General features: G+C 44.2%; 6 protein-coding genes, 1 long non-coding RNA gene and 1 pseudogene across 21 annotated transcripts; 4 read left to right on the top strand and 4 right to left on the bottom strand.

Moving 5' to 3' along the window:
• Nucleotides 1-43042: 43042 nt before the first annotated feature.
• Nucleotides 43043-61089, top strand: LOC309542619. The gene is made up of 4 exons (XR_014224323.1): nucleotides 43043-43187; nucleotides 43800-43891; nucleotides 50075-50118; nucleotides 61000-61089. It is a non-coding gene; the product is annotated as an uncharacterized lncRNA (long non-coding RNA).
• Nucleotides 61090-153419: 92330 nt separating this feature from the next.
• On the bottom strand, nucleotides 153420-206380 carry IL17REL (interleukin 17 receptor E like). Its single transcript, XM_082242441.1, has 18 exons — nucleotides 206107-206380; nucleotides 190187-190214; nucleotides 185097-185246; nucleotides 182358-182467; nucleotides 176081-176195; nucleotides 173406-173450; nucleotides 172852-172997; nucleotides 171212-171283; nucleotides 170930-170988; nucleotides 169868-170066; nucleotides 168483-168527; nucleotides 167366-167423; nucleotides 166233-166381; nucleotides 163798-163863; nucleotides 162775-162832; nucleotides 162309-162425; nucleotides 156709-156763; nucleotides 153420-155841 (listed from the first exon to the last, which is right to left on the bottom strand). The coding sequence occupies exons 1-18, from the start codon at nucleotides 206200-206202 to the stop codon at nucleotides 155811-155813; spliced, it is 1599 nt and encodes a 532-aa protein (XP_082098567.1). The 5' UTR covers nucleotides 206203-206380; the 3' UTR covers nucleotides 153420-155810.
• A 13805-nt stretch (nucleotides 206381-220185) lies between these two features.
• TTLL8 (tubulin tyrosine ligase like 8) lies at nucleotides 220186-262076 on the bottom strand. Of its 3 annotated transcripts, XM_082242457.1 has the most exons (16): nucleotides 261984-262076; nucleotides 260160-260276; nucleotides 257506-257601; nucleotides 254972-255063; nucleotides 251998-252148; nucleotides 250197-250264; nucleotides 249501-249629; nucleotides 244848-244962; nucleotides 243440-243565; nucleotides 234419-234599; nucleotides 232538-232686; nucleotides 230695-230941; nucleotides 227114-227549; nucleotides 225095-225566; nucleotides 222948-223002; nucleotides 220329-220644 (listed from the first exon to the last, which is right to left on the bottom strand). In XM_082242457.1, the coding sequence occupies exons 2-16, from the start codon at nucleotides 260233-260235 to the stop codon at nucleotides 220572-220574; spliced, it is 2466 nt and encodes an 821-aa protein (XP_082098583.1). In that variant the 5' UTR covers nucleotides 260236-260276; nucleotides 261984-262076; the 3' UTR covers nucleotides 220329-220571. The 3 variants fall into 3 exon arrangements, with proteins under 3 accessions (XP_082098581.1, XP_082098582.1, XP_082098583.1); XM_082242455.1 differs by lacking the exon at nucleotides 222948-223002 and having other exon boundaries at nucleotides 220186-220644; XM_082242456.1 differs by lacking the exon at nucleotides 222948-223002 and having other exon boundaries at nucleotides 220186-220644; nucleotides 261898-262035.
• A 1126-nt stretch (nucleotides 262077-263202) lies between these two features.
• MLC1 (modulator of VRAC current 1) lies at nucleotides 263203-285849 on the bottom strand. 3 transcript variants are annotated; one of them, XM_082242475.1, is made up of 13 exons: nucleotides 285732-285849; nucleotides 282762-282899; nucleotides 281724-281907; nucleotides 275706-275795; nucleotides 274049-274102; nucleotides 273837-273938; nucleotides 273050-273151; nucleotides 271187-271258; nucleotides 270957-271073; nucleotides 269123-269179; nucleotides 267123-267245; nucleotides 264914-265081; nucleotides 263203-263829 (listed from the first exon to the last, which is right to left on the bottom strand). In XM_082242475.1, exons 3-13 carry the CDS (start codon nucleotides 281901-281903, stop codon nucleotides 263755-263757), a joined length of 1140 nt encoding a protein of 379 aa, XP_082098601.1. In that variant the 5' UTR covers nucleotides 281904-281907; nucleotides 282762-282899; nucleotides 285732-285849; the 3' UTR covers nucleotides 263203-263754. The 3 variants fall into 3 exon arrangements, with proteins under 3 accessions (XP_082098601.1, XP_082098600.1, XP_082098602.1); XM_082242474.1 differs by having other exon boundaries at nucleotides 285698-285843; XM_082242476.1 differs by lacking the exon at nucleotides 285732-285849 and adding an exon at nucleotides 284795-284815.
• Nucleotides 285850-285894: 45 nt separating this feature from the next.
• MOV10L1 (Mov10 like RNA helicase 1) lies at nucleotides 285895-324170 on the top strand. Of its 2 annotated transcripts, none has more exons than XM_082242446.1 (27): nucleotides 285895-286086; nucleotides 291372-291556; nucleotides 294004-294160; nucleotides 294817-294929; nucleotides 296474-296664; nucleotides 296985-297125; nucleotides 299075-299205; nucleotides 299329-299506; nucleotides 300998-301192; nucleotides 303388-303502; nucleotides 304445-304622; nucleotides 305561-305631; nucleotides 306220-306311; nucleotides 306584-306642; nucleotides 307458-307567; nucleotides 308997-309087; nucleotides 309200-309378; nucleotides 310441-310587; nucleotides 311186-311307; nucleotides 311998-312097; nucleotides 313835-313999; nucleotides 315235-315408; nucleotides 315788-315937; nucleotides 318249-318356; nucleotides 320116-320253; nucleotides 321815-321906; nucleotides 324122-324170. In XM_082242446.1, the coding sequence occupies exons 1-27, from the start codon at nucleotides 285999-286001 to the stop codon at nucleotides 324153-324155; spliced, it is 3504 nt and encodes a 1167-aa protein (XP_082098572.1). In that variant the 5' UTR covers nucleotides 285895-285998; the 3' UTR covers nucleotides 324156-324170. The 2 variants fall into 2 exon arrangements, with proteins under 2 accessions (XP_082098572.1, XP_082098573.1); XM_082242447.1 differs by lacking the exon at nucleotides 324122-324170 and adding an exon at nucleotides 322723-322960.
• A 10536-nt stretch (nucleotides 324171-334706) lies between these two features.
• On the top strand, nucleotides 334707-387284 carry PANX2 (pannexin 2). 8 transcript variants are annotated; one of them, XM_082242462.1, is made up of 6 exons: nucleotides 335682-335727; nucleotides 350533-350589; nucleotides 353844-353976; nucleotides 372326-372525; nucleotides 380609-382060; nucleotides 385522-387284. In XM_082242462.1, the coding sequence occupies exons 4-6, from the start codon at nucleotides 372498-372500 to the stop codon at nucleotides 385899-385901; spliced, it is 1860 nt and encodes a 619-aa protein (XP_082098588.1). In that variant the 5' UTR covers nucleotides 335682-335727; nucleotides 350533-350589; nucleotides 353844-353976; nucleotides 372326-372497; the 3' UTR covers nucleotides 385902-387284. The 8 variants fall into 8 exon arrangements, with proteins under 8 accessions (XP_082098584.1, XP_082098585.1, XP_082098587.1 ...); XM_082242463.1 differs by having other exon boundaries at nucleotides 353844-353891; XM_082242464.1 differs by lacking the exon at nucleotides 353844-353976 and having other exon boundaries at nucleotides 335698-335727.
• Nucleotides 387285-421168: 33884 nt separating this feature from the next.
• On the bottom strand, nucleotides 421169-425468 carry LOC309542595 (tetraspanin-7 pseudogene; annotated as a pseudogene). The gene has a single exon. The product of its transcript is annotated as a tetraspanin-7 pseudogene (transcript).
• A 6777-nt stretch (nucleotides 425469-432245) lies between these two features.
• TRABD (TraB domain containing) lies at nucleotides 432246-466378 on the top strand. Of its 2 annotated transcripts, none has more exons than XM_082242478.1 (10): nucleotides 432246-432463; nucleotides 444356-444418; nucleotides 445802-445880; nucleotides 448356-448522; nucleotides 449799-449939; nucleotides 452605-452715; nucleotides 454746-454885; nucleotides 460134-460306; nucleotides 462669-462795; nucleotides 465367-465505. In XM_082242478.1, the coding sequence occupies exons 2-9, from the start codon at nucleotides 444395-444397 to the stop codon at nucleotides 462782-462784; spliced, it is 951 nt and encodes a 316-aa protein (XP_082098604.1). In that variant the 5' UTR covers nucleotides 432246-432463; nucleotides 444356-444394; the 3' UTR covers nucleotides 462785-462795; nucleotides 465367-465505. The 2 variants fall into 2 exon arrangements, with proteins under 2 accessions (XP_082098604.1, XP_082098603.1); XM_082242477.1 differs by having other exon boundaries at nucleotides 432247-432463; nucleotides 462669-462780; nucleotides 465367-466378.
• The last annotated feature ends 3586 nt before the right edge of the window (nucleotides 466379-469964 follow it).

Here is a 469964-nt window from a genome sequence, read left to right on the forward strand (position 1 = left end):
GGACAATGGGATGAGTGAGATGAATCTATCAAATTTTCACTTTCCAAAATAATAACGAGAACCGAAAGACAGTCATCCTTTGAAATTCTCACTCATCTGAGTTTTGTGATGGAGTTTTCCATCCAAGCAACGTTTACAAAAATGTATCTAAAAAGCATGAGTGTGCCTAAAATGCGTGCACTAAGGAAAACATACAAAACTGCATTATGTTAGAGGAAATTGCTTGCAGAAATGGATACCTTAGGTAAAGGTAAAGGAACCCCTGACCGTTAAGTCCAGTCACTGACGACTCTGGGGATGAGGTGCTCATCTCGCATTACTAGACGAGGGAGCCAGTGTTTTGTCCGCAGACAGCTTCCAGGTCAGCATGACTAAGCTGCTTCTGGTGAACCAGAGCAGTGCATGGAAATGCCGTTTACCTTCCCGCTGGAGCTGGACCTATTTATCTACTTGCACTTTGACGTGCTTTCGAACTGCTAGGTTGGCAGGAGCAGGGACCGAACAACAGGAGCTCACCCTGTTGCTGGGATTCAAACTGCCGACCTTCTGATCAGGAAGCCCTAGGCTCTGTGGTTTAGACCACAGCGCCATCTCCTTAATGCAAGGAGATACTTGCATTGAAATCTGGTGAATTTACAAGAGGATGTTAAAATTTCTTTGCAATATTTAGAGAACGGAATTTAAGGTCAGTCTCTCGTTTTGGGATTCAGGATTCATCTGCTGCAGATTTTCCAATTGTGCAAGATCATTGGCTTCAAAAGAGGTCTAGTAAGGAAAAGTAATAGGAGTTTTACCAACAATTTCATTGGGAATCAGGGATGGTACAAATGACCATTTTATCACACATGTGCACCTGATTTGTGATCAATCCCTCCTATTTCATGGCAGAACAATATAGAAAAGAAGACACTCGGAGAGGTTGGAGAGGCAAACGATGAAAATTATAAAGAATAATTTATCTTGGAAGGATTCCTTATCTTCAAGCATTGAGTGATTGAAATGATGAAATACAAAGCCACTTCCGAGCTGGAAAGGAGGTGGGGTTGCGGGCTTCACGCCCTCCCCCACATTCGCGGGGGCTGGCTCACAGCCCCTGCGAGATTGAGGGAATCCTTGGCCGTGTCATCTCCCTTGCCAGCCAATCAGCTGGCTCAAGAGGCATGGCCTGCGCTACTTAGGGCTGGCGCAGCCGAGGATTTTCCACTTTTGTCGCTCCAGCTGATCCGGTTTCCCATCCCTCCCACCCTACAGGTCAGGCTCTCTGACATTGCTATGGACTTCGGTTGGTCGCCGTCAAGGGGCCTGGTAGGAATTTTTTCCACTTGGCAAATTGGCTCCAGCCATTTGGTTTTTTGCCTACCTCGTAGCAAATCGTCACAACTCTGCAGCATTGGCAGTTAGGCATTGGTAGGGGTATTGTTATGTAGACGTGTTGGGGGGAGGAGTGCCATCACCTCCCCCAAATATTGAAGGGTAGTCCGGTAAAGGATTCCGGAGGGCGTTGCCTTGTCCAAAGCCTATGGAGGTGTGGGCCTAAGGCATGCCCCCAAGCGGTGACCCCAGGGGAGCTCCTAGTTGATGTGCATCAGCAGGACTCCCCCTACTGGTAGTTAACCCTCCCAGTCTTCAAGCAATCAGGCTGAAGCCGGTTAGTCTATAGGGCCAATGCCTAAGCCAATACCACTCATTTCCTGTAACCAATAAAGTTGTGGCCAATTTTCGCCCATTAACCTAAAATGATGGTGTCACGTGTCTTTCTTTCCAATGGGGGGGGGGGAGGCGGGAACTCACCGCGCAACATTATCAACTCAACCTTGCTACAATTTTCTGTATTCCTGTGATATCGGCCCATTCCTTCCTCTTGAAGGAATTTCTGCAAATTGATTGGAAACCATTCTTTAAACTTCTCCACTCAATGCAGAAAAGGGGAAAAAAATTGGAGAGAGAGAACAGAACCAAACAAGCCAAATTAAATAGGCTGCTAAATGTAATCACCTTAAATTACAGAGGAATCGTCATGCTAAAAGAACAAGTGTGAGTTCTTCACTGAAATGAAAGAGTTACAGGGCGAACTTATTCACAACAAGCCAGTGTAGAAAGTATATAATTATTATTATTTTTAATCCTGGAAGTTGCATGGATTAAGTTACATTTCCAAGGCAGCTTGTTTCTAAAGGGCTTATTACAGTTGCGAACCACAAACCTGTGACTTAAGAAAACATGAATTGATGTCATAATGAGGTTTAAACGGAGCCAGGGTGTCTACATTGCCTCCCCAAAGAGAGGGGTTCCCCTTCTATCCTGGGCACAGGGCCTCCTTTTCCTCCGCTGCTTAATGCAAATGTAAACAGAACAGAGGCCCAAGCCCAATTTGTAAGCGGCTGTCATGTATTTTTACTTTCTTCATCATTCACAAGGGCACTTTTCAAGCCGGGTTTATTGCACAAGATGCTTAAAATGACAAAAGGTCACACAAGCTTGCGCACAAATGCAGCTCCTGTTGGAAAGGTGGGCAGAAAGCCACCTCTAGAGTGGCAGCCTGGTCTTACAGTGGTACCTCTACTTACGAACATGATCCATTTCGTGGTGCCATTCACACCCCGAAAAGTCCGTAAGTAGAGTGCTGCTACTGCACATGGGTGAAGCACGCAGATCACGTCTGCATGTGTGTGAAGCGTGCACATCTCTTTGCATGTGCATGTGCGCACAGCGAACCTGGAAGTGAACACTTGTGGGTTTGCCACATTCGTAACCTGAAAAGCCACAACGTGAAGCAAACATAACACGAGGTATTGCTGCATGCATAAGGCACCATGTTCAACAGAATGAAGCATGTTGTTAGTTAGTTCACACCTTCAGAAGCACATTCATGGAATTGGCTTTCAAGACCCTGGTGAACCTGGGTTTTCGGGTTTGTACACTGGCTCCCAGTACATTCCCAAACACAATTCAAAGTGTTGGTGCTGACCTTTAAAGCCCTAAACGGCCTCAGTCCTGTATACCTGAAGGAGCGTCTCCACCCCCATCATCCAGCCCAGACACTGAGGTCCAGTGCCAAGGGCCTTCTGGTGGTTCCCTCCCTGCAATAAGTGAGGTTACAAGGAACTAGGCAGAGGGCCTTCTCGGTAGTGGTGCCCGCCCTGTGGAACGCCCTCCCATCAGATGTCCAGGAAATAAACAACTATCTGGCTTTTAGAAGACATCTGAAGGCAGCCCTGCTTAGGGAAGCTTTTAATGTTTAATAGACTATTGTATTTTAATATTCTTTTGGAAACCGCCCAGAGTGGCTGGGGAAACCCAGCCAGATGGGCGAGGTATAAATAATAAATTGTTATTATTATCTATTTAAAGTTTGGGTGTCCTCCAGATGTGGTTGGAATACAACTCAATCCCTGGTCATTTGCTATGCTAGATGGGTTTGATGGGAGTTCTTGTCCAACAACATCTAGCAGGGCTTCCCAAACTTGGGTCTCCAGCTGTTTGGGGACTACAGTTCCCATCATCCCTGACCACTGGTCCTGCTAGCGAGGGATGATGGGAGTTGTAATCCCAAAACAGCTGGAGACCCAAGTTTAGGAAGCCCTCATCTAGAGGCATTGATGGGGGGTGGGAATGGATGAACCGCAAAGTAAAACACTGTCAGGGGAGAGCAGGCTAATTTATTTAGTAGCAGTAGTTTGAGGAGAACAGTGCCTGTTCATTTTGTCTAGCATCTCAGTTTCTACAAATGCTAGAAAAAGAAAGAAAGAAAAATGAGACTCTCAAAATTATAGTTCATTGAAGGGGTTCTCCCTTTCCCCGCCCTGTAGGTGCCCATGGGTACAACATCCGTACCCCTGACCTAAAGAATGGAAGCAAATAGATCCATCTGCAGTGTTTATGACTGCCATCCTAAAACCCTAATGACACACATTATTTTTTGTTGTTGTTGTTTAGTCGTTTAGTCGTGTAGTCGTGTCCGACTCTTCATGACCCCATGGACCAGAGCACGCCAGGCACGCTTGTCTTCCACTGCCTCCCGCAGTTTGATCAAACTCATGTTGGTAGCTTCAAGAACACTGTCCAACCATCTCGTCCTCTGTCGTCCCCTTCTCCTTGTGCCCTCCATCTTTCCCAACATCAGGGCCTTTTCCAGGGAGTCTTCTCATGAGGTGGCCAAAATATTGGATTCTCAGCTTCAGGATCTGTCCTTCCAGTGAGTACTCAGGGCTGATTTCCTTCAGAATGGAGAGGTTTGATCTTCTTGAAGTCCATGGGACTCTCAAGAGTCTCCTCCAGCACCATAATTCAAAAGCATCCATTCTTTGGTGATCAGCCTTCTTTATGGTCCAGCTCTCACTTCCATACATCACTATTGGGAAAACCATAGCTTTTACTATACAGACCTTTGTTGGCAAAGTGATGTCTCTGCTTTTTAAGATGCTGTCTAGGTTTGTCACTGCTTTTCTCCCAAGAAGCAGGCGTCTTTTCATTTCATGACTGCTCTCACCATCTGCAGTGATCATGGAGCCCAAGAAAATAAAATCTCTCACTGCCTCCATTTCTTCCCCTTCTATTTGCCTGGAGGTGATGGGACCAGTGGCCATGATCTTTTTTGTTGTTGTTGTTGTTGTTGAGCTAGTTCTGCACACATTTGTAGGTTCTGACAATTGCAAGTTGCTTTGAGCTTTGGTGAGAAAAGCAAGTAACAAGTTTGCAACGCTTCGTATGAAGGTGCTTCGGCTCACCAGCCATCTATGAAAGACTGGTGGCCCTCACATTGCTCAGTGGGTTACAAATGGTGTGGGGCCACCCCAGACTAAAGCACAGTGTCTTGCTTCTGTATGCACAATCTTAAATGGTTCATAAGTCTTGATACGAAATATTCGTTAACGGAAGTGTGGTGGTTTTTTTGTATATATATATATAAATATGAAACGAAATAAATTGTACTAACTTTCCAATAAGCTTGAGAAAGGATAGAATCAATTTGTTTTCTTTATGTTCGCCGACATCCACTGCATAAATCATTTCTCCCTTGCCTTATGAGCTGGAGCCTCACTGGAGCGGTTCCCTTACTCTCGATCTCATTAAGCATCTCCAGGGTACAGAACACAAACAAGCGCTACCTTGTGCTAACACAGTCAGTGCTGATTGGCTTGTGTTCATTAAAGTGAAAGAGCCATTTCTCAGAGGGAAATGATACACACCAGTGTGTGTGTGTGTGTGTGTGTGTGTGTGTGTGTGTGTGTGTTTAAAAAAGGTTATATTGGATTCAGCTCAGTAGGGTGGGTTCAGGCCAGCATGAAAAAAAGTGAAGGGAGCCCCACTTTCAACACACACACACACACACACACAGAAGCAAAACTTACAAGGCACTAAATAAAAGGGCATGATTTAATCTGATGACCTTATGGTGCTGGAGGAGACCCTTGAGAGTCCCATGGACTGCATGGAGATCAAACCTATCCATTCTGAAGGAAATCAGCCCTGAGTGCTCACTGGAAGGACAGATCGTGAAGCTGAGGCTCCAATACTTTGGCAACCTCATGAGAAGAGAAGACTCCCTGGAAAAGACCCTGATGTTGGGAAAGATGGAGGGCACAAGGAGAAGGGGACGACAGAGGACGAAATGGTTGGACAGTGTTCTCGAAGCTACCAGCATAAGTTTGACCAAACTGTGGGAGGCAGTGGAAGACAGGATTGCCTGGCGTGCTCTGGTCCATGGGGTCACAAAGAGTCGGACACGACTAAACGACTAAACAACAACAACAACCCCAGCCTCAGGGCAAGCTCTCACAAGGTGGCTTGCAATAAAAAGAAAATTTATATGAGGCAAATAACATATGCTAAAATTTCCCACCCCCAGAAAAAATCACCTAATATAAGGTTGGTTGTTTTGCATAATACATTTTGAGTTTCGCAATTCTTCATCAGAGGCAGGAGTCCGTTATCTCCTGAGTGCTCTTCCAGAAAACGATTGAAGTCATTCAAGATACCACCAAAACAGCTGCCTCCAAAGTGATTATGCTTGAGATGAAACTATGGGTGGGTAAATCAGTCTATTTCTATGACATCTCACTTCAACATACATTCACCCATTTCCGCATTAATCTGCATTATTTTAATTCGCATTTTAATGTGTAATTTTTTAAAAAAGCTTTTCTTTCAAAATACCCATTTCTATTTTGAAATGCCATTTTTTAAAAAAAATTAGAAATCCACAGTAGAGCAATATTTATTAGGTCAACCTAATGTAGCACAAAATAGTGTGCAAGCTTTCAAGTTCTCCAGAGTTCTTTATCAGGGCAAACAAAGGGGGGAGGGCACTAAAGATGGCTGATGGTGAACCCACCTGGATCTTTATTACATGTTTAGTAGTGGGTGGGTCAGTTTAGGACATCTTAAAATGTATTTTGACACTTCTTTTTGAGCCGAGATCTGCACTGAAATATTCAGGAAGTGCGAATGTTGGTGAATAATGAAGGTCCACTCTGCACATTAGCCTGAGAAATGCAGGTCCAAGGCAGTTCATGTCTGGGCTCACAAAGATTACAGATTCTACTAAGTCTTGCTCAAATCTGTTGAAATTAATGGGCTTAACTGAGTCATGTTCATAAATTCCTATGGGCCTTCTCTGAATATACCTTAGGGAAGGCTTCCTCAACCTCGGCCTTCCAGATGTTTTTGGCCTACAACTCCCATGATCCCTAGCTAGAAGGACTAGTGGCCAGGGATGATGGGAATTGTAGTCTCAAAATATCTGGAGGGCTGAGGTTGAGGAAGCCTGATTTAGGTGAATATCATCTATATTCATCAGGCATTCCTTATCAAAATGTGTGATTGTAAAAACACAAATCTGGAAGGATTATACAAACAAACAAAAAGAGTTTGACAATTATCTATTTATTGTCCCATTGTTCATTTTGGACACTGGGGTCCACTTCCGAGGGCCTTCTGGCGGTTCCCTCACACTGAGAAGTGAAGTTACAGGGAACCAGGCAGAGGGCCTTCTTGGCGGTGGCACCCACCCTGTGGAACGCCTTCCCATCAGATGTCAAGGAAATAAAGAACCACACAACTTTTAGAAGACATCTGAAGGCAGCACAGGCAGATGGGCAAGGTACAAATAATAAAATTGTTGTTGTTGTTATTGTTGTTATTAATACTTACAGACCGACCCTTCATGAAACTATCAAGGCAGCATATAGCAAACGATCCAAGTACAATAGGTCAAGGTAAAGGGACCCCTGACCATTAGGTCCAGTCATGACCGACTCTGGGGTTGTGGCGCTCATCTCGCTTTATTGGCCAAGGGAGCGGCGTACAGCTTCCGGGTCATGTGGCCAGCATGACTAAGCCGCTTCTGGTGAACCAGAGCAGCGCACGGAAACGCCGTTTACCTTCCCGCTGGAGTGGTACCTATTTATCTACTTGCACTTTGACGTGCTTTCAAACTGCTAGGTTGGCAGGTGCAGGGACCGAGCAACGTCACGGGGATTAGAACCGCCGTCCTAGGCTCTGTGGTTTAACCCACAGCGCCACCCGCATCCCATGCAAGTACAATACAAATATATAAAAAATCATAAATACAACCTGCTCTTCTTGCAAAAGCTTAAGCAGCTTCATAGGCCTGTTAGCATACAAAGGTCTTCAAGAGACAATTGAGAGCCTGTTGATTCTTTGCTGGAAGAGGGGTCCACAACATGGGAGCAACGAGACTGAATCCCTGGCTTCTAGTTAAAACAAGTTGGGCCTCTGGAACACAGGCGATCGCAGCATTTCCTTCATCACTGTGAGAGATCTGTCTCTTTGTGGGATTTGGAGGAGAGGGTGGTCTTAGGCTCACTAACCCAGTCTCTCCTAATTAGAGTTAATTCTCCTCCATCCTTTCACTGAAATTCGATAGTCTTTCGCAAAGACTATAAATGGACCAGCTAAGGAAAGCCTGGTGTGAGCATGCAGGAGAGTGTTTAAATCCACTGATCTGTGTCAGGTGAGCAGGATGTCCAAGTGAGGATGAACGGAAAGGAAATTCAATGATCCCATATGTCTCTCCCGGTCTTCTCTAGGTCAAAGGTCTACTTCATTTCATTATGCTGCCAGAAGCAGTTTATCTCAGTGTGCTTCCACTTGCATTCAGCAAGGGAGAGAGAGAGAGAGAGAGAGGGAGAGAGAGAGAGAGAGAGAGAGAGAGAGAGAGAGAGAGAGAGAGGGAGGAAGCAGAGCCATGAAGTCCCCTGACCTGCTCAACACAGGGGAGGAATGGTGGGGAAGTCATGTAACTCATCATCATTGATGACTTGAGAAGCATCTGTTGTGTGTTGCTGGTAACTGTGTTGCTGATGTTCTAATGAGAGCCATCCTCTGATATCCAGGGAAAGCAACAAAGCAGTATGAATTGGGTGTGTGAAATATGTACAGTGGTACCTCAGGTTACAGACGCTTCAGGTTACAGACTCCGCTCACCCAGAAATAGTACCTCGGGTTAAGAACTTTGCTTCAGGATGAGAACAGAAATCGTGCAGTGGCAGCGAGGGGCCCCATTATCTAAAGAGTTACTTCAGGTTAAGAACAGTTTCAGGTTAAGAACGGACCTTCAGAACGAATTAAGTTCTTAACCCAAGGTACTTCATTTCCTTAAGGCACACATGGCCAAACTTGGTCCTCCAGCTGTTTTGGGACTGCAATTCCCATCATCCCTGACCACTGTTCCTGTTAGCTAGGGATGGTGGGAGTTGTAGTCCCAAAACAGCTGAGGGCCAAGTTTGGCCATGCCTGCCTTAAGGCATGGATGGGAACCCTATGGAATTCCAGATGTTGTTGGACTTCAGTTCCCATCAGCCCCAGATCACATGTCCCAGAGATCAGGGAGCAGATCCTTTATATTCCCAGGGTAGAGGACCCAAGTGAAGTTGTTACAGTAAGTTGCCGGGCAACTCGGGGAAGCCCTGAACAGATTCTAGTTTGACAACAACGTTCACTGCCCAGGAGGTGCTAAAAGCTACAGCAAGTTGTCTCCCTTACTGGTTTGGAGGTTGCCCCTGGTTCTGATGCAGGTCAGATAAATGTGACCCCACCTCCCTCGTTCTCTTCAGGAAGATGGCTAGTGCAATAATAGGGACCTGACTGAAAAGCTTAAAGACTTTCACCACTACAAGGGAGACAGATAGAAGAAAAGGAAATATGAATTGGCCCTGTCCTGGAGCTTGACTAATCATTGCTAGGAGCAAAAAAAGTGCAGACTCACAGATGCTGGCCAGCTTCTGTTTTGACTTGAAATGTTCATTCTGGGGTTCTCAGAAGTACATAAATGCAAGAAGCAGGCAGAAGGAGAACCAGCCCATAATGGTGTGACGTTAACATATATGAGAGAGTGCTGGAGGGGAAATAGTTAAATAGGTTGCCCAGTCAGGACCCGGGGTGTTTGGAGTCAGTGGGACTATAAAACCAGGAGGAGTTCGGGGGGAGTTCATTGGGAGTTGTGGGTGGGTAGTTGGTTGGATTTAGTGGGTTGGCTGGTTGGGAAAGGCAGTTGGTAATAGAGAGACAGTTAGTGGGTTCTTGAGTGTGGGGAGGTAGAAGAGATAGAGAGAGGAAAATAAGACTAAGAAAGTAAAGAGCAACAACATTTGGAATGCTGTAAAAGTTCTGTTTGTGTCTGAAATAAAACACACTCTCCTTTATTAATTGAGAAGCTGACTGAGACTGAAGTGATTTTACCAGGGAGTACCTGGTTGGTGGCAGCAGATTAGCGGTGTACCGGTCAATAGTCCATGAGACGACCGGGGGCTCCATACGAACGCCACAAATGACGCCGACCTGAGAGGTGCCGGCTGAAAAAAAAGCACAGCCTGGGAGTTTAAAATTATCTTTAGTAGAATACTTACCGTATTTTTCACCCTATAGGACGCCCTTTTTCCCCTCCAAAAATGAAGGGGAAATGTGTGTGCGTCCTATGGGGCAAATGAAGGCTTTCACTGAAGCCTGGAGAGTGAGGGGGGTCGGTGCGCACCGACCCCTCTCGCTCTCCAGGCTTCAGGAAGCTATCCGCTAGCCGTGGGAGACGCAGCTCTCCCACAGCTAGCGGAGAGCTTGCCTGCACCCAGAAGCTTGGGGTGCACTGAGCTCAGCACGCCCCAAGCTTCAGGCTTCGCGCAGCCCTCCACTAGCCGTGGGAGAGCCGCGCGACTTCGCGCAGCTCTCCCACAACTTGCGGATAGCAGCCTGTTCTAGGGGCTGGGGGGGGGAATATTTTTTTTTCTTTATTTCCCCCCAAAAAAACTCGGTGCATCCTATGGGCCGGTGTGTCCTATGGGGTGAAAAATACAGTACCTCACTCATTCATCTAACTTCCTCTAGCAAACAAATGGAGCCTAATGTTCTTACAGCTCACTGTTTAATATTGTTCAACAGTAGTTTATGCAGTGCTATCAACTCATTCGTGTGTGTGTGTCTTGGAACTAAACTATAATAACTACTAGCTTATCGTGAGCCGATGTATTTTTAACTATTGCCATATCTGTGGTTTTCCACATTACATTGATGAGAGACTGTTAACGAGTTCAACACATCTAGACTACACTAACAAATCTCCATGCAATTCTGCAATTATCTTCCGTTTGCTGCCCAGCCCTAAGACTAGCCTTCCCAGATCGCAAGCAAACGATGCCTCCAGCAATTTTCTTTTTTAAGTCTTCTGATTTGGGTAGAATTGCGTGGAAACCTATCCCATGCCAAAACTGTGACCAAATTATTTCCTCAAGCCCAAATATGCAAAGATTGTTACAGATCCTGAAAGATTGTAGTGCAGCCATTGGAAACCTTCATAGACTGATAATATTTTTTCCCCTTTAAAGAAGAAGAAAACATCTCAGTTCTGTAACAAAACAACTAGTGTTTTCCTTCCTATTCGGAATATACGTGTTCAATACTGCGCCCAGCCCCTCCTTAAACCAAACCAAATAAATAATTTCAAAACCCACTATAATTCTGTACACCACAGTGCTCACTTTGTCATTATACTGTATCTTTTTATTATGCTCATTAAGAATCAGGGTCAGAGAGCCTCCTTTTTTGTTTTGTTTTTCGGCAGATGTTCTGGGAGATCACGGATACTTTCCTTTTTTTAACATCTCCTGCTAATTACTGCCTGCCATTTCTCCGCACTTCCTGGCTTTCAGAAGGCCAGTGGGTCCCTCTACACCATCTGTTCAAAATTCTGGTTCTTGCCCTCTCTTAGACCTCGCTCGGCCTTAATCTCTTTTGTTGTCTATTACAAAAATCACACGCACACACATTCAAGGGGTCACAATCACTACGCGCAGCAGCAGGTGCCTCAGCCCAAGGGAATCGGCAGTAAGGCTAAAATTACCTCTGACTGAACCCCATCCCAGCTCTAAACAACCGTACTAAGTTTCCCTTTTCCATAGACCGATAAGCAGACAGGCAGCTATCCACAATTTGTCCCATGCTTACCTTGGACATGATATTTCCCAGGAATATTAAAACGAAATGAAAAGATCGCCAAAACAATTCATAAAAAAGCCGTCGGGATTTAAAATGTTCCGTCATCTCCCCTGAGAAAGCTTTAATTATGGATCTCGCGGAAATGACCTGCACGGCCATATGTTTTACATTGATGGTGAGAAGTTATCCTTTTTTTTTTCCTCCTTGTGATTCTGCAATGGCAGAAATTGTTCTCTCATTCTCACCTACTGCCCAAAGTTTAGAAGCAGGGTGGATAAAAATCAAATTTTTTTAACAGATTTTTTTTCTTTTAAATGATATTTATTAGAAGTTTAAAAATTACAGAAAGAAGAAGAAAAGAAAACAACAAAAAAATTAACAGGACATACATTACAATATATAAAAAGAAAAAACATAAAAAACAATACAACAATATAGCAAAAAAGAACAATAACATTAAAACACACATCCAATATTCCATATCATTATCTTTCATTTACTTGTTTCATTGACCTCCTCACACCTCCCTTTTTGTATTCTAGTTTAATTAATTGTTTCAGCAAATTCTTTCCATCTTTCTCAATTTTTGTTGTATAACAGTCTAACCTATTAGTTAACTAAGCAAATCCTTTCCATCTTTCACTATATTCTGTCATTAATTTTACCTTAATTTATTTTAACCTTATCTTACCATAAAAAGCCTTAAAACTTAAAACTTAATACTTATTTGTACATAACTCCTTATATCATTTCTACTAAAGCCAAATAGTTTCATTCCAACATTTTTCCTAACACTCATTAATTTTACACTAATTCTCAAAATAAAATTTTAAAAACTTTCTTCCAATCTTCATCCAACGTCTCTTCTTCCTGGTCTCGGGTTATGTCAGTCCTTTCTATCCATTCCATCTAGTCCATCAACCTGGTGATCTTGTGTCCGAGGCTCTTAAGTCTTTTCCATGTCCCTTCTGCAGATCTTCTTCTTGTTTATACCTGCACTTTACTTTGTCTTTTGTTGATGTTTTTCTTAATTTCTTTCCTTTCTCATTGAGGAGTAGGTCTCAGGGAGACTCCAACCCAACAATATCTCCATCCCCCCTCGACAGGTCAGCCCATTCTCCACAGTCAGCACTGTAATCCAGAAAGTATTTAAAAGCATGTTTCAAAGTCCCTCCAAAGTTAAGAGCCTCCACAACTACACCCCCCCTGGCCCAAAACCAAATCCCAAAAGCCAAAATGTCCCTGCCTAGGGGGATCCAACCAACTTCCCATCTCCAAGCCAAACAATGCTCCCTCTCTCCAAATCTGACTTTCTCCAGGTTCAGTCTTCAAAAACAGCAGCTTATGCTCCTGCAGGGCCTCAGGTCTCTCCATTTGTGTTACTTGAGGTTCAACAACACCCTCCTCCATTATCTTCTGCACTTGCACTTGCCCTGTCAAAACAGATTCCTGGGTTGGTTCCTGAATGGTTTCTATGTGAGTATTCACTGTTTGTCCAAAATTATTGACTGCAACAGTCATCAAATCCATATTCTCATGCAGTTGCTCCAACAAAGCGCTTGTCTTGCAAAGAGCAAGCACCAAAACTTCTTCTAAACACATTCTTATCCAAGGTCAGAGTCTGGTCTCACGATCCTTAATCTCCACAGCTGTGAAATTCCCCAGATCAACTCCAGTAACAGTTTAACAAGCTCCCTCTAGAGGAGACAGTTTCAATTTGTATCCATCTTTTGAAAGCAGGTCCAACAAAAAAAAATACTTTCATTTTTCAAATAGTTTGTTTCTTTTGGATGCAAAAGGCAACATTGGGATCAATATGTTTCTCTTTTTTAACTATCTGTCAAAAGACGTTCTATTCACAGTCAGTGAACTTCCCCAAAAATTTCTGTCTCTGACACCCCGTTCCCAGGTTTGAGACGGTGGAAATTTATCTTTCTTTACTCTCTCTCCTGCAGGCTTAAACAATCTAAGATTCCCCCCCCCCTTTCTCCTGCTTCCAAGAGGGGTTTTGGTGGTTTTAACTGAAGGAAATTTAGTCCTTTATATACGACTTTCCAGACTTTAGCTTGCAAAATTTTTGCTTCAATCTATTTACAAAAGCGGAAGGTGGACTTCCTGTTTAGAACCTTCCCACTTCGGTGCCAAATTAAAATCTTTCGTAGTCCAATTTTCCGTTCTACTCACAGGTACTTGTTTAGAGTCCAATTGTCCACAGGAAAAAGTCAGCGCTCTCCGGCAATGGTTGTGCGGCTTCACTCTGTAAAAGTAGCGGTCGATTCAAAACACCGCGCCACTCACCCCACTTCGCTTCGGATCCCCGAAAAAGGGTTTCCCTGCGAGTAGGGGAGGTGCTCTTGGTGTCAGCTGAATCCCACGTTCCCAGGCTTCCTCCGCCTGGGATTTTTGAGGAGTCTCTGCCTTCGCCGCGGCAGCAAGACCCGATTTTCGCGGAGCGAGTTCCTCTCGGTCAAAGGAACTCCGCCTTTGCCGGTGGCGCTAACCCGGAAGTCCCTTTTTAACGGATTTTTTTCTATTTAAATCAGATTTTTTAGATTTAAATTGGATTTTTAAAATAAAATGCTTTTGGAGGAAAAATCTTTCTTTCTAAATAATCTTAAATTACATTATAGTTACATTATAGTCCAAAGGCTATTCATCAGGAAATAAGGATTTGTTTTAACAAACATGGATACATATGCTGTAATGTTATTGTTTTAGTTAAATAAATTGTTATTAAGGAAATGATTATTTCTCTCCTTCCAATGAAGTACAACAGAAAAGTTGTCCAAATATAAACAGTTATTATACTTCATCATAATTTCATAATTATCTGTCTACGTATTTCTAATAGTATAACCAAATCAGTAATTTTTCACATAACTGTAAAAACTTCTCTGACAATTTATTATTCCAAAAATGAAACCTTCCTCTGGTTATAAATATTAAGATTATACTAGCAAGGATAAGTCTATCTGGGGGGAAATGATTTAAATCATGTCTTAAAGGTAAAGGGACCCCTGACCATTAGGTCCAGTCATGGCCGACTCTGGGGTTGCGGCGCTCATCTTGCTTTATTGGCCAAGGGAGCCGGTGTACAGCTTCTAGGTCATGTGGCCAGCATGACTAAGCCACTTCTGGCAAACCAGAGCAGCGCACGGAAACGCCGTTTACCTTCCCGCCGGAGCAGTACCTATTTATCTACTTGCACTTTGACGGGCTTTCAAACTGCTAGGTTGGCAGGAGCAGGGACCGAGCAACGGGAGCTCACCCCGCCGCGGGGATTTGAACCACTGAACTTCTGATCGGCAAGTCCTGGGCTCTGTGGTTTAACCCACAGCGCCACCCGTGTCCCATGGATCTTACTGACTAGTGATTTAAATCGTGATTTAAATCAATTCCACCCTTTCTAGAAGCCAAGTGTGCAATTCCCTATACCTTAAACTCAGTATCAGGGCTAGCATTCACACTTGGCATCCTTTTAATATACACACACACACATATACATATACATATACATATACATATACATATACATACATACAGTGGTACCTCGCAAGACGAATGCCTCGCAAGACAAAAAACTCGCTAGACGAAAGGTTTTTCCGTTTTCAATTTGCCTCGCAAGACGAATTTCCCTATGGGCTTGCTTCGCAAGACGAAAACTTTTCGCGACTTTGTTTCCTATGGGAAACCGTGCATCGCAAGACGAAAAATTCGCTAGACGACAAAACTTGCGGAACGAATTAATTTCGTCTTGCGAGGCACCACTGTGTGTGTGTGTGTGTGTGTGTGTGTGTATATATGCAGGTTTTGGTGTCTTCGGGTGTCTTCCCGTGTAAGAGTCGGGGTGTCTGTGCGACGTTTCGACGAGGTCTCACTCGTCATCTTCAGGCTGGTGCTTTCGGCTTCTTGTTACTGGAACAGAGCAGAATCTGGTGTTTGAGTTCCTATAAATACTGTTGAGGGGTGTGGTGTATAGCCTCCAACGTTCTGGGCAGAGAGGAAGTTCCTAGATTAGTGTGCCTCTTCTTCTTTTGTTCCTTAATTACTTGAGGGATATCTTGAGTGATTTCATGAGTGATATTCTGAATACCACTGGGTGGGTCATTAAGTGTAGATTAGTTGCTAAAGCTTTTGTGTCTTGACCTCTTGAGCTTGTGAAGAGTTTTTCTGAGAAGATGGCTGTGCTGCATTTAGTTGTGCTCTGGCTTGGCTTCGTGTATAGGGGCGAGCTGTGGTTTTGTGCCTTGTGCCAGCCAGATCTGTGTAGGGATTGCAGGGGGGTGCAGCATCCGGATCTGGCTGGCACAAGGCACAAAACCACAGCTCGCCCCTATACACGAAGCCAAGCCAGAGCACAACTAAATGCAGCACAGCCATCTTCTCAGAAAAACTCTTCACAAGCTCAAGAGGTCAAGACACAAAAGCTTTAGCAACTAATCTACACTTAATGACCCACCCAGTGGTATTCAGAATATCACTCATGAAATCACTCAAGATATCCCTCAAGTAATTAAGGAACAAAAGAAGAAGAGGCACACTAATCTAGGAACTTCCTCTCTGCCCAGAACGTTGGAGGCTATACACCACACCCCTCAACAGTATTTATAGGAACTCAAACACCAGATTCTGCTCTGTTCCAGTAACAAGAAGCCGAAAGCACCAGCCTGAAGATGACGAGTGAGACCTCGTCGAAACGTCGCACAGACACCCCGACTCTTACACGGGAAGACACCCGAAGACACCAAAACCTGCATTCCTGTACCCGTGAAAATCTACGAAAGCATATATATATATATATATATATATATATATATATATATATATAATTTATTTACAACATCGTCCACAACAAGTCGTACATACATACAAACACACCACCACTGACAATTTAATTATCAAAATCAAACCCCTACCCCCTTACATAAAGAAAACATAACATAGAAATAAAAGACTTCCTTTATCCTGTAAATGGCCTCCTTATTTACTTCTTGTGTACTGTTTCTTTTATATGTGATTATTACAATTTTTCCTAGTTATGACTTTAAAAACTGCAAAGTCTCCTGTAGAAATAAATCAAAACAAGTCCAGGTATATATTTGGGGCACTGTTTGGTAAAGTATTCTCTGCATTTCCCCCCATTCTTTTTGAAATTCTTGTCTGGGTTGTCCCCTAATTGTCTCTTTTAATCTGGCCAGTTCAGTATAATCTAATAATTTATCCTGCCATTCCTTTTTTGTTGGCACAAATTCTTTTGACTAATTTCTGGCAGTTAAGGTCCTCACTGCGCCTGTGGCATAAAGGAATATTTTCCGATCTTCTTTTGCTATACCTGTGTCTGTTATTCCTAAAAGGAAAGCTTCTGTATTTTTCACAAAATTATATTTAAACTTTTTTTTTTTTAAGTTCATCATATACTATATCCCAGAAGCTTTGGATTTTTTCACAGGTCCACCAGATATGTATAAGTGTCCCTTCTGTTTTACCACACCTCCAACACAGGTTTGCTTTTGTTTTATACATTTTCGTTTTTTGGCAGATGTTAAGTCCCATCTATAAAAATCTTGATTAAATTTTCCCTTAGCACTTGGCATCCTTGAGCAGCTGAATTCCAGAAGGACCCACTGCTGACACCAGTCCTGAACACCAATAATAATAATAATAATAATAATAATAATAATAATAATAATATTTTTTTATTTATATCCTGCCCTCCCCAGCTGAAGCCAAGCTCAGAGAGGGCAACAGCAATAAAAAATAATACAGTTTACATAAAATCACGATCAATTAATTGAAATACATTCTAAAATCAATTCATTCTAAAATCAATTCAGAGTCAAATTAATGGCAACCTTTGGGCCAGAGTTCTATGAGGATTACAGAAGGGGGGGTCAGACTGTGCCTTGGCCAAACACCTGGTGGAACAGCTCTGTCTTGCAGGCCCTGCGGAAAGATGTCAGATCTCGCAGGGCCCTAGTCTCTTGTGACAGACCGTTCCACCAGATTGGCGCCACGGCCGAAAAAGCCCTGGCTCTAGTTGAGGCCAGCCTAACCTCCCTGTGGCCCGGGATATCCAAGATGTTTTTATTTGAAGACCGTAAGGTCCTCCATGGGACATACCAGGAGAGACAGTCCCATAGATATGAGGGTCCTAGGCCATATAGGGCTTTAAAGATTAAAACCAGCACCTTAAACCTGATCCTGTACTCCACCAGGAGCCAATGCAGCTGGTATAGCACCAGGACGAGGACCCCGTAAGGAGTCTCGCCTCGGCATTCTGCACCCAATGGAGTTTCTGGGTCAGTCTCAAGGGCAGCCCCACGTAGAGTGAGTTACAATAATCAAGGCTGGAGGTGGCAGCCACATGGATCACAGTGGCTAGGTCAGGGCGAGAGAGGTAAGGAGCCAACTGCTTAGCTTAGCTGTGTTTACAGCCCCCTGATTCAAAAATTGATGGGAGGCTTGGCCTGTTCACCGTTTGGGTTTCCAAAAATGTATTGAAGGGGCACTGTAGGAAATTCAGTGGGCAGATGGCCTCAGTTAGCTGGTGCTACTTAGAGCAGAGCTCACTGCTACCCATCACTGAGCCAGGTAAACTCACCAGAGTTCACCAGGTGAGAAGTGGTCCTACCAGAAGACACTTCGCTCAGGAACTCTTGAACCTAGAGCTGTTTAGAGTGTTCAAGTATATTTTGTAGAATACAGTGGTACCTCGGGTTACATATGCTTCAGGTTACATACGCTTCAGGTTACAGACTCCGCTAACCCAGAAATATTACCTCAGGTTAAGAACTTTGCTTCAGGATGAGAACAGAAATCATGCTCCGGCGGCGCAGCAGCAGCAGGAAGCCCCATTAGGTAAAGTGGTGCTTCAGGTTAAGAACAGTTTCAGGTTAAGAATGGACCTCCGGAACGAATTAAGTACTTAACCTGAGGTACCACTGTACTCCCCATGCAGATGATAATATTGAAAGTTTAATATCTTGAACAATACTGGAAAGCAAATCTAACCACACAGCGGAGCTTTCAGAATATTTTATCAAATGAAGGGGGAGGGGAAATCATCTCAAAACTTTCCTTCTCAAAAATTCGTTCTAAAGTTCTCACAAACATTTTCTTTAACCTTAGACTTCAGGTCTGATCCAGCGGATCTAACTTTTTAAAACCCCCCCCCCATTTTTTTTATTCAGGTTATAACATAAATAAACAATACAAACAGAAATACAAACAATACAAACAAATTCTTGTCTTATCCTTATTTTTTCTAAACATTGTTAGGTGAGCTTCCCCAAGTCCCCCCTATCTGATTTTCATTTTACTTCATCTTTAGCAGTTTCATATATCATAATTTTAACCATTTTTATCACACTTACTTTTCCCTTAAAATCTTCACATTTTATCACTTACAAATAATACTATTTTACTTCTAACCCTACAGCCTATATCCACTTCCAAAGCTATTCTAAGATTTAAATATTAACATATTTTTTCAAATATTCTTTAAACTTCTTACAGTCTTCTTCCACCGTCTCTTCTCTCTGGTCTCGGAGTCTCCCAGTCAGTTCGGCAAGTTCCATGTAGTCCATCATCTTCATCTGCCATTCTTCGATAGTTGGTAAATCTTGTAAATCTTCCAGTTCTTCACTAATAATATTCTCGCAGCTGTTGTGGCATACAGGAAAAAAGTAACATCCTTTTGGGGGATTTCTCCCCCCACTATACCAAGTAAGAAGGCTTCTGGTTTCTTAATAAATGTGTTTTTCAACACTTTTTTCAGTTCATTATAAATCCTTTCCCAGAAGTCTTTTACCTTGGGGCATGTTGTTTTTTTAACTTTATTACATTTTCAAAATTTACAAAGAAAGAATAAAAAGAATAATTTTATCCTCAACTACATACTCTAAGATAAAAATTGGTGTTACAAAATACATGGTAGAAGTAATTAGGGATCTAAGATAAACAGAATAACATTAAAAAAGAAAAAGAAAAAAGGGGGAACCAAAACAAAACGACAAAAACTGGAAAAAACACAAAAACAAAAATACTCTTCTAAGACAAACATTATTTAGGAAGTTCAAACCAATACTTGAATATTCTGTACACAAAGTCCTTCATACTGGTTTGAGTCCCTTATGAATTCATAAATTTAGATCTAGCATTCTTATCCAATTCTGTCAATAAATAAAAATTGTTATGTAGGGTTTCTTTGGGCAGAGGGAGCAGAAAAAAGCCCTGTGTCTATTGATTGGTAATTTGGCAAACATCAGCAGCACAGGAGGGACTAATATGCCTGCAAATTTTCTCCATTTCTGGCAACAGGGAAATTTGTTACAATTATAGCCATTTTTAAATGCCCCCATTATAGCTACTAGGGGTGGCACAAGGGGCTATCCCTGTGTTATCGTTTTGTTGTTTTGCTTTAATTGTTTACTTGTGTTTTAAGTTGTATTTTACTCTGTGAAGCACCTTGAGATCTTTTGGTGGGCGGTATATAAATTTTATAAATAAATAAATAAACAACAACAACTCTGACATTTACTGGCTGGAGGAATATGAGAGTACATAAAGGATGTGACTACAGACACATAACTTTTCTCATTTGGGTCACAATCCACCAGTAGTGCGGAAAGGAAGACTCTGCCCTCAGTCTCTAATCGCGTCGGCATGTGACCAAAGGTACAGGTGATCAGCTACAAATTCACACTTAAAAATGCCAGGTCAAAGAACAAATATACCACTATAAGTGGTACGTGTAGAAAGGCCCCCCAGTTGGTGTTCTTTTTCAATCACTCATTCCTTATGGAGTTTTCCAACTTTATCTAGCAACTGAGGAACGTAATCTTCCCCTGTACAAAATTGCACTTCTGATTATTGGACCCCAGAGATCATTCTGGGATTGTTTGCATTTTAACACCTATTGTATAACACGTGCGCCTTCAGAACAGCGCGATTTCACAGTTGTCTGGCGTGTCAAGTGTGAAAGAGCTCTCTTATTTCGCAGAGGAGATCCAGCTGGAAAGTCAGAGATCAAGCTGCGGCGTTCAGCTGGAAGATCGCTGGCGTGGGTCACGGATTCTTTTCTTAAAGGCTGAACTACTCTACAGGGATTAGATGCTGGAAAACCCCTTTTATATTAAAATTAATATTGTCCCTGCTGGATTATTCATTCATCCCCAGCAGTTGCTCATGTCAGAGCAGCAAAAATATGCTTGGGTTTTACAGATGCCCTCTGCACGCATACACCCTGGGAGGCAAATTCATAGGGGGGGGGCGCATTACAAAGTACTACTACCATGTTACATATCCCACAGACATCCTGATCTAACAGCTCATGTGGCTTAATTCTGTTTCCTGTTCGTGAATCTGGCTCCTAAGGATGCAGTTTTCATTCTTAATTATTGCTTGGGGGGGGCAGGGTATGGGCATAGCCAGGATTTTTGTTGGAGGCTCGGGACCTCAGTTAGCTATGTATTTTATTGATTTTTATTGCCCCTTGGATACGCCCATGGGGGGGGGGGGTTGAAAAGTTATATTGAAAATTTTCATGATACAATTTAAAAAATGAACTAATCCGCACAGAATACAGTGGACCCTCCAGATACGAACTTAATTCATTCCGGGGGTCCGTTCACACCCTGAAAATTATGTAAATAGAGGCGTGCTTCTGCGCATGCACAAGGCGCGCAGAGCGGTTCTGCACATGTGTGTGCAGTGAAACCCGGAAGTATACACTTCCAGGATGGCCGTGGCCGTAACCCAAAGACTTCGTATCCAGAGGGATACATAAGTAGAGGTACAACTATAATAGCAGTCACGTAATTAAAAGACGCCTGTTTCTTGGGAGAAAAGCAATGACAAACCTAAACAGCATCTTAAAAAGCAGAGACATCACCTTGCCGACAAAGGTCCGTATAGTTAAAGCCATGGTTTTCCCAGTAGTGATGTATGGAAGTGAGAGCTGGACCATAAAGAAGGCTGATCGCCAAAGAATTGATGCCTTTGAATTATGGTGCTGGAGGAGACTCTTAAGAGTCCCATGGACTGCAAGAAGATCAAACCTATCCATTCCTAAGAAAATCAGCCCTGAGTGCTCACTGGAAGGACAGATCGTGAAGCTGAGGCTCCAATACTTTGGCCACCTCATGAGAAGAGAAGACTCCCTGGAAAAGACCCTGATGTTGGGAAAGATGGAAGGCACAAGGAGAAGGGGACGATAGAGAACGAGATGGTTGGGCAGTGTTGTGGAAGCTACCAGCATGAGTTTGACCAAACTGCGAGAGGCAGTGGAGACAGGAGTGCCTGGCGTGCTCTGGTCCATGGGGTCACGAAGAGTCGGAAACGACTAAACGACTAAACAACAACAACAACATAATAGCAAGAAAGAAGCTAGAAGAAAAGAAAAGAGATAGAAAAGTACAAAATCCTCTGTCACTGCTATATCTTAGCTTTTATCTCATACAGGAAAAGTTGAATCTTCCCAGCTCTCACCTGAGAGCATCCCTCTCTTCTCGCAGAAGGCGGTTCAATGCACCTCAGACCATGGACACATAACCCAACGATTCTTTTCACCATGAGGTGAACTTCCTCCATTCCCTTCTTTATGTCCTGCATATCATCCATACAATTTCAATTTAGCCTTATCCATCTTTAGTCTCACAAAATGCACACACATCATTTAAGCCTTAAAATGACAAAAACCAACAGTGGAAAATGGATCTGTGCAGTTGCTCTTCTAATCAGGACTGGAGTTGGGTTGAATTCTAAGGACAATGCTCCCATGTAAATGGGGATAGGACTGCAGTCTTAGGTTTGGATGTGAGAAACCAAGTCTCAAAACCGCATTCCTCTAAGAGGATCTCTTAGTAGCCTTGAACAATTGCCTAACCACAGCTAATTCTCCCCTGGTCTCCTCACTGGCCCAAATAGGACTAATTTAGCCAGCTAGCCCTGGTGATCATCTAATGTTTATTGGATGGATTTCCCCCCTAAATTGACTTTTGAATTCTGAATTTATTGTTATTCATGTTTTATACTGTATTTAATCTGTTTTTTGTTGCATCAATTAAGTGTTTTAAATTTGTTCTTAGCCGCCCTGAGCCCAGTTTTCTGAACCGGGAAGGGCGGGGTATAAATTATTATTATTAAATTATTATTATTATTATTATTATTATTATTATTATTATTACCCTTATAGCCTAACCTACTTGTGGAATTGTAGAGAAGCTAAAACAGCATTCTAAATTCTTTGGAGGAAAGGTAAGATACAAAAGTACTAAATAAATAAAAAATAACCTTTACGGCAAGCTATACAGATGTTTCCTGGGAGAAAGCACTTCAGCACAATATGCCTATTTGGTACAGCATTTCATGTTTAGTGGAACTTTCTACTAGGAAAAAAAGACCGTATTGATTTTCTGGCAATAAATGGAGATTTAGAAGACATATGGTCAAAGGATAACACACCACTTGGGTTCCCCGTAGTGTAGTAATACAAATTCTGGGCACATGAGTTGTTCTTTGATGACTTTCTTTATTAGGTTTCCAAATCATGCTGATGCCCAGAGGGCATGAAGAGAATTGAAAATAGTTCTACATTGCAACGGGAGACATGAGGAGAGCTTACTTTATGAGGCAGAGGTTAACACTAAAATAATATATGACAGATGGTCATTTTTTGCCGCCCATCTTATATGAGCAGTATTTTTGCATTGGACACTGGTAATCCACTTTGTTTTGTAGCCAAGAATATATAAGAAGCTTCTTTTTAACCCTCCGAAGTATGCCGTCGCTGTCATAAAGTTAAATGGAAGAACGGGAGGAACTCAGGGTGGGATCCTAGCCCTAGTTACCTCGAAGCCCAAAAGAATTCAATTGGACTTACTTCTGGGTAGGCAAGGTTAGGATTATGTTGTAGTGCATCACTGGCCACTCACAAGAATCATCACTGTGATAGCACACTCACTGAGGGAAGGCAGACGTAATTAATAGGATACTTTTGATCATAATGCCCACTATTCTATCTGCTTTGCAAGACTGATTTAAAATACAGGATATATTTCATGTCAGTGCCTCATGCACACCAAGTTTTCGTTGTTTCTGCTCGTTTCCTTCCATTTTAAATATATTATATCCACTATAATGTTTGAAAACACGTCAAAGTGCAAGTAGATAAATAGGTACCACTCCAGCGGGAAGGTAAACAGTGTTTCCGTGCGCTGCTCTGGTTCACCAGAAGCGGCTTAGTCAGGCTGGCCACATGACCCAGAAGCTGTACCCAGAAGCTCCCTCGGCCAATAAAGCGAGATGAGCGCTGCAACCCCAGAGTCGGCCACGACTGGACCTAATGGTCAGGGGTCCCTTTACCTTTACCTTTATAATATAGCTCAGTTGATTAGAGGGTGGCGATGACAACGGCAAGATTGCAGGTTTAATCCCTGTAAGGACCCCCTGCATTGCAGGGGGTTGGGCTCGAGGGACAGCAAACTTTTTCAGCAGGGGGCCAGTCTACGGTCCCTCAGACCTTGCTGAGTGCCGGACTATATTATTTGGGGGGGGTGAATGAATTCCTATGCCCCACAAATAACCCAGAGATGCATTTTAAATAAAAGCACACATTCTACTCATGTAAAAACACGCGGATTTCTGGACCGTCCATGGGCCAGATTGAGAAGGCGATTGGGCTGGATCCGGCCCCCGGGCCTTAGTTTGCCTACCCATGGACTAGATGATCCTCAGGGTCCCTTCCAACTTTACAATTATGTGATTGTTGTTGTTTAGTCGTTTAGTCGTGTCCGACTCTTCGTGACCCCATGGACCAGAGCACGCCAGGCACTTCTGTCCTCCACTGCCTCCCGCAGTTTGATCAAACTCATGCTAGTAGCTTCAAGAACACCATCCAACCATCTCATTCTCTGTCGTCCCCTTCTCCTTGTGCCCTCCATCTTTCCCAACATCAGGGTCTTTTCCAGGGAGTCTTCTCTTCTCATGAGGTGGCCAAAGTACTGGAGCCTCAGCTTCACGATCTGTCCTTCCAGTGAGCGCTCAGGGCTGATTTCCTTCAGAATGGAGAGGTTTGATCTTCTTGCAGTCCATGGGACTCTCAAGAGTCTCCTCCAGCACCATAATTCAAAACCATCAATTCTTCGGCGATCAGCCTTCTTTATGGTCCAGCTCTCACTTCCATACATCACTACTGGGAAAACCATGGCTTTTACTATACGGATTATGTGATACCCCTTGTAAATATACAGTGGATGTGATCTCTAGTCAACCTTAGGTTCCACTGCTTGGCCTTAGGTATTTAGAGATGTGGTTCTTGCCCGTCATGTTTGATGTCACTACAGAAAACATCCCAGCACATTTCCGAGCACAATTCAAAGTGTTGGTGCTGACCTTTAAAGCCCTAAATGGCCTCGGTCCTGTATCCCTGAAGGAGCGTCTCCACCCCCATTGTTCAGCCCAGACACTGAGGTCCAGCACCGAGGGCCTTCTGGCAGTTCCCTCACTGCGAGAAGTGGGGTTACAGGGAACCAGACAGAGGGCCTTCTCGGTAGTGGCACCTGCCCTGTGGAACACCCTCCCTTCAGATGTGAAGGAAATAAGCAGCTATCTTCTCCTTAAAAGACATCTGAAGGCAGCCCTGTTCAGGGAAGTTTTTAATATTTAATGCTGTATTGTTTTTAAGACTTGATTGGAAGCCACCCAGAGTGGCTGGGGAAACTCAGCCAGATGGGCAGGGTATAAATAATAAATTATTATTATTATTATTATTATTATTATTATTATTAGCCATATACCCCATCTGCTGAGCGACGGATAGCATTGATCAGTTCATTATACACCTGAAATTCTTTCTACATGAATTTGGGCTGGGGTGTTCCTCAGGGGTGGGGGTTGTTGAGGGGTGGGTTGTTCCTGTTATTCATATTATTGTTTATATCTTTATTTTAGATCTCATGATTTATGTGCAAATAGTTCAATTTGGTTGTGTCCTTTTTGATCTACTTTTGGATGACTACTTTTGGTTACGTTTGTAACTCCCGTACTTTTTCGTGTACAAGACGAGGTTTTTTTATTTAAAAAAATATGTTTAAAACTCGGGGTCATCTTATACATGGACAGTGCATGGGGGGACGTGTGATTGGTTGCTGCCATGAGTTGGAGATTGTCGGCGGTTATTGGGCGTGTTATTGGTGGTTGTGGCAAGGGCTGGTGTTGATCGGCTGTTGCTGCAACAATTGGGTGGGCAATTGGCGGCTTCTGCCAGCGAGGGGACAGACAATAGGTGGCCTTTGCGATGTGTGCAAGTGAGCGATTTTCTGCAATCCCCCCTAAAATAAGCTCAACAACTCTGGGCAATCTCCCCACCCCCCATTTTCTTAATTTGGAGTTCCCCAAGATAGGAGACATTTTATAAACGGAAAAATATGGTACTTCTTTCTTTTGTTTTCATTTTGTAAGCCGCCTTGAGCATGCTTTGAACTCTGGAAAGGCAGTGTAATGGGAATTGGGGGTTGCTCGCGCGTACGTTGCCGCCACTCTCGGTGAGGTTGCCTGCGTAAACCTTTCCCTGGCTGGACAGTCCTGATTCCGCGTCTGTCTCAGTCACTGGCAGAATCCGTCAGTGGCCGTTTCCTGAACTTCTTCCAACATAAAGGTTCCTTGACGGATAGTCTCCGCCTAGCCTCCCTGCGCGGAAGTCTTCTGCGCAGGGTGCGTGTGGGCAGTGGAGGACCAATGCTCTCCCCGCTGGTCTCTGGCGAAGAGTCCTGGAGCCATCCCTCCAAAACCCGCCTCTGCCCACCTTTCTCCCTGGTGTAACGCTGATTTCCTTCCCCGGTCACTGAGTCCTCTCTTTTCCTGCTGGGACCTTCTCTTGCATCGCTTGGGAGCCCTTCCACCACTCCTGACTGCGATGGCAGTTCCCTGACAGGCAGCATACAAATAAAACGAAGTAAGGAAGTACTGTATTTTTCGCTCTATAGGACACACTTTTTCCCCTCCAAAAATTAAGAGGAAATGTGTGTGCGTCCTATGGAGCGAATGCAGGCTCCTTGGCTTCAGCGATAGCAGCGCAAAGCCTCCGAAGCACAGAGGGAGTGCTCCCTCCGCGCTCTGGAGGCTTCGCGTTGCTTTTGCTGAAGCCTGGAGAGCAAGAGGGGTCGGTGCGCACCGACCGCTCTCGCTCTCCAGGCTTCAGGGATGCCCGCCTGAAGCCATCGGAGCACAGCGCAAGTTCCCGCTGCACTCCGCGGGCTTCAGGTTCCTTTTGCTGAAGCCGGGAGAGCAAGACTCTCCTGGCTTCAGCAAAAGGAACCTGAAGCCTGCGGGGCACAGCGGGAACTCACGCTGCGCTCCGAAGGCTTCAGGGATCTTTGAGGCTGGCGGTGGAGGAACGCAGCGCTTCCCCCCACCGCCAGCCCCACAAGCTTGGGCTCCGCTTTTCCTGCCACTTCGCTGAAGGGGCGGTTAGCAGAGAGGGGGAGAATTTTTTCCCCTTGTTCTCCCTCTCTAAAACAAGGTGCGTCCTATGGTTGGGTGCATCCTATAAAGCGAAAAATACGGTAAGTACGAAGGGAAGTCCGGTGCCAAGCAATAGTCACTTGGTACTGGTTCCGAGCCTGTTTCAGAATTGTCATGAGCATACTCTGTGAAAGTGGAACAAAGTCAGCAATTAAGTGTTAAGTGCATTCAAATATTTGTTTGTGAGAGGGGAGTAGAGCCATTTGTAATCACCTGCAGCTTGCCAGGGTTTAGCAAAATCCACTTTCTGTAAAAGCTTACAGTTTAATTTTCACATTTCAAGGCTCATTCTGTGCATCGCTGCACAGCTGTTTTAATTCCAGACTGCATTTTATTTTTTTTAATACCAAGCCATTGCAGATTATCATTAAGGTAATACAGCAGAGGAGGCAATAGCCATTGGTGTGACTGGCTTTTCTCTAAAATCCAAAAATACATGCAAATATTTGCCTTCACAGCGATTGCCTTTGTCTAGAGAATTGATCTATACAGTGGTACCTCAGGTTACAGACACATCAGGTTACAGACGCTTCAGGTTACAGACTCCGCTAACCCAGAAATAGTACCTCGGGTTAAGAACTTTGCTTCAGGATGAGAACAGAAATTGTGCAGGGGTGGCACAGTGGCAGCAGGAAGCCCCATTAGCTAAAGTGGTGCTTCAGGTTAAGAACAGTTTCAGGTTAAGAACGGACCTCCAGAACGAATTAAGTTCTTAACCCGAGGTACCACTATACTTTGAGCAATTATACGAATTCACCCAGATATTCTTCATGTTGAGGAAAAAAGCAAAAAATTGAAAATTAGGGCTACACCGAAATTAGGGCTAAATTGTTAAAAAAAACGAGGAAAAAAAACCGCGTTGCAGCATTGAAATGGATCTTTCTCTTTTTGATGATTTTCCAGCAATGCCTGCAATCATATTTGCCTATTTGTGAGGGCAATGTGCTCTGAAATGCATCTTTTTAAACTTCTAAATGAATACATACATTCGTGTTAACATTGCTGTCGTGCAGTGCTTTTTTCCTTAAAAAAAAAATGTTTACGTGTACTCTCATTTTGACTCAAGAAAAGCACCATTTTATAGTTCAAATCAGGGGAAATAAATACAGTAAACGGACAAAAGTACAAAGAATATGCATTACCTCATATTACACAGCTGACAGCTCACAGTAACTTCCACATTGGCATGAGGTTGCGTGCACTAACATCTTCCTGCTCATACTGAAATACTGCCCCTCAACAAGGCCAAACTTTCACCAGTAATTGGCTTTGCTTCCCCTCAGCAATACCACCACAGATGAATGAAATTGGTCCAATTAGTACAACCCACCTTTACATCCAATCAGCTGCCATGTGCTTTTGTGACATCACAGGTAGTTCATAGCCAATGATAACATTTTGGCTATGAAAGCTGACACATGCGGTGCCTTGGAATGTAACCCTTGCATAAATGGGGAGTTGCCTGTATTACAATGGCACCAGGTTCACAATGTGATTCCCACTTGGCTTGGATCATACATTTGGCTATTTCAGGATCAATAAACAAAGAGTGACTTACGATGCAACCCCATACAATGTCTAACAGAGACTTACGGTGCAATCCTGTAGAATACTACTCAGAAAAGAAGTCCCATGGAGTTCAGAAGGACTTATTCCACAGATAAGTATATACAGTATTTCAACCTTAGCCTGCAATATTACTCACATTTACCTGAAGGTAAGACATATTTGGTGCTGGAGGAGACTCTTGAGAGTCCCATGGACTGCAAGAAGATCAAACCTATCCATTCTGAAGGAAATCAACCCTGAGTGCTCACTGGAAGGACAGATCCTGAAGCTGAGACTCCAATACTTTGGCCACCTCATGAGAAGAGAAGACTCCCTGGAAAAGACCCTGATGTTGGGAAAGATTGAGGCCACAAGGAGTAGAGGACAAGATGGTTGGACAGTGTTCTCGAAGCTATGAACATGAGTTTGACCAAACTGCAGGAGGCAGTGGAAGACAGGAGTGCCTGGCGTGCTCTGGTCCAGGGGGTCACGAAGAGTCAGACACAACTAAACAACAACAAAGACATATTTACCTCACTTGGACTTCTTTGGAACAGGCTTGCATAAAAACTGCACAGGCTACAGTCAGTGGGGGGTGGGAAATCTCCATTGACTATAGTGGGTTCTACCGGCCAACCTGTTTATTGAGCATCCATCCTTGTCTGTTTGCAGGAAAATTAGACAATGTTGACAATTTAATGAGCATTCATTCTGATTTGTTTGCAGGGAGGTTACATGACCTTGCATCAAACAAGTTTTAGTCATACACTATCCAGTGCATTGTCTAATCAGATCTTTGAGGGAAGCAGATTTGTTGCTCCTCAATGTCCCACCACCAGCATCTGGGATCTAAGTCATCATCTTCTGTGCCCTCCCTGGGGGGCTCTTGGGCAGGCGGCTCCCACCACTCTTCCACAGCCAGTCAGTCCCTAACACTAGTGCAGTGGTTCCTTGGTTCTCAAACTTAATCCGTTCCAGAAGTCTGTTCCAAAACCAAAGCGTTCCAAAACCAAGGCACGCTTTCCCATAGAAAGTAATGCAAAATGGATTAATCCGTTCCAGACTTTTAAAAACAACCCCTATAACAGCAGTTTAACATGAATCTTACTATCTAACAAGACCATTGATCCACAAAATGAATGCAATAATCAATGTGCTGTACTATAAAATAAATAAGACAGTATTGTAGTTGATAAAAATTATTATTATTTTGTTACCTGCACTGATGATAGTTGTTGTTTGGATGCGGGGCATTTATCCATTTCCACAGTCACAAAATCAATCAATCCGTAGCTGAACTGGGTTCCACACAGTCACAAAAACAAATCAACTAAAAAAGCCTCAAAAACAAAAATGCAAAATAAATGGCAAAAACAAAAGCACCAAACTTAATCTGTTCCAGAAGTCCATTTACTTTTGAAATGTTCAAAGACCAAGGAGCAGCTTCTGGTTGGTGCAGGTGCCCCAGAAACAATAGCCGACAGCCACATCAGATGTTTGGCTTCAGAAATGTTTGAAAACCAGAACACTTACTTCCGGGTTTTTGGCATTTGAGAACCAAGGCATTTGAGTTCCAAGGCATTTGAGAACAAAGGTACAAGATTGAATCCAAAAGCTGACAGAATATGCCGAATTAGATGGTTTATCAGAAAAGATAAAGAATAAATCAAAACAGGAATTTGTTTCTAAATGGGAGGTTTTTAAAGAATATCTGAAAAATAAATATAGTAGTTTAAATTCTGTTGCAGCATTTGAGGAACTTCAGTAATAGTTGCTAGGTAGATAGAAGAAATTAGATTTATTGAGAATAAGTTTAATTATGAAAATGTGTATTGGCAATAAGTAATATGAATTTGAAATATGGAATAGACGGGAAGTTGGGTCTTTAGTGTTAAGACCAATAGATGTTTTATTGTTTGCCAAGAAAATTACGTGTCTATGGTTATTTTTGTAATTTGTGTGTAATTTTATATTTGTGGTTTTTGTGTGTGTGTTTTTGTTGTTGTATAAATAAAGATTAAAAAAGAGAGAACAAAGGTACCATTGTATTGCACTGTGAATGGAACAATAGCACAGAAGCACAAACACAGTGGGAAAACAGTGGCAGGTACATTTTAAAATATGAATACATTTATACATTACATCGTTTCCCCAATAAATATTTGCACACTGAAAGCACTATTTGTGTTCCAGAATTAAAATGGAAAAATATGCAGCTGAGTCTGATTGAAATTAAACACCCAGTCATTGTTGATGGCCAAGTATAAATATAAAACTGTAATCACAGATTTATATATTCTTTAACAAGAAATGGAAGACCCAGCGAGATCCACTGAAATCAAACTCTGTTGCATATTGCTTGGGGAGTATTAGCAGATATGAAGAAATGCAAGGAAACGTGGTGGAGGGCTGGGAAGAACAAATGATCAGATATAGATGCACTACGTACTGCTTGACTCAACCCTGAACTAAACAGAAGCCAGACAGTCCATAGGGCCGGACAGCACCTTAAAAAGCAGAGACATCACCTTGCCGACAAAGGTCCGTATAGTTAAAGCCATGGTTTTCCCAGTAGTGATGTATGGAAGTGAGAGCTGGACCATAAAGAAGGCTGATCGCCGAAGAAGTGATGCTTTTGAATTACGATGCTGGAGGAGACTCAAGAGTCCCATGGACTGCAAGAAGATCAAACCTATCCATTCCTAAGAAAATCAGCCCTGAGTGCTCACTGGAAGGACAGATCGTGAAGGCTCCAATACTTTGGCCACCTCATGAGAAGAGAATACACCCTGGAAAAGACCCTGATGTTGGGAATGATGGAGGACTATTGTCCTTTGTTCTTTTCTCTTTGCTGTCTGATGCTAGAGAGAGGGGGAGCCATGTTGCAATGCTCCTTGTGTAAAGAACACTCAATTATTGGCTTCGCCTTAACCTAAATCCACCCGGTCTACTGTCTCTAGTAATGCAAGACCCTTATAAAAGCATGTGGTTCAAAACTGTGCATCAAAAACTCCTTACATGCGGTCTGCATTCGCAATCCTTACTACCAATGGGCTTAGTAAAGCAAAGAGCCTAATAGGCCAGCGCCTGAAAGACATTGAACGGCAAAACAACCTGACCATTCTAAAGAAAATGTGTCCATGGTATACTTACTCTCCCCCTGCCCACTTTGACTTCCCAGCTCCATACTTGTCTAAATTAACCATCCCAAAATATAGACGCGCCTTTACATTGGCTAGATGGGATGTTCTTCCCTCTGCCGTACTCGAAGGTCGGTACCAAAAGACTCCATTTGAAAAACGACTCTGCCCATGCAGAGATGGTAACACGGAAACAGTGTCCCACGTCCTTCTATCCTGCCCCCTTTATAGAGACCTAAGGAATGAGATTATTACTCCACTCATCCTCCCCAACCCTGGCCGTCCACAAGACATTATACTGTTCTCTCTCTTATCTGATACGGACAGTCAGACAACTGAGAAGGTCGCAAGGTTCATCGAGAGAGCTGTGAAATTAAGGGCCACCATCTGAGTGACAGACGTGTTCACCTGACGGACCTCCTTTTGTTTGTTTTTATCCCATCTTTATGTTTATTTTATTTCATTTTATTTCTAATTCTTGTATAGCTGTGGCCTGCTGGCTTTGCTAATAAAGTTCTGATCTGAGCTCCTTGTGTGTTTATATGTAAATAAAGTAGATTAGCCAAAATGCTGAATTGCTGAGGTCTGTTATGCAACTGCGTAAACTCTGCGTAAACTCTAAGTGTGCCGGTGTCGGTTGGCATCAGTCACTGTGATGTTCGGGCTGAAGAAAGCTCCCAAATGATCAACCAGGAGGGAGAGAACATGCCAGTCGGGCATGTGTCTCTGCCAGGGTCCTACTCAAGTGTAGACTGATCTCCTGACAGAGACTACCATCCAACAACATCACTCAGCTGCCTCTACCGGCTTCAGCTTGAAGACTTCATCCACTAACTTCATCCTGCCCACTTTCACAGTCTTCATCTATTCATAAATATCCACTTGTTTCCTTTCACATATCATATTCATACACAATATAATAATAATATAATAATAATTTATTATTTATACCCCGCCCATCTGGCTGGGTTTCCCCAGCCACTCTGGGCGGCTTCCAAAAGAATATTAAAATACTATGATACATCAAACATTAAAAGCTTCCCTAAACAGGGCTGCCTTCAGATGTCTTCTAAAAGTCTGATAGTTGTTGTTCTCTCTGACATCTGGTGGGAGGGCGTTCCACAGGGAGGGCGCCACTACCGAGAAGGCCCTCTGCCTGGTTCCCTGTAACTTGGCTTCTCGCAGTGAGGGAACCGCCAGAAGGCCCTCGGTGCTGGACCTCAGTGTCCGGGTAGAACGATGGAGGTGGAGACGCTCCTTCAGGTATACTGGACCGAGGCCCTTTAGGGCTTTAAAGGTCAGCACCAACACTTTGAATACACAAACACCATTTGAAATCTCCCACAGGCATACGCCAGCCAACATCTATGAAGAACACCAACAGGCACACTCATTTATGCCTCTCCATTCATTACCAGCCTTTAATCCCCAAATATCCACCAGCTTCTGGCCAGCTTCCGAAGGTGAGTTTCAACTAGCTTCCATCCACAAACACCAGCCTATTTCAGCCTTGAAGAATTTATCAGTTTCTAAATGCAAACTCCACCAGCTTCCATCCACCAACATCTGCCACCTTCCACTAAGTCCATCACTAGACATTGGCCAGCTTCCAACAATGAACATCAGCTGCCTTCAAGTTGCGATCCTGCTCAGCAAATGAACTTACCTTATTAGTGCTCCATAGCATCCCCCTGATGGATGGTCACCTGTTTGTCTGCCATTTTGCCTCCTGAAGGAGGAAGAAGACTGAGCAATGCTGAATGTCACAGCTGTTACCCACTGTATTCTGTTGAAGAAGAAAATGCCCACCTTTATATCCAATCAGCTGCCATGTGCTTTTGTGACATCACAGGTAGTGCACAGCCAATGATAACATTTTGGCTATGAAAGCCTTACAATTGTGGGTCCAATTCAGCTGTGGCTTACTTTTCTGCTTATTATTCAAAGCATAAAATTAGTAAATCGCTGCTGAGGTGCACCCACAATTCTGAAGGTTTCCAAAATGTTATTTTAACTCACTCTTCATCTGTGCTGATACCAGGACAGGCCACACCATAAACCTAATGAAGGGGACATTTTTAAGCACACAGGCCACATTCCTTTGTAGGTAACCTTCCAAGAGCCTTGTGAAATTCGTGCCTCTGCTGTAGACTAAGGTTCCCTGAAGGGAACATGTATGAAGGGAAACTGAAGAGGATGAATACCAGTTTGATAAACCCCAGCCAAAAGTGGTGAGCAATGGCCAAGTTCATTTTCCTTGCCGTTGTCCTTGCTTTGCTAGATACAGTGCAGCTACCTTCTGCCCCTTGCAGCCAAACTAGATACAGTGGTACCTCAGGTTACATACACTTCAGGTTACAGACTCCTCTAACCCAGAAATAGTGCTTCAGGTTAAGAACTTTGCTTCAGGATGAGCACAGAAATCGTGCTCCGGCGGCGTGGCGGCAACAGGAGGCCCCATTAGCTAAAGTGGTGCTTCAGGTTAAGAACAGTTTCAGGTTAAGAACGGACCTCAGGAATGAATTAAGGTCTTAACCCGAGGTACCACTGTATGGCATTGATTGTGTGAATTCAATTCACACATAATTTTTGCATAGACAGGCAGAGTGCCCCCAAACCCTGGGCGGCCCCGTGTGGAATAACGACTCAAGACAATGTTCTATGGGATTAAAATTGGCCACAACTTTATTATGTTTCAGATGTGGGTAGACCTTGGCTCAGGCATTGGGCGTTTGGCGTTTATCCCTCCCAGTCCCCCGCCAGGGATCTGGGGAACATCAGGGTTATCCAGTGGGTGCAGGGATGTCTGGCTCTGGAGAACATATGTTCAAGCAGAGAGAGCCCGCCACCATTACGCCGCTGTCGCACGGGAGAGCAATGACAACCTCTCGGCGTACGGCCAGAGCCTCCCCTCAAACAACCCCTTTAACAGGGAACCCTGGTATAGCCGCTGCAAAGAGGAGGGGGTGTGGGTCACCGCTGCATGCCCCCCCAATTCAGGGAAGATAGACTAAAGGATTCCACCCAAGGCCTGATACCGCGAAAGTTGTGACGCTTTGCTATGGGAAAGGCAAACCTGCCAATGCAGGGGAATTCCTTTCTGGCCCTTCAACAGAGACCTTGACATAGCAGCACCCGCGTACCTGTGGAGAAAAGGTTAACCTGCAAAAGAAGTCTTGACTGAGGGTGGGTAGGGTGGGAGAAGCTCTGGAGACAACTGACGATTCCTAGGTAAGATCCTCCCCCTATTGTGAGGGCAGGTAGTCCCTCCCCCTACCTGGCCTGATCACCTTGGCAACACCTCCCCAGGCGGGATTGGGCAACTGACTGAGGTAGGCGGAGACCTCCAGGTATCCCACCTGGGGAAGGCAAAGCCAAGCCTGTGCTAATGGTGCCGTTTAGGGTGCAGGGGGCTGCATGCGACCACGCAAAGGGCGCCCCTCCATTTCATGTGGGGAGCGTTCATTGTTGGGACTGCAGCACAGAAGGTCAGGATTAGCCCCCTCACCTTACCTCACCCTCCCCCCCCCCACCCAGTGGTCTCAAGGCTGCTTCACAACTACAATTTACATTTCTAAAAAATGCATTCCCGTTTACGCAATTAGCATCACGTCTTGTTTGGGCCTTAGGCCTCCTGCAAGTGGCAGAGGCCAGAGCATCCTTGCCCTCACTTCTGCACTCCCAGGCAGGGCCTTTTTTCAGCCAGAAATCACTGGGACTCAGTTCCAGCTCCTCAGTGTTAAGTATAGTAATTTAATTCACTGAAATTGTATATGTTTGCATGCATTACTATGTGTTTAAATTTGATTGGTTGGTAACTGAATTCTAGAGCTCTCATGTGACGGCTAACGTTAGTCACATGGAAGGAGAGACTTCATTTTACGTGAAGCAAGATGATGGTTTTTAGAATCCACTGTGAACACATGCCATAGGGTATCAGAGTGCTGCTTCTGTGCTTGAAAGAAAGAGAACAAAGCTGAAGGAGGAGGTAAAATTGGAAATCTCTCCTAGGAACTGCAAGCCATGGCTTAACTGAGATACAGAAGGCTGAGTACTGAGCTCTGGAAAGGGAGGAAAATATAGTTGTTTGGGTGTTAGAAGAAGAGACGGTAAACCCATGCTTGGTGAAGCATGAGACTGTAAATATTAGGTTTGTTTTTTAAAAATAAATATTTATTAAGGTTTTTACAATGTTACAAAATAAAAAAGAGAAAAGAAAAAATACAAAATAAAAATAGTTAAAAACAATGAAATTAGGTTTTAATTCATCTATAACCAGGGGTCAGCAAACTTTTTCAGCAGGGGGCCAGTCCACTGTCCCTCAGACCTTGTGGGGGTCGGACTATATTTTGGGGGGGGGGTGAACGAATTCCTGTGCCCCCAAAATAACCCAGAGATGCATTTTAAATAAAAGGACACATTCTACTCATGTAAAAAGAGAATTATTCCTGGAGCGTCCACAGGCCAGATTTAGAAGGCAATTGGGCTGGATCCGGCCCCCCGGCCTTAGTTTGCCTACCCATGATCTATAACTGTAGGTTTCTGCAAGTAAAGTTTTAATTTCCAAAGAAGGGTGTCAGTCATATATACAATTTGAGCTTCTTAGCTGTGTTTTCGCTACTCTGGCATCAAGAAAGAACAGCATATCTTGTTTGACCAAGTGGCAGAGGCCAGAGCTTCCTTACTCTCGCTTCTGCACTCCTAGGTAGGACTTCCTTCAGTCAGAAGTTACAGCACCTCTCCGGTGGGCACTATTGCCATTGTAAAACAACAAGGAAGGTGTTCATGATGACTTCCAGAACCTCTTTTTCTTGAAAAGTAGAACTGCAGTCCCGGGGCAGTTGGAGTAAAGGCCTTTGTGGCGGGGCCAAAGCAAGCAAGCAAGCTCTCTGCAGCTTCTTCTCCTGGGCCAGACTGGGCTTTCCCTTGTTACGTAGGGTGTTCTTTCTGGGAAGGAGGAGCCTAGTTTATACTCATGCTTAGCAACCGAGTAATTTACTAAATGGCCCGTCGAACTTGGCGTGGCATTGTACTGTCAGCTGATGACCCGAAGTTCATTCGCAGTCCAGCCAGCTGGAGCTATTTGCCGTTTCAGCTGGGGAAGCTCAGCTGGGTTTAAAGGCCTGACACCAATTTTCCCTTGATCTCATTTAACAAGAATATGTTTTCTGGGGGCACTGTAAATGTTTCACTAGGATGAGAAGAATGGCTACAGTCTTTCACACATTCATGAACCCGGATAATTTAAATTCCCCCCCCCCTGCCCTTGTCTGAAGGTAGACTGCTAATCCAGTTGAAGTGAAATATTTCATTATAAAGGAATAAGGTTTAAAGCCCTGCTGTGGGTTAAACCACAGAGCCTAGGACTTGCCGATCAGAAGGTCGACGGTTCGAATCCCCGCGACGGGGTGAGCTTCCGTTGCTCGGTCCCTGCTCCTGCCAACCTAGCAGTTCAAAAGCATGTCAAAGTGTAAATAGATAAATAGGTACAGCTCCAGTGGGAAGGTAAACGGCGTTTCCGTGCACTGCTGTGATTCGCCAGAAGCGGCTTAGGCATGCTGGCCACATGACCCAGAAGCTGTACGCCGGCTCCCTTGGCCAGTAAAGCGATATGAGTGCCACAACCCCAGAGTCGGTCATGACTGGACCTAATGGTCAGGGGTCCCTTTACCTTTACCTTTACTAATTCTATACGTTCTTTCGAATCCTTGATTATCCCTCCATCTCTCTCTCTCCATCTCTCTTTCTGAGTACAGGTTTTCACTAATTCAGAAATGTTATATAGCAGGGATTGGGAACCAGGCATTATTGGACTACATCTCCCATCATCCTTATCTTTTGCCAACACTAGCTGAGGCTGATGGGAACCCAACAACATCTAGAGGGTTTCCCACCTCTGCTCCTTACATTGGTAATTATAGTTCTGGACTTACTTTATCACAGATAACTGCAACTCAAGACACCTGTAAGAAGCTACAGCTAGGTGGGACCTGACACATTTCCAGATGGAGCTTCAAAGTAATGGATGGGAAATCAGTCTATTTGCATTTTGGTGTCCATGAACAGAGAGAATGCCATCATCTAGCATAGACTGCAATCCGAACCACTGATCCACCAGAGGCCTCCTTCCACCCATCTCTGCCAGCCTCTGCCCATGGAGTTATGCCAACGTCACTCCATCAGCATGGAGAAGCCTGTTCTGCTTGCTGGAAGTACAGGTGGGCAGAAGTACTGCCAGCAGAATTCCTACCAGTGATAGTCCATGGAAAGCCCCCAAATGGAGTGTTCTGTGGGTGGGGAGGGGCTGGATTAGGCCAGGATCCAGTGGACCACCTCCACTGCCATCACTCGGCAACATGAGGCCCAACGTGGGCCTGGTTGGTAAGCCAGCTCCAGGGTTTTGCCTGCCCACTCTGCCTTCCATCTTGGCTGGCATGACTGGTGGGGTTGCAGATGCAATGACTGTGATGCCACGCGTTCATGTCTCTCTACTGCCCAGCCAATATTGTTCTGCCCATCTGATTGACCACAGGATGCCATGAAGTCCTCATTTTCTCAAGGTCTCTGTGATCCCTGGCGGGGATGCCCTAGGCTTGATGATATTCGTGAGGGGGAACATATTTGAATGGAGATTTTAATGGACACCTCCTCTAAACCATATATTTATCCAGCAGTCAAGCCTTCCATGAATATTTCCATTAAGAAAACCTGGACACTTCCTCGACAGGTGAGCTTTACTATCCTTTACTGAATCGGGACATTTAACAAAGGAGCCACCAAATTTTATGGGCGCTGTCATGTAAGACAGTGAAATCTGTCTTACTAATTGCTAACATGTGTCCTTTTGAAATTTGTTTGTGAGTGGGGCTTATTGGTTTTGTTTTGGTTATAATAATAATAATAATAAATTTTATTTATATCCCACCCTCCCCAGCCAAAGCCGGGCTCAGGGTGGCTAACAACAATAAAACAGTACAAAAGAACAGCACAAACAACACTCTAAAATCATTCATTATAAAATTAATTCAATTCAAGCCACTGGCAACCATCGGGCCAGAGCTCCGCGAAGATTGCTGAGGGAGGGAGTCAGGCTGTGCCCTGGCCATCATCAAGCCTAGGGCACCTGGTTCTGGTTCTTATTACGTATTTTGTGTTCCCATTTTGTATTTTTATGTTGTGAACCATCCCATGATCTTCAGACGAACAGTAGAAATCATGATGGTGATGATGATATATCATTATTATTATTTATGCCGCCCATCTGACTGAGTATACATATTTAATAAATAAGAATAACAATATATGAGTCTCAGCAGCACCACGCTACACCAGGGATGTTTAGTGCTGCAGTGACTGGGCACTGGGTATTATCAGAGATCGATCAGAATATATTACATTTCTCAAAAAAAAGGCTGATTTACTATGTTGAAGTCATAACTTCTGCCACCTCAAGCACTTTAAGCTACCCACTCCAAAGAAAAATGATGCTGCGTTTCTTCCAGGGCCGTCTTTAGCAGATGCAGTGTCAGGGTGCAAATATCCCCCCAGTGCCCCCAAATTACCATGGATAGCGTTGGGGTGGCCGCTGCGGGAGAGCGATCCCCACAGAGGCTTGGGAGTGAAGTTGCACCCCTCCCAAGCCTCCTCAGAAGGAGCGCGATCCCCACAGAGGTTCGGGAGGGAAGCTGCACACCCACCAGCCTTATGGTTAGTGGGGCACAGCCGGCGGGCATCCAGGGAAAGGGAAAGCTGCCGGCAAAGCCGCGCAGCTCCCCCACTTGCTGGGACGCCCCTGAGAGGCCGGCGCCCTGGCGCAACGCACCACTAAGCCCTATGGGAAAGACGGCTCTGGTTTCTTCTTGGCCCAATAACCTGCTTTGCACAGGTTAACATTCAATGCAACTGTGTTTTAATGAACTGCAAGAATTCATCAACGTGAGGTGTGTTCTACCTTTGCTAATACATAAGAGAGGAGATACCCTGTTCTTGATATAAATGCCACCAGTTCCGTTCTGCATCCTTTATCTTTGTGCTGGCTAATTTAATTACATCTAAACCTCTACATCTGACACGTATCCAGATCATTTCAGAGGTCCTTTGTTCATTTGGATCTCAAGGGAGAGGGGAAAGAGAATGGAAGTATGATTTAAAACAAAAAACACACCATTCCATAAGCTTTGAAACAGAAAGCTAGGGTGAAATTGTATCTTCAAATATGATGTTACAACTTTATGTGCAGTAGTACTCTCAAGTCTCTGGTAGGTATGAAAGCCATTTAAAAAAGATTTTGCTAAACCAATGAAGTAAGAGAGAAACCAACTGGCCAGTCCCAATAGGGCATGAATGAATGGTCTGGATTTCAATATACCCTAAGGTTGCCGTATTTCAAACACTGAAAATCCGGACAGAAAAGTTGTTCAGCTTTTTGGGTAAAATCACAAATGTGTGTGTGTGTGTGTGTGTGTGTGTGCAGTTTTGGAGCTATTTTTATGGGAAAATGACAAAAATGGCACTGCTGACAAAGGCTACCATATTTCCTGACTTTCCTGGACATTTTCCCAATTTCTGCCAACTGCGGTATTCTGGATATGGCAGCCCTAACATAGCCTTACCTGATGGAAAATGTAACCAATCCACTTTAAATTCTTTAATTCCAATGATTCAGAAGTCAACCATTTTTTAAGGAAATGTGTGTTTATTCCTTAATTCTAAATTGAGCCGTACACTGCAAGCCTTTACATGTCTACTCTGAAGTAAGTACCACTGGAGCTTACTCCCAGATAATTGGATAAAGACTGTGCAATCTTACATGACAATCCTAAGCATTTTGCCTCAGAAGTAAGCCCCACTGAGTTCAATAGGATTTAGTCTCTGGTATGTTCCTGATCATTCTCATGTTTTCTGTTGTTGTTGTTGTTGTTGTTGTTGTTGTTATTTCTTCTTCCCATTTTTTCCCCTTAATCAAGACAGCATACACTTAAATTTTATTTCATTCTATTTATCCGTTGAAGGTATTGTATATGATCCCTTTCATTTTTTTTCTTTACCACACTCTTGTGAGATTGGCAAGGTGGAGAGGCTGCAGTGACCGATGTAGATGTGTACATAACATAAATGTGTGCAGAGAGATAAACACAGGAGAAGCTTCCTGATGTAGAACAGAATGTCCTATTTTCATCTGAGAAATGTTGGAGGGAGTGATTATGAAAGTTTCATGGTGGTATCAGAATTATAAGAAATCAAGAGAAACAGAGAACATTCAGAATAAATTTAAGGAGGATAAATTTAATAATAAATTTAAGGACTTGTGGATAATCCCACCATCTTTCACATTTGGTGTACCTGTGGTAGGCTATGGGACCATGTTCTCAACATCAATGGATGATATTCCCACTTTCCCAGCCCACAGATTGTTAATATACTTGTTATTTATATAGCACACCTATACCAAGATATGCAAAGTGCCTACTGTGATGTAGAAATGACATTTATGTGCCAAGACCCTGTGACCTGCAGTTCCCTAGGCGATGAGTAAACACAGAGACAATGGTGTTTGTTTTATGAGTTCAAATAGCCCTCAAATTCATTGGTTACAGGTGTGAGGGGTTTGGCATACACATTGGATGAAGCCAGACTATATCATTCCTGCTCGTCTGTTGGGAGAGCATCTAAGGGTAAACCACCATTAGGGGGAGCACTATGACCCACATCAAATAGGGGTACTCTCCCCCAGGGGTCCCCATTGGTGGGAGTGGTATGGCCCTAGCCCCCCTCTGGGCATCGGACAGAAGCCAGTCTCCCCGGAACAATTTAACAGGACACCCTTAACAAAGAGGGGAAGAGGGAGGCTACAACCTCCCCTCCAACCAACCAAAGGCCAGTGGCGTAGCATGGGGGGTGCCAGGGGTGCCAGCCGCACCGGGCACAACATCTGGGGGGCGCGAGTCCAGAGGGACGGGACAAGTTCCTTCCTCCGCCAGGCTCCCCGCCGCCACCGCCAGCCTTGCGCCCTAGCGCGCGCGCGCCTCCCGCCGCCGCTGCGGCTGCGCTCCACTCACTGCTCGCAGGAGCAGCAGCCGCTACAGCAGAGCCGACGCTGCCACCGGCGCCTGGCCGGGCACGGGCAGCCTCCGCACCCCGCCACCGCCATCCCCTCGGCTCAGCCACAGGCGGCGGCTGCTTCTGCCGACTGGGAGGGAGGAGAGCTCTGAGGGGCCTCGCCGCGCCCTGCGCTCCCCAAAACCCTCCGAGAGGAAGCCGGCGGGCGGGCGAGGGTCTCCCAGCAGAAGGGGGCACGGGGGGGGCGAGGACGGAGCACGGCTGGAAGCCCCCGGACCCGGCCGGGAGGAGGAGAGGCACTCGCCAAGCCCGGATCTGGAGCTCCACCTACAGCCCAAGGAGAGGAGGGGGTGGGAAGGCGCCCGAGGGGAGGGGGCTTCGGCTGCCTCGGCCTGCGGGGGCTCCGCAAATAATAAATTTAATAAATTCCTGCTGAGCCTTGGGGGGGGGTCCTTGGCTCCTTCGCTCGCCCCCAGCCCCAGTGGCGTAGCGTGGGGGGGTGCAGGGGGACCGGGCACAACATCTGGGGGGGCGCGCTCGTACTCGAGTGCTAAAATCCACGGGTTAGGGGGCGCAAATTACTTGCCTTGCCCCGGGTGCTGACAACCCACGCTACGCCACTGCCAAAGGCTTGCCCAGTGCCTAACCTCACGAAGTTGTGGTGATTGCTATGAGGTAAGTGAAAACCCAATGGCCTGTGCCAATTTGCCAAGTGGGGGAAATTCCTGCTCGGTCCATAGCAAGGTCATAGCAAGAGCAAAATTAGAGGGTGGGAGGTCGGGAGAACCAATGAGGGTGGCCGCCTTGCTGTGCCGCCCTTTAAATTCCCTCCAGGAGCATGCCCAGCCAGTGCTGATTGGTCAGCCAAGCCCGCTCCCAGAGGACAGCTTGGCCTGTGTCCCTGGCACCAGGGGCAGAGGAAGGGGGCGGTGGGGTGGACCGCCCAGGGTGTAACCACTGAGGGGGGGTAACAAAATGGCAGGCAGGACTCACTGCAGCGTCTGCATGCGTATCTCCTGGGAGTGACGCAGTGGCTTGGGCGGCCGCAGGCTCTACGCTGCCCCAAATGGTCCGCCCGCCGCCTCTCCCTCAGCTGTAGGGCGGCTGAGTGGGAGGAGGCAGGCAGACTCCTCAGTGGCCCCACGGAGTGTCCTGCCCTGCCGGGCCCCATGGGAGGCTGGTCTGCCCCTGGGTGTGGGGCACACTCGCCGCCCCAGTCGCCCGATTGGCTTCCTCCGTCACTGTTTGGCACGACCAGGTGCCAGCAGGACAGCCAATGCCGTACCCCCTGCCAGATCGCCACGGGCTGCAAAGCTACCCACCATAAAATGTGGGTGGAGTCACACTGGTGATGCTTTGGATCAGATAGCTGAATACGAATCATCTTTGATGGGCACCATTCAAAAGAGCAAGGGCAGAATTCTGACTGAAAACGAGACACCGCCTTTCAAAAGTTCAACTCAAGCAAAGGTGACAGAAATGCACTTTTGACATCGTATTTCCCTTTGTCCACCTAATCTAATACTTCAATTTTATAGTTCAGTAATTTTAAATTAAAAAATGCTTTAGCCTTTTGTTCAATAGCATTAACATAAAATTCTGGCGCTGCCACAAAATTAGCATCCTCAGTAATCAGCAGCTTAAGCCCAGCTACTCAGAATGTCTCACTATCGTATTATTGCTTCTTCCATTTAAGATTATTATATTTCTCCAGCCTTTGTGTAGAAAGCCGTGGCTGCCCTACTATCGGTTGCTGCTTAGACAGAAATGCTATTTTTAAAAATGCAATTGCTCTAATTCCTTCTGAAAAGGATACTATAAGCCATTTTGCTACTACAAAAGCACAAGGGCATAACAAGTGAATCTGGCATGAAAACATACTTTGTCATTCTGCACATTTGTGAACGCATAAAATATAATCACCGAGTAATGATAGCTGCTTCTTTCTTCTTCTTTTTCAAAAAACAGAACACTGGATTAGTATCAAATTATGAAAAAATAATGATTTAATACACAAGTGGCAGCCTTTACCGGCAGTTTTCATTAAAGTAGGCTAATGACTATTTGGGATTCTTTTTCAAGGCTGAACTGGCAATGACACCCACAGCGAAAGGTGCCTAAAATGATTTGTTTTAAGTGCTCATTCATGGCTTTTCATAGCTTCAGCTGCTAAGGTAGGACACGTTTAGGTCTCATTCACATGTGCATGTGTATCGCTCGATTTCTCTGCAGTCAATCACTCAATGTCTAGCAGCTGAATATGAGAACGGATTCCACTTTACAATACAGCGGTACTTTGGTTCTCAAACGCCTTGGTTCCCAAACGCTGAAAACCTGGAAGCAAGTGTTACATTTTTCGGAAGCTGAACATCCAATATGGCTGTCAGCTATTGTTACCAGGGCACCCACACCAATCAGAAGCTGTGTCTTGGTTTTTGAACATTTTGGAAGTCAAACACTTCTGGAACGCATTAAGTTTGGCGCTTTGGTTTTTGCTATTTATTTTGCATTTTTGTTTTTGAGGCTTTGTTGTGACTGTTTTCATGACTGTGTGGAACCCAGTTCAACTACTGACTGATTGATAGATTAATTGATTGATTGTGTGACTGTGGAAATGGATCAAGCCCCCCCATCCAAATAATGACTATCATCAGTGCAGGTAAGAAGAAAAAATAATTTACAATTTTATCATCTACAATACTGTCTTCTTTATTTTATAGTATAGTACATTGTTTATTGCTTTCATTTTATGGATCAATGGTCTCATTAGATAGTAAAATTCGTGTTAAATTGCTGTTTTAGGGGTTGTTTTTAAAAGTTTGCAATGGATTAATCCGTTTTAGTTTCTATGGGAAAGCGTGCATTGGTTTTGGAACGCTTTGGTTTTGGAACAGACTTCCGGAACGGACCAAGTTTGAGAACCAGGTACCACTGTATTAGTGTTATTTGCTTAATGAGGCACCAGCTTGTGAGGGCAATTGGGGGATGCTGGGAGGAGCCAGGGGCGGAGCCAAATGTGGCAGCCATGTGGCTTCAATGGCCCGTGGCTTCTCCTTCACCTCCTCCTCGCAGTACCACCAGTGGGAGGCTGATTCTCCGTGGCAAGAAGAGAAGGAATTGGCCATCACAGTGGTACCTCGTGTTACAGACACTTCAGGTTACAGACGCTTCAGGTTACAGACTCCGCTAACCCAGAAATAGTACCTCGGGTTAAGAACTTTGCTTCAGGATAAGAACAGAATTTACGTGGCGGGCAGCGGCAGCAGCGGGAGGCCCCATTAGCTAAAGTGGTACCTCAGGTTAAGAACAGTTTCAGGTTAAGAACAGACCTCCAGAACAAATTAAGTTCTTAACCCGAGGTACCACTGTATAGCTCCACCACATTCAACTCTGTGCTTCATCTTTGCGCTTTGGGGACATTGTGGGGGGCTGGCCCCAACCCCCAAAATATTGGCTTGGCTCCCCAGGAGCTTGTATAAATTTACCTAATGGTGACCAACTCACACATACTAGTAATCACTTGATATTGCTGTCAACAAGTGATGTCTGTACATGTGTGAAGCAGCTCACAGGCCTGGTATTCATTAAAAGCAGTGCTTTTTCCCCCTTTACGGATGCAGGGGTACGCATACCCCTGAACATTTTGTGAATCTTTGTACTTTTGTCCATTTACTATATTTATTTTTCCTGATTTGAACTATAAAATGGTGGTTTTCTTGAGTCAAAATGAGAGTAGCCCTAAACATTTTTTTAAGAATACATTTTTCAGAATACATCTTTCCCATAGTCCAGGGGAGCCCAAACTTTTTCAAAGAGGGCCAGATAGGATGAAGTGAACATGCATGGGGGCCAACCAATGTTGTTGAGTTGGTTTTTTTTAGGATCTTACCCCAAAGTTGTTGAGCTTTAAGGATTTAGGATTTTTTAGGATTGAAATAAACTGCCACAGGGGCCAGATTAAACCAACCAGCGGGCCAAATTGAGCCCCCAAGTCGGACTTTGTACATGCCTGCCATAGTCCTATCGCATTTAAAATGGATCCCTGAAATATATTGCTCTTTTGTGTAACTAGAAACATATTCTAGAATGAATAAATAAATGAGTACAATGAATTCTTTTTTAAAAAAATACTTGCAAAATTTCAACACACTTACTTCTAGTTTGGTGTTTGTTTTTTTCTCTGTTAGGGTTTTTGGAAACTCTCCAGCATTCTGGCTAAAACTCACTATTGCAAGGAGGAAATAGCATTTCTGATCGAGATGAGATTTTTATCTGCAGTGCCTATGATCCAACAATTCCCTCGGTGACAACAAATATATCATCACCTTTCCATTGTAAGGCCTGTAGCTATTTTCTTTCTTGATACAAACAACTTTTAATACATCCTTTCATATGTTAGCAATATACTTCCCCAGATTTATCATAAAATCAAAACTGGAGAGAGAATTTTTCATTCGGAAGACTAATGGCTACAATAAATTCTTGAGCTAGGATGAAAACATGAAGAGGAAGTACGGGGAGAGGAAAGACTCCCATCATCAATATCCTGTACAAAGGCTTTTGTTTAGTTAAGCTACAGGATGATCCAAGGTTTGCAGTTTGCTACATGGCCTCACCTCCTTCTGGAGGGGAGGTGTTGTGGGCGGGAGACGATTCCCGCATCACGCAGGGGGCGTTATGCCCCCTGCCCCATCCACATGGCTGGCACGCCATGCCCCCGGTTGAGCACCCAATCAGGCGGCTTGGTGGGGGCGTAGTTTGCTGCTTGAGACACAGCCGTGCCAGCCATTCAGCCCATTCGCTCACCTTCTCATCGCGAGTCACCCACCCACCACTCCCTTAGGGCTTAGAGCTTAGCTTTTCTCTTGACCTTACTATGGACCTTAGGTTGGTCGCCCAGGTTGCCCAGGGGGCCTGATAGGAATTTTTCCATCTGGCATTAGGCCTCTTGGTTTTTTCGCCTACCTCGTAGCAATCGTCACAACTTTCTTGGTATTTGGCAGTTAGGCATTGGAATGTGTTGTTGGTGTGTGGGAGGGCAAGGTGTGGCCATCGCCTACCCCTTCAAATTCGGGTATTCCGTTAAAGGAATCCGGCGGTCGTGAATCCTGTCCAATGCCTGTGTGGCGGGGGGCCACGTCATGACCCTCGGTGACATTAGGGGAGAGCTTATAGTTGTATTAGCATCAACAGGCTCCGCCAACTGGTGGTTAACCCCTCTGCAGACTCACCCCTCTTTGAGTGGGTGGAGTCAAATCTTCCGTGGTCCAAAGCCTAAGCCAATACCTTCTCACTTGCTGTAATCAATAAAGTTGTGGCCTGTTCTTGCCCATTGACCTTATATTCTGTGTCCACGTGTCTTTATTCCACCAAGCAGGGGTCGAGTCCTCGAACCACAGCAACGAGGTATGTGTGCAACCCTGTCGGTTTCTAACCCTGCTTCCCTTCCACAAGGTCTTCAAAGTGGCTACAAACCCCAATAGACATCCTGGTTAAGATGGGAACCCTGGTAGCGTTAACCATGGTTGAGGCTAGTGGAAAGAGGGCTTGATCATTGTGTTGGGTTGGGTGATATAGGGAGTGGCGTTATCACCTTCAATATGGGAGTCCCAAGCTGTGATGGCCTTTCTAGGTCAAAGCTAGCACGGCAGGAAGCAGATCACGTGACCAATGGCATCTCTTGATGCCAATTTGAATATTTGAATGTGAAATGTGCAGAACAGCCTCATGGACGCAGCTGTGTCGGAAACAAAGTATCATCTGATCCCAGTGTTTTCACAGCTAAGAACATAAAAAGATAAGAAGATCCCTGCTGGTTGAAACCAAAAGTCTATCTGCTCCAGCTTTCTGTTCTCACAGTGGCCAGCTGGATACCAATGAGAAGCCGCCAAGCGGGGCACAAGTGCAAAACACCTGCTGTTGTCCCTCAGCAGCTGGTTTTTGGAGTCTTACAGCTGCTGATACCGGCGGTGATATACAGGCATCACGACAAGTCCGCAATAACAGCTTTATCCTCCGTGAGTTTCTCCAATCCTCTTTTAAAGCTATTGACAGCCCTTTTCAAGCATTCTGTTTGTTTGCGTGATGGAAATCATGTGAGGGAGAGCAGGGGTGCACTGGAAAATTCTACACCCTCCAGCATCCCTTTCCCCCCACCCTGGCTTTCATGAGTTTGATGGTGAATTTTTTGAAGGAGGGGGCCTGCTTTATGGATGGAGGGATTCCTGTACGGTATAGAATTGGGGATCTAAATTCTGCCAAGTGCCTCCAGGAATGCAGAAGGTTTTCTCCACCTCAGATGTTTGTCCTTACCAGATTCTGGACAGCTGGTTGGGGGAGGGATGGTGATATACCCAAAAAGTTCACCAACGTGCCCTTGCTCTCCCTCATGGGATTTTCATTGCACAAAGACACAGAATGCCTGAATTGGACTTATGTTGATGGCCATGACCAGAACTTGTGGGGCTTTCTAGGAATGACCCATGTAAAACCACTGCACTTTTAAATATATATATATATATACTTTTCAGGTTTATACATTTCACTGATTTTATGATCATTTTGACATTTCAAAACTTGACTTCCTTCCCTCTCTTTCTGTTGTCCCTTAAATTTACTTTTAAAATATTCTGCATATCCAAATTAACTTAATCTGCTCATGTATTTTTATCTTTTTTGAAGATATGCTCTTAGGAAGCTGCAGGTTCCTACCATAATCTTGCCAATGCTCTTATCTGTTTACCATTTATCTGTAAATATTCAATAAACCATTTCCATTCTTTTATTTAAAAAAAATTGTCATCTTGATTTCTTATTTTTCCGGTATTTTTCTCCATTTCTGCATATTCCATAGGTTTTTGTATCCATTTTTCTTTGGCTGGGATTTCTGTGCATGCATTGCCACAGTGGTAGCAACGATGAATCTACCAAACAATCATATCAAGCCACTCCTTGACTCTGCTTTCCACCCTCCTTTGGCTGGCTGGAACGTGCCCTTGAACTCAGAGCCGTAGGAAGGGGGGTGCGGGGTTGCGGTCCGCCCCAGGTGTCATCCCTGAGGGGGTGACAAAACAGCAAGGGGGCAGCACTTACCATGCGGCCTGGCCTTCAGCAAGCCTGAGCCACGCGTCTCTCCTGGGAGTGACGCAGTGGCTCTGGGCCCCACACTGCTTGAAATGGCAGCATGGAGCTTGCATCCCCCCGGTGGACTCCATGGGCAGCTCGCTGCACACACACCCTGGGCGGATCACCACACCTCCCCCTGGGCAGATCACCGCGGTACCCCCATGCGCAGATCGCCATGTTAGAATTCCTGCTCCATGTTTGCAGTCATGGGATTGTGGTCTATCACATGACGGTATATGTTTGGGAAGTGGGAAGTGACGGAGACAGGATGCTTGTGTTACTGAGTTCCGTGAAGTGGGACTATTGTCCTTTGTTCTTTTCTCTTTGCTGTCTGATGCTTAAGAAGGAGGGAGCGATGTTGCAGTGCTCTGTGTGTGTTTATATGTAAATAAAGTAGATTAGCCAAAATGCTGAGTTGCTGAGGTCTGTGACGCAAGCTGCGAAGACTCTGCGGATCCCTAAGTGTGCCGATGTCTGTTGGCATCGGTCGCTGTGATGTTCGGGCTGAAGAAACCTCATGAAGTTCCCGAACGATCGACCAGAAGGGAGAGAACATGCCAGTCGGGCATGTGTCTCTGCCAGGGTCTTACTTGAGTGTAGGCTGAGCTCCTGACACCGCCCCGCCCCATGGGTGGCTCGCCTGGGCCCTGTCGCTCCAGGTGCTGGAACAGCTAGCTACACCCCTGCTTGAACTCAGATAAGGCTTGTCCAAACAAGGAACAGAGAGGAGTGTTTAAGTGCAGGTAGAAACTCTACTACTGTACCAAGGTAAAGTTTGCGTCCACTGCTCTTCCCATTTTGGGCTAGCAACATTGGCCCCCATTGACATAAAGCCCACAAAAGTGATCCCTGGCGGCAATGTGACTCTCGGGCTGAAAAGAAGACCCCCCCACACACACACCTTTCCTCTGTGGCTTCATTCCTCAAGAACTTGTTGAGAAAGAGGGTGAGAGACCCTTGTTTCCTTCAACCCTGAAAAGCAATATTTATATCTCAAGTAAAAGTCGACAGTTTCAAATGCAGAGAATTAATTGAATGTGTGTGTTTTCCACTGCTGGGAAACCGAGGAGGTCCACAATTCATATATCCACATAAACAATAAGAATATATAGTATTAGTTAATGTTAAAAGCACGTGCTAAATTATTTTCATGCCATTATGAGTTTGGATGTGCACTTTTCACAGCTACGGGTAAATAAATAATACTAATTTAATTTGTTTTCCCCTTACAGCAGAAATGGAAAAGGAAAGAACAACGTTCCCAGTAGAGCACTTGGTTAGTTATTACTTTAGAGAACCGTTTTAGTCAATACATGCACCTGGGTCCCAGGAAGTGCCTCCATTATGGTCTGCTCAACAAAGCAACACAAACCGAAGGGGGGGAACTGACCAACTACCATATTCTACATCATCCATTATGTCAAATTCTGCCAGGAATACTTATTTGAATTTGAGTGTAATGTGAAAGTGGAAGAGCAGTTCCTGGTCAGACTCCAAACACCCCAAAATGCATACCGCTTTGGGATGATTTTGTGCCCTGTTGACGTATTTGCACATAGTAGGGATGTGCGCAGATATGAGGTTTTGTTTTGACCCCAATTTAGCATTTTGCATAAGAGACGAAATCCGTTAGGACCAATATGGCTCCAAATCCTGATTCAGGAAATCTGGTGGTTTTTCATTTCACTAGTCATTATTATGAGAAAAGCAAAAATTGTTGTAACTTTCTCTTTGACAGAAGCAGATAAAATTTGCAGGCAAAGTAACCCCCATCTAAATGGATAATGTCTACCAAATTTCAAACAAATATGTTTGGAGGGTTTTATGCATATCACCTGGGGGGGGGAAGGGTTTTTTAAAATTTGAAACCATCTCTCTCTGTTTTTTTTAAGGATTGGATGAAATAATAATAATAATAATAATAATAATAATAATAATAATAATAATAATAATTTATTTGTACCCCGCCCATCTGGGCGGCTTCCATAGAAACCAAAAATAAACTAAAATATCACACATTAAAAACTTCCCTGAACAGGGCTGCCTTAAGATGTCTTCTGAATGTCAGAAATTTTCAGGCATGATAGCTTCTCCTAAGGAGATGACGACTGCCAAATTTCAGAGTGACAGATACAGCTGTTTTCTTATAAGGGCAGCCTTTACCGTTGTGAGTGGTTAAAAAAGCTCCTGTGTTGTTTTGTGGGGTGAAAACCAATATATATGAAAATAGCATATGTCAGAGAGCACTCCAGAAAAATATCAGAAGGATAGGTGCAGGGGTTAGGGAGCGATGGTAAATGGGGGAGGGGAATAGCTGTCAGCTCGAGTTCTGCTCAACTTGTACCAAAAATCACAGGTACAAAGCGCAAAGCTGGTTTGAAAGGAGTAGGGGGGGGCATATGCGAAACCAGAAGGACTCAGATTTCCAGCATTTTCCAAGCAGGCACCATGTGAGTTTAAGGACAAGTATACACAACAGCCATGCAATAATGACTGCTTTTACTAGTCAGCCCATGATGGCTCTCTGTTTTTTTAATAATAATAATATTGGGTCATCTGACTTGTTTGTCATAGGAAACTACCTTTCCCAAGGGTCATGTTCCTGCTCCTAATTAAACAACACAGATAATAATAGTAATAATAATTTATTTATACCCCGCCCATCTGGCTGGGTTTCCCCAGCCACTCTGGGCAGCTTCCAACAGAATATTAAAATACAATAATCTATTAAACATTAAAAGCTTCCCTAAACAGGACTGCCTTCAGATGTCTTCTAAAAGTCTGGTAGTTGTTTTTCTCTTTGACATCTGGTGTAGCAGCCCTTCTTGTCATTTGTTGTTGTTTGTTGTTGTTGTTTAGTCGTTTAGTCATGTCCGACTCTTCGTGACCCCATGGACCAGAGCACGCCAGGCACTCCTGTCTTCCACTGCCTCCCGCAGTTTGGTCAAACTCATGCTGGTAGCTTCGAGAACACCATCCAACCATCTCGTCCTCTGTCGTCCCCTTCTCCTTGTGCCCTCCATCTTTCCCAACATCAGGGTCTTTTCCAGGGAGTCTTCTCTTCTCATGAAGTGGCCAAAATATTGGAGCCTCAGCTTCAGGATCTATCCTTCCAGTGGCTGATTTCCTTAAGAATGGATAGGTTTGGACTTCCGGAGGCGGCGCGAAACGAGTAATGGCGGTCCTCTTTGCGCTGCGAAGAGGGGCTCCGCAGGAAAGGGTCGTTCGCTGCGGCAAAGCGACGACCCACTAAGATAAACCACGAGCAGAGCGAGCTCGTGGCCGTGGGATCCGGCGGGCACCTAGAGCGACCCCCAAAACGAAGAAGGAACCCCGTAAGGGGCTCCGGAAGCGTGGAGGGGAAGCGGTGCTGTGGATTCATCGCTCTTTCTGCGGGAGTGAAGCCGCGCGGCTGTTACAGATGAGCGCCGACCTTTCTTCCTTAATATTGGATTACAAATCAACTACTCGTGAGTAAGAGTTATTTGAAATTGGATTACAAATTTATGAATTCGGCTGAAAGCGGGAGACGAGAAAAAGGAAGTCCGTCTCCCGGTGGTGCTTAGTGATCAAAGGCAAAGGAACTGACAAGCTGGAAGCAATACAAAAGGGTTTTAAAACGGGAAGTATCATACGTCTGGTGAAGTCAGAAACTGAAGGGAAAGGCAAGTTATCTTTATTTTCCTTGCTATTGTGTTTATTCTACTTGGGGACCCTCTCCTCTGCTGGACTTTTAAAACTTTAAAAACCCCAGTCCCGGGCTTGCAGCGGGGCAAAAGGCTGTTTTGCGGATACACATACAAAGTTGAAATGGATACTTAGAGGCATCACTGGTGGATACAACTAAATAACTGTATCTTGCACCTCCAGAGAAACTACTGTGGCAACATTGAGAGGGCTCTGCCAGAGGGAAAAGGTCTTCTCTAAAGGCTACTGTTAATTTATTTAACTGCAGGAACTTTAATGGCGACTGAAACTCTGTTTCTTCTTTCCTGAACTGTAACAACACTCCCTCTAGTGGAGTTTGGGATTTACAATTTCCTGAGAACTAACTTTGTTTTGACTCTCTGTGGTTTGGTTATTTACTCTGAGGCCTGTCTTTCCCATGGAATTTTTGACAGCTTGACCTTGAATCCAAAGACAGGTGTGGAATGAGTAGCCGAGCAAAAACAAGAGCTGCGTCGAAAGCAGGGAAAGGCCAATTGGTACAAACAACCCTGATTTCCCAGGCTCGTAGATCTTCAGTCCCTGCTGTCTTACAGGGAGTTGTACCATCACCAACAACCCCATTTAAGGAAGCTGAACAGTCAACAACTGAGGATATGGCAGCTGGGGGTTCTAGCACTCTTTTAGAGGAAATGTTACAACAATTTGCAATTTTGAATAAAAAAGTGGATGATCAAACTGCAAAAATTGACTTAGCCACATCTTCAATTACCAAACTTTCTGAACAGGTGGCTAAGCATGCACAAGACATTGGGAATCTAAAGGACGCTACATCTGAAAATCGGAAATTGGCCGAGGCTGCGAATGAAAAAGCGGGGCAAGCAATTCAGAAAGTGGACGAATTGAAAGGAGAGGTAAGGCCGCTCCATAAACATATCAGCGACCAGCAGGCCTACCTGTCTTTGGTGGAATTGAGAAACAGGGAAAATAATTTAAGATTACGCTCTATCCCAGAGATTGAGAAAGAGGACTTGACTGGCTTCTTGACAGCAGAATTTTCTAAATTCTGGGGTATAAAAGAAGATATAGATTTTAAAATAACAACCGCATTCAGACTGGGAAGAGTTACCAGGAAAGACAGGCCTAGAGACTGTTTGATCATTTTAAGGACTAAGCAGGAGAGAGACAAGCTACTTGACCTACATTTCAACAAAGCACTTGAGATCCAGGACAGAAGAGCACAAATTTACAAGGATATCCCTAAACAACTATTGGATCTCAGATCTAACTACACTGACCTAGCTGGACTTTTGAGAGGCAACGGAATACCATACAGGTGGGAGTTTCCACAAGGCCTTTCATTCAACTACAAAGGAAAGAAGATTAAAATCAAAATGAAAGAGGACAGCCAGACGTTTCTACACGACCACGGAGAAGACTTGCAGAAAGGAGCAGCAGCTATTTGGCCTCCACCAGAGCTTGGAAAAGAGCTAGCACCCTCGGACTTGGATAAAAAAGAAGACACCCCATAAAGAGCAACAACAGATTGATACAGGATGTCTCTTCAGCTGTACAGTTGGAACATTAATGGCGCAAATTCCCCAGAAAAACGCAAAAGGATCTTTCATATTTTAAAGAAAGAAAATTTGGACATAATTTGTTTGCAAGAAACCCACGTGACCAGGCTCCACAGGAAGGTGTTAATAAACAAAAGACTAGGCCAAGAATTTATTTCATCAGATAGAGTTAAAAAGAGAGGCGTGGTGATCTATGCTAAGGAGAATTTATCACCAAAATTTTTGTTCAAAGACGAACAAGGAAGAATCCTGGCTATTGAAATACAGACTCAAGGAGAGAAAGTTTTGATATTAGGAATCTATGCACCAAACGAGGGGAAATCAGAATTTTATAAGAAGCTACATGAGACACTACTGGACTATCTGGACTATTCTAACATCATTATGATGGGAGACATGAATGGGGTTGTCTCTACCTTTATGGATAAGTCACAGAACCAGAATTTGACCAAAGATGGAAGACTACCAAAAACTTTTTTCGAACTAACTGACAATATGGATTTAATTGATTTATGGAGGACGAGAAACCCCCTAGGTAAAGAAGGAACTTTCTTTTCTGAGGCCCACCTGTCATGGACAAGAATCGACCAAATTTGGACAACTAGAGGGCTGGCACCTAAGACCACAAAAGTAGAAATCTGCCCAAAGACTTGCTCCGACCATAACGCTCTGAAAATGGAAATGAGATTTACTACTGCCGATTCCTTCAGATGGAAAATGAATGACAACCTGTTAAGAGATCAAGAGATTGTAAAGAAGGCCCAAAAAGCTTTAAAGGACTATTTTGAAATTAACTTGAATACCTCGGTGGAAAAAAGAATAATCTGGGACACAAGCAAAGCTGTTATGAGAGGGTTTCTGATACAACAGAATACGATTAAGAAAAAATTCTGGAATGGGAAAAAAGATAAGATATTGGAGAAGATACGAGAAGGAGAGAAAAAACTAAGATTGAATCCAAAATCAAAAGAGACTCTAAGAGAAATCAAATTCCACCAATCACAATATTCGAAATTGATTAACCAAGAAGTGGAATGGAAAATTAAACAAATGAAACAAAGATCTTTTGAATCTGCGAACAAATGTGGGAAACTGCTAGCTTGGCAGTTGAAAAAGAGACAAAAACTAAACTATGTTACCAATCTAGAAGTTGAAGGGAAAAATATTCAGAAACCGGGAGAAATTAGAAAGTGTTTCCAGAAATATTTTAAAAAACTCTATACACAAGGACCCGAGGAAGCAATTGAGATAGAACAATTCCTGAAAGACAATGGCCTACCAGAACTATCACAAGAGAAGAGGTCAATCTTGAATTGTAAAATAACACAACAGGAAATTGAGGATGCCATTCAGAACATGCAGCTAGGCAAATCTCCAGGCCCGGATGGACTTACCTCCAAATATTACAGGACGTTAAAAGATTTCTTGATACAACCATTAATGGAGGTTTGTAATCAGATTATGGGGGGAGGGAAGGCACCAGATACGTGGAAAGAAGCATTCATCACATTGATACCCAAAGTGGAGACTGAAAAGACCCAACTTAAGAACTATCGTCCCATCTCACTCCTAAATGTGGATTACAAAATATTTGCAGATATATTGGCTAACAGATTTAAAAAAGTTTTAAACGAAGTAATTCACAAAGACCAAGCTGGCTTTCTCCCAGGTAGACATTTGTTTGACAACACTAGGAATATTATCGATATTCTGGAACTCTTACAAACAAATATTAACACCAGAGCAGTTTTAATTTTTATTGATGCGGAGAAGGCCTTTGATAATATTTCTTGGAAATTTATGAAGAAAAATTTGGAAGGGATGGGAGTGGGAAGGGGGTTTGAGAATGGAATAGAAGCAATCTATTCAGAACAAAAAGCTAAGTTGATAGTGAACAATGTGGTGACAGAAGAACTTCATATTGAAAAAGGAACACGTCAGGGGTGCCCCCTTTCCCCTTTATTGTTTATTTCGGTCCTGGAGGTTTTGCTGAATATGATAAGGAAGGATCGGCTGGTGCAAGGAATCCAGGTCGGAGCGAAACAATATAAACTGAAAGCATTTGCAGATGACTTGGTTTTAACACTACAGGAGCCAGAATCTAGTACAAAAAGAGTTTTGGAATTGATTCAGAAATTTGGTCGGGTGGCGGGTTTTAAGTTGAATAAACAAAAAACTAAGGTGTTAGGGAAAAACCTGACAGTTAATGAAGCAGAGGGGTTTCAGAGGGAAACAGAACTAAATATTGTTAAAAAAGTGAAATACCTGGGGGTCAATCTCTCTTCCAAGAACTTGAATTTATTTAAAGACAATTATGAGAAATGTTGGTCAGAAGTGAAAAAAGATCTAGAAATTTGGTCAAGATTGAAACTATCCTTGTTAGGCCGAATTGCAGCTATAAAAATGAACGTTTTGCCAAAAATGTTGTTTTTGTTCCAGGCCTTGCAGATTGTGGACAGAGTGGATTGTTTTGGAAAGTGGCAGAGGGACATCTCTAAATTTGTCTGGCAGGGCAAAAAGCCCCGAATAAAGTTTAAAATACTAACTGATGCAAAGGAGAGAGGGGGGTTTGCCCTGCCGGACTTAAGGTTATATTATGAAGCTGCGGCCTTCTGCTGGATGAAAGATTGGATTCTGTTAGAAAACACTGATGTCCTAGATCTGGAAGGCTTTAACAATTCGTTAGGTTGGCATGCGTACTTGTGGTATGACAAGGCAAAAACATTTGGAATGTTTAAAAACCATATTGTCAGAAAAGCAATATTTATGGTCTGGAAAAAATATAAGGACCTATTGGAGAGTAAAACTCCGAGGTGGATATCACCAATAGAGGCCAAGGCTCGGAAAAAACCCAATATGGAGGCCTACTGGCCGAAGTATTGGGAAATAATAGAAAACATTGGAGGTAATTGGAGGTTGCAGAGCTTTGAAAAGTTAAAAGGTAAGGTGCAAGATTGGCTACATTATGCCCAAATCAATGAGGTTTTTAAGTTAGACAAAAAAACAGGATTCCAGGTGGAAAAATCGAAACTCGAGACAGAGTTGTTAGAACCAAAGACTAAGTTATTATCGAGAATGTATAACTTGCTGCTTAAATGGAACACTCAGGATGAGACAGTTAAATCAGCCATGATAAAATGGGCTCAGGACATTGGTTATAACATTATGTCTGAGGACTGGGAAAGGTTATGGACCACCGGTATGAAGTTTACGGCATGTAATGCCTTGAAAGAAAATATTATGAAAATGGTATACAGGTGGTACATGACCCCAGTCAAGCTTGCTAAGATTTACCATTTGTCCGACAATAAATGTTGGAAATGTAAGGAGGCTGAAGGGACATTTTTTCATCTTTGGTGGACCTGCCCAAGAGTGAAGGCTTTCTGGGAAATGATCTATAATGAGTTAAAAAAGGTGTTTAAATACACCTTTCCCAAGAAACCGGAGGCCTTTCTTCTGGGCATTGTCGGCCAGAAGGTGTTAAAAAAGGATAGAACCTTTTTTATGTATGCTACAACAGCAGCAAGAATCCTTATCGCCAAGCACTGGAAGACCCAAGATTTACCCACACTGGAGGACTGGCAGACGCAACTGATGAACTACATGGAATTAGCCGAGATGACTGCAAGGATCCGAGATTTGGGAGAAGAGGCAATGGAGGAGGACTGGAAAAAATTCAAAGACTATTTGCAAAAATATTATAAGTTATATGAATCTTAAGATGCCGTATGACTTGGAAGGCTAGCCCCAGCAACGAAAGTTGATTATATATGAAATTGGATAATATTTATGAAAGAATCAAAGTTTAAATGGGTAAAAATGACAATATGTTATATTTTTAGAGTAAATGGAAAATAAGAATTTAAACTTAAACTGCAATTGAAAATACAAAGAAACACACGAAATAAGGTTATAATTTGCTGATAACTTTATTGTTAAGAATGCACTGTGTGGGAGATGCGGGGAAGTCCGATAGAAATCTGAAACAAGTCGTTGAAATGGTTGTGATTTTCTGTTTTTTTTCTTTCTTTCTATTCTTTATGTTCTTTCTTTTTTCTGTTTTATCTGTAATCTGGAAAAAATGTAATAAAAATTATTATAAAAAAAAGAATGGATAGGTTTGATCTTCTTGCAGTCCATGGGACTCTCAAGAGTCTCCTCCAGCACCATAATTCAAAAGCATCAATTCTTCGGCGATCAGCCTTCTTTATGGTCCAACTCTCACTTCCATACATCACTACTGGGAAAACCATAGCTTTAACTATATGGACCTTTGTTGGCAAGATGATGTCTCTGCTTTTTAAGATGCTGTCTAGATGCTTGTCATTAGTGTCACCCAATAAGTCACATGGGGGGGGAGCAGGGGAAACTTTTGGGGTGTCCTGGTTTTTACTTTTCGAAATACGGCAACCCTAATTAAGGCCCAAAGTAGCTCATCGTGGGCAAGCCCATGCTGAACTGAGCCCAGGGACCGCCGCCCATCATTTTCAGCAGAATCCAAATATGGGCAGATGCAATGCATTTCATCTAGTTTAACTGGATAGGTTTGCAATGCCCTTTATTGTTTTGCTGCGCAAGCTGACAATATATAATGGGTAGTGAAGAAATTGAATGATGGATGGCTGAAAGAATGAACATGCTTAAGCTAGGACAAGCATGGTGCAATTCAGTGCTACAACTACAAAACTGCCCCTCATCTAAAAAAAGTTGTCCCTTTTTATAAATCACTAATTTGTCCATTTTTATAAAACACACAGGGCTGGAAATCATCATCTGAGTAACACTGCAGTTCTCACTCTTCATGGTTTTAAAGATGAGATTTGGTGGGAGAAGGGATTATATTTTGTGCCTTCAGTTCCAATCGTCTTTGCAATGTGGAAAAACAAAAATATAAATGCAGGAGTAGTTGGTCTCTGAAATGTACAACTCTTGGTAGAAGGATTTTATCAACGGGGAGAGGAACTTGGGAGCTTATAGAAACCCATGTGTCCTTCAGGAACACTCCTGTTGGCAAAGAACAATGCAAAGCAAGCATATGTAGGCTTCAGGTGCTAAGGAAGGAGCTAAAAACAAGAGAATTGCATGCATAACAACCTCTACAACAAAGGGAAGCAATTTAGTATTGCCCTCGTTGCATGGATTATTGGGAACAGGCAGAGGCAAACTCGGCCCTCCAGCTGTTTTGGGACTACAGTTCCCATCATCCCTGACCACTGGTCCTGTTAGCTACGGATGATGGGAGTTGTAGTCCCAAAACAGCTGGAGGGCCGAGTTTGCCTATGCCTGATTGTGAAGATAAAGCCCTATCACTTGGTCAACCAGAATCCCACCAGGTGACAAAGATTGCATTTGGCAAACGATGGAAATAATATGCAGCTGTCCCTTATGGCGATCAAACCTGCAACTTGCAGCCTTGGCATTATCAGCACCACGTTCAAAAGATTTTTTTATTTTTTAAGTTACATCTCCCCCACCCCTCTAGTCTGATCTGTATGTCCCCGGGACTTTTACTCAGAGTCTGTTCAAAGACTGATAAACAGTGTGAGCAACATAACAGCATCAGCACAGGTGTGTTAAATTCCCTAAATATTCCAGATACGAAACACAGCCTCAGCTGCCAAAACACTGCTGACTGTCTTGAATGACATGCTCATGCTTTTGAAAGCTGCTGTGATGCTAGAATAACGCCATCTGGTTGGGGAGGGGGGAATTAAAGATCTCTGCTTTTCAAGATGCAGAAGAGAAATGGGACCCTCAATTCTTCGGGATGCGTCCAGGGGGCAGGGGAAAATCTCTTCTACGTCTCTATTTAAAAGGAGCCTTTTCTTCCTTGCTTCTAATCACCCTGCATGCAGAACAGAGAAGTAATTTGGCATTTACTATCTCCCGAAGTCACTGAGTGATTGAGGCAAAGCATATTGCCTGACGGTGCACATAATAAATGAAAAGAGGGGAGCGGGTGGACCTTAAAAAAAAAATCTTATTTCTGTGCTGGAAACCTGACATAGTTTAGCGAGGGATGAATGTCATCGCTTAGAAATGAAAGGTTATGCTATATTAGTTAACAAAATTGCTGCCTCGAGACAACGGAGGTAGCAGATGTTCCATCACATGACCCAGTGACCTTTACCACTTAAAGGTCAAACGCTGCGCCTTCGCACAAAAGGTGTCATTTGAGAATCGGGGTTTGTGTGTATTTGTCATGTAGCTCAATCAAGGAGATATGACAACAAATAGCTGGTCAAAGTCTGTCAGGGTCAGCCAAAGCGTGATAGAGTGCTCCAGGTCACCTTAATGGCTCCAATACTACAATTCATGTCGATGTCAGCATGCATCGTAGTAAATGGCTTCCGTGTTATGTATTTTTCTTCACTAATTGCTTCTTTGACCTTATTGTTAACCAACCACTTTTGATTAGAAAATTGCTCCATGAAATCAGATTCTTACGGCAGCGTAACAGCTGTCTAATGGCTGTTGAGGTACACCCATCAATCAATACTTTAGGGCATACTTGATTTTACATTCGCTGTCAGATGACAAAAGAAAACATCTACGAACTGATAATAAGCAAACAAATCGCAAATGTAGACATTTTGACGATAGCACCTTTTTGGTTTATTTTCTCTAGAAAATAAATAGCGGAGTACAGTTTAAGCATCCGGACAATTTCTCAAATATTACCCATTGTTGAAAATAATACCAAAGGTGTAATCCTGCATGCTAACCCAAGAGTATATTTCACTGAACTCAGTAGGCCTCATTTCTGAGTAAGCATTCATAGGATTGTAATGTTAGGTAAGTGGGGGCAGACTTTGGTAATATTTCATAATATGGCGCCCTATGCAAGGCCAAAATTTGGCACCTCCAATTGGATCTTCTCAATTATGAATCTTCTCTATTTTGTGCCCCCTTAGCTTGGCACGCTGTACAAAGGAACCACCTACACAGCCCTAAATAAAGCGCTGAGGTAAACATCAGCTTCATGTACTGGGACTTGGTTTTTTAAAAAAGGAATAAAATTCTGAGGGCAATTTACATACTCCTAATATTTTGTATCTTTTCAATCAATGAATGAGGAATTTGTCCCATTATACCAGGCAACTATATAAACCTCAGCTATACCTCTTGTAAATGGGACGTGGGTGGCGCTGTGGTCTAAACCACAGATTGCAGTCATGGGATTTTTGTCTATCACATGACGGTGTATGTTTTGACTCCACAGAGTGGGAAGTGACGGAGACAGGATGTTTGTGTTACTGTGTTCCATGAAGTGGGACTATTGTCCTTTGTTCTTTTTATCTTTGCTGCCTGATGCTGGAGAGAGAGGGAGCCATGTTGCAGTGCTCCGTGTGTGTTTATATGTAAATAAAGTAGATTAGCCAAAATGCTGAGTTGCTGAGGTCTGTGACGCAAGCTGCGAAGACTCTGCGGATCCCTAAGTGTGCCGATGTCTGTTGGCATCGGTCGCTGTGATGTTCGGGCTGAAGAAAGCTCATGAAGTTCCCGAACGATCAACCAGGAGGGAGAGAACATGCCAGTTGGGCATGTGTCTCTGCCAGTGTCCTACTCGAGTGTAGGATGAGCTCCTGACATAGGTTTCCTTCCTTCCTTCCTTCCTTCCTTCCTTCCTTCCTTCCTTCCTTCCTTCCTTCTTATTTATGTACCAACCCTATACCCGCAGGTCTCAGGGTGGTTCACAAGATAAAATTACAACACATGATCAAAATATAAACAGAAACAGCCCCATAACCCCTCACAAAAACATAAAAAGAGTTTAATTTTTTTTAAAACAACAACAACGCACAATTAAAAAGCAGCTCTTTTTTAGTCTATCAGTCCCCGCCTTAGGCCTGGTGGAGAGAGGCAAGAACAGCACCCTCAGACTCTCAGCATGTTTTCTTTCTCTCTCTCTTTTTGTAAGTGTGTGTGTGTGTGTGTGTGTGTGTGTGTGTGTGTGTCCATCCCCAATACGTTTTCCATTGTGCAACAGCTGATTCTTTCTTACAATCTTTTGTGCAACCCTATTTAGTAATGCGCTTGCGTTTCCCCCTTGCACAACAAATTTCCTCCGGTGCAACAAGTAAACTGCTAAATAACTTAGAGCTACATTGGATACAATCCTCTGGTTCAGTGGTGGCATTCATTTGGAAACCGGTTGCGAGGTAGAGCCAATAGCTCTTTGGGGCCCTGCAACTTATAGACGTTCTTTCCCTCTCACCAAAACTGCAAGAAGCTTCTTTGAGTAATGCTCCAAAGGAAAATCTCCTATGGATAATCCAACAGCTATTAGGTCGGCCACGATTGCCTAGAGAAGAGCAAGAGTTTCAAGTCTGTCCTATATTCAGACCATCATTTTGCACCATTTGCCTTATGTTCTTAAAAGAAGCATGGGAGATGCACCTGGAAATGTCTCCCTGAGTCATGATGAGCATTTCCATTTCATCGTGAATAACTTCCAACTGCATAACTCAGATAAAGCCTAATTTGTCTTCCAAAAATCGCAGGGAAGGAGCTATACATTCAGAGCCCTGCAACATGATTTATATCACTGCATTATTATTGTAACTTGCTCAGAATCAATTTGAGAGCGCACGCTAAAGGAAACATTGATTGCTTGCTACCGGCGCTTCACTTGCAGTAGTCAATACTAGAACATAGACTTGTCCTGGGGTATGTATAATTATGCTACAATTGTATGATGAACATATTTATCTTCTATGAAGTGCCTGATCAAATGGCTAGTTTATGGAAATTTTCCTCCTGCTCTGTCCGCAGCAGCTATGACAAATTGGACTGTCTACCTCTGTGGTTTTAGAAGAACTACCCTACCAGTCACACCCTCTTATGCAGCTGAGCTAGATTAATGGAGATATAAATTTAACCCCTATGGTTTTGGGAAGACATTCGGTATTCTTGACGCGCGGCACTAACCTCAAATGACCTCTATTTGTCAACCATTTACTGTTCTTACTGAACAGCTGGCTGATAATGCACCAGAGTTCTTTCATAAATATTGCTTTTTAAATGTCTTGGTGTTGGTTTTTAGTTACTTTTTTGTTGTTGGTAATAGTCAGCCTGCATGTCCAATTTGTATTGACTTAACGCCACCTGAGTTCTGGCTGAAGGTTCTTAAGCAGAAGGTGGATGGGCACCTGCCATTATATGATCTAGCTCAGGGGTCAGCAAACTTTTTCAGCAGGGGGCCAATCCACTGTCCCTCAGACCTTGTGGGGGGCCGGACTATATATATATAGGGGAATGAACGAATTCCTATGCCCCACAAATAACCCAGAGATGCATTTTAAATAAAAGGAGACATTCGACTCATGTATCCAGGGCAGCTGTCTACCAACTCCACCTGGTACGCAGGCTGAGACCCTACCTGCCCGCGGACTGTCTGGCCAGAGTGGTGCATGCTCTAGTTATCTCCCGCTTGGACTACTGCAATGCGCTCTACGTGGGGCTACCTTTGAAGGTGACTCGGAAACTACAGCTAATCCAGAATGCGGCAGCTAGACTGGTGACTGGGGGCGGCCGCCGAGACCACATAACACCGGTCTTGAAAGACCTACATTGGCTCCCAGTACGTTTCCGAGCACAATTCAAAGTGCTGGTGTTGACCTTTAAAGCCCTAAACGGCCTCGGCCCAGTATACCTGAAGGAGCGTCTCCACCCCCATCGTTCTGCCCGGACACTGAGGTCCAGCGCCGAGGGCCTTCTGGCGGTTCCCTCATTACGAGAAGCGAAGCTACAGGGAACCAGGCAGAGGGCCTTTTCGGTGGTGGCGCCCGCCCTGTGGAATGCCCTCCCATTGGATGTCAAGGTGATGGACAACTACCTGACATTCAGAAGACATCTTAAGGCAGCCCTATTCAGGGAAGCTTTTAATGTATGATATTTTAGTGTTTTTTTGTTTCTGTGGAAGCCGCCCAGAGTGGCTGGGGAAACCCAGCCAGATGGGCGGGGTACAAATAAATTATTATTATTATTATTATTATTATTATTATTATTATTATTATTATTATTTCATCCACGGGCCAGATTTAGAAGGTGATTGGGCCGGATCCAGCCCCCGGGCCTTAGTTTGCCTACCCATGATGGTGTATGATGGCAGGGGATTGGACTAGAGCAGCCTTTCTCAACCTGTGGGTCTCCAGATGTTGTTGAACTACAACTCCTATCACCCCTAGCTAGCAAGGCCAGAGCTCAGGGATGATGGGAGTTGTAGTCCAACAACATCTGGGGACCCACAGGTTGAGAACTGCTGGACTAGAGGAAGGAGGGCCCCTTCTAACTCTACAACTCTATTATTCCATGATTCTCCATGTGTTTTAGGGCACATTTTTGGCCCAGTCAAACAAATAACTGCCTAACTAATGGATTAAGGAGGCAGGGCTTTAGTCTTTTCAGTGCCCAAAGCACATCACATGCATCATTGCACTAATCTTTAGGACACTCATAATATTTCTTACTCCATACTAGTGATGGGAAATTGAGACTGAGAGTGATTGACGTACCGTACATACCCCACTCCCATCCAAAACAGCAGTCTGAAGTTTGACTCCAACATCAGTCCAGCAGTACTGGAGGTAGAATGTCAGTATCCCAGCTGGAGTAGCAGCATGGGCTTTGACTTGGAGGTGCTAGCCCAAACCATCAGCCCAGAGGCACTGGGAGACACTGCTGGTCCCAGAACCATAACCAGTCTGAAGCTATAGACCAAGTTCATCAGATCAGGCGCACTTGAGCCCGAGACCCTCAGTAAGGACATTTGAGATCCATGCTCACAGAGACTGCATCACCAGCACACCTCTTCATGCTAGGGACTTGTATCTCCATGCCAATATATCTGAAGGAGCATCTCCACCCCCATCATTCTACCTGGACACTGAGGTCCAGCGCTGAGGGCCTTCTCGTGGTTCCCTCACTGTGAGAAGCAAAGCTACAGGGAACCAGGGCCTTCTCAGTAGTGGCACCCGCCCTGTGGAACACCCTCCCATCAGATGTGAAGGAAATAAACAACTGCCTGACATTTAGAAGACATCTGAAGGCAGCCCTGTTGAGGGAAGTTTTTAATGTGTGGCATTTTAATGTATTCTTAATCTTTGTTGGAAGCTGCCCAGAGTGGCTAGGGAAATCCAGCCAGATGGACGGGGTATAAATAATAAATTATTATTATTATTTTAAAGCTTCCATTCTATACGCAAGGGAGAAGAGCACAGAGTGAGTAGACTGATGAGTCAGGCTCATAAGGCCTCAACTCATCTCTGGCATTTGCTGGAGTAAGCAGCTCACCAGGAGCTCTTCTTGGTGCTGCAACTCCTTGCCAGCCTGGCTGTCTCATGGCATGTGGGTTCTGTGTCAAACCCAAGACAGATGTGGCAAGCTCATAGTTGTGGCAAGAGTTCATCCAAAGAATGTTCAAACTCTTGTGCCTGAACCAGTCTGGCAGCCGCATTCTGGATTAGTTGTAGTTTCTGAGACACCTTCAAAGGCAGCCCCATGTAGAGCACATTGCAGTAGTCCAAGCGAGAGATAACCAGAGCATGTACCACTCTGGTGAGACAGTGTTCACACAGGCAGGGTCTCATCCAGCGTACCAGACGGAGCTAGTAGACCGCTGCCCTGGACGCAGAATTCATATTCCCATCTCCAGTATAATGAGCTATATATAAATTCCACAACTTTCACTTTAAATTTACTGAAGGGGTAAGTACCTCTTTGGCTTGCTTAAAATATGAAGGGCATATTTGTGTGCATACACGCATGGCACACCTCTGAACGCGTTTCTTCCAGAATGTATTTACCCCAAAGTCAATTTGCTATGTCAACATCTTTCTTGCCCTACAAGACCCAACAGGCATATATTTTTTACAGTTTAACAAGCTTTCTTATTAGCCTTTGAAAAATGGATTGGGTTATTGGCGTGCACAAAATGTATTCAATTAGTCTTGATTTTGTGTATTTGATTTAAAGGTTTTTGATTATTTGCTCCATGTTCTGAACTGACAAGTTAGAAATGGAATGAAATTAACCTGTCAGGGTGGATTAATGAACTGATCTGCCCCGTCAGTTTATGATTTACACAAATTTCACCACAACCTACTTTGCCGCACTAATATCTACAGCTGAACCCTGATTAAAGGTACATGCAACCATATTCTCCAAGTTTATTTCTTAATTGACAGTAACCACCTGGAGAAAAAGAAGGGGGCACAAACAAACAAAAAATGTGCAAAACATAGATTAAGTGTGCATCTTTATAAAGCCCAAGCCTTTTACATGATAGAATGACCTTGTCAATATTTAAATTAGTATATAAATCAAATAATTATAAGCTTTCCCATTTATATTTATGTGGGGCTTTGAATCTCATTTATATCAGGATTAATTTATGGCTAGTCCAGTAGTGTAAAAATGCTGCTTAAACGAGGAAGGATTTAGTCAAACAAACCTTAGACATGGGTAAGTTAATGTTTCTCCAGGGGGGTTCTCTCTCATACATACCCTAATCCAATCCTTGTCTGTGTTTGGCATATGGGACTGCAATAGCTGCAGAGGTTTCCCCATTCATTTCAAAAGAAAGGGAACTTCTGTGGGACATAACCTGCTTCCTGCGTGGGAGCAAGAAAAGCAATGGAGTTTTACTTCTGATGTCATATTATTAGTATTAGTATTATTATTATTATACCCCGCCCATCTGGCTGGGTTTCCCCAGCCACTCTGGGCAGCTCCAAACAGATGATGATGATGATGATTAAAGCGATAAAACATCAAACATTAAATACTTCCCTAAACAGGGCTGCCTTCAGATGTCTTCTAAAAGTCAGATAGTTGTTGATTTCCTTGACATCTGATGGGAGGGCGTTCCACAGGGTGGGTGCCACTCCCGAGAAGGCCCTCTGCCTGGTTCTCTGTAACCTCACAGTGAGGGCCAGAAGGCCCTCGGAAGTGGACCTCAGTGTCTGGACTGAACAATGGGGTGGAAATGCTCCTTCAGGTTCAGTGGCGTAGCGTGGGTTCTCAGCACCCGGGGCAAGGCAAGTAATTTGCGCCCCCTAACCCGTGGATTTTAGCACTCGAGTCTCTTCCGCCGCCCCCAGATGTTGCGCCAGGTGCGGCAGGCCCCCCCTGCACCCCCCACGCTACGCCACTGCTCCCACCACAAGTCTTCAGGACAGCCATCCGAAGGCTGGCGCGGGGAGCAGGTCTCTCCGCCCCACCGCCAGGCTTCGGAGCAGCCTTCCGAAGGCTGCCAGTGGGGCGGAGAGAAGCCTGGCGGCGGGAGGAGGTCTCTCTGCCCCACCGCCAGCCTTCGGAGCAGCCTTACGAAGGCTGGCAGCGGGAGGAGGTCTCTCCACCCCACCGCCAGGCTTCGGAGGAGCCTTCCGAAGGCTGGCGGTGGGGTGGAGAGACCTCGTCCCGCCGCCAGGCTTCGGAGCAGCCTTTCGCTTACCGTATTTTTCGCTCTATAACACGCACCTGACCATAACACGCACATAGTTTTTAGAGGAGGAAAACAAGAAAAAAATATTCTAAACGAAACAGTGGATGTATGATTTTTGTGGTTCATGCTGTGGCCACAGATGTGATCTGACGGTGAGTTTGGGGTAGCCCAATGCAAAAATCCTGAGGATCCATGTGGATCCATGCTTTGTAACCACGTTTTTGCGCCATTGCAGCCCCATGAAACAGTGGGTGCGTGTGTGTGTTTTGGTGCAGGCTGTAGCCATGCATATGCTATATGATCTGATGGTGAACCTGGGGTGACCCAGTGCAAAAATCCTGAGGATCCATGTGGATCCGTGCTTTGTAACCACATTTTAAGTGGGGAGGGAAGGAAAAGTATTAAAGGGAGAAGGAACACGTGTGGGGTGGGTGGAGAAGGATGTGGCTAATAATGCAGGAGAGGGGTCTAAGGGGACAAGGAACACGTGTGGGGTGTGTGGAGAAGGATGTGGCTAATAATGTAGGAGAGGGATCTAAGGGGACAAGGAACACGCATGGGGTGGGTGGAGAAGGATGTGGCTAATAATGCAGGAGAGGGGTCTAAGGGGACAAGGAACACGCGTGGGGTGTGTGGAGAAGGATGTGGCTAATAATGCAGGAGAGGGGTCTAAGGGGACAAGGAACACGCGTGGGGTGGGTGGAGAAGGATGTGGCTAATAATGCAGGAGAGGGGTCTAAGGGGACAAGGAACACGCGTGGGGTGGGTGGAGAAGGATGCTGCTAATGATGAAGGAGAGGGGTCTAAGGGGAAAAGGAGCTCGCATGGGGTGGGTGGAGAAGGAGCTTTTCGGAGAGCTGAGCGGGGAGGGGGGAGGGAAAGAGCACTGTTGCTTTAAAGGAGCCAACTGGACAGCAGCCACTTACAGCAGTGTAAGCAGCTCCTTTCCTCTCCCGCTTTGCTCCTTCTCTCCCTCTTTGCTGCTTTACACAGCTAATGGTGAATCCCCTGCAACCCAAGTCCTGCTCAGCGGATCAGCTGAGACGCTGGGAGAATTGTAATTTCCTCCTCTCCCTCATCCCGTGCCCTCCTGTCCCCAGCAGCCTTTTAAGAAAACTTTTTTACTGGTTTTCACTGCGCTCGCGGCTCAGAGCCCTCCTGTGCCCTGCCGTCCCTCTGCAGCCTCATTGCTCCGTTTAGAGCGCACGGACCTTTGCTAGCTGAGGCTGCAGCAGCTGTTGCTGGCTACGCGGTGCTTTTTCCGGCTCGCTATGGCTCCCGTCTGTCCCTCCTCGCATGTAAGCGGCTGCTGCCCGCTTTGCTGGCATGGCTCTCCTTCCCTCCCTCCTCCTCAGCTCCACCCCCTCCTCCTGGCTGTAAAGCAAGCAAAGTTAGAGCCGTGCAAAGCCCTGCAAGCAGCTCCCGCTTTGCTTGACTGACGGCAGCCATGGATCCAGTGAGTGCATTCGCTCCTTAACACGCACAGGCATTTTCCCTTCCTTTCTAGGAGCAAAAAAGTGTGTGTTTTGGAGCGAAAATTACGGTAATTCCCAGCAAGCAATTAGCAGGCTCACTCCACCTCCTCCTCCTCCCGGCTTTGCTGCTGCTGCTGCTGCGCGGCTCTTTTCCTCCACCGACGGCGCGCTGCGCCTTGGAGAGGTTCCCGCTTCCTCGAGGGGGGCCGGCCAAACGCGCCCCCCCCAAATGTTGCGCCCGGTGCGGCCGGCACCCCTGGCACCCCCCACGCTACGCCACTGTTCAGGTTTGATTTCTATACTGCCCTTCATCCGAGGATCACCGGGCAACTTACAATACAAAAACACATCACATAGTATAAAACAAAAACAACAAAGGCCATAGATTGTTTAATTGGCAAAAAGCCTGGGAGAAGAGAAAGTTTTGCCCGGTACCTAAAGCCATGTAACAAGGGCCCAAGTGAGCCTCCTTTGGGAGAGCATTGCATAGACGGGGGGCCACTGTAGAAAAGACCTGTTCTCATGTTGCCACCCTCCAGACCTCTTGAGGAGGAGTCACATGAAGAAGGGCTTCAGAGGATGGTTGCGGGGTCCAGGTTGGCAGTGGCAGAGCAAGGTGATCAGGCACCTGGGGCGGCGCGTGTGCCTGGTGCCTGGGGGTGGGGCTAGCTGCCTGTGGGGGCGGGGCCAGGCGGGGCAGGACGCTCTGTGGGGCCTCCAAGGATTCTGCCTGCCTCCTCCCACTTAGCCGCTCTACAGCTGAGGGGGAGGCAGTGGGTGGACTGTTCAGGCAGCATGGAGTCTGCGTGCACCCAAGCCACCGCTTATCTCCCAGGGGAGACATGTGGCTTGGGCGCACTGCAGGCCCCGCGGTGAGTACCGCCCGGCATTTTGTCACCCCCCCCCCGAGGTGACGCCCGGGGCGGACCACCCCTACCGCATCCCCCTTCCTTCGCCCCTGCAGGTTGGTTCATATGGGCAGAGGCAGTCCTTAAGATATTGTGCTCCTGACCCATTTTACAGGTCAAAACCAGCACTTTGAACTGGGCCCAGTAACTAAAGGCAGCCAGTGTAGCTGGGGCCAGAATTGGCGTTATATGCTCAAACCATCTTAACCCAGTGAGCAACTTGGCTGCCAAATTCTGCGCCGGGTGAAGTTTCCGATCCATCCTCAGAATCAGCCCACATATAATGTGTTGCGTGGCGAGTCCCCCCCCCCCCCCGTGGAAATAATATGTGACACAATTATTAAGATTATTAAATAAGGCCACAACTTTATGGGTTACAGGTGATGAGCGGTATTGGCTTAGGCATTGGTCCTAACCAACTATATCCAACTTCAGCCTGTCCGCTTGAAGTCCGGGAAGGGTTAACCACCAGTAGGGGGAGTCCTGCTGATGCACATCAACTAGGAACTCCCCCGGGGTCACTGATAGGGGGCGTGACTTAGGCCTTACCTCCCCAGGCTTTGGACAAGGCCACCCCCCCCCCCGGAATCCTTTATCGGACTACCCTTCAATATGTGGGACAGGTGATGGTGCTACTTCCCCTCTTCCATCTACAGAACAATACCAATGCCTAACCGCCAATACCAAGAAAGTTGTGACGATTTCCTATGAGGTAGGAGAAAACCAAGTGGCTGGTGCCAAATTGCCAAGTGGAAATATTCCTACCAGGCCCCTCAACGGCAACCAAACAAGGTCCATAGCAAGGTCAAGGAATGAAAATCATATAGGGCGGGAGGATGGGAAAAGCAGGAACAGTTGGCAGGCAGGGAAAGAGGGAGATCCCTGGCCGCATCCTGCCTTAAGTAGGGCAGGCCATGCCTCCAGACCCAGCCGAGTGGCTGGCCAGGAGATGACGCGGCCTAGGGCTGGCTGATCAAAAAGTTGGCGGTTTGAATCCCCGTGACGGGGTGAGTTCCTGTTGCTCGGTCCTTGCTCCTGCCAACCTAGCAGTTCGAAAGCATGTCAAGTGCAAGTAGATAAATAGGTACGGCTCCGGCGGGAAGGTAAACGGCATTTCCATGCGCTGCAATCATGGAGCAGGAATTCTAACAACCTACCCCTCTCTCCTCCAGGATTGATCAGTCTATACAAGTTTGCCAAAGTCCAGTTTGTGATTTCAGTGGTTGCCATTCTGCGGGGTTGTCAGACGACTGCAGACAGACAATCAGGTTGGGCATCCATAGCAGTGACCAGAGGAGGAATGATCACCTAGAGAAGTGTAGACAGAAGAAACGCCATGGTGCATTTGCAGCAGCCCAACCGGATGCCTTCATCTGGCCCAGCTACAACAAAACATGTCTCTCCCGTATCAGCCTCTACAGCCACAGCAAGCGCTGCAATCTTCCAAGAGTTTGACTGAAGGGCGTCAGCTTGGGCCCTAGCTTATGGGTGACCAATGGTGCCCATGACATAACGGTGTTTCTGAGGCCTCGTAAAACCTCTGACGCAACTTCTGGTTTCTACCAGAAGTCGTGTTAGAGGCCTAGCAGGGCCTCGGATGTTGCTTCCAAAGCTGCTTGGGGCCTAGAGGTCATGTCTGAGTCCTCATGAGACCTCATGAAACTGGAACTTGAGTTGAAGCCCGGCGGTGTGGGAGCTGAGCCCCCCCCCCACACACACACACACAAAAATTGTGAGGGCCCAGGCACCCAGGGCCACCTAGAGTTGGTGCCAGTGGTTTGACTTCACCCACAAAGGGGCATTCATCCATTGTCTCCCAAGACAGACGGATGCCAACAGATCACTTCATTCAGCATAAACTTCTGAATTCCGGGTTGGGGGTTGTGGCAATGATTTTGGCAAAATTGTACCTTTTGAAAAAGGATTTATTTATATCAATATATATTATGTTACAGTTGTTTCACAGCCTTACGTTAGTGGTTATTACTGTCATAATTGCTGAGTCTAGAAAGAAAGTGCTAATGACTCGAGGTAATTCTTATTCTTTGGCTGGGTCCTGCATAAATCTGACTGTTTTAATATCCTGTGTTTATTGTCCACTTAATTCAGCTGCCAACGCAAAGCAGATTTGATATATAAAATCATGATCCTGAAAAGTCTATTTGGCAATTTATTAATATCGTGTCTCTGATTATAGCAAGGCTAAAGAGCAGAACACTCTGCGTGAGCTTTTTTCTTTCTTTTTTAGTCCACATTGCATAATTCAGAACTATTTTTGGTAACTGGTGGCAACAATCCTACCTTTTGTGCAACTATGTTTGAATAAATAGCTAATATGAAGAAAATTATCCAGCTAAAGAAAAGTGTTTCCAGTTTTGGAGTAACTTCTCAACCTCTGCAATACAGTGGTACCCTGGTTCTTGAACTGCTTAGTTGTCAAACAAATCAGCTCCCAAACACCGCAAACCCAGAAGTAAGTTTGCAAACGTTTTTTGTTTTTGTTTTTTTGTTTCCCCCCCCCAAAAAAAATTATTCATTTTATAACACAACTAAACAACACAAACAGAAAAAAACAAATAATACAAACAAATTCTTGTCTTATCCTTATTTTTTCTAAACATTGTTAGGTGGGCTTCCCCAAGTCCCCCCTATCTGATTTTCATTTTACCTCATCTTTAGCAGTTTACATATATCATAATTTTTAACCATTTTTTTAATCACACTTACTTTTACTATAAAAATCTTCACATTTTATCACTTACAGATTATACTATTTTAAAATACACTATTTTTTACTTCTAACCCTACAGCCTATATCCACTTCCAAAGCTATTCTAATATTTAAATATTAACATATTTTTTCAGGTATTCTTTAAACTTCTTCCAATCTTCTTCCACTGTCTCTTCTCTCTGGTCTCGGAGTCTCCCAGTCAGTTCGGCAAGTTCCATATAGTCCATCATCTTCATCTGCCATTCTTCGATAGTTGGTAAATCTTGTTTCTTGCAATTCTTCGCTAGTAATATTCTCACAGCTGTTGTGGCATACAGAAAAAAGTAACATCCTTTTGGGGGATTTCACCCCCCACCCCCCACAATACCAAGTAAAAAGGCTTCCAGTTTCTTAATAAATGTGTTTTTCAACACTTTTTTCAGTTCATTATAAATCCTTTCCCAGAAGTCTTTTACCTTGGGGCATGTCCACCACATGTGGTAAAAGGTTCCTTTCCAGCATTTATTATCATGAGTATGATACATTTTTGCTAACTTCACTGTGTTAAAATTTTTGGAAGCTGAACATCTGATGCACTTTTGCTTGACTGCAGGAAGCTCTTGCAGCCAATCAGAAGCCGCACCTTGTTTTTCGAACCGTTTCAGGAATCAAACGGACTCCCAGAATGGATTAAGTTTGAGAACGAAGGTACCACTGTACTGCCAGATTTGTACATAAGAACTGCCTGTGCTGGGGTGTATTATTTATTTGTTGTTATTTGTTTGCATTCTGTGCATGCTGTGTGTGTGCCTGCCCCGTGCTTCACCTGGCTCCTTGACAACTCCTTGACATCGAGAGGCTGAGTGTGGCCCTCTAGGTCTGTCTTTCAGGCCCTCAGGACTCCTCCCAAAACATGCCCATCTCTAGGTCACACCCCTGTCTCCAGGCTACACCCCTCCCTAGTCCTGTTCTGCACCCTCCTTGAGTGGTTTGTGTCTGGCTAGAATATGTGTGTTTGGTACTGCCTCATGTCTGCCTGGATGGAGAATGAAGAGACTTTGTCATTGAAATTCTACTCAATATTGATCCACAGTAGATTCCAATGTATAGTTAGCAGAGTAACAACTTAAACTCGTTGCAGGCTTCCCAAGAAATAGACGAGAGGCAATTGTATTTCATTCAGCGGAGCTTTACTGCTACTGAAGGCAAATGAGCATAATGGTCACAAATCCAATACATTCAGGATTGGCACTGTGCATGAGAAATCCAGTTGCAACAGACTTAAACTTACAATATCTTATAATAAGGCTAAACCTTAACACTAAGCATACAGAATACCAAGAAAAGAGATAGCAAGAGAAAGCCAGGCTTCTTCTGGCCTCACTATTATAGTCAGCATGACCTTGACAGAAAGAGATAACAGAACCAGTTTAAACCACTTGTACTCAGAAGGAATTGTCAGGATTCAAGCCATTATCAGGAGAAACTGGCCACTCTCCAGGCACCCGGCTTGATCTCCCGGTTGACCTCCCTGTCTGCATTCCCGGCAAGATCCAGGCAAGGTCGCGATCGGCGATCCTCCTCAGTGTGAGAAGAACACACCACTCTTTCCTGCCCCCCCCCCGGGGCAGGGGAAAGAGATAGACAGAAACGTATTTACATGCCTTTATTTCTGTCTATGCAGCGTTACAGAAAAACACGTCTGCTCTCTTCAAACTCCAACAGCAGAGAAACAAACTACACCTACTGTACTTCCTGTACAGCTCATAATACACTCTGAGCTAATTCCGGTGCTTCGCACTGTGAAAAGACTGTCCCTCTGTTTCCCACGGAAACAGTCCCAACATTCCCATTATGTTTTGCTTTCAAGCTGCCAGCTCGCGGCCGCATCGCTTCTATATCATAACAGGAATAACCCAATCATCATGAAGTTTCTGTCACACAGAGAAGCTTCCAGAAGCTTCTTGAATTAAGTAGAATAGGAAAGATCTTCTACACATCAGATGATGATGATGATAATAATAATAATAATAATAATAATAATAATAATAATAATAATAATATTTATAGCCAACCCTTCTGGCTGGGTTTTCCCAGCCACTCTGGGTGGCTCCCAACAGAGAGCTAAAAACAGAATAAAACTTCAAACATTAAAAACTTCCCTAAACAGGGCTGCCTTCAGATGTCCTCTGAAAGTCAGATAGTTGTTTATTTCCTTGACATTTGGTGGGAGGGCGTTCCACGGGGTGGGCACCACTACCCAAAAGGCCCTCTGCCTGGTTCCCTGTAACCTCACTTCTTGCAGCGAGGGAACCACCAGAAGGCCCTCGGAGCTGGACCTCAGTGTCCGGGCTGAATGATGACGGTGGAGACGCTCCTTCGGTTATATTGGGCTGAGACCATTCAGGGCTTTACAGATCAGCACCAACAATTTGACTTGTGCTCAGAAATGTACTGGGAGCAAACGTAGGTCTTTCAGGACCGGTATTATGTGGTCTCGGCAGCCAGTCACCGGTCTTGCTGCCACATTCTGGATTATACTTTCTTTACTATGCAATGCAAACAGACAGACTTTTGTGTGGCTGGCATGTTGCCTACTGCACAAAAGTAAGACTTGCCTCACTTGTCCAGTCCATTTCTCCCTCTAGCAATACCAACCTTCCCCTCTTAACCACATCCATTGCCAATATGAGGCCCCTGAAACATCGTCCAAAGGGGAATGCAGTTCTGGGACTGGAAAAGGAAGAAGTTCCCTTTAGCTGAGATATATTCCAGACACAAATTTGACGTGGCCAAAGACCGTGTCTTGAAGCATGTGGGTTGGTTAGGATGCCAATCATTGCAGAAAAGCACAGCAAGCCCTTATAAATGGGGAATTTAAAGCTTTCCATGCAGAAACTGCTCCTCTCTGGAAATCATCATTCCAGTGGGCCAATACCATCCCATTTTTCTAGAAATGTCACCCTTGTCCTTTTTTATTGTTATTAATCATTCGTATGTGCCCAGTAAATATGTGGGATGTGCGAGCATTTATCTTTTCCTGCATGTGTTTCTTAAGCGCAGCTGTGTAAAAGATCCATCCATTTATCCTTAGGCCCCTTACATTCTTCCCAGTTGTTTGTGTAAATATTAAGAAGTTACAACTTGCAAGAGAGATTATTTCACAGATAAGAATTTGACAGCTCAGAAGATATGTCCAAGGCCGGTTTCTAATAGTGATATTTAATGCATGCAAACACCTGGCTGGTTGGCAATGAAATTTATAATCTTTTTTTTAATAAGGGTTTCTGAATGCATGTATTTTAATATTATTTTTAGCTTGTCATTGATTTTTGAAATTATTTTTACAGATTTTACATCGTTCTTAACATTTGTAAACCACCTTGGGTTTTTTTTCTTTATTTTTTTACAATCCAGTGGTATATAAATTTTCTGAAATGGCTGAATTCTACACACTTTGTGGTCAGAAATCTGCATCGCACAATTTACAGAACTATAAAGAAGAGCTTTGGTTTGGTTCATGTATTGTTTCAGGAAATGTGCATTACAATGCAAACCAAAGCGAATTTCTTCAGCTGAATTGGGTGGAGACTGCCAGGAATTGCCCAAGTTAGGTCAGGCCTCCTGGAGTGATCTGGAGCTGTCAGGGAACAAGTCACAAGGTAGGAAGAAGGAGCTTTGCCTATGAACTCTGGTTCCCATAGGCGGACAGAAACATGCAGTAAAACTGAAAAGGGTTGAACCCTCCATTTACGGGCTGGTGAGTGGAGAATACAGTGGTGCCTCGCAAGACAAAAAGAATCCGTTCCGTGATTCTCTTCGTCTAGCGTTTTTTTTCTCTTGCAAAGCAAGCCCATTGACGGATTAGAGGATTAGCGCTATTAGGGCTGCTAGCGGCTTTTAGCGGCTTTTAGCGGCTTTCAGCGGCTTATCAGCTTATCGGATCAGCTGATAAGCGGCTTAGCGGCTTAGATAAAGGGGGGAAGGAAAAAACCCTGCAGGAACTCGCAAGACATTTTCGTCTTGCGAAGCAAGCTCATAGGAGATTCGTTTTGCGAAGCACCTCCGAAACGGAAAACTCTTTCGTGTAGCGAGTTTTCCGTCTTGCGAGGCATTCGTCTTGCGGGGCACCACTGTACAATCTACTGGCTTCAGGAACACACCGGCAAAGCACACAGTGGTACAGTGGTACCTTGGTTTTCAAGTGTCTCAGAAGCTGAATGTTTCATTTTTCGAGCATCTTGGAAGCCGAACATTTCGGTTTTCGAACTATGGAAAGCCAGAAGTAGTTGCTTCCATTTTCGAACGTGCCTCAGAAGTCAAGCGGCTTCCGCTGAGTTTTTTTCAATTTTCTCCATTGAAATTGCAAACCGCCCTTTGTGCCTCCATTTTTGAACGTTTCGGAAGTCGAACGGTCTTCTGGAATGGATTACGTTCGAAAACTGAGGTACCACTGTACAGGGCTGGCCTAATAAATTTTGACAGTGGAGGCAAACCACAAAATGGGAAGAAGGGATAAGTGAATGTAGACATCAGGCATAAGTAGGGAACAAAGATCTACACATCTGGATTGTTGTGCCTCAATGAAAATGTTCTTACAAGCAACAAACATAGCACAGTGAAGGTATTTGCATGATGGCAATTGCATACCCTTCAGCACTTTGAGGCCAAATTCATGCCACCATCTTCCCAGAAGCCATCTTCCCATTTTTTTATTGTGAGAGCACAGTGGCCATTTTGGCTGCTGTGATCGCACTTGATTTCATGTCATGTCCCCCATAGAGTTTTGGGGGGCACAGTGCAAAAAAGTGAGCATTTTGGAGCATCACGCGAGATCATGGCCCCCCAAAAATATGCTTTTTTATGGGAAAACTGCATTGTGAAATCTCACCAGATCACAACAAACAAAATGGCTGCCATTCTCTCATGATAAAAAACAGGTTGTCCCTGTTTTTCCAGGACACTTGTGGGGTATGCAATAGGCTGGGAGTTCCAAAGTCTGGGTGGTGCCACACTAAAAGATGGATTTTGTACAAATGCAGAATGTATTATGTGCTCCTCATGGGTGGGTCAGCCCTGCCCAGTAGGATTGGTGAGTAGGGGATTCAGTCCTGCAGGATGCAGGTATCTGCCTTGCCCCATAGGGAATGTGCTAGCAAAACAGCACCCATCAGGATTGGCCCTCCTGCTCTCTGCAGAGCGGTTGGGCAGGGAAATAATAATAATATAATAATAATTTATTATTTATACCCCGCCCATCTGGCTGGGCTTCCAACAAAATAGTAAAATACAATAGTCCGGCAAACATTAAAAGCTTCCCTAAAGAGGGCTGCCTTCAGATGTCCTCTAAAAGTCTGGTAGTTGTTCTTCTCTTTGACATCTGGTGGGAGGGCGTTCCACAGGGCGGGTGCCACTACCAAGAAGGCCCTCTGCCTGGTTCCCTGTAGCTTGGCTTCTCACAGCGAGGGAACCACCAGAAGGCCCTTGGCGCTGGACCTCAGTGTCCGGGCAGAACGATGGGGGTGGAGACGCTCCTTCAGGTATACTGGACCGAGGCCGTTTAGGGCTTTAAAGGTCAGCACCAACATCTCCTTCCCCAACCCTGCTCTCAACCATATGTTAGCTAGGGTTAAGCATTAGCAGCACCCCTCAAATTGATTCGGGGATGGATATGAGTCAGATGTTCCCTGGGTTGGCCCGAATCAGATCAAGGGTCATCTGGGGGTCTGGATCAGGTGGGGGGCGAAGGCTGTGCCCAGCCCTGAAAACAAATACCTTGCATTATTCACACCCCTGTGTGTTTTCTTTCAAAGTAAACGAAGCAACTAATGGCCTATCAATTAGCCAGCTCCCTGCAGGGTTCTAAACCTCTACTGAGCATCACGATAACAGAACGTCAAACAAAGTGTCATGTCAAAAAATCCAACATTAATTATGTATAATCTTGCAGGTTTTTTTTTTTATTTCTAAATAACCCACTATGAACAAATGTGGATTGCATTCACTTCGAGGAATTTCATCCCCAAACACTGAAACAGTGAGAATTTCCATATTTGCACCCAGTTACGGCAGAATTCTCTGACATGCCTGCTTCTTAATGAGTAGCTATGAGCTGGTGTACTTACGTACTTTCAGTGGAAAAACAGCGGCTTTTTACTTCTGAAGAAACCTGCACACACACAAACACACACTCCTTAAAACAAACTATTTTACCTCCTGAAACAAAAGAAAATGAGTTGGATTTTGTTTCCTGCTAAAGGAAACGCAAGAAACCCACGTTTTAAAAAGTGATGGAATTGAAAATCAAAATGCATGCCAGAGAATTCTGCTAACAGTTCTGCACTTTTCCACAGTATACATCACAGATGAGAATGAAGCACATAAATCTGACAGAAGCTGGGGAAATATGGAAATTTTCTGATCATTGTTTCCTGTGTTATTTTGGCCTCATTCCGGGCTGCAACACAGAGGGGGATACATAGGTATGGAAGTATTGTATGATGCCTGCTTTTACGTCCTCTCCCCCCCATCCCGCATACGTTTTGGTGATAAAATTCAAAAGCTAATAAAATCAGACAGATTATAGCTGTGCTGATGAATGGCCTTGTCTGGCTTTTCTGTCTGGAGACCAGAGCAGGCAGTGTCTGGAGGTGGGGAGTAGTGTGGGGGAGACGAGAGAAGGCAGTCGGAGCACAGAGAACGAGGTAGAAAGAACATCGAACAAATGGATTGTGTCTGGCTGCTCCCATTATTAATACTGATCTGTATCAGAGTCGTGATGAATATGTGGGAACCCTCGGAAATACTAATGGTCTCCCCCTTTAAGCAGTAATATCCACCTTTCTATCCAGTTTAAGATTAAAAATGCTCTGTGATCTTGTCGTTGATGGAAATGCTTATGTCGACGAGTCAAGTCTCTCGGGGCGGAGAGTAGAAAGATTTGAGCACATTTCATGAAAAATGTTTTTAAAAATCAGCTCTAAGGACAGGAGACGGGTGTTTCCTGCGTCACAGACAACTACATAAGCTCAGGTGCTGTTCGCATTGTTATTCGTGGCGGTCTCTGCCAGGATCGTTCCAGCTGTATACCAATAATGTGAATTCTGTGCCAAATTATGCAGAACGGTTATGTTATGTCCTGAGTTGAGTAGGATCCAAAAGGCAGCAGTCTGATTGGTCCTAGAACAATAGGATTCAGAATGCAGCAGTCTGATTGGTCCTAGAACAATAGGATTCAGAATGCAGCAGTCTGATTGGTCCTAGAACAATGCAGCAGTCTGATTGGTCCGCAGGAGCCACCCAATCCAGCTCCAGGTGGAATTGAATCCGCAACCTGATTGGCCTACAGGAGAACCCCGGAATTAGCCAATCACGTGCGGCCCATTGTGTAAATAATGTATATAAAGCAGATATTTTGGGGGAACTTCATTCCTCACTACCATGAGCTGAATAAAGAGCATGAAATCCACACTCGACTCTGAGTATATTTCAGGTTACATGCGCGGGGTCATTTTGCGTTAAGGCAGGCCATGGGAGACAGGAGGCAGGGGCTGAGTCAGAGAATCAGAACTGAGGGTTCAGGCAAAGTCGCAGCCCCCACAGGAATGACTTTATAACCCTTTCTCCCTAGGGTGCTGAGGGGTCCCAATGGCCAGCCTTGGTGAACATTGCTGTTTGGAACCTGAGATTTCACCTACCCAGGAAGATGCACCAACATGCAGTTCTTTTTTAAAAAATCATTTTTATTGCTTTTCCAATAAAAAACAGACAATCACATATCTGAATCATAATCCAATTAAAAATAATAAGCTAAAATTTAAAAAATGACCAATTATAATCCAAATTGTAATTATTAATTTTTTCAGGCTCCCCATTGTCTGGACCCCTGAAGCATATCTCCAAATCTTCATTCCTGTCTCTTCTCGTTGTTTTCGTATTTTCCGCCTTTTGATCTTAATGCTTTAAAGTTCTCCATCCCTGGTTCTATGATTCTCAGTCATGTCAGAAATCATATCCATCGAATACAGCTTTATTTGTGTATATATATATTTTCAACAGATCCTGAAGCTGAGACTCCAATACTTTGGCCACCTCATGTGAAGAGAAGACTCCCTGGAAAAGACCCTGATGTTGGGAAGGATGGAGGGCACAAGGAGAACGGGACGACAGAGGACGAGATGGTTGGATAATTTTCTCGAGGCTACCAGCATGAGTTTGACCAAACTGTGGGAGGCAGTGGAAGACAGGAGTGCCTGGCGTGCTCTGGTCCATGGGGTCACAAAGAGTCGGACACGACTAAATGACTAAACAACAACATATTTTCAAATGTCTATTTGCCAGCGCAGCTTTCCCTGACTCCATTCCAATCTTCCAATCCGGGCTGTTGTCCAAGCTACTGTAAATTGTTAAGCATACTGTTTGCAATAATGCAATGTAAATGAGCTTGTATTCCACAGATATAAGTCATTTGGTGATCGCACCAACCTGCAGTTCTAATGGTTCACCACATGGAGGCAGCTCAAAACAGGGCGGCAGGTTCCCAGTAATAGCCCAGGCGATTCGTTCTGACATAATTTGGGGAGGGGGTCAGGGGTCCACAGTAATTCAATAGCTCTCCTCCAGTCTGATAATTCCTCACCACATCGAGTTACAGGAAAGGCACTAAGTACCTAGGATCAGGTTTTCGCACACATATACCCCTAGTCCTCAACCTCGGCCCTGTTTTGAGACTACAATTCCCATCATCCCTGACCACTGGTCCTGCTAGCTAGGGATCATGGGAGTTGTAGGCCAAAAACATCTGGAGGGTCGAGGTTGAGAAAGCCTGCCCTAGTGGAATGAGAAAACCCGTACAAAAATAGTGGGGTGTATGGTTCAACCTAGCCCTGCCAACCTAGCAGTTCAAACTCCTGCCAACCTAGCAGTTTGAAAGCACGTCAAAGTGCAAGTAGATAAATAGGTACCGCTCCGGCGGGAAGGTAAACGGCGGTTCTGTGCGCTGCTCTGGTTCGCCAGAAGCGGCTTAGTCATGCTGGCCACATGACCCGAAAGCTGTACGCCAGCTCCCTCGGCCAATAAAGCGAGATGAGCGCCGCAACCCCAGAGTCGGTCACGACTGGACCTAATGGTCAGGGGTCCCTTTACCTTTATGGTTCATTTATTTTTCCCAAATCCAAGTCTTATCTCAGTATCAGATAAGACTAAGGCACTATTAGTGGGTGGTTCCCTAGACCAGATGGGTAGGAGATCAGCTGCTCTTGGTGGGGTTACACTTCCTTGGAAGGAGCGGGTTCGTAGCTTGGGGGTACTCCTGCATCCTGAGACTCCTGAGAGCCAGTGTGGTGTAGTGGTTAAGAGCGGTAGACTCGTAATCTGGTGAACCGGGTTCGCTTCCCCGCTCCTCCACATGCAGCTGCTGGGTGACCTTGGGCTGCTCACACTTCTCTGAAGTCTCTCAGCTTCACTCACCTCACAGAGTGTTTGTTGTGGTGGAGGAAGGGAAAGGAGAATGCTAACCACTTTGAGACTCCTTCAAGTAGTGATAAAGAGGGATATCAAATCCAAACTACTACTACTACTCCTCCTCTTCTTCTTCTTCTTCTTCTTCTTCTTCTTCTTCTTCTTCTTCTTCTTTGCTGTCGCTTGAGGCTCAGGTGGCCTCAGTGGCCCGGAGTGCCTTCCATCAGCTTCGACTGGTGGTCCAGCTACACCCCTATCTGAACAGGGATAGCCTAACTACTGTTGTCTATGCTCTGGTAACCTCAAGCTTAGATTAGTGCAATGCATTATACGCATTGCAATGCATTATACTGCCTCTGAAGACGGTTCAGAAACTTCAGCTGGTGCAGAATTCAGCGGCCAGGTTGTTCACCAGAGCAAGATGGTTTGAGCATATTACACTGATCCTGGTCCGACTGCACTGGCTACCAATTAGTTTCCGGGCCCAATTCCAAGTGCTGGTTTTGACCTATAAAGCATTAAATAGCTCAGGGTCGCAAGACCTCAAGAACTGCCTCTTTCCATATGAACCTATCTGGACCCTGAGATGACCTTCTGAGGCCCTCCTACGTGTGCCTCCTCCTCAAGAGGTCCGGAGGGTGGCAACATGAGAACGGGGCCTTCTCTGCAGTGGCTCCCCATCCGTGGAATGCTCTCCCCAGGGAAGTTCGCCTGGCGCCTTCATTATAAACCTTAAGGCACCATTCAAAACCGTTCCTTTTTAACCAGGCCTTTGGTTGACTTGATTGACATCCTATGCCCTTTTAAAATGTGGGGGTTTGGGGGAATATTGGGTTTCTGCTTTTATTTTGGTTATATATTTTGTGGTTTTGTGTTCTGGTTTTGTTCTGTGAGCCGCCCTGAGTATAGGGAGGAATATACATTCAATAAATAAATATTATGCATGGTAGAAAATCAGTGATACCCCAAATTAGCATTTCATGAGGTAGAATAAAGAAAACGGGGGGAGACCCAAAGTGGCAAATAGGTTTGTCAGCTCTCAGTTTTATTATTTTTAAAAAATAAGTAAACCAACCACCACTGATAGGAAGATTGAGAGAATTTTATCTGATGTCTATGAAAGCAGGACTTATTTACTTATTTGCAGAAGAAAACAAAGCCATCCATTTGTCCTCACATAACCTTTCAGGGACAAATAAATACCCTACTTAATCTGATCATCTACTTTGTACCACTCAGGCCCAACAGTAGTGATATCCTCCTAACACTTGATATGCAACGTTTTTTGATCCTAATAAATGACTCACCTTTTTATAGCCGGAACATATTTCCAAAAGATGAGCTCTCTGTTTAGGAAATGTATTTGTGGTGCCTTATACTCACTAAGTTTTGTGAGAAAGTGCTGGGCTATATAAATATGATTGTGCAGAAAAAGCTGAATTTTCAAAATATTATTTTCAGTGTTATACCTATTGTATGGAAGTTGGCAACTGGACAATGAAAATGGATTCTATGTTCCCTAACTGTAGCCAAAAGATTGATATTTAATAAAGATAGGATCTCCTTTAATCAGTGATATTATTATTATTATTATTATTATTATTATTATTATTATTATTAATGCAGGTATAGGGTGGTATACGAATTTAAACAACAGCAACAGCAGCAACAACAACATGTATAGAAATGTAACTGGATATTTATTGTATTATGTCATTGCATTGCATTTTTCACACTTTCTTACTTTCTTTTTCTCTCCCTTTTCTTTTTTCTTTTCTTCTTTTTTCTTTACTTCTTTATTTTTGCAATGAAAACTTTTTTTTAAAAGAAAAAAAGTGACTCTCACCAACCAAAGGTATTTATGAGTCTCCTTTTCTTGAGAACAGTTTGACAATTTGACCACAATTTGATTTGCACTGATTGCATGGGCATGTCAGTGTTTGGGAGTCTGGTTTTCTAAAGATTTCAAAATACAATTTGGCCATTCATTGATAAAGGTGCTCTCTTCACCGCTTGGCTCTGGGTGTATTTTAGGCTGCCACGCAATGAGCCTTGACAGCCACCATACTGCAAAATTGTTTTGTTTTGTTTTTGGATGCAAGTATACTTTTAAAAGGGACGTGGGTGGTGCTGTGGGTTAAACCAGAGCCTAGGGCTTGCCGATCAGAAGGTTGGCGACGGGGTGAGCTCCTGTTGCTCAGTCCAGCTTCTGCCAACCTAGCAGTTTGAAAGCACGTCACAGTGCAAGCAGATAAATAGGTACCACTCCGGCGGGAAGGTAAACGGCGTTTCCTGCATTGCTCTGGTTCACCAGAAGCGGCTTAGTCATGCTGGCCACATGACCCAGAAGCTGTACGCCGGCTCCCTCGGTCAGTAAAGCGAGATGAGCACCACAACCCCAGAGTCGTCTGCGACTGGACCTAACAGCTAGGGGTCCCTTTACCTTTACCCAGTTACTGGGATGTGAGTGGCACTGTGGGTTAAACCACAGAGCCTAGGACTTGCTAATCAGAAGGCTGGCAGTTCGAATCCCCACAACGGGGTGAGCTCCCGTTACTCAGTCCCGGCTCCTGCCAACCTAGCAGTTCGAAACACGTCAAAGTGCAAGTAGATATATAGATACCACTCCGGCGGGAAGGTAAACAGTCTTTTTGTGCGCTGCTCTGGCTCGCCAGAAGTGGCTTAGTCATGCTGGCCACTTAACCCGGAAGCTGTACGCCGGCTCCCTCGGCCAATAAAGATAGATGAGCGCCGCAACCCCAGAGTCGTCAGCAACTGGACCTAATGGTCAGGGGTCCCTTTACCTTTACCTTATACTTTAAAAAAATAATAATTCTGTAGACCATCACCCAGAACAGGGGTGTGCTCGTTGTATTGCTTAAAAGGTCAAGGTGAATGAGCTAAAAATTCTTAATCAAAGTGAAGTTATGTGAGTAATAAAGCATTACGAGGACCGAATGCCAAGGAGGGAGGGATGAACCTAAATCATGATTACTTTGCCTTGTCTTTCCTGCTTGACATATATAATGCCACTCAAAGCTTTTAATGCTTTTGTTGCATCATAATCTCATTGTTCTATATGATATGAAAGATTGCCTTTCATTTTACCCTCTTTTCGGTTTATTCTTGATTAACAAATTCAGGTTAGCCACAGAAGAAAATGCTTTCACCACCACCTCTCCCCATCTACTAAACTCAAGTACTGAAGCGCAGGAATAAAGGGGGAAAGACGACCGGGGTTGTAAAACATTGAAGAAGCTTCTTGCTGACTTGAATATTTTGAAACAGCTTTAGTGACGTGAATGGAATTTGTTTTAATAACCTTGAAATGTCCTGCAATATTTTAACGCTGCCAGAGGACTTTACGCTTTTCTTTTCTTTTCTTTTACTGTTTCTCATCTTGTCAGTATTTTATTTTATTTTTTGATCGTGTGATGCAATATAGGAATTAACTGCCTGGCTATTCCTCCCTCTGCATTTATATGGTTGCAATTCTCGGAACATTCCTTCAGAAACTCTAAATCCTGCCTCTCTATCTCCCCCTCATTAAGCATTAACCACAATCCCAGATGCACGAGTAGAGATTTATTAGAGCGCTCTCTCTGGTTTTAACTATCATTATAATAGACGGCGATGTGATTTTACAAAAACTTCAGAACGAGATCACTCTCCAAGGCCCTATTGCTGTAATACACTCTGTTACAATCTATTGCTCTTTTAAATGTCCAATGTGGTTAAAGTGTGAGGGGGGGCACACACAGGAAAATAACAAAGCTGGGACGATGCGATTTATTCATGTTTAGGTCTAGTGAACGCTGAGGTGAATTTATTTGCTGCTTGTTTGTAAAACAACACCCTCCTCAAAGCGGTTTGCAACAAAACAATAAAACGGAGGCGGGAATTGAAATGCTTTAAAACACAATTCTGTTCCATAGCCAGGCCTGAACCCAGATCAGTATGGGCCAAGATAATCGGTTTCATCTGAGAGTACTTGCTGTTCTTGTGGCATAACCCTCTCAATCACTTTCCCCCCAAAGGTGTCTTTATTAAGTCATTGTATGTCGGAAGAGTGCGGGTGGTGCCGTGGTCTAAACCACAGAGCCTAGGGCTTGCCGATCAGAAGGTCGGCGGTTCAAATCCCCACGACGGGGTGAGCTCCTGTTGCTCGGTCCCAGCTCCTGCCAACCTAGCAGTTTGAAAGCACACCAGTGCAAGTAGATAAATAGGTACCGCTCAAGCAGAAGGTAAACGGTGTTTCTGTGTGCTGCTCTGGTTCGCCAGAAGCGGCTTAGTCATGACCCGGAAGCTGTACACCGGCTCCCTCGGCCAATAAAGCGAGATGAGCCCCGCAACCCCAGAGTCATCCGTGACTGGACCTAACGATCAGGGGTCCCTTTAGCTTTACCTTTGTCACAAGAGAGGCTGTATTATAATAAACAACAACACAACAATCATCAAGACGCCCAAGCCTGTTACATAAAGCAAGGCACTGATAACATTAAATGAACAGACTTATAATCCGGATTGACTGAAATTTCAATTAACAGCCCGATATCCTATAAAAATGCATTGGCTTGGCTAGGTATAAGGCAGCTTAGAAGTGTTATCTAACTACTGACTGAAATGTCGCAGGAATGCACCCCTAACTTTTGCTGGAGTCTCTGAGAACAGACAGAGGCTGGCTCCCAAACGCTCTAAATGTAGGTGGGAAACGATGTCGGATTCTCCCCGGAATGCTCTATTCAGCTCCGAGGACGCGGCTGCTATGCCAGTTTCATAGAAATAATGAGCCAGGGAACTCTGACACTTTTCAAGCTGTTCAGGCTAAGGAATGCAATCGGTAAAGAAAGACCACCCTCATAACATGGGACTTACCGCCCATGGCTGACCAAACACAATAGCATTCAAAAGGTGGCACTAGGGCTGCCACCCTAAAAAGATGACATATCCAATTATATATTTTGCAGGAAGCCTCATTAGCGCCTCAGGGGAAAACTGAGTACCATTGTTATCTTCACTCTTCGTGTTTAAGGGTGCTTGGGATTTTGTTGTCGGTGGCAGTGTGTGTGTGTGTGTGTGTGTGTGTGTGTGTGCTTCTTAACAAAGTTCAGAATACAATTTATGTTCATTTTCTTAGTAGTCACACTATGGAGATTTGGGCCTTCCCTCATAGCAATAACGTTGCAAACAATTCGGTGTTATGTTTTCTCTCAGGCTCCTTTGCTGTGAAGCTCTGCATTTTTAAAATAAAAAATATGATTTCTATTTCTCCTCCCCTTCTTTCCCACCCCACGTATATCTCAGGGCTCTTTCTCCACTTGGGAGGCAACGATCCTGAAAGGATGCAACCCGTGCCATCAAAACTGATTTGTTTAGGCCTGCTGAACTGCAAGTCAAATAAGCATTCCATTTTTTATAGATTGCCTTGACCTTCGCTGGGTAGAACTACCAGTGGGGGGGACGTGGGAGAAGAGAGATGCATTACGCTCAGAAAGCAGAGTTCCTAACTTCTTATTCAACGCAAAAACATTCAGAGCCACGGTGGACATTGTGCTATCAAGGAGATAAATGAGCTGTTAAGAGAGATGTGCCTCACCTGTGCCCCGGGATCCTTTCTTGGTGTGAACATTTGAAAGGTGAAAACTTGGCTCACATCCACACTTCACATTTAGTCACGTATCACTTTAATTGCCATAGCTTCCCACAAACAGTCTTGGGAACCACTGGTGCCAACCATAGGAGACCCTGGGGGCCCGAGCACCTATCACAAGGCCTCTAGTGTGGCTTCGAGTGCCTCCCAAAGCAGTGGGTGTCCTGTCTGATAATAATAATAATAATAATAATAATAATAATAATAATAATAATAACAACAACAACAACAACTACTACTTTTTATTTATACCCCGCCCATCTGGCTGGGTTTCCCCAGCCACTCTAGGCGGCTTCCAACAAAACACTAAAATACAATAACCTATTAAACCTTAAAAGCTTCCCTAAACAGGGCTGGCTTCAGATGTCTTCTAAAAGTCTGGTAGTTGTTTTTCTCTTTGACATCTGGTGGGAGGGCGTTCCACAGGGCGGGTGCCACTACCAAGAAGGCCCTCTGCCTGGTTCCCTGTAACTTGGCTTCTCGCAGCGAGGGAACCGCCAGAAGGCCCTCGGCACTGGACCTCAGTGTCCGGGCAGAACGATGGGGGTGGAGACGCTCCTTCAGGTATAGTAGATGCCTTGCGGGGCCACAACAGTGGTGTTTGAGGCCTCGTGGGTCCTTAGATGTGACTTCCCGGGTCCCCAGCCGCCACTGCACCATGCGCAACATGATGTCACGTTAAACCGCGCACCAGTGGGCACCCATAATCTGGGACCCAAGTCAGCGCCCCTGCTGGGAACTGCAGTTTTGTGAAGGGTGCTAAGAGTTGTTCCCCTCACAGAGCTACAATTCCAAAAGTTCCCTGGCAAGAGGGATTGCTTGTTCAATCACTCTGTGAGGGGAAGAGGGGTTTCTTAACACCCCCTTCACGAACAACCGTTCCCAGGATTCCTTGAGGGAAGTCATGACTGTTAAAGTGATATACCATATTGCCCGAATATAAGCCACACCCAAATATAAGCCACACCTTTAAAATTCGGGGGGGGGAGAGACAATACCCGAATATAAGCCACTCCCTAAAAATTCTGCAGGCACTCACACCCGTTCTGTTTTACCGAATGTCTGTTTCAGCTGCGACATCGTAATAGGCAATTTTTGTAAGGTCATACATTTAAGCCGCACTTTAACTTTTCACGGTCAGAATTCGGGGGAGTGGGAGTGCGGCTTATATTCAGGCCAATACGCTAACAGTGCTTTAAATGTAAGGTGTGGGTGTGGACTTAGTGTGAGGTAAAAGATTTGTGTGCTGTTGCGGTTTCCTTACTATACACCCTTAGAAGTTCGAACTGAATGTGCATATGGGCTTCTCTTTATTCTTTCGTGCAGTCTCAGTAACTGGTTCATTGCCTTCCGGCATATGCCTCTTCCGCTAGATTTAAGAAATCGATATACCTTGGGATTCCTGATTCTGCCGAAAGTCCCGTCTTGCAAGCACTATCAATTTTAGCAGGCTTTCGGGAAGAGTCAACCGGAAGTCAGTCAATAAGACGAGTCCAAATTTTTCTGGGGCTTGTACATTTACTCCTGTATACATAACCGGAGAACACAGTACAAAACCACCATCTCACCTCGAACAACCATTTTCTTCCCCCCTCCCCTTTTGCATGCCAACTCTTTTTATCTTCAATCAGAACCACCGATGGATTATTTATAGGCATGAAGGTAGCCCTTTGAGTAAAAGTAGAAAGAGCAGAGATTACAGAAGATTGATTTCCACAACTCGTTACAGTCATAAACCCATAACCTGAGGAAGTTCACGGGGAAGAATTTCCTTCTCGAGGTCGGCCGTTTATTTCTGGTATGTGCTTACCGGCCACCCCCCGGGGAGCCCTAAAAGGGCATCCATATAGCGCAATTTGAAAGAACTAGTTAAAGAATCATTTTTGACTGTCCTTTTTCCGCCTCTCCTTTTTCATCCTTGGTTCCATGAATTGCAATAGATTCATTTAGAGGGAAGACCATCTCCCTCCTACCGCTCAGGCAAAGAATAGCGGAGTAGTATTTTAAGAACGCGGTAGGCAAGGCATTCAGGGTGCCTTCCATAAATAATTTGTAAATGTTACCCAAACTGGTAGGGCTTCACTTGCAGGGCTTTGCCGTCTCGTTCTCCTTAAATTACAGTAGACACTGAAACATCAAAAACACGGACATAATGTTCTTCCTTGGTCAGTTAAGACTTGCTGCTTTATCTATTAAATCAGAAAAAGGTAAAGGACCCCTGACAGTTAAGTCCAGTCATGAACGACTCTGGGGTTGTGGCATTCATCTCGTTTTACAGGCCAAGGGAGCCGACGTTTGCCCGCAGACAGTTTTTCTGGGTCATGTGGCCAGCATGACTAAGCCACTTCTGGCAAAACCAGAGCAGTGCACAGAAACGCCGTTTACCTTCCCGACGGAGTGGTACCTATTTATCTACTTGCACTTTGACATGCTTTCGAACTGCTAGGTTGGCAGGAGCAGGGACCGAACAACGGGAGCTCACCCCATCGCTGGGATTTGAACCGCCGACCTTCCGATCGGCAAGCCCTAGGCTCTGTGGTTTTGACCACAGCGCCGCCACCCGCTTTATCTATTACATCCCCAAAACGTTGCCTCAAAAACATTCACTCCCTTTACTGGGCATCTTTAAACAAGTGCGAAACAGCAGCAGGGCAGACTGTCTCAGAGAGGAGTTTCATTTTAGGTCACCAGAGGGTCTTTTTATGAACCACCTGGGGCACCGTTGCACTCAGCAGAATGAGGCAGAAAGGCAAACATGTTTTCTTTTGCCCTTGTTCCCCATAGGAAACACAGCTGTTACTTTCAGAGCACAGCTTCTCCAGACAAAGAATCCCCACAACAACAGCTGCTCTTAGGCCACAAACTTTTCACAGGCACGTGTGCGTATTCCAGCAGGGATCAGCGGTGCACCTCTGCTTTATGGCATGCTAATGAGCTTACGAAGAACAAAAACAAGTTAATCTTGTTCTGGTTGAAATGGGGACCCAGATCCACCGCTAGGGGCTATCTGGAAGAAAACCAACCAGGTCTCTGAATCTACGACATCCATCAGAAAGGAAATTTGTACAAATTTGGGAAGAAAACCCAGCCAGATGGGAGGGGTATAAATTTTTATTATTATTATTATTATTATTATTATTATTATTATTATTATTATTATTACAGCAGTTCACAGATGGGAATGTAAATTAAAGGAGAGCTAAGAGCAATTAGACATCAGCATTAAGGATGGGGGAGAAACGGGACCCAGTTAGCATTTAAAGGTGATCTTACCTAATTTGCACTTTCCGAAATAATATGCAAAGCAAAACACGGCCGTCCTTTGAAATTTGCACTTCTCTGAATTTTGTAATGGAACGCAGCATCTATTTATTGGTCATTTTTGAACAGGATTCATATACTGTTTAATCATCAAAAGTAGTTTACATAAAATAAAGAGGAAATACGCATTAGAAACACTGATCATATCAGGTGTTAAGAGCAAGTTGGCCTAAGCAAAATTCAAAGTATAAATAAAATCAACAGGAGTTTTTATATTAAAAATGCCTCTTAAAAATATAGGACACATCTCTTCATTTGGGGAGGCTTGCCTAAACAAAGATGTTTTGAGCAGGTGGTAAAAACAAGATAACAAAGGTCCCTGCTTAATATCACTGGGCAGGGAGTTCCAATGTAGATACAGTGGTACCTCGGGTTACAGACGCTTCAGGTTACAGACTCCGCTAACCCAGAAATAGTATCTCGGGTTAAGAACTTAGCTTCAGGATGAGAACAGAAATTGCGCGGCGGCAGCAGCGCGGCGGCAGGCGGGGGCCCATTTGCTAAAGTGGTACCTCAGGTTAAGAACAGTTTCAGGTTAAGAACGGACCTCCAGAATGAATTAAGTTCTTAACCCGAGGTACCACTGTACTTCCACACTGAACAAACATTATGTGGCACTTCTGATAGTGCAAGTTCTGCAGAAAAGCCACCCATAAACATATTTTTTGTTAAGTTTTGTTACAGTTCAGTTGGGGAAAGGGCATCACTGGAAACGACATGGGAATTTGCAGTCAGTCACCATCCTGTTTTGTTTTCTGCAAGGCATGGCAAACTATGTAAGAGACTGGGGTTTTTTCCGGGGGATGCTAATCTCTGACAAAAGACGTTAGCCTTCAGCACTATCCAGATTCCGGGCATACACAAAAATGTGGCAAAGTACATCATGTGGGAAATCCCCTTACGGGCGGACTAAAGAAGCTCTTCTTAAATCAGCTCCTGGACAAGAGTGCAATTAATTTTAATTGCATGGCAAATGTGCATCCAAATCCAAGTACAGGTGTAGCATGCTGTGCCAACTACTTTTGCAATGCTTACTGATTCCCTGTGTTTCATATTGATCGCCTGTTGAAAGAAAGCTCATATGCATGGAGGAAATCATTTTTCCTTTAAATTATTAATTAAAAGATTAATGCACACCTTCGTCTCTCCCCTAAGAGCAATGTGGGGAGAGAATGGAGCTGCTTTTAATGAGGTGTTCAATGAGATCGCAAATTATTATAGTTCTTGGCCATATTTCCTTTGTTATTAAGAAACTCAGCAATATCTGCTGCAGCACAAAGTGTGTGTGTGTGTGTGTGTGTGTGTGTGTGTGTGTGTGTACGGTTTCAAACAAAGGTTCTGGATCTCCATTCAGTCTTAATCAGAAACAAATCAAAATGAGGAATTTGCCAGCAAATCAAACTACCATGTTTTGAGTGTCAAGTTTTCTTTCCTACCTTTCTTGAGGACCGATCTAGCCAATGCGCTGGAAAATGGTTTAGCATTCTTAGTTTTTAGAATTTTGAAATCAAAAAGATATTCTGTCAAGTTGACAAAATGCAAAAGTTTGGAGGGGTGGGGGGTTTTTTGCAGAATTTGTCAGCATAAGACTGGACCTGAGCTTAAATTTCTGGGAAAGCATTGATTTCCCTAAGAAAATTCCTCCATTTTGTTCTTTATCTCATCCCCCCAAGAAAGAAAAGTCCACTTTTTTAAACTCCCCCCCCCTTTATTTCTCTCTTGTGGCAATGACACAAAATGTAATAATAATAATAATAATAATAATAATAATAATAATAATAATAATAATAATTTTTTATTTATACCCCGCCCTCCCCAGCCAAGGCCGGGCTCAGAGCGGCTTACAAGCAATAATAAAAACAAGATGAATGATTACAACTTAAAAACAAAAATAAAATACAACATTAAAATAATGGAACATTAAAATATTAAAATGTAGCCTCATTGCAGGAGAAGGAAAAGAAAAAAGAAAATGGGGGGGAGGGAATCAAATTGGCTCCAAGCCAAAGGCCAGGCGGAACAACTCTGTCTTACAGGCCCTGCGGAAAGAAATCAGATCCTGCAGGGCCCTGGTCTCATGAGACAGAGCGTTCCACCAATGTGGCACACAATGTCCAGAACGACATTAGCTCTAGGTCATTATGGAGGATGCAACATGGCAACAAATATGCATTCTGATACATGGAATTGTTTTGCAAAAAAAAAGTATATAAAAAAATGCATTAAAAACTGTCCATAGTAGGAGAAATTCACTCTCAAGTGCTAGTGAATTTTCACAAGGACTCTTCCATTTAAAAAAAAAAAAAAGCAAACTGAAGTGGAAAAGTGGAACTGAAGACTGGAAAAAGAAGAAACTGGGAGAAACTGAAATTAACAGATTCACCCATCCCTAATACGGTGGTAAGGTAAAGGTAAAGGTAAAGGTACCCCTGCCCATACGGGCCAGTCGTGTCCGACTCTAGGGTTGTGCGCCCATCTCACTTAAGAGGCCGGGGGCCAGCGCTGTCCAGAGACACTTCCGGGTCACGTGGCCAGCGTGACGAAGCTGCTCTGGCGAGCCGGCACCAGCGCAGCACACGGAAACGCCGTTTACCTTCCCGCTATAAAGCGGTACCTACTTATCTACTTGCACTTAAGGGTGCTTTCGAACTGCTAGGTGGGCAGGAGCTGGGACCGAAAGACGGGAGCTCACCCCGGTGTGGGGATTTGAACCGCCGACCATGCGATCGGCAAGCCCTAGGCACTGAGGTTTTACCCACAGCGCCACCCGCATCCCAAAAGAATACGGTGGTACCTCAGGTTAAGTACTTAATTCGTTCCAGAGGTCCATACTTAACCTGAAACTGTTCTTAACCTGAAGCACCACTTTAGCTAATAGGGCCTCCTGCTGCTGCCATGCCGCCAGAGCACGATTTCTGTTCTCATCCTGAAGCAAAGTTCTTAACCTGAGGTAATATTTCTGGGTTAGCGGTGTCTGTAACCTGAAGTGTATGCAACCAGAAGCGTATGTAACCTGAGGTACCACTGTATATTACATTCAGGATCAGAGACTATGAATACCATTCACAGGACAGCAATGGCAGGAGAGGGCTATTCTACTCATGCTCTGCTAGTGGATATCTGGTTAGCCACTGCAAGAAGCAATATCCGCACAAAAATGCTGATGTCGTGATGCTTTCAGTGGCTCCCAGCTGGTTTCACAGCAAAGTAGAAAGACAAAGAAAAGTTTCTTGCCGTCCTTTTTTATTTCAGTATTTACAGAGAGAGGCTATAGAACCCAACCTCTTGGATAATGGTGTTGTCCCGAATGAATCTGCACCTCCCGTCTCTCCTACTTTCTCATTCGCCATTCTCATTGTCTCCTCTACGGGTGCTTCTACATGCCCTCTGTTTTTGAGCTCTTTGCTCTCCTACTTTTAAGGCTTGCCAGGTTATGGGAGATGGAGGGTCTCGAATGCTTTCCAGTGAAAATGTGTCAGCCAGATGATGCTCCAGTTTTGCCTCCTCCTCTCCCATTATTTCCCAACTTTCCCCCTCATCCGCCTCCGAGCTGTGACGTCCTGCAAACAACTGTTGTAAATCTATACTGTCTTCCTCTTCCTCCTCCTTGGATGGGGAGGCGGTCTCCACCATTCCCCCTCTGCCCAGTCCCTGACAGCTGATAAGCTAAGGGACAGACACTGCCTTAAGGCCACCTAGTTTACGTAGTCTTGAAGCAATGATCTAAACTGGGGATAGGCAATGTGGGGCCCTATGGATGTTTTGGACTATAACTCCCATCATCCTTTCCCATGCTAGCTGAGGGTGATGGGAGTAGTACTCATTTGGAAGGCACCACATTGGCCACCACTGATGTAAACCCAGGTAGTCTAGTGCCCATCTGAGTTACCACTGATCACCAGTGCTGTAGATCTGAACCAGTGCCTTACATATCATCCAGAAAGTTTGTTGATGCTTGTAACATCCCCATAGATTAAGCATGCAAATATCTGACATGCACCATATGGTACATGGTATATTTCGGAGCTTACAGAAAGCTTGGCCTATCGTTCAACATCCAAAAAACCAAAGTGCTGCACCAACAAGTACAAAACAACCCCTCTGCAGTGTCGAAGCAATGATTCTTCAACATCAACTTCGTTAGACTGGTCATGTTGTGCGGATGCCTGATTATCGTCTTCCAAAGCAACTACTCTATTCTGAACTTAAAAATGGAAAGCGTAATGCTGGTGGTCAACAAAAGAAGTTTGAAGACTCTCTCAAGGCAAATCTTTAAAAATGTAGTATAAACACCAACAACTGGGAAACCCTGGCCTGCAAGCGCTCCAATTGGAGAACAGCCTTTACCAAAAGTGTCATGGGCTTTGAAGAGGCTCGAACTCAGGACAAAAGTGAGACACGTACTAAGAGGAAGGCACACTTGGCAAACCCTCACCATGATCAACTCCCGCCCAGAAACCTATGTTCCTGCTGTGGAAAGACGTGTGGATCCAGAATTGGCCTCCACAGTTACTTACGGACTCACTGTTAAAACCATGTTTATTGAAGACAATCTTACTTGGCTATGAGGGATTGCCAAAGAAGAAGACCCCCAAGTACAGCTAGAAAAGACTTTGGTCTGAAACCCTAGAGATCTATTGCCAATAAACAATACTGAAGATGAAACCAAGGTGTCCTGGCCCAGGTCAATTTTACATTCTATGCTGGTTCCTTTTAACAACACATACATAGGAGTCTGTAGCCAACACATACATAGGAGTCTGTGTCAAATGCATCTGAGTGCGGAGCAGGCTGAGGGGGCCTGGGGCCATGTGATGTCCCCATGCCGTACAATTCTATGATCCTATGAAGTTTCCCCAATCTCAACAACTTCCTGTCTCCTATGTCTTGCATACTCAAATTCTTAACTGGGTCTGGATAGCGCACAATATTCCGTGTGGATCCCAAATTGACCTCCACAGTCACTTACGGACTCACTGCTAAAACCCTGTTTTGGAAGAAAATCTTACTCGGCTACGAGTGATCGCAAAAGAAGAAGAAGGTATATTTCAGAGCTCTCCTTGAAATGGCTTCCAACTCATCAAGCTCTCATTAGGAATCTAACATGTGGAATTTCAGGAACACAGAGAGTTTTTGAGGCCACAAGGAAGTCGCTGAATGCGAAACTAAGTGAATAATGTATTATTTCAAAATGGGTGAGCCGGGGACAATGAACAAGCGGACATTTTATTCGGTGGAATATGTTTCGTTTACCACTCATAGTAGACTCTTTTGAAAAGCCCCTGGCTGCTGTCCAGATACCACTTATTTCAGAGCAATCTCACTAACATCCTATCCAGCTCTATGCCAGCATACATTAGAAATGCCATAAAACAGCACAGCTAGTTCACCCCTGGAAATCAGGACAAGGCAATAGGCACTATAAGATAATTTAGAACAGCGTGATCACTTGATTTCAATCAAACCATTAAGGTTGTTTAGTTTACTAGCACAGGTTGCCAACAGAAATGGGGACAATTCATTCTGCTGAGTCTTCACATTTAGCACGGAAGCCATGTGCGCATTAATTCTGAGGCTTTCCAGTGATGCTGTTTTTTTGAAATTGTACAGGACATGTTGAGATTACTATCACTTGATCTTTGAAAAATCAAGTTTCATGTATCCTGCTTCGTTTTTAAATTTTCTCATTTGGGCTGCCGATTTTGCTAATTATATATTGGACAAGGCTTCTGTTATAAGTGAAGCAAGCATGCCTTGATCATGTTAGCAAATGCAAACAACAGGACAGACTATTGCCTTAAGCAGGCTGGAATTATTAGCTAGGGTTCCAAACACCACATTCCAAAACAAATCTAACAGTGCTGGATCTAAATGTCCTTTCCGATTCACAGGGGCATAAGATGAAGGTTGTCTAAAGAAGGCTGATCGCCAAAGGATTGATGCTTTTGAATTATGGTGCTGGAGAGGACTCTTGAGAGTCCCATGGACTGCAAGAAGATCAAACCTATCCATCCTTAAGGAAATCAGCCCTGAGTTCTCACTGGAAGGACAGATCTTGAAGCTGAGGCGCCAATATTTGGAGAAGACTCCCTGGAAAAGACCCTGATGTTGGGAAAGACTGAGGGCACAAGGAGAAGGGGACGACAGAGGACGAGATGGTTGGACAGTGTTCTCAAAGCTACTGACATGAGTTTGACCAAACTGTGGGAGGCAGTGGAAGACAGGAGAGCCTGGTGTGCTCTGATCTATGGGGTCACGAAGAGTCGGACACGACTAAACAACAACAAAGGGTTGTCCAGCTGGGACTTTCAGCTGAAGTGCAATCTCATAGAGAAAAAGGAACAGGGTCATCACAAGCGCCTTCAGTAGTCTGACACTCTGAAAAGAGACTGTTGGTCAGAGAAGATGGAGATGCAAGTCCGACACCACGAGCGAGGCAACCACTTAGAGCACAATCCAACCAAAGTTAAGGATTAATGAGTGCTTGATTTCAATTGGAAAGGAAAGCCACATTCTTAAGTCCCTCCAGCTTAAACCAATGAGATTTTATAAGAGTTTTTAATTTTGGCTTGATGATATTGATTGGACGACATCCAACGTTAGTCATGTTCAGAGAAGATCCCCTGAAATCAGTGAAAGACCATTGATTTTAATAGGCCTACTCCACCTTCGTTGGATATCATCCATGACCACAAAATACATTTAAAGTACATGACATTACCCCACAAAGGATCATAGGACCTGAAGTTAGTTAAGAATGCTAGAAACTGTCTGCAAGGCTGAAACTACAGCTCCCATGATTCTTTAGGGAGGGTCATGCACTTAAAATGTGTTTTAAATGGAAAGTGTGAATCTCTCTTTACTCCATTTGCAGATGTCTTTTGATAAAGCACTTCCACACTGTCTAAGCAACCCACCTGGCACGCTCCTTTCAGATACAGTGATTGTGACATTTGATAAGAAGGGGAGAGAGTGTTGGGGTTCACCCCCTTACTGTGAATTAGGCTTGCCATCAAAAAATTAAAAAAAAAATAGAATTCTGTCAGCTGTTTTGGAATCTAGAATCCTTTCTATGTACTGACTCCCAAGCCACTCTTGGAGAAGCGATCACTCTGTTCAAGTTATCTACATTCTTGTGTTGAGTTTTTGCAAACAGCAGATCCAGATCCAGTCCCTGGCATCTTCAGGCAGGACTCTCTCTAAAACCCTGAAGAAGTTGCTGTTCATCAGTGTAGTAGACAATTCTAAGCAAGGTGGAGCAAAGGTCCAACTTGGAACTCCTTGTGTTCCTATGCTTGAGAATGGTAATAACCGAAAAGTAATAACTGGAGGATCTTCTTCAGACTTTCTGCACTGAAAAAAGTAAATGAACTGGAGACGACTGGATTGAAGACTGGGAAAACAAGGTCCAGGAAAGGGAGGGAAAATTGAATAACCCAGATTGAACATTTGACTATTCTGAAGAACTACTGTATATACAGTTGACAGATGGATAGCTGCAGGTCCTTTTTATTTATTTATTTATTTATTTATTTATTTATTTATTTACTTTTATCTCCTTTGGTAGTTTATTATTATTGCTATATTATTACTCTCTTTCATTGTACTTTGGTAAGAACTGTATGTGGGGGGGGGTTTAGCTCTCAGCTTTGTAGTTCTCATTCATATATATATATATATATATATATATATATTTGCTTTCGTAGATTTTCACGGGTACAGGAATGCAGGTTTTGGTGTCTTCGGGTGTCTTCCCGTGTAAGAGTCGGGGTGTCTGTGCGACGTCAGAAAGAAAGTTCCGACCAGAGAAGAATGACAAACCAAGCTGATGGACTATGCTGAAATGGCAAAGTTAACTGGAAAACTCAGGAATCAAGAGGACAAAAACTTTATAAAAGAATGGAGGTAAATGTTATCTAAGAGACCACCGAAAGCAGATGGAAACATTGACACTTGTAGTGTAACAATTATCATGGAAAATATGGATTGATATAATACCTGGAGTTTGAAGAAGATGCAGTCTTTAAATGAGTAAAATGGGACTCCAGGGAAGGGGTTGGGGGAAGTCCTGAGATTCTGAGGAATCTCTTTATATGGATATGAAATTGAATTTTTTCTATAAACTTATATTGTAAAAAACAAATAACAATGTTTTTAACACAAAAAAAACCTTCAGAAAGTGTGGTTGTGCCTGAAAGATTCAAGTACGAAAAGACACAGGTTGTGTGCTTGTTTTTTTTCTTAAAGCAAGAGATCACCATGAACTGACACATAATGCAGATCAAAAGAAATTTCAATTAGTGAGCAACCTGCTGAAATGTATCGCAGACGCTTAAGATTTCTTCCAAGAAATGCCTACAGTGTCAGTCACAGCCTGCCATGGCTTCCTATTTCCCCATCTCCACTCCTGGCTCCACTCGGGTGATTAATAATATACTGAAACATCTACGTCTTATTTAAGAAGACAGAAGTCGCATTCGCCAACTAGTTCTTCCCCAATTGTCTTTTCTTTTTCTTTTTTTCTTTTTTTGTTCGTTATGCCATTGACATTTACTGCAATTCCTCATAAACCCTGGAGAATTTATTTGATGCCTCCCTTCTGGAAGAGAATGAAATATATGCATAGTCTGTCAGCGGGTCATATGTATTCTGCCAACCTAGATTTTTCAGTTTTCATCAGTGGATTTCGAGACAGGAAGATGCCGGCCTGATTGTCAAAAAAGCTTGCTACAGTAGCACAGTCCCAAAATGATGATCCCATGGAAAAGAGAGCTCAGATATTGGCTCCAGTGAGAGTATCCAAGGAATAGGGGGTAATGTTGCACAATCTATAAAAAACACATGATGGGGAAGGCGTTTACACCATCCTGGGAGGAATCCCCCAATATACAACCCCCAAGATAAAAGATGTGTGGATTTCCACCTGCTGACATCATTCAGTTTCTAAAATCAAAAAATCCCACAGCCATAGCAAGTTAACTTTTTAAAAAATATAATTTTTATTAAATTTTCTGTTTTACAATTTAGAATATGCATTTATACAACCTTAAAATATCAATGACTTCCCTTCTTCTCTTTCCATGGTTCATTTTACATCGCAAAAATCCCTTCATATTTTATATGAACTAAACCATTCAGTAATCCATTATTACTTCCATCAAAACTTATTTACACTGTTGAATTTATCTTAATGCTGCCAACGTTTTCAAGTATACACGATTTCCCCCCATATATTCAATAAACATTTTCCAATCTTCTTTAAACAAATGTTCTTCTTGTTCTCTTATTCTATAAGTTAATTCTGCAAGCTGCGCATATTCCATCAATTTAAGTTGCCATTCTTCTTTAGTTGGGACCTCATTCGTTTTCCATTTTTGGGCTAACGAAACACGGGCTGTCATAGTGGCATACATAAATAACCTTTTTTGACTCAGGTTACATACGCTTCAGGTTACATACGCTTCAGGTTACAGACTCCGCTAACCCAGAAATATGACCTCGGGTTAAGAACTTTGCTTCAGGATGAGAACAGAAATTGTGCTCTGGCGGTGTGGCAGCAGCAGGAGGCCCCATTAGCTAAAGTGGTGCTTCAGGTTAAGAATAGTTTCAGGTTAAGTACAGACCTCCGGAACGAATTAAGTACTTACCCAAGGTACCACTGTACAGACCTTTGTCGGCAAGGTGAATGTGGCTTACTTATGTTCTAATTGCACCATTGATCTTCTGATTCTTGTTATACAATGGCAGGCAACTTACAACAGAGTTCGCAATGAGCTTGTGCAGGCATGGAAATGTTCCTTTAAGGGCAGTGCAAAAATCCATTAAATAAATAAAGACAAACAAATAGATGCTATACAGATGCACAATATAAATTATAGAAATACATCCAATGATTTTCAAGAACTGAGATGCTCCATGCAATATAAATAGTGCCGTTTGTACGCTAGTTTAGTACTGTATATAATTTTGCACTTTTGCTCTGCATGCTGGCTATCAGAGCAGAGGCTTTTTGCCACAAGCAAGGAAAATATCTGCCTCGCCCTCTAAAATCAAGTTGTATGTTCCCTACAGTCGATGCAGCCTATAGATTCTGCACATTTATGATTTCCCATTCACTGCAATGTGACAGTGATCTTGGTGTGTATATTTTTGCATGTGGAACAGAGAGCTAGTCTTCATCTTCCATAGGGATGAGCAGGAAAGCCTTAACAACAAGAGTTCTCTGTATGCAAAAGCATATTAGTAGATTAGATTATTAAGGTACACTCCAGAAACAGTTCTATTACTCTGTGGTGACATGGAACACCCAATCATTTCATGGGTAAATGCCGCAGATCCTTTGCGGCGTGTGACATTTTCTCCACACCAAGTTATCTGCCACAGCTCAAATGTACTTCAAAAAGTTGACTAGAATCCATCTTTTATAACAGCCTGACAAGTCATAAGACCGAAGTGGAAGAGAGACAGCGCTTTTTCTTTGACAATACATGAGTTCTAAGGAGTCATTGCTCCAAGTGCTCGACATCTGTCCTTTATGGCATCCGGGGATGACAAGCTGGGAAATTGAACTCCACTATTGACTAGCACTTTAATAGGCAAAAACCATATGCCCTTGAATTTTATTTAAGGGAAGAAAGAGAGGAAGCTTATAATGGCATCTTCAAATAAAACACAAGTATCCTTGTGTTTAGAAAAATGAAAGCACTTAGACCGCAAGAGCAAAACAACACATGGTGCACCACGATTTAGCAACAAGAAAGGGTATACCTTGACAGGCCAGGATTTTAGAATCTCTTTAGATGATTTTGTGTCTAAAATACCCGGTGCTATATTCGTAATCGACCTGATTCAATTTTCATTGCAGATATTGTTGTTTCACTGCTATACACAATTCATGCTTCACGTTTTCTATGAGAAAAGAACGCATGCTTTTGAATCAAGTGGAAGATACCCAAACATCGAGAATATTAGGTGACTAGATATGTCATCTTTTTAAAAATGGAGAGCAGCCAAACTGTTAGACAGATTAGGCAAATCCCATCTGAGACGAGATGGTGTCCATGGGAAAGAATTCATTATTTCTTATTCCTCTCTACTTTCTTACACACCTGATTGATGTGTGAACATTGAGTGTGTGGACACCATAGGTTTATAGTGCATGGCTTGCCACCCCCCCAAAAAAAAAAATTCTGGGAACTGTAGTTTACCTCTCACAGAGCTAGAATTCCCAGCATCCTTAACATTCCCTGTTAAATGTATGGTGTGTACACAGCCATTACCTCTCCCTGCAGAAATTGGAATGGACTTTGAGGGTCAAGGGTACAGTGGTGCCCCGCAAGATGAATGCCTCGCAAGACGGAAAACCCGCTAGACGAAAGGGTTTTCCGTTTTGGAGGTGCTTCGCAAAATGAATTTCCTATGGGCTTGCTTCACAAGACGAAAATGTCTTGCGAGTTCCTGCGGGTTTTTTTTTCCTTTTTCCCCCCTTTTTCCCAAGCCGCTAAGCCGCTTATCAGCTGATCCTAAGCCGCTAAGCCGCTTATCAGCTGATCCGCTAAGCCGCTTAACAGCTGATCCGCTAAGCCGCTTATCAGCTGATCCGCTAAGCCCGCTAAGCCGCTAATAGCGCTAATCCGCTAAGCCACTGATGGGCTTGCTTCGCAAGACGAAAAAAACGCAAGACGAAGAGACTCGCGGAACGGATTCGTTTCGTCTTGCAAGGCACCACTGTACTTCATGCGCAGAAATGGCGAGATGAGGCGGTACCTACAAAAAAAGTGTGGCAGCTAAAATTGATGGAATATGCTGAAATGGCAAATTTAACCATGGAAATTAGAGATTAAGAAGAGGCAGTTTTTAAGGAGGACTGGAAATCTTTTTTGTATACCGTCTTTCTATCTTACAATACCCAAAGCGGTCTACAAGCTGAAGAAACAAAAAATGTACATCTTATAACAATCTAATGCAATACAAAAATGTGGTAATAAAACAAAACTTTAAAATAAGCAACCTACATCAAAAAGTAACATTCAACGATTATTAGAGTAGTATAAAATAATAATATCAACATATAAGAGCTAAACAGAAATCCACTCAAGTTACAATAAATAATTTCTAAACTATAATCAGTAAAACAATGGTAAGCCACAGTACATAAAATAATGCAATACAAATTGAGAAGCAGAGACTAGAGGGTGGGGCAAGGCAGGTGGAAATATGTATTGTGTATTAAAACTGTAAACTTCTGATATAGTGATACATATAGATATAGATGGATAGATGATGGATGATAGATAGATGATAGATAGATGATAGATAGATAGATAGATAGATAGATAGATAGATAGATAGATAGATAGATAGAGATGATAGATAGATAGATGATAGATAGATGATAGATAGATAGATAGATAGATAGATAGATAGATAGATAGATGATAGATGATAGATAGATATAGATAGATAGATAGATAGATAGATAGATGATAGATAGATAGATAGATAGATAGATGATAGATAGATAATAGATAGATAGATAGATAGATAGATAGATGATAGATAGATGATAGATAGATAGATAATAGATAGATAGATAGATAGATGATAGATAGATAGATAGATAGATAGATAGATAGAGATAGATAGATAGAGATAGATAGATGATAGATAGATAGATAGATAGATAGATAGATAGATAGAGATAGATAGACAGACAGACAGACAGATGGATGGATGGATGGAAGGGACTTTGAAAGTCATCTAGTCCAAGAGCAGCCCTGTTTGCAAACAAATAGAAGAAGCACAAAGAAAGAAAAGGACAAAGCTGGGGGCCTTGAGAGAAACATCACACCTTGACGTAAAGATCTTGACAGCAATCATTAAACAGAATCAGCAGCAAAACTGCAACTAAACACACACACATCTCTGTGGATTTAACATTTGAATTATCCTTGACAGCTAAGAGTAATATCTTTGTGTCCTGCAGGCTTCTTTCCTCCTGATGATAAGAAGGAAGACTTTAGGCCCACAATGCATTCTGGGGGGGGGGGGAGGGTGATGCTCCCTCCTAACATATTTAAAAGCAGGACGTTCTGCCTCAACAGCTATTCTCTCCTGTAATTGTATTACGGGAAAGCAACATAATAACGCAGTAAATTCGAACAAAGGCATTCTAACTAACGCAGGGCTCTGTGTGCCATGCACTTAGAAGCATCGTCTTAAAGCCTGGCCGATTCCCTTGACATTTCTGTTGAGAAGATGCATACATTTGCTTTGGCTTTTTGACTGATGAAAGATTTTTATGACAGGAAATTCTTGCTCAAAGTGCACCTTTGTTCACTAGCTGTGTGCTAGGCAGATAATTCATAGCAAATGGAATAGGCTCCATTAGGGGAGGCAATATGGATGGAATCAGTCATCCGGAGGGGAAAAGCCTCGCAGGATGTCAGGCAGAGGGAAGTAGGCTAATTTTTAGAAATGAATTCCAGCCCTATTATTTAAAAAAAAAAATCCTCTTAACTTACAAAATATCATTTCAGAAAAATGCAATATTGATGCGATAGTGCAAGTACGTTTTCTAAAGCAATGTGACTTGTATGTTTTAATGACATAAGCAATACACATGAGAAGTCTTTTTTTTAAAAAAAAAGCTTACTAAACAGCTGCCTATTAATTCATTTGATGTGGGAATGCACTTTGGTTCAGGGCAAAATTCTGAACACAGAGTCAGGCTGGTGTTAGCACTCTTTGGAAGCTGCCAAGGCCCCAGCTCCCTCACTGGTGGTCCACCATTGTGCTTGGACCCTCATGCTAGATCTGGGAGGCGCCATTTAAATTTCCCACAATCCCCCAGTGTAGCATTGCTCCAAGGCATTGTGGGAAATGTCAACAGTCATTCCAAGCCACTCAGTAGTGCTGCCCACTACTGATTCCATGGCCCTAAGTATACAGGAGGCCCAGATTTTGCTGAAGGCCACTCAAATCTGGAGCCAAACCCAACTAAAGATGTCCGATTGCATTGAGAAAGAGTGTCTAATCCTGGTGTGACCAACTATCTTGAACCCCCCAAAGGTACATTTTCAACTGGTTTACTTTTTCTACTAGGGGACTCATTGGCACTTGAAGGAATCAACTCTCCATCATCAGTTCTATGGGGTGGGGTAACCTCAAAACCCACAACTTACATGGAGTAGCAAGGGACATGAGAGGAATCATAAAATTGTACTCTTGAAAGGGACCACGAGGCTCATCTAAGTCCAGCTCCCTGCAGTACAGGAATCTTTTGTCCAACATGGGGCTTGAACTCACTACTCTGAGAGTCTCATGTTCTACAGACTGAGCTATTAGAGTGCAGTCTGAAATTAACAAGAGTGGTTTTTTTAAAAAATTAATTAAGAGATGCCCCACTGAGTACTTTAGGGCAAACACGGTCCATTAAAACATTTTGAGGCACTATCCTGCCATGATTTTCCCCAATCCTTCTTGTAGAGTCCTCTCTTTTTACTCCCTAGCCTCCTGCTCACCTTTTCACAGGAATCCTGGGGGGTCTCCAGTCATATCTTCATCCAGAACTCCAGAGGCTTATGGTTGTCCTCCAGCTCCCATGACTGGACGCTATCTATCGAAATTTGCACTTCTCTGAATTTTCCAACGCAGTCCTCCAGCCTAGCAATGTATACAAAAGAAGAAGAAGCCTATGCAATGGTACCTCAAGTTACAAACGCCTCAGGTTACAAACGCTTCAGGTTACAAACTCCACTTACCTGGAAGAGTTACCTCGAGTTGAGAACTTTGCCCCAGGATGAGAACGGAAATCGTGTGCCAGCGGTGCAGCGGCAGCAAGAGACCCCATTAGCGAAAGCACGCCTCTAGTTAAGAACAGTTTCAGATTAAGAACGGACCTCCGGAATGAATTAAGTTTGTAACTAGAGGTACCACTAGGGTACTAGGGTAAAGCGTGCATAAAAATGGAGGCATGTGTGAAAATAAGGTCCAAAAATTCATAACATTAATATTATGCAATTATATTAATGTTGTCAGGGGACTGCCATTGGAACAGGGAAGGGAGTCGGGGGGACGTTGGGATACCAAGAGCCTCCGAAACTCCTGGGGAGCAGTTCCTCTTCCAGCGGTGGGGAACGCCACACCTCCAGTGGAGAAGAGAGGGAAGGGGCCAGCCAAGCGAGGAAAGGGCTTGAGGATGCTGCTGAGAACCCCAGCGCCTCACCTAGCCAGGAGGCTGGTCAGGAGAGACGCATGCCCCTTCTGTCACCCAGCTTGCACAGAGGGGTGAAACCCAAGGAGGGGAGGAGGAGCTTAGGCTTGGGGTGCCGAAGTTCTTATGTTGGGGGAGAAACCGGAAGGGGTCACTCCCGGATTCTGCAAGTGACTAAGACAGACATAAACTTTGTGGATCTGCATTGTAAATAGTTTGCAGAGGTCAGAGAGGTCAGAGTCCTGCCTGGTTACTCACGAGCAACCACCACCAGCATCTGACAAATATTATGCAATTATATTAATTAATTAATTAATATGTTTAAAAAGTGTGTATTATACAAAATTGCACACAAAAAGTGCATAATAGGAAAAAATCAATACTAACACGCCAATGAATTTTCACGAGTATGGGACAACTTAGTTAAATACAACCTTCATATTGTTCCGGCAAACAGAATGAAGGTGTTGAACTCATTTCAACTTCATTTCCTAAAATAGAAAGGTGAAGCCAGGGTGTGAAGAAACTTCCCTTCCATTCTCCTACTTTCTGTTCAGTTCGTAATGAAAGGGGGGGGTTGGAATGAGCGATGTCACAAACTGCAATATTGTACAACCAACAGCAAGCTTCCTTTCATAGGCCTGAATATTGCATGCAAACGTGAGAGTGGTTAATAATTCAAAGAGCTCGTCTCCCGAAAACTACCTGGTTTCCCCATCCAACCCAATTTCCTTTTATTGCAACTTTGATATTAGAGGGGGGAAATCTTCACACTGCGGGACATACATCCTACAGTAGGCGTTGCTGAGAGGAGTCTGTCACTTCCAATTGCTTACATTTCATTGCATTCTCCATTGCATTGCACCTCAAGTACTCATGGGGGAAGCATGCTGATGTCGAGGGGGCAAATTGAGTTCTTTTCCACAACAGGTCCTGAGAAGAAGAAATGAAGGTGCTTGACATACACTTTCTGGTTTTCACAGCCTAGGGAATGAGAGGCAGAGAGCAATATTATCCATGAATAACTACCTCTTATAGCATAGATACCTCTGCATATGGCTGAGTACTGAGTACTGATTGCTCTTCACTGTTGACTGCCACATTCATTAATGGCTCCTTGCTCCCAGAGCTTAACTTTCCTCTCCCCCTGCATGCAAATAGGTCTGAGATGATTCCCTAAAACAACAAAATCTTCCAGCACAGTTCCTAGGGCAGAAGGGACGTTTGAGAGACCCAGGCCCAATTTGAAAGGTTGAAGATCAATTGGTTAGTGGTAAAGTGCATACAAAATAATAATAATAATTTATTATTTATACCCCGCCCATCTGGCTGAGTTTCCCCAGCCACTCTGGGCAGCTCCCAATCAAATGTTAAAAACAGTACAGCATTAAATATTAAAAACTTCCCTTAACAGGGCTGCCTTCAGATGTCTTTTAAAGATAGGATAGCTGCTTATTTCCTTCACATATGAAGGGAGGGTGTTCCACAGAGTGGGTGCCACTACCGAGAAGGCCCTCTGTCTGGTTCCCTTTAACCTCACTTCTCGCAATGAGGGAACCGGCAGAAGGCCCTCGGTGCTGGATCTGTGTCCGGGCTGAACGATGGGGGTGGAGACGCTCCTTCAGGTATTACAAAAGCACGTGTAGACACAAAGTCAGAAAAGCTAAAGCACAGAATGAACTCAGGCTTGCTAGAGAGGTTAAAAGCAACAAAAAAGGCTTTTATGGGTATGTTCGTAGCAAAAGGAAGAACAAAGAAACAGTGGGGTCACTCAGAGGAGAAGATGGTGAAATGCAAACAGGGGACACAGAAAGGGCTGAACTCCTCAATGCCTTCTTTGCCTCAGTCTTCTCCGATAAAGAAAACAATGCCCGACCTGAAGAATTTGGAGCAAATGATTCAGCAAAGGAAACACAGCCCAGAATAACTAAGGAGATAGTACAAGAATATTTGGCTAGTTTAGATGTATTCAAGTCTCCAGGGCCAGATGAACTGCATCCAAGAGTATTAAAAGAACTGGCAGATGTGATCTCAGAACCACTGGCAGTCATCTTTGAGAATTCCTGGAGAACAGGCGAAGTCCCGGCAGACTGGAGGAGGGCAAATGTTGTCCCTATTTTCAAAAAGGGGAAAAGAGAGGACCCAAATAATTACCGCCCAGTCAGTCTGACATCAATAGCAGGGAAGATTCTGGAGCAGATCATTAAGCAAACAGTCTGTGAGCACCTAGAAAGGAATGCTGTGATCACCAATAGTCAGCATGGATTTCTGAAAAATAAGTCATGTCAGACTAACCTGATCTCGTTTTTTGACAGAATTACAAGCCTGGTAGATGAAGGGAACGCAGTGGATGTAGCCTACCTTGATTTCAGCAAGGCATTTGACAAGGTGCCTCATGATATTCTTGTAAAGAAGCTGGTAAAATGCGGTCTTGACTATGCTACCACTCAGTGGATTTGTAACTGGCTGACTGACCGAACCCAAAGGGTGCTCATCAATGGTTCCTCTTCATCCTGGAGAAGAGTGACTAGTGGGGTGCCACAGGGTTCTGTCTTGGGCCCGGTCTTATTCAACATCTTTATCAACGACTTGGATGATGGACTCAAGGGCATCCTGATCAAATTTGCAGATGACACCAAACTGGGAGGGGTGGCTAACACCCCAGAGGACAGGATCACACTTCAAAACGACCTTGACAGATTAGAGAACTGGGCAAAAACAAACAAGATGAATTTTAACAGGGAGAAATGTAAAGTATTGCACTTGGGCAAAAAAAATGAGAGGCACAAATACAAGATGGGTGACACCTGGCTTGAGAGCAGTACATGTGAAAAGGATCTAGGAGTCTTGGTTGACCACAAACTTGACATGAGCCAACAGTGTGACGCGGCAGCTAAAAAAGCCAATGCAATTCTGGGCTGCATCAATAGGAGTATAGCATCTAGATCAAGGGAAGTAATAGTGCCACTGTATTCTGCTCTGATCAGACCTCACCTGGAGTACTGTGTCCAGTTCTGGGCACCACAATTCAAGAAGGACACTGACAAACTGGAACGTGTCCAGAGGAGGGCAACCAAAATGGTCAAAGGCCTGGAAACAATGCCTTATGAGGAACGGCTAAGGGAGCTGGGCATGTTTAGCCTGGAGAAGAGGAGGTTAAGGGGTGATATGATAGCCATGTTCAAATATATAAAAGGATGTCACATAGAGGAGGGAGAAAGGTTGTTTTCTGCTGCTCCAGAGAAGCGGACACGGAGCAATGGATCCAAACTACAAGAAAGAAGATTCCACCTAAACATTAGGAAGAACTTCCTGACAGTAAGGGCTGTTCGACAGTGGAATTTGCTGCCAAGGAGTGTGGTGGAGTCTCCTACTTTGGAGGTCTTTAAGCAGAGGCTTGACAACCATATGTCAGGAGTGCTCTGATGGTGTTTCCTGCTTGGCAGGGGGTTGGACTCGATGGCCCTTGTGGTCTCTTCCAACTCTATGATTCTATGATTCTATGATTCTATGATTCTATAAAAGACCCCAAGTTCAATTCTTGGCAACCCAGTGGCATAGCTAGGGGGTGCAGAAGAAGCATATTGCCCCCGGGCAGCACTTACCTTTGACGGTGCCCAGGAGGGGCCCTGCAGGCCCAGCCCCCCCCCAAAAAGCAGCATGAGGCCAGCGCACAACTGTCACATCCCCCTCAACTGCCCTTCAGCTGGAGGGTGCCCAGGAAGAATGCAGTCCTTCCAGTGGCGTGCCCTGCCCATGGCATGCCCCACCCTCATGACATGCACATACCCCAGGTGCCAGCTTGTGGTACCACCAAGTACTGGATGCTGGATGATTGATGCCGAAATCCAGCATCACCTGAGCTCTGCGAGTGCAGCTTTCTCCCGACTGAAATGCAGAGTGTTTGAGGACCGGGACATTCTCAGGGAAACCAAAATGCTTGTTTACAAAGCTACTGTACTACCAACCTTACTGTATGCTTGTGAAACATGGGCCACTTATAAACGCCATCTCCAACTCCTCAAAAGATTCCATCAACAGTGTCTCTGGAAATTTTTACACATCACTTGGGAAGACAGGCAAACTGATGCCAGGGTACTGGAAGAAGCAAAGATCACCAGTGTCAAAGCAATGATTCTTCAACACCAACTTTGTTGGACTGGTCATGTTGTGGAGATGCCTGATTATCGTCTTCCAAAGCAACTACTCTATTCCAAATTTTAAAATGGAAAGTGTAATGGTGGTGGTCAACAAAAGAGGTTTAAAGACTCCCTCAAGGCAAATCTTTAAAAATGTAGTATAAACACCAACAACTGGGAAACCCTGGCCTCCGAGGGCTCCAATTGGAGAACAGCCTTTACCAAAGGTGTCATGGGCTTTGAAGAGGCTCAAACTCAGGACAAAAGGGAGGCACGCGCTAAGAGGAAGGCACGCTTGGCAAACCCTCACTGTGATCAACTCCAGCCCAGAAACCTATGACCCCACTGTGGAAGGACATGTGGATCCAGAATTGGCCTCCACAGTTACTTACGGACTCACTCACTGTTAAAACCATGTTTATGGAAGACAATCTTACTCAGCTACTAGGGATTGCCAAAGAAGAAGACCCCCAAGTACAGCTAGGAAAGACTTTGGTCTGAAACCCTAGAGATCCATTGCCAATAAACAATACTGAAGATGAAACCAAGGTGTCCTGGCCCGGGTCAATTTTACATTCTATGCTGCTTCCTTTTAACAACACACACATAGGAGTCTGTAGCCACACAGGTGTCAAATGCATCTGAGTGCGGAGCAGGCTGAGGGGGCCTGGGGCCATGTGACGTCACCATGCCCTACAATTCTATGATCCTATAAAGTTTCCCCAATCTCAACAACTTCCTGTCTCCTATGTCCTGCATACTCAAATTCTTAATTGGGTCTGGACAGCACACAATATTCCAAAGTTGCTAAGCTATGAAATTTAAGAGTTCAGACCTAAAACTCACAGAATGTACCGTTGTAGCCTTTTATCACAGCTAAAATGCCAAACAGATCTGAGCTGCAATTGCTTTACTTTAAACGTGGATGAAAGCCTCATTAAAACATCATTGCAACGGCTACCCCCACTACCCAAAAGATGGATATTAATGTAATTAGGTTAAGCTGCCCTGGAATTGTTCATCCCTGGGGTAAAGGCACTCCTGCACCCTATGTTACACCCAGGGGTGAATTTCCCCTTGTGATGCAGGACTTCCAAGAAATGTGACGCTGTTTGTAACAAGAGATCTCCGCTGACGTACAAATGGAAAAGCAGGGCAAAGTCAAGGTGGAAAAAACAAAGAGTGGAGTCAGGCCTATCAATTATCCAAGTGAAACGAGTGCACTCAACAAGCAAAATAAACCCTAAGATCACTTGGGAACGTGGCGCAAGCACGTTGACAATAACTGAATGAATGAATGAACAGGATATGGGGTGGGGGGGGTTATTAAAAATAATAATAATACACCAAAAGAATAAGGATGTCTGCAGATAGTGGGATAGTGGGCTCAGATGTAACATTTAAAAATAGTTCCACATGGTTTGGTATAGATCAGATTCCCAAACTTTGGTCTGTGGACCACCGGTGATCCACAAGCTTCATCCAGGTGGTCCGCAGCATGTTTGTGTTTTTGTGGCCAAAGATGGGAGGTGGCACATCCATTGCATTACATTGCTGTACTGAATTCTAATTGCATTTTTTATTTCTCAGTTTGAATACCATGGAGTCCAGAGTGTGATAAATAAAATACAATATCTGAGAAATAAAAGACACAATCAAAGACAATTAAAATCACCCAGCATAGTTTGTTGCAAGCAGAACAATGATTAAGTGGTCCACCAAGACCTTTGACAATTTCCAAGTGGTTCATGGAACCACTGTTTGGGAACCACTGGTAAAGATCTAACAGTACACTATAGTTTAGCATTACAAGAGCAAGCTGTGGTGAGCCTCAGCCTCATCAACTCCCCTCTCCATCCTCTTCCTCCAGCATGGACACAGAGAAGTGTTCAGAAGCTTTCGTTTTCATTTTCTTATTGACTTCAGTTCGCCATGTCACCCCAGCTGACTGTGGTTGATCTTAACTTTGCCTACTGGAAACAGGCCAACTTCAAATGGTTGTTTAGGAAGCTGCCCTGTTTCTACTAACCACAATACTAACGGCAATTTCGGGTTCGGACAAACTGCATACCCTTAGAGATCCTGGTCCCAAGTTGTTTAGAGCTCCATTCTCCACCAGCTGTGGCTTCCAGGGTAAACCCAAGGCAAGCCCCACATATTGTGATTTTATGGCTTTTCAACCTCCCAATTTCATCTTATTTTCACATCTCTGAAGATTTTCCCTGGTACCCCCCTCTCTCTCCAAAAACAACAACATCAAAAACCAGGACTGATTGCAAACACATAAAAGATAGAGGTTTGGTCAACATACGCAAAAATGCCAAAATAATTTATGTTCTTGGTGAAGCATCCAGGAGAATAGGGCAAAGGACGCCAGAACATTGTGTTCTTTGTAGGTGATGAATGATCACCATCTACCCATGTAAACAGCTGTCCTCGAGTTTTCTCTGTACAAAGGTAAGTAGCTTGCCTTTGATCATCTGGGATGACAGAGAGACCTCTCAGTGCATCACAAGATTGCCTACTGGCATTACTGAATGTGGTACATAATGTGTTCTGTTCTTGGCGTTGTACACATTAGACAATTGGCTCACCTCCTTTGTGACTCAAGCCCAACCTCTATTTCCAGGCAGACACCAGTTGACATTATTAGAACTTGACTACGTATCGTCAGAGGTCACAACAACAGAGAATTTAATGAGCTGTGCACTCTAAATCTCTTTCACAGAGGATCAATCTGATATGTTCTCCTTCCTTTTTCGACACTGGTGACGGAATAAACATGACTCAGTCAAAGGAAGCTGCTTTATACAAAGTCAGACCATGGACTCCTCGGGCTGAGCATTGTCTACACCAGGGGTGAGGAACATTTTCCCAGCCAAAAAGTTAACTTGTCTCAGGAGCAACCCTTCGAGAGGCACATGTCAATGGTGGGCAGGGCCGAAGTGGGTGGGGCAATGATGCGCTTAGCTTTGTACAGTAGGCTACATTCCTGCCAAATTCATCATCATCATCATTTGTTTATATGCCACCCATCTGACTGGGTGGTCCCAGTCACTCTGGGCAGCTTCCTACAAACTCTTCTTTGGCAATCACTCATAGCCGAGTAAGATTGTCTTCCATGTGGTTTTTGGAAGATGCCTGTGTTATGTAATAAATAATAATATCACAATGAGGGAACCACCAAAAGGCCCTCAGAGCTGGATCTCATTGTGTGGGCTGAATGATTGGGGGGGGGGCAGATGGGGGCATTCCTCATCCCTGCTTTCACTGCTCATCTCCAGTAACACCACAGAGAATATCCAAATGGTGTCAATGTGAATCCCATGGCCAGAGTCCAAGGAGCAAATATGATAGTGAGATGATCATAAACTCTGCAGGGCCATTTCTCAAAGTACAGAAGCACAGGAAACATGTAGATGTGCAAGGCAAAACATTTTTATTGTGCACAAAAATGGATCCTACAGGAAGTCCCTAACGGGGTGATACTCTGTATGCTTACTTGGAAGTAGGTTCCATTGTGTTCTGTGGGACTTACTCTCTAGTAAGTGTGTTTAGGGTTGCAGCCTAACAGTGATTTCCACTGAAATCAGCGGAAACCATTAATTTCAATAGGTCTACTCTGAGTGCAATTTAGTTGGAGATCACCCAAAGCGTAGACATTCGTTGTGTTCACATTCATGGAATGTTTACCTTTCCACACCCAGAAATGATCGCTGCAGAAGGAATTCAGCTTTTCTTATCTCTACGATAACCATCGGAGCCAGTATAATTTTTTCATTTAAATTAATAAAGTATCTCTATTATTCGAGCACAATAGCCATGCAAATGAAATAACTGGGGAAGATATAACATAATAGAGATCCGCCCTGCCAAAAATATCTGCACACGGCTGCACCTGCTGAGATTTAAGTAACTTTCCCTCTTACATTCTAATTAAAATGTCAGTATCTTTCCTTGGGACTGGGAGAGCACTGGTGTGTTCAAGAGTCAAAGAGGACAGAAGTGGAGTGTTCTTTAAATGATATCTGAGGATTGTAAAGCCAAGGTATCTTCTGCTCTGGGAAAGCCTAGGAGGACATCTAGTGGACTGGAATGCTCTTCACTATCATTTCAACGCAGCCCATGATTTTTTGTCGATGCCGGTCTCTAATAAATCACAGCCGCGGAAAGTGACATGCAAAACAGACAGCCCAAAGATAATGCTGCTGACTCTGGAATGGGAGCCCTATTCACATTGTCTGTGATTTAAAGCCAATGAACTGGTTTCTGACACCCAACAGTTTGAAGGTACGGATTTAAAATATTGGCCTCAAGCGCCGGAACGATAAATTCGTATATTTATAGGATATTTAAGCTCCGCTTCTAAAACGTGCACATGGTTTTAACACCCGTTCATTATGCTCACAGTTTATGGGCAAGAGATAAGGGCAACTAAAACATTGCTTTTGTGGCATAAAATATTTTGGACAGGTGTATCCTGTTCCTGGGATTTCGCAATGGGATGTGTTTCAATTGCCCTGATCCAGCTAGGGAGCTCTCGAACAATATGTAAGTCAAGGACCTGCCACCCACTTGGAGATAAATAAGCCACAGGACACATGTATTTTAGGTTAATGGGCTAAATACGGACACAACTTTATTGGTTACTGCAAGTGAGTGGTATTGGCTGAGGCATTGGATCAAACCAACTATACTTGACTCGACCCCGTCCAGCGGGAAGTCATTTTGAGAGTTAACAACCAGTGGGAGGAGCTTGTTGATGCAAATACAACTGAAGCTTCCCCTGATGTTACCGGGGGTTGTGCTATGGCCCTAGCCACCAGCAGGGCATTGGACAGGATCCACGACCACCGGGTCCCTTTAACAGAATACCCAAAAGGAGGAGAAGGTGATGGCCACAACCTGCCCTCCAACAGACCACACATATTCCAATGCCTAATCGCCAATACCCTAAAAGTTGTGACAATTTGCTACGAGGTAGGTGCAAAAACCAAGAGGCTGGTGCCAATTTGCCATATTGGATAAAAATTCCTACCAGGCTCTTTTGAATGTTGATGACATTGAAATGAATTGAAGGGGCTCTAGCAACAAGGTAAAAAGTATAAGGGGACTAATAATAGATAAACTAATAGATCATGAATTTGCTGAACTAAATTTAAAAGGGATACAAAAATGGGAGACGTGAGGAAGTCAGGAAAATAGGTTAACCTAAAGTGGAAAGATTAAGAAAGAGAGAAATTTTGTTTTTCTTTTATATGTTTTTTCTTCTTTTTGTGTTTAATGTTTGTATTTTTGTATTTTGTATTTTTGTGCTTTTGTATTTTGTATTTTTGTGCTTTTGTATTTTGTATTTGTTTTGTATTTGCCTTTTGTGTTTTCTAAACTTTTCTATTGTCAAAACCTAATAAAATATTATAAATAAATAAATAAATAAATAAATAAATAAAATTCCTACCAGGCTCCCAGGGCAACTGTGCTGGTCCCATGGTTTACCTGAGAGGCGAGGTCCAAGTCCAGTCTGTGGTCAAAGGTGCAACGTTGGGGCAGTCCGTAGTAGCTGAAGCTGGGTGCAGGGCAGGGAATCGGGTGAAGTCTGGAACAGGCATCCAAGCAGGGAACATGGGCAGGTCAGGAGCTCAGGCAGGAAAGCAGGACAGGGTTCAGGCAGGAAATGGCAACCAACAATGTTTCTCCCGCAACTTGGGACTGGGGCTGGCTGGCTTTTATCTGCCCCGAGGCATAGGGCAGCCCCAATCCTCTGGTGACTCGCCTCTCCTGGCCTGGAGGTGAGCACTCCTCCTGCAGGAACTTAGTTCCCTCCGCCTCTCTGCTCTGAGCCTCTGCAGTTCAGGAGAGGCTGGAGGGTTACCGGACCCAGAGGCAACCTCAGCTTCCTCTGACGGGGCTGAGAGTGGAGCACCTGCAGGCAATGGGCCCTCCATCACCTCAGGAGCCAGAGCAGACTCAGCTAATGCCTGCACCTGAGGATCCAGCACAGGTGAGGACCCTTCAGGCTCATGCCCCAGCCCCGGCTCAGCTGGTTCTGGAGGCGGGGAATCCTGTGAAGGCTGGAATCCCTCAGGTTCACCATCCAAGTCTAAATCCCAGGCCATAACAGCAACCAACCGAGGTCCATAGCAAAGTCAAAAGCGGAGATATGACCTAAAGGGTGGGTGGGAGGGTGATCTGTCACTAAACCCCACCCCCCAGGCCAAGCCGATTGGCTGGCTGCGGGGTGCGGTGCGGCAGCAGGGTTGGCTGACACAGGGGGCCGGAATGTCCCCCTGCTAACGCAGGAGCCGGCTTGGAGAGAAATAAGACAAGGGACACATGTATTTTAGGTTAATGGGCTAAATATGGCCACAACTGGATAAGGAATTCTTGCACATGAACAGGTGTATATTATAAAACTGGCAGTGGCAAAGTCCATCCGATCCTAGAATCCTAGAGTTGTAGAGGTGGAAAGGACCACAAGGGTCATTTTGTCCACTCCCCTGCAATGCAGGAATCTCAGCTAAAGCACCCATGACAGGTGGCCACCCAACCTCTGCTTAAAAACCTCCAAGGAAGAATCAAGAGAAGGCATTTACGCATGGGCACGCATTTGAGTGGAGACCTTTGTGCTTGGGAAAACCTGTTCAACAAAATCGTCGTTTTGGAATGTGCCTCCTTCTCTCACTCACGCACCTATCCCTCAAGCACATTGGCCAGTTATTTTTCTGAATTTGTCAAAACTGGGCCATTAAGATGGCTGAGCCTATCCTTTGGAACTGACTCCTACTGCATATTAGACAGGTGATTCCTAAATCTTTATTCTAGTTGGTTTCAGTGCTCATATATATATATATATATATATATATATATATATAACCCTATATATTTAGGGGTACTCTCATTTTCCTACTTATATTGAAATACTGCCCCCCAATGAGGCCAAACTTAGATTCACAAAATGTTTAGTGCAGTGCCAGATTTACGTATAAGCTAAACAAGCTATAGCTTAGGGCCCCACTCTCTTGGGGGCCCCCAAAAAAATTAAAGTAGGGGAAAAAACTGGATTTCCATTTCCAAAATATAAGATAAAAAACAAATAAAATAAAACCTACATACAGCAACCGTGTTTTGTGTTGTGTAGGCTCCTATGGTGTTTGTCATGGGCTCCACCTGCTAGCCTGCTCCCTAAAATTTTGTTATGTGCAAATCACATATTTTGTTATGTGCAAATGGCTTTAGATCCCTATTAGGCCCATAAATTACCATATAGCATATATTCAACACAAAAAAACAGCAATAATTTGTTGTTGACAAAGGACAGCTGGACATATAAAGGACCCCATTACCTTCAGTAGTTTAAGGTTTAAGGCCTCATCAAACCTAAATCCAGCCCTGGTTTAGGGGTATGCGTACCTCTGCGTCCCCCCAGAAAAAAGCACTGGTTGGTTTCATGTGTTATAATGGATTTATCTTTATGTACATGCTGTTGTTTTAAGCTATTTTTATATTTATGATTCTTTAACTGGTTTTTGTTTTTTTGTTTTTTGAAGTATGCAATCATTTCAACTTTTTCATACATGTCACAGTTCCATACCTGTAATTCAATTGCAGATTGCTTCGGGGCGCCTCACGGGAAGAGATTCATAAATGAAATAAATAAAAAGCGTACATTATATCTGCCCTTTCAACAATAAGCCACAGGGTTTTTTCCTGGCACAAAAATTGCTTGCAAGTATCAAAATGCAGCCCACACAAAGACAGCCGAATCAATTTTGTAATCTGTTAATGTGTTTCTAACAGCAGGTAGGTGGATAATGTGTGTGGAGGGAAAGATCCTATATGCAAATATTCATTTCGCGTGACACCTTGAATTCCTAAGTCTAATCGTACAGAAATCAATAAGAATAACAATAATAATTTTGTGAGGCTTCCAAGGGGGAAGAACTTCCATAGCAACAAAGAAAACTACAAAACCTACTGTGAGATAAGCAAATATAGTGGATATTTCAGGAAGTTATTTAATAAAACTGTCACCCCCGAATTGATTTTTTGTCTGAACAGAGATAACTCCATTTTCATAATCTGCTGCTTTGTTGTTGTTGTTTTTAATAATTTTTATTCACTGGCCAATCACATCAAATTAAATCTTATCACATAAATTCCGAATTACAAAGCCGAATTTTAAATTTTGTTGGGGGGACCCATATTTCAAGATCTGAAGGGGGATTCTGATCATCTTCTTGCTGCTGCGTTAATGTCCCAATCAGTCCAAATCAGTCCAAACAAAGTTCATAGTTCTATCCCATCTTATCTTGCTGTTTCCACATCACATCTTGTTCATATATTTTCTCTTTTTTCTTTATGATCTCTTCTGATAGTCTCCTTAAGCCGATAAACACCAATAGTAGTAATAGTCCTGTGTGGATTTTCTGTTCTTCCAATCCTCAAATCGATATGGTTTCCATATATCGTCTCCTTCATAGATAACATCACTCTTTCCATCATAGTCTCGTAAAACTGTCGCTCTTAAGTCCCACTGAGGAGTTTAACCCACAATATATAAACAGCTCTATTTCTCTCTTTCTCCTCCCAGACTCAAGACCTCCGACAGAACTTCCCAATATGGCGACGGCATTTTTAACTGCGTAATTCCCAAGCTCTTACACATTCCACGCTCTTCTTAAAACGTGCTTTGGTTCGAAAGTTTATCTCCACACAGCCTTAAATCCACAGCTTAAGTCCTTAAAACGACATTTCTGACTCATGAGAGGAGGGGATTCTTGTTTAATCACATAGGGAAAGAAGGAAGAGGTTTTTTCCCCTCCCCCATCAGTCATTTGCCGTACCTTGTCTTGGCGTATCTTCTCATGTTTTATTCTTATCTTGTTTTGTCAGAGATCTCTTCTGTTAGCAGTCTTTACTCCCCCTTCTCTCTTGAAATATGTGTGTTCCTTTCATCCAAATTGTTTCCTTTGAAGTTCTGCATCTAGTGGCGCGAATCAGGGACGGCGTTCAGGAGTTCCGAAATCCCACAGGAGGGCTTTGTGCCTAGTGCCCCCACCCCCACAAATTTGGGGGTGGTATAGGGCACAGCAGGCAAGGGCCGTCCCCCCCACAATCCTGGGGGGGTTAAGGAGGCTAATTACCCCCATCATAGCCTCCAAATTACCTCGTGTGGGTCGGAGAGATGTTATTGTCAGCCATCTTCCAATGCGCCCCCTAGTGGCCCCCCCATAATCTGCTGCTTTGGACTGTTGGTATTGTGACCAGAAGAGAAGAGAGGAATTTGGTGCTCTTATATGAGCCAAACTACATGTGACCATAAATGCAATGTTGTCAGATGTACGTCTCAGCCATTCAACAAAAAAAGTTATACCGGTAAATAGGTGCCACATTGAGGAAGAGAATTGGGACTGAAACAGTGGATAAGAATGTGAGTTCATCCTGTCCGCTGCCACAGTTTTGATGACTATCTCCCTGGCCCCGTGATGAAAGGATCAGAACCACTTCTGTGTGATGGGATTTACAGTGGGATTTATCCATGCCCACAACTTCGGATAAACGACAGAGTTACAAGAGTTGCCCTCTTGAAAGACAAAGTCCAGCAACTGGAGGAACGTGTAGCTATGCTCCAAAGAATTAGAGAGCTGGAGCTCTTCTTGGAAGCAACAGAGCACACCGTCTCCACCAAGGAGGAGACAGGGGACTCCCCTGAGAAGGAGTCTAGTTCACCAACACAGGAGCCAGATATATGGAGAAACGTGACTCAAAGAAGTAGGAGGCCCAGGGTTCTCTCTGATTGTTTAGAAATACACAATCGCTTTGAGGTCCTCTCCTCTAGCATGGAAGACGAAGAGCAGACTCCATTTGAGGATCTCTCCCTCATTACAGTCGATCAGGTATATGAAGACGAGCAGCAAAGTCAGTCCTCAGGGAATGTGCAGGCGACCTTGGAACGGACAGCTCACGGAAGAACCCCGACCAAACCCAAGAGGAGGCGTGTAGTGGTGATAGGGGATTCCCTACTGAGGGGAACAGAAGCAGTGATCTGTGGGCCTGACAAGATGTCTCGGGAAGTGTGCTGTCTCCCCGGGGCTAAGATCCAAGATGTAACTGAACGACTGCAAGGAATCATAAAACCCACTGACAAATACCCCTTCCTCTTGGTTCATGTGGGAACCAATGACACTGCAAGCAATAGCCTCCAGAAGATCAAAAGAGACTACGAGGCTCTCGGCAGGAAATTGAAGCAACTAAATGCACAAATTGTCATCTCATCTGTCCTCCCAGTTGAACGGCGTGGCCCAGGGAGAGAGGGGAAAATAGTGGAAGTGAACAGCTGGCTTCGCAAATGGTGTAAACAGGAACGGTTTGGATTCTTAGATCACGGACTGCAGTTTCTTGAAGATGGACTTCTAGCAAGTGATGGGCTGCACCTCACAACGGTTGGGAGAAATGTTTTTGCCAAAAATCTCAGAAACCTCATCAGGAGGGCTTTAAACTGACTAATGTGGGGGAGGGAGACAGTGCTCCTGAAGGTAGGAGTCTATCAATTAATGAAGATGATCATCCAAATGTCATAGACCAAATGGAGCAAACAGCACGCGGACCTAGTGGTGGGAGGAAAAAATCCTTAAATAAGAGACACGGGGGAATGATTAATGGACTTCAATGTCTGTACAAAGCATGGGAAATAAACAAGATGAGCTTGAGCTCTTGGTACAGCAAACTAAATATGACATAATAGGCATCACTGAAACCTGGTGGGATAAGTCCCACGATTGGAATGTAATAATGGGGGGATACAATCTGTTTCAGAGAAACAGACCAGACAAGAAAGGAGGAGGAGTGGCGTTATATGTCAGGGATGTGTATACCTGTGAAGAGATCCAAGATTTAGAACCTCAAAGCCAAACTGAGAGCATTTGGGTCAAAATTAAGGGAGAGAAGAATAACAGAGATCTCATTGTGGGAGTTTACTATAGATCCCCAAGCCAAACGGAGGACATAGATGATGCCTTCCTGGAACAGATGGCCAAGCATGCAAAAGGAAGGGAGATAGTAGTAATGGGGGACTTCAATTACCCGGATATTTGTTGGATGTCAAACTCAGCCAAGAGCTTAAGGTCAAACAGATTCCTCACTGACCTTGCAGACAACTTCATTGTCCAGAAAGTGGGAGAAGCAACAAGAGGAACAGCCATTTTAGATCTGGTCCTAACCAATGTTGATGACCTGGTTAGTGGGGTAGATGTGGAAGGATCATTAGGCACGAGTGATCATGCTCTTCTGAAGTTTACTATACAGTGGAAAGGAGCAGCCAAGCATACTAGGACTCAATTTCTTGACTTTAAGAAAGCCGACTTCATAAAACTTAGGGAAGTGCTGGGTGAGATCCCATGGACAACAATACTAAAAGGAAAGGGAGTTCATGATGGCTGGGAGTTTGTTAAGAGGGAGATAGTAAAAGCACAACGTCAGGCAATACCAATGAGATGGAAACATGGAAGGTGCCTAAAGAAGCCAGGGTGGCTATCTAAAGAACTTTTAACTGAATTAAGATTAAAAAAGGATGTGTACAAAAAATGGAAAAGGGGAGAAACCACCAAAGAGGAATTCAAACAAATAGCCAGCACGTGTAGATACAAAGTCAGAAAAGCTAAAGCACAGAATGAACTCAGGCTGGCTAGAGAGGTTAAAAGTAACAAAAAAGGCTTTTATGGGTATGTTCGTAGCAAAAGGAAGAACAAAGAAACAGTGGGGTCACTCAGAGGAGAAGATGGTGAAATGCAAACAGGGGACACAGAAAGGGCTGAACTCCTCAATGCCTTCTTTGCCTCAGTCTTCTCCGATAAAGAAAACAATGCCCGACCTGAAGAATTTGGAGCAAATGATTCAGCAAAGGAAACACAGCCCAGAATAACTAAGGAGATAGTACAAGAATATTTGGCTAGTTTAGATGTATTCAAGTCTCCAGGGCCAGATGAACTGCATCCAAGAGTATTAAAAGAACTGGCAGATGTGATCTCAGAACCACTGGCAGTCATCTTTGAGAATTCCTGGAGAACAGGCGAAGTCCCGGCAGACTGGAGGAGGGCAAATGTTGTCCCTATTTTCAAAAAGGGGAAAAGAGAGGACCCAAATAATTACCGCCCAGTCAGTCTGACATCAATAGCAGGGAAGATTCTGGAGCAGATCATTAAGCAAACAGTCTGTGAGCACCTAGAAAGGAATGCTGTGATCACCAATAGTCAGCATGGATTTCTGAAAAATAAGTCATGTCAGACTAACCTGATCTCATTTTTTGACAGAATTACAAGCCTGGTAGATGAAGGGAACGCAGTGGATGTAGCCTACCTTGATTTCAGCAAGGCATTTGACAAGGTGCCCCATGATATTCTTGTAAAGAAGCTGGTAAAATGCGGTCTTGACTATGCTACCACTCAGTGGATTTGTAACTGGCTGACTGACCGAACCCAAAGGGTGCTCATCAATTGTTCCTCTTCATCCTGGAGAAGAGTGACTAGTGGGGTGCCACAGGGTTCTGTCTTGGGCCCGGTCTTATTCAACATCTTTATCAACGACTTGGATGATGGACTCAAGGGCATCCTGATCAAATTTGCAGATGACACCAAACTGGGAGGGGTGGCTAACACCCCAGAGGACAGGATCACACTTCAAAACGACCTTGACAAATTAGAGAACTGGGCCAAAACAAACAAGATGAATTTTAACAGGGAGAAATGTAAAGTATTGCACTTAGGCAAAAAAAATGAGAGGCACAAATACAAGATGGGTGACACCTGGCTTGAGAGCAGTACAGGTGAAAAGGATCTAGGAGTCTTGGTTGACCACAAACTTGACATGAGCCAACAGTGTGACGCGGCAGCCAAAAAAGCCAATGCAATTCTGGGCTGCATCAATAGGAGTATAGCATCTAGATCAAGGGAAGTAATAGTGCCACTGTATTCTGCTCTGGTCAGACCACACCTGGAGTACTGTGTCCAGTTCTGGGCACCACAATTCAAGAAGGACACTGACAAACTGGAACGTGTCCAGAGGAGGGCAACCAAAATGGTCAAAGGCCTGGAAACGATGCCTTATGAGGAACGGCTAAGGGAGCTGGGCATGTTTAGCCTGGAGAAGAGGAGGTTAAGGGGTGATATGATAGCCATGTTCAAATATATAAAAGGATGTCACATAGAGGAGGGAGAAAGGTTGTTTTCTGCTGCTCCGGAGAAGCGGACACGGAGCAATGGATCCAAACTACAAGAAAGAAGATTCCACCTAAACATTAGGAAGAACTTCCTGACAGTAAGAGCTGTTCGACAGTGGAATTTGCTGCCAAGGAGTGTGGTGGAGGCTCCTTCGTTGGAGGTCTTTAAGCAGAGGCTTGACAACCATATGTCAGGAGTGCTCTGATGGTGTTTCCTGCTTGGCAGGGGGTTGGACTCGATGGCCCTTGTGGTCTCTTCCAACTCTATGATTCTATGATTCTATGATTATATGATTCTACCAGAGTAGGGAGCAGCAACCTGGTAGCCCATGGAATGCATTCATCAGGGACGCGGGTGGCGCTGTGGGTTAAACCACATAGCCTAGGACTTGCCGATCAGAAGGTAAGCGGTTTGAATCCCCACAATGGGGTCAGCTCCCGTTGCTCGGTCACTGCTCCTGCCAACCTAGCAGTTTGAAAGCAAGTCAAAGAAGTGCAAATACTATATATAAATAGGTTCCACTCTGGTGGGAAGGGAAACGGTGTTTCCGTGCACTGCTCTGGTTCGCCAGAAGTGGCTTAGTCCTACTGGCCACATGACCCGGAAACATGACCCCAATAAAGCAAGATGAGCGCCGCAACCCCAGAGTCGTCCGCGACTGGACCTAATGGTCAGGGGTCCCTTTACCTATACCTTTACTCACCTACCGGGGCGTGGGTGGTGCTGTGGTCTAAACCAGAGTTCCCCAGGAACACTCAGGAATAGCTGGCAATATGTTCTGGGCTTCTGTTCAGACACATTGCCAACTCTTGAGGTTCTGTGATGGGTCTAGAGTGGAGAGAAAATACCAGTTCAGGGTTCACGTGTTATCCCAAACCTTCAGTCTCCTCAAGTGAAGTATCTTTCAAGGTGATGGTATTAGGAGGACTTTTGACATCCACCATACCCAGGGTGTCCCAGAAAAAAGGGACATCCCTTTTTCTCACACAAGAGCACGGCAACCATTTTGGGTACAGTGATCTCATGTGATTTTGTGCTGAGATCTCACCCCAGAAAGAACTTTTTGGGGGCTGCAACAACATGTGTTGTTGGATGCCAGGCAAGCATGGCTTCAAAAATAAGTGTGTCTCTAGGACTCAGTGGTCATGTGTGTGTCTCATGACTCGCGCAGGAGGACAGGAGGGAAAACATGCATCCTGGTTTTGGGACTCAAGATGTTGGAGGGTATGCATCTACGAACTCCATAATTCCTAGGGTCAGCCGTAGGCCCTACAACATAACGTCCAGACCCTCTAAGTGTCCCTATTTCCCAGGGACAGTCCCGGATTTGCAGAAGCTGTCCCGGTTTCTGATTTGATCCTGGACTGTCCTGCTTTACCATAGGACGTCCCTATTTTCATCGGAGAAATATGGGAGGGTATGGAGTTATGCAGCCCCTGAGCCAAGGAGATTATTGTTATTGAATAGGACACCCCTACTTTCACATTGCAGGGTATGAATGTCTAGTGGTCTGGACAATTCCTGCCTATCAGGAGTTCTGGTCTGGTCCTGTCAGGAAACCACATAACACTGGCCTTATTTCCAATAACTTTTTGGAACCTGAATTACATCTAGTTAAAAAACAAAAACAACAAACTGACCGATGGGTCACTATTGCATTAGTCCAGCTTTGCAAATAAGATCAGCTCATTTTGACCGCCTGCTTTCTGCCCTTTATACAACTCTTGCAATTTTTCTACATGGACACATGAGGGTGATATAACACCAACTTTATTGTTTCACTTTAAGCATCCAGGAATCTTGCAGCACTCTCTCCTTACTGCTGCTGCTGCTCTTGTTTAATCTACCCAACAGTTTAAAAGATCCTAGAAGAACTGAAACATTTTGCATTTGGGGTTTAATAAGCTGGTGACAATTAGGAGCTCAGCTTCTGCTTTAATTCCCGTCAACCAGTCCACGTATTGCTACACAAGCAGCGTCAATTTAATTCACAATACGCTCAAGAGCCTAAGGAGAGCCCTGCTGGATTAAATCAAAGGTCCATCAGATCCCATTGCCACAGTGGTCAAGTAGACCAAGTAAAAAATTAAGGGAGAATCCTTTTTAAAAGTTGTGTGGTGATTTACTGATAAAGATACAGCAAAGTAAAGGTAAAGGTACCCCTGCCCATACGGGCCAGTCTTGACAGACTCTAGAGTTGTGCGCTCATCTCACTCTAGAGGCCGGGAGCCAGCGCCGTCCGCAGACACCTCCTGGTCACGTGGCCAGTGTGACATCGCTGCTCTGGCGAGCCAGCACCAGTGCCACACACGGAAACGGCGTTTACCTTCCTGCTATAACACGGTACCTATTTATCTACTTGCACTTAAGGGTGCTTTCGAACTGCTAGGTGGGCAGGAGCTGGGACCGAACGACGGGAGCTCACCCCACCGCGGGGATTCGAACCGCCAACCATACGATCGGCAAGCCCTAGGCACTGTGGTTTTACCCACAGCGCCACCCGTGTCCCCTTTATACAGCAAAGTACAAGAGCATAAAACATTTTTTTTAGAAAATTAAAAATTGTGTGCATGCAGTGAGTTGAACCCATTCACGGTTTTCTGGGCCTGAGTTAGGGCAGCTGTGTTGCGTGTTCAGACCTTTAAACCTCCCCCTTAAATAAATTCAGACAAGACTCAAATTTTGGTTTGGTTTTTGGCAGAATTTAAGCCACAACTTTATTGATTACAGAAAGTGAGTGGCTGCATAGGCTCTGGTTCGACTACTCCCTGCACTGTTGCAGGTAGCGCTGACCCAGGGCAGCAGCATAGGTCAGCCTAGAGTGAACACCCGGATAGGCGGAAAGCCAGGAACAGGCTATCTCCACCACCCAAATGCCCCCCTGGACTCAGGCACAGGCACAACCCCCTCTCAGGGGTTGACCAAACCATCGGGTCCCTGGATTCCTTTAACGGAATACCCTTCACATAGGGATGGCGAGAGCGTTCTCCCATCCCTATCACCTGAACCAGAGCCTATCCGCAACCTTACAAGTTGTGACAATTTGCTATGCGGCAGGCGAAACCCAAATGGCACCAGCCAGTCAGCCACGTGGGGAAAATTCCTGCCATGCCCCTGTCCCAATGACAGACGACACATGACGGCATAGCAAGGTCAAGCCCAAAGCCCTAAATATAGGGAGGGGTGGACGGGTGTTCTAATGCACACACCGAAAGAGGAAGCTCTGGGTCACGTGCATGGGTATATATAGGTCCATTTAGCTTGCATCCCATTTGATCCATTTAGCTTGCATCCCATTGGCCTGATTAAGCCCAGCATCAAGGGACCTACCAATCAGGTGTTGTGGCTATTCAACTGAACCCACCCACAACACAGGGTGTTGGTTGCCAGGTCTCACCGCAACATGTGCCGTCTTTAAGGGAGGAACCGATTTACCTACTCTGTAGAGGCAGTCCTGTATTTAAAGGAATCCTCTATCTGAAGAGTTGTCCAGTCCAAGTCTGCTTTAAAGGACCGTAAGAAAGGAGACCAGCAGGTGCTTAGAAGTTGCCAACCACCTGGTCAGCAGGCTGAGGTCTCCTGGTCACAGTCTTGTTCCCCCACTATGGTGAGATGTATTGTATTTCTGTTTAAATTATAGCAATTGCTTCTATTCTAAACTGGGGCTATGCACTGGAGCCAGCTGAAGTCTGGATCTCAAACCAAACTGTGCTGTTAAAGAGTTTAAAGTGGATTGGTCAGACTTTCCTAATGTCTCAACAAATGAAACTAATCTGGAGAAAATGTAACTTGAAAAAAGAGACATTGCACATACTTTTGTAAACCAAGAAATCTTTAATAAAAAATAAAAATAATTATAGGCTTTGTATGCCAGCTTCGCCAACCTAACAGTTCGAAAGCACGTCAGAGTGCAAATAGATAAATAGGTACAGCTCCGGCGGGAAGGTAAACGGCGTTTCCGTGCGCTGCTCTGGTTTGCCAGAAGCGACTTCATCATGCTGGCCACATGACCCGGAAGCTGTACACCGGCTCCCTCGGCCAATAAAGCGAGATGAGCGCCACAACCCCAGAGTCGGCCACGACTGGACCTAATGGTCAGGGGTCCCTTTACTATGCCAGCTTCACCCTTTCCTTCACTGGGTGCAGGAATTTTATTTTCCATATAAACAGGACTCAGTTTTTGCACCTATACATGCATGCATGCGTGCACACACACACACACACACACACACACACAACTTTTAATTGTTCTCAGAGATGTGGAAGGAAAGGGATAAAAAAAAAAGCCAGGACATTCTGGGATCAGATCAGAAACTGGGACAGCTTTTGTAATTCCGGGTCTGTCCCTGGAAAATTGGGAAACTTGGAGGGTACGTTACGGGTATGTTGTAGTTCAGCAACATCCTGAGGGCCAAAGGTTCCTCACACCTGGAACTCAGCTATACAGCTGCAAATATAAACTTCTAAGTGTGTTTTAAGTGCATTACACAAATGTGACGCTAGATGGCGATGGTGAGCTTAAGGCAAATTTGATACATTTTTCAAAACGTTTTTTTAAAAAAGCATTTTCACAGCGTTTTTTAATATGTGTCTAGATTCCACCCTGGCCTAGGCAAAGCAGACTTGCCTGAAGAAAAGTGAGCAGTATCCGTCCAAAATGATGCTTGCTTATTTGCCATTAGCAGAGAGAGAGAGAGAGAGAGAGAGAGATGTGTTTTCATTTCCTACCTGACCTCGTTATATAATTATAATGTAGGTTCCTCTTGCCCACAAAAGCCCCTAGTTCTTCCTCAGCAACCTGTGCAAATAGCGCAGCTGAGCAAACTGCTGCTTACCTAAATTAAATGCCAGTAAGCCTGGGGGATTTTAAAGTAAGATAGTCATAAAACTGTATTAAGTTCTCAGAGTCATTATAAATGAAGATAGAAAGCTTACCATGAGGAAATCCCTGCTGGGCACGGTATCTAATAAACTCCTACGCAGCTGCCTTTCAGAGTAAACAAAGTGAAGGAAGTTGCTCCTCAATTTACCTCACAAAGTGCCATTAGTAAAAGGGCAGTCGTATTTGTGACAGGGTTGGGCAGGTTCTGCTGCGAAATGGGTGGGTGATTTGTAGAAGACGTCCAGTTGCAAGGCGGTGATAAATCGGGGTTGCTAGACACCTGGCCAGGGCTGGGAGAGAAATGCAAGCCTGTTTTCATCTTAATTAGCAACTACCTGATCCCCACTTCTCAAACCAAGACGAAAACTGAAACACAAAGCCATCCTTCGATCATCACACTTCTCAAAATTGCGTGGCACAGTTCTCCGGCCAAACAACGCATACGAAAATATGGAATGGGAAAGAGGTGTTCTGATGCACACGTTAGTGAAAAAAGCACACAAAGGTACATTATATTAGAGGAAACTGAATGCAAAAAAATGTGTGTATTGGTTAAAACTGCATGCAGTAACAGATCCGTTGGGAGAAATTCACACCAAAATGCTGGTGGGTTCTCACAAGGGCTTTTGTTTTTTTAATAAAATTTCTGTAGAAATGCGTAGAACAGAATTTCAGTCTGGAAAAATGACAGCGAAACCAAAATTGACAGATACGGCTATCCTTACATCTGACCACCAAAGACTTTTGACTTTTGTTGGTTGCTAAGAGAAAGTCTTGAGAGATTGCCAGACTACTGGTTAGAAGCATTGTGGGGGTTTTTTTAATTCATGGTATATAAATTAACAAAACAAAAAAAACCCAACCCACCCAATTTTTTTTTAAAAAAAATACTGTAGCTCTCGTTTGTATTTCAGTCTATTTCTTTACTGTGATGTGCTTTTATTTTGGCTGTTTTCGTGGATCATTTTCTTAAGCTGCCTTAAGTGGCGTTTAAAGATTGACCACTGCTCCACGTGCATTTTTCTAATCTATGGGTTGTGCTGAAGAAGATTCCAGCGAAACAGTCAGATTATCCGGGATCACTGTCCTGCGTTGTTATTCACTTACTACTTCGGCACCAATGAAAGCCTAAAAAAAAATTTAGCGCTTAGCCCACAGGATCGCATCTATTACTTTGTTTCAACTATAGACTTATTATACTTCTACGGACTTTTAAAGATTGACAGCCGTGTGGTCATTTGATTTCAAATATATCAGAGAATTTACAAGTGTACACATTTTGTTTTTGTTGTATTAAATCATGTATATCATGCAATAAGACTTGCAGTGCTCTCTAGTATACTGGTCTTCGTGTTGCTTGTATTGTTTGTTGCAGCTGATTAGTGTCAGACTCACGGGCCATCACTTTCCCACCTCTGATCTATAGCTTTGGGAATTTCCTGCTGGCACTTTCTCTCTTTGTGTAGGTGGGGGGTTTTCTGGGAAAGCGCCGCGTTCTCTTTAGCTGGAGGTTTGTCAGGGAGTAACTGGGGAAATCACAGGCCGCATGTGATTCCCACGAGGTGCTGAATGATCCCATTTGAACTCTTATCTCAGTCTTCGTGTGCAACCTTAACATGCCTTTCTCCTGAAAATGACTCAACTCCACAAAGTTCACCTTCGCCTGGGGATGTAGCGACATGTTACACCAACCAGACAAACAGCTGCTGCTGCTTCTTTTTTGCCATGCAAGAAACAAACTGGCTGTTCTAAACATCACCTGTGAATAGGTAGGTTTGATGCAAAAGACAACAGAAGCAATTCTATGTAATTCTGTTAAAGGGCCCTGATTTTTTGTTTTGCAATAGACTGACTGACTGACTTACCCAATGAAAAATGTGGGGGGAAATCAAATAGGGGGAGCTACTTCACTGCTTTGGAATAAAAAGCAGTACAGGCTGAACTTCTTTATGGAGCAGTTTTAGTGTTGTTACCCTTTGATCAGCCATTTGACATAAACCTGAAACAAATATTTTTAGGTAAATTTCCTTTCATCCATTACGTCCATGCCAGGAAAAGTGTCAGCTGCTCAACAATTGCTTGCTACATGACTGGTACTTTTCCTTTGCTTTTAACAGCAAATAAATAAACCCCTGCAGCAGTGATTTAGGGGATATTATCCCCTTCCTGGGATGTGGTCTAAACCACTGAGCCTAGGGCTTGCTGATCGGAAGGTCAGCGGTTTGAATCCCCACGATGGGGTGAGCTCCTGTTGCTCGGTCCCTGCTCCTGCCAACCTAGCAGTTCGAAAGCACATCAGAGTGCAAGTAGATAAATAGGTACCACTCCAGTGGGAAGGTAAACGATATTTCCGTGTGCTGCTCTGGTTCGCCAGAAGTGGCTTAGTCATGCTGGCCACATGACCTGGAAGCTGTACGCCGGCTCCCTCGGCCAGTAAAGCGAGATGAGCGCAGCAACCCCAGAGTCATCCACAACTGGACCTAACGGTCAGGGGTCCCTTCACCTTTATTGGTGCTGATATTCCAAGGGAGCAGAAAAGACTTTTTACGTATGTGACGGCAGCCGCCTGGATGCTATTAGCCCAGAGATGGAAAGAAGATAAAGTTCCTACCAGAGAAGAATGGCAAATCAAACTGTTGGCATGTCAAAATGGCAAAGCTGACCGGAAAGCTTGGTGTGGAGTCCTGGTCCTCAGCCCTCTCTGCTTTATGCAGCTGATGTGTCCAAAGGATTACTGGAAAAAGATGCAGTAGAAAAGGTTTAATAATAGGACCCAGGGAGGGGAAGGTGGGAAGTCCAGAGATTCAGAGGAATCTGTCAGTGTGGAAGTGCATGATGATATTGTTATAATTTTATACTTGTAAAACCAAATAAAAATGATTTCAAATTTTTTTTTAAAAGGCCAGGGGGTGGCATCAATTTCCTCAGACATGAACCATTTCCAGAGTCCCATAAGCCAGTAGGTTTTGTACCTCCTAAGCTAGTTTGCTGCCTTCAGCTGTGGTAGCAGTGCCAGATTTACGTATAAGCTAAACAAGCTATAGCTTAGGGCCCCACTCACTTGGGGGCCCCAAAAAAATTCAAAGGAAAAAAAACTGGATGTACACTTCCAAAATGTAAGATAAAAAACAAATAAAATAAACCTACATACAGCAACAGTGTTTTGTGTTGTGTAGGCTCCTATATGTTATGTGCAAATAGCTTTAGATACCTATTAGGTCCATAAATTACCATATAACGTATATTCCACACAAAAAACAGTGACAATTTGTTGTTGACAAACGACAGCTGTATAAAGGGCCCATTACTTTCAGTAGCTTAGGGCCTCATCAAACCTAAATCCGGCCCTGTGTGGTAGAGGATGTTACCCCAGTGTTAACATCAGAGTCATCTGCCAACCAGGTTGGATTCTGTACATGGAACAGGGGACGCCATCTTGTTCTTTGCCTCAGGCCACAAAGTGGTTCCAGACCTGCTCCTGATGCTGTTGGACTCCAGTTCCCATCATCCCTGAACATTGGCCATGCTGGCAGGGGCTGATGGGAGTCAGAGTTCAGCAACTTATGGAAGGGGCACTGATTCTCCAGCCCGTGGTACAGGATGGCCTAACTCCCCCTGAACATGGTGCAAATGTGTCTGGACCTACCAGAAGCACTCTTGAGAATAGCCTTATTTTTCATTTACACATGTGTAGAGCACTCCTGTGTTGACGCAGTAGGGGAGCCATCAGCATGTCACGATAACCTGATGTCTCAAGTGTTTTATGCTCCATTCATGTCCCTGCTCATCACTTTCTAATTAGAACATTAAAAAAATAATCATCATCATGTACGTGCCTGGAACTGTGTTGCATTGGTTTGACTGAAAGGGAAAACCCCAGATTTCTCCCATTGTTCTGCTACTGTAACGACTCTGTCAGGTGATTAGAATTAAACACCTCCCAGTTTAACAGCAGATGAAGTGCTAGAGGCAAATTAGCAGCCAAGATCGTTTACCCAGCCACTAATGAGGTATGACTGATACCGCTCCTCGAAAGAGAATTTTCTTAGCTAATTGAACTGTAGTAGCTAATTAAAATGTAATAAATAACACCCCTCCTTTGCCACCATAAAAATACTCCATGCCCTCCAATGCCGTTTGGGCTCGCTTGCCCACACATCCCGGAGCTTTGTTTGAACCGTCAGTCAGCAATGATGGATTCCCTCCACTCTTTCAGTATTATTTGGCAATGCTGTTCCATAAAATTACTTCCTTTTTCTCAGAAAGGCTTCATCGCATGGAGGAAATCCACATCGCAGGTTTCCATGTCGCTACAAGCGCAGGGTGCTGCTCATAGAATCATAGAATCGTAGAGTTGGAAGAGACCACAAGGGCCATCGAGTCCAACCCCCTGCCAAGCAGGAAACACCACCAGAGCACTCCTGACATATGGTTGTCAAGCCTCTGCTTAAAGACCTCCAAAGAAGGAGACTCCACCACACTCCTTGGCAGCAAATTCCACAGTCGAACAGTGCCAATCCATCATATGAGCCAATCCATCATATGAGCAGGGATGATGGTGTTGAGCTAAGTTGGAAGGGAGTCAGAAGAAGGGAGCTCCCTTTGCTCTCCAAAGCGGGTGCTCTAAATCACATGGGAAACCTTCATGAAAAGAGGAGATCAGTGCACTTGTCCCTGCTCCCCTTGCTTGTGTGCAGGGTTGACACATCATCTGTCATGGTCTGGTTCATGGGTGATCGAACTCCCGGCAGGGGACGTCAGGACCGGGGGCAAGATGGTGGGGTGGGAGCAGGAACAGGGGTCCAGAAGCCAGGAGTCAGGAAGCCAAGAGTCCGAGGGTCAGAGCAGTGGCGTAGCATGGGTTGTCAGCACCCGGGGCAAGGCAAGTAATTTGCGCCCCCTAACCCGTGGATTTGCACCCCCTAACCCTAACCCCCAGATGTTGCGCCCAGTGCGGGCGGCCCCCCCTGCACCCCCCACGCTACGCCACTGGGTCAGAGAACCGGGAGTCAAGAAGCCAAGGGTCCGAGGGTCAGGAAGCAAGGAGTCAAGAAGTCAAGGGCCCGAGGATCAAGAAGCAAGGATTCACAAAGTCAAGGGTCTGAGGAGCAAGGAGTCAAGGAGCCGAACACAGCGAGGCAGGGAACGTGTTGCTGTGGCAAAGAGCCAAAGGGAAATGCTGACCTTAGATCCCTTCCCGGCTCTTGCCACCAGGTGCAGTGAGTTATCAATCGGCCTCACCTGTGAGGCCACGCCTTGCCTCTTCAGAACAAACTTAGGAAGGCCCCAGTCCTGCAAAGTCCTATTGGTCACAGGGCTTGGCTCCTGCATGCACACCTGACATTATCATCATCATTACCAAGTTTATATTCTACTTTTCTTTCCAGAATTTCATGGCGGCCACACATTCTGTTAACCCACACAACAACTCTGTGAGGTTGGCTATGCTTAGAGATGGTGATGAGCCCAAGATCACCCAGTGAGCTTTATGGCTGAGTGAGAATATGAACCCTTGTCTTCCAGGAACTAGTCCTAGTCCAACAATAACCCCTAAAACACACTGGCACATGAGTAGAACACCTGAAATTCTGAATTACATAAACTCTGCCCCTCACCAAAAAGGGGGGGGGTGAATGATGTACTGGTGGTATCTGAATCCTAGTACAGTGGTACCGCAGGTTAAGTATTTAATTCGTTCCGAAGGTCTGTACTTAACCTAAAACTGTTCTTAACCCGAAGCACCACTTTAGTTAATGGGGCCTCCTGCTGCTGTCGTGGCGCCGGAGCATGATTTCTGTTCTCATCCTGAAGCAAAGTTCTTAACCTGAAGCACTATTTCTGGGTTAGCGGAGTCTGTAACCTGAAGCATATGTAACCTGAAGCGTATGTAACCCGAGGTACCACTGTAAGTTAGCAAAAATGTACAAGACAATTACATGTATCTGCTGGAAATGTAAAGAAAAATAAGGTACCTTTTATCATATGTGGTGGACATGTAAGTTATAAAAGCATTTTGGGAAATGATATATAGTGAATTGGAAAAAATGTTTAAAATAACTTTAAAAAACAACAACAACCAGAAGCTTTCTTATTAGGAATTGTAGGTACCAACATTTCAAAGGAACAGAAAAGATTTTTTTTGTATGCAACAACATGCTACTAGCCCAGAGATGGAAAGAAGACAAAGTCCCTACCGGAGAGGAATGACAAATGAAACTGTTGGACTATGCCAAAATGGCAAAACTGACTGGAAGACTCAGGAACCAAGAAGACCAAAACTTCAGTAAAGAATGGAGGAAATTTATAATTTATCTAGGAGACCACTGGAAACAGATGAAAACGCTAGCAGGATTTTAATAACACTTGTAGTATGGCAAATATCATGGACAAGATGAAAAGATACAAAATATGGATTGTGAGAAAAATATGCAGTTAAAAGGGTGTACAATAGGATCCGAGGGACGTGGGTGGTGCTGTGGATTAAACCACAGAGCCTAGGGCTTACCGATCAGAAGGTCGGCGGTTCGAATCCCCACGATGGGGTGAGCTCCCGTTGCTTGGTCCCAGCTCCTGCCAACCTAGCACTTTGAAAGCACATCAAAGTGCAAGTACGTAGATAAATAGGTACCACTCCAGTGGGATGGTAAACGGCGTTTCTGTGTGCTGCTCTGGTTCATCAGAAGCGGCTTAGCCATGCTGGCCACATGACCCAAAAGCTGTATGCCGGTTCCCTTGGCCAATAAAGTGAGATGAGTGCCGCAACCCCAGAGTTGTTTGCGACTGGACCTAATGGTCAGGGGTCCCTTTACCTTTACCTTTACAATAGGACCCATGGAGGGGAAGGTGGGAAGTCCAGAGATTTGGAGAAATCTCTAAATATGGATATGTAATTTGGATTGTTATAAACTAATATTTGTAAAACCACATAAAAAATTATTATTGGGGGGGGGCGAGAAGCCATACAAGAAAAGGAAATTTTTAAAAAGGGTAGGGGTGAAGTAGGGCTGGGGGGCACACTGGATTTGATGGGGCAGTGCCCCGTTTACTCTAGCAAGAACCTGCTTAATTTAAGGCATCAAGTTACTTGGGTCCTTTCCTAGAATGCAGTCGTCTGCATTATCCTTCTAGCGATCTTTGCTCATTGACGCCAAGTATCAGCCCAGTTCCCCCCCTGAAGTATAATATTTGCATCTCAACCATGTTGGGTGGTTGCTTTCCAAAACACTTGCAAACAGTCAAATGATCTGTTAACACCTTCAGAAAATGCCCGCTAACCAGTTCCCCAGTCGGATGTTCCCCACAAATGGCTTTTCAGGCCAGACATTCCATTTGCATGAGGAAGGGTTGGGGGGGAGAGAGAGAGAGAGAGAGAGAGAGAGAGAGAGAGAGAGAGAGAGAGAGAGACTGTAGCTCAGCAGTATAATAAACAATTATATATATATATATATATATATATATATATATATATATATATATATATGCGCCTTGCCCTTCCGGGTTCAGAAAACTGGGCTCAGGGCGGCTAACAAGAAATTTAAGACACTTAACTGATACAACAAAATACAGCATAAAATGCAGTATAAAACGTGAATAACAATAAATTCAGAATTCAAAAATCAATTTAGGGGGGAAATCCATCCAATAAACATTAGATGATCACCAGGGTAGCTGGCTAAATTAGTCCTATTTGGGCCAGCGAGGAGACCAGGGGAGAATTAGCTGTGGGATCCCAGAGAGGGTAATCTTCATAAAAAGGGGAGGGGGGAAGGAAGAGGAATAAAAGATCAGGCTAAGTTCAAATTGAAAGGCAGGCGGAATAGCTCTGTCTTACAGGCCCTGCGAAAGGAAGTTAAATCCTGGTAGAGCATTGCTTTTGCATGAAGAAGGTTCCAGCTTCAATCCTAGGCATCTCCGGGTTTGGGCTGGGAGAAAACCCTGCCTGAAACATGGAGAGCTTCTGCCAGTCGGTGTTGACAATGCTGAGCTAGACGGACCCATTTTAAGGCAGCTTCATATGTGCCTGTGCCAGAAGAGACATATCATGTAGATCTCCACTGAGCCTCTTGGGCTTGCCAATCAGAAGGTCAGCGGTTTGAATCCCTGCGACAGGGTGTGCTCCCATTGCTCTGTCCCAGCTTCTGCCAACCTAGCAGTTTGAAAGCACGCCAGTGCAGGTAGATAAATAGGTACCACTGTGGTGGGAATGTAAACAGCATTTCCATGTGCTCTGCTTTCCGTCATGGCAGTGCTGGATTTACATATAAGCTAAACAAGCTATAGCTTAGGGCCCTTCTCTCTTGGGAGCTCCCCCAAAATTTAACTATTAATATACTTCTTCTTAATTGTATTTCAGTTGAACAATTAGTTTGATAAAATACATATTTTGTTGTGTGCAAATGGCTTCAGATACCTGCTAGGTCCATAAATTACCATATAGCATATTTGTTGTTGTTGTTGTTTAGTCGTTTAGTCGTGTCCGAATCTTCGTGACCCCATGGACCAGAGCATGCCTCCCTGTCGTCCACTGCCTCCCACAGTTTGGTCAAACTCATGCTGGTAGCTTTGAGAACACTATCCAACCATCTCGTCCTCTGTTGTCCCCTTCTCCTTGTGCCCTCCATCTTTCCCAACATCAGGGTCTTATTCAACACAAAAAACAGCGGCAATTTGTTGTTGACAGCTGGACATATAAAGGGCCCCGTTACCTTCAGTAGCTTAGGGCCTCATCAAACCTTAATCTGGCCCTGTGTCATGGTGTTCTGTTGTGCCAGAAGCGGTTTAGTCATGCTGGCCACATGACCTGGAAAGCTGTCTGTGGACAAACACCGACTCCCTCAGCATGAAAGCGAGATGAACGCCGCAACCCCATAGTCACCTTTGACTGGACTTAACTGTCCAGGGGTCCTTTACCTTTTTTTAAGATCTCCCTCCCCCCTCTGACTTCAGATATGCAGGAGTGGGCATCAATACTATCTCTAATGATAGACAATTTTGAATGAGTTCACCATTCACATATTTTGTTCACCAGCTCCTGGTCAGGAAGAGCCTGTCTGAACATGGGGTTTCAGAACTTGAAGCAATCTTTTTAAGAGTTGATTCAAAACCATACTTAACTCGTTTGAAATTTTTTCAATCATTCCCTAAAGGATTCAACCCAAGGATAGCTTACACTTTTTTATATAACTTCCCAGATTAGTATTTTGTATGTGTGTGGTGATGCTTGTGGAGGGGTGGAGGCGGCGTAAAATTGTTCCGGTTGTCAAGCGCGGATGTGACTAATTTTGACTTTGTAAATCTGAAAGTGAACAGTGTGCCCACCTAAGGCTGAGCAACAGGCTCTCTTTGTTATTTGCGTGCCAAGGCAGCCGAGCCACAAAGTTCCCAGGAGAACAATAAAACACACTGACACAAAGTATTTTGGTTTGTGTGTTCAAATAGGCCACAACTTTATTGGTTACAGATGTGATCAGTTTGGCTTACGCACTGGGGTGAAGTCAGGCTATATCTTGACTCTTGTCCATCTGCAGCGACTCTACTTAAGGGTAAGTTTCTGTAAGTATAATATGAATGTTTCCCACTCATTTTCACGGTCTCTGTTGTCTTTTTTTCTTAGTCTTTCTGTCGTTTTTGCCAGTTCTGCATAGTTCATCAACTTCTCTTGCCATTGTTCTTTAGTTGGTATTTCTCCAGTCTTCCAATTTTGTGCAATCAACATTCTTGCTGCTGTGGCATACATAAATAAAGTCCTCATTTCTTTTGGTATGTCTTGAACTAAAATACCTAATACCTAATAAAAATGCTTCTGGTAGGTGTTCATCACTGTGTGGTATGGACTTCAGCTGCTCCTATTTTTTAACTGAATATTAATTGCAGGGAGGGCAAAATACACCCCACCCCCATCAAGGCATTCACGGAAGAAAATTGATCTAAAGTATGTGAATCTATAAGGGACGCAGGTGGCGCTGTGGTTTAAACCATAGAGCCTAGGACTTGCCGATCAGAAAGTTGGCGGTTCAAATCCCCGCAACGGGGGTGAGCTCCTGTTGCTCGGTCCCTGCTCCTGCCAACCTAGCAGTTCAAAAGCACGCCAAAGTGCAAGTAGATAAATAGGTACTGCTCTGACGGGAAGGTAAACAGCGTTTCCGTGCGCTTCTCTGGTTTGCCAGAAGCAGCTTAGTCATGCTGGTCACATGACCCGGAAGCTGTACGCCGGCTCCTTCAGCCAATAAAGCGAGATGAGTGCCGCAACCCCAGAGTCGGTCACGACTGGACCTAATGGTCAGGGATCCCTTTACCTTTACCTATGTGAATCTATAAAAGGAGGAAATACTGCAGAACATAGTGTTAGAGAGGAAGAGGTGTGGGCAAAGTCTTTACATACATACACACACAAACAAAACAAAACCAGAAAGCTGAGCACTTCCCTTTGCTTCCCGAAGCTGTTCTATTAACGGCTCCTTTTATGCAATAAAGGAATGACTATTTATTAGAAATACAGTCTGTCTGTGTCTGATGTTCTCAGCGTAGCAGCTGAAGGGTGATTTAAACCACCCCTCCCAAATGAGGGACTTATTTTAAGCCACAAAATAAACATCATCTGGGTTCGGTTACACACACTTTTGCAGAAATTGTAGTTTGGCACGCTGTTTTCCGCGAAGCTGCCTTATACTTACCTCAGACCTTTGCTTCAGCAAACTCGGTACTGTATGCACAAGTCGCATTCAGTGTTCTCAGACCTGGGCCTCACCTTTAACCCAAACATGTACTTGAAACCCATTTCTTAATTATTATTTTTTACCATATATTTCTGTGCTGGCAGTAAACATAAGAACATAAGAAGAGGCTGTTGGGTTGTGCCAATGACCCGTCTGGTCCAGCATCTGGTTCTCGCAGGGTGAGAGCACTGTGGTCTAAACCACTGAGCCTCTTGGACTTGCTGATCGGAAGGTCAGCGGTTTGAATCCCCGCAATGGGGTGAGCTCCCGTTGCTGTGTCCCAGCTCCTGCCAACCTAGCAGTTCGAAAGCACGCCAGTGCAAGTAGATAAATAGGTACCCTGCGGCAGGAAGGTAAATGGCGTTTCCATGCGCTCTGGTTTCCATCACAGAGAGAGCCAGTGTGGTGTGGTGGTTAAGAGCGGTAGTCACGTAATCTGGGAAACCGGGTTCGCGTCTCCGCTCCTCCACATGCAGCTGCTGGGTGACCTTAGGCCAGTCACGCTTCTCTGAAGTCTCTCAGCCCCACTCACCTCACAGAGTGTTTGTTGTGGGGGAGGAAGGGAAAGGAGAATGTTAGCCGCTTTGAGACTCCTGAAGGGGAGTGAAAGGCGGGATATCAAATCCAAACTCTTTTTCTCTTCTTCTTCTTCTGTTGTGCCAGAAGTGGTTGAGTTATTCTGGCCATATGACCTGGAAAGCTGTCTGTGGACAAACACCAATTCCCTTGGCCTTAAAGCGAGATGAGCGCTGCACCCCATAGTTGTCTTTGACTTGACCTAACTGTCCAGAGGTCCTTTACCTTTTTTTACTGCTCACAGTGGCCAACCAGATGCATGCAAGAAACCAACAAGGAAGACCCAAAGACAAGAGGACTCTCCCCTTCTACATTTTCCAGCAAATGGTATTCAGCACAGCATAGGCATCATGTCTAGTAACTATAGGGAGCCTTCTCTTCCACAAAGTTGTCTAATCCTCTCTTAAAACCATCCTAGTTAGTGTCAGTCAAGTACTTTATTATGGTCATAGACCAGCATAAGCAAAACTTCTAAATAAATAGCATTAACAGTATGAATCTAAGGGAATAATAAATAAATAGGAGCAAGAACCAACCGTAGATTTAAACCTATACGTAGAATACTTAGTTAAGCATAGATAATGGGCGAGTAAACATTTATGAAAAAAATTAAAAGATCGGTTAACACAGCTATATGGGGTGTGTTTCAGAAGTGCGGATCTAACAATATGGACCTTCAGTATAGGACTGAGTTGTAACATAGACCATTTTTTGTCAAATATCTATGATGGCAGCACAAAATCTGGTGACTGAATATGTGACTTGAGGGCTCTCATCCTGTAGTAATAGGGAGATGTTGTTTGTTCTGAACATCCAGGAAACTTATATCAGATGGGTTGGAAAAACCTAGTTTGAATGTCTGTATAATACTGGCAATGAAGAAGGGCACGATCCGTTGTTTCCTGCTGCCCAGAGCCACATGGGCATTTCCTCCCCTCGTAAGGTATCTTCCTAGTTAGTAATAATAATAATAATAATAATAATAATAATTTATTTATACCCCACCCATCTGGCTGGGCTTCCCCAGCCACTCTGGGCGGCTTCCAACAAAATATTAAAATACAGTAATGCATCAAACATTAAAAGCTTCCGTAAACAGAGCTGCCTTCAGATGTCTTATTAAAGTCTGGTAGTTGTTCTTTTCTTTGACATCTGGTGGAAGGGCGTTCCACAGGGCAGGTGCCACTACCGAGAAGGCCCTCTGCCTGGTTCCCTGTAACTTGGCTTCTCACAGTGAGGGAACCGCCAGAAGGCCCTCAGAGCTGGACCTGTGTCCGGGCAGAACGATGGAGGTGGAGACGCTCCTTCAGGTATACTGGACCGAGGCCGTTTAGGGCTTTAAAGGTCAGCACCAACACTTTGAATTGTGCTCGGAAACTGGGAGCCAATGTAGGTCTTTCAATACCGGTGTTATGTGGACTCGGCGGCTGCTCCCAGTCACCAGTCTAGCTGCCGCATTCTGGATTAGTTGTAGTTTCCAGGTCACCTTCAAAGGTAGCCCCACATAGCGCACATTGCAGTAGTCCAAGCAGGAGATAACTAGAGCATGCACCACTTTGGTGAGGCAGTCCGTGGGCAGGTAGGATCTCTCAGTTCTCTAACCAACGGGTCAGAATTGTGGGATGTGGGTTTGATGAAGGAAGTTGTGGTCTAGATTGCTTTGGTTATTTTATGCTTGGTCATTGTCTGAAAAGAAGACGGAGAGGAGGAACAGGAAGCATGACTTGGGTTGGCTTGGAATTACTCAGTAGCCTCACATGAACAGAAATGGCGCAAGGAGTCTGTACTGAAGCTAAGGGGTTGCCCACACTTCCTCTTTGTCCTGTCCTAGAAAGCACAGGTCCAAAAAGTTTTCTGGGAACCATGCTTCCCAGGCACAGGTCTGAGGTCTTTCCCCCTTTCCCCTTCTCCTTTCCAAGGAAAAACCTGCTCTAAATCAGAGAAAATCAATCCGGAGAGAAACCCAGATTTTACCTTTACCTTTTTTATATATCTAGGATGTGCAATCTGTGGCTTCCCAGATGTCCATGGACTACAGCTGCCATCATTCCTGAACATTGGACATGTTGGCTGGGGCTGATGGGAGCTGGAGTCCAGCAACATCTCAGATGGAAATGGAAAGATATCCTAGTTTTAGTTTCTCTCTGTTACTTCATTTTCCAATCTTAAATTCAGTTCTCCACATTTGTGTGTTCAGACCCAGAAACCTCCCCCCTAAATAAATTCACACATGACTCAAATTTTGATTTTGGTTTTTGGCAGAATTTAGGCCACAACTTTATTGATTACAGAAAGTGACTGGTTGCATAGGCTCTGCTTCGACTAGCTCCCTGCACTGTCGTTGCAGGTAGCGCTGACCCAGGGCACCAGCACAGGTCAGCCAAGGGTGAACACCTGGATAAGCAGAAATCCAGGAACGGGCTAACTCCGCTACCCAAATGTCCCCCTGGACTCAGGCTTGGGCACAACCCCCTCTCAGGGGTTGACCAAACCATCGGTCCCTGGATTTCTTTATCGGAATACGCTTCACATAGGGATGACAAGAGTGTTCTCCCATCCCTATCACCTGAACAAGAGCCTATCCGCAACCTTACAAGTTGTGACGATTTGCTACGTGGCAGGCGAAACCCAAATGGCAACAGCCAATCAGCCAAGTGGGGGAAATTCCTGCTGTGCCCCTGTCCCAATGACAGACGACACACGACGGCATAGCAAGGCCAAGCGCACAGCCCTAAATATAGGGAGAGGTGGGCGGGTTTTCCAAATGCAAACGCCGAAAGACGAAGCTCTAGGTCACGTGCATGGGCATAAATAGGTCCCTCAAACCATTTGGACTGTGTCCCATTGGCCAGATTGCACCCAGCTTTGAGGGACCTACCAATCGGGTATTGTGGCTGACCAATTGTACCCACCCACAACACAGGGTGTCAGTTTTCCAGGTCTCACCGCAATACATGCCCTCTTTAAGGCAGGACCCGATTTCTGAAGCAGCTTTTGTGTGTGGGTGTAAGTGTGTAATTATCAGTATTTTAGTGCAAATTTATCTCAACAAGGACAATTTTCTATGCAATTTTGACTAATATATGCACGTTTTCACTAATGTATGCATTGTTACACAGACTTTCCCCCTAACATATGCATTTTGTACGCACTGTTTTGGTTAGAGGAGTGCGTCACAAAATTTGCGGAAGTACAAATTGCAAATGATAGGCGTGCTTCAGTTCCTCTATCGGTTCAAGAAGTGTGAATTAGGCAGTTGCTCGTTAAAAGGCAAGGAACAATCAAACAGTCTCTCCCATCCCGAATCTGAAGAGCTTCAGGTTTACAGAATTCTGACTCCCGCAAAACAATCATGAAGAAAGAAATCACACCTCATCTGTTTATTGGGAGCATTGGGGGTCAAAAAAACCAATAAAGCAAAGATGAAAGCCACCGTATGTTCAGTGTTTGCTTTCCATCTCTCAAAGGGCTTTTCTCACCAGCAATCCTGGGGATTCCCAGAGGGACTCCATATGATCAGCTTGGAAAAGGAAGTAGCTCTTCCTCACATGTACCACATGGGAGATAACGGACAGCCGTGGCATTTGCTTAGGCACTGGTGTTTGCCTTAGTCATGCTGTTATCGCTTTAATACTCCCATGCGGTTGGGCAGATATCCACCGTGTGCCAAGATTATCTGCCCTTCTTTTGTAATCTAAATTTACAAGGGCTAATTTCGGGCAGGGTGACGTAAATCACACACAGCTGTCAATACTCTGAGGGAAAGGAGTGGGTGCAGATATGAAGCTGGCCTTAGGAATGATTTGGTTTATGGGATTGTTGATCTCACAAGATCCACTGTGTCATTTGTCTGAGCGATCGGAAGTCAACCATTCTTCCTTTAGGGCAGAGATGCTCAAACTTTTTAATTTATTTCTGAGCTACCTGATAATAGCTCCCTGGGAAGAGGGATCCATTGTTAAATCACCCTGGGAAGTGTAGTTCTGTGAGAGGACTAAGAACCCTCAGGTTTCTTTTTAAAAAAATATTTTTTTATTTGGTTTTACATTTAACATTTGCATTCACATATAAATCATAATCCTATACAAATATGATTCTCTGAATCCCTAGACTTCCCTCCACCCCTCAATGGGTTCCATATTTACTCTATTTATTCAGCTGCATCGTATAATGTTCTCTATATTTCCTTAAAACTTAATTGTTACCATAGTTCTTGTTACATTGCAAGTGCTCTTAAAATCCTGCCAATGTTTTTAATCATTTACAGTGTTCCTCTAAATAACTTACATATTTTCCCCATTCTTTATTAAATATATTGTCTTCTTGGTTTCTGATCTTCCCAGTCATTTTTGCCATTCCGGCATAATCCATCATCTTTGTTAACTATTCTTCTCTGGTAGGGGCTTAGTCTTCCTTTCATCTCTGGGCCAGAAGTATCCTCTCAGCCGTTGTAGCATACATGAACAGTCTTTCCTGCTCCTTTGGTATTTCTGGACCTAAAACTCCTAATAAAAATGCTTCTGTTTTTTTCCACAAAAGTTATTGCATGGACAGGCGGAGTCCCCCCAACCCCAGGCGACCCCCAAGCGGAATAATGACTCAATACAACATGCCATGGGATTAAAATTGGCCACAACTTGATTAGGTTTCAGATGTAGGGAGACCTTGGCTCAGGCATTGGGCATTTATCCTTCCCAGTCCCCAGCCAGGGATCTGGGGGACATCACAGTTATCCAGAATGTGTGGGGATTGAGCTGCCTCTGGAGAACATATGTTCAAGCAGAGAGCCCGCCCTCCGTTTCGCCGCCGTCGCACGGGAGAGCAATGACAACCTCTCAATGTACGGCCAATGCCTCCCCTCGAGACCCCTTTAACGGGGAACCCTAGGATCACTGCTGAAAGGGGGGGTCACCGCTCCCCCCCATTTGGGAAGAAAGACTAAAGGATTCCGCCCAAGGCCTAAAACCACCAAAGTTGTGACGTTTTGCTAAGGGAAGGGCAAAACCTGCCAATGCAGGAAAATTCCTTTCCGGCCCTTCAACAGCGACCATGACGTAGCAATGTCCGCGTACCTGTGGAGAAGAGGTTAACCCGCAAGGAAGGCTAAACTGAGGGAGGGCAGGGTAGGAGAAGCTCTGGAGCCAACTGATGCTTCACAGGTAAGATTCACCTTCTGTTGTGGGGGCAGGATGGTCCCTCCCCTTACCTGGCCAATCCCCTGGCAACACCTCCCCAGGCAGGATTGGGCGATTGGCTGAGGTAGGCTAAGACCTCCAGGTATCCAGCCTGGGGAGGGCAAAGCCAGCCCGTACTACCGGGAGCCGCACTGGAATCCGGGGGGCTGTGCGCGACCACACAAAAGGTGCCCCCCATTTGATATGGGGAGCGGTCATTTTAAACATTTTTTTCAACTCATTATAAATCATTTCCCAATATGCTTTCATTGTCTTGCACGTCCACCACATATGGTGGAATGTGCCTTCTTTCTCTTTGCATTTCCAATGAATATTTGTAGGTGTTCTATACATTTTTGCTAATTTAGTAGGAGTTAGGTACCAACGATACATCATCTTTGTATAATTTTCCTTCAACGTACAGCATGATGTAAATTAAGAAGCCTTGGGTTTCTTAACAAACTACAGTTCCCAAGATGATTTGGGGGAAGCCATGACTGTCTAAAGTGGTGTGATACTGCTTTAAAGGTAAAGGTAAAGAGACCCCTGACCATTAGGTCCAGCTGTGACCGACTCTGGAATTGCGGCACTCATCTCACTTTATTGGCCAAGGGAGCCAGCGTACAGCTTCTGGGTCATGTGACCAGCATGACTAAGCCGCTTCTGGCGAATCAGAGCAGCGCACGGAAACACCATTTACCTTCCCGCTGGAGCAGTACCTATTTATCTACTTGCACTTTGACGTGCTTTTGAACTGCTAGGTTGGCAGGAGCAGGGACAGAGCAATGGGAGCTCACCCTGTTGCAGAGATTTGAACTGCCGACCTTCTGATCGGCAAGCCCTAGGCTCTGTGGTTTAACCCACAGCGCCACCCGCATCCCTGTGATACTGCTTTAAATGTGGCCAAATAGAAAACAGAGTAAAAGAATTGAAATATATCAATGCATCCCTCCATTTTTTGCCCACTCCCAAGTAGCGAAGAGGCTTTCTAGGCCGTGTTGTCCAAGGACACCCATTGAAATCAATAAAAAAATCTGGAGCCTACCCTACATACTTTTCCTGTAACCCAAAAGCGGAGGATCAGGATGAGGAAGAAACATGAGTCAGTCCCCTCTCCTTTCTCACTGCATCCTTTGAAGATATATCCTCCAACATTTCTCTGATGAAACAGAGATGTCCCCTCCGACATTTGCATGTCCAGACCCCACAACCACCCCTCGTTGAGGAATAAAACACACCAGGACACAGATACAGTGGTTCCTCAGGTTACATACGCTTCAGGTTACATATGTTTCAGGTTACAGACTCCGCTAACCCAGAAATAGTACCTCGGGTTAAGAACTTTGCTTCAGGATGAGAACAGAAATCGTGCTCCGGTGGTGCGGTGGCAGCTGGGGGCCCCATTAATTAAGTGGTGCTTCAGGTTAAGAACAGTTTCAGGTTAAGAACGGACCTGCGGAACGAATTAAGTACTTAACCTGAGCTACCACTGTATTAGGTTAATGTTATTGGGCAAATTTAGGCCACAACTTTATTGATTACAGAATGTGAGAGTTAATTGGCTTAGGGATTGAATGGACCCGACTATATCTGACTCCTGCCCGCTGCGCAGGGAGTCCGGTAAGGGTAAACCACCAGATGGGGGAGCCCTGTAGATGCAGACCAACTCGTGCTCCCCCAGGTGTTCTCGACGGGGTCGTGTCATGGCCCTAGCCCCGCCCTGGGCTTCGGACAAGATCCACACCCCTGGATTCCTTTAACGGAATACCCTCCCCTGCCCCTGGGGGAGTGCGGGTGACCACTTGGTCCACCGCAACTCCTCCCCACTAGGAAGTGGAGTGGACTTCTCTGATGAAAATAGGGACCTCAAGAAAATAGCAGGACATTCCAGGATCGAATCCTGTAAAGGATCAAATCCTGTAAAGCTGGGACTGTGTGCTGGTCCCGAGGGTTAACCGTGAGGCAAGGTCCGAGTCCAGTCCGAGGTCAAGGGTGTGGTATGGAGGCTGTCCATCAAAGCTGAAGCTGGGTCCAAGGCAGGGAGTCGGGTGAGGTCAGAAAGAGCAGGACAGGGTGCAGGCAAGAGCAGGATACCAACAATATTGCTCCCACAACTTGGGACTGAGGCTGCCTGGCTTTCATCTGCCCTGAGGCATAGGGCGGACCTGGTCCACAGGTGACTCGCCTCTCCTGGTGTGGAGGTAAGCACTCCTCCTGTGGGAACTTAGTTCCCTCCGCCTCTCTGCTCTGAGCCTCTGCAGCTCAGGAGAGGCTGGAGGGTTACCGGACCCAGAGGCAACCTCAGCTTCCCCTGACGGGGCTGAGAGTGGAGTACCTGCAGGCAATGGGTCCTCCATCACCTCAGGAGCCAGAGCAGACTCAGCTGATGCCTGCACCTGAGGATCCAGCACAGGTGAGGACCCTTCAGGCTCAAGCCCCAGCCCCGGCTCAACTGGTTCTGGAGGCAGGGACTCATGTGTAGGCTGGGATTCCTCAGGTTCAGCCTCTGAGTCCAAATCTCAGGCCATTACAGACTGTCCCTGAAAAATACAGACACTTGGAGGGTCTGGGAAGGTATAAAGCAACTCTTGGTCAGATATGGATCTGACCCTTGGGTCAGACGCCCCAGTCCCCAGCTGAGACTGCCACCGTCCGCTTTCCCACCAATTCCTCTCCTGCTCCTATCAGCTGCAGAAGTTCCTGGAGAAAAAAATTCAAACGCTGGAATGCAGGAGCACAGAGCCAGCGCAATCACACAGGGAAACTAGGCCGCCTCATTCCAAGTGCCAATAATTCCTGAGATGCCTGTCACAGCCATGAAAACGTCTTGCCCAGACTTTGAAAGGAGGCGTCTTAGCAGCTCATCAAGCAGATTCTGGCCCCCGGGGTGTTTGTGCTGTCATCAACACAGCTTTACAAATGGTTGCGGCAACTATGATTGAACATACACGCCGGCTTTGTCATAATTGTAACAGTTTGCCCTTTCTGCGTTTCATTCCTCTGGGTTCCTCGGCGCTTACAACATTTCGCCGTCCCTGTTAAGTTGTGGGCGAACATATCAGACGACACAGCGATTCTTCAAACAGCTCTTGTTTATTCACAGGCCAGGACAGAACTGAACTGAAGGGTTCATCCAGCCTGCTTATACAGAGCTCCACTAGAACGCAACAGTAACCACTTTCTGTAACTATCCAATCACTGAACGTCGCTTTCAATCCCCTATTTGCATATGTGGACCTGAGTGAAAACTATCTACAGTATTCCCCTGCTGGCCCAGGGTGAGAACTTCAGTACATAACAGTCGCCCCCACCCTCCTAAAAAAAGAATGTGTATATGCCTTCCAACTGTGGCTAACACTTGCCCATCGGATGAAGTGGATTCTAGTCCGTTAGAGTTTATGCCATAGATTTCATAGAATCATGGAATTGTAGAGCTGGAACTGACACCCCCCCCCCAGGTCATCTAGTCAAACCACCTGCAATGCAGGAATCTCAGCTAAAGCATCCATGACAGATGGCCATCCAACCTCTGCTTGAAAACCCCCAAGAATGGATTTGTTAGTTGTTGTTTTTTAAAAAAATATTTTTTATTGATCAATTTCCACATAACAAATTATCAGACCATATAATCACATACATTATTAAATGTATGTTAAAAGTCTGCTCACACATGCGTACTCAACCTGAAAGTCACAGAAGGGAACAGGGAATCATCAAATGTAGTATTTCCCATAGAGTGCTGTAATGGGGTGTTGCAATGAAATCTTTTTTCCAGATTCACACCATCGCTTTGCTGTCCCCATTTTTTAAAAAATAATAGGAATAATATTTGGACTTGGCAAATGGGCCGGTTCCGGATGGAGACTGTGATCTAAAATTTGCCTGATTATCAAGTACCTCTCACTACAGCCCTCGGAAAGTGATGTGCTTGCTGCTTTTCACTGTTAAAATGTTCAATCTTGAATCAAAATAATCCCAATTCACTTCTGGCCTCCGGGTCTCTGTTAAAGCCAGCCCTGGCATTTGGCAGAGTGAAGCGGTGGCCCTGGGTGGCAGATGTAGTGAGGATGGTATCAGTTGTTTCCTTCTGTTGCCACACTGCCTTCTCTCCAGCCCTTTTGCTACCCTACTGCCTTGGGTATACTGAACAAAACTGTCCCCTTGTCCATGTTAGAGTAAGGACTAGCTTCCAAGTCCAATTGGAATGGACGGGGCCACCATCTTTTCCTTGACCTCAGGCGGCAAAATGTCTTCAGCTCATGCTGTTCTTAGAAACAAAGTAGACACTGAAAGGGCAAAGAGATGAGTCATTCCAAGCCAAACAGCGTGTTGCATGAATTAAGGAAATCCAGTAGCATGAGGACAAAAGAAGAGGCATCTGTTGCCAAGGGATGACTGTAGGGGCTCTACTTTTTGAACTTTGTTCCTTCCTGTACTTCTTTCTGCCAGGAAAAAGTATTTTTTGCAAGGCACTGAAGCAAACTATGTGTTAGGGGTTCGGGACCATAGAAACTGCCCAAGTCAGTCCACCTAGCTTAGTACTGTCTGCACTGCCTGACAACAGCTCTCCAACATTTTTTGGTGTTTTTGTAAAAAATGATCAACAACTTTGGGGTGTCCTGGTTTTCACTTTTTGGAATACGGCAACCCAGGAACTTCTGAGCAGCCACCAAGACACACGGACCTTCCTTGTTTTGTTCATCTGAAAGAACCTGTGAGGCCTTCAGGAAACATTCACTTAGGCCAGGAGCAGCCATGGTGTTATGAGTTCAGGCAAGACAAGTAAGTGTGTCCATTCCTCCTCCTTCTGCCCATTCCTTCAGGCCCACTCCTGCGCCACCTCCAAGGGCAAGTTGTGAGGTGCTCACTACGTATCTTTGCTTTCTCTCATTGCTTACTCCCTTGGAGAGGGCATGTGAACAGGCAGCAGCTGCAAGGAAGATGAGTAGCAGGCCCAGGAAGTGCCAGAGGTCAGCAGAGGACAACCACATGTCAGTGGTAGATGGAGCCAGAGGCCCAAAGTGGGTGATGCAATGGACATGATTCTTACCTGCTGTTAGCTGCAGAACTGTGCCAGACAAGGAACCCCCAGGCTGGCTTATGAAAACCAGCCTAGCTGGCCTAAACATGACAAAAGGGGTCGATGGGCCATCTGAGAGGAATATTTGGGCCTGAGGAGACAGATGTTCCCAAGGTGATGGGGCATGTGTTTAAGGTGACAGGAAAAGGGAGTCTTAAGCAAGGGTTGCTTGGAAGAAGAAGAAGAAGAAGAAGAAGAAGAAGAAGAAGAAGAAGAAGAAGAAGAAGAAGAAGAAGAAGAAGAAGAAGAAGAAGAATTTATTATTTGTACCCCGCCCATCTGGGCGGCTTCCAACAAAGATTAAAAATACATTAAAATGTCACACATTAAAAACATCCCTGAACAGGGCTGCCTTCAGATGTCTTCTAAATGTTAGGTAGTTGTTTATCTCTTTGACATCTGGTGGGAGGGCGTTCCACAGGGAGGGCGCCACTACCGATAACCCTCTGCCTGGTTCCCTGTAGCTTTGCTTCTTGCAATGAGGGAACCGCCAGAAGGCCCTCAGAGCTGGACCTCAGTGTCCGGGCTGAACGATGGGGGTGGAGACGCTCCTTCAGGTATACTGGGCCGAGGCCGTTTAGGGCTTTAAAGGTCAGCACCAACACTTTGAATTGTGCTCGGAAACGTACTGGGAGCCAATGTAGGTCTTTCAAGACTGGTGTTATGTCCTCTTTGCGGCCGCCCCCAGTCACCAGTCTAGGTGCCGCATTCTGGATTAGTTGTAGTTTCCGGGTCACCTTCATAGGTAGCCCCATGTAGAGCGCATTGCAGTAGTCCAAGCGGGAGATAACTAAAGCATGCACCGTTTTGATGAGACAGTCTGTGGGCAGGTAGGGTCTTAGCCACCTTACCGGATGGAGCTTCTAGACAGTTGCCCTGGACACAGATTTGACCTGCACCTCCAGGTCTGCCACTGCTCTAGCCATATTGCCTAAATTCTCTTCCTCCATCTTCCCTTCTCTTGTTTATCCATGCTGAAGAAAACATACATGCGTTCTGCTATTGCTTTACACCATCCTGTGCCTAGGTTTATTTAAGAGCATGTTATGTTAGGGCATTGCACCCTGGTGAGTCCTTTGGTTCTGTTACGAATTATGAGCAAAAGCAAGCCACACGTTTCATCTCGACACGCACGCAAATCCCCAGTGCGATGACAGCAGAGGATGGCATAAATAAGCACGTTGTCATTAAGACTGCAGCTCATGACCATTTGACGTAATGGCGCTTCTGGACTTCATTAACCATTCTGCTCGTATGCAGACATGCCCCCAAGACTAACATCTGATGGGTTTATTGATGCAGTGATGGGCAATAAACACACAGGTCAGATCATCCACTAACACAGATTGCTGTGTAAATGTGAAGCACAGTGAGGAAATAATGTTTAGGGTGGCCTTGCCTCAGGGCCAAGTGAAACCATGTTAAATGCATGGCTTTCATCTGATGACGAGGAAGGTGGAGGAGGAGGAGGAGGAGGAGAAGACACAGGGAAGCGATCAGGACAATGGTGAGATGGAGGGTAAACCCTTGATCTCCACATCGTTCCAATGAAAATTGCCTGCCCTGGAGTCCCATTGCCCCAGGTAGGAATGGGGTTTGTATTTTAACAGACTTACTTAATTTCCTGGAAACATCACAGATTCTTCAAAATTCGCAGTTCTCTGAATTTTGTGGTGCTGTTCCCCAACCCAAATATACGTACTGAAATGTGTGAAAGTGTGTGTCCCTGAAAATGTCATACCAAAAAAATGCATTATGTATAGGGAAATGGCTTGCAAAAATGTATCTATTAAGAGAAATGCGTGCCAGAACACTGGTGGATTTTTGCAAGGACCTTTGTTTAAAATAGTAATAATCACAAGCTGATGGGGAAATGGGGCAAACTGAACTGAAAATTAAAAAATAAGAAACCGACTAAAAATAGGAAACAGAAAGAATCTAAAACTGACAGATTTGTGTCCATCCCTAGTCCTTGGATGGAAACTCATTTCCATTTCCTTGCTTCACTTGTTTGAGTTCAGAGCTCAGCTGCAGCCCTTAAAGAAGGGATTATGGGGTCCGCTGGATTTCTAGGTACTCCCAGCATATCATTCCTGATCCTTGGGCCAGGCATAGGCAAACTCGGCCCTCCAGATATTTTTGGGACTACAACTCCCATCATCCCTAGCTAACAGGACCAGTGATCAGGAATGATGGGAGTTGTAGTCCCAAAACATCTGGAGGGCCTATGCCTGCTTTAGGCTGTGCTAGTTGGGACTGATGCAGTTCAAGATGCTGCTAATGGGACAAGAGTAGCGGCGGAGTGTGTCTTCATAGCACCCAAGGGTGTAGCCGGAGGGGGCAGGGAGGGGCAGCTGGCCCCCCAATCAATAAAAACCAGCCCAATCAAATCAACCCAATCACACCAAACATGAGGCTAAGCAAACGTCTTCTCTTGGCTTACCAATCATGGTTTGTTCAAACAAAATAAACCAGGACCCCTTGTTTGGGTATCTTCCTTTCACGTTACCCGAGGTATATTCAACAATAGCTTTTGACAATAACTTTTGCCAGATTGCTGCTTTCAAATATTTCACCAGATGTTCAATGGTTCTCACCCTTACCACCCTTTGTGAGGAGAAATGTGATGTGCAAAACACACAATAAAATCTGTTTTGTGGGCCAGTGTCTGAAGATGGGATCTCTTGAAATCACTGAATTTATTATTATTGTTATTATTCCTTAGCTTTGTGTCGTTTTCCTATTTCTGCTTGCTGTTCAACATGTTCCCCTTCTCTCTATTTAGCAATAGGGAACCTGTGACTCTCCAGCCATTGTTGTTCTACGGCATCAATCATACCTGAGACCATCAAATGTATTGACTTGGGCTGATGGGAGTTGGAGTCCCTCAGTTTCTGGAGAGTCACGGTTCCCCAGCACATTATGGATTCAGGCCTATTATATATATTTAAAATTCTTGAAATGCCTTCTCTGGCATCTTTTCTCTACTTGAGCTGTCCTCTACTTTCAGGTACCAAGAGTTGGGATTGTTTTCTTCCTCAGCACATCTTATCACACACAGATTCTAACATCCCAGCACTTTTCTGCATTTCATCAGCAACAAGATGTCTTTAATTTACATGCTTCTCCCAAATGCACCCTCTGAGAATACTAAGACAAAATTTCATACAGATGGGAAAGACTTTTCATGCTCCTCACCAACTTTCATGTTTTCCGGGGGCCTAAATAAACAGTCCCCTCACAGAATCCCACACAGGTTTTTAAGCTCCACCATGGATGTTAACTTGACTCCTTGTTACGCCTCAGAAATGAGGCGTGCCCGGCAGGAATTTGGACTTCAGTAGAAGAAATAAACGACAAACAGTTGGCATTTTGTAGCGTTCATGGTATTATTCTCATATAAATAATGGGATTGGTACATAACAAGAACATGTCATTATATCTTTCAGATTTCTAAGTAACGTTAGGAATTCTAAATGGCAAACAGATGACAGACCCAATTTCCCCATGTGGATGAAGCCAATGAAGGGGTTTCCTCAAGTATAACTAGGAAAGAAGAATATAGGTGATTCTGGATCTGTGGGGGGGGGGACTCTACAAGGGAACAGCCTGGCTCAGTGTCCTTTCTCATTCTTTTTCAATTGCATCCACTGGAGGAGTGGTGATGGGACAACAATGAGTGGTCAGAGGGGAAAGACAGGGAAGAAGAGGTATTGGAAGCTGAAGAGGCAACAGGGCTTAGTGAGCTGGGGGAGACTGTGGCAGAGAGAAGTCGAAGAAGAAGAAGAAGAAGAAGAAGAAGAAGAAGAAGAAGAAGAAGAAGAAGAAGAGGCAGCAGCAGCAGCTAAAGCAGGTGAGTGGGAGGAGAGAGGTCAGGAGGCAGAGATGAGTTAGACAGATGAAGAGTCACAGGTATCTCCCACTCCTGCTGAGATAAGCTCCCCTCACCACTTGTCTCCCAGAACCAGAAGAGACATGAAGAGGGTGGAGGATAGGCTGACTGCCTGCAGGCTCAGTCTCTGATTGCTTGTCCGATTGCTTGGAAGAAGCTCCAGAGAGGAGGAGGCACAGACGGGCTTGGGGAGACGGGCTTTAGTCTCAGCAACTGATTTCCTGGGATAAGACCTACAGGGAACAAGCTGCTGTGCTTATTAGGCCAACTCTGTGAAGGTCGTGCTTTCGAACTGTGTGATTTACTGACCAGCTCACTCTGTGGCACACAGTGTCTCTGAGCATTTAAAAGTGCTGGCAAAAAAACAACAACGCTAGCTAAGATGATAGAAAATAAACCCAAGGCTATCGCAGAAAGAGTCTACTAATCTGTAACAGGTTCTCACAAACTCTGTGGAAAAGAATTAAAACCGGATGCTGAATGCATTTCAACAAAAGCAAGACTCACAAAATGCAGTTGAGCTTGCTTTGTAATAACTTTACTGAGTACTTCAACCACAGAAACAATGCATGCTTTCTCCAGGTAGAAAAATCAAACTATGTGATAAAACCTGAGAATTGTCTAAGGGTTAGGTTTCTGTCCATGGCAAGACAGGGACTTTTTATTCCTCAGTAATAAAAAGTAACAGCTCATAAGAAGGAGGGGGACACAAACAATAAAATAGATAACAAATATCCAAACAAAATCTTTTCCATTCAATAACTTTTGGGATGCACTTGGATTTGACAAAGTGACATATTATACATGAGATGACCCTCAAATAACAAAACATAGGCACCAAAGGTGTTATGGACTTTGAAGACGCTCGAACTCAGGACGAAAGGGAGAAACGTGCTAAGAGGAAGGCACGCTTGGCAAACCCTCACTGTAATCAACTCCCACCCAGAAACCTATGTCTTCACTGTGTGGATCCAGAATTGGCCTCCAAGGTCACTTACGGACTCACTGTTAAGACCGTGTTCGTGGAAGTACTTGGCTGCGAATGATTGCCAAAGAGGAAGACATTTAAGGTAATATCACATCATTTTAAACAGCCAAGAACAGTATCATGGGAACTGTAGTTTGTTAAGAGGGCTGGGCGTTGTTGGAAAACACCTCTTCCCTTCCCAGAGTACAATTCCCTGGGAAGTGGGCTTGACTTCAGCTCTGAGAACTGAAGCTCTGTGAGGAGAACACCGGGTCTCCTAACAACTCTCAGCATCCTTTACAAACTACAGTTCACCGGGTTTAAAGTGGTATGGTACTGTTTTAAAGGTCAGATGGGGCCTTAGTACACCATCTGTGCACAGGGGAGTTTCTTTTTGTGTCCCTCACGCATGACAGATACCACCGTTTTCCATTGGCTTATCCCACAAAGCTGCCACAAATGTTTAAAAGCCCACCAGAAGTTCGTGGAACTACCAGCCTACCAAGAGGGAGGGTGATGATTCTGTAGGAAAGATCCAAGCTGCCCAGGTCCCTACCCTGGTGGCTGTGGACCTTTGAATGTTTGCAAGATCGCTGTGGGATAAATCTATGGCAAAGCAGCTCCCACAGCACGTACTGCAACATCTAATGAGCACATTCGTCAATTCCGAAGGAGATTGAAACTGACTGTAGACTGTTTTTCACTCTTCTCTCTCCCTCCAGGCCGCTTTGTAGTAGGGGCTTGCCCTCAAAAAACTTGACCTCGTGAATAGTCCTTGAAATCAATGAGAATTACTGGCATGTGGCAACTATTCACCAAAGTAAGAGCAACTCGCCCCAAGAGACGTAACACAGTTATTGAGAAGGCCGCTGAAATTGTTCCTCTAATTTGATTGCTTTTCTTCATAAATACAAAGAACAGGTGCTCTTCATACTGGAGGAGGAAAGAGAAAGAGGTGTCAGATGGGGAGAATTTTCACCGTTTAATAAAAGGGATAGCGTGTTTCAGGCTTTGTTGGCAACTTTTTTTTAATCATTCCATGTTCCGGAACTTAACTGGATCTGCCAAAATTAGCAGATAGTATTAATCATGATTTATTTTTTCGACCTGGGGTGAGGAACCTATGGCCCTCCTTGTTGGACTCCAACTCACATCATCCCTCAACTTTGGTCATGCAGGTTGGAGCTTATGGGAATTGGAGTGCAACATCTTAAGAGCTAAATGTTCCCTTTCCCTGTTTTAGACAATGCCACCACCCCCCGCCTCCAACTAAGGCTAAGGTTGCCCAATGCCTAAATTGCCAAAGTTGCGATGATTCTACAGGGTAGGCAAAACCTCCAGGTCATAGCCAATTCTTTTCTTGGCCCCACAAATATGGCAACCACCGCAGCCATAGCAAGGTCAATTCAATGAGTAAATGCAAAATTACCCAAGTAGATGGGTGGGTTGATCAAACGAAGAAGGGCTGGGAGTCTGGGGCTGGTGTGGGCTGTTTTAAATCCCCCAGGAATGGACCTGAGGGAAGCCTGATTGTTCTCTCAAGCCCGCCCCAATTCGGCAGGCTGACTCAGGGTAGTATTTCAAATCTGTGACAGATATTTTCATGTACTGCCTGTATTTTTGCTTCTCTGAGCAGAAGAGGGTTTAAAACTTGACTAGAAGGTTATGAAAGAGTGAGATTTTCTTCCCCAGTTCTAAGATACGGTGTTGCATTGACTTCTAGATCAATTGGGGGCAGGGCTTGCAAGCAAAGTGTCTTCCGAATGACAAGAAGCCATACCAAAAAAAATGTACACTCACCTCTGCATTTTGGTTTGTGCTGTGCTTTTCTCTTTGTGAGTCTCCTTGTGAAAAACTGGAAGGGGAAACAAATGGCAGCAGTTAATCTTCCACCTCAAATTATTCAGTTATCTCGTCATAGATCTAAGGTACCAGAGCATGTCAAGCAAATGGTTGAAATTAATAAATAGTGGTATTGAGATAATATTTGGGAAATAAAGGGAAAACACAAACTGCAGTACTGTGCCAGGCAAGAAATTTCTGGATTCTAGCTACATGCAGGACTGTTGAAAAACAATGGAAAACCAAGTATTGGGCCATTAAGGGCAACTGGAATTCAATAAAGCTATCCTTTGCCCCTGCTCCAAGGAGTGGATGGGACCAGGAGATTTGGGAGGTTGCCAAGGTGACGGGGGCAGGATGTGACAGAAAAATGCATCCTTCTTAGAATCCAGAGGTGTTCTGGGAACGAAAAGGAGGAAGTGGGCAGAACTCAATGTAGCGTTGGCTGGAAGAGGCTACAGTGAGAGACCGGGAGCCATGACTGACGACTGTTTTAGACCCAAACTTGCCAAAGTTATGAGAGCGGCAATGAGAGCCACTCTAGGAGTATAATGTCCTGCAACCCCTCCACAGAAGACTTTAGGTCAGCTTTTCTCAACCTGTAGGTCCCCCAGATGTTGTTGAACTACAACTCCCATCACCCCTAGCTAGCAAGGCCAGAGCTCAGGGATGATGGGAGTTGTAGTCCAACAACATCTGGGGACCCACAGGTTGAGAACCACTGCTTTAGGTGCATATGCGTGTAAAATGAGCCATATTTCTTAAAGCTACTAGCCTCCACGGCGTCTCGATTTTCCCAGTGGAAACACAACCCTGGTTGAGTGCCTGGAACCCCCGGAATCTTATTTTCACTCAGCAGAGACTGGAGGTGGTGTGCAGCCTTTGTAACAATACTGATACCCTGGTCTTCCTTCCAGGGCAATGCCCATAGTTTCCCCTCTGCCAATTTTACCCTCAAAGCAGCTCAGTGCAGTAGGTGAGACTGAAGTATGGTGACTGGCCAAACGTCACCTAGTAAGCTTCACGACTGAGTGGTGATATGGACCTGGGTCTCCCCAGTTCTATTCCAACATGCTAAACACAACATCACATTTTATCTAGCCTCCTATCTGACCTAGGTAAGAAACAGGTTGCCAAGGCAGAAATGACTGGCAGAATCCGAGACCAGGGAAGAGAGACAGCGGAAGAAGATTGGAAGAAATTTAAGGACTATCTTGGGAAATATTATAAAATCAGTGAATGTTAGAATGATGTTGGATAAAAAGAAGTTAAGTGGTTATCAGATGTAATGATTAAGATAATTGGGGGGAGAAAGAAAGGTGTAAAATTAAGTGAAAATTAAGGGTGAGGATTTGCTGAATGAATAATTTGAATTGCAATACAAAAAGGGGAGGTATGAGGAGGTCCGAGAAATAAGTTAAAAGAAAATAAGTGAACGAAATTATATGTGCTTATATTTGTTTTTTGCTTTTTTTGTATACCCTCTGAAAAGCTAATAAATATATTTTTTAAAAAAAGAAACAGGTTGCCAAGAAGAAGCAAAGGAAGTTTTGTATAAACATGTCTTCAGGGGCCACTTGACGGAGCCGCGCCCTGAGATCTACCAGACTTAGGTCAACAACGGCAACATCAAATGATGGGTTGCAGTTACAAAACAGTCCTTGCAGATCAGACAATAAGGACAAAGTTTATATATCACTATTCATCACTTATTCAAACAATGAAGCTTCATCACTTGTTCAAACAATGAAGCAATAACTTACCAGAACCAAGGCTCACATATTTGAATCAGCCCACCATTCCTAAGTGTGACTGGATATGTATTTTTGTTTCCTAAATGACAATCCAAGGCAGAAATCCAGCAGGATGCCTGGAATGCACTGGCATTTTAAGGAACATGTTTTCTGAAGATGGCATCTTGAAGGTTGCTTTGCACATTACATTATGTGTTGAAAAGAGGATGCGCAAGTGACTCATGACTCTTTTTGTGGTTTTTGTTTGTGCAAGGAGGGTATTGGATTTGCATCTCTTCCTTACAAGGAGAGGTTACAGCTTGCACATCTTACCAGAAATGGATGAGAGAAACAAAAATAGATACCGGAATCAGTTCTGCAGTTCCTTGAATCATGCAAATCTGCCCCGGGTATTCTACTAGACCTCATATGGAAATGTAGCTTGGCAATTGTCTGAGTGTAAGGTTGCCATACGTCCTGAATTTTCCTGATGTATCTGGAATACTGCAGTCGGAAGCAGTGTCTGGATGTATGTCAACCCATGTTCTGTTTCGTGAATTTGCCAAATGAAAGCTCAACAACTTTTCCATCCAGAGTGCGTATGGAAACATTGCCTTTGAAGAGGCCATACTACCTGACTCAAATAAATAACAAATGGGCAGACTGCAATACAGTCCATTTGTATAGCTGAAATTGACATGGGTTATATAAGCGAAAACCACTTGGGTACCCTTCTAACATGTAACCATGGGCATATGCCATGGTGAGCTCAAGTCTTCTAGAATACCCCCATCTGTCAGGGAATGCCTTGTTGTTGGGACTATGTTGGGTGAGCAACAGATAGAGAAGGAAATGAGGAAACAGATATGAGTATGGACCTGAATTATATTGGATATAAGAGTTCAGACACTCTACACCACTGACCTAAGCAGACCATTTTGGACTGGTAAAAATGGTTATAGAAGGGGTGGGAAATCTCCTTTAGGACCACATTCCCCGATAGATAGCCATGTGGCTGCTTGCCAATGAGGACCAGGTAAAGGTAAAGGGACCCCTGACCATTAGGTCCAGTCGTGACCGACTCTGGGGTTGCTGTGCTCATCTCACTTTATTGGCCGAGGGAGCCGGTGTATAGCTTCCAGGTCACATGGCCAGCATGACTAAGCCACTTCTGGAGAACCAGAGCAGCGCACAGAAACGCCGTTTACCTTCCCGCCGGAGCGGTACTTATTTATCTACTTGCACTTTGACGTGCTTTCAAACTGCTAGGTTGGCAGGAGCAGGGACCGAGGAACGGGACCTCACCCCGTCACGGGGATTCGAGCCGCTGATCTTCTGATCAGCAAGTCCTAGGCTCTGAGGTTTAACCCACAGCACCACCCGTGTCCCTAATGAGCACCAGAGCTGCAGACAAATGTGGGCGGAGCAACAGATGAAACTCTTAGCTTGGTGCAAGAAGCTACAGTTAGTGGGTCGTTCCCTAGACCAGATGGATGGGAGCTTGCCCGCTCTTGATGGAGTTACACTCTCTCTGAAGGAGCAGGTACATAGCTCGGGAATATTTCGAGATCAATTGCTGTCACTTGAGGCTCAGGTGGCCTCGATGGCACAGAGTGCCTTGCATCAGCTTTGGCTGGTGCCCTACCCTTGCTCCTACCTGGATAGGGATAGTCTAACATCTGTCGTCTATGCTCTGCTAAGCTCTAGGTTAGATTATTGTAATGTGTTATGTGTGCATGGGGCCGCCTCTGAAAACAGTTCGGAAACTTCCACTGGTGCAAGACAGTTTGAGCGTATTGCACAGATCCTGGCCCAACTGCACTGGCTGCCAATTAGTTTCTGGGCCCAATTCAAAGTGCTGGTTTTGATCTATCAAGCCTTAAACAGCTCAGGACTGCAATAATTCAAGGGCTGCTTCTCCCCATATGACAGAGTCCAGACCCTGTGATCACAATCTGAGGCCCTTCATAGTGTGCCTCCTCCACAAGAGGTCCAGAGGATGGCAACATGAGAATGGACCTTTTCTGCAATGGCCACCCCAAGGAGGATCACCTGACACGTTCATTATACATCAGCGCCAGGTGGAAAGGTTCTTTTTCAACCAGGCCTTTGGCTGATTAACATTCTGGAGGTTGCATCACCATGCATCCAAGATTTTACAGTCCATGGAAAACAGATGAACTTAGGTGTTCAAGTTGGTCTTAATAAGATTAATACAAGCTGCAGGAGAAGGGAGGCTTAGTAGGACATTGAAACTGTGAGTGAGTTCCATCAACTCCATGGACATTTCTTGATTGAAAAAGAAAGTTCAGAAGGGAACGTGTGAATAAGTTGTGAATCTTCCCATCTTTCAAAGTTTCCTATTAACTCCAAGGGAGGGAAAATTAACTGCATACACTGAATACCGTATTTTTCGCCCTATAGGACGCACCGTCCTATAAGACGCACCTAGTTTTTTGGGGGGGAAATAAAGGGAACAAAATATTTCCCCCCCAGGCGCGGGGCTGGGGCACCCCGAGCTTCCCCCGACCCCAGCCCCCAAACAGGCAGCTCTCTGCAAGCCATGGGAGCCCAGCGGTGGTTCCCACTGCTTGAGGAGAGATTCGCGAAGCCTGGACGCGCTGAGATCAGCGCACGCAGGCTTCGGGATGCCGGCAACTCTCCCCAAGCAGCGGGAACCTTCCCGCTGCTTGCGGAGAGATCCGCGAAGCCTGGACACGCTGAGGTCAGCGCGCGCAGGCTTCGGGATGCCGGCAACTCTCCCCAAGCAGCGGGAACGTTCCCGCTGCTTGGGGAGAGATCCGCGAAGCCTGGACGCGCTGAGATCAGCGCGCGCAGGCTTTGGGATGCCGGCAACTCTCCCCAAGCAGCGGGAACGTTCCCGCTGCTTGGGGAGAGATCCGCGAAGCCTGGACGCGCTGAGATCAGCGCGCGCAGGCTTCGGGATGCCGGCAACTCTCCCCAAGCACCTACCGCTCTCGCTCTCCAGGCTTCAGCGAAAGCCTGCATTCGCCCCATAAGACGCACCAACATTTCCCTTTCATTTTTGGAGGGGGAAAAGTGCGTCTTATAGGGCGAAAAATACGGTACTCAGCTTGCTTAACTATTTCAATGAACCCAGAGCTGCTTTCATACATGCAACAATGGCCGAGCCAATTTGTTCTTCTTCACAAATGTTGAAAATTGCAACACTCAGGATCCATGCAACATCAGACAAGCACCTGCGTTCTAGCACAGATTAGGGTTGCCATATTTCCGCTGCTGTTTCCATTGTGTTGCCATACATCCAGGGTTTTCCTGACATTTGGCAAAATTCCCCCCTGACACCGAAACCAGGAGATGTCAACCATTGTAATGAACAATCAGTGTGAGGAAGACTCTGAACAGGGAACAGCTTTGGATGTTATTAGAAGCTCCAGCTAATGCATGCACAAACCCTTTATGCAATCATTCTCACATCCAGGAGGAAACTTGCTACCGGTTTTCATAAAACTTGTGCATCTTCCCCTATGCAAATTATTCTATGCTGTTACCATAGAAACTCAAAAGCCAGAATCTCAAGGTACTGGTCCAGCCAAGAGCTGATACTTCTAACTATCCCCCAAGCCACTACAAGCCAGCGTGTTGCCATATCCCCAGGGCTTGCATAACCAGAACACCCCAACCTGGAAGCTAGATTCCACTGCTACATCAAACCTTTTTTAAAAAAAATAAATAAATGACTTTTTAAGAAACAGAACAGATCCCTCTGTCACAATATAGAGACCCTGCTGTGTGAATTCATGACATACTTAGGTTACATGCTTTGTTTACACGGAATCGTACCTGATAAAAGTTTATGTCCCAGGAGGCCCATCATGGTCACAGTCAACACAAGCAATGCTATTAGAGATAGGATGCTTAAGGAATTTTCATCACCTTCCTGACTCCGAGTAGCAGAAACTGGAAAGGAAAAAATGTCCTTGTGTTGTAGTCGATACATACGTTTCAAGAATATGTAGTCCTTTCATACTACATATGACAATCCAGAGAGGGTTGTCTCTGTTAGAACATTTGCTATAGGGCGCACACTTTGTTCTCGGTGATGCCAAATCAATAGCTGAAGAGAACATTGTCAATCAGCAAGGACTGCATTTGATCCTGCCTCTCACAGGCTCTAGGATCACAGTAGGTTCCACCACCAAGACAAGCCCAGGGCCAACTACATGGGACAACGGTGGCTGCAGACCACACATTATTCTATTTGGCTTTGGGCTATAGTGGCCAACACAATACTATCATCAATACTTACTACAGGGCAAATCACAGATGTGTGAAGGAATGGAATAGTCTACATCTGTCCTCCGTCCCTTATAAAAGAAAAAAAAGGGAGGAAGGTTATTACCTTAGCACAGGTTTTTGTTTTGTTTTGTTGGCCAGTTGAATGTAACTCCTCCACTTTCTTGCAGTGTTAGATCTGCTAAATAGGTGTTGACACTATAACATTTAGCTACTGTCCATACCAGAAGCAGCTCAAAGGTGGGGCAAAGTCACTACCGTAGCTTCCGGGCAGGTGGGTCGCTATTGCTTATCAGGAGGAAGAGGGGCAAAGCAGTGGGGAGGCTGGCATAGTGCAAATGGACCAGCAGGAACACCAAACTGAGATCTGCACACTGTCCGTCTCTGTGACGCCTCTATTTTCCGCTCCCAGTAAACAACAGTGGCCCACCTGCCAGAAACCTAGCATAGCATCTTCACCCACCCAGCAAGCCACTTCTGATCCAATGTCATGCAGTCAGTGGACTAGGGGAACTAGGCTAGTCCCCTAAATGCTCCCAATAAAATAAACTATTGAAGCCTGGCACCTCCTTCCCAAAGCCCAGGAAGCTTCTGCCCAGATTAAGTTTAGGTGCAATGACAGGTCCAAGAGCCCTTCTGTCACCTTCTCAAAGCCTTCCTGACCTTGGGAAGGAGGAAGCAGGGTTCCAGCATCCTGTCAGAGGCCTGGCACCTCCTGCCCAAAGTCCAGGAATCTTCTGCCCAGTTTACGGAGGCTGTTGCCTTTGGCCTTAACTGTTCCCCTACAAAAAAAATTCACCACATACAACTGTTCTGATCCATCTATTTCATGTCCTGAGGGATGTTGTGTTTGTGATCTAGCTTCTCCCTCTTAACATTTTTCTAAGGCGGTAAATGCACACACACCCCCCCAGATGTCTTGCCATTGCTGCTGCAGTAAGATGATAAAGAACTGATTAGGGAAGATGTGGTACTTCCCCCTCTAGTTATCATTTGCATGCTAGCACAGAAAAGACCTTCGAAAGAAAAGACAAACCTGAATGCAGATGTCTGATCCACATGTTTTGCCTGAGATGTTAACATACGTTGAACTCAAGCCAGCCTGTGAAAGAGGCAAAAGCAAAAAAAACAAAAAACAAAAACATAAAACACACACATTAGCCCAAAGGCAACAGAGATGCCTCATTTTCCTTTTTGGCCATGATACTTATTTGACTGTGCCACAAAACACAGTGGTTTGCATTGATGAAGACATTCACCCTTTTTGGTGTGTCTATGGAGCATGCTGATCTTGTGCCAGTTCCAAGTGTGGGGAACCTGTGCCCCTCCAGATGTTACTGGACTCCAAATCCCATTAGCTGCAGCCAGTATGGTCAATGGTCAAGGATGATGGGATTTGGAGTCCAGTATAGTTAAAGCTATGGTTTTCCCAGTAGTGATTTGTGGAAGTGAGAGCTGGACCATAAAGAAGGCTGATCACCGAAGAATTGATGCTTTTGAATTATAGTGCTGGAGGAGACTCTTGAGAGTCCCATGGACTGCAAGAAGATCAAACCTATCCATTCTGAAGGAAATCAGCCCTGAGTGCTCACTGGAAGGACAGATCCTGAAGCTGAGGCTCCAATACTTTGGCCACTTCATGAGAAGAGAAGACTCCCTGGAAAAGACCTGGAAAGATGGAGGGCACAAGGAGAATGGGACGACAGAGGACGAGATGGTTGGACAGTGTTCTCAAAGCTACCAACATGAATTTGACGAAACTGCGGGAGGCTGTCCAAAGGTTTTTCCTGACGTTTAGTAGGAATCTTCTTTCTTGTCACTTGAAGCCATTGGATCAAGTCCTACCTTCCAGAACAGGAGAAAACAAGCTTGTTCCTTCTTCTGTGTTACAGCTCTTGAGAAATTTGAAGGTGGCTTTCATATTTCCTTTCAGTCTCCTCTTTTCTAGGCTAAACATACCCAGCTCCTTCAACCGTTCCTCATAAGGCTTGGTTTCCAAACCCTTGATCATCTTGGTTGCCCTGCTCTGCATTTGCTCAGTTCGAGGTGATGACTCAGTGCTTCTCACTGCTTTCATTGAGAGTCGTTGAAGGCTGGCAACATCAACCCCGCCATGTGGGACTCCCTTACAGACAACCGCAGTGTCTGGAGACAGGCGGTAAGGTTGTGCAACCATAGCAGTGACCAGAGGAGGAATAACTGCTGGGAAGAGCACACAGTGAAGTAACGCCATGGTGCATCTGCAGCAGTACAACCCGATGCCTTCATCTGGCTCAGCTGCAACAAAACAGGTCTCTCCCATATTGGTCTCTACAGCCACAGCAGGCGCTGTAACTTCATCCCCAAAGAAATACTCCTCCATTTTCCCCCAAGGCAGATGGATGTCAACAACAACATCTCAAAGCCATGTCTCCACCCCTATCATTTAGCCTGGACACTGAGGTCCAGCTCTGAGGTCCTTCTGGAGGTTCCCTCACTGCGAGAAGTGAGGTTGCAGGGAACCAGGTGGATGGCCTTCTCAGTGGTGGTACCCACCCTGTGGAACACCCTCCCACCAGATATCCAGGAAATAAACAACTATCTGACTTTTAGAAGACTCCTGAAGACAACCCTGTTTAGGGAAGTTTTTAAGGTTTGATGTTTTGCCATTTTTTATGTGCTGTAAGACACCCATAGTGGCTGGGGAAACACAGCCACATGGGCAGGGTATAAATATAAAATCATTATTATTATATTACAGTAGATAACAGAACATTGGAAACTTCAGGCTGGTTCCTATGATGGAAGCTTTGGAGTCGCAAAGCCAATCTTGTCATCATCTTGATCCTCTTTTCCAAATTAAGAAGAGGCTTATTTTTGTTGTTGTTGTTAAAAATATGTACCTAGCAGAGTCTGTCTGATCTGAAGTGCGAACATCAGAAGTGAATCAGAGTTCTATCAAAATCAGTTTGAAGTCAGGTCTCAGCGGCCAATATCTGTCACGTACTTTCCTTTAAAAGGACGCCGAACACCAAAATGTAGCAATCTCTAGTCAGTCAAGCATTTAGGGGGGAAAAATGGAGTACTTTATTTGGAAGGATATTTCCGCTAAGTGCTCTGTGCAAATCATTGTTCATTGTAAAGTCACTGAGAGGATGTGGTGGAAAAAACCATTCGAAAACAAAAAAAGGGGAACTCTGTGATTCAAAATCTACATGATTTCACAACATAACGTAGCTGTACAGAACGTATCAATTCCATAATGGTACTTGAGAGTTGATAGGGGTTTTTTAATTAAAAAATGATATCCCATCTCACAGTAGTACTTAGTTGCTCTTTTTTTAACTTGGATCTTTAGGGTTAGTCAGTATGTTTCCCACTGACTGACATGGGTATTCTCCTGCAAAATGTTTGCCTTAAAAGGATCTGACAGACGTAGATCAAGAGTTCAGGATTCACTTGTAAGAAAGGAGAAATAAAAATGGCACAAACCACTGAGATGGGCTGGTGGATTCCAGTAGAGTTGCATAAAGACGCCTCTGTCTTGTTGCATACATGAACGGAAAATTTTGCCTCGGCAGCTTGTGACATGAAGGAAACTTCTATCCTATTGTCCATCACAGCAAGATTCATTTCCCAAGCTGAAACAGAAGTAAAAAAGCAATCTACGTTACCGAGAAGTGATCCTAACTAGTGACACTTTTGTTTTTGCCATTTAATACTTGCTTCATTTTTCAGCCAGCTTCATCACTGAAGCTCACAGGCGACCGCAAAATGTCCGCCCTTTAGTTAATCTCACAACTATCGCATTATGAGGTTTGTGCACCTTGTACCTAGAAGCATTGTACACTGCACCAATGCTTAGATACTATACAAATTAGTATGTTGATTTTAATAAGCTGCCCTTGGCAATTGTTTTCTTGGAATGAGGCTTCAACCTGTTTTGTTGGCATTCACCTGTCTCGAAAGACAATGGAGTGTGCCTCTGGCGGTGAAGGCAAACTGCTGGAGAATCACAGCGCCTGCTGTGGCTGCAGAGACCAGTAACTCATAACTGCTGCCTCCTGCGTTGTTTTCGCTGCAATAGCACCACCGGAGTGACCTAGGCAGTGTGTATGCAAAGGCGGTTTTAGGGTGGCATGACCAGTGTGGTGAACTGGGTGCCACGGTGCTGGAGGTGCCACAGCAATGCTGTGGAATGGAGTGCAAGAGTTGGGGGCACTGAATTTTAGCGTCACACAGGGTGCCGCTGAAATTGGAGAGCCCAAAATCCACCGCTGGTGTATGGAGGTCCTGGGCTGCCCAGACAACAAGACCCACCCCCTTCTAAGCCTGGCTGATGTGGTGCCAAGGAAAGCAGAACAATAAATTTGGCTGCTAGGAGTTGCCAGAAGGAGGCGTACAAGACGCCATCCAACCGCCTTAGGGACACCAAGGAAAACACCATAATTCAAAGGATACAGTTCCTCATTATTCACGGTCCTTCAGATGTGGTCTTAGAAAAACAAAACAGAAAAAAACCCACCCTGCTTTATGACAGGTATAGACTAAGCGGCTTGTTCCGCTATGGCTGCCATTGAGCCATTACAAATGTAGAAAGATGTTTATGAATGCAATCACCTTACCTTGGGGATTTCCACGAGCAAATGGGCATCGAACCCAAGAACCGTGTTTAGTTGCAAACTAAAAAGGGTTTTTAAAAAGGAAGTGATTAGTTACACTGGGGTTGTTGTTGTTTTTCATCTTAATCTGAATTTCTAAATGGAATGTAGTGATGAATAGAGGAACAGTGGCTTTTATCTTAAACACAAGGGGAATTGGTTCCAAGTCAACATCCATAGGATTCTGCTGTGCAGAAGCTAGTACAGTGGTTCCCTAATATTTGCCCTGCACCACGGACCATGTGAAAACTGCTGAGGGTCTTGGCAGATCACTTAATGATTTTTCTGCCTGTTGCGGCAATTGCAACATTCTCTGCTAGATGCTGTATGGTTTTGGATGTCATTTCTATTGTTATTTTATTCCTTGTGCATTGTATAAGGAGCAATTAAAAAATACAGTCAAAAATCAACATGGATATTGAATGCAATGGACTTGTTGTGCCTGTCTTCAACCACAGATCTACAGACACACCTCAGATCACATGAAGGGAACATGAAGACCACCAGTGGTCCTTGCACCACAGTTTGGCAACCCCTGTTCTAAAGAATTGGGGGTTAGGGGGAGATTAGATTTTGGTGCTTCTTCCCAACTAGCTAAATAATTCCAATGGGATAATACAGCCTTCACAAAACCAGTGCTCTCTGAACTGCTTCTCAAACTGTCAGTACATTTCTAATGATGGCCGTCCTACGAGTCATAGAGAAGAAGAAGAGGAGGAGGAGGAGGAGGAGGAGTTTGGATTTGATATTCCACTTTATCACTACCCGAAGAAGTCTCAAAGCAGCTAACATTCTCCTTTCCCTTCTTCCCCCATAACAAACACTCTGTGAGGTGAGTGGGGCTGAGAGACTTCAAAGAAGTGTGTCTAGCCCAAGGTCACCCAGCAGCTGCATGTGGAGGAGCAGGGAAGCAAACCCGGTTCACCAGATTACGAGTCCACCGCTCTTAACCACTACACCACACTGGCTCTCCAGAGGGGACAGCGTAGCTTTTCCACAGGACCCGGCCACAAGATTTCTCTTAATAAGTAGAGCAAAGGGATGATTCATAAGGAAATAATGTATAAGGGAAAAAATATACCTTCATGCAAAGGTTTGGCTGTGCATCAACTCGAGAATATTTTACCTGATTGAAAACAGAATGATCAGAGAGTTATTGGCATCGTCTGAGAAAAACAGGCATTGGCATAGCTAGCTTTTAGATGCATTGGAAAGATTATTGATTTATAAGCATTGCAAAGATATTCCTTACTGGACTGAAAGCTAAGCCTGACTTGGTGTAAACTTGACTCACTAACTGACAGCTAAAAGTTGACTTGGTGTACATCAAAGCCTTGTGTGGATGGCATTTTTAGTGAATGCATGGAGTATAGAGGTCGTGTCCTACTCTGAACCTTTGTTCACCCCCCTTCTTGAACACATCCTAGGCACATTCAAACTGATGCGTATCTGCATATAGCTTGTGGACACAGGGGTAGGAATGTTCAAATAGATTTATCCTTCAACCTCCCTCCAGTCTCTTAACGTTTTGCAGTACCGTCCTCCACTTAAAAAAACATGTACCAATAATAATAATAATATTTTTATTTATACCACGCCCTTCCCGGTTCAAAAACCAGGCTCTGGGCAGCTAACAACAAATTTAAAACACTTTTAAAAACTTAATTATAAAAACAGCATAGAATACAGTACAAAAACATGAATGACAATAAAATTCGAAAATCAAAAATCAATTAGATAATCCCCGGGGCTAGCTGGCTGAATTGGTCCTACTTGGGCCAGCGAGGAGGCCAGGGGAGAATTAGCTGTGGGGTCTCAGAGCGGGTTTATCTTTACCAAAGATAAACGTTGCAAAGAACTGAACAATGAAAGATAGTAATTAATTTTCCCAGCACACCAGGTCTAGAACAACAATGTATATGAAGGACTACACGCGTGAAATGGATATTATAATTATAAAATGTAGCAGAGGTGCTGTTTGTAAGGAGGAAAAAAATGTTGCCAGCTGCGAGAATGGACTAACGACAAGTGAAGGACAACAATTGGACATTAAGTAAGACATGATGCGGCTATAGGTGGAAATGATCAACATACGTTTGCAACAGGAGCAGGAAACCTGATTTTAAGAAATTGTATTAAATGAAAGTAATTTGGTTTGATTTGTAATAATTTGGAATGTTAATTAAAAAAAAATGTACCAAAATGCTCATCCAGTTACATATCTTGTATTCAAACGCATTCAGAATGCCTGTTTCAGAATGAAATAATGTATTATTAAAATTAGCAATTAAAAAATTCTATTTTGTGGGGAAAGAATAAAGAAATTTGTTCTCAAAGGAGACCAACGCTTTTTGGCCAACTACTGTTTCACAGTTCTTCTTCAGGTGAAACCAAGTTTCCCTCCCACTCAATGAGTACATGCAGAAATACTAGACCCAGTGCATATATTTGCTCTTTGGTGCTTACTTTCTCTGCAGCGATATTTGCCGTGTTCTCTAGATCAACGCACTGATCATTGGTCTTCATGAGCTGACAGAGGCTGACAGTAACGTGGACAGGGCAGGTGGCTTCCCATTCCAGTGTTTGTGTATTGGGATTATAAATAACGTTGTCCCACAGGGCTTTGGTATCTAAAAGCAACATAGGAGGAAATGAAGGCTGCGTAAAAGCACATTATACAGCTCAAGTGTCCGGGATGCTGAACTCAACTCCTCCCCAATGGTAGCTAGCTATAAGCACCTACCATTTTGTTGGCTGGGAGTGAGATGTGGCTCTGTTGCTATCAGGGCCAGATTTAGGTTTGATGAGGCCCTAAGCTACTGAAGGTAATGCAGCCCTTTATATGTCCAGCTGTCCTTTGTCAACAACAAATTGTTTTTTGTGTTGAATATATGCTATATGGTAATTTATGGACCTAATAGGTATCTAAAGCCATTAGCACATTACAAATATGTATTTTAATCAAAGTAATTGTTGAACTGAAATACAATTAATAAGAAGAATATTAATAGTAAAATAGAACCCTATATATAGAAAGGAGCAAACTGTGATATTTTAGGGAGCAGGCTAGCAGGTGGAGCCCATTACTTACATCATAGGAGCCTACACAACACAAAACACTGTTGCTGTATGTAGGTTTTATTTTATTTGTTTTTTATCTTATATTTTGGAAATGTACATCTAGTTGTTGTTGTTTTCTTTAAATATTTTTTAGGCCCCCGAGAGAGTGAGGCCCTAAGCTGTAGCTTGTTCAGCTTATACATAAATCTGGCACAGGTTGCTATCTACCATGAGAGTGCAGACACAGGGTTGTGATCTGTTATTGCAATTTTTAAAGGACTGTTGATATGATGGACAACTATTTTAGGTAAAATTCAGAAATCTGGATACACATCTGTGGAAAATTTAGACGAAAAACAGATTGGATAGCCTACTATCATGCTACCTGTGATTTCCCCTTCCCCTTCCACCGTTCATTTCTTTGACAGCATAGTGTCCATTCAAACGAGCAAAAAAACCATATTTTACTTGCCATTTTTAAATGGGCACAACTGGGTTCTCTGTGCGTCGGGGATCGCTGGCCATGCCTGCAATCCAAACAGGAAGATCCATTAGTTCAAATAACCAGCTAGTTTAAAATCTATTTTTCAATAAATTCTTATCCACAAAGCCCCTCTTTACTAAATGCATTCATGTAGTTGGTTGTGTTCCTCTCAAGGACTTTGCCCCGCTCTCAGAAATAATGTCCCTTCAATTAGCTACTGCGTTTTCTAACCAGGTTACATGTCCAACCATGTTGAAAATACTTACCTCGATACAAAGACAAGGCAACAACTGAGTGTACTGTAAAGAGACTGGTTTCACCAAGTCCTTCCCTTGTACCTGAAATTGTAAAATACCTTGCAATTATCATCATCATTATTATTCCTTTCCCCCATAAGCATTGCCCACCATGAAGTGGGAGATGACTATTGGAAGTGGAGAGCCTGCTCATGTAAGTAGCCATACTCTTATTTGCATTAAGAAGTTCGTCCCTCTAGAGCAGTGGTAGGGAACCTAAGGCCCTCCAGATTTTTTTTCATACTACAGCTCCCATCAGCCCTGACCATTGGCCAAGCTGGTGGAGGGTGATGGGACTTAGAGCTCAGCAATATCAGGAGGACCACCAATTCTCCATCTCTGCTTTAGAGTGCCTTTTTTTCTGAAGCTCAGGACTAGAAGTTAGTGGAGGCTGGTCCATTATGGTGTCCCACCAACCTCACTCTCCTCAGTTAACCATCATCTGCCAGTTTAGGGATGACACTGACTGTCAGCCACTGCCACCACCTTCTTAATCTCAGTGTTGCCTTTGTAGAAAGCAAGGGCGATGATGGGAGCAAAAACAGGAATGACTTGGCTCTGCCTATCATTGCCAACAAAGGCCCATATAGTTAAAGCTATGGTTTTCCCAGTAGTGATGTATGGAAGTGAGAGCTGGACCATAAAGAAGGCTGATCACCGAAGAATTGATGCTTTTCAATTATGGTGCTGGAGGAGACTCTTGAGAGTCCCATGGACTGCAGGAAGATCAAACCTATCCATTCCGAAGGAAATCAGCCCTGAGTGCTCACTGGAAGCACAAATCCTGAAGCTGAGGCTCCAATACTTTGGCCACCTCATGAGAAGAGAAGACTCCCTGGAAAAGCCCTGATGTTGGGAAAGATGGAGGGCACAAGGAGAAGGGGACGACAGAGGAGAAGATGGTTGGACAGTCTTCTCAAAGCTACCAGCATGAGTTTGACCAAATTGCGGGAGACAGTGGAAGACAGGAGTGTCTGGCGTACTCTGGTCCATGGGGTCACAAAGAGTCGGACACAACTAAACGACTAAACAACAACAACAACAACAATCATTGGCTCTGGATCTGCTTCCTGTTGGCCTTTTCTGCATTCCCCCTACCAGTCTCAAGAGATACCAGCCTCCACTGTTAGATGTTCCAAGATGCTGGCAGCATTGGGGGAAGAAAAAGAGCCAAGAGAAAGGTGGAAGAAAGAGAAGAGAAGAGGATAAGATAGGAAAACAGAGAGCAACCAAGGACAAAACATTGCATGCATCCGTCCCGCCAAAGATGGCCTCTTCATCAGGAACATGGTGCAAAATGATATTAGGCCTTTAGATGTCTTTAGTAACATAGGAAATTCCATTTCTTTCTGCTAAGTCAGGGGTCAGCAAACCTTTTCATCAGGTGGCCGGTCCACTGTCCCTCAGACCTTGGGGGGTGGACTATATTGGGGGGGGGGGATGAATGAATTCCTAGATGCATTTTAAATAAAAGGACACGCTCTTCTCATGTAAAAACATGCTGATTCCTGGACCGTCAGTGGGCTGGATTTAGAAGGCAATTGGGTCAGATCTGGGCCCCAGGCCTTAGTTTGCCTACCCATGTGCTAAGTGGACCTACAAACACTTACCAAGGCGACTGGACCCACATCTTCACAAAGAAACCACTGGTGGCAAAGGCGAACATAATAATCTGTGCCTTGAACAGTCTCTGAAATATCCACCAAAATGTTTTTTCTCGCTCTGTCCACATCATAAATGATTCTGATGCCTGAAACTTGAAAGGGGAAGAGAAAGAATGGTATTAATGGTATTAACAAATGTTTGTGCTTTAATTTTACTGTTGATGTGACTCAATCTAAGATCCGGAATTCCATGACTGATTTGATTGCTATTTGAGTTTGACATTTGGTTTCAATCAGTATTAACATCACCAAGGCTACATTCCTGTCCATATTTACCTAGGAGTAAGCCCCACATTTCTCCAATGAGAGTACAGACATCCTAGTCAAATAATAATAATAATAATAATAATAATAATAATAATAATAATAATGGTAGTTTACCAAAGCATGCATTTCTGTTTCAGATTAGTTTCAGACTATGATTAGTAGAATTCAGAAACAAAGGAAGTGTTCTACATGATGTAGTGCATGTAATTTAGACCTCCTGGACCTCAGCTTACCAAAACAGCCTGGAATATTTTCCTCCACATCACTGTTTCTGCAATCTGCAAAATTCAAAACAGCTCGTTTATTTTTCTGAGACGTCTGTCTTCTTGCCTCACAGAGCTGTTGTGCTGGGAAATGGGGACAGGACAACCATGCACCCCACCTTTCACCCCTTGAATAAAATTAATAAATGTAAAAATAAATAATATTATTCTATGGGAAACAGAATGTTGGGCCAGATAGGCCTTTGGTCTAATTCAGTTCCTCTCTTCTCATGCCCAGCTCCACCCCATCTAACTATTGTTTGTTTCACGGTCTCCCATAATGGGATAGAAGCTCTGTGGCCACACGTTTATTTGATTTTGTTCCCTCTTTTAAAGATACTTCTTAAAAGCCTATTTACAACTTATTTGGGGGGGTTTTCTCATGCGACAAAATGAAAAGCAACCTAACGGTTGACTGAAATGCTAAACATGTTAGTGTTACGCGTTGGAGGTCAAACTACACAGCAGCTGGAAAGAGTTTTCTGTTCTCTTATTTACCAAATGCTGTAAATAAGGGAAGTCAGGCAGAACACACTTCCTAAAAAGAAATGCATGAGTTGAATCGGTTACTTGGCTTGGATGGAAATGCTAAATGGAGTTTCACAATAAGTTCTGCTTTTTGGTTGGGTCTTACTGGGAAGCCAATTAGGGTCAAATGAGATTTGATGCTCAATGCATCGTTACAAACTACATCAAGATTTGTTAAAAAAATAATAGCTGAGCTGATTTTCACCAGGACTAGAGTGAACGGGGAGGAGATGTTTAATTATTTTGTCCCTAGCTTGATACCAATGAAAATCAGCCCTTTCGGGGTGCTATTCATTTTAGGCACTTGTGGTGGAACATGGCAGGGCCGGCCTATATGTCCTTTATACTAGGAGTAGACAAATCTGTCAATCTCAGTGTTTTCTAATTCCTAAAATATATATTTTTCTAATCTTCAATTCAGTTCTCCACATTTCCAGATCAGTTCACCATTTTTATTTTTTAAAGTCCTCATGAAAACTCGTCAGGGTTGCGGTGAGAATTTCTCCCAATATGCATGTTTTGCCTAACAAGTACATCTGTGAAATGCATTTTTCCTAATACAGTGGTACCTCGGGTTACAGACACTTCAGGTTACAGACGCTTCAGGTTACAGACGCTTCAGGTTACAGACTCCGCTAACCCAGAAATAGTACCTCAGGTTAAGAACTTTGCTTCAGGATGAGAACAGAAATTGTGCAGCGGCGGCACAGTGGCAGCAGGAGGCCCCATTAGCTAAAGTGGTGCTTCAGGTTAAGAACAGTTTCAGGTTAAGAACGGACCTCCAGAACGAATTAAGTACTTAACCCGAGGTACCACTGTACTTGCACCCATATATGAATTTGTAGGCACACTTTGCCCCAGGACCTGCAGTTTTGTACAAATTACTTGGCTAAAGAACTGCACTGCAAAATTCAGAAAAGTGCAGATTTTGCAGGGCAGCTGTGTTTTGGTTTGTGTGTTATTCTGGAAAGAGCAAATTCACCTTCAAATGAGAACTCAATTGAGTTCCTTCTCCAACACTACTTTAAAAGGTAAAGGGACCCCTGACCATTAGGTCCAGTCACGGACGACTCTGGAGTTGCGACGCTCATCTCGCTTTCCTGGCCGAGGGAGCCGGCGTACAGCTCCCGGGTCATGTGGCTAGCATGACTAAGCCGCTTCTGGCAAACCAGAGCAGCGCACGGACGTGCTTTGAAACTGCTAGGTTGGCAGGAGCAGGGACCGAGCAATGGGAACCCACCCCATCGCGGGGATTCAAACCGCCGACCTTCCAATCGGCAAGCCCTAGGCTCTGTGGTTTAGACCACAGCGCCACCCGCATCCCTTAACACACTACCTTACACTCAACTAAATATCATCAATCTAACCAACCTAGTTCATATTTGTTAATACAGTGGCACCTTGGTTCTCAAACTCCTTGGTATTTAAATAACTTGGAACCCAAACATTGCAAACCCAGAAGTAAGTGTTCCGGATTGCCAACTTTTTCTGTGAGCCAAATGTGCTCTGTTTTGAGTGCTATGCTTCCATTTTGAGTGCCACACTTCTGTTCTGAGAGTTACTCTGAGATCTGTCTGTTTTTGCTATTGATTTTGTTTTTATGGCTCTTTTTGTTTTGTTTTTACGGCTCTTTTTGTTTCGTTTTTGTGATTGTGTGGAACCCAGTTCAGCTACTGATTGATTGTGTGACTTCAGTACATTGTTTATTGCTTTCATTTTATGGATCAATGGTCTCGTTAGATAGTAAGATTCATGTTAAATTGCTGTTTTAGGGGTTGCTTTCAAAAGTCTGGAACGGATTAATCCATTTTGCATTACTTTCTGTGGGAAAGCACGCCTTGGTTTTGGAATGCTTTGGTTTTGGAACAGACTTCCAGTACAGATTAAGCTTGAGAACCAAGGTACCACTGTAAGTATATTTATACTTAGAGCTATATACTGTAAATCTTGAGCCAAGGTCAAGTAGAGAAGGCATTACAGTTCTGACAAGAGTTGGGATTATAGTTCTAGTTTGTGAAAATTGCCAATTTCCTGGTCAGTATGAATATCCATTTTCTCATTCATGACACCCTCCCAACCTTCAAGATCATCATTTATTTCTAAAGATTGATTCCAACCTTCAACATAATATTCTTGATCCTTTTTAACTCCGCAGTAATTTGGAATTGTCCTCATGGTCACATGGAGATGTTGTCCTGCGCTGACTTCAAAGCAGTTAAACTGTACTTTCACCTGTTTGGATTACATACCAAAAAAATCAAGGGAATTATAGGCAATTTCCAGATCATGTTGGAAAGATTCCAAAACGAGGTTAGATTATGGTCTTGTTGATTCTACTGGGTTGATGTGTTCAAACCTGTTTTTGAAGACGGTATATTTTCTATTTTCTCACCATGATTTAAATAATCAAGAGGCATGGCATACTGGCAAGCTGCCAGGAGGAATTACCAAGGAAATGTTTCCTGAGGTTCTCACATTCCAAGCTCATTGCTAAAATGCAAACTATAGCAAACTCAGCATCCTGGCAGTTGCTCAGATCCAATGATCGCTTGAGAATGCGGCAATTTCAAACATCCATTCATTCATAGCACATTTCCATCAACAACATCTTATATTGAGATGTTCCACAGGAGGAAGCTGAGGAAAACTCACATGTATGCATAAGGGCAGTTCATAAAAAAAAACCTTTTTTAAAAAAATGCCTGCTCCGAAGGTCTTATCTTACTACACTAGGGATTATATAGCTATATCTGACATTTCATGCATATCCGTTAATATCTTGACCCACCGAATTGAAATTTCAGCCTTCATGACATAGGAAAACGGCAGAGTAAACAGCTATTTTTCGTGGAGGAGGGTCAAGATATTAACTAATATGCATGAAATTTCAGATATAGCTATAAGCTATATATTCCCTAGTGTAGTAAGATAAAACCTTTGGAGCTGGCATTTTTTTTAAAAAAAAAAGTTTTTTTATGAACCGTCCTAGTATACATCACAGCATGCTCAAAGATTTGCATTATGTTAAACGGGAATCTTTCACTGAAATCAGCAGTGAATCACTCATCGGTATTGCAGCGAATGAGACTGTACAGGTTTTAAAGCTCATGGTCTCTGAAATTTAGGCTGCAATCCTATGCATTGGGACGTAGCAGAAATTCCCACTGCACACTTCCATCAATGCATATGAGCACTGACCCTGATTCAGCTCTGCTTGCAGGGAAGACGCTGAGGTTAGCAGCAGTTCTGACTATGAATGCATATTCTCATATGCGTCAAACTAGGCATCTAGCATTATTCAAAGGGTCTCAGATGCGCCTCTTTATGTGGTTTGTTTGCCCAGCTGCATCTACACTGGTGTATCTCTGGTGTTCCTCCATCTCCTTACTCAATCAGGACAATGATCAGACCTCTAGCCCCAAACCAGCATTAAGTCCAGGGTTCGCAAAAGAAATGTAGCCATAAAACACTTTCCATGAATAGATTCACTAGAGATATATATGACAGGGCCTTCTCTGTGGTAGCTCCCCATTTGTGGAATGCCCTCTCTGCTCGTGTGCATGTCTTTCTCCCTCCTTTATTGGCTTTCAGGAAGGATTTAAATACCCAGGTTGATAGATACTGGTCATGGCAACCTTGAAATTAGCAACTGTGATTGCTCTTAAACGTTTCTTAGGTGCTCTAAATGCTTTCAAGTGTTTAAAATATGTGTTTATTTTAGTTTAAATTGTACTGTTTTAACCGTCTGGTGTGTGCCACCCTCGGCTCCTTTGGAAGGAAGGGATGATATCTAACAGAATGAATGAATGAATGAATGAGAGATCAGAATTTCAAGGTTCCTACCAGATGACATGTTTATAGAGCATCTTTTCGCACAAATTTTGTGATATTGATTATTCATTCTGATTGATTTGTGGGGAGGTTATACAGCATCACGTCAAGTAACCCCACACTTTTGTACCCAAAAAAGTAAAAGGGTAGCTTGGAAGCAGGTTTACTGTGCAAGAAGTCAAATCCACTTTGATTTGAATTTTGCCCATTGAATCACCCCACAGCCGCCCCCAAAAGCAGACAGTCTGGAAATGACTCGATAAAGTGAGGGGGTATGTTAGAACTGACGGTTTTGAAATAAAGGGTTTTTTGTGATGACCAGCAGACATACGAAGCAAACAGCATAAGGCATCATTAGTTTTTCATTAACTGTGGATTTATTTTATATATATACACACACACATATACACATGAAGCATCTGGGAACAATGACATGAAATACCCTAAGCCCACACAACACACATACGGCCATTATGGTGCTTTCATAATATCAATGCAAACATAAACCACAATATCTTCTTCAGACAGACACGAACCCGTCTGCAAATGTGGTAGCAATTACAATCAAACGCTTGCTCCTCTTTTATCAGAGCTGCAGATCCTGTTTAAATAGCTTCAGTCTCACTCGGTGCCTGCAGTTCTTCCCTGGTTCAATTATTACTAAAGCAAGGAGCCAAGAAGTGGGAATGGCCTGGGGTGGCCCAATAAAACTATAGGTCAGAAATAAGTTCCTGGGCAAACGTTCATCCCCAGTTCTCCTCAACATCCTACATTCCAAAACCACTTGTTTTCTGGTTTATATTAACGGGGGCAGGGGGACATTGTTAAGTATAAGCTTCTGCTGTCTCAGCTGTGTTGTTGTTTAGTCGTTTAGTCGTGTCCGACTCTTCGTGACCCCATGGACCAGAGCACGCCAGGCACTTCTGTCCTCCACTGCCTCCCGCAGTTTGATCAAACTCATGCTGGTAGCTTCAAGAACACCATCCAACCATCTCATTCTCTGTCGTCCCCTTCTCCTTGTGCCCTCCATCTTTCCCAACATCAGGGTCTTTTCCAGGGAGTCTTCTCTTCTCATGAGGTGGCCAAAGTATTGGAGCCTCAGCTTCACGATCTGTCCTTCCAGTGAGCGCTCAGGGCTGATTTCCTTCAGAATGGAGAGGTTTGATCTTCTTCCAGTCCATGGGACTCTCAAGAGTCTCCTCCAGCACCATAATTCAAAAGCATCAATTCTTCGGCGATCAGCCTTCTTTATGGTCCAGCTCTCACTTCCATACATCACTACTGGGAAAACCATGGCTTTTACTATACGGACCTTTGTTGGCAAGGTGATGTCTCTGCTTTTTAAGATGTTGTCTAGGTTTGCCATCGCCTTTCTCCCAAGGAGCAGGCGTCTTTTAATTTCGTGACTGCTGTCACCATCTGCACTGATCATGGAGCCCAAGAAAGTAAAATCTCTCACTGCCTCCATTTCTTCCCCTTCTATTTGCCAGTAGGTGATGGGCCCAGTGGCCATGATCTTCGTTTTTTTGATGTTGAGCTTCAGACCATATTTTGCGCTCTCCTCTTTCACCCTCATTAAAAGGTTCTTTAATTCCTCTTCACTTTCTGCCATCAAGGTTGTGTCATCTGCATATCTGAGGTTGTTGATATTTCTTCCGGCAATCTTAATTCCGGCTTGGGATTCATCCAGCCCAGCCTTTCGCATGATGAATTCTGCATATAAGTTAAATAAGCAGGGAGACAATATACAGCCTTGCTGTACTCCTTTCCCAATTTGGAACCAATCAGTTGTTCCATATCCAGTTCTAACTGTAGCTTCTTGTCCCACATAGAGATTTCTCAGGAGACAGATGAGGTGATCAGGCACTCCCATTTCTTTAAGAACTTGCCATAGTTTGCTGTGCTCAACACAGTCAAAGGCTTTTGCATAGTCAATGAAGCAGAAGTAGATGTCTTTCTGGAACTCTCTAGCTTTCTCCATTATCCAGCGCATGTTTGCAATTTGGTCTCTGGTTCCTCTGCCTCTTCTAAATCCAGCTTGAACTTCTGGGAGTTCTCGGTCCACATACTGCTTGAGCCTTCCTTGTAGAATTTTAAGCATAACCTTGCTAGCATGTGAAATGAGTGAAATTGTGCGGTAGTTGGAGCATTCTTTGGCACTGCCTTTCTTTGGGATTGGGATGTAGACTGATCTTCTCCAATCCTCTGGCCACTGCTGAGTTTTCCAAACTTGCTGGCATATTGAGTGTAGCACCTTAACAGCATCATCTTTTAAAATTTTAAACAGTTCAGCTGGAATACCATCACTTCCACTGGCCTTGTTATTTGCAGTGCTTTCTAAGGCCCATTTGACTTCACTCTCCAGGATGTCTGGCTCAAGGTCAGCAACCACACTACCTGGGGTGTATGAGACATCCATATCTTTCTGGTATAATTCCTCTGTGTATTCTTGCCACCTCTTCTTGATGTCTTCTGCTTCAGTTAGGTCTTTACCACTTTTGTCCTTTATTATGGTGATCTTTGTACGAAATGTTCCTTTCATATTTCCGATTTTCTTGAACAGATCTCTGGTTCTTCCCATTCTGTTGCTTTCCTCTATTTCTTTGCATTGCTCGTTTAAGAAGGCCTTCTTGTCTCTCCTTGCTATTCTTTGGAAATCTGCATTCAATTTCTTGTATCTTTCATTATCTCCCTCGCATTTTGCTTCCCTTCTCTCCCCCGCTATTTGTAAGGCCTCGTTGGACAGCCACTTTGCTTTCTTGCATTTCTTTTTCATTGGGATGGTTTTAGTTGCTGCCTCCTGTATAATGTTGCGAGCCTCCACCCATAGTTCTTCAGGCACTCTGTCCAGCAAGTCTAAATCCTTAAACCTGTTCCTCACTTCCACTGTGTATTCATAAGGGATTTGGTTTAGATTGTATCTTACCTATCCAGTGGTTTTTCCTACTTTCTTCAGTTTAAGCTTGAATTTTGCTATAAGAAGCTGATGATCTGAGCCACAGTCAGCTCCAGGTCTTGTTTTTGCTGACTGTATAGAGCTTCTCCATCTTTGGCTGCAGAGAATATAATCAATCTGATTTCGATGTTGCCCATCTGGGGATGTCCATGTGTAGAGTCGTCTCTTGTGTTGTTGGAAAAGTGTGTTTGTGATGACCAGTTTGTTCTCTTGGCAGAACTCTATTAGCCTTTGCCCTGCTTCGTTTTGATCTCCAAGGCCAAACTTGCCAGTTGTTCCTTTTATCTCTTGATTCCCTACTTTAGCATTCCAATCCCCTATAATGAGCAGAACATCCTTCTTTGGTGTCACTTCTATAAGGTCTTGTAAGTCTTCATAGAATTGGTCAATTTCAGTTTCTTCAGCACCAGTAGTTGGTGCATAGACTTGGATTACTGTGATGTTAAAAGGTCTGCCTTGGATTCGTATCGAGATCATTCTATCATTTTTGAGACTGCATCCCAGTACAGCTTTCGCCACTCTTTTGTTGACTATGAGGGCCACTCCATTTCTTTTACGGGTTTCTTGCCCACAGTAGTAGATATGATAGTCATCCGAACTGAATTCGCCCATTCCCATCCATTTTAGCTCACTGATGCCCAGGATGTCAATATTTATTCTCGCCATCTCATTTTTGACCACCTCCAACTTACCCAGGTTCATTGTTCTTACATTCCAGGTTCCTATGCAATATTTTTCTTTACAGCATTGGACTTTCCTTTCGCTTCCATGCATATCTGCAACTGAGCGTCCTTTCGGCTTTGGCCCAGCCACTTCATCAGCTCTGGATCTACTTGTACTTGTCCTCCCAGTAGCATGTTGGACACCTTCCGACCTGAGGGGCTCATCTTCCAGCGTCATAACTTTTATATGCCTGTTGTCTTTGTCCATGGAGTTTTCTTGGCAGGGATACTGGAGTGGCTTGCCGGTTCCTACTCCAGGTGGATCACGTTTGGTCAAAACTCTCCACTATGACCTGTTCATCTTGGGTGCCCTGCTCGGCATAGTTCATAGCTTCTCTGAGTTCTTCAAGCCCCTTCGCCACGGCAAGGCAGTGATCCATGAAGGGGGTCTCAGCTGTGTACACACCATCAATTCAACGCACATCACTTTTGCAAAATAATTCTGGGAACTGTACAGTTGTACCTTGGATCCCGAACGACTTGGCTCCTGAAAAAAATTGGCTCCAGAACGATTGAAACCTGGAAGCAAGTGTTCCAGTTCTCGAAAGATTTTTGGAAGCCGAGCATCCAGCATGGCTTCTGCAGTTTCTGATTGACTGCAGAATGCTCCTGTAGCCAATTGGAAGCCGCGCTTTGGTTTCCGAACATTTTGGAAGTCGAAAGGACTTCCAGAACGGATTCCATTCGACTTCCAAAATACGACTGTGCTTTGTTAAGGGTGCTGGGAACTTTAGATCTGTGAGGGTAAACTATGGCTCCCAGGATTCCATGGGGGGAGTAATGTGCTTTAAATATATGATATATATACACAGCCTTGTATTTAATAGCTTGTTCTTAAAATCTCAAAACGGCAAAGATTTGACAACAGTGTAATGAAGCATTTACCTTCCTTACAGCAGACTTTACATTTATGTCCTTCAATATCTTCACTCTCACACACTGAGAGTTCTGCGTTTCCATTGAGAGATAGCAAATTTCAATGCCACGGATATTTTCTAAGAAGAAATTTAGAAATACTTGTAAGTCCTGCTCTCTTCTCAAACTTATTTGGCCTACAGCCCCCTTTTCAGGCAAAAAAATATTACTCAGCACCACCCTGGAAATATACAGTGGTGCCCCGCAAGACGAATGCCTCGCAAGACAGAAAACTCGCTAGACGAAAGGGTTTTCTGTTTTTTGAGCTGCTTCGCAAGACGAATTTCCCTATGGGCTTGCTTCACAAGATGAAAATGACTTGCAAGTTTGTTTCCTTTTTCTTAAAACCGTTAATACAGTTGCGACTTGACTTCGAGGAGCAACTCATAGCACGCAGTGTACATAGTAGCCTTTTTTGAGGTTTTTAAAGACTTTGGTGATTTTTGAAGCTTTTCCAAAACTTCTTTTGCAGCCATTTGGTAAGTTAAGCTTTTAAAACTTTTTTTGGGGGGGTTGGATTTTGGATTGGGGTGTTTGGAATTCAAGGACTTGGTGTTGGGGAGGGGTTTGCAAGAATCTGGAAGCTTGTTTTTTCTGCATTTTTATGATTTTCTGTGACCATTGGGGCACTCTGCTGTTTTTTTAAAAAAAAAAACTGGATTTGAATTTCTGTGTGCTGGGTGGCTGGGGGAACAGTTGAGGAGGGGTTTCCAAGAATCTGGAAGCTTGTGTGGGTTTTTTCTGCATTTTTATGATTTTCTGTGACCATTGGGCAACTGCTGTTTTTTTAAAAAAAATCTGGGTTTGAATTTTGAAATGCTCTTTACAGTATGTGTGACTTTAAAGAGCACTTAATAAACTCTTGTTGTACCAAATTTGGCTTTGTTTGGACTTTTTTTGACCATAGGAACGCATTAATTGATTTTCAATGCATTCCTATGGGATTTCATGCTTCACAAGACGGAAAATTCGCTAGACGAAAAAATTCGCGGAACGAATTAATTTCGTCTTGCGAGGCACCACTGTATCTTCTTTAAGCAAACAAACAGAAAGATGCAGTGTTGATGGACTTGACCACTGATCGGTTATAACTGGTGTGTTTATTTGGAAAGTCAAAGTCAAGTCAGTCAAGTCTTGACTTTGGAAAATAAAGCAATTGCTACAGCTTTAACTCTATGTTTCATCGGTAAGCATCATTATGTGACCCCTGAGCCAAGGAGATTGTTATTATTGACTAAGAAGGTAAAGGTACCCCCCTGACCATTAGGTCCAGTCACGGACAACTCTGGGGTTGCGCGCTCATCTTGCTCTATAGGCCAAGGGAGCCGGTGTTTGTCCGCAGACAGCTTCCGGGTCATGTGGCCAGCATGACTAAGCTGCTTCTGGAAAACCAGAGCAGCACACAGAAACACCATTTACCTTCCCACCAGAGCGATACCTATTTATCTACTTGCACTGGTGTGCTTTTGAACTGCTAGGTTGGCAGGAGTTGGGACCAAACAACGGGAGCCCACCCCATCGAGGGGATTCAAACCACCGGCCTTCTGATCGGCAAGTCCTAGGCTCTGTGGTTTAACCCACAGCACCACCCGCATCCCTCTCTTACCAGTTAGTTTCTTTAATAAACACAGCGAAGGACAAAAGAAAACATCTTACCAGAATGGTGGTGCTCCCAATGAAGGACCGCACCCCCTTCCATCCCTATTAATCTACATCACTACACTACATCTTGTAATCTGAGCTTGTACCCTCTGTGCTTTCTGTGCAGTGCCAGATTTACGTATAAGCTAAGCAAGCTATAGCCTAGGGCCCCACTCCCTTGGGGGCCCCAAAAAAATTAAAGGAAAAAAACTGGGTGTACATTTCCAAAATATAAGATAAAAAACAAATAAAATAAAACCTACATACAGCAACAGTGTTTTGTGTTGTGTAGGCTCCTATTTTGTTATGTGCAAATGGCTTTAGATACCTATTAGGTCAATAAATTACCATATAGCATAGCATACAGTGGTACCTCGGGTTACAGATGCTTCAGGTTACAGACGCCGCTAACCCGGAAGTAGTACCTCGGGTTAAGAACTTTGCTTCAGGATAAGAACAGAAATTGCGCGGTGGCAGCGGGAGGCCCCATTAGCTAAAGTGGTACCTCAGGTTAAGAACAGTTTCAGCTTAAGAACGGACCTCCAGAACGAATTAAGCTCTTAACCTGAGGTACCACTGTATATTCAACACAAAAAACAGCAGCAATTTGTTGTTCACAAAGGACAGCTGGACATATAAAGGGCCCCATTACCTTCAGTAATTTAGGGCCTCTTCAAACCTAAATCTGGCCCTGTTTCTGAGATTTTCCGAGCTCTTCTTGACCTTGGGCTGAGCGGAGGAATGAATCTGTTAACTCTCTCTCTCTTCTAGTGTTTCTTCTGCTAGCTGCTCCCCATCCAGTATTTCTTAGCTTCTGCCTTCTGAACTATGCCCCTCTGCGAACCACTGTTCCAAATCTATACTGTCCTCCTGCTCCTGGGAAGATTCGGGGTCAGGGGGAGGGGGTGGGAGCCTTCCTCAGCATGGTCCCTGACCAAAGGGTTTACCGAAGCCCAGGAAAACCTGTTGCCTCCGGCACAACTGCCGGATCCAGAGTAGGCATTGTCACCATCCTGCCATGGCGCTCAACCTGTTTGTTGCAGAGATTCCACAATGAATCCTACTTACCCTCAAGATGTAGTGTCCCCTTAACACTCAAGAGAAGAGAGCATTCCCTTTGTCCTGCACACTTCATGGTAGTCCACAGCTTCATGCTTCTCAGGGTGGTAGGAGAGAGAGAGGCAGGAGCAGGATGGCAGAAGCTGCTAAGAATACCACCTATGGATAGACCCATATATTTAAAAGGTGCATGGAAATGTTTTTTTAAAGCGTCATCCCTACGAACAATCTCTGCTTGTTGGCAGGAGGCTTCTCTTAAAATTATCTTTGTGTGACCAGGCCACGACAGCCCCAGCCCCCAGGGAACATAAGGAAGGAATAAAGACTCTAACAATGTTATATGGAATTAAAATTAGGCCACAACTTTATTAAACTTCCATATGTAGGAAGACCTTGGCTTAGGCCTTGGGCGTGTATCCCTCCCAGCCCCCCAGCCGGGGGAACAGGAGCACATTAGGATGAATGGAATATGGGGGTGCACTGCGAGACGTATGTGTAGCAGGCAGCTCAGCCCATATCCCCACATGCAGAGTAGTTCACTGACAGCCTTTCAGTGTATGGCCAGTGACACCCATTATGTAACCCCTTTAAGAGGGGGACCTTGGAATCACCACCACAGGGGGGTAGATCACCACTTCACACCCACCCCCCATTATAGGGAAGAAAAGACTAAAGGATTCCACACAAAGCCATAAACTGCCAAAGTTGTGACGAATTGCTGAGGGGAAGACAAAACCTGCCAATGCAGGAAAATTTCTTCCCAGTCCTTCAACAGCAACCAGTCAAAGACCACAGCAGCACCCGCTAAACAGGAAGAAAAAGTTAACCTGCAAATAAGAAAACATTAAACAAAGGGAGGGTAGGGAGGGTGAATCTCCAGAGCTGACTGCCTGGCTATTGTCCCCTCCACCCCTATATATAAATGGGGCTGGCCCCACGTCCCAGCAAGAAACTTGATTACTGAGGCTGGGCGTGAACTCCAAAGAAGAAGAAGAAGAAGAAGAAGAAGAAGAAGAAGAAGAAGAAGAATTTATTATTTATACCCCGCCCACTCTGGGCGGCTTCCAAAAGAATATTAAAATACTATAATACATCAAACATTAAAAGCTTCCCGAAACAGGGCTGCCTTCAGATGTCTTCTAAAAGCCTGGTAGTTGTTGTTCTCTTTGACATCTGGTGGGAGGGTGTTCCACAGCGAAGGCACCACTACCGAGAAGGCCCTCTGCCTGGTTCCCTGTAACTTGGCTTCTCGCAGTGAGGGAACTGCCAGAAGGCCCTCGGTGCTGGACCTCAGTGTCCGGGTAGAACGAGGGGGGTGGAGACGCTCCTTCAGATATACTGGACCAAGGCCATTTAGGGCTTTAAAGGTCAGCACCAACACTGAGAGGCAGTTCAGCCCCTGTTTCCCATTAAGCTCCCTGGGAACTGTAGCACTGCATGCAATCCCGCAAAGGGCACCCACAATGTAAAGTGTGAGTGCTTATTCTCTGCCACTGGATTCCATCATGTCTAGCCAAAATAAACACTACAATTTCTCCTGTATTCTGGAAAGGCTGTAGAGACAGGCTCATATTATCAGCAGCCTGGTTAACAATACTGGAAACAACCTAAAGAAATCCCCATTGAAATCTGGGTAAATAATATTTGGAATGTGGCTCTATGGGAACGCATTCCTCGCCACAGAAGGGTAATTAAAGGCACTTCCAAGATGGACACTTTTGACGAGACTTGGCTTCCATTCTTTTCCTTTATAAATGAGGCAGAAGATACATTTATTCCACCCTCAACACAAGAATCTTTGTGGAGAGGATACTTAATGTTTTATTATGTTTTTATATATGTTGGAAGCTGCCCAGAGTGGCTGGGGCAACCCGGTAAGATGTGTAGGGTATAAATAGTAAAATTATCCTTAGGGGATGGGACGTCCCTATTTTCACCATGGAACTGTTGGAGAGTATGGAATTCATAATGCATAAATTAACATATTCCTTGTGTACTGTGTACTGCATATGAAACTTTATACGAATGTACCACTGGACTAGTTACAGAAGTTATATGTTGTTCTTGTATTTACATGAAGACCAATAAAATTATTTTAAAAAGAAAGAGAGAGAGAGAGAATGTTTTTAAAAGCAAGTGCAATAGCCAGGTTAGGTTGCAAAGCATTTAGGAAGCATTCAAGAGAATAGGGATATTCATGGTTTCTTCTGCAGACAAAAACTCAATATTTGCCCTTTCTGCTGCATCAGATCAGAACTAGCTCCACTGGGAATAGAGTGGTGAAGCTGTGACCCGCCAGATGTTTGCTGAACTACAGCTCCCATCAGTAGAGTTGGCCAAGGTTCAGGGATGATGGGAATTGAAGTCCAATATCAGACAAACAAAAGTTTCCATGCCGTTGGCCCACAGGACCTGAGCTGCTCTGATTATCTTGGGGGGCGGGACTAAATTAATAGCACACTTAGTGATGTTGGGGGTTTCTTCTTCCAATGTCAAGCCCATTAGATATTTCTGGGGAATTATTATTGGACTGAGGATTCGAATTCCAAAGTGGAAGGACTCCTGCAAAGCTGTGGCTAAATGGCAGATTTACACAAGAGGGCACCAAAGCCTTCCAAACTATTTGGTCTGAATATTTTTGCTATCACAGACACAAAGATTTCTCATCTACTGATCTTATTTCACACGACTCTATGGCAATCTGACGAAGGGCCTACTGGATTAAATGTTTCTGGTGCTGGAGTTTCTTCTTCTTAATTGATGGGTTATTATTAGGTTTGGGGCATTTGGGGGCTTTTAACCTTTTCGGAAGTTGCTTGGAGACTTTTTGTACTAAGCAACCAGTAAGTCAGAATACAATCATCACCATCATCAGATCAATACAAGAACTACTGAATGTGGATTTTCTTACAAATGCGTGCTACTCACTGTGGAGGACTGCCACAAGGTGTCATGCTTAGGGCTTTCCCAAGGTTATTATGGGAATTTTCATATAAGCATGTTCTGGGGAATCCTGAGGATGTATGGAAGCTTAGCATTCCTTCTTCAGAAGGAAGATCAGCAATGACTGAGATCTTTCTCCCAAAGGCAGTTTACCTATAACAACTTTCTTGAAGAAGAAGAAGAAGAAGAAGAAGAAGAAGAAGAAGAAGAAGAACAGTTTAGATTTGATATCCCGCCTTTCACTCCCTTTAAGGAGTCTCAAAGCGGCTAACATTCTCCTTTCCCTTCCTCCCCCACAACAAACACTCTGTGAGGTGAGTGGGGCTGAGAGACTTCAGAGAAGTGTGACTAGCCCAAGGTCACCCAGCAGCTGCATGTAGAGGAACGGAGACGCGAACCCGGTTCCCCAGATTAGGAGTCTACCACTCTTAACCACTACACCACACTGGCTCTTGAGAGATGAACAAGCGGGAGACTGTTCCTGATATTCTGGCTTGATCTGTATCTGTATTGGACTTGAAACTGTTTTAGAGATGTTCTTATTCTTGATGTTTTTATGGTTTAATCACTTCAGGTTGTTTAGGGGAAGTGATTCCTAAATGAAATAAATAATACAACAAGTGGCGCAGAAGGGTTGGGTATGTTCCAGAGCGTGCAATACGATTCCTTAGATGATTAGACCCAACATGTCTGACCAACTCTCTATATGAATTGAGTGGGTTTCCTAGAACGTACAACTCTTCCAAGAGTCCTCTGTGACACAGAGGATTCTGTGATACAGTGGTACCTCGGGTTACATATGCTTCAGGTTACATACACTTCAGGCTACACACTCTGCTAACCCAGAAATAGTGCTTCAGGTTAAGAACTTTGCTTCAGTATAAGAACAGAAATTGGGCTCCGGCAGCACAGCGGCAGCGGGAGGCCCCATTAGCTAAAGTGGTGCTTCAGCTTAAGAACAGTTTCAGGTTAAGAATGGACCTCCGGAACAAATTAAGTACTTAACCTGAGGTACCACTGTATAGGCTAGGGATGGTGAGCATTTTAAATCAAACCTATCTCATTTGCTGGCTTCTGATTTATGTATGCAAATCAGAACACAGCTATCCATCAGAGTACGCATTCTCCAAATTTTGCAGTTTTTCCAAAAAAAAATTGCATATTTTTCTGGGAGAGGCATTGAAAAACAAACAGAAATGTGCATTTTAGAGGAAGAATATGCTTGCCATATGTACACAGTGCATACAGTTTACATGCAAAATTTTTGTGTTTGTTTTATTCACACACACAAAACTGGGACTTGAATGGCCCTGTGATTCAGCACTTGTGAAACGGACATAGTTTGGAAATAGGTTGGGCCATCCGTCACTCTTAACTTCAGGGACATGGATTTGAGTCCCACATTGGGCAAAATATCCCTACATTTCAGGGGGTTGGACGGGGTGACCCCTGTCATCCTGTCCAACTCTACAATTCTATGATTCTATGATCCCTGGGATAGACGGGGGGGGGATGCAGAAGTGGATAGCGCATGAAGGTAGAAAGTTTGAAAGCTGCTGACATTAGGCATTAAGAAAGTAGGAAGCAAGAATATTCAGTGGTGATTGAATGATAATTTCTATGTACCGGTCACTAACAGCTGAACTAAGAGATCTTATGCAGAAGCCTTATTTTCCACATGGAGGTGTTCCTTTGCTTAACAGTGTCTCTGTATAAAAACCAGGCCCCATTTTTATATTAGATGTAAGGCTGCTATTCAAGTCTTTCATGTGTTGTCATATACTGTGGTACCTTGGGTTACAGACAATTCAGGTAACAGATGCTTCAGGTTATAGACTCTGCTAACCCAGAAATAGTACCTCAGGTTGAGAACTTTGCTTCAGGATGAGAACAGAAATCGTGTGGTGGCAGGAGGCCCCATTGGCTAAAGTGGTACCTCAGGTTAAGAACAGTTTCAGGTTAAGAACGGACCTCCAGAACGAATTAAGTTCTTAACCCGAGGTACCACTGTATTTTGGCAAGCCAGCCGTTGAGAATCACTGTTGATGTCTACGGCTGAGCAGGCAATTTCAAGCAGCAAGCTCTGAAGTAGCTTTGAAGTCCACTTAGGTATTTGAATACTTTAATTTCTAGAACAATGAAAAGGTTATACTTACTAGAAGTTTGTGTTCTGCAAAGAAATCCCTGAAGGAGGAACAATAAAAAAGTTGTTAATTTAAACTGTGTGTCTAAGGAATAAAAGACACTCTTCTCACAAAATTATTATGTATGACAATGACAAGCATATGTTCAGACATTATCAGCGGCAGAGAAGGGCACTCTGAAAGTCCAATCCTTAAAAAAGAAGGTAGAATTATTTGTTCTTCTGGGATAGACATGGGAATCCTGTGACCCTCCAAATGTTGTTATCCCAGCTTCCATCAGCCCCTGTCAGCATATCTGTGGGTCAGGGATGATGGGAGTAAGGAGCCCAGAAAACATTAGAGAACCACAATTTCCCCACCACTTTATGGACCAAAACATCTGTAACAAGGATTCAAAATATAGTTAGATGTCCAGAAAACTACTGGTTTCGTTGGGTTAAAGACGGTGAGGAGAAAATGTTGGTCCAGAACCTTTTCTGTCTTTGTGACTTCAGATGATTGACAGCTGCATTGCCCTGCTCACTTGTCAAAATTCTTAATGCACAAGGGCAACAACTTAGGGTGGGGGTGGGCTGGTCTCTTTGGGTCCCCTGAATAATACAGCCTTGCAAGTCAAACTTGCAAGTCAAACATCTAAAATTGTTATTTGATCCGGAGGGAACAACTAGAGTAGTTCCTTTGAGCTGATCTGTTCCTTAGGTAATCCACGATCTTGCCTTCTCTCAGAAGATCAAGATTTTTGGCTGCAAACCTGCTTAAAGCTCCTAGGCTTCATGGGAATAAAAGCACAGCCTTTCTCTTGAGAGAGGTGGACAATGAACAGTCAGTACTTTTTCTGGTCTTGACTGTTTCATGCCCTTTCATGAGACCCCCCCATTGCAAAAAAAACCCCAGCTGCCTGAAGCAGCTACTTTAATTGGCCAAATGATAGGCTCTGCCTCAGTTCATCCGCAAGATTCAGATGTGTTTATTTGCATCTATGCATCGAACCATCACAGAGCGAAAGCTTGGCAAGCAAAGGGGAAATCAGATCTGTGTCAAGGCTAAGATCAGTTAGCATAAATAAAATTTTACACAAACTTGCATTCAAATATGCAAAAACATAGGCAGACTGAAAATTCTGAAACTCCCTGGCAGAATACCATTTCACAAACATGTGTGTTTGTGTGTGTGTGTGTGTGTGTGTGTGTATACACACACACACAGTGCTTTTTTTCTTAAAAAAAATGTTTAAGGGTACTCTCATTTTCCTACCCATGTTGAAATACTGCCCCTCGATGAGGCCAAACTTAGATTTACAAAAAGTTTAGGGATAATATGTGTACTCCTGCATCCCCCCCAGAAAAAGCACTGTCTCGTGTGTGTGTGTGTGTGTGTGTGTGTGTGTGTGTGTGTGTGACTGTATGTATGTATGTATGTATGTATGTGTATGTGTATGTGTATGTGTATATATTTTCTGTTAGTATTAAATGATGCTGTCAGGGAACTGACATCGGAGCCAGAGGCGGAGGGAAGGCTCTCAAGTGATGCTGGAGAAGGGCCCAGCAGGGAGAGGGGCAGCTCATCAGCTGGGGAAGGAAATCAGCGTAACATCAGGGATAAAGGGGGGCAGATGGGGGAATCGGCGAGGGGGCTCCAAGACTCCTTGCCGGAGACCAGCGGGGAGAGCACGGGTCCTCCACTACCCACACCCTCCCTGCGCAGAAGACTTCCGCGCAGGGAGAGTAGGAGGAGACTTGGGGTCAAACAGCTTTTATGCTGGAAAAGGTTTAAGAAACGCCCACTGACGGATTCTGCTAGCGACTGACGGATTCTGCTAGCGACTGATGCATTTCTTTTTAAGATTTCCTACGCTCCCTTCAACCGAGGTCAGCTTACGACATTACGCTATCCAGTTATAAAAGCAAGCAAAACAACGACAGCTGTACAAGCAGTGAAACTGTTCCAGTCCAAAGCAGGGCAAGGATGGTGTGTCTGACTGCTTTTGTTTGGGTTGGCTTGTGTTTTTTAAGAACTCCGGATATTTGGGGAAATTCATTTCTGAGAATTCTTTGCGGTGACCCGCTAACCTACATTCAGCAGAAGAATTAGGCAAAACATGACTCATAAATTACCCAAGAAGTACTTTTCCCCCCATCTGTATAATTTGCTCAGTCGCGCTGTGTACACACATGCTGTAATAATTAAGGGTGTCGTGGAAAAGAAGAAAGGGGGGGCACTGTTCAAACAGGCCACCAGGGGTGAGGATCAGTAGAGTGCAGTGATTTTTGTTCCATAGAGGAACATTTAGGGCCGGAGGCAGCAGCTTGAGAGGATGATGGGGGGGCGATGTCCTGACATCGTGCATGTGAGAATTGTGCCGCCCTCCTGAAGCCAGGTAGAAGGTTCCGGGGCTTTGGGAAAGAAGTGCCAGATCTCTCACAGGATACTGGAGCCCTGCTGCCTCTTCCCAAAGCTGGGTGGGCTTTGGGAATGTGGCTGGAGCACTCTTTTCTATTATTATTCTAAAAATTATTATTACTTTTATTTTGACAAAGTAATAGGTAAAGGTACCCCTGACCATTAGGTCCAGTCGCGGACGACTCTGGGGTTGTGGCACTCATCTCGCTTCATTGGCTGACGGCGTACAGCTTCCGGGTCGTGTGGCCAGCATGACTAAGCCGCTTCTGGCGAACCAGAGTAGCGCACGGAAATGCCGTTTACCTTCCCGCTGGAGCGGTACCTATTTATCTACTTGCACTTTGATGTGCTGTCAAACTGCTGAGTTGGCAGGAGCAGGGACCCAGCAACGGGAGCTCACCCCGTCGTGGGGATTCGAACCGCCAACCTTCTGATCGGCAAGTCCTAGGCTCTGTGGTTTAGACCACAGCGCCACCCGCATCCTTGACAAAGTAATAACCATAAATAAATAAGAATAAAAATGTGCACCCCACCCCCGAGACCATTCCGTTGTAACTATTCAACCTCCCAAAATTTCAACTCCTCTCGCGATGGTCTAACCCCTTTCCATTTTAACAGTACAAATTCTACAAACACCTTCCATGTCTCCTCAAAATCATTCCTCCTGGCACATGTTAATTTATCATTAATAGCTATATGCCACACCTCTTTATACCACTCTCCCATTTTATATTCTGCTTGCCCCTTCCACTTCCTAGCTAACATAATCTGTGCAGCAGTCAATAAATTTGTGAGCAAGTCCTTGATAGCCTGTACAGCTTCCAGCCCGTCGTAAATTGATAATAATGCTACCTCTGGGCTTTCAGTCAGCTTTAACCCAGTGATTTCTGTTATTGGTGGGAGGGCTCTTAGACCCTATCAGAGCATCCTGCCTCTCTCCCTAAGCCAGGCAGAAGCTTCCTGCATCTGGGGAAGGAGGCACCAGGCTTTGATACCTTTAATATTCTAATTTACCAGTGTCAGGAGTGCGTGCAGGAGCCAGGCCCTGTGACTGGTAGGACCTCGCAGGACTGGGCCCTTCCTGAGTTTGGCCTGGAAGGGCAAGGCGTGGCCACACAGGTGAGGCTTGACAAGCACATCAAGTGCAAGTAGATAATTAGGTACTGCTCTGGAAGGAAGGTAAATGGCATTTCCGTGCGCTGCTCTGGTTTCCCCAGAAGCGGCTTAGTCATGCTGGCCACATGACCCAGAAGCAGTCTGCGGACAAATGCCAGCTCCCTCAGCCTATAGAGCGAGATGAGCGTGCAACCCCAGAGTCGTCCGCGACTGGACCTAATGGTCAGGAGTACCTTTACCTTTTAGCTCCAGGATTCCACATTCTTCCACAGGACCCTGCCACCAGAGTATTCAGAGCATCCTTTGAGACTTATCTTCAAGCCTACCTGCCTTCAGAGGTGAGGCAACTTGCAAAGGGGCTTTTTCCATGCAGCCCCTTGGCTTGAGAATGTCTTCTCCAAGGAGGCTTACTAGGCAGTGAGAATTATGTCTTTTTTGCCTATGGCATTCCATGGCACTGTGCCAATTGAAACACCTTTTCGATTTGTTGATCCTTTAGGCCATTTATGTTTCTGATTTATTTATTTTTAATACAGTTATATTTACTGCAGGTCTAATGGTTTATGTCACTGTTGTGCAACTCTCTTTTTAAATGCTTTCGCTGTGTTTAATTTTCTTACAAGTCACTCTGGCGGAGATCTTTTGGACTCGAGAAACAGGATTTACACAAAACAAACACCATTTTTTATTTCTCTTGCTCTTTGTCTATTTGCATCAATGGAATTTGTTGTGTGGGGGGGAATGGAGGGTTATAACCATGCACACACACACACACATGAAAATGGTCATGATTGCTAGCAGTGCCAAAGAGATAAGAAATGGATCTCTGTCAGATTTACTGCCTGATTTGCAAAGTCAGGTTCTGTTTCCTGGTACAAGGGAAAGAAGACTGCTGAGTCATTCTTCTCTGCACAATAAAGAGGGACCTGAAATCTCTGCTTATCAGTAAAGCTGGGCACAATATAATTTGCATGCATATTAAAAGTGTGTTCCTCATCACACATAAAATTAGCCAGGAGCAGAAGTCTCAAACTCTCACTACTCGGGTGTGGATTTGCTTGAGCATTTTTTTGCTGTTTGGTTAATGGCATCAGGATCTTGAGGAAGGCAAGGCAAATAAATGTACAAAGATAAATTGCTATTGTTACGCACCAACCCAATCGCCACAGCTGTGCAAGATTCCAGGGATTCTGGACGCTTGCCTGGGGTTTGTGTTTCCTTTGGAAATAAGGCACAGCAAAGACTGTAGTGTCTTTATCATATATGGATTATTTACACATATATACGACCTGAATCTCGGATAGAGGGGTGTACAGCATTACATTCAAGAGGGTCTCATAGGCACAGTCCTGGGTTCAAGCAGCCATTAACCTACCTTCCTGTCACTCTGCAGCTTGCCTTGCTCCCCCCCCCTTCCATAACTCCTAATTTTGCACCATGCAGCTGCCTAGATGGCTTTTCCATTGCCTCACAGCTTTCCGACTTTTCCTTTAGAACACACCAGGGCAAATTGCAAACCTGAAACTCTACTACGGGTCTTTGTTGTTCTACCCAACTCAAGGAAAGACACCTCTCTCCCGCAAGATCCCTAACAGCTTATCACTTTCCTTTTTTCTTCCTTAATGGCACATCCTAGGTGATCTGAACATGCCTGGTTTGATTTTAACATGCTAAATCCAGTGTCCAGCACCTGGGAATTAGAAGTGTGGTCCAGGAATTAGAAGGCAGGTCAAGGCATCCACAAACTCATAACGCTATAATGCGTTGAGTATGGGACTTGTCTTGCTGTTATCATTTTTCTTTACTGTTTCCAGTCGATTATCAGCAATAAAGTTCTTTGTTTTGTTTTCAGTAGGTTATCAGCAATAAAGTTCTTTGTTTTGTTTTCAGCTTCTTCCTGGCTGGTGGATTGTATTATCGTAGGTCAAAGTGGAAGCTATAGGTTGAGCTATGGAACAGTCCCTCCTATTGGTTAAAATCAGGCTGCACACCCTCCTAGGCCACATCTCTCCGGACAAGACTATTCACCGCAGTGGTGTAGCGTGGGTTGCTAGTGCCCGGGGCAACGCAGAGGGGATGGGAAGGAGAGAAACAGACGGAGTACACATGCACATTCAACTGCTTAACAGCATCCGCATTACCCAGGGGATCGTAGCTGCAGAGATAAGAAGAGTCGTCCCTTTGTCTGGAGAGGTCATTTCCTGGTTTGAATGGAGAAGCTGTTTTCAACAGAGCCTACTTATGGAAGTGCACAGCTGCACCAGGTATTGAAATGTTGCACCCCCTAACACTTTTGCATCTGGGGCAACTGCCCTTGTCTCCCCCCATCCTTCCCATGCTACACCACTGATTCACCAGCCTTGTTTTCACCCTCACTGGATATTTTTACCTGGCTAACAGGTGCCCTTGATCTCTGAAAATGCTTCCTGCTCACCTGGGTAGAGACAGAGAGGGACATGTGCGTAGAGACTTGCCCCCTGTACAAAAATAAAATTAGCGTTTTCTGCTCTGCCCACCACCAGAATGTGCACACACACACACATCCTGATGCCACTGAGACAACTTTTTCAAGGAAATACACTTAGGAACGGTAGCCTTTTCAACGTCATGGGAAAGATTTGATTTCGCCTTTACCAGGGACTGTCCCTTAGCTCAGCCTACTAGCCAAGATATATATAGCTAAGATGAAGCCGTACTGAAGAAGCTTAGTGCGAACAGCAATCCACAAACCAGGAAGAAGTTTAAAAAGGAAACAAAATAAAAGACAAGCGTTCTTTATTGCCCGTACTGGAATTATACAAGGAAGTAATGAATAAAATGCTGACAGTAATTATGAAAAAAAAAGACCTGTGAAAGCATTCTGAGGGAAAGGGAATGTTGCCTTAAATGATCTCAAACAAACATGTTGATTTTGGCTTCCCCGTGTCCGAAAGGGTACACAAACTGTCTTAAGAGCATGACTGCGCAGTGTTTGATGTCATACGTAGCCCTGACCTGAAGCCAGGTATGGAGTCCTGCAATGACAAACCAGTGAGGCTCCTCATGGGGTCTCTGCCATGGGAGCATATTCACCCAGTGCTTTTCCAGCTGCACTGGTCCCCAGTGGAGTACAGGGTCAGATTTAAGGTGCTGGTTTTGACCTTTAAAGCCCTCCGCGGCCTAGGACCCTCATACCTATGGGACCGCCTCTCCTGGTATGCCCCACGGAGGACCTTAAGGTCCATATAAAGCAACACCCTAGAGATCCCGGGCCCTAAGGAAGTTAGATTAGCCTCAACCAGAGCCCTCCCCAGCCAGGACCGGGCTCAATTGATTAAAATACAACTTAAAAACAAGATTAAAATACAACATTAAAATGCAGCCTCATTTCAGTAGAAACTCAAATCAAAAACTTTTTGGGGATGAAAACATCAAATCTTCACCAAGGCCAACTATCTACACTGGTCATACATGGGCCAGAAAAAAAGCCAAGGAAGTCCCCAAATAGGAGTTCCATCACAGAAGGAGAAAGGTAAGAGGGGAAGGGGATCAAGTTGATTCCAAGCCAAAGGCTAGGCGGAACAACTCTGTCTTACAGGCCCTGCAGAAAGAAATCAGATCCTGCAGGGCCCTGGTCTCATGAGACAGAGTGTTCCACCAGGTCAGGGCCAGTGTTGAAAAGGCCCTGGCTATGGTTGATGCCCTGCCACGGGTCCTGCCTGGTATATGTGCACCACGGGTGCCAATAAAGGGTGAGGCACCAGCTCAGCTGAGACAACCAAGATGAGGAGCATCTCCACTCAATTTAACTCCCCCCCCCCAGCCCAGCACAAGGGGGGTTAGTAAGTATAGTGATAGCGTGGTTTAAGAACAGTTTAGATTATGAACAACTTGGATTAAGAACGCTGCAATCCCGGAAGTAGGTGTTTTGGTTTGTGAACTTTGCCGTGCGATAAGAACCTGTTTTGCTTCCTGTTGAGTGTGTTGCATTTGTAAAATTGAGTCCCCCGCTGCTATGGGAAAGCACGCCTTGGTGTAAGAATGTTTTGGTTTAAGAACGGACTTCCAGAATTCAATGTCTTGACCAGAAGTCATAAACAATCTGTCCCTGTCAACATCAACAGAAGATAATAACCATCAAAACATATACAGCCAAATCATAGACACTCCTCATGGGTATCTAGAGGAGAAGCAGACTCGCTACACCAAAAATCAAATATCATCCTCTTGCTGTCAGCAAGCAAGAGCTTTACACTAGTGGCCAAAATTGCGGAAACCTTTTGGAAAAAGGGTATTTCTGATGTTTGATGGCTCATAACACCACGTTTTTTGGGGGGGGGGACCATGCCATAAAATTATAAATCAGTGGAAAGATAATTTAATGAAGAATGCAATGCAACAAGGTTTGTTCAATTATCTGTATTCTATCCAAAGTTATAGCCAAATGACCAGAAAAAGGAAGCACAACTTGCTCAGGTTGATATGCCGTAGCGTGCCTTCATTTGAATGTAGCCAAGGAATGGGGCAGGAACCTTTCTACATATGTGGTGGGAGTGCAAAGAGATAGTGGGATTCTGGGAAAATATCTATAACGAACTGAAAAAGATTTTTAGATTTTCATTTGGGGGAAAAAAAAACAGAATCCTTTCTCCTAGGTATCATGTCAGAGGAAATAAAAAGAACGGTCAGACCAATATTTATGTACGCAACTATGGTGGCAAGGTTATTGATGGCCAAAAATTGGAAAAGTAGCAGCGTCACAACTAAAACAGACTGGTTATCTAAAATGATGGAATACTTCCATATTGCCGAACTAACAGGGAGGATAAGAGGAGATATGGTACAAAAAGTGAATATGGAGTGGGCTATCTTTAAGGAATACATCAAAATTTATGTGGGAAAAGTAGAATTTCTGACAGATATTGAGTGAATCCAGAAAATGATTAGAGTGAAAGGAGAGTAAAGTCAAGATAGAAGAAGAGATTAAAGAAATAATGAAATGTGTTTAAGCTAGTTGGAAAAATAAAGTAGTGTAACAAGAATGGCCGGAAGTCAAGTCACTTGGTGGGTGTCCGTGTGGGGTAGGTGTGTAGGTATGTTGATATGTACAGTGTAGGTAGGTATTTTATAGAGTAATGTAGGTATGATTTATGTTATGAAAATAAGGTACAGTGGTACCTCGGGTTAAGTACTTAATTCGTTCCGGAGGTCCGTTCTTAACCTGAAACTGTTCTTAACCTGAAGCACCACTTTAGCTAATGGGGCCTCCTGCTGCCGCCGCGCCGCAATTTCTGTTCTCATCCTGAAGCAAAGTTCTTAACCTGAAGCACTATTTCTGGGTTAACGGAGTCTGTAATCTGAAGCGTATGTAACCTGAAGCATATGTAACTTGAGGTACCACTGTAGTGTGTTGTGTTGTGTATGTGTATTGTGTAAATGTGTATGTATGTGTTTTATATGTTAATAAAATTAAAATTTTTAAATTTTTAAAAAATGAAAGTAGCCAATGAGCACGAGTGTTTAGAGAGCCAATCAGGTGTTATGAGCCATCAAACCTTGGAAATACACTTTCCCCAAAAAGGTTTCCACAATTTTGGCCACTTGTGTAGCTAACTGGGCCGACCGGTGAATTCTATTTGCAAGAAAGAGAATACAGATTTCTGTTTCAGCAACTGTGGCAGAACAATGTCATTTCTCCTGCAAACCATTTGAGGCAGTTAACTTAATCACAGGAGGAAGAAAATCTCTCTTTTGTGGTCTATAAATAGTTTGGCATGGGGAAGGCACATTCCAGAATGAGGAGGAAGCCTGGGGTCGGGTGAACCTTTGATGATAAGTCCAAAAGCAGGGATGAAATTCAAGCCCTGAGTGGATGTCAAACACAGTCCCTTGACACAGTTCAGAGAAAAAGAAATCATAGGAATGTTATAGGAAGGTGCTTTCGACTGAGTCAGACTGTTGGCTCATCTAGCTTATATTGCCTGCACTAACTCGCAGTGGCTGCCCCGGATTTCAGGCAGGGAATCTCTGTGGAGATGTTGGGGACTGAACCCAATAACTTCTGTGTGTAAAGTGATTGCTCTAACCACTGTGCTATATTCTCTCACTATTGTCACCCATATCGTGCATTGAAAGAACTCTTATAACACTCGGCTTGCACCAGAGAAACCTGGGAACTCTACTGTGTTAACAGCGCTGAGAATTGTGGGAATCCCCTTCGCAGAGCTACGGTTCCTTACAACCTTATCAAACTACAGTTCCCTGGGAACTGTAGTTTGTTAAGCCTGCTGGGAATTGGAGCTCTGTACACTACAGTTTCCAGGATTCCAGCGCAGTGCTTTTAAATGTATGGTGTGCATGGAAGAAGAGGGCCTTCTCGGTAGTGGCGCCCACCTTGTGGGATGCTCTCCCATCAGATTTCAAGGAAAGAAACAACAACTATCTGACTTTTAGAAGACACCTGAAGGCAGCCCTGTTTAGAGATGTTTCTAATGTTTGATTTTTTTTCATGTTTTAAATATTCTGTTAAGAGCTGTGGAGAGTGGCTGGGGAGATCCAGCCAGATGGGTAGAGTATAAGTAATAAATTGTTGTTGTTGTTGTTTAGCTGTGTCCGACTCTTCGTGTCTGATGTCTTGTTGTGTTTTAATTTGTTGGGCGCCTCCCAGAGTGGCTGGGGTAGATCAGTCAGACGGGCAGCAAATAAAAATTGTATTATTATTATTCAGCCTCAAAACGGTATGAGTGCTTTAAAGGAATGGTGTTGATGTGACTTAACCTACAAAATCCTGCGCTCTTAAAAATTCCACTGCTGATTCAAATAGCATGGAAATATGCGGGCAAGTAAGGGCAACTCCAAGTAGTCCTCTTTTCTTTCTCGGGACTAGTTGTGACTTTTAATAGAGCACAGAACAAACAAAGCAAACATGTTCGTTAGACACTTGTAGGTCATCAGCAAAGAATGCTGGAACTAAAGATGCGTAAGGAGCCTCAAGGGATCTTTGCCAACGCAAGTGATCAATGGGAACCTGCGCTCATCTCCTGCTCATCTTGGTCTGAAAGGTCAAGCATGACCAAGGCAGAGCTTTGATCTGATTAGGTATCCTCTAGAACACAGGAACACATTGATGCTTTTGGATTATGGTGCTGGAGGAGACTCTTGAGAGTCCCATGGACTGCAAGAAGAACAAACCTCTCCATTTTGAAGGAAATCAGCCCTGAGTGCTCACTGGAAGGACAGATTGTGAAGCTGAGGCTCCAATACTTTGGCCACCTCATGAGAAGAGAAGACTCCCTGGAAAAGACCCTGATGTTGGGAAAGATGGAGGGCACAAGGAGAAGGGGAAGACAGAGGACGAGATGGTTGGATAGTGTTCTTGAAGCTACCAGCATGAGTTTGACCAAACTACGGGAGGCAGTGGAAGACAGGAGTGCCTGGAGTGCTCTGGTCCATGGGGTCATGAAGAGTCGGACACGACTAAACGACTAAACAACAACAACAGAACACAGGAAAGGGAAAGAAGAAGAAGAAAGCTTTCAGGCAGGATGCTGGAGAAATCATTAAGCTTCCTAGCACTGTTCAAAGTACTAGTTTTGACCTATAAAGCTCAGTTCCCCAGGACCTCAATGACCATCTCTCCCCATATAAAGCGACCCGGACCCTGAAATCAACATCTGAGGTTCTTCGTTGTTTGGCTCCTCCATGAAAGATCTGGAAGGTGGCAACATAAGAACGGGCCTTTTGTGGTGGCTCCCTGTCTGTGGAATGCTCTCCCCAGATAAGCTCACCTGGCACCCTCACCACATATCTTGAGGAGCTGGGAGAATATGTTTCTCTGTAACCAGGCCTTTGGCTGGTTAACATCCTATGGTCTTTTAAATGCTTTGCAGGAAGGGCGGGTTTATCACTTGTTCTTGTTTCATTATGTATTTTGTGTTTTTCCCGTTTTGTATTTTTATGCTGTGAACCGCCTTGGAGGCAGGGCGGTATGAAAATGTAATAACTAAATAAATAATACCCTAAAGCCGTAAGCCACAAGCCCGAACCGCTGCGAAGCATTAGCCCATAAATTATGGCGATCACAGCTTTCCCCAGGTGTTAATGTTGTGCAGGTTTCAACACACACAGGTTACAGGCTACTTAGGTGAGCCATAAGAAAGGTTAAGAGGCCAAAGCCATAACAGGGAGAGAACTCCCTCATGATTCATTGACTGCTTTTTAAAACAAACTTTCCTCTGACAGGGGAATCCCAGCTTACCTTGATTATTTCCTCCTCTGCATATTCTTTCACAGAGAGAGGCAGAGACAGAGAGAAAGAGAGAAAGAGATCGGGATCTCCACGTTTTAGCACTTTTATTCTTGTGAAAAAAGAGTAAGCAACATAAAGATACAATTAAAACCATCGAGTTTCCCTTTAATACTCCGCTAAATAATACTCTATATGTTTACTCAGAAGCAAGTCCCATTGTGTTGGGGAGGGGGGTGTTACTCACTACTAAGTGTGTCATTTGGTGCCAAATTATCAGGGGTCCAAAAGAACTGACCTGGTTAGTTCACCTACAACACCTTTAAAATAGGCTTGCCGCCAGTTTTGCAGTTATTTCATTTTTCGTAGCATGCATTGCTTTTAGAAACAGAAAAGCTACACAAGCAAAAGCAGTAAAAGGTCAGTCTTCCTGGTGGGGGTGGGCTGGGGGTGCCCTGTGATAATTAATATACAGACTGAGCGCAGAGAATAAACCAAATGAAAACACAGTCCGCATAAAATTCTCACTTAACAATTCACCTTAAAGTTTCAGAATTTCATGGCTGTTCTGCAGAAACTGAAGAACCAAATCAGTGGACCATACTTTCAACCAGTGCTATTTTTCTAAGAAAAGAGGTGCCGGATGGCTCCAACTGGGGGGGGGAAGCCCTTCTATTAATGTATTTTTAGAACATTTGAAATTATGGCAGTGGGTATAATTTCACCACTGATTTAATGAGTGGAATGTCTTACTGCTGGGTGCTTAAATGAACACCCTAAGATGATTATCTCCCAATACTCCTCTGTCAGTTTGGACTTGTTCTGCATTTCAAACATGTATCCGAGGGCATTCTCATCAGTAGACACTTCCTGAAGGAATTGTTTGCTTATGATGGAGTGGGGCTGCTTTCTAGTCCATATAGTTTGCTCCCTGCCAGTGACATAGCAGGGGTTGCTGGTGCCCAGGGCAGGGCAAGTGTTGTGTCTCCCTGCTGATGGCGGTGGCCACACAGCTTGGCAACTCTCCCAGCTTGACCAGCCAAGGGTTGGCGCCTCGCCGGCCACAAGGAGAAGGAGGCACCACCCCAAAACTAAAAGACCAGTGCAGGTATGGCTTGCCTCCCCACTCCCCTCGGTTCCAGAAGGCGGCAGGAACTCAGTCGCATGAAGGAGACTGTTGTGGGGGTGCCTTTTTGCACCCGGGGCCATTGTCCCTCTGCCCCGACACACTATACCACTGCCCTCCCAAACTTAAAAAAAGCCCTGGTGTTTGCTACCTCTGTTTTTAACACAGATATAAAACCTTCATGGGCAGCAATGTCATTTTGATTTCTCTTCCATATTCTATCCCATATGAACAAAACTCACACGTGACACAAGTTGCTCAAGAAAGGTATGTTTGAGGGTGAATTCAGGCACTGCATTCTTTAGGTATACAGTGGTACCTCAGGTTACATACGCTTCAGGTTACATACGCTTCAGGTTACAGACTCTGCTAATCCAGAAATAGTGCTTCAGGTTAAGAACTTTGCTTCAGGATGAGAACAGAAATCGTGCTCCAGCGGTGCGGCAGCAGCAGGAGGCCCCATTAGCTAAAGTGGTACCTCAGGTTAAGAACAGTTTCAGGTTAAGAATGGACCTCCGGAACAAATTAAGTACTTAACCCAAGGTACCACTGTACAATATCTGACTACGTCGTGATGTATTTGCAGGAACTCGGTGCGCTCTGTTTGAGTTTTGGAAAACGTTTCAGTTCATTTTTTCATTGTTTTTTTTAAAAAAAATAAGAGGGGGAACCTAGTTATCGTATAAGAAATTAACAACTGTGTGCATCGCCTGATAAATTGCATGTGTGAAGGAGCCGTTACAGATTAATAGCAATGAGATTTCGACATATCGCCAGATGTCATCACCTCATAATAACTTCCAATGAGAGCAAGTCACATTGAGCAGGAGGGAGTCAACAAGCAGCAAGTCACCCAAAATGAAGGATGAATCATCCCTTCAAGAAGTGACTCCTGTTATCCAACAAGAGCAATCGTAATTGATTCATGTTAGTTTTCCGGAAGAAAACCAGCTTGTTCCAAACTTTTAAAACTACCCAGTGAGTTTAGCCCTTTTTCTGTAAATGTGATAACACACAGGGGTCAGCAGACATTTTCAGTCAGACCTTGTGGGAGGCCAGACTATATTTTGTGGAGGGGGGAATGAACGAATTCCTATGCCCCACAAATAACCCAGAGATGCATTTTAAATAAAAGCACACATTCTACTCATGCAAAAACACGCTGATTCATGGACCGTCCACAAGCCAGATTTAGAAGGTGATTGGGCAGGATCTGGCCCCTGGGCCTTAGTTTGCCTAGGTAAAGGTAAAGGGACCCCTGACTATTAGGTCCAGTTGTGGCAGACTCTGGGGTTGTGGCGCTCATCTCGCTTTACTGGCCAAGGGAGACGGCGTATAGCTTCCAGGTCATGTGGCCAGCATGACTAAGCCGCTTCTGGCAAACCAGAGCAGCGCACGGAAACGCCATTTACCTTCCCGCCGGAGCGGTACCTATTTATCTACTTGCACTTTGACGTGCTTTCGAAGTGCTAGGTTGGCAGGAGCAGGGACCAAGCAATGGGAGCTCACCCCGTCGCGGGGATTTGAACCGCCGACCTTGTGATCAGCAAGTCCTAGGCTCTGTGGTTTAACCCACAGCGCCACCCGCGTCCCTTTAGTTTGCCTACCCATGCACAAATCCCACCATCTAGCTGAGCACTGCTTATAAGGACTAGCAGTAGCTCTTTAAGATTTCAGACTCCCCCAACCCTAAAAATGACAGGTACTGAACTTGGCATCTTTGACATGGAAATCTGTTACCGAACTCCAGTCCTTTGTCCATGCTGAATAGCCTTCCAGTGCTGAGGATCAGTCATTTAAAAGGTGTGTGTGCATATACAGTGGTACCTCGGGTTACATACGCTTCAAGTTACATACGCTTCAGGTTACAGACTCTGCTAACCCAGAAATAGTACCTCGGGTTAAGAACTTTGCTTCAGGATGAGAACAGAAATCACCCGGCGGCAGCGGGAGGTTCCATTAGCTAAAGACCTCCGGAACGAATTAGTTCTTAACCCGAGGTACCACTGTAGCCCACTTGGAAGGATTGGTTAGCAGAAACCCTATCCTGTTATGAGAAAGGACGCATGGCAACATTTTGTTGCAGCTACCTGCTGTTAGCAAACTCACTGCACTTCTTAACACCGTGTGGCTCTCAGCTGAAAACTTTGCTTTCATAAATCGCTCAACCTTATTTCACTACTCGAATTGTATTCCACTTCAGCATATCTGCAGGACTGCCCCCAAGTGGAGATACCTTGAAAAGTCAGTATTCTTAAAGCAGTCATTCAATCTGAAAATGACATGGTTGTAGTGGTGCTGTTTATTTATCTCATTTATATCCAGGACACAGCCCAAGCCTAAGAAGTGCACAAGCCCACAGGAATGACTGAGTTTAAAATTTTGACCTAAATTAGTTTATTTTCCAGCTCCTGGTGATCATATAAATCAATGAGCGCTTTATATGAAAGCAGATAGTCAGTGAGGATATAAAACAATTCTGTGCTCAGTTTAGGCACAACTGTTTTGTTAATTTCATCAGTGTTCATGGTTTATAAGCAAATATGACCAGCATCAAAGTGATCTGCACACTATCCTAATATGGACTGAATTATATCTGTCTGATTTTTCTCTCTCATTTCCTCTTTTATATTTTTAATATTTGGAAGTAACAGTTCCTGAAAGCTTGTGTTACGAAGCATTTAGTATCAAACATAACCGGAAAGAGTTCAGCATTGCTAACTTCAAAATGCAGATAATTTTCTTTCGCAGCCACAAAAAATGTTTCTATGAATTTTTGCAACACTGTATGGGTGCTCTCTGAATGCTGCTCATATCCAGAACATACCGTTAATTTAAATGGGTCTACTCAGAGTATAATTAACATTGGCTATTGCCCTATGCTTTTATTTTACATTTTTAGGGAAAGCACAACGGAATATATATTTCTTTTTGTTGAAATGCATAGCCCCCACCTGAAAACTGGCACATGTAAGAAGTTTTTCATGAGTATATCAGGTGCTTCCAGTTATCAGCATTTAATTTACTTATTCAGAGACAACAGATATAGAGGAAACTGTAACATACCTGAGAACATGTCAGTCCACACTCTTCAATCCTGGGAATGAGCTGATAGCCATAAGCTCCCCAAAACATTGCAAAAATCTGCAACTTAAATAGCATCTTTACTTTTATAAAAAGCTTTTTTCTTTTCTGGTTTTTAAAATTATGACTACAGTATTTTAAAATAAGCTACCCTTTGAAACAGCTGTTCCACTCTGAGAAACTAAGTTTAAATACTGTGATATGATGAGTGCAAGCACATCCTTCTTTCTTTCAGCTTGACTCCTCCTCTTTTAAAAAAACAACAACGTGCAAGGCTGGTTTTTTTAAAAAAAACAACAACCCCCCCTCCTTGTATTTTAAAACAACTCTTGCTCCAGCCAGATGACTCACAAGATTCTGGAAGTGGAATCCCAGACAGTCATCTTCCTTTTTAAATTCAAATAGCTAAAAATTTGAATCAAACTTGCTTAGTCAGAGAAACTTTTACTACTGTTTTGAGTCACTGTGTAAATATTTTGCCTTAATCATAATTTTGGTTGTAAAGTTTAAAGTTATTACCATGAGTTGAAAAAAAGTGTCAGTACAGAGATAGGTGGTTATGCAAGAATTTGTGTTCACTTTCAGTGCTCACTTTCTCCGGCTTCTAATGCTTTAGAGCACAAAAGTCCCTCGGCAAAGTGCCAAAATACCGTATTTTTTGCACCATAACACTCACTTTTTTCCTCCTAGAAAGTAAGGGGAAATGTCTGTGCGTGTTATGGGGGGAATGCCTACGGGTGGCATGCCTACGGATTTTCCTCCTCTAAAAACTATGTGTGTGTTATGGTCGTGTGCGTGTTATAGAGCGAAAAATACGGTATATCAGTTTCTCGGTGATGTAACCACTCCCATATCTTTCCTATGGAGGCTAGACACCAGCATTCTGCTTTTGGGAGAAACAAGCAATGGTTTATCACAGCAAGCACAGCTGGAAAATAAAAAGGTAGAAAGTTTTAAAATGAAAGTACAGTGGTACCTCGGGTTAAAAACTTAATTTGTTCTGGAGGTCCGTTCTTAACCTGAAACTGTTCTTAACCTGAAGCACCACTTTAGCTAAGGGGCCTCCTGCTGCCACCGCTCTGCTGCCGTGCGATTTCTGTTTTTATCCTGAAGCAAAGTTCTTAACTTAACCTGAAACGTATATAACCTGAAGTATATGTAACCCGAGGTACCACTGTACCCCAAAACATTTTTTTAAGAAAAAAGGGCACTGGATGTATCACAGAATAACTGACAAAGCAGGATAATGTCTAAACCCACTTCAAATGCAGTACAGTGGTACCTCGGGTTACATACGCTTCAGGTTACATATGCTTCAAGTTCCACACTCCACTAAGCCAGAAATAGTGCTTCAGGTTAAGAACTTTGCTTCAGGATAAGAACAGAAATCGGGCTCTGGCAGCAGGAGGCCCCATTAGCTAAAGTGGTGATTCAGGTTAAGAACAGTTTCAGGTTAAGAATGAACCTCCAGAACGAATTAAGTACTTAACCCGAGGTACCACTTTATTAATGAATCAGTGGAACGTTGCTGCAGACACCTTCAATAAAACAGCACTGACACAGGGACAAATAAAAAAGGATGCCTTCACCCCATTGTGGCTCCCCCTTATTAAACTCACAACCCGACAAATCAAGAAGAAGAACCCACCTACAGCATATGAATCTATATGCCTAACTGCAGTGGTGTAGCGTGGGTTGTCAGCACCCGGGGCAAGGCAAGTAATTTGCGCCCCCTAACCCATGGATTTGCGCCCCCTAACCCTAACCCCCAGATGTTGCGCCCGGTGCGGCCGGCCCCCCTGCACCCCCCCACGCTACGCCACTGCCTAACTGGACCCAACAACCACTCCCCACACACACACACACAAACAAAGCTCATGACAGAAAAATCTATGGCATGGGCTTCCCACCCCCAACCTCTCCCAATGCCAATGAAAACTAATAAACGAATAAAAAGAGAAACTACCCATGTGACGCTGACACAAAAACCTCACACATACACTGTGTAAAAGAATGAACATTTGCTACCCCACCTCTCTTCTCTCCCCTCCCCCAACCTTATACAGTCGTACCTCGGAACGGAATCCATTCCAGACGTCCGTTCGTCTTCCAAAACATTCAACAACCAAGCCACAGCTTCCGATTGGCTGCAGGATGCTCCTGCAGCCAATCGGAAGCCCCATCAGACCTTTGGGTTCCAAAGAATATTCGCAAACCAGAACACTTGCTTCCGGGTTTGCGGCGTTCAGGAGCCAAAACGTCCAAGTACCAAGGCGTTTGGGATCCAAGGTACAGCTGTATTGTCTACAACATTAATGTTTCACATCAAATATAACTGACCTGTAGACAGCACTTTGTGATCTGAAAACAGAGATGATATACTGTATATACTTTTGCAGCTCAAGAAAATCTTTAATAAAAACATACAGTGGTTCCTCGGGTTAAGTACTTAATTCATTCCGGAGGTCCGTTCTTAACCTGAAACTGTTCTTAACCTGAAGCACCACTTTAGCTAGTGGGGCTTTCTGCTGCCGCCGTGCCACCACAGCACAATTTCTCTTCTCATCCTGAAGCAAAGTTCTTAACCGGAGGTACTGTTTCTGGGTTAGTGGAGTCTGTAACCTGAAGCGTATGTAACCTGAAGCGTATGTAACCTGAAGTGTATGTAACCCGAGGTACCACTGTATTTTAAAAAAAGAAACATCGAACGGTGCTTCATGCACCTTCAACGACACAGCAGTCCTTTCTCATCTCTCAACTCTCATCTCACTGTCTGCTCAAACACACACACACACACACACCAGTTTCTTCTTTCCATCAGCTGGAGTTTAATGTGTCACATCTGCTGCACTTTAATGGCTTTTCCATTCCAAAAATATCCAGAGACCATCTAACCATTACCTCTTCCAGAGCCACCTAAACCTACTTACTCAGTTGCACACCCTGTTGAACTCAGTGGGACTGACTTCTGGCGTTTAGCACAGCACTGGTAACAAACATTAACTTTCTTGTGCCATTTCCCAGGTAATGATCAACCACGACTTCTAGGTAAATCCCTAAACAAGCAAAGACCTGTTCCCACTAACCACGCAGTAAACCCCCTGCGATACATTTGTTTTTGCTTTTGCTTTTCTGTTGAATCGTGTTTTGTTGTTGTTTAGTCGTTTAGTCGTGTCCGACTCTTTGTGACCCCATGGACCAGAGCACGCCAGGCACTCCAATCTTCCACTGCCTCCCGCAGTTTGGTCAAACTCATGCTGTTAGCTTCGAGAACACTGTCCAACCATCTCGTCCTCTGTCGTCCCCTTTTCCTTGTGCCCTCAATCTCTCCCAGCATCAGGGTCTTTTCCAGGGAGTCTTCTCTTCTCATGAGGTGGCCAAAGTATTGGATCCTCAGCTTCAGGATCTGTCCTTCCAGTGAGCACTCAGGGCTGATTTCCTTCAGAATGGATAGGTTTGTTCTTCTTGCAGTCCATGGGACTCTCAAGAGTCTCCTCCAACAGCATAATTCAAAAGCATCAATTCTTCGGCGATCAGCCTTCTTTATGGTCCAGCTCTCACTTCCATGCATCACTATTGGGAAAACCATAGCTTTAACTATACTGACCTTTGTTGGCAAGGTGATGTCTCTGTTGAATCATATCATTGTTGTAAATAAAATCTGCCCTTTTTTCCCTTTTGGGGTATCCAAGAGCCCATATAGAGTCTTTACTTGGGTTCCCTATTGGTAGGAGAAAATAACAGAGGCCAACCAGAGAATATTGAGAAGCAAAGCAGCTAGTAAGCCTGATCTTTATTAAAGCTGTTGCAACAGGGTGCTCCCCTTACACGCAGGAAAGGAGGAGGACCCAGAACCAAGGTGTGCCTGTCCTTATATAGACATTTTTAATTCCCTACCCTGGAGCTCAAGACCACCCCTCCATACATCATACATACATCACAGAAGAGGTATAATCCAAGACCACCCCCCACAAACATCATACCTACATCACAGAAAAGGTGGTCTACAACAGAAATTTGAATATTGTTGTTTTTCCTGTCTGCCGGGTTATCTGATAATGTCTTATCTGATTGCCTTTCCTGGTAGTCTGCCCATTCCTTTGAGATGGTGATTTCCCAATTCCTGAGACAATGGGAAGGTTCCCTCACCCCCTCCCTCCTTGCAGAGAAAACATTTGGTCAGTTTGGGAGTCAAAATGGTTTCAGGGTGGTCTTCCTGTGATGCTCCAGACATGTGGTCCACATATCTATGTTTGTGCTTGGTTGGTACATTTATGAACATTTATTATGTATACAGTGGTACCTCGGGTTACATACGCTTCAGGTTACAGATTTCGCTAACCCAAAAATAGTACCTCGGGTTAAGAACTTTGCTTCAAGATGAGAACAGAAACCGTGCTCCGGCGGCACGGCGGCAGCAGGAGGCCCCATTAGCTAAAGTGGTGCTTCAGGTTAAGAACGGACCTTGGAACGAATTAAGTACTTAACCCGAGGTACCACTGTATAAGACCTTAAGTTGTTTATTACATCATCAGTGTATACTGTGGTACAATCAAGCACAAGGTAGTAAGAGAAAAAAAACCTTAAATACAACACATATGTATATGAGTAATAATGTAACTTATTGAGCCAGTGTGGTGTAGTGGTTAAGAGCGGTAGTCATGTAATCTGGGAAACCGGGTTCGCGTCTCCGCTCCTCCACATGCAGCTGCTGGGTGACCTTGGGCCAGTCACACTTCTTTGAAGTCTCTCAGCCCCACTCACCTCACAGAGTGTTTGTTGTGGGGGAGGAAGGGAAAGGAGAATGTTAGCCGCTTTGAGACTCCTGAAGGGGAGTGAAAGGCGGGATATCAAATCCAAACTCTTCTTCTCTTCTTCTTCTTCTTATTCTTCCACTCTTATACCTTGACTTTAACTCCCCTTCCACTCTTTCCCTGGTTTCCTATCTATATCTTTTCAAATTGCCTTTACTTACTCTACTAAATTGTTTTTATTACTTTGTCATGTCTACGCTGAATATTTTTTCTTTTTCTTTTTTATAACATTTTATTGATTCTCCCAAAAAACCCCAATAACAATAAAAATTCATAACCAAACGTAGAAAAAAATGACTTCCCCCTAGTCCAGGGGTCTGCAACCCATGGCTCCGGAGCTGCATGTGGCTCTTTTACACCTTTGCCGCGGCTCCAGGGCGGATACTAGCGAGGGGAGGAGGCGCATTGTGCGCCCCGACACTCCCCACTGTGGTGGGTGCTGTACTGGCTGTGACGTCACATGGGGGCGGTGCGTGCGTTAGTCACGCACCATCCTGACGTCACCTTCCCGCCCGCCCGCTACATTGTAAGGGGCATGTACGCTGGTCACTGTTTTGAAGGGGAGTGAAGAACACACACACACACACACACAAAGGTAACTTGTTAATTTAACCTTTATTTCAATGAGGAGGAGTAATTCTGAGGGGTCAAACAAAGAAATAATAAAAAAGTGACAAAAAGGTTATTTTTATAATGACGAGTTTTGCGGCTCCCAGTTTTTTTTTCCTTCGGAAACGGGTCCAAGTGGCTCTTTTTGTCTTAAAGGTTGCAGACCCCTGACCTAGTCTCTTACTTAGTTCCATTATTTGTCAACATACTGTATGTCCACTGTAAATTAAAGAACCATTAGAATTACTTATTATCCATTCATAATGTAATTACAAGTAGTTCTAGAATCCTGCTAATGTATTAACCTGTGTCCATTGCTTCTGTATATATGCAATAAAGTCCTTCCAATCTTCCTTAAATTCATTGTCATTTCTTCCTCTTAGTTTCATTGTCAATTTTGCAATTTCAGCATATTCCAATAATTTAACTTGCCAATCTTTTTTAGTATTGCTGAGTATTTTTTCAGTCTGTTACACTTATTATCTTGTTATAGTATTTTCCCATGTAATCTATAGATCATGTCCAGTCCTCTTTTAGTTTATCGTCTTTATTTCTTAATCTGTTTGTCATGCTGGTGAGTTCTGTATAATCTAGCATTTTAAGGTGCCATTCTTCTCTTGAATGTGCTGCATCTGCTCTCCAGTTTTGTGCTACCAGATTTTGGGCTGCTGTAGTCACATCCATCCATAATGTAGTGTGATTTTTTTGGGATTTCTGTTGTTATTATTCCCAGAAGAAAAGCTTCTGGGTTTTTAGGAAACATTTTCTTAAGTTTGTTATAAGCCATCTCCAAGAATTATTTTATTATTCTGCAAGACCACCATGAATGATAAAATGTGCCAAACACAATGATACATTTGTATGCAGCCTTCATTTGGCCAGCGAGAAAACAAACAGTGCTGTTGTGCATAAATACCAGCCAGAAGACAAATATCACAACGGGAGAGAGACCTGTTGGAATGTCATGTAAAAGTGCTGTCTAAAGTAATAAAATATTATTGGTATGGAGAAAAAGGATGAGCAAGTAAAATCCTCAATGTTACAATGGGCAATAGATACCAGTCATAATATAGACATGGAAGCATGGGAACGATTGCAGAATATGGATATAAAATTAACATGTTATGGTTTAAGAGAAAATTATTTGAAAATTATATATTGTTGGTATCTGGCACCAAGTCAACTGACAAAAATGTATACATCTAAATCAAACAAGTGTTGGAAATGTAAAGAGGTTCTTTTTATCATATGTGGTGGTCTTGTAGTAAGGTTAAGCTTACTGGGAAATGATATATAATGAATTGAAAAGGATGTTCAAAATAACCTTTGTAAAAAAAACCCAGACGCTTTTCTTTTGGGAATTATAGGGAAAGAACTACCTAAATTGTATAGAAATTTATTTATGCATGCTACTATAGCAGCAAGAATGCTACTTGCTCAAAAGTGGAAAGAAACAGAAGTCCCAGTAAAGGAAGAATGGATACAAAAACTTATGGAATATGCAGAAATGGCAAAACTTACCGGAAGAATAAGAAATCAAGATAACAATTTTTTTATAAAAGAATGGAAATGGTTTATTGAATATTTACAGATAAATTGCAAACAGATAAAAACATTGGCAGGATTATTGTAATAACCTGCAGTTTAATAGCAGTATATATTTAAAGTAGATAATTAGATGAGCAAATTAAATGAAATTGGGTATGCAGAAGATATATAAAAAATAAATTTAAGGAACCACAGAAAGAGGGAGAAGGAAGTCAAAATTTGAAATGTTAAAATGATTGTAAAATTAATGAAATGTATAAACCTGAAAAGTATAAATATTTTTTTAAAAAAAAATCTGGCCAGAAGACCACCCATTCAAATTGTCTTCTGCTACAATGAGAGCCTCAGATAGAACTGTGATTAGTGCAAATGGCATGTTTTCCTAGAGGTTGTTCAATACACCTCAGTACATCATGTGAAAGATATTCAGTCTCAGCCAGAGCATTCTTTTGCTATGACAGTAGACAGTAAATATGTCTACTCAGAAGACCTGTTGAATTCAGTGGGACTTGCTCCCAGTTGAGCAAGGACTGAGGTGGCAGCCTTAGGCACAAACTGGATACAAAAACAGATGCGTGAATGCGTTTCTGGCTTCTTTAAATTTTTACAAGTGGGGAAGGGTAGGTATCTGGATTGGGAATGTGGTGCAAGAAAAGGAGGCAATGAGCGTCATTTTCTCATTCAGAACCACCACCAACACTGAAATATACTCGGAGTCGAGTGTGAATTTCATGCTCTTTATTCAGCTCGTAGTAGCAATGAATGAAACTTCCCCCCAAAATGTCTAGCTATATATACATTATTTACACAATGGGCATGACTGGCTAATTCCAGGCTGCTCCTGCAGGCCAATCAGGTTGCGGATTCACTTCCTCCAGAAGCCTGATTGGCTGTTCCCGCAGGCCAATCAGGTCACTGATTCACTTCCACCTGGAGCTAGATTGGGTGGCTCCTGCGGACCAATCAGACTGCTGCATTCTGGACCCTATTGTTCTAGGATTCAGCTCAGTACATAACAAACACCCAACCCTATTATATCCTGGGGAAATAAAACACGTAGGCACAGTTTCTGAAGTGTGTGTGTGTGTGTGTGTGTGTGTGTGTGTGTGTGTGTGTGAATCCCATAATTCTTCTGTACAATTATTGTTTCAAAGTCTGTCTAAGTTTGATGCCTACTTAAGGAGATCTTGTGCCTTTCTTTCAAAAGCCACATGCGATTATGGTAGTAACATGTTGTCATGGTGCCATTGGGCCCACAATGGCCTCAGTTTACACTTTTTGCCTTACACTTATGCCTATGACTTAAAACAAACAAATGAAATTATTCACACACACACACAAGCTATTTGGGTCCTTTGAGGACCTATTTTAGATGCCCATGTATTTTACTTGAAGTTTGACATGGATCTGAATCAACTAGAGCCTCCATCCAAAGGCTGGAGCGACTCAGTTCAGAGTTTGCCAGCCGCTCTATTTCTCAGCATGTAAAATAGTGATAAGGGAAGAGTAGCATGATAACAACATGTTTCCCAAACTGCCAGTGCATATTTTATTGCAAACATTTGGCTATTCTGTCTGTTTTCCAAGCTTTGTAAGGATGAGATTTCTCAGCAGGCGGCACATTAAACAGTGAATGAAGATGGTTAAGGAGGGAAATTTGGGCCAGATTCAACGATTAAACAGGTTCCATAAATGCAATGACGTTTTGCCCCCAATTCAGTCTCCTGGCAATGATTTTGAAGCACTGCTATTAGACACCATAGAGTAGACAAGACTGGATTAGATGGAACAGTATTTCATATGTTCATATGAAGACCAAGGTAAAAAGAATCATTGCACTCTAGATCTCAAACATTTGCAATCCAAATTTCAAGGAATCTTGTGAAGTGGACTGTAAATATTCTGAAGCCACAAATAAGAGATCTGTCATAGCGACTTAGCCAAGCAGTTTCATTTCTGAACAGAATCTTGCTTTATTTGTGGTCCATCTTCATTCCTCAAGAACATCCATCGACAATGTGATGTTGTGGCAAGAAAGGCTAATGCCATTTAAAAGAGAAATGCAATCCTAGGCATACTTGCTTAAGGAGCAAATCCTTTTGAACCTACTGGAAGTGAGTAAAGATGCTTATGCTCACATTGCACGGTTACAAACCTAAGGTGATGGTCATCTAAGTCCTTCTCAGAGTAGATCCAAAGTAATCAATGGTCATAGTGGGTGTTAGAGAATAACACATACCGTATTTTTCACTCTATAAGACACACCAGACCACAAGACGCACCTAGTTTTTGGAGGAGGAAAACAAGAAAAAAAATATTCTGAATTTCAGAAGCCAGAACAGCAAAAGGGATCGCTGTGCAGTGAAAGCAGCAATCCCTCTTGCTGTTCTGGCTTCTGGGATAGCCGCGCAGCCTGCATTCGCTCCATAAGACGCACACACATTTCCCCTTACTTTTTAGGAGGGAAAAAGTGAGTCTTATAGAGCAAAAAATACAGTAACTAGAAATGGGTCTTATTGAAAGGAAAAGGACTGTAACTTAGTGGCAGAGTACAAAGGGCTATAAAGATTTGTGCCTGAAACCCGAGAAATTTAGACAATAAAGATAGCAGGGTGGGTTTGATTTAAATCAAATTGATTTAAATCACAATTTAAATCACTAGTCAGTAAGGCTTGATTTAAATCTTTTTTTTTTACAGAAAGACTTATTCTTGCTGGTATGATCTTTATATTTACAACCAGATGAAGGTTTCATTTTTGGAATAATAACTTTTCAGAGTAGTTTTTACAGTTATATAAAAAAATTACTGATTTGGTTATATTATGAGAAATACACAGATAATTGTGAAATTATTGTGAGGTTTAATAAGTTAACTGTTTATATTTGGACTTTTCTGTAGTTATTTATTGGAAGGAGAAAAAATAATCATTTCCTAAATAACAACTTAAACCATTTATTTAACTAAAACAATAACATTATAGCATATGTAGCCATGTTTGTTAACTGATGTGATTAAACTATTTTTTTAAAAAAACTTTGAGTTTTAGCACACATGAAAAGCTTAAAACAAATTGTTTTTTCCTGATGAATAGCCTTTGGACTATAATGTAACTTTTCTATTTAATTATCTTTAGGAAGATTTTTCTTCCAAAATCATTTTATTTTAAAAATCCAATTTATTTATTTTTTAAAAATCTGATTTAAATCGATAAAATCTGATTTATTTATTTTTTAAATCATTTATTTTTATCCACCCTGATAGATAGATAGTCTAGTGTTCTGACTTGCTATAAGGCAGTTTTCCCCGTTCCTAGATCAGTGAAACAGAGCCGTCATACAAAGCCTGGTGCCACCTGCTGTCTGAATCAGCAAATCTAGCCCCACAGAAATAGCTGCTCTTAGTACAGAAACACCTCTTTGCAGTGTAATCCTATATATGTCAACCAGAAGCAAGCCAATCTGAATTTAATGGAACTCAATCCTTGGCAAGTGTGCCCAAGTCTGTGGTCTTACCCTGTCAGCAGTGCTCCACAGACAGGGCTTACAGTTTGAGACCACTGGAATGCGTATAACTGATATATAGCAAAGCTTTTGGAATCCTGCACTGAAACTGAATAGCTTGAAAACTGGGGTGCTCCATATTATCCTTTACAGTGGTACCTTGGTTCCCAAACACCCTGGTACTCAAACAACTTGGAACCTGAACACTGCAAACCCGGAAGTAAGTGTTCCAGTTTGCGAACTTTTTTGGAAGCCAAACATGCTCCGTTTTGACTGCCACACTTCTGTTTTGAGTGTTACGCTGAGGTCTGTCTGTTTTTGCTATTTATTTTGTGTTATTGCTTCTGCACCTCTTTTTGTTTTGTTTTTGTGGCTGTGTGGAACCCAGTTCAGCTACTGATTGATTGTGTGACTGCAGTACATTGTTTATTGCTTTCATTTTATGGATCAATGGTCTCGTTAGATGCTGAAATCCATGTTAAATTGCTGTTTTAGGGGTTGTTTTCAAAAGTCTGGAACGGATTAATCCGTTTTGCATTACTTTCTATGGGAAAGTTTGCCTTGGTTTTGGAACGCTTTGGTTTTGGAACGGACTTCCGGAATGGATTAAGTGTTGAGAGCCAGTGTGGTGTGGTGGTTAAGACCCGTGGACTCGTAATCTGGTGAACTGGGTTCGATTCCCTGCTCCTCCACATACAGCTGCTGGGTGACCTTGGGCTAGTCACTCCCCTGGGAGAGACACGGTGGCTTGGGCGCGTGCAGGCCCTGTACTGCCCAAACAGTCCTCCCGCCGCCTCCCCCTCAGCTGTAGGTCAGCTGAGGGGGAGGAGGCAGGCAGACTCCTCGGAAGCCCCACCGAGCATTCTGCCCCGGCTTGCCCCGCCCCCCGGATGGCTGGCCCCGCCCCTGGGCACAGGGCAGTGCCCCAGGTGCCCGATTGACTTGCTCCGCTGCTGTCAGCCAGATTTCAGATTACCAGGGTTTTGAAAACATGAAGAAGGCTCCTGTACATGCCTGCAGGTTCAAGGGAGGTTCAAGTTGTTCCCTGACTTAGACATTTCAATCTCAGATTTCACCCCTAGGTTGGCAGTCGTGCACCTGACAGGTATGAGCATTTGTCCACATAGATTGCATAGATTTGACCATAGTTATGGGCACTGAAATCTTTATGTGAAATACATGTGATGTAAGTATTGTCAGCATCTACCTCACCCTTCCCTTCATGCTTTCCTACACCTCCTCATTTTTTACCAGTGTTAAACACCTGTTGAACAATTAGTAGTGAAGGAGTGTATTTATATCCAGATCCAAATAGGGTTACTTTGCTAAGCAAATCAGTTTCTTAAGCTTAAGCCAAGAAAGAGTATTCTCTATAAGATGTAAGTATATGTATAAATTTCTGTAGTAAGTTTGATTTTATATACAGTGGTACCTCATAAGACGAATGCCTCGCAAGACAAAAAAACTCGCTAGACGAAAGGGTTCTTTGTTTTTTGAGCTGCTTTGCAAGACGATTTTCCCTATGGGCTTGCTTTGCAAGACGGAAACGTCTTGCAAGTTTGTTTCCTTTTTCTTAACACCGTTAATACAGTTGCGACTTGACTTCGAGGAGCAACTCATAGAACGTGGTCTGGTAGCCTTTTTTGAGGTTTTTAAAGACTTTGGTATTTTTGAAGCTTTTCCAAAACTTTCCCGACACCGTGCTTCGCAAGACGAAAAGAATCGCAAGACGACAAAACTCGCGGAACGAATTAATTTCGTCTAGCGAGGCACCACTGTATAATGAATATGTTTTTTTTATTTAATTGATCATTTAGAAGTGCATTAAGCTATTTCTAATAAGATTTGTTTTGAATTGTTATCAGTGAATTTCAATATACGTATCAAGACTTTGAGATTAGACCACTGAAGAAGCCTGGAAAACTATCTTGGGAGTGTGCTACCTGCCAGCCCCAGTAAAAGGGCCCCATCGGGGGCAAACAGTGGCCTCCAGATTACTTGGACTGCCAGGGCGAAACAGGTGCAAAACGCCAGCGTCCTGTCGTCTACAACTTCATTAACATCTATCTACAACTCTACTAGCATCTCTCAGTATTGTGAATAACACCAAACTTACCTTTTGTTGGTATGTTTATGAACTTATCTAAAAGACTGAGTTAAGCATTTGAAAAATCTATTGAAACCAAGACATTGTAAGTTCATCTTAGGTTGGGTAGTTCGCAAGTCTCTGTGGCTTTGGTTTAATGTTTTGTATTTTTCTCAGAAGGTTGATAAAGAATGTATAATTATTATTCTGTATACAGGTGAAACTCAGAAAATTAGAATATTGTGGGAAAGTTCATTTATTTCAGTAATTCAACTTTAGACTCATGACATGCAAAGCGAGATATGTCAAGCCTTTATTTGTTATAATTGTGATGTTTATGGCGTACATGGCTCCCCAAATCTCTTTTCTGATGAGAGCAGCTTTTGCATCTCATTTGGAAACCAAGGACCCAGAGTCTGGAGGAAGAATGGGGAGGCACACAATGCCAGATGCTTGAAGTCCAATGTGAAGTTTCCACAGTCTGTGTTGATTTGGGGAGCCATGTCATCAGCTGGTGTTGGTCCACTGTGCTTCATTGAGTCCAGGATCAACACAGCCATCTACCAAGAGATTTTGGAGCACTTCATGCTTCCTTCTGCAGATGAGCTTTATGGGGATGCTGATTTCATTTTCCAGCAGGACTTTGTCACCTGCTCACACTGCCAAAAGTACCAAAACCTGGTTCAATGCCCATGAGATTACTGTGCTTGATTGGCCAGCAAACCCGCCTGACCTGAACCCCATTGAGAATCTATGGGGCATTGCCAAGAGAAAGATGAGAGGCATGATACCAAGAAATACAGAAGAGCTGAAGGCTGCTATTGAAGCTTCCTGGTCTTCCATAACACCTCAGCAGTGCCACAGGCTGATAGCATCCATGCCACACCACATTGAGGCACTAATTGATGGAAAAGGGGCCCAAACCAAGTACTGAGTACATGTGCATGCTTCTACTTCTCAGAAGTCCATTATTGCTCTATTTGCAGTCCTTGTTTTGCTGATTTCATTTAATATTCTAATTTTCTGAGATTGTTAATTTGAGGTTTTCATCAGCTGTACGCCATAAACATCACAATTATAACAAATAAAGGCTTGACATATCTCACTTCTCATGTCATGGGTCTATCTCATATATTAGTTTCACCTTTTAAGCTGAATTACTGAAATAAATGAACTTTTCCACAATATTCTAATTTTCCGAGTTTCACCTGTATATTAATCGCCAACATGTTGCATGAGTCGCACCGCATAGATTGCATGACTGATTAAGCTAACGGTCAATGGAGCAAGCCCTTCTTTTTCATCACCACTACTGGAGGTCAATTCACCATTTAGGAAGACCTATAAAAGTGTGTCACAGGGAATGGCTCCCTTCATGTTCCTGAAGTCCTGTGATTACAATAAAGGTCAAACTCTGTGCACCCAGCCTGCTCTTGCCCTGCTTTTCTGATCCTATTCATCCCTCTGAACACACCTTTCCCAATTTAAAAATAACCATCCGTATTACGTCACACACATTTTTTCCTTGCAAGGTATGCTACAGCAGTTTGAAATTCTCAGACTTGCATTCATAGCACAGCTTCCATTCTTTTCCACAGCATTTCTGCTGTAGAATTGGCTACAGCTATTTGATAAGAAAAGGGGCCTTTCAGCATTTTCTTCTTCTTTTTATATACAAGGAAAGTTCTTGAGCTCTGTCTGAGGTTTGGGGAATTGGCTTTTTAAAAAACACTTTCTCAAAGCACTTTGAATACAGTCAAAGGTATTTTGGAAGTCCATAACATGGAACGGTCAGCCTGTTCTTAGTCATCTTTTCAGGAGGAGAACACGGACCCATAGGTAGGTATGAATCGCCTTGTAATACAGTCGCACAAAAAGAGCTGCAGTGTTTACAAGCTTTCTCTGACTGGAAACCATCTCCACAAATTAGGCATGGAATCTTCTTGCTTTTGTTCTGCAGACCTTTAAAGAGAAAGCAAATATTAATGCCCATCAACACTGAATTGCATAGTCAAAATAAAAAAATTCCTTCCTGTAGCACCTTAAAGGCCAACTAAGTTAGTTCTAACTTAGTTGGTCTTTAAGGTGCTACAGGAAGGAATTTTTTTATTTTGACTATGGCAGACCAACACGGCTACCTATCTGTAACTGAATTGCATAGTTAGCAATGCTCCTTTTACCAGGATTCTACAAAAGACTCTGCAGAGAAGCAGTGCATACTCTCTAACATTTCTCCGATAAAAATAGGGCTGTCCTATTCTATTATTATTATTATTATTATTATTATTATTATCCCACCCATCTGAATGGGTTGCCCCAGCCACTCTGGGCACCTTCCAACATAAATAAAAACATTACTTCCCAATACAAGGCTGCCTTCAGATGTCTTCTAAAGGTTGTATAGTTAATACCTCGTGTTGCATTCCGCTCTTGGTACAGACTTTCAGCTTACGAACGCAGCAAACCCAGAAGTGTTTACTTCTGGGTTCACCGCCCACGCAGGCGCAGAAGCGCTCGATGCGCACACATGCGCAGAAAAGGTGCTCTAGTTGCAGACTTTAAGGGTGCGAACGGCACCCCAAAACGGATTAAGTCCGCAACTAGAGGTACCACTGTACTTATCTCCTTGCCTTGGAGGCTGCATAACTCCATACCCACCAACCTTCCTCCAATAAAAACAGGGGCATCCTACCATACCCTCTAACATTTCTCCAGTGAAAATAGGGACGTCCTAAGGGAAAGCGGGACATTCCGGGATCAAATCAGAAACCAGGACAGCTTTTGTAAATCTGGGACTGTCTCTGGAAAACAGGAACACTTGGAGGGTCTAGCAATGTTTGCATTAGTCGGGGCATTTAGGTCTCTGAATAAAACATTTTAAAAGCCTGCTCTACCTAGAGACCAGCAATGGATTCCCAACAGTTTTCCAAACATAGCAGCCAGTTGCTTTTAAAATTAAGGATAAACGTTACTTAATGCCGTTGATGGAGCTAATCATTTTCAGGCCTTGGGTAGGTCAAAAATATCACTTCCCCCATGTTTCTGTTCAAAGAGCCTTCTCTTCTCTTTCACAAATAGACCTTGAGCCAATTAAAGATGCCCTACCCTGCCTTTCATGTAGTAATAGTTTACCAATCATGCTTAAATTATCCTTGTTTTCTTCCCATCCCAATAGCTACCACATATAGCAGATATTTTCAATGATGGAAAGGCATCCAATCGGATTTAATAACTATAAATGATCTTAGGTGTTTCTGGCCAACCAGTTAAGTTATCACTTTTCAGAGTCGCTACTGGACACAAGTGAAAATTGGTTCCGTGAGCCAAGAGCACAGCTTCAGCTGATGAAGCGTCTCAACCCAATTGCAGAGCATCAAGGTAACAAGTGATTTAAGTAGCTGATTGCTGAAATAATTCTTTGCCTCTCCCTGTGCCTACCATCTGAGGAACTGAGACAAATAGTGGTGGTGAGACAAATTTGTAGGCCTTATTGATGAATTAAAAACTGACAGATTGCCAGGTCTAAATGGCATCCACCAGAGAGTTCTTAAATAACTCAAATATTAAATTACTGATCTTCTAACAAAAAAAGATTGACTTGTTCCTATGGTTAGCTTCAGATGCTGAGAACTAGAAAGTAGCCCATGTAGCATCAGTTTTTAAGAAGGGATACAGGAGGGATCTAGGAGATTACAGACCAGTTAGCTTAACATCCAGGAAAGTTAGTGGAAAGCAATATTAAATATGGAATAAACAAGCATGTAGAAGAACAAGTCTTGCTGAGGAAGAACTGCGTAGCCTCTACAATGGGAATTTCTGCCTCACTAACCTTTGAGAGTTCTTTGTGTGTCAACAACCATATAGATAAAGGTGATTCTGTAAATATTGTGTACTTGGATGTTCAAAGTAACATGCCAAAGACTCCTGAGTAAGCTTAGAATTTGAAGGATAAGAGGACAGGTCATCTTATGGATCAGGAACTGGTTAAGAAATAGGAACCAGAGAATGGGGGGGGGGACACAATTATTGCAATGGAGGGCTGTAGAAAGTGCTCAGAAATGATCAACAGGGATGAGCAGTGTTCAGGGTGGTATGAACAAAAAAAGATTATGAGAAGCTCCAAAAGGACCTATCCAAACTGGGTGTACAGGAAGTAAAATGGCAAATGTAACTCAACGTAACCAAGTGCAAAATGATGCATATTGGGGCAAAGGAATCCTAATTTCACATATATGCTAGCGTGATCTGAACTCATGGAGACTGACCAGACACGAAACCTTGGGACTGTAGTAGACAGCTTGAAGAAGATGTCAACAGCAGCTGTGAAAAAGGTGAACTCCATGTTAGGGATCATTAGGAAATGAACGGAAAACAAAACTGCCAATTTCATAATTGACTCCTAAGATTATATGGTGTGACTGCACTTGAAATACTGTGTACACTTCTGGTTCCTTCACCTCAGAAAGGATATAGATATGGAAAAGTTCCAGAAAGGGGCCGAGGAACTGAAGCAACTTGGCTATGAGAGAGGTTACGATAGTGGCCACTTTTCAGTTTTTTGGCGAGGGAACACAAGTAAGAGGTGGCATGCTAGAGAGGTACAAGATTGTGCATGGTGTAGAGAAAGTGCATAGACAAAAGTTCTTCTCCCTCTTTTATACTACAGTGGCACCTCAGGTTAAGTACTTAATTCGTTCCGGAAGTCCGTACTTAACCTGAAACTGTTCTTAACCTGAAGCACCACTTTAGCTTGGGGCCTCCCACTGCCGTCGCGCCGCTGGAGCACGATTTCTGTTCTCATCCTCAAGCAAAGTTCTTAACCTGAAGCACTATTTCTGGGTTAGTGGAGTCTGTAACCTGAAGCATCTGTAACCTGAAGTGTATGTAACCCGAGGTACCACTGTACAAGGAATTATGGCTGTCCAATGAAGTTCAATGTTGGAAGATTGAGGCAGGTAAGAGAAAGACAAAGTGCACAGTTAAACAATGGAATTCACAAGAGGTAACGATGGGCACCACCATAAAAGGGATTTGATAAGTGCATGGATGATAAGGGTATCCACAGCTCTAGCAACAATGATTGTGGTCTATCACGATTGTTGGAGGCAATATGTCTCTGAGTGCCAGTTTCTGGGAATGATAAGTAAGGAAAGCAAGTCTTGTATCCGAGTTATTCTTGTAAGCTTCCCATAGGCATCTGGTTGACTTCTGGTATGATGGCCTGGGGCTCGGGCTCGGACTCGGAGCCAGAGGAGTCTCAGTCCGCACCAGATCCTTTGCTTGAAGCAGCAGCTGAACCAAGTCTGGAGCCTGATCCTGAAGAGTCCCAGTCTGAACAGGTTCCCCTGCAACAAGCACCAGCTGGGCCTAGTCAGGGGCCTGAGCCTGCCCTGGCTCCAGATGCAGGGATGACCTCGTTGCCTCCAACTGGGCCATCACTTACAGCTGCTCCACTACCAGTTGGGTCAGGAGAGGCTAAGGTGGCCTCTGGGTCAAGTAACCCACTGACATATCCCGAGCTGCAGAGACTGAGGTCTGAGAGAAGGAGAGACCTGAGTACTCGCAGGAGGAGTGCTTGCCTTCGGGCGAGACAGGGAGGTGAGTCACTGGGGGATCAGGACCAGCTGTTACCCCGACAGAGATAAAAGGCTGCTGGACCCCGCCCCAGCTTGCGGGAGCAACGTTGCTGTTTGCCAGAACCTGCCTGTGATCCTGTGCCTGACCTTGCCTGGTGTCCTGCCTTGGCCCTGTCGGACTGACTTCTCGTGGAACCCTTGGATTCGGGACTAGACCTGGACCGTTTTGCTCGGGTTACCCCCGGGCCTAGCACAACTATGAGAACAGGAAGCTGGAGAACATAGGCCTTTGGCCTGAACTATCAAGATTCTTCTTCTTAAATTCTTAAAAGTCAAACTTATAGAATTCTCAATGACGGTTGTGTAACAGGAGAGAAAGCTTCCTTGGTGACTCTAAAATGTCAGTTTCTTTGGCAGATGACAGAAAAACCCATGTCCGAAAGCTGTCTGAAGTGGTCTGCTTCAGTTTGGGATTTATCCAAATCCTATGCCCACCCCTAGATTCAGTAGCCCTCAGCATCACCTGCACATTTTATCCACTTATGCCAATATATGAATTAAATAATGTCATTTCCATAGGATTATTTGAGACTGTTAAACTGGCAGAAAGCCATTAAAATTTTGCTTTGTAGAGCTTAATTTCAAAGTGAACTTCATAGAGATTTCCCCTAATATTTCTGTTTTAACAAATATTTGCTCTAATTAGTTATCAGTTAATCAATTGATTTTATTTTATTGTCTCCTCTCTCTCTCTCTCTCTCTCTCTATATATATATATATATGGAAAAGTTTTATTTTATAAAGATATATGTAAAATATTTTCATCCTCATTTTACCTGCATCTATAGAGGGCTGAAGTAATGTCCAGTCCAGTGAATGTGACTTTTGAGAGGGAGTGGTAGCTTGACTTCCAGTCTGAAGGTTTGGCTCATTAATGGGCTTTGACTTTTTCTTATCAGACACAGAGGTTGCTCCACGGCCATTAACTATGCGAGGAAAGTCTATAGTTTGGGCAGGCTTTTTGTAGGTGCTTTTCACTTTGAGGCTTTTGTCTTGCAACTTCTTGAGGGTCTTTGGCAAAGGACAAGGACCGCTATTTCCATGTTTTCCTTTTACAATTTGCTTGTTGTTGGCGGTTGTCCCCCGGTCTTCATTGTTTTCTAGATCGGTTACAGGTTGTGTTACCCCCAGCAGTGGTTCGAGAAAATTAAAATTAGTGATGTTAACTATATGCTTTTTCAGTCTCTTGACATTGATTCCTTCCACAAAAAGGTCTGTAGGATTAAACGGCGGCAGATCCAACATGGGCTGTAGAGGAAAACAAAATGGTGGTTTTCAGCACTCCTCTCTTATAACAAATGGGTTTGTTCTCACAATTATGTACAGTGGTACCTTGGTTGTTGAACGGTTTGGCTCCCAAACAAATCGGCTCCTGAATGCCACAAACTCAGAAGTAAGTGTTCCGGTTTGCAAACGTTTTTTGGAAGCCGAACATGTGACGTGGCTTATGTGGCTTCCGATTGGGTGCAGGAAGCTCTTGCAGCCAATTGGAAACTGAGCCTTGGTTTTCGAATGGTTCCGGGAGTCGAATGGAGTCCTGGAACAGATTGAGTTCGACAACCAAGGTCAAACTCAAGGTTGTCGAACTTAGTCTGTTCCAGGAGTCCGTTCGACTCCCAGAACCGTTCGAAAACCAAGGTACCAGTGTACTGAGGTAATTATATACTGAGGTAATGATAGGGTGGCTGGATGGAAAGAGGATGGGGCTCCTGTGTCTTTAAGAGTTTCATAGAAGAGGGGATTTTAGTAGCTTCAGAAGCTGCCTCTGAAGATGGTTTGGAAACTTCAGCTGGTGCAGAATTCAGCGGCCAGGTTGCTCACCAGTGCAAGATGGTTTTGGCATATTACACCAATCCTGGCCTGACTGCCAATTAGTTTCTGGGCCCAATTCAAAGTGCCGATTTTGACCTATATAGCCTGAAATGGTTTGGGACTGCAATAATTCAAAGGACCACCTCTCCCCATAGGATCTAACTGGACCCTGAGGTCACCATCTGAGGACCTTCTTCATGTGGCTTCCTCATGAGAGGTCCGGAGGGCAGCAACACAAGAATGGGCCTTTTCTACAGTGGCTCCCCATTATATTTAGATGCCAAGCATGAAATGCTCTCCCAAGAGAAGCTCACCTGGTGCCTTCATTATACACCTCCAGGAGCCAGGCAAAAACATTCTTCTTCAGCCAGGCCTTTCGCTGGTGAACATTATATGTTCTTTTAAATGTGTTTGTGGGAGTGGTGATTATGGGTTTGTTTTGACCTTGTACTGTGAACCGCCCTGAGGTCTTTGGATGGTATAAAAATTTAATGAATAAAATCAATAATAATAAATAGCAATACCCCCCCTCAATTATTTCAAGATTTGCATTTCACGGTTGGCATCTAAATATAATGAAGGTGAATCTTTGAAAAGGTTAAAGGTAAAGGGAGCCCTGACCATTAGGTCCAGTCGTGGCCAACTCTGGGGTTGCGGTGCTCATCTCGCTTTATTGGCCGAGGGAGCCGGCGTACAGCTTCCGGGTCATGTGGCCAGCATGACTAAGCCGCTTCTGGCGAACCAGAGCAGCGCACGGAAACACCGTTTACCTTCCCACTGGAGCGGTACCTATTTATCTACTTGCACATGATGTGCTTTCGAACTGCTAGGTTGGCAGGAGCAGGGACTGAGCAACGGGAGCTCTCCCCGTCATGGGGATTCGAACCACTGACCTTCTGATCGGCAAGTCCTAGGCTCTGTGGTTTAACCCACAATGCCAGCCGCTCCCAATTAATTGGAGAGAAAGCTTAAACAATTCTTACCTGTCTCCAGAGAAGTTCAAAGTGCCCAATGTCACAGTTCCTGTCATGTTTTCTGTCTATAACTATCTTGATTGTGTCTTCTTGAACCTGAGCACATAGGTTGGATGTTATTGGGGTCGAAGGGTACATGGTTGGGCTACTATTGATTTCTATCAACCAAGGTGTGAAGTCATTTCCGAGAATGAAATCTGCCCCGTAGAGTTCAAAGCTACTCCTACGAGGTTCAACTTGGTCTTGGGCCATCTTCATTGTGTAGATTAATATTTTCTTCATAGACGGATAGATAATATTACGCCAGACGTGGCCAAGACCCCTCTTTTGCAAATACTCTTGAAATTTGCTGCTTGTCCACATATTGTGATACGGCAACTGAGAACTGCGGTCTGGCGCGTTCTTGTAGTTCTTCTGGATGGAGTTATTGCAAAGGTGAATCGAGCTGCGAAAATGGGATGCAAGAATTGCTGTCATAAAGCACAGAAACGTGGCACAGGAATGTAGAAAGAAAACCATTTTTGTAAAAAATAAATTCAAGGGGAAGTGTAAAAACATCCCACTTTAATAATAATAATAATAATAATTTTATTTATACCCCACCCATCTGGCTGGGTTTTTCCCAGCCACTCTGGGCGGCTTCCAACAGAATATTAAAATACAATAATCTATATTAAAATACAATAATCTAATCTAATTTACTTAAAGATATAGGCTTGGATCCAGGTTTCGTCATGTTTAAAGTAGTTTGATGTCTTATTGTGTTTTTAATATTCTGTTGAGAGCTGCCCAAAGTGGCTGGGGCAACTCAGTCAGATGGGTGTCAAATTATTATCATTATTATTATTATTATTATTATTATTATTATTATTATTATTTTATTATTATTGCAGTCATGACTATACTTAAGTCCCAGTAATGTCAAAGCACTGCTGAGTTCCATTAAAAAGCAATAAAACCCCAAATGTATTAAAATTACTCAGTGATATAGAGTAAAATGAAGAAATGGAAGAAACATTGCACCTGACAAGACTGCAGTTTGCAGTAGTAGTTTTGCTTCAGTTTTGGTGGGGATTAGTGACTCCCAATGCCACAACAGGAACTTTGGACAACAAGGTCAGCCTTGCCATGCTACAGGGTGATGCAAATCACTTCAGAAAGTATCAAAAAGTTTTGGATACGGGTACAGATGAAGGCGGGACACGGGTGACGCTGTGGTCTAAACCACTGTGCCTTTTGGGCTTGCTGATCAGAAGGTCGGTGGTTCGAATCCCCATGACGAGGTGAGCTCCCGTTGCTCGGTCCCAGCTCCTTCCAACCTAGCAGTTCGAAAGCACGCCAAAAAGTGCAAGTAGATAAATAGGTACCACTCTGGTGGGAAGGTAAGCGGCGTTTCCGTGCACTGTTCTGCCTTCAGTGTTCAGTTGCACCAGAAGCGGCTTAATCATGCTGGCCACATGACCCGGAAAAACTGTCTGCGGATTAACGCCGGCTCTCTCGGCCTGAAAGCGAGATGAGTGCCACAACTCCAGAGTCGTCTGCGACTGGACTTAACTGTGAGGGGTCCTTTATCTTTACCTTTTTTTACAGATGAAGGCAGGCACTGGCGTTTGACTTAATAAGGGAGAGGTGGGTCGCCATCTGGTTCTGCTTCAGGTGGCAAAATGTCTATGGCCAGCAGCGTTAGCAATGAAATATGACCTGTCTCTGGTTGAGTCGAAACGAGTTTTCACTTCATTCTCACTTAAGCTAGGTGGAATCAGATCAAATGCAGTTTTATGTATTTAGGCTTTGCCTCCGTTGCGGATGAAGACTAAGGGATTAAAATGAGGTCAAACCTTTTACCTCTTATTCTGTCAACAAAATGTCATGTGCAGCGAGGCATCCAAACTGCTGTCATGACTAAAATCAGCTTTATACAATAAGCAAACATGAGAAAGGTTGTTTTCTGCTGCTCCAGAGAAGCAGACACGGAGCAATGGATCCAAACTACAAGAAAGAAGATTCCACCTAAACATTAGGAAGAACTTCCTGACAGTTAGAGGTGTTCGACAGTGGAATTTGCTGCCAAGGAGTGTGGTGGGGTCTCCTACTTTGGAGGTCTTTAAGCAGAGGCTTGACAACCATATGTCAGGAGTGCTCTGATGGTGTTTCCTGCTTGGCAGGGGGTTGGACTCGATGGCCCTTGTGGTCTCTTCCAACTCTAGGATTCTATGATTCTATGAGATCATCAGCACACACTGCCTTCATGGTGGTGTCATGGTTCTCTCATAAAGCGTGTTCTCCCTCATGGAGAGCACGTGTTGCGGTGGGGTCTACCATGCCCCTCTGTTGCCAGGCAGGGTTACTAAGCTGGCCTGTGACAACGACTGAATGGCTGAGTTGCTGGGCTAAATTCTATGTTGCAATTTGGTGGGAGGGATCGAACGTTTTAAGTTCTGTGCACGCAGCTTTGAGCTTTCTCTTTCGCTGTGTGCACCGGATCACCTGCCCACCCGCCCTAATTTTAGGGGTTTCACGTTGACCTTGCTATGCCTGTCATGGGGTCATCTGCCGTTGGGGCAGGGTCCCGGTAGGAATTTTGTCCATCTGGCTGATTGGCTGGGGCCATTTGGTTTTTGCATACTGCGTAGCAAATCGTCACAGCTTGTAAGGTTAGGCATTGGTTTATGGTTTGGTTGGTGGAGGGGCATGGATTGGCTGTGCCTACCCCTCTAATACTGCTGCTGCAAGGGATTCCGTTAAAGGAATCAGGGGCTCACTATTGCTTTTGTCCACCCTATCAAGGGGCTCGGGCCATGCAAGAGCCCTTGGTTGCATTTGGGGTGGGCTGAGGGCAGGTTCCCTGCTCCGTCGCTACCCCCAAGTGTATTCCCCTTTTCTGACTTTCGCAGGCGTGCGGAATGTCAGTCTTCCCCCATAGGGGGGCAGATAGTCGCAACCAATGCCTAAGCAACCACTCACATTTTTGTATTTTAATAAAGTTGTGGCCAAAATTATGCCAAAAACCTTAAACAAAAATTCCTGTGTGATGTGTGAGTTATTGGGGTGGCCCGGGGGACCTCGGGGTTGCGCCATTGGTTATCAATTGGTTGGAGGAGGGGTTAGGATTGGCTGGGCCTGCCCCTCCAATGCTGCTGCAGAAAGGGAATTCCGTTAAAGGAATCCAGGGGCTTGCTATCTTTTCGTCCGAATCCCTGGAATGGGGCTAGGGCCGGCAAGCCCCAGGGAGCATGTGGGGAGACGTGAGTCCTGTGGCTCAGCTCCATTTCTCCCCAATATTGTTTTCCCTTACTGGCTTCCGTTGGTGTCCGGAAGTCAGTTCTGTCCCCGGGCGTGGGGACAGATAGTCTTAACCAATGCCTAACCAATGCAACCACTCACATTTATGTATTTCAATAAAGTTATGGCCAAAATTATGCCAAAAACCTTAAACAAAAATTATGTGTCTGTTGTGAGTTATTTGGGGAGGGTGGCTTGGGGACCTTGACATGCAACAATGTCAACACATTTATTCACCCCTTGGTTTCATGTGCTCAAACTAGGTCCCACACAATAAAAACACTATAGCATGGTCTACTGTTTGTTACCTGTGCAGATTGTCTAAGGAGAAGCGCTGCGTGGAAAATCTCAGATAGCTTTCTTTGTAGAACCATATGGTCAGCGGGTTCCAGTCTGTCACAAGAAACCACTGTCTAATATCAAACTTTGTATCGAAGATCAATAGAGGAGTTTCAATATACTTTTGGACAACCCATTTATGGTCCTTTATTGGAAACTGGTCCGTTGGTTCCACTAGTTTTAATATATCATCCAGTCGGTTCTTCAATACTATTTCTAGAAGACATGAAAATAAAAATGTGAATGGAATATGCGCAGCTTGCGGACCTAACATACGGAATAAGAGAACAAGAAGAACATACGTTTAAAGGAGACTGGAAAATGTTTATTGAATATATGGGGGGAAATTGTGTAGACTTGAAAACGTTGGCAGCATTAAGATAAATTCAACAGTGTAAATAAGTTTTGATGGATGTAATAATGGAATACTGAATGGTTTATATAAAATATGCAGGGATTTATGTTATGCAAAATGAAGCATGGAAAGAGAAGAAGGGAAGTTTTTGGTGTTTTAAGGTTGTTTAAATGAATATTCAAAATTGTAAAACAGAAAATTTAATTTAAAAAATTATAAAAAGAGAGAATAAAAATATGAATATTTAAAATAGTGTATACAGAAAGCAATGCATGAATACAAGGTGAGAAAATGTAGCTTTGGGGAGACTGTAGCTAAGTGGCATGGCATTTGATCTGCATGCAAAAAAAATATATCTCAGATTCAATCTTCACTATCTCCCGGTAGGATTACAAAAGTCTCCTGTTTGAAACCTTGAACAGCTGCTGCTGTTCTTTTGTAGAGCTAGAGGAACCATTTACCTAATCCAGTATTAGGCAGCTTCCAAATGTATAATACCTGAGAAGGGGGAATTGTGCACATTTCCAAGTCAATATACATAATCTTATAGAGGCCTTGGGAAATGTGCATATATTCAACAATTTCTGTACATTCTCCAGTCATCACACATCATCCCCAACAGCCTTTGGGGAATGTGCATGTTAGCCAGGAAATGTACAAAATTCAACTGAGAAATGCCCATACTTGAAGTCCCATTGGGGACTGTGCATAATGGCCAGAGAACATATAAATTCAGTCCATTTGTGCATTTTGCAGGCTGAGAAGCAATATCATGTTATTTTTAAAAGCTGGAGACAATTCCTAAAAGTAAGAGTTACTCCAAAAGAGGGTCCTTTTATATTAACCTCTTTGAAAAAGCACCATCAGTATTGTACGGGTGTACAATTAATATTTCATAGATGGCTGAGTACACATATATATAACATTTCTTAACAACAACCCAATTAATAAATACAACCAACAGAGCAGCAGTATGGGAACTGAAAAGTGGTTACTAATTTACTCCAAATGCCTGGGAGAATAGGATAGAATTGCTTTTACCTACCAAGCGGAAAGGGACATGGGTGGCGCTGTGGGTTAAACCACAGAGCCTAGGACTTGCCGATCAGAAGGTCAGCGGTTTGAATCCCCACAACAGGGTGAGCTCCCGTTGCTCAGTCCCGGCTCTGGCGGGAAGGTAAACGGCGTTTCCGTGCGCTGCTCTGGTTCGCCAGAAGCGGCTTAGTCATGCTGGCCACATGACCCAGAAGCTGTACACCGGCTCCCTTGGCCAATAAAGCGAGATGAGCACCGCAACCTGAGTCAGTCACGACTGGACCTAATGGTCAGGGGTCCCTTTACCTTTACCTGGCTGCAGGAGCTGCCAAAAAGAGGTGTACAAAGGCACCATCCAAACTTCCTAAGAAGCATTCCTGTGCTTGAGGTCTTTATTCACCAAAGGGTAATAATAATCCTACCTCTGCCACGGGATTTTGCTCCAGGTTTAATAATCCAGATGTTGTTGAGGCCATCGATATCTCGTTGCGGATTTACTGATATAATTCTGCGCAAAATATTTTGACACTGAATAAAATAGTTCTCTGCATTACAAATCACTGCACCCTCACTGGAAAAAACAAAACCAACCATGTTAAAGCTCCTTAAGAAATATGTTAGAAACACTTCCTGCAATTAAAAATAAAAGAATGGTTATTTCAGGTACAGTATTTGAAAAGGGAGGGCAGCTAACAGTCTTATAACAGCTTGTGGACTTTCTTGGTCTTTAAAGTGCTGTGAAGAGTTCTTGTGGTTTTTCCAGGACGGGAGGAATAATTCATAATAATAATTTTCTTATTGGTACACTGCCCATCTGTCCTGGTCAACCCAGACACTCTAGGCGGCTTCTAGCATATACAGAAACTTAAAAAATAGTAATCAAACATTTAAAAAATTCCCTATACAGGGCTGCCTTCAGATGTCTTCTAAAGGTTGTATGGTTACTTATCTCTTTGACATCTGATGGGAGGGTATTGCACAGTGTGGATGCCATGGAGGAATTTCAGTACAGTGGTACCTCAGGTTAAGTACTTAATTCGTTCCGGAGGTCCGTTCTTAACCTGAAACTGTTCTTAACCTGAAGCACCACTTTAGATAATGGGGCCTCCTGCTGCTGCCGCGCTGCCGGAGCACAATTTCTGTTCTCGTCCTGAAGCAAAGTTCTTAACCTGAGGTAATATTTCTGGGTTAGCGGAGTCTGTAACCTGGAGTGTATGTAACCCGAGGTACCACTGTACAGCACTTTAAATTTGACTTGAGCTCCAATTACTGGGTGATTGACAATTACTGAGGGATTGGCTTTCATCGCCTTGCTGGTTTATCTATTTGACAGAGTTTTTAACTGCTTTCTCTCTCCTCTCCCATATAGCTCAGAGCATGCCAGCTTGGCTAAAGCATGGCTGCCAGCAGGGCAGGATTTAGGTTTGATCTTCGCTTTACCCAAGTTACTGAAGGTCAGGGCCGTCTTACCCATAGGCACCAGGGGTGCAGGGCACCCGGGCGCCAGGCTTTCGGGAGTGCCAGGACAAGAGTCCGGTGCCCAAGAGTTGAGTCCAGGGAAGAGCCCGCCCATTGGTCGGAGCGCCACAGGAGGGTCGTCTGGTGCGGACGGCTCTGTGCCGTGAGTTCGGGGGCGACCGAGCCAGCGAGACGCTGAGGCAGGCGGGCAGGCGGCTTCGCCCTCCTGTGTGCCTGGAACTGGGCAACCTGGGGGGGCAGTGCTGGGTGGATCTTTGCACCCCACCACCACATATGCTTAAGACAGCCCTGCTGAAGGTAATGGGGCCCTTTATATGTCCTTCACTATTTACCGTATTTTTTGCTGTATAAGACTCACTTTTTCTCTCCTAAAAGGTAAGGGGAAATGTGTGTGCGTCTTATGGAGCGAATGCAGGCTGCGCAGCTATCCCAGAAGCCAGAACAGCAAGAGGGATTGCTGCTTTCACTGCGCAGCGATCCCTCTTGCTGTTCTGGCTTCTGAGATTCAGAATATTTTTTTTTCTTGTTTTCCTCCTCCAAAAACTAGGTGCGTCTTGTGGTCTGGTGCGTCTTATAGAGCGAAAAATATGGTGTATGACTTCACTATTCTCCTAAAGTACACTCACAAGATGATACCCTTGAGCTTCATTTTAATTCATCTGAGATGCCCCCCCTTTCCTGGATCCATATGATATTCCCAGTTCTTAATCTGAATTAGAATTCTGCACTCAGAACCTCGATTCAATAGAGATGGTAAGAAGAGTAAGGAATCAAGAGAAAGGGTCACAATCTTCTGTCAACACAATGCTGAAGTGAACACTTACTGAATGAGAGAGTAGTACTGCTCAATTAATTGATTCCATTCTCGGTCGGAAAGTACAGGAGTAGTTTCTGCCTCCGAGTCAATGTCACTATGTTCAAATTGTGCAAGATAGGTTTCGCACACTTTACAAGCCATCTCGACTAGTCTTTCGGGGAGCTCTTTTGCTTTCTTATCATCAGAATCTACAGAATACGAAGCAAAGTATTTATTAGTGATGTGCTCTCTCCCTGCAGGCAAAACCTTCTCTCATCAAGAGTCCTCTGTAAGGGACATGCAATTATTCATCATCATCATCATCATCATGTATTGATCATCTTCTACACAATCGTCTCAAGGTGATATGCAATAAAAACAGCAAAGAAAAGATTGAACCACAAAGAACAGCAAATATGTCTTAAACAAAATTAGAACAATGCACAACAGACCCATTTACTCTGATGGAAAAGCCTGTTAGAAGAAAAAATGCCTTCAATTGTTTCCATGACATGGCAGGATGTGTATCAGTCATTTCAGGTGAATAGCCTGAAATGTTCAGATATTTCCATAAAATGAAAATGAATTGTCATTTGGGGAACCAATAAATGAAGTCCAGAGGCGCCATCTTGTATGACATCCTAACGGTGGGTCTGGAAAAAGCTGTTCTGCTGGGAGACGGAAATCTCTGAAGACTCTTGCTAGGATTCTGCTGATACATCACACTGGCTGAGGTGTGGTGAACTCTACCAACTGACTTCCGCCAACAATGTCTAGTCCGGGTCTGATCCAAATGTGTCAAAAGACAACAGAAGCCTTCGAGCGACAACATTGCATATCACATGGAAACTGACTTGCTATGCATCGGAAAACATATGCTTTACTTCCTCCAGCTTTATGTCTTATAGACTGCCTTTCAAATACAGAAATGCCCCATTTTGAGATTTTGCTCAAAATTCTATCTGGGATTATGTATATACTAAACTTCAAAGTTCTGGCATGTGGGGAAATTTATTAACCCCCCATTTTGACACACAGGCAGATACGTGCCCCATATTTCAGCCTGTCTCAGACTACATGTTGCCCCATTTTTAGGTTTCCAGCTCATGGGAAAGTACCCTAATAATGTGATACCCTTCTGATCTAGTACCATCAAGAGGACCTAGAATTTGTCGCACCTTGCTAGTGCTTAAAGAAGAGCAATCGTTCCAAAACATGGGTCTCCAGCTGGTTTTGGACTACAGTTCCCACCATCCCTGACCGCTGGTCTTGCTAGCTAGGGATGATGGGAGTTGTAGTCCAAAAAGCAGCTGGAGACCCAAGTTTGGGCAGCGCTGTTCTAGAGCTTCAAGCAGCAAATGTTCTAGGACAGCCAGTTCCCATATGAACTGTTCCATATACAGTGGAACCTCGGTTGTTGGACATAATCTGTCCGAAAGACTGTTCACCAACTGGGGCTGCATGGGCTGTCAGCAAGTTCAATGGGGGAAATTGAAAAACGCACCTCGGAAGCCGTTCGACTTCTGAGACGCGTTCGAAAATGGAAGCAATTACTTCCGGGTTTTCGGCATTCAGGTTCCGAATTGTTCAGATTTCAAAACGCTTGAAAACTGAGGTTCCACTGTACTAAGATTAATTAGGCCAGCTTTGTCCAGATACCTTGATTTAAGAAGTGAGATTAGTGGTTTCTAAGACATGCATGTAAGATCTTGGAGTGGCACATCTGTCAGGCACCTATGTCAGATTTTTAAGGAGTCTTTTAAAATGTATATTTCCTTTGCCCAGATCTTGAATGATCAAAATATGACATTTAATGATTAGCACCCAGGATTAGTATAATATATAATGTATAATATATCGACCAATGGAAACTTCTAGGTCATAAGGGTTTCCTTTCTGACATATTATTGACCACCCAGAACTGTTTTTAAAAAAAATGTATATGTGATTTTATATAATTTTAATCTTGTTTTGAGCTTTTACATTTTGTAATTGGTGTTTTTGTCTTGATAGTGGTCATTGACCCTAATAAAATGACTTGCACCTGTGCTTGTACAATAGCTGGTGGATTTTACACATTTCTAAATTGTTTTATGGAGTTCCTGTTTGGCTGCCATGGTGAACGGCTGTACCCATAACAGTGGAGCCCTTTCGTGTGGATAACAAGGATAATGTGGGAGTAATTATCCTCCCAACCCAACCCCCCAGGGTCGGGGGGAGCAGCCCACCCGCAGATTGTCCAATACCTGCTGCCCATCCTGAAGGAACGCGGGGGGCAGGGGGAGCAAGGTGCAACGCACCATGTGTCTTTGGAACTCTCCAGAGCCGGTGCCATGAGCAGAGGACACCTGTTTTTTAAGATAAAAAAATCGGACTTAATTAACAGGCATGCTCTGAACTAGCGGGGATAAAATAACTTGCTAATTTAACCAGCCGCTGAGAAGGACTTGATCTGGAGAAAGACTTTTGTCATAATATGTGAGTTAAGCTAAGCTTAACTACAAAATGGACTGTGTGAAATTTTGACTGGCAATGACCATTAAGGGAAAGATGAAAGGAATTTCTGATTGGAGTTATTGTGTTAGTGCAGAGGCACCATCTCATTAGCAGCTGGAAAGAGACCAAAGAGAACAATTCTGGATATCTGCCCGGGATGAATGGTGGACTGTAACACAGTTAAAATTATCCCTGTGAGCAGAAAACGAAAGTAACATCGCTGAGGAGCAAGAACAACAGCACAAAGGACTGACCCGCTTGTTGAATTAACTGATGGATTAATTATATAGCCCCAGGGGGAGGTGAGCAGGATTTAATAATAATAATAATTTATTACGGCCGTAGGCCCATACAGATAAAAACAAGACATAAATAACAGCTTGTGCACGTGGGAAAAAACAGCCGCTAAAACACTACTATAACAATAAAATACTATAAGATGGAATGGCATACTACGCCTTAATTAGCTTGTGGTGCTCCTTGGCAACGCTTTTGGGTAAGGACAGTGACCAGGAACCTAGCCACTTTCAGGGTCGTGTGGGTATCCTTATCCTGCAAGATTTGGGCAAGGTGGAATTTTGGTGGGGTACCCTCTAGTTTCTGTATGATTGATCCCAACAAATTTGCCCGTGGCACCTTGAATAAGGGGCAAGTGAACATAATGTGCTGAAGCGACTCCGGCGTCTCTTTTGATATATTTGTACTTGCAGTTTTACCTGGTAAACCTCCCCCGAAAGGAAACTGTTTGAAATATGCAAGCGGGACTGAAAGGGCATCCTGCTGCCATTGTGGTTTAATTGTAATACTGACTGGGTGAAGATTCTGGCAGCTACCCTCAGCGGAAGGATGCAAAGAATTCTGGAGAGGAGTTATTGTGTTTCGGCAGAGGTGCCAGCATGTTGAGAGATGGGGCGAGATTACAGAGGGAAATTCTGGATGTCTGCCAATGGCGTCTCTTTGTTTGGGATGTGGCATATTATGGCCCCTGTGAGCAGAAACTGAAAATGGAATTGCTGGAGTGTGGATAACAACAGGGAAAAATATTTCATACAGAACTCAGAAGGCGGAAGTTGAACAGACTAGTGGTTGCAAAAACAAATGAAAATTAAATGAAGGATTAACATCAGAATGGTTGATTGATTGATTGATTGATTGATTGATTAAGAAATGCAATGTAATATTAGATTATCAGCACTTCGTGAAATTCAGAGCATGGGAAGTCACCCAAAGATATATAATTTGGCATTTATATTTGGCTTTTCTGATTGTATTGTAATTTGGAATGTTTTAATGTGGTTTTAATTGGATTATTAAATTGGAAAACTTAATAAATATTATTTTCAAAAAATATATAAATTGTTTTAAAGTTGCTCTAGTCACTCTTTAGATTTATTTTTCATTCTGTTATGTATTTATTGGTTTGAAGCAACTACACTTAATTTTGATGTGATTCTAATGTGCCTTGTTTACATGTTCTAAATGCAGCTCATTTTAACCAGTAACACCTCGTGTTATTCTAACCAAGGCAGTGTCCAAAACTTTTTTCTCTTTTTTCTGAAACTGCCACACCTTTTTGGTCTTTTTTGCGTCCTTGTTCGAATTTTTTTGATGTGTTTTGCTGTTTTAAAAAGATGTGTTGCTATTATGCCATAATGCCATCACACAGAAGAAGAAGAAGCTGCAGCAGTAAAATAAAAATTAAAATGCCTCAACAGCAGCAGGAGGGGCACAGCACACAAAATACCCCACGAGTATTTATGTGGGAAGACTAAAACAGAAAATGGGCAGCATGATCAGCAGTATTTGTGGTGAGCAACGAAGCACACACTGAAAATGGTCTTGCAGTGTAGGCTATGTACACGACGTACATTTAAAGCAGGGGTGTCAAACTCAAATTCATCGGGGGGCCACATCAGCAGTTTGGTCACCCTCAAAGGGCCGGTTGTATCTGTAGGACTTTATCAAAGTTATTTTTCCTTAGGCACTGGTGTGTGTTGTCTTGAACCTATACACTATTTAATATACCTATTCCAGTACGATTTTAAATAAGAATAGAAGAAGAAATAATAATGATTTTTTAAAAAGATGACGAGATGGGCTTCCAGGCAGACTGGAGCTCCAATGGGGAGGAGACAGGAGCCTGTCCCAACAGAGCAGAGCAGAAGCAAATCTTGCCTCCCCCCGCCCTGCCGCCGCACTCAGGAGTCGGAGGATATGGAGCTGCAGTTTGGACAGCAGCAGTTTCTTCCTTGCAAGGGAGCCCCAGCGGCACTGCGGGCGAGGGTGGCCAGGATGTCCTGCTGGGGCCCCGAGCTGCTGCAGTTGCTCCTGGGGAGGGGGCTATCCGCCAAGTCCTCCGGCCCGGAGAAAGCCGATGTGTTGGCATGGGGAGGGGGGCGGTGTTTCGTAGCCAGGCTCCCGCAGCCAAGTTGCTGGCAGGCTCGCACTTTGCTCCAGCTGCCCAGATGCTGGCGCGGTCCTCTTCGGGGTGGGAGGTGCCCCTGCTTTGCGGTGTGGCACACCGCCCGCTCGCCCGGCTCCCTCCACCCCACTCTGCGCAGCTGAACCGGCAGCAGCTTCGCCTCTCCCAGCCCAGCCAGGGCGCGCCGCCTGCGGCAAGACCTGCGCCGGGTCCCCACTCTCCACTTGCCTCCGCGTTCCCTTCCCTGCCTGCCAGCCCCGCCCACCAGGGCGACCCCAGCCAGCCCCTGGCCCCGTCGCCCGCGCCCCCGGCCATCTCCTCGCCAGCTGCAGTGCCGCAGTGGCCTCTTCTTGCGGCCCGAGTGAGCGGCGTCCCAAGCGTGGCTCTCGCTCCCTGCCCTCGCTGCCAGCCTCCGCAGCTCCCTCAGGCTCCAAAAGTTGCCGCGCGCGCGACCCGCCCCCTCGAGCAGCCGCGCCTGGGAGGCTCCGAGGGGCGGAGGCAACCGGCTCCGAGCTCGGCTTCGCGGGACCACCTCCTCCGCAGCGAGCCCCGGACTGGACCGAGCGAGCAGAAAGCCTCTTTGCCCGGCCCGCGAGGCAGGCGAAAGTTGAGGGACCGGCCGGTAGGCAGGGCCGACGGGGTGCGTCGATTGGAGCCCTGTCTGCAAGCAGGCAGGGAAGGCTTCCTCGCCCTTGATGCCACAGGCCACATGACGAGGTCTGGCGGGCCGGATTCGGCCCGCGGGCCTTGTGTTTGACACCCGTGATTTAAAGCAAATTGCTTCACCCAAGGAATCCTGGGAACTGTAGTTTACCCTTCACTGAGCTACTATGCCCTGTACCCTTAACAAACTACAGTTCCCAGGATACTACAGGTGAAGGTGTGTGCTTTAATGTGCTGGCAAGGAAGAGGGAAATTAGGATTTGAGAGACAGCGTAGAACAGAGCATGATTGGAACTGTAGCTTCTGAAGCAAGGCCTAAAACACAAAACTAGGTAGTAGATTGAGGGTTGGACTAAGACTCGTGACATAAAGGTAAAGGGACCCCTGACCATTAGGTCCAGTTGAGAACGATTCTGCGGTTGCGGTGCTCATCTCGCTTTATTGGCCGAGGGAGCCGGCGTACAGCTTCCAGGTCATGTGGCCAGCATGACTAAGCCGCTTCCAGCGAACCAGAGCAGCACACGGAAATGCCTTTTACCTTCCCGCAGGAGTGGTACCTATTTATCTACTTGCCCTTTGACTTGCTTTCGAACTGCTAGGTTGGCAGGAGCAGGGACCGAGCAATGGGAGCTCACCCCGTTGCAGGGATTCGAACTGCCGATCTTCTGATCGGCAAGCCCAAGAGGCTTAGTAGTTTAGACCACAGCGCCACCCGTGTCTCTAGGACCCAGGAGAACGGGGTTCAAATCCCCAACAGGCCATGAAGCTCACTGGGGAATATTGAGCCAGTAGCTGTCTCTCAGCCAAACCCACCTCACAGGTTGTTGTGAGGATAAAACGGGGAGTCGGAGAGCCGTATATGCCACTTAAAACTCCTCAAAGGATAGATAGATAGATATAGATAGATAGATAGATAGATAGATAGATAGATAGATAGATGGTAAAATAGAATGAAAACTACACAACAATTCCATCAAAAGTGCATTTTCTCCTGAAACCAATACTTTGACACCAATGCTTTCTCATTAACAAACATGTTTGTGTTTCCCTTTTTCACTACAGTGGTACCTCGGTTTACGAACTTAATCCATTCTGGAAGTCTGTTCTTAAACCAAAGCATTCTTAAGCCAAGGTGTGCTTTCCCATAGAATGTAATGGAAAATGGATTAATCCGTTCCAGACGATGAAAAACAACCCCTAAAACATTAGTTTAACTTGAATTTTACTATCTGTTTTTTTAAAACATAATTTTTATTAACAGGCCAATCATATCACATTATTTAAAATCACATTAATTCCAAATTATACAGCCAAATTTTTCAATTTTGTTGGGGGTACCCATACATCAAGCTCCGAACGAGGATCCAAACATCACTTCTATTTCTGCTTTAATTAAACAGTTCTATCCAGATAGTCTCTCTATTACTTTCTTCATCTTCTTGTTGTTGTCATATATTCCTTTCTTTGCGATCTCTGATAATCTTCACAGGCAGGTTGGAAGCAAACATCGTCTGTGTGGGTTTTACACACTCCACAAGTCGTATCTCATAGGGACAGCCGCCATTCCCCTCCTCCTTCAAAGGTTTATCTTCGGTCTGCCCTTTAGTTTTCCCAGGCTTGTAAAATATCTCATAGAGGGCTCTGCCAGGTTAAGATCAAATTCCAATCACCATTCACATTCCAATAATCCTGGTTCTCCTCCCCCTGTCTTTACAAGCCTGTCTTGCGAGACGCCATTTTAAAACTGCGTCATAGAATTTTTCCATTCTCCGATATTTACCAATCCTCTCTTCATTCATCATTAATTCATTCCACACAGTTTTTAAATTCCTGCTTGTGTAATAAAATACAGTGATTCTTCTTTCTTTGGGGTGGAGGGTTATTAATATTCACATAAGGCAAAGAAAAGTTTTTTCCTCCACCACCCCCCCTTCTTCACTCCAGACATACCAATCTCTTAATGGCGCTTCATCGCTTGATTTATTTGTCCTTGCCCGCCGCTCCGATCCCAGAGATCCATTAATCAGCAGTCTTATCTCCCGACCTTTGCTTGATGTATGTGCTTTAGCATCTTCCAATTATATATTTCCAATTGTATTTTCGAGCTAAAGCGAACCAGCACGCGCAGATTGGAGACAGCGTCCGGGAAGAGCCGACTTCACCGAGGGCTGGTGCCAAGTGACCGGGGCACGCCCTTCTCTCGAATCCAGGGGTGCATTATGGCCACTGCTGGCAAGGCAGTCCCCCCCATCTCCTGGGGGGGGGAAGGCTGCATACTTCCCATAGCAGTATCTTAATTACCTCGTGTGGGTTGGAGAGATGTTATTGTCGGCCATCTTCCAATGCGCCACCTGGTGGCCCCCCCCCTGAATTTTACTATCTAACAAGATCATTGATCCATAAAATGATGGCAATAATCAATGTACTGTACTATAAAATAAATAAGACAGTATTGTAGGTGATTAAAAAAAAAAATCCTTACGTACACTGATGATAGCCATTGTTTGGATGGGGGGGGGGCTTTTATCCATTTCTGCAGTCACACAATCAACCAGTAGCTGAACTGGGTTCCACACAGCCACAAAAACAAGTCACAAAAAAGAAGTCACAAGCCACAGTTACAAGTCTGTCCCATAAACGCAAAAAAAGCAAAAAAAGAGAGCTCCAAATATCACCTCTATGTTGTGTGGGTGCTCGGGACTCAACAGCCGACAGACTCAACAGGAAGCCTCTGATTAGCAGCGGGGAGCTCAATTTACAAATGGAACACACGCATCAGGAAGCGAAACATGTTCTTATTCCAAGGCAAAGTTCACAAACCAAAACACCTACTTCCGGATTTGCAGCGTTCTTATTCCAAGTGGTTCATAAACTAAGCTGTTCTTAAACCAAGGTACCACTGTATCTTAGAACTGTAGAGAGAATTGACACTGCATACACACTCAGTTATTTTCCTGAAATCTCAAAGTCGGGGGAGGGGCTATTGTTTGTATACGTGTAGCTTTCTTGTTTCAGCAGCCACAACTTTTGTAGCTGGAGTCAGTCAGGGTTCTGCCCTCCCAGGCCAGGTTGAGGAAAGGACTGCAAGGCAAGGAGCAGGTCTTCCAGGGCTCGCAGCCAAGATGGTTAGCTATCTGACACAATTTAGTTATCTGACACAATGTCAGATAACCTCTCCACAAACCAACCAGAATGAAGGCACAATAAACTGTGGATGTCGGAAAACCTCTCTGCAAACTTTGTGCAAAGAAATCAGGCTGAGGGCTCAATAAATAGGTCATCTGCAAGCAACCTTAGTCTAAATCAAAATTTAAAATAAGAGCACACAAAATACTGAATTAACTGTTTATCTTAGCTTGTCTATTAACAATGGCTTTTGAAGGTTTTCCCTCCACTCGCCAACAATGTCAGATGAACATTTTTTTAAAAAAAAAACATTGTAATATTAATACATCAACTAAGCAATACCTTTAGTGGAAGTCTCATCTTCCTTATCAGCATTTTCTTTACTTAGCCTGTTACAGGTATCACCCGAAATACGTAAATTGACAACCCATTTGATTATGGAAGATGCTGCTGTTTTCCTGAAGTCATCTGAAATAAATGACATACGATTTTGGACTTTGTCCCATTAAGCAAAACACAACTTAAATGGCAGAGCCCTGGGGATTTTTGTAAGAATTTGGTGAGAGCATTACAAAGTCTACATAAATCCAGGGCAACTTTTAGTTCTGCAAGTGTGTTCATGGACAGGGTTGGATATAGGTTTGATGAGGCCCTGAGCTACTGAAGGTAATGGGCCCTTTATGGGCCCTTTATACGTCCAAATGTCCTTTCTCAACAAATTGCCACTGTTTTTTGTGTTGAATATATGCTATATGGTAATTTATGGACCTAATAGGTATAGTGGTACCTCGGGTTAAGTACTTAATTCGTTCCGGAGGTCCGTTCTTAACCTGAAACTGTTCTTAACCTGAAGCACCACTTTAGCTAATGGGGCCTCCTGTTGCCGCCACGCTGCTGGAGCACGATTTCTGTTCTCATCCTGAAACAAAGTTCTTAACCCGAGGTAATATTTCTGGGTTAGCAGAGTCTGTAACCTGAAGCATATGTAACCCGAGGTACCACTGTATCTAAAGCTATTTGCACATAGCAAATAGGAGCCTACGCAACACAAAACACCGTTGCTGTATGTACTGTAGGTTTTATTTTATTTGTTTTTTATCTTATATTTTGGAAATGTACATCCAGGTTTTTTCCCTTTAATTTTTTGGGGAGCCGTCAAGAGAGTGGGGCCCTAAGCTATAGCTTGTTTAAAGGTAAAGAGACCCCTGACCATTAGGTCCAGTCGTGGCCGACTCTGGGGTTGCGGTGCTCATCTCGCTTTATTGGCCGAGGGAGCCGGCGTACAGCTTCTGGGTCAGCATGACTAAGCCGCTTGTGGCAAACCAGAGCAGTGCACGGAAACGCCGTTTACCTTCCCTCCGGAGCGGTACCTATTTATCTACTTGCACTGGTGTGCTTTTGAACTGCTAGATTGGCAGGAGCTGGGACCGAGCAACAGGAGCTCACCCCGTCGCGGGGATTCGAACCGCCGACCTTCTGATTGGCAAACCCTAGGCTCTGTGGTTTAGACCACAGCGCCACCCGCGCTTATTTAGCTTATTTAGTTAGTTAGTTAGTTAGTTAGTTAGTTAGCTTATACGTAAATCCAGCACTGTTCATGGATGGCCTGCATGAGTCACTGAACATGCCCCCCTCAAAGGAAAATAACTGTGCATGTTTAAAAGTAAGCATATAAAACATTTCTGACTACCAAGGCTAAAACCGTGCCACATTCCCAAGACCGAAAGGAAAGAAATTTAAAGCAACTCACCAATAAAATCTATTTTCTCGTCGTCCATGCAAATGCCGTAACACCGAGGGAAGAAAGCGTTTGGGTTGGCTGACACATACCATGGCAAATTCCTCATATGCAAACAAAGCCCAATCTTTAAATAAAACAAGGGTATTACCTGAGGGTGGTTGCTTTAATAGACACGTGCAAGTCAAAAGAAAAAGGAAGGATTCTGTGATTCTAAGAAAACAATCCTGCCTCTCTCCAAATGTGTAAAAATGATATATGTACTAAGTCTGCTTACGGAGTGAGATCCCATTGCTCTGTCCCAGCTCCTGCCAACCTAGCAGTTTGAAAGCACCCCAGCGCAAGTAGATAAATGCCATATTTTTCCATGTATAAGACGATGCTTTTTGTTAAAAAAAAATAGGCAAGAATTGGGTGTTGTCTTCAGATAGTGAATGCAGAAGGGGGACGTGTGATTAATGGCAGCAGCAAGCAGAAGATTGGCAGCAGCGATTGGGCGGGTGATTGGGGGCTGCGGGAAGGTCTGCTGGTGATTGGCTGTGGCAATTGGGCAGGCAAATAGCGTCTGTGGCAAGTGGGTGGGTGGGCTGTTGGTGGCGGCGAGCAGGCAGACAATTGGCGGCTGCGGCGAGGTGTGCAATTGGCAGTGGCTGTGGCAAGTGATCGGCAGTGGTGGGCAGGCAGGTGAGCGATTGGCCTACCCCCCCCCCCAAAAAAATAAAGCTAACTTAATTTCTTAATTTTGGGTTAAATGAAATAGGGGTCGTCTTATACATGCAGTGGCGTAGCGTAGGTTCTCAGCACCCGGGGCAAGGCAAGTAATTTGCGCCCCCTAATCCGTGGATTTTAGCACTCGAGTCTCTTCCACGCCCCCCCCCAAGATGTTGCGCCAGGTGCGGCAGGCCCCCCCTGCACCCCCATGCTACGCCACTGCTCCCACCACAAGTCTTCAGGACAGCCATCCGAAGGCTGGCGTGGGGAGAAGGTCTCTCCGCCCCACCGCCAGGCTTCAGAGCAGCCTTCCGAAGGCTGGTGCGGGAAGAAGGTCTCTCCGCCCCACCGCCAGGCTTCGGAGCATCCTTCCGAAGGCTGGCGCGGGGAGAAGGTCTCTCCGCCCCACAGCCAGGCTTCGGAGGAGGTCCGAGGACAGTGGGGTTCCTGCTTCCTCGAGGAGGGCCGGCCAAACGCGCCCCCCCAAATGTTGCGCCCGGTGCGGCCGGCACCCCTGGCACCCCCCACGCTACGCCACTGTATACATGGGGGCGTCTTATGCATGGAAAAATACGGTCGGTACCACTGCAGAAGGTAAATGGCGTTTCCATTTGCTCTGGCTTCCACCACGGTGTCCCATTGCACCAGAAGCGGTTAAGTCATGCTGGCTACAAGACGCTGAAAGCTGTCTGTGGACAAACGCTGGCTCCCTCAGCCTGAAAGTAGAGATGAGCGCTGCACCCCATAGCTGAATTCAACTGGACTTAACCATCCAGGGCTCCTTTACTTTTACCCTTTTTATTTTACTCTATCAGGTACTTCTCCTGCCTGCAATCCACTGCAGTCTTTGGACACATGTATCCAGAGATCAGCCTTCGTTTTTAAATTACATTTTTACTCTGCTTTCTCTCAGAGGAGCTTGCATACGGTTCCCATCGAGGGAGTTTACATGACCAGGCCTTTTGGGCTTCAGCAGTACTGTGGAAGGAGTGTCAGAAAAACACCCTGGCTGTTTTTGGGAGGTGGGAGCAGAGTCGTGACCCATCATGGCCCTTACCAACCATGCACTCAGCATGCATAAAGAATTGGCAGTCAGTCAGTCAAGTTTATTGCTTATAGCCAAAGGCCGCTGCAATGTATACAACGTCATTCAATAAAATATATACTAGTTTGATACAAAACCTAAAACATTTGTATTGTCAAAACATGACCTGATCCACACAAAATTATAAAAACTCCTTAATATACAAATTAAAACATTAGACATTAAAATTTATAAGCTAAAATCACCACTGGGCCACTAATATATTAAAAGTAATGTTAAATAATACAGTAGACAATTATGTACAAGGTTTAGTGATAAAATTACAACTTGGTGTAAGGTAAAGGGACCCCTGACCATAAGTTCCAGTCACAAACGACTCTGGGGTTGCGGAGCTCATCTCGCTTTACTGGCCGAGGGAGCCGGTGTACAGCTTCCGGGTCATGTGACCAGCATGACTAAGCCGCTTCTGGTGAAGCAGAGCAGCGCACGGAAACGCCGTTTACCTTCCCGCCGGAGCGGTACCTATTTATCTACTTGCACTTTGATGTGCTTTCGAACTGCAAGGTTGGCAGGAGCAGGGACTGAGCAACTGGAGCTCACCCGGTTGCGGGGATTCGAACCACTGACCTTCTGACTGGCAAGCCCTAGGCTCTGTGGTTTAATCCACAGCGCCACCCACATCCCTTACAACTTGGTGTAGATGGGGTCAAATAAATTCCGCATGCATAGGAGCATTGCAGCATTCTGGTGAAAATTGCTGCCGTTGGTGGGTTTTGTAGGTGGACAGGAATGGAAATCGATCAAGTGAATGCCATTGGTATTTGTAAGAGCCTTATGCATCATTGAAGCGGCCTCCGAGGTGATTTCTGATTTCCTAATGGGATGGAAGAGAGTTTGCCAGCAAGCAAGCACTTTGGCTCTGTTTTTTCTCCTGTACAGCAGCATCCCTTCCATTCAGGAAACGGTGCTGTCCAGACCCAAAACATGGTGCAGTGATGCAAACGAAGGAATTAGACCAGGGGTCGGCAAACTATGGTCCGTGAGCCAGATCCGGCCCAATTGCCCTCAGGATCCAGCCTGCGGACATTCTGTGGGTCAGCAATTCTGTTTGTTATTTGTTTCCATTAAATTTTTTTCAGCGCTGCCATTTTGGGTGGCGCCATTTCCCCCCCTCTCTCACACACACTGCAGTGCCTCCTCCCTCCCACCTCCCCCCCCCCCGCTGTTATGTACTAAGCTTGGATCCTAGAACAGTAGGCAAGTAGGATCCTAGAATGCAACAACTGATTGGCTTGCAGGAAAAGACCAATCAGACTCCAGGAGGAAGTTAATCACCCTATTAGGCTGGTAGGATCGTAGAATGCAACAACTGATTGGCCCACAGGAAAAGACCAATCAGGCTCCAGGAGGGAAGCAGAATCAGCCAATCAGATGGGACTCATTGTGTAAATAATGTATATAAAAGCCTGAGGTTTGGGGGGCAATTCAATCACTGTTTTACAAGCTGCAATAAAGAGCATGAAATCACTACAGGACTCTGAGTATATTTCACCTGCGTAGTGGAGGAAGGGGGCTGGGATGAGCTGGCTGAGCGCCATTTTGGGGAGCGCCTTTCCGGAGCCAGCCAGCCCTTTCAGATTACTCATCCCTCCACCACCGCCAACATCCTCTGCCGCTCGCAGGTCTGGGGGACGGTGAACCAGCCCCCTCCAAAAAATGCTTGCTGACCCCTGAATTAGACCAAGGCACTCGCCCATTGCAAAGGGCCGGTTAACAGTAGATACCTTATGCATATAAAATTCTGCAAGGAAAAGGTGGCAAGCGTTGGAGAAAATCAGGAAGGAGGTGGAAGCTGACAAGTGACAGCTTGCACTCTGGGTGGAACAATACAATCCTTCTAAACAAGATGAAAGCAGAGGTTCTCAGCAGCTGCTTTTTACCGTATTTTTCGCTCTATAGGACACACTTTTTCCCTTCCAAAAATGAAGGGGAAATGTGTGTGCGTCCTATGGAGTGAATGCAGGCTTTCACTGAAGCCTGGAGAGCGAGAGGGGTCGGAGCACACCGACCCCTCTCGCTCTCCAGGCTTCAGGAAGCTATCCGCAAGCCTTCGGAGCACTGTGGGAGTGCCCACCGCGCTCTGAAGGCTTGCAGATAGCAGCCTGCAGCCCGAAGCCCGGGGAGCACTGCGCAGCGCTCCCAGGGCTTCAGGCAGATATCCGCAAGCCTTGGGAGCCGGGTGGGAGTTCCTGCCGGGCTCCCAAGGCTTGCGGACAGCAGCCTCCAAACCCGACCTGGTTTGGAGGCTGACGGTGGGGGAAAGCAGTGCTTCTCCCCACCACCAGCCCCACAAGCTTGGGGGACAGCGGGGAGGCGGAGCGCCGCCATCCCACTGTTCCCCAACCTGGTTTGGAGGCTGGCGGTGGGGAGAGGCGCTGCTTTCCCCACCACCAGCCCCACAAGCTCGGGGGACAGCGGGGAGGCGGAGCGCCGCCATCCCGCTATTCCCCGACCTGGTTTGGAGGCTGGCGGTGGGGGAAAGCAGCGCTTCTCCCCACCACCAGCCCCACAAGCACGGGGGACAGCGGGGAGACAGTATCTTGTAAGTGGTATTGATCAGTAATAAGTGTAAAAAATCAAAGCTCACACAATTAGGATGTGTTCCCTAATCAATACCAATGCTGAGCATTCTTTTTTGTTGGGGGTGGTTTCTCACAAAATGGGTGATAATATGTTTGGGAATTCCTAAAATTCCAAAACAATGTGGGGGATGGAAAGCACCGATTCGGCTACAAGACTGCTTTTCTTGCACAAAAAATCCCACACGTTGTTTTCTTTACAGTTCTGATACCAGAAGTCAGCCGCTGCTGTAATGACAAGTTATCCTACCCACTATTTACACTACTTACTTTAGTTGTAAAGGAGCCAGTTCTTGCATAATGGTTCAGCATCTGATCAATGTGGAGATTATAATAATCGACGGCATCCTTTTTTATCGTCCAGTAAAAGGTAGTTTCTTCATTTCTTACCAACCTAGACTGGCCCAAAGAAGACTGCATTATGATTCCACCAGGAAACTCCTATCCTATTAACCCAATATTTATTTATTTCATAAAAATTTATCTACTTGCACTTTGATGTGCTTTCGAACTGCTAGGTTGGCAGGAGCAGGGACCAAGCAATGGGAGCTCACCCCATCGCGGGGATTCGAACCGCCGACCTCCTGATCGGCAAGCCCTAGGTCTGTGGTTTAACCCACAGCGCCACCCGTGTCCCCCATGAGAGGACTGCCAGTATGCAATTGGAAATGAGGTGATTAAATGCTCCAGTCAACCCATCCAGACAAAACGATCCTTGCTACATCTCACATGGCTGTGGTGGCTTTGAAGGTTTGGGGAAACTGCAAAATCTTTCAGGGGGAGCCTGAAGGAGGCGGAACCTCAAAAACAGCCCATTGAGGACGAAGCTTGCTCCATGGCCAAAATATTTTGCCCAGCGGTGGAGAGGTGTGTAGAAAACCAGGGGAATGAAATCCAGAGCAGATTTCTCATATGTATTTCACAAAGGTTGCTTCACCGGAGCGCTCATTACCTCTGTAACCTTACCATTATATCATGGATGTCATTTGAATTGGCAATCTGACCTTCCTCATCACGCAAAGTAGTTTTGCTTTCTTTTCAGAGAGCCGTGAAAAATAACAGAACAGGAATCATCAGTGTGTTGTTTTCAGACAAATCAAGGAGATTGCAGCAAATTAAATTGAGCAGGAACTCATAGGAACTGAGTTCCCTTACCTTTTAAAAATTAATTAATTACCCAATTCCTGAGCCAAAATTCCACCTATATCTGTAATCAATAAAGTTGTGGCCATTTCTAATCCAGTTTATTAATCCCATTTTACAGTTAGCAACTCATTCTGCTGAAAAAGTTTGCTGACCCCTGCCCATATGGCAACCCACGTCAGAATTGTTGTTTTTTGGGCAGATTTACTTTTTTAAAAAATAGCTCAAAAACTAATGGGTGGGGGGAGATTTTAGTGTCCAGATTTTCACTTTTTGAAATATGGCAACCCTAGCTAAACTTCCTTTCTCCTTGAACTGAGTGACTGACCACCATGTGATTCTTCATCTCGGGGTAAAAATGAAGGTTTTCAAATTTGATGGGAGAGATGAGGAGATTTCACCCCTCCCATACCCAAGAATCTCCTCATGGTCTCTGCTGACTCTCCAGAGAGGAGGAGGCGTGTCCTGCCTATCTACTTATTCTGCCCAGCAACATATCTCTGTGTGTGAGAGAGAGTCAGTCAGTCAGTGTATCGGAGAGAGTGAGAGTGTTAGAGATCCTAGAGATAAGATTGCTGCTAAGAGCAGCTGCAGACTCTCAGTGTAGCATTGATTTATGCCTAGAATATTCAGCTCTGTATATAGTTTTGTATCATAGTTGTAGTTACAGAATAAAAGGAAGATATTCTACAGAGCTGCTCTCCGAGTGGTTTATACTCTGCAAGACTCTGCAAAACTCTGCTGCGCAACGACTGTATTATTGAGACAGTGAATCCGGTGCTCTCAGCTCTAAGCTGTGAGTCCACAGCACCGTGACCTGTTCCTGTGAGAAAGGAGGTCTCTGGCGGTGCTACCCAGCTCGCCTAGCCCAGTTGGGGTTGAGGTGCATGAGTCCAGTTGGTGCACTGGCTCTAGGGCGATGCTGACAAGAAATAGTTACTACACTGTAGTGTTGAGGCAAACTGACCCCCAACATGTATTAAGCATGGGAGAAGTCTAGTTTCACAGTACAAAACTCATCTGAATTAAGAACTGAAATCTCTTTCTTTCCGCAAACAGCATATCCATATATGTATGTCCTGTCCACCGGCTCTTTTTTCACCTGCGCGGATTTTAAACATTTCGTGAGCGGGCCTTCTCCTTAGCTAGCTAGAATGTTTGTGAGCATTCTGTGACATTGAAGTAGCTAAACCAAGAGCTATGGGCAGTGCTTTTTTCCTGGGGGGATGGAGGGGTATGCAGACCCCTAAACATTTTGTGAATCTAAGTTTGGCCTCATTGAGGGGCAGTATTTCAATATGAGTAGGAAAATGAGAGTACCCCTAAACTTTTTTTAAAATAGAAAAAAAAGTATGGCTATGGGAAACTTGAAGACTGGCAACTCTTGTCTGTGAGAAAGAAAGAAATATGCAAAAGAATGCAAAGCATTCTCCCTTTCCCCATGATAATTAAGTTAAACCATTATGAACTACCAAGGTACCCACAATAACTTTTTTCCCTAAAGGTCAAATCAGGAAAATATAAACTTGCACGTTTATTTCTCATATTTTTATGCCAATTTCTACACAGATAAAAAGCAGGGGGGAGTATTCGAAAGGGTTAATTACATTTGAAGGGCTCTTACCAGATTTGGCAACGCGTTCAGCGTCATTCCCTTCCTCTTTGTGGTCCGGAATGTCGCCTTTAACGGTGTGCTTTCTCTCTACCCAGCCTCTCTTCCTTAAAGCTGAACGGATTACCGGATAAGGTCCGCAGATTGTAAAAATTCTCTTTTCCTGAAATCACAGGCAAATGCCTTTCAGGCTCAGAGCAGACAAGATGGATGAGATCTCTGATGGACAGCTCCCACAGTTTCATTTTTTAGCAATTTAGCATCCCTATACTTTTTTTTTTAGCAATTTGGCATCCACCTCCTTGGACAGCTGTTGGAGGCCTCACTGCATAATGCATGTGCAGACGCTCAAAATGACATCACGCGCATGCATGGAAGTGGCGAAACGCAACCCGCGCACACGCAGTCACGTGTTACGTTCGCTTCAGGATGCAAACGGGGCTCCAGAACAGATCCCATTTGCATCCAGGGGTACCACTGTACATCAAAAGGAGTGAGGAAAATCCCCATGATGCAATCCTATGGATGCTGGATTATCCTTTGAGCAGGAGTTGCACGTTTAACAGAGATCTTTCTCCCTTTGTCAGCTGTAGAAAAGGCAGAGCCTCATGTTTTCAAATGCTTGGCAATAGCAGGAATGCCAGGCCCTGAAGCTTTTCTGTACTGTAGCCATCGGTGCAACTACAGTGGTACCTCAGAAGTCAAACAGAATCCGTTCCGGAAGTCCGTTCGACTTCCAAATTGTTTGTGAACCAAGGTGCGTCTTCTGATTGGCTGCAGGAAGCTCCTGCAGCCAATCAGAAGTCGAGGAAGCCCTGTCGGACATTCAGATCCCAAAGAACATTCGCAAACCGGAACAATCACTTCCGGGATTGTGACATTCAGAAGCCAAAACTTTCGACTGGCAAGGCATTCGGCTTCCAAGGTATGACTGTACAGCTTCCAACACATGCACAAAAGAATCTAATGTACCCCGTAGCCTATGTCTCTCCTAGCTTGGATAAGGTCCTCTCCATTGTGGCAGCGGCACAACCACGTCCAGTAATTCATACAAACTTGGGAGTAGCAAGAAGAGTCCCACAAAACTGCAGGTTAGGATTCTGGGCCCATCAATAGGAACATCACTGTCCAAGCTTACTTCCCCTTCATTGTTTCCGAGCAGAATTCAAAGGGTTGGTGCTGACCTTTAAAGCCCTAAACAGCCTCGGTCCAGTATACCTGAAGGAGCATCTCCACCTCCATCGTTCAGCCCAGACACTGAGGTCCAACGCCGAGGGCCTTCTGGCGGTTCCCTCACTGCGATAAGTGAGGTTATAGGGAACCAGGCAGAGGGCCTTCTCGGTAGTGGCGCCCACCCTGTGGAACACCCTCCCTTCAGATGTGAAGGAAATAAGCAGCTATCTTCTCTTTAAATGACATCTGAAGGCAGCCCTGTTTAGGGAAGCTTTTAATATTTAATGCTGTATTGTTTTTAACATTTGATTGGAAGCCGCCCAGAGTGGCTGGGGAAACTCAGCCAGATGGGTGGGGTATAAATAAATTATTATTATTATTATTATTATTATTATTATTATTATTATTATTATTCCAGTCATCTCCACAGTGCTATCCAAGAGGGTGGATGTGTCAAGGAGAGCTCAAGCCATGCTGGGAAAGGCTATCCTCCAAGATCTCTAGGCCCTGACACGTTCCTGGCAATGTCACGGAGAGCACAATGGTGGCTACTGGCTCTTTGAACCATTCCAGTGCCCTCAAGTGTCCAGGCCATTCAGAAGAACTCTGAGGCAGAGCTGTGAGAAACAGCAGCCCCAAAGCCACTGAGTTGATCTGCACCTGGTAGGCTCTACCTCATCACTCCGTAATAGCAACTTGCTAGGGAGAAATAATAAATGTGAAGACACCTGAAAGCACTGTTCGAAACTCCTATTTTCCTAGGCACATTTTGTGACAGGAAATTCCATTAGCAAGAGCAGTTTCTGAGCTCTCCGCGCAGGACTGCGCCTAAGATTTCAGATTACAACTGCTGAGTGGAAGGAAAGGAGGGCCTTTTTCTGCCTCCCCACTTCCAGCTACTTTCTGAAGACTGGAGAAGAGACCCTCTTAAGAATATTGGGGGGGGTGGGCAGAGGAAGGACTGGGCCATGTGAAAAATGAACATAATATTTTAGCTGCAGTTCGTTTTCAGCTTTGTATTCTTGTCACAGTGGTACCTCAGTTCCTGAACGCCTCCACTGTCGAACGTTTCAGTTCTCAAATGCTGAAAACCCGGATGTAAATGCTTCCATTTTGGAACTTAAACATGTGATGTGGCTTTCTCTGAGTGCAAGAAGCTCTTGCAACCAATGGGAGGCCGCGCCTCGGTTTTCAAACATTTCAGAAGCCGAACGATCTTCCAGAACAGATTACAAGAACCGAGGCACCACTGTATATACAAAGCGCACCTAGACATTCCATTGTTGCACCCATAACCTAGGTTTAAGGTGCCATTTAGCTCCTAGATTTCCTATCTCTGTTTTTAACACTGCCTGAAAGTGGTTTGAGAGGCAGACGTCAAGTCTCCTGATCTGCAGGCAGATATTTCTGTTCTCCAGTTTCTACCTCTGGACAAACAGCTGCAGCAGGGTTTGACCAACCTGCAAAACCTGTTCACCAGAGGCAAAAGTGGAATGAGTCCAGAACATTGAACAGAGAATCTCTTTTTCACACTTTTTCTTGACTCTCAGGGACGGGGAGGTTATGTCTCCAGATGTAAACTGAAAAATTGGGAAATATTATTTGCAAACTGCTGCTAAGTGTGCTTTTGAGTTTCAAGCAATTGATTTTTTTTAGAATCTTCCTTTTTTTGTTTGTTGGATGCATTCTGCTTTCTTCCTCTTTCAGAATCCACGCTACCATATTTATTGAAGCAAATTTGTTATACGCATGCTAATAATAAAGTACAACCAATAAATACTTTGGATAAAAAACTATTTCTAGTCGCATATACCCTGATGGCCTTCTCTGTTAAAAATCTTGCAAGTTTGTATTTGTCTATTTTGGGGGGAGGAGGCAACTCTTCCACAGTCCTCGGGGTCAGCTCTAAAAGTATAAAGAAAATATCACATTACCAAAATAAACAAGAAAAATACAAAATTGGTTATACAGTCAATACAAAGCTTCTTTTGTAGATCCCATTCACATACACCTTTGCCATTTATAAGCTGTGCTGACATAAGAGAGAGCTAAAAATTAATCCCAGGATGAGAGAGAACAATTTAGCATAGAATTTCAGCATCAAGTTATTTATTTATTTTTATCCCTTTCCCTTATTTACATCTTTATCATCTGCACCTACATAAAAATATATCAAGGTGGTATGCCACATCAAAGAACAAAATCAGCAAAAAGCCAGGTTTGGGGCAAGTACTCTTTGGTGGCTGAGCCCCAGCAGAAAATTAAAATCACAAAATATGCAGCAAAGTAAAGAGTAGAAATCTAAGTTATAAAACCTTTAAAATGTGCCCTTTTTGAAGGAACTTTGCTGTTGTTGTTTAGTCGTTTAGTCGTGTCCGACTCTTCGTGACCCCATGGACCAGAGCACACCAGGCACTCCTGTCTTCCACTGCCTCCCGCAGTTAAGTCAAACTCATGCTGGTAGCTTCGAGAACACTATCCAACCATCTCGTCCTCTGTCGTCCCCTTCTCCTTGTGTCCTCCATCTTTCCCAACATCAGGGTCTTTTCCAGGGAGTCTTCTCTTCTCATGAGGTGGCCAAAGTATTGGAGCCTCAGCTTCAGGATCTGTCCTTCCAGTGAGCACTCAGGGCTGATTTCCTTAGGAATGGATAGGTTTGATCTTCTTGCAGTCCATGGGACTCTCAAGAGTCTCCTCCAGCACCATAATTCAAAAGCATCAATTCTTCGGTGATCAGCCTTCTTTATGGTCCAGCGTTGGTCCATGGGGTCACGAAGAGTCGGACACAACTAAACGACAAAACAACAACAACAAAGTTCCTTCAAAAAGTTTCCCTCTTCCCCTAGCATAGAAAAAAAAGACCACACATTTGGTGAGCTAAAAATGGTGTACTTACAAACTCTCCAAATGTCAGATTCGTGTGTTTTCAATACATCATCCAGAAAACACAGGCAATAAAATTTAGTTAAAGTGGTGGGAAGTTCCTAAATTATTGGTATAGGAATACAATAAAGGGTTGTTAGAGCTGTGTGGTCTGAATTTGGAGCAACCAGCTCCAACCTCTTTAGACGCTGAGCTTCACAGGTAAATGGAAGGGAAACAAAGGCTTAATTACCTTCCTTCCACAGTGACCTAGCTAAGCCTGGCAGGACAGCTTTCTCTATGGCATTAACCCCTTCATGCATTAATTAGCCTTAAACATGTTGGTTATATGAGACTGGTTATCCCACACCAGGTGCTGGTGCCACCAGACTAAGGTTACCAGATTTTTTTCCAATGAATCTGGGGACACTTTTAAACTTCCTACTAAATAGAAGGATTTTGTCAGGGGACTGATTTGTAAATACATGGACTGTCCCCGGGAAACAGGGGCGTCTGGTAACCCTACACGAGACCTATCGTAAAAAAGTTACATGCCATAGCTGAAGAAACATACATCAGTCCGCACTGAAAACATGCTCACGTTTTAAGAGGGAAGAACATCAAATTAAATAAAATCAAACTAGAATTTTGAACACTGTGCAAATGCCACTGTAACGCACAGCCAGTTTATTACAACACTCAACCCATTTATTCTCCAGTAAAGTTAGCCAAAAGTAATGGCAATAAGCCCTTTAACACCCAGGCCTTAGGGCTTGCTCTTAAAACTCTGCCCACATATACTCTTAAGTCTCTGCCCACACAGAATGAGGCTTTATTGAGTTTTTCCCCCTCTCTTTACATGCCATTACAATGAGGAAGATTCCACGTGAGCTGAATCCGGAGTTGATGCCAAGATCGTTTGGGGGATTATCATCCTGAATTAACAATCCTTGCACACGTAGACAAGAAATGCACCCACCCCCACCCCCAGTTATTTCAGCTGCACCTCCAAGCTAACATCCTGGGGCCCTATGCATACTAACCTGCTAAGAAGCCCCAATGAATTCAAGGTGTTTTACTTTGGGGAGCAGCGAAGCCAACTTGCCCCACACATTGAGGGGGCCTGACATCACCAGCACTCTCCCAGCGGCAGCAAGCTGGGGAATGGGTCAGTGGTGGGGAGCACAGAGAGTGAAAATCGCCATCTGCGCCTCCCGCCTCAACTGGCCCCACTTGGCGAGTCAGCCAGTGGTGAGGGTTAGCGGCCCCTTCATTATTTGGGGGGCCCTTGGCCCCCTGACCAGAAATATTGAGGGGGCTGAAGCCCCTTCCACCCCCTATAATTGGCGCCCCTGTCCAATTTTCCTTCAAATACCCATATTATTTTTGTTTGGATTTCCTGTCAGAATACACTCAAAGCACGAATCAACCTTTCTGACCCAATTCCCCATACATTTCTTGAACACAAAGTTGCTGGAGACATACCAGGAAACAGTCCCTGGTGGCACGAAACTACAGGAAGGCAATTGTCTAAAGCGATTTTCAGGAATTTTTGAGATGGGAGTTCAGGCTTTGCCAATCCTGTTAGAGGGACAATAAGAACAGAATAACAGGAAACCTCAGAAACAATCCATGAGGTAGCTAGAGCAGTGTTTTATTTATGCGACATAATAATACTGCGTTAATATGTGCCTGCACCACTGAACATGGGATCTTTTACAGTAGCCCATCGGTAAGATTCCTCCTAACAAACAGAAAGAATACACTACCGGGAAGTAAGATTACTTAAGATCACAAACCAACAGACACAGCTGCACCTTCAACAAAGACTATAGCTTTTTAAAGATCTCTGAGTATCTTCCTAAAATCTTTAACACATGTTACATGAGGTGCGCATCTAAATGTGCTTTTAAAGGTACAGACTGTTTGAGAGGCAGCAGTGCTGGAAGGGCAAAATTTGGGGTGAGCAGTAATTGCGTTATAGGACTGCTGGCAAATGCCACATTTTTACCTCAAATATATACCGTATTTTTTGCTCTATAAGACTCACTTTTTCCCTCCTAAAAAGTAAGGGGAAATGTGTGTGCGTCTTATGGAGCGAATGCCGGCTGCGCAGCTATCCCAGAAGTCAGAACAGCAAGAGGGATTTCTGCTTTCACTGCACAGCAATCCCTCTTGCTGGTCTGGCTTCTAGGATTCAGAATATTTTTTTTCTTGTTTCCCTCCTCCAAAAACTAGGTGCGTCTTATGGTCTGGTGTGTCTTATAGAGCGAAAAATATGGTATATTTTTAAAAAAGCAAACAAACCTAAACCTTCAGAGGGCAGGCCTATCACCCTCACTCTGATATGGCTTCATGTTGCCAGGGTGATAATGTCCGAAGCTTGGCTTCTGACATTATCACCCTGGCAACATGAAGCCATATCAGAATGAGGGTGATGCTTTGTGCCCTTACTTCAGAGTTTTGTGGGTGATAATAACAACACAATGGCCTTCTGGTTTTGAAACTGGTGCCCAGGAGCAGCAGCTGGGAGCAAGATGACAAAGTTGTGCATCATGGAGTTTCATGCGTCAGAGAACCAGTATCGACTGTGATTCTCTGTTGAGCGTACATGATTAACGTAAGAACCTAAGATTTCCTTTACATGAAACGGTAATATCTCATCCATGAATCCTATTTCTAACAGTGGGCAACCACTCGCTCACTCAGATGTGCTCTTATGAAGGGGACAAAATCCTATGCGTACTTACCACATAACACCGGTCTTGAAAGACCTACATTGGCTCCCAGTACGTTTCCAAGCACAATTCAAAGTGTTGGTGCTGGCCTTTAAAGCCCTAAACGGCCTCGGTCCAGTATACCTGAAGGAGCATCTCCACCTCCATCGTTCAGCCCAGACACTGAGGTCCAACGCCGAGGGCCTTCTGGCGGTTCCCTCACTGCGAGAAGCCAAGTTACAGGGAAGCAGGCAGAGGGCATTCTCGGTAGTGGCACCCGCCCTGTGGAATGCCCTCCCACCAGATGTCAAAGAGAACAACAACTACCAGACTTTTAGAAGACATCTGAAGGCAGCCCTGTTTAGGGAAGCTTTTAATGTTTGATGCATTACCGTATTTTAATATTTCATTGAAAGCCGCCCAGAGTGGCTGGGAAAGCCCAGCGAGATGGGTGGGGTATAAATATATTATTATTATTATTATTATTATTATTATTATTATTATTATTATTATATTATTATTATTATTCCTTTCTCCTTCTGTGATGGAACTCCTATTTGGGGACTTCCCTGGCTTTTTTCTGGCCCATGTAGGACCAGTCTGGATAGTTAGCCTTGGTGAAGACTTGACATTTTTATCCCCCAAAAAGTTTTTGGTTTGAGTTTCCACTGAAAGGAGGCTGCATCTTAATGCATTAATGTTGTATTTTAATCTTGTTTTTTAAGTTGTATTTTGATCAATTGTTTTATATCGGGTGTTAGCCGCCCGTCTTGGCTAGGGAGGGTGGGGTATAAATAAAATTATTATTATTATTATTATTATTATTATTATTATTATTATTATTATTATTTACTATTATTATTACCTATTACCTGGGAGTACAGGAGTCAGCAAAACTTGCTTTGGAGTAAACATGCATAGATTTGGGCTCCCCAATCACCTCTGTGGAAACCCATTTCACAGGAAGTTGGGACATAAAGCTTTCTTGATTTACTATTAAATAAAAAACTTTAATCTATATATATAGGTCAACAGAACTGACTTGAGTTTGGATTTGGAAGACCATGTTTCCTAATGCTTCTGGCTCACAAACTCACTGGATGACCTTGGGGAAGTCCTGATCTTAGGTTGCCACAATGGACAGCAAGAACCCAGCAGGGGAAGAGCGTCAGTGGCTACCACAGATGGGAAAGGAATCAGATTTGTATTGGTGCTTATGAATTGTTACCGCAAAGAAGCAGTGTGTAAGGTCATGTCACCCTATTTGGGGGTCTTCTCTAAAAATATTAATTTGGAGCACTTTGATCCATTGATTCCCTAGCTATGTAAAAATCTTGAAATCCGTTTTTTTACTTACTAACTTAAAATCAATTTTTTGCTGTAATTAGTAAGACAAAACAAAAATGATTTGCAAACACTAACGATTTTCTCCTTCATGTTTGGCCTCTTCGTTTATAGGTACCAGGAACGGTTTTCTTTCTATATGAAGCCGGTTCATCCTGTCATTGTTGCTTCACTGCTTTGCAGTAATCCTGCAAACTGAGAAAGATTGAATAACTGAAAGGTGCAGAGAGGCTACACATACAGCCAAAAATTTAAAAGTGCACTTTATGATAGGTAGATTGTTATTACAGTGGTACCTCAGGTTACAGATGCTTCAGGTTACAGTTGCTTCAGGTTACAGACTCCGCTAACCCAGAAATACTACCTCGGGTTAAGAACTTTACTTCATGATGAGAACAGAAATCGCACGGCGGCAGTGGGAGGCCCCATTAGCCAAAGTGGTAGCTCAGGTTAAGAACAGTTTCAGGTTAAGAACAGACCTCCAGAATGAATTAAGTTATTAACCCAAGGTACCACTGTACATGCTTTAGACTAAACGACTAAACAACAGCAACAATAGTTATACAAAACCGGTGAAAGCCAAGGATGTCCCAGGCATGTTTTACTGATCCTGCCATTTCTCAAGCTCTTCCAGCTTATCCTTAGCTGCGTTCTCTCTTCAAAGGAAAGCAGTTTTTCTTTCTACCTCCTATTTTCTCTCTGCTACTATCATTTCATTGGGGTGAACAGAGACAAGCTATTACTGTTTCAAATGGGCTACAGTTGAGTTTAGGAATAGAAAATAGGTTCCAGGGCATTCTGCTTAGAATAATTCAGACAACAGTTTAGGTAGCATCTCATGCCTGGTTTTTATAAATTCTGCCAATCCATTGAAACCTGGCTGTAATAGACCAGCAGCAATATCACTGATAGATGCTATAAATGATAAGCTATCATGGGCCAGTTACAGTTATGAGAGAAACATGGTATAAATCCATCACTGCTTTTAAATTAAACTTGTTTTCTTCTTCTCAGCCAAACTAGGTAAAGGTAAAGGTAAAGGGACCCCTGATAGTTAAGTCCAGTCACAAACGACTCTGGGGTTGCGGCTTTCATCTCGCTTTACTGGCCGAGGGAGCTGACGTTTGTCCACAGACAGTATTTCTGCGTCATGTGGCCAGCATGACTAAGCTGCTTCTGGCGAAGCAGAGCAGCGCATGGAAACACCATTTACCTTCCCGCCGGAGCAGTACCTATTTATCTACTTTCACTTTGATGTGCTTTTGAACTGCTAGGTTGGCAGGAGCTGGGACCGAGCAACGGGAGCTCACCCCGTCACAGGGATTCAAACCACCGACCTTTTGATTGGCAAGCCTAAGGCTCAGTGGTTTAGACCACAGTGCCACCCGCGTCCCTGCAGCCAAACTAGGGCACCCCTCTAAAGACCATACGCTAGACTTAGATAGCCTCTGTGAAGAAAGCAAATTTCAAATAGGAAATACTAGGGACTCTGCCATCATTACTCTCAGTGAAATCCTTCTTTTAGGAAGAATAGAATACATGTTCCCCATTCAGTCACTTCCAGTCCAACGTCTCCTTGTAGAATCAACAGGGACACAAAATGAACAGATCAAATGCTGCTTTCTGCTGTCACTGCAAAAAAAGCAGCAGCTGTGTTTATGTTCCAACAAACCACTCCTGTGGATTGATGTGGGAGGTCAGCTGTACATCAGATTCTCCCACATCATTCCATAAAGGATCTTAAGACATATCACGGGTCTATGTAGTCAATTCTTTGATCCTCCTGCTCTCCGCGTCAAATATATATGTATTATACCTGGACATCTCAGAAATGAAGTTATTGGCTTTAAAAGGAAAATGATTGCATCCTTGACCGTTTTCCCTTCCAAATGCTAATCTTACCCTCCAGGGAACAGCAAAGCTCCTCTACTTGGTGACACTGGAGGCTCCTCGCTTAGTCCCTTTCCCTCACTAAGAGTTATCCATACTCTCTCCCTAACTACCATTGTGACCTTTGCAGGTAGGCAACCCTGTGCATTCTGGGTGGAGGAGCTGTAGCTAAAGCAAGCTTTTCTGTGGTAGGGCTACCTCCCAATGTTTAAAAACTTAACCGACTTTTTCTTTACTTTTTATAGTTACTAAGATTTTTGTTCAAGCCTCCTTGATAGTCACTGGAAATATTTAGTTGCAAATTTTGAAATGATTCTTGGCAAATGAAGACTGGGACCATAGCACAGGGGTTCTAAAGGGGTAGACAGTTCCTAGTTTGAACACATGTCTTTGTAAGAAGACCTAATCTTGCCTTCTGAGTCAGGATTTGATTGTGCAAGAAGCCTTCGTTTTCCTTTTTGAATGTTCCAGTTCAGCATTCAGTGTTTGTTTACTTGTAAGAACATTACTCTGGGGCTACTTGAATACACTCAAACTTTTTGAAATGATGTAAAAACTTAATTTTACCCATGCAGGCATTTGCCTCAAACTTGCTCTTACAGGTTTTTTTATTATATTTTAACGACTGTATTTTAGTGTTCTCTGCTCTTAGCGTGAAATGATTTTTAGAAATAAATACAATTCAGAAATTATTACTGGGGAGCACAGAGAATTGTTTGCCAAATCCCAGCATTCTCATCCTTTGATATATACTTTATAGCCCAAGTATTCTGTGTCTCTGTAGCATTTCTAAACCTCCCTAATATTCTGGCATCAAACAAAGGAGCAGTACTCAGAGCAGATTAGAGAAAGGGCTATGCAAAGAGTAGCAGACTTAGTTCTCAGGCTCCCACTGAAAACTGTAGTACAAAGTAAACCAGCTGCAATTTTACCAGGAAAAACTCCCCCCCCCCAACACACACACTAGGCACCAGGTTTGGGGAACAGGTGTAGCCCACTTGAGTAGTATCTATGAGTATACTTTATTACTCCACACACCCCATCAATGATGGTTGACATTCACCCTTATAGGGGCAATGATGCAGAGGGGCAAAACTGCTCATCTCCCAGCAAGTCGCCTGGTCACCATGTGAATAATGTGCCTTTGTATGCATGACAATACACACATTCATTATAAAGGGTATTTCTCCCATTTTGCATCAATCAACAACAATGTACACCTAGAACCGACTTGTGATAAAGATGTTTATTTTATACAAAAGTAATATGCAATTCTTAAGGACTTAACTCCTACAAAAGTGAAGTTTATAAGCAAAAGCATCAACGATGACACGCATTTGTAACTTTATAAATGTGTCTGTTAACATCAACTGAATACCAGCAGTTATATTAGTTCTCTTGCAATAAGCAAGACCTACCACACAGTTACTTATGTTTAGCTGTTCAGATGGACTTAATTTCTAATTGGCAGTTTCTGGTTGTAGAGTCGGTTTGCAATTAAGATGCTAGTACTCTAAAATGAAAGACACACTCTGTTGAAACAAGTTGTGTTGCAAACCTGAAGCTATGCTAATTTCTAAGTTATTAGAAAGGCATGAGAGAGGTTTTAAAGGAAGATTGCATAGTGCTAACATTCTGACTAAATTCTACTATTTGGAAACCACAGGGAAGTGGTCAGTAGGGCTGTCATGATGTTTGTGACTATGCCCATAACACTTGAAAATGCAAAGGCTAGCATGCCCTTATTCCAGCAATTTTCCTGCTTCAGTTTCCTAAATCCAGATTACTGGGCCATTTGCACTACAACAGCTTTCCAAGCCTTCTCTTTGTCGAAATCCTTCATGCTGTTATTGGAAACCTACAAAAAATAAATAAATTCAAACACTGTTATTGACAAATTAGAATGGAAGAATCCAGACTAAGGGTAAATCATCAGATGTGTGATCACATTTCCACGTCTTGCATTTTTATAAGAAAGTAGTAACAGTGAAGGGACACAGGTGGCACTGTGGGTTAAACCACAGAGCCTAGAACTTGCCGATCAGAAGGTCGGCGGTTTGAATCCCTGCGATGGGGTGAGCTCCTGTTGTTCGGTCCCTGCTCCTGCCAACCTAGCAGTTCGAAAGCACGTCAAAGTGCAAGTAGATAAATAGGTACCGCTCCGGCGGGAAGGTAAACGCTGTTTCCGTGCGCTGCTCTGGTTCGCCAGAAGCGGCTTAGTCATGCTGGTCACATGACCTGGAGGCTGTACGCCGGCTCCCTCAGCCAATAAAGCGAGATGAGCGCCGCAACCCCAGAGTCCGCCACGACTGGACCTAATGGTCAGGGGTCCCTTTACCTAGTAACAGTGAAGATGCCTAATCCAGATTGGGACTGCAGTGCAGGGTAAGAGAGATCTAACCCCTTCCTTCATGCCATTTTCTTCACCAAAAATGCCCCCCCCACTGCTATTTGCCCACGCAGCTTTGGATGCACGTAGCAGTTTCTCTTTGGGGGCATTTAGCCATTTCAGGGGGAAATTTTCATTGAGAAAATGGCATTGGAGGAAAAACTTAAAACATTCCCCCCCTCCCACTTTACTGCAGTCCCAATCTGAATCAGGTCCTTTCCCTAGATTAAGCATAAGTGGTAAACCAAGAACAAACTTAGTTACAGCTTGTGGTTTGCCTGGAACTATGAGCCTGGGTCTGGAAGTAACACAAAGCCAAACCATGGCTTAGTTCCAGACAGCATGGCTTAGTTCCAGTAGGAGCACTGTAGGCAAAATCTGCAGTTTAGGAACCCACATATTTGCTCGTTCACACTTAGCCATGTCAATATAACATTCACTTACAAACAAATCTGTATTTAAAAGAAGAACTGTGATGGGTGCTGGCAATGAAACCGAAATGATCAGCAACATTCCATGATTAAACCAATTTTAAAATGAAATTATCCCTCACCTCTGTTGTTTTGTACTCTTGTTTGTTCATCTGTGGCACAGCCCACACTGAGTCCCGCATCTTCATTTTTGCCTTGAAGCTTACACACAATATGACAGTGCCAGTAGTCAGGAAAGCTTGAATTAACAGCATCAGCATTAGAAGCAGGAGGAGCACGTCGTAAGACTGCTAAAAAAATAAATACACACATAGAAAAGGCTTTAGCCTTTAGGTATGCTAACTGTTACACACTTTTGTGCCTCCAAAGGCCACATTTACTGGAGGCACCTGCAATGCTCTGGTTTCCCCTTACTTCCAATATCAAACTTCTATATCCTTAAAGGCCATTCTGTCCTGGTTTGGGAGCCAGTGGAATATTTTGTCACCATTTATTAGGATGAGTTTTCCAATATAAAGTGTGAATGCCCAGGCATACCACATTCAAGTGTGTATATTTGCTTTTTATGTGAATGCAAAAGGAAATAGATTTACAAAGTTTTTCCATAGTTTGACTTATAAGAAAACAGATTTTTACTTATTCCTCCTTCTCTCTGTGCCCACCCAATGCCAACTCCTATGAAGTCTCTAAGGGCTATGATCAGCACTTGTTCCCACTCAGGACTCAAGTAATTGGTAAGGAGCCTCTCGGCAAGATTCATTGCCCACTAACCAGGAGGGAAAGGGGGGTTGACATAATATGGCAGAGCCAATTCAGTGCTTCTGCACAGTGCTAACCTCTCTACAGTAGTACCTTGGTTCTCAAATGCCTTGGTACTCAAACAACTTGGAACTCAAACACTGCAAATACGGAAGTAGGTGTTCCGGTTTGCGAACTTTTTTCAGAAGCCGAACGTGGTCCGTTTTGAGTGTTATGCTTCCGATTTGAGTGCCACACTTCCATTTTGAATGTTACGCTGAGGTCTGTCTGTTTTTGCTATTTATTTTGTGTTTTTGTTTTTGCGGCTCATTTTTTTTGTGTTTTTGTGACTGTGTGGAACCCAGTTCAGCTACTGATTGATTGTGTGCCTGCAGTACATTGTTTATTGTTTTCATTTTATGGATCAATGGTCTTGTTAGATAGCAAAATTCATGTTAAGTTGCTGTTTTAGGGGTTGTTTTCAAAAGTCTGGAATGGATTAATCTGTTTTGCATTACTTTCTATAGGAAAGCGCGCCTTGGTTTTGGAACGGAATTCTGGAACGGATTAAGTTTGAGAACCTAGGTACCACTATCGCCTTCCAATTCTCCCTCCCAGCAAGCAGCAACTGTGGGACACATTTTGTATATGTCTTATAGTCATTAGGGAAATTATGGGAAAACCACAAAACATTATGGCAGATCTGCTGTACTCCTTATATACTGCATAGACTTACTTTAAATAATTGCTAACACTGGGTATAAATTGGCAAATAATCTCCTGATATTATAGGAACTAAAGTTGTAGTTTATACTTCCCCACCTCTTATAGTGCACAAGAAATAATAATTTATGCATTACAATGTGTACAAGAATAAGGACAGTGTATAAACTCAAACAGTAGTAGTAGCATAATACCTTGGGGAAAGGCCATGTACCCTATGCTTCTGTATCTCGTGTTTTAAAATGGCTGAGACCTTTGTTTTGGACATCTGTGGTTGGGAGTCCCAGCACATTCCGTTACCACAGCACATTAAGTAATCATACCTCGCAAGAACAAACCTGTCATGCTTTACAGTATGACTGAAATTATTTCCTGAAACTGACGTTCTTGGCAAGATGCAAATTTGCAAGCAACAGATAAACAGATTTCAATCAACTGATAAGCATCTCTAAAACATCTCAAGAACTAGAAATTGCACAAGTGATATCACAGGGGGAAAATATTACATACATTCACTAGCTTTTACTTAGCCAGCATGCTATGGTAAACTGTAAGAATGCAGCCAAATAATGTATAGGTAATTTAAATATGCTACAATCCCTCTCTGATCTTGCTTCCCTTTGGCTCCTGATCATGGCTCACAATTTCTCAGCTTCCAAAGCAATCCTGCTTGCACACAACACAATACTCCTACTTCTCTCCCTACGTGTTCCAAAGTCACACATAAAAAAACCTGAATCACAGCATTTATAAACGTTAGGACTATTTAGAATAGAAAGCAGTAGTTTGTACGGAACATTGTGGCCTTGGTCACAATACACTGACAAGATACATTGATTGTCTGCTTGGTAATTCAAAAGCAATACATACTTTAACTGTTGGTGGATAGTTTTTAAAGATGTCAACAATTCGCATGATACTGAAGGACAAGTATCCTGAAGCTGTGAATAATAATGGAGATGTAACACTGCTTATGGCAATCAGGACTTCTACCTAAAATTAAACATAGAATTGTGATTAGATAGAGATTTGTTATTAATTAAAAAGATTCATGTATGTATTCTTGTGTCTCTGAGCAAGCTTGCATAAATGAAGTTTGTTGCAATTTATTCATAAAACGAAATTCAAAAATGTAAGCTTAGTCCCTGGAAAAGTGAATGAGGAGTATGAAGTATTTACAATGATGAATATTTTAGAACTCATATTAATAAGTGTGTATTCAGAGCACCCAAGGTATTCGTAACATCCAGACAAAGGCCCAGTCCCTTCTAAAGAACTGCATGCTGTGTTCCATTTGTGTGGTGCTTTGGATAATTGTGAATAAGGGAGAAAGACAACAAAACAGATATGGGGGGAAAGGAGAGTAAAACATTACACATGCAGCTGGAACCAAAAGTGATTACAGATATACTTAGACTGCATTCCTAAGCACACCTACTAGGAAGTACCATTGAAACCAATGGAGCTTATTTTTGAGTAGACATACATAGCATTACACTATTAAATGCTTACAGACTCTCCAGCTTTGAAATGCATCACAGCATAGGGAGAGATATACAGTATTTTTCGCCCTATAGGATGCATCGGCCCATAGGACGCACCTAGTTTTCAGGGGGGGGAAATCAAGGGGGAAAATATGATTCCCCCCCCCCACAGCTCTGGGAGCAGTGGACAGGCTGCACGCAGCCTGTGCGCTACTCCAAGACTTTCTCCCTGCTTTTGCGGGAGGTGGCGGAATTCCCCCACCTCCCACAAAAGCCCACAGGAGCCCCACGTGACTCCTGCGGGCTTTTCGACCAGGAGGGAGAAGGGACTGAAACGGCCAGTCAGTCCCTTCTCCCTCCTTGGGGAAAAGCCCCCAAGAGCGGCGCGCTCTTTAAAGGGTGTGCGGCTCCTGCGGGCTTTTCTAGGAGGTGGGGGAAATTCCCCCCCTCCTAGAAAAGCCAGCAGAAGCCGCGGAGCCCCTTTAAAGAGTGCATGGCTTTTGCCTGCTTTTGCGGGAGGTGGGGTAATTCCCCCATCTCCCGCAAAAGCCCAAAGGAGGGTTGGAGAGTAGCGGCAAGGCGTTGTGCGCCTTCCCGCTGCCCCCCATCCTCTGGGGCTGCCGATGAGGGAAGCGCTGCTTTCCCCACCGCCAGCCTCGAAGCCGGGTTGGAGAATAGCGGCAAGGCGTCGCACGCCTTCCCACTGCCCCCCACCCTCTGGGGCTGGCGATGGGGGAAGCGCTGCTTCGGAGGCTTCGCGTTGCTATCGCTAAAGCCAAGGAGTCTGCATTCGCCCCATAAGCCGCACACACATTTCCCCTTCATTTTTGGAGGGGGGAAAGTGCGTCTTATAGGGCGAAAAATGCAGTAACTATGTATGAAAAAGCCAAAAAAACAGAGCAGGTGAAAGAAAAGATCATAAAGTTTGATACTGTATGTGAGCCAGTAAAGAATTCTCACTATGCTTTATGTAGCTAATGTAGCAGATGGTAACATTTTGGATGGAATGGAGAGCATCAAAGTGCAATAAATAAGGATTGCAATGTTTTTGGACGTAGTACAGAGCATTTTGACCCACTATTAATTTCCTATCCAATCAGTTTTTGAAGAAACAAACATCTATAAAGCCAATTTTTGGGAGATCACTAAGGCATCACTGTACACCCAGAAGATAATGATTCCATTATGCCTCCTTCATAAACTGTGTAAAAAAATATCATCACTCTCTGGCCCAAAGGAAGAGATTTGAAATGGCAGAAATGTTAAATCAGTCTAGCTGCTGTTCAGTTTTCAGAAAGTTCTACTGGACCTATTTTCACCATAGCATTTATGATTGCATCAGTTTATTGAAGTACTTCCACCAGACTGTTTTAATAATATACTTACCAAGCATTTGCTTGGATATTCAGCGGCAACATGACTTGCAATGGCACTGGGAAAACACTAAAAAGAAACTAAATATGAGAAAATGTTCAGGACCAATCAGGATGTATTTTGGTTGAGCAGTGCCTATTAGCAAATATACTGATTACCCCAACTGCACTTCCAATGATTTCTTGTTGCTTTATAGGAAGGAAAAGGGCACTAGGACACCACCAAGTAGGCAACATATTCTTGCTGTTGCTTGAGGCAGGATTCACTCCAACAGAATCTCTGACTGACTCCCTCCTCTGGAGTACTAGCAAACTTGGCCAGACCTAACTGATTCAAAGAGTAACCCAGTGCACATTTATTCAGTGGTACAGTGGTGCCCCGCAAGATGAATGCCTCGCAAGATGGAAAACCCGCTAGACGAAAGGGTTTTCCGTTTTTGAGCTGCTTCGCAAGACGATTTCCCCTATGGGCTTGCTCTGCAAGACGAAAACGTCTTGCGAGTGTTCCATTTTTTTTCGCTCCCCCCCCTTTCTAAACTGCTAAGCCGCTAATAGCCTTTTAGCCGCTAATCCGCTAAGCCTTTAATAGAAGCTAAACCGCTAATAGCGCTAATCCGCTAATAGGGTTGCTTCGCAAGACGAAAAAACCGCTAGACGAAGAGACTCGCGGAACGGATTAATTTCGTCTTGCGAGGCACCACTGTATGTCCAGCTGTATTCAATGGGACTAGAAAAGTCGGCATTTGATTATAGCTCGAATGTGATATACCATCTCAAACTCTTATCTGCACCAATATGTTGTATGTATATAGGATTGAAGGATTGGTTTGGATGATGCCAGTGGGTCCCAACCAAACCTATAATTTTGTATCTGTAAGACATGGTCTACACTGGAAGTAACTGCTGAACTGATCAAACTAGTTTCTTTTAAGTTAATGGTCATTGCCAGACTTGTAAATACATTTTTAACGTGTCTAAATAGTTAGCCATAATGCGATAGAAACAAGTTAATGCTAATTAATGCTGCTTCTGGGAGGAGGGAATAAGCCCCCCCCCCTGACTGAATGCCACTTCACCTTGTGCGAAGGAGAACAAGAAGCAAAGAGCTAGCCTTTGTGTTAGACTGTTAATGAAGTGAGTCCCTCCATCTTGTACTCAGGTTGTATATATGTGTAAATAAGACCACTATTCTAAATAACCAACGGCCTTCATTCTAAGGAAACAGAGCCTGGATAAATGCTAGAATCTCTTGTTAAGCTATCTGTTCTTTTTTCTGATTCATATTCCTTGATTTTTGCTAGATCACTAGATCACACACCTTTCTGAATCTAGTTCTTTTTCCCCCTCCTTAATATGCCTGACTACAAAGGACCTGGGCTCTTTTCCAAATAGTCCTGTAAATTAAGACACCATGTGGTCTTCCAACTGATTCATACTCTCAGCACAAGGATTTCCACTTGTGCAATGGAACCTTTTCCTCTCTCTCCTCCCTGCCTGCATACCCTAAATCTGTTCTGGGGGTTCTCCCAGCCCTCCAGAACAGATTTGGGGAGAGATGCACACAGGAAGAGGAGGGGGAAAGTCCACTGCACAAGCAGAAATCATTGTGTAGATGAAGCAAGTTGGTTGAATGCTGGTCAAGAGTACCAGCCTTTCTTATCTGTACAGAATGTTGTTACTTAAAGGTGTACAAATGCTGTTAATAATAAAGTGTGACAGTTTTACAAGAATAAGTAGACTGTTCCTAATATATATGTATAAGACACTGATGGTACATTTAAAAACCTGTTATTCATCAAAGTGAACAACAGTTTATAAAATGTTATATTCAATGATGTGATACTTACAGCCACTAAAATCCAAAAGAAAGTTACTGAAAGATATGGCCCTGAGACTAGCACATCCATATTCAAAGCTATTATTCCTCCAAACACAGCAGAAATTCCAATAATCACTTCAATTACCTAAAAAAGAAGGAGAATTTGCTTGGGATTTTTATATAATAAAAATATATTATATAAAATTATATATAATTCATAGCAGATTCTTAGAGACTGATAAAACAAAGATCTCTTACTGAATAGGATTTTAGGATCCGTGCTGGAAAGCTGACATTATTCAATGTGATCGCACTATCATACATTGTCGTCTAAAAGGGGGGAAAAGATGATCAGAGTAAATAAACTATTAACCAAGCATTAGTCATCTGAGTGTAGAAGCTACCCACAGATTGAAAGTACTTACAACTTGGTAACTTACGACTTTATGTTTAAAAACTTAAAAGGGAATTCATGTTTGAACTCATGCAACCCATAACACACATAGCTGTGTGTGTTTTATGTGAAAAGGACCTTTTCCTCCTGCTGCTTCCATCTGTGTGCATAAAATACTAAAATACAAGACATACCAGCATAATTTCTCCCTCTCTCCCTGTCAAGATATACAAATCTATCCATCTACATATCTACACATGTACGTATATGTACACAAATATGCCTGTTCATTAACATGACCCACTCATGCTGATGTACTGCAGCTGAAATGTCAATACCATTCATAAAACAACTTGCTCAGAGGGAGGATTACATAGATAGGGGATTAGTTCCAGAGATAGTGCAATGAAAGAAATTCTGGCAGCTGCACTGTTCTGCAAACTGTTAAGCAATAGCTAGCAGCAAACTAGGCACAACAAGGAGTTCAAGTGTGCATCCTGAGATGTTGTGAAAGACCTTGTCCAAGAAATTGTGCAACACCTTGTGCTAACACCGACACAGCTTTCAGTTCTCTTTTCTCATGTACGCATATTGTGCTAAGGGAGGAAAAATCATTCAACTACCTAAGATTAGCTAGATAGAATACATTGTTTGAGAATTTTAGTCTTACTCTTCTACTGCAAGCAAGTTTTGTTAGTTTTTAAGGTGAAATAAGGCTGTTTCATTTTGTAGCTCCCCGTTTCCTTGTGTTCTGTAATTTTTATATATCTACATGGGTTAATATGCTAGCAAAGCTATAGACCAGGCACATCCAAAGTCCATTTCGGGGGCCTAATCCGACCCGCTGGTCGGTTTAATCCGGCCCCTGTTGGCCCTTTGGTCAGCCCTCATGGCCCTTCACTTCATCAAATCTGGCCCTCTTTGAAAAAGGTTTGGACATCACTGCTATAGATAATACATCATATGGAGATGTTGGACTGTCTGAACTATACATAACTATACAGGCCCAGTGTATTCACAAGAAAATTGCTACAGCAAAGATAGATTTTCTGTACTTGTAGACGTTACAATGTGGATATTGATTTAGGATGCAACGTAAACCTTGGCTGCTGCCCGGTAGGGCTTAACTAAATGGCAGAGTCACAATTACATCCACATCCTTGCTGCATGTACCTACATGCGCAAAAGTTGGGGCATCAGCCTGGAGCTGGTGCAGCAATCAGGCCCAACGCCATCACGTGACAACAATGAGGCTGGCTTGGGATGGCTCAGTCCCTCCATGCCCCATTTGGTGAGCCAGACAGGAAGCTCCATGCCAGCAGAATAATGCTGGCATTACTTCACAGTGAAGACTGGCAAGACTAGACAGAAGAGTATCTCTGTCCAATTTACCACCACCGAGCCCAGTACAAAGTGGGATTGCATTGGACTGATAATCTTTGAAAGTAGCATGTTCTATCGGAAAGGAAAAAGGAAGCTCCTGATCTCACTGCCAGAAAGATGTTTATATGAAATCTGTAATGCTCATATAAAATACAGAAAAAAGGAGTTATTCCCCAGCATAAATACACCCCAAAACCCCCAATATTCAGTAGTACACAGGCATTTGATATCATAGGTATATGACAGAATCACAGTGGCTATGTTTCTGAGGCAGTATGCAAATATGAAGCAGAGATTGTAGAGAGCCTTTAGGCTATTTTAGAAATATTTAAGGAAAAACTTACTTTCTTCCTCCTGCAGCACTCCTCGTTAAACCTTGCTGAAATTATTACAGTAGTTGCCATGAAAATTTCCAGTAGAATGAGGAGAATCAAGTTGAAATTTATCTGTGCGTAAAATGTATTTTAAAAAATTAGATTAACATAAACTTATCTACATAATTACTATAATGTCACTCGGTCCGATCCAGAGCATGAGCTTTGCAATGGAGCACTTGCAATGAAAAATGGAACCATGGGGGCACCATCGTTGTGGCTTCTCATGAAGTTTGGCTAACCATTCTAGTTTAGCCCCTCTAAACAGGGGCTTTGCATTGGCATACTTAAAACTGGATGAACCATATAGGGAACCATTTCACACACACCTTCCATGTGGAACAGGATCAACACAGTTATGGTTTTTCAATGGCTAGCATAATGCAAATGCAACTTTTGAATCAGGCCTAGAACAGCTCGCTCAATTTTTTATACCTAGAGTTTTGAGAATGAGAATTGCTGGCAATCTGTTTGATATGTCTGATCATTTGTTGCTTGAACTTTAAGAACCAATAATAATATAGCAAGAAAAGAAGCGAAAATGAAATGCCCAAACACATGCCAGCATTAAAACATTAAAAGTATTTTCCTATAAAGTCTCTTCAGATTTAAAAACAAAAGCAGCAAATTATGAAATAGTGCCTAAGTAGTGTCTGATTAACTTTTTGAAAGATTATATATATACAATGAACAAAATAAGCAAACTCAATATCAAATAAACTAATTATAGAATTAATCTTTATTGTTAAGAACTCACATTTACTGCTGTAGGGTTCAAGACAAGTTTGCATCCAAACCAAACTAAACATGTTGTTGTAATAGCAAATGTAGAAACAAACAGCATCTGGAAATTGGGTATCTGTAAAAACAAAAACAAAAAACAACACACACACATTAAGAATATTTCATTTTTGCTTTAATTAAAGAAATTAAGTGTTAACAGTCATTCCAAGCTTATAAAGTACTTACCACATTAACTTTGTTTCGGGCTATGGCAAAACTCACAGCTGCTGAGGGAATACACTGGAGAGAAATTAATGAAAATTAAGAGTACAATTTACAAACTAAACTAGAATTTCATGAATAATAAAATTTCCCACTGAGTATAGAATAGACATACTTTGCCTATGTGAATCACAACAAAAGCCCCATCTCACCCATAAAGCTTTTGGATAATATAGGCAAATCCATTATCTTTCAGGCTAAATTTTTGTTTGTTTTTTCTCTTTCTGAAACCCACTTTTTCTGTCTCTTCCTCCCTACTCTCTTCTGGCAAGTCTGAACTTGCAGAGGGCTTTTGAAATTAGGCTGCAGATTACCTACCACTACTGCCCTAAACATAAACTTACTGTGATAAAGATTAGAGTCACAATCCAAAGATCTACTTAAGATGTTCCCAAGGGCTTTAGCATATGAGAGAGGACCACTGACTTAAAATCAAACAGCAGTTTAGTCGTTTAGTTGTGTCTGACTCTTCGTGACCCCATGGACCAGAGCACACCAGGCACTCCTGTCTTCCACTGGCTCCCACAGTTTGGTCAAACTCATGTTCATAGCTTTGAGAACACTGTCCAACCATCTCGTCCTCTGTCGTCCCCTTCTCCTTGTGCCCTCCATCTTTCCCAACATCAGGGTCTTTTCCAGGGAGTCTTTTCTCTTCTCATGAGGTGGCCAGAGTATTGGAGCTTCTGCTTCAGGATCTGTCCTTCCAGTGAGGACTCAAGGCTGATTTCCTTAAGAATGGATAGGTTTGATCTTCTTGCAGTCCATGGGACTCTCAAGAGTCTCCTCCAGCACCATAATTCAAAAGCATCAATACTTCGGCGATCAGCCTTCTTTATGGTCCAGCTGTCACATCACTACTGCGAAAACCATAGCTTTAACTATACGGACCTTTGTTATTACTATTCATAATACTTATATGCTGTTCTTCATCTGAAGATTTTAGGGCGGTCCACAAGATTAAACGTCAATTGCTCATTGGCAATCTTCATATACATGAATTGATAAAGTCAATGTCTTCCATGTTGCAGTAAGAAAGGATAGAATGCATAGGACTGGGTTTTTAAACTTCCACTGTAGCTAAGAGAATCAGTTGGACATAACTCACTCAAGTCCCATTGGTGTCATAACTAATTTAACTGAATCAGAGCCTTTTGTGTGTGTGCACACGAGAACACACTAAGAACAAAACTCAAAAGACATCATCCAGAGATAAAAGATACTTACACAACCCCAGCTTCATGCTTACAAATATATCCTGAGAGAGAAGGAAATTTATAGGATTCTCTGTGCCCCTGATATTTGCTCATGTGATGTTTCATTACATTGTTTATTTGAATATAAATAACACACAATAACTAAACATTGCTTCTGCTATTATAAAGCAGAAGGGGGGGAAACCAAGTGTTTAATTGGCAAGATGCTGCCAATTATGTCAAAGCAAACAATTTCTCTGAAATCAAGAGTGAGGAATTATCTAAAGAGAGCACGTGTTAGCAGTTTAATTCTGGATCAAGTGGTATATCTGAGATAAGGCTTTTGAAGCATAATGAAAATAAGAAAATTGAATTATATTTCTAATTTATATTTCTAGACAGCCACAGAAATTAAAAGGAATGCTTACTGAACCTGCTGCACAGCGCAAGTAATCCATTTCAGATGGAAAAACGTTCCCCAAATAAAGTGAAAATCCAGAGGTAACAAGGATGCAAGTCTGAAATGAAGAAATTACATTACTTTATTAGCATAAATTATATAGTTAAGCAACTTCATGAGAATTGGCAGTTCTTTTCAAAAATGAAAATACTAGAACCATTAACAATTGTTTCTCTGTGTTAATGATACTGAAACCAAACATCAAAAGATCTTTATAAGTCAAAAGAACATGTTGTCTTGCTGCTAAGTTCTAGAACTATTATGCAATGACTTGGCAACAATATAAAAGAGTAACAATTTAGGAAGTGTTCGTATTTAACTAAATAAAAATAGATATCAATAAATACATTGGATTTGTGAGAAGATTCACACAAACAAGCACTTGCTCTGTGTGATTGTGCACAGACACTTTGAATGTAAAAAAAACCTGGGGAAAAGCAACTTCAGGAAGTGAGAGGGAGGGGGTGGTTAACGTTGCCTGATTTGCTACTCCTGCTCTCCAAATTGTACACACTTCATCCCAATTTGCTTTTACATGCTACATCTGAGGATTTTAATAGAATGTCAAATATCAGTTTAGATCCATATGGGAGACAGGGGAAAAACTTGAGAAACTTGATGTAAAGAAGCAGAGAGTTGAGGCCCTCTCATCTCCCCCACCCCATAACCACTTCTTTGCTCTAAATTCACAACCCAAAACTACATGTGCAGTAAATAATAATAATAATAATAATAATAATAATAATAATAATAATAATAATAATTTATTATTTATACCCCACCCATCTGGCTGGATTTCCCCAGCCACTCTGGGTGGCTCCCAACAGAATATTAAAAACACAATAAAACATCAAACATTTAAAACTTCCCTAAACAGGACTGCCCTCAGATGTCTTCTAAAAGTCAGGTAGTTGTTTATTTCCTTGACATCTGATGGGAGGGCGTTCCACAGGGCGGGTGCAACTCCCGATGAGGCCCTCTGCCTAGTTCCCTGTAACCTCACTTATCGCAGGGAGGGAACCTCCAGAAGGCCCTCAGAGTTGGACCTCAGTGTCCGGGCAGAATGATGGGGATGGAGACGCTCCTTCATGTATACTGGGCCGAGGCCATATAGACCACAACTTACATTCCAGGCATTGCACCTAAAGCCAAAATTGTGTATAGTCAAAACACATTGGGTGCAATGGCTAGGGTTGCCATATTTCAAAAAGTGAAAATCTGGGCACAAAGTTGTTGAGCTCTTATGGCTAAATCGCAAAAGTAAAGGAAAAAGGAAGTTTTTTGAGCTATTTTTTAGGGAAATCACCCAAAACGACTCTGCCGACATGGGTTGCCATACATTCAGATTTCCCCAGACATTTTTGCGATTTCCACCCAGACACTGCTTCTGACTGCAGTATTCTGGCTATGTCCGTATGGCAACCCTAGCAATGGCGGGTGAGATTGCCAGAATTCTCCCCCCCCCCCCACTGTATGTCTGCCCCTTTTTAAATTAAAAATAAAGCCAAGCATGTAAAGCTGAATGCACACAAGTTAAATGTGAGCAAGTTGCGTCCATACTGTTTCATATAGTTCTACCCTACAAGTTGGGAATCCTTGAATAAAATGTTTATTTCACACGTCACTTTATACAGTCCTCAGAGAGGATTTAAGTAGGACTCTTCATACTTAAAGAGTTTTAGTGCCTCCACAATGTTCTTTCCCACTGGCCTCCCTTTTGCATCTTTGGCCTTTTTGTACAATATATTTCTACTCACCTCTATGTATGGTGAGAACGAAAGTAAATATTGGGTATACCTCATTCATCAGTTACCCCTCACTATATAGAGTAATGTTGCACTGGGAGAGCCTACATTTATTTGAAAGCGGGATTTTCCCTGAGTCTGCAATGTTGGGAAATGCCACAGAAATTCAGCTGCTACCTTCTTCACACAATGGGAAGGGGTGTGCAAGTCCTCTGCTCACTCCTAATCTCACCGAACGTAGAGGTAAGAGTAATAATGCTTATTACTCCAAACAGTTTATTTGGATAGTTCCAGACTGTTGTTATTTTGGAGTGGGATTCAATCACATGCAAGTAAATTCTGCTTGCCCAATTATAGGTGACTGGGAGGTCTTGCACAACAGACTTGTTTTCCCCAAAAGATCAGACTTTTGTGATATGATAAGGAAAATGCAATGGAAAGTGTGTGATAACATTTTGACACCACCTCGTCTAGCCTCCCTGCAAACAAATTAGAGTGAATGTTCTTTGTCTAAGCCAACATTGTCTAATTTCCCTACAAACAATGCAGGATAAATGCCGGCTAAACAGGTCACCTGAAAGCACCCTTAGTCTCTGTGTAATTCTTTCTTTCGGCCTTTTCTAATGCTTCTCATCTCTCTTCCTTATCGTATATTTTATTCCCAAGCATGAGCAATCTTTGGGAATCTCAGTGTTGTAGAGTCTATATATTTTAGCTGGAATCATTGTCTTTGAATAGACTAAAATTGCTCAGTATGTTCATAAAAATAAGTGGAACTCTTTATGATGCTTCCTCTACTGACAGCAAGAATTCAGCAAAAGATGTCAGTTAGCTGTCACTCGCAGCAACAATTTAGGAAAAAGAAAATCTTACTAAAGCAGTAAATTAAAGTTAACTAAAGAAAATAAGCTCCTTTCTTGGCAGGCATGCTTAACAAAACAATGAAACTTCTCAGCAAAGACAGCTTGTCTACATCTTGTGGCTATGCAGTGAAGCATTCTAAGTATTTTTTAGTAGTTCTTGTTAAACAAAGTACAGTACTCAGGGGAAATCCTCAGGAGTTTCTGTTACTGATACTACTATACATTTATTTTGCAACTACCGTGTGCTAGCAGCTTCAGTGCCTAACATTTTCTGTTAATAAGCAAGCATATTATATTATTTAAATTATTATAGCCACAGTATTCCCAAGAAGTATCAGGAACTATATTTTTCACTTTTATTGTCATGTTGTTGTTGGCATCCGTCTATCTCAACCTCTGGGGGTGAAGTCAAACCGCAGTGTTAGCTGACCTCCCATGGAGGTCCTGGGTTGCCCAAACAACAAGACTCGCCCTCCCTCTCGACCTCGCTGACATGTTTGCCACCAGCTGGTATTGGGTTTATTCCTTGGACTTTTCTTCTCCTAATGATATCCCGCAAAACAGCAGAGGTTTGGGATCAGAGTTTTCCTTCTCCCAGGCTGACTTCCCAGATGGGAAGTCTGTGCCTCGCAAGACGAGTGGTGCCTCGCAAGACGAAAAGAATCCGTTCTGTGATTCTCTTCGTCTAGCAGTTTTTTCGTCTTGCGAAGCAAGCCCATTGACGGATTAGCGGATTAGCGCTATTAGCGGCTTTTAGCGGCTTATCTGCTGATCGGATCAGCTGATAAGCAGCTTAGCGGCTTAGAAAAAGGGGGGAAAGGAACAGTGGCGTAGCGTGGGGGGTGCAGGGGGGCCGGCCGCACCGGGCGCAACATCTGGGGTTAGGGTTAGGGGGCGCAAATCCACGGGTTGGGGGCGCAAATCCACGGGTTAGGGGGCGCAAATTACTTGCCTTGCCCCGGGTGCTGACAACCCACGCTATGCCACTGGAAAGGGAAAAAACCAGCAGGAACTCGCAAGACATTGTCATCTTGCGAAGCAAGCCCATAGGAAATTCGTTTTGCGAAGCACCTCCAAAACGGAAAACTCTTTCGTCTAGCGAGTTTTCCGTCTTGCGAGGCATTCGTCTTGCGGGGCCCATCTGCCCCTCACTTCCTTCTACCTTCTACTTTTTTGACCACTGGACCCACTACTGGTCTCATTCGCTTAAACTGCTAGAGCCTGTCTTCGCATGCAGGGTAAGTCCCTAACTCACCGAGGCTTTGATACCCGTCGGCTACCTTCACCTGGTTTGGCCGGCCAGTCAAAGCTGTTTCCTGGGGTGTGGCTGCTGTCACATGCTGACAGCTTCTAGGAGCCATGGGTGAGAGCTGACTGCAGGTTGGGGACCAAAGCTGGGCAAACTACCTCACACTAGAGCAAACTTCAGCACCCACAATAATATATGCCCTCTGAGTCAATGGGCAAAGCTGAAGCCCTTTGTTGCAGGCACCCACAACCTTCAGCACGAGATGGCACCTACGCTACCTCAGGAGCATGATGTGTGACCCACCAGAGGTACCACTCCTCCCCTAACACTTCATACATGTTACAAATTCATCACATGCTTCAAAACACACCAAGTGCCAAAAACTGGGTGGAATTAACTTCTAGGTGAGTATATATAGGATTGCAACCTATGTATACTTAGACACTTAGCAATGCCAGTTATAAAACTACGAACTATAATAAAATTAACACACTCAGAAAACAAACAAACTACAAAAACAAAAAAGTCAAGCTAAGGAATGGTATTTCAGTGGTAACCATTGTACATTATAGTCATTCGTGTGGTTTATACATGCATAGTCCATATCGGTTGGAAAGGTTTTGAAAACCTTGAATTTATGCTACCTGCACAATTTAAAATACAATCCGATCACATCTTATGCACATTTAGCCAGCGGCGTAGCGTGAGTTGTCAGCACCCGGGGCAACGCAAGTAATTTGCGCCCCCTAACCCGGGGCAAGGCAAGTAATTTGCGCCCCCCCCAACCCGTGAGTTGCCGCTGGCGCTGCCGCGCAACAACGCTGCTTGCCCGGAGGAGGATGGAGGCAGAAGCAGCCGCCGCCTGTGGCTGGGCTGAGGGGATGGCGGCGGCGGCAGGGTGCAGAGGCTGCCCGTGCCCGGCCAGGCGTCGGTGGCGGCGTCGGCGCTGCTGCAGCGGCTGCTCCTCCTGCGAGCAGGGAGCGGAGCGCAGCCACAGCGACGGCGGGGGGCGCGCGCGCTAGGGCACAAGGCTGGCGGTGGCGGCGGGGAGCCCGGCGGAGGAAGGAACTTGTCCCTTCCCTCTGGACTCGCGCCCCCCCCAGATGTTGCGCCCGGTGCGGCTGGCACCCCTGGCACCCCCCACGCTACGCCACTGCATTTAGCTCGTGCAATTTTAACCATATGTGGTTGAAGACCAACTGGTTGAAATTCCAGAAGTTAAAGGCAAGCAAGGCAGAATGTTTAAAAGCTCTTTTTGTGCTAGGTTGGAAGGGACCTAAATGGCACTCTCCTGGTCATCCTGCCAAGAGGGTCTCATTCTGCAGAAGGACCCTTTTATCCTTTTCTTGGAGCAAGAGGAGAGGAGGCAGAGAGGAGTAGTGGAAAGGGCAGAAGAGAGCCTGCCCTCACCACCTGGCTGGACAGGCAAGAGGTTAATGAGAACGTAGCCTGGAGAGCCCCAGTTTGTCATGCCCCGCACCAGCCCTCTATGGCAATTCTGTCATTTTGCCATATTATTGGGCTGGCACCAGACAAAGGTGGTGCTGTGGTCTAAACCACTGAGGCTCTTGGGCTTGCCGATCAGAAGGTCGGCGGTTTGAATATCCGCAACAGGTGAGCTCCCGTTGCTCTGTCCCAGCTCCTGCCAACCTAGAAGTTTGAAAGCACGCCAGTGCAAGTAGATAAATAGGTACCACTGTGGCGGGAAGGTAAACAGCATTTCCGTGCGCTCTGGTTTCAATCATGGTGTTCCATTGTGCCAGAAGCTGTTTAGTAATGCTGGCCACATGACCCAGAAAGCTGTCTGTGGACAAACGCTAGCACCCTCGTCCTGAAAAGCGAGATGAGTGCTGCACCCCATAATCACCTTTGACTGGACATAACCATCCATGGATCCTTTACCTTTGACCCTGCCCTCTGTGACAATTGCTTCATTTTGCCATATTATTAGGCTGGCACTGGTGGGACTTAATTCCAGTAAATACTACTTTTAGAAAATCAAAACTTTCCAACTTCAAACAGATTTAATGACATGGGTAATAATGTAATAAAAATTAACCTACTATATTTGCCCAGTACAACCTTACCTATTTAGCCCTGACCAGGCCGGGATAACATTTCATACTTACCCCCATCAGCAAAGAATATATCCATGTTTTATAACTAAAACATGGATGAAACCTCTTTGATAGTTGAAGGTCGCTTGATTTAATATCTGGAACATAATTTCCATTCTCTTGTTTTCCACGCTCCAAGGTTGGCATTCTGTCATAACTAAATTCTTCCCTGTAAGATTCCTCCTTGGTCATGGTGCTTTAAAGTGAAAATAAATTTTCCTTTTATTTCTGAATTTGGAGCTCCCAATAAACTTACATTGTTTCTATATTTGTTCGGGGATCTTGAGCTAAGAACATTCTTTTTTACTTCAATGTATGCTTTGAGTTACATATTTCTACAAAACTTTCACATTAACATGGCTAGGATCACATTATTAAGCTGTGTTCCTAACTATTTTCATACTCGAAACTCCATTCCAAGACAGTAAAACAGACTGAATTGTGAATTATTAAATACTGAAGACAATTTTAATCACCACACAGTCCTATGTATGTCTACTCAGAAGTCCCACTGAGTTAAATGGGTATAATAGGATTGCACAGTGAATAACTATTTTCAAATTAGTGCACAATTCTGTACTCTACATTCTATTCATGTTTAGCAACCCCAATGTGCAAACAAATCAACAATTATACTTACTATTTCATATAGGCCAGCATCCATACAACACATTAAATGAGTATAATTCAATATACCCAAACCATTTAACAACTTCTACTTTTTATAAAGAGCTTGAATAATTTATATATAAAAAATACAGTTTCCTAACATTCACTTCTGCATAATTATCAACAGAATGGGAAATAAGCACAATTATGACAACAATCCTATACATACTCCGATGGGAGTAAGTCCCATTAAATGTACAGGATTGCATTAAAAACACACTGCATACAGTACTTGATGACATGACAAAATAGTTTGTTGTTATATAAATGCAACTTATCCATTTTACTTATCCCCCCAACTCACTTAGAATAATTATGGAGTATACCGATTACTAAAACTTAACCACATATTTACCAGTTGTTAAAATCTGTTATACTTACATTAAACTGAGAAATTAATATTCAACTTTGAATAGTTTTGTGAGTAAAGTTGTCCGTACACTTTGTTATAGTCTCACTGCTTAGTGATTCATGCTGCCTTTGAAAAGTTTGCTCTTCTACTTTGGCTTTCAACAAGGTCTATTCATACGTGGAACAAAAGCACAGCAAAAACCACAGTTAAGCCAGAGAACAGGGAAATGCCAACTGAATTTTAATGAAGAGAACATACTAGAAAATTACTGTACCATATTCTCACAAGGCTGATTCCATAATTGTCTTAGGGCAAGCAAAAATTGAAGCAAAAGTTTCAATATGACAAAGATACAAACTATCTTTGATGTTTAAAATACTTAATACACAGTTTAATCAAGTTATATCTTATGATAGCCATGAAGTTGCAATCCTATACACACTTACTTGGGAGTAAGCCTCAGTAAGACTTACTTTTGAGTAGACATGTATAGAATTGTACAGTAATTAGCTGTTCTCGCTAAATTATATAACTTTTATCCTCAAAAGCTAGCAACATTGTAAAACGTGTAATCACAGGAGGGGAAAAAACTTGAACATAAAAGGTAATTAAATCCTAAACATGTTCACTTGGAAGAAAGTTTCACAGATTTCAGTGGACGTTCTACGTATCTGGACAAACTTTTATAGTAAATCCCATTGAATGCAATGGGTTTTACTAATCCCAAACAAGTGTGCAATTCTATACACACTTTCAATATTTGCTCATTTTAAGGGAAATGATTTTTAAATCTTTCTTCTAAAAAGAGGACATCTGCCACTATTACAGCAACAACAATTTCTTTGAAGGTAATTAATACTTCATCAAGTACAAAATATGCTTGGGAGTCCAAAAATTAATTTATCTGTCTCTGTAGTGTTACGACACTAATGAGCTAAACAGTTTCTGAATTTTAGTCAACTTGTAACAGGCTTAAAAATCAACATCACGCTAAGATGTGAAATGTTTGTAAACATCCCGCAATATTATCTTACATTCTTATATTATTATTAAAAGGTTGGTTAGTCTTTCTCAATTTATGTAGTTACACCTGAGCTAAAACTTGCTACATAAAGTGGCATACAACACCATCAGAAGGCACCTCATGCACATGGGAATTGTTCCATGTTGCTGGGTTTGTGAGTTTTGTTTTGTATGTATTTCTCCATTGTAACATTGTGCAGCATGGGCTTTTCCACAAGATTTTGCATGAGGAACATTGGTTTGTATTCAACAGTGTCGATCAGTTGACAGTAAGATTTCCACCAGAATGAGAAACTTTTCTTCGTGATTTCTGCCAGTCCACTGCAGCCTCCCCATACCCTCCCATATTTCTCTGATGAAAATACGGACGTCCTATTCCATACTACTACTAATAATAATTTTATTATTTATACCCTGCCCATCTGACTGTGTGGCCCTAGCCACCCAGGGCGGTTTCCATCATGTATAAAAAACATAATAAAACATTAAAACATTTTTTTTAGAAACTTGCCAACACAGGGCTGCCTTCAGATGTCTTCTGTTACTTAGTTACTTGTTATAACTTAAGTATTGTTGTATAGTCGCTTATCTCTTTGGCTCAGGGGTCACATGACTCCATACCCTCCAACATTTATCCAATGAAAATAGGGATATTCTAAGGAAAAGTGGGACATTCCGGGGTTAAATCAGAAACCGGGGTGGCTTCTGTAAATACAGAACTGTCCCTGGAAAACAGGGAAGGTCTGCGTTCCACATTTCCTGAAATCTGTTTTGGAAGGTCCCCCAACCATTTGGAGCAGTTTTTGGAGCGGGCTGGAGGGGATATGCCAAAAATTGCACCCGTTCCTTTTCCACTGATGGAAAACCTATTGTCAAGCTTAGCAATATCAATGGATCCAACACAGAAGCTAAATCTGGATCCAGCCCAATGTTTGTACACTTACATACTCACAAGGATCTGATGTCCCCAATGCTACAAAACACACAGCAATGTATCCATGAAGAAATGTACCCAGTCACACACTGCAGACTGACTTACAATGCAATCCCATGCATTCTACAGTCCTCTTTCACCAGGCCTTTGGTTGATTTGATTGGAATCCTATGCCCTTTTAAAATGTAGGTTTTTGGGGGCTGGGGATTGTTATTGGGTTGCTGTTTTTATTTTGATTATGTATTTTGTGGAACCGCCCTGAGACCTCTGGCTAAAGGGCGGTCTATAATTTATAATAATAATAATAATAATGTTTTGATTTTATACTGTGAACCATCCTGAGACCTCGGGGTATAGGGAGGTATATATGTTATAATAATAATAATAATAATAATAATAATAATTTTTCATTCTGTGAACTGTCCTGAGACCTCCGGGTAAAGGGTGGTATATAGATCCAAATAATAATAATAATATTTTTATTTTATTCTGTGAACCACCCTGAGACCTCCGGGTATAGGGAGGTATATAAATTCAAATAATAATAATAATAATATTTCATTCTGTGAACCGCCCTGAGACTTCCGGATATAGGGAGGTATATAAATTCAAGTAATAATAATACAGTATTTTGATTTTATTCTGTCAACCGCCCTGAGACCTCTGTGTATAGGCCGGTAGATAAATTCAAATGCTAATGCTAATAATATTTTGATTTTATTCTGTCAACCGCCCTGAGACCTGCGGGTATAGGGTGGTATAATAATAATAATAATAATAATAATAATAATAATAATAATAATAGCCAACTCCTAGGGCCTGAGGGGACCTCGACCACCCAATAAAATATTTGAGGTGGCCAGGACCCCCCAAAGTTGATGGACATTGCCATTCAAAGAGTGTCATGTGATCGATTACGCGGGGCGGGGCTTTCCTGCGCCTCCCCCCCAAAAAAACCCCCAATATTTGATTCAAGTTGCCCCTCCTGATGTTAACAATACAGCGTACAGGTACGAGCTGCTGAGGAAACGTAGAGCGTCACCTCACGACCGGCAAGGCTTAACCACAAAAGACCTGCCACCCCCGTCAATCGTTCAACAACGGCCAAGGCGCGAGCGGGAAGACGAAATCGAGCGTCGCTACTGCGCTTGCGCCGGCGCCGGCGCAAGCGCGCGACTTTATAAGAGCGGGTCGGAGCATGCGCAGTCCGCCTCCCGCGCGAACGGTCCTTCGGTGTCCAGCGCTTCGTGGGGCGGAGGCGGAAAAGCGCGGGAAGCGCAAGAGAGGCGCCTCGCTGGCTTGTGAGAAGATGTACCACCTGTTTTCCAAAGTCGTCTCTTTTTTCTGGCGAAGGGCTGACGAGGAGATGGAAGGAGGCAGGCGCCGGGCAGCCGGAGGTAGAAGAAGCTGACTGACTCTCCCCCCCCCATTCCCTCCCTTCCGAGCTCAGCTTTGTTCCCTTTCTTGGGGGTCCTTCCTTCAGGGTCTACTCGGAAGTAAGCCCGGTTGAGTTCCGTGGTTCTTACTCCCAGGACAGCGCGCATAGGACTGGAGCCTTAAACACACACATGAAGCCTTTGACGTCCCTGCTCAGGTCTTCCCTGGTGCCTTTATATATATATAAAGGCATATTTTTATATATGTGTGTATGGCATATATTTACTGGAATGAATATATATATATATATATGGAATATATATATATACACAGTGGTACCTCTAGATACGAACAGGATTTACTGGAATGAATATATATATATATATGTATATATTTATGTATGGAATATATATATACACAGTGGTACCTCTAGATACGAACAGGATCCATTCCAGAGCCCCGTTCGCATCTAGAAGTAAACATAATTAGCGACACCACGTCTGTGCACGCACACGTCGCTTTTTGCTGCTTCTGCGCATGCATGTGATGCCATTTTGAGCATCTGTGCATGTGCAAGTGGCGAAACCCAGAAGTAACGCATTCCGTTACTTCTAGGTTGCCAAGGAGCGCAACTCGAACGAGCTCAACTCGAAGCGTATTCAACCCGAGGTATGACTGTCTATGGAATATATATATATATTCCATTTAAATATATATAATCACATCATTATTATCCATATATATATATATAAAATTCCATTTAAACATATAATCACATCATTATTATCCTTTTTGGCTCTTTAGAGCCTATCAACTTCCTTCCGTCCCACCTCTTGGCTTTCAAAATTAACCTTTATATCACAGCATTTTATATATTTTCCAGTTCTAATAAAATTCATGACAAAATACCTCAAAGTTTAAATAAATGTAGAAAGGTTAAAAAAAAAATCTCATTAGAAGTCTTCAGATAACCCTACTAGTGTTGTTAATTGCTTACAATGATCTTTCAAATATTGTGCAAATTTACTCCAGTCTTTTATTATTTGTTCTTTATACCCCACCCATCTGGCTGGGTTTGTAAAAAGTATTTTGGAATACAGTACTTGATAGTGCTGGTTTCGGATTTTTCCCGTCAGCTTCACCAGTTCTGCAAAGTCCATTTCCATCTGCCACTCTTCACTGATGCCTTTCTTGGCATTAGCTACCTCATTATTATTTTGGGGCATTAGTTACCTCATTATTATTTTTGTACAAAAAGGCTTTATAGGGTCACAGGTCGTAGAGTTGGAAGGCACCACAGTGACCATCTAGTCATCTTTTTGCCCGACCTGAGATTGAACCCATGACTCTCAGATTGAGAGTCTGTAAATGGGTAAAATCGTTAGTAGGATTGGAATGTCACTCGTCGTTTAATGGTGAATTTTGGACACAATGGAGGGATAAAAGATTTGGATTATCATAAAAGATGCAGGACGAAATTATTAACAAAGGGGAGGAGGGAACTGCAAGAGATTCCTTGGAATCTTATTTCTATGTTGTATGTTGGAATATGTGACTGTAAAATTTTAATCTGAAAAACCAAACAAATAAATCTTATATAAAAAAGAGAGTCTCATGTTCTACCAACGGAGGTATCCCATAATTAATAGCTATTCAGTTTATGTACCATTTTTTTATCCAGAGATCCCAGGTTATTATAATAATGACTTGTTGCCTTGAGACCTCTGTCCCAAGAATAGAGATTCTTGTATACATCACTTAAAAGTCTTAAGGGGCATTTTTATTTATTACTGTTATTATTAGAAAAGAGAATCCATTCATCCTGTAGACAATGCTGTTCCCTCCAAATTGTGGACAGCACATCCCATCAGCTTCAGCTGCTGAGGGATCTTGGGAGTTGTAGTCAGATCTGGCCCATCCATGAGGCAAGGTTAGGCGACCACCTCAGGCAGCAGATCCTGTTGTCGATATTATTTCTTAATTTTATATTCTTTATTGAAAAATAAAAAGGGCACAGAGCAAGGTATCACACACAGAGATCCTGATGTAGAGCTTTATTTCCCCATCTTCACCCTTGTTGCTGATGGAGATTTTCACTCGCTCTTTCTTCCTTCATTCCAGGTGCCAAAATGTTTTGGTGGGCCCTGGTTGTAGTCCACAGCTATTGGCAGAAACCAAGTTGGCCACCCCTCATATATTTATTATTTTACTTACTTGTTGAAAATAAATGAACAACAACAAAGCCTGTACTAGGAAATCTGGAATAGATTCCTTTAAGAATTTGCTCCTCTTGGCTACAAAAGAGCCTTTCTAAGAAATCTACTAACATTCTAGGCTTCTATATTTCTACATTTTCTGGGAATGATTCCTACTTGTTGCCTAATTTGTGTTCAACTTTTGTGTTTGTTCTATTTGTCATGTGATGTTTACTGTTAGTAATCAGTGAATTTCTAAGAAGTATAGTTCTGTGAATATTACTACATACACACCCCACAAGAATGCTGACATTTCAAGTGACTACAGATAGAGTCCATGTAAACATTACTTATTCAAAAAGTAAGTAGCTGTTTGTAAACCAGGCTTGTAAATAAGCCCATTAATGTTACTAGCCTTCGGGGGGCGGTGAGCTTGGTTAGCCTGCTGGAAGCTTGTAGAGGAGGGATGAAGAACTCTGCCCCTTCTCCACTCAGTCTCATATACAGTATAGAAGTCCATGTACTTGCTTGCATGCGATTCCTTATTGCCTATCACTGCTTAAATACAAGGATATAGTAAACACATAATTTTTGTCATTTAAGTTATGTGTTTTTGAAAGGTGTGTGCTCTTCTTTGAAGCTAGCCTTTTCGCTTTACAAAAGGGTTTAAGAAATATCACACATATTCACTGGGAATTCTCTTCAGTGTTCATCAGTCTTACTTAGTTTCTATAATTCATGGCACTCTTCTAAATTGTGGGTCTTTGTAGTTGTTGCTAGACACTACTATATCTAGTGAGATTGACAGTGTTATCTCAATCTCACACATATACTTGCCAACCATGCATAGAAATAACTGTCAACATGAAAATGTCTCAGTGCTCAAGTTGATTTAAGGGGAGGAGGAGAATTTATATGAAATGGTTCCTCTTCTGCCTTTTTCCTTTTTCTAGTTACTAGGCTGCTAGCAATTATGGCAGCTTTATATCTGGATTCCAAATGCATTGTCTGTGAATATGTCCTGCTGATTGATAGCATGATTACAGAAGGTAGCCACAATCAAAGTGCCAAGGGGTGTATCCAGCTAAGTCCTACTCAGATAAACCTGTTGAAATTGATAAACGTTTAAGTTAGTCATGACATTGATTGCAACAACTCTGAGTGCAACACTGAATGCTCTACAAGCCTTTACAAATGATACACATTGGGGCAAAAAAACCCCCAATTTTACGTATGTGGTAATGGGGTCTGAACTGGCAGTGACTAAAAAGTAACAAGACTCTGGGGCTGTAGTAGATAGCTTGTTGAAGAAGTTGGCCCAATGTGCAGTATGCTGTGAAAAAGGTGAATTCCATGTTGGGGTTCATGAAACAAATTTAGGATTACCTCCCCAATGTGGAAAGGTTACAACATTCGACACTTAAATTTAGGAAAAAGGTGAGGGGGGCATTATTTTAATGCACAATAATATACCGTATTTTTTGCACCATAACACTCACTTTTTTCCTCCTAAAAAGTAAGGGGAAATGTCTGTGCGTGTTATGGAGGGAATGCCTACGGGTGGCATGCCTACGGATTTTCCTCCTCTAGAAACTACGTGCGTGTTATGGTCGGGTGCGTGTTATAGAGCGAAAAATACGGTACTTGGTAAGTACTAAGTAAGCTTGGTAGATGGTAAGCTAAGTACTGCAGACCCCCTGTTTTTGAAAAGCCAAGCCATAGACTCCCTTATTTTGAAAATATTGATGTCTCTGTGGTATTTTTTGTTACGTGAGTGGCGTCACAAACCTCGTGGGTGGGTTACATGGACCCTCTGTGGTCAGCAGGCCACCAGTTAGGAACCCCTGCGTAGAGAAAATGAATACAGAGTTGTTTTTCTCCCTCTGAATATCAGTTGCTGAGAGTCGCAGCTGAGAGTGCTCTTGTGCTTGCAGGTTTCCCATAGGCATCTGATCGTCCACTGTAAGAACAGGATGCTGGAATAGATAGACCTTTGGCTATCATATATAGGGAATTTGCCATTAAGAATATAGAAATTGGAGCTCCTTTGATATTCATCCGCAGGTGGCGCTGTGGGTTAAACCACAGAGCGTAGGACTTGCCGATCAGAAGGTCGGCGGTTCGAATCCCCGCAACGGGGTGAGCTCCCATTGTTTGGTCCCTGCTCCTGCCAACCTAGCAGTTTGAAAGCATGCCAAAAAGTAGATAAATAGGTATCGCTCTGGTGGGAAGGTAAACGGTGTTTCCGTGTGCTGCTCTGATTCACCAGAAGCGGCTTAGTCATGCTGGCCACATGACCTGGAAGCTGTACGCCAGTTCCCTCAGCCAATAAAGGGAAATGAGTGCCGCAGCCCCAGAGCCGGCCACAACTGGACCTAATGGTCAGGGGTCCCTTTACCTTTATGATATTCATCAAGTTCAGCTCAACTAAATTTTGATAAGCTCTCTTTGGTGAAGGCTGTTCCAACACTAGGGCTGCCGGGTGTTATACCTGGAAAGTTTCCCAATGTGGTATTATCGTTTAAATAAACTCAGTAAGATTCCTTACCTCCTGTCAAGGAATTAACCAAATTAAGATAATTCAGTTTTCTCTACATTTGGCCAAAATGCCAAATTATTCTTTGGCACCACAGGAATAAGCCTGGAAGGAGCTTTGGGCTTGCATGTTAACTTCCTTCCCTTGCTCAAGTGCAAATCATAGTTTTGTCAGTTTGGATGTTTTGGTAAAACTATGGTGTGACAAAACCCAGACAATAACTCATTAGTCTGAGGTTGTAAAGGTAAAGGACCCCTGGAGGTTAAGCCCAGTCCTTTTTTACTCTGAGCTTGTGAGGAAAGGAGAGAAAAGGCAAGTATCGGCTTCATTTTCTCCAATAAGCTAGTCATAAAAAAACACTTTGTTTCTATGCTGCTTTAGAATCTAATCAGAAGAGGGGAGGGAAAACATATGAATAAATAACATTTATTTTGCTAACCATCGTCATTTATAGAAATCCTTACAGATGTTCTGTTAGAGGTGGCAAGATGCAACAAGAATAATTTCCCAATGCTGTAGCAAATACAGCAAATAATTTTTGACCCAACTTAAATGTATTTTGTCTTCTTTTTAGATGTCAGTGAGTTAAAAACCGTAAATGGTGTAGTGACAAGATTCTGCCTAGACTACGGCTTGATAGATGATTTGATCTGTTTCACCAGCGAAGCTGTGATGAGCAACATTCCACTGCAAGTTGGACAGCAGGTTGTAGCTCTTGTTGAAGAAGATAAAACCTCTCATGGATTAAGGGCAATCAGGGTGAGATTCAAATAGCTATATAAATTGGTCATGTGATTATGTTAACTGCCCGTAAAATAAACTTCAATTTTTTATATAATTGATCTCAGTTGATCAGAGTGATAGACTTTCCTATATATGCCAATTCGGCAAGAAAGCTTCAGACATAGATAAGCTCCTCTACCAATTTAGGGCCTTTGTCAACACTTCCACTTGTCCCGCCACTTCTCCCTCACTGGGGAAACCCGCTGCTTACTGTTGAATCAGAACAAATGCCAATCATTTTTTCAGTAGATTGATGTTTGTTCCAACTAAGCAGTAAACAGCAGGTTTTCCAGAAGAAAGTGGGGGGGGGGGACAAAGGAAAAAAACTAATCGGGCCTCTGTGTTCTATATACAGAACAAGCAGAAGTGTGGACAAGCCCTTACTGTGAAGAGTCAACAAGATCTTTCAGTGGAAAACATGATTTAAACACCTTTTTCTTGCTAATTTAAACCAATCTGCTCTGAAATTCAGCATTTTATTAAACTTTTCCATAAATGGATTTGAGTATTACTGAGCTGAAAAACAAGGAGCCAACCTGATTTAGTTCAGATAGATTTATGATTTCATAGCATGTAGTTTGGTCCATATACGTTTATTAACTGGTAGTGAGCTGTCTCAGTTTATACAGAAAAGATCATAATTTGCCAGTGGTCTTCAGAAGGCAGTCACTGTTATGTTCAGCTACCTATGAAAGAGGATGTCTCCTTTATAAGAACAGTGTCTTTGTTCAACTGCTGTAGAAACAGTTTTGTGCATTTGTAGTGTAGCTAGGCCCCTAACAGTCAATTTTTAAAGGATGTATTTGCATGTGATACGGCATATAAAGTACATTGCTGGTATTCCAGATGGAGGAATACCTACAGGACCCAGTAGGTGGCAGAGTTGTCCCACTGGCTGTAGTTCCAGTAGTTGGCTACAGCCTCCTCTAGAATCAGCAAGGCTGGCAGTAGACAAAATACAACATCAAGAGAGAAGAGAATGTGCAATGAAAACTAAATGTTAGATGCAAGTACCTCTCCAAAAATGTACAGTAATCATTTTCAGGGATTTGTAGAAAAAAACACTAAGCAATGATGCATATGGAAAGATACTGCGAAGAAGCAGCACTTCTTCCCATCCTGAAAATAGGAAGGGTTATTTTCCATTAAATTTGCAGGAAGTTCCCAACAGATTGCTCCAGAGAGAGACAGATCAATTCTGTTGAGAGCTAAAAATCAAAGCGAACTCAAACCGAAGAAAGCTAACATGTACGAATTTAAACTGAAGATAAACCTACTACATACATGCAGCAGTGTTTTGGTTCTGCTGCCGTTCATATTTGTCTCGCTGTCTGCTGTGGCAAAATTACATAAAGCAATTAATTTCATTTTCATTACATTATTCCACCATTTCAGTACAAAGAAAAGGCGAGGAGGTGGGGGGACTTGTATGTCATTTGCAGACTGAAAATAATAACAGCGCTGAATGCCAGTCATATCTGCTGGGTTGATTTCTGTTCCAGAGAGGGGACAAATAAGGGAACATTGGCAATCTCCATTCATCTTTGTTTTTGTCAGAATTCTCCAACATCCCTAATTGCAGTAGTTCAGTAACTGCCCAAGATGGAAGGTAATCAGCTAGCATTGAGCAGTTAACCCACCCAGCAGAGTAAATATTAAGAAGCTTCCTAATACATGCTTTGGTAGTCTTCACAGTATGGAATTATCTCACCTTGTTCAGGTGGTTGATACGTATATAAAGAAAAATTTAAGACGCATTCACAAGCAACTTCCAGTGGTCATTGATAAACTTTGGAAAGTCTTAGAAAGCATATACCTTCTTCTGGTTCAGCCCCCCACCCCCAACAGTGTGCACCCTCTTATCTAGTTCTCTTACCAAGGTGGCTTGATTAAATGGCACATCTGATTCCTTGTTGGGCCAAGGAATGTATGAGCCCTTACAATTTGAGTGCATGCTCTGATGGTAGGTTCAGCAGAACTTAAGAGTAAATTAATTAAATGATACCAAAACTTTCCTTTCTGAAACTGTCTGCTCCTGCTTTCAAAGCCAAGATCTGTGAGCAGCCACCTGCATTTCCACCCTCTCCAATGTCTGCAGCTCAGTGTACTGGATCCTCATGGCTCTCTTTAAGTGCCTTTGTGTCTTTTGACATCTCTTCATGGCCAAAATACTGGTAAGCTCTCTAATATAAGGCTGATCCTGGTTGGTTTTGGCCCCTTGGTTTGTATTGAGCACACTTCCAGGTTCAGTCCATAAAGATTTGTATTGGTGGAAGGTTGACAGCTATCTACATGTTTGAAGAAGTTGTGCAGCATTTGGAGAGGGGCCAGTTTCAACAGAAGAACCTCAGCCTTAGGTCTCAAATCACATTTGAAGGTCCTGCTAGGATGCCTCCTGTAGGTAATTTTGATTTGTTCTACAGGTAGAAAAGGTATCTGATAAATGGGAAGATGACAGCAAGTGTCCTTATCAAGGGGACCAGGACACCAAAACACTCATTGGCAGTATTACTTCTCTAACTGCAGTTGGTGGCAGCGTTAATCAGACAACCTCCTTTTCCATGGATGATGTTTGTGAAGGTAACTGTTATGCCTACCTTGACAATTGTTATAAACACAAAGTTGTGATTTTAAGTTGCAGTGGGTTTTTTCTTTGAAAATTGCTTTAGATGAGTTGACAAAAGGGTTTCTAAGAATATAAACTGGTTTAGAAAACTGTGTTTTGTATATGTGAATCTGTAAGCGTCTTTACCATCTCAGTTACATTTCAGAGATGTGTTTGCTCTTGAGAATTAAGATCTTTATTGTTGAATAAGCCATGTAATCTTAGATCTGTTCAAAACTTGAATGGACTCTTGAAGTTTGGAGTACTTTCCCTTTTTCCATTTTGAAACTTTGTTTGACCTCTGGTATTTCGAAGAATAAAACAGTGCAGCAAATAGTCTTTTGATGCCTTGAAAACTAATGAATTTATTACAGCATAAGCTTTTGCAGGTTAAAGTCCTCAAAAGCTTATACCATAATAAATTCATTAGTCTTTAAGGTGCCAGAAAATTCTTGTTTTTTGCTGCAACATGCTATTATGGCTACCCTTCTGGTCATTGCTTCAATTAATCCAAATTTTGGTCTAGTAGCTAGGTATATTTGCCTTTTAGTGCTCCAGTACTTTTAACTTTTCTTAAAGTGACTTAGTCTTGTTCAAACTGTTTCCATTTTCTTGTAATGTTATTGTTAAGGTTTTGACCCTTGTAAAGGAGATTGGGTGCAAGTAGAATATTTCATTAACCCAACAACCTGGACCAGTGAAGCAGTTTCTGTAAAGCCCTTGAGGTATAAGAGAATTGACAAGGTATGTCTATTGAATGGTTTAATTTTGGAATTTTTTTAAAATATTGTATCAAATACTATGATGTAAAAGGAGAAAGGATGGGTTATATAGCAGGAACTATCCTTGCATGTAAAGCTACCCTGTTTATATAGGAAGCATGTTCATTGTATTAAAATCTCCTGATTTGGGCCTCAACTCTGAAAACCACATTTTGGACTTCAGGTAGTTTAACTGTTAATGGCTTCCCTCTATCATCAGGATCCCTGACAATTTTAGTTCTGTGGAATCTGTAGTCATCAACCCTTCACATGAGTACAGTTGTGAAGTATTATAGAAAGCTACGACAGTTAAATCACTGTAAAGTTTCAAGATTGTAGTTTAGGTATACCTTTTGACTTGAAGCTTGTCGTGTGTGTGTGTGTGTGTGTGTGTACACACATACAGTGAGAGATAGCTTGTGTCCATCGAATGGATTTCCAAACTTTGTCTGAATGTTACTTACACAGTGACATTGGGAGTGTCCCGAGATGTGCATAGAGGCAACCAAAGTATTAACACCTGAATGGAGCTGTAGTTTGGAAATATTACTATGTAATGATCACTGGCAATTAAAAAAAAATCTAGTTATTGACTATCACTCCACAGGTGATGTGGAGTGATCATTCACTTTGAATGTAGTGCTCCAAGAGTCAAAGTTAACAAAACCAATATTTTGGTCAAGCAGCTCATAGAAGACGACTTAACGATATTTGGCAGTTAAGAACATTGAGGGACGTACCCGGGGGGGGGCACAAAATCACACCTCTCCACTGTGGAGCCCATCTGGGCACCTCAGCAGAGGAATCCAGTTGCTGGCATGAGCTGTTGCAGCATCCCTGCAGGGTTCCCATCCCCAATCAGCTGGCAGTACTATTAGAAGTGTGAGAAGAGTGCTCAGCAGGGCTCAGAGGCAAGAAAGATGGAGAGAGCAGGTGAGAGTTGCAGGAGGAGGGAAGAGGAAGGAGACAGAAGAGAACGCAGCGAGTTGAAGGAGGCAGGAAGGCAGATGGATGGACTGAAAGAGGAGAAGAGGCAGAGCAGAGCTGACTTTTTGAGTTTCTGGACCATGGTCTCTTCCACCTTCAGAGGCGCTGATACATCCTCTTAACAAGGGAGCCTCTGAGATAATTACAGTACAACATACAGTTTAAGGTTTAATATATTATGTGGCAGTTTTTAAAGAGTACAGTGGTACCTCGGAACTTGAACAGCGCCGTTCTCGAACATTTCAGCTCCCAAATGCCAACAACCTGGATGTAAGTGCTCCGGTTTTGAAACGTTCCTCAGAACACGGATGTCCAACACGGCTTTCACTGTTGAATAACGTACTTGTTGGCCAACCAGAAGCCGCGCCTTGAAACTCAAACATTTTGGAAGTTGAACAGTCTTCTGGAACGGGTTACGCTCGAGTTCCGAGGTACCACTGTAATTGGATGGCTTGAAGTACAGTGCCCACTCAGTAACCTCAAATGGGTTATGCATGCTTACATTGATTTTATTGCATCTAAAAATAACATTTTTTACAGCTTCGTGTTTCTAGTGTGTGTGGAAGAACTGGTGTAGTCGACGACAGTATCTTTTTCACCCTGGATTTCCTGAAACTTCCTGATGGTTATTTTCCTCGTAGACATGACCTGGTCAATGTGGTTGTTGTGGAGAGTAACCAATCATGTTATATCTGGAGAGCACTGTGTATGGCTCCAACAGAACATAGCTGGTAATAAAAAACTTCTTCCCTCAGTCAACGACTGCTTAGAGTTCACTTTTTAAAAATCTACTTTGAAGTGAGGCCAGAAGTATTAAAATTGCATTCATAATTCTCCATGTATGTCTTGAGAAGAGTGGTTAAAAAAATAATCATTCTGGTTTTAGCATTTTATGAATGTTTTGTCAGTTTTAACTTTCTAACTTGAGAAAAGAAAAATGTAGATGTATGTTAGCTTTAGACACATGGTTGAAATTAATCAGATCGGGCTTTGTTACATAATTCTATATGCATAGTTTTGCAGCATGGTTTCTAATTTTGAAATCTTACAGGTCATCTCTAACCAATGCAACCAATTTGGATGAATCATATGAAAATCTAATGAAGGACAAAGAAGGCCTAGAGGTATCAAAAATGATAAACTTTGGAACACTAAAATTAGGAATGAATAAAAGCATCGAAGTATGGATAGAGTAAGTTGTAACTTCTTCTTCCCTAGATTTTTCCTTTTAAAAGCATTTATCCTTTAAAAGCATTTATACCTCATGAAACCATGATGTATTTTTTTCCTCATAGTTATCTTTGCAGTTGGGCTTTTAGAGTCCATTCAGCCAGGAGTTTGGAAGTGGGAGGTTCAGTAGAACTGGTAACATTCCTTTTGTAAATAGCTGCGTCATTAGATGCATGAAGCTTTAATGTGAAAAACTAATTTTACGACAATTTTAATTAATGATTGTAAATTTTGTGAATGGTAAGTAGCACACAAACCTCCATTTATTTCTAGCATTCTCCCTACACTTACTGTTTGTTTATTGCACTTACATTCCACCTTTCCCCCAAGAAGCTCTAAAGCAGAATACATGCTTCTCTCCTTCTTCATTTAATACAACAACTCTGTGTGGAAGGCTAAGCTGAGAGGCAGGGACTGGCCCAGTGAGCTTCATGGTTGAGTGGGGATTTGGATCCTGGTTCCCAGGTCCTAGTCTGACACATGAACCACTACACCACATTTAATTTAATTTCAGTGTTTTTAAATATCATTTAACCATGTGGTTTCTCAATGATGTACAATGAGGTTACAGAAGGGATGCAGTAGGAGTAAAATCAGTTGACATGAATCGTAATATCAGAAAAGCTCACTTAAGATACCTGCTGAAATAGAGTCTTCGTCAAATGCCAGGATAACAGGAATGCAACCTGTCTGATCTCTGTCTGGAGTTAGCTCTGCAAAGTTTGGTCCACAGTAATCATACCTCCTGGTGGAGATGAGCCATGCATCTGGGCCATGGAGGACCCAGGTGATGTGGATTTCAAGTATTTGGTTATATAGCCGTCCCCCCCCCCCCCGAAAATGTAAATCTGGTGATGCTGCATCTCATGGCGAAAGGGCAGGTGAAGCCACGTCTGTGTCATTACTTAAGCTTAATAAAGAGAGGAAATGGATTTAAATTTAAAAAAGAGTATTGTTGCATCTTTAAATAATAACAAATCTTGGCCTTCATCTATTGATGCCTTTCCGTGCACAGGCAACGACTGATTTACACACGTTTCATATGGCATTACAGCGACCCGGAAGGAGCTGGGAAAGGGGACGGAATGTGCTTATGTGTGCTCCACCATTGCATGCAATGACCCAGAACGCAACAAATCTGGTGTTGCCTGTATAGAAGTAGTCTTTCCATTCACGGAAAGGTCTTTAATCTTGTAGAAGCCTCCGCTAAACAACTTTTCTTCCGTGCCACCTCCTGAGATGTTGCACAGGGTCCCCCAATCTCTCTTAGGAGATTTTCCGAAGGGTGGGATGAGTTGGTGAAATCAGGCTCCCCCTGTGTTCACGGATGCCACTGCTAGACCAAGTGCCCTTCTGCAGCTGAAAGGACTTTTTCCATTTGCATAAGGGCAGTAATTGGATGCAACCCCTTGTGCCCTGTGGATGTCTTGCAACACAGACATGCTTGTCAGAGCATCTGCTTGCTACTGTCAAATTACAGTTTCAGCAGGGTAGGCGTGTGTATCATCTTGCTGCTCTGGGCTCATATGGAGGAAGGTGTGGAATGTAAATCTAATAATTGTAAATTGTGATAATAAATAGAATGGATTTCTTTTTTTTAATATATTTATTGAAATTTCAAAAATTATATAAAAAAACAACAACACAGTAATACAGACAAAACACAGACAAAAACAAGTATAATTTCATTCCCTTATTTTCTTGTATCTTATTTCCCTGACCTCCTCATACCTCCCCTTTCTGTATCCCAAATTCAAATTATTAATTCAGCAAGTCCTCTCCCTTAATTTCATTTAGTTTTTAACCTTTCTTTTCTTTTAACTTAATCATTACAGCTGAAAACCTAAATAGAATGAATTTCTATTGACATATAAACAGTGAGGTTTAAATTTGTGTTTCCCCCCTTTTTAGGAATAAAGGGAAAGCAGCACATTCTTTAATTAGCTGCAAATTAGGTGGCTGGGATAAAGAGAAGCAATTTTGTCTTCAAGTGCCAGGAACATGTCAGAAGAGTTCTGCAGCATCCCTTGGGAATCCATCAGGTAAATATAAGAATATAAGAAAAAAGTCACACATACATGCCTAATTCCTCTCTTGTCTATAAAGAAGCCTCGGCATGTTATATTCTGTGTAATTAGAATAGTGTAATTTGCTTACTTCCATAGAAGTTCAGCCTGTGGATGAAAACAATATTGGAGATGATAACAACTTTGTTAGCAGACAACCTGAGAAACTAGGAAAAAAGCAAAAAGAAACTGGAGAAGAGAAAACAGCAGAACCCATCGAGGCTATCTCTCTGCCTTCTGGGAGAAAGATTTCTATAGTAGTTACATGCACTGCAAAGTAAGTATACAGGACGTTCTTTTTCTTGCTGTTTTAAAATGTTACAGAACAACAATAAATTATGGGCTTTGGCGTTAGTGGCCAGAAAGCTAACTGATAGTCAGAAGGAATTGCAGTCCAGTGTGCAATTTTAGTAATGCAAATCCCTAGGTATGACACAACTTTGGTGTAGCTAAATACCTGCTTTTGACTTCAGAAGATCTGGTTGTCTAAGAACAGATAATATATTCAACATTTATGCTTTCATATTCCTCCCCCTCAACAGAAGTTTGGCTAGCAGCAGTGAAGGTTGCCTGCAGTGTGAAAAGGAATTGCCTAATTAGCAATTGATCTCATCAGGGAAGTAGCTGTCACCCAAGAGGGAATTCTAGCTCTCTGGAGTATGCACCAATTATTCAGAACAACATTTGAATCAGTCCTGGCTTATATGCAAGGGAATCTGTCTTTGCATGAAATGTCTTACTGTTCAACCAGTTTGATCCTTTAAGGTGATGTTTGAAAAAAATTGTAATCAAAGGTTCTGATTTAAAGTAGCCAAAGACGTTGGGCATGACTCTCAGAATTCATAGGTTATGGCACTAGAACAGCTGAGTTAGTGGCAAAGCAAAGAGGGTGATGAGTATAGGAACTATAAGAGCAAAATAGGCTGGACAAAATATCAGAGGAGTAGCAGATAATAAAAGATATTAAGTTGCACTTGTGGCTTGCAATAGGGACGGGTATACTCCATAACAGGGACGCGGGTGGCGCTGTGGGTTAAACCACAGAGCCTAGGACTTGGCGATCAGAAGGTCAGCGGTTCGAATCCCCGCAACGGGGTGAGCTCCCGTTGCTCGGTCCCAGCTCCTGCCAACCTATCAGTTCGAAAGCACATCAAAGTGCAAGCAGATAAATAGGTACCACTCCAGCGGGAAGGTAAACGGCGTTTCTGAAGCGGCTTAGTCATGCTGGCCACATGACCCGGAAGCTGTACGCCGGCTCCCTCGGCCAATAAAGCGAGATGAGCGCCGCAACCCCAGAGTCGGTCACGACTGGACCTAATGGTCAGGGGTCCCTTTACCTTTACCTTTATCCTCCAGAACAGCTGCTATTTGTGTTTTCTTATACACTCGGCTAAGTTCATTGAGAGAGAAAGAGAGAGTGCTTTCTGTTCCAGTCACTGGAACCCGTTTCACTGTCATGTCTGATGATGACTAGCTCTGATTTTGCACCTTCCAGGTCCAACAGTTTGCAGTCAACGATGAAAAGTTGGCTGTCTCATTCACAGCTTTGCCCCATACATCTCTGTACACACCATTTTCATCTTTCACTCCCGTGTTCAGCTTCCAACCTCAAGCTTCTATCCACCAAAGAAGCGGAAAACTGCTCAGATACTCTTTGTTTGCTTCTCTTGTTTGCATGCGTAGCACAGAGTAAAGACAACTTTTCTATAGGCTTTGTCTCATTTAGGTTTTTTAATGAAAGTTTTGCCTTGCTTTTGTGCCTTTAAAGGAACCCTGGCCGCTGCAAAGACCTCTTGTTGCTCTGTTTTTCTGACTGTGTTATCGGTCGCTACATTGAAGCAACTATAGAAACAGAAGAGGAGTTATTAATAGCAGCCACTCAGCCTTTTTCCCAACGAAAACGTCAAATCACTTCGGGGTCTCATAACGACAAGGCAACAATAGTTTTACCAGAATTGAAAAGGTACTGCCAGGTACACCATGATAATCTGCTTAAGCAAGCCTTTAGATTTTTTAAATTGAAAAATAATAATAATTGGGTGGGGTTATATCGATTTTGTTGTATCTGTCAGGGAACTGCCATTGGCTCAGGGGGGAGAGGGGGAAAGCCGGATGGATTACAGAGAGTCCCCAAAGATCGTGGGAAGCAGCTGCTCCTCAGCGGAGGAGAGTAACCACGCCTCCAGTGGAGAGGAGCTTCAGGGCTCGGAGGTGCCAGGACATCTTGCCTGGGCAAAGCAGGGAGGGGAGAGGTCCTCCGTTACCCACGCCCTCGTTGCGCAGTAAGCTTTTGCGCCGAGACTGGGCATCAAGAAACTACTTTGCTGGGGAAGGTTTAAGGACCGCCCACTCATGGATTCTGATAGCGAATGAGCCAGCCACGGGAGAGTGGCGCTCCGGACAGATAGTTTATTTTGGCATCAAAAGCAAGGCTTCACAGCCGAACAGAGAAGTATTTGCCTGCTTGCTCTCGAGCAACCCCTTGGAACCATAACAGTATCCATCTTTGTTGTTGTGGAATAATTCTGTAATTTAAAGTTGTACTGGCAGCCATGTGAGCTCCAGTGTGACAGTAATGGGGCAAAGTGAGCAGGCCAGCAGAGCAAGGGAGACCTTCCCATGTTCCCTCTGTTGTTGTCATCACTGCTGCCTCTTGCATGTATTCACAACAGAGCAAGGAAAGCCCAGAGTCCAAGCAAGCGGGCAGCCACACAGACACATGGGCAGGTGGTCTGGCTGAGCGAACTGGCTAGCAGGAACTATAGAATTGTAGAGCTGGAAAGGACCCTGCGGGTCATATAGTCCAGCCCCCTGCAATGCAGGGATCTTTTTGCCCAAAGTGGGCCTCAAACCCACGACCCTGAAATTAAGATCCTCATGCTCTACCGATTGAGCCATTCCAATGGTTAACTAGAGACTCGGGAAAGCCTTCACACACTCTCCATCATTTTCGCCACCCCTTAGTCCACTGCAGTCAAAAGGAAGCATGCATTTCAGAATACACACTTTCTTATTTTAGCAACATGGGGCAAAGGGGGAAAAGACACTCTCCTCTTCCCTTCCCACTCTGTGAGTGGCAGCAATGGAATTCTTGGAATTGGGGTGAGCTGGAGGGGATAGGGGGTTGAAGAAAGCATGAAGGGGTTGATGGGGGGGTTGGTGAGCAGCGCGTCCAGAGGCAGCATCCTGAAGTATATACATAAAATCTTAAAGCCTCATTGACTTCATTACCTGGTAGATCCCTGTTCCTTGTGGCCATTAGCTTAGCTTGGCAAACAGAAAATTGAGGCTGGAGCTTGTAGTAGAGAAGATAATGTCCTTTACTTTTGTGGGCTAGTTCATTTACGGTTTTCAAGATAAAACCAGCACCTTGAAATGTGGCTGGGAGTCGACAGCAACAAATCTTCAGTCTCCATGATTATTTTGTTTAATGACAGAGAATTGATTAGATAAATACAATGAGATTTTAAATATTCCTGTGACCTGATCTTTATTCTAAACTACAATAAAAGGATGCTACTTAGGGTGTTTGTTCTAGCTGTCCATTTCTTCAGGAAACTACATTTGTCAGTTTTATCCATTTTAGCACTCTTGAGTTCTTTAATCTTCCATCCTTCCCCGTGGGAAGAGAAGCAGTTTCTCAATCAACTGTTGTTCCCACTTAAGTTGCATTTTAGAAAAGGACCACCAGACATGTTGCAAATCCATATTAACAGCACTGGACATGATACAGATCTGTCTTAGCAACAGATTTCCCAATATTTAAATGTATTTACTCTGACTTCTTATGTTCAACCTCGAAGGGCCATGTGCCTTCCAGAGCAAATGATGGTGGTTGAAATATGAAGGGGAAGTCACGTTGGGCTAGTGGAATTACTTGTGGTAATGGGATGACCAAGGTAGCTCTTTAACATGGATGTTGCATGTTTACTGATAAGGTCTACGGGAACCAACTAATCTAAAATGTTTAAAATTTAAAATCTAGCAGGTCAGCGCCTTGCATTTTGTCAAATCAGTCTCTAGTCCCTATGCATTTTGTGGCTAAGTTTTCTTAATTTGCTAAATGAAATCCCATCCTAACTGGCCAACTTGGAATATGTAAGAATTGATTTTGTATCCTGACAGTAAACTACTGTTTATTAACTTCTGATGCCTTAGAATGTCAAGGAGACAACTACCAAGTTTCCTTCCCCAGTACCCTATTCCAGATCTATTAAGGAGATGTGTGGAAAAGAAAATGGACATACTGATTTTTCAGCCAAGTCTTGGAGAGGTAGGATGATACTGCTGTAGCATAGATAACATACATAGCTCAGAGGCAGCTGAAGGGTGGGCTATAATTGCCTATAAATACGTGTTTTCATTGTGTTCTTAGTTTCTCCAAGCTTTATTCATTTCACTAGAGGAGTTTTTGGGAAGGGGGATGTTTGTTGCTAATGTTAAACAATAAAGGTACCCCTGCCCATATGGGCCAGTATCCGACTCTAGGGTTGTGCGCCCATCTCACTTAAGAGGCCGGGGGCCAGCACTGTCCGGAGACACTTCCGGGTCACATGGCCAGTGTGACGAAGCTGCTCTGGCGAGCCGGCACCAGCGCAGCACACGGAAACGCCGTTTACCTTCCCGCTATAAAGCGGTACCTATTTATCTACTTGCACTTAAGAGTGCTTTCGAACTGCTAGGTGGGCAGGAGCTGGGACCAAAAGACGGGAGCTCACCCCGCCGCGGGGATTCGAACCGCCGACCATACGATCGGCAAGTCCTAGGCACTGAGGTTTTACCCACAGCGCCACCCGCGTCCCTTAATTGTTAAACAATATTGAGCCCGAAATCCTTGCTGATCTACTGCAAATCACCCAGAGATATAGCAGTAGATCAGATCAACTTTCTGCCCACCCCAGCATTAAATGACCAGCTTGCCCCCATTTGTTACACGGTGGACAGCTTGTTGTGCCCAGTCGGTACTTGGCTGTTGAACTGCCTTGGATTCTCTATAAATACTGCCTTGACTTCCATGATGAACGGAAGGGAATATAGATGTGGTAAATAAAGAGACTTTGAGAAGTGCTTGCAGAATTGATGTGTGTTGTGAGTTCCTCAAAAGCAATGTTTTCTTACATTGAGTTCACAGCTCCACAGCCCTTCATTGGTATTTGATGGCTCTTGTGGTTCTGTAATACATAAATGATGTGATATAAAGCTTCTTTCTTTTCAGGCCCTGACTCTAGCTAATTATAAAGCAAAATTTTCTGCTCTGCTGTGGCTGGAGGAAATCTATGAAGAGATGGAAATCAAAGAATTATCTATGTGCGGAGTCACCTTGGAAAAGAATGGAAATTTGTTGGTACTTCGGGTGCCAGGAGTTGCAGAGGGCCGTCCTTCTTTATGTATAGGTGTGGAATTTTCTATTGTCTTAAACAGTGTTGATATTGCTCTGTCAGCAGAACACTGATCTGAACAGCATTAAGTGGTCCTGCCAATACCTTTTGGCAGGGCTCAGACCTAGTAAAGTACTTTTGTTTCTTATATCTTTTTTAACCAAAAACCTACAGAAAATATACATATAAACATAAGCCCTTTTTCATTTTAAAGTGCATCTCCTTTCATCAGAGATCTCAGATATGTATCGCCTATCTGTTTTCATTTATTTCCAAATATGACAGAAAAATTCAGAAACAGCAGAATAAGTAAGGTGTATAAAGCTCCATAGCAGTGTCCTTAAAGTCCTGACAAATACAGTGGTACCTTGAGTTACAAATGCCTCAGGTTACAAACGCTTCAGGTTACAAACTCCACTAACCTGGAAGAGTTGCCTCGAGTTGAGAACTTTGCCCCAGGATGAGAACCGAAATTGTGTGCTGGTGGCGCTGTGGCAGCAAGAGAAAGCACGCCTCCCATTAGCGAAAGCACGCCTCTAGTTAAGAACAGTTTCAGGTTAAGAACAGACCTCTGGAACAAATTAAGTTCATAACTAGAGGTACCATTGTAGCTGGGTTTGAAAATCACAAATCCTAATAATCTTTCATAAAGATGTTACAGTGGTACCTCGTGTTAAGTACTTAATGGGGCCTCCTGCTGCTGCCGTGCCACCGGAGCACGATTTCTGTTCTCATCCTGAAGCAAAGTTCTTAACCCGAGGTACTATTTCTGGGTTGGCGGAGTCTGTAACCTGAAGCGTATGTAACCCAAGGTACCACTGTATTTCACAATAGCACTATGCTGATCATTCTCAGTAATAGATCTTTTCTTTCAGTCTCCTGTGTACAAGATAACCACCAAATTGCTATAATTTGTACAGGACCAATGAAATAATTTATATCTTCTAATTCAGGTGACAGAGTAATATTAAAGACCCAAGATTATTCAGAGCCCATAGTCCACTACATTGCATTTGTCACTGAGGTAAGCTCCCCATATCTTTTGCTTTATTTGGCTTTTGTCCTGTTTCGTTTGTCTGATGCCCTATCCATGTTTACTGAGAAGTAAGTGGGACCTACCCCCAAGTAAGCATTTATAGCATGACAGCCTATGATTTTGAAAGGAAACAAAAGTACAAGAAATACTTTGTTAATGGTATTCCTTGGAATTATTTTATATCTAAATTCTTAGATATGTTCAGTGCTTCTAATCTCTGAATTTCAACAGTTAAATGCAATTTCTGTTAAATCATTTTCTCAAAAGCTTAAAAGTTCCTATAGCATAGAACACCCTCCCATCAGATGTCAAGGAGATGAGTAACTATATAACCTTTAGAAGACATCTGAAGGTAGCCCTGTATATGAAAGCTTTTAATGTTACTACGTGTGTGTGTGTGTGTGTGTGTGTGTGTGTGTTGAAAGCCACCCAGAATGGCTGGGGTGACCCAGTCAGATGGGTGAGGTACAAATAATTGTTTATTTTTATCATCGTCGTCATACCATGTTAAGAGTTCTGTCAGTGCTACAACATAATAAATAATTGTTTGTGGACTTTTTTCCTTTCTGTATGCAGATTCATGATGAAGAGGTTACTCTGAAGCTTAACCCAGAGTTCGAACAGGCATATAATTCTGAACCTATGGATGTGGAATTTACTGTTAGCAGGTATGCTTTTTCTTAAAATTGTATTTCAATTCATTATGAAGCAAAAGGGCACACATTCTTCACGCAACTCTGGAAATGCTGAATAATATATTTCAGAGTCACAGTTTTTCATAGGTGTTAATGTGCATTGACTTAACAGAACTAGCTAGCTTATGAAGCTAGTATTTTCTTACTGTAAATATCACAGCAGCCCTAAAGTATATTAGGTATGTCACGTATATTGATTATGGATATTATTGTGGTCTCTTACTAGTAATCTGATCTGTTGACAGGACCACCAGCCGAAGATGCCATTTTGCAGTAGAACAAGCCATACATTTAGGACAAAAAGGTGGTATATTTGTGTCATCTCACATATCAGATCAGTTTTCCTACATTAGCATATGCTGCTGCTGCTGCTGCTACTACTACTACTACTACTACTACTACTAATAATAATAATAATAATAATAATAATAAATTAACTAATTATTATTTGTACCCCGCCCATCTGGCTGGGCTTCCCCAGCCACTCTGGGCGGCTTCCAACAAAGATTAAAAATACATTAAAATGTCACACATTGAAAGCTTCCCTGAACAGGGCTTCCTTCAGATGTCTTCTAAATGTCAGGTAGTTGTTTATCTCTTTGACATCTGGTAGGATGGCGTTCCACAGGGCAGGTGCCACTACCAAAAAGGCTCTCTGCCTGGTTCCCTGTAGCTTTGCTTCTTGCAGTGAGGGAACCGCCAGAAGGCCCTAGGCGCTGGACCTCAGTGTCCAGGCAGAAAAATGGGGGTGGAGACGCTCTTTCAGGTATACTGATGTGTCTAGGGGCAGTTTTTTGGTGTAGAACTGGAGTTGAGGTTTGAAGCTGCAAGTCTTTGTGTCCACAGGGGAGTAACTAATACACTTTGGAGAGAGTGTTACTGTTAGAATTTTTGCTGACTTTGTAACTTGGATTCCCCCCGCCCCAGAGGGCTACTTCAGCTGAAAAAGGGTTAGGCTGAGGGAACACACTATTGAAATTCTGATCCTTAAATGACTGCAAGACTAAATCCTGTTGACATCTTCTACTGTCAGTTTCTATTAAGCAATTCAATGGATCAAATTCTTATTCAGAATTATACACCATTCCTGTTTCTCTCTCCTTCCTGTTCTTTCCCAAGTTTTATTTCCATATCAGGTCACTGTGCAATCTCCACAAGTTGTCAAGCAGTGGCGTGATTCAGAATGTCTTTCCGATGCACAAAAGCAAAACATCACAGAAGAAGATGAGGTATGCCTTTGCCATCCATTTATTATCTTCTTTACAATAAGCTATTTACTACCAAATGGTGTGGCAGTCTGTAAAGTTAAGATGTATAAGAGAACCTAATTTTGTTCCTTTGCCACTATAAATAGTCTACTTGCCAACATTTTACACTTGGATATTGACGTCAGAATGTCATTTGGGATGTTCGATGCAATAGTTTGTTCTCTGTCTTGAAAATGCGAACTGAAGAAGTGTGAAGTTAATGACTCATACATGTTTTTCTCCATAGCAACTTCACATCTTCACCATCTATGTCTTCTGCCCTTTATAATGCCTCCATTGTAGTTTTCCCTATAGATGAGTACCAAAGGACCTTCCAAAGGAAACTGATGCAGATTCCTCTTATGCTAGAGCAGCCATAGGGAACCTCCAGCCCCCAGGCCAGTAGTCCTAATTTGACCTATGACGCTGTTTCCACGCACGCCTGATGTCAGGTGTGGGGCGGGTAAGGCCACAGCTGCAAAGGAATATTCAAGAGTGTTAGTGTGCACTTCCAATTCCTCCTCTGCAAGCAGGGGTTGCACTCCACACTTCTTAAATTTTGGTGCAAGTGCCACTGGGATCCGCTCCCAAGTGGAACCAATCCCTGTCCGAAGGGGGGGGGTTGAATTAAAATTAAGCCCCACCCACCTATCAAAGTGGGGTGGCAGGGACCTCAGGGTCCAGCCTACCAAGCAAATCCTTTTCCTTACCCCTTCATCCCAGCGGGCGTTTTGCATTGTTGCATCCAAGTACACCGAACACTCTTCTGTAAACATTGCCCAGACTGGGGTTGGTAGAGTTGGTGTGCTATACTCCTAAATCCCTGGTGGGGAGAATATTCAAAACAGAGAAACCTGGAGTTTGGCTGCATGTTTGCATAGCTCTTTTGAATAGCTGCATGAGTAAGCTGGGTAGTTACATGCACTGTCTGGCCTCTACAGCTCTGGGGAATTTCTATTAAATCTTTATTGGCTTTTTCATGCCCTGTTTTTATCCTTCCATCATAAACTTTAAACTTTGCTTACCAGAATGGGAAAGGCCCAGAGTGGCTGTATCTGAAGGTTAAGCATGGACATCTTTCCCCTCTTCCAAATTAAGCAACTAATCTCTCTCTTCCTCCCAATAAGTTTAGTTAAGTCAGGGACAGCATGAGGAGAAAAGTTCATTGTCTTCTCTCTTCACATTTTAAGAACTCTTTTCCAAACATTTTTCAAATGTTTTTTCCAAGCAGTGTTGTATATGCAAACTGTTTGAAGTCTCTTTGGAATTTACACAGGAATAAGCTGTGCCTGAAATTATTAAGTCATGACTTGCATAGAATTATGAAATCTAAAATTTGAACAGATGCTACTATTTTTTTTAAATACTGTATATTTAAATACTGTTGGATCTTCTCTTTTGCTACTTGCAGGATAAGAGGGTACAAAATGGCAATGAAAGAAGGATGCCAAAAGACGAGGGAGCTATCGTTTCTGACGTGGTGACTATTGCCACACAAACACGTTAGTATAAGAATATTGTAAATAATAGAAAAACCTTTTAAATACTGACTTTAAAAAAAATTTTTGCAAGCCAAAGAAAAACACTTTTTAATATACACAATTTTGGATGTAGTAAATGGAACTTCAGTATCCAGTAGAAGAAACTGTGACTTCTTCAATCCCATGCTGAATGAGCATCAGAAACTAGCAGTGAAAAGGATTCTTAGTGGTGAATGTCGTCCAACTCCTTACATTCTCTTTGGACCACCAGGAACTGGTAAAACTGTCACAGTGATTGAAGCAATTTTGCAGGTAACAGTTAGCAACAATATATTTGGGTTTCAACACTGCCACTTTAAAGAATTTTAACTTTGTCAACTACAGTCGTTTCTTGGAAGTCGAATGGAATCCGTTTGACTTCCAAAATATTCAGTGCGGCTTCTTATTGGCTGCAGGAAACTCCTGCAGCCAATCGGAATCCCCGACAGACGTTCAGCTTCCAAAAATACTTTGCAAACCGGAACGTCACTTCCGGGTTTGTAGCGTTTAGGGGCCAAAATGTTTGAGAACTAAGCTGTTAGAAAATCAAGGTACGGCTGTATTTGTCTAACAGTGAATTAGCTTTGAGGTGCATTCCCATTGCTTGAGAAGGTAGAAAGAGAGAACCAAGGCATTGTCTGCAATAGAGTTCTACCACAAGTAATTTCTGATTTGCGGGTAGCATGACCTGCCCTGTCTACACTGTATCCTCTGGGCATGAGACTCAACACAGTGATGTTGCTCTAATGTATTGAAGGGGAGCAACTTCATGTGTTTCAGAATGGAAACCTTTTATGGCGGATCAATATAAAAAGGGAAAACCCTAATTTGATGCGTAGCCAGTATTCCCAAGCCATGGTAACCCATAGTTAATGGTTTGCTTTGGATGTAGAGATTGCTTGTGCTTTGCATCTCCCCTAGCACAAGTGTGAACAATAAGCTACAAAGCAAACCACAATTCCCAGGTTGGACGCAACGCTAAGCCAAAAATCATGCTTTGTTGCTCATACTAAGAGAGGAACGAAGCAGGAACCATATATGCATTCACAGTGAACCGTTAACTGTGATTTACCATGGCATGTGAATGCAGCTGTAATTGGTGGATAACGGAGATATTTTGAAGGCAGCAGCATTCCTATCTTTGTCCCTCTTCAAGAAGATTTCATAATAACATGGATTTTGGAACTTGAGTGAATAGGGGGAAATCACGATTACAAATGTTGGTCTTTGTTTATTAAATGGCAGCTGACTTATGAATAAATAAAAAATAGCAAAAAAAATCTGTTCAGTATTTTTAACAATTTGTGATTTATTTATTTTTAATTAAAACTTTAGATACATTACACCGTACCAGACAGCCGAATACTGGTCTGCGCGCCATCAAACAGTGCATCAGATCTAGTTTGTTCACGACTTCATGACAGCAACTTGTTAAAGCCAGGAGTTATGGTTAGAGTTAACGCTTCCAGCAGAAATGAAGAGGTAAATTTTATTTAAAAGCTTGATGTACCCTATGTGACTTCATTGTATCTTAATTGCATTATGAGGTAGATCATGCATTTAAAAGCTCAGCATTGGCTATGTACAATAAATTTGTTTAGTATGAATTCATTGCTGGTTTTCTCCCTTTATTTGTACTGAGCAATGCTTAGCAACATAGAAAGATGCCTTATATGGAGTCAAGACATTTGGTCCCATATAGTTCAGAATTGTTGACTCGCAGTCAGTAAAACTTCACAGAAACAAAGACAAATTATTGGCATCTGCTTTGGTTTTGGCATACAGTAAGTCCGCAACTTACACAGGGGTTACCTTCCAGGGATTGCGCCTAAATCCAAAATTGCATATAGTCAAAACCCACTGAGTGCAACTGCAGGTAGGATTGCCAAAGTCATTTTTCACAGAAACTTGCCCCCTTTTAAAGATTTTTTTGCCACTCACATAAAGGTGAATGCTCACAAGTTAAATGTACATAGGTTGCAGGCTTACTGTACTGCCTTTTGTGTACATGAGCTATACGCTGTACATTTACCCTGTGATAAAAATACTTAATGCCCAATTGCTGGTTTTGTGTTGATAGACTCTCAGTGATGTGATAAAGCTTTACAGCAAAGACGGAGAAGACATTTGGAAAGCATCTCGATTCAGGATCATTATAGTGACATGCAGCAGTGCAGGAATGTTCTACCAAATAGGAATAAGGTATTGCAAATGCGTGTTTTTGTGAAACATTCAGAACAAGACAGGGGTGTAAAGATGCCCCAAGGTAGTCACCTGAACCAAGAAAAAAGAGCAAATTCAAAAACAACCCATCATTCTGTGGTCTTCATTCATAATGTGTTTCACAGTATAATCTGAACAAAATAAAAAAATTCCTTCCAGTAGCACCTTAGAGACCAACTAAGTTTGTTATTGGTACCTGTAACTAGTATAATCTGAGTCACTGAATATTTTAACGTGTCATTTTAACTATCAAAAAATTCCATGAAACTCACTGAGTGACCTTGTCACCCACTGCTTCTCCTGGCAAAAGTTTTCCCATTTCCTCTTCATGAATGTGAAAGAAGAGGAGAGGGGAGCACATGAGCCCCACGGATTGTAAAGGAGCAAAAGAAGGGATTGCACAAGCCTCAAGTCTTCCACAGTTTGTTCACATATCAGCATGTTAGGTGATTATGTATATTCACTTTATTGTAACATGTGAAGCAGCCCCAAGGCAGCCTGTTGAATCTTGTACAAATTGATAATCAAAGGCTTTAACTGGATTGAAACACTATTCATTCACAAGTATTGTATTTCTGTTTTTTTTTTAAATAATTGCTTTGGTACCAGCACAGCATGGCAGAACATGCAACAAGCCAGCAATTTCAACTTTTGTTCTATTAACTCTAGGCTTGGACACTTTACACATGCATTTTTGGATGAAGCAGGACAGGCCAGTGAACCAGAAAGCCTCATTCCACTGGGGCTGATTTCAGAAGTCAGTGGGCAGGTGTGTACATTTCTACCGCCTTCGTTGGGTTGAGCCTCTTTCCTTTCCTTTGAGAGTCGTGAGATAAAGTTTCTAGAAAGAAGAAAATATAACATTTTTGGAAGATTTTGTCATATGCTGCTGGTGCATATGATATTAAGGATGTGCTTATACAAAAGCACTCGCTACATGCAACTATGTCATTTCTTCCTTTGCCCAAGCTGCAAAGCTTGATTGTGACTTCCAGGCTTATTTGCTGGCAAAAACAGGAGCAAAGGGGATGCATGAATCTCATGCTGCTTAAGACAAGATTTGATAGTGTGAACATGCTCTAAATGGCAATGTGCTTGATTTTTAATTGTCATCTTGTTGCAATATTGTAGTTATCAAACACTGTTAAAGCTTAGTAAGGTAATACGCCACATGGTCACAAATTAATGTTCATGTTTATTCCAGCATCTCCAGCTAAGAAAACAAAAGGAAGAGAGGAATTCTTGAGAAGGGCTGGGAAAGATATTGGCCTGAGCAGGAGGAATGACTGAACTGGCTCTTCTTCCATATTGCACATTATTGTTCTCGATATATCTTTCCATAGCATCCAGACAGAAGATTTCAGTGACTTAACTGTAGGCAGGAGAATTGTGGACCCATTTAACAAATGCTGCCTTTTTGCAAACGTTTCTAGGTGGCTGTCAAAACAATAACATAGCAGCAATAGGCAGTACAATACAGCAGTAAAATCTTGAAACCAGTAGACATTAAAACAATTAATTCAGATTTAGGGAGAAACAAATTACCCATAAACTCAGTTATTCCACTAAGCCTGAAGGACTGCCAGGTGCTTCCTAGACCCATATGCTCAATAATGGAAATTCATAATTGGAAGCCATCACTGGAAAAAAGAAAAAACCCTCCCTCTAGTAGCCACCCATCTAATTTCAGAATATGTGAGTACCCAAGAGAATGGCTTCAGACAAAGATCTTAACTGCTCAGCAGGTTAATTTGAAGAAGGGTGGTACTTCAGTTACTTGGGACTCATGCCATTTAGGGCTCTAAAGGTGAAAACCAGCACTGGAGTATGGAAACAAAATACTGTCCCACTAGCCAGTGAAGCACACTTAATACTGGCATGATGTGCTCAGAGAGTTCATTCCCACTTAATAGTCCAGCTGTCGTGTTTTAGACCAGCTGTAGTTTCCGAATGTGCCGTACTGTATATGCAGTGCATTGCAGTAAATCAGTCTAGCTGTGCCTTTCAAATCCAGTCTAGCTGTGCCTTTCAATCTGGCCCATTTAGCTCTCACCAACCAGAGCTGATAGAAACCAGTGCAAGCTTTTGCTGCCCACCTTAGCATCTAGCAGCAGTGCTGGACCACACAGTACCCCCCACCCCTCTCCAACTGTGAACGCTGGCCTTAAGAGAGGAGTGGGGATCTAGAGCAGACTGAGTACCACTTCCCTAGACTGATAGACCATTCATCAACAGCACCTCTTTTAAAAAAATCTGTATTTAGCCTCACTTTGCTAGCCTTCCTACAGCCCACTACTGACTCCAGGTATCTGTTTGGGGCATCATCAGGTCCTCCTTGGACAGCTGTAAAAGCAGAGTGAGCTGGAAGCCACCTGCATGTTGATGGCACACTACTCCAAGATCCCCTGAACATGTTTTGTAAATACATTGCATGAAAAAGTTACATTAGAACTTGATTTTAAGTTTCCCTTTTTTAAATAATAATAATAAACAATTGTATTTACAGATAGTCCTTTCAGGTGATCCGATGCAGCTAGGTCCAGTAATAAAATCCAGGCTTGCTTCAGTTTATGGATTGCACATTTCCCTGCTGGAGAGACTGATGAGTCGCCCTCTATATCAGAGAGATGAGGAGGCTTTTGGTGCTACTGAATCATACAATCCTCTGTTGGTAAGTTAGTTGGGGAATGATGTTAACCACTCAGTCTCTGAAGTTATTCAGTACAGCAGTCAACCAGTAGTTTTGCTGATACCGAAAGAATACAAAGCAAATGTTATGAATACCAGATAAAACCATGTTTCATCAGAACTTGCCACCCCCATAATACTTGCTTGTATTTATAGGTGGTGGTGTCTGCAGGTGTATCGAAACTAGCATACTGCCCGAAGATAAAATTCATATTTCTTGTCCCTCCCACTTTTGCCTCTGGCCCTACCCACCACTAGCACATGACCCCGGAAGGCTGCCCAGATGAAACGCAGCCCTCGACCTGAAAAAGATTCTCCACTCTGGTGTACAGTATATCTCTTCATTAAATGCAAGCTGCTGTCTTCTAGGCAATTTCTTCACCTCTCAACAGATATTATATAGCAGATCTAAAATACAGTACAAGTTATAACATTGACTCCAGTAGCCTTTTCAAACAGGTGTAATCAGCAAGTAGCATCACATCTTTAAGGTTGGAAACATTTGGGGCTCCCCAGCCTAGTGAGTCAGTGCCATCGTGTACGATTGGGGGCATTGATGGAATTTGTCTTGGGGAACTCAAGTTTCTTCTCTCTGCAAAGAATGTGGCCTGCACTGCTCCTGTTCCAGTCTTAATACATGGGCTGGCAAAGATCAACACAAAGTGAGCCAATCTGTACATCTAAACTAGGGACATGGGTGGCACTGTGGTCTAAACCACTGAGCCTTTTGGGCTTGCTGATCAGAAGGCCAGCAGTTTGAATCCATGCGATGGGGCGAGCTCCCATTGCTCTGTCCCAGCTTCTGCCAACCTAGCAGTTCGAAAGCATACCAGTGTGAGTAGATAAATATTTACCACTGTGGTGGGAAAGTAAACAGCATTTCTGTATGCTCTGGCACTCGTCATGGTGCTCTATTGTGCCAGAAGCAGTTTAGTCGCATGACAGAAAGCTGTGGACAAACTCCAGCTCCCTCGGCCTGAAGCGAGATGAGCACCACACCCCATAGTCGCCTTTGACTGGACTTAGCCCTCCAGGGCTCCTTTACCTTACCTTGCATCTAAAACTACAGACATATTCCCAGTGAAGTCCATCAGGAAGCCGCTTCCAGAAGCGACATTCTTTGAAACGTGGCAAAACTGGCCTCATTTACCAATAAGCGTTTGCTTCAGATAATAATGTATAGCCCCCTGTTTTGGATTTTACTTTCTTTGCTTGCAGATTACAAAGCTTGTGAAGAATTACAGGTCACATGCTGCACTGCTCACATTGCCATCTAGACTCTTTTACCATAAGGAGTTGGAAGTGTGTGCTGATCCTTCCGTGACAAACTCTTTGTTGGGATGGAACAAGCTGCCAAGGAAAGGTTTCCCCCTGGTTTTTCATGGAATGAGAGTACGTAAAACATGTTTGTATCCAAAGAGAGGTTGGCAAAACTTAGGGTCTAGGCATGGGCATAGCTGGGGAGGGCAGCTGCCTCCTAAATCAAGTAAACGAAATACTTAGAAATTGAAGAAAGATTTTGACAGATTTTTAAGTAAAAACAAAAAGATTCCAATTTTGTTGAAATAATTGACTTTTTCTGGTAAATAATAATAAAAATAACGCCTTAATTAATTAATATGAAAATGCATTTGTTTGGTGATAACCACATTAAAGTCGCTTTTATTATCAAAATGGTTATCATGAGAATAAAACAGGCTATCAGACTTTCAGAAAAATAAATATAAAGTGCATTGTTGACGGTTTTCTTTTCCCACCTCCCAATTGCCAGGGCACTGAAACACGTGAAGGCTACAATCCTTCTTGGTTCAATCCTACAGAAGCAGTCCAAGTAATGTTTTATTGTTGCCTTGTTGCTAAAAGCATCTACCATTCAGTGTCACAGAAAGATATTGGAGTGATTACGCCTTATCAAAAGCAGGTATGGCTTCATGCTATGGATTTCTATTGTGCCTATGCTATTCTTTGTTTTTTTGCCTGTTCTTCGTTTTCTTTTTGTATGGAATGTTGTGGGTACATGTTTTGGTTGTTACCTGGGGTGGTATTGTCAGCTTACCCTAAGAGGTTCTAAAAGCCATGTTGTAGGATGGCAGTCACAACTATTAAAAAAACAGTTAGAAGGTACATCTCAATCATCATCATCTTCTTCATCATATTTGCTATTTATAACTCATCTGGCTGGGGACATAAGTCTACTAAGATTGCTGAAGTTATTAGAATATTTCCCCCAGACAACAAAGTGTATGTTAGAGATGGGTGAATCTTGTCAATTTTGGTTTCTTTCGGTTTGTTATTTTTCTAGTATTTAAGTTCAACATTTCCTCATCAAATTGTGATTTGCCCATCCAACAAAAAGTCCCCATGAGAATTCAAAAGAATTTTAGAGTTCATCCTTCTGGACCGTCTTGAGGAGCTGGGTGCACTGTGATACAGTGGTTCCGCTCCTTCCTCCTGGGCCGTGTTCAGAAAGTGGTGGTGGGGGATGAGTGTTCAGACCCCTGGGCTCTCACTTGTGGGGTGCCTCAGGGTTCTGTCCTCTCCCCCATGCTTTTCAACATCTACATGCAGCCGCTGGGAGAGATCATCAGGGGGTTTGGGCTGGGTGTTCATCAGTATGCGGATGATACCCAGCTCTACCTCTCTTTTAAATCTGAACCAGTGAAGGCAGTGAAGGTCTTGTGTGAGTGTCTGAAGGCGGTTGGAGGATGGATGGCGGCTAACAGATTGAGGTTGAATCCTGACAAGTACTGTTTTTGGGAGACAGGAGGAGGGCAGGTGTGGAGGATTCCCTGGTCCTGAATGGGGTAACTGTGCCCCTGAAGAGTCATTTTGGACTCACAGCTGTCCATGGAGGCACAGGTCAAATCTGTGTCCAGGGCAGCTGTTTACCAGCTCCATCTGGTACATAGGCTGAGACCCTATCTGCCTGCAGACTGCCTCGCCAGAGGGGTGCATGCTCTGGTTATTTCCCGCTTGGACTACTGCAATGCGCTCTACGTGGGGCTACCTTTGAAGGTGACCCGGAAACTACAACTAATCCAGAATGCGGCAGCTAGACTGGTGACTGGGAGCGGCCGCCGAGACCATATAACACCGGTCTTGAAAGACCTACATTGGCTCCCAATACGCTTCCGAGCACAATTCAAAGTGTTGGTGCTGACCTTTAAAGCCCTAAACGGCCTCGGTCCAGTATATCTGAAGGAGCGTCTCCACCCCCATCGTTCTACCCGGACACTGAGGTCCAGCACCGAGGGCCTTCTGGCGGTTCCCTCACTGCGAGAAGCCAAGTTACAGGGAACCAGGCAGAGGGCCTTCTCGGTAGTGGCGCCCTCCCTGTGGAATGCCCTCCCACCAGATGTCAAAGAGAACAACAACTACCAGACTTATAGAAGACATCTGAAGGCAGCCCTGTTTTGATGTAGTACAGTATTTTAATATTTTTTTTGGAAGCCGCCCAGAGTGGCTGGGGAAGCCCAGCCAGATGGGCAGGGTATAAATAAATTATTATTATTATTATTATTATTATTATTATTATTATTATTATTATTATTTTGACTAATATACACATTTTTGTCTCACATGCTGATTTTTGTAAGCAATTTGCCCTCCTGTAGTGCATTTGTGCGTGTTATTTTCTCTAATAAATGCATTTTTAGGCACACTTCCCCTAAGGTGCATGTTTGTGTACCCACTATAGAGTTGGAGAACTGCACGTTTTGAAGGATTGCAGTGTTTTGGTTGGCATATTATTTGAGAAACTGAAAATTGGATAGATCTACATCACAATGTGAGCTAACTTTTGCCACTTCCCAAATTTATTTTCTTCCACCAGCAGGATCGTTTCCTGGATCTCAATCTCCTCCATGAACATAAAGAAGACTTTTCATTTGCAGGTGCCTTGTTGAGATCCAAGGCAATATGTATATTCTTTACTACATCACACATATAGCTTATAATTTTGAAAGATGCAAGAGTGGATTTAAGTGATGGTGGATCCTAATCTAAAGTTAGTAAAGTATTACATAGGCAACAGGATATTTTCACAAAAAGCCACCTAAATTTACATTTCTCCCTTGCGTTATGTGTTTAGTTTTGAGGAGGTTAACCTTTTTTGGCCTGTGGTCCATATTCAGAGTTGGATTTCAGGAACTGAATTTCTTGCTCATCTGTTTAATGCCAGTTGTGTTGAATGCCATAACTGAAATGTAATTGTCATACTGTCTCTTCTTTAGGTAGAAAAAATCAGAATTCTCTTGCGCAGTGTGGATTTAGCGGACATCAAAGTGGGTTCTGTAGAGGAGTTTCAAGGGCAAGAATTCCTAGTGATCATCCTATCAACAGTATGTAGTGAGATGCTATTTGTGTGTCTGAAACACCCAAGTATTGGTCACATTCTCAAGAGCTGCAAGTGGAAGCAACAAAACAATGCAAAAATAGGTGGCATTACTCTTAATGATCAGCAGAGATTTTAGATAGGCATGTCCTCTGCAAGTTTGCTCAGAAATGAGTCCTACTTGTTCAGTGACGCTTACTCCCAGGATGCTTACTCCCAGGAAAGTGTGCAGCTGGTCAGAGCTAGAGAGTGAATCCACAGTCCAAAGCATTGGCAGCTCACACTGGCCAGGGCAGAACTTGTGTTTGGGAGAACAGGATTGTGCTCTGTTATATTTTTAAAAATGGCAGGCGTGTTATTGTAACAGATCTACTGCTAGCTCCAATTAAACTTAGCAGATCCCACTGCTAACTGCCGCAATTAAACCTGTAGTGAACCTACCGCTTGGTACAACGATTAATTAAATTTCTAAATTACCACATGTTATCTTTTGGAATTCTTGTTTGAGAGAAAACTTAAGTGATTTGGAGTCTTAGGCAGAAATTGAACAAATTTGAAAGGTTTTATTTGCAAAACAAAGTTAGTAAAAACAGGGATGGGTCTGGAGTTGTGTTCTTTCAGGAAACAGTTAACTTATTAATTACGCTAAGTTGAAGATGTCAGAGGCATTAAAGTAGTAAATGCACAACTTTTCTTAAATGTCAGTTGCTAAAAATCAGGATTTACACTTCCGGTAGATGTTCAGTTTTCTAGAAGAGATGGTAAAATGCTTAACTCAGTTTCTGTTATTTCACTCTCACGCCTTTACTTAGTTATGACAGGTGTTAGAGTAAAATACTTTTGACACAGCACAGCTTTCTTCACATCTTAATATTTTGGTTCACGAGCAAAGGGCACTTTTTGTCAATTACCCAACCTCTTAATCCTACTCCTGCCTGAGGCATTTCCAAATAGTGTAACAGACCCTGGGGGTCACTACACCCCTTTTAACTGGTTTTGGGAGTCTTTTCCTTCTAGAAGATCTCTCTGCTCCTGGCTAGAATGAGACTCAGGTAATCTCTATTCCCACAGCTTCTACCTCTCCAGGCTCACACTCAGCCCTCCAGTTAACTCCTGTCTGTATACCTTCCCCAGACACTCAACCTGGTCTTCCTGTCTAAGCTGTGAGGCTCCTTCCTCTTCCTATGGATAGTCTCCTCAATGTGGATGTTCCACTCAGATCAGAACCAGTTCTCCCTCAGTCAAATCCTCTCCTAATCCCTATCTTCCATCTCAAATCAAGCCCTCTCTCTGTCCCTATCTAACTCCCTCTGAAAATCCTCCTTTTATTCTCCTTCCCAAAGCCTCTCCACCCCCTTTGGCTAGCCGTCTTCGTAGCCAAGCAGAGAGAAGCTCCAGCACTCTGTTGGGATTTCTGAGGGACTATATCACCCGCCTGGTCTGGCTCTGCTGTCCCTCACACACGCTGTAATCATAGGCCCTTGCATCCTAGATCCCCTCCAGTAGTTATGGAATGAGCATTATAGACTTTTGAACTTCTAGCTGGGACCTGCTGCAACTGCTCCAGCCAATCACAGCAGTCTCAGATGTTGCACAGCTAATGCATTGTGGTGGTACAGCATCTCTTAGGGTTGCCTCCTAACACAAGACAACATAGTTGGACCTTGCATAGAGTATGTGTGTGGGTGTATATATGGGCGTACACACAAACATATAACTTCTGTAGAATTACCTTTGCAGGATTTAATGTTTCTGCTTTCTTCCAGGTTCGGTCAAACGAAACTTCATTTGCTGATGAAAAACAACTCTTAGGTTTCCTTACTAATTCAAAGCGCTTTAATGTGGCAATTACCAGACCCAAGGCATTGCTCATTATAGTGGGGAATCCTCATGTGCTTGTCAGAGTAAGGCTTGCTTGCTTGCTATCTGCCAATGCAAAATGTTGAATTCATGCTTGCTTCAGTTAAAACTGTTAATTTCAGAGCGGAATGGCAGGTTGCCTGTGGCTATCTGTAGTATAAATACTGTAAAAGTTATATGCAAGGGCTTTTCATTTAGAATACATTCACACCTGCTTATGTGTTCCAGCTTTTCTACTTCAGGCAATATTAACCCATGAGAGAGTGAAAAGGGTCATAATGATATTGAATAAGTGGTGAATTCAGCCATGTCTATATTGAAGATGGAACAGCCTGGGATGCAACAATAATTTCTTCACTGAAGCCAAAAGAACCCAGATTTTTCAGTAGAAATGTAACACAATAATTTGATTTGATTTTGATTTAATATTTCTATTCCGCATTTCCAACAACATATGTTGAGCTCAAAGCAGTTCACAGTGACCACAAAAGCATTGAAACGACGACAACATTACAATCACTATATTATCAAACACAATAACGTTTAAATAAAGCAAGCAGCAACAAATTTATCGATTCAGTAAAGTCATAGTAATTCAAAATATCAGAAAATATCAAAAATCATCCTTCAAAATGATTAATATGATTCAATAAAGCATTAGCTAAGAAGAAAGGAAGTTTCCATTATGGCATAAATATTAATGATGAGTGGTTTTCATTCTTGGTGTATTTCACATTTGTAACTTTTGTAGTAAGTTGCAAACTTAAAGCTACAACAATGGAAACATAAATTAAAACAACAGTTAAAATATAAATATGGCTAAATCACATAAGCTAAGAAACCCCACACATAATAAACTCTTCAAACACCTCACTTTAATAGCTGTTTGTATAGGGTCGTGGTCTAAACCACTTAGCCTCTTGGGCGTGCTGATCAGAAGGTCGGCAGTTCAAATCCCCGCAACGGGGTGAGCTCCCGTTGCTCGGTCCCTGCTCCTGCCAACCTAGCAGTTCGAAAGCACACCAAAAAGTGCAAGTAGATAAATAGGTACCGCTCTGGCAGGAAGGTAAACGGTGTTTCCGTGCGCTGCTCTGGTTTCGCCAGAAGCGGATTAGTCATGCTGGCCACATGACCCAAAAAAAATGTCTGCAGACAAACGTTGGCTCCTTCAGCCTGTAAAGTGAGATGAGTGCTGCAACCCCAGAGTCATCTGCGACTGGACATAACTGTCAGGGGTCCCCTTTACCTTTACCTTTTTAAAGTAACATGCTCATTAAAAATAGACTACCCAAAGAAACCATCCCTTCTTGCCGAGCCTGCTCACTTGTCTGCATGAAATTCCTGGTCGTCTACTAGCAAGCAAGTTTAAACACAAGGCTGTGTTAGAATATGTTTGCTGCAGTCCAGCTCGTACAATAGCATCCTATGTTTCCTAACAACAGTTTTATGTGAAAGTCAGCTACCAAGAATGTTCTAAAGATATTCTTCTTTAGGCATGCTGTTTTCAAATACTGTAAAGTTATAAATTGGTTGCAGGGTTACTTTTGTTAAAATTCATATTCATAAATTCTGCAGTTGTTAACAATCTTTTTATTATTTGTTCAGGATGCCTGCTTTAGTGCTCTATTGGAATACAGTTTGACAAATGGAGCTTACATTGGCTGTGACTTACCACAGGAACTACAAAATCTAAATCAGTGAGTGTCTTTTCAGCACTTGTGAAAGGAGGGAGGGAGGGAGGGATAAATCAGCAGTAGCTCTTTATCCCAAAATCTGCTTTTAAGGAAATAATGATAAATCTGCCACTGGTGTTACCATATCTGAAAAAGCATGTGATAAAAATGCATGTTGTGTGTAGGAAATACGGAGTTAAAATGTTCAGCTCACAGTCTTAAATTATAAAACTGTAGCATATTAACAGAACAGGAAAAACAATAATTTACTGCTATTTGCCAGGAACAGATGAGCTTAGAGCAGTGAGACATGCGAAAGTACTGTCTTTTAATGATGTGAGGAACAAATTATTCAGAATTTGGTGTGGATGTCAACATACAGTACTTGGATATCACATGTAGATACTGCTACATGGGGATGAACGTATGTACTTAACATTTTATGCCAGTTTAACTATCCTGATATCCTCAGAGGATTCTGGGAATTTTAAAAAATAATGCTGAAAGAAAGTAGCATAGCCCCTTCCTAGAACTGTGATTCCCAGTTTTTTGTGGGAAATAGGAAACGACTACTAAACTAAGGGTGGTATTCAACTTAGGTTTACTTAGAGTGGACCCACTGAAATTAACAAACATGACAAAACTAGGTCCTTTAATTTTAGTAGGTTGATTCTGAGTGAAACTTAGCTGAATACCACCATTCTATGTATGCAATTTAGGTACCCCATGTTGTCTTTGGTTGTTGAAACGATTCCCAGTGCTCTTGATCTGGTTGTTCAACTAAAAGTGCTATCAATAACAGTGCTATTTCATTACCTGTCTTGCTTGGTTAATCCACAGGTCTGAGTAATTATAAAGATTTGCTGCACTACCGGCTAAATCTTCCTGACCATGTGCCGATCTGCCCGAAGTTTGGTTAAATAGAAAGCCAGCACTTCCCTGGCAGGTTAAGAACTTTGTATTGAAAGCCCTTTAAACAGATGTATCTTAAAATAGGATACAAATGTTTATTTCAAAGTTGCTGTATTTTTACATGGCGTTAAATATCACTAATTTGAATAAAGTTTTCTGCATGTTGGCTGTCTTGTGGGACTTGTATATATGGAAATAAGAATGATAGTAAGATACTTCGTTCACCGTTTAAAGGTATAGTGCCAACTTTATGATGTAGTTTAAGCTGCACCCCTTCCTTCTGCAGATATTGGTAGCATATTTCTCTCGCACGAGTTCCTCCCTAATCTACTACCCCTCCTTGCTTTCCGTTTCTTCCTTCCTTTAGGAAGCAGAATGGCAAGCAACTCCCCAACAGATTCCCTACATGTGATTAATAAGCTTACCTCTCAGTGGGGTCCTGCCTCTTATCCTGAGAATTAGTGGAGCCCCCACCGCCTTTTCGGTGGAATTTGATTTCCCCTGGGGATCTTAAAAGCCCAATCAGCAAAACCACCTACCTCCTTTGTCCACTAGGATTTATTGCCTTGGTTCTGGCAGCATTTGTGCAGTGTTTGAATATGTTTTGCCTTTTAAGTAGAGGTGCTTAAATGTTTTGACAACTTCTAACGGTACTATCCTTGCCTGAAATAAATGGGAGGGGGGAGAGGTTGATTTATTCATTGTCATTCTGGCTGCTACAGCAGCTCTCTATATAAAATACAACAATGGTGGTTTATAAGCAATAAAGCAATCAACAATAATAAATTACAAAAATCCTTAAACAGTTTACAGTTAGGTTAAAAAGTGAAACAATAGTCATAAACTCCAAATGATATGGATAGCAATTCTCTGATACAAAGTTTCATAAATTCAGGCTGAACATAAAAGAGAAGATTTGCATCATTAACTCCTCATCATATTTATAGGAGGGGAGGGGCACAAAAACCATTCTCAGTTCTTCCAGAAAGCAAGTAAGGAAATGACAGCTTTCAGGCCCAGTTTCAAGACTAGCACTGCTATCTGTAACACAGAGATAACTTGATGACATCCCGCCAGGGAAGGGGAGGGAGAAAGATACCCCACCCACTATTTAGTTCATGGTGCAACACATCACCTAAGTCATAACTGCTATTCTCCCAACAAATGGTATCTGCCAGGTTAAGCTTGTCAACCCAGTTTGATCTTTTTAGCAGCCTCTTTTTATAACCAGAGTCCTAGCACTAAAGAACCCATTTAGTCCAATCTAGTCTCATTACAATATCCTATTTCTTCATTTCATATCATATCATATCATATCCTATCACAGAGTTGGAAGGGACCCTGAGGATGAACTATTCTAGTCCAGCCCCCTGGAATACAGGAAAATGCAGCTGGTCCCATACAGGGATCGAACTTTCAACCTTGGTGTTATCAGCACCATGCCACTCTTAGGTCAGACTCAAAAGAGCAGGAATTACAACTTTTTAAAAAGGAGCACCTACTTCTGCAGTTGAAAGAGCTCTCTCGTGAAAAGAAAGCACTGCTTCCCTATTTAGAAAGTAGGAGTTCATTGAATATTATTTTACACATAAGTGTTTGTGGAGTATTATTTTACACACACATGTTATGCACCGATCTGAGGGTGTATTCTCCTCATATGCCCCCTTACAGAACAGGCTTTATTTCCTAATTTTAACCAAAGCAGACTGCCTCATATTTACAGCTCAGCACAACATATCCCATAGAACAGGGGTCTGCAACCTTTAAGACAAAAAGAGCCACTTGGACCCGTTTACGAAGGAAAAAAAACCTGGGAGCTGCAAAACCATTGCAACATTTAAAACAAATATATCTCCGGAGCCGTGATCTGACAGCGGGCGGGAAGGTGACGTCGGGACGGTGTGTGACTAACGCACGCACCGCCCCCATGTGACGTCACAGCCAGTACAGCGCCCGCCACAGTGGGAAGTGTCGGGGTGCACAATGTGCCTCCTCCCCTCGCTAGTATCCGCCCCGGAGCCGCGGCAAAGGTGTAAAAGAGCCACATGCAGCTCCGGAGCCGCAGGTTCAGACCCCTGCCATAGAAGAACGGTGAGCCATTGCCTTCCTTCAGAAAGGCTACAGGGCAAGGAGTTGCTCTATAGGTATATCTTCAGCACATCTGCTTTTCTGTACCAATTCCAAATTAGTTTTTGAGCTGCATGAAGTACTAAGATTCTGCTTGAGCCCATAATTTATCTCTGACAATAGAGTCAAAGCCAAAAACAGTATTGCCTTCTGGGCTATAGGATCTTTCACAGGCCCTGATCAGCTGGAATCTCCTAATACTTCTCTGGTGCCAATTCAGCGCATAAGCAACAGCACTCACAGCCCATATAGCAGAAACCAAGGGAAGGATACCTAAACCTCAATTTCCTCTATTGTCCACGCTAAGAAAAGATGCCTGAGGCAATTTCCCCATTTCTGCTTACATGCAGAGTTTGCTAATGGTCTTCTTATACTCATCTTCAATCAGCAATGTCCCATTCAAAAGTTCCTCAACAAGTTGGTGCTACAATTGCATTTTATTATCAGGTGGGGAGGGGGGAACCCCCAAAATCAAGTCTGAAAACACATGGGAAGCTAACCCAAAAAGAGACAAGATGTGAGAAGAAACAAATACATGGGAGGCAGAGACAACCTCAGGGCAGGCCCTGAAAAGTCTGGTCAAGACTTTTACCTACTACAGTGGTACCTCGGGTTACATACGCTTCAGGGTACAGACTCTGCTAACCCAAAAATAGTACCTCGGTGTTATGTACTGAGTTGAATAGGATCCAAACTGCAGCAGTCTGATTGGTCCTAGAACAATAGGATTCAGAATGCAGCAGTCTGATTGGTCCTAGAACAATGCAGCATTATGATTGGTTAGCAGGAACCACCCAATCATGCTCCAGATAGAAGTGAATCCACAACCTGATTGGCTTACAGTAGAATTCCAGAATTAGCCAATCATGTGCAGCCCATTGTGTAACTAATGTATATAAAGCAGATACTTTGAGGGGACATTCATTCATTCTTCATTCCTTCTCACCACTATGAGCTGAATAAAGAGCATGAAATCACTTTGCGACTTCACTCGGGTTAAGAACTTTGCTTCAGGATGAGAGCAGAAATCATGCTCCAGCGGCACGGCGGCGGCAGGAGGCCCCATTAGCTAAAGTGGTGCTTCAGGTTAAGAACAGTTTCAGGTTAAGGACAGACCTCCAGAATGAATTTGGTACTTAGCCCGAGGTACCACTGTATAGGAGAGAAGAGCATGAAGGAATCAGGCAAAGGCTACATCAAGACTTGCTCCAGTCAGGCTGTCCCCTCACGAGGCCAACTGACACCACCTGCCCTGAGGGAAGGAAAAAGGGAGAGATACAGGCAAAGAGAACTGGCACTTTGCCAGTTAGACTCTCCCCACCCCCACCAATTTTTATATCCTTTATGTTGAATTGTAAACTGCCTTGGCAGAAATGGTTTCATTGAAAACAATGAACCTCTAGAAGACGTTTTGACAGCAATTCCAGAGAAAAGGGCTGGGAATTTCAAGAAACCTTAAATCTGCAGTCCAAATTAATTTTTGTATCGGCGGGAATGGTCAAGTCGCAGTAATCAATGGGGCTGAACTATAAATATTCTGATTTGGTGTGCTTATGGATCGTGGCCATTGTGACTGGAAGTTTTGAAGTAGAAGCTGCCAAGGAAAGCAAAAGGACATGAACAAGAATGGACTGAAGCAGCAGTCAGAGAAGCTGCTGGGAGGGGGAAACAGAACACTTTGTGTGCATGGCACTCCTATATTGACAGGCGCTTCTCATCTGAGGTAATCTTGATTATAACCATAGTACCAAAATGCAGCCCTGCAGATTAATTCAGAGGCACATTTGTATGCAGTGAGTGTTGAGTTTAAAAGCTGGAATGGATACATCTTTGTGGTGAAGATCCATTCTTGACTACTGCTAGCCCTTAGAGCAGCAGTGGCTCTGGCCCAAGGAGGATAGTTTTTGCTTTTGGCCCGCCCTTGTGGGGGTCGTGTCTCTAGTGGTTGTGGTTACCACACACAAGATCCACACGATGCAGGCTGCACTTAGTCCCTTACGAAAAGCTTGTGGTTTTTTGAGGGGGTATGAATCGGTGATGCTTTTGAATTATGGTGCTGGAGGAGACTTGAGAGTCCCATGGACTGCAAGAAGATCAAACCTATCCATTCTGAAGGAAATCAGCCCTGAGTGCTCACTGGAAGGACTGATCCTGAAGCTGAGGCTCCAATACTTTGGCCACCTCATGAGAAGAGAAGACTCCCTGGAAAAGATCCTGATGTTGGGAAAGATGGAGGGCACAAGGAGAAAGGGATGACAGAGGACGAGATGGCTGGACAGTGTTCTCGAAGCTACCAGCATGAGTTTGACCAAACTGCGGGAGGCAGTGGAAGACAGAAGTGCCTAGCGTGCTCTGGTCCATGGGGTCACGAAGAGTCGGACATGACTAAACAACTAAACAACAACATGAATCGGTGACAAAGAAAAAAATGAATTCTGTCACTGAAAATATTTACAAAATGTGCAGGTCTTTGGATGGTGAGAGTGTGTGGTGAATTAATCAATGCAGAGTCTTCTTCATAAGCAATAAAACTTTTACTTGAGAAAAATAAAGTTGTTCATAAACAGCATAGTTAAAGAGCATACACAGAGTGCTGATAGCAGCTACAGTATCTGACTCTTCACAGACACAGTTTCAGTTACTGATTTACTGAAGTCCTGGAGCCACTCTGCAGCAACACAACGACACACACAGAGACACTGGCTGAGACACACACACAGAGAGAGACTGGACACTGAGGCCCACAGAGAGGCTGGCTACTTTTATAGGGAGAATAAAGATGAGTCATGAGTCACAGTGACAGCAGTTTGCTGTTAACCGTTAGCAATTAGCAGGCTTGAATGATTGTGTAGGCTTTGTAGGCCTTACTGCTTCTGCTCTCAAGAACCTTTGTCTCATGACAGAGAGAAAAGCTGGGGTGAGACAGCAGCTTGCCAAGAGAGCTGGGAATCAAAACAGCAGCAACTTTGTGCCTCATGCGCTTCAGCCTTTCCTAAGTTTCCTTGAGACCTTGAGCATGCCACTGCTGAGGATGATGTGCCCATTATGTTACATCAGTTGCAGCAAGAACTGAGGAAGCCCAATATAGCGCCTTTCGTTTGTCTTTCCAGCATGCATGCATGTATGACTTTCCCTGAAGGTTCAGCAGAACTGTAAACCACATCTGTCTTCAGCAGCGTTTTGCAGCCTGAAACAGGCTTTTAATAGGGAACTGTAACAGCTCCAACACACTGTGGGATTGGCCTAGCAACTGAGACCAAAATAATACCTCTGCTTCGTCAAGTGCTAAACCGATCCCACGATTGCCTTATTGGTGTACGAGGAAAGGTCTAGGCATTGGATTGGGCAATCAAACTGTCTTTGATAGGTTTACCACACCTATCAGCCAATCATCCATTCCCACCACCCTTCTGAGTAATACCCCTCCCCAGCCTCTCACTATATACCGTATTTTTCGCTCTGTAAGACGCACCAGACCACAAGACGCACCTAGATTTTGGAGGAGGAAATCAAGAAAAAAAATATTCTGAATCTCAGAAGCCAGAACAGCAAGAGGGATCGCTGCACAGTGAAAGCAGCAGTCCCTCTTGCTGTTCTGCCTTCTGGGATAGCTGTGCAGCCTGCATTCGCTCCATAAGACACATTTCCCCTTACATTTTAGGAGGGAAAAAGTGAGTCTTATAGAGCAAAAAATATGGTATATATGGATCTGGTGACTTCTGTTTCAGTGTATCCGAAGAAGTGTGCATGCACACGAAAGCTCATACCAATAACAAACTTAGTTGGTCTCTAAGGTGCTACTGGAAGGAATTTTTAAATTTTGTTTAAAATGGAAGATCCTGGGGGAAGCTGAGGCACGGACTCAACCACATTTTACAGCCTGAATTGGAGCCAGGATGGGGTGTGTCTGTCCATTTGTCCATCCCATCCTGAGCCAACATTATTCAGACACTTAATTCCTGCCTTCCTTTATCCACCACCAGCAACCAGGGCCTACACCTGAAATAGGTTCCTTTACCCTACAAACCTTTTTCTAGCAAAACTTTAGCTGCTATTAATTTCTGTGAGGAGCTGTGATAGCAGATCATTTGGATGCTTGGTCGTCAAGATGTTTTTTGTATGGCTTAGAAAAGAGGCATCTCTTCCCTCTGTCTTGAGTTCTAAATTATTTAAAAAGCTGGCAACGGATATTTGATAGGGAGGCATGTGACATTTATTTTCATAAAACATTAAAAGAGCTGCGTGGTGCTCCTTTGTACACTCAATTATAGCCCCTAGTACGTTTTAGTTTTTCCTTTCAATTGAAAATTGTTTTTGTGATGTTGGAGTCCCTGTGCCACTGGTGCCAATTTTACCAGCTCCGTGGCGCCTGTGAGGACTAGCGTGTCTCCTGTTGCCTTCATTTAATGGGGTATACTGGAATTGTAATGAACAATTAAAGAGTTGTTTGTCATCTTCAAGAGATTCTGAAATCTCTTGAAGCACAATGTCAATGGAATACCCTGGAAAGCTCAGAGAGGGAGGGGGCAATCCAGCCAGTGTGTGCGTGTGTGTGTTACAAGCATGCACACTGTATTTTCTTTAAAGCAATGTTTAAAGGTGGTTAGCGTTAAAATTAGTAGGGACGCGGGTGGCGCTGTGGGTTAAACCACAGAGCCTAGGACTTGCTGATCAGAAGGTTGGCGGTTTGAATCCCCGCGACGGGGTGAGCTCCCATTGTTTTGTCCCAGTTCCTGCCAACCTAGCAGTTCAAAAGCACAAAGTGCAAGTAGATAAATAGGTACCGCTCTGGCAGGAAGGTAAACAGCGTTTCTGTGTGCTGCTCTGGTTCGCTGTCTGCGGACAAACGCCGACTCCCTTGGCCAATAAAGCAAGATGAGCGCCGCAACCCCAGAGTCAGTCACAACTGGACCTAATGGTCAGGGGTCCCTTTACCTAGCGTTAAAATTACTGGTGCTACCCATCTGAAACATGGCCAGATTGATTAGCTCTAGAGGGGCTACCATGTTTCCAAATTTCATGCCCCCTTGTGAACAAAACAAGGATATTATGGCCGTTTGGGTTTCATAGTGCAAGTCTATGGGATTTCCAGATCTGGTCAGAATGGATCCAATCCTCATTTATAAATCAGGACCACAAATCGGATCAGTGGGTGGGTGTCACCAGGATTGCTAGAGGGCTTAAGATGCTGGCTCCCAAAATTCATGCTTGCTTCCCCCCCCCAAAAAAATGGACAGTGTCTATATCTGTACGATATGCTGTGCATGTGTCTGCTATGTATTGTGAGCCTAAACATGTCCTCTAAAATGAATGGGTTCAGAGTGGAGCCTGCCTTTGCAGAAGTCCCAGGTTGTAAGTTCTAGGCTCGGTAGGATGCCATTTAATTGAATTATGTGGCTAGTACATACAGATGCAGGATACGTTAACACCTGGATAACTCTAATTTTCTAAATTAAATAAGGCAGTTACCTAAGCAATCCTTCCACCTCAATGAGAGCACCTGCGTCATCAGGTGACTCAGGAGACCTACACCTTCTGTTAACAAATGCATTAATAAATAAATGTGGTGCAGATGTTCTACTGAGAACCTTTTGCTGAAAATAATCCAAGATCGGGGGGTGGGGGGGTGGGAGAGACTTTGCAGCTTTGCACAGATTTCTGACACCACTGAACAGCTTCTTGTGGTTCACACCAGTATGCAATTAAGTTGCTCTGACAGAGAACCCGTTGTTGAATTTCCCCTTTGACTTCTCACCTCCGTTTTCTCAAATGCATCAACCTGGCAGAAATCAGAAACCAGATTCAGCAGCTCAAGAAAGCGTTCACCTAAACCAGGGGTCGGCAACCCACGGCTCCGGAGCCGCATGTGGCTCTTTTACACCTTTGCCGCGGCTCCGGGGCAGATACTAGCGAGGGGAGGAGGCGCATTGTGCTCCCCAACACTCCCGACTGTGGCGGGTGCTGTACTGGCTGTGACGTCGCATGGGGGCGGTGTGTGCGTTAGTCACGCACCGTCCTGACGTCACCTTCCCGTCTGCCCACCCGCTACATTGTAAGGGGCATGTACGCTGGTCACTGTTTTGAAGGGGAGTGAAGAACACACACACACAAAAAGGTAACTTGTTAATTTAACGTTTATTTCTATGAGGAGGAGTAATTCTGAGGGGTCAAACAAAGAAATAATTAAAAAGTGACAAAAAAATTATTTTTATAATGACAAGTTTTGTGGCTCCCAGTTTTTTTTCTTTGGAAATGGGTCCAAGTGGCTCTTTTTGTCTTAAAGGTTGCAGACCCCTGACCTAAACTGTTATAAGTTAGTTGACGCTGAATCTTTACAGCATTCGTTTGTATCAGGCTTTGTGAGTTTGCTGTAGGCACTTTGGGGTTTTATTGAAGAAGCGGTGCCAGCAAGATGTAAAATGATTTCCACATTTGTTTGGTGATGTATATGGAGCCCCACTGAGGCTAAACGTGTGGGTCAAAATCCGGAAGAGCCTGCCCCATCCTCCCCTCAAAAATGGCAACATGGGAATATCAGAGCCAATCTCGGTTAGAACATGATGCTGATAACACCAAGGTTACAAGTTTGATCATTACATGGGACAGCTGTGTATTCTTGCATCGCAGGTCGTTCACTAGATGATCGTCAGGTTCCCTTCCAACTCTATGGTTCTGTGATACTGTTTTTCACAACAAACATTCCCACCCCCTTAAAAAGAGTTGTTTTTATAGCATTTGAGCATGCTGCGTAGTGAAACTCCAGTCAAACTGGATTTTCACCAGCCCAGAGGCACCCTGGGGAAACAAGTGGCAGGTACAACTGGAACTATACTGGATAAAGGTAAAATATACTGAACTGTGCTCTGAACCCTCTGCAAAAAGGCTGTTTCTAAGAGAAAGCACTTCCTTGCTTTTATAGAAAGGTGAAATTCAAGATGCACTTCTGTGTTTTACTTGAACTGTATTTACTTAATCCAACTAGCAAATTAACACTTCCTTCTGCCATCTGTACTATACAGCTCACTGGTAATGTACAGATCTTTAGCAGCAATACTCTAAATTCAGTCTGGACAGATAATGAGGCCTAGATGGTGATGGGGGGGAAATCAAATAACACTAAAGCAATAAGTCTGGGTGACATACATAAATTATTCAGGAGGATGAGTCATTGCAAATATTAATGACTCAGTCTAGGCTGTGTATTTGCAATCAGATTTAATTCAGTCATTAGCTTCAGAAGAATCAGAAATGTTCTGTTGCTCTAGAACAGAGATGGCGGCCTATCGCCAACCAGCGTGACAAATAGGGATGATGAGCGTTGTAGTACAGCAATATCTGGAAAACTAAAGAATTCCCATCCTTTATAATATAACAAGAAGCTCTATTGTCTTGAGTTATGCATAGTGCTCAGTTCTCACCATAAGTTGCTGTGACTTTTGCATTTGCTTACAAGTATACAGTGTACTGTGTACTTTTATGTTTGCTTACATAATATTCCACACAGGCAGATGGAGTCCAGGGCGAAGTAGCAAAAGCTGTCCGTATCACTATTGCTACTACCAAGTGAGACAGACCATGGCCACCAACAAGCTTATAGTTTCTTTGGAGCGAGACAAAGCATGAGATCAGGGACTCAGCTATATTGGCTTTATATAAGAAAAAAAAAAGTGCTTTATATGCGTTGTGCTGTATATGCATTATAATACTGTGACACCAGATGGCGCTGTGGGGTTCCATTTTTGCCAACCCAATTTCTCATACAAAGTTTACAACGCGTTTAGCTGAAACGCTTCTTTGATGAGTCTAGATCCAGCCCAGGTTTGGAAGTAATGCTAAGCCAACTGTTGTCTTGGTTCGGGTAGCATGGCAGCAAGACAACTAGAGGGAGGAATGAAGCAGCTGCCATTTTTTCAAGGTCCCACCTGCACTATGCTACGATGGTTGAGCTTTTTTTGGCAAAGTTGTTGAGCTTTGCTTTTTGCTTTTCTTTCTTTTTCTTTTTTATGGCCAAAGTTGTATAGCTTTTTTCAGTTTTGCCCACAGTTGTAGAGTTAGGAAGTCCTTATTCCCCCTCACTGAGATACAATTCCAGAGTTCCCAAGGAAGAGGGGTGGATTGTTAAACCACTCCTGGAATTGTAGCTCTGAGAGTACACTTAGTTGTTCACACTTAGCTGTCGTTTGACTTACCATGTGAGGCTCACCCAAACCATTGTGTTGGGCTTGGCCCTGGATAACTGTTGAAATCCTGCTCAGCCATGAGACTAATCACTCTCTTTGCCTAAACTTCCTCGTGGAATATGAATACAATAAAGATAGGAGCAGTAATCCAACACAGAATATTAAAGGCTGTATACTGTACTTAAAAAACAACAAATTCTGAAACAAGGATTCATTATGCAAATCTAATTGTTTGCATAAATATATTCAGTGTATTTAGTTCAGAGTGTGGTAGACTGCTTCTTGGGAGAAAGGCGATGACAAACCTAGACAACATCTTAAAAAGCAGAGACATCACCTTGCCAACAAAGGTCTGTATAGTTAAAGCTATGGTTTTCCCAGTAGTGATGTATGGAAGTGAGAGCTGGACCACAAATAAGGCTGATCGCCGAAGAATTGATGCTTTTGAATTATGGTGCTGGAGGAGACTCTTGAGAGTCCCATGGACTGCAAGAAGATCAAACCTCTCCATTCTGAAGGAAATCAGCCCTGAGTGCTCACTGGAAGGACAGATCCTGAAGCTGAGGCTCCAATACTTTGGCCACCTCATGAGAAGAGAAGACACCCTGGAAAAGACCCTGATGTTGGGAAAGATGGAGGGCACAAGGAGAAGGGGACAACAGAGGACGAGATGGTTGTACAGTGTTCTCGAGGCTACCAACATGAGTTTGACCAAACTGCGGGAGGCGGTGGAAGACAGGAGTGCCTGGCGTGCTCTGGTCCAGGAGGTCACGAAGAGTCGGACAAGACTAAACAACTAAACAACAACAAATTATAACAACAACCACCGAGGGCTGCAGTCCCTATGCGCTCTCGAGTGTCACGGGAGTGCAAACACCTACTGAACTCCGCATGATTTTTTTGTGGGTAAACATGCAGAACAAGAGCTAGGTGTCGAGAGAGAGAGAGGGAAGAGGATGGGGCGACTAGCAAGCGAGATAAACCCCCTTCTGCATTTGCATTTGCGGCGCTTCAGCGCTCGCCGCCGGGTTCCTTTGGTTGCCTCCGCAATGAGGCCCAGAGGCGGCTTTCCTGGCCACCCTTTTCTCCTCCGTCGCTTCTAACCAGGCTGCCAGTCTCAAAAGCAGCCGGAGATACCGCCGAGCCCTTCCCAGGCAGCGGCAGGAGAAGCTGTCTGTCGCCACTTCGAGGCGCAACGTGTTGCACTGGGTGACTCGGCAGCTTCTGAGCCGATAATGCCTGCAGCCTGTGCCTCCTCGCGGCCACCCTTCTCTCCTGGAGCAAAGCCCCCGCTCCTGCCGCTGCTGGCAGCTCCGCCAATTCCAGATGTTTAAGCGGAGACCTTAAACGACCTCTGGGCGGCGTTCCACCCATTGCATTCCGCTGGGGGGCTTCCTTCGCCGCTGCAAAGCGCCTTCTCCAACAGCTCGCTGCGGCGGCTACCGCGGAGGACGCTTCCTTTCGCGCAACTGCCCTTTGCAAATCGCCCCTCTCTTCTTTGGAGAGGGGCTGGGAGAGATCCTGCACTAGATTTGGGGACCAAGAGGAAGTACTATGTGAAGGCCGGAGTCCTGCCAGCCTGCCGCAGCCGGATTTTATTTATTTTTTTCCTTTACCATCTCTGATTTTGCCGAGTCACCCTTGCGCTCCTCTCTCGGCTTTGGAGCAGGAGAAGCGCGGGGATTTAAAAAAAAGACTTCCATCAAGGTAACCGGAAAAGGACAATTCTAGTTCTGCAACAAGCTTCTTGGTGCATACATCTCTGTGTGTCTTTGTGTGTGTGTATAATATGTTCTATATAGGAATTATATATAACCAGCTTCTGATGGGCTTTTATTGCGCAGCAGAGCCGCGATAACATGTTTACCGCGCTGGTTTTTATTATTCTTATCCACGCAGGGTGTTTTTTACGCCCGCGGCGCTTTCCCTGCCCGCTGGTTTTTGCGCGCTGGCTGCAGCCACCCAGCTTGGCGCAATCCGGGTCGCGCCTTTCCAGGGCTGCCCGCCGGCACTTGGTCCTCGGCGGTATTGCATGGCGCTTAATCTCCTCCGCCGCCTGGGGAAGGGAGGCCTGGGGAGAGGGGGATGGCGGGCACGGAGATCCGCGGCTGCGGGCGCCAAGGGCAACCCCCGATCGCCGTTGCCGCAGTCTCGCTAGGGACGCGGCTGTTGCGCAAAAAGGGAGATGGTGCCTCGTCGCCTTCCTCGGTCTCCACGTGCGCCCTCTCTTTTTCTCATCGCTCTCCGGTGTCGCTCCTCCTCCCCGCAGGCCGGGACCACCTTCCTCGGCTCGGGATCCGCTGGATCTTCTCCTGGATTTCGTGGATCTCCTCCGGCCAGGCGGCGACGGCGACGCTTCCCCTGCTGCAGGCAGGAGCGCCCGGGTGAGGAGCGCCGCTTATGCAACACATCATCGAGAACCACCCGGACATGGCCACGGCGCTGCTGGCGGGCGAGAAACTCAAGGAGCTGATCCTGCCCGGTGCGCAGGACGACAAGGCGGGCTCGCTGGCGGCGCTGCTGCTGCAGCTCAAACTCGAGCTGCCCTTCGACCGCGTCGTCACCATCGGCACCGTCCTCATCCCCATCGTCCTCGTCACGCTGGTTTTCACCAAGAACTTTGCCGGTAAGGTGGGCCTTCAGGGCAGCAGCGTGGAAAGCATGGAATGGGAGAATTGGGAGGGGAGCCTAAGGCTCAATCCAGTCCAACCGATTTGCAATACAGCAGGGGTGGCCAACTCCCAAGAGACTGCGATCTACTCACAGAGTTTAAAACTGGCAGTGATCTACCCCCTTTTTGGGGGCTCGGGTCAAAGTTGTTGAGTTTTTTTCAGGGAGGAGGTAAAATGTTGAAGAAGAGTTTGGATTTGATATCCCGCTTTATCACTACCTGAAGGAGTCTCAAAGCGGCTAACATTCTCCTTTTCCCTTCCTCCCCCACAACAAACACTCTGTGAGGTGAGTGGGGCTGAGAGACTTCAGAGAAGTGTGACTGGCCCAGGGTCACCCAGCAGCTGCATGTGGAGGAGCAAGGAAGCGAACCCGGTTCCCCAGATTACGAGTCTACCGCTCTTAACCACTACACCACACTGGCTCTCTTGACCTGTTGAGCTTTATTTAGGGGAGCCACAGTTGTTCAGCTTCTTTGGGGGGAGCCAGTGATCTACCGCAGACGTCCAGTGATCTTTCAGTAGATCACGATCTACCTGTTGGACATGCCTGCAATACAGGGATCTCAAGGCATCCAGTTTGAAATCGTGCCTAAGCTTTGCAAATGTGCTGGCAGTTTTGTTGCTGCGCTGCTAGGAGGAACGGGACGTCCAGCCGGTGAAGCCTTTCCTCACTCCTATTGCTGCACCTCGGAAATGGGGGACAGCTTCACCTGTTGAAAGTCCGCCTGTCTGGCAGCTGTAGAAGAAGCTTTGCCGAGGAGGGGAGAGGTGGGGAGGTAGCAGTGGTTGGGGGACACACACACACATAATTCCCTTCCATTCTCAAGTAGTTAGACGAATGAGGGAGGCGCAGGGCTGTAGCTAGGGGGAGCGTTAGTCGCGTTATTGCCCCGATGAAGCCTCCAGAGGGGTGCCATTGAGGCTCCCAGCCTGTGCGTCGGTGTATGCAAATGTTAATGGGGTGCCAAACTGGGTCTTTGATGTGTGTGAAATAAAGCCTACTTTTGCCCCTGGGGAGTCATCCTCCTGGCAAATCATCATTATAGTTCAGTCGGTAGGGCACGAGACTCTTAATCTCAGGGTTGCGAGTTTGAGCCTCACTTTGGGCGAAAGATTCTTGCATTGCAGAGGGTTGAACTAGATGACCCCAGTGGCGTAGCGTGGGGGGTGCCAGGGGTGCCGGCCGCACCGGGCGCAACATCTGGGGGGGCGTGAGTCCAGAGGGCCCAGCCCCGTCATGCCCTCGGCCCATCCCTATTGTCAGAGCGGCCGGCCAGCCTCTGCCTGCTCCTACCTTGCCCACCCGAGGACTGCGGCAGCGCCCGCCCCCATGGCCACCTACCCCGCCTCGCCCATTGGCTTGCCTCCCTCGGCCCCGCCTCTCTCCGATGGCTGCGGGGGTGTCCTGCTCGGCGCCGTCACCTTTTTTCAGGAGGTAGGGAGGCTGGACGGGGAGGTGGGGTCGGAAGCGGGCAGAGAAGGAGGGGAGCTCGTAGCCAAAAGGGCTGCACCGGCCGGCAAAGGGCTGGGGAAAGTTTGGAGAGGAGAAACGCACCGTCACCCGGTGGAAGCGGCAGGATTAGGGATGGCGAAGCGTAATTACGCACGAATTTCGCTGGGTGAGAGCTTCGGGGATCGATCGGCGGAAATGGGAATCAATTGGAATATGAGAAAAAGAGAGAGAGAGGGACCATCATTCATAGGCATAGATTTGTGGGGTTAGGGGGCGCAAATCCACGGGTTAGGGCCGCAAATCCACGGGTTAGGGGGTGCAAATTACTTGTCTTGCCCCGGGTGCTGACAACACACGCTACGCCGCTGGATGACCCTCACGGTCCCTTCCAGTTATATTTATTTATTTATTGAGTTTATACAGTGGAACCTCGGCTTGCGAATGTGATCTGTGTGGGAGGCACATTCGCACTGTGTCTGTGCCCGCGCGGGTCGCGATTCTGGACTTCTGCACATGCACAAAGCATGATTTAGCGCTTCTGCGCGTGAGCGAGCACCGAAACCCGGAAGTACAGTGGTACCTCGGGTTAAGTACTTAATTCGTTCCGGAGGTCTGTTCTTAACCTGAAATTGTTCTTAATCTGAAGCACCACTTTAGCTAATGGGGCCTCCGCTGCTGCCGCGCGATTTCTGTTCTCATCCTGAAGCAAAGTTCTTAACCCGAGGTACTATTTCTGGGTTAGCGGAGTCTGTAACCTGAAGCGTATGTAACCTGAGGAACCACTGTAACCCATTCTGGTACTTCCGGGTTTGGCACGGTGCGCAACCCGAAACCGTGTAACCTGAAGCGTCTGTAACCCGAGGTACCACTGTATCCCTGGAGGTCTCAGGGCGGTTCACAGAAAAGATCGCAACATATATAATCAATAAGCAAAATTAAAACAACAACCCAATCATACTCCCCCAGAAAACAGCCACATTTTAAAAGGGTGCAGGATGTCAAACAGATCAACCAAAGACCTGGTTAAAAAGGAACATTTTTGCCTGGCGCCTAAAGGTGTATAATGAAGGTGCCAGGCAAACAGTTCTATGATTCTATGAAAACAGGCATTTATTAGGGTTCTGATCAAAGCAATACTCCATGACAGGGAAGGGGTGCCACGTAGTGGAAACCTTCCAGAGAGGAGAAACTTGGCAATGTGCAATGGGAAAGGCCAAGGGCTTAGTAGTGGGGCTAGACTTGATGCACTGTGGAGGCTCAGCTTCGAATCAGAAAAACACACAAGCCGATTGAATCTCATCTCTGCCATGAACTCTGGTGCCCACAGACCAGGAGTGGGGAACCTCTGGCCCTCCAGATGTTGCCAGACTTGAATCCCCCCACCTTTGGGGAGCTGGAGACCATCAACATCTGGAGGACCTCGGGTTTCGGCATCCCTGCCTTAGATGAACCACGCCATACACTTAAACCACTTTTTCTCCACTCTCCCAAAGTATAGGTAGATGTCTTCTAAAGTTTTGGCGCGTTGTGCAGCAACAGTCTTGATCCTGTGTAATCGCACCACTCTACCTTACCGGGTTCTTGTTGCAAGGATTACAATAAAATGTAGTATTCTGGCACGAGCCGTTATTTGAAGACGCTCAATTACTATATAAGTTATTGCTTATTTATTATATCTGCAAGCGTCTGCTTAGCACCAGGATGTGATTGGAGCAGGTGGGGAGGAGTGGCCAGAAACACTGTGGAAGGTGGAATGGTAAACTGGAACAGTTTGAGAGGGAGATGTACTATCCAACTTGGTCTTCCGTGAAAAAGCAGTTGAAAGTGGAGTCTGTGGCCTCACTGGAACCACCAACCAGAGGGTTTTGGAGTGGGGGTCATAATGAACAGAAAGCGGCTAGAATTTTGCTCTCCAGAACCACAATTTCAAACATGCTTGATATTTTATTTCGGGATCTCGTCCCCTCAAAAAACAACAGGATGCACAATGTCCAGCTGCTCCCAGAGACCTTGCCTCCTCCATTCTTGAAGCGCATGGTTGTATTTTTGCTGCAGCTGCCAAGGGTGTGCAACAGGGCGAGTGACTCCCATTTTCCCCAGAGATGCTGCGCTGCCTTTGCAAATAAGCTGCCCTTGCTTTTTGTTCTTCATGGAGCACTGCTTGCCATCCCTCCTGTTCCTCGGTGTGTCATTTGCCCTCCTAAAAGTGTGACATCATACCGGGTTCATAAGGAAAGGGTTAGCTAATTGTAAAATGACAAACCAATGGGAACCCAAGGGGCAGAGTTAACTGTGCATAAGGTTTAAGCACAGACGGTTTTTTTGGAGGTGTTAGAGTTAGGGTGGTTGAGAAGACAGTCTGGAGTTGGAAGGGACAGAGAAGATAAGTCTGTGAGTTGGGCTGGGCTGGTGTGAGAGAATTTGTTAAGAGGAGTCGGTCAAACAGTTGAGATAATCAGTCAGAAGGTATTAGGAAGGTATAGGCCAGTAAAGAAACTAAAGTTAAGATACTGACAGGAATATTATCTGAGAAACCATAAACTTGTTTATGTTTGTAAAATAAACTTGTGGGTTTTTTGGTTCACTTTTAACAACTGTCTGGACTCAGTGTTTTACCAGAGAGTAACGAGTTGGTGGCAGCGGGGAAGCGAGCACAGTGGTGGCACAGGGATCAATAGACGGTTAAACATCCAAGGACCCTGTGTGATCACCACACTAGGTATCTCAGTTTTGCCTTCTGGGTTCCTAGCACCGCCTTGCTTCCTTGACACTTACTTTTCTGAGCAGAGGAGCACTTTGGTACAGAGGAGCATTCGGTCACATAAGACCCCTCCCACACAGAGTCCAGGCACTCCGGGCCACTGAGGCCACCTGAGCCTTGAGTGACTAATAATAATAATAATATTCAATTTATATGCCGCCCTATACCTGGAGGTCTATAATAATAATTTATTATTTATACCCTGCTTCCCCAGCCGCTCTGTGTGACATCACAAAAGTGTGACATCATACCGGGTTCATAAGGAAAGGGTTAGCTAATTGTAAAATGACAAACCAATGGGAACCCAAGGGGCAGAGTTAACTGTGCATAAGGTTTAAGCACAGACAGTTTTTTTGGAGGTGTTAGAGTTAGGGTGGTTGAGAAGACAGTCTGGAGTTGGAAGGGACAGAGAAGATAAGTCTGTGAGTTGGGCTGGGCTGGTGTGAGAGAATTTGTTAAGAGGAGTCGGTCAAACAGTTGAGATAATCAGTCAGAAGGTATTAGGAAGGTATAGGCCAGTAAAGAAACTAAAGTTAAGATACTGACAGGAATATTATCTGAGAAACCATAAACTTGTTTATGTTTGTAAAATAAACTTGTGGGTTTTTTGGTTCACTTTTAACAACTGTCTGGACTCAGTGTTTTACCAGAGAGTAACGAGTTGGTGGCAGCGGGGAAGCGAGCACAGTGGTGGCACAGGGATCAATAGACGGTTAAACATCCAAGGACCCTGTGTGATCACCACACTAGGTATCTCAGTTTTGCCTTCTGGGTTCCTAGCACCGCCTTGCTTCCTTGACACTTACTTTTCTGAGCAGAGGAGCACTTTGGTACAGAGGAGCATTCGGTCACATAAGACCCCTCCCACACAGAGTCCAGGCACTCCGGGCCACTGAGGCCACCTGAGCCTTGAGTGACTAATAATAATAATAATATTCAATTTATATGCCGCCCTATACCTGGAGGTCTATAATAATAATTTATTATTTATACCCTGCTTCCCCAGCCGCTCTGGGCGGCTTCCAACAAAATATTAAAATACAGTAATGCTTCAAACATTAAAAGCTTCCCTAAACAGGGCTGCCTTCAGAAGTCTTCTAAAAGTCTGGTAGTTGTTGTTCTCTTTGACATCTGGTGGGAGGGCGTTCCACAGGGCAGGGGCCACTACCGAGAAGCCCCTCTGTCTGGTTCCCTGTAACTACACTTCTTGTAGTGAGGGAACTGCCAGAAGGCCCTCGGAACTGGACCTCAGTGAACATCACTAAAACGTGTTAAGATGTGCTCGGAAACATACTGGGAGCCAATGTAGGTCTTTCAAGATCCAGGAGTACCCCCAAGCTACAAACCTGCTACTTTAGGGGAAGTCCAACCCCAACAAGAGCAGGCGACCTCCCACCTATCCGGTCTAGGGAACCACCCACTAACAGTACCTCAGTGTTATCTGGATTGAACTCCAGTTTGCTGGCTCTCATCCAGTCCATTATTGAGGCAAGACACTGGTCCAGCAGTTCCACTGCTTCACCTACAGATGCAAAGGAGATGCAGAGCTGAGTGTCATCAGCATACTGCTGACAACGTACTCCGAACCTCTAGCTTTCCTACATCTGTGAAAACCAAGTCTTTGGGTGTCGGCCTTCTTTTGCTCTTTCTCTGCCCTGTTACTGGCACGCGGTCTCCTTGTGGTTTGGTGCTGTTGCCCTGAGTTCTTATAACTGCTCCCCTTTGTCATGACTCTTTAAAATTAACATGTCCTTACCTATTATGCATCAGCCTCAGAAGTCCAGCTGAAGGCACCAGGGTTGGTTTTAGCTCAAAGGATTTTATGGCAGGTGGCTAAAGCACAGTAATCACGTGTCATCACTGGAACATAAGAAACTGGCTTAAGACAAATCAGACCATTGGTCTATTTATCTCAGTGCTGCCTAAACTGATTGGCAGTGGTTGTCCAGGGTTCCAGACTGTAGTCCAGGGTGGATAGAAATCAATGATTTAAAAAATAATAATAATAAAGCAGATTTTTGTTATTTAAATCAGATTTTTAAAATAGAATGCTTTTGGAGGAAAAATCTTTCTAAAGATAGTTTTCTAGTTAAGTTACATTTTATTAAATAAGGAAATAAGGATTTGTTTTAAGTTTTTCATAGGTGCTAGAACTCAAAGTGTTTTTCTAATTGTTTAACCACATCAGTTAACAAACATGGATACGTATGCTATAATGTTACTGTTTTGGTTAACTAGATTGTTTAAATTGTTGTTAAGGAAATGATTATTTTTCTCTTTCCAATAAAGCACAACAGAAAAGTTATCCAAATATAAATAGTTAACTTAATGAATCATTTCATAATTATTTGTCTATGTATTTCTAATAGTATAACCAAATTAGTAATTTTTGATATAACTGTAAAAACGACTCTGAAAATTTATTATTCCAAAAATGAAACCTTCATCTGGTAAATATTAAGATTATACCAGGAAGAATGGGTCTTTCCGTAAAACATGATTTAAATCAAGTCTTACTGACTAGTGATTTAAATCATGATTTTAAATTGTGATTTAAATCGATTTGATTTAAATCAAATCCACCCTGTTGCGGTCTGTCCTATCCCTTCCCGGAGATGTCAGGAACTGAACCTGGGACCTTGTGAATTCAAGACTGATTCTCCACCACCAAGCTATAGCCCTGCCCTTCTTGATTTCCTCCATATCTGTGTACACCTTCAGGCATTCTGAAGGATTCCAAGTTCCCCCTTCCCACCTTTTGCTGGAGGATATAGAAATGCAATAGGCTGCAAACTATAAAAGGGTCTCTTTTCTTTTCTTTTCAAGTGGCAATTTCCAGAGGGATAACTGTGCAGCTAAAGCAACCAAGAGTCTTGTGGTAACCTTGAAGATTTAACACATGTATTGCGTGTTGAGACCCCGAGACCACCCCCTCGTTGATGAATAAGACACAAGGACACAGATATTAGGTTAATGTTATTGGGCAAATGTAGGCCACAACTTTATTGGTTACAGATGTGAGTGGTATTGGCTTAGGCATTGGAACTGACCTAACTATACCTGACTCCTGCCCACCATGCAGGGAGTCCTGTAAGGGTCAACTACCAATAGGGGGAGCCCCATCAATGCAAACCAACTTGAGCTCCCCCTGGGTTCCTGACGAGTTCGTGGATGTTAGTTTCTGTGTGTTGCCACTGCGCAGTGCTCTTGGAGTCACAGGACTCTGTTTACATTCCTGGGATTCCAGACTGTTGGAAGTCTCACGGAAGACAGGAGACGGATGTGATGTTACTGGTTTCCTGTTCCTTTGTTTTTCGGTTGCTCTCTGCTCTCACAGAGAGAGGACGTATTTCTTTTCTGTCTGCATAGCTTAGTAATAAAACCCTTTAGCCATGTAGCTCAAACTTCTCGTTTGTGCTGGATACTCTGAGTAATGGGGAATGTGCCTGGAGCCTTATCAGAGGCTCAGGTCGTTAATCACGTCGGAGGCAATTCCGGAAGACTCGCTCGGTCGAGCGCAACTCCAACAGTGTCATGGCCCTAGCCCAACCCCGGACTTCAGACAAGATCCACACCCCTGGATTCCTTTAACGGAAGACCCTTAAGCTTGGAGGGGCAGGTGATGGCCACACCTCGCCTCCCCCATCATAAGATCAACCAATGCCTAACCGCCAAACCTTACAAAGTTGTGACGATTGCTACGAGGTAGGTGAAAACCAAATGGTCCGTGCCAATTTGCCAAGTGGAAAAACTCCTACCAGGCCCCTCAACGGTGACCAACCGGGGTCCATAGCGAGGCCAAATTCTAAACCTGAAAATAGGGAGGGAGGGCGGGAGATCGAGGAAGTGAGCCAAGAGGAAGCGCTCCGGCTCACGCCTCAGTTTAAATGGGGCCCGGCCACGCCCCCCAGCCAGCGGATTGGCTGGCAGGCGAATGACACGGCTGGGAACCTCCGGGGCATGCAGGATTCCGGATATAAGTCTATAGTTAGAAGAGCTGAGTTTCCAAGTGACCATTTAGTACCGTGGAATAGGGTTGGCTGGGAACAGCAATGGGATATGATATGGAAATTATTGTCTCTTTGTGAATAGCTATTAATGTTGTGTGAATCTGCATTGAGGCATTTAAAAGCAATACGTTTTCAGCTTGAATGACCATAGCACAAACACCCCAGAGCTTTTAGAAAGTGAATCATACAGCCCACTGAAAATTACTGATCCAACAAATTGTTTGGGTTTTTAGTGAAACCTTTTAGGTGCTCACATTAATCCCTTGGTTGGTTTCTGTGGGGCAGCGGCGAAGATGGCAAAGTAGCAGGAGTTAAGTTGTGAGGCCTTCCGTTAAACCATTTTCCGTCGATGTAAGAACATGCAGGCTTCTGAACTGAAGAAAAACGTAATAACTAAAAGATATGCAGCTTTCTGGCAGCAGACTTGAGTTCTGTTTTTATTTAGGATGTGCTCACATTACCGCCTTTGAGCACAATGTAGTTGTTTTATTCATGGGGAATTTCACAGCTCTTTCCTTTCGGCTGCTCGCATCAGCACAGCTTCATTTGGGTCAGATTTCTGCTTGTACACACACTAAGGGGGCGTTGATGGGGCAGGGATGTCTTTACCCCCCACCTCAGGCATGTCCAAAGTCCGTTTCAGGGGCCTAATCTGGCCCGCCGGTCGATTTAATCCGGCCCCTATGGCAGTTTATTTCCTGGGGTAAAATCCTAAAAAAAACCTCAACGACTTCAATCCTAAAAAAAGGTTAACAACTTCACGGCCCTTCACTTCATCAAATCTGGCCCTCTTTGAAAAAAAGTTTGGACACCACTGCTGGCCTAGGCAAAGGTGTTTGCACCTTGGCTAGAGATGAATTAGGAACGGCTCGCTGTGGAAGCTGCTTTGAGAAACGTGTCAAACTGTAGCATACAGTCGTACCTTGGATCCCGAACGCCCTGCGAGTCAAACGTTTTGGTTCCCGAATGCTGCAAACCCGGAAGTGAGTGTTCTGATTTGCGAACGTTTTTTGGAACCCGAACATCCGATGTGGCTTCCGATTGGCTGCAAGAGCTTCCTGGCAGAAGCCGCACCTTGGTTTTTGAACATTTTGGAAGTCGAACGGACTTCCGGAACGGATTCCATTCGACGTCCGAGGTACGACTGTATAGTATAACCCCAAGACTTGACCATTGTGATATTGAAAGACTGAAAGACTCCAGCTGGTACAAAATGCTGTGGGTAGGCTGGGACTATCGCCAGTATATACCGCATTTTTCACTCTATAGGACGCACCCGACCATAGGACGCACCTTGTTTTAGAGGGGGAGAACAAGGAAAAAAATTCTCCCCCTCTCTGCGCAGTGCCCCTTCAGAGCTTGTCGGGGCTGGCAAGGGAAGCCCAGGTCCCGTCCCCCCCCCCCAGCCCCAGGGACCACACATTCGCTCTATAAGACACACAGACATTTCCCCTTAGATTTTAAGAGGGGGAAAGTGTGTCTTATGGAACGAAAAATGTGGTAAGTTTCTTCAAAACTTTTCAAAAGCTACAATGGTACCTCAGGTTACATACACTTCAGGTTACATACACTTCAGGTTACAGACTCCGCTAATCCAGAAATAGTGCTTCAGGTTAAGAACTTTGGTTCAGGATGAGAACAGAAATCATGCTCTGGTGGCGTGGCGGCAGCAGGAAGCCCCATTAGCTAAAGTGGTGCTTCAGGTTAAGAACAGTTTCAGGTTAAGAATGGATCTCCGGAACGAATCAAGTACTTAACCCGAGGTACCACTGTAGAGGAATTCGAAGCTCTAAGCAGAAAATTATTGCCTCTAGCTTTTTGTTTATTTGTTGAGTGTTTGAAGGGCCTGCAGAGAATATTGAGTGTGGTATCCTTCAGGTAGCCCATCAAAATGTGTGACTCTGGCATGGTCGCCGGAACAAATTGACTGACCATTTTCAGTTCCTGGGGACAAAGTGTTACAAGCAAATAAATAACATTCCGGGCACAGAGCAACTTCAGAATAGGAGCAGCTGGCGCAAACATTCCCAAAGGTAAAGATGAAGTGAACATTTTGTTTTCCTGTGCGCCAGGACAAGCAATTGAATTTGAGAGGGCAAAGGTTTGAAAACAATTAATTGCCTAAGTGGACATGGTCCAGTTTTTATGCACAATTAATACCGGCACATTGTTGGGCTTGGCTCTGAACTGTAGCTACATTTTAGATCTGGTGTAGAGACATTAAGAGGGAAGTGCGCTTATTTCAGGAGCAACAACATGCTTTTAAAAAATCCTGCTTAATTATCCAAGGGCTATCTTCTGTACTACTGTACTGTACTGTACTTCAGTATTTTTATCCAGCTCCTTATTGCATCTCCATTATTAATCACCCTTCTATATCTATGGCACTATTGAGGAATATGACCACTATTTGTGAACTGCCCTGTGATTTTCGGATGGAGGGTGATGGAATAATAATAATAATAATAATAATAATAATAATAATAATAATAATAATAATAATTTATATGCTGCCCTATACCCGGAGGTCTCATTGTGGTTCACAGAAAAGATCACAATATATAAAATAAAAACAAAAACAATAACGCAATAACACCCCCCCCCCAAGAGCCACATTTTAAAAGGGTATAGCACAGGCTTCCTCAACCTCGGCCCTCCAGATGTTTTTGGCCTACAACTCCCATGAATCCGAAGGTGGCAGGACCAGTGGTCAGGGATGATGGGAATTGTAGTCTCAAAACATCTGGAGGGCCGAGGTTAAGGAAGCCTGGTATAGCATGTCGGTCATGTCAACCAAAAGCTTGGTTATAAAGGAACGGTTTTGCCTGGAACCTAAGATGTATAATGAAGGCGCCAAGCAAACTTCCCTGGGGAGAGCATTCCACAGACAGGGAGCCACTGCAAAAAGGCCCCGTTCTCGTGTTGCTACCCTCCGGACCTCTTGAGGAGGAGGCACACGAAGGAAGGCCTCAGAAGACGATCTCAGGGTCTGGCTAGATTCATATGGAAAGAGGCAGTCCTTGACGTATTGCGGTTTAAGGCTTTATAAGTCAGAACCAGCACTTTGCATTGGAAACTAATTGGTAGCCAGTGCAGTCGGACCAGGATTAGTGTAATATGCTCAAACTGTCTTGCTCCGGTGAGCAACCTGGCCGCTGAATTCTGCACTTACTGAAGTTTCCGAACTGTCTTCAGAGGCAGCCCTACGTATAACATATAATAATAATCATAATAATAATAATAATAGTAGTAGTAGTAGTAGTAGTAGTAGTAATACATTTCACTGCAAGGAAAGCCTCATAATTTGCTCACATTGTGATTGCCCATATTTCCCAATTTTCTAAATTCCCTGGGTTGCCCTTCACATAAATCCCTCTGGGTGCTATCCAGTGCTAGAGAAGACCCCTTTAAATATATGGTCATGACTAACGTAGGACTGCCATTTTCATTTGGGTCTACTCTTGAGTGGAACCAATTTGAAGACAACTCAGGCTATTTATTACAGATAGATTTGAAGAGCTAAAGAGAGTTGGCAGCCCATTAGGTGATTTGGAAAAGATTTCCCCTTTTTATTAGCACATTTCACAAAAAGCTTCAATGTGATAACCAAAAGCATGTGGCTGTCCAAAGGCTATATCTCAGCTGAAGCAGCTCCCCGGGTGGGGTGAAGCCACTGTGCTGGTTTCATAGCAGGTGGGACATACTTGTGAGGCAAGTGAGGAGATCTGCGCTCTGCAAAAACACTGGCAGAAGCACCAGAACGGCTCTGCTGGTTCGTTTGCGCCATATTCCCTCACCTTGGATAGTGTGGTTCCTTGATACCTTATAAGGCATGTTTCACTAATGGCGGGCAAGTTTCCTTGACTACCATTCTGGCCCTGCAGATTTGTGATGTGTAGTAGTAGAGTGGGAAATTCAGGTGTACCTTCATGATAGTCACAGCCACACACTCCTTCTAAGATTATACAAAAAAAAAATTAATTATACATTGTAATTAGGTAATCATTGCAGTGATCAATGTATATCTCCATGTGTGTCGCCTTTCAGTTAGCTCTATTCTGTGTGCGTACATGAGTAAATGATTTGGGGTACTCCAATATTGTCTTTTGGAATGACTTCAGTTGTGTTTTCCTTGAAGTGCTGTTGTACATTACAAAAAAAACTGCACACCATTCTCTTGAAACCTCATTTCACGCAGGTCCTGCTATTTGTACGCTCACTATCCAAAAATTCACTTACCCACACAAAAATAATTATGGCCGAACCTTGCTATACACTATGCAGATTCACTTATCCAAACAACCAGTTTCCTTACTCCCTTGTTCGTTTGTGCTTTGCTGGTTGGTGACAGCCATTTTTAGGCAGAAGCCATGGAGAGACAGTAGACAAATCAGTTTTCTACTTTTTCTGGTTGGCTGCAGCCATTTTAGGAAGAAAACACGGAGGGGGTAGAAGGAAAGCAAACAAATCCCGCATTAGAAATATTTCCATAGGAAATAATGGAAATCGTGGACTCGTTATATGAACACTTGCCTAATGAAAGGTTTCCACGGAACGCATTGTGTTTGGTAAACTGGACCTGCTTGTGCTTTCAGTGTTCCTAAATGGTTAGCTCTGGAGCATACAGAAAAACTGTGTGCTTTCTCCAGAGTAACCCTAAGAGCCAATCCTGAGTGCCTGTTACTTTTTAGGATGCTGGAGGCAGGAACCCTGCTGGGACCGGGCTGCAGAAATAGTAATGGATCTTGGACCCCCTGCAACCCAGGACCACTACACTTCTGGTGACATCTGCGTTTTAGGACACACTTTCAAGTTGCACAGTGCAACAGTGAGGCCCAGTTGCCTGCCCTATACTTTCCACACACTGTAGAGCATTGGTCTTCCAACTTGGTGGGTTGGAAGCCTCTGTTGGGTCACAGTTTGGTCTGAGGTGGGTCACAACTGCAGCACTTTTAACATGCAAGTATATGGTGATAAATTAAGAATTGGCAGAAGGGTGCTTGGTTCTTGGGTTTGAAAAGGATGAAGACTACCGCTATAAAGCTTCCTAAAACTTGCCCCAGAATTGTATACAATGCACAGGGGCGGAGGGCTTAAAGCAGACGAGTCAAGGTGGAAAGGATTCCCTCAAACGTTAATAGTTTGAAAAACAGGACTTTCAAGCCAAGAGTTTCAATATCGAGGATCTCTCGTTTCCAAATAACGGGACGAGGGTGGCGCTGTGCGTTAAACCACAGAGCCTAGGACTTGCCGATCAGAAGGTCGGCGGTTCGCATCCCCATGACATGGTGAGCTCCCATTGCTCAGTCCCAGCTCCTGCCAACCTAGCAGTTCAAAAGCACGTCAAAGTGCAAGTAGATAAATAGGTACCACTACAGCGTTAAGGTAAACGGCGTTTCTGTGTGCTGCTCTGGTTCGCCAGAAGCGGCTTAGTCATGCTGGCCACATGACCCGGAAGCTGTACGCCGGCTCCCTCAGCCTATAAAGCGAGATGAGCACCGCAACCCCGGAGTCAGTCACGACTGGACCTAATAGTCAGGCTCCCTTACGTTTCCAAATAGTGTTGAGATTTGACTTGCTTCCAGATCTTCTCATCACCTGATACACATTTGCTGTCTTGCTTTCCCCCCATGGCAAGAGCAGCAAGGAAATAGCTAGGAACAGTTTAATGGTGCTATCCCATGCATGTCTACTTGGACTAAGTTCAGTGGGATTTCCTCTTAGGTAAGGGTGCATGGGATTGTAATCTAAGTATTGCCTTGGCCTAGTATGAAGACTCAGTGCATCATGGAATATATTGCCAGTTAGGGATTGGAATGAGTTCTTTGATTGCTTATGGCAGGCATGGCCAAACATGGCCCTCTAGCTGTTTTGAGACTACAACTCCCATCATCCCTAGCTAACAGGACCAGTGGTCTGGGATGGTGGGAATTGTAGTCCCAAAACAGCTGGAGGGCCAAATTTGACCATGCTGGGCTTATGGGGTTCTTGCTCCAGTTCTTTCAATCTGTTGCATCTTTCTGTGGACTGCTGTGACTGTGGTTTCTGGATTCGGAAGCTGCTCGCTTGTGTCTGGGGTTCACGGGGCTTGCAAAAGGAATGATTCATCATCGGATCATGGGACGGTTTCATTTCACAGCAGACCTGGCATCTGAATGAAAGGAGGGGTTGTTAACCTCCACCACTGGTTACTCATCTGGAATTATAGCATCTCTCAGATGCCCTTTAAGAAGCTTAAGGATAGATCCTTTTCAAAGGGCAGCTTATATAATATTGAGCTGTATATTTCAAAAGTGATAACAGTATCTGACTTCCAGCAAAGATCGCACTTTTCTTCTTCTTCTATAGATCCTCTTCTCTTCCTCAAATATTCCACTTGGGTTTTTTTGTTTTTAGGACAGCAGAAAAGCCAGGTGGCAGTGTACAGATTAATCCATAGCCCTCTCTTTGACTCTGACTTTCTCATGACATTCACTCAAAATGGTTTGATTACACCCAAGTAAGCTCATGAATACTGTATTTTTCTGTCTCTTAGCATTTCCCCACTGCAGCCCTCTACCACTCTCCTGCTAAAGAAGTAATGGAGGAGACAGTAAGTTATATGACTGATGAGTCATTTTCGGTCTTTTGTTTAATCCCCAATATGTAATCTCTCCTGCTTAACTTGTACTTTTCAATATGTTAAGTTTAGTACATCTGTTTGAATGGGGCACCTTGCCCAACCCTTGGGTGGGAGGGTCACATGTTGGCAGTGGACATCCCATAGTCTCACACGTACACACACAGAGAGGGGGGGAGGAAAACAGCCTGCCCCTCCTCACCTGAACTGTGTTTCAAAATTGTAGACTCAACCCCCAAGCTGGGGGTTAGCCACCCCGGAATTAAAATATAGTATTAAAGATTTCCTTGATACTGGTAGTATGTCCGAACCTCAGATATCCCTATTCACTCTCGTGCAGACTGTTCCTATACATATTTACTCAGCAATCATTCACGACTGTCTCAGTGGGGCCGGCCTACTCCCAAGTAAGTGTTTGATATAGAACGGCACCTTCAGTGGATTGATATTTTAGAAGAGAATTGATGAGAAATCTCAAGATCTTTCCAAAACAATTTCAGTGGGGCTCTATATTGGTTACGGGACACGGGTGGCACTGTGGGTTAAACCACAGAGCCTAGGACATGCCGATCAGAAGGTCAGCAGTTTGAATCCCCGCGACAGGGTGAGCTCCTGTTGCTCGGTCCCTGCTCCTGCCAACCTAGCAGTTCGAAAGCACATCAAAGTGCAAGTAAATAAATAGGTACCGCTCTGGCGGGAAGGTAAAAGGCGTTTCCGTGCGCTGCTCTGGTTTGCCAGAAGCGCCTTAGTCATGCTGGCCACATGACCCGGAAGCTGTACACTGGCTCCCTCAGCCAATAACGCGAGATGAGTGCTGCAACCCCACAGTTGGTCACGGCTGGACCTAATGGTCAGGGGTCCCTTTACCTTACCTATATTGGTTACCTTTCTGGTTGCCACACTACTGCTCTTGAATCCCAGAGATCTGCAGATAGACATTGGGTTAGTGTCTGACTTAATCACACTCAGAATAGATGCACTGAATTCAGTGGACTTAATAATAATAATAATAATAATAATAATAATAAAAAATAATTTACTACTTATACCCTGCCCATCTGACTGGGCATCCCCAGCCACTCTAGGCAGTTCCCAACAGAATACAGTCATACCTTGGTTCTCAAATGGAATCCGTTCCAGAAGTCTGTTTGACTTCCGAAAATGTTCAAAAACCAAGGCACGGCTTCTGATTGGCTGCAGGAGCTTCCTGCACTCATCTGGAAGCCCCGTCAGACATTCGGCTTCCAAAAAAGTTTGCAAACTGGGACACTCACTTCCGGGTTTGCGGTGTTCAGGAGCCAAAACGTTCGACTCACAAGGCGTTTGAAAACCAAACATCAAACATTAAAAACTTCGCTAAACAGGGCGGCCTTCAGCTGTCTTCTAAAAGTCAGATAGTTGTTTATTTCTTTGACATTTGATGGGAAGGCGTTGCACAGGATGGGTGCCACTACCGAGAAGCCCCTGGGTCCCTGTAACTCCACTTCTCACAGTGAGGGAACCACCAGAAGGCCCTCAGAGCTGGACCTCAGTGAACATCACTAAAACTTGTTAAGATGTCATGCAAACTTTTCCATCAAACCTATTCAAAAGAAAATTGGCTAAGTAAGATGAAGATTTTGATTTGTGGCGCAAAATATCCACAGATTTTGAAATAATGAAATAATGATTTCCAGATCTGTGAAAGGACTGTGATGTAATCAAACAAGTTAGAGTTGGGACTCCGCCATACCCAAATGATAGCTGTAGCTTTGATGTGTGCTAAAATTAGACTTTGGATCTCTACAACTGCTGATTTTCGTTAAAGAGCAGGAAGCGAGCCCTATCTAGTCTCCCCATAAAGAAAAGGTCAGGAAGAATCTCAGATAATTTGAATGCACCATTGGGTTTTTTAATTCCTGTGTTCCTTCATCTCTCTCTTTGTTTCTTTAATGCCGCGGTGACATTGAGAAAACGAGATCAAAAGAGTTTTCAGACTTTTATGTTTGACGTGTTCCATAAGGTCAGCAAGAGAAGAAAGCCACATTGGTTTATATAGCTGGTACAACCACTTTGCAGAAGCAGCACATATACAGGTTTATTCTCTTTATGTAAGCCAGGATGTAAAGAACCACACAGATATTGCTGCACACCTGTTTAGGAACTTGAACACTTCCAGAATTTTGAAGGACCAGGTTGGCTTTCGAAGTTTTGGTCCCTTTCATCAGCAAAGGGCTGGCTGGTGGAGGTGACAGAATGTGGCCAGCCTACAAGCCAGATTCTCAATGTGTCTAGGAGATAGATTTATTTTGTTCCATTTACGAATTGCTGCCTTGTAAAACACATGGAAGCGATTTAGCAATAAAGCATTGAAAACGATTTCATATACACCAACATAATAATTTCAAATCATACGGCATGGGATAAAGATGTGCGTAATGTGTTCTTTCAGCAGAGGGCACTTGAAAGCCTAGTTAAGATTGAAGGGGTGGCAAAGAGCATATAGTGCTTTTGTCCACCTTCCTCAGACCATAGCTGTCAACTTACAGATTTGAAAATAAGGGACCAGCAGCCTCGAAAATAAGGGATCAGCAGCCAAAATAAGGGATTTTCCGGGCACAGGTATGTTCAACTTCTGAGCCCCTCTGAGCCAAAGGCTTTAGAAAGCCCAGCCAGCAGCCAAACGAAGCCTCAAGCGGTGGTTCCCACAGCGCAGCAACCCAGCAAAGGAGATGCAGCAAGGAAAACCACCGTCACCTCTTTGCTGGGAAGCGCTGAGCAAAGGCGAGTCCCCAGGCAACGCGGCCGATTTGATTGGCACAAGGCATGCAAGCTCCACCCTCCAGTCGTTCTTAGACTCCTTATTGGGTGAGCAACGCAGCCAAGCAACACAGTTGGAGCCTCCCTTCTCCCTGGCCTGCAGGGAGGGAGGGAGAGGAGCTGCTTCCTTTGAAATGTCCCAGGAAATTTAAGGGACATCATCAATAAGGGACAGCAGTGGGACATGGCGCTAGGATAAGGAACTTTCCCGCCAAATAAGGGACGGTTGACAGCTATGCCTCAGACCCCACCCGAGGGTCTCGCGTTGTCTTCAGGGCTTCGGCTACTGCCCCACCTTGAGGCCCTCCAAAGACAGTTGCGTTGAAACAGTAACAACAGGGTAGGCTCTTTTGATATTTGAATGAGTTTCATTTGCCCCCAACTAAACTGAAAAAGTCTGAACCCGTAAACCTGGTCATTTATTTCAGAGGAACTCTCGCCCGTGCGCTGTGTTCTGAATCATGGCATAGAGAGAGGTCTGTTTTTAACTGTGCATGTTGTAGGACAATGTTTTCTCAAGAAAGCTGTGTTTGCCACTGAGGATACTTCTCTTAACAAGAGGTACTTGTCAGGGAACTGACATCAGAGGAAAGGGAGGTGGTAGGGCTCCCAGAGGCTGGGAGAGAGTCAGCAGCTAAAGCAGGGACCAGCAGGGGGAGCGAGGGGTCTCTGGAGGAGGATCTCAGTAATGCTGAGAGAGACGCAGCAGCCAAGGCAGGAACCAGCAGGGGAGAGGAAGGGGTGAGAGACACGTCCAGCGAAAACAGCGGGGAGGTGTCAGAAGCAAACGTAGGGAGACCCATGCTTCGCCGGAAGCTGCCACGTCGTGAGTCCAGGAGACGCGTTTCCGTTAAGGAGCTTCTTTGCTGGAAGCGCTTCCGCAGGCAGCCACTGTCAGACTCTACTAGTGACTAGAGCAGACATGTCTGAGGAGCTCTGTCACACACAGAGGTTTGTGGAGCCGCACAAACTCTGAGGGAGCACAATTTTAAGCACAAGCAGCTAATCATCCCCTCATAGCAGTCTGACAGTCTCTGTACGCTGCCTGTGCAGGAGAAAGCATCATGAGCGACCCAGCCGGAGCAGGAGCCGGAGGAGCAGGGGGTGGAGCTGGTCCAAGCTTGGAAGAAAGATACCGAGCATTGGAGGTCCAACTTGCGCTGCAGACGGCGAGGCTCGAGGAAAGAAGGGCTCAGGATGCAGACAAGAAGGGAAGAACCACGCAGTGCCCCAGAAAGGTACCAGGATTGGTGCAGAAGTTTGGGGGGGACCCCAAGGATTACCATGCCTTTAGGACAGAGATGCAATATGCCCTTAATGTGCAGTTTGATGAGTTCCCTGATGAGGAATCGCAAGTTGCTTTCGTAATTGGGCATCTTGAGAAGGGGGCGCGGGACTGGGTTCGACCCCTGATGGCAACGCACAATGACATCCTAAAGGACACTATGAAGTTCTTTCGTGCAATGGATATCATGTTTTCCAGCGATATTGAGGAAGGGGTGGTGCGCAGACAGCTAATGGCTTGCAAGCAGGGAAGCCGATCTGTCCGTGAGTACTGGACTGAATTTACCATGCTGATTCACAGATTGGGGTGGGATTTATCGGCGGCACCCATTCAGATGCTATTTGAAGAAGGTCTTTCTTCGGCTGTGAAAGACGAGCTGTCCCGGAGCCCCAGGGCGGTGTCTATGGATCAGCTGACCAAATCTGCGCTGACCATTGGAGCGCACCAGGAGGCAAGAGCCTTGGAGAGGCGGGAAGGGAGAGGGGAACGTTGGGAGGAGTTCCGCATTCCAGACATTCCTGAGCCAGCTTTCCCGCCGGCAGAGCCGATGGAAATCGGAACAGCGCGCGCGCGCGCAGTTTCAAAGCCCAGTGAGGGGGCTAAGAAGGAGGGAAAAGGAGCCCGGAAATGCTATCTCTGCCAACAGCCAGGCCACTTTGCCAGAGTCTGCCCCCAGAGGAAGGAATGGCAAGGGATGGTGGGAGCTGTTGAGGGGGAAGAGCAGGGAGAAACGGAGCAGGTAAAAGCCAACGCCTGGTTGCCACAGTCAGGGCACTGCAGCCAGGCCAAAGAGCAGTGAAAGTGCCCGTGCCAGAAGCTCCTCGACCTGCTCTAGTGATTGAAGTGTCGCTAGAGCTGCAAAATGGACACCCCCTAAAAATAAAGGCGCTGTTGGACTCAGGCAGCTCCTGCAATTTTATGAGCAAGGAGTTTGCTGCTGAACACCAGATACAGACGATCCCTTTAAGCAACCCCCTTCAGGTGACCACGATCGATGGCAGGGAACTGTTGGGAGGAGGAGTCAGCTTGCAGACCGTCCCAATGATAATGAGGGTGGCAAGGCACACAGAACTGATAGCGTTTAATGTGGCCACCTTGGGAGGCGCTCCCATTATTTTGGGAATGAGCTGGCTAGCCCTACATGATCCGCTGGTGGGCTGGCATCAAAGAGTGGTTTCCTTCGGTTCAGCACATTGCTTAGAACACTGCAGGGGGGAAAAGGGTTCAGCAGGGGCACAAGCCACCCTGGCAGGGACGGAAGTAATGGAGAAGGTGAAGGTGCCACCACAGTATGCAGATCTCAGCGACGTGTTCAGCGAGAAGGAAGCTGACCAACTACCCCCGCATAGGCCCTTTGATTGCCAGATCAATTTACTCCCTGGAGCACAGCTTCCTGTAGGCAAGTTGTATGCCATGTCAGACAGGGAAATGCAGGAGTTGCGAGAGTTCATTGACAAGAACCTGAAGAGAGGCTTCATCAGAGAGTCCAAGGCAGCGGGGGGTAGCCCAGTGTTTTTTGTGGATAAAAAGCACACGGACAAGCCGAGACTTGTATGTGATTTCAGGCGGTTAAATGCAGTGACAGAGCCGGCGGCTTTTCCTATGCCCAGGATTGATGATATTTTGACCAGGGTGCGGAAGGGAAAGATTTTTACAAAGCTGGACCTAAGGGGGGCGTACAACCTGATACGTATAAGGAAAGGGGATGAATGGAAAACCACCATGTTCACCCCTTTGGGGGCATTTGAATACCTCGTGATGCCTTTTGGATTACAAACAGGCTCCGCGTGTTTTCAATCGTTCATGAACCACGTACTGGGGCCTTTGCTCTACAAGAATTGTGTGGCCTTCCTAGATGATGTGTTGGTGTATTCGGAGAATGAGGAGCAACATGTGAGAGACGTCAGAGAAGTGTTGAGCAGGCTGCAAGCCAACAGGCTGTGGGTGAAACTGGAGAAGTGTCAGTTTCATACCAAGGAGGTGGAATTCCTGGGGTACCGCTTGTCAGACAAGGGGTTGGCCATGGACCCCGGCAAGGTTCAAGCAGTGCTGGAATGGAAAACACCCAAAACCAAGAAGGATGTGCAAAGGTTCCTAGGGTTTGGAAACTTTTATCGTAAGTTCATCCGAAACTTCGCCCACCTGACGGCGCCCATCACGGACTGTCTCAGCAGTAAAAAGAAGTTTGGACGGCGGAGGCGGAGCGAGCGTTTGAGGAACTGAAAAGGGCCTTCGCCTCTGAAGAACAACTTCTGCATGTGGATTTACAAAAAAAGCTGAGGGTCGAAACAGACGCATCTGACAGAGCCATAGGGGCGGTGCTTCTTCTGCAGCCGGGGAAGGAGGAGTCAGAGTGGCGACCGTGAGCCTTCTTTTCGCGAAAGCTGAACAAATCCGAGAGGAACTACACGGTGTACGACCGGGAACTTCTTGCGATTCATGAGGCTTTCCGGAGATGGAGGCACCTGCTAATTGGTGCACAACATAAGGTGCAAGTGTGCACGGACCATAAGAATCTAGAGTATTGGAGAACTGCGCGAGTGCTCAACCAACGGCAGTTGAGATGGGCCCAGGAGTTCTCCAAATTTAACTTTGAGATTTGTTACGTGCCAGGCCCAGAGAACGTTAGGGCGGACGCTCTCTCACGCAAACCTGAATATTTGGAAGGGGAGGGAGCACCCGAAGAGACCCATGTCATTCCAGAGGACCGCTGGGTGTGTGGGGCGGCATTGGTGGGGCAAAGGGAACTGGTAGAGGGTACAGTGCAGGATGAATACGCCCAGGACAAACTCAGGGGTCTCAGGAGGGAGGGAGACAAACCCGGGGGTTTTGAGGAGAGAAACGGGGCGTTGTACTACAAGGGAGCGTTATATATACCTGAAGGGGAATTGAGGGAAAAGGTACTCAAGCAACTGCACGATAGCCCCACAGCAGGGCATTTTGGGCAACACAAAACCATGTGGCTGGTTACCAGGGAATTCTGGTGGCCCAAGGTCAGGGAAGATGTGCGGGAGTATGTGAGAGGGTGTGACCAATGCCAACGAGCCAAGGGGGAGAGGCGGGCACCGGCAGGTTTATTAGAACCACTACCCACGCCTGAAAGACCATGGGAAGCAGTGGCAATAGATTTCATGACTGATCTGCCAAGGTCCAGAGGGAAAACAGCCATCATGGTTGTGGTAGACCTGTTAACCAAGATGGCCCACTTTATAGCCTGCTCACATGCGGTCACAGCGGAAGAAACCGCTAAATTGTTTGTGGAAAATGTGTTTAGGCTGCATGGCGCCCCCTTGAGGGTGGTTTCTGACCGAGGGAAACAATTTACTTCCAGGTTCTGGAGGAAGCTCATGAGCTTATTGCATGTAGAGGTGAATTTCTCAACTGCCCGTCATCCAGAAACCAACGGGCAGGCGGAAAGAGCTAATGGTGTCCTCCAGCAATATTTGAGGTGTTATGTGAATGACAGAGAGAATGATTGGGTGGAGAAGCTGGCGTTGGCAGAATTTGCCTACAACAATGCAGAGAACGTGTCCACGGGGATGAGCCCCTTTTTGGCTAATCACGGGTGTCATCCCCGAGCCTTCCCAGGGGGGGAAGGGGAGAACTGGAGCGTTCCAGCTGCAGAACAGTTCGTTGAAGAAATGGAAGCGATCCATCGCCAGCTCCAACTTAACTTAAACAGGGCTAAGGAGGAATATAAGAGGCAGGCAGACAAAAACAGAAGGGAAGGGGAAAGCATTAGGGTGGGGGACCAGGTGTGGCTGTCCACCCAAGGGTTACCATTCAAAGGGGGTTGTAAGAAGTTAAGACCCAAAAGGCTGGGCCCATTTGAAGTCACGCAGCAGGTCAACCCAGTGGCTTTCAGACTCCGGTTACCGAACCACATGAAGCTGCACCCAGTGTTCCACAGGTCGTTGCTGTCACCGTATAAAGGGGACAGAGAAGGGAGGGTCAATAGGGGACCAGCTATGGAGGAAAAGGAACACAGCTACCATGTAGCGGAGATTCTCGATTCCAGGTGGAAGGGAGATCAAGTAGAGTATTTGGTAATGTGGGAAGGGGAGCCGGAGTCGGAAAACACCTGGGTCATGGCAGAGGATGTAGATGACGAGGTTTTGATAGAAACTTTTCATCAGAGATTCCCTCGTAAACCTCAGCCGGTGGCGAGGTTCCGGAGGGAATACTTTGCCACCACCGACGAAGAAGAAGAGTTGGAGGGGTTCTCTGATTCCGAGGCGGAGGAGGATTCAGCGAGCCGGAACGAAGACCGATGGAGGGAAATGTTCGAGACGTCTGAAGATGAAGAGGATTCTTTTCGGGGTTTTAGCTCCTCACCGCCCAGAGGAGAGAGTAGGGGCGGGGGGGAAGGGGGCCCTGGAGGGGAGGTGGATGTCAGGGAACTGACATCAGAGGAAAGGGAGGTGGTAGGGCTCCCAGAGGCTGGGAGAGAGTCAGCAGCTAAAGCAGGGACCAGCAGGGGGAGCGAGGGGTCTCTGGAGGAGGATCTCAGTAATGCTGAGAGAGACGCAGCAGCCAAGGCAGGAACTAGCAGGGGAGAGGAAGGGGTGAGAGACACGTCCAGCGAAAACAGCGGGGAGGTGTCAGAAGCAAACGTAGGGAGACCCATGCTTCGCCGGAAGCTGCCACGTCGTGAGTCCAGGAGACGCGTGTCAGGGAACTGACATCAGAGGGAAAGGAGGTGATAGGGCTCCCAGAGACGGGGAGAGACTCAACAGCCAAAGCAGGGACCAGCAGGGGGAGCGCGGGGTCTCTGGAGGAGGATCTCAGTAATACTGAGAGAGACGCAGCAACGCAGGCAGGAAGCAGGGGAGAGAAAGGGGTGAGAGACACGTCCAGCGAAAATAGTGGGGAGGTGTCAGAAGCAACTGCAGGGAGACCCATGCTTCGTCGGAAGCTGTCACGTCGTGAGTCCAGGAGACGTGTTTCCGTTAAGGAACTTCTTTGTTGGAGGCGTTTCCGCAAACAGCCACTGTCGGACTCTAATAGTGACTAGAGCAGACATGTCTGAGGAGCTCTGTTACACACAGAGGTTTGTGGGGCCGCACAAACTCTGAAGGGGCACCATTTTAAGCACAAGCAGCTAATCATCCCCTGATAGCAGTCCGACAGTCTCTGTACGCTGCCTGTGCAGGAGAAAGCATCATGAGCGACCCAGCCGGAGCCGGAGTAGCAGGGGGAGGAGCTGATCCAAGCTTGGAAGAAAGATACCGAGCATTGGAGGTCCAACTGGCGCTGCAGACGGCGAGGCTCGAGGAGAGGAGGGCTCAAGATGCAGACAAGAAGGGGAGAACCACTCAGTTCCCCAGAAAGGTACCAGGATTGGTGCAGAAGTTTCGGGGGGACCCCAAGGATTACCATGCCTTTAGGACTGAAATGCAATATGCCCTGAATGTCCAGTTTGATGAGTTCCCTGATGAGGAATCTCGAGTTGCTTTTGTAATTGGGCATCTTGAGAAGGGCGCGCGAGACTGGGTTCGACCCCTGATGGCAACGCACAACGATATCCTAAAGGACACTATGAAATTCTTTCGTGCAATGGATATCATGTTTTCCAGCGACATTGAGGAAGGGGCGGTGCGCAGACAGTTAATGGCTTGCAAGCAGGGAAGCAGATCTGTCCGTGAGTACTGGACTGAATTTACCATGCTGATTCACAGATTGGGGTGGGATTTATCGGCAGCACCCATTCAGATGCTATTTGAAGAAGGTCTTTCTTCAGCTGTGAAAGACGAGCTGGCCAGGAGCCCCAGGGCGGTGTCTATGGATCAGCTGACCAAATCTGCGCTGACCATTGGAGCGCGCCAGGAGGCAAGAGCCTTGGAGAGGCGGGAAGGGAGAGGGGAACGTTGGAAGGAGTTACGCATTCCAGACATTCCTGAGCCAGCTTTCCCGCCGGCAGAGCCGATGGAAATCGGAACAGCCCGCGCGCGCGCAGTTTCAAAGCCCAGTGAGGGGGCGAAGAAGGAGGGAAAGGGAGCCCGGAAATGCTATCTCTGCCAACAGCCAGGCCACTTTGCCAGAGTCTGCCCCCAGAGGAAGGAATGGCAAGGAATGGTGGGAGCTGTTGAGGGGGAAGAGCAGGGAGAAACGGAGCAGGTAAAAGCCAACGCCTGGTTGCCATCAGGGCACTGCAGCCAGGTCAAAGAGCAGTGAAAGTGCCCCTTCCCCAAGTGCCAGTGCCAGAAGCTCCTCGACCTGCTCTAGTGATTGAAGTGTCGCTAGAGCTGCAAAATGGACACCCCCTAAAAATAAAGGCACTGTTGGACTCAGGCAGCTCCTGCAATTTTATGAGCAAGGAGTTTGCTGCTGAACACCAGATACAGACTATCCCTTTAAGCAACCCCCTGCAGGTGACCACGATCGATGGCAGGGAACTGTTGGGAGGAGGAGTCAGCTTGCAGACCATCCCAATGATAATGAGGGTGGCAAGGCACACAGAACTGATAGCGTTTAATGTGGCCACCTTGGGAGGTGCTCCCATTATTTTGGGAATGAGCTGGCTAGCCCTACATGATCCGCTGGTGGGCTGGCATCAAAGAGTGGTTTCCTTCGGTTCCGCACATTGCTTAGAACACTGCAGGGGGGAAAAGGGGTCAGCAGGGGCCCAAGCCACCCTGGCAGGGACTGAAGTAATGGAGAAGGGGAAGGTGCCACCACAGTATGCTGATCTCAGCGACGTGTTCAGCGAGAAGGAAGCTGACCAACTACCTCCGCATAGACCCTTTGATTGCCAGATCAATTTACTCCCCGGAGCACAGCTTCCTGTAGGCAAGTTGTATGCCATGTCAGACAGGGAAATGCAGGAGTTGCGAGCGTTCATTGACAAGAACCTGAAGAGAGGCTTCATCAGAGAGTCCAAGGCAGCGGGGGGTAGCCCAGTGTTTTTTGTGGACAAAAAACACACGGACAAGCCGAGGCTGGTATGTGACTTTCGGGCCTTAAATGCAGTGACCGAGCCGGCGGCTTTTCCTATGCCCAGGATTGATGATATTTTGACCAGGGTGCGGAAGGGAAAGATTTTTACAAAGCTGGACCTAAGGGGGGCGTACAACCTGATACGTATAAGGAAAGGGGATGAATGGAAGACCACCATGTTCACCCCTTTGGGGGCATTTGAATACTTAGTTATGCCTTTTGGATTACAAACAGGCTCCGCGTGTTTTCAAGCTTTCATGAACCACGTACTGGGGCCTTTGCTCTACAAGAATTGCGTGGCCTTCTTAGATGACGTGTTGGTGTATTCGGAGAATGAGGAGCAACATGTGAGAGACGTCAGAGAAGTGTTGAGCAGGCTGCAAGCCAACAGACTGTGGGTGAAACTGGAGAAGTGTCAGTTTCATACCAAGGAGGTGGAATTCCTGGGGTACCGCTTGTCAGACAAGGGGTTGGCCATGGACCCCGGCAAGGTTCAAGCGGTGCTGGAATGGAAAACACCCAAGACCAAGAAGGATGTGCAGAGGTTCCTAGGGTTTGGAAACTTTTATCGTAAGTTCATCCGAAACTTCGCCCACCTGACGGCGCCCATCACGGACTGTCTCAGCAGCAAAAAGAAGTTTGGACGGCGGAGGCGGAGCGAGCGTTTGAGGAACTGAAAAGGGCCTTCGCCTCTGAAGAACAACTTCTGCATGTGGATTTACAAAAAAAGCTGAGGGTCGAAACAGACGCATCTGACAGAGCCATAGGGGCGGTGCTTCTTCTGCAGCCGGGGAAGGAGGAGTCAGAGTGGCGACCGTGAGCCTTCTTTTCGCGAAAGCTGAACAAATCCGAGAGGAACTACACGGTGTACGACCGGGAACTTCTTGCGATTCATGAGGCTTTCCGGAGATGGAGGCACCTGCTAATTGGTGCACAACATAAGGTGCAAGTGTGCACGGACCATAAGAATCTAGAGTATTGGAGAACTGCGCGAGTGCTCAACCAACGGCAGTTGAGATGGGCCCAGGAGTTCTCCAAATTTAACTTTGAGATTTGTTACGTGCCAGGCCCAGAGAACGTTAGGGCGGACGCTCTCTCACGCAAACCTGAATATTTGGAAGGGGAGGGAGCACCCGAAGAGACCCATGTCATTCCAGAGGACCGCTGGGTGTGTGGGGCGGCATTGGTGGGGCAAAGGGAACTGGTAGAGGGTACGGTGCAGGATGAATACGCCCAGGACAAACTCAGGGGTCTCAGGAGGGAGGGAGACAAACCCGGGGGTTTTGAGGAGAGAAACGGGGCGTTGTACTACAAGGGAGCGTTATATATACCTGAAGGGGAATTGAGGGAAAAGGTACTCAAGCAACTGCACGATAGCCCCACAGCAGGGCATTTTGGGCAACACAAAACCATGTGGCTGGTTACCAGGGAATTCTGGTGGCCCAAGGTCAGGGAAGATGTGCGGGAGTATGTGAGAGGGTGTGACCAATGCCAACGAGCCAAGGGGGAGAGGCGGGCACCGGCAGGTTTATTAGAACCACTACCCACGCCTGAAAGACCATGGGAAGCAGTGGCAATAGATTTCATGACTGATCTGCCAAGGTCCAGAGGGAAAACAGCCATCATGGTTGTGGTAGACCTGTTAACCAAGATGGCCCACTTTATAGCCTGCTCACATGCGGTCACAGCGGAAGAAACCGCTAAATTGTTTGTGGAAAATGTGTTTAGGCTGCATGGCGCCCCCTTGAGGGTGGTTTCTGACCGAGGGAAACAATTTACTTCCAGGTTCTGGAGGAAGCTCATGAGCTTATTGCATGTAGAGGTGAATTTCTCAACTGCCCGTCATCCAGAAACCAACGGGCAGGCGGAAAGAGCTAATGGTGTCCTCCAGCAATATTTGAGGTGTTATGTGAATGACAGAGAGAATGATTGGGTGGAGAAGCTGGCGTTGGCAGAATTTGCCTACAACAATGCAGAGAACGTGTCCACGGGGATGAGCCCCTTTTTGGCTAATCACGGGTGTCATCCCCGAGCCTTCCCAGGGGGGGAAGGGGAGAACTGGAGCGTTCCAGCTGCAGAACAGTTCGTTGAAGAAATGGAAGCGATCCATCGCCAGCTCCAACTTAACTTAAACAGGGCTAAGGAGGAATATAAGAGGCAGGCAGACAAAAACAGAAGGGAAGGGGAAAGCATTAGGGTGGGGGACCAGGTGTGGCTGTCCACCCAAGGGTTACCATTCAAAGGGGGTTGTAAGAAGTTAAGACCCAAAAGGCTGGGCCCATTTGAAGTCACGCAGCAGGTCAACCCAGTGGCTTTCAGACTCCGGTTACCGAACCACATGAAGCTGCACCCAGTGTTCCACAGGTCGTTGCTGTCACCGTATAAAGGGGACAGAGAAGGGAGGGTCAATAGGGGACCAGCTATGGAGGAAAAGGAACACAGCTACCATGTAGCGGAGATTCTCGATTCCAGGTGGAAGGGAGATCAAGTAGAGTATTTGGTAATGTGGGAAGGGGAGCCGGAGTCGGAAAACACCTGGGTCATGGCAGAGGATGTAGATGACGAGGTTTTGATAGAAACTTTTCATCAGAGATTCCCTCGTAAACCTCAGCCGGTGGCGAGGTTCCGGAGGGAATACTTTGCCACCACCGACGAAGAAGAAGAGTTGGAGGGGTTCTCTGATTCCGAGGCGGAGGAGGATTCAGCGAGCCGGAACGAAGACCGATGGAGGGAAATGTTCGAGACGTCTGAAGATGAAGAGGATTCTTTTCGGGGTTTTAGCTCCTCACCGCCCAGAGGAGAGAGTAGGGGCGGGGGGGAAGGGGGCCCTGGAGGGGAGGTGGATGTCAGGGAACTGACATCAGAGGAAAGGGAGGTGGTAGGGCTCCCAGAGGCTGGGAGAGAGTCAGCAGCTAAAGCAGGGACCAGCAGGGGGAGCGAGGGGTCTCTGGAGGAGGATCTCAGTAATGCTGAGAGAGACGCAGCAGCCAAGGCAGGAACTAGCAGGGGAGAGGAAGGGGTGAGAGACACGTCCAGCGAAAACAGCGGGGAGGTGTCAGAAGCAAACGTAGGGAGACCCATGCTTCGCCGGAAGCTGCCACGTCGTGAGTCCAGGAGACGCGTGTCAGGGAACTGACATCAGAGGGAAAGGAGGTGATAGGGCTCCCAGAGACGGGGAGAGACTCAACAGCCAAAGCAGGGACCAGCAGGGGGAGCGCGGGGTCTCTGGAGGAGGATCTCAGTAATACTGAGAGAGACGCAGCAACGCAGGCAGGAAGCAGGGGAGAGAAAGGGGTGAGAGACACGTCCAGCGAAAATAGTGGGGAGGTGTCAGAAGCAACTGCAGGGAGACCCATGCTTCGTCGGAAGCTGTCACGTCGTGAGTCCAGGAGACGTGTTTCCGTTAAGGAACTTCTTTGTTGGAGGCGTTTCCGCAAACAGCCACTGTCGGACTCTAATAGTGACTAGAGCAGACATGTCTGAGGAGCTCTGTTACACACAGAGGTTTGTGGGGCCGCACAAACTCTGAAGGGGCACCATTTTAAGCACAAGCAGCTAATCATCCCCTGATAGCAGTCCGACAGTCTCTGTACGCTGCCTGTGCAGGAGAAAGCATCATGAGCGACCCAGCCGGAGCCGGAGTAGCAGGGGGAGGAGCTGATCCAAGCTTGGAAGAAAGATACCGAGCATTGGAGGTCCAACTGGCGCTGCAGACGGCGAGGCTCGAGGAGAGGAGGGCTCAAGATGCAGACAAGAAGGGGAGAACCACTCAGTTCCCCAGAAAGGTACCAGGATTGGTGCAGAAGTTTCAGGGGGACCCCAAGGATTACCATGCCTTTAGGACTGAAATGCAATATGCCCTGAATGTCCAGTTTGATGAGTTCCCTGATGAGGAATCTCGAGTTGCTTTTGTAATTGGGCATCTTGAGAAGGGCGCGCGAGACTGGGTTCGACCCCTGATGGCAACGCACAACGATATCCTAAAGGACACTATGAAATTCTTTCGTGCAATGGATATCATGTTTTCCAGCGACATTGAGGAAGGGGCGGTGCGCAGACAGTTAATGGCTTGCAAGCAGGGAAGCAGATCTGTCCGTGAGTACTGGACTGAATTTACCATGCTGATTCACAGATTGGGGTGGGATTTATCGGCAGCACCCATTCAGATGCTATTTGAAGAAGGTCTTTCTTCAGCTGTGAAAGACGAGCTGGCCAGGAGCCCCAGGGCGGTGTCTATGGATCAGCTGACCAAATCTGCGCTGACCATTGGAGCGCGCCAGGAGGCAAGAGCCTTGGAGAGGCGGGAAGGGAGAGGGGAACGTTGGAAGGAGTTACGCATTCCAGACATTCCTGAGCCAGCTTTCCCGCCGGCAGAGCCGATGGAAATCGGAACAGCCCGCGCGCGCGCAGTTTCAAAGCCCAGTGAGGGGGCGAAGAAGGAGGGAAAGGGAGCCCGGAAATGCTATCTCTGCCAACAGCCAGGCCACTTTGCCAGAGTCTGCCCCCAGAGGAAGGAATGGCAAGGAATGGTGGGAGCTGTTGAGGGGGAAGAGCAGGGAGAAACGGAGCAGGTAAAAGCCAACGCCTGGTTGCCATCAGGGCACTGCAGCCAGGTCAAAGAGCAGTGAAAGTGCCCCTTCCCCAAGTGCCAGTGCCAGAAGCTCCTCGACCTGCTCTAGTGATTGAAGTGTCGCTAGAGCTGCAAAATGGACACCCCCTAAAAATAAAGGCACTGTTGGACTCAGGCAGCTCCTGCAATTTTATGAGCAAGGAGTTTGCTGCTGAACACCAGATACAGACTATCCCTTTAAGCAACCCCCTGCAGGTGACCACGATCGATGGCAGGGAACTGTTGGGAGGAGGAGTCAGCTTGCAGACCATCCCAATGATAATGAGGGTGGCAAGGCACACAGAACTGATAGCGTTTAATGTGGCCACCTTGGGAGGTGCTCCCATTATTTTGGGAATGAGCTGGCTAGCCCTACATGATCCGCTGGTGGGCTGGCATCAAAGAGTGGTTTCCTTCGGTTCCGCACATTGCTTAGAACACTGCAGGGGGGAAAAGGGGTCAGCAGGGGCCCAAGCCACCCTGGCAGGGACTGAAGTAATGGAGAAGGGGAAGGTGCCACCACAGTATGCTGATCTCAGCGACGTGTTCAGCGAGAAGGAAGCTGACCAACTACCTCCGCATAGACCCTTTGATTGCCAGATCAATTTACTCCCCGGAGCACAGCTTCCTGTAGGCAAGTTGTATGCCATGTCAGACAGGGAAATGCAGGAGTTGCGAGCGTTCATTGACAAGAACCTGAAGAGAGGCTTCATCAGAGAGTCCAAGGCAGCGGGGGGTAGCCCAGTGTTTTTTGTGGACAAAAAACACACGGACAAGCCGAGGCTGGTATGTGACTTTCGGGCCTTAAATGCAGTGACCGAGCCGGCGGCTTTTCCTATGCCCAGGATTGATGATATTTTGACCAGGGTGCGGAAGGGAAAGATTTTTACAAAGCTGGACCTAAGGGGGGCGTACAACCTGATACGTATAAGGAAAGGGGATGAATGGAAGACCACCATGTTCACCCCTTTGGGGGCATTTGAATACTTAGTTATGCCTTTTGGATTACAAACAGGCTCCGCGTGTTTTCAAGCTTTCATGAACCACGTACTGGGGCCTTTGCTCTACAAGAATTGCGTGGCCTTCTTAGATGACGTGTTGGTGTATTCGGAGAATGAGGAGCAACATGTGAGAGACGTCAGAGAAGTGTTGAGCAGGCTGCAAGCCAACAGACTGTGGGTGAAACTGGAGAAGTGTCAGTTTCATACCAAGGAGGTGGAATTCCTGGGGTACCGCTTGTCAGACAAGGGGTTGGCCATGGACCCCGGCAAGGTTCAAGCGGTGCTGGAATGGAAAACACCCAAGACCAAGAAGGATGTGCAGAGGTTCCTAGGGTTTGGAAACTTTTATCGTAAGTTCATCCGAAACTTCGCCCACCTGACGGCGCCCATCACGGACTGTCTCAGCAGCAAAAAGAAGTTTGTTTGGACGGGGGAGGCGGAGCGAGCGTTTGAGGAACTGAAAAGGGCCTTCGCCTCTGACGAACAACTTCTACATGTGGATTTACAAAAAAAGCTGAGGGTCGAAACAGACGCGTCGGACAGAGCCATAGGGGCGGTGCTTCTTCTGCAGCCGGGGAAGGAGGGGTCAGAGTGGCGACCGTGTGCCTTCTTTTCGCGAAAGCTGAACAAGTCTGAGAGGAACTACACGGTGTACGACCGGGAACTTCTTGCAATTTATGAGGCCTTCCGGAGATGGAGGCACCTACTAATTGGTGCACAACAGAAGGTGCAAGTGTGCACGGACCATAAGAATCTAGAGTATTGGAGAACTGCGCGAGTGCTCAACCAACGGCAGTTGAGATGGGCCCAGGAGTTCTCCAAATTTAACTTTGAGATTTGTTACGTACCAGGCCCGGAGAACGTTAGGGCGGACGCTCTCTCACGCAAACCTGAATATTTGGAGGGAGAGGGTGCACCCGAAGAGACCCATGTCATTCCCGAGGACCGCTGGGTGTGTGGGGCGGCATTGGTGGGGCAAAGGGAACTGGTAGAGGGAACGGGGCAGGATGAATACGCCCAGGACAAACTCAGGAGTCTTAGGAGGGAGGGAGACAAACCCGGGGGGTTTTGAGGAGAGAAATGGGGCGTTGTACTACAAGGGAGCGTTATACATACCTGAAGGGGAATTGAGGGAAAAGGTACTCAAGCAACTGCACGATAACCCCACAGCAGGGCATTTTGGGCAACACAAAACCATGTGGCTGGTTACCAGGGAATTCTGGTGGCCCAAGGTTAGGGAAGATGTACGGGAGTATGTGAGAGGGTGTGACCGATGCCAACGAGCCAAGGGGGAGAGGCGGGCGCCGGCAGGTTTATTAGAACCACTACCCACGCCGGAAAGACCGTGGGAGGCAGTGGCAATAGATTTCATGACTGATCTGCCCAGGTCCAAAGGGAAAACAGCCATTATGGTGGTGGTAGATCTGTTAACCAAGATGGCCCACTTTATAGCCTGCTCACATGCGGTCACAGCAGAAGAAACCGCCAAATTGTTTGTGGAAAATGTGTTTAGGTTGCATGGGGCCCCCTTGAGGGTGGTTTCGGACCGAGGGAAACAATTTACTTCCAGGTTCTGGAGGAAGCTCATGAGCTTACTGCATGTAGAGGTTAATTTCTCTACTGCCCGTCATCCAGAAACCAACGGGCAGGCGGAAAGAGCTAATGGTGTCCTCCAGCAATATTTGAGGTGTTATGTTAATGACAGAGAGAATGATTGGGTGGAGAAGCTGGCGTTGGCAGAATTTGCTTACAACAATGCAGAGAACGTGTCCACGGGGATGAGCCCTTTTTTGGCCAATCACGGGTGTCATCCCCGAGCCTTCCCAGGGGGGGAGGGGGAGAACTGGAGCGTTCCAGCAGCAGAACAGTTCGTTGAAGAAATGGAAGCGATCCATCGCCAACTCCAACTTAATTTAAACCGGGCGAAGGAGGAATATAAGAGGCAGGCAGACAAAACCAGAAGGGAAGGGGAAAGCATTAGGGTGGGAGACCAGGTGTGGCTGTCCACCCAAGGGTTACCATTTAAAGGAGGTTGTAAGAAGTTAAGACCCAAAAGACTGGGCCCATTTGAAGTCACGCAACAGGTCAACCCAGTGGCTTTCAGACTCCGGTTACCGAACCACATGAAGTTGCACCCAGTGTTCCACAGATCGTTGCTGTCACCGTATATAGGGGACAGAGAGGGGAGGGTCAATAGGGGACCAGCGATGGAGGAAAAAGAACACAGCTACCATGTAGCGGAGATTCTAGATTCCAGGTGGAAGGGAGAGCAAGTAGAGTATTTGGTAATGTGGGAAGGGGAACCGGAGTCGGAAAACACCTGGGTCAGGGCAGAGGATGTAGATGACGAGGTTCTAATTGAAACTTTTCATCAGAGATTCCCTCGTAAACCCCAGCCAGTGGCGAGGTTCCGGAGGGAATACTTCGCCACCACCGACGAAGAAGAGGAGTTGGAGGGGTTCTCTGATTCCGAGGTGGAGGAGGATTCAGCGAGTCGGAACGAAGACCGATGGAGGGAAATGTTCGAGACGTCTGAAGATGAAGAGGATTCGTTTCGGGGTTTCAGCTCCTCACCGCCCAGAGGAGAGGGAGGGGGCGGGGGGGAAGGGGGCCCTGGAGGGGAGGTGGATGTCAGGGAACTGACATCAGAGGGAAAGGAGGTGATAGGGCTCCCAGAGACGGGGAGAGACTCAACAGCCAAAGCAGGGACCAGCAGGGGGAGCGCGGGGTCTCTGGAGGAGGATCTCAGTAATACTGAGAGAGACGCAGCAACGCAGGCAGGAAGCAGGGGAGAGAAAGGGGTGAGAGACACGTCCAGCGAAAATAGTGGGGAGGTGTCAGAAGCAACTGCAGGGAGACCCATGCTTCGTCGGAAGCTGTCACGTCGTGAGTCCAGGAGACGTGTTTCCGTTAAGGAACTTCTTTGTTGGAGGCGTTTCCGCAAACAGCCACTGTCGGACTCTAATAGTGACTAGAGCAGACATGTCTGAGGAGCTCTGTTACACACAGAGGTTTGTGGGGCCGCACAAACTCTGAAGGGGCACCATTTTAAGCACAAGCAGCTAATCATCCCCTGATAACGCGTTTCCGTTAAGGAGCTTCTTTGCTGGAAGCGCTTCCGCAGGCAGCCACTGTCAGACTCTACTAGTGACTAGAGCAGACATGTCTGAGGAGCTCTGTCACACACAGAGGTTTGTGGAGCCGCACAAACTCTGAGGGAGCACAATTTTAAGCACAAGCAGCTAATCATCCCCTCATAGTACTATAATTATATTTCTATTAAATGGGGGGAATACTTAGAATGAATATCACCACCACTTCTTAGTTGAGATTTCATTCCAAACTCTTTTTATGATGTATTTTGTGTGTGTGTGTGTAAATTTTATGTTGTAAGCCACCCTGATATCGCTGGACGAAGAGTGGTATACAAATCTAATTAATAATAATAATAATAATAACACAGTGGTACCTTGGTTCCTGAATAGCCTAGTTGTCAAACAAATTGTCTCCCAAACGCTGCAAACCCAGAAGTAAGTGTTCCGGTTTGCAAACGTTTTTCGGAAGCCGAACGTCCGACGGGGCTTCCAATTGAGTGCAGGAAGCTGCTGCAGCCAATAGGAATTGCTGCCTTGTACCAAAAGGTGTATAATGTAAGCACTTGTGACGCGAGCAACCAATCAGCGTTGACCTATCTTGGAAACCATTGATATTCAGTCCTAGGCAGCATTGGGATCAGACCTCAGTGGTGATTGAGCCCAGACAAATGTCTGGGAGAAGCTGGTCAGCAGAGATGCATCAGTACCATAGGATAGCAGCTCAGAGGTTTAAACCAGAGGTGATCACCGTTCAGGTCCAAATCAGTAGCTATGAGATGCATCCAGAATGTTGGAAGATTGAACTGGATCTGTGGCAGCCTTGAGTTTTAACAGTTCGCCTGATGTTCATAGACAACAAGGAAATCCATGCCTATGAAGCAGCTATTGTTTTCCTTGCTGGCGACAGAGGAAAGGAAGCCCACCCCTTAGCTCTCCCTTCTCCACCAACCGTCTCAGTAGAAGACAATTTTTCAGTTAGCTTTCTAAGTAGAATACGTTTCTGTGCTGGCTGCTGGGGGAGAGGGTTCCCTCCATGACTGGCATGGAAACACAGGATACGAGCCTCTGGGCAGATTCCACAAGAGTATTGAGGGGCTAGGCCAAGGATGAGAAAGCCGTGGCCCCACAGCGGCTTTTGGACTCCAACTCCCACCAATGGTCAATGGTGAGGGACAGGAGTTGTAGTCTAACAACAACTGGAGGAGCAGATTTTCTTCACTTCTTGATTAGGCAAAGCTAGCAGGGATATCGGGACACGGGTGGCGCTGTGGTCTAAACCACAAAGCCTCTTGGGCTTGCCGATTGGAAGGTCGGCAGTTTGAATCCCCACAACGGGGTGAGCTCCCGTTGTTTGGTCCCAGCTCCTGCCCACCTAGCAGTTCGAAAGCACGTCAAGTGCAAGTAGATAAATAGGTACCGCTCCAGCGGGAAGGTAAACAGCCTTTTTGCGCACTTCTCTGGTTCGCCAGAAGCGGCTTAGTCATTCTGGCCACATGACCTGGAAGCTGTCTGCGGACAGATGCCCGCTCCCTCAGCCTATAGAGCGAGATGAGCATGCAACCCCAGAGTCGTCCGCGACTGGACCTAATGGTCAGAGGTACCTTTACCTTTACCTAGAAGGGATATCAGGCAATGGAAGGCAGCAGTGTTCACCCAGACGACTCTCAGGAGCCAATCACCTGCTTTGGCCCCTGCCATCTTCTCAGAAAGCCCAGCCTGCAGAAGCCATGACTCTTGCCTATGAGTGGCTTATAAAGGAGTGGTTGCCAAACATGGCGCCAGAGTCCTCGATTCACCAGTTCATGGTGCATTTCATCTGATGATACATTCAGTGGCAGCCATTGTTTTTGTAACAGTTTGTGGATTTCCATTTTTAAAAATCACCTGGCCCAAGTGAGGAAAGCTGATACGTTTACTTGCTGGCAAACAAAATAGAACGAGTTTCATTTAAACTATTTTAACCGATTTATCATTTCTTTTCCAGAAAGAAGAGGTTCCGGGGACATGGTTGTTCTTTTAAGCTGATTCACAGGAACGATGCAATGCCTGCTTTTCACTCAATTAAAGAAATCAAGGAATTCACATGTTGTGTTGTATTTTTGTTCAGCTTAGAAGAGCGCTAGGAGATTTCTTTCTGGGCACAGTTGCGTAACATTATGGTACAATATGGGCACGGTCTAACAGGTGTGCGCTCTTGTGCAGCTCTCATTTCAGCCGAGTTTGCACATGCAAAGCTTTGGGTGGATTGGAAACGATGTGCATCATTACATTCTTTTGTCCTATGTGAAGCCTGTTATTCGTGCACAATAGCTCTCTCCATTAGCTGAACCCGCTGTGCTTTCTCTCTTGTTTTTCACGCTGAGGTCTGTTGTTGCAAAGGTCAAAGAGCCCGTCTTTCAGTATTACCTAATGCCGTAGAATACGCTCAAATCCAAACGATGAATGCCTGCTTATTAGGAAGCTGCATTTATCGGAAAACAAGCACTTTCAGGTAGCATGATCTCAGCAGAGAGGAGTTGTGTGTCGAGGGCCAAACTACGTAACAGTTTCAGAGCACTGATTTTGCTGCTGCTGCTGCTGCTGTTTTCAAAAGATGTTATCACTTATTCTGGCCTCCTTGTTTAGCTGTTTCCAAAGGACCAGCCATGCCAGTCTGTTGCAGAAAAAACAACAGTGTCTTGTTTCGCCACATTTATTACTGCATAATATTTATTACGACATCTAAAGGCAACCCTGTTTTGGGAAATTTTTTAATGTCTAATGTTTTACAATTATGTGTTTTGAGCTGCCCAGTATAGCTGGGGAAATACAGCCAGATGGGTGTGGTATAAATAATAATAAAAATATTATTATTATTTATAGTTTTTTGAGATCTAGAATCGCTACATCAAGTGTGCTAAATATTATCCTCAGCAGGAATATGGAGGGGTGTGTGTGTGTGTGTGTATGTGTATGTGTCTGTGTAAAAAGTGAGGTCAGGAGGAAATTAAAATGCAGAGTTTTCAGTCTGTGACAATTAAAGCTTACATGTATTCAAAATAAGCAGCCTAGTGGCCAGAAGCAACTGATGATATCACAAGCATTCCAGCGTTGCTAAGGCACTTAGCTTGCCATATGTTTTCTTGCTTGATCTTATTGATTTGAATGAAATCCTGAACAAGGTGGATTAGCAATGCTATAAACATGGTTCACACCTACATGTTCAAAACAGGGCAGCTGATGTTTAGGATTAGAGAGTCCCTTCTCCTAGATCAGGGGTTAGCAAACTTTTTCAGCAGGGGGCTGGTCCACTGTCCCTCAGACCTAGTGGGTGACTAGACTATATTTTGAAGGGGGGGGTGAACGAATTCCTATGTCCCACAAATAACCCAGAGATGCATTTTAAATAAAAGCACACATTCTACTCACGTAAAACACACTGATTCCCGGATTGTCCGCTGGCCGGATTAAGAAGGCGATTGGGCCGGATCCATCCCCCGGGCCTTAGTTTGCCTACCCATGTCCTAGATGGGCAACGCTCCCAGTTGATGAGCCCTATCTGCCCCTACCAGGGACGCGGGTGGCGCTGTGGGTAAAACCTCAGCGCCTAGGACTTGCCGATTGCATGGTTGGCGGTTCGAATTCCCGCAGCGGGGTGAGCTCCCAGCTCCTGCCCACCTAGCAGTTCGAAAGCACCCTTAAGTGCAAGTAGATAAATAGGTACCGCTTTATAGCGGGAAGGTAAACGGCGTTTCCGTTTGCTGCTCTGGTGCTGGTTCGCCAGAACAGCTTCGTCACGCTGGCCACGTGACCTGGAAGTGTCTTCGGACGGCGCCGGCTCCCGGCCTCTAGAGTGAGATGAGTGCACAACCCTAGGGTCTGTCAAGACTGGCCCGTACGGGCAGGGGTACCTTTACCTATCTGCCCCTACAGCATATGCAGAAACCACCTTCTTGACCGTTGTACCCGTTACTGGTCTCATCAACTCAATCCTCCTGAGCCTGTTTCCTATAAAGAATTAAAAGAATTCTGCTTAACAACCTGCCTCATGGCCATAGCCAGTGAATCAGATTTCCATGCAGATGAGTGAGTGGGATCTGCAAGTCTCCTAGGTTTCCATGCTGACTGCAGAGAGGAAGAGAAACCAATTCTTTAGTCTGTCTCTTCTAAACCAGCCCTTTGGGTTCCCCATCCACAGAGGCACACCAGCCCATGCCAACGCACTGCTCTCAGCTTACCTCTTTCCAATCAGGAGGTGAACTTGGAACAGCAGCTCACACAGAAACACATTAGGAATGGGCTCACCTTCTTACTCTTCCATTCTATATTTATTTTCTATAAAATGCCTTGTCGGTGTTAGTTGGGAGCATATTTTCATTCAGGGGGAAAAGACAGGTAACCTACTTTGTGTGAAAAGTATAGATAGCCATGCAGGTCCAGTAATCCAAAATTGGCAACGAGATAATAACTCCATTTTGAACACGTGACTATGCGCAGTGAGAAGTTGTACTGGGATTGTGTGGTTTAAGGAGGCGAGGTGTAATGCTACAAATATATTTCTTTATATTAGCAGGGTTTCCCATACGTTGGTCTCCAGCTGTTTTTGGACTACAATTCCCATCATCCCTGACCACAGATCCTGCTATCTAGGGATGATGGGAGTTATAGTCCCTTTCTTCCTTTCCTTTTTTGCAAGTGATTGCCTTCACTTGATGTTGAATAGCTTGTGCTAAGTCATGATGAGACCTACTACAAAGGTATTTCGGGAACTGCTTGCCGTAATATTGTCAGGAAGTGTATGGGATGTAGAGGTCATTCACACAACACATCTCTTCATGTGTCCCGTGACGGGAGTCACTCTGTTTCCAGAAATCATGCAATATGAATCAGCTTGAGGCAACTTCTTACAGAAGGCTAGCCTTGATATGACTTTGTCCTATATGGTAGCCTGAGTCACGGTTGTGTGATCACAATCCACTGAAATGTGACAGTCTTTGTACTTTCAGTATACATCTTCCAAAGCTAGATGTTAATAGCATTATTTTAAGAGCTCCTTGTCAGGGCACTGTGAATAATTTAGCCCATTTCCTGCATTTAGTAAAGGAGCATCTGTGAGCTGTTACGAATACAGAATAGACTCACCCATGCAGATCCCTTGCCCAAAACTATTATTGTGTCACTGTATGCCACAGTAAATTTTTCCCTAGAGAACGCTTGAAAGCAAACATTTGCAGAATCCTTAGCGGCAAACACGAGTATTCAGATGCAAAAAATAATCTTTGGCAGTGCAAGCTACAGAAATGAGGCAAAATTAATTGCAGCCCTATCGAAATCAGTTAGACAGACCCTCCCACACAAGTGAAACAAGGCATTCCTAACTGAATTAATAATTTTATAGCACATGCAAAAGACCTATCATTACTGCAAGTGGAGCTTAGATGGAGGCTTGTATATTGTCGACAGTCCTTGTGTTTCTGTGCACTATCTGAGAGCGTTGTGGACAAACTCACACGTGGCAGGATCCCATCGATAGGAATTGGTCCCATGCCTGAGTGGCTGAGAATTGACTTTACTCCCACAACAGCATCATGAAGTGCAGAACTTTGTCTTTGCCTATACAGTGGATGGCAGACATTCACATATGTAGGACAAATTAAAATGCTTTGTTTAAGTACCGTATTTTTCGCTCTATAGGACGCACTTTTTCCCCTTCAAAAATGAAGGGGAAATGTGTGTGCGTCCTATGGAGCGAAGACGCCATAGCCCCGCGACCCTCTCCCGGCTGGAGAGGTGACACGCGGCTATGGCAGGAGTCTCTATAGCTGCGCGTCACCTCTCCAGCTGGGAGAGCACTCGCGGGGCTAAAGCAGCCCCCCACGAACCTCTCCTGGCTGGAGAGGTGACGCGTGGCTTTAGAGGCTCCTGCCATAGCCGCGCGTCACCTCTCTAGCCGGGAGAGCGCGCGGGGAGCTAAAGAAGCACCCCGCGACCCTCTCTCGGCTGGAGAGGTGACGCATGGCTTTAGAGGCTCCTGCCATAGCTGTGCGTCACCTCCCCAGCTGGGAGAGCGCACGCGGGGCTAAAGAAGCACCCCGCGAACCTCTTCCGGCTGGAGAGGTGACGCACGGCTATGGCAGGAGCCCCTCCGCTGCGCCTTTCCGCTGCTCCCTGACCTGCTCTTTGGGCCTGGTGGTGGGCTTCCCCCCGCCAACCCCAAAGAGCAGGTCGAAAGGAACCTGAAGCCTGGAGAGCGAGAGGGGTCAGTGCACACCGACCCCTCTCGCTCTCCAGGCTTCCAAGGTAGCCGACTGAACGCACCTTAAAGGGCACCTTGTTTTAGAGCGGGAAAACAAGAGGGGGAAATTCTCCCCCTCTCTGCGCAGCGCCTCCTGCCGCTTCACTGAAGGGGCGCTAGGCAGAGAGGGGGAGAATTTTTTTTCCTTGTTCTCCCCCCTCTAAAACAAAGTGCGTCCTATCGTCCGGTGCGTCCTATCGTGCGAAAAATACGGTACATTCCTGGGGTGGGAGGAAATCTCCATTCAGCCATAAGATTTAGAATCCTACTCTTAAATGGTGTCATAGTTACAGGATCTCTGTTAGCCAACTGGCTGGTTGCTCTCCCCTAGTGAGAACTTTTGTATCAGAAAGGGCTTTGAGATCCCTGGATTAGTGGGTTGCAGAGGCTATGCTTTAAGTTAGATTTTAATTTCTGATCGTTTTAAATTATTGTAAGACACTAACAGAGCCTGAATTGTCTAAGTCAGGGGTCAGCAACCTAAGGCCCATGGGCCGAAAGCGGCCCACAGGGGTCGTTTGACCGGCCTATGATTCGCCTCCGAACTGAGTTGCCTGCTCACGTGCTGCACTAAACCCGCGTGGCACGGGGACTCACTTTTGCAGTGCCGGAAATTGCGTCTGCACATGCGCAGATGCTGGAAATTGTGTCTGCTCAGATGCATACGCCGGAAATTGCGGACGCGCAGGCGATCCAACCCATGAAGGGATTTCCGCGGGACCGATCTGGCCCAGGCAAGATAAACCTTGCTGACCCCTGCTCTAAGTTGTCAAGATTTAAAGTTAAAAATACGCATCCCTGAAGGATAAGTCTTTGTTTGGATTCTAGATCACTCAATATCCATACAGAGAAACCTTGGTTGTGTTGAGATGTAACCATGGTTTAGTGTTACAAGAATGAGCCTAGTCTTCCTTTGGTGTGGTAATGAGAAGTAATGATTGAGAGCTTCAGCTTCTGTTTTTACCACAGGTTAGCATGTTCTCTGAACTACGTCTAATCTTTTAACTATGTTTAGTGGAAACAAGTCGGCTTCATAAAGTCTGGTTTGAAGACGGCTTGCTTCCACTAATCATAGGTTAAGAGTAACCATGGTTTGCCTGAGTTCAGAAGACACAGCAAGCTGTAGTGTACTTAAAACAGGAGTGAATGTTTCCCAACCTGTACCAGAAAAGACGGGAGCACACAAACCTGAGAGGAGCCTATGCTCACTGTCATAATACTTAATGGTGGTTTAGTGTTACAGTGAAACCAACCCATTATGTACTTAAATCTATATTTTAATTGGGTTCCCAGATGATTTACAGGACACCGGACAGCTGCTTCTACATAGACTGTATATAGCCAAGATGGGGCTGGTGGGTTTCTAAAAATCATAGCTGTTGTGCTTTTCTCCATATAGAAAATGTGTGGCGTTCACCACAAAATGTCTTAGTGTTCAAATTATAAGGGAGCACTTTACACTGATCATTAGCTTGCAGCAGTTTCCCTTGGAAACATAGATACAGAAGGAAGTAAAGCTGTTGGCTGTCATCTACCCTGTCTCGTGTTTTATAATAAACAAACAAGCGCTGCGCAAGTTATGAATAGAAGTTATTCTGTTACCCTGAATATGGTGTTCGAATCCAGCATGCTTTGAGGGGGCTTCTATACTGCTAAATTCACAACGGGCTGTTTTTGCCCATTGCTTTGGAATATGATGCGTTGGGATACGGATTCTGCACCCTTTCCCAATGGGCTATGATTTCAAGACAGGCCAGATTAACTGTCATAGAAATATACCATGGGATAGTCTGGCATTTCTGGTAGTATCGTTGTCTGAGAACATTGCTGTATAGAGATTGGGCCTCTCCTTCTGGACTTATTTTTAAAAGCTCCAAAATTTAGAACACAGCAGCTGTTCCTTCAGCACATGAGAGGTAAACAACTGCCATGGTCCTAGACGCCTTGATAATTTTAAACTACTTTTATCTGTCTGAGTACATGCAGAGAATGAATTATACAGATCTCACAAAGAATCTGGACACAGCAAAGAGAATGTAGGACTTACAAATGTTGCTCAGCATTTGAGCAGCCAAGTTCTTTGAACATATTGTTGCTGTATAGTCAAAGCTTCTGTTCCATTAAGTCAGGAGTGTGGAACCTCCAGTCTACAGGTCAAACGAGGGTTCAATTTTGGCCCATGAGGCCGTTCCCCCCCCCCCAAACCACACCTACCTGCCATACAGCTTTTGTCATATATGACATCAGGTGTGGCACAGGTAGAGATGCGGCTTCCAGTGCACAATTGGCAACCTTAAAGTGCACTCCTGATGGTGCAATGGCAAGGAAAAGCTGACTTCAGCTCCGCTTGCTTGTCAGTTGGTGAGTGGCAGAGCCAAAGTCTGTTAGATTCGCTGTGCAAGCCATGCCTGCAGCAAGCCTTGCATGGTTCTTTGAAGTCCTGACTTTGGAACGTCAAAGCACCCGGTCACCTGATAACATGCGAGGTCAGGTGATTGACAGGTACGGAGTCCCTCCCGCCTGCCAAATTTGGCTTGTGATGCTAGAAAAATGCAACCTGTGCTGTTGATAGAAGTAGTACGACTCATGCAACATGTTGGCAACTATTATACACACAATAATTACCAAAATAATTATACATTCTTTATCAGTCTTGTGAGAGAAATATACAAAACCTTATGCAAAGCCACAGAGACTTGGAACTACTCAACCTAAGATGAACTTATGATGTCTGGTTTCAATGGATTTTTCAAATGCTTAACTCAGTCTTTTGTTTTCTTTATCTTTTTAGGTAAGTTCATGAAGATACCAAGATATCTTAACATTCATTAACATCCATCTACAAATTCACTAGCATCTCTCGGTATTGTGAACAACACCGAACATAACTTTTGTTGGCATCTTCATGAACTTACCTAAAAAGATAAAGAAAACAAAAGACTGAGTTAATCCATTGAAACCAGGCATTATAAATTCATCTTAGGTTGGAAATTAGGCTTGTGAGGCTAGGATTTGATAAGGAACTGACCTTCAGGACCAGAAGGTTCCACCTGCTTTAAGGATTTCAAGGAGGTTGGAAAGTTCTCTGGCTTTTTACTTGCTGCACCTCCTGGATTTTGAGCTGCTTCAATTGGGTTTTTAAAGAAATAATAATAATAATATAGTAAACCTGCTTAGTCACGTGTTCTTAAAGAAATGTATCTAGTCTTTGAAATGGTAAGACTGCACCTGTTCAATGAGAAACGCAGGTGGCACTGTGGGTTAAACCACAGAGCCTAGGACTTGCCAATCAGAAGGTCGGCGGTTCGAATCCCCGCGACAGGGTGAGCTCCCGTTTCCCGGTCCCAGCTCCTGCCAACCTAGCAGTTCGAAAGCACCTCAAAGTGCAAGTAGATAAATAGGTACCGCTCCAGCGGGAAGGTAAATGGCATTTCCATGCGCTGCTCTGGTTCGCCAGAAGCGGCTTAGTCATGCTGGCCACATGACCCGGAAGCTGTACGCTGGCTCCCTCGGCCAGTAAAGCGAGATGAGCACTGCAACCCCAGAGTCGGTCACGACTGGACCAAATGGTCAGGGGTCCCTTTACCTTTACCTTACCCTCGCTAATTGTATTGCTGTGGCATCCTGTTCATTTGCTTTCCAGAGCACATTATGGTTTACATTGGAAATCTCCCCCAAGACAACTGTTGCAAGTGTTAAATGATATTCCTAGCTCCAGTTCATCCTAGAGTTTTCAGGTTTACAGATTCCTCTGTAAACTGCCTAAGTTTAAGAGCTATGATCTCTGTGCAGATCTATGGAACGTAAAGATTTATCTCATGATTAGGAAGACCGAGTTGGCCATGGCAATTAGAATGGTGCCGTTTTATGCACATTGATGCTATTTTAAATATGCAGTAGACGAAAATTGATATAGTTTATGAAATATTTATTTTGCAGAGCTTCTTTTTGTAGGTTAAATGCACAGCAGTGACTTTTCTCTCTGTTATACAGAGGAACCAATATACTGTTACACACCACACAACTTCACCCGTGACCAAGCCTTGTATGCCAGAGGATACTGTTGGACAGAACTAAGGGATGCCCTGCCAGGAGTAAATGCCAGCCGCTGGCCCTCCTTGTTTGAGCATAAGTTCCTTCCATATGCCCTGCTGGCTTTTGCTGGCATTATGTACATTCCAGCACTTGGCTGGGAATTTCTGGCCTCCACCAGGCTGACTTCTGAACTTAACTTTTTGCTCCAGGAGATAGATAACTGCTACCACCGAGCAGCCGAAGGCCGTGCGCCCAAAATCGAAAAGCAAATCCAGTCCAAAGGCCCTGGGATTACAGAGCGAGAGAAAAGAGAAATAATTGAGAATGCGGAGAAGGAAAAGAGCCCGGAGCAAAACTTATTTGAGAAATACCTGGAGCGGAGGGGACGCAGCAATTTCTTAGCCAAACTTTACCTTGCGCGGCACCTGTTCATCATATTTTTAAGTATCATCCCAATTACGTACTTGTCCACCTATTACGCCACGCAGAAGCAAAACGAGTTTACGTGCGCTCTGGGGGAGCCTCCTGACAAAACGAGCAGTTCAAAGTTGCTCATCCGGGTGAACTGCAAACTGCCGTCAGTTCAGCTCCAGCGCATCATTGCCGTGGTAGACATTGCCCTCCTCTGTTTCATGAACCTGATTATCCTCATCAATTTGATCCACCTCTTTATAGTCCGCAAATCCAACTTCATCTTCGACAAGCTGAACAAGGTTGGCATCAAGACGAAAAAGCAGTGGCAGAAGTCCCAGTTCTGCGACATCAATATCTTGGCTATGTTTTGCAACGAGAACCGGGACCACATCAAGTCGCTGAACCGCTTGGATTTCATCACCAACGAGAGCGATCTGATGTACGACAACGTGGTGCGCCAGCTGCTTGCAGCGCTCGCTCAGTCTAATCACGATGTCACCCCAACCGTGCGCGATTCTGGGATACAAACCATCGACCCCAGCATTGATCCTGCGGACATCGACCCCAGCGAACCACTGGTCATTAAGCGACCCCGGAAGAAAATGAAGTGGATCCCGAGTTCCAATCCTCTTCCTCAGCCGTTCAAAGAGCAGTTGGCCATTATGAAGGTTGAAAACAACAAGCCTGAGAAGCCCAAGCCCGTGCGTCGGAAAACGGCGACGGACAGTCTGGTTGCCCCTTTGCTGGAGGCCAACTCGAAAAACTCTCAGCCGTCTTCAACCCACAAAAATGAATCTGCTGCCCTCTCCGGCGCAGGCAATGAGAAGAAACATACACGACACTTCTCCTTAGACGTTCATCCGTATCTACTGAGCAGTAAGAAACCCAAGCCAGAGATTCAACCTATTACCTCCATGGCAACATCCAAAAGCCAAGGGAGTGGATTTTTAAGCCAAGAAGAGAAAGTCATCGTGCATGTCACTTCCTCTCTCAAAGGTACAGTGAATGTTGTGGCTAATTGTCCCATGGGGTCCAAGTCAGATGCAAAAGCTGCTTGCAAATTTGCTTCCGATCTTGGGCGTTTCGCTCCACAGTTTCTTAGAAGTTCCCCGGCAGGGTTGCTGCTTTCCACATGGTTGGAATCTCACACCACACCAATACAGTAGCTTCTGTATTGGAATCTATATGTGTCAGATGGGAGGAGGTAGGATGGGAAGGTGCAACCGCAGAGTCATGGGATTCTGAGCATGCAGATACAGAAACCAGACCCCAGGGATGTAAGCTAAACCTGAGGCTTGCCGATAGGAATTTCCCCCTTCTTGCATATTCTCTTGTTAACCTAGAGGATGGCCGCCCACATCTGCAGCTTAATTTAAAATGTTAACTCACTAATGTAACAGTTAAAAGAAAATAGTCTTGTGGTCCGTTCAGATGCTCTGGTAATTCAGTCTTCTAAACTCTTGCAAAATCATGCTTTTTATTCCTCTTGCGCTTGTCAACTTTTTAGGAAGGTGGTTCACTTTGAATGACTTGAGCCTCAGAATTGGAGCAGAGGCAGAACAAATGCAGAATGCGGGTCGTATTAGTCATGTAAATTGCATCCCAGTTTCCCAAGTGGTGGGGTTTCAAGAGTTCCAGTGTTTACCTTGGGTTTTTGTATCCTTTGCATGAGGTCATTAGGGACGTTTTCATGTTTTGTTCCATCTAGCTTCTTTACACAGCTGTACAGCTTGGACGTCCCAGAGCTCTTCTTGAGGGAGCCATACTCTGCTCTGAGTCTCTTCCCGATTGGCCTGCCTCAAACACAACTGCAAAGTTGCAGACTAATTGTTCTCCTTAATATAGGTGTCAGTATCTCAGCTCTCAGTCAGAGGAAACTGGCCTCCCCCGGGAGGCAACCGACTGAGATACTTACTGACCTTCCGATCTGCGTCTCCTGGCAGGCAAGGTCATAAATCGGCGATCCTCGTCAGACGTGAGGAGAACACACCCTCCTCCTCCTCCCTCCCTGCATTCCCCCAGGGAGGGGAAGAAAGACAGACAGGAGTCCTATTTACATGTCTTTATTCCTGTCATTTCAGCAGTACAGAGAAACGTGTCTGTACCCTTCAGACTCCAGCAGTAGAGTCACAACTCCACCCCTGTACTTCCAGTACAGGTCAGATGACACTCTGAGCTAACATCCGGTGCTCAGTACGGAGAATAGACTGCCCCCTTTCTCCACTAGTACAGTTGCAGACATCAACATCCTGTTTTGCATTCCAGCCACCTGCAGCTGGCTTTTGCATTGCTGCTTTTTCCTGACAATAGGTACCTGCTTTTCCCCATCCCTGACTGTTGGAGAGGGAGGGGGATAATAATAGTCACTTCCACCATCTTGGGCCTTTCTAGAGACAGGTCAGCTGAATGTCCCTGGCTGTCCATCATTCTTTTTTGTTAGACCTTAGGATGTCTTGCCTCAGAGGGATGCACACAAATAGCTCTGCTTGCAGAAAACTCACACAGCTGTTTCCCAAAGTTGGGTCCCAAAGCTGGTTTTGGACTACAACTCCCATCATCCCTAGCTAGCAGGACTAGTGCTCAGGGATGATGGGCGTTGTAGTCCAAAACCAGCTGGAGACCCAACTTTGGGAAACACTAATCTAGACCAATGATCAAAAATCACACTAGGGACTTAAAGAGCGGAACGTTCTGGAATAACTCAGGTTTTCCATTCTCTTAGTGCAAATGCTGGAATATTTGGAATTAAATTGTTTTGTAGAATTTGCTTTTCGGGGGGGGGATTAAGTGTGAAAATTACTGCTCTTTCAATGTCACTCAGGAGTATTTCTAGACTAGGAAAATTTATATGAGTTTTGTACTAATCGGTCATGGCTTCCTTCAAAGGAATTCTGGGAGTTATAGTTGAGGATACTGAGAATTCTCAACTTCCCAGCCACCCCCTCGCAGTACTACAGTTAACTGAGGAAAATAACTCTTAAACCTATTTAAGTGTAGCATTAATATGCTCTGAAAGCTTTCCTAGACCGTTTATGCCCATCATCAATTTACTTAGTCCTGAGCAATCCCATTAGTACAGCTACTTTGATATAAGCCGTTGAGGTTTGTTTGCTTTTTTACTTAATATATATTCTGGCTACAGCTCTTCTATGAATAATGCTACATCATATTTTTATTGCTTTGGCCTTTACGTGTTTACATCAGCTGCTTAAAATATCCTGCTTTCCTGTGTGTTGAAATATTTAAGGTGTTTTTTTTAAGAATTTATCCTCCATATTCCAGCTTCCACACTTCTAGAAAGCTATTTAAAAGAAGAAGGTAGAAACAATAAAACCATGCAGCAGTTAATAAAAATAATAGGAATAATGAACCGATAAATAAAATTTAAAGCAATCACCCAATTAAAAAGAAGGTCGGATATTCTAAAATGACATGAAAACGCTGAGAGAATAATGTAGACTTTGGCATCTAAAAAATATCTAGGGAGATATTCACAATTCAAGGGTCACTGCAGAAAAGACTCTCTTCAGTAGATGCCCACTTTGGAAGATAGGGCTGTATAAAAAAACAGCCTCTGATGAACATCCTAATTGAATATTCTGGTTTTCATGTGGGAGAAGACAGCCAGTGAATATCTTCGCATATCCCCTCTGGATCCCTCCTCAAAGAATTCTGTGTATGTTTCTCTGAGAGACCTTTTGCGTTAACAATTATTTAGAATCTGGAGCAATGTTCTCACCACCAGAGTCTAAAATAGCTTTCTAGGCAGCTAGGCTTTCTGCAGCTGCTGATGGTCTCTCAGGATCTGTTCATGCATTAGCCTCTTAAGGAAGCATCCTGCGCATCTCCATGCTCCTGGCGGCCTCTCCAGGTGACCAAGGCATCACCATGTGCTCACTACCGTAGCATCCTTGCCTTTTCTGACTGCGGAGAAAGAGAGTCACCGCCCCTGTTGTTGTTCTTCTTCCTTGTTCTCTCAGATGCCAGCTGGTTTTCCTTGCTCTGTCTCCTCCCAGCTGAAATCAAGAGCAGCAAATAGTAGAAAGAACAAGGAAGGAAAACAGGTAACTTCCTTTTTACCTTCAGCAAGTAAAAAAAAAAAAAGGCAAGTTAGGTGAGGATGGGTGAGTATTGCTTGCTGCCCTTCTGAGGGTTTGGAAGAAAGTTCTCCAGATCAGGTACCTGTAGTGGCTGTTGAAACCAGTGGCCACTACAGGGACAAAGAGGCTTTGATAGGCTAATGTGTCAATTAGCCCAGAGAGGCATAAGATGATGCAGGATCCTATTATAGATACTCTGTCCAACTGTATCAGAGTGTAGATCCATGGAGAATGTAGCCTTCGCCAATTGCTTGTTTTCATGGAGATGAACCCACAAAACATGAATGCCAGAACTGATCCTGTTGGGTGTATGAAAAGTGAGCAATGATTAAAAAATGTGTTTTGTTTCTCTTTTAGGATCTTCCGTTCCAGGGAAAGATATCCTTTACTCTCACAACACATGCAGGACTGTGCCTGCCGCCGGGACTTTTCTCACCTGCAATCACAACCACATAGCAACTTCCGGTGCTGCGAAAAAGGTCACTCTGCCCCACATAAGCCCAGCAGAGCCAGTGCCTGCCTTAAACTGTAACGCCGCTCACCCTCTTCTGCATATCAATACGTTGTATGAAAACCATGAAGAAGAAGTAGTGTCAAACCTTATAGACGAGTCTTTAGACAATAGTATTCACTCGCCCACGGAGGCAGGAGACATCATCTCCAGACCTTCCACGAAGCAAGTCATGTTGGCGACGTTTGATGAGCCCCTGGCAATGGTGAACTCTGTAGAGTATTGATGGTCCAGAGCTGACACTGATCACAGCTGGATGGCCCACCTCCCAGTGCCACTTTCACGTGAACCATGCTGCCCTGCCAATGCCATCCACTGCATGAGCATGGAGTGCTGAAATGCAGACCATTGGTTTCACCAATACTCCAAATCGGTCGTTCAGGGTAGTGTCGTCGTGTCTTATCGATAGCTTGCAAAATGTAATAACAATAACCACCATAATAACGACAACCAAATTATATACTATGCTTGGAACACCGAGAAACAAAGCACAAAGACGTTAGCTGTAGCTTCATGAGTTCTGTGTGGATTACTACAACTATCCAAATATTTAAAGTGCTTGAGCGCATGCCACACAGTGTTTCTTAAACAAAGCACTTATAGCCTTGGTATTTGAGCTCACTCTCTGTAAAGTGGGGGTGGGGGGAGACCTGGAGCCCCTCAGATGATGCTGGACTACAACTCCCATAATCCCTCACTGTTGGCCACCTGGGCCAGGACTGATGGAGTCTTAACAGCATTTTGAGACACACAGGGCCCCCATCTCCTGCGGTAAAGTAATGAAGCACATAACATGTATGATATTTATTCTTCCATTTTAAAAGGCAGGAGTAAAAACGTGTTTTGTCTCTTAAGGTACAAAAAAACAAACAAAAAACACAGCCAGGTGTGTGTGTTCTTAATGACATGGTTGTAAGCAAGCTGTATTTTGGTCCACGGGTATTGGGCAACCAGGGCTGGCCCTAAAAAATTTGCCGCCTGAGGCAAAGGAGGAGAGTGCTCACCACACACATGCATTCCGCATACTGCAACAACAGGCCAGTATCCTCCACCATATTGTGAGGGCAGCAGGCTAGTTTAGCAGATGCAAGCCGGGCTACATGGCAAACAGAGCTGCATCCATCCCACTCTACCAAATAGCTGGGCCGGCCCTGCCAGCGACTTAAGTGGCAACTGGTCTTCCGCCAGCATCAGTGTAAAGAGAACTGAAACTGGCCAGCCTGCTGCACTTATGAATGAGGAGACGAAGAGCTATGTCCTGCCCTTTAGTACGTTCATATGTGTTGCGAGAGGTGACGAAAACGAAGAGTTTATTTTTTTAACGTCTATTTTATTGTGAATGAGGGTGAATGTTGAGTCAGATGTTCTATTCTAGCAGAGCGGAGAGAGGAGGGTTGTCCTATACGCCTGCAAAACCAGGTCTGAAACTTTCTAAGGTGCTTCACTGATGTGAAGGATATTCCAGTGCTGCTAAAAAATATATCCAGTAAGAGCTAATTTCTCCAATGGTGTGGTGTTTCAGCAGATGGTTACTTGAGTCTTTTTAAAGGACTTGTCTATGCTACAGCTTACCACAGGTCAAGAAAATATTGACTCGTCCAGCTTGTAATGGCTTTGCGTCTGAACATTTTGCTTCTTGAACCACGGCTGAATAAGGGCAGATTCAAAAGTGCAGGAAATACCATGTGGTACAGACCTTCCACGACTGTATCACTTCAAATTGTAAGTTCAGGATTGCAAGTTGGAACAATTCTCCATGCTTTTAAAAATTGCCCGTGTATGGAAAGCTTGCATGCATGGGAGAGGAATGTCCGCACTGTTTTCATTCAGAAGGGCTTCTTTTCCACATGGCAGCGGGTGTTACTCAAACATTAAAATTCTTGTCTGCAGCGGCACGGATCAGAAAGGAAGGATTGCTCAGCACACAGTATATTTTTGTACATTTGATTCTGTCTTTAGAAACATCAACAGGAATTCCAGTCAAGGACAGTTAAAAGTTTCACACAGCTGAAGTGTGCCACATTGGACCATGTTCTGATCTTAGCTTCTCACACCACCATTTGCTAGTTTTGGTGTGCCCAGAGAGACTGATTTAACACAGGGAAGAAAGCTGCTCCTTTCTGTTGAATGCTCTGCATTCACAATCCCTCTTGAGGAGAAGGAAATTAATAGCAGACTCAAATCAGCAAATGTTGGTTGAGAATACCCATAGCGTTCATGGATATCTGCTACTGCTACCCACTGCTTGTAGTTTAGTGTCTTCAGAAGTAGCCTTGAGCTGCTTCCTTCCATCATTTTTACAGGATCTACTTTCCCCTTAGAATGGAAACAGATGACACCAAAGGATATGGGATATTTTGGAGGTGGAGAGAAAGAGAAGAGGCCAGAATCTCTAGAATGTGGCAGCAGAAAATCCTCATGCACAGCCATGACAAGGAAATAAATCGGCCTATAGAAGAGCTCTTAGACAACACGTTTTGGCCTTTGTGTGGAAGATAATACAGGCCGAAAGCGGTGTCTGAACAGGGTTAAGTGTGAGCCAGCCAAAGGCAAGGTGGGACAAGAGGACAAACTAGCTCTGATGGCAAACTATGAGGTTCTGTCCCGTTACACCAGGTCTGGGGGAATATGGTTTAACAACATAGTCATATTTAGCAAATGACATAAGCTTGGATTTGCCAACCTGTGGCTCCCTATCAAGATGCTGTGAGTTATAGTTCAACATCTGGACTAGGTGAAATCCAGTGCTGTTGTTCCATTTATGGAATGGCTCTTCTTCCAGTAGGTACCCCTTCTAATATAGGGGGTGGGTGAGAAGAAATAATGTACTGTAATTCCCCCGATCCAGTTTCCATGCTGTTCTGGAGGGCCCTGCAATCCTCTGGGGCGTATTTTCAGGGAGTGCCAAGGGCTGCAAGGGGAAAACATTGGCAAGTACCACCTTCCTTCCTTCTGAGTTAGCAAACCGATCACCCAGATGATTTTATTCAGGACAGATGCTGCAGGTCAGCTTCTGGCTATGCCACTCCCATGTTCAGTATTCACCTGTGGTAAAGCAGTAGCGTAGAAAAGGCCGATGTAGCAGAGCACTCAAGTAGCTTTCAATGTCGGTGCAGCTTTGTTGAAATCGATGGGTTGCACCTTTGAAGATAACACGGCGTGCCTGTAAGCACATTGCTATTCCAGGCCATCTGTTAACGAGGGTAATAAACAAGCAGTAATAAACATACTGTCATTTTTGAGCAATCTTTACCTTGCTTTTGTCCCAAAGTGTGTCCTCATGGCCTGGTTCTTCCTCTAACTTTGATGTGCAAGTTTCTTAGAAATATACCTAGCGTAGCACGCAATAACTGACCAATTTCTAAGGAGAGTTTTTACTAAAGCAATGTTAAGGCAATATCGAGGATTTTGACATTTCTGTATAACGGTAGAAAACACTGCACAAATTATGGGTCTACATTGAGTGTTTTTTTCATTTGTTTTACCTCAGATAATCAATATGGCACCCGTATTTATTGAAAAATAGCACTGAAAGCAAATAAATATTCTCAATACGGTTTGTGTCTACTGTCTTATCATTAGAACGCTGCTCTGTTATCCTAAGAGTGTTTATTGGGAAAATAAGTACTCTTATCTAAAGTGCCTGGTCTGATAACTGCTGGGTGCTGCATATTAACAACCAAAAGCAAACCCTATCAAATGAATGCTGAGCTGTTCCAGAGCATCACTGTCGCCCACTTCCCATGTTTTTCACATGCATGTTTCCTAGAAACAACAAGCAGTTTTTCAAAGGGAAATTCGGAACATTTATTATTGCACAGTCTCTGCACAAGGCCAGCAAAGTCATCTTATTAAACGAAGTGGCATTTCATATGAGCCTGACAATTCATAGCGAGAAAGAAATGCAGTTTGTGGTTGTGTTAAAACTCAAATAGCCTCAGACATGAATGTGTTATGCCAGTAGTGTTAACGGAGAAATCTGAGGGTTCCCTTGGACAAAAAAACAAGGACACCAGCCAGGAATACCAGAGCAAAATAGCAGCCAGTAGGCTTGGTCTTTATTGAAGACTGTCGCAACAGGACTCCCACCTGCCACAAGGTGGAACAAGATGGAAGCCCTGAACAAAAGAAGACCCCAGCTTTTATTAGCTACTAATCCCCCATGCTACACCCCCAAGACTACATCATTGACACATAACTACATCACGACTACATCATTGACACATCACAAAAAGGAGGGGTTGAGGGAGGAGTTGTGGTAACCTGAGTGTCTTGTCACCTGGCCGGTTCCACCTCTCCCGCTCCCCACGAGTACTTTCCAGAGGACAAAAGGGAGTTTGCAGTTTTCTGTCCCCTGAGGGAAGAGCTGATCACTGTCCTTTGTTTCAGTCCATGCTGAATCCATTCCCATATGCAGGTCCTTTGTGAGTGTGATGGTCTTCTGTCTAGGACCATCAAGGTTGGCATGCCAACTGGGCAGGTTTCCTGCGGACGTGTTGGTACGCTCAAGAGATTATGGCTGCCCTGTGTCAAACCTTCCCCATTTTGTAGTCCTTCCTTCATGGAGTAAAATAAAAGTGGAACGGTGCAGATCCGATGTATGGTTGATTTTCTATGAATTTATAACAGAAGTGTCGTGTGTGAGTGTGTTTGTGTGCGTCGGGTTTGTACAAACTGAATGATTGGGGGGAGGAGTTCCTGCGACAGTAGCTATAGAAGAAGCACAAAAAATGAACATGCCTTTCACTACAGGTGACACCGACATCGGAGGATGTAAAAAAGATTCCTAATTGCTGAAAAACGTGACTTTAAGATTGGAAAAAGAAGAAACTAAGAGAACTGAAGTGGGCAGATCCATTCCTACCTTTGAGTAGGTCCCATTCACTTAAATGGGGTTCCCTCCCAGGTGAATGGACTTAGGAGAGCAGCCTTAGTTATAACTACCTTTTAGCGTTGCTGCTATTCTGTTGCTTTACAAAAAAAGAAATCAGCTTTTCGCATGAGACTGACAGCACATGAATTTTCAGGTTGACTATACAGCTTATTTTACTGATTTTTTTTTTTTTAATGTTCCCCATGTTTCCACATAACTTTGGTACAGCAACAATTGTCATAGAATTGACTTCTGGTCTATTTTTAGTTCCTCTTCCCAGAAAGAACTACAAAAGCGGAATGTCTGAAGCGCTAAAGCTTTCACACAAATGATTCTGTGTATGTCTGGCCTTGATGTTTGCACAAAAGCGCACATCTCAACGCGCCAGTATAAAAGAATTGGGTAAGTCATCTACAGGACTATTTGCCTCAACACACTCGCACATTCTGGACAATTCTGTGACCAGATTGCATCAGGGTCACGTGACTGATCCAAGCATTCAGCCTCTCTGTTATGCAAAATAAGTTGGCAGAATTCATGATGTTTTCCCCACATGAAAACTGATATAAGAGGGAGAAAGGTTTAGCAGAGACCTCCCCACTAGGTACCAATTTACGACATGCCGAAACTTTATTATATAGGGGGAAATTCAGAAACATGACTTCCCACACACATTCGGTACAGTTCATCGTTCATCCTACCCACTGTGCGGAATGGCTGTTAGCTGCAGAGCTCCTTTATCCCCTTCCAAAAAGCAATATATGCTATCAATACTCTTGTTTTTGTGCATTCATTGATGTACAGCTTGTGCTCCAGTGCGGGATACTGGCTAGCATGCCAGATTAGGAGTACCGTATTTTTCGCTCTATAACACGCACCTGACCATAACACGCACATCATTTTTAGAGGAGGAAAACAAGGGGGGAAACATTCTGAATGAAACAGTGGATGTATCATTTTTGTGCTTCATGCTGTGGCCACAGACATGTGATCTGATGGTGAATTTGGGCTGACCCAATGCAAAGATCCTGAGGATCCATGTGAATCCATGCTTTGTAACCACGTTTTTGCACCATTGCAGCCCCAGACAACAGTGGGTGCGTGATTTTTTGGGGGGGCAGGCTGTAGCCATGGACATGCTATGTTCTCTGATGGTGAATTTGGGGGTGACCCAATGCAAAGATCCTGAGGATCCATGTGGATCCATGCTTTTTAACCACATTTTTGCACCATTGCAGCCCCAGGCAACAGTAGGTGCATGATTTTGGGGGGGCAGGCTGTAGCCATGGACATGCTATGTGCTCTGATAGTGAATTTGGGGTGACCCAATGCAAAGATCCTGAGGATCCATGTGGATCCATGCTTTTTAACCACATTTTAAGTGGGGAGGAAAGGAAAAACACAGAAGGGACAAGGAGCACGAGAGGGATGTGCAGAGAAGCAGCTGGCTAAGAATGCAGGAGTGGGGTATAACGGGAGGGAGGAAAGGAAGGCAAAAGTTTCCCACCCACCCACCGAAGCCAGCCAGCTCTCTCTCTCCCACCTGCATGTTTTCCGGCTGGAGCACGGAGAGGAATTAGAAGGAACGACACTCTGCTTTCCCCTCTGCTTGCCTGGAGGGGAGGGGCTTTCCCTGCTCTTTGTTCCGTTTGAGCAAACACAGCAACGAAACAGAGAGGGTGGGCAGTAAGACCCTGAGGCAGAATGCAGGAAAGCAGCAACTTCCTCTTTTCAGGTTTCCCTTCTCCTAGACGCGCGATATGATTTTTGCCTGATTTTTGCCCCTCCACTCCGGACTGTCGGCTTCAGGGACCACACATTCACTCAGTAACACGCACAGATATTTCCCCTTCCTTTTTAGGAGAAAAAAATCTGCGTGTTATAGAGAGAAAAATACGGTAAGTATACCTGGTTCCCAAACTCCCTACCCTGCACTCGTATGAAGGGTGCTGGGTGCTGAAAATCTCTAGCGGCCAATGTACCTTGCAGGTTGTTATGGAGATGGGGGAGGGAAGCTGTGTACGTCACTCTGAATTCCTTGAGAAGGGATTAAAACTCAGGTTTTGGTTTCAAAGCTCTTACTTCCCTAGATCGTCCAGGTCTACAGGAACAAAACCCGCACTGCATGTTGTACATCGTTTCGATAGCAATCCAGGAGGCAATATTTTCCCCTAAATACAGTCATACCTCGGGTTACAGACGCTTCAAGTTGTGTGTTTTCGGGTTGCGCACCGCGCCGAACCCGGAAGTACCGGAACGGGTTACTTCTGGATTTCGGCGCTCGCGCATGTGCAGAAACACTAAATCACGCTTTGCACATGTGCAGAAGCACCGAATTGCGGCCCACATGTGTGCAGACGCGGCACTGTGGGTTGCGAACGTGCCTCCCGCATAGATCACGTTCGCAACCTGAGCGTCCACTGTAAAGAGGTCGCCATTCCAGCTGGTAAGACTCCGTGCAGCATAAGTGTAGACTTCCAGGTGTTTGAGAAGCATTTTACCAGGCAGCAAATAAACTAACACATGGATCATGACACCCTTAAGGGATTCCCCTGGCACCTGTGAAGTTCCTGCCCATCCTCTCACTGCTTCTTTGGTCCTTGGGTTGGGGTTAACCTTTCTCTCCCTTGAAAAGCACATAGAGCTGAGGGAGGAAGTTGAAAGAATGACGCTCTTTCCCACTTCCTCTTTCACCTCTATGTGCTTTTCATTTTTGGTTATTACTTTTTATGGAATTTTCCGCTTTATAATATTTAAACACATCATCATTATCCATTTTACTTCTTTAGCTCTTGAGAGCCTGCGACTTCCTTCCCTCACTCCCACCTCATGGTTTTCAGAGTTAACCTTTTATCTCAAAGCATTTGTACATTTTCCAATTTACGTTTCACTGCTTCAAAATGTCACAGTTTTTCAATAAATCTAAACTGGGAAAGAACGTTTTTCATTACAAGTCTTTTTTTACAACCCTGCTAGTGCTGTTAATTGCTTACAAGGCTCCTTCAAGTATTGTTTAAATTTACTCCAATCTTTTTGGTATGCTTGATCATTCTGGTTTCGGATGTTCCCCACCAGCTTCGCCAGTTCCTCAAAGTCCATTATCTTCATCTGTCACTCTTCTTTCATTGGGACTTCTTGTTGCTTCCATTCTGGGGCTAAATAAATTCTTGCTGCAGTTGCTGCACACATAAAGAGTTTTTTTTAATCTCCCTTTGGATTCTCTTCCCCTACTATACCCAGTAAAAATGCTTCTGGCCTATGTGCTTTTCAAGGCTCAGGTTAATTCTTCTGAACCGAATGTTTACCCAGAACCTTGGAAAAGTGACGTGTACGCGCCATTTCTCTGTCTCTTGGGCTCTGGGAGATGTGGGTCATGATCCGGGGGGAGGAGAGAGAAGTGGCCAAAAGGGGTGGGGCCCAAGCACTCATTCATAAACCCAAATGTGCCCTCAAGCCTTGAAAGGTGTTAAGTTGTGGGTGAACATATCAGACGACACAGCGATTCTCCAAACAGCTCTTGTTTATTCACAGGTCAGAACAGAACTGAACTGAAGGGTTCAGTCAGCCTGCTTATATAGTACAACGTAACTGTAACAACTTTCTCCTTATCTGCATATGTGGACCTGAACTATCTACAGTATCCCCCTGCTGGCCCAGGGTGAGAACTTCAGTACATAACAAAAGGCTCCCCTGCTGTATATCTTCAGCCCAGCAGGGGAAAAGACTCACTCAAAAAATAGCAAGGCAGCGCCAAAAGAGAAGTCATGTCCCCAGCACGGGAGCAGGTGTTAGGGAGGGGTGGGGCCATGAACTGTCAGGTACTTGGATGATGAAATGGGGCTGGATAGCAGCAAAGGCAGGGCAGTTTGGGGGCTGCCCCTTCCCACCAGCTCCTCCTGCCTTAGCATCCATGGAAACTCCATCATCTCCCACTGATCAGGGATTGCGCTGGTGACATCAACCAATAAACTCCCCACATACTGAGGGAGCCAATGGGCTCTGGTCTTTTTCAGATGGTGCAGTTTGAAGCGACTGGAAGAATAAAAGCTGACTCCTTTTGGAAATGAAGCATTGTCCAGACCCGTGCAAATGTCGTTTAAATTTTACCTGCAGGACTTTCTTCGTAATTAGAATTAAAACATCAAATATACATCCATGTGATGTCTTGTGCTGTCCAGCACAGGCTCCGCAACTTAGAAATAAAAGATAACTCCCAAAATCCAAAGGGTGTCTCTCTCCCCCATTCCAGCCTGCTTTATGGGCTTCCTTTGAAGGTGACTTGGAAACTGCAATTAATCCAGAATGCGGCAGCTAGAGTGGCCGCTGGGACCACATAACACCAGTCCTGAGAGACCTGCATTGGCTTCCAGTAAAGCAGTTTAGTCATGCTGGTCACATGACTCAGAAAACTGTCTGTGGACAAACGCCGGCTCCCTCGGCCTGATTGTGAGATGAGCACCGCAACCCCATAGTCGCCTTTGACTTGACTTAACTGTCCAGGGCTCCTTTACCTTTTACCTTTAATCCAAAACATCTGGAAAGCATCAGGTTGGGAAAGGCAGCTAACCAAACGTACCTGGGAGTAAGTCTCACTGAGCCCGATAGAATAGAAACACATAGCATTTATGTATGTTGTAGCATTCCCAGGTTCTCCCACTCATGTGGTTGGGGTCTTAAATGAGCAGGCACACTTTAAAAATACAGTGGTACCTCAGGTTAAGTACTTAATTCGTTCCGGAGGTCCACTCTTAATCTGAAACTGTTCTTAACCTGAAGCACCACTTTAGCTAATGGGGCCTCCTGCTGCTGCCGCGCCACCGGAGCACGATTTCTGTTCTCATCCTGAAGCCAAGTTCTTAATCTGAGGTAATATTTCTGGGTTAGTGGAGTCTGTAACCTGAAGCGTATGTAACCTGAGGTACCACTGTATTAAATTACAAGCCACTTTTTCAGATCGGGAGGAAGTGTTTTATATAAAAGCTCCAGATGGGTCAAAATGAAGTTTAATTGCATTCAACGGCCCGTCAAGCTCTGTTTAATAATAGCTTCCACAAATAGTTACCTTTAATGAGTTTTTATCTGTTGATTTACACCGTCGCACAATAAAGGAAGAAGCATATGGCTCTCAAGGCACATTGATAAGACTAGTTTGGCGTGGATGGTGAGGAGGGGATGGTTTCATGGCATCAAAGTAGCTTTAATCAAAAGCAAATGCGAGATTTTACAGCTTTGGCTCTTCCATATGAGTAAATGTTAATTAAGCAGGAGCCGGGTGAAAATTATAGTAATTTCCAGGAAAATGTTGATGGCAGCTGAACTAGTAAATGTATATAGACTTATAGATGCACATACATAAACACATGTGTGGAAAAGGGAAAATCCCATGTTCCATTAGCTAACTGCTTTGGTGTCTGCATCTCAAACTTCCCAAATTTTCTTTGACACACACTAAACTAGCTAGATCAATTACATTAGCAAACCTCTGCTGAAGAAATGGAAATAAATCAATTCCCATCCAAGGTAGCTCCAAACTTCGGACCATTAGAGCCGCAGCATTTATCAATCTGATTAAATTAACAAGGGTCAATTAGTTCCCCGATTAATCACCATGCCTCCTTTTTTCAATCCTAAAGTTCCTTAGCCCCCAAGCCAACCCGTGTATTTATTTATGTACCTGCTTTGAATATTTATAAGCTATGCTACTGCAAAGTGGCTACAATAAAACAACAATTATAAAACATTGATTAAAAAAAAAACTAGAGTGGAACAATAAAATAAGAAAAAATGCCAGCCTCATGGACTACTTAAAATGGTTGAGGAAATATAAAGATGTTCACCTGGCACCAAACATGACAAAGATGTGTGCCTCCTTCGTGTGCCAATTTCTTGAGCGGTCTGGAGGGTGGCAACATGAGAACGGGGCCTTCTCTACAGTGGCTCCCCATCTGTGGAACGCTCTCCCCAGGGAAGTCCGCCTAGCACCTTCATTACAGGCCTTTAGGCTAAGGTTACGAGATGTTCCCATTTCCCGGGGAAAGGTTCCGGATTTACAAAACAGTCCCCATACAGAAATCTATTGCTGTTGAAAAGTGTCCCGGGATTCATTTTAAAAAATCTGGTAACCTTACTTTAGGCGCCAGACAAAAACACTCCTTTTTTAACCAGGTCTTTGGTTGATCAGATTTACATCCTTTGCCCTTTTAAAATGTGTTTTTTGTTGTTGTTTTTTGGTGGTGGGGAGAGCTATTGGGTTGTTGTTTTTATTTTTATTAGGTATTTTGTGATTTTATATCATGATTTCATTCTGTGAACCACCCTGAGACCCCTGGGTATAGGGTGGGATATAAGTAATAATAATAATAATAATAAAACCGGATTTTTTTACCTTTGCAAAGCAAGCTCAACAACTTTGAGCTGATCCTCAGAAAAGGGGCTTTTCCCCTTTGCAAAAGAAGTTGCACAACTGTGAGCTGATCCCCCCCAAAACTTGGGGCTTTCCCCCTTTCCTCCTCTAAAAACTAGGTGTGTATTATGGTCGGGTGCGTCTTATGGAGCGAAAAATACGGTAACTTGGTCTCATCCTCTTTGGAAGGGACCTTTTGGGGCCTGAGAGCCACATTCCCTTGTGGGCAGTAGTGCGGAGGACCAGAGACAAAAGTGGGAGAGCAATGAATGTGACTTTTACCTTTGTAAAGCAGGTTATACTACAGTCCTGCAAAGGTTTGAGATTGGGTAGGATGCATTCTGCTCCCCTCCACCCCTTAGAATAGTGAAGCCTGACCCCTTGTGGTTACAAAACAAAAAAAGAACCATTAGGCCAGTGTTTCCCAACCTTTTTTGGGCAAAGGCACACTTGTTTCATGAAAAAAATCTCAAGGCACACCACCATTACAGCCCCGTGACGTCAGCGCGCAGCGTCACGCCGGGAGGGACATGAATTGCTAGCAAATTACATAATCACCTCCTTGAGGGCTGGCTCATCTTCTCCGAAGGCAGAACCCCATTAATTAACAGCACAGACTCACACCATAGCCAAGACGAGGGGGGAAAACCTCAGTCATGCACAGTCATGCACATGTGGGGGCTAAATGAGGACGAAGACCGGGCAGAGAGCAGGGTTCAAATCACCCCACCTGGCCAGGACAATCCCTGGGTGCTCCCTTGGGCCACTCGCCTGACCCACCTCGCAGGGCTGTTGTTGCGAGGATAACACAGGGAGAACCACGCTCGCCCCCGGGAGCTCCTTGGAGGAGAAAGCGGGCGATGAATGCAATGCACGAAATATATGAGAGGCGACCAGGTTTTGCAGGTGAGGAGCCCCCGCCAGCCTCTGCTTCCAACACCCGGCGCAACGACGCCGAAGTTTCCCCCCGGGCTCTGCTCGGGGAGCAGCGCTGCTCCCCCCGGCTCCCCTTCGCCCTCCCGGCTCTCTCTGCCGCCCACTGGGGACCCCCCTCACCTGCCAAGTCCGGAGCGCCGGTGGAAGTTGCATGCATGCATGCAGGGCGCCGCGTTGCCATTGCATTGCACTGCACTCCATGCAACGCCTGCACGCATGCATTGCCTTGCACGCCCGCCAAGGGGTCTCCCCGCGGTCCGATGCGTCCCCTCCGGCGCGGATGCAGCATTGCAAAAATAACCCCCCCCGACGCAGCCCTACCTGGGGGGCAGCCTCCGCCTCCGCCGCTCCGCCTCCGCGGGGATCCCCGGGCTCCATCCTGCCGCCCGATCTCCGCGAGGGCGCAGGCAGGCTGCGCGGAGTCTGCGCGGAAGAGCCCCTGCCCGCCCGGCCGCCGCCGCTGCGCTCATTCCATGGCCGGGAGAAGAGCGCTTCATACAAAACGCCCGGCCCGCCAGGCTACGCTGGGAAACGTAGTTCGCGCACCCCGCGCGGGCGCGGAGCCCAAGGGCGAGGGGACTACGGATCCCGGCAGCCCCCGTGCCGGGGACGGAGGGGGAGAGGCCGGGTGCAGGGATGGAGGGACGGGTGGGCGAGCGAGTGAGTGAGTGGCAGCCGCCAAGCCTTGGCCGAGAGCCAGGAAGGGCCTCCCCGGAGGAGGAGGAGGGAGGCGCAGAGCGGGAGGGAGGGAGGGAACCCCAGGGGTCATCTAGTGACGGCGCCCCAATCGAAAATTTGACTTAAAAAAAAAATCTTTCGAATTTTTTAATTTTTCCCGCGGCACACCAGGCAACATCTCGCGGCACACTAGTGTGCCGCGGAACAGTGGTTGGGAAACACTGCACTAGGCAACATAATCTGACATTCTGCTGATGGACCCTGCAATCCCCAAATACTTTAAATATCCCTAAAGCTGATTATTTTCACAAGGTTCAATCCCTGTGCAGTCGTACCTTGGCTCCCGAACGCCTCAAACCTGGAAGTGATTGTTCTGGTTTGCAACCGTTCTTTCGAACCTGAATGTCAGATGGGGCTTCCATGGCTTTCGATTGGCTGCAGGAGCTTCCTGTAGATAATAATAATAATAATAATAATAATAATAATAATAATAATAATATATTGTTTATACCCCGCCCATCTGGCTGGGTTTCCTCTGCCACTCTGGGAGGCTTCCAACAAAAGATTAAAAATACATTAAAACATCAGTCATTAAAAACTTCCCTAAACAGGGCTGCCTTCAGATACAGTGGTACCTCGGGTTACATATGCTTCAGGTTACATACGCTTCAGGTTACAGACACCACTAACCCAGAAATAGTGCTTCAGGTTAAGAACTTTGCTTCAGGATGAGAACAGAAATCGTGCTCCAGCAGCGCTGCAGCAGCAGGAGGCCCCATTAGCTAAAGTGGTGCGTCAGGTTAAGAACAGTTTCAGGTTAAGAATGGACCTCCAGAACGAATTAAATACTTAACCCGAGGTACCACTGTATCTTCTATACGTCAGAAGCCATGCTTTCATTTCCAAACATTTTGGAAGTCGAACGGACTTCCGGAACGGATTCCGTTCGACTTCCAAGGTGCGACTGTTCCATTGACATTCAATACAAATCGTCCATTCACTTTAATGGTTAACGTAAAAAGATACAGCTTGCCTTGCGAGACCAAAGATAGTCAAGAACATGCAATAGCATCAAGATTTGGCTTTGCAGCTGCAGCCACTGGAAACCGAAGCAGCTGGCAACAAGAGTAACCCTTCTGGACCGATGTATAATATTGAAAATGAAACAATACTCTCCCTATTATTTTCTCATTTGTTCCAGCTGAATAGGAAGCATTTTCAGGGAGAAACTGCCAAGAGGTTGTAAATGATTTCCTGGCAGTAATAAAGCTTTCCTGACATAAATATCATTTTTGCCTTCACTCTAGAGGCTTTTGTGATTCATGCATGCGGCGCCTCCGTCTCGAGCCATTTGCTGGCCCTGACTTGGCTAGTAAAAATAATAACATGGGGGGGGGTGGCAGCTTCAGGAATGGCGGTGTTGATAAAACTCTTAATAACAGAGGCTTCCCAGGTGTTGAGATTGTGTTGCAGCACAATACAAGCAACAAATCCCCACTGATGCATCTCGTGCCTTGATCTCTGACTTCAACTTTAAGGGTGTGTAACTGCATTTATAAACGTATTCATCTCTTAATGGGACGCGGGTGGCGCCATGGGTTAAACCACAGAGCCTGGGATTTGCCGATCAGAAGGTTGACAGTTCGAATTCCCGCAACGGGGTGAGCTCCCGTTGCTCGGTCCCCGCTCCTGCCAACCTAGCAATTCGAAAGCACGTCAAAGTGCAAGTAGATAAATAGGTACCACTCCGGAGGGAAGGTAAACGGAGTTTCCGTGCGCTGCTCTGGTTCGCCAGAAGCGGCTTAGTCATGCTGGCCACATGACCTGGAAGCCGTATGCCAGCTCCCTCGGCCAATAAAGCGAGATGAGCACGGCAACCCCAGAGTTGGTCACGACTGGACCTAATGGTCAGGGCTACCTTTACCTTTATTCATCTCTTTCTTGTGCTCCCCCTTCCAATTTTACCCTTACAATATGGTTACCAGATTTTTTTCAATGAATCCGGGGACACTTTTTATTTTTGAAGCTGAGTAGCAACAGGGAGTCAGTAGTGGGGATAGTGAGGCAAAAGACCCACATGCATATTGTATAAAGGTGCAAAGCCCTTCTTTCGCACCCTGTGAAACATAAATGCACAGAGTTTTTAAAAAACTAGGCAACGGCTGGCCGGCCGCCATTCTCGAGCCTCCCCCGATCAGTCAAAACAAAGGGGGAAGAGGACAGGAGATCGCACAAGACTCATCATATGCGCACAAAACACATCATATTGGGACTTCCGGTGAGGGAAAATGGCGGGTGCCATGGCAGCAAGCAGCTCCTGAAGCCAGCCAGAGCCAAATGCGCTACCAGGCTGGCTGAGGCTGCTGAGGCTGCTGCTGCCACGTTTCCCGGGGACAGATTTGCAAATCTGGGGACTGTCCCCGGGAACCCTGTGAGATAGGTTAGGCTAAGAGATCAGGATGACTTTGTTGTTGTTGTTGTTGTTGTTGTTGTTTAGTCGTTTAGTCGTGTCCGACTCTTCATGACCCCATGGACCAGAGCACGCCAGGCACTCCTGTCTTCCACTGCCTCCCGCAGTTTAGTCAAACTCATGCTGGTAGCTTCGAGAACACTGTCCAACCATCTCGTCCTCTGTTGTCCCTTTCTCCTTGTGCCCTCCATCTTTCCCAACATCAGGGTCTTTTCCAGGGAGTCTTCTCTTCTCATGAGGTGGCCAAAGCATTGGTGCCTCAGCTTCATGATCTGTCCTTCCACTGAGCACTCAGGGCTGATTTCCTTCAGAATGGATAGGTTTGATCTTCTTGCAGTCCATGGGACTCTCAAGAGTCTCCTCCAGCACCAGAATTCAAAAGCATCAATTCTTCGTTGATCAACCTTCTTTATGCTCCAGCTCTCACAGGATGGTCCAACTCTCAGGATGACTAGCTCAGCGTAATCCGGTGAGCTTCATGGACAGGCAGGGAATTGAACCCGAGTCTTTCATAGTCGGACACTCTAACTGCATAGGGTCTCTTCCCCTTTCTTTTCTTCCCCGTTTTCCTCAATTTTTATTTTAAATTTTAAGCTCCTTAGGGAGGGATCTGCTTTATTTTATTTTATTTTTTGCTTATGAAACTCTGTAGCATGTCATGTACATTGATAGTGATGATGATGATGTTCCCTAGATTAGTATAAATACAACATGGACTGAGGTTGTCACTAATATTCAGATAAGACCAAGTTCTCTAGATCTTTTTCATCAAATCTAAGTTGATGCAGTTGACAAATCTGAAGAAACATGAATCGTGTAGGCCGTTTATGCTGGCCAGATTCAACATGTTTCCCTCGATGGTAGTGAGAGGAAGATACTTAGCTATCCCAGAATTAGAGCGTCTCTGCAAATGCAGAAAACAGGAACTCAATACTCTAGAGCATATATTCTTTTCCTGTGATTTATGCCAGAAAACAATTATTTGAGGCCCTAAAATTTAATAGACAGATTTTTACACAACCAACTGTTCAGGACCTGCTGGCGGACAGCGATGATCAAATTACTTTAATAGCGGCTGAATTTTTAAGTGCTGTCCATGAAGAAAGAATGGGCCATGATAAAGAGACTTAGTGGTTTTTAATGGTAGGTGATGTTGCTGTGTTGTATTATATTATCTTTGTACATCAATTTATTTCTTGGAGTTAAGAATAGGACTAGAATAAATTGTGTTTGCTGAGCCCGTATTTTATACAGTCTGTATATGATGTTTGTTTGTTAATGTGTGGTGTGTTATGCCTAATAAAGGATTTTTGAAAAAAAGTTGATGCAGTTGGGTGTTCTGAATGTGGTCTGAGCATAGTAATGGACCGGATCATGGAATTATGGAGTTGTAGACTCTACAAATCTTTCATTCTATGAATTGCTTGGGGGGCAGCAGATTCCAGAAATAAGACCTTCCTGCTGTCAGCTTTCCTCTCCGCCCATATCCCAGTCGCTTGAGCTTTTGCACAATGCAAACATCTACCAAAGAGCCCGTGTAATGAAAGCACACATGTATTTATCAGAATTAAACCGATTAGGAGGAGGCGAGAGAACAACAGGCTGTCTTTCGTATCAGATTTACATTGCTGCTGGTTTTTGAAAACGAGAAGACATTTCAAGATCAGTAATTATATAATTTTCGGTGTACGCGATTACAAAAAGGATGGACACGGTATATAAAGAACAATGGAACAGGGGAGCATTACATAAGGACATTAAGAAGAGAGCATAAAGTTTAGCATTTATGAGTTATGTCAGAGGCTGGAGATATTTGTCTTGTAACCTATGCTTTTGAGATACATCCTACCTACTTTGCCGGTCACATTATTTGTTCCAGTAATCTTGGAATAAGAACTCTTCTGAACATTTTTTTTTCTTGGCAGAACATGATAAATCTGGAGAAGCTTGGGTGGTTTCTGATTTCCAAAAGCCAGATAATCTGTTTCACTTTCAGAGGAGACACTGTTGGGCTGAAAGTGGGAACTGAATACAGTGGTACCTCAGGTTACATACGCTTCAGGTTACATACGCTTCAGGTTACAGACTCTGCTAACCCAGAAATAGTGCTTCAGGTTAAGAACTTTGCTTCAGGATAAGAACAGAAATCGTGCTCCGGCGGCGTGGCAGCAGCAGGAGGCCCCATTAGCTAAAGTGGTGCTTCAGGTTAAGAACAGTTTCAGGTTAAGAACAGACCTCTGGAACGAATTAAGTACTTAACCCGAGGTACCACTGTAGTAAAGTGAATTCCATGGAAGCACAAGTTACAGCAACATCTAAGGCAACATTTTTCCATCTTTGCCGCATTAAGCAGTTGGTCCCTTACCTTTCCCGCCCCGATCTGGCCACAGTGATCCATGTGATGGTCATCTCCAGGCTTGACTACTGTAATTCGCTCTACGTGGAGCTGCCCTTGAAACTGTCCCACAAACTCCAGTGGGTGCAGAATGCAGTAGCAAGGCTTCTCATGAGGTCCCTGCCATGGGAGCATATTAACTCAGTGTTTTATCAGTTGCACTGGCTCCCGGTGGAGTATAGGGTCAGGTTTAAGCTGCTGGTCTTTACCTTTAAAGCCCTTTGTGGCTTAGGGCCCTCGTATCTATGGGACTGCCTCTCCTGGTATGCCCCACAGAGGACCTTAAGGTCCATGAATAACCATAGTCCCGGGCCCTAAGGAAGTCAGACTATGCTCCATCAGGGCCAGGGCCTTTTCAGTGATGGCTCCGACCTGGTGGAATGCTCTGTCCCATGAGACTAGGGCCCTGATTTAACCTCCTTCCGTCGGGCCTGTAAGACAGAGCTTTTAATTTGAATTCAGCCTGATCTTTTATTTCCCTTCTCTTCCCTCCCCCTCCCCTTTTATGAAGATCACCCGCTCTGAGACCCCACAGCTAATTCTCCCCTGGCCTCCTCGCTGGCCCAAGTAGGACCAATTCAGCCAGCTAGCCCGGGGGATTATCTAATTGATTTTTGATTTTTGAATTTTATTGTTATTCATGTTTTTATACTGTATTTTACGCTGCTTTTATCATTAAGTGTTTTAAAGTGTTTTAAATTTGTTGTTAGCCGACTCTCCTGGAACCTGCCAAATCTCTGAGAATTTATTTTGAAATGTTGACCAATGAAATGTTGGGAGGGTGTATTATTTCACATAAGTCTGTAAGCTGATTTCTAACGTCATCCACCGCCCATATTTTCTTCTTCCAAAACTCACTGTAGGAAACCAACCATGTGGACCGTGGAGTCCAGCGCCGACTGCTTTCAGTAGTGTCAACCAATGGAGGTCTTCCTCCCATCTCACACAGATGGCTATGTCAGACCTACAGACTTAGATGCTTTCACAAATCTGCAGGCGCCCTGTAGGAAAACAGTGCCAGCATGGGTGACATCAGATGAGAAGGGCGATAGAGGCATGCACACTGTTATGTACTGAGTTGAATAGGATCCAAAATGCAGCAGTCTGATTGGTCCTAGAACAATAGGATTCAGCATGCAGCAATCTGATTGGTCCCAGAACAATAGGATTCAGCATGCAGCAGTCTGATTGGTCCTAGAACAATAGGATTCAGCATGCAGCAGTCTGATTGGTCCACAGGAGCCACCTAATCCAGCCCCAGGTGGAAGTGAATCCGCAACCTGATTGGCCTACAGATGAATCCCGGAATTAGCCAATCACGTGGGGCCCATTGTGTAAATAATGTATATAAAGCATACATTCTGGGGGAACTTCCATTCCTCCTCATCACCATGAGCTGAATAAAGAGCATGAAATCCACTCTCGACTCCGAGTATATTTCACACACCCATCCAAATGGGCACTGCCCCACCAACCTTAGCCAGCCCCTTCTTACTTACAGCAAGGCACCATCTGTCATCTTTCTCCTTAAGTTTAGTGTTGCCCTTGTAGAACTCGGCTGTGGAAGCAGTTGTCATTGTCACCCATCATTGGCTCTGGCTCCACCTACTGGTGGCCTCCCAACCTTTTACCTTACCATTCCCAATGGACACTAGCCACTATTGCACCATTCGGACCAAACTTTTGTTGCTACTCTTTGGCTGAGATTGCTGTTAAAGAGTGTGTTCATCTTATCTTCATGTGGCAAGCCTCTTCACATTTAGTGTTTCAGTTTTGCTGTCGCATCTGCTTCGGAATGGGGTCTCAATCTGACAACAGGCTTCAGAAGAAGGAATGGAAAAAGATGAATCTGCAAGCATATATCTTCATGAATCTGCAAGCATATATCCAACACCCCATTCTCTTTGTGCTTCTAAAAGCCCTTAGTTTCAAAAGCCACCAGCACGGCAGTCAGCATTTTCCAGCTCAGAACACCAACTTCCTGACTAGGAAAAACATTTGGACTCCTGGAGGATAAAGCGATTCACAGCACGGGCTAATCTCATAGAAAAAGCACATTGTTTAATGAGGACGGTGCTGCGATACGACCTTTAAAGCTCTGGGCAGCAGCTTATCGCAAAGAACAAAAGCAAACACTCGTTTCATTCATGTGTGAAGAGGAGAGCTTATAATAATCATTTTCACAACAGGACGGGTTGGTATTTGTGATGTTTTTGTCACCAGCGCTCCAACATCCACCAAACAGTTTAACAGATCTGTTTAAAAAGACTTCTTATTGCACAGAATGGAGGCCAAGTCCTAAGGAAGCTAAAGAAATTACAGGAAAGGAAGCACAGTTGCGTTGAGTGTTGTCATTTTTTAATTTATTTTTACAACCCCTGAAGTGAAGTGCAGGTAACCTTTTTGAGACGGAGGTGTTTCCCCCCCCCAGTTTTTTTTTATTCATTTTATAACACAAATAAACAACACAAACAGAAAAACAAACAATACAAACAAATTTTTGTCTTATCCTTATTTTTTCTAAACATTGTTAGGTGGGCTTCCCCAAGTCCCCCCTATCTGATTTTCATTTTACCTCATCTTTAGCAGTTTACATATATCGTAATTTCTAACCATTTTTTTAATCACTCTTACTTTTACCATAAAAATCTTCACATTTTATCACCTACAAATAATACTATTTTAAAATACGCTATCTTCTAACCCTACAGCCTATACCAACTTCCAAAGCTATTCTAAGATTTAAATATTAACATATTTTTTCAAATATTCCTTAAACTTCTTCCAATCTTCTTCCACCGTCTCTTCTCTCTGGTCTCGGAGTCTCCCAGTCAGTTCGGCAAGTTCCATATAGTCCATCATCTTCATCTGCCATTCTTCGATAGTTGGTAAATCTTGTTTCTTCCAATTCTTCGCTAGTAATATTCTCGCAGCTGTTGTGGCATACAGAAAAAAGTAACATCCTTTTTGGGGATTTCTCCCCCCACTATACCAAGTAAGAAGGCTTCTGGTTTCTTAATAAATATGTTTTTCAACACTTTTTTTCAGTTCATTATAAATCCTTTACCAGAAGTCTTTTACCTTGGGGCACGTCCACCACATGTGGTAAAAGGTGTTGTTTTTAGGGAAATACAGAGGGGAGGATGCTGTGATCTGGACCAAACTAGGCAGTGCGGTGAAATGAGGGCTAAAGAAGGTGAAGGAAGACAGGGAAAGAATGGAAGGTTTCAGTGGTGAATGGAAAGATTTGTCCGAATGCCAGGTCCACCAACAGATGTGCAGGGAGCTTACCCATTGAGAAGCAATGGAGGGGTCCATCTGGAACAAAATCAGAGGCCAAGTCTACTAAGGCCTCGCCAACACACAGTCACCAGATCTACCAGAAATGGTATACCTGTTCTCTGATACTAGTTGCGGATGTATGTACAGTGGTGCCTCGCAAGACGAAAAGAATCCGTTCTGTGATTCTCTTCGTCTAGCGGTTTTTTCGTCTTGCAAAGCAAGCCCATTGACGGATTAGCGGATTAGCGCTTTTAGCGGCTTTTAGCGGCTTTTAGCGGCTTTTAGCCGCTTATCTGCTGATCAGATCAGCTGATAAGCGGCTTAGCGGCTTAGAAAAGGGGTGGGGAGGAAAAAACCCAGCAGGAACTCGCAAGACATTGTCGTCTTGCGAAGCAAGCCCATAGGAAATTCGTTTTGCGAAGCACCTCCAAAACGGAAAACTCTTTCGTCTAGCGAGTTTTCCATCTTGTGAGGCATTCGTCTTGTGGGGCACCACAGTACATAAAATTCAATTTGCCTGCACCCAGGAAAAATTCCTGTGGATGCCCTTATATGGGGATAATGGATTGCATTCTCGTTGTCTGCCTGATCAGCATATAAATAAACATGTGTCACGGCTGTCTCATGTCTCAAATGTACACAACTCAGTTTAACTGTGGCATACGTTTTCAAGTTGGATGGAAGCGGGTGTGAATGAAAAAACACCATAAAGCAGTGTTTCTCAAGAAACTACAGGATACCTGTGGTTTGTGGCTCGCATCATGTAAACGGCATTTCTGTGCACTCTGGTTGTTCTGTTGTGCCAGAAGCAGTTTAGCTGTCTGTGGACAAATGTCGGCTCCCTTGGGCTTGCCGATCAGAAAGTTAGCGGTTCAAATCTGCACAACGGGGTGAGCTCCCATTGCTTTGTCCCAGCTCCTGCTTACCCAGCAGTTCAAAATCACATTAGTGCAAGTAGATAAATAGGTACCGCTGTGGCGAGAAGGTAAAGGGCATTCCCTTGCGTTCTGGTTTCTGTCATGGTGTCCCGTTGTGCCAGAAGTGGTTTAGTCCTGCTGGCCACATGACCCGGAAAGCTGTCTGTGGACAAACGCCGGCTCCCTTGGCCTGAAAGCGAGATGAGCGCCACAACCCCATAGTCACCTTTGACCGGATTTAACCATCCAGGGGTCCTTTACCTTTTTGCCTTTTTTAACTACATCGTGTGTACTCCAAACACCAGTGTTGAAAGTGCATTGATGCCTGAGATTGCATGCGCAAGCCTGAGAACTTGGATTTTATGCGACTTGAGTAGCCGTGGTCAGCATCAGCTTTGCGGCTATGGGAGGATTTGAACCTGAGCTCCAATAATTACACCACACCAGCTCTCACGTTAAACCTTTAGCAAAATCGATTTGAAATTAAAAGAGGGTTTGTGATTCCTAGAACAGAGCAGCGCAAGGCAGGGCAGAAAAACTATGAAGGCATGTCCGTAAGCGTCAGGTACAAATGATCCATAAGGCAATAGAAGCGGGAAAGAAAGTAATGCAATAGCTTCATGAATGATGAACAACATGCCGTCTGGCTGTATTTTGCCAGTTCTGCAATCTTATAATTAAAAGTGCAGGGAAAGCAGCGTGACGGTAATAAAATTTAAGATAAGTTGCAAGCAAGGCAGTCGTCATCTGAAAATAAATAAATAGGCACGTTCGTCAGCAGAGCAGTTTGCATGATAAAATGAAGCTGCTGCTGTTAAGACTGATGAAAAAAATTGAAATATAAAATGAGGAGCAAGTGAAACATTGCAAAAAACAAGGGAAAGCAAAGCCGTTTTCCCAAGAGGGGAATTTGCTGGAAAGGTTTAGAGAAACAACGGTTTAAGGAAACAAAGACCAGCGTTTTACCTTCGCTGGTTTTAGCTTTATGCGGGTGGCCACAGAGCCTAGGACTTGCCAATCAGAAGGTCGGCGGTTCGAATCCCCACGATGGGGTGAGCTCCCGTTGTTTGGTCCCAGCTCCTGCCCACCTAGCAGTTCAAAAGCACATCAAGTAGATAAATAGGTACCGCTCCGGCGGGAAGGTAAACTGTGTTTCTGTGCACTGCTCTGGTTTGCCAGAAGCAGCTTAGTCATACTGGCCACATGACGTGGAAGCTGTCTGCGGACAAACGCCGACTTCCTTGGCCTATAGAGCGAGATGAGCGCGCAACCCCAGAGTCGTCTGCGACTGGACCTAACAGTCAGGGGTACCTTTGCCTTTTTAAAAAGGAAAGGAAAGAAAGAGCATGATATGGTGGTCGTGTATTGTGGTGCTTAATGGGAAGTTACATTGTCTGATGGGAAAAGCACCTGCTCTTGTTGGGAGCACAGAGAAGCTGCAGGGTCTCTGGTCTCCTTGAGTGGTGGAAGCCCAAGAATTATTCTGTAAGGGCCTTTCTGCACTTACCTGAAAGCGGTATAGTTACTGTATTTTTCCAGATTTTTTGCGCATGCTTCCACACAATGCCATCAACATTCCGTTGTTATTCCAGAATAACAAGCCTTTTCTTCAACCACACACACAAAAAACAGACATTTGTGAAAGACCCAGAATGGGCCTTTAGTATTTTATTTGGTGTGAAATGTGTTAGCGCATCATCCTACTGTTGTGCGTGGAGGGTGTGAGGGTGTCTCTGTCACACACCACTTCCTTCGGACCAATGAGAGTTTTCAGAGTGGGCTGGGCGCTATTCTGAGAAATATTCTTCAGCCTTTATATTCTGGGGGCAGACCAGAGTGAAGGCTGCTCCACACCTGTCCACTTCCAAGCCCTGCCCACAGTTGGATTGGCCCGGGATTCAAATCTTCCAAGGGCAGGAAAGTCCGCCAATCAGAGTGGCCGGTCAGGGAATTCCCAGTTGATGGGCGCCTGGTCCCAGCACTGCTCCCGGGAGATCCAAGCAGCCATTTTCAGTTTAGAATGGGCGCTATTCTGAGAAAACAGCAGAGAGCAATGGGAGTTCAAGGTGCAAAGGTGGATTTTAAGGCAGCACAATCGGTTCTATCACACTGGGCGCTGAGCCTAGGGGGTGCCGCAGAATGGAAGACGAGAGGTGGTGGGTGCCAACTTTTGGGCTCTGAAATTTGAAAGACCAAAGTCCCACCTGCATGGCGGCACATGTCTCTCTTCTTGTGACTCGTCTTCTAATCTTCTATACGCCCGCAAGGTTAGAATTCTTTTTTTAAAACAAAAACGGTGAAAGATCTTATGTCTGCATGCTCTTAACTCCACTGTTTCCTGGCTGGAGGACCATGAAAGGTGCATAAGAGGATATTGATAAGAATAAACAGAAACTGCTTTTATACACAACAGCGGCGAGGTTACTGCTGGCCCAGGTGTGGAAACAGCAACAATTGCCTACAGTAGAAGAGTGGCAGTACAAGGTTATGGAGTACTCAGAAACAGCCAAACAGAAACAGAAACTGCAAAAATTTGAGATCAGGGAGATGAAACATATCAAAACATATCAGAGTGAGCCAGTGTGGTGTAGTGGTTAAGAGCGGTAGACTCGTAATCTGGTGAACCGGGTTCGCTTCGCCGCTCCTCCACATGCAGCTGCTGGGTGACCTTGGGCTAGTCACACTTTTTTGAAGTCTCTCAGCCCCACTCACCTCACAGAGTGTTTGTTGTGGGGGAAGACGGGAAAGGAGAATGTTAGCAGCTTTGAGACTCCTTAAAGGGAGTGAAAGGCGGGATATCAAATCCAAACTCTTCTTCTTCATCATCAAAAAGAATGGGGGAAATTTATGTTATACATAGAGAAGATGATGTGAAATAGGGAAACCAGCAGAAATGAAATAAACCTCATAACAGGAAAATACAAAGAAATTTATCAGACAATAATATCAAACTGAGCTAAAAATGTATATTATGACCATTGTTGAACGGTATTTGTAAATGAATATAGACAGACAACAAGAACTGTACATATAGAAAGATTTATTTTTTTACAGACATTTCATGGACAAAAATTGAAGAACAATCATATATAAAACGGATAAAGACAATGCGAAAAGTTAAAGACAACATAAAAAAGCCAGAAGAAGGAAGGAAGGAGGGAAGTCAGCTCAGGAGATCAAGAACAAATGTAAAATACAATGTAATATGTGTGTGTATGGTATGTAATTTAAAAAATCAATAAAGATCATCCGAAAGAAAGAAAGAAAGAAAGAAAGAAAGAAAGAAAGAAAGAAAGAAAGAAAGAAAGAAAGAAAGAGATGTGACCTTAGCCACAGACGTTTTCTTCATTTGGACACAACTCACCATTAGTGTGGAAGGGGAGAACCACACTCACTTTCCTATAACAGCAACATGACCAAAGGTGCAGACAGTCAGCTCCAAAATCACTCCCTGTGCATTTAAAGCAGTATCGTACCATCTGCCTACCAGCAGCTGCGTTTATATGGATTGGGGAAGACCCAATCTCCTTCCCCCTGTGCTCACTATATGGGAGTCTGTCATTGGGAAAGGGGCAAATTGGGCCTCTGTTGCTTTCTAACAATTAGTTCTTCCTTTGTTGGTGTTCCTGCAGAGTAAAACAAACTTAATTGCTCGATGTGGTTGAAGATGATTTTATGTAATGGATTTAAATAGTTTCGAAACAGGTGGCTTCGGATAGTCAGATGTTAATATAGGTTTGACTTTATTTGTGGTTGTTGGGTTTTTTATATAAAAAACTGGTAAACATGGATTTCTTCTAGAAATAAACTGGAGTGGGGGCAGGATTGGCTCCCTCTGTTTGTCAGCAAACATTTTTCATGCATGCATGGTTACTAGAACTAAGTATTCTTTTAAGATGAAGGCTCTGCGAGTGAATTAACTTCTGCTTCTACTCTGGACTCAGCTACACAGCTGCAAATGAAACATTTAAAATGTGTTGTGAAGTGCAATATGCAAATGTGACAGTAGATGGCGACAGCGAGCTATGCAAAATTCAATGTATTTTTCAAAACTTTTTTTAAAAGCATTTTCACAGCGTTTTTAGATTTGTGTGTAGATTCCGCCTCTGTTAGCAAATCACCTAAAGGCTTCAGGTATAGCTGTACTCAAAAGTCTCAAAATCAGTTAAACCAAGATGGCATCTGGAAATTTTTATTTAAAAGGAAATAACTGTACATCAGCTAAATTGGGCGTTTTTATTTTTATTTTGCTAAATAATGTACTTTATTTAACTAATATTTGCACTACAGGTCAACACATTTTGGTTACCTACTCTTCATTCTGATGTCCAGCATGGCCAATGCAAGACTTTGCCATGGTTTTAAAAGCCTTCTAACAGCTAATTTCCGTCACTGTCCAACAGATCTCCCTCCCTTACCATTCCCGCTTTCCCTCCCTTGTGCTTCAACCACAGTCCGGTTGTGGTGTGTTAACTGGGAAATTATAATTTTAGCATTTTCTGCAAACAATATATGGAGGGCCGCTTAAATTCTTGTGCAGAAAGGAAGGAGGTCATAGTTGTTAGGCAGCAGAAAGTAATTATGACAGACCGGTAATGAATTAAGCCTCCATTTAATTTACAGATCATTATACAATATGTTGCCTGGCCTGACTTTACCTTCCAAGTTAGATATATGGACCTGAATGCTTGTCGGCATAGCAAGAAGGGTGACGCCGGGACTGTGAACTTTTGCAAGCATTGTGCTGGCAGAATCGACAGTTTGATGGACTGCCTTAGAAAGGTCATGAGGCAAACAGAGACTCTCCACTGGGAAACAAAGAGTTTATAGCTGTGTCTGTTTATTTGTCTGAATATCCATTAGCGAGTGGGGAGAGACTCTAAAGCGGGGGTAGACAACCTAAGGCCCGGGGGCCGGATGCGGCCCAATCGCCTTCTCAGTCCGGCCCGCAGACGGTCCAGGAATCAGTGTGTTTTTTACATGAGTAGAATGTGTCCTTTTATTTAAAATGCATCTCTGGGTTATTTGTGGGGCATAGGAATTCGTTCATATTTTTTTTCCAAAATATACTCCGGCCCACCACATGGTTTATGGGACGTGGGTGGTGCTGTGGGTTAAACCACAGAGCCTAGGACTTGCAGATCAGAAGGTCGGCGGTTCGAATCCCCGCGATGGGGTGCGCTCCCGTTGCTCGGTCCCTGCTCCTGCCAACCTAGCAGTTCAAAAGCACGTCAAAGTGCAAGTAGATAAATAGGTACCGCTCTGGCGGGAAGGTAAACAGCGTTTCCGTGCGCTGCTCTGGTTCGCCGGAAGCGGCTTAGTCATGCTGGCCACATGACCCGGAAGCTGTACACTGGCTCCCTTGGCCAATAAAGCGAGATGAGCGCCGCAACCCCAGAGTCGGTCACGACTTGACCTAATAGTCAGGGGTCCCTTTACCTTTACCACATGGTTTGAGGGACGGTGGACGGGCCCATGGCTGAAAATGTTTGCTGACCCCTGCTCTAAAGGGACTTTAATCTTAGCAGGCAAAAGTATCGTGAGAGACTGTGGCTGGAAATTTATATCTGATTTAAATTCAAAGAGGGTAGGAAACCCAAGTATCACATTTTAAGTCCTGAGGTGTGCATAACTTGGCGCACCACTTCTCATCTTCAAGTCAAAGAACCACCTGCACTGAGCAGGGTGGACAAAATCAATGATTAAATAAATAAATAAATAATCAGGTTTTTTATTTAAATCAGTTTTATTTTAATTTAAACTGGATTTTTAAAATAAAATGCTTTTGGAGGAAAAATATTTCTAAAGATAGTTTTCTATTGTTGCAGGAACCCCCCCCCCCCAATCATTCAGTTTGTACTAACACGACACACACACACACAACATACGTGACGTTTCTGTTATAAATACATAGTAAATCAACCATACATTGGATTTACACCGGTCCACTTTTATTTTACTCCATGAAGGAAGGACTATCAAAGGGGGATGGTTTGTTACAGGATGACCATAATCCCTTAACCGTACCAGCACATACACAGGAGCCCTACCCAGTTGGCATGACAACCTTGATGGTCCCAGACAGAAGACCATCAAGGTCATAAAGGACTTGCATATGGGAGTGGATTCAACATGGACTGGAACAAAGGAGAATGATCAGATCTTCCCTCTGGGGGCAGGAAACTGCCAGCTCCCCTTTGTCCTCTGGAAATGACTCATGGGGAGGGTGAAAGGAGGAACCAGCCAGGTGACATGATACTGAGGTTACCTCCACAACTCCTCCCTCAACCCCTCCTTTTTGTGATGTGTCCATGATGTAGTTGTGATGTAGTTCTAGGGGTGTAGTTTGGGGGATTAGTAACTAATAAAAGTTGGGGTCTTCTTTTGTTCTGGGCTTCCATTTTGTTTCACCTGGCGGCAGGTGGGCGTCCTGTCGCGACAGTCTTCAATAAAGAGCAAGCCTACTGGCTGCTGTTTTGCTCTGGTATTCCTGGTTGGTGTCCTTGTTTTTTTGTCCAAGGGAGCCCTCAGATTTCTCCGTTAACACTATTTAAGTTACCGTACATTATAGTCCAAAGGCTATTCATCAGGAAATAAGGATTTGTTTTAAGTTTTTCATGTGTGCTAAAGTTTTTTTTTGGGGGGGGGTTAACCGTTTAACCACATCGGTTAACAAACATGGATCCATATGCTATAATGTTATTGTTTCAGTTAAATAATTTGTTTAAACTGTTATTAAGGAAATGATTATTTTTCTCCTTCCAATAAAGTACAGCAGAAAAGTTGTCCAAATATAAACAGTTAACTTATTAAACCTCACAATAATTTCATAATTATCTGTCTGTCTATTTCTAATATTATAACCAAATCAGTAATTTTTGATATAACTGTAAATATACTCCGAAAATGTATTATTCCAAAAATGAAACCTTCATCTGGTTGTAATTATTAAGATTATACCAGCAAGAATGAGTCTTTCTGTTAAAAAAGGAAAATGATTTAAATCAATTCTTACTGACTAGTGATTTAAATCAAGTCTTACTGACTACAGTGGTACCTCGGGTTAAGTACTTAATTTGTTCTGGAGGTCCGTTCTTAACCTGAAACTGTTCTTAACCTGAAGCACCACTTTAGCTAATGGGGCCTCCTGCTGCTGCCGCGCCGCCGGAGCCCGATTTCTGTTCTTATCCTGTAGCAAAGTTCTTAACCTGAAGCACTATTTCTGGGTTAGCGGAGTCTGTAACCTGAACCGTATCTAACCCGAGGTACCACTGTAGTGATTTAAATTGATTTGATTTAAATCAAATCCACCCTGGCACTAAGGGACCCTCACATGTCATGGGGAAGCAAGAGGCGAAGAGGAATGACGTACCACTAAGAACAGGAAGACCCAGGACAGGTGCCTGGGACTTGACACTGGACCAATCCCATCTCAGCGCTGCCAACTGTGGCACCTGGGGCCGTCTGCATTCAAAGCCACCCCTCATCCATATTCCTTCTCATAGAGAAGCGGCTGAGGACAAAGGCAACATTTCTCCTCTTCTCAGTCCTCCTCACCCTATGACTGCTCTCCTGCTGTTCGGCTATGTCCACGGTCGGAAAGAAAACAAGGTTCAGTTCTGGCACGGATGAAATGCAATAAAATCCTGTGTAGATGGTCTTTCTCCCCATTAACATAAAAACATATTTATAGTAATACCAGCTGCAAAGTGGCAGAGAGGCTCTGAGGCGTTAGGAACATTTTACCATATGCTTTGGATGAAAATGTTTTCAGAATGTAGTAAAATAATTGGCAAGCATTTGTGTTGTATTCCTCCTATTTGCGTTCCTGCCTTTCTTTGATGAAATGAAATGTTGTATAAGGAATTGTTCGTATTCACGATGATGGCAGCAGCCAGGGGAAAAAATCATACAGAAAAACTGGGGGGGGGGTTGTACTTAACTGTCAATGTTTCCCTTTTTTAAAGGGAAATTCCCTTATTCCAAATAGGATTCCTCGCAAGAAAAGGGAAAAGTTGACAGCTGTGGTTTCGTATCGAACGGGGCCAGCTCAAGACATTTTGGCGCCTGAGGTGAACCACAAAATGGCGCCCGCCCCACCAGGGAAAAAGCGGGGAATAAAGATCTACATTGGGAATAAAGGGGCGGGAATCAAATGGACCTTTCCTGTCAGTTGAAGTGGGAATCTCAGGTTGTCTTGGGAGGGAAACAAGCCTGGTCTGAACCCCAGGGGACCCCAGAGGGCAGCCCTTGCCATTTATTTCCTAGGGGTAGCAGGAGGCCAGCAGGGCTTCTTATTCGCTAAGACGCCACTGTAGAGGCGGCATTTGTGGGGGGCTGCTGAGGAGGCGGCAGATTTGGCCTCCATGGGGTATGCCACAGTATACTTGCCACAGTGGCAACAGCGGCAGATGGAAGAAGAAGAAGAAGAGTTTGGATTTGATATCCCGCTTTATCACTACCCTAAGGTGTCTCAAAGCTGCTCACAATCTCCTTTTCCCTTCCTCCCCCACAACAAACACTCTGTGAGGTGAGTGGGGCTGAGAGACTTCAGAGAAGTGTGACTAGCCCAAGGTCACCCAGCAGCTGCATGTGGAGCAGCGGGGAAGCGAACCCGGTTCACCAGATTACGAGGCCACCACTCTTAACCACTACACCACACTGGCTCTCACACTGGTACATTCTTTGGAGGCCAGATCTGTGCTCCTGTGGATCTTGCCACCCGAAGCGGTCACTTCACCTTGCCTCGTGAGTTCCTGGTACCCAATAAAAAGGTACAAGGTAAAGGACCCCTGGATGGTTAAGTCCAGTCAAAGGCGACTCTAGGGTTGCTGCGCTCATCTCGCTTTCAGGCCGAGGGAGCCAGCGTTGGTCCACAGATACTTTTCCGGGTCAGAAAGTTTTCCACTTCTGACGCATGGAGGACCGTGACGAGTGCCAGAGCGCACGGAAACACTGTTTACCTTCCCACTGCAGTGGTACCTATTTATCTACTTGTGCTGGTGTGCTTTCAAACTGCTAGGTTGGCAGGAGCTGGGACAGAGCAACGGGAGCTCACCCCGTTGCGGTGATTCGAACCGCCAACCTTCCAATCAGCCCAAGCCCCAAAGTAGTCCCATTTGTGCAAGGCGTTCCTGTGTGCCTCCGTCTCCCAGAACTGCTCCAGACATTTGAGGTTCCTCTGGATGTATTATTCTATTTTCCTCTTTGTGGAAGCTCTAGGAGCCTAGAACCTTGGTGTTCACGGTAACTTTTGCCAAGCAATACAAAGTCAAGTAAACTGGACAGATGACATTTGTGATTTCAAAGCTTTATTGGCTCATATATCAGGAAGACTGTGGTGACAAGCTTAGCATACAAAGTTTCAAAATGTGTAGATATTTTCTAGTTATCAATAAGAAATATTGCAATAGATATCACCCAAGCAACAGTTATGTGTGTACTCCACAGTGAAACATGTGATTAGTGCACAGTTCTGTATAAAGTTGTGGATGAACGTACAAGGCTCACCAATGCAATGTCTGGGAAGAACAAAATATTTGTGGCTCATTTAGTCATTTATAAATAGGTAGTGGAACATGCAGCATTTGATTATTTGCTGCGTTTGAAGACAAAATATTCAAAGACAGAGAGATAGAAATGTTAATGCAGTTTTCCTTTGAAAAGTAGTCATTCCAAAGTCCTATATACCATCACTTTGACTCATGCCTATGTTACATACATTTTAAATATAGATATATATATGTGTGATGTTGACAGTCAGAAGTTATATTTGAACTTTTGTTGCATAATCATATGTAATATAGATCCAAACCACAAAAAAATAACTCAGCTTCTTCAGGATAACTATGTATTTTACCGTATAATCTATAGTTGGCAATGCTGGAGTAAATGAGAGATGTACATAGTCCAACAATTTTTAGAGGGCACTGGTTTGAGGAAGTCTGTTCCTTCAGAGAACACTTGGGTTTTTAAAATGTTGCAGCCTGTCTTGAGTGCTCGGGATAAAACAGGACACGAAATAAATTAAAATTAAAATACTGTACATAGATCTGCTTCTGTGTTCCTGTTGTACTCTGGGCTGAATTTTCCTCACCCTCTTTATCATACTTTGTAAATTAAAAAGTAAAAACATTATTATCTCAGTCATTTAAATCGTTATGATTTAAAAATAGTAATATTCCTCATATACAACAGAGGTGCACTTAAATACATTCGTACATTACGGTCATAATGGCATTGCACGTTGTATCGGAATTTACAAATGGTCAGCTAATAGCTAGTTACCCTAAAACTATGAACGCAAACTAGTGATGTCTAGTTAACTAATAACCCTCTGATTAATGAGCAGAAGTACAGGGTGGCTCTTTGCTCTCTGAATATTGCACCGTTTGGAAAATTACACTAGATTCAGGCACAGAATATCAGCTTTTCCAAGAAAATATTTCCAATTGACCACATCCTACAATTTTATAATATTTTAAGAAAAACAGTACCTCTAAGTAACGAAATATGCACCAATGAAAAGCCCCCTCCTCCTTTTCCCTAAATATCAAGGTCTTATTCAGATGTTATGTTTTCAGCCAGGATATTCACCCTGTGACTTTTTCCCTGCAGATTACATGTTCTGCGATGCTGAGGACTTTCCCATGATCATCTCTGGAATGATCCCATAATCAGCTATGGAAAAGGAAAGACCAATCTTTGCAAATGGCTCCCTCCCGCACACAGGTTTATCTTTTGAGATTCAGCTACGGAGAATTTGTATACTTGAAGTCTTTGAGATGGCAGCCAATAACGTCAAATTGGCTCCCAAAGAGCTTCCATGAGGCAAATTACTATAATGGGTACTTCATCACAGGGAACATGGAGGACAGCAAAAGTGTTATTGGGCTCTGATGGGCTCAGAAGACATAATAGGGAACACTCTGAGAACAGAAAACTGACGGGAAGACAGATCTTTTTATTCTAGTACAGTAAGTGGACTTTTAAATCCTAAATTTGTCTATGGAAACTGTGATAATGTCTGCTCCTGTCTGGCGTACTAATAGATAAAATATTAGATGTCACACAAGAAAGAATAGGGACAAATTATTTGCAAAGTGCTTACACATGTGAATCACATTTTGAAATAATGTACGGTATGTAAGAGCCATAGGAATTTGAAGAAGGAATAGTTGCTGCATTAGTGCTAATAATTCAATATTTTTTCAGGTTCAACTGGCGTATAGGGCTTGCTCAGGTTGTAATCCTGTGTGCACTTATCCGGAAATAAGTCCCATAAACTCTGGGCTTACTCCAAAGACAGCATGCATAGGACTGCATTGTCAGAAAAACATTTAAGTTATAACCTGAGATATAATTTAGGTAGAAAATGGGCATTTTATGGAGAGAAAGCAATTGAAATGACTTCTTTGGTCTATTTCTAGAGCAATGTGATTCCCCTACAAGTTCCTTAGCAAAGCATTATTTGGGAATGATGACATATCTCACGTATCATATTATAGAGTTGTATCTGACTATGTCATACTCAGAGTAAACCCAGTAAATAAAGTCAGCCATGACTAACTTTAAGCCCATTGATGTCAGTGAGTCTACTGGGTATGCCTTAGCCAGACACAACACATAATCATTTATATGTAGGGATTTATCTTTTTTTTTTTAAAGGGCGTTTAATCGTTCAGTCAGAACTGTCTCCGAAAATATTTCTTCTCCAGGGCAACGTGAGGGTCCATTGCTATGAGTTTCATCGTACAGTTTCAAAGTGAAACTGGTGAATGTAGATACATCAATTTATTTAAATTTCCCGTAGATGCATCAGTTTATTGAAATGACAATTTATTTAATCGTCAGTTATCAAAACCGACAAATGGCATTATTCAAATTTCCCGTAGATGCATCAATTTATTCAAAGAACAGCTTACTCAGTTGTCAGTTATCAAAGCTGGCAATTGGCATTAGACAGTCTGAATTATTTTCCTGCTACTTTTAAATTGCCCCAGGGAACTGAATGGCTACAGATCCCCATTCCTGATTGGCCTTAGCACATTTCATTCCAACAATGCACAAACTGCAGTATTCTGCGCACTACAATCCCGTACGTGCCTACTCAAAAAACCCTGGGACTTAGGCTGTATACATACCATACATTTGAAGTACATAGCTTTCCCCAAAGAATCCTGAGAACTGTAGTTTGCCCCTCGCTGAGCTACAATTCCCAGCACCCTTAACAATCTGCACTTAAGCATGTTGCCTGAACCTTTATCAAATGCCATTGGCTTGTGTGGCTTGGCTCCTTTGCACAACTGGATATCTATTTTCCCTTTCCTAAAGCTCCCCCTTCAAGCTCAAGTCGATTAACCTCTTGTCCAGGGGTCCCCAAACTAAGGTCCGTGGGCTGGATAAGGCCCGAGGGACTTGTTTATCCGGCCCGCGATGACCCCCACCACCCGCTGCCGCCTCCCACTCTTACCGGCGCTGCACGGCTGCCCACTTCCGGGTCGGAGGCGCACCGGAAATAGCTTATGCACATGCACAAGTGTTATTTGCGCATGTGCAAGCATTATTTCCGGTGCACAACCGGGTCGTAGGAGGCCCGTGCACATGCGCACAAACTATTTCTGGTGCTCCTCTGACCCAGAAGTGCGCCGGAAATAGCGTGTGCGTACGCTTATGGGCATGCGCTCCTCCACCCTCCGGCCCACCATGTGATTGGCGCTGGAGACACCGGCCCAAAGTGCGGTAAGTTTGCTGACCCCTGCTCTTTTCAATCCAAGAGTACTGGCTTGCTGAACAGGCAGAAAGGGTTTTGTTTTAGTTTACATGTGAAGAGTCTAAGACAGGGATGTCCAAAGTCTGTTTCAGGGGCCTAATCCAGGCGGCCGCCCTTGTGGCAGTTTATTTCCTGGGGTAAAAAATTCTTCAATCTTAATAAAAGCTCAACAACTTCAATCCTAAAAAAAGGTTAACAACTTTGGTCAGCCCTCACGGCCCTTCACTTCATCAAATCTGGCCCTCTTTGAAAAAAGTTTGGACACCACTGGTCTAAGACTTGCCAAAGGGCTTTGACACTTAAACCGTTTATCCAAGCATCCCATGGAAAACCTCTTCTCTGGTCCCCCAGTCTTATCAAATAGAAAGATGAGCATGCAGCTATTGACTCTCGTACACTATTTCAGCCAACAAAACTATAAATATGATAATAGCACCACTTCTTTCTTCCAGCCTGCAGATTTGATATGATAGCTCATCTGATGGAAAAGTGGCTGCGTAATAGTAGATTAAATGATAAGATTAACGGGGGGGGGGGGGGACACATCCAAATCTCTCGTGGTTAGAAATTCTGAAGTATCTTCTACGTAGCATTCCCATCTCCCAGCCAGCCAACATTAGAAATTCTTGTTTTATGGATTTGATTTACAAAAAGTCACTCTTCATCTTTTCCAGATTAAAATCAACAGCATTTTTCTCATTGGGCTGAAATACAATTCAACTTAAAACAATGTTTTGTTGCAAGTGGATGATTACCATTGGATGATTATCAAGCACACCTATGGAAAAAATTGTTTTTTAAAAATCGGTATATCTGCAACTGTGCGTCATTCTGATGATGACTCTATGGTTTTCACTAGAACAACACAAAGATGCAGAACACTACAGGTGTGTGTGGAGTGGGCATCATATACAAAAACAAAAACACAACACACAGCAGCTCCAAAGGTTTAGAATGGTTTGCATTCAAGGCAAGTTTTCCTGGCTGCAGTTTGGAGAGAAACACAGCCCATTGGCCACCAGGATTGGCATGTATTTTGCCAGGAATTAACTTTTCTATCATATTAGGAATACACAAAGGGCCCTTTGAGATTATTTTCACCCTCTGAAAATTGGACTTGACTATTATTTTTCTAAGATAAGCCCCTTTCAGAAAACATCAACACCATTTTACATTGCAAAAGAAATGCGTCTCACCTCATCCGGTCTTGCGTGATTGAATAACAGAGAGCTCAAAGTTCTGCCCTCTCCGCCCTTCGTTGCCAAGAGTTCTCTTCCTTTCTGACCTTCAATTTTCCTTGGCCCTCCCAAAGGAAAGCAACAAAGGCCATTCTCCTGCTTTCTTCCCGTCAGTAACTGTTCAGACCTCTGTCTTCCATTCGATGTTTGATCCATTCCCTCCCATTTTTCTTCCATGAGTCAAAACACGGCGAAACTTTATGGCAAACGTCTTGGGCCAAGGAAAATTTAAGAGTTTGCTTTTCTTCCCACCATTGTATATAAAGAAGCACCAAAGCTGAGAGCAGATTTGTAAAGTGGACAAAATAAAGTTGGGCAGAATGAAAGCAGTTGCTGCCATTCGTGTCCTCTGAAGGCAATGAAGGGGTTTGGTGTGGGTGGATGGAGAAATATGTCAGGAACAAAATTAGGAATTGGTCCATCTTGCGGAAAGAGAGAGAGATGAAATGGGGAGATTTAGCCAGGTTCTCTGGCTCAGTGTCACTGATGGTAGGTAGAAGGATATTAGGAGGGGGTTACAGGGGGAACCAAATGCAAAGATAATGAGGTGCCGTGCCAGAAAGATGGTTAATTTGTTTATGTATGCAACCACAGCAGCTAGGATCCTTTATGCTCAGAAATGGGTAAACAAAGAAGTTCCCACTAAAGAAGAATGGAAAAGCAAAGTTAGGGATCACGTCGATCCAGCAAAGCTAACAGCTAAAATAAGAGAATTTAATGATGCTTGTCTTTTTTGAAGAATGGAAGCCCTTTTCAGATTATTTGAAGAAATATGAAAATATGAAGAATCCATGAGCAGGATTAAGATGATGAGCAACAGAAAGAATTAGAGACTCTTGTGTTATGATTATAAAAAAGGGGGGGAGACAGGATGCAGCAAAGCAGGGGGGACAAGGAAAACATCATGGACAATGGGATGGGAAGTCAATAATATAGAAGTTGGGTTTTTTTAATGTACAGTCATACCTCATGTTACGTTTGCTTCATGATACGTTTTTTCAGGTTGCGTCCCGCGGCGACCCGGAAGTACTAAAAAGGGTTACTTCTGGGTTTCGCCGCTCACGCATGCGCAGAAGCGCTAAATTGCGCCGCGCACCTGCGCAGATACGGCGCTTCGCAACCAGAGGTACCACTGTATTGGGATTGTATGTGGGATTTCTGGAAATTTAATCAAATAAATTTGGGGGGGAAAGATCATTGAGGTGCCGTGGCAATGCATGCAGAGAGTGTGGTTTGTGGGTTTGTGGTGGGGCTACAGTACCTTCCACAGTCTCAGTGCTGCGTCCGAGTGAGCTACGAGCCATATTCAGTGTGGGATGGTGCCTCCGGGTGGCTGAGCGTGGGGCGGGACCCGAGCAGCCAGCAGGCAAGCCAGGATGATGCCCACCACCTGCATGAGTGCCAGCCCAAGGGCTGCCGTGGCAATGTAGAACATGTTGTCGCTGACGAAATTGTAGACCTTGCTGTAGCACCCGTCGCGGTAAATTCCCCGGGCGCCGAAAGGGAGAGGGCTGTGCAGGCACCTTTTGCGTGCCCTGCAGCAGCTCGCGGGCACGGAGCCGTTGGGTGGCTGTTGCTCCATAGACCACGGCGAGGAAAACCAGTCGCGGTAACTTTCCACCCCGCAGCAGTCCAAGGTGCGCTGGACGGAATCCAGAGCCTCGGCCTTCTCCTCGTCCTCTGCGTAGGAGCGTATGGCTTCGCGGAGGCCGTTCTGGAAACCTTCGGCAATAGCCTTGCGGTAGAATAAGCTGGAGAGGCCCGCCGCTAAGCCGGCAGCCAGCACCGCCAACTGAAAGCTCCCATAAGTGCGCAGCAGGCATCGGTGTTCGGTGGCGGCGCTGAAGCAGCCCAGGAAGCCCCACACGATGACAGCTGCGCCGGTCGCCAACAAAATGAAGGAGGTGTTTGGGTATTCGTTGGTGGATAGCAACAAGTAGGTGCCCAGGGAAATCTTGGCCCAAATGCCAAGGGTAACCATGGTGAGCCCCGCTGCCCAGAAGACAAAGCTGAAAGCCATGAGGAAAAGCTTGAGCACAGCCATGGTACCTTTCTGGCGACGGTTGATAAAATCTCCTAGGTGCTTATAACCGGTATAGAGGAAGGAAGTGGCACCTGGTCCTGCTGACTGATGCTCCTTGAAGCTGACTGATGCTCTGTGATGCCACCTTGAGATGATATTTCCTTGAAGTTTTGGTTAATCTCCTCCACCTTGCAAGCTGGGCAATGGTGAACACCTTCACTCAGGACCCCAAGAATGAAATGCTGAATGCATGCTTTTGCCAGACGATGGTACTGGGATGGTGTTGTTTTGGGGTTCGGCAGCTCCACAACCAGTACTGGGATGGTGTTCTTTGGGGTTCAGCAGCTTCACAACCAGTGGAGGTTGTTGCAGGGATCCTAGAGCAGCTCTCACGGAGAGGAATGTTCAGAAATCTCTGCCTCCTTCACCTGGTCAGAACTCAGGATACCAGTCTCTTTCTCCCTATTCCGCAGAATGCAAAGAAGATTGCACAGCGCAAAACCAGTTGGACAGGGTCTCTGGTCAAATTGCTGTCCTGGTTGTAGTAAAAGCAGCTTTTGACACCCCAGAAGAGAGAAGGACTGCCTCCTGCCAGAACTGTCTCTCAATCACTCCAGACACTCCGTCCTTGCCTCTACAGTTGCACGCTCCGCCTTGGTATGTCAGCTGCTAATTTGTCCGTCATGGGCTCTGGTTCCCCAATTCATGCAAGCTTTTTGTAGCTCAGAGATTGCTTTTCATTCAGCTGCCACAGAGGAAATTCAGCCTCAGCAACGGGGAGCTCGTTTTCCTGCAAAGTGAGCAGGTAGCTCTTCAGCTTTGATCCTTCCCCTCTCAAGAGATAACATATAAATGTTACGTACCTTCATTTTAGCCAATGCTGAAGATCGCAAGATTTCCCAGTGCTTCCCAACCAGTGGTGAAACACTCATGTTAAAAGATTTCCCCATTCCTGAAAGGGGGAATGTTGCATCTTGCCATAGACTGTGCTGATAACTTTCAGACGTAGGTAAAGACTGTCAGAGTGAATTGTAAATAAAGAAGAAGGAAGAATATTGTACAGCTGTTTTGTTCCGTAATGTAAATTCCATGGAGCTACCGTATACTTACGGATACAGAACATCTGGTGACTCCTGTGCTGTATTATGGAGATGAATGAGAGTCTTGCAACCAGCCATTCCCAGAGTCTACACTATTTCACACATTAATCTAAGGGGGGGATAGGTACGTCAGAAAAAGCAGGTTACTGCACTGAGATAACAAGGATCCCTGATCTAAGCACCCACCTTTCTTCGCCGCTCTGCCACCATTCATGCATAGCAAGTAGTACGGCTTTCCAGGAGGGTGAAATAAATAGACTGTTTAGCTTTCCCTTTGATAGATTTATGGCGTGGTGAGTACAGGGCTGTATAACAGATCTATCACTTGCTCTTTTCTTGGGAGTTGCAAGCTATAAAATGAAAGGGTTTTGCAGCTGGCAGGGCAAGATTAGTCCTGGACGCAAGATATCGGCGTCCCAGATTGCATTCACCCAAACAGCAAATGTTTCCTGGTCACCATTTATGTAGCGACATACAGAGATGGGCACCGGAGAGTAATTTTAAGAACCCTCACAAAAAAAGGAATCTTTTATTTCATTCCACACCTGTTATCCAATATCTGTTGAGTTTCCCTCCAAAAAATATACTCATGATTATGCAGTTGCCCTGGAGGTCAAGGAAAAAACATGATTTGCTTTTATTTGTTTCTTCAGAGAGGCTGCAAAAAAAGGAAAAGGGGGGAAAAAGCGGCATGCTAATTGGAACATAAGGCCCAACAAAGAAAGACCGTATGAGACCACCACCTTGTTGAACCTCAGGAGGTCTGGGTCTGGTCAGTGCAGACCCTCCAAGTGTCCCTATTTTACAGGGACAGTCCCGGACTTACAGAAGCTGTCCCGGTTTCTGATTTGATCCTGGAATGTCCTGCTTTTCCTTAAAAGGGTAAAGGGGCCCCTGACCATTAGGTCCAGTCGTGGCCGACTCTGGGGTTGTGGCGCTCATCTCGCTTTATTGGCCGAGGGAGCCGGCGTACAACTTCCGGGTCATGTGGCCAGCATGACTAAGCTGCTTATGGTGAACCAGAGCAGCACACGGAAACGCTGTTTAGCTTCCCGCTGGAGTGATACCTATTTATCTACTTACACTTTGACGTGCTTTTGAACTGCTAGGTTGGCAGGAGCAGGGACCGAGCAACGGGAGCTCACCCCGTTGCGGGGATTCAAACTGCCAACCTTCTGATCTGCAAGTCCTAGGCTCTGTTGTTTAACCCACAGCGCCACCCGCGCCCCTGCTTTTCCTTAGGAGGTCCCTATTTTCATCAGAGAAATATAGGAGGGTATGGAGTTATGTGGCCCCTGAACCAAGGAGATTATTATTATTATTGAATGAAAGGTAAAGGGACCCCTGACCATTAGGTCCAGTCGCGGATGACTCTGGGGTTGCAGCACTCATCTCGCTTTATTGGGAGCCGGCGTACAGTTTCTGGGTCATGTGGCCAGCATGACTAAGCTGCTTCTAGCAAACCAGAGCAGCGCACGGAAAGGCCGTTTACCTTCCTGCCAGAGCAGTACCTATTTATCTACTTGCACTTTGTGCTTTCAAACTGCTAGGTTGGCAGGAGCAGGGACCGAGCAACGGGAGCTCACCCTGCTGCGGGGATTCGAACCGCCAACCTTCTGATCGGCAAGCCCTAGGCTCTGTGGTTTAACCCACAGCGCCACCCGCGTCCATTATTATTGAATAGGTTGTCCTTATTTTCATTGGAGAAATGTTGGAGGGCATGTCAAATCAAATTTTATTAAACGGTCACAGACCAGATGAACTCGTACAACTAGTCAGCGAAGCATAGCACCGGAAAAAACAAAGGACAATTTCAATACAGATTAGGCCAAAACAGCAATTTAAAATTAGACAACATACATACAATTAAGTATTTGCCTTCGCCTGCATATTGACATAGGAAAGCTCTTGTTTCCTACGCCTAATACACAAAATTTGGCCACATTGATCGTAATTTCAGGAACCTTATGTTCTATCAAGGCTCTCTCTATTTTTATGCTTTTGTAGAACTGGGGCAATAAAGGTCAGGCGTAGATCCTCGTAGTATCTACAGTGTAGCAATACATGCATACTTGTTTCCACTTCCGATGAGCCACATGGGCAAACATGTGACGCATATGGTTTGCCCTCATATCTGCCTAGCAACAGGGCAGAGGGCAAAACATTAAATCTGGCCAGGGTAAAGGAGTGTCTGTACTTAGATATCTGTAAATCAGCCAAATAATTTGCAGGTGAGAACCCTCTCCCAAAGTCTCTAATTGTGGCATATTTATCCATTTTGCCCATGTGACATTGCAGCTCTATGTCCCTAATGCGTTGGAGCACTTGACTTCTGGCTCTCTCATATACTGCTGCTATCAAGATCTGTGGGGAGAATCCCAAGCTTCTTAATGGAGGGCATGTCAGTGCCTTCAAGCACAGTCACCAGTAGACCACCTGCATGTTTCCTTGGGTTCCATGATGGACGAAAGGTGAAATATCCGTAAAATAATAGATCCATCTATTATAGTAAAGGTAAAGGGACCCCTGACCATTAGGACCAGTCGTTGCCGACTCTGGGGTTGCGGCACTCATCTATTATCCATCTATTATACCTGACCATAAATGTTACGTACTGAAGTATTCACATGGCAACACTGCCATCATGGCATGGCTTTTCCCAGAAAGGAGAAGGCTCTCCCATCTTCATTTCAGTACAAAGTCCATAGGCTAGCTCAGTGCTTTTTCCCTAATGTAGGCTGCTCTGTGCTATTTGCCATCCCTATGTTCTGTCTGCATTTTTCTGATAATAAAACAAGTCTCCCGTGCTCATGCAAACTACATCAGACCTTGTAATGCTACCTGTGGAACGCCACAGCTTGGAACCGGGGAGTGCGAAATACATTTTAATTGGGGGGGTTAAAGCAACGATTACCTGTAAATCATTAAGCCACACACATTTCTTGCCTTCACTATGAATAGTACAAACTGCTGATCTCCAATACTGATTGCTGAGTTTTTTCCAGGGAGCTTTGAAAAAAGTCCAGGTATTTCATTTCTTCTTTTTTTTTTAGTACTACCAGTGGTGCGACGGGGGGAAAAAATGCAGATTATTGTGCATTTAAATCCTGTTGGGGGAAAGGGCCACTGGATCCAATACTTGTTGGATTCCCCCTGGGAAATATTATAATGTTCCAATTAGCATGCAAATGGCACTCTGTTATTACAGAAATGTGTGGTGCATCAATCTGGGGTACCGTAGCTCTAGTAGAGATGAACTGGATCTAATCCAAAACAAATTCTCCGACTTGGGAGTCCTATGTAGTATACCAGACAGAATGCTTAGAACTGAAGTAGGTGTTGCTTTCCTCAAAACACACATTAATAAATCCATGATTCCATACTGGGGGGGGGGGGGAATCTGATGTCAGACAAACCATTATTTTTTTAGGCTTGCAGAATGGGGAAGGCTGGGCACAATGTTGTATTATCTACCTGCCGCGTACGTTGCTAAGGATCATATTGTTCTCTGGAGGCCTTGGTGAAGATAATAATGATATATGGAAGCATTTTAGGCTGTTAGCCCACAGGATTAAATGTATTCAGGTATGCTATGTCTGCATATCACTAAAAAGGAGATGTAAGCTCCCTCTAGTGACTCATTTAAGATAAACCATTCGCCTCTCAAAGCCAGCCTGTACTTTCAGCGTGCCTGTCTATGAAATGGAAATAAGTAAATATAGTTTCTGTTTGGGTTTTGTGTCTCTCCTGTGATGGGTTTTCCTGCTACTGGATGCCAAATTTCAGGTTATTAAAGTTTTAAAAGTAAAATCATAAGGACATTAAAACGGTCTGCGTCACACCTGGAAAGGAGAAAACAGATGTGCTGTTTCATCTATGGAAAAGCTGAAATTAATCCACTAAACAATTAGAGACTCTTTAATTGCATTTTGGGCAGCTAGGCCTCTCCGTGTGGCTACTAGCAGAACCCTGGGAAGAATCTCTTCCCCCTTATTTATTTTTCAAAGTATGTATAACCCGCACTTTCATAAAAATATAACAAGGCAGAATACAGCATGCAAAGTTTTGTATACTCCAAAAGCTCCCCAGTCTCCAACTGACTGTGATGCTATCCAGAAGATAGCATTAAAAAGAGTATGTCCTGCATTAACGGCCAACTGGAATTTCAAAAAAATGGACAATTTTGGCCTTGCTGGACTACACAGAAGCCTTAAAAGCTCAGCCCAGAATTGTGATATTTCAAAAGTAAAAATACCAATCTCTTCAGAACTTCATGGGCTTTAATATGATATGGCAGTATGGTGTAGTGGTTAAGAGCGGTAGTCTCGTAATCTGGGGAACCGGGTTCGCTGGGTGACCTTGGGCCAGTCACACTTCTCTGAAGTCTCTCAGCCCCACTCACCTCACAGAGTGTTTGTTGTGGGGGAGGAAGGGAAAGGAGAATGTTAGCCGCTTTGAGACTCCTTCGGGTAGTGATAAAGCGGGATATCAAATCCAAACTCTATGAAATATGAGGGACTTACCTTAAAATTAAAAGTTACAAATTTTTACATTTTAAAAAGTGATTTAAAAAGTCAATATGATTGAAAATCCCCCCCCAAAAAAAGTATTGATCAGTTCATATTTCTAAGAGTTTTCTGCAGAATTTCATCACATTCTTTTTTTAAAAAAAAAAGTATGTACATGTCTGCCTTACTGGCTGCTATTTAGGATAAATGGGTCTTCTTGGGAGTAAATCATGCCCTAGACAGCTTAGAGGACAGAGTTCTCCTGGATGAGTTAAGAGAGGCAGTACAGGTTCTGAACCAATGGATGTAGACCAGTAAACTGAAGCCAAATCCAGATAAACGGAGGTTCTGTGGACAGTGAGTTTTCAAATCAGGAAATTGGTAGGACATTCTGTTCTCCATGGTGTGGCAATCTTGATAAGAGCAGGTTTGTTGTTTGGAGGTACTGCTGGTGTCAACATTGTCAGTGGAGGCTCAGTGGGATGCGGGTGGCACCGTGGTCTAAACCACTGAGCCTCTTGGGCTTGCCGATCGGAAGGTCAGCAGTTCGAATCCCCACAACGGAGTGAGCTCCTGTTGCTCTGTCCCAGCTCCTGCCAACCTAGCAGTTCGGAAGCATGCCAGTGCAAGTAGATAAATAGGTACCACTGCGGTGGGAAGGTAAACGGTGTTTCAGTGCGCTCTGGTTTCCGTCATGGTGTTTCCGTTGCACCAGAAGTGGTTTAGTCCTGCTGGCCACATGACCCGGAAAGCTGTCTGGGGACAAACGCCAGCTCCTTCGGCCTGAAAGTGAGATGAGTGCCACACCCCATAGTTGCCTTTGACTGGGCTTCACCATCCAGGGATCCTTTACCTTTTACCAACGTTGCCGATGAAGGCTCAGTGGTCAGTAGTTGTAGCTCATCAACTACAGCTGTTCCTGGATACTGCACCCACATTTTGGTAACTTCCAGATTGGACTATAGTAATGTACTCTACATGGGGCTACCCCTGAAAAGAGTTTGGAAATGACAACTGGTACAACAGCCAAGGTGTTAAGAAGAACTACAGGCTGATCTCCTGTAACATCAGTTTTGAAAGAATTGTACTAGTTGCCACTTGTCTTTCAAGTCCTATTCAAGGTGTTTCAGGTGACACAGAAGGCTCCAAATGATTTAGGGTCCAAATATTTTAAAGAATCTCCTTGTACTGTATCAACCTGAGCAAGTCTTGAGATCAGCAAAGGACACCCTGCTTATAGTCTCAACGCCAAGTGAGGTCCGGGGTGGAGTGTGAGAAGGGTCTTCTCAGTGGTGGCCCTACGCCTATGGAATGACTTCCCTCCTGAGGTCCATCGTGGACCAATGTTGCTGCCATTCTGACAGGTAGCCTTAAAAACCATACCTATTTAAAGGCTGAAGCCTTAAAACACAAACACCCCTCTCTTGCCATCTTGCTGCCTGCTGATTGAAAGCCTCAATCCAACCTGCGCTTACTCAGGAGCAAGCTCTGCTGGAATTACAGGACACAAAGGATCAGACTGGGACAGGTTTGCGGGGCATTGGGGGAGCGTACAATTTTTGCAAATTTCTTCAGCGAGGGATGTTAAAAATATGTTTTTGGGTGTGAGGAATTCAAACCTGCTATTATTTTTAATGTTTAAAATTTAAAGTTTTTAAAGTTTTATTATATTTTTGTATATTTTTGTATATGTTGGAAGCTGCCCAGAGGGGGCAACACATTTAGATGGATGGGGTTACAAATAGTGGAATTATTCTTGCTGCTATTAGTGACTGGACAACTTTTAGCTTTGTAAGTTTACGTTTGATCGAGAAGCACATAAACTGCTTTCGGAAAACCAATGGATTTTAATTTTACCTTCTGAAAATGTCAGAAAATGCTAAATAACAATAACAATAATAACTGCAAGTACAGTACTTGGCAATCATTTTTTAATGATTTCTATGCAGTCTTACACACATTTTACTTCCCAAGCAAAACTAAGTCCCATTAATTTAACCGAAGCACCTTTCAAGTGCCCAAGCCACGTGACAACTTTCTGGAACCCCTCATTTTTGTTGCAACTGAGAAAGATGGAAAAATCCAACACTCCAACGCTGTAGTTCTGGGGCAACTTTGCACAACCAGTTGTGGAAGCTCCTGGCTGAGTTTATCATCATCCTTACTTACCCCTTACCCCTCTACTTATTTTTATTTTTAATTTTTAATCATTGCTACCAGCATGAGTTTGGCCAAACTGCGGGAGGCAGTGGAAGACAGGAGTGCCTGGTGTGCTCTGGTCCATGGAGTCACGAAGAGACGGACACGACTAAACGACTAAACAACAACAATTTGATTTTACAAATATAAATGTATTTATTTATTCATTCATTCATTTTCTGAAATAATTTTTATTTGATTTCACAAATATAAACTTATAACAATCCAAATGCATATCCGTTCGTATACAGGTGCCTCTGTATCTCGAGACTCCTCCCCACCATCCCCTCCACGGGTCCTAGTGTCAACATTTACAACTGCGCATTATCCCATAATCTATATTTGGCATATTATCCATAGTGTTTGTTACGTCGCAAGTGAGATTAAAATCCTGCCGATGTTTTCATCTGCTTACAGTGGCCATTCTTTCCCCATTCTTTCTAAAAAGGTTTTGCCCTCTTGGTTCCTGTACTTATTTATTTGTTCGACAGGGGAAACAGAGGCTCTATCTATCTATCTATCTATCTATCTATCTATCTATCTATCTATCTATCTATCTATCTATCTATCTATCTATCTAAAAAAGCCCCCCGCCCCATTCACTCCAAGACAGGCAAGGCACGTGCGCTTCCCGCTGCGCACTTTGGGAGATGTAGTCGCCTCTCCTTCCCTCCGCCCTTGGCCTCCGCGGGGCCGGGGGCAGGAAGCGAGGCCGAACTACAGCTCCCAGAATGCACCGCGGAAGTGTCTCCACCACCCCCGCCCCCCTCCCTCCCTCTCCGCCTTCCTCCCCTCCCTCTATGAATGACTAATGCCAACATGTTGTCAGGCTAATGTGGCCGCGAGTACCTGGAGGGCTCGCCTCCCTTTCGGGTTTCCTTGGAGCGAGTTGGGGTCCTCTCCAAGCGCCGCCGCCAAGCTCGGGCTGGTAGCTTCCTCCCCCCCACACACACCGAAAGCACCCTGCACGGAGAAGGGGGGCTCGGCTTGCCAAGTAAGTCCGGGGGGCGAAGTGTGGGGTGAGGAGGGAGAGAGACCCTTGGCGTTTCCTGCGCTGGGTAGGCGCGCGCAGGGAAGGAGACCCGGCTGCCTCGCCTCGCCTTGCGCGCCCAGGAGCGCGCGCCTCATTGTCGCTGTGCCACCGCGACACAAGTCCTGCTGCGAGGGGGGGGGGGTCAGGCGACAGCAACAGCAGCGACAGCAACAGCAGCAACATTCCCTCTCTTTTTCTCCCTTTCCCTTCTTCAAAATGGCCAGGAATCAAGAGGGGAAGGGTAGGAGTTTGCAAGAGGAACTCCTACTTCTTGGGAGTTTCCTAGCAAATGGGATTTTGTGCGTGTGTGTTTGCATTTTTCATTTTGGGGTGGGAGTTTGAAATGCTGTCCGTTTTTTAAACTTTTTTTTCTTTTGCCCCAGCTTACCAAGTGTTGCCTCGTGAGGCTGTTTTGAAAGGTTGCAGATTCGCCCCAAAGGTTTAAGTTTTCGCTGGCTTGGAAAGCGCGCAAACTTTCCTGGGTGGGCCTTCTTTTTGGTGCGAGCGAAGGCAGAAGCTGTAAGAATGCTGCTTTGAAAAGTATGTGTCATACTTGTGGCGAGAGCAGAGAAAATGCGGCCTCATCTGATGGATATGTGTCTTCCACCACCACTTCCCTTCCTCCTCCAACTCCGATTTTTTAATTTTATTTTTAAATTATTTTCCCAGGGACTTAGGAGGGTGATATGTCATGCCCGGGGAACTTAATTAACTGGGGACACAGTGCTTCTGGACTTTTATTTTAGAACAATGTGCATGGTTTGATTAGATCGCAGGTCGTCCTGTACTAACTATTCTTCTAGCGAGCAAAGCTTATTGCTGGGCCACGTGTGTTACTTGGTGATGACGCTGCCTTGCAAATGCAGTTGATTTCAAACAAAAACCGGAGAGATTGTTTCAGCGGGCCACTTGGAATGAAAACGTCAATTTCCCTTCGTGTCATAACCAATGTCTTGTTACAGAGAACATCTGGCCTCATACAGGCAGTGTGGACAGCTTGTCTCGGAAATAAATTTATACTGGAATTGAGGAGTAGCCCCGCCGTTGTCATGATACAGCCTTGACTCATCTAAAACTATCTGGTTTATTGGAGGAATAGAATGGAGAAATTTTGTGCGATCTCTTGGTGGGTTTTTTGTAAGAGCAAACATTGAGGCATTTACGATAGTAGTACAGTGGTACCTTGGTTTACAAACTTAATCTGTCCCGGAAGTCCGTTCTTAAACCAAAGCATTCTTAAACCAAGGTGTGCTTTCCCAAAGCAGCAGGGGACTTAATTTACACTCAACAGGAAGCGGAACATGTTCTGCTTCCAAGGCAAAGTTCACAAACCAAAACACCTACTTCCGAGTTTGCAGCGTTTTTAATCCAAGTTGTTCATAAACTAAGCTGTTCTTAAACCAAGCTACCACTGTATTTTCTTAGGAGTAAGGTACAGTGGTGCCTCGCAAGACGAAATTAATTCGTTCCGCAAGTTTTTTCTTCTTGCGAGTTTTTCGCTTGCGATGCACGGTTTCCCATAGGAATGCATTGAAAATCAATTAATGCGTTCCTAGGGAAACCGCCTTCAGACCAGGTCCGGGGACAGTCTGTCCCCCGACCTCTTCTGAAGGCTGGGGGGGGGGGGGGACAAGGGCTTTTCTTCCCACCGCCAGCCTTCAGAAGGCTGTTCTGAAGGCTGGGGGTGGGAAGAAAAGCCCTTCTCCCCACCTCCCGCCCCGCAAGCTGCCGCCCGCCAGCATTTTAAGATCGCGCGGGACAGCAGAGAAGTCTCCGCTCCCCGGGAAGGCAGGCGGGGGGAGCAAAGACTTTTGCCCCCTGCCGGCCTTCAGAAGAGGTCCTGGACCTCTTCTGAAGGCGGGCAGGGGGCGAAAGTCTTCCCCCCCTGCCTGCCTTCAAAAGCCGTCCGCGATAGCGGGAAGCTCTTCCCTGCTATCCCGGACTGCTTTTAAAATGCTGGCGGTAGGGAGCAAAGCCTTTCGGCCCCTGCCGGCCTTCCTGGACCTCTTCTGAAGGCTGGGGGGGGGAAAGGCTTTGCTCCCCACCACCAGCATTTAAAAGAGGTCCCCGGAGATTTCCCTATGGGCTTTCGTCTTGCGAAGCAAGCCCATAGGGAAATTCGTCTTGCGAAGCGCCTTTCGTCTTGCGGGTTTTCTGTCTTGCGAGGCATTCGTCTTGCGGGGTACCGCTGTAACTGAGAATTGTTGCAGAAACCTGCAATTTAAGCAAAACTCAAAATGGCTCACCTGATCAGTTTTCCTGACATGTTTTGCACCCCAACTCCCACCAGCCCCAGCCGGCATGACCAATGGTCAGGGGTGATGAAAGTCCAAAACATCTGGAGGCCACTACGTTGGGGAAGCCTATGTTGGATTGAAGGCAATTCCATGTGGCCTTAAGTTTTGACTTAGTTGTTCTGTGTTATGCCTAAAAACTTGCTTATACCTTGCAATCAGCAAAAGTTGTTACCATATGGTTGGGTGCGGAGTTTGGCTAACACTTCACTGCTTGAAGGGGTAGTACCTGCTACACTGAAAGAGGCAGTGGTATGGACCACTTCTAAAGAAACCAGCTCTGGACTCTTTGACTATTGGCCAGTTGTCAATACCCTCTGTTTGGGGAAGGTGGTGGAGAGGACCGTGGTGGGGCAGCTACAGGTGTTCTTAGAGGACACAGATTATTTAGATCCATTCCAGGGTTCAGGCCTGTCCATGGAACTGAGTCACCCTTGGTCACCCTGATGGATGAGAGCAGGACAGAAGGAGTGCAACTTGCTCCTGCTTCTTGACCTCTTGGCAGCGTTTGGTACCATTGACCATGGCATCCTCCTGGACCAGCTGTGGGGAACTGAGGGCATTGTATTATGGTGGTTCCAATCCTACCTTCAGGACCGAGTCCAGAGAGTAGTGCTTTATCTTCAGTACTATTTAATATCTACATGAAACCGTCATTAGGAGTTTCAGGGCAAGGTGCTGTCGGTATACTGATGACACTCAGCTTGATTTCTCCATAACATCTGAATCGGGAGAGGCTGTACAATCGCTGGGCCATTGCCTGGACGCAGGGGGGAAATGGAGGAGAAAAACAAGCTGAGCTTCAGTCCTGGCGAGAAGGAGGCACTGTGGGTGAGTAGCTGCTGTGTCTGAGAAATTGGTCCTTTGCCTACCCTGGATGGGGTTGCACTCCCCCTGAAGGAACAAGTTTGCAGTTTGGGAGGGGGGTTGCTTCTGTCACTGGAGGTTCAGGTAGCCTCAGTGGCTAGAAGTGCCTTTGACCAACTGTGACTGGTTCAACAGTAGCACATGCATTGGTTGCTTTAAGGCTGGATTACTGCAATTCACTCTGCATGGGGCATCCCTTGTGCTTGATGCAGAAGCTGCAGTTATTGCAGAATGTTGCAGCACAATTGCTGATAGGAGGGAGTCAGCATATAACACATGTGGTCAGAGTTTGCACTGGTTGCGAATTTGTTCCTGGGCCAAGTTCAAGGTGTTACTATCAGTATGTTGTTGTTGGTTTAGTCGTGTCTGACTCTTTGTGACCCCATGGACCAGAGCACGCCAGGCACTCCTGTCTTCCACTGCCTCCCGCAGCTTGATCAAACTCATGCTGGTAGCTTCAAGAACACTATCCAACCATCTCGTCCTCTGTCGTCCCCTTCTCTTTGTGCCCTCCATCTTTCCCAACATCAGGGTCTTTTCCAGGGAGTCTTCTCTTCTCATGAGGTGGCCAAAGTATTGGAGCCTCAGCTTCAGGATCTGTCCTTCCAGTGAGCACTCAGGGCTGATCTCCTTAAGAATGGATCGGTTTGATCTTCTTGCAGTCCATGGGACTCTCAAGATTCTCCTCCAGCACCATAATTCAAAAGCATTAATTGTTCGGCGATCAGCCTTCTTTATGGTCCTGCTCTCACTTCCATACATCACTACTGGGAAAACCATAGCTTTTACTAAAAAAAAAAAAAAAAAAAACTAAACTAAAAAAAGTGGTACTTTGTTGGCAAAAAAAATCACTATATAAGGCCGTAACAATTTGGGACCAGTTGACCTACAAGTTTGCCTTACCCTACACATGCCAATCTCTTAAGGTTTGCAGAACTTGCGCTACTGCAGGTTCCACATAATACCCACCCCACATTTGTAAGAACTTGATCGTTTAGTGTGGACTACAACTGACTGGGGCTGATGGGAGTTGTAGTCCAAAACATTTGGAGAGTGCCAGGTTGGCAAAGGCTTCAGGGTGCTTTCAGGTGACCATGCCAACTATAGTGAAACTGACCTAGATGTCAGCCTTGGTGTGCTGAATAGTCTAGAACAGGGTTTCCCAAACTTGGGTCTCCAGCTGTTTTTGGACTACAACTCCCATCATCCCTAGCTAGTCAGGGATGATGGGAACTGTAGTCCAAAAACGGCTGGAGACCCAAATTTGGGGAAACCATGTTCTAGAAGCTGCTCTTTATCGCCTCACCCAAAGGCAAGGTGCAGGTCAGCCCAGTTTAGGAGACAGGGTTGAGCTTGCAAAAATTCAGCCTCCCAACATATGTAGCTTCTGAATAGTCAGTTGGGTTCGTCTGCCAGCTGAGACCTGGCAAGCTGTTGTGTTGAAACATGCCCAGCTGTTCCATCCCCTAGAGAATACTCTATGCCTCCAGTTCCAAGGAGCCAACATAAAGTTATTGGGTGAAAGGCATCTAAAGCGAATGCTTAAAATTCTTAAGGGTTGTGAAAAGTGTAAATTCTACTTTGCTCATTTTCCTAACATTCCAGGAAGTGGTATTAGGCTCTGTGTGACGTGCAGGCCACATGGAGGTCACTCATGATATACTGCAGTGAATTATGCAGGCCTTTTAACTAACGTGTTGCATATGAGCAGGTACAGTACATGTACAGTGGTACCTCTGGATGTGAACGGAATCAGTTCCGGGGGGCTCCGTTCGCATCCTGAGTAGAACGTAACACGCGACTGCGCGGGTCGCATTTTGCCACTTCCGCGCATATGTGTGATGTTATTTTGAGCATATGTGCGAGCGGCGAAACCCGGAAGTAATGCACTCAGTTACTTCCGGGTCGCCGCGGAGCGCAACCTGAAAATGCTTAACCTGAAGCTACTTCAACCCGAGGTATGACTGTACTCTATAATACTCAAGGCAGATGCATGAGGAAACACACCCTTATCTGCCGCTAGTACACACTGTACTCCAATGTCCTCAAGATGAGATAAATGCCAATATTCTCCTTGCACCATCATGCAGAACGCCAGACGTTTATCTGATGTGTGCGCTACAAATTAGCAGAGCAATTCAAAGCCTGGCAGGACATGAAGGAGTGGCATATCCACATCCCTAGCCCCATTACTTGTTCCTTCAACTGCCATAGTGCTCAGGCCTTACGCCATCAAATAATGACAGTACACCATGTTCCATTTCAGGGCTTCCAGGTTCCTGCCAGCAATATTTCCACTCACCCGCACTTTTGGTGGGTAGAACGGGGGAGCTTTGCACCAGCAGAGTGGTGGTACCATCAGACAGCTGTGGTGGAACTGTTCTGGACTGGGCCTTCCAATCCTCCTCCCCTGCGTGGTGGATTAGTGGCATGTATTTTATCCTTAAGTAGCTTTTGCTTCTCCTCCCCTTAAATATGACCTTGGTCTAGTTCAGCAGGTTTCACAAGGACTGGAAAGCACATAAAATGATAATCTTGAGCTGGGAAGACAAGCTGGTTTGATGGGAGACGAACTCGTCAGGATGATCGTTCCACTGTCTTAATTATGTCTTGGCTTGCATTAGTGAACGTCAAGTATTTTGAAGAACTTCCATTGGTTCAAAACCAGTGTGACTGGTCTGACGATGAAATCTCATTTCTTGCTCTGGTTGATTTAATGCTTGAGGGGGAAAAATTATTTAGGAACCAAATATTCATTCTCAACAAAGTTGGAAAAGTACTTTTACTATTATCTATCCAATAGGTTCTGTATTAAGATAAAAGAAGAGGAGACACTGGTATTTCTCAGAAAACAACAAGACAAATGTATAATCAGTTGCCCTACCCTGGTAGATTCCAGGGCTGCAATTTTTGTATAAGAGCAAAAAAATCAAGTTTCAGGGTTGGGTGGCAAGGCAGATTTAAACATTTGTTTGCTGTAGAGATTTCTTTTATCTGTTATATTCAACCAGTTGATGTTGAATGTCATTGAAACCTTGAATGTAGCACAGTCTGCCACGGGTTTCAATAGTGGTAAGCTAGAGTGGATCCTTTTTCTGAAGTTATACTCAGGCATAAGACCAAGATCAATGTGTGAATGGAAAGCAGGTGGTCTCAGCTTCACGTCTCCCTGGTGTTGTGCATATTGTCTAGCACTCCTAGTGTCCACAGGTTTAGTGTGCATAGGTGTGTGTTCAACTGTACATACAAAGGCAGCTGTCCTGCAGATATGCATGCAGAGGCAGAGCGTGTGTTGATCTCACACATCAATTGTTGGCATCCATCCCACTGGTTACAACAATGTGCTGGTTGCACCAATGTTGCACGTTCGATCCCTATAAGAGACAGCTGCATATTCGTGCATTGCAAGGTGTTAGACTAGGTGATCCCTTCCAGTTCTATAATTCTATAATCTCATGGAAGAGTGGTGCTTCGGGGACAAACAGCTGGAGAGTTACAGCGCTTGCTGTGGCTGTAGAGACTGATATGGGAGAGACATGTTTTGTTGCAGCTGGGGCAGAAAAGGCGTCTGGTTTTGCTGCGGCAGATGCACCATGGCGTTACTTCTCTTTGCTCTCCTCCCAGCAGCCATTCCTCCTTTCCTTACTGCTGTGGATACACACACGTCAGTTTAACTACAGGATAGGGCATAAGGAGAACCCAAAGCACATGGTCTGTAAAGAAGTGTTGCCTACAAAATATTAGGCATGGAACTGCACGAAGGACATACTGTATTTATTGCTCTATAAGACTCACTTTTTCCCTCCTGAAAAGTAAGGGGAAATGTGTGTGCGTCTTATGGAGCGAATGCAGGCTGCGCAGCTATCACAGAAGCCAGGACAGCAAGAGGGATTGCTGCTTTCACTGCGCAGCGATCCCTCTTGCTGTTCTGGTTTCTGAGATTCAGAATATTTTTTTCTTGTTTTCCTCCTCCGAAAACTAGGTGCGTCTTGTGGTCTGGTGCGTCTTATAGAGCGAAAAATACGGTAATTTATTTCAGAACAACTATATACAGTGGTACCTCGGGTTACATACTCTTCAGGTTACATACGCTTCAGGTTACAGACTCTGCTAACCCAGAAATAGTGCTTCAGGTTAAGAACTTTGCTTCAGGATGAGAACAAAAATTGTGCTCCGGCGGCGCGGCAGCAGCAGGAGGCCCCATTAGCTAAAGTGGTGCTTCAGGTTAAGAACAGTTTCAGGTTAAGTACGGACCTCCGGAACGAATTAAGTACTTAACCTGAGGTACCACTGTACCTGTATAATGATTTCGTTGCTTTCATTTGCTGCGTGTGTGTGGTGGTGTTTTTTTTACTGTCCTTCTGCAAAGTGCTGCAGTCAGCAGAAATGGCCTACCCTTCCTCACCTTTTATCCCCTCTACAAGCGAGCCTGTGTGGCATAATGGTTAGAGGGTTGGACTAGGACCTGGGAGAGCCGGGTTCGAATCCCCACTCAGCCATGAAGCTCATTGAATGTGGCTCCATCATTCCCATCAACTTGGTGTGATGTTTCAGCGCAATTCCTAATCTTGCTTGGTCCATTTCCAGCAAAGGAAGGGCTATGCTGCAGTTGTTCTGCTTCCGAGCAGCTTCCGCTGATTCACCCAGTACTCACCACCCCCTTGGCCAGATACCCCTCTGATTTAGCTCATTGCGGCAGCTCTTATCTTCATTATCTGTCTAGAGCTAGATGATCCTGATGTGTGCGTCTGCAAGAGACTGGTGCAGCAGGTGCTGCTATGCAAAGCCATAAGACCAAGGGCCAAGCTACACATTGCATTAAATACAGTTTTCCTTTCCATTGTTTGCACTTAAGATAGTATCCTTCTGCATGGGAGTAGTAGTCGTAAGTGCTGACTACTGAAAGCTTCTGAGAATATCCCTGCCGTTCAGGAAAACTGAACCAAAACTTTGATTTCCTGTCTTTGCCACAGCTGAAAAATACATTAAAATCATGGGCACTGGATGTAGTTGACAAAGCATAGTTGTACATACGCGTATCTTCCTTGTGTACAAGTCTTAATTTCTATAGTTACAGTAAAGTGTTGCTTCTTAGAAGACATATCCTATCACACATCACTCCCAAAAGTAAGTAGCATTAAAAATGAGCCATTGTGAACATGGGGAACAGAATTAGTTATTTTTAGGACGGCGGTTCCCAAGCTTTTTGGTATGATGACGAACAAGTCCGCGTTTACCTGGTGTGGTGACCCATTGATTTGTTGTCACATAAATTTTGGACCTTAGGTTAGAATAGTAGAGTCGCAGAGTTGCAAGGGACCTCAAGGGTCTTCTAATCCAGCCGCCTGCAATGCATGGATCCTGTCCACAGCTGTTCCCGGGTAGACTTGGACCAGGTCTTCAGCAGCTGTTGGTTTCATGCATTTTAACTGCACGTTTGGCTGTTTTATAACCATTATCTGAGGCATCCTAAGCAGAGATGTATGTAATGCCCTGGTCCATGCGGAATTCATTGAAATATTAATGTTAGTTATACAAGTTATTCAGAGGGTGGCATTCAACTAGTGCAGTTTGGGACCAGTGCAGACAGATTTCCCATTTCTGCCATCTCACTTCCCCAAATCTCCCCTGAAGGGTTGGAGAGGGAACTCAGAACTGATTATGGGAGAGGAGTGCGAAGCCTGCCCTTCCCAGCTGAGAGAGCCCCAACCCCACTCCTGCTTGCACGAGAGTAGGACTGGGATCGGGGCTGCGGCCTTGCATGGCTACTGTCCAGCTGCCTTCCTCTGGGAGGGTACCTTACGCCTTTCCTCCCAGTGGAAGGCAGGCAAGTGGTGTGGGGACTCTTTGATGATGCTGCTGGCCCAGCGCTCTCCAGCAGCCCCTCTCCACAAGGTGTGGATGGGGTGATCTTTGCACCCCACGCCTTGCAGACTTCGCTTGGGAGGGTGGGCTGCGTCCTTCCTCCTGGGCTGAACGAGGAAAGAGACCTGCACAGGCGAAGGCAGTCAAACACACAGAGCCTGACAGGTTCTGTGCGCTTGGCTATTGCCGCTTGGTCTGTCTTTGGGGAGTGGGGGGCAAGCGGACAAGGTAGATCGCCCACCCCCCACGCCAGCGAAGGCAGAGGCAGCCTGGCCAAGAAGCCCTGAGGCCCCTGCTGGTTGCTCACAAGCGGCAGGGGCCTCAGGGCTCACTCAGCTGGGGACAGGAGCCTTTCCGCCCTCCAGCTGAGCAACAGGCTGGGACCAGCTGTATTGGCCGCAGACCAAGAGGCACTATGGTGAAGGCACCTCAACTGCCTTCAGCAGTTTCACTTGGCTGGGGCCAGTGCAGCTTTTTTCAACATCTCAGCTTATTGCCAAGCGACAATGTTTGGCTGACGAAACACCGCCATGTTGAAAGCCCAACATCGCCCAGCCCTAAAGTGTATGGTTGCACAAGCCATGTAAGTTATAACAAACCACGAGTATTTTTCTTTTCATGTTAAAGGCCATTATGGCACATATCCATGCGATGGCTGAGCTTGCATATTGCAGGGTATGTCAAACGTAGTCTCGTTATCGATAACATAGCCTGCTTTTCTGTTTCACCTTCACGGCAGTCACTGCTGAAAAACCTGTCTTGCAAAGTTACGCACTGCCCAAATGATCGCAACACAGATACGATACGGCTTCGTTGGCAAGCTCAGGATATTCAGTGGTAACGGGAAACCAAAATTTGGATAACCTTGCTTTTGAAAAAATTACCTGTGAGGGCCCTACCACATGGCAGTTCAATGAGTTGCTCTTTTTGCGCAAAGACAACTTTGCGACGTTGGCTGCAAACGGGTTTTGTGCTTGTTCAAAGTTCTCTAGTAATGCAAAGACTTCAAATCACCCTGGGCTTAACTGCTGGTCACAGATTGCCACAAGGTGCTCATACAAGGTGCTTTGAGTGACTGTTACAGCTCACCCCTGATGAGCGAGTGTGTGTGCAAAAAGAAGGGGTTAAAAATGGGTGTGCCGTTGTACTGTAAGCTAAAGTACATGTGCAGTACTTGGATGAACTTTTGTCTGCTGCCTACTATGTCAGAGAACTAGGAGTAGAACTGCTCAGACAAGACAGGTAGTAATATAACTCTTCTTGCTCCAATCCAATAATACTACACATTCTAGGAATGATACATGTGCCACAAGCTTACCATTAAGGCTGGGTGATAGCTAGTTTTCAGCATCGTGATATACCACCAGCTAAGCATTGTGATATACTGATATATCACGATACCTGAAATAAGAATGGAGCTATATAGAGGCATTGGCTAGCTTCATGGTTTTTGCATAACACACCCACCCACCCACCATGTTTGCAATATATTGCAAGCTTAAAAATTATGAAACTGATATAATGAATTGAAAAAAATGTTTAAATTGACATTTGTAAAAAAAAACCTAGAAGCATTTTTGTTAGGGATTATAGGACAAGACCTGCCATGAAAAATAAAGAACTTCTTTATGTGTGCTACAACGGTGGCAAGAATCTTGATAGCACAAGGATGGAAGAATGAGGAAGTCCCAACGAAAGAGCAGTGGCAAGAAAAATTGATGAGTTAAGCAGAACTGGCCAAATTAACATATAAACTGCGTGAAAAGGACACCTGTGACTTCAAGGAAGAATAGGAACTTTTTACAAACTATCTAAAAAGACAGCAAAATGAACTGGACTCTTTGGCAGGTTTTGAATAAACATTCACAAATTTATTAGTTGAACATATGATAGATAAAGCAAGGACATGTACTGTACAGTTTTGTAACATGCAGAAAACAATCAGGGAGGGGAACTAAGGGAAGTCCTTGGTGGGGGGAGAGGGAGGGTTGAGGGGGGAATAATGTAATTGATTATGAGGATTGACAAATTGTTATGTTGAAATTGGTTAATAAAAATATGTTCTAAAAAAATTATGAAACTGATATCACGATATGGACTTCAAACCGGTTTTGGATGATGTATCGATATATCTCCCAGCCCTACATACCACCCAGTCCGCTGGTGAAAGTTTCGGCTTTAAAGAAGTTGTTCTGATGCGCCTTTTATATCTATTTTAAAAACCAACAACTTTGAACTCTTCACAACTTTCGGAAAGCTTGCTGAGTTAGTCTGGTATTGCAGATGCATAAAATAGCCTTTCTAGCATCCTAATGACTAACACGTTTATTGCAGAATTATCTTTTTTTAACCAGATGGATGGTGTGCTTTGGCTTATGCTGTGGGGGTTTGTTGGTAGGAAATGGTTTATGAAACAATACTGAACCAGCTGAGCAGATGAGAGTGCTTTCTTTGTATTCTTGTGTTTCTGACATGAGGAAGATGGGTTCTCTTTCAGGAGGAAGAAGGAGAGGAAGTAAATGAAATGTGGCCTCTAAGTATGTTTGACCAAGCTTCACGTTCCTGCTAATTGCCTCTGGACAGAATGTTCAACCTCAGGCTTCCCTATATATTTATCTTTCCACCTTTTTGAATGAATCAATAGGCACAAAAAGCCAGGTTGGCAACAGAGACAATCGTTACGTCATGTATCACCGCTTTTGCGTATTTCACTAACAACATTTGTGCAGATCTATACTGCCAATCGTTAAATCTTTTTAAATGCATACTTCACACCTTGCTGATTATTACCCCTGAACTTCTCTACCCCTCTTTTAATGTTTTGCAGGTCTGATCTGGCTGGTGGAATTTAGAGAACATTCTCGCGATGGAGGGAGAACAGCAGCAGGAGGTAAATTTTGGGAACATCCTGTGTGGAGAGCAGAAAACACTTCACTGGGCGTTTTGGTTTAACAAAATTTCTGAGAGGCTGCTGTGCTTGAGCTGCGGAAGCAGAAAACCAAAGCACCTTGAGATCTTTTGAGAGAGAAGCATGATTTACTGTGGCATTTATTTCTTGTAGGCAGCAACTAACTCAATAAGAAGTTTAACGTATTGTGTTGCTCTGCAGCCTTCTGCCTTATCCAGGGTAGAAAAGGCAAACCTGTGTCCCTGCAGATGTTAAATTCCAGCTCCCACCAGCCTCAGCCAGCATGGCCAACGGTCAGGGATGATGGGAGCCAGTCCTTCTTTTGGAGATAGATGAGCGGCGCTGGTTCTCATATCACTATAAAATAACCCCTAGTGCATAGTTGTCAAGCGTCCCTTATTTGGCGGGACAGTCCCTTATCCCAGCGCCATGTCCCGCTGCTGTCCCTTATTGATGATGTCCCTTAAATAAGCTACTGAAGGTAATGGGGCCCTTTCTATGGCCAGCTGTCCTTTGACAATTGTTGCTTTTTTTGTGTTGAATATATGCTATATGGTAATTTATGGACCTAATAGGTATCTAAGCCATTTGCATGCAACAAAATATGTATTTTATCAAAGTAATTGTTGATCCCTTATTTTGGCTGCTGATCCCTTATTTTCGAGGCTGCTGGTCCCTTATTTTCAAATCTGTAAGTTCACAGGCTCCCATTTCTGCCTTATGTAATTTGTGAATCTATGGGTGTGTTGCATTATGGGGAATTTTATTTATTTATTTTTATTTAAAAACCCAACATGTATCATGACTACTTTGTATCTGAAGGCAGCCCTGTTTAGGGAAGTTTCTAATGTTTGCTGTTTAATCATGGTATTAATATTCTGTTGGGAGCCGCCCAGAGTGGCTGGGGAAACCCAGTCTAATGGGGGGAGGGTATAAATAATAAAATTATTATTATTATTATTATTATTATTATTATTATTAACACCACTAATACACCCCAGTGAGCAAATATGTGCACTCACCCATTGTCTTCTATGGAGAAAGCAGTATGGGTTTAATTTATGCCAGCAAGATAGCAGAGATAGTGTGCTTGTTTTGCTGAGCCCTCACACAAACCCTACAGATGTATTTTGAGCTGTTAGTGACTTGAAATCACAGCCACATCATTCTAGCACAGATCTCCACAAAGTGAAGTAATTGTGCTACAAGATGCAAAACAAACTTGCCTTGTAGCCCAGACTGTGTTTTAAGTTTATCAGCTTCTAGCGTTTGTTAGAATTGTTGATTTATCCGTGCACAGAACATTCTTTATTCAAGCTCTTCTTTCCACTCGCACAATTCACCCCTTTTCTTAATCCGACACAGATGGCTGCAGAACCAGCGCCTTCACCTGAGGCACAAGGAGATGGGCCGAAGGAAGCTGCGGGCATTGCGTCAAATATTTGTATGTAATAGTTGTGGATAGCAAAGCCATTTTGCCTCCTACGTCTTGTCTTGGTTTAAAGCAGTTAATGGCTAGAGTTTGGGGTGGGTGAGGGTTAAGTCTGGTCTACCTATGCAGTGGCAGAGCTTGGTAGAATGGACTGTACCACTTTAGAATGGACTGCACCATTCCAGTATGTGAAGTGATGATAGTCGTGTTTTGAGTGCTTGTCTCTAGAGGACCAGTGGCAACCAGGAAAGTGGACAGCTGGGACCTTTTCCTTTGATGTTTTTGTTTTTACTTGTTCGGGAGGCATTCAGAAATGAATCTGCAGTGGTACAGTCCAGGCTGCCATTCTTGTTGTAATGCATGTGTGGGCGAGATCCTAAGGCACATTGGAATGCTTAACTAGCATGGGCACAAGGTCTAAGCCTGAAATCCTAAACACACTTTCTAGGTAGTAAAAAAGGTAAAGGACCCCTGGGCGGTTAGGTCCAGTCAAAGGCGACTATGGGGTTGCAGCGTTCATCTCGCTTTCAGGCCAAGGGATCTGGCGTTTGCTTTCCGGGTCATGTGGCCAGCATGACTTCTGATGCAATGGGACACTGTGACGGAAACCAGAGCTCATGGAAACGCCGTTTACCTTTCCGCCACAGTGGTACCCATTTATCTACTTGCACTGGCGTGCTTTCGGACTGCTAGGTTGGCAGGAGCTGGGACAGAGCAACGGGAACTCACCCCATCGTGGGGATTCGAACCGCCGACCTTTTGATCAGCAAGCCCAAGAGGCTCAGTGGTTTAGACCACAGCACCACCCGCCTAAACCCCATTGAGCACCCTGGAAATTGCTTTGGAGAAAGCATGCATAGGATTGTGCTTTAAGTTAATGAGGAGGCAGGGCACCGTGGGCACCACATCTTCTCTTCGGAGTATTATCGCCAGCAATGTGTCTGGACCCTATTTTAATTAGATGACTAGCTGACATATTTTTGCCCTGCCTTTCGATACAAAATTTCATGGTTTACTTAAAACAGTTGAGCTGAGTTCTGTAGAGCAATATTTTCAGCTCCAATGGAATCATCAAGCTGCTTATGGAGAACCCAGTATGCTGGGTAGAGAATTACTCTCTTGATGGGATGTTGCTGATTCTGGGCACTTAGGTACCAAGGATGCTAACCACATTAGCATTTCTGAGCTAAATTTATTTCACAGGGTTGTTGTGAGGACAAAATAGGTCTTTGGAGGGAAGGCAGTTATAAAATAATGTGATAAAACAGCTACAAATAGTTAATCCATATATTTATTTCAGACATTTGTGTTTTGCCTTTTAGGGCCGTACAGTCCTCTGAAGGCAGTTTACATTCCCCTACCCCCCCCCCCAAATAAAAGTATAATGCCATATTTATAATAGCATTAATGTTATCCTGTGTAGGGATCTTGTAAGAAAACAGACTGTTCCTAAAACAAAGGTTAATGCTGTATAACACATGAATTATGAACTGTGTCGGCGCCAAAGCAGGAAGTATTTTGTGAAAAAATTGCCTCTGCAAAGTTCAGCTCCACCCCCTATACCATCCCCAGTTTGATCATGGAGAACAGGCTGAGAGTTATCTTGACAATGCCCTCCTATTCAGAGTCAAGGAAGCAAGCCTCCCCGTCCCTCTGGTATGGCTTGGCGACTTCATGCAGCCAGATCTGATTAGCACTGTGACGGTATTGCTTCTATGAGAAGCTCCTGCTGTGTTTTTGTTTTTAATTGGCACCAGCTCTGGATTGGGGCCAGGCAGGGGGGGACATTGCCGCAAACATGAAGTGAGCAGGGCACAAAAAGGGCAAGGAAGGTGGTGGTTTGGGGATATTTTTCAAACACACACACACACTTATCCTGAAACCCTCCCATTTGTCACCAGAATGTTTATGGTCAAAACTTTGACCTGGCCCCATTTAAACATTGTACAGTCGTACCTTGGTTCTCAAACGCCTTGTGACTCGAACATTTTGGCTCCATTTAAACATTATACAGTCGTACTTTGGTTCTCAAACACCTTGTGACTTGAACGTTTTGGCTCCATTTAAACATCATACAGTCGTACCTTGGTTCTCGAACGCCTTGTGACTCAGATGTTTTGGCTCCATTTAAACATTATACAGTCATACCTTGGTTCTTAAACGCCTTGTGACTCGGACGTTTTGGCTCCCGAATGCTGCAAACCCGGAAGTGAGTGTTCCGGTTTGCGAACGTTTTTTTGGAAGCCAAACGTCCGACTGCTGCTTCCACGGCTTCCAATTGAGTACAGGAAGCTCCTGCAGCCCATCAGAAGCCGCGCCTTGGTTTTCAAATGTTTTTTGGAAGTCAGACAGGCTTCTGGAACGGATCTCGTTGGAGAACCCAAGGTACGACTGTGGTCGATTCATATCCTTTTCATAGGTATTGCGGCAAAGTGGGAGATGAATACGCAAACTAAACATGAATTTGTTTATTCAAATCATATGCAGCTGATGCAGATGCTTTAAAAATACTTTTGGAGATGAAGATGAAGAGAAGAAAGCAAAAGCCTAGCCTCCCAAGCACCGTGACCGAACTTTCCACTGAGGAGGGCTCCAAAGTATATGTTGTTGGCACTGCTCACTTCAGTGATAGCAGCAAAAGAGATGTAGTGAAGGTAAATCTTTTTTTAAGAAAATAATTGGGGCCTTAAAAGCTTTCCCCCCACCGCTCTTGGGGCCGGAAGTTCACCTGTGAAACCTTGACTATTTTTGTTTTTTTATATAATGATATTTATTAAAACAAATTTAAACAAATTATAAACATAAAACACATAAAACAGATAGAATTACACATATAATAAAAGGAAAATACAAAGCAAAACAAAGAAACAGTTAACAGACAAATAAAAAAGTCATACCATACACCAATGAAAACCACCCAAAGAAGAATACAAAGAAAAAGGTTATATCTCCTTATATTAAAATTTACTCACTAGTTTCTTGACCTCCTCACACCTCCCTTTCTGTATTCCAGTTCAAATATTTAAATTAGCAAATCCTTACCCTCTGTCATTTACTTTTACTCAAGATCTTAAACTATAATAGAAATATAATTTCCGTCATTATCAATCCAAATTTACATATTCTTATTAATCTTATTACTAACACCACTTATTTTCTGTCCAACGTCCTTTTAACATTCCTTAATTTTACAGTATTTCTGTAGATAGTCTTTAAATTTTTTCCAATCTTCTTCCACCGACTCTTCTCCCTGGTCTCGGATTCTGCCAGTCATTTCTGCCAATTCCATGTAGTCAATCACCTTCACCTTGACTATTTTTGTAACACGGAAAAGGATTACATTTTGGGTTGGGAATGTAGCTGCGGTCATGCATAACTTTATATAGAACCAATTCGTGCAGAGGTTCTATCATGTATACTGTAGCCTTCTCCCATATTATTCATCCTGATTATAAACCTGTGAGGAGATAATCTTATCATCCATGTTTCAAACAAAGCTGCAGAGGCCAGGAGTTGGGTAGAATTTATGCAGAGGTGGAGAAATTATGGGGAACGAGGAGGTCAGTTTCCTGTTTTCTCTGCGGAGAGCTGATATGGGTAAATTGGCAGGAGGAGGGCTTTGAAAAATCTCTTCAATTTGTTTGTTTTTACCGTTTGGCAATATTCTTTCTTTTTCCTGAAATATTTTAAAGTCCTTGAGCTGGTAACAGCAAAATACAAAAATGTGTAATTAATAAACAAATACGTTCTTTCCTGAGAGTTTTTCTCTTTTTAGATGCAAAACCTTATATTCTCCTCCAAAACATAAACGAAAAACAGTTTTATTTAAAACATAGTTTGTGGGTTGGGACTTTGCTACTACATGCTTGGGAGATTTCTCCCAGGAAAACATCAGTACTGCAAGCATGCAACCGAATCCGTATTTTTCAGACAATACAAGAAGTACAGCCTGACGTGGTTGTGGTTGAGCTGTGCCAATACAGAGTTTCTATGTTAAAAATGGATGAAAAGACATTGCTAAAGGAAGCCAAAGAAATCAATCTGGAGAAACTTCAGCAAGCTATAAAACAGGTAGGAGTTCTTCAGTGACAAAATCATCTGTCCGTCTGTATGCAAAATTGAAATACCGCTTTCCTAACTTTTTATAATCTGGCACAGTCAAGGCTTGTATGAACATGCAGTTAATTGCACAGCCATCCCATTCAGGGCTTTGTTCTGTAGGGAGTGTTATAAAAGCAGGGATATGCAGGGACTAGGTTTTCAGTGGAGCAGAGCTCTACTGTACGTTTATGTAAAACCAAATAACAGGATTAAAGTCCAGTATGATACCCATGCAAAAATTCCATGCAGGTAAACAGCTACAGGGGGAGGCTAAAGGAGGATGGTACAACAAAATAAGGTCCTTTGCAACAGCAGAAAATCTTCTCTTAATCAAAAGCCAAATAAAGAGACTCCCCCCCCCCCCCGTGGCAAGAAATGGCTAGAATTTTATTTGTTTTATACATTCTGAAAGCAACACTCTAGTTCAGCACGGTACACTGGTATCTGGAACTTTCTGCTGCCTCTTCAATAAGCTTTTCAAAGATGTAAAAATACATCCCTGAACTGCCACTAATTTCCTGTAGAAGATATGCAAGTGATAATATCACAATTGCCATTCTACTTAGTCAATTTGTATATTCTGTTGTTTTATTTCAGATAATCTCTGTTTCTATTTAAAAATTTGTTTATTTATGTCTACTTTTGCTGCAGGATAATACTTTTCTTTTTTAAAAGTCATAACATTAAAAAAATTTCTTATTTGTTTCATTTCTATATCGCATTATATCTTAAAGAAAAATCTGAAAGTGGTTTACAACATATTAAAACATCAATAAAGCAATTCAGAATCAAACATTTCTGAAGAAAGTCAAACATAGAGTATACAGTCAAAGCAACATAATTAACAGAAAACTAAAATGTTATTTTAAAGATTTCAAAATAAAACATTACAAAGGATGTCAACTTAGAAATAATAATAAAAAATATTAGGTGACTAATTTAGTAAATGCTCCAGGAGATTTAGTATGTAAAGGGTGCTGAGAGGTCTTTGGAGACACAGAGCTGCAATTCACAGAGGAACTCTGCATGCAACTGAGAAACATTTAGACGGCCAAAGCGAGGCATCACGTTCTGTTTTTAGCAAAGGGTTATGTCCTATGTACAGTAGATTTCAGAAATCAGATGGATTTGGACAGTCAGGAAAGCTGTAAAATTACAACTGATGTATGTTGCACATCTTCAACACCATGAAGTTTCCTCAGTGCCCTTGGCAAGCAAGACTTCACCTTGCAAATGTTTCTGTCTGTCCCGGGAACATCCATTGCTTGAGAGCAGATCTGTTGGCATTTTGGAAAGCTGTCTTCCTAACAGAAAACTACTGCCTAAGTTTGAGCGAGGAGAATGGTTAGCCATTGACTTGTGACTCAGCACGAAAGCAACAGTTTCTCCTTCCTGGATCATTTTTCACAGCATTGCGACATAAACTCTGCCACACAAAAGAAAGCAGGAACACAGGCGTTTCTAGTTTTTCTCCAGGGGTGAACTAGAATTGTTTTCCAGCATATTTCTCAGTGTGAACCTAAAAGATATGGTACTTTGTCAATGCTTTTATCCAATACAGTCACCTGCTTAATATTCCAAAACACCCTCCACATTCCTTGTGTAAAAGTAGATAATAGATATCTGGCAAAAAGGTCTTCTGTAAATATCAAACTGAAACCAAATGTACATTTTTGGCAACTAAGTAAGGAGGCTGGTACCCAGTGATTATCTGCTTGTGAGGGAGGACACAGTGAGAAGGCTGTTTAGTTGCAGGAATAGCAAGAACTAACATGACATGAGATTTTCTTGCATCTACAGTGGTACCTCGGGTTACATACGCTTCAGGTTACATACGCTTCAGGTTACAGATTCCGCTAATCCAGAAATAGTGCCTCAGGTTAAGAACTTTGCATCAGGATGAGAACAGGATGAGGGCTCCGGCGGTGCGGCGGCAGCGGGAGGCCCCATTAGCTAAATTGGTGCTTCAGGTTAAGAACAGTTTCAGGTTAAGAACAGACCTCCGGAATGAATTAAGTACTTAACCCAAGGTACCACTGTATATACTTCCTCGGCTAGCTGAGTTGACAGGTTTAAAAATAATTTTTAAAACCCTCATCTCTGAAACTATTACGTACATGCTTTAAGTGTTTTCTACACTTTCAGTGTAAAGCTTTGTTTGTACTGTGTGTGTGTGTTTCTAAATTGTTCAAATGTTGCAACCCCCCCCCCTTTTTATGCAATAGGTAAATAAGTCTATGCCAGTCTGTTTTAATTGCAAACTTATGCAAGGAATTACCCTTGCTATTTGCATACTTAAATCACTTTCTTCTCTCAGGCAGAGGTGGGTGGGTAGAAATAATAAATATTACGCCGCCAGACGGGTTAATTTAGTGCTATTTTCTACTCTGTTCCTCCACAAGGAAACAAATTAGCAGATGTCTAAAAGGCTTCTTAGCAACGATCCTGTATATATACATGTTGAAATAAGGGGGTTTGTGTTCAGCAATAAATCAGCTCCCAGAGGCGGACTTGGTGTTTTACTCCTTCGCCAGCTGTGTTTCATCACAGCTATTAATGGCACCGTGCATCTTGTCTTTTCTAGTAATCTGTAAAAGGTTAACTCGTTCTTTTTTAATGGTTCTTCTTATGATAGAATGGAGTCATGTCTGGGTTGATGCAAATGCTGCTACTGAAAGTCTCTGCACATATCACAGAACAGCTGGGAATGGCTCCCGGAGGAGAGTTCAGGGAGGCTTTCAAAGAGGTGAGACTTTCCTTCCTTTCTTCTTTTAAGTGTGTGATTTTTGTGTGCGATTTCGCCCCTGAGCTAAAAAACGCTGAGTGAATTGTGGGAGGCTGGCAACGGCAGAAACCGGTGTGGGTTTCACTTGGGCCAAATTCTTTGTGCTGTATTCTGTCTCTTAAAAACAAATCAAAATCTGGAAAAAAATAATAAATACCAGTTCAAAGAACATCTGGTTTTTAAAATCTGGGCCTCCCATCTACCGTTTTCAGTCTGATTGTCTTAACACTGGCAAAACATAATGAAACCTGTAATATGAATGGTATCCTTTGTGGCTGCTGAGGGAACTTTAAACATATCAGAAAACTGAGTGTGTGATTCATTTTGTCCCATGTCTCAGCTGCTAGGCTAATAGATTTTCGGATAGCAATTAAGCCAGATACATCTCTCTTTAAGAACAAAAACAAAAAAAGGTGGGAGTGGGAGAAAGTTTGTGTTTTCATAAGGGGAAAACTGGGGGAGGAATTCAACATTGCACTATTTTGATTGTTTCAATCCCCCTCTCCTCTTCCTATGATGCTGTTCTGAACCTCCAAATTTGGGGGGCGCCATGGGGGGTGGGAAGGGAAGGAAGCCCCCTTAAACTAACAGCTGCCCTTCCTCTGGCTTCCATCCTGGAGCCTTTAAATATTTTCAAGTTGGGTGAGCATCTGTGAACAATTCTGTTGTACGTAACAAATTTTGTCTGATTCCCCCTGTCAATAATCGCGCAAATCATCTCATAAATTTGAATTTATTTTTCTTGAGAGAGGTGTTAGAACTATTACCATAATCCTTGGCCAATATTAAAGCGTTTTTGTCTCACTGCATATTAAAACATTTTTCTCAAATCAGTTGATAATTTTGTTTGTTTGCTCATCTTTATGGATTTATGATCTGTATTGTTTATTGGTACTGCTTCTGAGGGTTTGTCCTGGCCTTTAGCTAGAACAATAAACTTATATTGATTGACTGATTGAGTTTGATTTTTTTTCATGTGAATTGTCCATGTAAATTGCATTTGATTTGTGATTACAACATTTACACTTTCTTAGCCATGCTAGTCTGAGGAGTCTCTTGTATCCAATCTGCTTTGGTAACTTGTGATTATTCAATATAGCTGTAAATGCTGCCATGATAAGTTTCAACCCGTAACCACTTATTTATTATTTTTACCACACTTTTTCATGTAAAATGTGATTAATGAAAGTTAGCAATGAAATGCATAGCAAAATGGGGACCAGTCAATAAAGTATAAGTGGTAATTAGTGTAAATGATAAGTAACGAGCAAAGAATCATCAAATTAGAGAAGATGAAAATTAGACAACAGCTGTTGACTAGTTAGACAAGTTGAGTGGTATTCAACTAAGATTTACCCAGGGTAGACCCATTGAAATCAATTAGTTCGTTACTTTCAGTTCAAACTTAGTAAGATACCACTCACTACGATTAAACTGCAAAACAAGACAAATCCACTCAGTAATCTGAACACCTCTTGAGATACAACGGTTTTACCTGCCAACATCAACAAAGTTTGGGTGCAGCCACTGAGAAGGCCCCGTCTTGAATTCTTGCCCAAACACTCATCTTCCGTTGGCAGGACAAGATCTCAACTGGGATTGCAGAGGTAGCCTGCCTCCAAGCCTTCTAGGCTATAACCAGCACTTTGAATTGCGTCCAGAAATGGACAGTGAAACTGTTGCATCTCAGAGAGGTCTGAAGACTTTGCTACTTCTACTTATGTCCCTTTTTTCTTCTGCTTTCAACAATTTCTCTAAGAGAAACCAAACCATTTCTGAAAGCCAGCTTAATAGCCTGAAAGAACCCTGAAAGAACCTTTGTGCAAGAAGCCTGCATTGACCGATAGCTAAACTGAAAATGATTTATTATTATTATTATTATTATTATTATTATTATTATTATTATTATTATTTACACACCCTGTGTAGTGCCTTAGCCTCCTGTTGTATGTAATGCTGACTAATCGCTAATGTGCATATTCATCTTGCAGGCTAGTAAAGTACCTTTCTGCAAATTTCATCTTGGGGACAGGCCAATCCCGGTGACCTTCAAGAGGGCCATTGCTGCACTTTCCTTCTGGCAAAAGGTCAAGCTTGCTTGGGGCCTCTGCTTCCTTTCTGACCCAATCAGGTAGGAATGAGTGTGGCAACTCGTGGTTGGGTGCTCAGGCTTCAGGCAGCCCTGGGGTATATCTTCTGATGGCGCTGGCAAATATTTCTGGCGCCAGTAACAACAAAAGAAAGGGCAACCGTTGGAACAGGAGACTAGAGGCTCTCTGGCTATTGTTGGGATTCCAGCTCGTGTCAACACCAAACTCCCTGTCCAACCCTTTACACCCAACTGTAGGGACGCGGGTGGCACTGTGGTCTAAACCACTGAGCCTCTTGGGCTTGCCAATTGGAAGGTTGGCGGTTTGAATCCCTGCGACAGGGTGAGCTCCCGTTGCTCGGTCCCAGCTCCTGCCAACCTAGCAGTATGAAAGCATGCCAGTGCAAGTAAATAAATATTTACTACTGTGTCGGGAAGGTAAACGGCGTTTCTGTATGCTCTGGCACTCGTCACAGTGTTCCGTTGTGCCAGAAGCGGTTTAGTCATGCTGGCCACATGACCTGGAAAGCTATCTGTGGACAAATGCTGGCTCCCTCAGCCTGAAAGCGATAGTCCCAGGTGAAGTTTCCAGAGGGGTGTGTGTTTGTACGCAAACACATGTGGGGAGTGAATTAAAGCCTAGTTTTGCCCTTGTGTATGAGCAAGAGTATGAGCTAGCTGTACACAATGCACAGCTCTAGGAAGTGAATGCAACTGGTGCGGCTGAAAGCACAGCCCCACTCCCCAGTCATCATGCCCCACTCCCCAGTCATCATGCCCCACTCCCCAGTCATCATGCCCCACTCCCCAGTCATCATGCCCCACTCCCCAGTCATCATGCCATTGCCCTAGTAACTTGGGCTTTGTTTACACTGTGTTGGTAGTCAGTGAATTATTTGATACATTCATGCATGGCTACAGAGCTTTTTTCTAATACAAGTGCTTCTATCGTGGCAAATTTCAGGTTATTTTTATCCATCACAGCAACAGCAGTGAGATGTTCTTTTACCATAAGCAGTTCTTTGCGTGTTTACATTTCGGTGTGATTCAGTGCCTCGCAGTGCTATTTTTCTGCTGCCATGTATGAAACATCGCATTATATGCAGTAGTAGGTTTCTACCATTTGCAACCGTCGTACGCCCAAGAGGATCTCGTTGTCTGCAATAGAATGAGCAATGTGTTTGGTAAGAAGGGCTGTTTGAGAAATATCAGGCACTACAGAGCTGTGAAAAAAAGAAAAGACTGAGAGAGAAAAGGAGCTGTAGTCGCGTTGCATATTTAAACTGTGTGTATTAGCATCATTTATATGCAAGAACATTGCAAGGGTTCTGTAGCTCAGGATAAGGCAAATTCGTATGTCTTGCAGATACCAGAATATATCAGGTACACAAAATGGAGCAGAGAATCCTGGGATGGGTTTTCATAGAATCATAGAGTTGGAAGAGACCACAAGGGCCATCGAGTCCAACCCCCTGCCAAGCAGGAAACACCATCAGAGCACTCCTGACATATGGTTGTCAAGCCTCTGCTTAAAGACCTCCAAAGAAGGAGACTCCACCACACTCCTTGGCAGCAAATTCCACTGTCGAACAGCTCTTACTGCCAGGAAGTTCTTCCTAATGTTTAGGTGGAATCTTCTTTCTTGTAGTTTGGATCCATTGCTCTGTGTCCGCTTCTCTGGAGCAGCAGAAAACAACCTTTCTCCCTCCTCTATGTGACATCCTTTTATATATTTGAACATGGCTATCATATCACCCCTTAACCTCCTCTTCTCCAGGCTAAACATGCCCAGCTCCCTTAGCCGTTCCTCATAAGGCATCGTTTCCAGGCCTTTGACCATTTTGGTTGCCCTCCTCTGGACACGTTCCAGTTTGTCAGTGTCCTTCTTGAACTGTGGTGCCCAGAACTGGACACAGTACTCCAGGTGAGGTCTGACCAGAGCAGAATACAGTGGCACTATTACTTCCCTTGATCTAGATGCTATACTCCTATTGATGCAGCCCAGAATTGCCCAGAATTTTCCTCCCACTAGGAAGGACTGTGCAAATTAAGTGGCTTTTACCTCAGTGCTGGGGGTTGACCCCCCCCCCCAGTTCCTTCTCGCCTAGCTTCCCCCCTGCGCAAATTGGGGCTGCCTTTGGTTTATGCTAGGAAAGCCCTTCAGTTGTTAAGTTGTGGCCTGCAGGGAGATTGATGGAGAGAATGCACTATTTCCACAATACAGGCAGCGACCGTTTTAGCTGCCTCCAATTGACACGTGATTGCTGGCGCATGGGTCCGTTTGCACCCAGAAGAGGGCGTAACGGGACTGTGCATGTTTATACACACTCCGCCAACATGGGGGGGATGGAGCCCCCACAAGAAATTGCCTCCGCTTGTAATATAGTTGCACTGCTTTTCCTCCCGTACATTTGAAGGCAATAGCCAGTGTGGTGTAGTGGTTAAGAGCGGTAGTCTTGTAATCTGGAGAACCGGGTTCGCGTCTCCGCTCCTCCACATGCAGCTGCTGGGTGACCTTGGGCCAGTCACACTTCTCTGAAGTCTCTCAGCCCCACTCACCTCACAGAGTGTTTGTTGTGGGGGAGGAAGGGAAAGGAGAATGTTAGCCGCTTTGAGACTCCTTCGGGTAGTGATAAAGCAGGATATCAAATCCAAATCCAAACTCTTCATAGCGTACCAGTTTCAGGCTGTGGCTGGAGCAAACAAGGTAGCTTTGTGTCCTTCAGAAACGTTGCATTTAGAGAAAATAAACACATCCAAAAACGGACTGCAGTCCGAAAGATATTCCATAAGGGCTTACCGGGAGCCTAATAAGAACAGAAGGAGTTGGAATACTCCCCAAGTGGGAGATACTATAGCTACTTCTGGAACTGTGTAGCAGTGACTTACTAACACAAGGCGTATTGTTTTACATCTACTAGGCAGGGAAGGCCAGGGTTGGTCAACTTGTGGCCCATTATTGTACGTTTTGACCTTCGTATACAGTTTCCAAGTGGCGCTGCACTTTAAGATACCGTATTTTTTGCTCTATAAGACTCACTTTTTCCCTCCTAAAAAGTAAGGGGAAATGTGTGTGCGTCTTATGGAGCGAATGCAGGCTGCGCAGCTATCCCAGAAGCCAGAACAGCAAGAGGGATTTCTGCTTTCACTGCGCAGTGATCCCTCTTGCTGTTCTGGCTTCTGAGATTCAGAATATCTTTTTCTTGTTTTCTTCCTCCAAAAACTAGGTGCGTCTTGTGTTCTGGTGCATCTTATAGAGTGAAAAATATGGTACTTTGCATGGACAGATAGTAGTCAGAAATACAGATGGAGTTTGTGTCTTAACAGTTGGCCAGTTGAGAGCAATGGGTAGTGGGTGAGAATAAGCAATACTGCAGTTCTTTTATCTCTCAGTGGAAAGTAAACCCTACTGAACTCATTGGGACTTACGTCCGAGTAGAAATGCATAGGATTGCATTGCAAAATACGTCATTTAGGTAAGCTAACCCAAAACCTGCGGTAAACTGTTATTGCTGAATACAAGGAGAGACTGCTTACATAACAAATAATCCTGACCACCACTGGGTTTGCCTGATTCTGCTCTGAACCTCGGAGCACGGAAGAATATTTAAAATAGGGGGCATGGTTGCCTTTCTATCCGCTATGTGGGTAGCCCGAGTAATAATGTTACAGCTGTGTACCTTTGGATTTTATCCAAAAGCTTAAAAAAATCAAAATAGCAAGATCCCGCAGAAAATATTCCCCCTGTCTTAAACACACAAAATGCATCATGATGCGAATTTTGCTCAAAGAAGTGCAGAACAGAAGTTCTATCTCTGGCTGTTCCATACACTTAGGTGATTAACATGAATGTGTGAATTGACCCTAATGGTGCAAATGTCTGTCTCATTTCTGGCTGCAGATTTAATTTTATTTATTGTACTGGTTACACCACCCACCCCACCATAATTTTCCAGGATTGGGTTACACCTAGGAAAAGAGAATACAATAAAAAGACCCACATGCCACAATACTATGCAATATGGATCAACTAAACCCGATGGGGTTTTTTGGGGGGGGGGTACTAACAATAAAAGTTCAACTATCACAGGAGTAGAGGTGCATTTATTAGACACGGTTTAGTGCTTTAAGACTTGGCTATTGTTAAAATGTAATAAAGATCATGAGCTGCATGTTCAGAAATAATCAAACTGGGAATATGCTTAGAAGCTATTCCCTAGTAGTAAGTTGGACCAGAATGTTACAGCTGATGCTGGAACAATTGTTATCAAGTGAAGTCTAATTGACAAGCTAAAAGGTGCTTTTTGTGCTCCTGCTGTTGTGTTTCGGCAGCATCAAGGCAAAAGTGCAACACAGTTATAACATCAGAGCAAGGCTGAAGCTCTCTCTCTACCCCCCCCCCCCAAGGAATTAACATGTTATAATTAGAATGAGGTTTATATGCTTTTGCACACCCATACCTCCCACTCAGTACTTGAGTGTGAAAGGGGTAACAACCGGTTTGATTTTTCTTTGCACTGCACTTGCAGCGCAGATGCCTGCCAATTTGTTTTTATTTCTTTTTTTAAGAAATGAAAAGAGTTCTGTGCCAAATTCTAAACTGAATTTTTATGCAGTGCTTTTTAATTGTGTGTGTGTGTTGCTGCTGTTGCTGTATCTCTTTGTGAGCTGTCTTTCAGCAAGGCTTTTCTGCAGAAAAAGCAATCTGCGAATTCCATTCTTATCTCTGACCCCATTATGAAGTTAAGCAGCACTTCCTTTCCTGCAACTTACACGTCCTGGTTCTGTTCCAAGCGTGCTTGTAGGTTCATTGAGGGTGGGTTCAAGTAACCAACTTTGTACCCACACTCCCCAGTACCTTCAGAATGGAAGTCACTTAGGAGTTTTACATGGGAATCTAACATACCAATCAGTTCTGCAGTTATTTCACTTGCAATAAACCCGGGAAATCCAACTTGCTGAAAGGCTAGTAGCTATACCAGACTCTGTACCCTTACCTTCTACATTAGTAGCTAGCCTGTTGAGACAGGCAGTAATAACAGGTTACACTTTCAGTAAGAAATAGTAAGAAATTTCTTCTGTAAGAAATAGTAAGTTGAAAGAGTGAAGAAATCCCTCCTTGTACTCGCCTTTATCCATCTGGATTTTTTAAAAAACAAACAATTTTTGGCATTATTGAGGCTCATTCATTGAGATGATGCTTTTGTTCATCATTGATGCTTTCGTTCATCAATGATGCTTTCGTTCATCATTGAGAGCATAATGTAGATGTTGAAACTGTTTGTTTCAGTAAAGATGATGTGGAGAAGTGTAAACAAAAGGATCTGCTGGAGCAAATGATGGCCGAGATGATTGGCGAGTTTCCTGATCTTCATCGGACAATCGTCTCGGAAAGAGATATTTACTTGACTTATATGTTGAAGCAAGCTGCAAAGCGAACAGAACTACCTCGTGCATCTGAAGGTAAGTTAACATTTATGACTAAGAATTGCACTCCTCCATCGGTGTGGTTCTTCAACTATGCTGCCTCTCAGGAAATCTAGACACATATTTGTAGATTAATGTGCAACATAGAGATTAATTCTGTTAGCCAACTAGCCAAGAGTGTGTTGCCACTGCCTGGTTGCTAAGTTTTTTCTTCACTGAGGTAGCAAATACATACGCTTCAGGTTACATACGCTTCAGGTTACAGACTCCGCTAACCCAGAAATAGTACCTCAGGTTAAGAACTTTGCTTCAGGATGAGAACAGAAATCGTGCGGCGGCGGCAGGAGGCCCCATTAGCTAAATTGGTGCTTCAGGTTAAGAACAGTTTCAGGTTAAGAACGAACCTCCGGAACGAATTAAGTATGTAACCAGAGGTACCACTGTAATTGGCTGTGAAGATTTGAGGGAATTTTCCTCTGTATGCTTTATTTCCCTGCTATGTTCAAGGCTTGAACTAAGACAAAAGCTCCCTGTTCCTTTCCCCTCAAATTATACACGATTTTGTTCAGTTTCCTCAGCCAAGACTTTTCTCTCTGGACTCTGTCTTCATAATTTAAGTTACAGATAGGTAGCCGTGTTGGTCTGCCATAGTCAAAATAAAAAAATTCCTTCCAGTAGCACCTTAAAGACCAACTAAGTTAGTTCTTGGTATGAGCTTTCGAAAGCTCATACCAAGAACTAACTTAGTTGGTCTTTAAGGTGCTACTGGAAGGATTTTTTTTATTTTTTCATAATTTAAGTGACTTTGCCAACATAGCAAAACATGTGAATGGGCCCAATATTGCAGCCTACCTGCAAAATGGGAATTAAAAGTATTTTGATTTGCAGGATTATGGAAATGAGAGATGTGACGCTGTCCATTTAGGAATTCTGTGTACCTTTTATAAAGGGGTTATACGTTTTTAGATAATGTTCCTGTTAGAAGAACTGGTCAAATTAGTATTCAGCTTTTTTTAGATCCAAGACCATATTTTATTCCAAAGTGGGACCCACTTCTGAATTTTGTACCACATGTTTGTATTATGATAGGGCTACTGTGGAACCTGTCAGTCAGAAGTGGGTTCCGACTTACCAGTTAACCAATGCATTAAACCAGGCATGGCCAAACATAGCCCTCCAGATGTTTTGGGACTCCAACTCCCATCATCCCTGGCTAACAGGACCAGTGGTCAGGGGTGATGGGAATTGTAGTCTCAAAACATCTGGAGGGCCAAGTTTGGCCATGCCTGCATTAAACTAATAATCAAACCACCATTGGCAATCAGTTAGTTGATTAGTTAGTTGTTTTTACCTTGCAAGCGAGGGAGATAAAGAAATGACCCCTAGTTATATGAACAACAGGTTTTTTTATTTTCAAATGATTCCATTGAACTCTCAGGGAACCTCGCAACTTATCCTAAAGCAATATTATAATGTGGAAGAGCAGAGTGTGTTCTATTCATACAGAGCCTCTTGAGGTCAATTCTCAGCACCTCCAGTTAGGGCTGGGAATTATCCTTTTCAGGGAAGTCTCTGTTGGTGTAGGCCAGGATGGGAATTCTGTGGCCTGCCAGATATTGTTGGACCACAACTCCCATTCCCTATAGCAATTGGGAATGCCAGCTGCAACTGATAGAAGCTGGAATCCAATAGCATCTGGAGGGCAATATGTTCCCCATCCCTGGTGTAGACAAAAATGCTGGATGGACCAATGGTATGATTCTGTATAAGGCAGCTTCCTGGTTTTTTGTTTTTAGAAAACTAAATTAGGCATTCAATAAACTGGGGTTTTCACTCTCTTAATTCCTTAAGTAACTTCTTGAATAGCAAGTCACCTGGCAGGTTTCATTTTTAACCATTCTGGAATTGTAGGAATATGTTGAGTTATTTTATTTTATTCAGTGTGTAGCAATAATACATCCAAGCACTCTCTCAAGTTGCTTATCCTCTGTAAATGTTTAGGTTATGTTTTTACAGAGGCTTTAACAGCCTGCTGTGGTTTGGTTTGTAGTTCACTGTACCTTGGATCCCAAACGCCTTGCGAGTCAAAGGTTTTGGCTCCCGAATGCCGCAAACCCAGAAGTGAGTGTTCCAGTTTGCGAACGTTCTTTGGAACCCAAACGTCTGACGCGGATTCCGATTGGCTGCAGGAGCTTCCTGCAGCCATACCTTGGTTTCCGAACATTTTGGAAGTCGAACGGACTTCCGGAATGGATTCCGTTTGACTTCTGAGGTACCACTGTATCCCTTTGTTTCTGTTTGAGAGCTGTGGCTGAAGAGAATCCAAAAAATAGTGGTAGTAAATATAATAAACACATTGAACATGAACTTTTTGTTTATGTTTCTTCTGCTGTCTCAGCTGAACCCAGAAGATGCGTCCCGTCCGTTGTAGTTGGGGTGGTTGGAATGGGTCACGTGCCTGGGATCGAAAAGAACTGGAATACAGACTTGAACATCCAGGAAATAATGAGGTAATTCTCTCTCTGGTAGGTTTGGACATTTTCCTTATATGTTATGATTTCTGCAGTTTTCCTGGGGGCAGGAGGTAAATAAAAGACAGTGAATAGGTATAGTGGCAGACTGCTAATGACACTAAAAGTGGAACAGGATGAACTCCCAGAGATTCGGGCAATGCTAAAATGTCCTTGTTTAGGCAGCAAGTATCTTCTGAGAAATGAGTATTTGGGAGAAAGCTTGTTGTGCAGTTTTCCCTACGGAACAAATGACTGAAAACAAAGATTAAGTAGCTATGCATTTTGGGTTTCTGTTTTATCACCGCAGGACCGAGGCCTGAGATACAGATTGTTTCCTGTGATCTAAAGGTTGAGATTTGATGCTCTTTATAAATAAAATGGGGAAAGAGATCACCCAATTATTTTTTTAAGGGTCTCTGGGGTGAATATTTCAATGAAAATAATTAAAAGTGCATCATAAAAATTAATGCCTTCCATGGTTCCAGTTACAGATAGGTAGCTGTGTTGGTTTGCCATAGTCAAAATAAAAAAAATTCCTTCCAGTAGCACCTTAAAGACCAACTAAGTTAGTTCTTGGTATGAGCTTTCGTGTGCATGCACACTTCTTCAGATACACTGAAACAGAAGTTGCCAGATCCTTCTATATAGTGAGAAAGTGGGGAGGGGTATTACTCAGAAGGGTGGTGGGAATGGGAGATTGGCAGATAGCTGAGATGAGTCTGTTGACGACTCTTAACGACTGCAATAGGTCTTACAGGAAAAGGCAAGGGGTGAGAAGGTGAAAAATGGCTTAGTCATGTATAATGAGATAAGAATACAATGTCTTTGTTCAGACCAGGTCTCTCTAGAGAAGCTGCTGAATTACAACTCATTACCAAACTTAAAACCATGGAGAGACCTGGTCTGAACAAAGACATTGGATTCTTATCTCATTATACATGACTAAGCCATTTTTCACCTTCTCACCCCTTGCCTTTTCCTGTAAGACCTATTGCAGTCGTTAAGAGTCGTCAACAGACTCATCTCAGCTATCTGCCAATCTCCCATTCCCACCACCCTTCTGAGTAATACCCCTCCCCACTTTCTCACTATATAGAAGGATCTGGCAACTTCTGTTTCAGTGTATCTGAAGAAGTGTGCATGCACACGAAAGCTCATACCAAGAACTAACTTAGTTGGTCTTTAAGGTGCTACTGGAAGGAATTTTTTTATTATAAAAATTAATGTTCCTGTTACAGAACTATAAACCTGGAAACTACCACAAGTAGATATAATGGTAGCATTCAGACATTATGCTGAGTCACCATTGAGAGCAATGGGAAGAAGCCAAACAAACCGCAAGCTGTAACCAAGATTACATCTTGACTTGTCACTTGTGGTTCATTTGGGGGAGACGAACAACAAGACTCAGTTCATATGTAACCATAAGCCAAACCACGGTTTAGCCACCAGTAGCACAGCAGGAGCAAAGCAGAGAAGTTTTCACTCTATGCACCAGCCTGCTTACCCATTCATACTTAACCATCGTTTGGCTTGGAGTTACATGTGAATGAGGCCATTTTGGCATCGAATAAAGGCTTTCACTTCCGTTTTTTTCTTAAACACAGCTTGTCATATTACCGGAACCACTAAACTGTACCTTAACATTAGCCATGCTTTGTTTGAAACAAACGGACTTCAAGTCATGGATTATATTATAAGAGCATAAGATGATCAGCCAAAACACTTGCCTGGCCCAATATCCTGTCTTCCACTGTGGCCAATCAGGTGCCTCTAGGAAGCTCACAATCTGAATGTAAGTGCAATGGCACACTCTTGCTCTTGCTCCTGTTAACAAGTTGGGAATTAAGAGTTTGAATGGAAAGTTAAACTGTAGGTAGTAGAAAGCAGAACTGAAAGCTTTCGAACCCCCCACCTGCGTCAGCTGCCACCCCTAAGAATGATGGGGGGAATGTAGAGCCTGAAGTTAACTGCAGATCATTCTCATCATGCTAAATACAGTTTTGACATGGCATGTGAACGTAGCCAATAAATGCCCATTTAGATGAAGGTGCAAGAAAAATCCATCTGTGATTTCCTCTCCAAGATGCACGAATCAATTAATTTTACGGAATCGTTTTTATATATTGCAAGACTCATTGTAAAATGAAAAGAATTTCAAAAATCAAATCCATAATAGTATAAATAAATCGTAAGGTGTATGTAACAAATACTGCTGATGTGGAGTGTTAGCTCATGGCCTGACCCATGAAAGATTATTTTCATTTAAAGCAATTGATAATGTTTTAACTGTATCGTGTATGCTGCTACCCAAAAGATAAGTGGTCAGAATAGGGCAAAATGGCCCTGTTCTGGTGGTGGTGGTGGTGGTGGTGTGTGTGTGTGTGTGTGTAAGCTCATTAGCTATTACATTGGCACAATTAAACAATACACACATATTGCTGCATGATGCATACTGGATTCCCACCCAAGTAATAAAGGTTGCTGCAGACATTTTAGTGTTATAGGCAAATAGTGTTAAGTATTAAGTATTTGAACATAGGTGGATGGTAAGTCTCTCCTCCCCCCTTCTCCTTTTTCCAGTGTGCCGCCTCCATCAACCTCAAGTAAAATCCTCAAGTTTGCTCTAAAGGCCACAGTATTTGGACTAGTGGGCTACGGCTGCTATAGGATGGGGAAAAGGACAGTTCGGTTTATTCTCTCCATGCCCGTTGCACAGAACTATCTTCAGAAACTGGCAGATGTCAAGCCTCAGCACTGAATTGGAAGAAGATTCTGCAAGTAGCTGGGGCAAGATCTAACATACGTAAAACTAGGTTGGAAAGGAGTGACTTGTCAAATTTAACCAAATTCTGTGCAGAGGTCTCATTTGATGCTGAGCTGGAGCATAACCAGTGGATCAGTACTAAACGCCACACCAGCTGCGACCTAAGCATTTGCCCACAAACCTGGTGAAATGGGCAGAATAAAATGACATGCCACTATAGGGTACCTAAAGTATGCACACATATATATCATACTATTTATGTGTCTATAGTGCATTTATAAAGATGGTGATATAATGAATCAACAACATAGAATCTAGTATCCTTGGACACAATTCACTGGAAACTTCCGTTATGCAAGCACCTTTGAAACGAATGAGACTGTACAAAGATGCAGCTGTTTATTTAACTGAAGCTGGCACAGGAGAACTTGCTGGTGCATTGTGTCCCATGAGCTGTTTTCTCCCCCAGAGGAACAGAACAAACCATAGGCTAGTTGTGTTCCTATTAGAAAGCACAGTGGCCCATTAAGTATGTGTGCGTTCGGTACAGGTAAATAAATACCAGGCTATCCTTCCTGGTGCCAAGCACCTATAAGATGACTTAGAAGGACCTCTTCTTACTGGAAAACTTTTATACTTAGTGGCTTTTTTTAAAAGAAGACAAACTGCTAAAAGCTTTTGAAATATCAGAAACGTGCTGGCTGCTATCGTTGAAACCTCTACATATCTTTTACGAGCCTTACTTTTTTTAGAAGAAAAAGTTGCCTTCAGCATTGTATCCCGTCAAAATGGATCACTTTAAAACCCCAACCCTTTTAATGGAAAGCTCACAAGATGTCTTTAAATTCAGAATCATCTGGGGAAAGTCGGGGAAGGACAAGCTAGATCGTGCTTTGTCGTTTGGAGGTTTTCCCAAGGTTTTCTCTGTCTCAAATGAAACATTGCAATATGTCTTCTTTTCTCTCTCTCCTTAAGTTGTTGTTGTTGGGTAACTTCCTATGTTTACAAGACACACAGTTCCTCCTAGGTTAGATTAATGTCACTGATAATTAGTAAACCAAATCCTTGTCAGGATAAATTTCAGTACTGCAAAATTATTGAGACTCTTGTCCCTCCTACTAATGACTTTTCACTTCTCCTTTTGGAGGAAAACAAATCTGGAACTGTTGTGTATGTCGTATTTACCCATTTACCCTCCCTCGGATGCCGTGTAAGCTATTTATCACAATTCCAGTGGAATGTAATAAAATGCTGATTTAAAAGAAAAAAATCAGTGGAATGTTGTTTTAACAGATTTCAATCAGTATTTTTTGAAACTGCCTAGGTTTTGTTTGTGTAGCTTTTATGCGTCCTTTTCAACGATTCTACTTTTTTAACATACACATTTTTTTAAAGAAACATTTTGTCATGTACGTTTTGTAGACATTTATATGCCCTTAAGATTGCCTTGGAGTGCATATTGCTTGTTGCCATCTCAACAGAATATTAATCGTAAAAATGTGGTTGTTAATCTATCCCGTGGAAAGCCTTTTGCCTTTTATGCAATTGTCCATTGGCTGGAGTAAAGACAATTTCTGACTTTAGTCTTCCCTGCTCCCTCTTCTTTAGAGAAGGTGGCATTTGAGGAGCAGAAACTAAACGCTGACATAGTCCACAACCTGACTGCATATTTAGCAAAGCAAACGTTTCCAGATTAATACCGTTACAGCCTGTCTTTCAAAATGCTCTTTTGCAAGTTTCCATTAACTGGACATAATGCAGCACAGATAAGTGCACTTAGGTCCAATTGCGGGGAAGGGGAGATAAACAGGAAATATGCACAATTAGCTGGGTAATGATTGTGCCTGGGTTTAGTTCTTGGTTCTTACCAAAAGAAGGCTATAGTCTTCTTTTTCTTTGGTATTTTTGCTGATGATATGATGCTGGTGGGGAATTCTACATCTTTTGATGGGACTTATGATGGATTCCAAAGTTTTATTTAACTAAATTCAAGCGATAGATTTACAGGGCCTAACAGATTGTATTCCCCAACATCAATGAAAACAAATATCCCTAAATGAAATTTGATGCTGCTTTTTTGTTTTTGCTTCATGTATTGCAATTAAATCTTGCAAAAAATATATAAATGGTGGTGCTTGCCTGTTAATAGCACTTGAGACAATTTGCTCTGGAACCGCAACAGTTAAGTATATTGATACAATTAATTGGTTTGAGTTGGGATACTCTTCCACACACCCTCCGTAGGCAAACCTCTTGAATACCTTATCCGCAAGAAAGTGGGAATTTGTTAAATGATGGGAGGAAGGTGCACAGGTTGGTTTTTACAGGTACAGCTCAACACAAGATGCAAGAGAGAAAGGTTTGTGTCATTGGTCTTTGCCACTTATACTGCTTTCCTGACAACTGTTTGGAAGAAAAAGGGAGTGAGCTGGAAAGTACCATGTTATAAGCAACTTTTCAACAATTGGAATGGTTATTTTTATTTTGATGGTTTCTCCTTTACCTTTTAAAAGGTTTCCAATGATTTTTTTTTGTTAGATAATCAGCTGAATGAGTTATTAAATTACCTTTTACATCTTACCAAATATGTTGGCTCTCTCTATTGTGTTCCTCCAGTCCCATTTTGTAGGTTAACTGTATTATGTTTACTTTAAAGTATTCATACTCAGGTAAATTTCACAAGAGTTACAAAAAACAAGATGAATGGCAAGAGTCAGCCTTAAGCTTGAATGGACTAATGTTAAACAATGGACTTGAGGCATACTGTATTCTATGTATTTCCATATGCCAAAAAAGGGAGAAATAGAATAAAAGGTCTACCCATCAGCTAGCATTTCATATTTACCAATTTAGTGTGTGTGTGTTCTTTCAAGAGTGTATGAAATGAGAATATGCTATTCCATGTCTCAAAGACTTCTGCACAATGCAATTGAATGGGGCTACCAGTATTTGATATATATTGAATGCCTCTTAGTGCTTGACCTAACTGAAAATGCCTGATTTAAAAATGCCCCATGGATGCTGAATAAAGATGATTCATAGAATTTTTTTTACTTCCTGAAAAATGCAAAACCAACTTGTAATAAAAAGTGAATTATCAAGTCCCTTGTTTTTTTACTGTGGTGATACAGCATATTCTATAAGCCTATTTCAAACAGCTCTAGTGTAATGCAGGGGTTGCCAACTTTTTTGGGCTAGTGGGCACATTTTGAATTTTGAGAGTGCTGAGCGTGCCCATCACAAAATAGGTGCGCTGTGGGGTGTGGTATAACAAAAGTTAGAGAGGCACCTGCCTGCAGCAACCTTACACTGAACCATGAGAAGTCAGTGGTGTGCTGCTGCTGAAGATCACAATATTGATTTTACAGGCACCGAGATGCTGTTGCCGTCCAATAGCAAAAGGAGGCATTCATCATGTACGAAGTGGCCACATCATACTCATTTCACAGAAATTGCACAGAAGGATCTTGCACTTTGCACCATAATTCTCTTTCTAGGAAGGCTAGGAAGATGATTTTAAAAAATGAAAATTTGGAGTCTGGGACACCTGCCCAGAGACACCACTGAGAGCCTTTGTAGATAACGGGTAACCAACTCCTAGGTTAATGCTATCAGACTAGAGGAAAACAAACCCTTCACTTTCTTAGGGTTAGCCTTAACCAGTATGGCATCCCAGGCAAAAAATTAAAAATGTTCTTCTGCATTGCACCTGACATTTTACAGGATTGTCAACATTGTTCCCAAGTAAATGTGGAAACTGATTTTGTTTAGATGCATCCATTATTGACACAACTGCCCATCTTTCTTTATACAAGTTGAATTAGGCCAGGTATAGGCAAACTCAGCCCTCCAGATGTTTTGGGACTACAACTCCCATCATTCCTAGCTAACAGGACCTGTAGTTAGGGATTATGGGAGTTGTAGTCCCAAAACATCTGGAGGGCCAAGTTTGCCTATGCCTGGTTTAGGTTCATAACTTTCCCCAAAAATTTTTTATTGGTTTTTACAATATTATAGACAAACAAACACACACAAAACAAACAAACATACCAAACATAAATCATAACCTTATTAAAAATAACAGGTATTAACTTTGTAGAGCGACTTCCTCGTTTCCCCTTGGTTGAATTTCATTGCATGTCCTTATAACGGTTTTCCAAATCCCAATTTTTATAAAATTTAACTTAAACATTTACATCTTTAAATCTTCTCCTTATAGTATTAAACATATTATTTTATCACTTAACATAAATACAATCCTAAGCCCATTAAATATCTGGAAACTATTTCTGGCTAGTTTAACTTAACAAATTTAGCTAAATAATCATTAAATTTATTCCATTCTTCCTGATATTCCTCCTCCTTCTGGTCGCGGACTCTTCCAGTTAGGCCGCCTAGCTCCGAAAAATCCATC

This window comes from Podarcis vaucheri, assembly GCF_965113315.1.
Source record: "Podarcis vaucheri genome assembly, contig: SUPER_10_unloc_1, whole genome shotgun sequence".
Taxonomy (NCBI): domain Eukaryota; kingdom Metazoa; phylum Chordata; class Lepidosauria; order Squamata; family Lacertidae; genus Podarcis; species Podarcis vaucheri.

Coding starts and splice junctions, on each gene's coding strand:
- IL17REL (XM_082242441.1), bottom strand. CDS start 206,202: ATGCTATTTAAGTTGCAGATTTTTGCAATGTTTTGGGGAGCTTATGGC. Junction 166,382..167,365: donor TGCTCGTGGAAATCCCCAAG/GTAAGGTGATTG, acceptor CTTCTGTTTCAG/CTTGGGAAATGAATCTTGCT. Junction 162,426..162,774: donor CATCTGTGATTTGCCCTGTA/GTAAGTATTGAT, acceptor TTTCCTTTCCAG/TTTCTGCTACTCGGAGTCAG.
- TTLL8 (XM_082242455.1), bottom strand. CDS start 260,235: ATGAACCGGCTTCATATAGAAAGAAAACCGTTCCTGGTACCTATAAAC. Junction 250,265..251,997: donor TGAACGCGTTGCCAAATCTG/GTAAGAGCCCTT, acceptor CTCTCTGAAAAG/AAAGCAAAACTACTTTGCGT. Junction 232,687..234,418: donor CAGTACTACTCTCTCATTCA/GTAAGTGTTCAC, acceptor TGTTTTTTCCAG/TGAGGGTGCAGTGATTTGTA.
- MLC1 (XM_082242475.1), bottom strand. CDS start 281,903: ATGACCAAGGAGGAATCTTACAGGGAAGAATTTAGTTATGACAGAATG. Junction 275,796..281,723: donor TATATTCTTTGCTGATGGGG/GTAAGTATGAAA, acceptor TCTTCATTTCAG/ACTTGCATCCTTGTTACCTC. Junction 274,103..275,705: donor TGCGCTGTGCAGCAGGTTCA/GTAAGCATTCCT, acceptor ATTTCTCTCCAG/TGTATTCCCTCAGCAGCTGT.
- MOV10L1 (XM_082242446.1), top strand. CDS start 285,999: ATGTACCACCTGTTTTCCAAAGTCGTCTCTTTTTTCTGGCGAAGGGCT. Junction 315,409..315,787: donor TGGTTTTTCATGGAATGAGA/GTACGTAAAACA, acceptor CCCAATTGCCAG/GGCACTGAAACACGTGAAGG. Junction 320,254..321,814: donor ATCCTCATGTGCTTGTCAGA/GTAAGGCTTGCT, acceptor TTATTTGTTCAG/GATGCCTGCTTTAGTGCTCT.
- PANX2 (XM_082242458.1), top strand. CDS start 335,502: ATGCAACACATCATCGAGAACCACCCGGACATGGCCACGGCGCTGCTG. Junction 335,728..380,608: donor TTTCACCAAGAACTTTGCCG/GTAAGGTGGGCC, acceptor TCTGTTATACAG/AGGAACCAATATACTGTTAC. Junction 382,061..385,521: donor TGTCACTTCCTCTCTCAAAG/GTACAGTGAATG, acceptor TTTCTCTTTTAG/GATCTTCCGTTCCAGGGAAA.
- TRABD (XM_082242477.1), top strand. CDS start 444,395: ATGGAGGGAGAACAGCAGCAGGAG. Junction 452,716..454,745: donor TCAGGGAGGCTTTCAAAGAG/GTGAGACTTTCC, acceptor TTCATCTTGCAG/GCTAGTAAAGTACCTTTCTG. Junction 462,781..465,366: donor AACATCCAGGAAATAATGAG/GTAATTCTCTCT, acceptor TCCTTTTTCCAG/TGTGCCGCCTCCATCAACCT.